This window comes from Anomaloglossus baeobatrachus, chromosome 4 (genome assembly GCF_048569485.1).
Source record: "Anomaloglossus baeobatrachus isolate aAnoBae1 chromosome 4, aAnoBae1.hap1, whole genome shotgun sequence".
In the NCBI taxonomy this organism is placed as follows: domain Eukaryota; kingdom Metazoa; phylum Chordata; class Amphibia; order Anura; family Aromobatidae; genus Anomaloglossus; species Anomaloglossus baeobatrachus.
In genome coordinates, this window is record NC_134356.1 from 134,426,202 (window position 1) to 135,002,917 (window position 576,716).

Genomic DNA, 576,716 nt, shown 5'->3' on the forward strand with positions numbered 1-576,716 from the left:
TGTGTAATGACCGTGTCTGACCGTACAGGAACATGGTCTGATCATACCACCGCCCTTGGGCTGAGATAATCTTATATATGTGTCCCTGCTATGTATTGTGTAATGGCTGTGTCTGACTGTACAGGGACATGGTCTGATCATACCACCGCCCTTGGGCTGAGATAATCTTATATATGTGTCCCTGCTATGTATTGTGGAATGGCTGTGTCTGACTGTACAGGGACATGGTCTGATCATACCACTGGTCCTGGGCTGAGATATTCTTATATATGTGTCCCTGCTATGTACTGTGTAATGGCGGTATCTGACCGTACAGGGACATGGTCTGATCATACCACGGCTCCTGGGCTGAGATATTCTTATATATGTGTTCCTGCTATGTGCTGTGTAATGGCTGTGTTTGTCCATACAGGGACATGGTCTGATCATACCACCGCCCTTGGGCTGAGATAATCTTATATATGTGTCCCTGCTATGTACTGTGTAATGGCCGTGTCTGACTGTACAGGGACATGGTCTGATCATACCACCGCCCTTGGGCTGAGATAATCTTATATATGTGTCCCTGCTATGTATTGTGGAATGGCTGTGTCTGACTGTACAGGGACATGGTCTGATCATACCACTGGTCCTGGGCTGAGATATTCTTATATATGTGTCCCTGCTATGTACTGTGTAATGGCGGTATCTGACCGTACAGGAACATGGTCTGATCATACCACGGCTCCTGGGCTGAGATATTCTTATATATGTGTTCCTGCTAAGTGCTGTGTAATGGCTGTGTTTGTCCATACAGGGACATGGTCTGATCATACCACCGGTCCTGGGCTGAGATAATCTTATATATGTGTCCCTGCTATGTACTGTGTAATGACAGTGTCTGACCGTACAGGAACATGGTCTGATTATACCACCGCCCTTGGGCTGAGATATTCTTATATATGTGTTCCTGCTATGTGCTGTGTAATGACAGTGTCTGACCGTACAGGAACATTGTCTGATCATACCACCACCCTTGGGCTGAGATATTCTTATATATGTGTCCCTGCTATGTACTGTGTAATGACAGTGTCTGACCGTACAGGAACATGGTCTGATCATACCACCGCCCTTGGGCTGAGATATTCTTATATATGTGTCCCTGCTATGTGCTGTGTAATGGCCGTGTCTGACTGTACAGGGACATGGTCTGATCATACCACGGCTCCTGGGCTGAGATAATCTTATGTATGTGTCCCTGCTATGTGCTGTGTAATGGCTGTGTTTGTCCGTACAGGAACATGGTCTGATTATACCACCGCCCTTGGGCTGAGATATTCTTATATATGTGTCCCTGCTATGTACTGTGTAATGACAGTGTCTGACCGTACAGGAACATGGTCTGATCATACCACCGCCCTTGGGCTGAGATATTCTTATATATGTGTCCCTGCTATGTACTGTGTAATGACAGTGTCTGACCGTACAGGAACATGGTCTGATCATACCACCGCCCTTGGGCTGAGATATTCTTATATATGTGTCCCTGCTATGTGCTGTGTAATGGCCGTGTCTGACTGTACAGGGACATGGTCTGATCATACCACGGCTCCTGGGCTGAGATAATCTTATGTATGTGTCCCTGCTATGTGCTGTGTAATGGCTGTGTTTGTCCGTACAGGGACATGGTCTGATCATACCACTGGTCCTGGGCTGAGATAATCTTATATATGTGTCCCTGCTATTTGCTGTGTAATGACAGTATCTGACCGTACAGGGACATGGTCTGATCATACCACGGCTCCTGGGCTGAGATATTCTTATATATGTGTCCCTGCTATGTGCTGTGTAATGGCCGTGTCTGACTGTACAGGGACATGGTCTGATCATACCACTGGTCCTGGGCTGAGATAATCTTATATATGTGTCCCTGCTATTTGCTGTGTAATGACAGTATCTGACCGTACAGGGACATGGTCTGATCATACCACGGCTCCTGGGCTGAGATATTCTTATATATGTGTCCCTGCTATGTGCTGTGTAATGGCCGTGTCTGACTGTACAGGGACATGGTCTGATCATACCACTGGTCCTGGGCTGAGATAATCTTATGTATGTGTCCCTGCTATGTGCTGTGTAATGGCTGTGTTTGTCCGTACAGGGACATGGTCTGATCATAAATTATTTTTTCTTTTTGTCTTCATGAACCCATAGACTTCAATTTGAAATTTTCATCTACGACTGATCAAAATTGGACTTGTCTCCGTAATTTTGTGCCGACCATTTGTTTTTTTAAACATACACAGACATGTAACAGCCCCACAGGCTATAAGATACTTGTTGTATCTGGGAAAGCCACGGATAGAATTCATACATTAAAATGGACGTGTGAATGAGCCTTTATTGCAGGTGAGTTCAGCCATGAGCTGTCATCAGAGTCTTTCTTCAGAGATCATCACATTATTGCAGGTTAGATCTGCTTTTCCGGATGATGACTAATTGTTTATTGGATGCAAAAGTGGCTAAACTAATTCTCCAATTACGGGAGCCATAAACATGGCCGTGACCCAGGCATTGCCGCTGAATATGACTTCCAGAGATCCCAGGTCTACAGATTGTGATCAGAGTTATTGGACGTGTATGGCGTATAGTGTAAGTGTGGAAGATTAAATAAAAGATGACTGAGCAATGGGCGCTGCAGACGGAATAACTACAGTATCTGCCGACAACAGGCAGTGAGTGGTCAGGAAGGGGTTGTCAATGTTTGCATCGGCCGACTCCGCATGTGTCATACAGACAGCGCCGGCCTGAGCTGCCGGGCACCCGACCTCATCTCTAACCTAAGCGATCTCAGCTGTCCCCATCACATTAGGATAGCGCCAGTAGCTACAGGGAGAGCAGAGGGGGCTCTCACCCCGGACCCGTGACCTGGAGGGCGCAGACCTGAGGGCGCTGCAGGGGCAGAGTAAAGAGCCTTCCCCGAGGAAGGAAATGCATCCTAGTGGTGCATTCAGGACCTGCGATGACGTCATACCCATGTGACCGTGTGGGTGGGAGGTGCCGCGGAGACTTACTGCCAGAGTGAAGAAGATGGAGACACGTGTGACCGGTAATGGGGGGGGGGGGGTAAAGGGTGATGGCATATGGGGTACAGGCAGTGTGAGATATGCTGGCCATGGGATTTACATCTAAGAAGACCCAGACTACGCAGAATTGTGTGCAGAGTGAGGGTTAGAATGTATAGTGCAGATACAATGAAACAAACAAGAGGAAAAGGAGCAAACGGTGCACAAATATTATTAAAGTGCAAATGGCAAGTGATAAAATCAATAATTCACATAAGAGGGAGAAAGGTAGAAGCTGGGAGTGATGATGCACTGACAAGTGGATGAAAACAATAGTGCACCGAAATACAGATCAATTCATCATAGTATTAGCCCTAAAGGGCAGAAAAGAGGCGGGAAAATCCCCAAAATGAACCGGACTATGGAACCTTCAGTATAACCACAGAGCATGAATGTAATGATACTGGCTCTAGTATGCAGATAAGTGTACGTGTGGGGCATCGAGGGTTAACGCCTAATTAGCATGTCATTAGCATGGATCAATTCACAGAGATATTGCACAGAGCCCAAAAGTGCATAGAAAAAGGTAATGACCACCTGAAATGAAACCGAAAGGTGGAACCTAAAAGGAAAGTAGCACAACAAAAAGTGTGTGTAGCTCCATCAACATACCAGTAGAAGCGCAGGACTCAAAGGGTTAATAGGTGCAAATTGTCAGCGTAGACAGACTCCCAGCAGCAGAGACCCCAATGTACGTTTCACATATGTATGGTCACAGACAGCTTCATCAGGAGGAAGGAGAAATGTGTAGTTTCATCCACTTGTCACTGCATCATCACTCCCAGCTTCTACCTTTCTCCCTCTTATGTGAATTACTGAATTTATTACTTGCCATTTGGACTTTAATAAAATGTTTTCATCGATTACTCTTTTTTCTCTTGTTTTTTAATGGTGTGTGGATTGTGTGATATCTGGGTGCAGGGTGTGTGGGATACAGTGGGAATGGTGTGTGCAATGTGGAATATGGGTGTACGGGGTGCGTGAGATATGCTGGGCATAGTGTGTGGAATGTGTGATATGGGTGTGCAGGGTGTGTAGAATGTGGGATATGGGTGTGCAGGGTGTGTAGAATGTGGGATATGGGTGTGCGGGGTGTGTAGAATGTGGGATATGGGTGTGCGGGGTGTGCAGGGTGTGTAGAATGTGGAATATGGGTGTACGGGGTGCGTGAGATATGCTGGGCATAGTGTGTGGAATGTGTGATATGGGTGTGCAGGGTGTGTAGAATGTGGAATATGGGTGTACGGGGTGCGTGAGATATGCTGGGCATAGTGTGTGGAATGTGTGATATGGGTGTGCAGGGTGTGTAGAATGTGGGATATGGGTGTGCAGGGTGTGTAGAATGTGGGATATGGGTGTGCGGGGTGTGTAGAATGTGGGATATGGGTGTGCGGGGTGTGCAGGGTGTGTAGAATGTGGGATATGGGTGTGCGGGGTGTGTAGAATGTGTGATATGGGTGTGCAGGGTGTGCAGGGTGTGTAGAATGTGGGATATGGGTGTGCGGGGTGTGTGGAATGTGGGATATGGGTGTGTGAAATATGCTGGGCATGGTGTGGGATATACTGGGCATGGAATGTGAAATATGGGTGTATGCATACCTCCCAACATTTAAAGATGAGAAAGAGGGACAAAGTCTGTGGCTCGTAGCGCGCCGCAACAATTTTAAGCCACGCCCCTAACCACACCCATTTTGCAATCTGTCACGCCCACATTCAATCCTTTTCAGCACTGCTGATCACATTGTTTAAGGCTGCGTGCCCACGATCAGTATTTGCAGCATTTTGGATGTAGCGTGTTTTTGCTCTGTCCAAAACCTGGGGTTACAGTATATACAGCAGAGGAGGAGCTGGGGTTATAGTATATACATCACAGAAGGGTCTTGGGGCATAGACAGTACTTGAGGGGGGCATACATATTAGGCCTGTTTCACACGTCAGTGATTCTGGTATGTATGTGCTAGTTTTTATACATACCAGAATCACTGACCTATGCAAACCCATTATAATCAATGAGTCTGCACACACATCAGTGATTTTTCACTGACCGTGTCTCCGTGCGGCGTACATGCGTATCCGTGATTGCCGCACAGAAACATGTCCATTTTTTTTCTGGCATCACTGATGTCCCACAGACCACACTATGGTGTGATCCGTAAAACACGTACCAGAAAAACACGGACATTGAAAATAAAAAGCTTTTTCAACTCCCCTTCTCCAGCGATGCTGAGTTCGGCAGCTGCTCTCTGCTTCTTCCTGGCCGGTTCATTATGGCATGCATATTCATTTATGCAGCCAGAGCCGACCCGGAAGTAGCTGCAGAGGTGAGAGAGCAGTGGCTGGATGCTGAATCGCAGGACTCTTCAGCACCACGGAGAGCAGGAGCGGGGGCAGGTGAGTACATGTCCATGTGCAATCACGGAGTACGGATCACGTATCACGGATTGCACATGGACAACTACTGTGTGCCGTGAATCACGGAGTATGAAGAGACATATGCGTGTTTAACACGTCAGTGAAGAACGTCTGTGTTTTTCACTGAGGGGCTTAGACGTTACTAAGGGATATACACATTACTGGGGGAAATACACTTTACTGTGGGGCATACAAATTACTAGTAGCATAGATATTACTAAGGGGCATATAGCTCTGGTGTTGGGGCTTATACAGCTCTGGGGGCACATACAGCTCCGATGGGGGGCTGGGGGCAAAAAGATCTGGTGGGAGAGGGCTGGGGCCATACAGATCTGGTGGGAAGGGGCTGGGGGGGATACAAATCTGGTGTGGGGGCTGGGGGGCATACAAATCTGGTGTGGGAGCTGGGGGGTATACAAATCTGGTGTGGAGGCTGGGGGGCATACAAATCTGGTGTGGGGGCTGGGGGGCATACAAATCTGGTGTAGGGGCTGGGGGGGCATACAAATCTGGTGTGGGGGCTGGGGGGCATACAAATCTAGTGTGGGGGCTGGGGGGAATACAAATCTGGTGTGGGGGCTGGGGGACATAAAAATTTGGTGAGGAGGCTGGGGGCATATAGATCTGGTGAGGGGGGGGTGGCTGGAGGCATATATATAGCTCTGGTGAGGAGGGGGCTGGGGAATACAGCTCTGGGTAGGTGGGGGGTCACATACAGCGTTCCTTGGTGCTGCAGCTCCTTTCCCTCCAGTCTCTTCATCTGTGGACAGAGCTCAGCATGTTGCTCGGTAGCTCCGCCCACAGATTCACTTCCGTACACAAGCAGCCCAGCAGTGAGCAATGCACTGGGCTGCAGGTGCCGGATTTAAAGCGCCGGCAGCCAGGAAAGTGCTGCTGCCGCCCACCCATAACAGCGGCAGCACACAGAGCCAGAGCAGTGAAGTAGCGCTCGGCTCTGCTCATGTGGATAGGAGGGGGAGAAAGTCAGATGGGGAGAGAGCGGGTGGGCGAACCACGGGACACCTGGCTCACAATCGTGATTCCGGGACACCCGCTCAAATCCGGTACAGTCCCGCTGTATCCGGGACGGTTGGGAGGTATGGTGTATGGGGTGTGTGAGATATGCTGGGTATGGTGTGTAGAATGTGGGGTATGGGTGTGCAGGGTGTATGGATGTGGGATATTGGTGTGCAAGGTGTGTGGAATGTGGGATATGGGTGTGCGGGGTATGTGAAATATGCTGGGCATTGTGTGTGGGATATACTGGGCATGGTGTGTGGAATGTGGAATATGGGTGTACGGGGTGTGTGAAACATGCTGGGCATAGTGTGTGGAATGTGGTATATGCTGGGCGTGGTGTGTGGGATATGGGTGTGCAGGGTGTGTGTAATGTGGGATATGGGTGTGCGTGGTGTGTGAAATATGCTGGGCATGGTGTGTGGGATATACTGGGCATGGTGTGTGGAATGTGGGATATAGGTGTGCAGGTTGTGTGAATATGCTGTTCATGGTGTGTGGAATGTGGGATATCGGGGGGCAGGGTGTGTGAGATGGGAACCCCTAGCTATGCCTCTGGGTAGCTGAGCACTTACTTGCTGCACAGTGACTTGTTAACTGGGCGGCACGACTGCATCAGAACATTGTACAGCATTATACACCTTCCTCTAGCCCTCCATAGCAGAGCGTTTTAAGACCGCACAGACGCCATTTGTGGTAGAGGCGGTCATTGCATTTCACACAAGACCAGTCCCTGCTGTGTGACGTGAGTGAAGTCACACAGTAATCATATATCAGTAGGGATTAGGGAAAGAGGGATAGCAGCAGTCAGAGCATGGGATGGGATTGGGAAAGCTGGGTGCTGAGAGAAAGGCTCTTTTGCTCATCACCGAGCTTTTCTGTGTTCTTCTATCCATCTTGTCCTCAGCACCCAGCTTTCCCATTCTCTGATATCATGGGAAAGCTTGGTGCTGAGGACAAAATGGATATCAGAAGATAGAAAAGCTGAGTGCTGAGGGAAAGAGCCGCGTGAGTTATTATTGTGTACCCCAAGTGTCTTATCCTGTACCGAGTATCAAGCGTCACTATCCTGTACCCCAAGTTTCAGTGTCACTATCCTGTACCCCAAGTATCATTATCCTGTACCCCCAGTGGCAGTGTCATTATCCTGTACCCCCAGTGGCAGTGTCATTGTCCTGTACCCCAGTGTCAGTAACATTATTCTGTGCCCCCAGTGACATTATGATGTACCCCCAGTGTCATTATCCTGCACCCCGAGTGTCAGTGTCATTATCATATACCCACAGTGTCAGTGTCATTATCCTGTAACCCCAGTGTCAGTGTCATTATCCTGTAACACCAGTGTCAGTGTCATTATCATGTACCCACAGTGTCAGTGTCATTATCTTGTGCCCCCAGTGTCAGTGTCATTATCCTGTACCGCAGTGTCAGTATGATTATCCTGTACCCCAGTATCATTATCCTATAGCCCCAGTGTCAGTGTCATTATCCTGTACCGTCAGTGTCATCCTGTACCCCCAGTGTCAGTGTCATTATTCTGTACACCTGTTGTCAGTGTCATTATCCGGTACACCCAGTGTCAGTGTCATTATTCTGTATCACCAGTGTCATTATCCTGTAATCCCAGTGTTAGTGTCATTATCCTGTACCCCCAGTGTCATTATCCTGTACCCCCAGTGTTAGTGCCATCCTGTACACCCAGTGTCACTGTCATTATCCTGTACCCCCAGTGTCAGTGTCATTATCCTGTAGCCCCAGTGTCATTATCCTGTACCCCAGTGTCATTATCATGTACCCCCAGTGTCAGTGTCATTATCCTGTAGCCCCAGTGTCATTATCCTGTACCCCCAGTGTCAGTGTCATTATTCTGCACCCCCGAGTGTCAGTGTCATTATCCTTTACCCCCAGTGTCAGTGTCATTATCCTGTACCCCCAGTTTCAGTGTCATTATCCTGTACCCCCAGTGTCAGTGTCATTATCCTATAGCTCCAGTGTCATTATCCTGTACCCCCAGTGTCTTTGTCATTGTCCTGTACCCCAGTGTCATTATCCTATAGCCCCAGTGTCAGTGTCATTATCCTATAGCCTTAGTGTCATTATCCTGTACCCCCAGTGTCAATGTCATTATCCTGTACCTCCAGTGTCAGGGTCATTATCTTGTACTCCCAGTGTCATTATCCTCTAGCCCCAGTGTCAATGTCATTATCCTGTAGCCCCTGCATCAGTGTTATTATCTTGTAGCCCCAGTGTCATTATCTTGTAACCCCTGTGTCAGTGTCATTATCCTGTAGCCCCAGTGTCATTATCTTGTAGCCCCAGTGTCATTATCTTGTAGCCCCTGTGTCAGTGTCATTATCCTGTAGCCCCAGTGTCATTATCTTGTAGCCCCTGCGTCAGTGTCATTATCCTGTAGCCCCAGCGTCAGTGTCATTTTCCTTGTGTGTGAAGGTTTAGGCACATGACTCAGATTTGGACCTATATCATACAGATTCCACATATCGCCAATATACATTGTATTGCTATCTTGGATACCACTATAATAACAAAGACAGAAAAAAATAGATAAATGTCAGACTCAAGTAAAGCAAATTACCTATACGTGGCCTCTATTTTCTAAAACAGACTCCTGATATAATTCAATCATAACTATTTCCATATACATCATATGATTGACTAGGTGGTATGGATTGACCGTTAATCATTGTGGCTATGATGTGCATTTCCACTTAATGGAATAGACTCTATGGTAACCTATTCAATAGCAGCCACCATAATAATCTTCAGTTATACCCCAGGCCCTAGGTATTGATGTTTCCATGTTGTCAGATACACCTAAGTATATATGTCCATGTTTACATAGGACATTGCTGTAGGCTTACTGGTCCAGTTAATACAGTAATCACCGGATTTGCACTATCCCTTTTAGTGCGGTTATACATCCCTCCCAATATCCCAAATGTATCCTAAAGTATAATGAATTTTATGTAAATTGCACGAGCACTATTTTGTAATAATAAATTTCTACTTGTTGAATATAATATTTAGATTCCAGAGTCTTCTTATAGGTTATGATCAAGTAAAGCAAATGTTCACCAGAGTCTCCAAATGGAATAGTGTATTGGAGTGGTAATGCTTTATAATAAACCACCATATATTGACTCTAAGGCCATGTGCACACGTTGCATTCTATTCCGCAGCGTGTAAGTCACTGCCTGTGCGTCTCAGAACGCAGCCAAAAAAGCTGCGTTCTGAGACGCATTCAGCAGAACGCAACGTGCGCACATTCCTGGAGAATTCATGCGTTCTGGATGCTTTCTCTGCCATAGACAAAGTGGGAAAAGCATCCAGAATGCACATTTTTCACAGTGCAGTCCCACTCGGCTCTGCAGCATCCCCATAGACTTGCAGCAGAGCCGAGTGGGACCGCACTGTCAAAAAGAGCATGGCTGGCTGCGAGACAGTGCCGCGCGATCAGAATGAACTCGGATGAACTTCACCCGACTTCATTGTGATCGCGCGGCTCTGTGCGTGTGCCGCGGCTTGATTTGCGTTCACTCACAGGACTCACCTGTGATCGCAAATCCCCTGAGTGACTGCAGTGAGCCGCTTGATCAGATGTGCTTTCACTCAGGTTACTCGCGGTCACAGCTGCAGTCCTCCAACTGAGAGCGATGGCCGCAAGTAACCTCAGTGACAGCACAGCTGATTGCGCGACACACTTCAGTTGCTGCATGGAGCTCACAGGAACGGCCGTGTTTTACTGCCGCTCCTGTCAGCTTCCGATGTAGCAGAGCTGAAAGCGTCGTGGGACCTTGCGTGGATTACGTCGGACCTAGAGTTGTTTTTGAGGGGTAAATAAAGTGGTGAAAGAGGGTGTTTTTTGTCTTTCATGCCAAATAAAGGATTTTTTGGATGTGTGTGTTTATTTTCTTTAACTTACAGGTTAATCATGGAAGGTATCTCGGGGAGACGCCTGCCATGATTAAAATAGGACTTAGTGGCAGCTATGGGCTGCTGCCATTAACTCCTTATTACCCCGTTTGCCACCGCACCAGGGCAATTCGGGATGAGCCGGGTAAAGTCCCGGGACTGTCTCATCTAATGGATGTGGCAAGTCCGGCCGGCTGCTGGCTGATATTGTTAGGCTTGGGGGTTCCCCATAACGTGGAGCTCGCCATCCTGAGAACACCAGCCTTCAGCCGTGTGGCTTTACCCTGGCTGGTATCCAAATTGGGGGACCGCATTTTTTTTTTCAATTATTTATTTTTTTTACTGCTCGATATAGACACACCCACCGGCTGCTGTGATTGGTTGCAGTGAGACAGCTGTCACTCAGCGTGGGGATGTGTCTGACTGCAACCAATCATAGGCGCCGGTGGGCGGGGGAAGCAGGGAATATGAGATTGATTAATGAGCGGCCGGCATTTTCAAAAGAGGAGAAGCCGCCACAGTGTGAACGCTGTGCAGCGCCGCACCAGTGATCGTGGATCGGTGAGTATGAGAGAGGGGGTGGGAGGGAGAGACCGACATGGACAGAGAGAGAGATAGAGACATAGAGAGAGAGACCGACCGACAGAGAGAGACCGAAAGACCTGCCTTTGTTATGTTAAAAAAACATGCGGATCGCAACAATAATGCAATGCAAACACACTGCTTAACATTTTGGTAGTGTTTTTCTACAACTCATTGATTTTAAATGGGTGTAGAACGCTGCCAAAATGGCAAAAACAACTGACATGCTGCTTCTTCAAATGCAGAGATTTTGACAAATTTTTGACAATCAAAACGCTGTGTTTCAAAAAGCAAAGTGCGCACAGATTTTGCATGATTCTCAAAGACTTTGCTGGGGAAGCACAACGCATGCATTTGTCAATGACACAGTGCAGTTGTAAACGCAGCCAAAACGCAGAAAAAAACGCAACGTGCGTGTGGAGACACGAGGCTCAGTGGGTGCTCTCGTCCACTAAAACCCGCCGCCTTTAGAAAGACAGCGTGACTCAGGGCTCATCCCAACTGAACGCCGGCCTCCTTAACCGTGGGCGTAACACTACTCAGACAACACAGGGCGAGGGAACCACAATAATTAGACTTTATTGGATCCCCAAACAATTAACGGCACATAACACATAACCAGCAAAACACACAAATGTAACAGGCAACAGAGTCTCACCCTTCCGCTGGCTCACCAGGGATTTAGAATGTCCATGCCTCAGAGCTTCCAGGGCCGCTTACTCCAGTCCAGCAGCACCCCGCTTTTGGTGGGCACCCACCGAGAAAGGGATAATGCCAGATTCAGGAAGCTGTGTGAGGTCTGCAAAGTCTGTAACAGGTGACTGAACTGTCCCAACCTGAGTGTCCTCCTTAGGTAGTCCTGGTATGACGTTACAATCCTGGCAGCCAGAGTCGAAATCCCTAGGCTGTGGATATGGTCTCCAACCGGAACCGGAGTCCCTAGATTGAAGCCATAAGATATCCTGATCCTCTAGTCAGCTCCAAAGAGCTTAGACTGGATCCATCAGCATCCATCAACCTTCATCAACCCTGGTGGCTTAAAGAAGTCCCTTTTATAGCCATAACCTTCCCTTAGGATACACTGCGTCCTCATCGATTGGTTGGACAAGATTGCTTCTCCCATTGGATGAATTTCAAGCTGCATGGATAATGTTCATTTAAATGATGTGCATAGAAAGACTCAGTATATCTACATGGAGTCGGCAAGTCACCGACTAGACAATGGCTACTAAGGTAATTACATTATCAATTCACAACTACAATACAATGAATGCTCCAAAGGGTCTGGTCCCAAACAATAGTTAAGCAAACATGAGTTACCACACAGTACAACAATACGTCTGGCTGAATTTTAAGAAACTTTAACCCATGAGAGTCCATGTCGTCACAGTGCGCACATGACCTAATAGGGTATTTTCCAAGTCAATTGGGACAGACCCTATATGTGTGGATAGATGGCGGCATAGGGGGATTAGTTTTAGTAAACTTTTCCGTTTGATGCTGGATAGCATTTTGTCTCACTTTGAATATTGTTTGGCTGATGGACTAGGTGGTTTACCTATAGGACAAGGAATGTCCGTGTGTAAGAAAAACTGCGAATGATTGTAACTACATAAATAAGATGCTTAACAAGAAATATTCTGATATAGTTTAGTATACAATGCAGTTCTCTTTTGCGCACTGTAGAGTTTGCTAAAAGGCACATGTTATAGTGAGAGAAGCCGAAAATGAACAAGTAAAAAAAACATTTCTGGTAGCTATAGTGCGGGCCCCTAGAGTCAATTTCCCTGGTGGGCCCCTGGCATCCCAGTCCGACCCTGCATACAGATAAGCCGTCAGCATTTCTATTGGGCATTTAATATCCAACTTGACAATTTTCTCTCCTCTTGTTTGTATCTAACAATTTGTCAGCCCACCTTGTCCATTTATTAGTTATGATAAAATCACTTATTGTATTTTTTAGGGGACAAAGGCAGTGGAATTTCCGTATCTCCAGAACATGTCTGCAAGACTTCAAAGCTTTCTTGTGGAAAGGTTTGTCCATATAGTCCTTCTGGAGCCAATACAGGACCACTCCCTACCTCACTCAACTGTAAATCTCCGAAGCAGTTTAAAACCATGTGCCACAGACTGCTACCCCCAGGTTAGAAAGCATGTATGTGTGGATGTGAATGCTAGGGCTTACTTTCTTAACCAGCTAAGTCTTACAAACTTTGTCCTTGCAGGGGAATGTTATCATTCTTCCGATCTTCATCGCCATTCTGACCCTAGTGCTCCTCCAAACAGCCCAACGGAGCTCTCGTCACAGCAGCCAACATCTCCTCACATTCCTCCACCTCCACAGCTGTCGTCAAGCAACTCTTCAGTTCCTTTCTCAGCCTCGGGTCTCTCCTCCCATACACCACCATCTAAAGCCACTGTCTGTACCACTTCTGGAGCTCACAGAGGTAGTCACTTAACAGGGTACAACCCATCTCTTGTGAAAGTCAATCCACCTCCACCACCACTATCTGCCTGTAGACATCCCTGCATTGCGCATTGTAGTGGCACAAATGCACTTCAAGGAAACTCCCCGGGGACCACTAACAGGTATATAGAAGGGTGCACTAAATCTCCTTTGTGAATGCTTTCCTGTTATTTATGTGTATTCACACTTCACTTTTGATATTCTAAACACTTTATGAATTGTCGATAAGATCAACTTGTTTTATTCATTTTTAAATTGTGCTTTTAATGTATTATTAAGACTCTGTTCTCATCTGTCAGTCCCGCAACACACATCCGTGTAATTTGTACGTGTGCGGTACATATTTGCACGTACCGGAGACACGTACACACGGAGACCCATGTTAATCAATGGAAGATGGCACACGTACGTAAAATCACACGGAACGTGTGTCCGTGTGGTAAGTAAGTGTGTGCGCTTTTCTACACGGACGACATGTCCGTTTTTGGCATGCAGCACGCAGCCACAGACCCGCTTTAGTCTATGGGACCGCGCACGGAGTATGTCCGTGTTCAGTACGTATCGTCCGTGTCCGTATTTCATCACAAAATTGGAAACACTTGTTTCCAATCTATCAGGTCAATTGAAGGCAAACAACAACACCAGGATCTCATGAAGAATGATTGAAATCGTTAATTGGGTAAGCATACGGATCTGAAAAAACGGACAGCACACGGACTGCACACGGACAGCACACGTACGTATTTTATGTCAATACGGACATTCCACACGTACACACGGCTCGCATACGTCATCACACGGATGCCATACGTACCGCAGAAACGCTCCAAAAATACGGAACACGGACCCGAAAAACGGACCGTGTCATACGGACTTTTTTTTGTGGAAGTGTGTTTTAGGCCTCAGAGACAGAGCTGCAGTGTAGATTTGTAGATTTCTTCAAACTTGATTGGAAATACATTATACACTACTTTTCCCACCAGAACATTGATGCTTTTCTAAATGGAAGCCAAATGTGAACATGGCTTGAGCGGAATGGGGCAAAAACAGCTGTTCTGTTTCACTGCAGGTTTTATTCTTAATATTGTAGGGATTCGGTGTGCAGAGGACACAAATTTTCGAATGTGTCAAACTGCTTGGCTACACAACCCTGTGAGGCGGACAAAGGGCTGGGTGAAGACGAAGACAGTAGTTCAGAGCGCAGCTCGCGTACTTCTTCCTCCACAAACCAGAGAGATGGAAAGTGCTGTGGCTGCTGCGGCAAGTTTTTTTTCTACAGCCCAGTAAGAAAGGTGCAATCTGTTATTTCTTTTCTTTAAATGTAAATAGAATTTAGATTTTGAAACCAAAATCGGGAGTGGAACCAAGAGAAAGATATAGTAGAAAGAGTCACAGCGCTCCGGTATTTTGGAGCCAGTCCTGGTTTTGGCTTACACATACAAATTCATTCATTAGTAGAGGGTAAATGAGTATTTGGTGCGCTTTCGACGTTTCGCAAAAAACGCAGCATCTTACACTTTCAGCAAACCGAATGGGATTTATAGAAATCTCAGATGGGCTTTTTTCTTCTTGTAGCATAAACTGATGTTGCTGCATTTTTGACATTTGCAGACCGTCAGTTTCTGTTGTGGTAAATGTTTTATTTTCCCCATAGACTTGACTGAACTGACCACAGGGAAAAAAATCACATGCATTTTTAGAGTATTCTTTCAAGGAAACACTGAAAAGAGTTATCTAATTTGCACAACTTTATGAATTTTTTTTTATCAAAGTGAAACAGCTGTATACCACAAGGAAACCATAACCGCAGCAAAAATATTGCATTAAAAATGCGAGTAAAAAAGCATTCAAAAACATCAGCAACCTGGTGCAGAAAATCTGCAACATCGAAAATACACCAAATACTCATTGTGGAGGCTTAGCCTGACAGTTCAGACCTGCATTTCAGGTAAAGCAGCAGCTGCTATCCATTCCATCAGTGTGAATAGAAATTGTAGATTTTTATAGTAACAATATTAATCCTATTTGAAGGGGTTGTCCATTAATTGGACAACCCCTTCTCATTCCCCTTGTTGCCCCAATATTATAAATAAGCCTATACTCGCCTCCAGTGCAGCGGCAGTTCTAGTGATGTCTAAAGCAGTGTTCCTGGGGTACAAGTGACATTATTATGACACGCGAGCCCTGTGACCAGTCGGCAGCAGCTTCCTTCTTCCCGCCTTGGGACATTTGAGCAGGATGTGAGCGCTGTGCTGACTTCCTTCTCAAACCTCCAAAGGCAGGGAGAAGAAAGTCTGCATGTCATAACAATGACATGTGGGCCCCGTAAACGGGGCATCAAACATGGCCAGAACCATGGCCACACCACAGGGGATTATAGGCTTATTTATTTTTACGGGGGCGAACAAGCGGAATGAGAAAGGATTGTCCAATTAGAGGACAATTCCTTTAACTTCCCAATATCTGCCGTACATTTACGCTGTTAGTCAGGTGTAAGTGAATGGGATGGTTTTAGGAGCTGTTGCTGCATGATACCTGAGATCTGCTGGTTGTTAGACAGCTATTATGCACCTGTAAGGCCGGTTTCACACATCCGGCTTTTCGCCGGTTTACCGGATCCGGCGCTCTCCCGTACAGACAATACAGTACAGTGACAGCGCTGTAACTTCCGGGTCACATGCGCCGGTCACATGACAGCATGTGACCGGCGCTTGTTGCGCTGTCACTGTACTGTAGTCACTGTATGGGAGAGCGCCGGATCCGGCAAACCGGCAAAAAGCCGGATGTGTGAAACCGGCCTAACAGGAGTGATTGTAGCTGAGCTCCTATCATTCCTGTTAACCCCTTTGATGCCGCATCAGACACACACTACTATTGCTTCCTTCATCGGGATGGGGTTTTTTTTTAAAAAAACCACAAACTGGTCTTCAGAAAACAAAATTGATAGGGATGCAACATACACCTGCAGCTTGCTACAATCTCTTGCCATGATTAAACATAAACTGTCAAAGAAAGGGTTAGATCAAGGGTTAAGCAGTCGTATAAACCTAGGGACCTGTATCCTGGGTGAACAGTAAAGGTGCATGAGTTTATATTTTAAAAATGTATATAAATATATTTATTTCTTGTTCTCTTTTAAGCCTCCTCCAACCCCAACTAGTCGAAATTACCCAGAAATGCGTGAGAAACTTCGATCACGTCTAACCAAGAGGAAAGAAGAGGTACAGAAAAAGCATCTGTCCGGGGAGCAGGCTGTGGACCATCGGGACATAGATGAACTCCTTGATTTTATCAACAGCACCGAACCTAAGAACACGAGCAGCAGCAAAGCAGATAAACGAGTGCGACAAAAGGTGGAAAAAAAGGTAAAGGAGCTAAGAAGGGTTATCAAGAGAACTAAAGGTGCAGAATTATATAGGATTCTCATAACTGGAAACAAAGGTTTCCCAGACTTTAGTTTTGGTTGTGGAATGACTGGCCTGGGTCTCTACTTCCCTTGTTTTTCTGAGTGCTGCCTAGAATAAGTCACATTCACCAGTTATGTTTCTCCAACACGGCAGATCACGTAGGCGACCCACTATGCCTCATATCGGTTTGTCTCCTGATATGCAGTTGCGGTTTCATTACCATTCTCTTGAGGCCCATTCTCTACAGCAGTCAGAACCTAGTTCCAACCCTGATTCTGATTTGGAGTTTTCCAAAGCAGGGAAGATAAGGGAGATGATTGATAGTCTTGTACAGGTAGTGAACCTATCCTTAAAGGTCACTTATGTGCACCCCTCTGTTTCCATGGTGTCAGCGCGCAGCTAGTTGTTTGTCCAACCACGTTGAGTTTGTTGTACTGGATAAGGGATGGGAGCATTTAGACAGACGTTTTCAGAGACATAGCACGTAAATATTGTAACCCTTTCCAGCAGTGCTGTCAGCTACTTGGTCCTCTCCTCCAGTGGTGGACACTCTGATGTCTCAGTGGTTGAGAACTACCACCTTCCCACTGCATAGGTAGGTAGGTAGCTATGCTAAAGGACCCTAAGACTAGACGTAAGGAGTACATGGCCAGGTCAACGTTTGAAGTATTAGGCTTTGCCCTTTGCTCAGTCTTAGTTACCCCTTGGGTTTCTATGGCAGTTCCTGCCTAGGCAAATTACCTCTGGTAGTGCATTCTTGACAGATATCCTAAAGCAGAATTGGTGAATGTGACACGTCAGATAGATCAAGCTGATAAGTATCCATGTTCAGCGTCCTTGGAATTGGCTTACTACATGGCCAAGCAGAAAACAATATTGTGGGTATACACCACTTTCTATGGCTCAGAGATTGGAAAGTGGATCTTTTGTCCAAGAGATGCAAGCCTTTTTTTTTCTGATTTCTCAATGGTTTGGGATCAGGTTGGATAAGATTATGGCAGGAGAATTTTTACTCCCTCACTCTAGATCTAGGCGTCCATTTCATTGAGGTGGGATTTCAGGCTCCCCATGAAAGGAGAACATCATTCATCCTGGCAACCTTGCGGCCCAGGGGACAAGGCCTCTAGGACACTGCAACAGAGGATCTACGATATGACGAGCTGCAACCACAATCAGAGTCTCCACTTGGGAGAGAGGTTTTATCCTTCTCTTCTAGCACTCATGGCTGGTGGGGGTTGACAATGTTTGTGTCTTGGGAGTCCTCTCCGGTTCCAAGATAGAGTTCACAACTCTCCCACACGACTAGGTTTTCATCAGGGCTGTGGAGTCGGAGTCGGAGTCGTGGAGTCGGAGTCGGAGTCGGAGCTCATTTTGGTGGAGTCGGAGTCGGAGTCGGTATAAAATGCACCGACTCCGACTCCTAAAATATATAATAAATTGGGGACAGGAGTGCAATGCAGAATGTGCTGAATATTTTACTAAATAACAACATTTAGTATAATGCTTATATTTAAGTGAAAAATTTATTGTAGTACAATGTGAACATCAGACATTTAATTGTTTTTATGATACAATAATCAAGATATTTGGATAGAACATAAAATATTTATTGGAATACAACTTTAGAACACAAAAAAACTAATAAATTGTAAATATGTAATATATATAATATATATATATATATACAGTGTATATACACACACACAAGATATATATGTAATCTACTGTATATTACATAGTGTATTACATATTTACAATTTATTACAGTTTTTTGTGTTCTAAAGTTGTATTCCAATAAATATATTTTATGTTCTATCCAAATATCTTGATTATTGTATCATAAAAATTATTAAATGTCTGATGTTCACATACACATATTCATGTACTACAATAAATTTTTCACCTAACTATAAGCAATATATGTAGGAGTCGGAGTCGGAGCCGGAGTCGGAGCCGGAGTCGGAGTCGGTGCAAGAGAATTTGAGGAGTCGGAGTCGGAGTCGAAGGTTTGGCTTACCGACTCCACAGCCCTGGTTTTCATATCTCGTTCCTCCAGGACCCCTTCCTTGAGGTCCAATTTCGACCAAGCCGTAGCTTCTGTTTTCCAGGCTATAATTGTGCTGGTCCCTCCTCTGGAATGTTTCAAGGGTTTCTACTTGAATCTCTTTGTCGTACCCAAGAAGGACATCTGTGCGGCCCATTGTGAACATAATGCTACTAAACAAGAGAGTACAACTACATCACTTTAGGATGACGTCTTTTAACTTTCTCTCAAGTACCATGCCCCGGTACATAGAATCCGGGGAATTTTTCAGTGGACATTTGGGATGTCTACCTCTACATTAACAGCTCTCCAACTCACCAGAGGTTCCTCCGCTTTACTGTCAACCAGAATACTTTTCAGTTTTTATTTCCCTTTGACCTGTCTACAGCACCAAGGTTTTTCCCAACGATCTTAGCCCCACTCATGATGCTACTTTGAACCAGAAGGATTGTGGTTATTGTGAAGACACAGCCCTGTTCAATGTCTATCAGGGGTTAATGTTCTTAATTTGGCCAGACACGGGTCTGTTTTGTGGGGTAACTCGTGTTTGTTAAGTCATCGTTTTCCGCAGGTCTCATCAAAGCCTTCCATTTTCTGAGGTTATGTATTGCTAATTTAATGTAAATCCCCTCAACCTCTCTGTCTACCTCACTCAAAGGAGAATTATACAGGAAAATTAACTATGCGGATTGGAATGCCACCCAATAAGAGCACAGCCTTATTCCACCAATCCGGTAAGACCACAATTCCCTGGGATGGGTGCCCGGGAGATCTAAAAAGGGACTGCTTGAGTCTCCAGGGTGTTCTTTTGCAAGATGGCTTCAATCTAGGGGTTTTGGTCACAGTTGGAAGTCCTTTACCCAGCATAGGCACTCTGGCGCCGGTCAGGGGGATCAGAAACTGGATTATATTGTGCAGGAGCACCACTGAGGATTCAAGGTTTTGGCTGGAAGAAACCCAGGCTGGGACGATTCGTTTACCTGGCTACAGACTTTGTTGTGCTTGTGAAGCTTCCTACACTTGTCACTATCCAGTTCCCGGTGGCTGCCTGCCAAAAGCAGGGTGCTGTTGGTTTGGGGTATGTGGCCATGAAAGCTCTGAAGGCCCGAATATTCTAATCCCTGGTGACCCAGTGGAATGTTGAGACTCTGTTGCCTGTTACATCGTGTGATTTGCATGGTTTTGTGTTATATGCCTTTGACTGTTGGGGATGCAGTAAAGTCTAATTATTGGGGTTCCCGCACCCTGTGTTGTCTGAGTAGTGTACTGCCCATGGGTAAGGAGTTCAGACGTTGAGTTGGGATGAGCCCTGGTCCATGCGGTCTTTCTAAAGGCGGCCGGGCCAGCGGACGAAAGCACCCACTAACCCCCGTGTCTCCACAGTTATCCCATACCTGAATGACATTCTCATCAAGGCTCCTACCTACTCTGAGAACCTAGAGCAGGGGTGGGGAACCTTTTTTCTGCTAGGGGCCATTTGGAAATTTATACCAACCTTCGGAGGAAGCAAAAATTTTTCAACTTGAAAAGTACCCTAATGTATTTGGTGAAACAATTAATTAACTCACCCTACTGTGGTGGCTGGAGCGGCTTCTCTGTGGTGCGGCTGTGATGTCCAGTGATATTGATCATGTTGCTTCTCACAGCTGCTTTTCCAGGTTTGTCTCAGTCTGGAGCACAGTCAACTTTGTGAAATTAAGATTGGTAAACCATATCCATCACATAGGAGACACTGTACATACACACACAGCCCTCACACACTGGCCGAATACCGCACACAGCCATGACATACTGGTTATATACCGCACACAGCTCTGATACACTGGCCGTATACCGCACACAGCTATGACACACTGGCCGCATACCACACACAGCTCTGACACACTGGCTGTATACCGCACACAGTCCGACACACTGGCCATATACAGCACACAGCCCTGACACACTGGCAGTATACTATACATAAAATTGACACACTGGCCATATACTGCACACAAAATTGACACACTGTCCGTATACAGCACACAGCCCCGATACACTGGCAGTATACTGCACACAAAATTGACACACTGGCCGTAAACTGCACACAAAATTGACACACTGGCCATATACTGCACACAAAATTGACACACTGGCCGCACACAGCCCTGACACACTTGCAGTATACTGCAAACAAAGTTGACACACTGGCCATATACTGCACACAAAATTGACACACTGGCCGTATACTGCACACAAAATTGACACCCTGGCCATATACTGCACACAAAATTGACACACTGGTCATATTGTATACCGCACACGACACACACTGGCCATATACAGTACACATGTATACTGTACACAGCACTCACAAACGTCGTATACAGCACTCAGACGCCATACACAGCACTCACAGACGCTGTATACACACTCACAGACGCTGTTTACAGGAATCACACCCTGTATATAGCACTCATACCCCATATACAGCACTCATACCCCATATACAGCACTCACACACTGGACATATACAGCATACATACACTGATCATTGAAGTCACTAATATACAATACTATATACACAATATATATATATACAATACAATATACTAATACTTTTGGCCAGCACTGTATTAGATATGGTTGGATATATTAGATATAAAAACTTAGCTCAGATATAAGTACCTGCTGCTTAGTTGCCCCTGTAAGATCAGGTGCAGCACAAGTTCCTGACTGATGCTCCCTCCTCATGCAAGATGGATGCAGCAGCTGAGCTCAAGCGCTACAGCAGAAAGCAGCCGGGCACTGACTATTTAATGTCAATCAGCGCTGGCTTCATTCTGTCTCCTGACTCCTCTGCGGTGCTAAACCTGAACAGCCGAGCACAGAGGCTGAGTGCACAGGACAGGAGCCCCCTCAGTGCCATGAAGGCCACTCCCCCATCACTGTAATCTGACAGGAGATCGTGCAGGGGGGAGGGGGAATCCTCCCTAGTGCAGTCTGCCGGCCCGCTCTGAGAGACTGCACAGCTTGCACATTGCTACCACCGGCCATGCTTGCAATACACATGGGAATTTAAAGGGCCGGTAGCCGACAGGAGCGTTTGCTCGAGCACTGCGGCCACTGGGAATCTGCCCAGGATCCGCAGAAAAGGCCATGGCGGGCTACATATGGCCCGCGGGCCGAAGGTTCCCCACCCCTGACCTAGAGAATGTACATATTGTCTGTCTGAGCAACCTATCTCGCTTCCAGTGGATTCTCAACAGGGCGAAGTCCTCTCTGGTCCTGCACAAGGCCTACATTTTTTTAAAATGTTATGTGACACAGTTCAGGCAAAAGTTTTTCTACTAGAGGAGAAGAGATCTGTACCTTGAGTCGACAAGGGAGAAAACCCCTCCATTTCTGTGTCATCATTATAGGCAACATAGTGGGGACTTTCGATTTTATTTTGCTCAGCTTCATTCTATGCCCTTGCAGAGCGACCTTTTGTCTTGTTTGGACACTTTTGTTGTCTCCTTACGTATGCCAGTCCATCTACTATTCAACTTCTGCAAGTTTGTCTGCTGGTGGTTAATGTCGCCCTTTTTGTATCAGGGTTGCTCCTTCCGCCATATAAAGTGGCAGATTCTGACCACTGACACCAACCTCCTTGGATGGGGAGGGGTTTTCTGTTAGTTCCTCATTCTCATTGCTTTTGGAAAAGACAAGAAAGACTTCTTCCAATCATGATACTGTAGTTCAGAGCCATCTGCCTGTCACTTCTTCATTGGCAGCATCTGCTTTCAGGTCTACCCATTTTGCTTCAGTATGGCCATGTCACTATGCTTCAGAACTCTGAGTTGATCAGCCGTGGCAAAGGTTGCAACAATTCTGGGTTGGACAGAAAGCAAAGTGCCATTGATCTCAGCAATCCAAATACCCGAAGTGGACAATTGGACTGCAGAATTTTTACAGCGCAAGGAATTATCCACAGTAATGTGGTCTCTTCATCCGTAGTTCTTCAGCCAGATTTATCTATTATGGGGCACTCCACATGTTGATTCAGTGGCATCCAGACTGAACTCCAAGGTTTAGAGGTTTTTGACCAGATCTCGTAGTCTTCTTGCTGCCGACGCTTTAGCATTCCCTTGGTTACAGTTCCTCCTCTTGTTGATGTTTCATCTCTGTCCGTTCTACCCTTGACGTTTCAAGAATATTAAGAGGGGATTCACATCATTCTGATAACGCCGGACTGTCCCTGAAGATCCTGGTAAGCGGATGGGGTTTACTACCTTGCAGACATCCCTTGGACCCTCCCACATCATCCAGATCTTCTTTTCCAGGGTCTCCTTTTCCATCAGAATTCACAGTTGCTCAATTTAACAGCATGCTTCTCAAGGTGTTAGATTATGATCAGGGCGCGAAAACCCTTCTAATTATGTTTCTACCATTGCATTTGGGTGTGAGGCCAACGACTTCACACGTATGTACTTCTCCCTGACAATTCTTATGTCCTTTTTGCAATCTGGTCTCAAATTGGGAATGACTTTCATGGGCCAGGTTTGCGCCTTGGCTATTCTGTTAAAAAGAGACTTGGCTTCCACACCTCAGGTTATTCCTTTTTTCCAGGGAGGGGGAGCGCACACTCAAGTAATCTGTAAGACTTCACTCAAGGCATTATAATTGCAGCTTCAATAATAATGTTCTGGATATTCTTCTTTAGTCCCTGCTTTTTGAATCAATTAAGGACATCTTGCCGTTCCATCTCTCCTGTAAGATTACTTTTTTAAAGCAGTTGCCTCCTTCAAGTGGATTTGGAGCTGGCTACCTTCTCATTTTGCTTTCTTTTCCTCATCATTCATTTGGACAAGGTGGTACCATCTTGGCTTCCCTAAGGTGGGTATGGCTTTCTACACTATCGAGGACATTGTCTTTTCTTCTGCCCTTTGCATGTTCTTGCTTTTCAGATAGAGTTACATGATCTGGACATAGTCAGAGCTGTGCGCTGCTAGTTGGCAGTCACAGTTCCTTTCGGTCATTTGGATGCCTTATTTGTCATTCCAGAAGGACCGAGCAGAGGCCTGGCCATCTCTAAGGCGACCATTGATCTCTGGATTTGATCTGCCATAACGGAAGATTATCAGGCCAGGGCCCAACCTCTTCCATTCTAGTTTAGGGTTCACTGTACTCAAGCCATGTTAGCCTCTTAGGCCATACAACACAAGGAATTTGTGCTGCAAATTTGTAAGTCATCTTAGTCATCGGTTCACACCTTTTCTAAGTTTTGCATCAGCAGTTGCAAATCTTGGCAGGGAGGTGATGCAGGTATTGGTTGCTCAGGTGGTGACGCAAGTAAGGACAATTCCTCCTATGGTAAAAGTATTTTCATCTCAGGGACCGCTTTAGGATGTCCTATTTTTCCTGTGTCCTCTAATGAAGCACTCAAGATATTTAAGATTTTTGATATTTATCGTAAAATCTCTTTTTCGTCTGCTTCATTGTGGACATGAGATCCATGGGTTAATATGCCACCTGGAGGTTGACACTAGGAATACATCTTAGAAAAAAAGCTGAATCCTCCCCACCTGACCACACTTGGACAGTTGACAACCAGTTATTCAGTTTAGCTTAGTGTCAGTTGAAGGTATGAGTCTCAGAACTGTCTTAGCCTTGCTTAGGTTAGGAGCTAATCCTCTTTGTTTTTTAGACCCCGGAAAGCCATTAAGACGAGTAACAGAGTGATGTGATGCCTCTCTCCTGTAGGTATCCTGACGTAGCGTACAGCCTGTACACTACTCACTGTATCCCCTCTCATCAGTATAGCTGGACCATGTACTTTGATCATGTACTAGTTGGTGATTGGGTACCTGGGGTGGTTGGTCCTTTTTTGTCTTTTTGACTCTTGACCATAGTGTGGCACATTTGCATGGAGCAGAAGATGGAATGGACTTCATTGTTCCTGGCCAGAGGATCAAGCTTCTTAAGGACAGTTCAATATGACCCTTGCTGTGACCCTGTGTTGCTCCAGCTTCTCTCATTGTAATTTTTGCTTGCCTGCCTTTAGTCAGGGTTGTCGTCCAAGAGCTAGATTCTTGCCTTGGCTATCCTGGTCTAGCTGTACTTTATTTATAAGCCATAGGTCAGTACTTCCTGCACTGCCAAAAGTGGACTCGGGGCCAACATATTGGGCTCCCCAGCATTTGGGGGGGGTCTCTATTCTGGACTTGGACATCCTTCAGGCTTCTCTTTTTCTTACATTTAGACATCTCTCTCTCTTTTTTTTCATTTATTCCTGTGCCGCCCCTGCAGCGGCCGAACCTCTCGGATCCGGGGGTGGTTACTTGTGTCTCGAGGGTCTTCGGACCCGGGGGCTAGGGGCCACTCTCAAATGTAAAAGGGGGGATTATTTACAGGTGAGAGAGATATAGTTTGTGACGCAACCCGCACACCAACGGGGACTACTGCCGCTGCCGATGGGGATGCCCGGGGGAGATGGAATGGGGGCAGCCAGATAACGTTTCCTTCCACGGGTAGGGAAGGCCCCGGGACTCTGGATGTTGGGAATATAGGGGAGCGCAGGCTTGCTGGAAGCAGGGGATGACCAAGTACCCACTCAGACAGCGTCGGTGATGAAAACAGACTCTGACAACAAGGTAAACCAAGTCTCTGGGTGCTGCTGCCCTCTTGGGGGAGCCCGTCCGGGTATCCGTCCCCTACAGTACTGCCTGATGATCCAGAGTCTGCCTCCAAGCTCAATTTTAGAAGTGTCCAAGTGGCCCGTAAGCATAAAGCTCTCCGGGCCCCGCTCCCTACTATTGGTAGTGGAGCTGTGCTCTCAAGTCCTCACGCTTGGGATTTCTGTGGGCTGCTTGAGTTGGAAAGCCTTATCCCCCTCATTGCGCTAGTGCCTCTCATCTCTGAGCTTCGTGGGGACAGTCCATAAAGTCACTATCCTCCGCAGGTTAATTGCCGGGTTACTTGAAGCTATTTCCCGACCTAGGGTCCAGTACCCCGCCGTCTTTCAGTCCCGGACCAGCTATTGTACTCGAGCTGCTGACCGTCCTACAAGACTAGGTCTAGGCACCCAGTCCCAATATCCCACAACCGGTTCTCCGACTCCTCCGGGCCCAGACCACTGTCTGCAACCCAATCTTCAACTTCCCGGGAGCCACACACTCCCCCTAGCTTCTCAGCCCTCAATGGCTACCACTCAACTCCTCTCTCTTTGCTCCCCTGGAGCCAACTCCTCTCTAGCCCCTCCCACCAGTTTGCCTGACCCCTAGGTGAGCGGCCCTATTCCAGCTCAGCAGCCCACTGGTGTGTCTGACAGGGTGTGGTGTGAGGTGTCATTGGCATTTTTGGATGCTGATGGAGGCAGTACTCTAGGTTGGGAACCCAGAACCAAGAGGGGTTGAGTCCTACACTAAGAATGAAGAACGTGCAGTACCCTGTGACGACCTGACTAGTCCAGGTGCGTCACATTCCTCTCCAACAATCTCTTCTGATAAGGTTCAGAGAGGTGGCTTTCACCTGTCTCTCGCCTTCTCCAGGACAGACTGGTCTGGATTTTGACTCCTTTCTTTTAACTTTTGTGTGTTCTCCGCCTTCCACTTTAATCAGGAGATTGCCCTCCTTCCTTTAAGATTTTCACCTCTCATCACTCAGAAAGGTTATTACACGATCTGGCGTAGTCAGAGCTGTACAGCTCTACCTGTTTTTCACATCTCCCACTCAAACATTCGGTTTCTTTTTGAGACCTACAGTATTCTCTAGCTGATGTCAGACTGCTGTTCTTTAGTTTCGATCTGCAAGTGCTGAAAGTCAGGCTTAAGGAGCTGTCACACAGATAGATCTGTGGCAGATCTGTGGCAGATCTGGGGCAGATCTGGGGCAGATCTGGGGCAGATCTGGGGCAGATCTGGGGCAGATCTGTGGCAGATCTGTGGCAGATCTGTGGCAGATCTGTGGCAGATCTGTGGCAGATCTGTGGCAGATCTGTGGCAGATCTGTGGCAGATCTGTGGCAGATCTGTGGCAGATCTGTGGCAGATCTGTGGCAGATCTGTGGCAGATCTGTGGCTGCAGTGAAATTGTGGACAATCAGTGCCAGGTTTGAGGCTGTGTACAAATGGAACAATATGTCCATGATTTCACTGCAAGCACAGATCTGCCAAAGATTTATCTGTGTGTGACAGGGCCTTTAGAAACAGCACTACCTGATGGGTAGAAGTCTCCTAAGTCTCACACCTCCACGCATGGAGTTTTTGCCTTTGTAAATCTTTGCAGAAGGGTACTACATGTGGCAGTTTCTCGGGTAGTAACCTGAGAGATGGCTATTCTTTTTGCAGTGCTGGTATTAGTTTTTCCACCCTAGGGACAGCTTTAGGATGTACCATGGTTCCTTTGTCACCCAATGAAGAAACCGCCAAAAAGATTTTTAGACAAAAGGTTTTTGGTACTCAATGTAAAATCTTTCTCATAGCCTTCATTGGGGGACACAGCACCCTCCATTGTTTTCATAAGGTGGAGGGATTTGTTGTGCTGTTCCTCTTGCTTTTGCATTAATTGAATGGCGGTTTGCTGCCTAGTCTGGTGGGGAGGAGTCAACTTTTTTTTTTTTCTAAGGATGTGTTCTTGGAGAAACGGCATATTTCTCCTGTGTCCTGCCCCAATGAAGGCTAAGAGAAGCAGATTTTACAGTGAGTACCAAAAATCTTTTGCATAGTCTTCATTGAGGGACACTACGAACTGCCTGGGTTGCCTGTTTGGGCACACATGCATGTACAGTATATCACAAAAGTGAGTTCGCTCCTTACATTTTTGTAAATATTTTATTATATCTTTTCATGGGACGACACTGAAGATACGATATTACATTACATTGTCTAAAAGTCAATGTACAGCTTGTATAACAGTGTAAATTTGGTGTGCTCACTAAATAACTCAACACACAGCCGTTTATGTCTAAACCGCTGGCAATTCGCTAATTGTACCCAATTAGTCGTTTTCCCTCCCTGACGTCATATGACTAATTAGTGTTACATGGTCTCAGGTCTGAATGTGGAGATAGTGTTAAATATACTCTCATACTGGTCACTGGAAGTTCAACATGGCACCTCATGGCAAAGAATTCTCTGAAGATCTGAAAAAAAGAATTGTTGCTCTACATAAAGATGGTCTAGGCTATAAGAAGATTGGCAACACCCTGAAACTGAGCTGCAGCACAGTGGCCAAGACCATACAGCGGTTTAACAAGACAGGTTCCATTTCGAACTGGCCTCGTCATGGTCGCGTCAAGAAATTGATTGTATGTGCTCAGCGTCCTATCCAGAGGTTGTCATTTCAAAATTGAAGTATCGTTTCTTCCAGCTTTGCTGCAGATGTTAAAGGGGTGGGGATCAGCCCGCCCATGTTCAGACCATATACTGCATCAAATTGGTCTGCATGGCTGACGTCCCAGAACGAAGCCTCTTCTAAAGCTGGTGCACATGCAAGCCCACAGTTTGCTAAAGACAAGCAGAATAAGGCAATGGATTACTGAAACTATGTCCTGTGGTCTGATGAGACCGCGATACACTTATTTGATTCAAATGGCGTCATATGTGTGTGGCGGCAACCAGGTGTGGAGGACAAAGCCAAGTGTGTCTTGCCTATAGTCAATCATGGTGGTAGAAGTATCATGATTTGGGGCTGCATGAGTGCTGTCGGCTGTGGGGAGCTAGAGTTCTTTGAGTACAATACTAACATGTACAGTGACATATAAACAGGAGGAAAGGAGTTCATATATGTTTACATATTTTTTTTTTTATAGAAAAGGTGATAACACACACATAAAAGCAACAACTATAAAAAATACAAAAAGGATACCAATATCAAAGTAAATACATGCTACAGTATATGATAGTACAATGATAGGAGTTAGCAAATATAGCCTAAGGTTCACAATGTGTACTCCAGGTTATAAATATTATATGCAGTGCAGGCTCCTTAAACGGGGGATGAAGATGGAAATATGTGTAAGGCCTCTGCCACACTTACATGACAAAACGTAACGTTTTTGTCACGTACGTGTTAAAGGGGTGGTTTGTTCCCCTAGTGCCGTTTTTGTGGCACATAGTGTTCTCCATGTGTTATACGTAATAACACACGGAGAACGGAAAGTCCCGCCTACCTGCATCATCCGGCGCTGTGTGTGGTGCTGAATGACAGTGTCCGGCCAAAGCCACGCCCCACTGACGCTACTTCCCGCCCCCAGTGAAGAAGAAGCGTTGTTCAAATTCACTGGGGGACGGATGCAGGGGACAGCCGCGGCAGAGACTGCAGGTATGGTGGTGGTGAGTATGTGTTTTTATTATTTTTACACTGACGCGTGTCTTACTCCGGCGCGTGTCACACGGGCCCGTATCCACACTACATCCGTGTGGTACGGGTGCGGGCCGTGTGACACCCGTGCTGCCGGAGCAACACGAACATGTCAGCGTTTTTAAAAAACGGACACACGTAAGTACGGAACGGACACACGTTCTGTTCCTGAACACTTACGTGTGTCCAAAACAATAACACTACATAGGACCATGTGGGCCCGTGTCTCCGGTACGTGAAAAAAAAAGCACACACGTACCGGAGGCACGGATGTGTGTCGCAGGCCTAAAAAAACGTTGTCAATAATACAGATTTCAGGGAAGAAGCCGTATGTGGGACGTACTACACCCGTACCGAATCACGTGTTGGTGGGACTTGGGGGAACTCTGTTGCTTCAGGACACCGATCTCTGGCAGGTCTTATATGCGATGTTTTTTAGTTTTTCCACAATTAATCCTCTATATGTCAGATGACTGGACGGCTTATATGCACTTAGCACTTTCTAAGTGGTATGTACTGTATGTGGTTTTATGCAGGGATACTTTCCCTGTTGTTTACTCAGCTGCTCTTATACACCAGGCACTTTACTATAGGGGGAGATTTTTCTGAAGAAATCTGTATTTTAGACAACTGTTTTTTTACACATATGTCCATCTTCATCCAACATTTAAGGAGCCTGCTCTGCATATGATATTTATAACCTGGAGTATACACTGTGAACTTTATGCTATATTTGCCAACTCCTATTCTTGTACTGCAATATAGCATGTATTTACTTTTATATCGGTGTCCTTTTTGTATTTTTTATAGTTGTTGCTTTTATGTGTGTGTTGCCACCTTTTCTATTAAAAATAAAATATGTAAACACAAATGAACTCCTTTCCTCTTGTTTATATGTTAACTCTATGGAGTTTGTGTTTGCAGTAGAGTGACCTCACTTTGGTACTCATGGTCGTATGGAGACTTGTTTGTTTAATGTACATGGTATACTGTATACTGTATATAGTATACTGTACTGTACGTGGTATACTGAAGCAGAGCATGATCCCTCCTTTTGGAAACTGGGCTACAGGACAGTATTCCAACATAAGGACCCCAAACACGCCTCCAAGACGACCACTGCCTCTCTAAAGAAACTGCGGATAAAGGGGCTGAACTAGCCAAACATGTCTCCAGACCTAAACCCTATTGGGCATGTGTGAGGCATCCTCAAAAGGAAGGTGAAGGAGCCCAAGGTCTCTAACATCCACCAGCCCCGTGATGTCGTCATGGAGGAGTGGAAGAAAATTCCAGTGGCTCCTGTGAACTCCATGCCCAAGAGAGTTAAGGCAGTGCTTGAAAATAATGGTGGCCACACAAAATATTGTCACTTTGGGCACAATTTAGCCATTTTCACACAGGGTTGTACTCATTTTTTTGCCAGAGGTTTAGACATTAATAGTTGTGTGTTGGGTTACTTAGCGGACAAACCAAATTTACACTGTTATACAAGCGGTACAACGACTACTTTACAATGTATCAAAGTGTCATATCTTCAGTGTTGTCCCATGAAAAGATGTAATAAAATATTTCTAAAAATGTGAGGGTTGTACTCACTTTTGTGATATACTGTCTGTTAGTTCTTTCTTGGGGTAATTGTACTTTTTTTTTTTCCCTCGTCACTCCTCCCTGTCTGTGATTCCCTTGCTTTTCCGCCTGCCTCCTGTGTTTGAAGAGGAGATTTCAAACAGAGGAGGAGGCAGGTAACTGAAAAAACAATGACCTGTTATTTAATGACCAGAGGCAGGCTGAGGGTCCAGGAAATTGGACAAGGGGACAAGAACCAGTGTACAGTCCTGCCCCTGTGTACCAAAATCTAATTAGCGGACGAGTTCAAATGATTAAAGAAGAACCACAAAGCGGATTTCTTCACCAAAGTTATTAATATACCGTATTTTCGTTTTATAAGACGCAGATTATAATTTGCACCCCAAATTTAGAGATGAAAAGGTAGCATCTGGGACACCCACCGCTCCAGTCTGCTCCATACAGCCACCGCAGCCCACACAGTGAGGCAGCCGGCCACCTGCCCGCACAGAACTGACAGGCAGCCTGCCACCTGCCCGCACAGAGAAGCAGCCTGCCGCCTGCCCGCACAGAGAGGCAGCCTGCCGCCTGCTTGTACAGAGAGGCAGGCTGTCGCCTGCCTGCACAGAGAGGCAGCCTGCCGCCTGCTTGCACAGAGAGGCAGCCTGCCGCCTGCCTGCACAGAGAGGCAGCCTGCCGCCTGCTTGCACAGAGAGGCAGGCTATCGCCTGCCTGCACAGAGAGGCAGGCTATCGCCGGCCCGTCAGCCTGCTGCCTGCCCGCACAGCCTGCCACTTGCCCGTACAGACAGCCGCCTGCCCACACAGACAGCCGCCTGCCCACACAGAGATGCAGCCTGCCACCTGCCCGCACAGAGAAGCAGCCTGCCCGCACAGAGAGGCAGCCTACTGCCTGCCCGCACAGCCTGCCACCTACCCATATCGACAGCCACCTGCCCGCACAGACAGCCGCCTGCCCACACAGAGATGCAGCCAGCCACCTGCCCGCACAGAGAAGCAGCCTGCCACCTGCCCACACAGAGAGGCAGCCTGCCGCCTGCCCGTGTGACGCCCCTTGACTAGTACTGCACCCACTTTCTTCTTCTGGTGCAGGACTCAACCCCCCATGGTTCTGGGATCCCAAACGTTGGTATTGCTCCATCAGCATCCAAATCCTAGTTACACCTCACACCACACCCTGTCAGGCACACCGGTGGGTGGTCTAGCTGGAACAGGGCCACTCGCCTAGGGGTCAGGCAGACTGGTGGGAGGGAGGAAGTCAGAGAGAGGAAGTAGAGATCAAAGCTTAGTCAGTTGAGTAGTAGCTCCCAAAGAGTTAGGAGCTGGGAGTTGGAGCTCCCTGGGGACTTTTGGCTTGGTCGTAGACGGTGGGTGGGACTGAAGGAGTCGGAGACCCAGTCGCAGGGTATTGGAGAAAGGTGCCAGGCTTAGTTTTGGGGAACGGTTGGCACTGGAGTACCTGATAACCGAACCGGTACCGAGCATGGCGGGGTACTGGACCCTAGATCAGGGAGTAGCTTCGCGCAACCTGATAATTAACCTTTGGAGGATAGTCTCTGTATGAACTTTTCCCAGGAGCTCAGAGATCGAACGCATCAGCACAAACAGGGGGATAGGGCTTTCCAGCTTATGCGGCCCACGGAAATCCTAAGTGTCAGCCATCGAGAGCACAGCTTCACTACTTAACAGTGGGGAGCGGGACCCCGACAGCTTCAAGCCGAGGGGTCACACAGAACATCTAAAATACCGTGCATGGAGGCAAGGTATAGACCATCAGCAATACCAACGGTCTAGTGGTAATCTGGTGGCTTTGGATGTGTGAGCATAGGAGTTTGAATCCCAATAGACGCTCCAGAATGTTTGCTGTCCAATGGGCTAGTTGACTGGTTTATGATGACGCTTATCAATTTCCATTGAATGGAGAGAGCAGGCGTCGTGTGTATCTCTTTAATTTTGCTCTGTTATGGCTATAGGATCAAGGGACGTAGGGGAAGCTGTATTTCCCATGTCCCTTCCATGGTCTTGTGGTAAGCTGGTGACCTTGGATGTGTTTGTCATTGTACTGTATTAACTGTACGGGAGAGCGCCGCATCCGGCAAAACGGCAAAAAGCCGGATGTGTGAAACCGGCCTTAAGGTCCAGTCACACATAACGAGATCGTGAACGAGATCGCTACTACGTCACACTTTCTGGATCGTTTATGAGTCGTTGTTGAAATCGCATGTTGGGTGTCACACATAACGAGTTTATGAACGAGCATGCGTCCCGTATAACGATCTTTCAAATCGCTGGGACCCTGTCACACAGCAACTATGTTAACGATTCCAATCCCATTAGGGGCGTAGTAAAATGCAGTGAGTCACGTAGGCGTGCATTTGTGTCGCCTTTTCCGCTTTCATTGGCGGCCAATACTGCGTTCTGATTGGGCGGCTGGGCGGGCGTCGCTTTTTCCACCCCCTCCGCTCTGATTGATAAGGACCCTGTCATGTTAACGATTCCAATCCCATTATGCAGTGAGTCACGTAGGCGTGCATTTGCGTCGCCTTTTCCATACCCCCCTCCGCTTTCTTTGGCGGCCAATACTGCGTTCTGATTGGGCGGCCGGGCGGGCGTCGCCTTTTCCACCCCCTCCGCTCTGATTGATAAGGACCCTGTCACACAGCTACTATGTTAACGATTCCAATCCCATTATGGAGTCACATTTGCGTCGCCTTTTGCATACCCCCCTCCGCTTTCATTGGCGGCCAATACTGCGTTCTGATTGGGCATGCAGGGGGCGTATCTAGCGGTTAAATTTTGGATCGCGTCCACCCTTTGTCACTTCTTTTGCGCTTTGCTTTGAGATAGAACCTGCGTCTCCACCCTGATTCCTTCGTCCATTGTACCCGGTCGCTTTGTTGGTGTGTTTTTCGGATCGAAGCCGCAGTTGCACCTGGAGTATCCTTGCAGTGCTCTCGAGTGTCGGTGAGATCGTATTTGCGATTCCGCTTGGATTCTACATTGATATACACTTCTTTGAAAAGGTAGGTCTTTTTTCTTGTTGGGGGGGGGGGTGGGCTTTTTTTTTGAATAATGTTCTTGCTGTTAAGATATATGTTAATATTTATTATGTGAGTTGATTGCTGTTAGATATATGTTAATATTTATTATGTGATTTAATTAAAGTTGCTGGCTTTTATCTGAGCGTGTATAATGCCTTTTAAAGAGGGGTCTCTCCATAGTGCTGTTTGTAATGTGTCCTATCCTAGCATTGCTGGCTCTTTTGTCTCTCATTAAATAAAATACAGAAATGTGGCACTCCTTCTATAGTCGCTGGTGCTTGGATAGGATCCCACCCCAGATCAAAAAATGAAAAAAATCCAGCACTCAAAGCATTTAACTGAAATTGTTTTATATTTTATTCATGGATCTCTGTAATTATTAAAGACGTTTCGGTCATCCGACCTTCATCAGTTTACACAGAAAAGGTTCTGTAGAAATATATGAAAAAGCTGGACCAGAGGAAAAAGCTGCCCGTCCCGGTCTGCAGTCAATGTCACATACTGTCTACAGAACCTTTTCTGTGTAAACTGATGAAGGTCGGATGACCGAAACGTCTTTAATAATTACACAGATCCATGAATAAAATATAAAACAATTTCAGTTGAATGCTTTGAGTGCTGGATTTTTTTCATCTTTTGTCTCTCAGCTACAGCCGCCATTTTGTGTTTCTGCCACACATAGGGGGCGGCCATTTTAGTCTCTGCCACACCATAACCAAAAATTGTGATCGGTTTATTGCAACTTCTTTTATGTTTACATATAAATTTTTTATTCTTTATTTCAGATGGCTTATTATAACAAAGATTGGTGTAGCTGCTGGATTTGTATAAATCACTGCCCTGCTTGTGGAGAATCAAATCCACAGAATATTCAGACAGACTAAAAAAACAAGCCGCCTATGCCCAACTGGTGGAGCTTTTTAAAAAACACAGTGGAGGCGAGGCGGTGGATGTCAAAGTAGTAAAAAAGAAGATACAAGGCTTGAGGACTGTATATAAGAAAGAAGCAAATAAGGTGGACAAATCAAAAAAGTCAGGGGCCGGCACTGACCAGGTATATGTTTCTCCCTTGTGGTATTTCAATCTCCTGGAATTCACAAGGGACCAGGAGCTACCACGAATGATGGAAAGCTCCTACCAAAGAAACGTAGACCTGGAAGCAGACATTGAAAACGATGACATCCCGATCGATGACAACACCTCCGCTGTTGTAGATGTAAGTACCTTATTTGCTTTACGTTACATAGTATTCAAACTTTTTATGTACATGCCATTGAGGAACACAAAATAGTAACTTATTGTTACCATGATTTATTGTGCAGTTTGGAAATGTTATCCCTTCCAGTTCAGATAAGTACACTCCAATACAATTTTGTCACACTTTAATTAAATTTACTAACTATTAATGTATGACTTTTAATTAACATTTATTTTTCTGTTCCCGCAGAACCCTCAGACAGATATGGTGAATGAGAACCCCACCACATCGAGCGAGCCTATTGTGGAGGATGAGGCACCTGCACCCTCTGGTGAAATGCGGCGAAGACAGTTACGCAAAAAGAAGGCCAACACCCCTGTGACATCGGCTGAATTTTATTCTTTGGCAACCCAACTGCTATCACAGCCAAAAAGCACTCCAGTGGATAGCTTTGCCGCATTTGCATCGGACAGACTCTGCAAATTGGATTCCACACAGAGGGAGCAAGCCGAAAGACTGATGTTGGAAGTCCTAAGAAAGGCAGGCCGAGGAGAACTTGATGACAATGACACGATATGCAAGTTAAACCAGCCCCATCATTCTTCGACATGGATTCCTCGCCAGCCCCTGCAAAGTACACCAAACAGGATGCATCCACCACGCTTGCAGCTTGACCACCCCCCACAGTATCCCCCCCCACAGTTTCCCCCCCAACATTATCCCAGGTATTCAAATGATTCATTTTTAAGCCAACTGTCATCTCCCACCCGGCCAGAATATGTCAACCAATATGAAGACGGCCACTAAATTTTGTTATTGTTGTTGTTTTGTTATTTGAGATTAATTTTAATTGATTGTTATATTTTCATTGTAATAATAAATTTATGTTGGTTCAATCTTGCTGCCTGCGTTACTTAATTCAGCATATGGTTGTGATGCCCTGGCAAAACACGGTAGTTACAGAGATTGTACCATACTCCACCCTCATTGGCATACCACCACACAACCCACACACTCATGTACAGCAAACAACCAGTAAAGCCTAGTCACCCCCTCGTGGATAATGGGATTGGTGCATCTATACAGATGCCTACATGTAATATGATGTTTGTGAGTGGTGAGTTTGTGAGTGGTGATAGCTGTTAACTTGCTTTATGCAATGAGACATACCAAACAGCAGATATCAATTTCAAATTTTTTATAACACATGTATAATTGTATATGTATACAATAACAAACAAAAAAAAAAAAACGTTAGTTGCTGCTGCCCTCCCCTTGGCCAGCCACATAACGGGCCAGCAGCGCCGCATGCCGCTCCACTCTGGCCATCAGCCTCCTGTGGGCCGACATAATCCTTCTTTGGGAGGACATTATTTCGGCCAAAGTGGGTATGCCTATGGAGGGAATGGTAAAATTAATAAATCATAATTTTTATTTCTGCTTATTATTACAAAGTAGGAGATTCATGACTTACGGTTATCCCCCTCGTCCGATACAGACTCGCTTATGGAGCCTGGACTAGCATCTATGATAACAAAAAACACTTTATAGTACTCAACAGCTTTTTGTTTTGTACTTTATATGGCGTTAATGTTATATTAAAAAATTACCGGGGGGCGATCCGGCCGGTGGCCCCTGTGGGTGGTACTCCTCCTCCTCCTCCTCTGGTGGCTGTAGATCCACCGGGGGCTCGGGCACATGCTCTCCCTCCTCTGCGGCCCCTGGCTCCTCTGGGGGTTCTTAAGAAAATATAAAGTTTAATGTGGTTGCGTTATGATACATATAGGACTGTGGGGGGTACATTGAAATATATGGCGGACTACGTAGCCTACCTTATACAAGGACTATGGGGGTGAATTTGAACACATTGTGGACTATGTGGTGCAGTATAATATATGGAGAACTCTATGGAGAACTAGATATGAGGGGGGACAAAAATACAAGCAGGAGATGGAATTTTTTTGTGCTGAGGGAAAAAGACCCACTACCCACAGCACCCGGCTTTGCCATGCTCTCTCTGATATGGGAAAAGCTGGGTGGTGAGGGAATGATGTTTTGCCAAGCATGGCGAAGCTGGGTGCCAAGGACAAGAGGTATATCAGAACATATGAAAACTGTGTGCTGATAGAGGATTGTCAGTTCATGGGAAATCTTGGTGTAGAGAGCCTACTGTCTGCGTAATTTCCCTGTGTCCCGAGTGTCAGTGTAATTAGCCCGTACCACAAGTGTCGGTGTATCTATCGATCTATGCAATAGATCTCTATATATAGATCTGTTACATATTATATATATATATATATATATATATATATATATATATATATATAATCTATATATATATTATATATATATATATAATCTATCTATCGTTCAATGCAATAGATCTCTATATATATATCTATTACATATTATATATATATAATCTATCTATCGATCTATTACATAGATCGATATATTATATAAATACTTTTAATGATTTAAAAGAAAACAAAAAATATATATATATATAATAAATATATATACATTAAAATATATATATTTATTATTTAAATATTATCTGAATATATTTATTTTTATAATTATATATATATATAATTAATATATTATATATTTTCATAATTATATATAGATATATATTATTTATATATATATTATATGTATATATTTATTTTTATTATTATATATATCTAAATATATTTTTAGAATTTTATCTATATATCTATATATATATATATATATATATATATTTTATATGTATTATATATATATATATAATCTATCGATCTATAAAATAGATTATATATATATAATTTTAATTAAGTAAAAGGATATATATATCATAAATATATACATTTAAATCTATATATTTATTATATATGTATATTTTCTTATATTTATATTTATATATAATTAATATTAATTATATATATATTTAATTTAAAAATATATATATAGATATATATATATATATTATTTATATATGTATTATATATTTATATATTTATTTTTATAATAAATATATATATATATATATATAGATAGATAGATATAGATATAGATATATATATATATATATATATATATATATATATATATAAATAGATATATATTTAAGAACACCATTATACGTTGCCAAGGCACACTCATCTGCGCCTACCTTGGTTTTGTAACTCTGCTTGTATGGCAGAGATCCGGGCACTGGAGCGGTACCGCAGATCCGCTAATTTTTTGCGGATCTGGGCGCAGGTGCGCTCCAAATGAAATCTCCTCCTCAACCCACGTTGGATCCTGCGCAATACCGCTTTCTTATGGAGAAGTGGATGCTCTTGCGCCCCACGGCAATCATAATCGCGAGCATCTACTTCTCTAATTAGGTACCGGACCTCCGCCTCTCCCCAAGCTGTTGCCCTCCTGCGTGCCGCCATTGTTCGCTGGTGTGTCTACGTAGCAAACGCAGTTGCGTCACCCGCGGTAACGCCTCTTCACATCTGATTCGACGGATAGCGTCACGTGAACGCTAGCTCCAATCAGATTGGGGTGGACGTTGTTGATCCTGCTCCAGCCAATGGCCGCCGATATTACATCTTCGGCCATGGCTGGATTGTTGATTTGTGAAATATTACAAATGCTATGTTTGAAGGTGAAAGTGCGACGCACTTTTAACAAATCAGAATGATCTTTGCTGCAGAAATGAGATCGCGCCATGACGCAAATGCTGTGTCAAGGGGTCGTGGTATCACACACTGCGAGCGCACATACAATTATAAAAAATCGAAAAAGAGATGTCGTTTGAAGGTTTCGGGGACGCACAAACGTCCCCGTTTAAAAACCCCAAATGAAAATATATAAGGCTTCATATTCATAATTTGTGTGTTTTTTTTTTTACTGCATTGGTACATGGAAATCAAAATTGTACAAGAGCCCTAAATGATGTATTCATCATACAGCTGGACGCCAAATTGAGGAAGTAAATAAACCTTTGCAGGGTTTTACCTAAAGAAAAGCAATGTTGAAGTTAAAAGTGAACATTTTACTTTTAAACCCAAAAACAAATTTTAGTCGTACCATTGAGCATTTCTACTATGGTATCAAGATAAAATTCACCATAAAATATATTGTGCAATTTCTTCTTAGTGCACCCATATGTAATATGTGGTTGAAATCAACTGGTTTGGCACATATTTTGGCACGCTGTTGTTCGCTACGCTCACTCTCAATGTGCGATCCGGAGCAGGAGGCCCAATGATAGCGGTGATGACACCCGGTGCCGGGCCGGACTAGTCTGGGGGTCGTAAGTGGTTGCCGGAGTCATGGCTTCAGTGGGGGTGATTGTAGTTTATAATCCGCCGCTGCTGTATGGGGCCTCCGGGGGTGATGTAACGGCAGCAATGGTGGTACTGCTCCCCACAGTAGCCCTTAATAGTGAATGAATGACAAACAAATCTTGTGGAAAGTTAAAACAACTGTTTATTAAAGTAATCATTTTGCAAAAATGACATTTTAGTATAAATGTGATGAACATAACAATACAAGTAACCATATATTTTAAAATTAGTATAAATGTGATGAACATAATACAAGTAACCATATATTTTAAAATTAAGAAGGGAAGTTTCTAAAACAAATCAATACAATAAAATAAAACTCAGCATAATAAATGTGCTCAATACAAGTCTATCTAATGCTGCCACGTAATTGCACCAGGACCATTAAAATATTGGCAGTACTTTTCTCGACAGGCCTTCGCATCATCGGTATTTCTGCCGGGCGCCAATGGTTGAAGTCCTGCGATTGCGGGATCTTCAGAATGCCATTCGCCAAGCACCACTTCGCCATTTAAGTCATCAGAGTCTACAAAGCCTGTTGGACAGTACGTAATAGCATCTCGCCGTCGAAGAAAGTTGTGAAGGGCGCAACAGGCCAAAACAACTGCGTCTATTGATGGTAGACTCAGGTTAATTGGTGTGTGGAAAACGCGGAAGCGATTTGCCATTATCCCAAAGGCATTTTCCACAACCCTGCGTGCCCTTGATAATCTGTAATTGAACCTTTGTCTTTCCGCCGTTAGACTTTTCTGTGGGAATGGTTTCATGAGATTGGGATGAAGTGGGAAGGCTTCATCGCCCACAAATACAAAGTTAAGGTTTGCGGTAGTGTCAGAGTTGGGGGGCAAATGCAGTTCACCATTTTGCAAACGTTCACCAAAGCCTGTGTGTTCTAAAACCCCACCGTCAGAAACCCGGCCATTCATGCCAACATCAACAGCAATAAATTCGTAATTGGCATTCACAAGGGCCATTAGGATGATGCTGAAATAGCCCTTATAGTTATAAAAATACGAGCCGCTGTTCAGTGGTTGAGTGATCCGCACATGTTTCCCGTCCAAAGCACCACCACAGTTTGGGAACTGCCAAAGGTGTTCAAAATCGGTGGCAATCTTCTGCCATTCCTCCACAGTTTTGGGGAACTCAATGTAGTTACGCAGACTGTGGAAAATTGCTCTACATGTCTCCGGAATAAGAATGCTGAGCAGGGACCTTGAAATTGCAGAAGAAAAATGTAAGTCTTGCAGGGAGCGTCCGGTGGCCAGGAAACGCAGCGTGACTGCCAATCTTTCATCTGCCGGGATGGCAGCACGCATCGCTGTATTCTTGCGCTGAATAATTGGCGTAACTCTTTCGAGTAAAAGGCTAAATGATTCTTCTGACATCCGCAGAAAATTGCGGAAATCCTGAGGATTATTTTCCTGCAGCTCTCTTAGCAGTTGCATGTGGGAGTATTTGTACCTCTTCTGCAGCCACTCTCTGGTCCACATGCGGCGCTTTCGTTTGGAACGCCTCTGTTCCACTTCACGTAGCCGACCGGCCTCAAACATCAATGCAGCACCCAGCACAACACGCTGCATGTCGTTCATGTTGTCCACACTGCAAAAAAACATGTAAAGATGAGAAAAGTTGCTATAAACCAATCACATTTTTTGGGGGGGTGTAAAAGAGACACTAAAATGGCCGCCCCCATAGAAGTGCACCACTTCTAACTGTGTCAGAGAAACAAAATGGCGGCTGTAACTGTGTCAGAGAAACAAAATGGCGGCTGTAACTGTGTCAGAGAAACAAAATGGCGGCTGTAACTGTGTCAGAGAAACAAAATGGCGGCTGTAACTGTGTCAGAGAAACAAAATGGCGGCTGTAACTGTGTCAGAGAAACAAAATGGCGGCTGTAACTGTGTCAGAGAAACAAAATGGCGGCTGTAACTGTGTCAGAGAAACAAAATGGCGGCTGTAACTGTGTCAGAGAAACAAAATGGCGGCTGTAGCAGAGAGACAAAATAACCAGCAATACTAGATAAGGACACATAAAAGGACGATGGACGCACAAAAGGCAATATGTATACAGATAACAACCAACCACTTTCATGATCCGCAAAAATAATTACTATCTATAAACACAAATACTTTCCATACTATAACAAAAACATGGAACAAGTAACATAGACTTTACGAAAATGACTTACCACGCCCAGAAAATGCAGCCGTCTATGCTATCTATTAATAATCGCAGTTTCGATCCTCACAGCGACACGCTCGGGAACGAATGAGGGATATAAAAGTGCAGATGCGGCTTTGATTCGAAAACCAAGCAAGCGGGAACAAAGCACGAATGAATCTGTAATACAGCGACACGCTCGGGAACGAATGAGGGAAGATGCAGCTTTGATCCGAAAACCAAGCAAGCGGGAACAAAGCACGAATGAATCTGTGTGTAGTCACAGGTTTGCTCCTAGAAGACTCAAAAGGGAACAAAGCATGAAGCGATACCCAATCAGAGCGCAATAGTGTTCTCATTGCTAACCAATCGTTGCAGAGAGGGGGCGCGGAAATGGCGACGTAACTACACACTATTGTTCTCAGCGCCAACCAATGGGCGCAGAAGGGGCGTGGAAACGGGGACGCAACAACTCGCCTTCGTGCATCTCATCTAGGTCGTCAACGAAATCGTAAATAGGGTGTCAAACATACAGATTCATGCAGCCCAGCAGGACTCCAACGAGCCAAAAATGGCCCAAGCTGTTCGGCATCGATCAGCGATTTCGCAGCAGGGGGTGAATCGTTGGTACGTGTCAAACATGACGTCGCAATTGAAGTCGTTCTTGCGTCACAGAAACTGTGACGTAGTAACGATCTCGTTGTACGATCTCGTTATGTGTGAAGTGGCCTTTAGGAGTTCAAATCCCATAAGACACTCCTGGATGTTTGCTGTGTCAAGGTCCAATGGGCTAATTGACTGGTTTATGGTGATGCTTATCTATTTCCATTGAATGGAGAGAGAAGGCGTCGTGTGTATTTCATTAATTTTGGCCTTTTGCATCTGTTATGGCTGTAGGATCAAGGGAAGTAGGGGAAGCTGTATTTCCATGACACTTATCTTTTTCCATTGAATGGAGAGCCGGCGTCATGGGTATGGCTATGTGCGCACGTTGCATACAGTCACTGCAGAAATTTCTGCAGCGATCTGAAGAGCACATGTGCGCTTTAAATCGCTGCAGAAATGTCCGTAGTGAAAGCCGATTCCATGCGCTCTGCCTGCAGCTCCTCCCATAGACAGAGCAGGAGCTGCCGGCAAAGCGCAGGAAAGAAGTGACATGTCACTTCTCTTTACGCAGCGCTTCGGCAGTAGCCGAAACGCTGCGTTGTAATATGCCACGTGCGCACGGCCCCTGCACAATCTCCATAGATTGTGCAGGGGACGCAGGACGCATGCAGTTACGCTGTGCTACAAAGCGCAGCGTAACTGCATGAATTTACGCAACGTGCGCACATAGCCTAACTCTTTAGTTTTGCCCTGTTGCATCTGTTATGGCTATAGGATCAAGGGAAGTAGGGGAATCTGATCTTCCCATTTTCCTTCCATGGTCTAGTGGTTAGCTGGTGGCCTTTCATGTGTGAGCTTAGTAGTTCAAATCCCAATGGACGCTCTTGGATATTTGCTGTGTCATGGTCCAATGGGCTAGTTGACTGGTCTATGATGACGCCTTTCTGTTTCCATTGAATGGAGAGAGCAGGCATCGTGTGTATTTCTTTAATTTTGCCCTATTGCGTCTGTTATGGCTATAGGATGAAGGGAAGTAGGGGAAGCTATGTTTCTCATGTCCTTTCCATGGTCTAGTGGTAAGCTAATGTCCTTGGATGTGTGAGCTTGGGAGTTCAAATCCCAATCGTTGCTCCTGGATCTTTGCTGTATCCTGGCCAAATGGGCTTGTTGACTGCTTTATGATGACGCCTATCTGTTTCCATTGAATGGTGAAAGCAGGCATCATGTGTATTTGTTTAGTTTTGCCCTATTGCGTCTGTTATGGCTATAGGATCAAGGGAAGTAGGGGAAGCTATACTTCCCATGTCCTTTCCATGGTCTAGTGGTAAGCTGATGGCCTTGGATGTATGAGCCTGGGAGTTAAAATCCCAATGGACGCTTCTGGATATTTGCTGTATTTCGTCCGAATGCGCTAGTTGACTGGTCTATGATGATGCCTATCTGTTTCCATTGAATGCAGAGAGCAGGCGTCGTGTGTATTTGTTTAATTTTGCCCTATTGCGTCTGTTATGGCTATAGGATCAAGGGAAGTAAGGAAAGCTGTATTTCCCATGTCCATTCCATGATCTAGTGGTAAGCTGGTGGCCTTGAATGTGTGAGCTTGAGAGTTCACATCCCAATGGATGCTCCTGGAGATTTGCTGTGTCTTGATTGGATAGGCTAGTTGACTGGTCTATAATGACGCCTATCTGTTTCCGTTGCATAGAGAGTGCAGGCATCGTGTGTATTTCTTTAATTTTGCCCTATTGCGTCTGTTATGGCTATAGGATCAAGGGAAGCTGTGTTTCCCATGTCCCTTCCATGATCTAGTGGTAAGCTGATGGCCTTGGATGTGTGAGCTTGGGAGTTTGAATCCCAATAGACGCTCCGGGATACTTTCTGTGCTATGGTCTAATGGGCTAGTTGACCGGTGTATGATGACGCTTATCTATTTCCATTGACTCGATAGAGCAGGCCACCTGTGTATCTCGTCAGTTTTGCTCTGTTAAGGCTATAGGATCAAGGGAAGTAGGGGAAGCTGTATTTCCATGACGCTTATCAATTTCCATTCAATGGAGAGCCGGCGTCATGTGTATCTCTTTACTTTTGCCCTGTTGCGTCTGTTATGGCTATAGGATCAAGAGAAGTAGGGGAAGCTGTATTTCCCATGTACTATCTATCGTCTAGTGGTAAGGTAATGGCCTTGGATGCATGAGCATGGGAGTTTGAATCCCAATGAATGATTCTGGATATTTGCTGTATCCTGGCTAGAAATGAGTGAATGTGGCTCGGCTTGAGTTCGGTTCCCCAAATGGTGGTCTCGTTTGAGTTTGATTTGGTAAACCACTCGAACCACATAGCAGGCAAACACATGAAAGCATCCTCAAAGGTGTCCAAAAGGTGACAAATAACTCACAACACAAACACATGGGTAAGTGCCAAAAGCATATTCTCATGCGAAAACAAAACAGTGTTACGAGGAAAAAGAGGACAAGACACAGATATGGGCATGGCATGCCCTTCTAAAACACCGTAATGTGACTCCAAGCGGAGTCTCCCTTTTTTCAAAAATTGGGCCACACAGACACCCACCCCTTGAGTGGCAGCACTTGTGCCCCAGTTGTACACTTCAGAAGTAGATTTGCATCAACAACATTCAAAATTACGCCATCCTTAACCCTTCCCAGGATGACCCCGGGGTAGGTAGTAAAGTCTTTGCTGAACCATGGCTTGTTCATCTTGGCTCCTTTTTAAAAACACAGCAAGGGTTACGCTGTTAGGACCTGGAGGACGGGTAGGCCCGGGAGGTGGATCCACTGGACTGAGCACCCCACCGAGGGCAAGGTGCCCGGTAGCCGGAGCACTCTTGGGTAGCAGGACAGTCCGTTCAGAGGAGTGGAGTGAAGAAGTCCCTGGGACCACAGAGTCTCTGAAGGTAGTCCGGGTGACGAAGCTCAGGTTCGGAGGCCGGGATGATGTCAGCTCTACAAGACAGATAGGTAAGTACGGGACAAGGCACAGGGGGACCTGACTCCTAGCTTACTAAACACGAAGAACAGGCCCCGCCCACTTGGAAAGGAAACCCCTTTATACCCTGTACCTATGTGTGTAATATCCTGTCAGTGGACGCTGGCCCTTTAAGAAAGGGTCAATGACTGCGCGCGCGACCTAACGCGCATGCGCGAGGCCCGGGTGCCAGAAACCAGGGGAGGAAGCGGTGCATTAGAAGCAGGAGTGCCCGGCAGAGGGTTTAGAGTCGCGGAAGGGTGCCGGGAGCAGGGACCAGGACGCCTGGGGGACGCAGGTGAGGGAGAGAAGGCAAGGAGGCTGTGCAGCGGGGGACCGGGGAGTGTGGCACGGGAGCCGGGGAGCGTGACATGGGAGTCGGGGAGCGTGACACGTGAGCGGGGAAGCGTGGCAGGGGAGCTGGGAAGCGTGGCACGGGAGCTGGGGAGCGTGACAGTACCCCCTCCCCCACGCCCCCCTCCCCGCAACCGGGACAGGAAGGCACGTATCAGGGGAGTACCCACATTCTCCCGGGGTTCCCAGGACCTATCCTCAGGACTATACCCTGCCCAGTCCACCAGGAAGAACTGCCGACCCCGCACGGTCTTCATGGCCACGATATCCCTTACCGCATAGATGTCATCATCAGCAATAGGGGTAGGAGCAGAACGGGCAACAGCGGAGAAGGGACCAAGGACAACCGGCTTGAGCAGGGAGACGTGGAAGGAGTTGGGTATCCTCATCGTGGCCGGGAGCTGCAGCTTGTAGGAGACCTCATTGATCTTGCCGAGGACTTTAAATGGCCCGATGTAGCGAGGACCCAGCTTGTACGACGGTAGCTTCAATCGGACATGTTTGGAAGCAAGCCAGACCAGATCTCCTGGAGAGAAACACGGAGGATCCAGACGCCTCTTGTCCACGTGTCTCTTCATCCACAGGGAAGTGCGTCCAAGGGACGTCTTGACAGTCCCAAATTGTTGAGAAGTCACGGACTACGGTATCAGCAGCAGGGACATTCGAGGTAGAGGATACAGGTAATGGGATGGAAGGCTGAAGCCCGTAAACGACATGGAAGGGAGAGCTGGAGGAGGACTCACTGACGTGATGGTTATGGGAGAATTCAGCCCAAGGAAGGAGCGTGGACCAATCGTCGTGATGGATGTTAACGTAGTGGCGCAAGAAGGAGGTCAGGATCTGATTGACTCGTTCCACTTGGCCATTCGACTGAGGGTGGTAGGCCGAAGAAAAGTCCAGAGCCACTCCGAGATGTTTGCAGAGAGCCCTCCAGAAGCGCGAGGTAAACTGAGTTCCTCTGTCGGACACAATGTGTGAGGGAAAGCCATGCAACCGGAAGATGTGCTGTATGTAGGCATCAGCGATCTCCTGTGCAGAGGGCAGTCCAGCCATAGGGACGAAATGAGCCATCTTGGAGAAACGGTCCACCACGACCCATATGACCGTGTGTCCGGAGGACAAGGTCAAGTCTATAATAAAGTCCATTGCAATGTGTTGCCACGGGACGGAGGGAATTGGCAGCGGCAGAAGACGACCATATGGCAGGTGTTTGGGCGTCTTGTTCTGGGCACAGGAGGAGCAGGCTGAGACAAAAGACGCGACGTCCGTGCGAAGGGATGGCCACCAATAGTGCCGGACAATCGTACTCCATGTTCTCTTCTGACCAACATGGCCGGCTATTTTCGAGGCATGGCCCCAGTGTAAGACTTTTTGTCTGTCGGTTTCAGAGACATAGGTCTTCCCGGGCGGTATCAGAGCCAGAGTGACAGGAGCCACCGGAATGACTTTACTTGGGCAGATGATGAGCTGGGATGTCTCCTCCTCCTGTTCCATGGGCTCGAATGACCTGGACAAGGCATCTGCTCGCACGTTCTTATCCGCGGGCCGAAAATGGAGTTGAAAATCGAACCTGGCAAAGAACAAGGACCACCTGGCTTGTCGTGGATTCAGTCGCTGAGCAGACCGCAGGTATTCCAGGTTCTTGTGGTCCGTGTAAATGATCACGGGGTACACTGCTCCCTCCAGAAGGTAGCGCCATTCCTCCAGAGCCAGTTTGACTGCTAATAGCTCTCGATCACCGATGGTGTAGTTGCGTTCAGGCGCCGAGAAGCTCTTGGAGAAGAATCCGCAAGTGACCATCTTCCCGGTGGAGGACTTCTGCATGAGCACTGCCCCGGCCCCAGAGGAGGAGGCATCCACCTCCAAGGGGAACTGTCGGTTTAACTCAGGACGGTGGAGCACAGGAGAGGAAGCAAATGCCCGCTTCAGGGAGCCAAACGCGGCGTCGGCCGCAGGTGACCAGTCCTTCGGATTAGCCCCCTTCTTGGTCAAGGCAGAGAGAGGCGCAGTCAGGGCAGAGAGGTGAGGGATGAACTGACGGTAATAGTTCGCAAAGCCAAGGAAACGTTGAATCGCCTTCAGTCCGGAAGGAGGGGGCCAATTGAGGATGGAAGAGACCTTCTCCGGGTCCATCTGCAGGCCGTTATCGTAGATTACGTAACCCAGGAAGGGAAGAGACGACTGTTCGAAGACACACTTCTCGTACTTGGCGTACAGGCGATTCTCTCTAAGCCTTTGTAGTACCAGCTGCACGTTCTCTCTGTGGGTCTGGAGGTCCGGAGAGAAGACCAGGATGTCATCCAGATATACCACCACACAGACGTAGAGAAGGTCCCGGAACACGTCATTCACTAGTTCTTGAAAGACTGCCGGTGCGTTACACAGGCCGAAGGGCATCACACAATACTCGTAGTGCCCATCGCGAGTGTTGAATGCGGTCTTCCATTCGTCCCCAGAGCGGATGCGGACCAGATTGTAGGCACCACGAAGATCCAACTTGGTGAACACACGAGCTCCTCTAAGCCGATCAAACAATTTGGGGATGAGCGGCAGGGGGTATTTATTCTTTATGGTGATTTGGTTCAATCCCCGGTAGTCAATGCAGGGGCGCAGGTCGCCCTCTTTCTTCTTAACGAAGAAGAAGCCTGCTCCGGCAGGAGAAGAGGATCTCCGGATGAATCCCCTTGCCAGGTTCTCAGTGATGTAGGCAGACATGGCCCTTGTTTCAGCAGGGGACAAAGGATATATCCGTCCTCGAGGTGGAGTGGTTTCCGGCAGTAGGTCGATGGCACAGTCGTAAGGATGATGTGGCGGCAGTACCTCTGACTCTTTTTTATCAAAAACGTCCGCGAAGGACCAATAGGCCGAAGGCAGTCCTGGTAGGGACTCCGGGACCGGAGGTTGTCGGATGGGCTGTATGGACCTCAGGCAGTTCTCGTGGCAAGAGGGGCCCCATCGGGTAATTTCGCCAGCACGCCAGCTGACCGACGGTTCGTGTGTCCGTAACCAGGGGAGTCCCAACAGGATTTGATGAGACATGTGCGGGAGAACGTAGAGAGTGATCTTCTCGGTGTACAGGGCACCGATACTTAGTTCTACAGGCTTGGTGATCCACGAGATGGTGTCAGAGAGGGGTCTCCCATGTACAGAGGCAATCACGAGAGGTTTGTCGAGTGGAGTAACAGGCACCTGGTACTTGTCCACCGTAGCCTGCTGGATGAAATTGCCTGCTGCCCCGGAATCGAGGTACGCCTCTGCTGTGAACCGCGTCTCTGCCGCTGTCAGTTGAAAAGTCCACGTAACCGGGTCTGAGAGAGTCCCAGTACCTAGGGTGGCCTCTCCTACCAACCCTAGGCTTTGGAGTTTCCCGGCCTCTCTGGACAGGAACGTAGCAGGTGTGTGCCCTCTCCGCAGTAGAAGCAGAGGCCCTTGGCGAGCCGTTCTGCTCGGCGTTGCTCGGACTGCCGCAAACGGTCAATCTGCATGGGCTCGTGGACAGAGACGCCAGATGACGCCGACTGAGGTACGGCGGGCTTCTGTGGAGGAGAGGAATGCCGTATCGGATGTCTCTCGCGGGACACCTCTTTGGATCGTTCCTGAAAGCGAAGGTCCACGCGGGTGGCTAGTGCGATCAGGGCATCCAGGGTGGAAGGAACATCGCGGCCGGCCAGCTCGTCCTTAATACGACCGGAGAGTCCTTCCCAGAAGGCGGCGGTTAGGGCCTCATTGTTCCACCCTAATTCTGAGGCCAAGGTGCAGAAGCGGATGGCATATTGACCCACCGTCAAGGTCCCCTGACGTAGCCTGAGGAGTGATGAGGCGGACGCGGCGGCACGTCCGGGTTCATCAAAGGTGGTTCGAAAAGCCTGCAGGAATTCCTGGATGTTAGTAGTTACAGGGTCCTCCTTCTCCCACAAGGGGTTCATCCAGGCCAGTGCCTCACCCTCTAGATGGGACATCACAAACGCCACCTTGGCTTGGTCGGAGGCAAACAGATGCGGAAGCAGCTTAAAGTGGAGGGAGCACTGATTCAAGAATCCTCTGCAGGTCTTAGGATCTCCGGCATACCGGGGCGGAGAGGCCAAGCGGAGTTTAGAGGCTTCTGAGGAAGCTACCACGGGAGCTGTGGACGTGGACTGTGATGCCAGGGACGTGGCTGTTGCTTGCAGCGTATTCAGGCGGGTGTCCACTGAGGTCATGAAGGCTAGCATGCGGGATTGGGTCTCGCGTTGTCGTCCGAGTTCCTGCTGCAATCCAGCCAGCTGGGACGCTAGTGCTTCGGCTGGATCCATGGCCTGTTCTTGCTGTTAGGACCAGGAGGACGGGTAGACCCAGGAGGTGGATCCACTGGACTGAGCACCCCAACAAGGGCAAGCTGCCCGGTAAACGGAGCACTACGGGTAGCAGGACAGTCCGTTCAGAGGAGTGGAGTGAAGAAATCCCTGGGACCACAGAGTCTCTGAAGGTAGTCAGGGTGACGAAGCTCCGGTTCGGAGGCCGGGATGATGTCAGGCAGAATCCGGAACCAGCTGAGCGAGGAAGTCAGTCACCACACGGATCCAGGGATCGGAGACGGTAGGGATTGATCAGATGGCGGGCAGTCAGCGTCCGGAGTTCTGGAACCGTCAGGACCGGTTGGCGAGACAGGAGCGGCTCTACAAGACAGAAAGGTAAGTACGGGACAAGGCACAGGGGGACCTGACTCCTAGCTTACTAAACACGAAGAACAGGCCCGCCCACTTGGAAAGGAAACCCCTTTATACCCTGTACCTATGTGTGTAATATCCTGTCAGTGGACGCTGGCCCTTTAAGAAAGGGTCAATAACAGCGCGCGCGCTCTAAAGCGCATACGCGAGGCCCTGGTGCCAGAAACCAGGGGAGGAAGCGGTGCATTAGAAGCAGGAGTGCCCGGCAGAGGGCTCAGAGTCGCGGAAGGGTGCCGGGAGCGGGGACCAGGACGCCTGGGGGACGCAGGTGAGGGAGAGGAGGCAAGGAGGCTGTGGAGCGGGGGACCGGGGAGCGTGACACGGGAGCCGGGGAGCGTGACACGGGAGCGGGGAAGCGTGGCAGGGGAGCTGGGAAGCGTGGCACGGGAGCTGGGGAGCATGACATACTCCAAGCGGAGTCTCCCTTTTTTCCAAAAATTGGGCCACACAGACACCCACCCCTTCAGTGGCAGCACTTGTGCCCCAGTTGTACACTTCAGAAGTAGATTTGCATCAACAACATTCAAAATTACGCCATCCTTAACCGTCCCCAGGATGACAGCGGGGTAGGTAGCAAAACTTTGCTGATCCCAGATCTGTTCATCTTGGATCATTTTTAGAAACACTGCAAGCAAGGGTTACTCCAAGCGGAGTCTCCCTTTTTTCCAAAAATTGGGCCACACAGACACCCAGCCCATCAGTGGCAGCACTTGTGCCCTAGTTGTACACTTCACAGGTAGATTTGCATCAACAACATTCAAAATTACGCCATCCTTAACCCTTCCCAGGATGACACCGGGGTAGGTAGCAAAGTTTTTGCTGAACCATGACTTGTTCATCTTGGCTCCTTTTTAAAAACACTGCAAGGGTTACTCCAAGCGGAGTCTCCCTTTTTTCCAAAAATTGGGCCACACAGACACCCCTTCAGTGGCAGCACTTGTGCCCCAGTTGTACACTTCACAGGTAGATTTGCATCAAGCACATTCAAAAATACGCCATCCTTAACTGTCCCCAGCATGACACCGGGGTAGGTAGCAAAGTCTTTGCTGAACCACTACATGCTCATCTTGGCTCCTTTTTAAAAACACAGCAAGCAAGGGTTACTCCAAGCGGAGTCTCCCTTTTTTCCTAAAATTGGGCCACACAGACACCCCTTCAGTGGCAGCACTTGTGCCCCAGTTGTACACTTCACAGGTAGATTTGCATCAAGCACATTCAAAATCCACAAGCATTTACTCTACCCAGGATGACACAGGGGTAGTAAATTCCTTCTGGATCCATGACTTGTTCATTTTGATGAACGTTAGTCTGTCCACATTGTCACTGGACAGACGCGTGCGCTTATCTGTCAGCACACACCCAGCAGCACTGAAGACACGTTCAGAGACAACGCTGGCAGCTGGACACGACAAAATCTCCAAGGCGTAACTGGAGAGCTCTGGCCATTTTTCTAGATTTGAAGCCCAAAAGGAGCAAGGCTCCATTTGCAAAGTCATGGCATCGATGTTCATTTGGAGATACTCCTGTATCATCCTCTCCAACCGTTGACTATGTGTCAGACTTGTTGTCTCTGGTGGCCTTGGAAAGGATGGGCTAAAAAAATTCTGTAAAGATTCAATAAAATTGCTGTTACCAACACCAGATACGGTGCTGCTGGTACGGTTAGACCGTTGAAGATGACAAGACCGTCCCATGTTTGTCGAGTTACAACTGGGAGATTCACTCCGTGCACCACGGGTGTTTTGTGGAAAAGCCGAGTTAAGATCGAGTAACAGCTTTTGCTGATACTCCTGCATACGTGCGTCCCTTTCTATGGCTGGAATTATGTCACAAAATTTGGACTTGTACCGGGGATCTAATAGTGTGGCAAGCCAGTACTCATCATCACTTCTAATTTTGACGATATGAGGGTCATGTTGGAGGTAGTGCAGCAAGATGGCGCTCATGTGTCTGGCGCAGCCATGCGGACCAAGTCCACGCTGTGTTTGTGGCATAGAGGTGCTAACCGTTCTTTCTTCCTCTGACATCTCCCCCCAACCTCTTTCAACTGAAATTTGACCAAGGTCTCCCTCATCCGCTGAGTCTTCCATGTCCATGGACAGTTCGTCCTCCATTTCTTCATGTTCTCCTGCACCTTCCTCAACATTTCGCCTTCTACCATGCGCCCTTGTTGATCCCTGTTGCCCATGGTCCCATGCCTGCCGCCTTGGTGATGATGAACGTCTGGACCTTGGTGATGTTGTTGTCCCTTGCGCATATGACTCCTGTACTTCCTCCCCTTCATGTTGTCCCACCCCCTGACTCCGAATAGTGTTTAGCGTGTGCTCCAGCATGTAAATGACTGGAATTGTCATGCTGATAATGGCATTGTCAGCGCTAAACATATTCGTCGCCATGTCGAAACTGTGCAGAAGGGTGCATAGGTCCTTGATCTGAGACCACTCCATCAGGGTGATCTTCCCCACCTCTGCATCTCGTTGGCCCAGGCTATACGTCATGACGTATTGCACCAGGGCTCGGTGGTGCTGCCACAGTCGCTGTAACATGTGGAGAGTCGAATTCCAGCGTGTCGGCACATCGCATTTCAGGCGATGAACCGGCAGGCCGAAAGACTTCTGGAGCGATGCAAGTCGCTCAGCTGCGGCGGTTGAACGGCGGAAGTGAGCAGACAGTTTTCGTGCCCTGTTCAGAAAGCCATCTAGGCCGGGATAGTGTGTTAAAAATTGCTGGACAACAAGGTTCAACACGTGAGCCATACAAGGCACGTGTGTCACCTTGCCCAGGCGAAGGGCCACACCCAGGTTTGCAGCATTGTCGCACACGGCCTTACCAGACTGCAGGTTGAGTGGAGACAACCATTTACCAAACTCAGTCTTTAGAGCTGCCCACAACTCAGCCGCTGTGTGACTCTTAGTTCCAAACCATTTCAAGACAAAGACCGCCTGATGCCGTTGCGCTCTGCAGCCAGCATAGTAATGAGGTGTGCGTGATTCCTTCTGCGCAGTTACAACGCTGGTGGCCTGACCAGGCAAGCTTGGGGCGGAGGTGGAGGACCCAGACGAGGTTGAGGAGGCAGAAGCAGTGGAGGAACTTGGACAGACAGAGGATTGACACACAAGTCATGGGGACGGCAAGACTTGTGCAGAAGACCCTTCACCATCTATCACCATAGTTACCCAGTGCCCAGTCAGCGACATGTAACGTCCCTGTCCATGCTTACTGGTCCAAGTATCTGTGGTGAAATGCACACGTTCACACACAGAGTTTCTCAAGGAAGTGGTGATGTTGTGTGCGATATGCTGGTGTAGCACAGGCACACCTTTCTTAGAGAAGTAGTGGCGACTGGGCATCTGGTACTGGGGCACAGCGACAGACATAAGGGCCCTAAAATTCTGTGTGTCCACCAGGCGGAAAGGCAGCATTTCGGTAGCCAAGAGCTTACAGAGGGATAAAGTCAACCTCTTAGCTTTGTCATGGGTCGCAGGATATGGCCTTTTATTTGTCCACATCTGAGGGACAGAGATCTGGCGGCTGCTGTGTGTAGACGGTGGTGAGTAAGGTGTCCCTGGAAAAATGCAGGTTTGTGAGGAAAGTGCAGGCGTAGACATGATGTTGCCTTCATCCAACGTTGGTGCTATTGATGTCTGAGAGAGCTGTACACACGCACTTGTTTCCCCTTCCACACCAACTGACGACCTACCAAGCAAACTGCCTGTTGCGGTTACAGTGGTGGAAGTTGTGCGTGGAAAACCAGGTGTGAGAGCTGTCCCCACAGTCCTAGAAGATGACGAGCGCGCGGATGCACTGGAAGGGGCAGGCGGTGGATGGTCCGCTCCGCTAGGCCGCATTGCAGCACGGTGAGCTTCACACTGGGACATATGATGTTTATTCATGTGACGATTCATGGAAGAAGTTGGCAAACTGCTGAGGTTTTGCACTCTACTAACAGAATCACGACAAATTTTACACATCACATGATTTGGGCGATCTTTTGCTATGTCAAAAAAGGACCAGGCTAGGCAAGGCTTAGAGGGCATGCGACCTGCTGAGCCCCCCCGACTAGTGCTCAGAGGCAGAGTGGTGGCTGAGGATGCAGTTGTACACGTGCTTCCAGTACTCCTCCTCTGTCCAGGAAGGCGCAAGGTAACTTCGTCGTTAGTAGCATCCTCCTCCACCGCCTCTGTTGACCTCCTCGAGTGCCTGACTGTGGGTTGACAGTAGGTGGGATCTAGAAGTTCCTTATCAAGCGTTGTGTTTGCACTCCCCTCCCCCTCCGACCGAGCCTCTTCCTGCCCTGAACGAATATTTAAGTTGTCATCCCAATCTGGTATCTGCGTCTCATCGTCATCAGTATGTTCCTCATTGTCTATTACAACAGGTGTTTCAGTTTGTGAATAAGGCTCAACATTATGCTCATTAACTTGGTCATCACGGCCTGAATCTGAGTCACAAAGGTTCTGGGCATCACTGCAGACCATTTCCTGGTCTGTACTCACTGTAGCTTGGGAGCAGACCTCTGATTCCCAGGCTATAGTGTGACTGAACAGCTCTGCAGACTCAGCCATCTCTGTTGCACCATACTGTGCAGGGTGGATGGAGACTTGAGAGCTGAAAGAAAGCAAGTGTGATTGGGATGACAACTCAGAGGACTGGTTTTTTTGGATGCGGTAGTTTAGGTGGAGGAGAGGGCACTTGTTGGACCACTTGAGATCCATTCAAGCATTTTCTTTTTTTGGGCAACATCTACCTTTGTTCCAGTTGTTCGTGTTCGTAAAAAAGGGAGCACATCCGATTGTCCACGGAAAGTAGTAGACATCTTACTTTTGCTGGAAGATGGCCTATCTTCAGCAGATGTTAATGGAGCTTTGCCACCTTCCCCACGGACACAAACTTTTTTTTCCTTTTCCAACACGCCTGTTCCCCTTTCCACCAGCATCTGTCATTTTGCCACTCATTTTGCTAGCGACAAGAATGTCCACTTAAAATGTGGTAGTAAAAATTGAGAGGTGGTGTAGATTGCAGCGGTGGTCTACCTTTATTGACATCAGAATAAACAACAATAACTATCCCGGACAATGAAACTATGGCCCTGAAAATGGCAGCACAGTTTGCTAGTATAATAGCTTAGTAAAAATGAGTTTGAGTGTGCAATGCAGAGGTGCTGCAAATAGATTTGCACTAGTGGGACACTAATGGAAGTCCAACAGCCACTTTTAGGATGCCACTAAGTTTCCTCAGTGTTTGCTAGTATAATGGCTTAGTAACAATGAGCTTGAGTGTGTAATGCAGAGGTGCTGCAAATAGATTTGCACTAGTGGGACACTAATGGAAGTACAACAGCCACTTTTAGGATTCCACTAAGTTTCCTCAGTGTTTGCTAGTATAATGGCTTAGTAACAATGAGCTTGAGTGTGCAATGCAGAGGTGCTGCAAATAGATTTGCACCAGTGGGACACTAATGGAAGTCCAACAGCCACTTTTAGGATGCCACTAAATTTCCTCAGTGTTTGGTATTATAATGGCTTTGTAACAATGAGCTTGAGTGTGCAATGCAGAAGTGCTGCAAATAGATTTGCACTAGTGGGACACTAATGGAAGTCCAACAGCCACTTTTAGGATGCCACTAAGTTTCCTCAGTGTGTGCTAGTATAATGGCTTAGTAACAATGAGCTTGAGTGTGCAATGCAGAGGTGCTGCAAATAGATTTGCACTAGTGGAACACTAATGGAAGTCCAAGAGCCACTTTTAGGATGCCACTAAGTTTCCTCAGTGTTTGCTAGTATAATGGCTTAGTAACAATGAGCTTAAGTGTGCAATGCAGAGGTGCTGCAAATAGATTTGCACCAGTGGGACACTAATGGAAGTCCAACTGCCACTTTTAGGATGCCACTAAATTTTCTCAGTGTTTGGTATTATAATGGCTTTGTAACAATGAGCTTGAGTGTGCAATGCAGAGGTGCTGCAAATAGATTTGCACTAGTGGGACACTAATGGAAGTCCAACAGCCACTTTAAGGATGCCACTAAGTTTCCTCAGTGTTTGCTAGTATAATGGCTTAGTAACAATGAACTTGAGTGTGCAATGCAGAGGTGCTGCAAATAGATTTGCACTAGTGGGACACTAATGGAAGTCCAACAGCCACTTTTAGGATGCCACTAAGTTTCCTCAGTGTGTGCTAGTATAATGGCTTAGTAACAATGAGCTTGAGTGTGCAATGCAGAGGTGCTGCAAATAGATTTGCACTAGTGGAACACTAATGGAAGTCCAACAGCCACTTTTAGGATGCCACTAAGTTTCCTCAGTGTTTTCTAGTATAATGGCTTAGTAACAATGAGCTTGAGTGTGCAATGCAGAGGTGCTGCAAATAGATTTGCACTAGTGGGACACTAATGGAAGTCCAACAGCCACTTTTAGGATGCCACTAAGTTTCCTCAGTGTTTGCTAGTATAATGGCTTAGTAACAATGAGCTTGAGTGTGCAATGCAGAGGTGCTGCAAATAGATTTGCACTAGTGGGACACTAATGGAATTCCAACAGCCACTTTTAGGATGCCACTAAGTTTCCTCAGTGTTTGCTAGTATAATGGCTTAGTAACAATGAGCTTGAGTGTGCAAAGGACAGGAGGGTACAGTGACCGGGTTGTGGGTTGCCGCAGAGGAAAGGAAGCCTCACTTTCTATCCCTCCTAATGGTGAAATGCAGCAAGGAACTCCCTGACCTTAGCTACACAGACGCTCTTATCTGTAGCTGTTAAAACCTCTTTCCACGGACCTGACTGTCACCTATGGCTCTGAGCCTGCTGTAATTAGCCCTTACAAGGGCTGAAAGAAACTTCTATCCCTATTCTGTATAGCGCTGTGTGTAGAGCGTACACAGCAGTATCGGAGACAGGAGCTGTGCCAGCGGTGACTGACACCCAGATGCAAAAGGCAGATAATGGCGTCCAGACGGGCAGATGCCCGTATTTTTAATGCAGGGATATGTGACATGGACATCCTATCACACATGCCGTTGCTTCTCTGGCTAAAAGTCCACATAGCTGTGTGTGTGTCTGGGATTGGTTGACATGCTGGCCCGCCCCACTACACGCGTGCATAGGGAGGGAAGGAAGAACAGAAAAAAAATGGCGATCACCATTATCCCAGCAGCAGTGATCTGAACACGCTGTTCCCGCACAGTATACTCTGAAATTTCATAATAGTGTGAGTCACAGAGTGACTTACACTATTACAGCGGAAAGCCAGCTAGTAATTAGCTTGGCTTTTTGTTGCTAAAACCGTTCTCGAACGTAACTAGAACTATCGAGCTTTAGCAAAAAGCTCGAGTTCTAGTTCGATCTAGAACAGACCCCAAAATCACTCAAGCCGCGAACAGGAGAACCACGCTCAACTCTAATCCTGGCTGAATGGGCTTGTTGACTGGTTTATGATAATGCCTATCTGTTTTCATTGAATGGTGAAAGCAGGGATCGTATGTATTTCTTTAATTTTGCCCTATTGCATCTGTTATGGCTATAGGATCAAGGGAAATAGGGGAAGCTGTATTTCCCATGTCACTTCCATGATCTAGTGGTAAGCTGATGTCGCTGGATGTGTGAGCTTGAGAGTTCAAATCCCATCAGATGCTCCTGGATATTTGCTGTGTCTTGGTTCGATAGGCTAGTTGAGTGGTCTATGATGACGCACATCTGTTTCCATTGAATGGAGACAGCAGGCATCAGGTGTATTTCTTTAATTTTGCCCTATTGCGTCTGTTATGGCTATAGGATCAAGGGAAGTAGGGGCAGCTGTATTTCCCATGTCCCTTCCATGGTCTAGTGGTAAGCTGATGGCCTTGGATGTGTGAGCTTAGGAGTTCAAATCCCAATGGATGCTTCTGGATATTTGCTGTTTCATGGTCCAATGAGCTAGTTGACTGGTCTATGATGATACTTTTCTGTGTTCATTGAATGGAGAGACTATGCATTGAGTGTTTTTCTTTAATTTTGCTCTCTTGCATTTTTTATGGCTAAAGGATCAAGGGAAGTAGGGGAAGCTGAGTTTACAATGTCCCTTTCATGGTCTAGTGGTAAGCTGGTGTCCTTGGATGTGTGAGCTTAGAAGTTCAATTCCCAATAGATGCCACTGGATGTTTGCTTTGTCATGGCCCAATGGGCTGAATGACTGGTCTATGATGATGCCTTTCTGTTTCCATTGAATGGAGAGAGTAGGCGTCATGTGTATCTCTTTAATTTTGATATTTTGCGTCTGTTATGGCTATAGGATCAAGGGAAGTAGGGGAATCTGTATTTCCCATGTCCCTTCCATGATCTAGTGGTAAGCTGGTGTCCTTGGATGAGTGAGCTTTGGAGAGCAAACCCCAATGGATGCTCCTGGAAATTTTCTCTGTCATGGTTTGATAGGCTAGTTGACTGGTCTATGATGACATCTATCTTTTTCCATTGAATGGAGAGAGCAGGGATCATGTCTATTTCTTTAACTTTTCCCTCTTGCGTCTGTTATGGCTATAGGATCACGAAAAGTAGGGGAAGCTGTACTTCTCTCGTCCCTTCCTTGGTCTAGTGGTAAGCCGGTGTCCTTGGATGTGTGAGCTTGGGAGTTCAAATCCCAATGGATTCTTCTGGGTATTTGCTGTGTCATGGTTTGATAGACTAGTTGACTGGTCTATGATGACATCTCTTTGTTTCCATTGACTGGAGAGAGCAGGCATCATGTGTATTTCTTTAATTTTGCCCTATTGCATCTGTTATGGCTATAGGATCAAGGGAAGGAGGGGAAGCTGTGTTTCCCATGTCCCTTCCATGGTCTAGTGGTAAGCTTGTGGCCTTGGATGTGAGAGCTTGGGAGTTCAAATCCCAGTGGACGCTTCTGGATATTTGCTGTATCCTGCCCCTATGGGCTAGTTAACTGGTCTATGATGAAGCCTAGCTGTTTCCATTGACTGGAGAGAGCAAGCATCTTGTGTATTTCTTTAATTTTGCCCTATTGCGTCTGTTATGGCTATAGGATCAAGGGAAGTAGGGAAATCCGTCTTTCCAATGTTCTTTCCATGGTCTAGTGGTAAGCTGATGGCCTTGGATTTGGGAGTTTGAAATCCCACTGGATGCTCCTGGTTAATTGCTCTGTCATTGTTTGACAGGCTAGTTGACTGGTCTATGATGATGCCTATCTGTTTCCATTGAATGAAGAGAGCAGGCGTGGTGTGTATTTCTTTAATTTTGCCCTATTCCGTATGTTATGGCTATAGGATCAAGGGAAGTAGGGGAAGCTGTATCTCCCATGTCCCTTCCATGGTCTAGTGGTAAGCTGGTGCCCTTGGATGTGTGAGCTTCGGAGTTCAAATCCCAATGGATGCTCCTGGATATTTGCTCTTTAATTGTTTGATAGTCTAGTTGACTGGTTTATGATGACATCTATCTGTTTCCATTGAATGGAGAGCGCAGGGATCGTGTGTATTTCTTTAATTTTGCCCTATTGCGTCTGCTATGGCTATATTATCAAGAAAAGTACAGGAAGCTAAATTACTCATGTCCCTTCCATGGTCTAGTGGTAAGCTTGTGGGATTTGATGTGAGAGCTTGGGAGTTCAAATCCCAATGGACGCTTCTGGTTATTTGCTCTGTCATTGTTTGACAGGCTATTTGACTGGTCTATGATGATGCCTATCTGTTTCCATTGAATCGAGAGCTTGGGTGTTGTGTGAAATATTTTAGTGTTGTGTCTGTTATGGCTATAGGATCAAGGTAAGTAGGGGAAGCTGTATTTCCCATGTCCTTTCCATAGTCTAGTGGTAAGCTGTTGGACTTGGATGTGTGAGCTTAGGAGTTTGAATCCAATAGACGCTCCTGGATAGTTGCTATGCCGTGGTCCAATGGACTAGTTGACTGGTCTATGATGATGCTGATCTATTTATATTGAATGGAGAGAGCAGGCGTTGTGTGTATCTCTTTAATTTTGCTCTGTTGCGTCTGTTATGGCTATAGGATCAAGGGAAGTAGGGGAAGCTGCATTTCCCATGTCCCCTCCATGGTTTAGTGGTAAGCTGGTGTCATTTTTATTTGTGTGAGCTTGGGAGTTTGAATCCCAATGGACGCTCCTGGATTTTTGTTGTGTCATGTGTCTGTTTCAATTAAATGGAGAGAGTATGCGTTGTGTGTATTTTTTAATTTTGCCCTCTTGCGTCTGTTATGGCTATAGGATCAAGGGAAGTAGGGAAAGCTACATTTCTCATGTCCCTTTCATGGTCTAGTTTTAAGTTGGTGTCCTTGGATGTGAGAGCTTAGGAGTTTGAAACCCAATAGACGCTCCTGGATATTTGCTGTGTCATGATCCAATGGGCTAGTTGACTGGTCTATGATGACGCTTATCTATTTTTATTGAATAGAGAGCCGGCATCATGTGTATCTCTTTAATTTTGCCCTTTTGCGTCTGTTATGGCTATAGGATCAAGGGAAGTAGGGGAAGCTATATTTCTCATGTCCCTTCCACGGTCTAGTGGTAAGCTGGTGGCTTTCGATGTTTGAGCTTGGGAGTTTGAATGCTCTTCGATATTTGCTGTGTCATGGCCCAATGGGCAAGTTGACTGGGCTATGATGACGCTTGTCTGTTTCTATTGAATGGAGAGAGCAGGCGTTTTGTATATTTCTTTAATTTTGCCCTGTTGCGTCTTTTATGGCTATAGGATCAAGGAAAGTAGGGGAAGTTGTGTTTCTTTGTCCCTTCCATGGGCTAGTGGTAAGCCGGTGGTCTTGCATATGTGGTTTGGGAATTCAAGTGCCATTGGATATTTCCTGTGTTATGGTCCAATGGTCTAGTTGACTAGTCTATGATGACGCCTTTCTGTTTCTATTGAATGGATAGAGTAGGCATCGTGTGTATTTATTTAATTTTGCCCTGTTGTGTCTGTTATGGCTATATGATCAAGGGAAGTATGGGAAGCTGTATTTCTCATGTCCCTTCCATGGTCTAGTGGTAAGCTGGTGGCCTTGGCTGTGTGCGCTTAGGAGTTCAAATACCAATAGATGCTCTTTCATACTTGTTGTGTCATGGTCCAATGGGCTGGTTGACTTGTCTTTCATAACCCTTCTCTATTTCCATTGACAGGAGAGCCGGCGTCATGTGTATTTCTTTAATTTTGCCCTATTGCGTCTGTTATGGCTATAGGATCAAGGGAAGTAGGGAAAGCTGTATTTATCATGTTCCTTCCATGGTCTAGTGGTAAGCTGGTGGCCTTGAATATATGAGCTTAGGAGTTTGAATCCCAATGGATGCTCCTGGATATTTGCTGTGTCATGTTCCAATGGGCTGGTTGACTGGTCTATGATGATGCCTATCCGTTTCCATTGAATGGAAAGAGAATGCTTTGCGTGTATTTCTTTACTTTTGCCCTGTTGCATCTTTTATGGCTATAGGATCAAGGAAAGTAGGGGAAGCTGTATTTCCCTTGTCCTTTCCATGGTCCTGTGGTAAGCTAATGTCCTTGGATGTGTGAGCTTGAGAGTTCAAATCCCAATTGATGATCCCAGATATTTGCTGGATCATGGCCCAATGGGCTAGTTGACTGGTCTTTGATGATGCCTATCTGTTTCCATTAAATGGAAAGAGCAGGAGTCGTGTGGATTTCTTTAATTTTGCCCAATTGCGTCTGTTATGGCTATAGGATCAAGGGAAGTAGGGAAAGCTGTATTTCACATGTCCTTTCCATGGTCTAGTGGTAAGCTGGTGGCCTCGGGTGTGTGAACTTGAGAGTTCAAATCCCAATGGATGCTCCTGGATATTTGCTGTGTCATGTTTCAATAGGCTAGTTGACTTGTCTACGATGGCGTCTGTCTGTTTCCATTGAATGGAGAGAACAGGCGTTGTGTGTACTTCTTTAATTTTGCCCTATTGCGTCTTTTATGGCTATAGGATCAAGGGAAGTAGGGGAAGTTGTATATCACACCTCCCTTCCATGGTCTAGTGGTAAGCTGGTGGCCTAAGATGTGTGAGTTTAGAAGTTCAAATCCCATTGGACGCTCTTGGATATTAACTGTGTCGTGTTCCAATAGGCAAGTTGAGTGGTCTATGATGATGCTTTTCTGTTTCCATTGAATGGAGAGAGTAGACGTCGTGTGCATTTCTTTAATTTTGCCCAATTGCGTCTGATATGGCTATAGGATCAAGGGAAGTAGGGGAAACTGTATTTTCCCATGTCCCTTCCATGGTCTAGTGGTATGTTGGTGGCCAAAGATTTGTGAGTTTAGAAGTTCGAATCCCATTTGACGCTCTTGGATATTTGCTGTGTCATGGACCAATGGGCTAGTTGACTGGTCTATGATGATGCGTAGCTATTTCCATTTGAATGGAGAGCCGGCATAATGTGTATTTCTTTAATTTTGCACTGTTGCGTCTGTTATGGCTATAGGATCAAGAGAAGTAGGGGAAGCTGTATTTCCCATGTCTGTTCCACGGTCTAGTGGTAAGCTGGTGTCCTTGGATGTGTGAGCTGGTGAGTTCGAATCCCAATGGATGATCTTGGATATTTGCTGTGTCATGGTCCAACGGGTTAGTTGACTGATCTATGATGATGCCATTCTGTTTCCATTGAATGGAGAGAGTAGGCATAATGTTTATCTCTTTAATTTTGCGTCTGTTATGGCTATAGGATCAAGGGAAGTAGGGGAAGCTGTATTTCCCATGTCCCTTCTATTGTCTAGTGGTAAGCTGGTGGCCTTGGATGTGTGAACTTCGGAGTTCACATCCCAGTGGACGCTCCTGGATTTTTTTCTGTGTCGTGGTCCAATGGGCTAGTTGACTGGTCTATGATGACACCTTTCTGTTTCCATTGAATGGAGAGAGTAGGCATAGTGTGTGTTTCTTTAATTTTACCCTGTTGCTTCTGTTATGGCTATAGGATCAAGGGAAGTAGGGGAAGTTGTATTTCCCATGTCTCTTTCACGGTCTAGTGGTAAGCTGGTGGCCATGGATATGTGAACATAGGAGTTTGAATTCCAATAGATGCTCCTTGATATTTGCTGTTTTATGGCCCAATGGGCTAGTTGACTGGTCTATGATGATGCTGATCTTTTTCCTTTGAATGGAGAGCCGGCGTCATGTGTATTTCTTTAATTTTGCCCTATTGCTTCTGTTATGGCTATAGGATCAAGGGAAGTAGGGGAAGTCATATTTCCTATGTCCCTTTCATGGTCTAGTGGTAAGCTGGTGGCCTTGCATGTGTGAGTTTAGAAGTTCAAATCCCAATGGACGCTCTTGGATATTTGCTGTGTTTTGTTTCCATTGAATGGAAAGAGCAGGCATCGTGTGTATTCCTTCAATTTTGCCCTGTTGCGTCTTTTATGGCTATAGGATCAAGGGAAGTAGGGGAAGCTGTATTTCCTATTTCCCTTCCATGGTTTAGTGGTAAGCTGGTGTCCTTGCATGTGTGAGTTTGGGAGTTCAAATCCCAATGGTCACTCCTCGATATTTGCTGTTTTATGGTCCAATGGGCTAGTTGACTGGTCTATGATGACGCTTATCTATTTCCTTTGAATGGAGAGCCGGCGTCATGTGTATCTCTTTACGTTTGCCCTGTTGCGTCTGTTATGGCTGTAGGATCAAGGGAATTAGGGGAAGCTTTACTTCCCATGTCCCTTCCATGGTCTAGTGTTGAGCTGGTGGCTTTGGATGTGTGAGCTTAGGAGTTTGAATCCCAATAGACGCTACTTGATATTTGCTGTGTCATGGCCCAATGGGCTAGTTGACTGGTCTATGATGACACTTTTCTATTTCCATTGAATGGAGAGAGCAGGCGTCGTGTTTATCTCTTTAATTTTGTTCTGTTGCATCTGTTATGGCTATAGGATCAAGGGAAGTAGGGGAAGCTGTATTCCTTTCTAGCCTTTTCATTTGGGGACACAGACAGTGGGTATTATGGTGTCTCCAGGGAGGCGTGACACTAGATTTGCAAAAGTTTTTGCTCCTCCCCCCACAGCATATACCCTAGCTAGGCAGGAAACTAGCTCAGTTTTTTCTAGTGTCAGCAGGGAGGCTGACATGTCTGGACTGAGCTCCACCAGAGGTGCCTCAGGCCAGCTTATTTTGTTTTTATTTTTTCTTTTTATTTTGTTTTCTTTTTCTTATTCAGTCTATTTTTGCTAGGGGCAATACCAAGGTGCCTTGCCACCCCCGTTCCCCCCGTGTACGGGCAGAGGAAACCTGGCGTGTACAAGCCGTCAGTCTTCCCTTGCGCCCAAGTGGTCGGGTCTGTGTACCCCTCCAGGCTCCCTTGAAAGCACCTCACACCAAGGTAGCTCCAGAGGGCTAGCAAAGCCGAGGACCTGCTTCAGCCTTGAGCCGAAGATGCGTCCCTGAGATCCCCGCATCCATCACCGACACGTCTTCAGACGGAGCCAGGAGCAGGTAGGGAGACGACGAGTCATCTATCCCCTGCATCCAAACCGCCTCCTGAAAAGGCGCTGGTGGGGCAATGCAGGCCGTGATCCCGGGGAGCATCATTAATTTAGCCCCCGGCTTCGGCCTGCATTCTAGCAACGCCCCCTCTCAGTGCTCTGGAAGCCGCTCCCTCACTCAGGAGCAGCTCCATTCCGATTGTCCGTCACACTTAGTCCCAGCCCTGAGACCAATCAGCCTCCGGGGGCCGTCTCTCTCCTCCAGGCTGCCAGGAATGCTGGACACCATTTTCCACGTGGGGAGCAGACTTGGCTCTGCACTTTTGCAGCACTATACCGCTCTTCTCAGCGGTATATCGCTGTCTCTCTAGCGGTGTGTGTCTGCTGGCTAGCGGTGTATATCAGCTATTAGCGGTATATACTGGCTCTCCCTGCAGGTATATGCCGGCTGTTTGACAGTATATGCCATTTTGCTACGGTATATACCGGCTCTGCATAGCAGTCACTTTATAATACTGCTAGTGGCTCCTCACTCATATAACTCTCTAGGGCTGTAGGACCCTATTGCTGACATGCGTAACCGCAAGGGTGCTAAAGCTTCCCAGGCGTCCTCTATGGACCTGTACTATGCCTGTACCACCTGTGGACGCTCGTTTTCTAATGAAGCTATCCACTATGCCGGAGCTGCGATGCCCCTTCTACCGTGTCACATCAGACCCCGTTGCCGGACCAGGATGCCGTGCAGTCTCTGGATTCTGCTCCGGCCACCAGCCAGGCAGCTCCCCCGTCTGATGACGTAATGCCTGCATGGGCTCTTCTAATGTCTAAAAGGTTAGATGACCTTGCCGCTCAGATATCCCAGCCGTCCTCAGGCTCCCACAGCTTTCCCCCGGCTCAGCTCCCTCAGAGGAACCCACCTGCTTCGTCTGGTGTCTCTTCTCCAGAACGTAAAAAGGCTGTTTCTAAAAGGCGCCATTGCGACCTCTACGCCTCATCCAACTCGGATGATAGTCAGTGTGACCGAGGTTCCAAGACCTTTAGTAGTCACGATTCTCAAGACTCTGATTCAGATGTCCTTTCTGAGTCTAGGCATATAGAAGACACACTACTTTCGGCTGTCAATCACTCTATGTCGATCTCTGATCAGCCTCCTGACCCGACTTTTCAGTCGGCAATCAAGCGGGCCAAGAGGCCTCCTAAATCCTTTGCTCAGGATCCGGTCTTTCGGCAAATTATATCTAAACGGTGGGATCACCCTGATAGAAGGTTTAATAAAAAAACCCTTCTCTTCATTCGCTTATCCCTTTCCCTCTGAAATGGTTAAGCCCTGGTCAGTACCCCCCGTTGTGGATACGCCAGTATCCAGACTGGCTAAACACACGGTCATGTCTGTTTCAGACAACGCGTCTCTCAAGGACTCGTCCGACCGCGCAGTTGATGCGGCGGTCAAATCTATTTTCCAGGCTTCGGGCTCCTCTCTTCGCCCCCTGTTTGCCTTAACATGGGTCGCGAGAGCTATGGGGGGGTGGAGCAAGAACCTACGCAGGATGCTTCGCTCTTGTAATATTCCCCCGGCAGCTTTTGAGATCCTTGATTTCTTCTCTCTAGCCTCTAATTATTTTCTTAACGGCTCCCTAGATGCAGCTAGTTTGTCAGCCCTATCGGTGGCCAATGCTGTCTTTGCCCGCAGAGTCCTTTGGCTAAAAATATGGAATGTGGACAGTGCCTACAAGAAATCCCTGTCCACACTCCCCTTCCATAGCCTGCGTCTGTTTGGAGAATCCCTGGACAAACTCATATCTGAGACGACGGGTGGAAAAAGTACCATTCTACCTCAAAAGCGGCCTGTATCCAGGAATTTTAAAAAATCTCCTTGGCGCAGGCAGTCCTTTCGACCTGCCCCCCAAAAACCATCAGCCCAAGGATCGTCCCAACGCTCAGATCGAGGATCGTGTCCCTCAAGGGGCTCTTCTTGGCGTTACCACTCCAAGCAACCTAAACCCAAAGGACCTCGCTCTGTACAGGCCCCCTTAGCATGGCGCCAGGTATCCCTCAGATCCGACTCCTGTTGGAGGGCGGCTTCTGCTTTTTCGGGATATCTGGCTAGACCACACTCACGATGCTTGGGTTCGAGAAATCGTCACCTCAGGTTACAAGATCGATTTCCATTCCTTCCGGCTAACAGGTTTCTGCGTTCTCGTCTTCCAAAGTCCAAAACGCAAAGCCAGGCCTTATTTCAGGCCATAGCCTCTTTACAGAAAGCAAATGTTATCATTCCAGTGCCCCTGGAACAGCGCGGCAAAGGTTTCTATTCAAACCTTTTTGTCGTTCCCAAAAAAGATGGCTCTGTCCACCTATCTTGGACCTCAAACGGCTGAACAAGTTCGTACGCATTCGAACTTTCCGAATGGAATCATTGAGAGCAGTGCTAGCCGCCATGGAACCTGGAGAATTCCTAGCTTACATAGATGTTCATGATGCTTATTCACACATTCCCATATGTGTCTCTCATCAACGGTTCCTTCGCTTTGACGTAGGACACCGTCATTTCCAATTCAGGGCCCTCCCCTTTGGGCTGGCCACTGCGTCTCGGATCTTCACAAAGGTCATGGCGGTCGTCATGTCCATTTTACACCCCAGAGGCATCCTGGTCGTTCCCTATTTGGAAGACCTTCTTGTCACAGGGAGCTCTCTTCAAGTTTGCTCAGAAAGCGTGCAGATTTGCCTAGAAACGCTGTCAAGGCTAGGAAGGCTTATCAACTTCAACAAGTCATCCCTCATCCCTCATCAGCGCATCACCTTTTTAGGTATGCTGATAGACACGGCTCAGTCCCGGGTTTTTCTTCCAGAGGACAAGAAGTCTTCCCTGATCCGGGCCGCCCAATCCCTCCGCTCTTGCCGTCACACATCCCTTCGGAATGGAATGAGAGTGTTAGGCAAGATGGTGGCGGTCATAGAAGCCGTGTCCTTTGCCCAATTCCATCTGCGCCCTCTACAACTGGATCTTCTATCCTCCTGGGACAAGAATCCAGCTTCCCTAGACCGGTCAGTCCGCCTATCTCGGTCTGCGCTCAGCTCCCTCGTCTGGTGGACTCAAGCCTCATCCCTATCTCAAGGGAAGTCCTTCTGCCCGGTCCACTGGCAAGTAGTCACGACGGATGCCAGCCTGATAGACTGGGGGGCGGTGTTTCTCCACCACACTGTTCACGGACGCTGGTCTCCTTCTGAGCACTCCCTGCATATCAATGTTCTGGAGATCAGAGCCATATTTTTGGCCCTTCAGAATTTTCAACCCTTACTATTGGGCCTCCCTGTTCAGATCCAGTCAGACAATGCCACGGCCGTGGCTTACATCAACCGTCAGGGAGGAACTCGCAGCAAGGCAGCGATGAAGGAAGTATCCAGGATTCTTCTTTGGGCAGAGAAGCACATCCCCATTATTTCAGCTGTCCATATCCCAGGGGTAGACAACTGGGCCGCAGACTTTCTCAGCAGGCAAGGTCTAGCGGCAGGGGAATGGTCCCTCCACGACGAAGTGTTCCATCAGATCACTCTTCGTTGGGGACTCCCGGATGTGGACCTCATGGCTTCTCGAATGAATGCCAAAATACGTCCCTTCATATGCCGGTCGAGAGACCCGCTAGCGATCGGCTCCGACGCTCTAGTCTTTCCGTGGGCGCAGTTCCGCCTACCCTATATCTTCCCTCCGTTTTCTCTCATTCCGAGAGTAATCAAGAAAATCAAAGCGGAGGGAATCCCGGTGATCCTCGTGGCCCCGGACTGGCCCAGGAGAGCCTGGTACCCAGAGCTTCTCCAACTGCTCGGCGACACTCCCTGGCGTCTTCCCGACCGCCCGGATCTTCTGTCTCAAGGTCCAATATTCCACCAGAATACAGCACAGCTACATTTGACGGCGTGGTGCTTGAATCCTTGATTCTAGCAAAATCAGGTCTTTCTTCTAAGGTAGTTCATACCATGCTTAATGCTTGGAAGCCCTCCTTCGCCAGTATCTCCCACAGGACTTGGAAGACCTATCTTTCCTGGTGTGACCGTCATAATCGGTCGCCCCTTACCTTTTCAATCCCTAATGTTCTTGCCTTTCTGAAAGACGGTCTGGACTCAGGACTAGCTCTCAGTACCCTTAAAGGAGACAAGTTTCTGCCTTGTCAGTATTTTTCCAGAAGCGGCTGGCTTCTCGCCCTCAGGTCCGTACCTTTCTTCAGGGAGTGGCGCATTTGGTCCTTATCGCCACCCCTTAGATCCCTGGGATCTGAATATGGTTCTTGGAGCTCTTCAGCTTCCACCCTTCGAACCTCTGAGAGAAATCTCTCTTCAACGACTGTCCTGGAAGGTTGCCTTTTTAGTCGCCATTACCTCTATCAGGCGAGTGTCCGAACTAGCGGCTCTTTCCTGTCGCTCACCTTACCTGATTTTCCATCATGATAACGTGGTCCTTCGGCCTTCCCCTCGCTTTTCTCCTGAAGGTCGTATCTTCTTTCCACTTAAACGAGGACATTGTGTTGCCGTCATTCTGCCCGGTCCACTCTTTTGAAAAAGCCCTTCACACTCTAGATCTCGTCAGGGCTCTGCGGATCTACATCTCCAGAACAGCGCCGTTGCGCAAGTCCGATGCCCTCTTCGTCCTCTCACAAGGACACAAAAAGGGCAATCCGGCTTCTAAATCCACATGGATCAGGTCTGCCATCTGTAAGGCATACAAAGCACGAGGTTCCGTTCGGCCCACTCTACGCGAGCAGTGGGTGCTTCCAGGGCTATCCGCCATCAGGCTTCGGCGGCTCAACTTTGCAAGGCCGCTACCTGGTCCAGTGTGCACACGTTTACAAAATTCTACAGAGTGCATACGCATGCTTCCGCGAATGCTGCTCTTGGAAGACAAGTCCTTCAGGCGGCAGTGGCCCATTTATAAGTGGCCACTGATCGTTTTTTTTTTTTACAGTGTTTTGATATATGTTCAGTTGCAGTTGCAGTCGTTAGTCAGCTCTTAGTCTGATGATATGCACTGTTAATAGTTCAGTTCCCACCCAGGAACTGCTTTGGGACGTCCCACTGTCTGTGTCCCCCAATGAAAAGGCGAGAAAGGAAATGACATTTTTGTGTACTCACCGTAAAATGTCTTCCTTGGAGCCTTTCATTGGGGGACACAGCTCCCACCCTTGTGGTTTTGGTTGTCCTTCTCCTACTGCTTTTACACCAAACTGAGCTAGTTTCCTGCCTAGCTAGGGTATATGCTGTGGGGGGAGGAGCTAACATTTTTGCAAATCTAGTGTCACGCCTCCCTGGAGACACCATAATACCCACTGTCTATGTCCCCCAATGAAAGGCTCCAAGGAAGACATTTTACGGTGAGTACACAAAAATGTCATTCTCCCATGTCCCTTCCATGGTCTAGTGGTAAGCTGGTGGCCTTGGATGTGTGAGCTTAGGAGTTTGAATCCCAATAGATGTTCCTGGATATTTGGGGGACACAGCTCCCACCCTTGTGGTTTTGGTTGTCCTTCTCCTACTGCTTTTACACCAAACTGAGCTAGTTTCCTGCCTAGCTAGGGTATATGCTGTGGGGGGGAGGAGCTAACATTTTTGCAAATCTAGTGTCACGCCTCCCTGGAGACACCATAATACTCACTGTCTATGTCCCCCAATGAAAGGCTCCAAGGAAGACATTTTACGGTGAGTACACAAAAATGTCATTCTCCCATGTCCCTTCCATGGTCTAGTGGTAAGCTGGTGGCCTTGGATGTGTGAGCTTAGGAGTTTGAATCCCAATAGATGTTCCTGGATATTTGCTGTGTCATGGTCCAATGGGCTAGTTGACTGGTTTATGATGACGCTTATCCATTTCAATTGAATGGAAAGAGCAGGCATCGTGTGTATTTCTTTAATTTTGCCCTGTTGCGTCTATTATGGCTATAGGATCAAGGGAAGTAGGGGTAGCTATATTTCCCATGTCCCTTCCATGGTCTAGTGGTAAGCTGGTGGCCGTGAGTTTGGGAGTTTGAATCCCAATGGATGTTCCTGTATATTTGGTGTGTCATGGCCCAATGTGCTGTTTGACTGGTCTATGATGATGCCTTTCTTTTTCAATTGAATGGAGAGAGTAGGCATCGTGTGTATTTCTTTAATTTTGCCCTGTTGCGTCTGTTATGGCTATAGGATCAAGGGAAGTAGGGGAAGCAGCATTTCCCATACCCCTTCCATGGTCTAGTGGTAAACTGGTGGCCTTGGATGTATAAGCTGAGGAGTTTGAATTCCAATAGACAATCCTGGTTACTTGCACTGTCATGGGCTAGTTGACTGGTCTATGATGACGCTTATCTATTTCCATTGAATGGAGAGCCAGTGTCATGTGTATCTCTCTAATTTTGTCCTGTTGCGTCTGTTATGGCTATAGGATCAAGGGAAGTAGGGGAAGCTGTATTTCCCATGTCCCTTCCATGGTCTAGTGGTAAGCTGGTGACCTTTCATGTGTGAGCTTGGGAGTTTGAATTCCATGGTCCAATGGGCTAGTTGACTGGTGTATGATCATGCCTTTCTGTTTCCATTGAATGGAGAGAGTAGGCATCGTGTGTATTTCTTTAATTTTGTCCTGTTGCGTCTGTTATGGCTATAGGATCAAGGGAAGTAGGGGAAGCTGGTTTTCCTATGTTCCTTCCATGGTCTAGTGGTAGGCTGGTGGCCTTGGATGTGTGAGGCTTAGGAGTTTCAATCCCACTAGATGCTCCTCGATATTTGCTGTGTCATGGTTTGATAGGCTAGTTGATGGCGCCTATCTCTTTTCATTGAATGGAGAGAACAGGCATTGTGTGCATTTCTTAAGTTTTGCCCTATTGCGTCTGTTATGGCTATAGGATCAAGGTAAGTAGGAGAAGCTGTATTTCCCATGTCCCTTCCATGGTCTAATGGTAAGCTGGTGGCCTTGGATGTGCGAACTTCGGAGTTCACATCCCAAGGGACGCTCCTGGATATTTGCTGTGTCATGGTCCAATGGGCTAGTTGACTGGTCTATGATGACACCTTTCTGTTTCCATTGAATGGAGAGAGTATGCATAGTGTGTGTTTCTTTAACTTTGCCCTGTTGCATCTGTTATGGCTATAGGATCAAGGGAAGTAGGGGAAGTTGTATTTCCCATGTCCCTTCCATGGTCTAGTGGTATGCTGGTGTCCTTGGATGTGAGATTATGGGAGTTCGAATCCCAATGGATGATTTTGGATATTTGCTGTGTCATGGTCCAATGGGCTAGTTGACTAGTCTATGATGACGCCTATTTGTTTCCATTGAATGGAAAGAGCAGACGTCGTGTGTATTCCTTCAATTTTGCCCTGTTGCGTCTTTTATGGCTATAGGATCAAGGGAAGTAGGGGAAGCTGAATTTCCTATTTCCCTTCCATGGTTTAGTGGTAAGCTGGTGTCCTTGGATGTGTGAGTTTGGGAGTTCAAATCCCAATGGACACTCCTGGATATTTGCTGTTTTATGGTCCAATGGGCTAGTTGACTGGTCTATGATGACGCTAATCTATTTCCGTTGAATGGAGAGCCAGCGTCATGTGTATCTCTTTACTCTTGCCCTGTTGCGTCTGTTATGACTTTAGGATCAAGGGAAGTAGGGGAAGCTGGATTTCCCATGTCCTTTCCATTGTCTAGTGGTAAGCTGGTGACCTTGGATGTGTGAGCTTGGGAGTTTGAATCCTAATGGATGCTCATGGATATTTGCTGTGTCATGGTCCAATGGGCTAGTTGACTGATCTATGATGACATCTATGTGTTTCCATTGAATCAATAGAGTAGGTGTCATGTGTCATGTCTATTCTCTATTCTGTTAATTTTGCCTTGTTGCGTCTGTTATGGCTATAGGATCAAGGGATGTAGTGGAAGCTGAATTTCCCCTGTCCTTTCCATGGTCTAGTGGTAAGCTCATGGCCTTGGTTGTGTGAGCTTAGGAGATTGAATCCCAATAGACGCTCTTGGATATTTGCTGTGCCATGGTCCAATTGGCTAGTTGACTGGGTAATGATGACACTTCTCTATTTCCATTGAATGGAGAAAGCATGCTTTGTGTGTACTTAATGTTGTGTCTGTTATGGCTATAGGATCAAGGAAAGTAGTGGAAGCAGTAATTCCCATGTCCCTTCCATGGTCTAGTGGTAAGCTGGTGGCCTTGGATGTGTGATCTTGGGAGTTCGAATTCCAATAAATGCTCCTGGATATTTGCTGTGTCGTGATCCACTGGGCTGGTTGATGATGACGCTTATTTATTTCAATTGAATGGAAAGAGCAGGCGTCGTATGTATTTCTTTAATTTTGCCCTCTTGCGTCTTTTATGGCTATAGGATCAAGGGAAGTAGGGGTACCTGTATTTCCCATGTCCCTTCCGTGGACTAGTGGTAAGCTGATGACCTTGTATGTGCGAGTTTGGGAGTTCGAGTCCCAATGGACGCTCCTGGATATTTGCTGTGTCATGGTCCAATGGGCTAGTTGACTGGTCTAAGCTGACACCTTTCTGTTTCCATTGAATGGAGAGAGTAGGCGTCATGTGTTTTTCTTTAATTTTCCCTGTTGCGTCTGTTATGGTTATAGGATCAAGGGAAGAAGGGGAAGCAGTATTTACCTTGACCCTTCCATGGTCTAGTGGTAAGCTGATGGCCTTGGATGTGTGAGCTTGGAAGTTTGAATCCAAATGGACACTCCTGGTTATTTGTTGTGTCATGGTCCAAGGGTCTAGATGACTTGTCTGTGATGATGCCTATCTGTTTCTGTTGAATGGAGAGAGCATGTGTATTTCTTTAAATTTGCCTTATTGCATCTGTTATGGTTATAGGATCAAGGGAAGTAGGGGAAGCTGTATTTCCCATGTTCCTTCCATGGTCTAGTGGTAAGCTGGTGGCCTTTGATGTGTGAGCTTGAGAGTTTGAATTCCAATGGATGCTTCTGGAAATTTGCTGTGTCATGGTTTGATAGACTGGTTGAGTCGTCTATGATGATGCCAATCTGTTTCCATTGAATGGAGAGAGTAGGCGTCATGTGTATTTCTTTAATTTTGCCCTGTTGCGTCTGTTATGGCTATAGGATCAAGGGCAGTAGGGGAAGCTGCATTTCCCATGTCCCTTCTGTGGTCTAGTGGTAAGCTGGTGGCCTTGGATGTGTGAGGTTAGGAGTTTAAATCCCGATAGATGCTCCTGGATATTTGCGTGCCTTGGTCCAATGGGCTAGTTGACTGGTGTATGATGACGCTTATCTATTTCCTTTGAATGGAGAGAGCAGGCGTCATGCGTATCTCTTTAATTTTGCTTTGTTGCATCTGTTATGGCTATAGGATCAAGGGAAGTAGGGGAAGCTGTGTTTCCCATGTCCCTTCCATGGACTAGTGGTAAGCATATAGTCTGTTATACTCACCTGATGTATTTTGGATATTAAATATGAATAGTATAATACTTATGCAAGATACTTGTACAGATATTCTCTACTGTATCCTTCATTCCAACCTCTCATTGGTGAGATATCTCCTCTTATTGGCATTCACTACATGATATCTCAGAAGTGTAGTTTTGGGTCAGTTTTTAGGTAATTGTAGTTTATTGATGACATTTAATAAAATCTTATTTTTGCTATCTAAATTGTTTGTAGGCGAAAGTCCTTCGGGAAACTGGTGGCCAGAAATCAGCTCCTCTTTCTTTTTTACAGGCTGAAGAAGCAAAAACTATGTCTCCCAGAGAAAGATTACTGCAGAGGCCTCAGATTGAAGCAGGAAGCAGGAAAAAGACCAACAAACCTACTATCCCTGTCGGTGCGTTGTAGTATTTTCCAATTATCTATGTTTCTGATTTTTTTTTCTGTTTTAAATGTTACTTAATATTGAATTTTTAGTTCTATTTCTTTAGTTTTTGGTGTGGTTTAGAATTACAATTATTTAGGCCCCCGATTCATCAAAATGATTAATTTGCTTTGAAAAGTTGCACAATTTTTGCACAACATAGAATTGTGGAAAATTGTTGTGACTTTTGCTATTTTTATGCCAGTTTTCAATACCTCCATCAAAATGGGCAGAGCTTGGACCCCAATGACAATTCCTGACCAGTTATGGCGTTCCTTACCCCAGAAGGCTTACTCCTGTCTCTGACTGAAATAAGATGTGCAAGGCGCACATGCGTATTGCTGTATCAGGACCTGCATGTATTTTCTATTGTAAATTACCTGAAGTGCTGCTTATAAATTCACTTATTTTTAACCTATACAGTGCATAATAGGCTAATAGAATAATGTAGAGGCTCTTTTGTATGCCTTGTGTGTGCCTGTTTTAGGGCCCAGGTCCTCTGCTCACCCCATAACTCATTAAGAAAGGAGCGAGTGAGAAAAAGCTGTTGGCCATAAATAAGGCTTAACCTGCTAAAACATGTAGACCAGATCATGGGTTCCTGTATGTTATGATTAGTGATAGGCGGACCTGGACTGTAAAAGTCCGGATCCACATGGTTTCAAACGTGCCCGAGTGCCGGGCCTGGGCTCGTAATTCTCAGGGAATTTAGACTAATAATCCGGATCAGGCACTTAGGAAATAAAGAAAAAATGGAAAAGTAAAGAAAATAAGACGGAAGCAAGCGCTTCATACTTATCAAGTTTCCGGCGCGGATGTACACTGCTCTCTCAGCCGCTCATTCACTTCCAGGGCTGCTCATTATTGCTCATCTAAATACACTGATTCCCCACCCACCGGCCATCCTGGCATCTGTGATTGGTTGCAGTCAGATGCGCCTCAGCCTGTGTGACAGTGTCTGACTGCAACCAATCACATGCGTTGTCTGCATGTCTCTATCATGGTATAAAAATAAATAAAACATTTGGAGTAGATCGAACCGCTCGAATCTGGGGTTGCTGTGGCTCGAGGATCTCCGGACCCGGGTGCTCACGGCCACTTCAAATGAAAAGGAGGTATTTACAGGTAATTTCAAAAGGATGTCGTATGCTTCACAATTGATATATAAATGCAGCCAAGCAATAGTATAAAATTGTGGTAACAATTAAAATATAACCTTTAATGGTTCATAATTAAAAATATATCAAACCACACAAACAAATACGGTTGTAAAGAACAACCAGACAAATTGGAGCAAATGTAAAGAGCTCCCTGTATCACCATGGAAGGACAAACTTCACTTGAGGGGAGGGGGGGGAAGATACCCTCCCACCACGGTGATAGAAAACAGACAACACTAGACAGATTGTCAAATACATAGAGCTGAGTTGTGTACAAAAGATAGTGTAGTCATATAGACAAAACTCATAACAGATATACAAAGAAAAACTTTTGTTGTCCAATATATAGGGGGGGGGGGGGCAAAATATAACAGCCTCACAGTACCCCTCAATTGGCAACCATCTGACCTGATATGCTCTTAGACCTCCCGACGCGTTTCATAATATGATTATTCCTCAGGGGACTATGGTCAAAAGAGAGCTGCAATAATAAACAAAGAGGTCAGGTTGCTATTTGAGTACAAATGTAACGAATGAGAACGTATATTGAAAAAAGAAACAAGAAACAAGAAAAAAGAAAAGAAATAACATGTGGTTTCTTTTTTCAATATACGTTCTCATTCGTTACATTTGTACTCAAATAGCAACCTGACCTCTTTGTTTATTATTGCAGCTCTCTTTTGACCATTATCCCCTGAGGAATAATCATATTATGAAACGCGTCGGGAGGTCTAAGAGCATATCAGGTCAGATGGTTGCCAATTGAGGGGTACTGTGAGGCTGTTATATTTTGCCCCCCCCCTCTATATATTGGACAACAAAAGTTTTTCTTTGTATATCTGTTATGAGTTTTGTCTATATGACTACACTATCTTTTGTACACAACTCAGCTCTATGTATTTGACAATCTGTCTAGTGTTGTCTGTTTTCTATCACCGTGGTGGGAGGGTATCTCCCCCCCCCCCTCCCCCCGAGTGAAGTTTGTCCTTCCATGGTGATACAGGGAGCTCTTTACATTTGCTCCAATTTGTCTGGTTGTTCTTTACAACCGTATTTGTTTGTGTGGTTTGATATATTTTTAATTATGAACCATTAAAGGTTATATTTTAATTGTTACCACAATTTTATACTATTGCTTGGCTGCATTTATATTTTTATAGAGGTATTTACAGGGGATAAGAGTTCATGACGCCACCCGTGGTTCGCGGTAGGGGGAGAATCGCCGTTGCCGATGGGAGTACCCGGGGAAGATGGAGTGGGGAAGCCAGATGACGTTCCCTCCACGGGTAGGGGAGGCCCCGGGACTCGGGATGGTGAGGTGTAGGGGAGCGTGGTGCAGATTAGAAGCAGGGGAGGACAGCGTACTCACTCAGGCCGTGTTGGTATGGATGCGACCAGAAAGCAGACTCTGACACAGAAGTAAACCAAGTCTCTGGGTGCTGCTGCCGCTTCAGTAGAGCTCGTCCGGGATTCTGCTCCCGTTGGTATTGCTAATGATCTGTAACCTGCCTCCATGCACAAGTGTTTAGATGTTCTGAGTGACTCCTTGGCTTGCAGCTGTCGGGGTCCCGCTCCCTATGGTTAAGTAGAGGAGCTGTGCTCTCGATGGCTGACACTTGGGATTTCAGTGGGCTGCATAAGCTGGAAAGCCCTATCCCCCTCGTTGTGTTGTTGCGTTCAATCTCTGAGCTCTTGGGAAAGGTTCATAAAGAGACTATCCTCCACGGGTTAATTATCAGGTTGCATCTAGTGATGAGCGAGCATGCTTGTAACTACTCGGTACTCGCACGAGTATCGCTGTACTCGGGCTGCTCGGCGGGGACCGAGTAATCTCGCGATACTCGTGCTGTACTCGTGGTCTTCATTTCTGCATGTTGGCGCTCTTTTGCGAGCCAGCCCTCATGCAGGGATTGGCTGGCAGACCACTGCAATGCCACAGCCCTGTTAGTTGTGGAATTGCAGTGATTGGCCGGCCTGCACAGCGTGACCGAGCCTTTATACCGGCCGGCGCGCTGTGCTCTGCTCACAGCTATCCAGACAGTCAGTGCAGGGAGAGTGTCGCTGATTCAGGGAAAGCTTTGCGGCCCTTTATAGCTTTTTCAGTTTCAGGGCTGCAAACAGTGTGACCAAAAGTCCTTCTCAGGACTATTCTAGTTGTATACAGGCAGGCAGGGTATAGCCAGGTCGGAGTACAGTAGCAGAGTCCTTCTCAGGACTATTGTTGCTATATACAGGCAGGGTATAGCCAGGTCTGAATAAAGGCTAGTGACCAGAAGAGTCCTTGTCAGGACTATTGTACCAGTATACAGGCAGGCAGGCAGGCAGGGTAGTGGTGACCGTATACCAGCCTTCATCATATCTGGGGCTGGTGTACACAGTGTAAAACAGTCCAGATAGTGTCTGACTTGTCTGTAATTGTCGCTCCCCAAAAAAACCTGTTAGGTTCTTATTGCGTCCGTGCTTGGTTTTTAAAACCGCACGTGTGTGCCTGTTGGTGGCAGCGTACAGGTGCACTTGTGTGCAATTTCCACAAACTTTGATATAACGCACAAGTAGTGAATATACACGTCAGCAGTGCACAGCATTGCAAAATGCGCAAGGGCATTGGCAAGGAACAAGGAAGTGGATGTGATGGTGGTGCAGTCGTGGGCAAGCTCTAATTTCGCCACAACAAAGGGCCACATCTAGTCGCTCGCACGTCCTGTCCCAAATTCTTGGGGACCGCAGCAGTACACCGCTCTTGAACTAAGACCAGTGTCAACAGGTTGTTAGTTGGATAGCAAATAATGCTTCCAGTCAGATTGGCACCACCACAAACACTCTGTCTTCCACACGGTCAAGTGTCAGTAGCCGTGATACTGCACCGCACATTTCTGAACCTGATCCTCCTTCCTACCACCAGGCTGAGTACACGTCCTCCTCGGACATTAATGATCCCACACTTGGACACTCGGAAGAGCTGTTCACGTTTCCATTCACACATTCTGGCCTCTCGCCAGCTCATATTGAAGTGGGTCATGAGGAGATCGTCTGTACAGATGGCCAAATATTTGAGCAGCCACGTTCTCACGAAGTTGGCAACGTGTCTCAACAAGTGGTGGACGATGATGAGACACAATTGTCAGGAAGTCAGGAGGAGGAGCAGGGTGCGGAAGAGGAAGACGACGTGGTGGATAATCCAGTAACTGACCCAACCTGGCAGGAGGATATGCAGAGCGAGGACAGCAGTGCACAGGGGGAGGGAGGCGTAGCATCACAACAGGCAGTAAGAAGCAGGGTGGTGGCCCCAGGCAGAAGTCAGGCAACCGTTCCCCGGAACAACACGACGACACAAGGTGCCTGTACAAATGTTAGGTCTTCCCGAGTCTGGCAGTTTTTTAAGTTGGATCCAGATGATTCAAAAAAGGCCATTTGCAACACCTGCCGTGCCAGCATCAGCAGGGGTACCAAAACTAGCAGCCTGACCACCACCAGCATGATCAGGCACATGTCAGCCAAGCACCCGACTTTGTGGGAAGTACAACAGAGTCGAGGAGCAGTGCTTGCTGATGTCACTGCTACGTCTTCGCTGGTTGTGCATGCGAGCCAATCCCCTGTCCATGCTGCCTGCGAACAAGCCTCCTCCACTCCTGCACCTGCAGTTGCCTACGCAGAAAGAACACCATCATCAAGCACGTCCTTGTCCCAGCGCAGCGTTCAGTTATCCATTCAGCAAACCTTTGAACGCAGGCGCAAATACACTGCCAACACCCCACATGCCACAGTTCTAAATGCTAACATTTCGCGACTGCTTGCGCTGGAAATGTTGCCTTTTAGGCTGGTGGAGACAGAAGCATTCCGTGACCTGATGGCGGCAGCTGTCCCACGTTACTCGGTCCCCAGCCGCCACTATTTCTCCCGGTGTGCCGTCCCCGCGTTGCATAACCACGTGTCACAAAACATCACACGTGCCCTGAACAACGCTGTTTCACCCAAGGTCCACCTAACCACAGACACGTGGACAAGTGCTTGTGGGCAAGGCCGCTACATCTCGTTGACGGCACACTGGGTTGATATTGTGGAAGCTGGGACCCAGTCTGAGCGAGGGACGGAACACGTCCTTCCCACACCAAGGTTTGCAGGCCCTACCTCAGTCAGTGTTTCACCCACACTCTACAGCTCCGGAATGTCATGCTCTTCAGCCTCCTCCTCCTCCTGCGCATCCTCATCCACTGTACCCTCCACACCAGTCACAAGCTGGAAGCACTGCAGCACTGCCTCGGCGAAGCGGCAACAGGCTGTGCTGAAGCTAATCTGCATAGGTGATAAACCCCACAATGCAGAAGAGCTGTGGACAGCTCTGAAACAGCAGGCAGATCACTGGCTCACACCTCTGAACCTAAAGCCAGGAAAGGTCGTGTGTGACAATGGCCGGAACCTGGTGGCGGCTTTGAGGCGAGGCCAGCTGACACATGTTCCATGCGTGGCCCATGTGCTCAACCTCGTGGTTCAGCGGTTTCTAAAGTCATACCCAGAGCTGTCTGATCTGCTGGTAAAAGTTCGCCGCCTGTCTGCACATTTTCGAAAGTCACCTACTGCTTCAGCCGGCCTTGCCGGCTTTCAGCGCAGTTTGCATCTTCCGGCTCACAGACTGGTGTGTGATGTCCCCACGCGTTGGAATTCAACTCTGCACATGTTGGTCAGGATATGTGAGCAGAAGAGGGCAGTTGTTGAGTACCTGCATCACCTAAGCCGTCGGGAAATGGGTCAAACTCCACACATAACACCTGAGGAGTGGAGATGGATGTCAGACCTATGTACCATCCTCCAAAACTTTGAGGACTCCACCAAGATGGTGAGTGGTGATGACGCCATTATTAGCGTCACCATACCGCTACTCTGCCTTCTAAAACGGTCTCTGCTGAAAAACAAACATGATGCATTGCAGGCGGAGCGCGATGAGTTGCAGCAAGAAACAGTAGTGGGTGTGGGTGATGATAACACACAGCCCAGCCTCGTCTCATCACAACGTGCAGTGGAGGACTATGACGAGGAGGAGGATGAAGACATGGAGCAACTCTCCGGCCAAATTGAGGATATGACATGCACACCAGTAATATCCTCGGTTCAGCGTGGCTGGCCAGAGGACAGGGTAGATGAGGAGGAGGAGGAGGAGGAGGAGGACAGCATGTTCAGTCATCTTGTTGGTCAGGCTACTGAAGTCCTGGCTGTTAAGAGTCTGGCGCACATGGCTGACTTTATGGTAAGCTGCCTGTCTCGTGACCCTCGCGTTAAGAACATCTTGGCCGACAATCATTACTGGTTGGTAACACTGTTAGACCCACGCTACAAGGAGAACTTTTTGTCTCTTATTCCCGTGGAGGAGAGGTCAACCAAAATGCAGCAGTTCCGGAAGGCCATAGTCACGGAAGTAGGCAAAGCATTCCCCTCACAAAACGCTAGCGGCATAGGTCATGAATCAGTGGACAACCGAGGCGTACAGCCGAGAGAGGCACAAGTCCAATCCGCCAGAGGTAGGGGAACAGTCTTTAAGATGTGGGACAGTTTTCTCAGCCCCTCACGTACCACAGCCCCTGAGGTGCGGGGTAGTGCCACAAGAAATCCTAAGTTTGCCCAGATGCTGAAGGAGTACCTTGCAGATCGAACAACTGTACTCCGACATTCCTCTGTGCCTTACAATTATTGGGTATCCAAGCTGGACACGTGGCATGAATTGGCTCTCTACGCCTTGGAAGTCCTGGCCTGCCCTGCTGCTAGCGTTTTGTCAGAGCGTGTTTTTAGTGCCGCAGGTGGAATCATTAAAGATAAACGCACCCGCCTGTCAACTGAAAATGCTGACAGGCTGACTCTGATCAAGATGAACAAGGGTTGGATTGGGCCAGACTTCACCACACCACCAGCAAATGAGAGCGGAATTTAAAGTTTGCCATGTACCTCCACTCACCCATGGGTACACACTTCTGGACTTTGGATAATCGCTGGACTGCTCCTCCTTCTCCTCATGCGCCACCATGATGATGACCGTTACAAATTGCAATACTTAGGCCTTTGTTTCAGGTATACCCCCAGTGGTAAATTTTTTCGCCCATTCTTTGCAGAATGGACATTACAACGACAGGAGACCCGCTCCTTTGCAATGGGAACAATGTTTTGAGGCCCTCATGCACGTCTCTACCCAGGGACAACGTGGAGCCTCCCAATTTTTGGCTGCCCTGCCTAAGGGCTATACTATAATACACCCACTTCCTGACAATGGACACTTAATGTTTTGAGGCCCTCATGCACGTCTCTACCCAGGGACAACGTGGAGCCTCCCAATTTTTGGCTGCCCTGCCTAAGGGCTATACTACAATAGACCCACTTCCTTCCAATGGGCACTTCAGGTTTACAGGCCCTCATGCACGTCTCTATCCAGGGACAACGTGGAGCCTCCCAATTTTTGGCTGCCCTGCCTAAGGGCTATACTACAATAGACCCACTTCCTTACAATGGGCACTTCAGGTTTACAGGCCCTCATGCACGTCTCTATCCAGGGACAACGTGGAGCCTCCCAATTTTTGGCTGCCCTGCCTAAGGGCTATACTACAATAGACCCACTTCCTTACAATGGGCACTTCAGGTTTACAGGCCATCATGCACGTCTCTATCCAGGGACAATGTGGAGCCTCCCAATTTTTGGCTGCCCTGCCTAAGGGCTATACTATAATACACCCACTTCCTGACAATGGACACTTAATGTTTTGAGGCCCTCATGCACGTCTCTACCCAGGGACAACGTGGAGCCTCCCAATTTTTGGCTGCCCTGCCTAAGGGCTATACTATAATACACCCACTTCCTGACAATGGACACTTAATGTTTACAGGCCATCATGCACGTCTCTATCCAGGGACAATGTGGAGCCTCCCAATTTTTGGCTGCCCTGCCTAAGGGCTATACTACAATAGACCCACTTCCTTACAATGGGCACTTCAGGTTTACAGGCCCTCATGCACGTCTGTATGCAGGGGCATTGGTGAACCTCACAATTTTGGACTGCCCTGGCAAAGGAAAATACTACAAAGACTCACTTCCTCAAAATGGGCACATTAGACTCAAGAGGCCTTCATGTACGTCTCTTCTCAGGGACATCGGAGTGCCACACAATGTTTTCACGTAAAATCTTTCATGTATTAATCTCAAAAAGTAACATACACCAGCTCTATCTCACTATTGGGTATGTGCCCTTAACATTTCCGCCATGAAAAATCATTTTGGGGTCATTTTGGAAGGTTTTCTGGTGAGTCCGTAAAAATGGCGTAAAACGCGGACAAAATTGTTCACAGCTGTGACTTTTCAGTGATAAATGCTTCAAGGGGTCTTCCCCATGCTGTTGTCATGTCATTTGAGCACTCTTCTGAGACTTTTGTGACATTTTTAGGGTTTCTCCATGCTGCCGGGGGGTCATTTCACAAAAATACTCGGGTCTCCCATAGGATAACATTGGGCTCGTTGCTCGGGCCGAGTACACGAGTATCTTGGGAGGCTCGGCCCGAGCTTCGAGCACCCGAGCTTTTTAGTACTCGCTCATCACTAGTTGCATCCAATTGTGGAAATTATAATTATTCCGAGATCTATTAATTAAAATCAACTTTAAAATTAACTTTGTTTGTGGGAAACAATACAATATATATGGCTCTTTGGGAGCTACTATTCAACAGACTACTGCTACTATTCAACAGCCAATACCATATATATATATATATATATATATATATATTTTAATAGGAGGAGAGTGTGATTCACATTTTATTTATTTTTTTAATTTATTTTAGTCCCCTTAGGAGACTAGAGCTTGCAATAATTTGATTGCTAATACTCTATACGGCAATATCACATTCTTGCAGTACGTAGTGAAATTGAGGTTCTTCTGTTGAAGGCTAGGATGGTAGTGACGAGGGAGCCTTCAGCAGGCCATAGTAGCACATCGGTTCCTTGTGATCATTTCACAGGGAGCCAATGGGAGAATTACGTCATTTAAACGCTTCTTTCAGAGATTGACAATGGCATTTAAATTGTGAAACTGAGCTATCGGAGTAAGATCAGTCTGTGACACAACTGATCAACTGTGTGACACAGTCAGCATCTACCTGGTATAAACCGAGCTTAGTTTCTGAGCCAGGCTCATATATTCCTTATCAATGTATGACAAAAATGTACAGTTTAGGTTAAGGAGTTCAACTAAAATTATAATCGTTCTTGGCTGTCTATGGCCACCAGTTTTAAGGCAGCGTTGAGTATGTATTCTGCTCTTAAAAAATAAAAGCTTTCTTCACCCATATCTGTAGCTGCATGGAAGGTCAAGGAGGGCACTGCTTTGTGATGAGAGGAGGAGTCTGAAAACTGCCAAGTGGTGATGTCATCCTGTAGTTTACAGGAAGTCACATTTTGACTTCCTGTCTACACATGATCACATGTTCTGGACTGATTGTATGACCCTATAATGAAGGTGGGGGATGAAATAAATGAAACTGTTGGGCTATTGATGGTAGTAAGCATTGTATGTACGAGAAAACTGCCGGAATGCTTCTTAGGCGATAATATCTGCTTGTCCTCAATGCCATAACAGAAGAGTAGTTTGTCCTTGACAACTTGACTACCAGGGATGAGCCAGTTGGTGGACATAAAGGAAAAGCTCCAACTGTCAGCAGCCATTGTTTACAGACATATGAAAAAGTTTGGGCACCCCTATTAATGTTAACCTTTTTTCTTTAGAACAAATTGGGTTTTTGAAACAGCTATTTCTGTTTCATATATCTAATAACTGATGGACTGAGTAATATTTCTGGATTGAAATGAGGTTTATTGTACTAACAGAAAATGTGCAATCCGCATTTAAACAAAATTTGACCGGTGCAAAAGTATGGGCACCTCAACATAAAAGTGACATTAATATTTTGTAGATCCTCCTTTTGCAAAAATAACAGCCTCTAGTCGCTTCCTGTAGCTTTTAATGAGTTCCTGGATCCTGGATGAAGGTATATTTGACCATTCCTGTTTACAAAACAATTCAAGTTCAGTTAAGTTTGATGGTCGCCGAGCATGGACAGCACGCTTCAAATCATCCCACAGATGTTCAATGATATTTAGGTCTGGGGACTGGGATGGCCATTCCAGAACATTGTAATTGTTCCTCTGCATGAATGCCTGAGTGGATTTGGAGCGGTGTTTTGGATCATTGTCTTGCTGAAATATCCATCCCCTGCGTAACTTCAACTTCGTCACTGATTCTTGCACATTATTATCAAGAATCTGCTGATACTGAGTTAAATCCATGCGACCCTCAACTTTAACAATATTCCCCGTGCCGACATTGGCCACATAGCCACAAAGCATGATGGAACCTCCACCAAATTTTACTGTGGGTAGCAAGTGCTTTTCTTGGAATGCCGTGTTTTTTTGCTTCCATGCATAACGCCTTTTTGTATGACCAAACAACTCAATCTTTGTTTCATCAGTCCACAGGACCTTCTTCCAAAATGTAACTGGCTTGTCCAAATGTGCTTTTGCATACCTCAGGCGACTCTGTTTGTGGCGTACTTGCAGAAACGACTTCTTTTGCATCACTCTCCCATACAGCTTCTCCTTGTGCAACGTGTGCTGTATTGTTGACCGATGCACATTGACACCATCTGCAACAAGATGATGCTGCAGGTCTTTGGAGGTGGTCTGTGGATTGTCCTTATGGGGAGATAAGGTATGCACACCAGTGACTATGTAAGGGGAATACATGAAATAGCAGAAAATGCTGTGTGAATACTGACTTGAAAAATCCAATAGCTATATGCAAGAGTGAATATGTGAAAAATAGAATCTGCATTACTGCCATGAACATATGAATCAAGAGAAATTTAGCTACTGAATTGATCAATGCAATAGAGCCCCAACACTGCGCCAAAGTATTTCTCTACGTTGGGGTCCCTAGCTTGTGTGTATCCTCTCATGCAGTTAAAAAACCTACCGTGTATGGGAAGCTGAGACCCAGGCTATTTATGCGTATGATATGGATTGGCAATAGGTGTGGTTGGGGAGGGTTCACAAACGAAAAAAATACTAACAAATAGGAATAACGTTTGGAACACCATTCTAAGTCCGAACTGGGTGCAAAAACCTAAAAAAACATCACTATGGGGAGATAAGGTATGCACACCAGTGACTATGTAAGGGGAATACATGAAATAGCAGAAACTGCTGTGTGAATACTGACTTGAAAAATCCAATAGCTATATGCAAGAGTGAATATGTGAAAAATGGAATCTGCATTACTGCCATGAACATATGAATCAAGAGAAATTTAGCTACTGAATTGATCAATGCAATAGAGCCCCAACACTACGCCAAAGTATTTCTCTACGTTGGGGTCCTTAGCTTGTGTGTGTCCTCTCATGCAGTTAAAAAACCTACCGTGTATGGGAAGCTGAGACCCAGGCTATTTATGCGTATGATATGGATTGGCAATAGGTGTGTAGTTTCTGCTATTTCATGTATTCCCCTTACATAGTCACTGGTGTGCATACCTTATCTCCCCATAGTGATATTTTTTTAGGTTTTTGCACCCAGTTCGGACTTAGAATGGTGTTCCAAACGTTATTCCTATTTGTTAGTATTTTTTTCGTTTGTGAACCCTCCCCAACCACACCTATTGCCAATCCATATCATACGCATAAATAGCCTGGGTCTCAGCTTCCCATACACGGTAGGTTTTTTAACTGCATGAGAGGACACACACAAGCTAGGGACCCCAACGTAGAGAAATACTTTGGCGTAGTGTTGGGGCTCTATTGCATTGATCAATTCAGTAGCTAAATTTCTCTTGATTCATATGTTCATGGCAGTAATGCAGATTCCATTTTTCACATATTCACTCTTGCATATAGCTATTGGATTTTTCAAGTCAGTATTCACACAGCAGTTTCTGCTATTTCATGTATTCCCCTTACATAGTCACTGGTGTGCATACCTTATCTCCCCATAGTGATGTTTTTTTAGGTTTTTGCACCCAGTTCGGACTTAGAATGGTGTTCCAAACGTTATTCCTATTTGTTAGTATTTTTTTTCGTTTGTGAACCCTCCCCAACCACACCTATTGCTAATCCATATCATACGCATAAATAGCCTGGGTCTCAGCTTCCCATACTCGGTAGGTTTTTTAACTGCATGAGAGGACACACACAAGCTAGGGACCCTAACGTAGAAAAATACTCTGGCGTAGTGTTGGGGCTCTGTTGCATTGATCAATTCAGTAGCTAAATTTCTCTTGATTCATATGTTCATGGCAGTAATGCAGATACCATTTTTCACATATTCACTCTTGCATATAGCTATTGGATTTTTCAAGTCAGTATTCACACAGCAGTTTCTGCTATTTCATGTATTCCCCTTACATAGTCACTGGTGTGCATACCTTATCTCCCCATAGTGATGTTTTTTTAGGTTTTTTACCCAGTTCGGACTTAGAATGGTGTTCCAAACGTTATTCCTATTTGTGGATTGTCCTTGACTGTTCTCACCATTCTTCTTCTCTGTCTTTCTGATATTTTTCTTGGCCTGCCACTTCTGGGCTTAACAAGAACTGTCCCTGTGTTCTCCCATTTCCCTACTATGTTCCTCACAGTGGAAACTGACCGTTTAAATCTCTGAGACAACTTTTTGTATCCTTCCCCCTGAACTACTATGTTGAATAATCTTTGTTTTCAGATCATTTGAGAGTTGTTTTGAGGAGCCCATGATGCCACTCTTCATAGGAGATTCAAATAGGAGAACAACTTGCAAGTGGCCACCTTAAATACCTTTTCTCATGATTGGATACACCTGCCTATGAATTTCAAAGCTCAATGAGGTTACAAAACCAATTTAGTGATTTAGTAAGTCAGTAAAACTTAGTTAGGAGTGTTCAAATCAAGAAATTGATAAGGGTGCCCATACTTTTGCACCGATCAAATTTTGTTTAAATGCGGATTGCACATTTTCTGTTAGTACAATAAGCCTCATTTCAATCCAGAAATATTACTCAGTCCATCAGTTATTAGATATATGAAACAGAAATAGCTGTTGCAAAAACCCAAATTGTTATAAAGAAAAAAGGTTAACATTACTAGGGGTGCCCAAACTTTGTCATATGACTGTATGTTCTGTGCATCTGGTTAGCCACTCAGCAGTCCAGGAGAAGTTAGGTTATGTTCACACTTTGCGTTTTTTCCAGAGTTTTATGCAAATTAAAAGCTGCTTTTTACATTTCAGAAATCTCATGCACATTTGCTTTTTTTCGTGACTGAAACATAAAACTGCTGCGTTTTTGAAAGAAGCAGCATGGCAATTTTCCAGCATTTTTTTACCATTAAAAGCAATGACTGCAAATACTACTGCGTTTTTTGCTTAGTTTTTCGCAGTGTTTTTTACTGCTTTTGTGAGGAATGAAACTAACTGTAGTGAAACATTACTGTAGACAAATGACGCAGCAAAACCTGCTTTTTGGAAGCAGCTTCTTTACTGTAAAGAGAGCAGGTTTTGCTACAGCAAAAAAGCAACATGTGAACATAACTTTAGACTTAATCTGTGACCTAGCTGTGGAAAGTGAAGGCTATATACAGGGCTGTATTTTGCCTTCGTGCTGCCCTAGGCACTTTAAGTGGTCGCGCCCCTTAGTGACAACGTAAAACTGAGTTTTCGCACACGACATCTGTTTAAGGCAGATCTACTCTGTAGCACACTTTAAAAAGTATCAATAAGAAACGAACCCCCCCCAATGGGAATCACCACAGGCACATCAAAACATAGCATGAGTATAAAATATTCCCACCACACCGTCCCCACTTATATACTGTGACTGTCACACTGCCCCTAATAAACTACACACTGCCCTCCCTTATAAACTACTGTATATCCACCACACCTTCCTCGATTATGAAATATGATCTGTACATTGTGAGGAGGAAGCAGCATGATGTGAGGACAATGTCCCATGCATGCTGCCCCCTCCTCACAATGTCCTATGCATGCTGCCCCCTCCTCACAATGTCCCATGCATGCTGCCCCCTCCTCACAATGTCCCATGCATGCTGCCCCCTCCTCACAATGTCCCATGCATGCTGCTCCCTCGTCACAATGTCCCATGCATGCTGCTCCCTCCTCACAATGTCCCATGCTTTCTGCCCCCTCCTCACAATGTCCCATGCATGCTGCCCCCTCCTCACAATGTCCCATGAATGCTGCCCCCTCCTCACAATGTCCCTTGCATGCTGCCCCCTCCTCACAATGTCCCATGCATGCTGCCCCCTCCTCACAATGTCCCATGCATGCTGCTCCCTCCTCACAATGTCCCTTGCATGCTGCCCCCTCCTCACAATGTCCCTTGCATGCTGCCCCCTCCTCACAATGTCCCATGCATGCTGCCCCCTCCTCACAATGTCCCATGCATGCTGCCCCCTCCTCACAATGTCCCATGCATGCTGCCCCCTCCTCACAATGTCCCATGCATGCTGCTCTCTCCTCACAATGTCCCATGCATGCTGCCCCCTCTTCACAATGTCCCATGCATGCTGCTCCCTCCTCACAATGTCCCATGCATGCTGCCCCTCCTCACAATGTCCCATGCATGCTGCTCCCTCCTCACAATGTCCCATGAATGCTGCTCCCTCCTCACAATGTCTCATGCATGCTGCCCCCTCCTCACAATGTCTCATGTATGCTGCTCCCGCCTCACAATGTCCCATGCATGCTGCTCCCTCCTCACAATGTCCCATGCATGCTGCTCCCTCCGCACAATGTCTCATGCTTGATGCTCCCTCCTCACAATGTCCCATGCATGCTGCTCCTTCCTCACAATGTCCCATGCATGCTGCTCCCTCCTCACAATGTCTCATGCATGCTGCCCCCTCCTCAGTGTCCCATGCATGCTGCCCCCTTCTCACAATGTCCCATGCATGCTGCCCCCTCCTCACAATGTCTCATGCATGCTGCCCCCTCCTCAGTGTCCCATGCATGCTGCCCCCTTCTCACAATGTCCCATGCATGCTGTCCCTCTCCATGAGCTCCTAATGCTGCCTTCCTCTTTTCCATAATGAGACCTTCATGTTGCCCCACTCATGCTAAGACCACCACACTAACGCTTATGCTGAGACCCCCCACACACACACTACCCCACTCTTGATATTGACTCCCCTACATTGCTCCACTCCATACTGATCCCACACATGCTGCCCCTTCTTCACAATGAGCTCCCAATGCTGCCCCCTCTTATTCTGAGTCCTTACACTCCCCCCACCCAATCGATTTTGTCATTGCACTATCCCTCATCCCTTGTCCTTTGTCTCTAGCATTAGCCCCTCTCTCCCACTCCCCCAGCATCAGCCTCTCTCCCCCAGCATCAGCCTCTATCTTCCCTCAGCATCAGCCTCTCTTCCCCAGTCTCAGCCTTTGCCTCCCCCCAGCCTCAGCCTGCCCCAGTCTCCGCCTCAGCCTCCCTCCAGCCTCCCTCCAGTCTCAGCCTCCCTCAAGTCTCAATGAAGAAAAAACAAAAAGCCAGCACCAAATGTGCACTACAGCACTAAACATTCCAAACTGTACTTATTATAAAAAAATTTTTTTGAGATTTTTGGCAAAAAATTGCAATTTCTTGAGCTGCTTCGCCACGTCACGGCAAATCTCATTTGAAGCAGTCCTACACTAAAATATTTTTATAAAATGTGCCATACGGCCTCACATATGAATAGTAGAACTGCTCTTAGCAGCACTCACCTGGTCTATTTCAATCCCGTACCCATGACTGAGTCATGGCTGTGGGCGGGACAGGTCCAAGCAAATGCTGCATGAAGTAAATAGCCTGTGGACAAAGCCTGATGACTTAATGTGAACAGTCACCAACCGCCAAAATCCAGACAGATGGAATACATCCCAAATTGGGGTGCATAGCAAGGTGGAGGTCAACCACCGACCAATTCAATGAAGAAAAAACAAAAAGCCAGCACCAAATGTGCACTACAGCACTAAACATTCCAAACTGTACTTATTATAAAAAAAATTTTGAGATTTTTGGCAAAAAATTGCAATTTCTTGAGCTGCTTCGCCACGTCACGGCAAATCTCATTTGAAGCAGTCCTACACTAAAATATTTTTATAAAATGTGCCATACGGCCTCACATATGAATAGTAGAACTGCTCTTAGCAGCACTCACCTGGTCTATTTCAATCCCGTACCCATGACTGAGTCATGGCTGTGGGCGGGACAGGTCCAAGCAAATGCTGCATGAAAAATTTTTTTATAATAAGTACAGTTTGGAATGTTTAGTGCTGTAGTGCACATTTGGTGCTGGCTTTTTGTTTTTTCTTCATTGAATTGGTCGGTGGTTGACCTCCACCTTGCTATGCACCCCAATTTGGGATGTATTCCATCTGTCTGGATTTTGGCGGTTGGTGACTGTTCACATTAAGTCATCAGGCTTTGTCCACAGGCTATTTACTTCATGCAGCATTTGCTTGGACCTGTCCCGCCCACAGCCATGACTCAGTCATGGGTACGGGATTGAAATAGACCAGGTGAGTGCTGCTAAGAGCAGTTCTACTATTCATATGTGAGGCCGTATGGCACATTTTATAAAAATATTTTAGTGTAGGACTGCTTCAAATGAGATTTGCCGTGACGTGGCGAAGCAGCTCAAGAAATTGCAATTTTTTGCCAAAAATCTCAAAAATTTTTTTATAATAAGTACAGTTTGGAATGTTTAGTGCTGTAGTGCACATTTGGTGCTGGCTTTTTGTTTTTTCTTCATTGAATTGGTCGGTGGTTGACCTCCACCTTGCTATGCACCCCAATTTGGGATGTATTCCATCTGTCTGGATTTTGGCGGTTGGTGACTGTTCACATTAAGTCATCAGGCTTTGTCCACAGGCTATTTACTTCATGCAGCATTTGCTTGGACCTGTCCCGCCCACAGCCATGACTCAGTCATGGGTACGGGATTGAAATAGACCAGGTGAGTGCTGCTAAGAGCAGTTCTACTATTCATATGTGAGGCCGTATGGCACATTTTATAAAAATATTTTAGTGTAGGACTGCTTCAAATGAGATTTGCCGTGACGTGGCGAAGCAGCTCAAGAAATTGCAATTTTTTGCCAAAAATCTCAAAAAATTTTTTATAATAAGTACAGTTTGGAATGTTTAGTGCTGTAGTGCACATTTGGTGCTGGCTTTTTGTTTTTCCCTCAAGTCTCAGCCTCAGCCTCCCTCCAGTCTCAGCCTCAGCCTCCCTCCAGCCTCCCCCCAGTCTCTGCCTCTGCCTCCCTCCAGCCTCCCCCCAGTCTCTGCCTCTGCCTCCCTCCAGCCTCCCCCCAGTCTCAGCCTCAGCCTCCCTCCAGTCTCAGCCTCAGCCTCCCTCCAGCCTCCCCCCAGTCTCAGCCTCAGTCTCCCTCCAGCCTCCCCCCAGTCTCAGCCTCCCTCCAGTCTCAGCCTCTGCCTCCGTCCAGCCTCCCCCCAGTCTCTGCCTCTGCCTCCCTCCAGCCTCCCCCCAGTCTCTGACTCTGCCTCCCTCCAGCCTCCCCCCAGTCTCTGCCTCTGCCTCCCTCCAGCCTCCCCCCCAGTCTCTGCCTCTGCCTCCCTCCAACCTCCCCCCAGTCTCAGCCTCTGCCTCTCTCCAGTCTCAGCCTCTGCCTCCCTCCAGCCTCCCCCCAGTCTCAGCCTCTGCCTCCCTCCAGTCTCAGCCTCTGCCTCCCTCCAGTCTCTGCCTCTGCCTCCCTCCAGCCTCCCCCCAGTCTCTGCCTCTGCCTCCCCCCAGCCTCCCCCCAGTCTCAGACTCTGCCTCCCTCCAGCCTCCCCCCAGTCTCTGCCTCTGCCTCCCTCCAGCCTCCCCCCAGTCTCTGCCTCTGCCTCCCTCCAGCCTCCCCCCAGTCTCTGCCTCTGCCTCCCTCCAGCCTCCCCCCAGTCTCTGCCTCTGCCTCCCTCCAGCCTCCCCCCAGTCTCAGCCTCTGCCTCCCTCAGTCTCAGCCTCTGCCTCCCTCCAACCTCCCCCCAGTCTCAGCCTCTGCCTCCCTCCAGCCTCCCCCCAGTCTCTGCCTCTGCCTCCCTCCAGCCTCCCCCAGTCTCAGCCTCTGCCTCCCTCCAGCCTCCCCACAGTCTCAGCCTCTGCCTCCCTCCAGTCTCAGCCTCTGCCTCCCTCCAACCTCCCCCCAGTCTCAGCCTCTGCCTCTCTCCAGTCTCAGCCTCTGCCTCCCTCCAGCCTCCCTCCAGTCTCAGCCTCTGCCTCCCTCCAGTCTCAGCCTCTGCCTCCCTGCAGTCTCTGCCTCCCTCCAGCCTCCCCCCAGTCTCTGCCTCCCTCCAGCCTCCCCCCAGTCTCAGCCTTTGCCTCCCTCCAGCCTCTTCCCAGTCTCTGCCTCTGCCTCCCTTCAGCCTCCCCCCAGTCTCTGCCTCTGCCTCCCTCCAGCCTCCCCCAGTCTCAGCCTCTGCCTCCCTCCAGCCTCCCCACAGTCTCAGCCTCTGCCTCCCTCCAGTCTCAGCCTCTGCCTCCCTCCAACCTCCCCCCAGTCTCAGCCTCTGCCTCTCTCCAGTCTCAGCCTCTGCCTCCCTCCAGCCTCCCCCCAGTCTCAGCCTCTGCCTCCCTCCAGTCTCAGCCTCTGCCTCCCTCCAGTCTCTGCCTCCCTCCAGCCTCCCCCCAGTCTCTGCCTCAGCCTCCCTCCAGCCTCCCCCCAGTCTCTGCCTCTGCCTCCCTCCAGCCTCCCTCCAGTCTCAGCCTCTGCCTCCCTCCAACCTCCCCCCAGTCTCAGCCTCTGCCTCTCTCCAGTCTCAGCCTCTGCCTCCCTCCAGCCTCCCCCCAGTCTCAGCCTCTGCCTCCCTCCAGTCTCAGCCTCTGCCTCCCTCCAGTCTCTGCCTCTGCCTCCCTCCAGCCTCCCCCCAGTCTCTGCCTCTGCCTCCCTCCAGCCTCCCCCCAGTCTCTGCCTCTGCCTCCCTCCAGCCTCCCCCCAGTCTCTGCCTCTGCCTCCCTCCAGCCTCCCCACAGTCTCTCCCTCTGCCTCCCTCCAGTCTCCCCCCAGTCTCAGCCTCTGCCTCCCTCCAGCCTCCCCCCAGTCTCTGCCTCTGCCTCCCTCCAGCCTCCCCCCAGTCTCAGCCTCTGCCTCTCTCCAGCCTCCCCCAGTCTCAGCCTCTGCCTCTCTCCAGCCTCCCCCAGTCTCAGCCTCTGCCTCCCTCCAGCCTCCCCCCAGTCTCTGCCTCCCTCCAGCCTCCCCCCCAGTCTCTGCCTCTGCCTCCCTCCAGCCTCCCCCAGTCTCAGCCTCTGCCTCCCTCCAGCCTCCCCACAGTCTCAGCCTCTGCCTCCCTCCAGTCTCAGCCTCTGCCTCCCTCCAGCCTCCCCCCAGTCTCAGCCTCTGCCTCTCTCCAGTCTCAGCCTCTGCCTCCCTCCAGCCTCCCCCAGTCTCAGCCACTGCCTCTCTCCAGTCTCAGCCTCTGCCTCCCTCCAGCCTCCCCCCAGTCTCAGCCTCTGCCTCCCTCCAGCCTCCCCCCAGTCTCAGCCTCTGCCTCCCTCCAGCCTCCCCCCAGTCTCAGCCTCTGCCTCCCTCCAGTATCTGCCTTTGCCGCCTCCCCCCCCGCATGCGCAGATCTCTGGTCTGCATTAGAGACACTCCCACGCTCCTTATGAATCCACTTACCTGCTCCAGTGCCCGCCGCCATCTTCCTGGCTCACGTGAGTATCCTCTTCTGACACCGGCTTCCATCACGGCGTCCTCCGCGGCGTCCTGCTGCGAGCTCTGCATGTGACGTCCACACAGCAGTGGACGCAGCACAGAGGAAGGAGCTGATTGGCGCGCGCCTGTGACCCCGGAAGTGCAGGTGCCGGCAGTTCCGGGGTCAATCAGCTCCCTGTGCTCGGCGGCCACAAAAAAAAAAATGTAAAAAAAAAAAAAAAAAAAAAAAAAATTTTTTTTTTTTTTTTTTTTTTTTTTTTTTTTTTTGCTGCCAGAGGGTGCCGCCCCTCACAATCTGCCGCCCTAGGCACCGGACCACGGGTGCCTAGTGGTAAATACGGCCCTGGCTATATACATAGTTTTCTTTCATTTTTTCAATTTGATATTTCTTTTATTATGTTGGATGTCTCCCTTGTGATTCTTTATGTTCAGGTTCTTCTATAATTCGTGAACAGTTGGAAAGAAAAATGCAGTGGATACTCAATGCAAATTATCTGTTAACTATTTTGTCTTTTTTTGTAGACGATGTGTTCATCCCAAAAGATGTAGATAGCTTGGAAATGGATGAGGTCGACAGGGAAGTAGAGAAGTTTAAAAGGTGAGGATGATTATATGTTAAAGAATTTAGAAAGTTATATTGGTAACATAAAATAGAGTTGAGGCCCCATGTCATACTCATCGAATTCCTTGAAAGTTCAGATAAGTGTTGGTTTATTTTCTTATAAGGAAGCCTATGAAATAAACATTAAAAAAATGCCAGACCTAGTGTGCTGCATTCTGAAAAAAATCACTTTGATTAAAATCACAAGAAATCAAAGGAAAGACAAAAAAAAAAAACTGTTTGTGGTGCGGTGTTGATTCCATATTGACTTTCACAAATGCCTGGGCAAGGTTTTTTCCACAAAAATACCTGGCTCTGTCCCTAAAAACACTGTCTTTTAATTATCGTCTTTAAAGAGGACCATTCACCAATTTTTCATGTTTAACTGAACACACAATGTAAGGCTCTGTGCAGACGTTGTGAATTTGCATGCAGTTACGCTGCGTATTGTACTGCAGCGTAAATGCATGCGTCCTGCGTCCCCAGCACAATCTATGAAGATTGTGCATAATCCATGCGCGCATTTTAGAATGCAGCGATTTGCATGCTACCAAATCGCTGCGTTCTAAAAAGCAACGTCACTTATTCCGTGCGCTTTGGATGCAGGTCCCGCTTGGTCTATGGTGGGGGTTGCATCCAGAGCAAATGAAATCGGCTTTTCACTGCATTCATTACGCAGTGTTTCTGCAGCGATTTGAAGCGCACATGTGCTGTTCAAATCGCTGCAGAAATTTCTGCAGGGACACAATGCAACATGGGCACATAGCCAGTGGCTGCAGAGTAGAATACAAAGTTTTTTTGTTTATTTTTAATTTTGCCTCTGTTGGGGACATATTGGCGTTCAGAGTATTAGTAGTATCACCTAATGAGTTAACTTTTGTTAAATTCAAATAGTGTTGTCATATATTTTTTTTTAATGGAGGTATGTACTTCTTCTCACTATCTCCTCAATCATAAGCAAGCAGGCAGCAACACAGCAGAAAAAAAACACACCCACATCATTGCTTAGGTTTCTTATTTTCAGTGTGTGAGATGTAATAATACATGTTGTGAATTCATTTGGATTAGATTCCAGTTTGGGGCTCCCTCTTGTGGTCAGTGCTGGTAGCGGAGTTGGCTTGTGTTATGGACAAGATTATGAATTATTATAAGTATATAAGAGTTACATGGAGATATCCATAAAGAACAGGATTTAAGATGGTGTTTGAACTGTACCCCACATATCTCTTGGCATAAGACTCAGACAGACAGTGTGGGCTATTCTTGTGACCAGTGAATCATGCTGACATTGCTTAATATAAATGAGGAACCAAGCACATTACAGTAAATTGTATATCACAGAATAAGCTGTTCTACTTTATCCAATAGGAGACGTGTTACGTATTCTTGGCACCTAGCCAATAAGATTATATATATCCGTACAATTTCCGGAAATAAAGCAGTCTTACTTTCTATTCATATCTGAGCACGTCTCTGGTGTGTGTGAAAGGTGGTAATGCATGCTACCACGAGTGACTCATAATTTGGACTGCAGACAGTTTAAGAGGGATGCATGACTAGATTGCATCAACCTAAATTACGGCCTTATCACTTGCTGAATGGAAATCAGACAGCTGAGGATGATTTGCAGTCAGGTGGTTCTGACTGGGCTTATATAGCTGAGTAGTGTTCTTTTGTTCCTTGCCAGTGCTCAATGTTGTCTCCTGTGTGCTAAGGACATTCTGAAGCCAGCCCTTCCTTCTGTGTCTACCAGAACTTCTATCAGATAAATTTGGTCTTTTTACTTCTGCTGTTGGTTTTCACTTACTTGTTGTTTTTCTGTTTAAGGTACTAAGGCTTTTTTTTCCTGATTTTGCCTGTGTGGAGTTCTGGGTGGAGTTGTATCATTCCCTGCTGGCAATGTCTGTGTACCTTGCTCCATATTCTGCTATGTATTTTGTTTTGTCATGCTTGGTACTAATTTCAGTCTCTCCACTATGTTAGTATTTGTTTGGATCCCAGTAACACCAGAGTCCTGATATAGTGGGGGAGAGCCCGTGTGGGCTCGGTATTTTTCCAGTTCAGGCGCGTTGGTTCTTTTTCTAGGGTATTGCACGACTGCAGACAGTGCTCTTTTCTGTCCTGTCCTATTTAGATAGTTTGGGCCTCATCTTTGCTGAATCTGTTTTCTACCTGTGTATTGTGTTTTCCTACATCACCGTAATCTTTACATGTGGGGGGCAATCTATATCTTTGGGGACTTCTCCGAGGCAGATTAGTCTTTCCTGTATTTCTCTCTGTTGGAATAATTAGTTCTCCAGCTGTGTCGAGGCGACCAGGTCATCGTAGGTAAGTGTTACGGGGGGCTGTCTGATAATAACCTAAAGGAGTATCAGACAGTCAGGGTCCACCGTGCAAAGACTCTGCTGCAGACTATGGCAGAGTGCAATACCTCTGTTAACTCACAGAAGGATATAATAAGTAAGTAAAGCAATTCCTCCCTTACTTGAAGGGTGTGTGGAATGATCTTTGTTAATAATCACAGAGACAAAGGCAATGTGTGCGAAATGGCACCTACCTAGGTCCGCTCTTCTAGTGGTGCAAAGAGACGAACAGCAGCGTAAGCCGCACAAAGCTCCTACCTGCGTTCGCTCCACTAGTGTGCGAGGACACAAACCACTAGATATGGCACCTGCCTAGGTCCGCTCTTCTAGTGGTGCAAAACAGACGAACAGCAGCGTAAGCCGCACAAAGCTCCTACCTCTGTTCGCTCCCCTAGTGTGCGAGGATACGAACAACTGCCAGACGCAGTATAAGGAACGTTACCCTAGCGGCAACGTCCACCTACGAGTCGAACCACAAGGCCCAGCCAGACCATGTGCCTCAGGCACCTGCCTATGTCCGCTCCCCTAAGAGGTAAGGATACGGACAGCAGCCGAAGCTGTAAGGTATAAGAACGCTACCCTGCCGGTAGCGCTCACCTAGCATAGACAGAGGAATGCCTAGAGGAACGCGCACAGAGCGTCTACTCTTATGCATGAACCAAGAGGACTGAGCGCCATGCGGCATGTGTCAGGGTCTTATATAGACTCTGTGCCTCATCCAAGATGGAGGACACCAGAGCCAATCCGCTGCCAGAACGACAGGAGTGAGGTCATGCTGGCCTATCACCGAGCAAGGCATCACAAGCACATGACCAGCGACCAATCGGCAAAGAAGGTGTCAGAGACATGTGACCTCATGATGTCACCCACACATGTGCAATGGCTCCAAGATAGGACTTAGTCTCCGGCGCTCGCACATGTGCAGTAGCAAGAAAACTGGACTTAGTCTCCAGCGCTCGCACATGTGCAGTAGCAAGAAATCTGGACTTAGTCTCCAGCGCTCGCACATGTGCAGTAGCAAGAAATCTGGACATAGTCTCCAGTGCTCGCAGCAACCGTAACAGTAAGTCCCACGGCTACTTCTAGTTGTGTGTTAGTGTTAGGTCTGCAGTTCGTTGAGATTCCAACCACTCTGGTAACATTCTGGGTTTCCAAGTTTTTTGTCCTTTTTCTGATCCTCCTCGGTCACCGAATCATAACAAACACAGGTCTTATCTCCTGGTCTAACCTCCTACATGAGCACACATGTATCACCTTTCAGTTAAAGTGGGGGAAGGGCGGCATAGTAGGGTTTAGCTGTGTCACATTACAAAAACTTCCATCAGCTCTCTTCCTCTCTTGCACTCATTTCTGCTGTGCCGCCCATTTTCCCACTCTGCCAGTCTGGAGCTGTGTCATACTTGTGTCTGCTCTGTTATGGGCAGTTTGAATTCACTCTGCAGTGAGAGCACAACAAGCTACTCCTGCTTGAGATGTAATGGCACCCAGCTTTGTTCTCACTGCAACGGGATTACAAGATGCAGTTAACACAGCATACATAAGTGTGACTCATCTCTGGATCGGCCGTCTGGAGAGGATGTTTTACAGCAGAGCTAACAGTGCTGTGAGAGCAGGAGAGTTGAAAAGTGTTTGGGATGTGACAGTTAAACTTGGCTATACTTTCTAATTATGCAGGAGGTTAGACCAACAGATCAGGTATATCATTACATCTCACACACTGAGAAACCTAACTTGAGGTGCGACCGTCTTCTTTTTCTTCTATGTTGCTGATTTCTTAGGATTGGGCAAGTTGTATAGGGAGAAGTACATGATCTCTGTGAAAACTAACTGGTAACTTTTAAGTCCAAGTGGGTGTTCACTCATTAGGTGCCAAATTCTTTGATTGCTAATATTTCCGAAACGGAGCGGAGAAATTAAAAACAAGACAAAAAAGGTTAAGTACGATTTGCAGCCACTATTACATGGTGTCCCGTTAAATTTGAAAAATTTGTTGAGAAATCCTAGAGTGATTCTCCAGAAAAAGAAATAAAGTAAATCTCTATAAATGAATTTTAAAATACGTTTTTATTATCAAATCACAATCGTTTTGTCTAGAGTGGTAATGACTGTAGAAGTAAAATTTCTGCCATCTTGCTACACGGACAGAAACCTGTCCTAGAATGTTAGGAAAGGTGCCTATAAGCACGTACAGTAGAAGCTCCACACTGTCTCTTCGCGTGCAGGAAGATGTGCTTCCACTGGATATTCTGATCTAATACTAGAGAAACCAGAAGTGTTAGGGTCAGCACACACGGTGAGTAATATGGAGCGAGTGGAATGCGATACAAAATTGCATTCCACTTGGACCAATATTACTCCATGGGGCAACTCCCACGAGCAATTTTTTTCTCAGCCCTAAGTCTATGGGAAACATCGCATTGCACTCGCATTACACCGGAGTAATACGAGAGCAGTGCGATTCTCGCATCAGCCGGCAATGGAGTAAATGGGGAGATAAATCTTGCCCTCCCCTCTGCAGCACCGGCCCTCCCCTCCGCAGCACCGGTCTGATTACACGATCGCACCACAGTCTCATTACACTCGCAAGACACTTAGCTCCCGCTGTGCTGCAAGCGTGAGCCAAGTGTCTTGCGAGGACTCACACTAATCCCCCTGTGGCCTCAGCCTTAAGGCTGCTTTACACGCAGTGACATCGCTAGCGATGCCGCTCGTGAAAGCACCAATCCCCGTCGTTTGTGCTTCACGGGCAAACCGCTGCCCGTGGCGCACAATATCGCTAGTACCCGTCACACATACTTACTCGCCTAACGACATCACTGTGGCCGGTGAACTGCCTCTTTTCTAAGGGGGGCGGTTCGTACGGCGTCACAGCGACGTCACACGGCAGGCGTCCAATTGAAGTAGAGGGGCGGAGAGCAGCCGCAAGAAAGTCAAGCCCACCTCGTTGCCGGAGGACGCAGGTACGGTGTTGTTCGTCGTTCCTGGGTGTCACACGTAGCGATGTGTGCTGCCTCAGGAACGACGAACAACCGGCGTCCAGCACCATCAACGATATTTGGGATTTGAACGACGTGTCAACGATCAACGATTAGGTGAGTATTTTTTGATCGTTAGCGGTCGCTCGTACGTGTCACACGCAACGACGTCGCTAACGAGGCTGGACGTGCATCACGAATTCCGTGACCCCAATGACATCTCGTTAGTGATGTTGTTGCATGTAAAGCCCCCTTTAAGCTGAGAAGTTGCTCACACTGCTGTCCACCCTGTTTTTTTGATCTAGTAGTGGACAAACCAGGAACGCTGAGGTAATAAGAGACTGCTTACACTGCTGAATGCTGAGTGGCTGCTATGGCCTGAAGATAACCTACACAACGTTCTGTCTAGCTATCTCCAGGGCACAGCAGCACTGCTTTGTATTTCACATGCTCACGTCACCTGTGATATTGACAATCTAAGGCAGTTTTCTGTCAGTGTAAGGCTATGTGTCCACGGTAGAATGTACCGCGGATTTACCGCCGATTTTGATGCGGATTTTTTTTTTTCCCCCATTCTATACCCAAATCCGCACCAAAATCCGCAACAAACAATTGACATGCTGCAGATTTTTCCGCATCAAAATCCGCGGCAAATCCGCGGCAAATCCGCAGCAGAAAAATCCGCAGCATGGACACAGCATTTCCAAAATGCCATTGAAATGGCTTGGAAGTGCCGCTGCTGCAGATTTTCGGGAAATCCGCGGCAAATCCGCGGCAAATCCGCGGCAAAATCCGCGGCAAATCCGCAGCGTGGGCACATAGCCTAAGGCTAGTTTCACACTTGCGTTGAATGGAATCCGTTGCATTGCGTTGTGTGACGGATGCAACGGATGTGTTGCATATAGTGGCACAACGGATGCTGCAAAACAACGGAATCCGTTTTGATTTTTTTTTTTTTTTTTTTTTTTTTTTTTAGAGTTTTACCGGCGGCAGACTATTGTGAACGATCAGCTGATCGCTCCCAGTAGCCGGCCGCCGGGTGATCAGCTGATCGCTCCCAGTAGCCGGCCGCCGGGTGATCAGCTGATCGCTCCCAGTAGCCAGCCGCCGGGTGATCAGCTGATCGCTCCCAGTAGCCGGCCGCCGGATGATCAGCTGATTGCTCCCTGCAGCCGGCCGCTGGGTGATCAGCTGATCGCTCCCAGTAGCCGGCCGCCGGGTGATCAGCTGATCACTCCCTGCAGCTGGCCGCCGGGTGATCAGCTGAGCGCTGTCACTTGCCGGCGCCCGGGCATGCCAGTGGGCGGGCGCTCAGCTGAGCGCTGTCACTTGCTGGCGGCCGGGCTTGCCGGCGGGCGGGCGCTCAGCTGAGCGCTGTCACTTTCCGGCGGCCGGGCATGTCGGCGGCCGGTCGTTCAGCTGAGTGCTGTCACTTGCCGACAGCCGGGCGCTCAGCTGAACGTTCGGCCACCGCAAGCCAAAATAAAGTTTGTGATTTAAAAAAAAAAAAAAAAAAAGAGCATGCGCAGTGAAATCCAGAGGATTCCGCTGCTCAAAACAACGTTACATGCTGCGTTCCTCCCGCTGGGCGGAAGCAACGGAGCGTCGCCCAGCGGAAGCAATGCAGGTCCTTTTGGTACAATCCGTCAACCATACAAGTCTATGGGAATTAGCGGAATCCGTTAACGGATTCCGCTGTTTTCCAAAAGGGCGGATTGTAACGGAAGGAAAACAACGCAAGTGTGAAAGTACCCTAACAGAGCAGCGTCCAGTGTAATTGTATAGTGATAACCTCCCTTTCAAAACAATTGTGAATTGCTCAATAAAGTGATGTAAAAATGTGTTTATAATGGCATTTTATTTTCTGTATTTTTTTCTAATCCCTTTAACACTTTTTGTCCGGTGTATGGAGAAGGGCATAGCCCCTACCATATTCAGCTTCCTCTGATTGCTGAAATTAACCATTTTAAATGCTGCTATCAATCTCTCAGGATCGCAAGGTGTCAATGTGTTGTCATGTCAGCAAATTTAAAAAAAAATTCTTTAGTAATGCAAAAGCTATAAAAAAAATATGGTTCCTTGGTTTTTTTTTTTAAAGAAAAAAAAAAAAAGTCACTGCATCAGAAAGTCTGAGTTATGAAAATATAAAATGAATCCGGACAGTGAACATCATAAAGTAGAACCAAAACAAAAATGTAAGAATTAAATTTTTCCATTTACAACACTCCCTTAAAAAAAAAAGAGAAGTTTTCAAAATGTATATAAATGGTTTCAAGAAATCTAAGGCCATGTGCCCACGTTGCGTCGAGGTAGTTGCAGTTCTAAACGCATCCTCTGGCAGAAACGTTTTTTGCCAAATTTGGTTTTGACCACAAAAACGCTGGAAATACGCTTGCGTTTTTACCGCGTTTAGCCGCGTTTTAGCCGCGTTTTAGCCGCGTTTTCATTGCTTAAAATCAGATGCGTTTTGAAGACAAATACACTGCTAAATAAAGTTTTGACATTCAAACACTATGAAAAAAAGGGAAAAGAATGATAACAAATATTATGAATAAAATCATACACAAAATAGTTGTTTTTATTAAAATGATAACTGTGTGTTAATATTTATGTATAAAATAACGTTAATTTAATGATTTTCATAAATTTAATTGTCGGACTATGTGTGTGTGTAAAGGGACATATCATGCCCTAAATATAATGTCAAAAACGCAGACATTTAATTTGTCAAAAATGCATGTTTTCTGCATCAAAAAGCATGTAAAATGCTAGAATTTTGATTTAGAATGCGTTTTGCAACTTCTCATTGACTCTAATGTTAGCAAAACGCTGCCAAAATGGCAAAAACAATTGACATGCTGCTTCTTTAAACGCTGAGTTTTTGACAAAATTTCTGCATCCAAAACGCTGTGTTTTAAATATCAAAGTGCGCACAAGAAAGCCCTATTTCCCATAGACTTTTCTGGAGAATCAAAACGCAGGCATTTTGGCATTAAAACACTGCAGTTGAAAACGCTGCGGAAATGCATGGAAAAATGCAAAGTGCGCACATAGCCTTAAAGGGGCTGTTTGGACTAAACTGAAAACTCTTCAGTCTCTGTGTGACTTCAGACTGCTGAAAAATAACAATGTGCGGTGTATCACAATTCGAGTCGACTCCCTCAGTTCTCACTGCCCACCCACAAGAAAAACTGGAAATGTGTGCAACGAGCATGGTGCCAATTCGGCAGTCTGCAGTTACATGGAATGCACACTTTTCATTTCAGCCAAAACAACACCTTTAAGCTTATCATGCAAAGAAACCAAGTCCTCACACATGTCCATTGGCTGAATAATGAAACCATTACTCATTCTTCAGCAGTGTAAATTTTTTAAAAATCATGTAGTACCTTGAAACAGTATTCAATCCCCATGAACTTGTCCCCATTTTCTTCACACTATACCCTCAAATAAATGTATTTTAGGTGATATACCAACATAAAGCATCAAGGATTTGTGAAGTGTAAAGAAAATTATACATGGTTTTCTCTTTTGAAAATACAAATTTTAAAATTGTGCGTTCATTTGTGTTCAGCAAGTCTTTGGGGTTTTGCACATCTAAAGGGTGACATTTTTGTCCATTCTTTGTAAAATAGCACTAGCTCAGTGAGATGGAATGGAGGCGTTTGTGAACAGCAATTTTCAAGTTGTATCACAGATTCTCAATGGGATTCAGGTCTGCACTGTGACTGGGGCCATTCGCACACATGAATATGCTATGATCTAAACTGTTCCACGTTAGCTCTGGTGGTATATTTAGGGTCGTTATCCTGCTGGAAGATGATGCTATGCCCCATGTTTGATGGTGGAGATAATGTTTTGAAGGTGATGTGCAGTGTTCATTTTCTGCATCACATAGCATTTTGCATTTAGCCCAAATAGTTCTACTTTGGTCTCATCTGATCAGGGCAACTACTTCCAAATGATGGCCACCATGTTTTACTTTATCCCTGACCTGTATGGTGTGTTACTTGTCTTTCTTGATGCTGTTTTATCCTAAATGTTCTCAAACAAACCTCTAAAGTCTTCACATCACTGCTGTAGCGATACTACATAATTACATAGTTAGTTACATAGTTACATAGGCTGAAAAAAGACCTAGGTCCATCTAGTTCAACCTTCCTCCACCAATTCTACATTTTGTCCCTAAGTCACCAACAATGTTGTGTGTACTGAGGAAATCATCCAGCCCTTTTTTAAAAGCTGTTATAGTATCTGCTGTTACTACTTGTTGTGGTAGGGCATTCCACAGTTTGACTGCTCTAACTGTAAAGAACCCTTTCCTATTTAGCTGTTGGAATCGCTTTTCTTCCACTCGCAGTGAGTGCCCCCTGGTCCTTAGTACTGTCTTTAGAAGGAATAAGTCATGTTCCAGTCCTTTATATTGACCACACATGTATTTATACACATAAATGAGATCTCCTCTGAGATATCTTTTTTCTAAGCTAAACATATCTAACTTTTTCAACTTCTCATCATATGGGAGGCCTTCTATTCCTTGTAGTAGTCTAGTTACCCGCCTTTGAACTGACTCTAACTTCTGAATGTCCTTTTTAAAATGTGGAGCCCAAAACTGGATCCCGTATTCCAGATGTGGCCTTACAAGTGATTTATAGAGGGGTAACAATACGTTGGGATCACGGGATCTTATCTCTCTTTTTATACACCCTAAAATCTTGTTTGCTTTAGCAGCTGCTGCCTGACATTGAGTGCTGCTGCTCAGCTTATTTGTAAAGAGAATACCCAAGTCCTTCTCCTGTTCTGTAGTCCCGAGGTTACTTCCATTTAATGTATACGCAGCTATAGGATTACTCCGTCCTAGGTGCATTACTTTACATTTATCAACATTAAATCTAATTTGCCAAGTATCTGCCTATTCTGACATCTTATCCAGATTGTTTTGTAATATTGTACTATCAAGGTCAGTTTTTAATATCCTACATAGTTTGGTGTCATCAGCAAAGACTGACACTTTACTATCAATCCCATCCACAAGGTCATTAATAAGAGATTAAAAAGAATTGGTCCTAGCACAGATCCCTGCGGCACCCCACTGCCGACTATAGCCCATTTAGAGAATGTGCCATTTATAATTACTCTTTGTTTCCTATCTTTTAGCCAATTCCTTACCCAGTTGCATATAGTTTCCCCTAGTCCTTCCTTCTGGAGCTTTGGTATAAAGCTATTATGTGGTACAGTATCAAATGCCTTTGCAAAGTCCAAATAAATCACATCAGCTGCATTACCAATATCCAGGTTTGAACTTACCCCCTCATAGAACCCCAACAGGTTGGTTAGACACGACTTATCTTTCATGAACCATGCTGTCTGTCAGTTATATTATTTTCTGCAATATATTTTTGCATGTCATCCCTTAAAATGCCCTCAAAAACTTTGCATACTACTGATGTCAGGCTTACTGGACGGTAGTTGCCTGGATCTACCCTCTTACCTTTCTTAAATATTGGTACCACATCAGCAATCCTCCAATCCTGAGGCACCAACCCTGTTACAAGCGAGTCTAAAAAGATGAGATACAGCGGTCTGTCGATTATGAAGCTCAATTCCCTCAATATTCGTGGATGAATGCCATCTGGCCCGGGGAATTTGTCAATGTTTAATTTACTCAGACGCAGGCGTACTTCTTCTTGTGTTAAATTAATTATACAGTGCCTTGCAAAACTATTCAGCCCCTTTGAATTTTTCAACCTTTTCCCACATTTCAGGCTTCAAACATAAAGGTAAAAATTAAAAAGTTATGGTGAAGAATAAACAACAAGTGGGACACAATTGTGAAGTTGAACGATATTTATTGATTATTTTAAATTTTATAAAAAATAATAAACTGAAAAGTGGGTTGTGCAATATTATTTGGCCCCTTTAAGTTAATACTTTGTAGCGCCACCTTTTGCTGCGATTACAGCTGCAAGTCGCTTGGGGTATGTCTCTATCAGTTTTGCACATTGAGAGACTGAAATTCTTGACCATTCTTCCTTTGCTAATAGCTGGAGCTGAGTGAGGTTGGATGGAGAGCATTTGTGAACAGCAGTTTTCAGGTCTTTCCACAGATTCTCGATTGGATTCAAGTCCTGACTTTGACTTGGCCATTCTAACGCCTGGATACATTTATTTGTGAACCATTCCATTGTAGATTTTGCTTTATGTTTTGGATCATTGTCTTGTTGAAAGACAAATCTCCGTCCCAGTCTCAGGTCTTTTGCAGACTCCAACAGGTTTTCTTCAAGAATGGTCCTGTATTTGGCTCCATCCATCTTCCCATCAATTTTAACCATCTTCTCTGTCCCTGCTGAAGAAAAGCAGACCCTAACCTTGATGCTGCCACCACCATGTTTCACAGTGGGGATGGTGTGCTCAGGGTGATGAGCTGTGTTGCTTTTATGCCAAACATATTGTTTGGCATTGTGCCCAAATAGTTTGATTTTTGGTTTCATCTGACCAGAGCACCTTCTTCCAATTGTTTGGTGTGTCTCCCCGGTGGCTTGTGGCAAACAACACTTTTTATGGATATCTTTGAGAAATGGATTTCTTCTTGCCACTCTTCCATAAAGGCCAGATTTGTGCAGTGTATGACTAATTGTTATCCTATGGACAGACTCGCCCACCTCAGCTGTAGATCTCTGCAGTTCATCCAGAGTGATCATGGGCCTCTTGGCTGCATCTTTGATCAGTCTTCTCCTTGTTTGAGATGAAATTTTTGAGGGATTGCCAGGCCTTGGTAGATTTACAGTGTTATGATACTCCTTCCATTTCAATATGATCGCTTGCACAGTGCTTCTTGGGATGTTTATAGTTGTGTAAATCTTTTTGTAACCAATTCTAGCTTTAAAATTCTCCACAACTGTATCATGGACCTGCCTGTTGTGTTTCTTGGTCTTCATGATGCTCTCTGTGCTTTAAACAGAACACTGAGACTATCACAGAGCAGGTGCATTTATACAGAGACTTGATTACACACAGGTGGCTTATATTTATCATCATCAGTCATTTAGCACAACATTGGATCATTCAGAGATCCTCAATGAACTTTTGGAGTGAGTTTGCTGCACTGAAAGTAAAGGGGACGAATAATATTGCACGCCCCAATTTTCAGTTTATTTTTTTTTACAAAAGTTTAAAATAAGCAATACATTTCGTTCAACTTCACAATTGTGTCCGACTTGTTGATTCTTCACCATAACATTACAATTTTTATCTTTATGTTTGAAGCCTGAAATGTGGGAAAAGGTTGAAAAATTCAGGGGGGCCGAATACTTTTGCAAGGCACTGTATCGGGTGGTCAACTTTGATTCTTTTACTTGTTGAATGATCCCTGAAACAGTCTGTTCCTTGGTGAACACTGATTAGAAGTGCCTGTTTAATATCTCAGTCTTTTGTTTGTCCTCTATAACTACCTTGTTATTATATTTTAAGGGGCCGATACTATCCTTTGTTTTCCTTTTTGCATTAATTTATTTATAAACGATTTTGGGATTCATTTTAATGTCATTTTTGTTTCAGTAGCTAATTTTGCTTGCTTGATTTCATTTTTGCATTTCCTATTGATATCTTTATACTTCTGAAATGCTATTTCTGTATTCTCAGCCTTTAAGATTTTAAACACCCTTTGTTTTTATTTTATTATACTTTATACAGTCTTATTTATCCATAGTGGTTTCTTTTTATTCCTGGACATTTTAATACTAGAGGGTATAGGTTTTTTACAGGACTCTAGGAGTATATCCTTAAACTTACCCCATTTATGTTCGATATCCCCAGTTACCATAACATTGTCCCAATCTACACATTTAAGCTCTTCCCTTAATTTATTGAAATCAGCTTTCCTAAAATTCCAGGTTTTAGTATTTCCCCTTTGAAATGTTCTACTGAATATTACTTCGAAGCTTACCATATTATGATTGCTATTGCCCAAGTGCTCCCCGACCTGTAGATCTGAAATTGTATCTAGTCTATTTGACAGGACCAGATCTAGCAAATTATCTCCCCTGGTCGGCTCATCTACCATATGAGAGAGGTAATTGTCTTGAATTTTAGATAAGAACTTACAGCTTTTAGCACAACCAGAAGATTCTATGTCCCACTAAATGTCTGGATAGTTGAAATCCGCATTATAAGAACCCGATTATTATTATTAGCTTCATTTTCAATTTGTTGCAGCATTTCACCCTCTAGCTGTTCAGGTATGTTAGGAGGCTTATAGCAAACTCCAATTAGCATTTTTCCATTATTCCCCACCCCATGTACATTTACCGATACTGACTCTACATTGTTGCAGTTCTCCCCAGTGTCATCATTCAACACAGGTTTTAGGTTAGATTTGATAAATATACACACCCCACCACCTTTTTTGTCTTTCCTGTCCTTCCTGAATGTAGTATAACCCTCTACATTTATCACCCAGTCATGGCTTCCATCCAGCCAGGTTTCCATAATGCCCATCACATCATAATCCATGGTTGACATAAGAGTCTCCAATTCATTCATTTTGTTTGCAAGACTTTTTGCATTTGCCAGTAGACATTTAATACTATTAACACATTCCTTACTCCTAGCCTCCCTACATTCCTTGCATGTGCCAGCCCCCCTAATCCTTCATTGACCCCTACAGTTTCACTGTCTCTATCTGTTCTATCTATCCCCTAATTTGCTCCAATACCCTCCCTCCCCCAGCTCCTTGTTTAAAAGCTCCTCCATCTGTCTGACCATTTTATCCCCCAGCACAGCTGCACCCTCCCCATTGAGGTGCAGCCCGTCCCTACCGTAGAACCTGTAGCCAACTGAGAAGTCGGCCCAGTTCTCCATGAACCCGAACCCTTCCTTCCCGCACCAGTTTCTAAGCCACGTATTTATCTCCCTAAGCTCCCGCTGTCTTTCTAGTGACGTTCGTGGCACCGGTAGTATTTCTGAAAACACCACCTTGGAGGTCCTGGATTTCAGCTTCTCTCATAGTTCCCTATAATCATTTTTAAGGACCTTCCACCTGCCTCTAACTTTGTCATTAGTACCAATGTGCACCATGACCCCTGCGTTTTCCCTAGCCCCACCCAGCAATCTGTCTATCCGATCCGCAATATGCCAAATCCGAGCACCCGGCAGACAACACACTGTTCGACATTCACGGTCTCGGCGACAGATGACCCTGTCTGTCTGCCTAATTATAGAGTGCCCTACCACCAACATCTGTCTCGCCTTTGCTGCAGTACTATTTCCTTCCTACAGCAGTCATTTTCCTGGTTGCTAGGAGCAATGTCCTGCTGTAGTGATCCTAGTCCTTGGTCTGCATTCCTAATATCAGCCAAACAGGCATATTTACTAGCTTGTGCCAGATCAGGACTAGGCTCCCTGATACTGTTACGCCTACCTCTTCTCATGGCTACCCAGCTACCTACCTCTGGGTCCTGATCTTCCCCACCTCCGCCCTCCTCTATAGCACTGGCCCCAGCCAGAGAAAGCTCAGTGAGCTCTAAACATTCCAGGTTTGCAATGCTCCTGAGTGTTGCAAGCTGCATATTTAGATCAGTTACCTGGGCTTTCAAATATGTAACATGCTGGCATCGAGTGCAGACATATTCACCCTCAAATAGCTGTTCAAGGCATGCATACATCTGACAAGATACACACTTGGTAGCATTGTCCTTGGAGCACCTATTAAATCGGGATAAACAGTACAGAAAAAAAAGTAGAAAAACAATGGGAAACTTATAAGGATAACTTCAAACTATTCTCTTGTGTCAAACTATGATCTTGTGCTTAAACTATGCACTTACCTGCAATCCCCGCACTTCGCTGCAGACCCTCGCATGCTCAGCTGAGCAGAAATTACACACAAGTAGACTTGATTTACTAATTAGATGACTTCTGGAGGCAATTGGATTCTATTTGGAGGTATTAAACTGCAATAATACAAATGAACATCATGTTCAGATGTATAATTATTAAATAGTTAGAAAGCCGTGTATTACTTCCTTTATACTTCACAAATCTCATCTAAAATCCTAATAAAATACATTTTAAAAATGTTAAAGTTCACTGGGCACCATACTGACACGAAGAATCATAGTTCCAGGTCATTTTCCAGTTCATTTGGTGGAATTACATTCTTTTTTCCTTTACTATTTCAGCTGACTTGGAATTTTTTTCCCCCCAAGTACATGATATGGTTAAATTAATGAAAGGTGATAGCACCAAGAAAAGGTCCCTCTTGTCACTGGAAAGTTATAGGAACTGATCTTCTCTCCTGATGTCACTTGCAGATGCTCCACAACATTCCCTACGGGGGCTTTACTCACTGCGATATCGGTAACGATATATCGTCGGGGTCACGTCGGTAGTGACACACATCCGGCGCCGTTACCGACATCGCAGCGTGTAACACAAATGAGCGACAATCAATGAGCACAAAAACATGAAAAATCGTTGCTCTTTGACACGTCGCTCATTTCCTTAATATCGCTGCTGCGACAGGTACAACGTTGTTTGTCGTTCCTGCGGCAGCACACATCGCTGTGTGTGACACCGCAGGAACGACAAACATCTCCTTACCTGCCTCCATCGGCAATGCGGAAGCAAGGAGGTGGGCAGGAGGTTACGTCCCGCTCATCTCCGCCCCTCCGCTTCTATTGGACGGCTGCCATGTGACGTCACAGTGACACTGCACAACCCGCCCCCTTAGAAAGGAGGTGGATCGCCGGCCAGAGCGACGTCGCAGGGCAGGTAAGTCCGTGTGACGGGGGTTAGCGATGTTGTGCGCCACGGGCAGCGATTTGCCTGTATCCCACAACCGACGGGGGCGGGTACACGAGCTAGCGATATCGGTACCGATATCGCAGCGTGTAAAGTACCCTTTAGATACATTGAACAAGAAAGTAAAATCTTTGCACAAAAAATTAGCTTGATGATAGGTATAAAAAACCAATATTTTTTTTGTGTGATATGACAGTTTCTATTTGCTATATTCCTAGCGACAGCAAATCAGGAAGTATAACATACATTCCTCAACATACAATTTACAAAACTAAGAAGGAAAACTCAAGGAGTTATAGGAATCACAGGAAGATTGGACGTGTTACTGATATGCAAATGATAAAAAAAAAGGATTTTTACAATCTTGTTTTTTTCAGTATAGAGTATGATGCACTTCCACATCTTGAGGTGGTTAATGGTCTGAGTAATGTTCTGCCGCACTGAATGCACTTGTGCACTCTCATCTGATGCTGGCAGCTTCCTTTGCAATCGCCTACTAATGACTTCCTAGATGTGCTCCATGCGAGGTTCAGAAAAGCTGCAGGCCATGGTGTCCTGTTTAGGCTATGCAGCCTGCTCACAATAGTCTGAGCCGTATGTGGTCTGGTATCGTTGTGTTGAAAAACAGCTCCAGGGACACTTTAGAGAAATGACTGTACCACTGGTTCCACCACAAAATCAATGAAGTACTAAACTTTTAATGTTCTTTTAATGGAAACTAGAGGACTCCGGCTACTTTACCCTATGCCACTCCACTCCATAGCGTTGCTCAAGTGTCTCCAGACGACTGTGTGACTTTTTTTTGTGACTAAGACGAAACCGAGACTCATTGCTGATGTACTGCCCTGAGAGGGGCCCGGCCGCTTCCTCCGCTTGCTCGGGCCGAGCCGCTCGAGGTCCGGGCTCGGGTTGTCGGTGGCACGAGCGCCTCCGGACCGGGGCCACATCACTCTTGTTAAGGGGAGTAGGCGGTGGGAGGATGGTGGTCGTGTAACGGGTCGTGGTGCCACCCACGGGTCGTGGTGACGGGTGAAGCACCACCGCTGCGGCGGAAGTAATGGCGGGCTCGTCCGGGATCGGTGTTGCGGCCGCAGCCGAGATGTTAGCCCCTCTGTGGGTAGGGGCGGTGTGTCCCGGGGCCCAGTGGGGGACTGTTTGGGTTGGTGGTTGTTGTAGTCGGGGTGCAGGACGCCGTGCCGCGGTGTAGTGTGTCGTGCCCGGATGGCACTGGTGTACTCCCGATTAATTCACACTGAGTCACTGGTAAACCAAAGTTCGGTAGTGGTCGGTCCCCGCGGCCGGCTGCTGATGTCCCCTGTGGGGTTGATGGTGGCCCCTTTTCCCGTGCACCTCTAGATGTTTGTGTTTCGGCTCCCCCTGCTTCAGCAGTGGTAGCCCGCTCCCCGGCGTTGAGCTGCCGGAGGAGCCCTCGGTTGCCCGCAGGCGCTGGCCCGTCGAGTGCTTGGCCCTTGGCGGTGGCGCTCACTCGGTCTCGGTGGGCTTTTGCCTTCTTTTGGGACTTTGGTTGTGGATGAACCCGTGAGGTCCGGCCAGCAATCAGTCAATTCGCCTATACTCAGTGGCTTCTAAGCTAGGACGGGGTCTGAGTACCCTTCCGTTTGGTGCTCCGGTACACGTTTGACTCCCCGATTCGGGACCGGCGGGCCACAACCCTGGCCCGGTCCGTACGGTTCCGCCGGTTGCTTTACCGGTATTCCTGCAGACGGCCACCACCGCCTGCCTGCCTGACGTTCTCTAAGGGGCCCAGGCTCCTACCCGGGTCCCTGACAGCTGCTCCTCTACCTCTCACTGTCACTGTCCAAAACTAATCTAAATCTAATCTGCTTGAACTTCATGCCCCAGGACAGTAGTCTCCTCGGTGGGCGTGTCTTTCCACCTGACTCCGCCCACCTGGTGTGCTCTACTGGCCCTGGGGGAGGCATCAGGTATCCCTCTCGGGTGACATGTGTGTGACCTCACAGGGGATGGGGGTGTGTGTGTGTATGTGGCTGATGTAATTACCTGTGACCCCTGGGGTCCAGGGCGTCACATACCCCCTTGGTTTAATGCAGACCGTCTGCGGGCTGCCCTACCAACTCCGGTTTATTTTTATTTTTCAAACTGTATAAACGGGAAAAAAAACGGGAAAAACACTTATAATTATAATAACATTTGTACAAACTATGGTTTCTGAAGGTCTTCCCTGAACGGGAGGCATTTTACTTTAACGTTTCAAACTTTATTAAACGGGAACGGTTCCATGTCCTTCCGCCTTTCCCACCCAATCAACCTAGCCTTGATGCTGCCCCTAAGAAATGGGCAGCACCCCTTTTCCCCAGTCCGGAAACAGGAACACGGTAGGTCTCCCAGGCGGGAACGGGTACAGTACAGCGCACCCGGCAGTTGTTAAAAGGCTCCCCGGAGGATGGTCACTGGTCCCGGTGGTGACCGGACCCCAGACTGCTCTGCTGCGGGTCCTACCTCCAATCTGCGTCTCTGCAGGCCAACGGAACGGGAAGGCATGATAAAAGGGGGGAAGATAGGGCAATATTTACAAGCCCAAACGTTTTTGGGTGGCCGGCAAGTCCACGGCCTTGTCCATGAGCAGTCACTCACGCAACAGGGGTTTTAACATCACACAAGTCCCAACGGGGATGAGTCCTTTTAGCTGCAACGGGAAATCCGCCGCTTACTTCTCTTCATGGGTCGGTGGTGTGGGAGTTGGGCCGCGTAACAGAGCACCGTCACAGGATTCACGGGCCTCTCCGCAGCCGGGCCCGGCACCTTGTCTGGCCAGTGGGTCGGTGGAGACTGGATCCTGCTGGGGGCATTCGGCGAGGCGGGCTCCTCGTTTGCCCGCACCGCAGCTGCCATCTCTTGTATCCCCTGCTTCCAACCCATACCCTGTTGCATTGACTCGACCCGCACCTCAATGCAGAACTGTGCCAACCGGTCCGCCAGCCACACCGCCGTCCCTGGCGGCCACAGGTCCTGGGCCGTCTCTGCCTCCGTATCTTGGGCAGGCGCCGTCCCGGGAGCCCCCGCGGGAACTGTAGCTTCCTCTTGGCCGCGGGCGGTCTCCTCCGCGGGCGGATCTCCTTGAGCCGGGACCGCATCCTCCGTTGTTGGTGGAGGTGCCAGCGGGCCAGGTGGAGGGAGGCCAACAGCCGGCGCAGGCAGCAGGGGAGACTGGATAGGGGCCAGGGGCAGACCGGGTCCCTCAACCGCAGCAGCCGGTCCCTCAGGGACATAGGGGCGTGGGTCACCTACCCGCTCCTCCAGGATAGCCTCCATCTTACACAACCGCGCGGCTGTAACCAGATCCACCACCTCGGCCGTCCATCGGGCCATCAGGCGGCGTAATTCCACTTGGCTGCGGCGGCACGTCAGCATCGTCTGGGCCTCCAGCCACGCCGATGTTCCGGGTGCGGGTTCCAAACCCTCGGGCTGCGCGGATGGAACAGACATGGTTCTTCTGCGCCGACGGGGTCCAGGAACAGAGCCGATGCAGGGTCCTGGAGTCCCTGACATTTTATCATCTCGGTTACATCCGGCAGCCTTCTCGCCCGCCTCCCCCTTGGTTTTCTCTTAGCACTCTTCCTTTGGGGGCGGGGCTTCTCTTTTCACGCCTTCACTGCTCGGGGAAGACGTCTCGAGCGGGAAACTTTCTCGCCAAGATGGCGGGACTTCAACTTTTTCGGCTGGACGCCGCTGATGGAAACTTCTAAGGCGCACTTTCCACAAGTAAGTGGACTGTCCGAATCCTGTTCGTGACGCCAGAAAGAGATATACGTGTACCGCCCTGAGAGGGGCCCGGCCGCTTGCTCGGGCCGAGCCGGTCGCGGTCCGGGCTCGGGTTGTCGGTGGCACGAGCGCCTCTGGACCGGTGGCCACGTCACTCTTGTTAAGGGGAGTAGGCGGTGGGAGGATGGTGGTCGTGTAACGGTTCGTGACGCCACCCACGGGTCGTGGTGATGGGAAAAGCACCACCGCTGCAGCTGAAGCAATGGCGGGCTCGTCTGGGATCGGTGTTGCGGCCGCAGCCGAGATGTTAGCCCCTCCGTGGGTAGGGGCGGTGTGTCCCGGGGCCCAGTGGGAGACTGTTTGGGTTGGTGGTTGTTGTAGTCGGGGTGCAGGGCGCCGTGCCGCTGTGTAGTGTGTCGTGCCCGGATGGCACTGGTGTACTCACGATTAATTCACACTGAGTCACTGGTAAACCAAAGTTCGGTAGTGGTCGGTCCCCGCGGCCGGCTGCTGATGTCCCCTGTGGGGTTGATGGTGGTCCCTTTTCCCGTGCACCTCTAGATGTTTGTATTTCAGCTCCCCCTGCTTCAGCAGTGGTAGCCCGCTCCCCGGCGTTGAGCTGCCGGAGGAACCCTCGGTTGCCCGCAGGCGCTGGCCCGTCGGGTGCTTGGCCCTTGGCGGTGGTGCTCACCCGGTCTCGGTGGGCTTTTGCCTTCTTTCGGGACTTTGGTTGTGGATGAACCCGTGAGGTCCGGCCAGTAATCAGTCAATTCGCCTATACTCAGTGGCTTCTAAGCTAGGACGGGGTTTGAGTACCCTTCCGTTTGGTGCTCCGGTACACGTTTGACTCCCCGATTCGGGACCGGCGGGCCACAACCCAGGCCCGGTCCATACGGTTCCGCCGGTTGCTGTACCGGTACTCCTGCAGACGGTCACCACCGCCTGCCTGCCTGACGTTCTCTAAGGGGCCCAGGTTCCTACCCGTGTCCCTGACAGCTGCTCCTCTACCACTCACTGTCACTGTCCAAAACTAATCTAAATCTAATCTGCTTGAACTTCCTGCCCCAGGACAGTAGTCTCCTCGGTGGGCGTGTCTTTCCGCCTGACTCCGCCCACCTGGTGTGCTCTACTGGCCCTGGGGGAGGCATAAGGTCTCCCTCTCGGGTGACGTGTGTGACCTCACAGGGGATTGGAGTGTGTGTGTATGTGGCTGATGTAATTTCCTGTGACCCCTGGGGTCCAGGGCGTCACACTGAGGAGGATAAACCTTCATTTCAACCTGCTTTGCCTGTTCCAGCTTCCAGCCTCCATTTTAGCAACACCTCACAAAGGAATGGCACACTGATCCTTCTCCTTGGATTATAGTGTGAGGTGGCATATTATGGCCCCGGTAGTTTTCATTCCAGGTACACTAGCACTCAGCGTTACATTGAAGAAATAGCCATACCACTTTTTTTACAACCAAATCAAAGTGTCCCAGGAGCTAATTTTCAACACTACTATACCAAGTCACATGTTACTCATGCTACAGTGAGTATCCTGCATGGCCTAAACATGCTACCATGGCCTGCAGTACTTCTGGACCTCTCACATCTTGCACATCTGGGAAATTGCAAAGGAAGCTGCCAGCAGTGGATATTGATGATTTGTGTGCCCTAAGCACAAACATTCACACAACATGGCACAACATTCCTTAGACAACCATTAATAGCTTCATGGATAACATGACCAGGTGTATAAGTGCGTGTATCTCTGTGCATAACACTCGTACTTGATACTGAAAAAAATCAAGATGTTTTGAAATGTTTGCTTTCTGTTTTCTCGCTTCTTACGGATCATTAACATGTCTAACCATTCTACGATTTCCATGACTCTCCCTTGTTGGCGTTTCAATTTCAATTACAAGTGTTTATTCTCGACAGTAAAAGTTGGTTGAAGAGGATCAGTCGGTAATATCTAAGATAATTGTGTTAATAACTACGTCTTCCCATTTGTGGATGATTTATAATCTATTGATAACAAAAGCCAAAAAACAACAATTGTGGAACTTCAATAGAAAAACAAAATAGATGTGAAGGAAAAAAACTAAAGCATAAAAACCATTTGTTTGAACAGATGTAATAGTTCTCATTCATTTCTTTTTCCATTTCTGTCACAATGTGATGACACAGACGACGTAGATGATGAGAGGAAAGTGCCTCCATTTTGTGTCCTCACGGATTCTTTTTCCCTTTTAGGTTTTGTCTAGAGTCTTCAGAGAAAACACGCCAGAAAGTGACTGTAAATTGGACAACCTTCAGCCTGAAGAAAGCCCCTTTCAACGTGGCACAGTGATGCCTGCACTTTCCAACGTTTTCCATCTTCTTTAATTCAGCAATACACCTGTTAGCCCATACAACTGACCTCTAGATCCCCACGTCTCTATTTTGCACTGTCACAATATTTTGAGGGATTTTAATAATATAACAGTCTTCTCTTTTTTTTAGTAAGAAAATTGTCAAAGTAACACTTCCCGTGCTTCTCTTTTTTCCTTCTGTCCGGCGCTGACTAATGACAGAGTTGTTGTTTTTTTTGTTATCCATCCTCGGGATGCATCCATTGAACTTTACCTTTTGCACACTCTTTATTTCAACACCAAATTTCAAAAAAACTTTATTTCTTCAATAAAAAGTAATAAACACATAAAACCCCAAATGGACCACCCCAATTGACGGATGGTATTGATATGGGGAGCCAGCACTCACAAAACAAATATCACAATCTATAATAGTATTTGATAAATTACATCCAGTTTATGTAAACTATACATGGTAGAGGAAAACGTTGCCTGTTGTAGATTTATATGCGACAAAAGTTATTATCCATATGTGTAAAGGAGATAGAAAAAATAAATAATCATACAAAGGTAACCGATATTACCAACAGACAGCTGATCCAATGCCACGAGTAGTGCGGCAGCCCCTAACACTAACGCGTGCTTCGTTCTCCTGGACGCCTGTTGCTAAACGCGCGTCAATGTTAGGGGCTGCCGCACTACTCGTGGCATTGGATCAGCTGTCTGTTGGTAATATCGGTTACCTTTGTATGATTATTTATTTTTTCTATCTCCTTTACACATATGGATAATAACTTTTGTCACATATAAATCTACAACAGGCAACGTTTTCCTCTACCATGTATAGTTTACATAAACTGGATGTAATTTATCGAATACTATTATAGATTGTGATATTTGTTTTGTGAGTGATGGCTCCCCATATCAATACCATCTGTCAATTGGGGTGGTCCATTTGGGTTTTCATGTGTTTATTAATTTTTATTGAATAAATAAAGTATTTTTGAAATTTGATATGGGCTTGTTTGTTGACTTGATTTCCATGCTGTAAATAAATGTAAATTTGCACATGCCCATTACCAGCATGTGATGTCCTATTTTCTAGCATCTTATCGTTCAGATAATAAACCTTGATGCACTGGGTGCTGTTACAGATTACTTTACCGGCCTCCTCTTCACAAGCAGGACCGCAGCACTGGGTGGTCTTTTCTCCCCATCCTGCCTTGAGAGTCAAATTCAGAGGTCATATAACCGGACTTGACTAATAAAGTAATCTTCAGTAATATGCCATTATTTCAGTCCAGAACAAACGCAAACTTGCAAGGCAATATGAAAACTTCGGTTAAGAATTAGTCACTATCTTGTTTTTACAGTTAAAAAGCATTGAATGCTCGGAAACCACAACGGTGCGGTATATATTCCCATAGACACTAACATAGCCCTTTCTCAAGCACTGGCATCACGCTCTTTTTCTCCCACCCCCTCACTTGTCATCTTGTGTGACCCTTCAGAAGGGTGTAAGCGAGGCACTTGACGCACTAGAGCACCCCTTTTATATTCCTCATCTTTTGCTTTGTGTATTCTCCTTACATCTTTCTACCAACCAAAATAATGTATCTGGCTTCAGTAGAATGAAACACGAATAATGTATTTCTTTTCCTTCTGTATTATTTTTCCACATTTTTACCTGACGGCTGGTGCTATGCTCGAATAAACCAGGACTTTGGCCTCGTGGATAAGCAGGTCCTCTGGATTCGACATTGGATTTTATTAATGTTCTGTTTGCCAAGTGTATATTGGCTTTGCTGTGTTTTTTTTTCTGTTTTGTTTTTATTTACTTTTTTTATACTGTGAAAAATCTTTCATTCAGAAAGATTAAATGACATTTGGACACAGGTAAAATCGAGTTTGGTCTTTCTTTGATTTGACTATTCTATTTATACCAACAATATGTACATTTAAGCTGTTCTGCTTCTTATATAAAGATTTGATCTTGCTCTACAACACTGATGACCCTAAGCTGGGATTTCATGAAGGAAATGAGGCTTTAACTGCTTTGTGCACCATGAAGTAACTGTATGTAATGGTGACTGACTACCCCACCATAACATAGTTATATTGCAGAATTTATGTCATACAATAAATAGCATACATTTAACACAAAATATTGAATTTGCAATTTGTTTGGTTTTACACCATCCCTCTTTCATCTCTCTTTCCTCCCCCAAAAATTCAAGCTAATACAAGTTAAAAAAGTAATTACTCTTAAAAAGCGATGATAAAATAAATCATTTGATCCCAAATTGGAGCTCAGCTCACACTTACCCCTATCTCAGTGTACAGTCATGGCCAAAAGTTTTGAGAATGACACCAAAATTATATTTTCACATGATCTGTTGCCCTCTGGTTTTTAATTGTGTTTGTCTGATGTTTACATCACATACAGAAATATAATTGCAATCATATTATGAGTACCAAAAGGTTATATTGACAGAATGAGTTAATGCAGCAAGTCAATATTTGCAGTGTTGACCCTTCTTCTTCAGGACCTCTGCAATTCTCCCTGGCATGCTCTCAATCAACTTCTGGACCAAAGCCTGACTGATAGCTGTCCATTCTTGCATAAGCAATGCTTGCATTTTGCCAGAATTTGTTGGTTTTTGTTTGTCCACCCGTCTCTTGATGATTGCCCACAAGTTCTCAATGGGATTAAGATCTGGGGAGTTTCCAGGTCACGGACCCAAAATCTCTATGTTTTGTTCCATGAGCCATTTAGTGATCACCTTTGCTTTATGGCAAGGTGCTCCATCATGCTGGAAAAGGCATTGTTGGGCGCCAAACTGCTCTTGGACAGTTGAGAGAAGTTGCTCTTGGAGGACATTCTGGTACCATTCTTTATTCATGGCTGTGTTTTTAGGCAAGACTGTGAGTGAGCCGATTCCCTTGGCTGAGAAGCAACCCCACACATGAATGGTTTCAGGATGCTTAACAGTTGGCATGAGACAAGACTGGTGGTAGCACTCACCTCTTCTTCTCCTAATAAGCTGTTTTCCAGATGTCCCAAGCAATCGAAAAGGGGATTCATCTGAGAAAATGACTTTACCCCAGTCCTCAGCAGTCCACTCCCTGTAGCTTTTGCAGAATATCAGTAGGTCCCTGATGTTTTTTCTGGGAAGAAGTGGCTTCTTTGCTGCCCTCCTTGAAACCAGGCCTTGCTCAAAGAGTCTCCGCCTCACAGTGCGTGCAGAAGCACTCACACCAGCCTGCTGCCATTGCTGAGCTAGCTTGGCACTGCTGGTAGTCCGATCCCGCAGCTGAAACAGTTTTAAGATACGGTCCTGGCGTTTGCTGGTCCTTCTTGGGCGCCCTGGAGCCTTTTTGGCAACAATGGAAGCTCTCTCCTTGAAGTTCTTGATGATACGATAGATTGTTGACTGAGGTGCAATCTTTGTAGCTGCGATACTCTTCCCTGTTAGGCCATTTTTGTGCAGAGCAATGATGGCTGCACGTGTTTCTTTAGAGATAACCATGGTTAACTGAAGAGAAACAATGATACCAAGCACCAGCCTCCTTTTAAAGTGTCCAGTGGTGTCACTCTTACTTAATCATGACTGATTGATCGCCAGTCCTGTCCTCATCAACACCCACACCTGTGTTAATGGAACAATCACTAAAACAATGTTAGCTGCTCCTTTTAAGGCAGGAATGCAATGCTGTTGAAATGTGTTTTGGGGGTTAAAGTTCATTTTCTTAGCCAATATTGACTTTGCAAGTAATTGCTGTTAAGCTGATCACTCTTTATGACATTCTGGAGTATATGCAAATTGCCATTAGAAAAACTTAAACAGTAGACTTTGTAAAAATTAATATTTGTAGCATTCTCAAAACTTTTGGCCATGACTGTATGTGTATTTGTGACATAAAGTATTATGCAAAACATTTAGGTATGTGTGCCAAAATATTGCAACAAGAGAATACTTTAAAAAAAAAAAAGAAAAGAAGTGTTAATCTACATACATAATCTCCAGTTTTGTCTGTTCTCCTATTCGTCATGCACCGCGGCACAGCTGCGCAGTCGCAGTTCGAACATACATGTGATGCCCCTGGACTATGAGGTTGTCACAGGGTATTGCACAATCTGCCCTCCCATGCAGTATCCACCTCCATCTTGGTTATGGGTCCCCAACTACATGGTGTTGCCTACATCAGCTAATCAAACCCTAGGTACACTCTGCACCACACCCACCAGACACACCAGTGGACGGCCTGAGTGGAATAGGGTCGCCCACTTGGGGGTTTGGTTAAGGGAGGTCAGGAGTGTCAGGAGTTGGAGAGAAGTGTGTTGGAAGTGAAGAAGAGAGGAGGTCATGAGCAGGGCTCCTAGGAAGCTATCTAGGTAGCAGACAGTGGTCTGGGCCTAGAAGAGCTGGACCCCCGGTCGCAGGGGATTGTGGCGAGGAGAACAGCTGGCGGCCTTGCACCATCACCGGGCTGGGACCAAGGCACGACGGGGTAGTGGACCCTAGGTCAGGGAGTAGCTTCAGGCAACCTGACAATTTACCCGACGAGAACGGAGTATTCAAGATCCACTCTCCACCCGCTCCAAAATCGGGGTACTAGCGCAACGAGGGGGATAGCACTCAAACGGTCCAGAAAATCCCAAGCGTGAACCCTGAGAGCAAGCTCCCACAATTAGCCATAGTGGGGAGCGGTACCCGGCTAGTTCCATACTACCGGGACCAACAGAGAAGTAAACTTAGTGCCAGGAGGCAGGTCACGGAGCACCATTGGAGATGGCATCCGAACTAAACTTCCCTCAGCGGCAGCTGTATCCAGAACTTTGGTTTATCAAGTTGCCGGTGTCAGCTTAATGGACTGAGTGAGTACACAAATGACCCCTTTGCGTCCAACGGCACTCCCCTCACACCATCACCGAGCCCCGGGGTATCCCCCCGACCCGTGGAGGGTCACAACACCTGGCTGCCCAATTCCATCACCCCCAGGTACTCCCAACTGCAGCGCTTGAACTTCAAATTACCACATACCACGGGTGGCGTCACAAACTCTAATACAATCCCCCTTTCATTTCAGTGGCCGCACGACCCCCGGGTCTGGAGACCCCTCCAGCCACCGCAGATTCGGATCCGAGCAGCTCGGCTGCTGGCACGATCTGTATGCCCCCAGCCCCCCACACCAGATCTGTATGCCCCCAGCCCCCACCAGATCTGTATGACCCCCCACCAGATCTGTATGCCCCTAGTCCCCCCCACCACCAGATCTGTATGCCCCCAGCCCCTCTCACCAGATCTGTATGCCCCCAGCCCCCTCACCAGATCTGTATGCCCCCCATCAGATCCGTATGCCCTCAGCCCCCCACCACCAGATCTATGTGTCCCCAGCCCCTCTCACCAGATCTGTATGCCCCCACCAGGCGCAGTGACATACACGTCGCTGCAGCTTCCGGGCACGATACACCGAGTACATACACACACATAGCGCACATGCATGTATATACTGAACACACACACACACACACACACCTGGCTACTCACCTGTCCCCAGCAATGCGGTCCCCGGCACTGAAGTCCCCAGCGCTGCTGTGGCTTCCAGCTCCTCAGTGGACTGAATATTCAGTGAATATAATGAGCAGCGGTCAGGAGCGGGTGACAGCAGAGCCGAACATCATCGCTGGAGAAAGATAGAATACACACACATATACACAGACCACTTACACACAGCATACAGCCATATACACACACTTATACACAGACGCCACCTACACACAGCTTACAGCAATATGCACACACACATATACACAGGCACCACCTACACACAGCGTACAGCCATATACACACACATATACACAGACGCCACCTACACACAGTGCACAGCCATATACACACATATACAGACGACACGTACACACAGCATACAGCCATATACACACACATATACACAGATGACACGTACACACACCATACAGCCATATAAACACACATATACACAGACACCTACACACAGCGTACAGCCATATACACACACCTATATACACAGATGACACGTACACACACCATACAGCCATATAAACACACATATACACAGACACCTACACACAGCGTACAGCCATATACACACAGACGACACGTACACACAGCATACAGCCATATACACACACATATACACAGATGACACGTACACACACCATACAGCCATATAAACACACATATACACAGACACCTACACACAGCGTACAGCCATATACACACACCTATATACACAGATGCCACCTACACACAGCGTATAGCCATATACACACATATACACAGATGACACGTACACACAGCGTACAGCCATATACACATACACAGATGCCACCTACACACAGCGCAGTCATACACACACATATACACAGACACCACCTACACACAGCATACAGCCATATATACACACATACACAGATGCCACATACACACAGCATACAGCCATATACATACACATATACACACAGAGACACTTACACACAGCGTACAGCCATATACACACATATACACAGACGCCACCTACACAGTGCACAGCCATATACACACACATATACAGAGACGCCAACTACACACAGCGTACAGCCATACACGCACATATACACAGACAACACGTACAAACAGCGTACAGCCATATACACAAAGACACACACAGGGTACAGCCATACACACACATATACACAGATGCCACCTACACAAAGAATACAGCCATATACACACACATACACAGACCCCACCTACACACAGCGTACAGTCATACACACACATATACACAGACGACACATACACACAGCGTACAGCCATATACACACATATACAGACAGACACACACAGCGTACAGCCATATACATGCACATATACACAGATGCCACGTACACAGTGTACAGCCATATACACAGATGCCCCTTACAGTGTTCAGCCATAAACACGCATATACACAGACGTCACCTACACACAGCGCACAGCCATACACACACATATACACAGGCGCCACCTACACACAGCATACAGCCGTATACACACATACACAGATGCCACCTACACACAGCGTACAACCATATACACACACATACACAGAGACACTTACACACAGCGTACAGCCATACACACACATATACACATACAACACGTACAAACAGCGTACAGCCATATACACAAGACACACAGGGTACAGCCATACACACACATATACACAGATGCCACCTACACAAAGAATACAGCCATATACACACACATACACAGACACCACCTACACACAGCGTACAGCCATACACACACATATACACAGACAACACGTACAAACAGCGTACAGCCATATACACAAAGACACACACAGGGTACAGCCATACACACACATATACACAGATGCCACCTACACAAAGAATACAGCCATATACACACACATACACAGACACCACCTACACACAGCGTACAGTCATAGACACACATATACACAGACGACACGTACACACAGCGTACAGCCATATACACACATATACAGACAGACACACACAGCGTACAGCCATATACATGCACATATACACAGATGCCACGTACACAGTGTACAGCCATATACACAGATGCCCCTTACAGTGTTCAGCCATAAACACGCATATACACAGACGTCACCTACACACAGCGCACAGCCATACACACACATATACACAGGCGCCACCTACACACAGCATACAGCCGTATACACACATACACAGATGCCACCTACACACAGCGTACAACCATATACACACACATACACAGAGACACTTACACACAGCGTACAGCCATACACACACATATACACAGATGACATGTACACACAGCGTATAGCCATATACACACATATACACACACAGACATACACAGCGTACAGCCATATACACGCTGTTCTGGCACCCTCAATCTGTGCGTTGGAAGACGAGTTGACAGACAGCTTAACTCTTTCCCATCAATGCATTGACTCGGACGCTGGGGGTCCTTTACAACTTTTATTAATGAGATCAGTGTAAAACTACAAGAAATAAATGAAAATACTAAGTACAACATACAACATATCTGAGTTACATAGCATTCCATTTGATACAGGACATGCAGGGTAAATGCACTACATGGCGAATGCATATTAGCTAATGACAGGATAATACTTGCAGAACAGACCAACTACATTATAATTTTGATGAGCCCTAACCAGGGGATCATAACTCACCGACTGTGCTATTTAGAGGCAAACATAAGGAGCAGAGAACTGGAGAGGTAATCAGCATGCAGAATGTGTGTGTCCATGTAACTGAAATGGCTGCTGAAGAAGAAGAAGGGGCAGAGCCTAAGCAAGGTCTGATGGGTAACTACATAAGCCTTGGTAGGACAATTTTCATTGCACAGTAACCAGTGAAACATTAAACTAACTGCAGTAAGACAACATTGTCAACAGATGGCGCTGTTGGATATCACTAGACAAGTGGATAGTATCAATGTCAATTACTAAATGTAATCTTATTACTTGGCATAATAAAATAATTATATGCATTTCTATGAAGGCATGACACTCCCCGTCTGGCATCCGGGGGAATGCCACAAACTTAAACTAGAGCAATAGAATAAGTTCAGATACAGGTCTAAGAAACAGCTTTCCACTTTGCTTGGGAATCTTGATTTCCACTTTCCTGACCTGTCCGTCTTGACTTGGGAAGACCTTGGTTACCAATCCTAGAGGCCACTCGTTCCTTTTAGACTGAGTGTTCTTCACTAGGACGACATTCCCAGGTTTCATGTTGGGTCTACTATCTTGCCATTTGTCTCTTGTCTGTAATGTAGAGAGATATTGTTTTCTCCACTTAGTCCAGAAAAGGTCTGCTAACATTTGAACTCTTTTCCATTGAGATTTGTACAAGTCTTTTGTAGTAAACTCTCCAGAAGTTGGCATACTCACATTAAACTTCTGGGTGAGGAGAGTTGAAGGGGTGAGCAGAGATAGGTCATCAGGGTCATTGGATATGGGAACCAGTGGTCTGGCGTTCATTATAGCTACTACCTCGGCCATGAAGGTTGTTAGAGTCTCATGAGTGAGCTTCGAAGGACCAAGTTGCAGAAAGATGGAATCGAGGATTCTGCGAGCGATGCCGATCATGCGCTCCCACACACCTCCCATATGAGATGAGTGCGGTGGGTTAAAGGTCCACGTACAACCTAGTTCTGAAAGACGTCTTTCTACTTGGTTAATGTCCAGATTTGAGGGAATCTTTAGTTCACCACATGCTCCTACAAAGTTAGATCCTCTGTCAGAGCGTATATGCTTTACATGTCCTCTGAGAGAAATGAATCGTCTGAAGGCATTTATGAAGCTGGATGTGTCCATTGTCTCAATGACTTCTATGTGTACGGCTCTAATACTCAAACATGTGAACAAGACGGCCCAGCGCTTGCTGTTTGCATGTCCTCCCCTAGTCTGACGTGTGACAACTGACCAGGGACCAAACACATCGAGGCCCACGTTAGTAAAAGGAGGTTCGGTACTCAAACGGTCTGCTGGTAGGTCTGCCATTTTTTGGGATTGACAAGAACCACGGAGTTTCCTGCAGATGATACATTTGAAGATGACTCTACTCACAAGTCGCTTAACTCCTGTTATCCAGAAACCCGCTTCCCGTAGGGCTCCTTCAGTTATCAAGCGCCCTTGATGTCTAACCTGTGCGTGATAATGCTCAACCAGCAGGAAAGCAACATGGCCGTGAGGAACAATGATTGGAGTACACTCGTCATTTTCAAGCTTTGCATTTGAAATTCGTCCCCCGACTCTCAGCAGTCCTTGAGTATCTACAAACGGGTCCAGTTTTTTAAGGGGACTATCTTTTGGGACACTTCTGTGGTTTCGGAGGGACTCTAGAGTCTGGGTATAAGCTTCATGCTGTACACAACAGATGATTGCGTGTTTGGCTTGCGTGAGCTCTTCCACTGTGTAAGCTTTATGACAACGATGCCAGCCTTTGCATGGAGCTGGTCTCGATTGTCTGTTTTTAAAGGATCTAATGACATGGATCAGGCAAGTCAAGGCTCTGTAGGCCGATCTACAGGTAGAGAATCTGAGGAAGCGGCGAGAATCAAGGTGCCTGTTGGTGATCGTTGTGCTAAGTGTGGAAACTTGAGGCCGTAGCTCTACATCTGATTCTGGTTCGAAGAGTTCATGTGTATGTGTCTCGTGAGCAGTGGGTACTGGTTGATACAGAAATGCAGGTCCGACTAGCCAGTTAGTGTCTTTGAGGCGTGGTGCCGATACCGCTCTGGTCGCATGGTCTGCAGGATTTTGGTCGGTTGGTATTTTGAATATTTTGTCCATGAAAGCAAAGAAATGTACCTCCATTTCTGGCTTCTTTGAGAAACTTGGCTTTAAGTAGGTAAGGCGCTTTAGTGCCATCTCTTTGTTGTTAGGAAGACGGGGTCTTTGTGGCTTGAATGGTAGTGGAGCCACCCAGCTGTCGTTTTCATCCTTGTGAAATCCTTGATCCATTATCTCCAGGAAGGTCTCATCTTCAATGGAATGGGCTAGTTTATAATCTTCTTTGGTCTTTTGAAAGACAGCGCACCCTAGATGATCTTTGTCTCCGTCGCACAATTCATCCATGGCGTATCTGTCTTTCCCACCATTTAAGTGTGCTGAATTGGTGAGATTCTCCTTCACTAGGAATTTGTTGGGGCAGGGTAGGAAAAAGGATGGACGGCCACTCTCCAATGTGTTCGTGTAGAGAGATTGGACGTTGTTCGGCTTGTGAGCATTCCCGAGGCAGACGTCCCCTATAACTACCCATCCTAGATCTAGCTTCTGAGCGTAGGGCGAGTTATGAGGACCGTTTATCTGTTTCCTCACCTTGTGAACTCTGATGATGTCTCTCCCCAGCAAAAGGACCAACTTGGCTTGGGAATTAAGTGCAGGAATGAGATGCGCTATGTTTCTCAAATGGGGATGGTGTAGTGCCGCTTCTGGAGTGGGTATCTCTTCTCTATTGTTCGGGATGGCATTGCACTCGATTAATGTAGGAAGGGGTAAGGATGTCTTCCCATCTAGGGATTCGATTTGATAACCTGTTGCCCTCCTGCCAGATTCTTCACTCACTCCTGTACATGTTTTCAGTGAGTAGGAGCAGCTAAGTCCCTTGATTCCAAAGATGTCAAAGAAAGCTGAGCTGGCGAGTGATCTATTACTCTGGTCGTCGAGTATAGCATAGAGTTTAACCGCTTTTTCTCTGTAGCCTATAGGGTAAACTGTAACCAGACAGATCTTTGAGCAGGATTTGTTAGTGAGACCTTCTCCACAAACTTGAGTGCACTGGGGTGACACTTCAGGACTCGGTGTACTGTCTGTCTCCTCCCCGCCGTGCTCTGTAAGTCGGTCTATGTGCGTGGGGTTCTGTGGGGTTGGCTCTGGGTGTAGAGCTGTGCTGTGCTCTTGACTGTTAAACTCCGAACAAGTGATACTGGCTTTGCAGTCTCTAGCTAAGTGAGATGTGGATGCACAACATCTGTAACATATGTTGTTTTCTCTGAGGAAGATTCTACGGTCTTTAAGAGATTTTCCTCTAAAACTCCTGCACTGTTGCAGTGGGTGAGGCCTTTTGTGTAGGGGGAACTCTTTGTCTGGGTCAATTGTTAGTGACCCTTCAGGTTCTGTTGTACTGTGGGTCTTGCATGATGAATCTGTAGCAGACACATTAGTTTTGTGTACAGTGATAGGTGAGCCTCGAGGGTTGCGTACTGGAGCAGGCTTACATGTTCGTGGGTTGATGGGATCTGCGGTGGAAAGGTCAAAGCTGGGATCATTCCTGATCTTGGCTTGCTGGCGCACAAAATCTACGAAGACATGGAATGGAGGAAACGGCACGTTGTGACGTTGTTTGTAATCTGAACCCCGGTTCAACCATTTCTCTTGCAGACTGTAAGGCAACTTATTCACTATGGGTTTAATACCTCTGGCTGCATCTAGGGACGCGAGGCCTGGCAGGTCTCCTTCAAACTTGGCGACTTGGAGTTCTACCAAGAGGTCGCTCAATTCTCTTAGCATGTGAAAGCTCTTATTAGAGATCTTGGGAAAGTCCTCCAACCTTTTGAAGAGGGATTCTTCTATCCTCTCTGAAGAGCCATAGCACTCATCAAGTCTCTCCCATAACAGGCACAAACCTTTGCTCGGGTGGTTGATGCTGATATCCCTGATGCGTTTTGCATGTTCTGCTGATTCGTTTCCTAGCCACTTGACCAAGAGATCGATCTCTTCATTGGCAGAGATGTCCAGGCCGGCCGTGGCGTTTCTGAAGGAAGCTCTCCACGCTCTGTAACTTTCAGGACGGTCGTTAAACTTTAAAAGACCTTTGGTGAGTAACTCACGGCGTGCGAAGAACTTGAGGAAATCTGGTAGCTCTTGATTTCTGAGAGGGTGGTCCTGATACATGTTGCTATGATGAGGTCCCAGTGAGTTATTGTTGCCATCAAATACGTTGTCGCCATGATAGTCACCATCGGGGTCCTCCATTTTGGGACGGTTCGCTGTGTAATAGGAATCTACAAACTTGGGTGCAGGTGACACTGATGGTGTTAGGTGGACGGAATTACCTTCATGCTTAACATGGGATGTTTGTTGAATGAAGGTTGATGGCTGAATGGCAGGATTAAGGGGCACTTTGCACACTGCGATATCGCAGGCCGATGCTGCGATGCCGAGTGCGATAGTGCCCGCCCCCGTCGCAGCAGCGATATGTGGTGATAGCTGGCGTAGCGAAAATTATCGCTACGCCAGCTTCACACACACACTCACCTGCCGTGCGACGTCCTTGTGGCCGGCGACCCGCCTCCTTGTTAAGGGGGCGGGTCGTGTGGCGTCACTACGACGTCACACGGCAGGCGGCCAATCGGAGCGGAGGGGCGGAGATGAGCAGGATGTAAACATCCTGCCCATCTCCTTCCTTCCGCATATCCTACGGAAGCCGCAGTGACGCCGGTAGGGGATGTTCCTCGCTCCTGCGGCTTCACACACAGCGATGTGTGCTGCCGCAGGAGCGAGGAACAACATCGGACCGTCGCGTCAGCGTAATTATGAATTACGCCGACGCTGCACCGATGATACGATTACGACGCTTTTGCGCTCGTTAATCGTATCATCTAGGCTTTGCACACTACGACGTCGCATGCGATGCCGGATGTGCGTCATTTTCAATTTGACCCCACCGACATCGCACCTGCGATGTCGCAGTGTGCAAAGCCCGCCTAAGTCTCTCTCTTGGAGCTGAATGTAGACGGTCGTCTGATGCGGTATGCTTTAGCACGTAGTCTGAAGTGCGTTGTGAGATATCCCGATGACTGAGTTCGGGTCCGAGCCTTAACCTGAAACTTTTACTGTCGCTGCGTGCTGCTTCTTCTAAAGCCTGTACTTCAGCTTCTGCTGCTGCTGCTTCTGTGTCTACAGCAAGTTTTGCAAGGTCGGCTTCTAGACGTGCTTTTTCTGTCTTTAATTTCAACTCTTGTTCAGCAAAGGCAGCTCTCACTTTGGCGGCTTCCGCCTTCGCCCTGGCGGTGGCAATTGCAGCGCTGCTCACAGACTTCCTTGAAGCTGACGAGCTTACATGGGAGCGTGTTACATAAACTTCAGATCCTCTATCTGACATGGTGTCTGTATGCGGCTTGACTGCTCTCTGATAGAAGTCGGCGTCTATGCTTCAACCCCGTTTATAGTAGTCGTTTTACTGTTCTGGCACCCTCAATCTGTGCGTTGGAAGACGAGTTGACAGACAGCTTAACTCTTTCCCATCAATGCATTGACTCGGACGCTGGGGGTCCTTTACAACTTTTATTAATGAGATCAGTGTAAAACTACAAGAAATAAATGAAAATACTAAGTACAACATACAACATATCTGAGTTACATAGCATTCCATTTGATACAGGACATGCAGGGTAAATGCACTACATGGCGAATACATATTAGCTAATGACAGGATAATACTTGCAGAACAGACCAACTACATTATAATTTTGATGAGCCCTAACCAGGGGATCATAACTCACCGACTGTGCTATGTAGAGGCAAACATAAGGAGCAGAGAACTGGAGAGGTAATCAGCATGCAGAATGTGTGTGTCCATGTAACTGAAATGGCTGCTGAAGAAGAAGAAGGGGCAGAGCCTAAGCAAGGTCTGATGGGTAACTACATAAGCCTTGGTAGGACAATTTTCATTGCACAGTAACCAGTGAAACATTAAACTAACTGCAGTAAGACAACATTGTCAACAGATGGCGCTGTTGGATATCACTGGACAAGTGGATAGTATCAATGTCAATTACTAAATGTAATCTTATTACTTGGCATAATAAAATAATTATATGCATTTCTATGAAGGCATGACACACGCACATATACACAGACGCTACATACACAGCATACAGCCATATACACAGATTAAACCTACACATAGTGTACAGCCATATAAACAACATATACACAGACACCACCTACACAGTGTACATCCATATGCACACACATATACACAGACACCACCTACACACAGCGTACAGCCATACACAGACGACACATACACACAGCATACAGCCATATACACAGACACCACATACACAGCGTACAGCCATATACACACACATATACACAGACATCACCTACACACAGCGTACAGCCATACACAGACGACACATACACACAGCATTCAGCCATATACACAGACGCCACGTACACATTGTACAGCCATATACATGCACATATGCACAGATGCCACGTACACAGTGTACAGCCATATACACACATATACAGACAGACACACACAGCGTACAGCCATATACATGCACATATACACAGATGCCACGTACACAGTGTACAGCCATATACACAGATGCCCCTTACAGTGTTCAGCCATAAACACGCATATACACAGACGTCACCTACACACAGCGCACAGCCATACACACACATACACAGGCGCCACCTACACACAGCATACAGCCGTATACACACATACACAGATGCCACCTACACACAGCGTACAACCATATACACACACACACATACACAGAGACACTTACACACAGCGTACAGCCATACACACACATATACACATACAACACGTACAAACAGCGTACAGCCATATACACAAAGACACACACAGGGTACAGCCATACACACACATATACACAGATGCCACCTACACAAAGAATACAGCCATATACACACACATACACAGACACCACCTACACACAGCGTACAGCCATACACACACATATACACAGACAACACGTACAAACAGCGTACAGCCATATACACAAAGACACACAGGGTACAGCCATACACACACATATACACAGATGCCACCTACACAAAGAATACAGCCATATACACACACATACACAGACACCACCTACACACAGCGTACAGTCATACACACACATATACACAGACGACACATACACACAGCGTACAGCCATATACACACATATACAGACAGACACACACAGCATACAGCCATATACATGCACATATACACAGATGCCACGTACACAGTGTACAGCCATATACACAGATGCCCCTTACAGTGTTCAGCCATAAACACGCATATACACAGACGTCACCTACACACAGCGCACCACAGCCATACACACACATATACACAGGCGCCACCTACACACAGCATACAGCCGTATACACACATACACAGATGCCACCTACACACAGCGTACAACTATATACACACATATACACAGAAACACTTACACACAGCGTACAGCCATACACACACATATACACAGATGACATGTACACACAGCGTATAGCCATATACACACATATACACACACAGACATACACAGCGTACAGCCATATACACGCACATATACACAGACGCTACATACACAGCATACAGCCATATACACAGATGAAACCTACACATAGTGTACAGCCATATAAACAACATATGCACAGACACCACCTACACAGTGTACATCCATATGCACACACATATACACAGACACCACTTACACACAGCGTACAGCCATACACAGACGACACATACACACAGCATACAGCCATATACACAGACACCACGTACACAGCGTACAGCCATATACACACACATATACACAGACATCACCTACACACAGCGTACAGCCATACACAGACGACACATACACACAGCATACAGCCATATACACAGACACCACGTACACAGCGTACAGCCATATACACACACATATACACAGACATCACCTACACACAGCGTACAGCCATACACAGACGACACATACACACAGCATTCAGCCATATACACAGACGCCACGTACACATTGTACAGCCATATACATGCACAGATGCCACGTACACAGTGTACAGCCATATACACAGATGCCCCTTACAATGTTCAGCCATAAACACGCATATACACACAGACGTCACCTACACACAGTGCACAGCCATATACACACACATATACAGACGACACGTACACACAGCATACAGCCATATACACACACATATACACAGATGACACGTACACACACCATACAGCCATATAAACACACATATACACAGACACCTACACACAGCGTACAGCCATATACACACACCTATATACACAGATGCCACCTACACACAGCGTATAGCCATATACACACATATACACAGATGACACGTACACACAGCGTACAGCCATATAAACATACACAGATGCCACCTACACACAGCGCACAGTCATACACACACATATACACAGACACCACCTACACACAGCGTACAGCCATATATACACACATACACAGATGCCACATACACACAGCATACAGCCATATACATACACATATACACACAGAGACATTTCCACACAGCGTACAGCCATATACACACATATACACAGACGCCACCTACACAGTGTACAGCCATATACTCACACATATACACAGACGCCACCTACACACAGCGTACAGCCATACCCGCACATATACACAGACAACACGTACAAACAGCGTACAGCCATATACACAAAGACACACACAGGGTACAGCCATACACACACATATACACAGATGCCACCTACACAAAGAATACAGCCATATACACACACATACACAGACACCACCTACACACAGCGTACAGTCATACACACACATATACACAGACGACACGTACACACAGCGTACAGCCATATACACACATATACAGACAGACACACACAGCGTACAGCCATATACATGCACATATACAGAGATGCCACGTACACAGTGTACAGCCATATACACAGATGCCCCTTACAGTGTTCAGCCATAAACACGCATATACACAGACGTCACCTACACACAGCGCACAGCCATACACACACATATACACAGGCGCCACCTACACACAGCATACAGCCGTATACACACATACACAGATGCCACCTACACACAGCGTACAACCATATACACACACATACACAGAGACACTTACACACACATATACACATACAACACGTACAAACAGCGTACAGCCATATACACAAAGACACACACAGGGTACAGCCATACACACACATATACACAGATGCCACCTACACAAAGAATACAGCCATATACACACACATACACAGACACCACCTACACACAGCGTACAGCCATACACACACATATACACAGACAACACGTACAAACAGCGTACAGCCATATACACAAAAACACACACAGGGTACAGCCATACACACACACATATACACAGATGCCACCTACACAAAGAATACAGCCATATACACACACATACACAGACACCACCTACACACAGCGTACAGCCATACACACACATATACACAGACAACACGTACAAACAGCGTACAGCCATATACACAAAGACACACACAGGGTACAGCCATACACACATATACACAGATGCCACCTACACAAAGAATACAGCCATTTACACACACATACACAGACACCACCTACACACAGCGTACAGCCATATACACACATATACAGACAGACACACACAGCATACAGCCATATACATGCACATATACACAGATGCCACGTACACAGTGTACAGCCATATACACAGATGCCCCTTACAGCAGAGTGAAGGCAGATAGCCGTAACGTACATGACTGAGGCAGTGATAGATCCAGGAAAGGGTTAAGGAGTAAGGGATGGGTTTTTACCTAAGGAATGTGGTGGTGGTCAGCGAGCAGGAGGAGAGATGGGGGCAGGGGCCATATAAGAAATAGGTCCCATGTTAAGGTGTCATTCCTTTGTCCTGGACTCAAAGACTGAACCAGCAGTTAGCATCTGTCCCTTCTGAACTTTCTGAACATCAAACTTTAAGAAGATCCAGACCTCCTGAGAGACTAACTTCTGAAATGGCCAATAGGACTCACAATAGGATCATCAGTCCTTCTGTTACTTCTAGGAAAAGAGCAAAGCGCAGCACGGCCTCTGATCCATCTTACAGGCCAGGAGGAAAAATACAATATCAGAAGAACAAGGTACAGAGAAAAGAGCCAGACCATCTAACCAGAGAGACACCAAGAAGTCCAAGGAGAAAGTCCAGCTCTACTGAGGTGCCAGCCAGAGAAGCAGCCACACAAGCTACAACTGACGTGACGACAGCCCACGATGGATCCTTAGAACTTCCTCAACAATCTTTGCATCATTCTAGAGGACATCATACGGCCTCACCCCAGGAACTAAACCAACACGGGGGGATGGGCTTAGGACACACAACTTTTCCGGATCCGGGTTCACATTACACGAGGAGTGGTAGGAATCCAAAAAGACAACTGCGCAAAAGTACTTTAACCAGACAAAGACTTCATCGGCCGGCTCAGGATTGGAGTCAGGCAATAAATCTACAGCTACAAGACTCAGCAGAGATTCCAGACAATGACTATGACACAGATAACGACTCCCCAGTAGAGGGCAGCAGCACGCAGCACTTCAATAATGAAGGGGCTGTAGAGACTATAACTAATACGTCACGGACGGCTGGTCAACCTAGGACGCAGCCAGGTATTGGTGAGAACATTTTTTCTTGTCCTATATCTAGTGTAACAACACCTGTAATGAGTCCAGTGGGCGCAGTTGGGGGTACAGTTCCCGGCAATGTAGGATGGGATCTTAATTCAGTAGTACAGCAATTAGTGTCAGGGGTTAAGGAGGCTTTGAGTCAGTCTAGCTTACCCATAACTTCTTCTCCTATTGCTGCATGGTGTGGAAATGGTCGCCGGACATCGGAGGTGGTAAGTCAGGCGTGTGCTGACCCAGAGACACAGGAGGATGCAGTAATTTCACAAGGGGTTACATTATCTGATGCAGCAAAAGGAGAATTATATGTATGTTTTGAGGGTCCTCTAGGAATTCATTTGAAACAGGAGGTTAGGGAGAAGATTTGGGCCGACGAATATGTGGAAATATTTTCATTATTGCCCTTAGAAAAATATAACTTGGATAGAGTTAGGTTTGATGAGAGGAAAAGAGAGGAACAAGAAAGACGGTATTGTCTCATCCCCCAAACATTTAGCAATTGGTTCCAGGCCTTTGCCATATTAGCAAGTGTAATAGGCCAAAAAACTCCTGAACATTGCTCTGCCTTATTTTGTTACATGAATTCTATCGGGGAGGCGCACCGTGTGTATGGAGGTTTAGCATGGCTGCGCTATGATGAGCAGTTTCGCCAACGAAAGGCTGGTCGCCAAGGGATTTGTTGGGATCACAAAGATATTGGTTTATGGATGAGTCTCATGACAGCGCCACGTGGGGTTAATCAGCCCTTTCAGGGCTATGTCGGCAGATCATCAGCAATCGGATTGTCGGCAGCAAACAGAAAAGGTTGCTGCTGGCAGTTCAATGATAGCCAGTGCAGATTCGGAAACACATGCAGGTACAAACATGAATGCACCTTCTGTAGTGGAAACCATAGCCTATCAAAATGCTTTACACGAAATAAAACCCCAACAGCAGAGATTAACCAAAAAGGGGGAAACCCCAATTAGACTCGGGGAGATGGTGGGCTATCTAAGCAGGTACCCAGATAGAAAAGCAGCACAATTGCTGGGGGAGGGTTTCTCAGAAGGTTTTAAGATCCCATCTACTTCAGGCCCATTAACCTGTTCTCGTAACCTTGCTTCAGCTTATACATATTCTCACATTGTCTCCACAAAACTAAACAAAGAAATTGACCTGGGCCGCATGGCAGGCCCATTCCCCAAAATGCCAATAGAAAACTTAAGGGTCTCTCCATTGGGGGTGGTCCCAAAGAAGGAACCCAATAAGTTTAGGCTGATCCATCATCTGTCCTTCCCTCATGGAAGCTCAGTTAATGATGGAATCGATCAGGAACTTTGCACAGTCTCGTATACTTCATTTGATACAGCGATTGCATGGGTTCAGAAGTACGGCAGAGGAGCTTTAATGGCAAAAACAGACATTGAAGCTGCCTTTAGACTCTTACCAGTCCATCCAGAAAGCTTCCATCTCTTGGGTTGTCAGTGGCAGGGAAGGTTTTATGTAGACTTGTGTTTACCCATGGGCTGCTCCATCTCATGCTCCTTGTTTGAATCATTTAGCACATTTTTGGAGTGGGTAGTAAAGAAGGAAGCCGGCGTGCGTTCTGTCCTGCATTATCTAGATGATTTCCTATGTATTGGTCCACCAAAGTCATTTGTTTGTGCTTCATTATTGGCAGCGATTCAGTCGGTTTTTAAGCGTTTCGGAGTACCGTTAGCATCAGATAAAACAGAAGGCCCGTCTACACTTATCAAGTTTTTAGGAATTTTGATTGACAGTGAGGCCATGGAGTGCAGATTACCGGATGACAAGGTCAGTGATCTGCTGGAGGCAGTCAGAGAAGCTAGTTCTCACCGTAAGATCAGATTAAAGGATCTACAATCGCTGTTAGGAAAAATGAACTTTGCGTGTCGCATTATTCCAATGGGTAGAGTTTTTTGTAGGCGCCTAGCTGCAGCTACCTCAGGCATAACCTTTCCACATCACTTTGTGCGGCTGGCTAGAACATTAAAGGACGATCTGGCGGTATGGGAACAGTTCTTAATGGAGTTTAATGGGAGGTCATTGTGGATCAGACCACCGGTTTCAAATTTGGATCTAGACATCCACACTGATGCAGCGGGGTCAACTGGTTTTGGTGCATATTGTTCGGGACAGTGGTGTGCAGATAGGTGGCCAGAGAGTTGGAGAAACAATGGGTTAACACGAAACTTAGTACTCCTTGAATTGTTCCCCATAGTGGTTGCTTGTGAAATTTGGTGCAATATTTTCCAAAACCGAAAAGTGAGATTTCATTGTGATAACTTGGGAGTTGTAGAAGTCATCAACAAACAATCAGCTTCTTCCCTGCCTGTTGTTACGTTGCTGCGTCATCTAGTGCTGCGCTGTTTAAAGTCACATTGTCAGATTACAGCTGTGCATGTCCCCGGTGTTTGCAATTCTGTGGCTGATGCTCTGTCTCGTTTTCAGTGGGACAGATTCCGTTCGTTAGCCCCGATGGCAGAGGTACAAGGCAAGAAGTGTCCGGTTTTTCTGTGGTCACTGCCAGTGACACCGCATACGCTCTGATAGAACGGTCTGTGGGTGTAAGCACATGGCAGAGGTACCAGTCAGCATGGAGGGAATGGGAAGACTTGTGTGCTCTAGTGGCACATGATGCCAGTGTACATGACAATGTTTCCTTGTTGTTATTTTACATTAGCAGGGCCTTTGTGGATGGTACTTCATTGTCCAGTATTGATAGTAAAATGTCTGGATTAGCTTTTTGGTTTAAGTTGCACGACTTCACTGATTACACAAAGCATTTTTTAGTTAAGCAGGCCCTAAAGGGTTACAGAAAAAGTTGTAAGAAGACCAGAGATAAACGGCGTCCGATTTCTTTCCAGTTATTGCAGCAGATACTGAGTGTACTAGGCCGAGTCTGTAGCAGTCCGTTTGAAGTGTTTCTCTTTAGTTGTGCATTCACACTGGCCTTTTTTGGAGCTTTTAGAATCAGCGAGTTAGTGTCGAGTAGCTCCACCAGAAGTGGGGGTCTACAAGATGAGGATGTGCATCAGTACACAGACAGATTGGAATGTTTTCTGGCAAAGTCAAAAACTGATCAACAGGGTAGAGGAAAATGGATCCCATTGTTTCCTTTAAGCGGTTCCAGGGCCTGCCCGGTCATCTGTTTTAGAAACTATGTCTCAAGAAGGCCAAATATCCAAGGTTCATTACTAATTCATGAGGATTGTAAGTCATTGTCACAATTTCAATTCACAGCAGTTCTTAAAAAATGCCTGACAATATTGGGAGAGTCTCCAAATGCATTCACTTCACACTCATTTAGGATAGGAGCAGCCACAGAAGCTGCTAGATGGGGCTTAGAGCCTGACATAGTTAAAAAAATCGGGAGATGGGAATCGAGCAGATTTAAGAGCTACATTAGATTACATTTATTATAAATGGCGTACATGTATATATATGTGTACATTTTGGTAATCTTATAGTAGTTGTGTCTTCATTTAGACAATTGTGTGATAATTGTGTTTTTGTTTTAGCTGAACAGCAATGCCTGGTTTGGATCATGGGACATTCATTTGTTTTTGGGGGGCCTTACGTGCAGCAGTCAGGCCTAATGGTAAACAGTTGGGATTGCCCAGTTCCTTGGCACGGGTGACATGGATAGGAAAGAGGGGAATGCAGTGGCATCAGCTGTTAAAAGAAATCCAGTATCATGTGGAGTTCTATCGCCCCCCGGACGTCTTACTTATCCATTTAGGTGGTAATGATTTAGCAATAAGAACATCAAGACATTTAGTTAGGAATATAAAGCTCGATATGTTGAATTTATGGAGGTCTTACCCAGAAACAGTGGTGGTCTGGTCGGATATAGTAGCTAGACAAATGTGGAGAACAGCGCGATCAGTGGCTCGCATCAATAATACAAGGATAAAGGTTAATAAAAAAATAACAAAATTTGTGTTGGAAAACGGAGGGGTGGCCATACGTCACCAGATGCTTGAAAATACAAAGGAACATTTTTGGAGAGATGATAAGGTACATCTTAATGACATTGGCATTGATATATGGATGTTGGGAATACAAGAAGGAGTAGAACGAGCCATTAAGTTGTGGAGGAACTCACTCTTGTAAGGTGTCACAAGAGCGAGTCTTGGCGGGATGTGGTTGTTTAAACCCCCTCTTTGTTGGTTGGAGAATTATGTTTTTAATGGGGTCCCTGGGCCAGAGCTCAGCGGACAGTGGAATATGGGTCCCTGGGGAGGAGCTCAGCGGACAGTGGAATAGATGGGTCCCTGGGGAGGAGCTCAGCGGACACAAGGAAAATGATCAAGGGGTATACCCAGAATCCCCCTTGAGCTAGGTGTACACGGCGGAGGGGGATATGGGGCTGGGATTTATAACAACCACATCTCTAGGCCGATAATCTTGTTTTTTCTTGTTGATGTTTTTTCTTATAAAAATAAAGGGCTGCTGTGGCCAAAATTTTAATCCATGTCACGCAGTGTGTGGTGTCTTATTTATTAGGTTACCAGGAGCGCAATTCACTAGTCCATCAGTCAAGTGTTCAGCCATAAACACGCATATACACAGACGTCACCTACACACAGCGCACAGCCATACACACACATATACACAGGCGCCACCTACACACAGCATACAGCCGTATACACACATACACAGATGCCACCTACACACAGCGTACAACTATATACACACACATACACAGAAACACTTACACACAGCGTACAGCCATACACACACATATACACAGATGACATGTACACACAGCGTATAGCCATATACACACATATACACACACAGACATACACAGCGTACAGCCATATACACGCACATATACACAGACGCTACATACACAGCATACAGCCATATACACAGATGAAACCTACACATAGTGTACAGCCATATAAACAACATATGCACAGACACCACCTACACAGTGTACATCCATATGCACACACATATACACAGACACCACTTACACACAGCGTACAGCCATACACAGACGACACATACACACAGCATACAGCCATATACACAGACACCACGTACACAGCGTACAGCCATATACACACACATATACACAGACATCACCTACACACAGCGTACAGCCATACACAGACGACACATACACACAGCATACAGCCATATACACAGACACCACGTACACAGCGTACAGCCATATACACACACATATACACAGACATCACCTACACACAGCGTACAGCCATACACAGACGACACATACACACAGCATTCAGCCATATACACAGACGCCACGTACACATTGTACAGCCATATACATGCACAGATGCCACGTACACAGTGTACAGCCATATACACAGATGCCCCTTACAATGTTCAGCCATAAACACGCATATACACACAGACGTCACCTACACACAGTGCACAGCCATATACACACACATATACAGACGACACGTACACACAGCATACAGCCATATACACACACATATACACAGATGACACGTACACACACCATACAGCCATATAAACACACATATACACAGACACCTACACACAGCGTACAGCCATATACACACACCTATATACACAGATGCCACCTACACACAGCGTATAGCCATATACACACATATACACAGATGACACGTACACACAGCGTACAGCCATATAAACATACACAGATGCCACCTACACACAGCGCACAGTCATACACACACATATACACAGACACCACCTACACACAGCGTACAGCCATATATACACACATACACAGATGCCACATACACACAGCATACAGCCATATACATACACATATACACACAGAGACACTTCCACACAGCGTACAGCCATATACACACATATACACAGACGCCACCTACACAGTGTACAGCCATATACTCACACATATACACAGACGCCACCTACACACAGCGTACAGCCATACACGCACATATACACAGACAACACGTACAAACAGCGTACAGCCATATACACAAAGACACACACAGGGTACAGCCATACACACACATATACACAGATGCCACCTACACAAAGAATACAGCCATATACACACACATACACAGACACCACCTACACACAGCGTACAGTCATACACACACATATACACAGACGACACGTACACACAGCGTACAGCCATATACACACATATACAGACAGACACACACAGCGTACAGCCATATACATGCACATATACAGAGATGCCACGTACACAGTGTACAGCCATATACACAGATGCCCCTTACAGTGTTCAGCCATAAACACGCATATACACAGACGTCACCTACACACAGCGCACAGCCATACACACACATATACACAGGCGCCACCTACACACAGCATACAGCCGTATACACACATACACAGATGCCACCTACACACAGCGTACAACCATATACACACACATACACAGAGACACTTACACACAGCGTACAGCCATACACACACATATACACATACAACACGTACAAACAGCGTACAGCCATATACACAAAGACACACACAGGGTACAGCCATACACACACATATACACAGATGCCACCTACACAAAGAATACAGCCATATACACACACATACACAGACACCACCTACACACAGCGTACAGCCATACACACACATATACACAGACAACACGTACAAACAGCGTACAGCCATATACACAAAGACACACACAGGGTACAGCCATACACACACATATACACAGATGCCACCTACACAAAGAATACAGCCATATACACACACATACACAGACACCACCTACACACAGCGTACAGTCATACATACACATATACACAGACGACACGTACACACAGCGTACAGCCATATACACACATATACAGACAGACACACACAGCGTTCAGCCATATACATGCACATATACACAGATGCCACGTACACAGTGTACAGCCATATACACAGATGCCCCTTACAGTGTTCAGCCATAAACACGCATATACACAGACGTCACCTACACACAGCGCACAGCCATACACACACATATACACAGGCGCCACCTACACACAGCATACAGCCGTATACACACATACACAGATGCCACCTACACACAGCGTACAACCATATACACACACATACACAGAGACACTTACACACAGCGTACAGCCATACACACACATATACACAGATGACATGTACACACAGCGTATAGCCATATACACACATATACACACACAGACATACACAGCGTACAGCCATATACACGCACATATACACAGACGCTACATACACAGCATACAGCCATATACACAGATGAAACCTACACATAGTGTACAGCCATATAAACAACATATACACAGACACCACCTACACAGTGTACATCCATATGCACACACATATACACAGACACCACTTACACACAGCGTACAGCCATACACAGACGACACATACACACAGCATACAGCCATATACACAGACACCACGTACACAGCGTACAGCCATATACACACACATATACACAGACATCACCTACACACAGCGTACAGCCATACACAGACGACACATACACACAGCATTCAGCCATATACACAGACGCCAGGTACACATTGTACAGCCATATACATGCACAGATGCCACGTACACAGTGTACAGCCATATACACAGATGCCCCTTACAATGTTCAGCCATAAACACGCATATACACACAGACGTCACCTACACACAGTGCACAGCCATATACACACACATATACAGACGACACGTACACACAGCATACAGCCATATACACACACATATACACAGATGACACGTACACACACCATACAGCCATATAAACACACATATACACAGACACCTACACACAGCGTACAGCCATATACACACACCTATATACACAGATGCCACCTACACACAGCGTACAGCCATACACACACATATACACAGACAACACGTACAAACAGCGTACAGCCATACACAGACGACACATACACACAGCATACAGCCATATACACAGACACCACGTACACAGCGTACAGCCATATACACACACATATACACAGACATCACCTACACACAGCGTACAGCCATACACAGACGACACATACACACAGCATTCAGCCATATACACAGACGCCACGTACACATTGTACAGCCATATACATGCACATATGCACAGATGCCACGTACACAGTGTACAGCCATATACACAGATGCCCCTTACAATGTTCAGCCATAAACACGCATATACACACAGACGTCACCTACACACAGCGCACAGCCATACACACACACATATACACAGGCGCCACCTACACACAGCATACAGCCGTATACACACATACACAGATGCCACCTACACACAGCGTACAGCCATATACACACACATACACAGACACTTACACACAGCGTACAGCCATACACACACATATACACAGATGACATATACACACAGCGTATAGCCATATACACACATATACACACACAGACATACACAGCGTACAGCCATATACACGCACATATACACAAATGCTACATACACAGCGTATAGCCATATACACAGATGCCACCTACACATAGCGTACAGCCATATAAAGAACATATACACAGGCTCCACCTACACACAGCGTACAGCCATATACACACACATATACACAGACACCACCTACACACAGTGCACAGCCATATACACACACATATACAGACGACACGTACACACAGCATACAGCCATATACACACACATATACACAGATGACACGTACACACACCATACAGCCATATAAACACACATATACACAGACACCTACACACAGCGTACAGCCATATACACACACCTATATACACAGATGCCACCTACACACAGCGTATAGCCATATACACACATATACACAGATGACACGTACACACAGCGTACAGCCATATACACATACACAGATGCCACCTACACACAGCGCACAGTCATACACACACATATACACAGACACCACCTACACACAGCGTACAGCCATATATACACACATACACAGATGCCACATACACACAGCATACAGCCATATACATACACATATACACACAGAGCCACTTACACACAGCGTACAGCCATATACACACATATACACAGACGCCACCTACACAGTGTACAGCCATATACTCACACATATACACAGACGCCACCTACACACAGCGTACAGCCATACACGCACATATACACAGACAACACGTACAAACAGCGTACAGCCATATACACAAAGACACACACAGGGTACAGCCATACACACACATATACACAGATGCCACCTACACAAAGAATACAGCCATATACACACACATACACAGACACCACCTACACACAGCGTACAGTCATACACACACATATACACAGACGACACGTACACACAGCGTACAGCCATATACATGCACATATACACAGATGCCACGTACACAGTGTACAGCCATATACACAGATGCCCCTTACAGTGTTCAGCCATAAACACGCATATACACAGACGTCACCTACACACAGCGCACAGCCATACACACACATACACAGGCGCCACCTACACACAGCATACAGCCGTATACACACATACACAGATTCCACCTACACACAGCGTACAACCATATACACACACATACACAGATACACTTACACACAGCGTACAGCCATACACACACATATACACATACAACACGTACAAACAGCGTAAAGCCATATACACAAAGACACACACAGGGTACAGCCATACACACACATATACACAGATGCCACCTACACAAAGAATACAGCCATATACACACACATACACAGACACCACCTACACACAGCGTACAGCCATACACACACATATACACAGACAACACGTACAAACAGCGTACAGCCATATACACAAAGACACACACAGGGTACAGCCATACACACACATATACACAGATGCCACCTACACAAAGAATACAGCCATTTACACACACATACACAGACACCACCTACACACAGCGTACAGCCATATACACACATATACAGACAGACACACACAGCATACAGCCATATACATGCACATATACACAGATGCCACGTACACAGTGTACAGCCATATACACAGATGCCCCTTACAGTGTTCAGCCATAAACACGCATATACACAGACGTCACCTACACACAGCGCACAGCCATACACACACATATACACAGGCGCCACCTACACACAGCATACAGCCGTATACACACATACACAGATGCCACCTACACACAGCGTACAACCATATACACACACATACACAGAGACACTTACACACAGCGTACAGCCATACACACACATATGCACAGATGACATGTACACACAGCGTATAGCCATATACACACATATACACACACAGACATACACAGCGTACAGCCATATACACGCACATATACACAGACGCTACATACACAGCATACAGCCATATACACAGATGAAACCTACACATAGTGTACAGCCATATAAACAACATATGCACAGACACCACCTACACAGTGTACATCCATATGCACACACATATACACAGACACCACTTACACACAGCGTACAGCCATACACAGACGACACATACACACAGCATACAGCCATATACACAGACACCACGTACACAGCGTACAGCCATATACACACACACATATACACAGACATCACCTACACACAGCGTACAGCCATACACAGACGACACATACACACAGCATTCAGCCATATACACAGACGCCACGTACACATTGTACAGCCATATACATGCACAGATGCCACGTACACAGTGTACAGCCATATACACAGATGCCCCTTACAATGTTCAGCCATAAACACGCATATACACACAGACGTCACCTACACACAGCGCACAGCCATACACACACACATATACACAGGTGCCACCTACACACAGCATACAGCCGTATACACACATACACAGATGCCACCTACACACAGCGTACAGCCATATACACACACATACACAGACACTTACACACAGCGTACAGCCATACACACACATATACACAGATGACATGTACACACAGCGTATAGCCATATACACACATATACACACACAGACATACACAGCGTACAGCCATATACACGCACATATACACAGATGCTACATACACAGCGTATAGCCATATACACAGATGCCACCTACACATAGCGTACAGCCATATAAAGAACATATACACAGACACCACCTACACAGTGTACATCCATATACACACACATATACACATACACCACCTACACACAGCGTACAGCCATATACAGTGACACATACACACAGCATACAGCCATAAACACAGACGCCACGTACACAGTATACAGCCATATACACACATATACACAGATGCCACCTACACATAGCGTAAAGCCATAGACACACATATACACAGATGCCACCTACACACAGCACACAGCCATACACACATAAACACAGATGCCACATACAGCTCACAGCCATACACACACACACATATACACAGATGCCACCTACACACAGCGTACAGACATATACACACAAATATATACACACAGAGACACTTACACACAGCGTACAGCCATATACACACATTTATACAGACGCCACCTACACACAGCGTACAGCCATATACATATACACAAACGCCACCTACACACAGTGCAAAGCCGTATACACACACATATATACAGACGACACATACACACAGAATACAGCCATATACACACATATACACAGACGACACGTACACAGCGTACAGCCATATACACACACACATATACACTATAGACAGATGACACGTACACACAGCATACAGCCATATACACACACATATACACAGATGATACATACACACAGCATACATCCATATACACACACATATACACACAGACACCTACACACAGCGTACAGCCATATACACACACACACCCATATACACAGATGCCACCTACACACAGTGTATAGCCATATACACACGCATATACACAGATGACACGTACACACAGCGTACAGCCATTTACACACATACACAGATGCCACCTACACACAGCGCACAGTCATACACACACACATAAACACAGATGCCACCTACACACAGCGTACAGCCATATACACAGACGCCAGGTACACAGTGTGCAGCCATATACACACATATACACAGATGCCACCTACACATAGCGTAAAGCCATAGACACATATACACAGATGCCACCTACACACAGCGCACAGCCATGCACACATAAACACAGACGCCACATACAGCGCACAGCCATACACACACACACACATATACACAGATGCCACTTACACACAGCGTACAGACATATACACACATATATACAGACGCCACCTACACACATGTACAGCCATTTACACACACACCCATATACACAGATGCCACCTACACACAGCGTATAGCCATATACACACACGCATATACACAGATGACACATACACACAGCATACAGCCATATACACACATACACAGACGCCAGCTACACACAGCGCACAGTCATAGACACACACATACACAGATGCCACCTACACACAGTGTACAGCCATATACACACATACACAGATGCCACCTACACACAGCGCACAGTCAAACACACACACACACATATACACAGATGCCACCTGTGAGGCAAATCCCGGGATATGAAGATGAATTATGACTCCAGTCATAATCGCTCTCATCACTCCCCGGCAGTGCCCCCTCCCTTCTTGTTCTCAATGTCCAGCATCTGTGAAAGTGTTACACCTCCATGGCCATGTCCTGTGATATGGAAATTAGGTGATGTGGGAACAAAGGACACAGGATGACTCCCTGCCGTCACCCTGTAACAAGAGTTGTATCTCATTAGCAAGGCTATGGAACTAGCTAGACAGAACGACTCCAGTAAAAAATGGTTCATATCTCGCAAGCCATATTTCCGATAAATATGGCAACCATAAAAATGGTGTCTCCGCATGCGGACGATGCCGGCACACCCTTTTTATGGGAGCAGGACATTGGGAAATGCCCCAGGCGTGATATCAGCCAATGGGGAACTGGCAGACAGGTCATGAGTCCCCTCGTTCTGTAGCTAAATTCATAACTGTCACAATGAGAGCATTGGCGTCCGCCTACGACGCTCCCAGGCAAAGTTATGGCCCATATTCCATGTTGGGATATTGTCCATAACTCAAGCCAGGGGTGGAGCAGTGCTCCCTGTGAGGTCACGAAGGTAGGAGGGGACCTGGATGTGCCCAGGTTGATAACCCTACTTCGGCCATTTTCCAGTGTTCTTCTGCTCGGGGGCCTGGTTGGGAAAGACCTGTGAGGGAGTTCCTGGAAACCTGGTCTACAGCGCCCCCCTGTGGCCAGACGCAACAAGGTAACTGCTGGAACTGTGTATGCCTGTTTGTAACCCATGCTTTGATTGTAACTGTACTCTGACATATGTATATTCTGTAGATTCCCTATTGTATATATTGTAGTTCTAGTGTGCTTTAGGCTGATTAAATTATATAATTAATCTTGGGCTGTTCTGTTATCTCGATCTTGAATCCCACGTCTGTGTGTTCGGCTAATAGTTACCGTAAATCGGTTGGTGGCAGCGAATTGTGCCAAGGATTATTGTGGGGAGGCCAGTGAGATTCGGGGAGATTTTATATGTTCCGCCCGCGGAGGTCGGGGGAATATATACCTTACTCTCACCGGGGACCCTTCAATAATCGGCATAAGTAGTATAGCGGCCTCCTTGCTTATGGTCGGGCAATTCCATAATTGGCCTGACTATAAGAGGGGCGCTAGAGAGCGCGTCACGTGCTCTGTCTGTCGGTCGGGAGGTATAAAGGAGGGGTGACCCCCACTTGTTACCCCCCGATTGTGACGTACTGGTAGCCAGCGCGGGGGATTTCTGAGTGACCCCCCCCCCGGTGGTTTGTGACATATTGGTGGCAGCGGTGGGATCGAGATAATAGTGTGTGTGAGTGTGAGACCCATACTCCCAGACACTAAAGACTGCCTGCAGCAGCTGTGGCTGCTGGGGTCTTCAGACTAGCTCAACACTAGAGTGTCAGAGTGCAGATACTGTAAGGTGTGTGGAGGCATCAGGTGTCAGTTCTGTGTCAGTGACCAAAGTCTGCAAGAATGGCTGATGGCACCAGGAGCAGAGCTATGCAACTGGCCAATGCTAAGGCAGGAGCCGAAGAGAGGGAGGACGGTGCTGTGGACAGTAATGAGGAGGTTGCCCACGAGTCCTCCAGGAGCTCGACGCCAGAAAACAGCTCTGCAGAGGACATTGCACAACCTGGCACTGCTGGACAAGATGAGGAGGAGCTCACCCAAGGTTCCTCAACGAGCCAGATGCCAGCCCTCCGCTCTGAAAGGGACAGTGAATCGCCTAGCTCTGCAGCGTGCCGCAGATCACCACGTGCCATTCCACCGAGCCTGGGAGGCTCGGATAGCCTTCTTCAAATGGCTATGGCCCTTCTCCAGGCTGGAGACCAGAAGGGCTACAAGGAACTCCTGGCAGAGCGCAGGGCAGAGCGGCACGCAGAGCGTGAGGCTGCGGAGCGAGAGCGGCAGGCAGCGCGTGAAGAGCGAGAGCGACAGGCAGACCGTGACTACCAGCTGCAGCTAGCTCAGCTCCGGCCCTCATCAGCCACATGTGACCTTCGAGACACCAAACTTCCAAAGGTCCGTGTTGAGGACTTCCCAGTGCTGGAGAAGGATGGAGACTTGGACTCTTTCTTGACTGCTTTTGAACGGACTTGCCTGCAGCACCATCTGGACAAGGACCAGTGGGCCAAATACCTGACCCCCCGTTTAAGGGGTAAGGCCCTGGATATCCTTGGGGACTTGCCTGCTGAGGCAGATCAGGGCTACGACACCATCAAGCGGGCCCTGATCCAACAGTACAACCTCACTCCGGAGTCCTACCGCAAGAAGTTCCGGACCCTGCAGAAGGGACCAAAGGACTCCTGGGCTGACCACCGGCGGGCACTTGCCCGAGCTGCCGACCACTGGACCCAAGGCCTGCAGCTTTCCACCGGACCAGAGATCCTGGACTTGGTCATCACGGAGCAACTCTTGTGGAACTGCCCTGAGGATCTCCGCCAGTTCATCCGAGACCAGAAGCCAAAGGGGTCCACGGCTACAGCTGCCCTGGCCGATGACTACACCAACAATCGGGCTCCTGAAGCCAGGAGAGCAGCCACCAGCAGCACCTGGAGAGGGGGTAAGATGAACTCTGCGACTGCCCCACCTGCCCCTAGACTGCAGGGGGTGTCCCCCTCAACTCCCCTCTCCAGGCCCGTGGCAGAACCAAGACGGTGCCACCAGTGCAACCTACCTGGACACTTCAAGGCCATGTGCCCTCAGCGTCCCAAGGCCCCGGCTCCGTCCCCGTCCCAAGGGCCGCCCAAGGTGTATTGTGTGGGTGGGGGTGGTGGTAGGTCCCTGGACAGCTTCCAACCTGTCACCGTCGGCCGGTCTGTGACCATAGGACTGCGAGACAGCGCCTCGGAGGTGACTCTGGTGCGGCCTGAGATGGTGTCCCCCCAAGACTTGATCCCTGGAAAAACCCTCGCTGTCTCCGGGATTGGAGGCACTGACCCGGCGCTGCCTGTTGCTGACATTTATGTGGACTGGGGCGCAGGGCGGGGGATGAGGGAGGTGGGGGTAACTGATCGGATCCCTGCAAACGTGCTACTTGGGACAGATTTGGGGCAGATAACCTCCCAGTTTGGGCCCCAACCAAGGGCTGAACCTTCAGCCAGTACTGACATGCCTCCGGACAATGTTAATGTGTTATCTATGAATGATGTAAGGGAGGAGGGAGTGAACTCTGATATTTCTGCTTGCACAGACACCATAGACACACACTCAGCTGCAGCTGTGACAGGGGAGGGGGTCAGAGAAAGGTGTGACAATGCCTCTACAAGTAACCAGCCTGTGAGCTGGGATCTGTTGCCCTCTGCAGGGATAAGCAGAGAGCAGGGTGCTGCAGGGGGAGGACCAGTGTGTGGGGTGGGGGCTACCACAGCAAATGTGGGGTCCCCAGAGATTTCACAGCGGGGTTCTGTTGCTGCAGGAGGGGAACAGGCAGGTGAGATTGGGGCCGGTCCAGGAGCGGAAGTGCTCCCAGGTAAGATCTCGGTGCATGGTTCCCCCACAACCGGGGTGTCAGGAAGCCAGGTAGGTCTGCCTGAACCGGCGACTTGGTCAGGAACGGAGGAGGAGCAGGCACGACCCACGGTCGCAGCGGCTGTGGCCGCTGTCACCCGCAGTGGGAGTGCTGGAAGCCAAGGGGCCTCCCGGAGGTCCGATAGCTCTTCCCCTTCTGACCAAGTGGCAGCCGAGTCAGGTGGAGGCCAGGACACAGGTCCCGGGGTACTGACTGAAGATGTGACAGTCTCGTCGATTCTGGCCACATCTAGTCAGGGGTTTCAGGCAGCGTTAGAAGCTGACGACAGCCTGAAAGCTCTTAAGGAGCAGGCGGCACAGCCTCCCTCGGACGCGGACCCGGAGCGAGTGGTCTGGGACCAAGGACGGCTGTACCGGGCCACGGTCCAGCAGGGTTCACCGGAGGCGTGGCCCAGGGACCGACAGTTGGTGGTACCCTATCCGTTCCGGACGGAGTTGTTGCGGATCGCACATGAGATTCCGATGGCCGGACACCTAGGGATCGCTAAGACCAAGGCCAGGTTGAACCAGCATTTCTACTGGCCAAAAATGGGGGCCGATGTGGCTGCCTACTGCCGTTCGTGTGAAACCTGTCAGAGAGTGGGGAAGGCGGGGCCACGCCCCAAAGCCCCACTGGTATCTCTGCCAATCATCGATGAGCCTTTCAGGAGGGTGGCTGTGGATCTGGTCGGCCCGCTGGCCATCCCCAGCAGCTCCGGGAAACGCTTCATACTGACGGTAGTGGACTATGCCACCCGGTACCCAGAAGCCGTGGCCTTGTCATCCATTCGGGCTGACAAGGTGGCCACCGCATTGCTGGAGATTTTCTCCCGAGTGGGTTTTCCCCAGGAAATGCTCACTGACCGGGGGACCCAATTCATGTCCCAGCTGATGGAGGCCCTCTGTAAGCAGGTCCAGGTGCGACATCTGGTGGCCAGCCCGTACCATCCACAGACTAATGGCCTGTGCGAGCGGTTCAATGGCACCTTAAAGCAGATGCTTAAGATGTTGGTCGACTCCCATGGGCGTGACTGGGAGCGGTATCTCCCACACCTGTTATTTGCTTACCGGGAGGTTCCACAGGCCTCAACAGGATTCTCACCGTTTGAGCTCCTGTACGGGCGACGTGTGCGGGGCCCCCTGGCTCTGGTGAAAGAGGCTTGGGAAGGGGATTTGGCCACCCCTGGAGTGTCGGTTATCGAGTATGTCATGCGCTTCCGGGACAAAATGCAGGCCTTGACGCAACTGGTACACGACAATATGGCTCAAGCCCAGGCCGATCAGAAGCGTTGGTACGACCAGAACGCTTGTGAGAGGACCTACCAAGTGGGTCAAGAGGTGTGGGTACTGGTCCCCGTACCACAGGACAAGCTTCAGGCAGCCTGGGAAGGCCCATACCTCGTGTACCAGCAGCTCAACCCTGTAACGTACCTGGTCACCCTGGACCCTGCCCGTGGAAGGCGGAAGCCCTTCCATGTGAACATGATGAAGGCACATCATGAGCGGGAGGCATGTGCGCTCCCCGTGTGCAACCTGCCCGAGGAGGGAGAAGCGGAAACCCTCTTGGATATGCTAGCCCAGGTTAGGGCAGGCGGATCCATTGAGGATGTGGAGGTTGGCCACCAGCTCTTGGAAGACCAACGGTCCCAGCTGTGGGCCACCCTCCTCCCCTTCCGGGGGTTGTTTACCAACCAGCCCGGAAGGACTGACTTGGCTGTCCATCACGTGGACACTGGGGATCATCCCCCAATCCGGCGTTCAGCATATCGGGTCTCCCTGGAGGTGCAGCAACACATGCGCCAGGAGATTGACGAGATGCTGAAGCTGGGGGTGATCCAGGCATCCAACAGCGCTTGGGCCTCACCTGTAGTCCTCGTCCCTAAGAAGGACCGAACCACGCGGTTCTGCGTGGACTACAGGGGGCTCAATGCGGTCACGGTCGCCGATGCGTACCCAATGCCACGCATCGATGACCTGCTCGATCAGTTGGCCGGGGCTCAGTACCTGACCATCATGGATCTGAGCCGGGGATATTGGCAGATCCCCCTGACTCGCAAGGCCAGGGAACGCTCTGCCTTTATTACCCCATTTGGACTGTACGAGTCCACGGTGATGCCATTCGGGATGAGGAATGCCCCTGCCACTTTCCAGCGGATGGTCAACACCCTGCTCAAGGGACTTGAAGGGTACGCGGCCGCGTACCTGGATGACATTGCCGTCTTCAGTCCCACCTGGGAGGACCACCTAGAGCATCTAGCACAGGTGCTCAGGCGGATCCACCGGGCAGGTTTGACCATCAAGCCGGGAAAGTGTCAGCTGGCCATGAGCGAGGTCCAGTACCTCGGTCACCGGGTAGGTGGGAGAACACTGAAGCCCGAGCCTGAGAAAGTGGAAGCCATCGCATCCTGGCCCACCCCCAGGACCAAGAAGCAGGTGATGTCCTTCTTGGGGACCGCTGGGTACTATAGGAGGTTTGTTCCATGCTATAGTAGCCTGGCAAAGCCCTTGACGGACCTCACCAAGAAGAAGCTGCCCTCTGCAGTCGATTGGACAATGGACTGCGAGACAGCCTTCCGGGCCCTAAAGGACGCCCTGTCCAGCCCGCCCGTGCTACAGGCAGCCGACTTCACGCGGCCGTTTGTAGTACAGACCGACGCCAGTGACTTCGGCCTCGGTGCGGTGCTCAGCCAGGTGGACTCTGCGAGCCAAGAGCACCCAGTCTTGTACCTGAGCAGGAAGCTGTTACCAAGGGAAGTTGCCTATTCCACGATGGAGAAGGAGTGCCTGGCCATAGTGTGGGCCCTGCAGCGTCTGCAACCCTATCTATACGGGCGCCACTTCATCGTGGAGACGGACCACAATCCCCTCAGCTGGTTGCACACCGTCTCTGGGACGAATGGGCGATTGTTGCGATGGAGCCTTGCGCTCCAGCAATACAACTTCACCATTCGCCACAAAAGGGGCCGTGACCACGGTAACGCAGACGGGCTGTCCCGACAAGGAGAGGTCGCGGACGGGCGCACGGGGGAACACCGGAGTGTGCTGCCCCCTAGCGCCCTCAAAAGGGGGGAGGTGTGAGGCAAATCCCGGGATATGAAGATGAATTATGACTCCAGTCATAATCGCTCTCATCACTCCCTGGCAGTGCCCCCTCCCTTCTTGTTCTCAATGTCCAGCATCTGTGAAGGTGTTACACCTCCATGGCCATGTCCTGTGATATGGAAATTAGGTGATGTGGGAACAAAGGACACAGGATGACTCCCTGCCGTCACCCTGTAACAAGAGTTGTATCTCATTAGCAAGGCTATGGAACTAGCTAGACAGAACGACTCCAGTAAAAAATGGTTCATATCTCGCAAGCCATATTTCCGATAAATATGGCAACCATAAAAATGGTGTCTCCGCATGCGGACAATGCCGGCACACCCTTTTTATGGGAGCAGGACATTGGGAAATGCCCCAGGCGTGATATCAGCCAATGGGGAACTGGCAGACAGGTCATGAGTCCCCTCGTTCTGTAGCTAAATTCATAACTGTCACAATGAGAGCATTGGCGTCCGCCTACGACGCTCCCAGGCAAAGTTATGGCCCATATTCCATGTTGGGATATTGTCCATAACTCAAGCCAGGGGTGGAGCAGTGCTCCCTGTGAGGTCACGAAGGTAGGAGGGGACCTGGATGTGCCCAGGTTGATAACCCTACTTCGGCCATTTTCCAGTGTTCTTCTGCTCGGGGGCCTGGTTGGGAAAGACCTGTGAGGGAGTTCCTGGAAACCTGGTCTACAGCGCCCCCCTGTGGCCAGACGCAACAAGGTAACTGCTGGAACTGTGTATGCCTGTTTGTAACCCATGCTTTGATTGTAACTGTACTCTGACATATGTATATTCTGTAGATTCCCTATTGTATATATTGTAGTTCTAGTGTGCTTTAGGCTGATTAAATTATATAATTAATCTTGGGCTGTTCTGTTATCTCGATCTTGAATCCCACGTCTGTGTGTTCGGCTAATAGTTACCGTAAATCGGTTGGTGGCAGCGAATTGTGCCAAGGATTATTGTGGGGAGGCCAGTGAGATTCGGGGAGATTTTATATGTTCCGCCCGCGGAGGTCGGGGGAATATATACCTTACTCTCACCGGGGACCCTTCAATAATCGGCATAAGTAGTATAGCGGCCTCCTTGCTTATGGTCGGGCAATTCCATAATTGGCCTGACTATAAGAGGGGCGCTAGAGAGCGCGTCACGTGCTCTGTCTGTCGGTCGGGAGGTATAAAGGAGGGGTGACCCCCACTTGTTACCCCCCGATTGTGACGTACTGGTAGCCAGCGCGGGGGATTTCTGAGTGACCCCCCCGGTGGTTTGTGACACCACCTACACACAGCATACAGCCATATACATACACATATACACACAGAGACACTTACACACAGCATACAGCCATATACATACATATACACGTGTGGCGCCCCTGACCTGGTCAGGCACCACTGAGTACTGCACCCATGCTGGGGACAGTACAATACAGGTAATCCAGAAGGCTGACCGAGGTGTGACTACACAGGCCCATAGTGATCAGGTCTCACACATGTACCTTTGAGAGGACCCCTGGGGATCCCAGGAGGGGGAAAAGCCTTCACCTCCACTGGAATAGTGGAGGGGGCCAAAAGCCTCCATCTCCTCTCAAGGGGTGTGGTAAGAGAGCCTGGTTGCTAGGTGGCGTAGGCAGGCACAAAGGGAAAAGAGAAGGAGGAGTAAGCAGTCTGCAGCAGAGGGTGGAGGAGTGAGGAGCATGGAAGTGGAGCTCAGACAGGAGCAGCGGTGAAGGTCCCAGATGTGAGCCGGTTCAGTGCAGAGTCCAGGGAGCTCGGAGAGGAGCAGACCCTGTGGGCTGCTGTAGTCTGACAGCGTCCGCGCAGTGGCTACCGACGGGGGAGAACGGTCACCTAGGAGTGCTACCCGAAACCCATCTCCAGCTAGAGAGAGAGCACAGAGTGGGAAGTAAGGAGACTGCTAGGGAGAACCAGGCCCAAACGGGCGGCAGATCCCGGAGCGGGGATAGATCCACCTTTCCCTGCTAAACCTGCCGGTGTGGGGCCCTCAAAGCCCACACCGCAACAACTAAAAGCCGCAGCCACGTAGCCACAGTTAGGGCCCACAGTTCACAGGAGGCAAGCAGCTGGAGTGATCTGGCCCAGGCAACAAGCAAACGGCAAACGAAGGGGAGAGAGGCTTCAGCAACTTCCCTGGGTGACCCCCATAGGGACTAAAAGTCGGGGTTACCCCAAACCACCAAGGGCTAAGGAAGGCGAGTTGGTAGTCACCATCAGAAGTCAGCCTGAAGGATACCTGGTTCCAGCCTGGTTCATCCCAGCTACGCCCGGGTTACTCACCCTGCCATCTGAAGTGAGTAAAACCCCTGAAAGACATTCTGCGTGTGTGGAGTTATTCTGCGCCTTGTGGTACTACGCACCTACACAGGGCCCTGGGGCTTGCCTCACTCTCAGGAGGCTATTCCAACTAACTTCACTCACCATCAGCCCCAGGCATCCCTTAACCTGCAGTGGCGGTCCCCACTGACCGCAATTCTGAGAGTGGCGTCACGACAAATAGAAGATTTCCTACCAGTGACAGGATCCAGCCGAGTGGAGTCCCTGAAGGTAATGCACCGACACTGCACTTGCGGGGCTTCACATCTGGCGTCACGAACAGGATAAGGACTAGACCTGTTCAGACAGGTGACCATGTGCCTGGGCGGTCCGCTTGAAAAATTGGAAGCGCCGCCATATTGCCACCACGAAAAGCGCGCCGAAAAACAACAGCAGCCCGCGCTGGGAGAAGTTACCGCCCACGAAGAGGTGTGGCTACCCAGAGATCCCCTGCAGAGTTATGACCTCGCTTGTGAAGAAAGCGGAAGCGTCCAGAGACGTCGGGACAGAAAGGGAGCCAGAAGCCTGCTGCTGGGAGAGGAGCTGCTGAAAGAGGCAGAGCGGAAACTGAACAGCTTGCTACTAGAGGCAGCGACGAGTCCACTGCTGGGAAATCGTGCAGAAGAGGGCGCAGAAGAAATGGCGTCTGACCGCAGAAACCCAGAACCGGGCTCCGCTGCCTGGTGGTATCGGGAGCTGGCCCAGTTCTGCGACCGACTGGAGACCCGGGTCGTGGAGCAGATCAGAGAAGAACGCATGGAACTTCTGGAGATGGCTGCCGCGGTTCAGGCCTATGAAGGGAGAGCCGCGCGCCGAGCGCCAGACCGAGAGGCAACGACTCCGACCCCGATGCTGCCACCGATGGGTGAGTCCAGTGATGCCCCTGCCAGCGCGAGTGCCCGGACCCCTGCTGCCACGCCCGCGGTCCCTGAAGAGGCGCCCGGCGCGGCGACGCTGAGCCAGGCCGCAGCCACGCCAGGTGCGGCCCGCCAAGCCCAGGCCGCCGCAGCGATGCCCTGCTCGGCCCACCAAGACCCGGTCCCTGCAGCGACGCCCAGCCCGGCCCGCAAAGATCCGGCTGCCGCCGCGACCCTAATCCACGCCGCAGGCGTAACGCTGACCCAGGCCGCCGCCATGCTAGGCCCGGCCCGCCAAGCCCAGACCGCGGCAGCAACGCCCAGTCCGTCCCGCCAAGCACCGGCTACGGTAGCGATGCCCGCTGAGGCTCCGGCTACGACAGAAACGCCAATCCAGGCCGCCGCCATGCCAGGCGCGGCCCGCCAAGACCAGGCCGCCGCCAAACAGGGCGCGGCCCGCCAAGACCAGGCCGCCGCCAAACAGGGCGCGGCCCGCCAAGACCAGGCCGCCGCCATTCCAGGCGCGGCCCGCCAAGAGATTGCATCACCATTTACCCCGGCCTGCACGGCCAGAGCAGACACCGCTCCCCAGTCCAAAGAGGTCCCTGCTGGAAAGCCCACACTGGGGGAGGACCCCGCATACTGGCAGCTGAAGGCTGACATGGAGGCCAAGTTTCCACAATGGATGGTGGACCGGTACATGCTCCCTCCGCATACCCCCAAGAGGATTCCGACAACTCCTGCAGCAACCACGCCAAAGAGTCCCCCACCTGGGCCTGCTGAAGAAAGTCCATCCCCAGCACTGCCACCAAAGGAGTGCCAAGAAGAACTAAGGGGGAGGGGAGGCCAGGAAGCTGAGGAGCTGACTCAGGAGCCACCAGCAGTGGATCCATGCCCCGAGCCAGAGATGCTGCCGTATTCCCGCTGGGACGAGGAAGACCCGATACCTTCTGCTGAAGAAGATCTGCCCCAAAGCCTCACCTGGGAGCTTGTAAGCTGCACCTCGCAGAATCCAGCCCGCAAGACACGGCGCCGCAGCAGAAACCAGTTGTCACCTGCTCCGCCATCCCCAGAGCAGAGAGAAGTCATGGCCAGAGACCTACAAGAGAAACGGTTCCTGAGAAGAGCCAAAGCCCAGGTCAGAGGACCCCTGTGTAAAGGAATTGTAGAAGACTTTAGCCTGAAGTCAGGATACGGATTCATCGTTGCACCTGGTATCAAAGAAGGCATTTTTGTCAATAGGAGAGACGTCAGAGCTAATTTGCCCAGAGGACACCCTGGCAGAAACTTAAAGATGGGAGATACAGTGCAATTTACCATGCATCAAGGCGAAAGAGGCTGGTATGCGCTAGATGTAATGCCATGCCCTAAAGAAACAGAAGAAGAAAGGAAAGACAGCGATAAAGAAAGAAAAGATAAAGGACCTACTGACGAGACTACAACAGATGAAGAAAAAGGTCAAGGAAGCAACAGGTGCCGCAGCCCTACAGGCCCAAGCCCTGGTGAAGAGGAATCTGCCTAAAGTAAGAAGTACAGCAGTTGAAAAGTTAAAGTTTTGACCAGTTGAAGTTTGCAACGTTTTAAAGTTTAAGTATGTGCCCACATAAACTATTGTGAGAAATGAACCTTAAGGCTATGAACTGGCTATAGCCACAAACTCTCGCAGTGTAAATAGTTACACCAGAGGGCACCACCACCACCAGAGTCAGCCTGTTTAGGGGCTTGGCTCGTCTGCAACCAGGGAGCACGTCCGTATATAGGGCCTTGGCTCACCTGCAACCAGAGAGCATGCCTGTTTATGGGGCCTGGCTCTCCACCACAAAGAGGGTACCTGGTCAGCACCAACTGTGGAGGCCGCCTCTACATCCTGCCAGAAGAGGCTGAAGGCGCGGATCCACCAGGCCAGGTATACCCTGAAGACCACCAGCCCATGAAAGCCGCCTCTACATCCTGCCAGAAGTGGCTGAAGGCGCGGCCAACGTGAAAGGGTTTTGGGTGGGTTAACGGACTTGTGGGTGGAGGGTGGTGATGTATGGTACCTGGTGCTTTTAAAAATGTTTTACATGTTTTAATGTTTTATGCATTTTAAAATGTTGTCTTGCAGCCCGAGGACGTGCTGGTGATAACTAAGGGGGAATGTGGCGCCCCTGACCTGGTCAGGCACCACTGAGTACTGCACCCATGCTGGGGACAGTACAATACAGGTAATCCAGAAGGCTGACCGAGGTGTGACTACACAGGCGCATAGTGATCAGGTCTCACACATGTACCTTTGAGAGGACCCCTGGGGATCCCAGGAGGGGGAAAAGCCTTCACCTCCACTGGAATAGTGGAGGGGGCCAAAAGCCTCCATCTCCTCTCAAGGGGTGTGGTAAGAGAGCCTGGTTGCTAGGTGGCGTAGGCAGGCACAAAGGGAAAAGAGAAGGAGGAGTAAGCAGTCTGCAGCAGAGGGTGGAGGAGTGAGGAGCATGGAAGTGGAGCTCAGACAGGAGCAGCGGTGAAGGTCCCAGATGTGAGCCGGTTCAGTGCAGAGTCCAGGGAGCTCGGAGAGGAGCAGACCCTGTGGGCTGCTGTAGTCTGACAGCGTCCGCGCAGTGGCTACCGACGGGGGAGAACGGTCACCTAGGAGTGCTACCCGAAACCCATCTCCAGCTAGAGAGAGAGCACAAAGTGGGAAGTAAGGAGACTGCTAGGGAGAACCAGGCCCAAACGGGCGGCAGATCCCGGAGCGGGGATAGATCCACCTTTCCCTGCTAAACCTGCCGGTGTGGGGCCCTCAAAGCCCACACCACAACAACTAAAAGCCGCAGCCACGTAGCCACAGTTAGGGCCCACAGTTCACAGCAGGAAAGCAGCTGGAGTGATCTGGCCCAGGCAACAAGCAAACGGCAAACGAAGGGGAGAGAGGCTTCAGCAACTTCCCTGGGTGACCCCCATAGGGACTAAAAGTCGGGGTTACCCCAAACCACCAAGGGCTAAGGAAGGCGAGTTGGTAGTCACCATCAGAAGTCAGCCTGAAGGATACCTGGTTCCAGCCTGGTTCATCCCAGCTACGCCCGGGTTACTCACCCTGCCATCTGAAGTGAGTAAAACCCCTGAAAGACATTCTGCGTGTGTGGAGTTATTCTGCGCCTTGTGGTACTACGCACCTACACAGGGCCCTGGGGCTTGCCTCACTCTCAGGAGGCTATTCCAACTAACTGCACTCACCATCAGCCCCAGGCATCCCTTAACCTGCAGTGGCGGTCCCCACTGACCGCAATTCTGAGAGTGGCGTCACGACAAATAGAAGATTTCCTACCAGTGACAGGATCCAGCCGAGTGGAGTCCCTGAAGGTAATGCACCGACACTGCACTTGCGGGGCTTCACACACGGATGCCACATACACACAGTGTACAGCCATATACACACACACATATACACAGATGCCACCTACACACAGTATACAGCCATACACGCACATATACACAGACAACATGTACACACAGCGTACAGCCATATACACACAGACACACACACAGCGTACAGCCATATACAAACACAGACGCCACCTACACAGCGTACAGCCATATACACACATATACACAGACACCACCTACACACAGCGTACAGCCATACACACACATATATACAGACGACACGTACACACAGCGTACAGCCATATACATGCACATATACGCAGACGCCACGTACACAACCTACAGCCATATACACAGATGCCACTTACAGTGTACAACCATAGACACGCATATACACAGACGCCACCTACACACAGCGCACAGCCATACACACATATACACAGGCGCCACCTACACACAGTGTACAGCCATATACACACACATACACAGAGCGTACAGCCATACACACACGTATACACAGACGACATGTACACACAGTGTACAGCCATATACACACATATACACACAGACATACACAGCGTACAGCCATATACACGCACATATACCCAGATGCCACATACACAGCACACAGCCATATACACAGATGCCACCTACACACAGCATTCAGCCATAGGCACATGTATACACAGACGCCACTTACACATAACACACAGCCATACACACACATATACACAGATGCCACCTACACACAGCGTACAGCCATGTACACACACAGACACCTTCACACAAATATACACAGACACCACCTACACACAGCATACAGCCATACACACACATACACACATGCCACTTACACACAGCATACAGCCATATACACAGACGACACATACACAGCATAAAGCAGAGTGAAGGCAAACAGCTTGTAACGTACATGACTGAGGTAGTGATAGATCCAGGAAATGGTTAATGAGTAAGGGGCAGGCTTTTATCTAAGAAAGGTGGTGGGGATGAGTGAGCAGCAGGAAAGATGGGGGCAGGGGTCATATAAAGAAAGGGTCCCATGTGAAGGGGTCTTCACTTTGTTCTGTACTCCAAGACTTAACTAGAAGTATAGATGCCTTGCTGAGGAGTGTTCAGGCTGCTGCTTCGACCTGTAGGCCGGAACGGATTCAGGCCCAGCTAGAAGAATTGCTGAGGAACGCCAGGGATACAGCAACTGTCCCTTCTGAACATCAAACCGTAAGAAGATCCAGACCTCCTGAGAAACTTAAGGCCGCTTTACACGCAGCGACATCGATAACGAGATATTGCTGGGGTCACGGAATTCGTGACGCTCATCCGGCCTCGTTAGCGACGTTGTTGCGTGTGACACCTACGAGTGACCGTTATCGATCAGAAATACTCACCTAATCATTGATCATTGACACGTTGTTCATTTTCAAAACATTGTTGCTCTTTCAGGACGCAGGTTGTTTGTCGTTCCTGAGGCAGCACACATCGCTATGTGTGACACCCCGGGAACGACGAACAACAGCGTTCCTGCGTCCTCCGGCAACGAGTTGGGAGTGACGTGAATGCGACTGCTCTCCGCCCCTCCGCTTCTATTGGTGGCCCGCTGAGTGACGTCGCTGTGGCGCCAAATGAACCGCCCCCTTAAAAAAGAGGTTGTTTGGCGGCCACAGCGATGTCATTAGGAAGGTAAGTATGTGTGACGTGTATCGTCCATATTGTTCGCCAAGGGCAGCGATTTGCCCGTGACGCACAAACGACGCAGGCGGGTGCTTTCGCAAGCAACATTGCTAGCGATGTCGCAGCATGTAAAGCAGCCTTTACTTCTGAAATGGCTAATAGGACTCGCAATAGGATTATAAGTCCCTCTGTAACTCCTAAGAAATGAGCAAAGCGCAGCTTGGCCTCTGATCCATCTTACAGGCCAGGAAGTAAACTACAGTATCAGAAGAATAAGGTACAGAGAAAAGAGACAGACCATCGAAACAGGGAGACACCAAGAAGTCCAAGCAGAAAGTCCACCTCTACTGATGTGCTAGCCAGAGAAGCAGCCAAACAAGCTACAACTGACGTGACGACAGCCCACGACGTGCTAGTGTAATTACGTAGTAATGCCTGTGGAAGATGTATTGTCTGCAAGGAATACTAGTATGGCACCTTCAGAAGAGCAGATTGAATTCTTAGGCGGGCTTTGCACACTACGACATCGCAGGTGCGATGTCGGTGGGGTCAAATCGAAAGTGACGCACATCCGGCGTCACTTGCGATGTCGTAGTGTGTAAATCCTAGATGATACGATGAACGAGCGCAAAATCGTCGTCATCGTATCATCGCTGCAGCCTCCGACATTTCCATAATGCCGGGGGAGCGACAGGTACGATGTAGTTCCTCGTTCCTGCGGCCGCACACATCGCTGTGTGTGAAGCCGCAGGAGCGAGGAACTTCACCTTACCTGCCTCCCGGCTGCAATGAGAAGGACGGAGGTGGGCGGGATGTTTACATCCTGCTCATCTCCGCCCCTCCACTTTAATTGGCCGCCTGCCGTGTGACGTCACTGTGACGCCGCACGACCCGCCCCCTAAGGAAGGAGGCGGGTCGCCGGCCAGAGGGACGTCGCACGGCAGGTATGTGCGTGTAAAGCTGCCGTAGCGATAATAATCGCTACGGCAGCTTTCACTAGATATCGAACGTGCGATGGGGGCGGGACTATCGCTGCAGCATCGGTAACACATTGTTACCGATGTTGCAACGTGCAAAGCCTGCCTTAGACCTTTCTCAACAATCTTCACAGCATTCCAGAGGACATCACATGGCCTTCCCCCAGAAAGGGAACCACCACGGGGGGGGGGTGGTCAATGACTATGACACAGATAACGACTCCCACTAAAGGGCAGCAGCATGCAGCACTTCAATAATGGAGGGGCTGTACAGACTACACCAACAAGCATTTCATGGACGGCTGGTCAGACTATGGCGCAGCCGTGTATTGGTGAGAACACTTTTTCTTGTCCTATATCTAGTTTAACAACACCTGTAATAAGTCCAGTGGGCTCAGTTGGGGGTACAGTTCCAGGCAATGTAGGATGGGATCTTAATTTAGTAGTACAACAATTAGTGTCAGGGGTTAAAGAGGCTTTGAGTCAATCTAGCTTACCCATAACGTCTTCTCCTATTGCTGCATGGTGTGGAAATGGTTGCCGGACATCGGACGTGGTAAGACAGTCATGTGCTGATCCAGAGACACAGGAGGAAGCAGTAATTTCAGAAGGGGTTACATTATCTGATGCAGCAAGAGGAGAATTATATGTATGTTTTGAGGGTACTCTAGGAATTCATTTGAAACAGGAGGTTAGGGAGAAGATTTGGGCTGACGAATATGTGGAAATATTTTCATTATTGCCTAGAAAAATATAACTGGGATAGAGTAAGGTTTGATGAAAGAAAAAGAGAGGAACAAGAAAGACGGTATCGTCTCATCCCTCGAACATTTGCCTATTGGTTACAGGCCTTTGCCATATTTGCAAGTGTAATAGGCCAAAAAACTCCTGAACATTGCTCTGCTTTATTTTGTTACATGGATTCTATCGGGGAGGCGCACCGTGTGTATTAAGGTATAGCATGGCTGCGATATGATGAGCAGTTTCGCCAACGAAAGGCTAGTCGCCAAGGGATTCGGTGGGATCACAAAGATATTGGTTTATGGATGCGTCTCATGACAGGGCCATGTGGTGTTAATCAGCCCTTTCAGGACTATGTCGGCAGATCACCAGCAATTGGATTGTCGGCAGCAAACAGAAAAGGTTGCTGCTGGCAGTTCAATGATAGCCAGTGCAGATTCGGAGACACATGCAGGTACAAACATGAATGCACCTTCTGTAGTGGAAACCATAGTCTATCAAAATGCTTAGACTCGGGGAGATGGTGTGCTATCTAAGCAGATACCCAGATAGAAAAATAGCACAATTGTTGTGGGAGGGTTTTTCAGAAGGTTTTAAGATCCCATCTACTTTAGGCCCATCAAGCTATTCTCGTAACCTTGTTTCAGCTTATACATATTCTCACATTGTCTCCGCAAAACTAAACAAAGAAATTGACATGGGCTGCATGGCAGGTCCATTCCCCAAAATGCCAATAGAAAACTTAAGGGTTTCTCCATTGGGAGTCGTCCCAAAGAAGGAACCCAATAAGTTTAGGCTGATCCATCATCTGTCCTTCCCTCATGGAAGTTCAGTTAGGGGTACTTTGCACGCTGTGACATCGCTAGCCGATTGTAGCGATGCCGAGCGCGATAGTCCCCGCCTCCGTCGCAGATGCGATATCTTGTGATAGCTGCCGTAGCGAACATTATCGCTAAGGCAGCTTCACACGCACTTACCTGCCCTGCGACGTCACTCTGGTCAGCGACCCGCCTCCTTCCTAAGGGGGTGGGTCGTGCGGCGTCACAGCGATGTCACACGGCAGGCGACTAATAGAAGTGGAGGGGCGGAGATGAGCGAGACGTAAACATCCCGCCCATCTCCTTCCTTCCTCATTGCAGGTGGGATGCAGGTAAGGAGATGTTCCTCGCTCCTGCAGCTTCATACATAGCGATGTGAGCTGCCGCAGGAACGAGGAACAACATCGTACCTGTTGCTGCAGCGAAATTATGGAAATGACCGACACTACACAGATCACCGATTTTCTACGCTTTTGCGATCGTTTATCAGTGCTTCTAGGCTTTACACGTTGCGATGTCGTTACCGGCGCCAGATATGCGTCAGTTTCAACTTGACCCAGACGAGATCGCAGTAGCGATGTCGCAACATGCAAAGTACCCCTTAATGATGTAAACGATCACGAACTTTGCACAGTCTCGTATACTTCATTTGATACAGCGATTGCATGGGTTCAGAAGTTCGGCAGAGGAGCTTTGATGGCAAAAACAGGCATTGAAGCTACTTTTAGATTCCTACCAGTACATCCAGAAAGCTTTGGGTTATCAGTGGCAGGGAATGTTTTATGTAGACTTGTGTTTACCAATGGGCTGCTCCATCTCATGCTCCTTGTTTGAATCATTTAGCACATTTTTGGAGTGGGTAGTAAAGAAAGAAACAGGCATGCGTTCTGTCCTGCATTATTTAGATGATTTCTTATGCATTGGTCCACCAAAGTCATTTGTTTGTGCTTCATTATTGACAAAGATTCAGTCGGTTTTTAAGCGTTTTGGAGTACCGTTAGCATCAGATAAAACAGAAGGCCCGTCTACACTTATTCAATTTTTAGGAATTTTGATTGACAGTGAGGCCATGAGGTGCAGATTACTGGATGACAAGGTTAGTGATCTGCTGGAGGCAGTCAGAGAAGCTAGATCTCACCAAAAGATCAGATTAAAGGATCTACAATCATTGTTAGAAAAAATGAACTTTGCATGTTGCATTATTCCAATTATTCCAACCTTTCCACATCACTTTGTGCGGCTGGCTAGGACATTAAAAGACGATCTGGCAGTATGGGAACAGTTCTTAATGGAGTTTAATGGGAGGTCATTGTGGATCAGACCACCGGTTTCAAAGTTTGACCTAGACATCTGTGGCGCCCCTGACCTGGTCAGGCACCACTGAGTACTGCACCCATGCTGGGGACAGTACAATACAGGTAATCCAGAAGGCTGACAGGAGTGTGGAACACAGGCGCATAGTGATCAGGTCTCACACATGTACCCATGAGAGGACCCCTGGGGATCCCAGGAGGGGGCAAGCCTTCACCTTCACTGGAATAGTGGAGGGGGTAGAGCCTCCATCTCCTCTCAAGGGGTGTGGTGGAGAGTCTGGTTGCTAGGTGGCGTAGGCAAGAACAGGAGAGGAGGAGCAGTGAGCCAGTTCAGTGTAGAGTCCAGGGAGCTCAAGTGAGGAGCAGATCCCTGGAGCTGTGCAATCTGACAGCGTCCGCGCAGTGGCTACAGACGGGGGAGAACGGTCAACTAGGAGTGCTACCTGAAAGCCAGCTTCAGCTAGGGAGTGCAACGGAGTGGGAAGTAAGGAGACTGCTAGAGAGCACCAGGCCCAACCGGGCGGCAGATCCCGAAGCGAGGATAGATCCACCTTTCCCTGCTAAACCTGCCGGTGTGGGGCTCTAAAAGCCCACACCACAACACCACAAAAGCCGCAGCCACGTAACCACAGTGAGGGCCCATAGGTCACAGGAGGCAAACAGCTGGAGTGGCCTGGTCCGGGGAACAAGCATACGGCGAACGAAGGGGAGAGAGAGGCTGCAGCATCTTCCCTGGGTGACCCCCATAGGGACTCAAAGTCGGGGTCACCCCAAACCACCAAGGGCTAAGGAAGGCGAGTCAGTAGTCACCCTCATAAAGTCAGCCTGAAGGATACCTGGTTCCCATCTGGTTCATCCCAGCTACGCCCGGGTTACTCACCCTGCCATCAAATGTGAGTAAAAACCCTAAAAGACATCCTGCCTGTGTGGTCATTCTGCGACTTGTGGTACTACGCACCTACACTGGGTCCTGGGGCTTGCCTCACTCTCAGGAGGCTATTCCAACTAACTGCACACACCATCAGCCCCAGGCGTTCCCCTAACCTGCAGTGGCGGTCCCCACTGACCGCAATACTGAGAGTGGCGTCACGATCAAAACCGAAGATTCCCTACCTGTGACCAGATCCAGCTGCGTGGAGTCCCTGAAGGTAATGCACCGACACAACACCTGTGGGGCTTCACATCTGGCGTCACGAACAGGATAAGGACTAGACCTGTTCAGACAGGTGACCATGTGCCTAGGCGGTCCGCTTGAAAAATTGGAAGCGCCGCCATATTGCCACCATGAAAAGCGCGCTGAAAAACAACAGCAGCCCGCGCTGGGAGAAGTTACCGCCCACGAAGAGGTGTGGCTACCCAGAGATCCTCTGCAGAGTCCTGACCTCGCTGATGAAGAAAGCGGAAGCGTCCAGAGACGGCGGAGCAGAAGAAAAGCCAGCAGCTTGTTAGAGAAAATGGAGTCCAGACGCGGATACCCAGAACCAGGCACTGCTGCCTGGTGGTGCCGGGAGCTTGCCATCTTCTGCGACCGGCTGGAGGCCGGGATTGTGCGACAGCTTAGGGAAGAACGCACGGAGCTCCTGGAGATGGCTGCGGCGGTGCGGACCTACGAGGAGGGAGCCGCGCGACGCATGTCAGACCGAGCGGCGACGACGCAGACCCCGATGCTGCCACAGATGGGTGAGTCGAGTGATGCCCCGGCCAGCACAAGTGCCCCGACCCCTGCTGCCACGCCCGCGGTCCCGGAAGAGGCGCCCGGCGCGGCGCCACCGAACCAGGCCGCAGCCACGGTAGATGCGGCCCGCCAAATCCAGGCCGCCGCAGCCATGCCCCGCCTGGCCCGCAAAGGTCCGACTACCACTGCGATACTGATCCGTGCCGCAGGTGTGACACTGACCCAGGCTGCCACCCTGCTGAGCCCAGTCCGCCAAGACCCCACCGCAGCAGCGACGCTCGTCCGCGCCGCAAGTGAGATGCTGAACCAGGCCGCAGCCCCGCCGGGTGCGGCCCGCCAAGCTCCGATCGCTGCAGCGACGTCCAGCCCAGCCTGCACAGAGCCCCCTGCAACAGCGACACTGATCCAGGCCGCCGCCATGCCGGGCGCGGCCCGCCAAGAGATTGCATCACTATTTTCCCCGGCCTGCAAGGCCAGAGCAGACACCGCTCCCCAGTCCAGAGAGGTCCCTGCTAGGAAGACCCTGATAGGAGAGGACCCCGAATACTGGAAGCTGAAGGCTGACCTAGAGGCCCAGTTCCCACAAGAGATGGTGGATCGGTATCTGCTCCCTCCGCATACCCCCAAGGAGATTCAGGCAACCCCTGCAGCCGCGCCGGAGAGTCCACCGCCTGGGCCAGCTGAAGAAAGCCCATCCCCAGCACTGCCACCAAAGGAGTGCCAAGAAGAACTAAGGGGGAGAGGAGGCCAGGAAGCTGAGGAGCTGACTCCGGAGCCACCAGCAGTGGATCTATACTCAGAACCGGAGATGTTGCCCTATTCCCGTTGGGATGAGGAAGACCTGACACCGTCCGCTGACGAAGATCTGCCTAAAAGTCTCACCTGGGAGTTTGCAAGCTGTACCACGCAGAGTTCAGGCCGCAAGACAAGGCGTCGCAACAGAACAACGCTGTCCCCTGCACCGCCATCCCCAGAGCAGAGAGAAGTCACGGCCAGAGATCTACAGGAGAAAAGGTTCCTGAGAAGAGCCAAAGCCCACTTGCCCAGAGGACACCCTGGCAGAAACTTAAAAATGGGAGACACAGTGCAGTTCACCATGCACCAAGGAGAAAGAGGATGGTATGCCTTAGATGTAGCACCATGTCCCAAAGAAGAAAGAAAAGACAGAGATAAAGAAACAGATGCAGCAAAGGAAACAGATGAAGATCAAGAAAGGAAAGACAAAGAGCCTACAGATGAAACTACCTCAGAGGATGACAAGGAGCAAGAAAGCAGCAGGTGCCGTAGCCCAATAGGCCAAAGCCCTGGTAAAGAGGAGTAAAGTAAAGAAAGAAGTACCGAAAGTTTGACCAGTTTGACAAGTTGAAAAGTTTGCAACGTTATTGTTTAAGCATGTGCCCACAAAAACTATTGTGAGAAATAAACTTTAAGGCTATGAACTTGCTATAGCCACAAACTCTCGCAGTGTAAATAGTTACACCAGTGGCACCACCACCAGGGCCAGCCTGTTTAGGGGCTTGGCTCGTCTGCAACCAGGGGGGGCCCGTCCGTATATAGGGCCTTGGCTCACCTGCGACCAGAGAGCACGCCTGTTTATGGGGCCTTGGCTCACCACCACAAAGAGGGTACCTGGTCAGCACCAACTGTGGAGGCCGCCTCTACATCCTGCCAGAAGAGGCTGACGGCGCGGATCCACCAGGCCAGGTATACCCTGAAACCACCAGCCCATGAAAGCCGCCTCTACATCCTGCCAGAAGTGGCTGAAGTCGCGGCCAACGGGAGAGGAAGATTGGAGGAAAGGTCTGGGGAAACGGATGGCCCAGACCTGGTTACCAACAGGACCGGTGACCTGCCTCCTGAGAGGGTTTTGGGTGGGTTAACGGACTTGTGGGTGGAGGGTGGTGATGTCTGATACCTGGTGGTTTTAAAAATGTTTTACATGTTTTAATGTTTTATGCATTTTAAAATGTTGTCTTGCAGCCCGAGGACGTGCTGGTGATAACTAAGGGGGAATGTGGCGCCCCTGACCTGGTCAGGCACCACTGAGTACTGCACCCATGCTGGGGACAGTACAATACAGGTAATCCAGAAGGCTGACAGGGGTGTGGAACACAGGCGCATAGTGATCAGGTCTCACACATGTACCCATGAGAGGACCCCTGGGGATCCCAGGAGGGGGCAAGCCTTCACCTTCACTGGAATAGTGGAGGGGGTAGAGCCTCCATCTCCTCTCAAGGGGTGTGGTGGAGAGTCTGGTTGCTAGGTGGCGTAGGCAAGAACAGGAGAGGAGGAGCAGTGAGCCAGTTCAGTGTAGAGTCCAGGGAGCTCAAGTGAGGAGCAGATCCCTGGAGCTGTGCAATCTGACAGCGTCCGCGCAGTGGCTACAGACGGGGGAGAACGGTCAACTAGGAGTGCTACCTGAAAGCCAGCTTCAGCTAGGGAGTGCAACGGAGTGGGAAGTAAGGAGACTGCTAGAGAGCACCAGGCCCAACCGGGCGGCAGATCCCGAAGCGAGGATAGATCCACCTTTCCCTGCTAAACCTGCCGGTGTGGGGCTCTAAAAGCCCACACCACAACACCACAAAAGCCGCAGCCACGTAACCACAGTGAGGGCCCATAGGTCACAGGAGGCAAACAGCTGGAGTGGCCTGGTCCGGGGAACAAGCATACGGCGAACGAAGGGGAGAGAGAGGCTGCAGCATCTTCCCTGGGTGACCCCCATAGGGACTCAAAGTCGGGGTCACCCCAAACCACCAAGGGCTAAGGAAGGCGAGTCAGTAGTCACCCTCATAAAGTCAGCCTGAAGGATACCTGGTTCCCATCTGGTTCATCCCAGCTACGCCCGGGTTACTCACCCTGCCATCAAATGTGAGTAAAAACCCTAAAAGACATCCTGCCTGTGTGGTCATTCTGCGACTTGTGGTACTACGCACCTACACTGGGTCCTGGGGCTTGCCTCACTCTCAGGAGGCTATTCCAACTAACTGCACACACCATCAGCCCCAGGCGTTCCCCTAACCTGCAGTGGCGGTCCCCACTGACCGCAATACTGAGAGTGGCGTCACGATCAAAACCGAAGATTCCCTACCTGTGACCAGATCCAGCTGCGTGGAGTCCCTGAAGGTAATGCACCGACACAACACCTGTGGGGCTTCACACATCCACGCTGATGCAGCAGGGTCAACTGGTTTTGGTGCATATTGTTCTGGACAGTGGTGTGCGGGTAGGTGGCCAGAAAGTTGGAGAAGCAATGAGTTATAATGATGATAGTAGCATCAACAGAAGCTGCTAGATGGGGCTTAGGGACTGACATAGTTAAAAAAAATTGGGAGATGGGAATTGAGCAGATTTAAGAGCTACATTAGAATGTATTTATTATAAATGGCGTACATATATATATGTGTACAGTTTGGTAATCATATAGTAGTTGTGTCTTCATTTAGATAATTGTGTGGTAATTGTATTTTTGTTTTAGCTGAACAGCAATGCCTGGTTTGGATCATGGGACATTCATTTGTTTTTTGGGGGGCCTTGTGCGCAGCAGTAAGGCCTAATGGCAGACAGTTGGGGTTCCCCAGTTCCTTGGCACAGGGGAGATGGATAGGAAAAAGAGGAATGCAGTGGCATCAGCTGTTAAAATAAATCCAGTATCATGTGGAGTTGTACCGCCCCCCGGATGTCTTACTTATCCATTTAGGTGGTAATGACTTAGCAATAAGAATGTCAAGACATTTGGTTAGAGACATAAAGCTCGATATGTTAAATTTATGGAGGTCTTACCCAGAAACAGTGGTGGTTTGGTCTGATATAGTAGCTAGACAAATGTGGAGAACAGCGCGATAAGTGGCCCGTATTAACAATACAAGGATAGAGGTTAATAAAGAAAATAACAAAATTTGTGCTGGAAAATGGAGCGGTGGCCATACGTCACCAGAAGCTTGAAAATACAAAGGAACATTTTTGGAGAGATGATAACGTTCATCTTAATGACATTGGCATTGATATATGGATGTTGGGAATACAAGAAGGAGTAGAACGAGCCATTAAGTTGTGGAGGAACTCACTCTTGTAAGGTCTCACAAGAGCGAGTCTTGGCGGGATGTGGTTGTTTAACCACCCTCTTTGTTGGTTGGAGAATTATGTGTTTAATGGGGTCCCTTTGGCGAACTCAGTGGACAGTAGAATATGGGTCCCTGGGAAGGAGCTCAGCGGACACAAGGAAAAATGATCAAGGGGTATACCCAGATTCCCCCCTTTGAGCTAGGTGTACACGGCGGAGGGGGATATGGGGCTGGGACTTATAACAACCACATCTCTGGGCCGATAATCTTGTTTTTGTTGTTGATGTTTTTCTTATAAAATAAAGGGCTGCTGTGGCCAAAATTTTTAATTGTTGTCTTATTTTATTAGGTTACCAGGAGCGTAATTCACTAATCCATCAGTCATGCCATATACACACACATATACACAGATGACACGTACACACAGCATACAGCCATATACACACATATACACACAGACACCTACACACAGCGTACAGCCATATACACACACATATACGCAGACACCACCTGCACACAATGTATAGCCATATACACACATATACACACAGACACCTACACACAGCGTACAGCCATATATACACACTTATACACAGATGACACGTACACAGCATACAGCCATATACACACATATACACAGACGCCACGTACACACAGCGTATAGCCATATACACACATATACACAGACGCCACTTACACACAGCGTACAGCCATACACACATATACAGAGATGCCACCTACACAGCGCACAGCCATATACACACACATATATACACACACAGAGACACCTACACACAGCGTACAGCCATATACACACACAGATGTACACAGCGTACAGCCATACATACACATACACCACCTACACACAGCATATAGTCATGTACACACATACACAGACGACACGTACACACAGCGTACAGCCATATACACACACAGACACCTACACACCGCGTACAGCCATACACACACATACACATAGATGCCCCCTACACACAGCATACAGCCATATGCACACACATATACATCTACATAGATATTTGCTAGTTGCGCATGTAAACATATCCCACAATGCACTGCGGCACTGTCAATTCTGCAGCCAAAGTTCGCGCCCACATAATAGCCATGGTAACCAGGGACAGCAGTGCAGGCGGAACCCAAATTGTGGGCTAAGCACAATTCTGTTCCCAGTCTAACATTGAGCTACCCATACCACATCTAGGTATAATGAGGTGTTGGTGTTTTAAATTACGCATTTGCGATGTCACGGAGCAGTAAGGAGGCGTGGCCGGGTATGTCTGCCCCTGCCTGACATTGCCATGCCTTGAGCGATGTTGCGGCGAGTGATGAGACATAGTGGCACTGATGAGAGACAGAGAGAGAGAGAAAAAAAAATACGTACACATTATGTTTATTTACAATAAAAATACACACAGCCTTTAACACATTTAATTAGTCCCAAGAGCGCAAACGGTGTGACACATGTCCACTGCTCCTGTCAGCACCACTACGCATAGACAGATGTTTATTTCACCACACTCCCGATGCGATAGCATCGGGCCTATTTCTAATAATTATTATCAATTGAAAAATGGAAAGTGAATGAACAAAGTGTTATCTAAAGGAAAAATGATTTGTGTGTCCTCCCTTTGTCTTCAATATAGCATCTATTCCTCTATGTACACTAGCACAAAGGGTTCGGTTCCACTTGCATTTTGCACGGGCGAGTGCAATCCAATATAACATCTGATTGCTTTCACTCTAGTGCAAAACTATTAGAAAGCCATGGACCCCATAGGGGGGAGGGGCGGCATGACCAGAGGGAAGGAAGGGAGTGAGGGGGTTAAGAAAGTTGAAATAGGGCATTATGGGAGGATATAGGGGATTGGTGGAGAAAGGGTCCCTATAGGGGAGGGGGGGGAAGTATATAAGTAATGGGGAGGGGTCTTACCTCCCCTTTTGACTCCGGACGGCGACAGATTCCCAGGACCAGGACGTCGGCAGCGTGGATGTGGCGGACCCTCAGAAGTGGGACCAGATGATACGAGCGGCGATGGCGGTGCACGGGGCCCGGGCAGTGCAGTCCCACGTCAGGGCTGCCTGGGTTTCCCCGTCGGCACCTGCCCCTCGCTCCCCCTCTAGCCGCGGGCGGCGTTCCAGGCCCCCGTTCAGGTATTCTCCGGGCGCAGGGGGGGGGGGCGAGGAGGCCCAGCGAGAGCCCCCCCCTCGGGACCCTCCGCGGCGGGGCGAGGCGGCAGCAGCTCCCAGCGTCTGCCCCGGCCGCCGGGAGGAATCTCCGGCGAGGCCGCGGCGGCCGAGAAGGGGGCGTGGCCAGCCCGGGGCCTTCTTCCGATGTCAGGCCTCGGGCTGGAGTGCAGAGCCCAGCGGCGTCTCCCGGCCGGGAGCGAGCCCGGCGATGGACTGAGGCCAGCGGTGGCCTGGATGAAGGCGGGCCCGGCCTGGGGCCTACTTCCGGTCCCAGGCCTCGGGCTAGATTTGGCAGGCCGGCGGCAGCCCGGGATCCGGGCCGTGCCCAGCGTGGATCGGAGGCACAGAGAGGGGGCGTGGCCGGCCTGGGGCCTGCTGTGGATGCCGGGCCCCCGGCGGTGGGGCACGTCCCGGCGGCTGCTCCTATATAGGTGCGGGCCCAGCGGATGATGGAGGCCAGCTGTACCCCCCCCCCCGAGGACAGGGGGGGGAGGGGGGGGCCGGGCGCAGGCAGCCAGCGGGGGGACCGGGTGGGCAGGCGCCACCAGGATACCTGCGAGGCTGCGGAGAGAAGGAGGGACGGCGGGAGCCCTGCTGCGACTGCCAGGTCCCTCAGGTCAGCAGCACTGCGTCCGGCGGCCGCGGTCTCCCTCGGGCGGGGGAGGACCCAGCGGGAGGTCCCGGTCGGAGGCCCTGGAGGGCAGGAAACGACGGTGGGGAGCCCCCCCAAGCCCGGGGAGAGGCTCCTCCAGGAAGAGGATGCGGTTGGCGGCGGCCCAGGGGACAGGACGGTCTTGTGGGCTGTCGCCGCACAGTGCCCACGCGGCGGCCCAGGAGGGCGGCCGTGGTGGAGGGGGCGCATCGGCTGCGTCCTCTGGGGCTGGGACGGTTGGATGACGACTGCAGCAAGGAAGAAGAACGAGCCCTCAGGTCGGGGGGACGAACCAGAGGAGCAGATGGCAGAGGACGTCACAGTTTCGATTTCTATCTCTGCGTCACGGTCGGGTGAGCTAGCCGTGGATTCGGCATTGCTTGCGGCGCGGGGTGCTGGTGTTGGGGAGGTGGCTGCGGGTACGGCAGCGCCAGAGGGGTCAGCTTTACTTAGTCAGTTGCTGGGGGTTTTTTGCAGGGTTTAGCGCGAGCGCTGGTGGCGGCGGCCTGGACGGGGTCAGCGGCGGATGGCGCAGCAGCGGCCAATGGCGAGAAGGCGCCGGTGGGGGCGGGTGCAGTTAGCGGAGTAGTGGAGTCCGTGGGCGACAAAACAGGGATGGAAAAGGAGGATGAGGTGGTGCGGCTGGATGATAGGGCGAAGAGCGAGGTGTAGGTGTGCTTTGAGGGACCGCTAGGGGCGCACCTCAAAAAAAAAAAAAACATTTGGAAAGGAGAGTAGGTGGAGAGATTTTCCCTACTACCCCTGGAGAAATTTAACCTAAGCAGGGTGAAGCCGAGCGATTCCGAGAAGGAAAAGGAGGAGGAAGAAAAACGCCGTTATAGGCTCATTCCTCGTTCCTTTTTCCAATTGGTTGCAGGCGTTCGTAATTTTGGCCAGCGTGATAGGGGAAAGGAGCCGGAGCCTTGCTCGGCTCTGTTTGGCTATACGGATGCAATCGGGGAGGCGTATCGCACATATGGGGGCTTGGCATGGCTGCGGTATGCTGAGCAGTTTAGGCAGCGGACGGCGTTGCGGCCCGGCTTGCGGTGGGACCATGAGGACATTTCCTTATGGATGCGTTTAATGGCGGCCCCGAGCCAGCCCTTTCGTGGGGGCGCCGGGGGGGCGGGAGCCGGGCCCTCGGGTATCCAGAAAAAGGGATTGGTGCTGGCAATTTAACGAAGGCCAGTAAAAATTTGGTGCAGCGTGTAGGTTACATCATGAGTGCTCCGGCTGCGGGGGGGGGACATAGTTTGTCCAAATGTTTTAAGAAAGGGAGAGGCAAGGCCAGGGACGGGTCTGGTAAAAGGGAGGACGCTGGTGAAAATAGGGGCGATGGCGCCGTTTTAAGTAGGTATCCGGACGGGGCAGCGGCGTCGCTTTTGTGGTTTGGTTTTGTACGGTTTTCAGATTCCGTCGGCGGTTGAGGCATTGCCTCTGGTTTGTCGTAACTTACGGTCGGCAAGGGCCACCCTATGGTTGGGGGTGAGACGTTGGGTAAAGAGGCTGAGCTGGGCAGGATGGGGGGCCCATTTGAGAGCCCGCCGTGCAGTAATCTGGTGGTGTCCCCGCTGGGGGTGGTGCCAAAGTAGGAGCCGAACAAATTTCGGCTCATTCATCATCTTTCATTTCCGGAGGGGTCGTCGGGGAATGATGGCATCGCGCCGGAGTTGTCGGCGGTGTACTACGTCTCATTTGACAAAGCGCTGGATTTGGTACGGGCGGCGGGACGCGGTGCATTGATTGCAAAGGCGGATGTAGAAGCGGCGTTTCGTTTATTGCCGGTGCATCCGGAGAGTCAGCACCTTCTGGGTTGTGCTGGTGGGGGGAAAGTTTTATGGGGATCGTTGTTTGCCTATGGGCTGTTCAATTTCTTGTTCATATTTGGAGGTGTTTAGCTCCTTTGTTGAGTGGGTGGCGCAGGACGTGTCTGGCTTGTCCTCCATTCTCCACTATTTGGATGATTTTCTGTGCGTTGGTCCGGCGGGTTCCATGGTGTGCGCTGGTTTGTTGTTCGCCTTGCAGAGAATGGCGGATCGTTTTGGGATCCATTTGGCGCAAGAAAAGCGGAGGGGCCGGCGCCGGTTATGCGGTTCCTGGGGAGTGACTTGACTCTCTGGCTATGGAATGTAGGTTGCCGGAGGACAAGATTGTGGATTTGCGGAGCGCAGTTGCGGCGATGCTGGCAGCGAAAAAAAAAAAAAAAAAAAAAAAAAAAAAGTGCGGCTTAAGGTGCTACAGTCTTGGCTCGGGAAGCTGCATTTTGCAGGATTATGCCAATGGGACGTGTTTTCGCCAGGAGGTTGGCGACGGCTACGGCAGGCGTGCGGTCCTAGGGGCATTTGGTGCGGGTCACGCGGGAGATCAAGGAAGATTTCTTGGTTTGGGATGTCTTCTTGAGGCGTTTTACCGGTCGAGCTTTGTGGTTGGAGAAGGCGGTGCCTAAGGGTGCGCTGGAGCTGTATACGGATGCAGCCGGGTCGGCGGGTTTCAGCGCCATTTTCAGGGACATTGGTGCATTGGGAAGTGGCCTGAGGAATGGCGGCAGAGTGGCCTGGTAAAAAAATCTGGCCCTGCGGGAGTTGTTTCCAATCGTGGGGGCGGTGGTGTTGTGGGGGTCGCAATTTTCGGGACGTAAAGTGTGCTTTCATTGCGATAATCAGGCGGTGGTGCATGCAATAAACAGCTTGTCAGCGAAGTTTGGACTGGTAGTGGCATATCTGCGGCATTTGGTGCTCAAGTGTTTACTGTGGAATATTCATGTGGTTGAAAAACATGTGCCGGGGGTGGATAACGGGGTGGCTGACGCTTTATCTCGTTTTCAGTTCCACAGGTTTCGGGACTTAAGGCCGGGGGCGGACGAGATTGGAGCGGTGTGTCCAGAGGACTTGGGGAGCCTGGTGAGGCAGTGATTGTGGGCTTGATTAGAAATTTTGTAACCGAGGTGACTTGGTGCCGTTATGCAAAAGTGTGGGTTGAGTGGCAGGCAGTGCTGGGAGCGATGTTGGCAACGGGCGAGGGGATTATTTATTGGCGCTCTTGGCATTGGTGAGTGAGGATTTTAAGGTGGGGAGGTCAGCATCGGCTGTGGGGCAGTGGCCTTCTGGTTAAAGGTTAGGGGTGAGCAAGACGTTTCGCGGGATTTCCGCGTGCGGCAGGCCTTGAAGGGTTTTCAGAAAGGGGTAAAGGTGCGGGACGCTAGGCGTCCCATTTCGTTGGACTTGTTACGGCGATTGGTGGATGGTTTGCGGGTTCTTTGTGTCTCAGCATATGAGACGGTACTGTTTGAAGCCGCTTTTGTGTTAGCTTTTCCGGGGTTTTTTGGATTGGGGAGTTGGTGAGCCCTTCTAGGGTTAATGGGGGCGGTTATTGCTATCCGAGGGTGTGTCGGTAGTGGGACAGAGAGTGGAGTGTCGGCTCCGGCGGTCCAAAATGGAACAGATGGGTCGAGGCATGTTGGTAGTGTTGTATGCGGTGCGAGGGGATGAGTTGTGCCTGGTGCAGGTGGTGAGTACGTTTGTGGATGGCGGGGCGGTCTTCCGGGCCCGCTGTTGTGTCACGAAGACTGGGCTTGGTTGTCTCGTTACCAGTTTTGTAGCAGTGCTGAGGAGTTGTCTGCGCTGGGCGGGGGAGAGCCCAGAGGATTACGGGTCTCATTCCTTTGGGATCAGGGCAGCGATGGAGGCTTCTCGTTGGGGCCTTGGAGATTACGTGGTGAGACGGATTGGTCGGTGGGAGTCCTATCGTTTTCGGGGTTATGTGCGCCCACAGTTGTTATCTCATTGAGGTTTCGGTTGGAGTTTTGTTTGTGTTGCTGTTGGGGGTTGTTGTTCCTTGGGCAATTTGGAATGGCGCTGTTGTTTGTTAAAGTTGTTTCTTTTATCATGGGAGTGTGTCTGATCTGGGTTTTGGGGCACTCTGTTGTTTTTCTGGGGGGGGCCCGTTGGGCTGACGCTCGTCCAAAATGGTCGGCAGTTGGGTGTGGACGGATCGCTGGCGTCGGTCAAGTGGATTGGAGGGCGTGGCATGGAATGGAGCAGGGTCGTGCCGGAGTTCGAATATTATTACAGGATGTTCAGACCTCCGAACGTGTTAGTGTTGCACGTGGGGGGGAATGACCTGGGTTCGCGGGCATCCCGCGATCTGATCAGGGACACTAAGATGGACCTTTTTGCGTTTATGGACACGGTATCCGGGCTTGATAGTGGTGTGGTCGGATATTGTGGCCAGATTATGGTGGAGGGGGGCCCGGTCGGTGGAAAAGCTTAACCGCGCCCGGGCTCAAGTGAACAGGGTGGTTTTGCGTTTTGTGCGGAAAAATGGCGGTGTTGTGGTGAGGCACGTGGACCTGGAGTCGCCGAAGTGGCAGTTTAGGAGGAGTGATGGGGTTTACCTTAATGATATTGGTTCCGATTTATGGGCCCTGGGTTTGCCTGATGGCGTGGAGCAAGCCTTGGGTGTGTGGCGGGTCCAGGCCACGTAAGGTGTCACGTGTCCTGTCCTGTGGCGGGGGTAGGTCTGGTCCAGAAGCGGTTGTAAGGGATTGGTAGCTGGACCGAGAGGCACTGTCTGGGTATGGTGTCTCCGGGTTCCGGTAAATTGCAGGCACGGGGTTCTGCAAAGTTTGGGGGGTATTAATCCGTGGGGTGATTAATACCTCATCTCTGGGTCGGAGTGTTGCGGCCAGGGATATTGGCGTAGGAATTGGTTTCTGGATCGGGCCTACATAAGGTTTTCATGTTTTGTTTATTATGTGTTACCTATTATTGTGTGTTTGGGGTCGCCCGTTGGACGGCGCCCCCTTGTGTTAGTATGTTAATAATAGGTAATAAAGGCTGCTGTGGCCAATTTGTTTAACCAAGTCATATGCAGTCGGTGTGTTATTTTAGGTTAAGTTGGGTATACTAACCATCACGACCGGAGAATCCTTCCTCAGTGGTCATGGCAGTGTCCATCTGCGATTGATTTTTCATGCTGTGTTTGGCAGCGAGCCTTGGCTCACACATCCCCGTACAAGTCAATGGGAACGTGTGAAACATCGCACTGCACTCGCATCTCATATGAGTACAGTGAGATATACTCAGAGACAGGCCGCAGAAGAGATGGGGAGAAAGTGCTCCCTCCATCTTCTCTGCACCTGTGATGCGATCGCAAGATCGCATTAAAGTCTCATGACCCTCGGCTGACACTCGCAGCAGAGGGCCATTAGCATATCACTTTTGATGCTCTCACATCAGAAGCTATACGCTAGTGGAACCGAAACCAAGGTCAGGGATTTTGTAGGATTATAGTCAGGTGTTTCACTGACCAATTATACCAAACAGGTGATAATGATTATCATTTTCATATGTAGAAACACAAGTCAGAAACTGCTATATAGGAGGCTTAAAATTGGGTGAGAAAGGGGCAAACTCTGCTACAAAGGTGAGGTTGTGGAAGACAGTTTCATATTACAGGTCATACACCATGGCAAAACTGAGCACAGCAACAAAGTAGTTACATTGCATCAGCAAAATCTTTCCAAAGCATAGATTTAGGATACGTGCCCATGAACAAGTTTATGTGGTGTTCTGGACTTGGCGTAGTTTTGCTGTGTCGTAGTGTACAGGAGACTCAAGCGTCTCTGCAGGAGAAATTAACATGCTGCGGATAGGAAACCCGCACCGCAGGACAGTTTATCCAGAATTAAAAAGCACTGTGGGCATGGGATTTCTATAAGGGATGATTGAATATCCTATTGTTCGATTCAACGAATATCCGACGAATACCTCGCCGCTATTCGAGTATTCACGAATATTCAACCCCCAATGTAAGTCTATGGAAAACCAGAATAATTTTACGTCGGACCTGTCGGTGACCTGTGGTGACTGAGGAAAAGGCTGAAATGGATGGAAAAAGGCTGAAACAGTATGGGCACAGTCTGTAGAAGGTGCTTGACTGCATTTCTGGTGTCTTGGATTAATGTGCTCAGAGCAGCACGCGGCGTTTACGAAGTCGCCAGAACAGCTCTCAAACCAAAGTAAAAGAGGGGAAATTGCTAAGAAACAGTTTCTAGTGCCTAATAACTGTAATAACTGTCAAATCAAGCCCCAACCTCCCAAATAAAAAAACACTTTAGCATATGTTCACACGTTTAGTTTTTTACATTTTTCCTTTTTTTTCGATTAGAAAGGGTTATAACTTATTCATTATATTGGTGTCTGTCTCACACCTCCTTTTTTGGGACATATTTGACAGCACTTTAAAAGGTCAGCTACAATGTGCCCGTTGGGATGTTGACCTTGCCCTCCTCCTTCTCCACCAGCACCACCAGTTCCAGTGACCCTCTACTGAAATATAGGAAGGGCCACTGGCTGTCCTCAAATTTCAGAATTCTTAGGGCTCGCAGGTGGGCCCTGTAACATACATTGGGGAGGGATAACAGTCATTTGTAGTTTTCTGCGTCCCCTATATCATTAGTGTGAAAGTTGGAATCCGTACTCCATAACACTTTACAGTGCTATTGCCAAAGTGGCCATTTTGGTGTTGGCCTTGCCCTCCTCCTCCTCCTGCACCAACACCACCGGCTCCAGTGGCCCTCGATTCAAATTCTATTCAAATGATTCAGAAATGTATGTTCTATGGACAGACGAACGTCACGCTGGGACATCGAAGCTGATGTCATTGATCATGATTGCATCTGACCAAAAACAGGTTGGGAGCATGACACATCATCGCCTGCTTCCTAGACCGCAGTTTGTGAAGCATGCAGCACCGTGGAAGTGGCAGTTGTTTCACTCTGGAACTCAGGCTTTATTCCTCCAGCTAACACCGAGGATTTAAAAAAATATGTTTCCCCAGGGGAGAATGGTTTAAACACCATGTAGCACAGCATCAGAAGGTACTCCCAATAGCTCTCAACAGCTTTTTTTGAAAAATTGGTAGGACAAGCAACATGGCATAACATGCCAAGGAGTTTAATCCATTAAATTCCCCTAGGGTGTAATGGTTCAGCCACCATGTAGCAAAGCATCAGAAGGTACTCTCAACAGCTTTTTAATATTGGTAGGATTTGCAACAGAGCATAACATGCCAAGGAGTTTAATACATTCAGTTCCCCTAGGGTGTGATGGTTCAGACACCATGGAGCTAAGCATCACAAAGTACTCCCAACAGCTCCCAACAGCTTATTTTTAAAAAATTGGTAGGATTTGCAACAGGGCAAAACATGCCAAGAAGTTTAATAAATTCAGTTCCCCAGGGGATAATGGTTCAGACACCATGGAGCACTGCATCAGTAGGTACTGCCAACAGCTTTTTGTAAAACAATTGGTAGGATAAGCAACAAGACATAACATGCCAAGGAGTTTAATAAATTCAGTTCCCCCAGGGAATAATGGTTTAGACACCATGGAGCACAGCATCACAAGGTACTCCCAGCTTATTTAAAGGGACTGTATCGTCTAATTTTTATTTATTTATTTTTTTTTGTAGGCCAAATCTGCAAACAATATTATTAGAATTGTGTAACAACTATTTTCTTAATGTAATTCAACTTTTAAATATGTAAAAAAAATTTTTTTATATTAAAAATACTTATAATTGCCAGTAGGGGGAGCATCTTCCTGGTGTACACATCCAACAGCTATAGTAATCCTTAGGAGAATTACGATAGCTGCAAATTTGGGCAGTCACTAGATGACATGCCTATTCTCCTCCCTTTTTGGGTGTTACACTGCACCCAAAAGGGGAGGAGGTGTATTTCATAGTAATGTGTCGCCATTTTCTGGGTGACTGTATATGAATTGTACAGCTACACCCGGAAGTAAAGTGGAAACACAGTTTAGTCAGACAGGAGCAGCAGCATCGTACGGTGCCCTGGAGAAAGAACAGCCTTACTGCAGCAGGTCCCTGAAGATCAGCATTCACAGGAACGTGGAGATGACTCAACCTTTAGCAAGTATATACACACACACGTACTATTCCACATATATACACTGACTGTTACACATATAGACACTGACTGTTACACATACGCTATATCCACTGACTGTTCTGAGCCCACACATATATATCCACTGACTCTTCTCAGCCCCCACACACACACATATACATACACACACACACACACACACACATATACATACATATATATACACTGACTGTTTATTATATATAATATACACACTGCGGTAATGGAATCCTCCCGGTACCGCCACTGCTCCTTCAATCTCCCGTGCGGCGGCAGGTCTGCTCCCGCGCGTGACATGGAAGTAGCAGTGAAAACGAAAGTAAACAATAGAAAGAAAAAAACCAAATACTCACGTGTCTGCAGACTCCCGGTGCCATGCCCGCTCCCAGCTCCTCATCCGGTAATGCTGCACCGGCTGTGTGCTCTCAGGCACGTATGATGGCGGCAGGACCTGGCGGTGGATCACCTGATGTGGTCACCTGACCCATCAGCTGATTGCAAGTCTCTTTTTGCCGCTCGGCTAATCAGCTGATGCGTCCGGAGACTTCTCAGCTGATCACCGGCAGCTCCTGCAGCGTTCGTACAGGAGACAGCAGGGACGTGGTGTATGTTTTTTTTTTTTTTTCACAGATTCATCAGCTGATTGTATAAATGCCGTTTATACAATCAGCTGCTGTGTGATATGATTCAGGCACTTTATCCTGACACATGATCTGATCGCTTTGCCTTCCAGCAAACCGATCAGATGATATTGGATCCGTATTGGACGGCGCGGGACCTTGACCCAGGATTACTGCGGAGGGGGGGGTTCTTTATTTCATTAAAGATGGAGTCACTAATAGTGTTGTGTATTATTTCTAATAAAACAATTTTTCTGTGTTGTTGTTTTTTTTTTTTTTTTTTTTTTTAAGTTTACTAGAAATTCATGGTGGCCATGCCTAATATTGGCGTGACACCATGAATTTCGGGCTTAGGGCGAGCTGATAATATAAAGCTAGCCCTAACCCCATTATTACCCAGCTAGCCAACCGTCACCAGGGCAGCTGGAAGAGTTGGATACAGCGCCAGAAGATGGCGCTTCTATGAAAGCGCCATTTTCTGGGGTGGCTGCGGACTGCAATTCGCAGCGGGGGTGCCCAGAAAGCATGGGTACCCTGCACTGCGGATTCCAATCCACAGCTGCCTAGTTGTACCTGGCTGGACTCAAAAATTGGGCGAAGCCCACGTCTTTTTTTTATTTTAATTATTTCATGAAAGTCATGAAATAATTTAAAAAAAAGGGCTTCGCTATATTTTTGGCTCACAACCGGGTACAAATAGGCAGCTGGGAGTTGGGGGCAGCCCGTACCTGCCTGCTGTACCTGGCTAGCATACAAAAATATGGCGAAGCCCACGTCATTTTTTTGGGTGGATAAAAAATCCTGTATACAGTCCTGAATGGAGTATGCTGAGCCTTGTAGTTCTGCAGCTGCTGTCTGCTGTCCTGCATACATTATTGGATGTAATATACTGAGCCTTGTAGTTCTGCTCCCCCTGCCTCTCCCTCCAGCATACAGTCCTGGATGGAGCATGCTGAGCCTTGTAGTTCTGCAGCTGTCTGCTCTCCTGCAAACACTAGTGGAGAATGAAGAATATTGAAGAAGGAAATGACATCAGACCTTTTTTCTTTTTTTAATTTTTTAAACCATCTTCAATGACATTGTTCAATGATAAAACCGCATAAAAAACCAGTGAGAAAAAAAACGTGTTAAAACATCATGCATTGTTGCCGCGATTTATGTCAACAGGTGTTTTTTTTTGCTAAAAAAAATCAATAGTGGCTCAGTAGTTGGCACTGTATGGTGGCTCAGTAGTTGGCACTGTATGGTGTCTCAGTAGTTGGCACTGTATTGTGTCTCAGTAGTTGGCACTGTACGGTGGCTCAGTAGATGGCACTGTACGTTGGCTCTATAGTTGGCACTGTATGGTGGCTCAGTAGTTTGCATAGTACGGTGGCTCAGTAGTTTGCACAGTACGGTGGCTCAGTAGTTGGCATTGTACGGTGGCTCAGTAGTTGGCACTGTACGGTGGCTCAGTAGTTGGCACTGTACGTTGGCTCAGTAGTTGGCACTGTACGGTGGCTCAGTAGTTGGCACTGTACGGTGGCTCAGTAGTTAGCACTGTACGGTGGCTCAGTAGTTGGCACTGTACGGTGGCTCAGTAGTTGGCACTGTACGGTGGCTCAGTAGTTGGCACTGTACGGTGGCTCAGTAGTTGGCACTGTACGGTGGCTCAGTAGTTGGCACTGTATGGTGGCTCAGTAGTTGGCACTGTATGGTGGCTCAGTAGTTGGCACTGTACGGTGGCTCAGTAGTTGGCACTGTACGGTGGCTCAGTAGTTGGCACTGTACGGTGGCTCTGTAGTTGGCACTGTACGTTGGCTCAGTAGTTGGCACTCTATGGTGGCTCAGTAGTTTGCATAGTACGGTGGCTCAGTAGTTGGCACTGTACGGTGGCTCAGTACTTAGCACTGTACGGTGGCTCAGTAGTTGGCACTGTACGGTGGCTCAGTAGTTGGCACTGTATGGTGGCTCAGTAGTTAGCACTGTACGTTGGCTCAGTAGTTAGCACTGTACGTTGGCTCAGTAGTTGGCACTTTATCGTGGCTCAGTAGTTAGCACTGTACGGTGGCTCAGTAGTTGGCACTGTACGGTGGCTCAGTAGTTAGCACTGTACGGTGGATCAGTAGTTAGCACTGTACGGTGGATCAGTAGTTGGCACTGTACGTTGGCTCAGTAGTTGGCACTGTACGTTGGCTCTGTAGTTAGCACTGTACGTTGGCTCTGTAGTTAGCACTGTACGTTGGCTCTGTAGTTAGCACTGTACGTTGGCTCAGTAGTTGGCACTATATGGTGGCTCAGTATTTGGCACTGTATGGTGGCTCAGTAGTTAGCACTGTACGGTGGCTCAGTAGTTAGCACTGTATGGTGGCTCAGTAGTTGGCACTATATGATGTGTAAGGGTAGGATTAGATACACAGCTGTGCAGACAGTATCACACAGGAGAGAAATAAACAACTCAGCACACAGTATCACACATGAGGATTAGATACAGCTCAGCAGACAGTATCACACATGAGGATTAGATACAGCTCAGCAGACAGTATCACACATGAGGATTAGATACAGCTCAGCAGACAGTATCACACAGGAGAGGATTAGATACACAGCTCAGCAGACAGTATCACACAGGGGAGGATTAGATACACAGCTCAGCAGACAGTATCACACAGGGGAGGATTAGATACACAGCTCAGCAGACAGTATCACACTTGAGAGGATTAGATACACAGCTCAGCAGACAGTATCACACAGGAGAGGATTAGATACATGGCTCAGCACACAGTATCACACAGAGGAGGATTAGATACACGGCTCAGCACACAGTATCACACAGGAGAGGATTAGATACACAGCTCAGCAGACAGTATCACACAGGGGAGGATTAGATACACAGCTCAGCAGACAGTATCACACTTGAGAGGATTAGATACACAGTTCAGCAGACAGTATCACACAGGAGAGGATTAGATACACGGCTCAGCACACAGTATTACACGGGAGGATTAGATACACAGCTCAGCAGACAGTATCACACAGGAGAGGATTAGATACACAGCTCAGCACACAGTATCACACAGGGAAGGATTAGATACACAGCTCAGCACACAGTATCACAGGAGAGGATTAGATACACAGCTCAGCACACAGTATCACAGGAGAGGATTAGATACACAGCTCAGCAGACAGTATCACACAGGAGAGGATTAGATACACAGCTCAGCACACAGTATCACACAGAGGAAGATTAGATACACGGCTCAGCACACAGTATCACACAGGGGAGGATTAGATACACAGCTCAGCACACAGTATCACACAGGGGAGGATTAGATACACTGCTCAGCACACAGTATCACACAGGGGAGGATTAGATACACAGCTCAGCACACAGTATCACACAGGGGAGGATTAGATACACGGCTCAGCACACAGTATCACACAGGGGAGGATTAGATACACAGCTCAGCACACAGTATCACACAGGAGAGGATTAGATACACAGCTCAGCAGACAGTATCACACAGGGGAGGATTAGATAAACAACCATGCAGACGTTGACAGCTGGGGGACGGAGGGGTTTCATTACAGAAGGTAACGGCAGGGGGCTGATGAGAGCACAGGGAGGACACACACCGGCGGCCGCCAGAACGGGGCTGGGGACAGTGGAGGGACCAGACGGTAACGGCAGGGGGCTGATGAGAGCACAGGGAGGACACACACCGGAGGCCGCCAGAACGGGGCTGGGGACAGCGGAGGGACATGATTTAATAACAGACGGTAATGGCAGGGGGCGGGGGTTGGTGAGAACAGAGGGAGGGAAGGTAGTGTGATCGGTAACGGGGGGAGGGGGGGCGTCCCGGACTTACATCCCGGCGGTTGACAGGTGTAAAGTGGCGCAAAGAGCATGGATTTAATCTCCACAAAAATGGCGCTGAAATCTTCCCATTGCTGTGATATGGACAGCCCAGGGGGCGCGTCCAGATCACAGCACACACCCACTGTAACTCTACACATAGGGTCGGATGGCGACCACTGTTCTCTATGCACAGGGGCTGCCATAAAGGAGTGTGGAACTGTCGTTACAGACACAGAAATCCAACATGGCCCCCAGTGCATATAGTAACATTAGAATAACATAAAAACTAAATAAGCTACGAATTTCATTTTGAATTACAAATACTTCATTTCAGAATCACTTATTTTAATAAAAAAAATAAAAAAACGCGATACAGTCCCTTTAAAAAAAAAAAATGGTAGGATAAGCAACATGTAACAAGTAACATGACAAAGTGTTTAATACATTCAGTTTCCCTAGGGGATAATGGTTCAGACACCATGGAGCACTGCATCAGTAGGTACTCCCAACAGCTTTTTTTAAAAAAAATGGTAGTATTTGCAACAGGACATAACATGCCAAGAAGTTTAATAAATTCAGTTCCCCTAGGGTGTAGTGGTTCAGACACCATGTAGCTCCCAACAGCATTTTTAAAAAAAATTGGTAGGATTTGCAACAAGGATTTGCATAAGAGGCCAAGAAGTTTAATAAATTCAGTTTCTAACACCTCCAAAAGGTCGCGGAAAGCCTCTGTTCCCACAAACAGATATGGCAACATCTCAAGGGCTATCAATCGTGCAATGTTTGCAGTTATGGTTTCCCCCCTTGAGTGCGTAACGGGGTATTTTCGCTTCTTTTCAAAGGTCTGTGGTATGGACAACTGAACAGAATGCTGGGACACCGAAACGGATGTGGCCGTTGATCATTGAGTTTGGCCAACATCAGGTTGAGAGAAGGAGGCATCAGCGTCACCTTCTTGCACACCAGTTTGAGAAGCAGGCAGCCAAGGGGAAGTGGCAGAGTTTTGAGTCTGGAAATCGTGTTTTTCACCTAGAGCTGTCAACCACCTAGTGGTGTGCTTGGCTAACATATGGTTTCTCATGCTGGAGGTGCCCAAGCTGGAAGTATTTCTGCCTCTGCTAAGCTTGGTCTGACAGATTTGACAAATGGCAACCGTTTGGTCTGAAGGACTCTTGGAAAAAAACTCCCACACAATCGCACCACGGACCCTTGGACTCTGAGATGGCACAGGTGGTGCACGGACCCTTGGACTCTGAGATGCCACAGGTAGTGGTGTCATGTGCACATTTGATTGACTTCTGGCAGTGGTCGAAACCCTATGTCTTACAGGCTTTTTGCGGACTATGGGCACATGCTCCTCTGCATTGCTGCTCTCGCAATCCATGCCACCCGTCCATGTTGGATCAGTCACCTCATCATGGACTTGGTCGTCTTCAAATTCCTGAAGGTCAACATCTTCGGGAATGGAGGTTTCAGGCTGACCTGAGGGCAACTATGTCTCATCATCCTCCCTGATTGCCCAGTATGTCACGGCCAACAACATGGCTTTCTTCTGGCCTTGGGTGCTCAAAGATATGTGCATCACTGCACACCATGGCCTCACCTGCATTGGTGGTGTTGTGCGGTGAGAAGCAAGAAAGGTTAAAGGGTCCCGTAAACAGTTCCTCAGAGTAACCTGCTTTGGTGTCATATGTTTCCTTATTATACTAATAATGTGAGGAAGGAGGAGCAGGCTGAGGATTCGATGGGCCAGCCTCTGGGCTACTCAAGTCTGTCTGTGTGGACCCTTGGGATTTGCTACTCGACAAGTAACTGGAGGCATTTTCTGCTTGCCAACTCATCACCTGTTCGCAACTGATCAGGGCGCAAGAGTGCTTTCCCACGTGGACAAGAAAATTGGGATAAGGAAGGCAGAGGTAGATAAAGCAGGAACCTTTTTGTTTGGCTTGATCACACTGCTTGGGTGACCACCACTGTCAGTACCACCTCGCCCACGGCCCTTACACCCTCTTTTTCCCATTTTTTTTGGTTTATTTGAAGGTGAATACTGTAATGCAAAAAAGAAGAGGAGCCAGCACTGCTTATGAGTGGCATGCAACAATGATGAAATAAAAAGTGTAATATTCACAAATTCATTCCTACTGTAACAATTCAATGAGATTTTTGGCAAATAATTGATCAATGATTTTAGCCCCCCTGCCCCGTCACGGCAAATCTCTATAGGGGGGTCCCTACACTATATTTATAATTTATATACGTACCATAAGGTCTCGTGTAATGCGCAGGACCGTATAAGAACACCACCTACCTGAAAAGTGTCAGAACCGCTCCAATGCTTCAAGGGCTGACAACTGCGAGTAAAAGGGCATCCCAGGTGCCAGTGTGTGTGGCAAAACCACACACACCGGCACTATGTGAGAACTGGCCCCCACAGTGCCAGACCAGCAAACATGGATGAAGGGCGGAACAACCCCAGGCAGGTGGTGCTTAAGTAATAATGCCTATGGAACAGGAGGCGGTGGCTGTATGTGAACAGGCACCAACATAAATTTTGATGGCAACAGAAGGAATTTGCAAACCACACTGGGCGTGCACGGCAAGGTGGCAGTCAACCACCGACCAGCTAAACGCAAAAAAGGAGAGGAGCCAGCACTGCTTATGAGTGGCATGGAACAATGATGAAATAAAAAGTGTAATATTCACAAATTCATTCCTACTGTAACAATTCAATGAGATTTTTGGCAAATAATTGATCAATGATTTGAGCCCCCCTGCCCCGTCACAGAAAGTGCCGTCCCCCTGTAACGTGGCGCCCCAGACACGGGACCACGGGCGCCTAATGGTAAATACGGCCCTGTCCATAGGCATTATTACTTAAGCACCACCTGCCTGGGGTTGTTCCGCCCTTCATCCATGTTTGCTGGTCTGGCACTGTGGGGGCCAGTTCTGACATAGTGCCGGTGTGTGTGGTTTTGCCACACACACTGGCACCTGGGCTGCCCTTTTACTCGCAGTTGTCAGCCCTTGCAGCATGCGAGCGGTTCTGACACTTCTCAGGTAGGTGGTGTTCTTATACGGTCCTGCGCATTACACGAGACCTTATGGTATGTATATAAATTATAAATATAGTGTAGGGACCCCCTCCGGACAGTCTATTAAATCCGCTGTGTTTTCGGATGGGGAGGGGGAGGGGAAGGGGGCCGGAAGGGGGCTGGGGGGGAGACGCACTTCCATTTATCTGTATCTGCGTCTTTAAGACGTGAATACAGATAAACTGTGGGCGCCGCCGGGCACAGGGAACTGATTGACCCCGGAAGTGCCCTGCACTTCCGGGGTCAGAGGCCCGCCAATCAGCTCCGTGCTGTGGCATCCAATGCTGCAGATGCCGCGGAGGACAGAACACTCACCGGAGCCAGCAGCAGCAGGAGGATGACGGACGCCGTAGGAGGAGCGGCAGCAGCAAGAGGAGGCGGGAGGCACAAGAGCAGGTAACCGCTGGCAGACTTCCAGTGCTGTGAAGTGAGGATTCTGGGGGAGGGGCAGGCAGGCTACAATGTGAGCATAGTGGACGAGGGACAGGCAGAGGCTGTAACGTGAGGATAGTGGACGAGGAACAGGCAGAGGCTGCAATGTGTGGATAGTGGACGAGGGACAGGCAGAGGCTGCAATGTGAGGATAGTTTACGAGGGGCAGGCAGAGGCTGCAATGTGAGGATAGTGGACGAGGGGCAGGCAGAGGCTGCAATGTGAGGATAGTGTGGGAGGGGCAGGCAGAGGCTGCAATGTGAGGATAGTAGGGGAGGGGCAGGCAGAGGCTGCAATGTGAGGATAGTGGATGAGGGGCAGGCAGAGGCTGCAATGTGAGGATAGTGGGGGAGGGGCAGGCAGAGGCTGCAATGTGAGGATAGTGGGGGAGGGGCAGGCAGGCTGATACTGGGGGGAGGCTGGAGGCAGGCAGAGGCTGATACTGGGGGAAGGCTGGAGGCAGGCAGAGGCTGATGCTGGGGGGAGGCTGGAGGCAGGCAGAGGCTGATACTGGGGGGAGGCTGGAGGCAGGCAGAGGCTGATACTGGGGGGAGGCTGGAGGCAGGCAGAGGCTGATACTGGGGGGAGGCTGGAGGCAGGCAGAGGCTGATACTGTGGGGAGGCTGGAGGCAGGCAGAGGCTGATACTGGGGGGAGGCTGGAGGCAGGCAGAGGCTGGTACTGGAGGGAGGCTGGAGGGAGGCTGAGGCTGATACTGGGGTGAGGCTGAGGCTGAGACTGGGGGAGAGAGAGGCTGATGCTAAGGGAAGAGAGAGGCTGATGCTGAGGGAAGAGAGAGGCTGAGGCTGGGGGAGAGAGGCTGATGCTGAGGGAAGATAGAAGCTGAGGCTTGGGGAAGCTAGGGGAGAGAGGCTAATGCTGAGGGAAGAGAGAGGCTGATGCTGAGGGAAGAGAGAGGCTGATGCTGAGGGAAGAGAGAGGCTGATGCTGAGGGAAGAGAGAGGCTGATGCTGAGGGAAGAGAGAGGCTGAGGCTGGGGGAGAGAGGCTGAGGCTGGGGGAAGCTGGTGGGAGAGAGGCTGATGCTGGTGGAGGCTGGTGGGAGAGGCTGATGCTGGCAGAGGCTGGCTGGAGAGAGGCTGGTGCTGGAGGAGGCTGGGTGGAGAGAGGCTGCTGCTGGCGGAGGATGGGGGGAGAGGCTGATGCTGGCGGAGACTGGGGAGTGAGGCTGATGCTGGCGGAGACTGGGGAGTGAGGCTGATGCTGGCGGAGACTGGGGAGTGAGGCTGATGCTGGCGAAGACTGGGGAGTGAGGCTGATGCTGGCGGAGACTGGGGAGTGAGGCTGATGCTGGCGGAGACTGGGGAGTGAGGCTGATGCTGGCGGAGACTGGGGAGTGAGGCTGATGCTGGCGGAGACTGGGGAGTGAGGCTGATGCTGGTGGACACTGAGGAGAGAGGCTGATGCTGGGGGAGAGGGGCTGATGCTGAGGAAAGAGAGGCTGAGGCTGGTGGAAGAGAGGCTGATGCTGGGGGAGAGGCTGCTGCTGGAGGCGGGGGGAGAGAGGCTGCTGCTGGTGGAGTGGGAGATAGGGGCTAATGCTAGAGACAGGGGACAAGGGTTGAGGGATAGTGCAATGACAAAATCGATTGGTGGGGGGAGTGTAAGGACTCCGAATGAGAGGGGGGGCAGCATTGGGAGCTCATTATGGAGAAGGGGCAGCATGTGTGGGCTCAGTATGGAGTGGAGAAATGTAGGGGAGTCAATATCAAGAGTGGGGTAGTGTGTGTGCGGGGGGGGGGTGTCTCAGCATAAGCGCTAGTGTGGTGGTCTTAGCTTGAGTGGGGCAAAATGGAGGTGTCATTATGGAAAAGAGGATGGCAGCATTAGGAGCTCATGGAGAGGGGCAGCATGTGTGACGCCCTGGCACAGTCAGGTTGTCACAGAAAGAGTTAATCCTCCTTGGTAATCTGATCTCACACCGGTGCAGCCAGACAAGCACAGCCCCCAGTGTAAAGGAAAAGCAGAGGAGAGGGGAGGGGCTGGAGCAGAGAGTGTGTGGAGAGGAGACAGGACAGAGGTCGGGAGTTTGGCTCCCAGGCTGGGAGTGAAGCGTTCTCCAAAAGGGTCGGGGCAGGCCGTAGTGAGGAAGGGGCCAGAACAGGTGGCCAGAGCCGGGCGGTGGCCCCTCGGTACCTGGGTACCCGGATCACTACAGGGGAGAGGATTCCCCGTTCCCGGCTGAGGAGAAAGAGGAAGAGAGAGGAGAAGAAGGCACTTTGCTGCAGGGAAGGAACAACAAGGGCTGCTGCACCGTGTGTGGGACACTAACACCCCCGTACCAGAGGCCGCGGACACCGGCAATTCTTAGTTCACCAGTGACTCCGTGTGACTTTCTTGTGAGTACACCTGTGCCCTCGGGCACCGCACTGCAGCACTGCGCCCTGCTCCCTGCTTACCCCATCACCGGGCCCCGGGATCACCAACACCTACCCACGGAGGGGCAACACAACACCTAGCTGCTCCGCTTCACCATCCCCGGGATCCCCGTATTGAGCAGCGGTGGTGCTACAAATCACCACAACCGTGGGTGGCGTCACGGACATTATCCCAACACCCAAATACCCCCTTTTACTGTGGAGCCTGGGATCACAGACCGGGTCACGCCATCGTGATACCCGCAGAAGTGACTCTGTGGCCCGGATCTGAGTACCCCCTGGTCCCCGGGCGACACATTTGGCGTCACGAACAGGATCGAGCCCATCCAGTCACCTGGAGGAAGTGCGCCTTGCCCCGTCCGTCAGCGGCATCCCGCTGAGGAAAAATCCAGAAGGCCGCCATTTTAGGCGCCAAAAACAACAGCTTGGCGCCTTCTTCTCCGAGCGGCGGGCGCGAAAAAGAGGCTCCGCCCCCTGAGAACGCGGGCGGAAGTGAAGCTCCAGAGGACCGGAAGCGAAAAGGAAACTTTAAAAAGTTGCTGGAAGGACTGCTCCCGAGTACCAAGGGGGAGCAGGAAGAAGGAACCGCAGCTTATGTGACAAGGACTGTAAAGGCAGGGACGCCAGGACTCTGCCAACGTTTGGTTCCTGGAGAGGCCGCCGCAGCGATGCACCAACCCGTTACCCCTGTTACCGGTAGCGGAGCCCGCAGCGCCTGTTGGGGAGGACCCAGACCTGGGGTCCCCAGGCCTCACCTTTGTCACCACCCTGCCACCGGCCCCGGCAGTCCGCCCGGCCGCGACGGAGATGACGACGGCTCCGGCAGTCCGCCCGGCCGCAACGGCAGCAAAGTACCGGTCCCGTTGACCAATCTGGAACCGTTTCTGGACTGGAGTCAAGGGGTGCTGCCTGGGTTTTAGGGGCAGCACCAAGGCTAGGTTGTTTGGGTGGGTGACTGAAGGACCCGTTACACAGTTATTATTAAAAGTGTTATTTGTTGTTGCAACGTTGAAGCAATGTGCATCCCGCTGTGGGAAGATTGAAAATGTTTAAAATGTTTTATTCTTTTCCAGTTTTAATAAATGTCGGTGCCTAGCCGGCCCGAAGACGGGCCGTGTTTTACCAAGGGGGTGTGTGACGCCCTGGCACAGCCAGGTTGTCACAGAAAGAGTTAATCCTCCTTGGTAATCTGATCTCACACCGGTGCAGCCAGACAAACACAGCCCCCAGTGTAAAGGAAAAGCAGAGGAGAGGGGAGGGGCTGGAGCAGAGAGTGTGTGGAGAGGAGACAGGACAGAGGTCGGGAGTTTGGCTCCCAGGCTGGGAGTGAAGCATTCTCCAAAAGGGCCGGGGCAGGCCGTAGTGAGGAAGGGGCCAGAACAGGTAGCCGGAGCCGGGCGGTGGCCCCTCGGTACCTGGGTACCCGGATCACTACAGGGGAGAGGATTCCCCGTTCCCGGCTGAGGAGAAAGAGGAAGAGAGAGGAGAAGAAGGCACTTTGCTGCAGGGAAGGAACAACAAGGGCTGCTGCACCGTGTGTGGGACACTAACACCCCCGTACCGGAGGCCGCGGACACCGGCAATTCTTAGTTCACCAGTGACTCCGTGTGACTTTCTTGTGAATACACCTGTGCCCTCGGGTACCGCACTGCAGCACTGCGCCCTGCTCCCTGCTTACCCCATCACCGGGCCCCGGGATCACCAACCCCTACCCACGGAGGGGCAACACAACACCTAGCTGCTCCGCTTCACCATCCCCGGGATCCCCGTATTGAGCAGCGGTGGTGCTACAAATCACCACAACCGTGGGTGGCGTCACGGACATTATCCCAACACCCAAATACCCCCTTTTACTGTGGAGCCTGGGATCACAGACCGGGTCACGCCATCGTGATACCCACAGACGTGACTCTGTGGCCCGGATCTGAGTACCCCTGGTCCCCGGGCGACACACATGCATGGGACATTGTGAGAAGGGGGCAGCATGCATGGGACATTGTGAGGAGGGGGCAGCATGCATGGGACATTGTGAGGATGGGGCAGCACGCATGGGACATTGTGAGGAGGGGGCAGCATGCATGGGACATTGTGAGGAGGGGGCAGCATGCATGGGACACTGTGAGGAGGGGGCAGCATGCATGGGACATTGTGAGGAGGGGGCAGCATGCATGGAACATTGTGAGGAGGGAGCAGCATGCATGGGACACTGTGAGGAGGGGGCAGCATGCATGGGACACTGTGAGGAGGGGGCAGCATGCATGGGACACTGTGAGGAGGGGGCAGGATGCATGGGACACTGTGAGGAGGGAGCAGCATGCATGGGACATTGTGAGGAGGGGGCAGCATGCATGGGACATTGTGATGAGGGCGAAGCATGCATGGGACATTGTGAGGAGGGAGCAGCATGCATGGGACATTGTGAGGAGGGGGCAGCATGCATGGGACACTGTGAGGAGGGGCAGCATACATGGGACACTGTGAGGAGGGGGCAGCATGCATGGGACATGGTGAGGAGGGGGCAGCATGCATGGGACATTGTGAGGAGGGGGCAGCATGCATGGGACGTTGTGAGGAGGGGGCATCATGCATGGGACGTTGTGAGCAGGGGGCAGTATGCATGGGACACTCTGAGGAGGGAGCAGCATGCATGGGACACTGTGAGGAGGGGCCAGCATGCATGGGACATTGTGAGGAGGGGGCAGTATGCATGGCACATTGTGAGGAGGGGGCAGTATGCATGGCACATTGTGAGGAGGGGGCAGTATGCATGGGACACTGTGAGGAGGGGGCAGCATGCATGGGACGTTGTGAGGAGGGGGCAGCATGCATGGGACGTTGTGATGAGGGGGCAGCATGCATGGGAGATTGTGAGGAGGGAGCAGCATGCATGGGACACTGTGAGGAGGGGGCAGCATGCATGGGACATTGTGAGGAGGGAGCAGCATGCATAGGACACTGTGAGGAGGTGGCAGCATGCATGGGACATTGTGAGGAGGGAGCAGTATGCATGGGACACTGTGAGGAGGGAGCAGTATGCATGGGACACTGTGAGGAGGGGTCAGCATGCATGGGACACTGTGAGGAGGGGGCAGCATGCATGGGACATTGTGGGGAGGGGACAGCATGCATGGGACACTGTGAGGAGGGGGCAGCATGCATGGGACATTGTCCTCACATCATGCTGCTCCCTCCTCACAATGTACAGATCATATTTCATAATCGAGGAAGGTGTGGTGGGTATAATTTATAAGACCCGCAACACACATCCGTTTAATTTGTACGTGTGCGGTACGTATTTGCACGTACCGGAGACACGTACACGCGGAGACCCATGTTAATCAATGGTACATGGCACACACACGTAAAATAGCACGGAACGTGTGTCCATGAGGTAAGTACGTGTGTGCGCTTTTCTACACGGACAACATGTCCGTTTTTGGCCGGCAGCACGCAGGCACGGACCCGCTTTAGTCTATGGGTCCGTGCCTGCACGTACCGCACACAGGGTATGTCCGTGTTCAGCACGTTCCGTGCGTGTGCGTTTTTACACTAGCGATCTTATTTTTATTTTTTTTTAAATTAAATTCAGTATACTTACCTTTTTCCCTGCTATTCTCAGTCATACTTACATTGGCGCTCGTTTTTTTTCTTCCCCTGGCTCATACCGCTCCCCGATCACCAGCGTGGCGAGGAACAGCTGTGCAGAGAATGCGCTGCAACAATTACTTTGAATATGCCGGCCGCTCATTAATCAATCTCGTATTCCCTGCTTTCCCCACCCACCGGCGCCTATGATTGGTTGCAGTCAGACACGCCCCCCACGCTGAGTGACAGCTGTCTCACTGCACCCAATCACAGCAGCCGGTGGGCGTGTCTATACTGTGCAGTAAAAATATACATACAAAAAGAAACGGGTATATGCCGCGCTTAAAAACCACTGAGGCAGAACTGATATAAAAATTTATTTTTTATTACAGCATTCCAACGCGTTTCAGAGACAAGGACCGTCTCCTTCTTCAGGGAAAAAGAAATCATACATATATTCACAAGCTGGTGTCTTATAAAGGATCCATACTGCCACGTTGACAGCTGTGACGTCATCCGCCCTCAGGATTGCAGGGTGATGACTCACAAGCACGTGGAGAAGCAGACACATGAATGAAGGAGAGAATAAAGTTTTCATATTATGATCCATTAATAAATTATCGCAAAAAAACAAACATTTATAATAAAAATTAAGAAAAAAATTGTAAAATTTATGATTATTTGATTATTTGTGTGGAAGGAAATCAACCAGTGAGTTTCTATTTTAAAATTGTGAAAGTGTTTTATCATTCTTATCTTTTTATTAATTCGAATTTATATATATTTTTATTGAAATTTTTGCATTTCTATTTCATCCAATCACACTATGTAAATTTTTTTTTTTTTAAGTATCCTCTCTTATCCACCTTTATTATTAACACCCATCTAACCCACTTTACCTTATACCTTCCCAGATTTCGTCTGCCCACTTCCCTCCCTCAGCGGGCGCCTCACATCTGTTCTCTCTCACTACACTATATCACAGTAAGTGGTTTTTTTCCACGGTCTGACCCGGGGTTACCTCCGCTGAGCTAAATCTTTCCATGCGCTTGCGCGCTCTACTATTTTCCCATGGTCTGAACTCTATTCACCCTGACAATTTCAGTACTCGCTCCATTCCCTCACGCATGCGCTCTCTTTTCTTTACGGGTTGAACTCTTTTCACCTTGTTAGCTGATACCCGTCCCATTCTTTTATGCATATGCTCTTCCTCTTTTTCAACTCCAGGCTATGGACACATTGGTTCCTGACATGTAGGAACCATCTCACTTTATATCAACTCCATGTTTATGAGCCATGCATGTACACCATTCCCCCTAATTATGAACCGGCCAGAATTATTAGCACTGACCTGGAATCACATTTCTCATCATAAATTAAAATATTTCACTAGCCACGGTCATTTTTCTCCCTAACCATATACTAGCCCGTTGTCAATCAGGATTGCCTGATGTCCTTAGAGTAATGGTTCGGCGTTTAACCCCTCTTCCCACCAGCATATTCTTCACAGGTTTGTACCTCCCCATTCCCCCTTTCTACACATTCTTTCTAGTCTCCAAAACTTTTATTTCCTTCCACACAAATAATCAAATAATCATAAATTTTACAATTTTTTCTTAATTTTTATTATAAATGTTTGTTTTTTTGCGATAATTTATTAATGGATCATAATATGAAAACTTTATTCTCTCCTTCATTCATGTGTCTGCTTCTCCACGTGCTTGTGAGTCATCACCCTGCAATCCTGAGGGCGGATGACGTCACAGCTGTCAACGTGGCAGTATGGATCCTTTATAAGACACCAGCTTGTGAATGTATGTATGATTTCTTTTTCCCTGAAGAAGGAGACGGTCCTTGTCTCTGAAACGCGTTGGAATGCTGTAATAAAAAAGACATTTTTATATCAGTTCTGCCTCAGTGGTTTTTAAGCGCGGCATATACCCGTTTCTTTTTGTATGTATATTTTTACCACGTATTCACGGGGCCGCTGCTTGAACCACGCGGACACTCACATGCGCTTTAAGGAGTTGTGACTGGCACAACCCCATCAGGTGAGTGTACCTATATCCTTCTTATTACCCCTGTTATATCGGGTAAGACCCTATTGCGCCTTTGTCTCCCCACCTCTAGTATATACTGTGCAGTAAAATAAATAAATAAATAATTAAAAACCCGGCGTGCGGTCCCCCCAATTTTAATACCAGCCAGATAAAGCCATACAGTTGAAGGATGGTATTCTCAGGATGGGGAGCCCCACGTAATGGCGAGCCCCCCAGCCTAACAATATCAGTCAGCAGCCGCCCAGAATTGCCGCATACATTATATCCGACAGTTCTGGGACTGTACCCGGCTCTTCCCGATTTGCCCTGATTAGTTGGCAAATCGGGGTAATAAGGAGTTATTGGCAGCCCATAGCTGACAATAAGTCCTAGATTAATCATGTCAGGCGTCTCCACGACATACCTTCCATGATTAATCTGTAATTTACAGTAAATAAACAAACACACCCGAACAATCCTTTATTAGAAATAAAAAACACAAACATATACCCTGGTTCACCACTTTAATAAGCCCCAAAAAGCCCCCCATGTCCGGCGTAATCCACGGACCTCCAGCGTCGCTTCCAGCTGTGCTGCATGAAGGTGACCGGAGCTGCAGAAGACACCGCCGCTCCTGTCAGCTCCACGCAGCTAATGAAGGCAATAGCGCGATCAGCTGTATTCAGCGTTGGCCGCGAGTAACCTCAGTGACAGCTCAGCTGATCGCGCTATTGCCTTCATTAGCTGCGTGGAGGTGCCAGGAGCTGCGGTGTCTTCTGCAGACGCACAGTGTGTGGCAAAACTGTGCTGGTTTTGCCACACACAGTGGCACCTGGGCTGCCCTTTTACTCACAGTTTTCAGCCCTTGCAGCATGTGAGCGGTTCAGAAAGCCATGGAACCCATAGGGTGGAGGGGCGACATGACTAGAGGGAAGGGAAGGAGTGATGGGGTTAATGGAAACAGGAATGGTTTGTTTATAAGGCAGAATAGAGGGATTGGTGGGTAGGAGGAGTTCCCTGGAGGAAGAGGTGGGACAGTTGAGGGGTGTAAGTAAAGGACTTTGACTTACCCCCTCTCTCTTGACTTCCGGATATGGAACGATCTGACTGGAGAGGTTCCTATAAGGTGTCAGGACGTCACCTTCTATTTCTCCATGGAGGAGTGGGAGTATTTAGAAGGACACAAAGATCTGTACAAGGACGTCATAATGGAGGTTCCCCAGCCCCTCACATCACCAGACTTCCGGATATGGAACGATCCGGACGTGCGACAGGATGGCTGCTACCCGGGACCAGCGAATTCATCATGGCAGTGCACGGGCCCCTGGCAGCGCGGTCCCACGCCTTGGCTGCTGGGGGTTAACCTGTTGGCACTTTCCCCTCGCTCCCCTGTCAGCTGCGGGCGGCGTCCCCCCTCCCTCATATCTCAGGTACTTGCCGTGTGCGGGGGGAGCGAGGAGGAGATGTGAGAGCCCCTTCGGGGACCCTCCGCGGTAGGACGTGGGCAGGGCAGTACTCAGCTGCTGCTCCGGCCGCGGGAGGAATCTCCGTCCGGGCCGCGGCAGCCGGGAGGGGGGCGTGGCTTGTCTGCGGCCTATTTCCGGTCCGAGCCGCGGCCTGGATTGCTGGATGCGGCGGCTCCCGGACGGGGAGAGTGCCCGGCGGTGACAGAGGCCAGCTTTACCCCTCGCGGACGGTGGGGGGGGGCCGCGGAGCTGCAGCCAGTGGTGGGTCCGGCACCAGGGCAGGCGGGCCTGGGGCGACGGGTGCCCAGGAGGCGTCGGTGAGTGGGGGGTGACGGCAGGGGCCCTGCGGTTTCTGCTTGGTCACCCAGATCAGGTTGCAGCTCCCGGCCGCGGCGGTCTCCCCCAGGAGGGGGAGGGCCCAGCGGACAGAGGCTTTCATGGGGCCCAGGAGGGCTGGATGCGGCGGCTCCTGGCCAGGAGAGCGCCCGGCGAGGACGGAGGCCAGCGTTACCCCCCTTCCCCCGTGGGTGGAGGGGGGGTGGCCGGGGGGCTGCAGCCAGCAAGGGGTCCGGCACCAGGGCAGGCGAGCCTGGTGCGACGGATGCCCGGGAGGCGTCGGTACGTGGGGGTGACGGCGGGGACCCTGCGGTCCCCGCCTGGTCACCCAGAGCAGGCGTGCAGCTCCCGGCAGCGGCGGTCTCCCCCAGGGGGGCGAGGACCCGGCGGACGGATGCCTTCTGGGCCCAGGTGGGCAGGAGGCTGGCGGCTCTGGATGGGAGTCTGCTGGCAGCAGGTCGGGCCACAGGTACCCCCTGTCCTTGCAGGCAGCAGGGGGGGTCGGGCCAGAAGATGAGGCCCGCGGTGGCAGCCCGTGGGTCAGGATGGTTTCCGGGGTTGTCGCCGCGGGACAGAAGATGGAGCTTGGAGGATGGTGCCCACGCGGCGTACCAGGAGGACGGCCGTGGTGGTGGCAGCGCTTCGGCGGCGTCTGCATTACATGAGCCAGAGGCGGTCGGCTCCAGCGAGGAGGAGGAGGAAGCAGCGACGGAAGAATCAGACGTCTGGATGGCGTGACTTTTATTCCGGGATACGCCGGGTCGCGGTCGGGTGAGACGGCCGTGGATTCGGCAGGGTTGGGGCGCAGTTGGTGGGGGGGGCGGCTGCGGACACGGCAGCGCCAAGTGGGTTTGTGTTTTGACAAGGTATGGGGTTTACTGCAGTGGTGTATACGGTTGTGGAGAGTGCGCATGCACCGCCGGCGGCATGGACGGGAACGGTGGGTAATAGGCGCAGGTGCGGCAGGCAGAGTGAGGGCGCATGAGGCGGCAGGGGAGCATTTTCGGGCAGAGGCGGCAAGGGCTGTGACAGAGTGAGTGGTGAGGAGCGAAGAGGGGGATGAGGTGGTGCATTGGGCTGACAGTGGTCAAGTGTGAGAGTTATGGGTGCTTCAAAGGCCCGCTGGGGGGGGGCTCACTTGCTGGAGGATGTGAGGGATAAGATTTGAATGGGGGAACGTGTAGCAATAGTTTCGCTGCTCCCCCTGGAACAGTTTCACCTGGATTAGGTTAAGCCAAGTGATTCCAGGAAGGATAAGTAGAGGGAGGGGAGCGCCGGTGGAGGCTCACCCCTCGTACATTTGCAACGTGGCTGCGGGCATTTGCGTTTTTGGCAAGGGTATCGGGGGAAGGAATTGGGTAATTGGTTCGGCATGGTTCGGTTATATGGATCCATTTGGGGTGGCTTGTTTAGGTCATATGGCGGTTTAGTCTGGCTTCAGTACGCCGTGTAATTTCAGCAAGGGAAGGTGTTGCGTGCCAGTATGCGGTAGGAGCATACGGGCACATCCTTATGGCTGCAGTGGATGGCGGCTCCTAGTCAGCCCCCCCCCTTTTGGGGGGTAGTTGGCTGTTCGGGGCGTGGAACCCCGGCGACACGGTCGATGAGGGTTTTTTGGGGGGAATAGAATGATGGGTGGTGCAGATTTGGCGCGGACGGTTGTCTTAAGCATACGTGTTGGGTTGTGGTAAGGAACATAGTAATTCTGCGTCTTTCTATTTATATTGGTGGATCTTTGCCTCCTTATTGGAAGTTTGTGCTGGGCGAGGGGACACCTGGTGGTTGTCAGTGGAAAGAGGGGTCAGGACGTGGCTTTGGGCAGGATGGGTGGGCCATTCGGGGCCCTCCTTGTCATGATTGGGTTTCTCTGTTGGTGGGTAGTGCCGGAAATGAGCTGTATATAGATGTATATATTTCGGCTTGTTCAAAACGTATCTTATCTGGAGGAGTCATCGGTGTATGCCTGCTTGGCTCCAGAATTGTCGGCGGTTTATTATGTGTCGTTGGACAGAGGGTGGGATTTGGTAAAGGCGGTGAGCCGTGGAGCATTGATGGCAAAGGTGGATTTGGAGGCGGCATTTAGGTTGTTACTGGTCCACCCTGCTAGCTAGCAGTTCTGGTGCTGCGGTGGGGAGGGGAGTTATTATTATGCTGATCGGTGGGGGCTAATGGGTTTTGTCCCATTTTATGTTCCGTTGGGGGCGGTTATTTCTTTGTGGAGTGGTTTGTGCGTGGTGTGTCCCAGCTTACACCTCTTATTCATTATAGGTTCATTCTCTTTACATCGGGTTGGCGGGTTGATGATTCGTTGAGATTGTTTGTTTCATTGCAGATGGTGGTGGATACTCTTTTGGGCCTGTTGGCGCAGGCGAAGACTGAGGGTCCAACGCCAGTGATACAGTTTGTGGGGGATAAAGTTTGATGTTATGGTCAGAGAGGTAGGATTCGTGGGTAATGGTGTGGTCCTATGGGCTGCGATAGAGGCAGTTAGGTCAGCTAAGACGGTGCGGTTTCAGGCGGTGCAGTCTTTGCAGGGGCGGTCGAACCACGGGTGCAGAGTTACGCCGCTGGGGGGCGTGTCTGCTGGACGGCTGGCGATGGCTGCGCCAAGGGTGCAGCCATCGGATCATTTGTGTGTGGTCACGAAGGAGATCAATGACGATCTGATGGTGTAGGAGGTTTTTTCTTACGGCGATTTAGTGGCCGCGGATTGTGGCTGGGTAAGGTAGTGCCTGATGGAACGTAGCTGCGGTACTCGGATGCAGCGGGTCCAGTTGGTTTTCTGGTTGGGCATTGTGGGGTAGCGCTTCCAATCGGTGGTAGTAGTCGGGTTGGGGAGGTTGGCAGTTTTTCCAAGAGGAAGGTGTGCTGTCATTCTGACTATCAGTTGGTGGAGAATTCGATTAATAGTTGGTTTGCTAATCCTGGGGCCAAGGGTGGCGTACTTGCGACAGTTGGTTTCGCAATTGTATGCGTTTAAAAAAGAAAAAAAAAAAAAAAATGGTATGCGTGGCGCAACCAGTACTGGGGTTCGCCAAGGGAATAGCAGCTGCTTTGTTTCCTTCCAGTTCTGCAGGTCTCGGGAGTTGAGGCCGCGTAACAGACGAGGTGGGCACGGTGTGTCCTGAGGGCTTGTGGAGTCTGGTGTGGCTGTGTTGGGGAGCGGCTCGGTGCCCAGTGACTGAGGTTATTTGGGGCTGATATCCAGAAGTGTGGGTGGCGCGGATAACGTTGTTTGGGACAATGTGTGAGGAAGGCCCGGTGGAGTATTTGGTGGGGGTGTTGGCAGTGGTGATTAACGGTTTTCAGGCTGCTAGGCCGGCGTCAGCAGTGGAGCAGAGGGTGGCGGCTGTGGCTGTCTTGTTGAGGATTAGATGTGGAGAGATGTTTTCGCAGGATCTTAGTGCGCGGCAGGCCTTGAAGGGTTTGGTCGTAAGGGTGTGAGGCAGCGGGATACAAGGGTTCGTCTCCGTTGTTTTGTGGAAGCGTTTGGTGAGTGATTTGTGGTGGCTATGTTCATCTGAGCACGAGCAGGTTTTGTTTCCCTTGTCCAAAACGGTTTGTGTTAGCCTTTTGGGAGGCTTTGAGATTGTGGGGTTGGTCAGCCCATCTACGGTTAGGAGCGGAGGTTGGATGTTGGAGGATGTGTCCGAGGTGGTGCAGTGGGTTGAGCGCCGGCTTTGTCGCTCACCGAATCAGATTAGGCGGGTGGTGAAGGTTGGTGTTGTTATACGCGGTCCCGGGTGCGGAATTTATGTTGTGAGGACGCCCAGGATCATTATTGTGTCGCGTTTGTTAAGGTACCATTTTGTGGCAGCGCTGCAGACTGGATTGCAGGTGGCGGGGGTGGGCGCCCGGAATACTACGGGTCGTCTTCCTTCTGGATTGGGCTTCCACGGAGGCCCCTCGGTGGGCTCAGAAAAGGGGTGGTGAGAAGTATTGGGAGGTGGGAGTCCTCTTGTTTCGGTGTTACGTTGGCCTCAGTTGTTATCGGGTTAAGGCCAATGGGGGCGTTTGAGTCTTTTGGGAGTGGAATGGGTTGGCGTAACAGGTTGGGGTTATCTGTGGGTTTATAACCTCTGGGTTTTGTGGTGAGGGTGTGCCTCATTTGGATATTTGGGCATTCGTTGGTTCTCGGGGCCTCGACGGTCTGAGGCTCGCCCAAATTTTGCCAGTGGGGTCTGGACGGGTCGATGGTACTGGTCCAGTGAGTGGGAGGCAGCGATTAGGTATCTCGAGAAGTTATTTATGAATGTTTTAAAAAAAAAAAAAAAAAAAAAAAAATTTGTTGGTTTGTTGCATTGTGGAAGACATACCCGGGCTTAATCGTGGGGTAGTTTTTGATAGTGTGACCGGTTTGGAATGGCGTGTGGCTTGTGCGGTAGGCAGTATCAATCGAGCCTTTATTGGGGGGCGGCGCCTAAAGTTGGTGGCGCTGAACTGGTGGTTTTGGTGATGCGATGGGGGTGCATCTTAACGTTCTTGGTGCTGTTTGTGGACGCTGGGATTGCGTGGAGGTGTGGTACAAGCTTTTGGTGTGTGGCGGGTCCAGGCCACGTAAGGAGTCACGTGCCCTGTCCTGTGGCGGGGGGTAGGTCTGGTCCAGAGGCGGTTGAAGGCAATGGTAACTGGACAGAGAGACACCATCTTGGTATGGTGGCTCCAGGTTCCGGGATGTTGCAGGCACGGGGTTCTGCAAAGTTGGAGGGTTAATCCGTAGGTGATTAATACCTCATCTCTGGGTCGGTGTGTTGCGGCCAGGGATACTGGGGTGAGAAGTGGTTCCTGGACTGGGCCTACTCAGGGTTGTATATTTACTGTATTGGTTACTGTGTTACCTATTGTTATTTGTTGGGGTCGCCCGTTGGACGGCGCCCCCTTGTGTTAGTATGTAAATAATAGGTAATAAAGGCTGCTGTGGCCAATTTTAAACCAAGTCACATGCAGTTCGTGTATTATTTACAGATGGTATTGGTGGGTAACACACATACAGCACGACTGGAGAATCCTTCCTCAATGGTCAAGAAAGCCATGGAACCCATAGGGTGGAGGGGCGACATGACTAGAGGGAAGGGAAGGAGTGATGGGGTTAATGGAAACAGGAATGGTTTGTTTATAAGGCAGAATAGAGGGATTGGTGGGTAGGAGGAGTTCCCTGGAGGAAGAGGTGGGACAGTTGAGGGGTGTAAGTAAAGGACTTTGACTTACCCCCTCTCTCTTGACTTCCGGATATGGAACGATCCCCGCCCACCCTCCCTTGTGTTTAATACCGAGGGGAATTTTGTCTGGGTTGTTTCTTTGTCACAGCAGCGGGGGGTAGGTCTGGTCCAGAGGCGGTTGAAGGCAATGGTAACTGGACAGAGAGACACCATCTTGGTATGGTGGCTCCAGGTTCCGGGATGTTGCAGGCACGGGGTTCTGCAAAGTTGGAGGGTTAATCCGTAGGTGATTAATACCTCATCTCTGGGTCGGTGTGTTGCGGCCAGGGATACTGGGGTGAGAAGTGGTTCCTGGACTGGGCCTACTCAGGGTTGTATATTTACTGTATTGGTTACTGTGTTACCTATTGTTATTTGTTGGGGTCGCCCGTTGGACGGCGCCCCCTTGTGTTAGTATGTAAATAATAGGTAATAAAGGCTGCTGTGGCCAATTTTAAACCAAGTCACATGCAGTTCGTGTATTATTTACAGATGGTATTGGTGGGTAACACACATACAGCACGACTGGAGAATCCTTCCTCAATGGTCATGACACTTCTCAGGTAAGTGGTGTTCTTATACGGTCCTGCGCATTACACGAGACCTTATGGTACGTATATAAATTATAAATATAGTGTAGGGACCCCCCTTATAGAGATTTGCTGTGACGGGGCAGCGGGGCTCAAATCATTGATCAATTATTTGCCAAACATCTCATTGAATTGTTACAGTAGGAATGAATTTGTGAATATTACACTTTTTATTTCATCATTGTTGCATGCCACTCATAAGCAGTGCTGGCTCCTCTCCTTTTTTGCGTTTAGCTGGTCGGTGGTTGACCGCCACCTTGCCGTGCACGCCCAGTGTGGTTTGCAAATTCCTTCTGTTGCCATCAAAATTTATGTTGGTGCCTGTTCACACACAACCACCGCCTCCTGTTCCATAGGCATTATTACTTAAGCACCACCTGCCTGGGGCTGTTCCGCCCTTCATCCATGTCTGCTGGTCTGGCACTGTGGGGGCCAGTTCTGACATTGTGCTGGTGTGTGTGGTTTTGCCACACACACTGGTACCTGGGCTGCCCTTTTACTAGCTGTTGTCAGCCCTTGTAGCATGGGAGCGGTTCTGACACTTCTCAGGTAGGTGGTGTTCTTATACGGTCCTGCGCATTCAGGGTCGGACTGGGGTGTCTGGGGCCTACAAGGGGAAATAACTCTAGGGGCCCACCACCCTACAGCTACATGCAAATATCTATTAGCTGCTATGCCCGTTATAGTTTAGCGCTGACTGTAAAGCACAGGCGGCTCCTGCACATCTCCTGTGCACACACAATAACTCTGTACAATTACAGTAGTTTGCAGTAATGGGATCTTTGGTGACAAGTTATCACCGATCCACAGGTTAGGTTGGTGATAACTCATTGATGGGTGTAACCAAACCAGTGTAAACCGCACCGACCGGAAAATTGGGGAACTTTTATCCCTGACAGGACACTTATATGCCCATTATACAATGCAGCAGCAGGTGGGATGTGTGACCGCAGCTCCATTCATCCTCTGCGGGGTGGGGTGTGTGATCGCAGCTCCATTCATCCTCTGTGGCGTGGGATGTGTGACCGCAGCTCCATTCATCCTCTGTGGGGTGGGATGTGTGACCGCAGCTCCAGTCATCCTCTGTGGGGTGGGATGTGTGACCGCAGCTCCAGTCATCCTCTGTGGGGTGGGATGTGTGACCGCAGCTCCATTCATCCTCTGTGGCGTGGGATGTGTGACCGTAGCTCCATTCATCCTCTGTGGGGTGGGATGTGTGACCGCAGCTCCTTTCATCCTCTGTGGGGTGGGATGTGTGACCGCAGCCCCATTCATCCTCTGTGGAGCAGTCAGATAAAAACAAGCACAGCGCTCACAGCCACTGAGGGAATTAATGGATCAGGGGTCGGGTCAGACATGAACTCCAGTGTAATGGGGATAAAAGTTGCACATTTTGCTGATCAGTTCAGGTCCCAGCAATCCGACCACCACTGATGAATAAGTTATCACATACTTAGGCCAAGTTCACACTTTCAGTTTTTGGTAAGTATCTCACATCAGTATTTGTAGCCAAAATCAGTAGTGGGTGAAAAATGCAGAAGCGGTGCCCGTCTTTCTATTATACTTTTCCTCTCATTTTACTAATTTTACAATTCCTGGTTTTGGCTTCAAATACTGAGGTAAAAAAACTCACCAAATACTGTGTGCATGTGGCCTTAGTAAAGGAGATTACTTGTTTTCACTGGAGAACCTCTGTAAGTGCATATTTGCTGCAGTGTAATAATCACAGGACAGCGAGAGGTTAAACATTCAAATATTTAAACTATTGCAAATAAAGAATCTTCCCCATATTGATAGAGAGAAAAAGTGACTTCCAGACACAACACAATCCACTATACCAAGACCAATAATATCACATACAAGGGGGAAATACCGCCACACCGTGACCAGACAACATATTACCACCACATAGTGACCGAATACAATCACATACAAAAGAGAAATTCCGCCACACCGTGACCAGATAACATATTACCAATACATAGTGATCAAACACCACCACATACAAGAGAGTATTACCGCCACACCATGACCAGATAACATATTACTAATACATAGTGATCAAACACCACCACATACAAGAGAGCAATACCGCCTCACCATGACCAGATAACATATTACCAGTACATAGTGATCAAACACAACCCCATACAAGAGAGTAATACCGCCACACCATGACCAGATAACATATTACCAATACATAGTGATCAAACACAACCACATACAAGAGAGTAATACCGCCACACCATAATTAGACCACATAGTAACTATATATTACCACATACAAGAGAGAAATACCGCAACACTATGACCAGACTACCAAATAATACTACATACAAGAGACAAATACCACCAAACCATGACAAGACCCCATATTACTAATAAAAAATGACGAATACTACAATAAATGATCATGAATAAAAACCACAATACTAATAACATTAATATTACCATCAGTGCCATTATACACAGGAGCTCTATATATAGTGTCAGTGTACAGGTAATACAGTGATCACAGATGACTTTATAAACAGGAGATCTGTATAAAGGTAACGGGCCCCCCCATCCCAGTGCCATGTAACAACGGGCCCCCCCATCCTTGTGCCGTGTAACAGCGCCCTCCCATCCTTGTGCAGTGTAGCAATGGTCCTCCCCATCCTTGTGCAGTGTGTGAATGGGCCTCCCATCCTTGTGCAGTGTGTGAATGGGCTCCCCATCCTTGTGCAGTGTGTGAATGGGCTCCCCATCCTTGTGCAGTGCGTGAATGGGTCCCCCCCATCCCTGTGCAGTGTGTGAATCGGCCCCCATCCCTGTGCAGTGTAGCAACGGTCAACCCCCATCCTAGTACAGTGTATGAATGGGCCTCCCATCCTTGTGCAGTGTGTGAATGGGCCCCCCATCCCTGTGCAGTGTAGCAACGGTCAACCCCCATCCTTGTGCAGTGTGTGAATGGGCCCCCCATCCCTGTGCAGTGTGTGAATGCCCCCCATCCTTGTGCAGTGTGTGAATGGGCCCCCCCATCCCTGTGCAGTGTGTGAATGGGCCCCCCATCCCTGTGCAGTGTGTGATTGCCCCCCCATCCTTGTGCAGTGTGTGAATGGGGCCCCCTTCATCCTTGTGCAGTGTGTGAATGGGGCCCCCCATCCTTGTGCAGTGTGTAAATGGGCCCCCCATCCTTTAGTAAAATCCTCATTCCAGTCCCCTTCCTGTCCCCTATTATGCCGTTGTTCACACACACACACACACACACACACACACACACACACACGTTAGGCTAAGTTCACACACTGCGTTTTTTTAACACTGCGTTTTTGCTCATTGCGTTTTTTAATCAGTGAACAATGCCATTAAAGATTGTTGAAGAAAAAAAGGTCTGATGTCATTTCCTTCTTCAATATGTTCTTCATTCTCCACTAGTGTATGCAGGAGAGCAGACAGCTGCAGAACTACAAGGCTCAGCATGCTCCATCCAGGACTGTATGCTGGAGGGAGAGGCAGGGGGAGCAGAACTACAAGACTCAGCATACTCCATCCAATAGTGTATGCAGGAGAGCAGACAGCAGCTGCAGAACTTCAAGGCTCAGCATACTCCATCCAGGACTGTATGCAGGAGTTTTTTGCCCCCCAAAAAATGACATGGGCTTCGCCATATTTTTGTATGCTAGCCAGGTACAGCAGGCAGCTACGGGCTGCCCCCAACCCCCAGCTGCCTATTTGTACCCGGCTAGGAACCAAAAATATAGGGAAGCCCTTTTTTTTTTTTTTTAATTTCATGAATTTCATGAAATAATTTAAAAAAAAAAATGATGTGGGCTTCGCCCAATTTTCGAGTCCAGCCGGGTACAACTAGGCAGCTGGGGATTGGAATCCGCAGTGCAGAGTGCCCAAGCTTTCTGGGCACCCCCGCTGCGAATTGCAGTCCGCAGCCACCCCAGAAAATGGCGCTTTCATAGAAGCGCCATCTTCTGGCGCTGTATCCAACTCTTCCAGCTGCCCTGGTGACGGGTGGCTCGCTGGGTAATAATGGTGTTAGGGCTAGCTGTATATTATCAGCTGGCCCTAAGCCCGAAATTCATGGTGTCACGCCAATATTAGACATGGCCACCATGAATTTCTAGTACAGATAAAAAAAAAACAACACACAGAAAAATATTTTTATTAGAAATAAAACACAACACAATTAGTGACTCCATCTTTATTGAAATAAAGAACCCCCCTCCGCAGTAATCCTGGGTCAAGGGTCCCGCGCCGTCCAATCCGGATCCAACATCATCTGATCAGTTTGCTGAAAGGCAAAGCGATCATATGATGTGTCAGGTTTAACGCCCTGAATCACAAGACACAGCAGCTGATTGTATAAAAGCCATTTATTCAATCAGCTGATACATCAGTGAAAAAAAAAATACTCCCGTCCGATCGCTGCAGGAGCTGCCGGTAATCAGCTGATGAAGTCTCCTGACGGCATCAGCTGATCGTTTAAGCCGGCGTCACCGCGAGACTTACGATCAGCTGATGCGTCAGGTGACAGCATCAGTTGATCACCGCCAGGTCCTGCCTGGAGCACACAGCCGGAGCTGTGTCCTGCGGTCTGGAAGGAGCAGGTGGAGGCAGCGCGGGAACGAGGAGGAGAGGTGAGAAGATATACATTTTATTTTCTTCGGCTCCTGAGCGCTTACCTTCAGCCCTGCGCGTCCTCTGCTGCTCCGGCGGCAGTGTGATGACGGCCGCTGTGTCGGTGCGGGGCTGAGCACCTCCTCTGCCTCAGTCCTGTCACCGGCTGCACTGTTCACATGTACGCGAGTCTGAAAGATGCGCGTACATTTGAATAGCGGCGCGGTCTGGGACTTCCGCAGTGCAGGATCTACGGTGATATCACATGACTGTGATGTCACTGCAGGTTTTTCTGCAGCCGCACAAACTACAGCGATAGAACGGAACTTGTACTATCACTGCAGCTTGTGATTAAAAGGCTGGGGGCCCTCAGAGCGTGGGAGGGTGGGCCCATCAGAGCGTGGGGGCCCTGCACCATCTGCCCGCACATAACGCCGGCCCCGGAAAACTATGTAAGGCACAGGGGCCCACTGAGGGCCCGGGGCCTACTGGGGGATTCCCCAGTACCCTGGCGTGCCAGACCAAGCCTGTGCGCATTACACAAGACCTTATGGTACGTATATAAATTATAAATATAGTGTAGGGACCCCCCTTATAGAGATTTGCCGTGACGGGGCAGGGGGGCTCAAATCATTGATCAATTGTTTGCCAAAAATCTCATTGAATTGTTACAGTAGGAATGAATTTGTGAATATTACACTTTTTATTTCATCATTGTTGCATGCCACTCATAAGCAGTGCTGGCTCCCCTCCATTTTTGTGAATACTGTAATGTGACCTTTTCTACAGGCAGTAAAACAACACTTATGCCGGGTTGTTAAACTTGTGTTAATAGTTTCTCTCGATAGCTGTTTCTGTAAGTCTAGAAACCAAAAAGGTACCATTGGTGGACAAGCTACCACTTGGAGGAGTCGACAAAAATGTTGTGAATGTCTTTCAGCCCCAAAAGAAAACAGGGTTTGCCAACACTTTTATTTTAGTATTGGTTTTTGGCACTCAGACTGTATTTTAGTAAGAGCAGGACACTATGTAGGTTCTGTAAGATAGGAAGACGCCACCACCAGGATGCTAGTTTGGTGCTATGAAGGTATTTTGCTTCAGGCAGAAGTAGTGGCACTGACTTCAAGTATTAATAAAAATTGGGTAACACTGAGACTGTGTTTTAATAAGAGCAAGCCACTATGTAGGTTCTGTAAGATATGAAGCCCCCAAAATTACACTAGGTTGCTGATAGGAAGGTACTGGCCTTGAGGCAGAAGTAGTGCCACTGACACTAAGTATTAATAAAAATTGGGTAACACTGAGACAGAAAGGGCCGGAGGGGAAAATGAGCAAAGCCCACATGACAGGGGTTGGTCCATGAGGGAATGGAGGGGTAGCTTTAAGGGATGGAGATGGGGGAGGGGCATGTGACATGGGGTGGGTGTAATACATAGAAAAGTGCTAGAAGAGGAGCCATTTTAGGGTGCCTCAATAACTGGAGTGTACCCTCTCCCACAGTCACCTACCTTATGGCGAATATGGAGGCTTTGCTGGGGCAGCTGAGGGCGGCTGCAGGCGTGCGGGGTGAGGTCTGGCTGCAGGAGCAGGTGTCCAGCCTGCTGGGTGATATGGAGCCGCAGCGCAGCACGGAGGGGCTTGGACGGAGGCAACGGAGGACCAGGCCTCCAGAGAGACTAAGCCCAGAGACAACCCCTCGCTCCAGGCGTCGGCTACGGAGCCCTTCAGGGGACCCTCCCACCAGCGGGCGCTCCATCAGATCGGCGCTCGCGGTCGGGGAGGAATCCGCTCAGCCAGCCAGGGGCTGCGGGAGGTGGCAGGCTGCAAAGCGTGGTCGGCGCGAGGCCTGCACCTCCTCGGCAGCGTGGACGGAAGAATCCTGTGGTAGGCCCTGGCGGCGATGCTCTGGTCGCAGGGTCTGCTGGGCGACGTGATGAAGAAGCAAGGAGTTCGGGTCCTGCAAACTGGAGAGGCTGGGAGTCAGAGCAGAGGAGGCGGGGCCTGCACAGTGACATGCTGGGGCCTTCTGTGGGTCCTTCGGCTGAGGTGCCTGTTCAGGTGCCTGCAGCTGGGTCAGCTGAGGAGCCCCCAGGTCGAGATCGGCGCTGAGCATACGGCAGGATTCAGGAATGGCGGCTGGCGGTGTCACAGCAACCGTGCAGCCTGGTGAGTATGGATCTGTGTTGTGTACGTCCCAGAACTTAAATGTGCTAGGTTTAGGATTGGAGGAGCAGTTGGCGTTCTCGGGTGCAGCCCCTGTTGGGGGGGGTCCGACAGCAGAAGGTAGCGGGGTCAGGAAGCTATTAGGTAGTGTCCGGGAGATTTTGTTGCATCTGGAGCGTGGTTACGAGGGGAGGGGCGCAGTGTCTCCGACGGCAGCTTGGGTGGGTACCCAGGATAGTGCAGCAGTGTTAGGTGGTAGCCGTGGGAGTGTTTGTCAGGGCAGTGAGACAGTTACCAGTGGTGTTTCGGTGTCTGTTCAGACAGAGAAAGATAAGGCGGATGCGATAAAGTTAGATGATAGAGCAAAGGGTGAGGTTTACGTGTGTTTTGAGGGGCCATTGGGGGCTCATTTGAAAAAGGAGACGAAGGAAAAAATCTGGAAGGACGAATACGTGGAGATTTTTTCTCTGCTTCCATTGGAAAAATTTAATCTGGATAGAGGAAAAAAGGATGATAGTAAAAAGGAAAAAGTGGAAAAAAGGAGGTGGCGCCTGATACCGCAGACTTTTGTGAACTGGTTATAGGCTTTTGCTATACTGGCAAGTGTGGTGGATGAGAAGGCGCCGGAGAATTGTTCACCATTGTTCTGTTATTTAGATTCAATAGGAGAGGCACATAGGACATACGGAGGCCAGGCATGGCTTCGGTATGATGAGCAATTCCGCCAAAGAAAGGTAGTTCGTCCCAGTATTAGGTGGGATCAAAAGGATATTGGGCTTTGGTTGAAGGTCATGGCCCCATCGCGTTATGGTCAGTCCTTTCTTGGGGGTGCAGACGGAGGGTCTCAGGCAGGAAGCGGTGGTGTCACGCTCCCCGGGTCCCCTGTCACGCTCCCCGGGTCCCCTGCCACGCTCCCCGGCTCCCCTGCCACGCTCCCCGGCTCCCCTGCCTCGCTCCCCGGCTCCTCTGCCAGGTGTCCCCCGCTTCACAGCCTCCATGCCCCATCACCTGCGGTCCCCAGGCGGCCCGGTCCCCGCTCCCGGCACCCGTCGGCAGCTCTGCTTCAGCCCGGCTCTCCTGCCTCCTGTTCACCGCTCCCTGCTCTGGCTTCTGGCACCCGGGCCTCGAGCATTCGCATTAGGGCGCGAGCGCGGTCATTGACCCTCTCTTAAAGGGCCAGTGCCTTATTGTAGAATCAGGTACTGGGTATATAGGGGGATATTTTCCAAGTGGGCGGGGCCTGTTCTTCGTGTTTTGCTAAGCTAGGAGTCAGGTCTCCTTGTGTCTTGTGGTATACTTACCTATCTCTCTCCTAGAGCCGCTCCTGCCTCGCCAACCGGTCCTGACGATACCCGAACGGTGACGGTCTGCCATCCCGTCAGTTCATACCATCTCCGATCGCTGTGGTGACCCGTCTTCTCGCTCCGTCGGTTCCGGACTCTACCTGACGTCATCTCGGCCTCCGAACCTGAGCTCTGTCACCCGGACTACCTTCAGTGACTCCGTGGTCCCAGGGACTTCTACATTCTACTCCTCTGAACGGACTGTCCTGCTACCCGTAGTGCTCCGGCTACCGGGCGCCTTGCCTTCGGTGAGGTGTTCAGCCCAGTGGATCCACCTCCTGGGTCTGCCCGTCCACCTGGCCCTAACAGTAAGAACAGGCCATGGATCCCGCCGAAGCACTAGCGACCCAGCTGGGCACCTTGCAGCAGGAACTCGTACGACAGCGCGAGACCCTGTCCCGCATGCTGGCCTTCATGTCCTCGGTGGATACCCGCCTGAACACGCTGCAAGCGACTGCCACGTCCCAGGCATCTCAGGCTACTACTGCACAGTCCACGGCCACGGTTCCCATGGCGGCTACCTCGGAAGCTTCTAAACTCCGCTTGGCCTCTCCACCCTGATATGCCGGAGATCCCAAGACCTGCAGAGGATTCTTAAACCAGTGCTCCCTCCATTTCAAGCTGCTTCCGCACCTGTTTGCCTCCGACCAAGCCAAGGTGGCATTTGTGATGTCCCATCTAGAGGGTGAGGCACTGGCCTGGATGAACCCCTTGTGGGAGAAGGAGGACCCTGTGACCACTAACATCCAGGACTTCCTGCAGGCGTTTAGAACCACCTTTGACGAACCCGGACGTGCCGCCGCATCCACCTCATCACTCCTCAGGCTACGTCAGGGGACCATGACGGTGGGGCAGTATGCCATCCGCTTCCGCACTTTGGCCTCAGAATTGGGGTGGAACAATGAAGCCCTCACCGCCGCCTTCTGGGAAGGACTCTCCAGTCGTATTAAGGACGAGCTGGCAGGCCGCGATGTTCCTTCCACCCTAGATGCCCTGATCACACTAGCCACCCGCGTGGACCTCAGATTCCAGGAACGATCCAAAGAGGTGTCCCGTGAGAGACGTCCGATACGGCATTCCTCTCCTCCGCAGAAGCCCGCCGTACTTCAGTCAGCGTCGTCTGGTGTCTCTGTCCACGAGCCCATGCAGATTGACCGTTTGCGGCAGTCCAACAACGCCGAGCAGAACGGCTCGCCAAGGGCCTCTGCTTCTATTGCGGAGAGGGCACACACCTGCTACGATCCTGTCCAGAGAGGCCGGGAAACTCCAAAGCCTAGGGTTGGTAGGAGAGGCCACCCTAGGTGCTGGGACTCTCTCAGACCCGGTTACGTGGACTGTTCAAGTAACAACGGGAGAGACGCGGTTCACGGACGAGGCGTACCTCGATTCCGGGGCAGCAGGCAATTTCATCCAGCAGGCCACGGTGGACAAGTACCAGGTGCCTGTTACTCCACTCGACAAACCCCTCGTGATTGCCTCTGTAGATGGGAGACCCCTCTCTGACATCATCTCGTGGATCACCAAGCCGGTGGAACTACGTATCGGTGCCCTGCACACCAAGAACATCGCTCTCTACGTCCTCCCACACAAGTCTCATCAAATCCTGCTGGGACTCCCCTGGTTACGGACACACGAACCGTCAGTCAGCTGGTGTACTGGTGAAATCACCCAATGGGGCTCCTCTTGCCACGAGAACTGTCTGAAGACTATACAGCCCATCCGACGACCTCCGGTTCCGGAGTCCCTACCGGGACTGCCCTCGGCCTATTGGTCCTTCGCGGACGTCTTTGACAAAAAGGAGTCAGAGGTACTGCCGCCACATCGTCCTTACGACTGTGCCATCGACCTACTCCCGGGATCTACACCACCTCGAGGACGGATATATCCTCTGTCTCCTGCTGAAACACGGGCCATGTCTGCCTACATCACGGAGAACCTGGCAAGGGGATTCATTCGGAGATCCTCCTCTCCTGCTGGAGCAGGCTTCTTCTTCGTTAAGAAGAAAGAGGGCGACCTACGCCCATGCATTGACTACCGGGGATTGAATCAAATCACCGTGAAGAATAAACACCCCCTGCCGCTCATCCCCGAATTGTTTGATCGGCTTAGAGGAGCTCGTGTGTTTACCAAGTTGGATCTTCGGGATGCCTACAACCTGGTCCGCATCCGCTCTGGGGACGAATGGAAGACCGCATTCAATACTCGCGATGGGCACTATGAATACTGTGTGATGCCCTTCGGCCTGTGTAACGCACCAGCAGTCTTTCAGGAATTGGTGAACGACGTGTTCTTGTGTCTTCGTGTGTATCTTGATGATATCCTGGTCTTCTCTCTGGACCTCCAGACCCATTGAGATAACGTGCAGCTGGTACTACAAAGACTGAGAGAGAATCGGCTGTACGCCAAGTACGAGAAGTGTGTCTTCGAGCAGTCTTCTCTTCCCTTCCTGGGTTACGTAATCTCCGATACCGGCCTGCAGATGGACCCGGAGAAGGTCTCTTCCATTCTCAACTGGTCCCCTCCTTCCGGACTGAAGGCAATCCAACGCTTTCTTGGATTCGCAAACTATTACCGTCAGTTCATCCCTCACTTCTCTGCCCTGACTGCACCTCTCTCCGCCTTGACCAAGAAGGGGGCAAATCCAAAGGACTGGTCACCTGCGGCCGACGCCGCGTTTGGCTCCCTGAAACAGGCATTTGCTTCCTCCCCTGTGCTCCACCGTCCTGAGTTAAACCGACAGTTCACCTTGGAGGTGGATGCCTCCTCCTCGGGAGCCGGAGCAGTGCTCATGCAGAAGTCCTCCTCCAGGAAGATGGTTACTTTCGGTTTCTACTCCAAGGGCTTCTCAGCGCCTGAACGCAACTACACCATCGGTGACCGAGAGCTATTAGAAGTCAAACTGGCTCTGGAGGAATGGCGCTACCTTCTGGAGGGAGCAATGTACCCCGTGATCCTTTACACGGACCACAAGAACCTGGAATACCTGCGGTCCGCTCAGCGACTGAACCCACGGCAAGCCAGGTGGTCCTTGTTCTTTGCCAGGTTCGATTTTCAGCTCCATTTTCGACCCGCGGACAAAAATGTGCGAGCAGATGCCTTGTCCAGGTCATTCATGCCCATGGACCAGGAGGAGGAGACATCCCAGCCCATCATCTGCCCGAGTAAAATCATTCCGGTGGCCCCTGTCACCCTGGCCAAGATACCGCCCGGGAAGACCTATGTCTCTGAGACTGACAGGCAAAAAGTGTTGCACTGGGGCCATGCCTCGAAAATAGCCGGCCATGCTGGTCAGAAGAAAACATGGAGTACAATTGTACGTCACTACTGGTGGCCATCCCTTCGCACGGACGTCGCTTCTTTTGTCTCAGCCTGCTCCTCTTGTGCCAGGAACAAGACGCCCAAACACCTGCCATATGGTCGTCTTCTGCCTCTGCCTATACCCTCCGTTCCGTGGCAACACATTGCAATGGACTTTATTACAGACTTGCCCCTGTCCTCCGGACACACAGTCATATGGGTCGTGGTGGATCGGTTCTCCAAAATGGCTCATTTCGTCCCTATGGCTGGACTGCCCTCTGCCCAGGAACTCGCTGACGCCTACATACAGCACATCTTCCGGTTGCATGGCTTTCCATCACACATTGTGTCCGACAAAGGTACTCAGTTTACCTCCCGCTTCTGGAGGGCTCTCTGCAAACATCTGGGAGTGACTCTGGACTTTTCTTCAGCCTACCATCCTCAGTCAAATGGCCAAGTGGAACGAGTCAATCAGATCTTGACCTCCTTCTTACGTCACTACGTTAACGCCCATCACGACGACTGGTCCACGCTTCTTCCTTGGGCTGAATTCTCCCATAACCACCACGTCAGTGAGTCCTCCTCCAGCTCTCCCTTCCATGTCGTTTACAGACTTCAGCCTTCCGTCCCATTACCTGTATCTTCTTCCTCGGATGTCCCTGCTGCTGATGCTGTAGTCCGTGACTTTACAACAATTTGGGACTCTGTCAAGACGTCCCTTGGACGTGCTTCCCTGCGGATGAAGAGACACGCAGACAAGAGGCGTCTGGATCCTCCGTGTTTCTCTCCAGGAGATCTGGTCTGGCTTGCTTCCAAGTACGTCCGATTGAAGCTACCATCATACAAGCTGGCCTCGATACATCGGGCCGTTTAAGGTCATCAGCAAAATAAATGAGGTCTCCTACAAGCTACAGCTCCCGGCCACGATGAGAATACCCAACTCCTTCCACGTCTCCCTGCTCAAGCCGGTTGTCCTTGGTCCCTTCTCCGCTGCTGCCAGTTCTGCTCCTCCTCCTATTGCTGATGATGACATCTATGCGGTAAGGGATATCGTGGCCATGAAAACCGTACGGGGCCGACAGTTCTTCCTGGTAGACTGGGCAGGGTATGGTCCTGAGGATAGGTCCTGGGAACCCCGGGAGAATGTGGGTACTCCCCTGATACGTGCCTTCCTGTCCCGGTTGCGGAGAGGGGGGCGTGGGGGAGGGGGTACTGTCACGCTCCCCGGGTCCCCTGTCACGCTCCCCGGGTCTCCTGCCATGCTCCCCGGCTCCCCTGCCACGCTCCCTGGCTCCCCTGCCTCGCTCCCCGGCTCCTCTGCCAGGCGTCCCCCGCTTCACAGCCTCCATGCCCCATCACCTGCGGTCCCCAGGCGGCCCGGTCCCCGCTCCCGGCGCCCGTCGGCAGTTCTGTTTCAGCCCGGCTCTCCTGCCTCCTGTTCACCGCTCCCTGCTCTGGCTTCTGGCACCCGGGCCTCGCACATGCGCATTAGGGCGCGCGCGCGGTCATTGACCCTCTCTTAAAGGGCCAGTGTCCTCCAAACAGGATATTGTAGAATCAGGTACTGGGTATATAGGGGGATCTTTTCCAAGTGGGCGGGGCCTGTTCTTCGTGTTTTGCTAAGCTAGGAGTCAGGTCTCCTTGTGTCTTGTGGTATACTTACCTATCTCTCTCCTAGAGCCGCTCCTGCCTCGCCAACCGGTCCTGACGATACCCGAACGGTGACAGTCTGCCATCCCGTCAGTTCATACCATCTCCGATCCCTGTGTTGACCCGTCTTCTCGCTCCGTCGGTTGCGGACTCTGCCTGACGTCATCTCAGCCTCCGAACCTGAGCTCCGTCACCCGGACTACCTTCAGTGACTCCGTGGTCCCAGGGACTTCTACATTCCACTCCTCTGAACGGACTGTCCTGCTACCCGTAGTGCTCCGGCTACCGGGCACCTTGCCTTCGGTGAGGTGTTCAGCCCAGTGGATCCACCTCCTGGGTCTGCCCGTCCACCTGGCCCTAACAGGTAGCAGCAGTGGCCAGGGCGACAAGTCTGGGGCATGCTGGAAATTTAATGAGGGGCAATGTACCTATGGGACCAGTTGTAAGTTCAAACATACAGTTAGGTCCAGAAATATTTGGACAGTGACACAATTTTTGCGAGTTGGGCTCTGCATGCCACCACATTGGATTTGAAATGAAACCTCTACAACAGAATTCAAGTGCAGATTGTAACGTTTAATTTGAAGGTTTGAACAAAAATATCTGATAGAAATTGTAGGAATTGTACACATTTCTTTACAAACACTCCACATTTTAGGAGGTCAAAAGTAATTGGACAAATAAACCAAACCCAAACAAAATATTTTTATTTTCAATATTTTGTTGCGAATCCTTTGGAGGCAATCACTGCCTTAAGTCTGGAACCCATGGACATCACCAAACGCTGGGTTTCCTCCTTCTTAATGCTTTGCAAGGCCTTTACAGCCGCAGCCTTCAGGTCTTGCTTGTTTGTGGGTCTTTCCGTCTTAAGTCTGGATTTGAGCAAGTGAAATGCATGCTCAATTGGGTTAAGATCTGGTGATTGACTTGGCCATTGCAGAATGTTCCACTTTTTTGCACTCATGAACTCCTGGGTAGCTTTGGCTGTATGCTTGGGGTCATTGTCCATCTGTACTATGAAGCGCCGTCCGATCAACTTTGCGGCATTTGGCTGAATCTGGGCTGAAAGTATATCCCTGTACACTTCAGAATTCATCCGGCTACTCTTGTCTGCTGTTATGTCATCAATAAACACAAGTGACCCAGTGCCATTGAAAGCCATGCATGCCCATGCCATCACGTTGCCTCCACCATGTTTTACAGAGGATGTGGTGTGCCTTGGATCATGTGCCGTTCTCTTTCTTCTCCAAGCTTTTTTGTTCCCATCATTCTGGTACAGGTTGATCTTGGTCTCATCTGTCCATAGAATACTTTTCCAGAACTGAGCCGGCTTCATGAGGTGTTTTTCAGCAAATTTAACTCTGGCCTGTCTATTTTTGGAATTGATGAATGGTTTGCATCTAGATGTGAACCCTTTGTATTTACTTTCATGGAGTCTTCTCTTTACTGTTGACTTAGAGACAGATACACCTACTTCACTGAGAGTGTTCTGGACTTCAGTTGATGTTGTGAACGGGTTCTTCTTCACCAAAGAAAGTATGCGGCGATCATCCACCACTGTTGTCATCCGTGGACGCCCAGGCCTTTTTGAGTTCCCAAGCTCACCAGTCAATTCCTTTTTTCTCAGAATGTACCCGACTGTTGATTTTGCTAATCCAAGCATGTCTGCTATCTCTCTGATGGATTTTTTCTTTTTTTTCAGCCTCAGGATGTTCTGCTTCACCTCAATTGAGAGTTCCTTAGACCGCATGTTGTCTGGTCACAGCAACAGCTTCCAAATGCAAAACCACACACCTGTAATCAACCCCAGACCTTTTAACTACTTCATTGATTACAGGTTAACGAGGGAGACGCCTTCAGAGTTAATTGCAGCCCTTAAGCCTGCTTTACACGGTACGACCGATTGTGCGATTTCACAATCGATCGTACCCGCCCCCGTCCTTTTTGCGTCACGGGCAAATCGCTGCCCGTGTCGCACAAAGTTACTAAACCCCGTCACACATACTTACCTCTCGTGCGACCTCGCTGTGGGCGGCGAACGTCCACTTCCTGGAGTGGGAGGGACGTTCGGCGTCACAGCGACGTCACACAGGCGCCGGCCAATAGAAGCGGAGGGGCGGAGATGAGCGGGACGTAAACATCCCGCCCACCTCCTTCCTTCCACATAGAGACGGCTGCCGCGGGAGGCAGGTGAGCTGCTCATCGTTCCCGTGGTGTCACACGGAGCGACGTGTGCTACCACGGAAACGATGGTCAACTAAAGTCAACGATATTATGGAACCTAACGAGCAGTACCCGACTCACGATTTGTGAGCGATACTGCGTCGCTAGGAGGTGTCACACAGGCCGGCATCGCCAGCGATGCCGGATGTGCGTCACAAAAACCGCGACGCCGACGATCTATCGCACGATAGATTGCCTGGTGTAAAGCAGGCTTTAGAGTCCCTTGTCCAATTACTTTTGGTACCTTGAAAAAGAGGAGGCTATGCATTACAGAGCTATGATTCCTAAACCCTTTCTCCGATTTGGATGTGAAAACTCTCATATTGCAGCTGGGAGTGTGCACTTTCAGCCCATATTATATATATATAATTGTATTTCTGAACATGTTTTTGTAAACAGCTAAAATAACAAAACTTGTGTCACTGTCCAAATATTTCTGGCCCTGTCTGTATCTGCTCGCACTGCAGTGGGTCCTCACATTGGGCAGCAAAATGTTTTAAGAAGGGGAAAGGTAAGCCCGGAGCTGGTAATAGCCAAGGGGGAGACACCAGTTCGGCTGCACGCGATGGTCCCCTTTCTAAATAGATTTCCGGACAGGGATAGGGCAGTTCTTTTGTTTCAGGGTTTTCAAGATGGTTTCAGGATTCCTCCGCCGGTGCATCAGGTCCCTTTCTCTTTAAAAGATTTGCGGTCAGCATTGTTGTACCCAGAGGTGGTGAGAGAAAAAATTCAAAAGGAGGTGGGGCTTGGCAGGATGGCTGGCCCATTTCAGTTTCCTCCGGTTGAGGGTTTGGTAGTTTCTCCCTTGGGTGTGGTGCCTAAAAAAGAGCCTAACAAATTCCGTCTTATTCACCACTTATCGTATCCAAAGGGTTTGTCAGTTAATGACGGCATAGATCCCGAATTGTGCTCGGTGGTATACACGTCGTTTGATGAGGCGGTGCGGTGGGTGCGACGGTATGGTCAGGGGGCATTGCTTGCAAAGACTGATATTGAGGCGGCCTTTAGGCTGCTACCGGTGCATCCGGATAGCATACGGTTGCTGGGCTGCCACTGGGAGGGAAGTTTTTATTTGGATCGTTGTTTGCCGATGGGTTGTGCAATTTCTTGTTCGTTTTGTGAGGCATTCAGTTCATTTTTGGAATGGGTGGTGCGAGACGTTTCTACCATTCAGTCAGTTATTCATTATTTAGACGATTTTCTTGTTATGGGCCCGCCTGACTCGGCGGTCTGTCAAAATTTGCTGGCAACGGTGGTTTGGGTTGCGCGACGATTTGGGGTTCCTTTAGCACCGGAAAAGACGGAGGGTCCTTGTACACAGTTGAGTTTTTTGGGCATTTTAATTGATTCTGTTGCATTGGAATGTCGGTTGCCGGAGGACAAGTTGGTGTCCTTTCGACAGGAGGTGGAGAGGGCCCGACAGTCTCGGAAGTTGACTTTGAAAGAGTTGCAATCGTTGCTGGGCAAATTGAACTTCGCTTGCAGAATCATGCCAATGGGCAGGGTATTTTGCAGGAGATTGGCGGCAGCGACGGCAGGAGTTCGGGCGCCGCATCATTTTGTGCGATTAAAAAAGGAGCATAAGGACGACTTGGAGGTCTGGGGGTCATTTTTGCAGGAGTACAATGGTAGGTCCCTTATTCAGAGTGAGGCACAGACTAATTTTGACAGGGAGATTTACACAGATGCGGCGGGGGGGCTGGTTTTGGGGCTTATTGTAGGGGCCAATGGTGTGCTGGCAGTTGGCCAGAGGACTGGAAGCAACTGGGTTTTTTGAGAAATTTGACGTTGGAGTTATTCCCCATTCTGGTGGCGGTGTCTATTTGGGGTGAGGAGTTTAGAGATCGCAAGCTCAGGTTTCACTGTGATTACATGGGGGTGGTAGCTGTTATTAATAACCTCACGGCTTCATCCCCTCCGGTGATAAGAGTGTTGAGGGAACTAGTTTTGCAATGCTTACGGCTGAATGCTTGTATTGTGGCTGTTCATGTGCCCAGGTTAGAGAATTGCATTGCTGATGCTCTGTCTCGTTTTCAGTGGGATCGCTTTCATGCCTTAGCCCCGGAGGCTCAGTCTTCAGGAGTGGAGTACCCATTGGAGCTGTGGAGGCTGGTTGTGGAGTCGTTTGATACGGGGCTCGGTCACGGAGAGGACGTGGGAGGCGTATGAGTCAGCTTGGCAAGTATGGTGCAGCTGGTTGCGGTTTTGGGGAGATGTTTTTTCAGATAGGGATAGGATGCTAGCGGTATTGTTTTTTATTGGTCGAGCATCAGAATTGGGCTGGTCCGTAGCAAAGGTGAATGGCTTTGTGGCAGGGTTGGCTTTTGGTTTTAAACTAAGAGGGCAGGCGGACGTAACAAAGGGTTTTCTTGTTGGGCAGGCAATGAAGGGTTATAGGAGGGGGCATGTTAGGGTGGATAGGCGGAGGCTATGGGACACCCTGTGCCGGGCCGGACTAGTCCGGTGGTAGTCAGTGGTGGCTGGGCCCAGCTCCGTGGCCCTGGTGGGTGTCAGTAGAATATGTGACTTGATGAATAAAGTTTGTGTTCGTGACGCCACCTGTGGTCTGCGGCTATTAAGCCGCCGCTGCTGTGTGAGGCCTCCGGGGTGATGATATAGCAGCAATGGTGGTACTGCTCCCCACAGGTGGAGCGGAGCCCCGGGGACACTGTTAGTGCTCGTGAAAGTCTATGGGGTTGTGTGGCTAACACGGTGCAGGGCCGACAGGCAATGAAAGAACCAGGTACAAACAACAGTCTCTTTACCTTTTCCTCTTTTACTTTGGGGACAGTCCAGTCCTGGGAGACCGTTACAGGTGGTGATGGGGATCCGGTCGGCCTGGAAGTACTTGGGGTGATCTTTCTGGCCAGCTGAGTATGAGGCCTACTCCTGTGCTTTTCTTTGTTATGATAGGACCCTGCTTCTCTGAATCTAGCAATGGCCCTCTTTTCTGCTGGGACCGATGGTACGTCCCTTTCCCTCTGTAGCAGGCTGCGCAGGCCGTCTCTGGTGCTTCTCTGCTGGAGTCCACACCGGGCCCTGATGCTGCAGCTGTACCTTCGGGATGTTTATGGGCCAGGTGCTTGCAGCTCTCCTGCCCTTCGGATTCGGCTACTAGGGAGTATTTTAAGCCCTGGTGGCCACAGACTCCGATGTCCGAGTCTCTCCGCTGCCTCTCTGCTACTCCTGCTTCCCTGGGCCAAGCTACTCTAGCTCTAGGCCCCAGATCCACAGGACAGCACACTCTGCGTCTGCTCACTATCACTTCTCTCTACAGACTGAACACTACTTCCTCCCTCCGGTCAGACTTAAGGAATGCTCCCTGGAATCCCAGGTTCAGAGCTCCCCCTGCTGGCCGGAGGGAGAACTGCGTTGGATGTTAAACTTGCTGGCCAATGGACCTCCCCATTACCTCCAGGCTCAGCATTAACCCTTTGGGAGGGCAATGCTGTTGTGGCGACCAGGTCCTGGGGCGCCACACTCCCCCTTAGTTAAATTCAGTACTCCCGGACTGTAGGAAACAAAACAAAACATACATGTTACAACCTTAAACAACTATAAGAGTCCAGTGTGGCTCCCTGCCGGGTGTCCATTACACTGCTCCATGGGGGACCCGCCACGATAAAACCCCCAACGTAGGCTCTGGGCGTGCGTCAGAGCATTGATGACCCCACTCTATGCACGCCGGACGGGTTTTTCTTCAGGGGTGCTGAGCACACTGGTGCTAACTATGTACAGCTAGGTGTTGGCCACCCATAGTCCAGTGGCCCAATTGTCTATTTTCTCAATCAAAAAAGAAAAACATTTTGTACACAACATTACAGACATTTCACATAACTATTTACATTCTAATAAGTACTCTTTCTTTTTACTCTCTATACCTTGGAGGGGGCTGTCCCCGAGTGCTGCGTTGAGACCTGCGTAGCTCTGGTGTTTGTCCCTGACTACTTGGTGTGTCTTCTACCTCAGCACTACAGGTAGGCCTAACCCTGATAGGTAAGCGTGATGATTGCCTATGTGGTCTAAGAGTCGCCAAGGGTATGACAGGTTCACCACTGACAGGGGGTTGATTCTCCTGTTCCACTGCTGGCGTGTCATCTCGTGTTGGAGCGGACGGTTCTTTAGGTGGATCTGGAACCTCTTCTGTTTCTGGCTCGACCAACTGCGGGAACGTCAACACTGGTACCACTATGGCATTGTTTATTCGGGTCCAAGTTTTGGGGAATTTTCCAAGGATTGTTTGGATCATCTCTTCCTCTTTTTCTGGACTTTGGGGACTTTCTTGTACTTCTTCTACTTCTTTTTGGATTCTGCACCGTTCGGGGCATGCTTTCAGGTGGTCTTGAGAAACTGCTTGATAGGTCTTGCCTTCATCTTTGCTTATGAGGCATACCTTACTATTGTCAAAGTTGGAGGGGATAATGGTGTAGGGTTCATTCTCCCACTGATCATCTAATTTATGCGCCCTCCGCTTTTTCTTGAGGACCTGTTCTCCAGGTGCTAAGGGAGTTGCTGGAGCTGTTTGATTGTAATGCTGCTCTTGTCTCGATCTTGCTTGAGACAGGCTCCTTTCTACGCATTCCTGGACCTTGCGGTACTGCTGTTGTCGCTCTGTATCCCAATCTTCTATCTCCTGAACCGCTTCAGGTGACACAGTCCCCATCTCAAAGTCTACAGGTAACTTGCCAGGTCTTGCTCGCATCAGGTAAGCAGGGCTGCAGTTGGTCGAATTTACCGGGATATGGTTGTACAGGTCTACCAGATCTGGTAACTTCTCTGGCCATTGGTTTCTTTCTTCCAGAGGTAGAGTCTTGAGCATATCAATAACCACATGGTTCATCTTCTCGCACAATCCATTGGTTTGGGGGTGGTACGGTGTGGTTCTGATTTTCTTACAACCGTACATGTTACAGAACTCTTGGAACACTTCTGCCTCGAATGCAGGACCTTGATCAGTCAGTACCCTTTCAGGGTAACCGTGAGGTAGACAAAAGTATGCCTGAAATGCTCTAGCTGCTGTTCTGGCTGTCTGGTCCTTCACGGGCACTACTACCAGGAAACGAGAGTAATGGTCCACAATGGTGAGGGCGTACACATAGCCTGACCGGCTTGGTGTTAACTTCACGTGGTCCAGGGCCACCAACTCCAAGGGCTGCTTCGTGACAATTGGCTGTAGGGGAGACCTCTGGCTGGCATCATCTTTCTGCCTCAGGTTACACGGACCACAGTCTCGGCACCACTTCTCGACTGTCTTTCTCATGTGCACCCAGTAGAACCGATCACGGAGTAGGGTCTCCAACTTCTTCCACCCGAAGTGTCCTGCGTTATCATGATAAGCTGCTAGTACCATTGGAGCATCCCTCTGTGGGACCACTATCTGCCAGACGAGTTCATTCGTTCGCCAGTTGACATATCTCCTGCAGAGCTTGCCTTGGTATGTGAACAGTCGTCCCCTCTCCTTCCACAGCTGCTGGGCTTCTTCTGGAGCATCTGGGCCAAGATGGGTCTCAGCTTGTGCTAGCTTTTCTTTGACCAATCGCACGGCCGGGTCACCGTTCTGTGTCTCTTCCCAATTATGGTGGAGTAATGGGTTGACCGAGACCTCGTGCTGGCTCGAGCGCTTCACTCCTACAGCATGCTCACACTGGGAAACACCTTGGTGATGGAAAGCCGGTAACTCTATCTCTTCGAGTTCATCCAGGTCTTCTCCAGACTCGGGTAAGTGAGGCATTCTGGACAGCGCATCAGCATTGTTATTCTTCTTGCCAGCCCGGTACTTGATGGTAAAGTCAAAGTTAGACAGCCGGGCCATCCATCGCTGTTCCAACGCACCTAACTTGGCTGTTGCCAGATGTGTCAACGGATTGTTGTCCGTGAAGATGGTGAACTTGGCCGATGCCAGATAGTGCTTGAAGCGTTCAGTCACTGCCCAAACAATAGCAAGGAACTCCAGCTTGAAGGAACTGTAGTTTTCTGGATTCCTTTCTGTGGGCCGAAGCTTCCTACTGGCGTAAGCTATCACCCTCTCTCTGCCTCCCTGCACCTGGGACAGAACTGCTCCCAGTCCCACGTTGCTGGCGTCTGTATACAGTACAAACGGCTGGCTGTAGTCAGGGTAGGCCAGAATTTCTTCTCCCGTGAGAGCCCCTTTCAGCCGGACAAAGGATGTTTCTATTTGGCTGCTCCATTCAAATGGAGGGCTCTGCTTCTTAGCCTGCTTTGGCTGGCCCACCAGGAGATCTTGAAGGGCGGCTGCTATCTTTGTGAAACCATCAATGAACCTTCGGTAGTAGCCCACCAGCCCAAGGAACTGCCGCACCTCCTTTACCGTGGTGGGTCTTGGCCAGTCCTTGATTACGGTGACTTTCTCCGGATCAGGTGCCACACCTTCTGCGCTGACCACATGACCCAGGTACTGTACCTTTGGCTTCAAGAGGTGACATTTGGACGGCTTTATCTTCAGGCCATATTTCGACAAGGACTCAAACACTTCTGCTAAGTGCCTCAGGTGGTCTTCATAAGTCTTGGAGTAGACTATGACATCATCCAGGTACAACAGCACGGTTTCAAAGTTGTGGTGGCCCAAGCAGCACTCCATCAACCTTTGGAATGTCCCTGGGGCGTTGCAGAGCCCGAATGGCATACAGTTGAACTCGCAGAGGCCCATTGGTGTCGTGAATGCAGTCTTCTCCTTGTCCGCCTCTGCCACGGGAACCTGCCAATACCCACTGGTGAGATCCAAGGTGGAGAAATAGTTAGCTGACTTTAAGGCTGTTAGTGACTCCTCTATTCTGGGTAGTGGATAAGCATCTTTATGTGTAATGCGGTTAATTTGCCTGTAATCTACGCACATTCTCATTGTACCATCTTTTTTCTTTACGAGCACTAGTGGAGCTGCCCAGGGGCTACAACTATCTCTGATAACCCCAGCCTCCTTCATTTCCCGTAACATCTCTTTGGCACGCTGATACTGTGCGGGGGGTACAGGGCGGTATCTCTCTTTAATGGGATGATGATCACCCGTGGGGATTTGATGTTTAACCCCTTTCACCTGCCCAAAATCTAGGGGGTGTTTGCTGAAGACCCGCTCGTACTCCTGTACCACCCGGTAAACCCTATGCTTTTGGTGTGAGGGGGTGGAGTCGGTGCCCACATGTAATTTTTGGCACCAGTCTTCCAGCTGCCCCTTGGAGCCATTGTCTTCCGCCTGGTCGGACGGGATCAAGGGTTCCACTGCTTTGATGGTATTGTTGCTGACAGTGTACAGTTTTGCTACAGTGGCGTACCGGGGCAATTTGGCTTCCTCCTCCCCACAATTCAGGACACGGACGGGCACTCTCCCCTTGCGAACGTCTGCTACCCCTCTGGCTATCAGGACTCCAGGCCTACTGTCTGAATACACCGGTTCTACCAAGGCATGGTAATCCTGACCCTTGAGGCCTATTGCTGCCCGACACCATATCAACATTTCACTTCTTGGGGGTATTGCAATGGGGAGGGGGTCACTTACCCTCACACTGCCAATTTCTCCTCTGGCCAGCTCTACCTGCTGCCTCCTCATCAGGGCTCTGATCTCCCTCTGTAGGGCACGCTGCTGCCCGGAACTGGCAGTTTCAGACGCCTGTTGCAACAAAATTATCACTTCGGCAATACAATTTTCTATCACATTTGTACCAATGGTTAGCAGTGGGTCAGATTCTTTGCTATCAATATCTACAATTATCATCCCCTGACATGGCAATTCTACCCGCCCCACTTTAATGGTTACTTCTTTATACCCAATTTGAAGTAAGGGCTGACCATTACTGGCCACAATTGTTAAATCATCATCTGGGCCATGGTCAATGTCTGAATCAGCCCAATATCTTTTGTACAGTTTATAAGGGATGGTTGTTACCTGGGACCCCGTATCCAGGAGGGCATTCAAAGGGATCCCATCCAGCACAATAGGAAGGACCGGTCGTCCTCCCACATACTTGCTGCGGCTGGGGGTTGAGCCGGGCTTCCTTACACCTGGGGGTTGGCTCCTGGCCCCAGGCTCGGCCCATTTAAAGGACAGTGTCGTGCAATGTGGCCCGCCTGGCTGCAGCGGCGGCAGATCGGTTGTCCCGTTGAATCATACCGGTCTGTATCTTTTCCTCGGGTCGGCGGAATCCTCCTCTGTCGCATCCATGGGACGTCATCTGGGCTGGAGGCCAACTCGATTCTTGCAGGCGATGGGGTCACTTGTAGAGACTGCACGGTCTTGGCAAGGGCAGCTACAGTCTTGGTCAGCTCCTGGACCTGCTGTCTGAGCTCTGCAGTGGGATCCTTATCCAGGGACTGCGCCTCAGCCCCTGCAGCGGCTCGTGTTGCAGGCACCACCCCGGGGTACGTGATAGCAAAAGGCCAGATAGGTACTGGGTCATTCGGTGTAGATTCTCTCAGTACCCGGATGGCCTGGTCCTTAAACTTTGCAAAGTCCAGAGCAGGGTTCTGCAGGACCATGATACGCAGCTGGGTCCTGTGGGCATCTGACAGGAGCCCCTCTATGAACTGCTCAGTTAGGAGTTTGTCTTCTTCACGTACACTCTCTGCGTCCACCTGTTTAACTGCTTTCAGGGCCTCCTGCAAGTTTAAGGCATAGTCCCGTATGCTGTCTGTGGCCCGTTGTTTGCACCCAAAGAATCTCATCTTTATTTCTGCTGCGGTGCGGGTGTCAAAAGTACTCTTTAGCTTGGCCAGTATCTGGGTTGCTGTCCCTTTATTTGTATCAGGCCAGGACTTCACTTCACGCTGGGCCGCGCCGGCTAGCTGCCCCATTAATATGCCCACCTTCTGGCTCTCAGTCAGCGGATACACCCGGAACAAGCTGTGCAGACTTTCTCTGAAGTCGCTCAAGGTATGGGACTGCCCGGAGTACTGCGGCAGCCATTCCGCTCCCGGGATGTACGGCATTGTGATCGGCATTACCGGCGCTACAGCGGGGGCTGGGGCGACGGCGACTGGGATTGCTTCGGCTGGTGCCGCGGCGTCTCGGGCTATGGCAGCCACCTGCCCTCCCTCCGAGTCGGACATCTTCCTCCCCCTTAGTGAACCTTACCAGGCTCCGTTCACTTTTCAAATTCCCTTCTGGGTCGCGCGGGGTTAACAGCGCTCTGCTCTGATGGCGCGCTCCCTTCGCGCTCTTTGTCAGGCACGCCCCCCTTCTTCCTGCGCTCGGCGAGGCTAATGGCGGCGGCAGTTTGCAAACAGTAACAGTCTTTTAAGCACAGTTTCTGCAGGCGCACAGTACCCGGTGGGACCGGGCACGAAATCCTGTTCGTGACGCCAAAATTGACTCGCCCACCCCAGGGCTATGGGACACCCGGTGCCGGGCCGGACTAGTCCGGTGGTAGTCAGTGGTGGCTGGGCCCGGCTCCGTGGCCCTGGTGGGTGTCAGTAGAATATGTGACTTGATGAATAAAGTTTGTGTTCGTGACGCCACCTGTGGTCTGCGGCTATTAAGCCGCCGCTGCTGTGTGAGGCCTCCGGGGTGATGATATAGCAGCAATGGTGGTACTGCTCCCCACAGGTGGAGCGGAGCCCCGGGGACACTGTTAGTGCTCGTGAAAGTCTATGGGGTTGTGTGGCTAACACGGTGCAGGGCCGACAGGCAATGAAAGAACCAGGCACAAACAACAGTCTCTTTACCTTTTCCTCTTTTACTTTGGGGACAGTCCAGTCCTGGGAGACCGTTACAGGTGGTGATGGGGATCCGGTCGGCCTGGAAGTACTTGGGGTGATCTTTCTGGCCAGCTGAGTATGAGGCCTACTCCTGTGCTTTTCTTTGTTATGATAGGACCCTGCTTCTCTGAATCCAGCAATGGCCCTCTTTGCTGCTGGGACCGATGGTACGTCCCTTTCCCTCTGTAGCAGGCTGCGCAGGCCCTCTCTGGTGCTTCTCTGCTGGAGTCCACACCGGGCCCTGATGCTGCAGCTGTACCTTCGGGATGTTTATGGGCCAGGTGCTTGCAGCTCTCCTGCCCTTCGGATTCGGCTACCAGGGAGTATTTTAAGCCCTGGTGGCCACAGACTCCGATGTCCGAGTCTCTCCGCTGCCTCTCTGCTACTCCTGCTTCCCTGGGCCAAGCTACTCTAGCTCTAGGCCCCAGATCCACAGGACAGCACACTCTGCGTCTGCTCACTATCACTTCTCTCTACAGACTGAACACTACTTCCTCCCTCCGGTCAGACTTAAGGAATGCTCCCTGGAATCCCAGGTTCAGAGCTCCCCCTGCTGGCCGGAGGGAGAACTGCGTTGGATGTTAAACTTGCTGGCCAATGGACCTCTCCATTACCTCCAGGCTCAGCATTAACCCTTTGGGAGGGCAATGCTGTTGTGGCGACCAGGTCCTGGGGTGCCACACATGCGCCGCTACCGCCTCCTCCTCTCCTGCCACGCCTCCTCTCTTGTTGATCCGCCCTCCTGCTCCTGGCCACGTTCCCGAGCTACGCGCACCCCTCCACCTGTCATGCACCCGCCGGGAAACCCGCCAATTTCCAAGACTGCATGGAGTGTCACAGAGATTAACCCTTACACCGCCAGCGTGCCACAGTGATTAACCCTTATACCGCCAGCCCGCCGGGAAGCCCGATATTCAAGGCTGCAGTGGAGTGCCACAGTGACTAACCCTTACACCGCCAGACTGCCGGAAAAGCCGCCAAATTCAACTTTGCAGTGTACTTCCATGGTGATTAACCCTTACACCCACAGCTGTATACAGCAAACTGTATACAGATCGGGGGGGGGGCTCTATACCGTTAGGGAGGAGGAGAGCTATATACTGTTAGGGAGGAGGAGAGCTATATACTGTTGGGGAGGAGGTGAGCTATATACTGTTAGGGAGGAGCAGAGCTATATACTGTTGTAGAGGAGGAGAGCTATATACTGTTAGAGAGGAGCAGAGCTATATACTGTTGTAGAGGAGGAGAGCTATATACTGTTGGGGAGGAGGAGAGCTATATACTGTTGTAGAGGAGGAGAGCTACATACTGTTAGGGAGGAGCAGAGCTATATACTGTTAGGGAGGAGCAGAGCTATATACTGTTGTAGAGGAGGTGACCTATATACTGTTAGGGAGGAGCAGAGCTATATACTGTTGTAGAGGAGGAGATCTATATACTGTTAGGGAGGAGCAGAGCTATATACTGTTGTAGAGGAGGTGAGCTATATACTGTTGGAAAGGATTAGAGCAAATACTGTTGGAGAGGAGAGCTCTATACTGTTGGGGAGGAGAGGAGCTGTATACTGTTGGGGAGGAGGAGAGCTATATACTGTTGGGGAGGAGAGATATATACTGTTGTAGAGGAGGAGAGCTATATACTGTTGTAGAGGAGGAGAGCTATATACTGTTGGGGAGGAGGAGAGCTGTATACTGTTGGGGAGGATGAGAGCTATATACTGTTGTAGAGGAGGGAGCTGTATACTGTTGTAGAGGAGGAGAGCTATATACTGTTGTAGAGGAGGATAGCTGTATACTGTTGGAGAGGAGGAGAGCTATATACTGTTGGAGAGGAGGAGAGCTATATACTGTTGGAGAGGAGGAGAGCTATATACTGTTGGAGAGGAGGAGAGCTATATACTGTTTTTGAGGAGGAGAGCTATATACTGTTGGGGAGGAGGAGAGCTATATACTGTTGGAGAGGAGGAGAGCTATATACTGTTGGAGAGGAGGAGAGCTATATACTGTTGGAGAGGAGAGCTGTATACTGTTGGGGAGGAGGAGAGCTGTATACTGTTGGGCAGGAGGAGAGCTGTATACTGTTGGGGAGGAGGAGAGCTATATACTGTTGGTAAGGAGGAGAGCTATATACTGTTGGAGAGGAGGAGAGCTATATACTGTTGGGGATGAGGAGAGCTATACACTGTTGGAGAGGAGGAGAGCTATATACTGTTATAGAGGAGGAGAGCTATATACTGTTGGAGAGGAGAAGAGCTGTATACTGTTGGTGAGGAGGAGAGCTGTATACTGTTGGGGAGAAGGAGAGCTGTATACTGTTGGGGAGGAGATGGAGAGCTATATACTGTTGGGGATGAGGAGAGCTATATACTGTTGGAGAGGAGGAGAGCTATATACTGTTGGGGATGAGGAGAGCTATATACTGTAGGTGAGGAGGAGAGCTTTATCCTGTTGGGGAGGAGGAGAGCTATATACTGTTGGGGAGGAGAGCTATATACCGTTGGAGAGGAGGAAAGCTGTATACTGTTGGTGAGGAGAAGAGCTGTATACTGTTGGGGAGAAGATGGAGAGCTATATACTGTTGGGGAGGAGGAGAGCTATGTACTGTTGGGGAGGAGGAGAGCTATCTACTGTTGGGGAGGAGGAGAGCTATATACTGTTGGATAGGAGGAGAGCTATATACTGTTGGGGGTGAGGAGAGCTATATACTGTTGGAGAGGAGACGAGCTATATACTTTTAGAGAGGAGGAGAGCTATATACTGTTGGTGAGGAGGAGAGCTATATACTGTTGGAGAGGAGGAGAGCTATATACTGTTGGGGAGGAGGAGAGCTATATACTGTTGGAGAGGAGGAGAGCTATATACTGTTGGAGAGGAGGAGAGCTATACACTGTTGGGGAGGAGAGCTGTTTACTGTTGGGGAGGAGGAGAGCTATATACTGTTGGTAAGGTTGAGAGCTATATACTGTTGGAGAGGAGGAGAGCTATATACTGTTACTATATGGAGGATTATGGAGTGTGCATTATACTATATGGAGGATTATGGAGTGGGCATTATACTATATGGAGGATTATGGAGTGGGCATTATACTATATGGAGGATTATGGAGTGTGCATTATACTATATGGAGGATTATGGAGTGGGCATTATACTGTATGGAGGATTATGGAGTGTGCATTATACTATATTGAGGATTATGGAGTGCACATTATACTATATGGAGGATTATGGAGTGGGCATTATACTATATGGAGGATTATGAAGTGGGCATTATATTATATGGAGGATTATGAAGTGGCCATTATACTTTATGAAGGATTATGGAGTGCACATCATACTATATGGAGAATTATGGAGTGGACATTATACTATATGGAGTATTATGGAGTGTGCATTATACTATATGGAGGATTATGGAGTGTGCATTATACTATATGGAGGATTATGGAGTGCGCATTATACTATTTGGAGGATTATGGAGTGGACATTATATTATATGGAGGATTATGGAGTGCACATTATACTATATGGATGATTATGGAGTGTGCATTATACTATATTGAGGATTATGGTGTGCGCATTATATTATATGGAGAATTATGGAGTGTGCATTATACTATATGGAGGATTATGGAGTGCACATTATACTATTTGGAGGATTATGGAGTGGACATTATACTATATCAAGGATTATGGAATGTGCATTATACTATATGGTGGATTATGAAGTGTGCATTATACTATATGGAGGATTATGGAGGGTGCATTATACTATATGGAGGATTATGGTGTGTGCATTTATATAGAGGATTATGGAGTGCGCATTATACTATATGGAGGATTATGGAGTGTGCATTATACTATATGGAGGATTATGGAGGTTGCAGTATACTATATGGAGGATTATGGAGTGGGCATTATACTATATGGAGGATTATGGAGTGTGCATTATACTATATGGAGGATTATGGAGTGGGCATTATACTATATGAAGGATTATGGAGTGCACATTATACTTTATGGAGGATTATGGAGGGTGCATTATACTATATGGAGGATTATGGAGTGTGCATTATACTATATGGAGGATTATGGAGTGTGCATTATACTTTATGGAGGATTATGGAGTGTGCATTATACTATATGGAGGATTATGAAGTGTGCATTATACTATATGAAGGATTATGGAATGGGCATTATACTATATGAAGGATTATGGAGTGCACATGCTATATGGAGGATTATGGAGTGGGCATTATACTATATGGAGGATTATGAAGTGCACATTATACTATATGAAGGATTAGGGAAAGGGCATTATACTATATGGAGGATTATGGAGTGTGCATTATATTATATGGAGGATTATGGAATGGGCATTATACTCTATGAAGGATTATGAAGTGGGCATTATACTATATGGAGGATTATGGAGTGGGCATTATACTATATGGAGGATTATGGAGTGGGCATTATACTATATGGAGGATTATGGCGTGGGCATTATACTATATGGAGGATTATGGAGTGCGCATTATACTATATGAGGGATTATGGAGTGCACATTATATTATATGGAGGATTATGGAGTGTGCATTATACTATATGAATGATTATGGAGTGTGCATTATACTATATTAAGGATCATGGTGTGAGCATTTATTTAGAGGATTATGGAGTGTGCATTATACTATATGGAAGATTATGGAGTGGGCATTATACTATATGGAGGATTATGGAGTGCGCATTATACTATATGGAGGATTATGGAGTGGGCATTATACTATATGAAGGATTATGGAGGTTGCAATATACTATATGGAGGATTATGGAGTGTGCATTATACTATATAGAGGATTATGGAGTGTGCAATATACTATATTGAGGATTATGGTGTGTGCATTTTTATAGAGGATTATGAAGTGTATATTATAATATATGCAGGATTATTGATTGTGCATTATACTCTATGAAGGATTATGGAGTGGGCATTATACTATATGGAGGATTATGGAATGGGCATTATACTATATGGAGGATTATGGAGTGGGCATTATATTATATGGAGGATTATGGAGTGCGCATTATACTATATGAAAGATTATGGAGTGCACATTATATTATATGGAGGATTATGGAGTGTGCATTATACTATATGAATGATTATGGAGTGTGCATTATACTATATTAAGGATTATGGTGTGAGCATTTATTTAGAGGATTATGGAGTGTGCATTATACTATATGGAAGATTATGGAGTGGGCATTATACTATATGGAGGATTATGGAGTGCGCATTATACTATATGGAGGATTATGGAGTGGGCATTATACTATATGGAGGATTATGGAGGGTGCATTATACTATATTGAGGATTATGGTGTGTGCATTTATATAGAGGATTATGAAGTGTATATTATAATAGATGGAGGATTATTGATTGTGCATTATAATATATGTAGGATTATGGAGTGTGCATTATACTATATGGAGGATTATGGAGTGGGCATTATACAATATGGAGGATTATGGAGTGGGCATTATATTATATGGAGGATTATGGAGTTGGCATTATAGTAAATGGAAGATTATGGAGTGGGCTTTATATTATATGGAGGATTATGGAGTGCACATTATAGTATATGGAGGATTATGGAGTAGGCATTATACTATATGGAAGATTATGGAGTGTGCATTATACTATATGGAGGATTATGGAGTGTGCATTATACTATATGGAGGATTATGGTGTGTGCATTATACTATATGGAGGATTATGGAGTGGGCATTATAATATATGGAGGATTATGGAGTGCACATTATACTATATGGAGAATTATGGAGTTGGCATTATAGTATATGGAGGATTATGGAGTGGGCTTTATACTATATGGAGGATTATGGAGTGCACATTGTAGTATATGGAGGATTATGGAGTAGGCATTATACTATATGGAGGATTATGGAGTTGGCATTATACTATATGTAGGACTATGAAGTGGCCATTATACTGTATGAAGGATTATGAAGTGCACATCATACTATATGGAGGATTATGGAGTGGGCATTATACTATATGAAGGATTATGGATTGGACATTAATCTATATGGAGGATTATGGAGTGGGAATTATACTATATGAAGGATTATGGAGTAGGCATTATACTATATGGAGGATTATGGAGTGGGCATTATGCTATATGGAGAATTATGGAGTGTGCATTATACTATATTGAGGATTATGGTGTGTGCATTTATATAGAGGATTATGGAGTGTGCATTATACTATATGGAGGATAATGGAGTGGGCATTATACTATATGAAGGATTAGAGAAAGGGCATTATACTATATGGAGGATTATGGAGTGGGCATTACATTATATTGAGGATTATGGAATGGGCATTATACTATATGGAGGATTATGAAGTGCGCATTATACTATATGAAGGATTATGGAGTGCACATTATATTATATGGAGGATTATGGAGTGTGCATTATACTATATTAAGGATTATGGTGTGTGCATTTATTTAACGGATTATGGAGTGTGCATTATACTATATGGAGGATTATGGAGTGGGCATTATACTATATGGAGGATTATGGAGTGCGCATTATACTATATGGAGGATTATGGAGTGGGCATTACCCTATATGGAGGATTATGGAGTGGGCTTTATACTATATGGAGAATTATGGAGTGCACATTATACTATATGGAGGATTATGAAGTAGGCACTATGCTATATGAAGAATTATGGAGTGCACATTATGCTATATGGAGGATTATGGAGTGGGCATTATACTATATGGAAGATTATGGAGTGGGCATTATACTTTATGGAGGATTATGGTGTGTGCATTTATATAGAAGATTATGAAGTGTATATTATAATATATGGAGGATTATTGATTGTACATTATAATATATGTAGGATTATGGAGTGTGCATTATACTATATGGAGGATTATGGAGTGGGCATTATACTATATGGAGGATTATGGAGTGGGCATTATACTATATGGAGGATTATGGAGTGCACATTATACTATATGGAGGATTATGGAGTTGGCATTATAGTATATGGAAGATTATGGAGTGGGCTTTATACTATATGGAGGATTATGGAGTGCACATTATAGTATATGGAGGATTATGGAGTAGGCATTATACTATATGGAAGATTATGGAGTGTGCATTATACTATATGGAGGATTATGGAGTGTGCATTATACTATATGGAGGATTATGGTGTGTGCATTATACTATATGGAGGATTATGGAGTGGGCATTATACTATATGGAGGATTATGGAGTGCACATTATACTATATGGAGGATTATGGAGTTGGCATTATAGTATATGGAGGATTATGGAGTGGGCTTTATACTATATGGAGGATTATGGAGTGCACATTGTAGTATATGGAGGATTATGGAGTAGGCATTATACTATATGGAGGATTATGGAGTTGGCATTATACTATATGGAGGATTATGAAGTGTCCATTATACTTTATGAAGGATTATGGAGTGCACATCATACTATATGTAGAATTATGGAGTGGACATTATACTATATGGAAGATTATGGAGTGTGCATTATACTATATTGAGGATTATGGTGTGTGCATTTATTTAGATGATTTTGGAGTGTGCATTATACTATATGGAGGATTATTGAGTATGCATTATACTAAATGGAGGATTATGGAGTGCACGTTATACTATTTGGAGGATTATGGAGTGGACATTATATTATATGGAGGATTATGGAGTGCACATTATACTATATGGAGGATTATGGAGTGGGCATTATACTATATGGAGGATTTTGGAGTGTGCATTATAATATATTGAGGATTATGGTGTGTGCATTAATATATATGGAGGATTATGGAGTGTGCATTATACTATATGGAGGATTATGGAGTGTGCATTATACTATATTGAGGATTATGGTGTGCGCATTAATATATATGGAGGATTATGGAGTGCACATTATACTATATGGAGGATTATGGAGTGGGCACTATACTATATGAAGGATTATGGAATGTGAATTATACTATATGGTGGACTATGAAGTGTGCATTATACTATATGGAGGATTATGGAGTGTGCATTATACTATATGGAGGATTATGGATGGTGCATTATACTATATGGAGGATTATTGTGTGTGCATTTATATAGAGGATTATGGAGTGCGCATTATACTATATGGAGGATTATGGAGTGTGCATTATACTATATGGAGGATTATGGAGTGGGCGTTATACTGTACGAAGGATTATGGAGTGCACATTATACTATATGGAGGATTATGGAGGGTGCATTATACTATATGGAGGAATATTGAGTGTGCATTATACTTTATGGAGGATTATGGAGTGTGCATTATACTATATGGAAGATTATGGAGTGTGCATTATACTATATGGAGGATTATGGAGTGGAGTGTGCATTATACTATATGGAGGATTATAGAGTGGGCATTATACTTTTTGGAGGATTATGGTGTGTGCAATATACTATATGGAGGATTATGGAATGGGCATTATACTATATGAAGGATTATGGAGTGCACATGCTATACGGAGGAATATGGAATGGGCATTATACTATATGGAGGATTATGGAGTGTGCATTATACTATATGGAGGATTATGGAGTGGGCATTATACTATATAGAGGATTATGGAGTGGGCATTATACTATATAAAGGATTATGGAGTGTGCTTTATACTATATGTAGGATTATGGAGTGTGCATTATATTAAATGGAGGATTATGGAGTGGGCTTTATACTATATGAAGGTTTATGGAGTGCACATACTATACGGAGGATTATGGAGTATGCATTATACTATATGGAGGATTATGGAGTGTGCATTATACTATATTGAGGATTATTGAGTGCACATTATACTATATGGAGATTTATGGAGTGGGCATTATACTATATGAAGGATTATGGAGTGGGAATTATACTATATGGAGGATTATGGAGTGTGAATTATACTATATGGAGGATTATGGAGTGTGAATTGTACTATATGGAGGATTATGGAGTTGGCGTTTTACTATATGGAGGATTATGGAGTGTGCGTTTTACTATATGGAGGTTTATGGAGTGGGCATTATACTGTGTGAAGGATTTTGGAGTGCACATTATACTATATGGAGGATTATAGAGTGGGCATTATACTATATAAAGTATTATAAAGTGTGCATTATACTATATGGAGGATTATGGAGTGGGTATTATACTATATGGAGGATTATGGAGTGCGTATTATAGTATATGGAGGATTATGGAGTGGGAACTATACTATATGGAGGATTATGGCGTGTGCATTATACTATATGGAGGTTTTTTTAGTGGGCATTATACTATATGAAGGATTATGGAGTGCACATGCTATATGGAGGATTATGCAGTGGGCATTATACTATATGGAGGATTATATAGTGTGCATTATACTATATGGAGGATTATGGAGTCGGCATTATACTATATGGAGGATTATGGAGTGGGCATTAAACTATATGGATGATCCTGGAGTCGGCATTATACTATATGGAGGATTATTGCGCGTGCATTATACTATATGGAGGATTATTGAGTGGGCATTATACTATATGAAGGATTATCGAGTGCAGATTATACTATATGGAGGATTATGGAGTGTGCATTATAGTATATGGAGGATTATGGAGTGTGCATTATACTATAAGGAGGATTATGGAGTGTACATTATAGTATATGGAGGATTATGGAGTGGGCTTTGTACTATATGGAGGATTATGGAGTGTGCGTTATACTATATGGAGGAATATGGAGTGGGCGTTATATTATTTGAAGGATTATGGAGTGCACATTACACTATATGGAGGATTATGGAGTGGGCATTATACTATATGGAGGATTATTGAGTGGGCATTATACTATATGGAGGATTATGGATTGTGCATTTTACTATACGGAGGATTATCGAGTGGGCGTTATACTATATGGAGGATTATGGAGTGTGCGTTATAATATATGGAGGATTATGGAGTGGGCATTATACTATATGAAGGATTATGGAGTGCACATTATACTATATGGAGGATTATGGAGTGGGCTTTATACTATATGGAGGATTATGGACTGTGCATTATACTATATGTAGGATTATGGAGTGGGCATCTTACTATATGGAGGATTATGGCATGTTCATTATACTATATGGAGGATTATGGGGTGGGCATTATACTATATGAAGGATTATGGAGTGCACATTATACTATATGGAGGATTATGGAGTGGGCATTATACTATATGGAGGTGTATGGTGTGTGCATTTATATAGAGGAATATGGAGTGCGCATTATACTATATAGAGGATTATGGAGTGGGCGTTATACTATATGGAGGATTATTGAGTGGGCATTATACTATATGGAGGATTATAGAGTGTGCATTATACTATATGGAGGATTATTGATTGTGCATTATACTATACGGAGGATTATCGAGTGGGCGTTATACTATATGGAGGATTATGGAGTGTGCGTTATAATATATGGAGGATTATGGAGTGGGCATTATACTATATGAAGGATTATGGAGTGCACATTATACTATATGGAGGATTATGGAGTGGGCTTTATACTATATGGAGGATTATGGACTGTGCATTATACTATATGTAGGATTATGGAGTGGGCATCTTACTATATGGAGGATTATGGCATGTTCATTATACTATATGGAGGATTATGGGGTGGGCATTATACTATATGAAGGATTATGGAGTGCACATTATACTATATGGAGGATTATGGAGTGGGCATTATACTATATGGAGGTGTATGGTGTGTGCATTTATATAGAGGAATATGGAGTGCGCATTATACTATATAGAGGATTATGGAGTGTGCATTATACTATATGGAGGAATATGGAGTGTGCATTATACTATATGGAGGATTATGGAGTGGGCTTTATACTATATGGGGGATTATGGAGTGTGCATTATACTATATGGAGGATTATGGAGTGGGCTGTATACTGTATGGAGGATTATGGAGTGTGCATTATACTATTTTGAGGATTATGGAGTGCACATTATACTATATGGAGGATTTTGGAGTGGGCATTATACTATATGACGAATTATGGAGTTGGCAATACCCTATATGGAGGATTATGGAGTGGACTTTATACTATATGGAGGATTATGGAGTGCACATTATACTATATGGAGGATTATGGAGTAGGCATTATGCTATATGAAGAATTATGGAGTGCACATTATGCTTTATGGAGGATTATGGAGTGGGCATTATACTATATGGAGGATTATGGAGTGGGCATTATACTTTATGGAGGATTATGGTGTGTGCATTTATATAGAAGATTATGAAGTGTATATTATAATATATGGAGGATTATTGATTGTGCATTATAATATATGTAGGTTTATGGAGTGTGCATTATACTATATGGAGGATTATGGAGTGGGCATTATACTATATGGAGGATTATGGAGTGGGCATTATACTATATGGAGGATTATGGAGTGCACATTATATTATATGGAGGATTATGGAGTTGGCATTATAGTATATGGAAGATTATGGAGTGGGCTTTATATTATATGGAGGATTATGGAGTGCACATTATAGTATATGGAGGATTATGGAGTAGGCATTATACTATATGGAAGATTATGGAGTGTGCATTATACTATATGGAGGATTATGGAGTGTGCATTATACTATATGGAGGATTATGGTGTGTGCATTATACTATATGGAGGATTATGGAGTGGGCATTATACTATATGGAGGATTATGGAGTGCACATTATACTATATGGAGAATTATGGAGTTCGCATTATAGTATATGGAGGATTATGGAGTGGGCTTTATACTATATGGAGGATTATGGAGTGCACATTGTAGTATATGGAGGATTATGGAGTAGGCATTATACTATATGGAGGATTATGGAGTTGTCATTATACTATATGGAGGATTATGAAGTGGCCATTATACTGTATGAAGGATTATGGAGTGCACATCATACTATATGGAGGATTATGGAGTGGGCATTATACTATATGAAGGATTATGGGGTGGGCATTAAACTATATGGAGGATTATGGAGTGGGCATTATACTATATGAAGGATTATGGAGTGCACATGCTATACGGAGGAATATGGAATGGGCATTATACTATATGGAGGATTATGGAGTGTGCATTATACTATATGGAGGATTATGGAGTGGGCATTATACTATATAGAGGATTATGGAGTGGGCATTATACTATATGGAGGATTATAGAGTGGGCATTATACTTTTTGGAGGATTATGGTGTGTGCAATATACTATATGGAGGATTATGGAATGGGCATTATACTATATGAAGGATTATGGAGTGCACATGCTATACGGAGGAATATGGAATGGGCATTATACTATATGGAGGATTATGGAGTGTGCATTATACTATATGGAGGATTATGGAGTGGGCATTATACTATATAGAGGATTATGGAGTGGGCATTATACTATATAAAGGATTATGGAGTGTGCTTTATACTATATGTAGGATTATGGAGTGTGCATTATATTAAATGGAGGATTATGGAGTGGGCTTTATACTATATGAAGGTTTATGGAGTGCACATACTATACGGAGGATTATGGAGTATGCATTATACTATATGGAGGATTATGGAGTGTGCATTATACTATATTGAGGATTATTGAGTGCACATTATACTATATGGAGATTTATGGAGTGGGCATTATACTATATGAAGGATTATGGAGTGGGAATTATACTATATGGAGGATTATGGAGTGTGAATTATACTATATGGAGGATTATGGAGTGTGAATTGTACTATATGGAGGATTATGGAGTTGGCGTTTTACTATATGGAGGATTATGGAGTGTACGTTTTACTATATGGAGGTTTATGGAGTGGGCATTATACTGTGTGAAGGATTTTGGAGTGCACATTATACTATATGGAGGATTATAGAGTGGGCATTATACTATATAAAGTATTATAAAGTGTGCATTATACTATATGGAGGATTATGGAGTGGGTATTATACTATATGGAGGATTATGGAGTGCCTATTATAGTATATGGAGGATTATGGAGTGGGAACTATACTATATGGAGGATTATGGCGTGTGCATTATACTATATGGAGGTTTTTTTAGTGGGCATTATACTATATGAAGGATTATGGAGTGCACATGCTATATGGAGGATTATGCAGTGGGCATTATACTATATGGAGGATTATATAGTGTGCATTATACTATATGGAGGATTATGGAGTCGGCATTATACTATATGGAGGATTATGGAGTGGGCATTAAACTATATGGATGATCCTGGAGTCGGCATTATACTATATGGAGGATTATTGCGCGTGCATTATACTATATGGAGGATTATTGAGTGGGCATTATACTATATGAAGGATTATCGAGTGCAGATTATACTATATGGAGGATTATGGAGTGTGCATTATAGTATATGGAGGATTATGGAGTGTGCATTATACTATAAGGAGGATTATGGAGTGTACATTATAGTATATGGAGGATTATGGAGTGGGCTTTGTATTATATGGAGGATTATTGAGTGTGCGTTATACTATATGGAGGAATATGGAGTGGGCGTTATATTATTTGAAGGATTATGGAGTGCACATTACACTATATGGAGGATTATGGAGTGGGCATTATACTATATGAAGGATTATGGAGTGCGCATTATACTATATAAAGGATTATGGAGTGGGCGTTATACTATATGGAGGATTATTGAGTGGGCATTATACTATATGGAGGATTATAGAGTGTGCATTATACTATATGGAGGATTATGGATTGTGCATTATACTATACGGAGGATTATCGAGTGGGCGTTATACTATATGGAGGATTATGGAGTGTGCGTTATAATATATGGAGGATTATGGAGTGGGCATTATACTATATGAAGGATTATGGAGTGCACATTATACTATATGGAGGATTATGGAGTGGGCTTTATACTATATGGAGGATTATGGACTGTGCATTATACTATATGTAGGATTATGGAGTGGGCATCTTACTATATGGAGGATTATGGCATGTTCATTATACTATATGGAGGATTATGGGGTGGGCATTATACTAAATGAAGGATTATGGAGTGCACATTATACTATATGGAGGATTATGGAGTGGGCATTATACTATATGGAGGTGTATGGTGTGTGCATTTATATAGAGGAATATGGAGTGCGCATTATACTATATAGAGGATTATGGAGTGTGCATTATACTATATGGAGGAATATGGAGTGTGCATTATACTATATGGAGGATTATGGAGTGGGCTTTATACTATATGGGGGATTATGGAGTGTGCATTATACTATATGGAGGATTATGGAGTGGGCTGTATACTGTATGGAGGATTATGGAGTGTGCATTATACTATTTTGAGGATTATGGAGTGCACATTATACTATATGGAGGATTTTGGAGTGGGCATTATACTATATGACGAATTATGGAGTTGGCATTACCCTATATGGAGGATTATGGAGTGGACTTTATACTATATGGAGGATTATGGAGTGCACATTATACTATATGGAGGATTATGGAGTAGGCATTATACTATATGAAGAATTATGGAGTGCACATTATGCTTTATGGAGGATTATGGAGTGGGCATTATACTATATGGAGGATTATGGAGTGGGCATTATACTTTATGGAGGATTATGGTGTGTGCATTTATATAGAAGATTATGAAGTGTATATTATAATATATGGAGGATTATTGATTGTGCATTATAATATATGTAGGTTTATGGAGTGTGCATTATACTATATGGAGGATTATGGAGTGGGCATTATACTATATGGAGGATTATGGAGTGGGCATTATACTATATGGAGGATTATGGAGTGCACATTATGTTATATGGAGGATTATGGAGTTGGCATTATAGTATATGGAAGATTATGGAGTGGGCTTTATATTATATGGAGGATTATGGAGTGCACATTATAGTATATGGAGGATTATGGAGTAGGCATTATACTATATGGAAGATTATGGAGTGTGCATTATACTATATGGAGGATTATGGAGTGTGCATTATACTATATGGAGGATTATGGTGTGTGCATTATACTATATGGAGGATTATGGAGTGGGCATTATACTATATGGAGGATTATGGAGTGCACATTATACTATATGGAGAATTATGGAGTTGGCATTATAGTATATGGAGGATTATGGAGTGGGCTTTATACTATATGGAGGATTATGGAGTGCACATTGTAGTATATGGAGGATTATGGAGTAGGCATTATACTATATGGAGGATTATGGAGTTGTCATTATACTATATGGAGGATTATGAAGTGGCCATTATACTGTATGAAGGATTATGGAGTGCACATCATACTATATGGAGGATTATGGAGTGGGCATTATACTATATGAAGGATTATGGAGTGGGCATTAAACTATATGGAGGATTATGGAGTGGGCATTATACTATATGAAGGATTATGGAGTAGGCATTATACTATATGGAGGATTATGGAGTGGGCATTATGCTATATGGAGAATTATGGAGTGTGCATTATACTATATTGAGGATTATGATGTGTGCATTTATATAGAGGATTATGGAGTGTGCATTATACTATATGGAGGATTATGGATTGGGTATTATACTATATGGAGGATTATGGAGTGCGCATTATACTATATGAAGGATTATGGAGTGGGCATTATACTATATGGAGGATAATGGAGTGGGCATTATACTATATGAAGGATTAGGGAAAGGGCATTATACTATATGGAGGATTATGGAGTGGGCATTACATTATATTGAGGATTATGGAATGGGCATTATACTATATGGAGGATTATGAAGTGCGCATTATACTATATGAAGGATTATGGAGTGCACATTATATTATATGGAGGATTATGGAGTGTGCATTTTACTATATTAAGGATTATGGTGTGTGCATTTATTTAACGGATTATGGAGTGTGCATTATACTATATGGAGGATTATGGAGTGGGCATTATACTATATGGAGGATTATGGAGTGCGCATTATACTATATGGAGGATTATGGAGTGGGCATTATACTATATGGAGGATTATGGAGGGTGCATTATACTATATGGAGGATTATTGAGTGTGCATTATACTATATGGAGGATTATGGAGTGTGCATTATACAATATTGAGGATTATGGTGTGTGCATTTATATAGAGGATTATGAAGTGTATATTATAATATATGGAGGAATATTGATTGTGTATTATACTATATGGTAGATTATGGAGTGCACATTATACTATATGGAGGATTATGGAGTGGGCATTACCCTATATGGAGGATTATGGAGTGGGCTTTATACTATATGGAGAATTATGGAGTGCACATTATACTATATGGAGGATTATGAAGTAGGCACTATGCTATATGAAGAATTATGGAGTGCACATTATCCTATATGGAGGATTATGGAGTGGGCATTATACTATATGGAAGATTATGGAGTGGGCATTATACTTTATGGAGGATTATGGTGTGTGCATTTATATAGAAGATTATGAAGTGTATATTATAATATATGGAGGATTATTGATTGTGCATTATAATATATGTAGGATTATGGAGTGTGCATTATACTATATGGAGGATTATGGAGTGGGCATTATACTATATGGAGGATTATGGAGTGGGCATTATACTATATGGAGGATTATGGAGTGCACATTATACTATATGGAGGATTATGGAGTTGGCATTATAGTATATGGAAGATTATGGAGTGGGCTTTATACTATATGGAGGATTATGGAGTGCACATTATAGTATATGGAGGATTATGGAGTAGGCATTATACTATATGGAAGATTATGGAGTGTGCATTATACTATATGGAGGTTTATGGAGTGTGCATTATACTATATGGAGGATTATGGTGTGTGCATTATACTATATGGAGGATTATGGAGTGGGCATTATACTATATGGAGGATTATAGAGTGCACATTATACTATATGGAGGATTATGGAGTTGGCATTATAGTATATGGAGGATTATGGAGTGGGCTTTATACTATATGGAGGATTATGGAGTGCACATTGTAGTATATGGAGGATTATGGAGTAGGCATTATACTATATGGAGGATTATGGAGTGGCCATTATACTTTATGAAGGATTATGGAGTGCACATCATACTATATGTAGAATTATGGAGTGGACATTATACTATATGGAAGATTATGGAGTGTGCATTATACTATATTGAGGATTATGGTGTGTGCATTTATTTAGAGGATTTTGGAGTGTGCATTATACTATATGGAGGATTATTGAGTATGCATTATACTAAATGGAGGATTATGGAGTGCACGTTATACTATTTGGAGGATTATGGAGTGGACATTATATTATATGGAGGATTATGGAGTGCACATTATACTATATGGAGGATTATGGAGTGGGCATTATACTATATGGAGGATTATGGAGTGTGCATTATACTATATTGAGGATTATGGTGTGCGCATTAATATATATGGAGGATTATGGAGTGTGCATTATACTATATGGAGGATTATGGAGTGTGCATTATACTATATTGAGGATTATGGTGTGCGCATTAATATATATGGAGGATTATGGAGTGCACATTATACTATATGGAGGATTATGGAGTGGGCACTATACTATATGAAGGATTATGGAATGTGCATTATACTATATGGTGGACTATGAAGTGTGCATTATACTATATGGAGGATTATGGAGTGTGCATTATACTATATGGAGGATTATGGATGGTGCATTATACTATAAGGAGGATTATTGTGTGTGCATTTATATAGAGGATTATGGAGTGCGCATTATACTATATGGAGGATTATGGAGTGTGCATTATACTATATGGAGGATTATGGAGTGGGCGTTATACTGTACGAAGGATTATGGAGTGCACATTATACTATATGGAGGATTATGGAGGGTGCATTATACTATATGGAGGATTATTGAGTGTGCATTATACTTTATGGAGGATTATGGAATGTGCATTATACTATATGGAAGAATATGGAGTGTGCATTATACTATATGGAGGATTTTGGAGTGGAGTGTGCATTATACTATATGGAGGATTATAGAGTGGGCATTATACTATTTGGAGGATTATGGTGTGTGCAATATACTATATGGAGGATTATGGAGTGGGCATTATACTATATGAAGGATTATGGAGTGTGCTTTATACTATATGTAGAATTACGGAGTGTGCATTATACTAAATGGAGGATTATGGCGTGGACTTTATACTATATGAAGGTTTATGGAGTGCACATACTATACGGAGGATTATGGAGTATGCATTATACTATATGGAGGATTATGGAGTGTGCATTATACTATATTGAGGATTATTGAGTGCACATTATACTATATGGAGATTTATGGAGTGGGCATTATACTATATGAAGGATTATGGAGTGGGAATTATACTATATGGAGGATTATGGAGTGTGAATTATACTATATGGAGGATTATGGAGTGTGAATTATACTATATGGAGGATTATGGAGTTGGCGTTTTACTATATGGAGGATTATGGAGTGTGCGTTTTACTATATGGAGGTTTATGGAGTGGGCATTATACTATATGAAGGATTATGGAGTGTGCTTTATACTATATGTAGAATTACGGAGTGTGCATTATACTAAATGGAGGATTATGGCGTGGACTTTATACTATATGAAGGTTTATGGAGTGCACATACTATACGGAGGATTATGGAGTATGCATTATACTATATGGAGGATTATGGAGTGTGCATTATACTATATTGAGGATTATTGAGTGCACATTATACTATATGGAGATTTATGGAGTGGGCATTATACTATATGAAGGATTATGGAGTGGGAATTATACTATATGGAGGATTATGGAGTGTGAATTATACTATATGGAGGATTATGGAGTGTGAATTATACTATATGGAGGATTATGGAGTTGGCGTTTTACTATATGGAGGATTATGGAGTGTGCGTTTTACTATATGGAGGTTTATGGAGTGGGCATTATACTGTGTGAAGGATTTTGGAGTGCACATTATACTATATGGAGGATTATAGATTGGGCATTATACTATATAAAGTATTATAAAGTGTGCATTATACTATATGGTGGATTATGGAGTGGGTATTATACTATATGGAGGATTATGGAGTGCGTATTATAGTATATGGAGGATTATGGAGTGGGCACTATACTATATGGAGGATTATGGCGTGTGCATTATACTATATGGAGGTTTTTTTAGTGGGCATTATACTATATGAAGGATTATGGAGTGCACATGCTATATGGAGGATTATGCAGTGGGCATTATACTATATGGAGGATTATATAGTGTGCATTATACTATATGGAGGATTATGGAGTCGGCATTATACTATATGGAGGATTATGGAGTGGGCATTAAACTATATGGATTATCCTGGAGTCGGCATTATACTATATGGAGGATTATTGCGCGTGCATTATACTATATGGAGGATTATTGAGTGGCATTATACTATATAAAGGATTATCGAGTGCAGATTATGCTATATGGAGGATTATGGAGTGTGCATTATAGTATATGGAGGATTATGGAGTGTGCATTATACTATAAGGATGATTATGGAGTGTACATTATAGTATATGGAGGATTATGGAGTGGGCTTTGTACTATATGGAGGATTATGGAGTGTGCGTTATTCTATATGGAGGAATATGAAGTGGGCGTTATATTATATGAAGGATTATGGAGTGCACATTACACTATATGGAGGATTATGGAGTGGGCATTATACCATATGAAGGATTATGGAGTGCGCATTATATTATATAAAGGATTATGGAGTGGGCGTCATACTATATGGAGGATTATTGAGTGAGCATTATACTATATGGAGGATTATGGATTGTGCATTATACTATACGGAGGATTATCGAGTGCACATTATACTATATGGAGGAATATGGAGTGTGCGTTATAATATATGGAGGATTATGGAGTGCACATTATACTATATGGAGGATTATGGAGTGGGCATTATACTATATGGAGGTGTATGGTGTGTGCATTTATATAGAGGAATATGGAGTGCGCATTATACTATATAGAGGATTATGGAGTGTGCATTATACTATATGGAGGAATATGGAGTGTGCATTATACTATATGGAGGATTATGGAGTGGGCTTTATACTATATGGAGGATTATAGAGTGGGCTGTATACTGTATGGAGGATTATGGAGTGTGCATTATACTATATTGAGGATTATGGAGTGCACATTATACTATATGGAGGATTTTGGAGTGGGCATTATACTATATGACGGATTATGGAGTGGTAATTATATTATATGGAGGATTATGAAGTGGCCATTATACTTTATGAAGGATTATTGAGTGGGCTGTATACTGTATGGAGGATTATGGAGTGTGCATCATACTATATAGAGAATTATGGATTGGACATTAAACTATATGGAGTATTATGGAGTGTGCATTATACTATATGGAGGATTGTGGAGTGTGCATTATACTATATGGAGGATTATAGAGTGGGCTGTATACTGTATGGAGGATTATGGAGTGTGCATTATACTATATTGAGGATTATGGAGTGCACATTATACTATATGGAGGATTTTGGAGTGGGCATTATACTATATGACGGATTATGGAGTGGTAATTATATTATATGGAGGATTATGAAGTGGCCATTATACTTTATGAAGGATTATTGAGTGGGCTGTATACTGTATGGAGGATTATGGAGTGTGCATCATACTATATAGAGAATTATGGATTGGACATTAAACTATATGGAGTATTATGGAGTGTGCATTATACTATATGGAGGATTATGGAGTGTGCATTATACTGAATGGAGGATTATGGAGTGCGCATTATACTATTTGGAGGATTATGGAGTGGACATTATATTATATGTAGGATTATGGAGTGCACATTATACTATATGGAGGATTATGGAGTGGGCATTATACTATATGGAGGATTATGGAGTGTGCATTATACTATATTGAGGATTATGGTGTGCGCTTTATATTATATGGAGGATTATGGATTGTGCATTATACTATATGGAGGATTATGGAGTGCACATTATACTATATGGAGGATTATGGAGTGGGCATTATACTTTATGAAGGATTATGGAATGTGCATTATACTATATGGTGGATTATGAAGTGTGCATTATACTATATGGAGGATTATGGAGTGTGCATTATACTATATGGAGGATTATGGAGGGTGCATTATACTATATGGAGGATTATGGTGTGTGTTTTTATATAGAGGATTATGGAGTGCGCATTATACTTTACGGAGGATTATGGAGTGTGCATTATACTATATGGAGGATTATGGAGTGGGCATTATACTATATGAAGGATTATGGAGTGCACATTATACTATATGGAGGATTATGTAGGGTGCATTATACTATATGGAGGATTATGGAGTGTGCATTATATTATATGAAGGATTATGGAGTGTGCATTATACTTTATGGAGGATTATGGAGTGTGCATTATACTTTATGGAGGATTATGGAATGTGCATTATACTATATGGAGGATTATAGAGTGGGCATTATACTATATGAAGGATTATGGCGTGTGCATTATAATATATGGAGGATTATGGAATGGGCATTATACTATATGAAGGATTATGGAGTGCACATGCTATATGGAGGATTATGGAGTGGGCATTATACTATATGGAGGATTATGGACTGTGCATTAAACTATATGGAGGATTATGGAGTGGGCATTATACTATATGGAGGATTATGGAGTGGGCATTATACTATATGAAGGTTTATGGAGTGCACATACTATACGGAGGATTATGGAGTATGTATTATACTATATGGAGGATTATGGAGTGTGCATTATACTATATTGAGGATTATTGAGTGCACATTATACTATATGGAGGATTATGGAGTGGGCATTATGCTATATGGAGGATGGAGTGGGCATTATACTATATGGAGGATTATGGTGTGTGCATTTATGTAGAGGATTATGCAGTGTGCATTATACTATATGGATGATTATGGAGTGTGCATTATACTATATGGAGGATTATGGAGTGTGCATTTATATAGAGGATTATGGAATGTGCATTATAATATATGGAGGATTATGGAGTGGGCTTTATACTATATGAAGGATTATGGAGTAGGCATTATACTATATGAAGGATTATGGAGTGCACATTATACTTCATGGAGGATTATGGAGTGGGCATTATACTATATGGGGGATTATGGAGTGCACATTAAACTATATGGAGGATTATGGAGTGTGCATTATACTATATGGAGGATTATGGAGTGGGCTTTATACTATATGGAGGAATATGGAATTCACATTATACTATATGGAGGATTATGGAATAATCATTATACTATATGAAGGATTATGGAGTGGGCATTATACTATATGGAGGATTTTGGAGTGGGCATTATACTAAATGGAGGATGATGTGGTGTGCATTATACTATATGGAGGATTATGGGGTGTGCATTATACTATACGGAGATTTATGGAGTGGGCATTATACTATATGGAGCATAATGTGGTGTGCATTATACTATATGGAGGATTATGAAGGGTGCATTATACTATATGGAGGATTATGGAGTGTGCATTATATTATATGGAGGATTATGGAGTGTGCATTATACTTTATAGAGGATTATGGAGTGTGCATTATACTTTATGGAGGATTATGGAATGTGCATTATACTATATGGAGGATTATAGAGTGGGCATTATACTATATGAAGGATTATGGCGTGTGCATTATAATATATGGAGGATTATGGAATGGGCATTATACTATATGAAGGATTATGGAGTGCACATGCTATATGGAGGATTATGGAGTGGGCATTATACTATATGGAGGATTATGGACTGTGCATTAAACTATATGGAGGATTATGGAGTGGGCATTATACTATATGGAGGATTATGGAGTGGGCATTATACTATATGAAGGTTTATGGAGTGCACATACTATACGGAGGATTATGGAGTATGTATTATACTATATGGAGGATTATGGAGTGTGCATAATACTATATTGAGGATTATTGAGTGCACATTATACTATATGGAGGATTATGGAGTGGGCATTATGCTATATGGAGGATGGAGTGGGCATTATACTATATGGAGGATTATGGTGTGTGCATTTATGTAGAGGATTATGCAGTGTGCATTATACTATATGGATGATTATGGAGTGTGCATTATACTATATGGAGGATTATGGAGTGTGCATTTATATAGAAGATTATGGAATGTGCATTATAATATATGGAGGATTATGGAGTGGGCTTTATACTATATGAAGGATTATGGAGTAGGCATTATACTATATGAAGGATTATGGAGTGCACATTATACTTCATGGAGGATTATGGAGTGGGCATTATACTATATGGGGGATTATGGAGTGCACATTAAACTATATGGAGGATTATGGAGTGTGCATTATACTATATGGAGGATTATGGAGTGGGCTTTATACTATATGGAGGAATATGGAATTCACATTATACTATATGGAGGATTATGGAATAATCATTATACTATATGAAGGATTATGGAGTGGGCATTATACTATATGGAGGATTTTGGAGTGGGCATTATACTAAATGGAGGATGATGTGGTGTGCATTATACTATTTGGAGGATTATGGGGTGTGCATTATACTATACGGAGGATTATGGAGTGGGCATTATACTGTATGGAGCATAATGGGGTGTGCATTATACTATATGGAGGATTATGAAGGGTGCATTATACTATATGGAGGATTATGGAGTGTGCATTATATTATATGGAGGATTATGGAGTGTGCATTATACTTTATGGAGGATTATGGAGTGTGCATTATACTTTATGGAGGATTATGGAATGTGCATTATACTATATGGAGGATTATAGAGTGGGCATTATACTATATGAAGGATTATGGCGTGTGCATTATAATATATGGAGGATTATGGAATGGGCATTATACTATATGAAGGATTATGGAGTGCACATGCTATATGGAGGATTATGGAGTGGGCATTATACTATATGGAGGATTATGGACTGTGCATTAAACTATATGGAGGATTATGGAGTGGGCATTATACTATATGGAGGATTATGGAGTGGGCATTATACTATATGAAGGTTTATGGAGTGCACATACTATACGGAGGATTATGGAGTATGTATTATACTATATGGAGGATTATGGAGTGTGCATTATACTATATTGAGGATTATTGAGTGCACATTATACTATATGGAGGATTATGGAGTGGGCATTATGCTATATGGAGGATGGAGTGGGCATTATACTATATGGAGGATTATGGTGTGTGCATTTATGTAGAGGATTATGCAGTGTGCATTATACTATATGGATGATTATGGAGTGTGCATTATACTATATGGAGGATTATGGAGTGTGCATTTATCTAGAGGATTATGGAATGTGCATAATAATATATGGAGGATTATGGAGTGGGCTTTATACTATATGAAGGATTATGGAGTAGGCATTATACTATATGAAGGATTATGGAGTGCACATTATACTTTATGGAGGATTATGGAGTGGGCATTATACTATATGGGGGATTATGGAGTGCACATTAAACTATATGGAGGATTATGGAGTGTGCATTATACTATATGGAGGATTATGGAGTGGGCTTTATACTATATGGAGGAATATGGAATTCACATTATACTATATGGAGGATTATGGAATAATCATTATACTATATGAAGGATTATGGAGTGGGCATTATACTATATGGAGGATTTTGGAGTGGGCATTATACTAAATGGAGGATGATGTGGTGTGCATTATACTATATGGAGGATTATGGGGTGTGCATTATACTATATGGAGGATTATGGAGTGGGCATTATACTATATGGAGCATAATGGGGTGTGCATTATACTATAAGGAGGATTATGGGGAGTGCATTATGTTATATGGAGGATTATGGATTGGGCTTTATACTATATGGAGGATTATGGAGTGCACATTATACTATATGGAGGATTATGGAGTGGGCATTATATTATATGGAGGATTTTGGAGTGGGCATTAAATTATATAGAGGATTAGGGTGTGTGCATTATACTATATAGAGGATTATGGGGTGTGCATTATACTATATGGAGGATTATGGAGTGCACATTATACTATATGGAGGATTATGGAGTGTGCATTATACTATATGTATGATTATGGAGTGGGCATTATACTATATGTAGGATTATGGAGTGGGCTTTATACTATATGGAGGATTATGGAGTGCGCATTATACTATATGGAGGATTATGGAATAGGCATTATACTATATGAAGCATTATGGAGTGGGCATTATACTATATGGAGCATTATGGAGTGCACATTATACTATATGGAGGATTATGGAGTGGACATTATACTATATGGAGGATTATGGAGTGCGCATTATACTATATTGAGGATTATGATGTGTGCATTTATATAGAAGATTATGGAGTGCACATTATACTATATGGAGGATTATGGAGTGGGCATTATACTATACTGAGGATTGTGGTGTGCGCATTATGCTATATGGTGGATTATGAAGTGCGCATTATACTATAGGGAGTATTTTGGAGTGAGCATTATACTATATTGATGATTATGGAGTGGGCATTATACTATATGGAGGATTATGGAGTGGGCATTACACTATATGGAGGATTATGGAGTGGGCATTATACTATATGGAGGATTTTGGAGTGGGCATTATACTATATGGAGGATTATGGGGTGTGCATTATACTATATGGAGGATTATGGAGTGGGCATTATACTATATGGAGGATTATGGAGTGGGCATTATACTATATGGAGGATTAGGGGGTGTGCATTATACTATATGGAGAATTATGGAGTGCACATTATACTATATGGAGGATTATGGAGTGTGCATTATACTATACGGAGGATTATGGAGTGGGCATTATACTATATGGAGGATTATGGAGTGCACATTATACTATATGGAGGATTATGGAGTGGGCATTATACTATATGGATGATCATGGAGTGGGCATTATACTATATGGAGGATTATGCAGTGGGCATTATACTATATGCAGGATTATGGGGAGTGCATTATATTATATGGAGGATTATGGAGTGGTCTTTATACTATATGGAGGATTATGGAGTGGGCATTATACTATATGGAGGATTTTGGAGTGGGCATTATACTATATGGAGGATTAGGGGGTGTGCATTATACTATATGGAGGATTATGTTGTGTGCATTATACTATATGGAGGATTATGGAGTGCACATTATACTATATGGAGGATTATGGAGTGTGCATTATACTATATGGAGAATTATGGAGTGGGCATAATACTATATGGAGGATTTTGGAGTTGGCATTATACTATATGGAGGATTAGGGGGTGTGCATTATACTATATGGAGGATTATGTTGTGTGCATTATACTATATGGAGGATTATGGAGTGCACATTATACTATATGGAGGATTATGGAGTGTGCATTATACTATATGGAGGATTATGGAGTGCACATTATACTATATGGAGGATTATGGAGTGGGCATTATACTATATGGAGGATTATGGAGTGCGCATTATACTATATGGAGGATTATGGAGTGCACATTATACTATATGGAGGATTATGGAGTGGGCATTATACTATATGGAGGATTATGGAGTGGGCATTATACTATATGGAGGATTATGGAGTGGGCATTATACTATATGGAGGATTATGGAGTGGGCATTATACTATATGGAGGATTATGGGGAGTGCATTATATTATATGGAGGATTATGGAGTGAACTTTATACTATATGAAGGATTATGGAGTGGGCATTATACTATGTGGAGGATTTTGGAGTGCACATTATACTATATGGAGGATTATGGAGTGGGCATTATACAATATGGAGGATTATGGAGTGCGCATTTTACTATATTGAGGATTATGGTGTGTGCATTTATATAGAAGATTATGGAGTGCACATTATACTATATGCAGGATTATGGAGTGGGCATTATACTATACGGAGGATTGTGGAGTGCGCATTATGCTATATGGAGAATTATGGAGTGCGCATTATACTATATGGAGGATTATGGAGTGCGCATTATACTATATGGATGATTATGGAATGCACATTATACTATATGGTGGATTATGGAGTGGGCATTATACTTTATGGAGGATTATGGAGTGGGCATTATACTTTATGGAGGATTATGGAGTGGGCATTATACTATATGGAGGATTATGGAGTGCACATTATACTATATGGAGGATTTTGGAGTGGGCATTATACTATATGGAGGATTATGGAGTGGGCATTATACTATATGGAGGATTATGGAGTGCACATTATACTATGTGGAGGATTATGGAGTGGGCATTATACTATATGGAGGATTATGGAGTGGGCATTATACTATATGGAGGATTATGGAGTGCACATTATACTATATGGAGGATTATGGAGTGGGCATTATACTATATGGAGGATTATGGAGTGGGCATTATACTATATGGATGATTTTGGAGTGGGCATTATACTATATGGAGGATTATGGGGTGTGCATTATACTATATGGAGGATTATGGAGTGGGCATTATACTATATGGAGGATTATGGAGTGCGCATTATACTATATGGAGGATTATGGAATAGGCATTATACTATATGAAGGATTATGGAGTGGGCATTATATTATATGGAGGATTATGGAGTGCACATTATACTATATGGAAGATTATGGAGTGGGCATTATACTATATGGAGGATTATGGAGTGGGCATTATACTATATGGAGGATTATGGAGTGCACATTATACTATATGGAGGATTATGGAGTGTGCATTATACTATATGGAGGATTATGGAGTGGGCATTATACTATATGGAGGATTATGGAGTGGGCATTATACTATATGGAGGATTATGGAGTGGGCATTATACTATATGGAGGATTATGGAGTTCACATTATACTATATGGAGGATTATGGGTTGTGCATTATACTATGTGGAGGATTATGGAGTGGGCATTATACTATATGGAGGATTATGGAGTGGGCTTTATACTATATGGAGGATTATGGAGTGCGCATCATACTTTATGGAGGATTATTGAATAGGCATTATACTATATGAAGGATTATGGAGTGGGCATTATACTATATGGATGATTATGGAGTGCACATTATACTATATGGAGGATTATGGAGTGGGCATTATACTATATGGAGGATTATGGAGTGGGCATTATACTATATGGAGGATTATGGAGTGCGCATTATACTATATTGAGGATTATGGTGTGTGCATTTATATAGAGGATTATGGAGTGCACATTATACTATATGGAGTATTATGGAGTGGGCATTATACTATACGGAGGATTATGGAGTGCGCATTATGCTATATGGAGAATTATGGAGTGCGCATTATACTATATGGTGGATTATGGAGTGGGCATTATACTATACGGAGGAGTATGGAGTGCGCATTATGCTATATGGAGCATTATGGAGTGCGCATTATACTATATGGAGGATTATGGAGTGCACATTATACTATATGGTGGATTATGAAGTGCGCATTATACTATATGGAGGATTATGGAGTGCACATTATACTATATGGAGGATTATGGAGTGCTCATTATGCTTTATGGAGGATTATGGAGTGGGCATTATACTATATGGAGGATTATGGAGTGCACATTATACTATATGGAGGATTATGGAGTGGGCATTATACTATATGGTGGATTATGAAGTGCGCATTATACTATATGGAGGATTATGGAGTGGGCATTATACTATATGGAGGATTATGGAGTGCGCATTATACTTTATGGAGGATTATGGAGTGGGCATTATACTATATTGTTACGTCCGGGTGGTGGAAACTCTGGACCGTACACCGGTTTCCCTTGAGGAGGCAGCCAGGCCGGTCACCCCGCCAGAGGGTCTTGATGCACGGCAGCCGAAGCACTATTGGTAGCCAGACAGTCCGTAGGGGAGCTGGAAAGGTGGATGTTGCTGAACACATGGAGTTCAGGCTCTACGAGACAGGACAGGGTTAATACAGAGCAAAGCAATACGGGGACCTGAACTCCTAGTCTAACAAACACGTAGAACAGGCCCCGCCCACCTGGAATAAGAATCCTCTTATACCCTGTACCTGCAAGCCAATATCCTGTTTCTGGGTGCTGTCCCTTTAAGAAAGGGTGAATGACCGCGCGCGCGCCCTAACGCGCATGCGCGTGGCCTGAGTGCCAGATACCAGGGAAGGAAGCAGCGCTGAGGAAGCAGGAGTGCCGGGCAGGGTGTCCTGTGATGCAGAGGGACGCCTGGAGCGGGAACGCCTGGAGGATCCTGGCGAGGGAGAAGGAGCAGGAGAACCGGGAGCGGGAGTGGTGAGCGGAGCGCGCCGTCGGGAACCGGGGAGCATAGCATGGGGACCGGGGAGCGCAGCACGAGGACCGGGGAGCGCAGCACGGGGACCGGGGAGCGCAGCACGGGGACCGGGGAGCGTGACAGTACCCCCTCCCCCACGCCCCCTCCCCGCAACCGGGACAGGAAGGCACGAATCAGAGGAGTACCAACATTCTTCCGGGGCTCCCAGGACCTATCCTCGGGACTATAACCCGCCCAGTCCACCAGGAAGTATTGGCGACCTCGCACGGTCTTCATGGCCACGATATCCCTTACCGCATAGATGTCATCATCAGCGATGGGAGGAGGAGAAGTACCGAGACCAGCGGAGAAGGGACCAAGGACAACAGGCTTGAGCAAGGAAACATGGAAGGAGTTGGGTATCCGCATCGTGGCCGGGAGCTGCAGCTTGTAGGAGACTGCATTAATCTTGCTGATGACTTTAAACGGCCCGATGTAACGAGGACCCAACTTGTACGATGGTAACTTCAATCGGACATATCTGGATGCAAGCCAGACCAGATCACCTGGGGAGAAACACGGGGGATCTAGGCGCCTCTTGTCCGCATGTCTCTTCATCCGCAAAGAAGCACGTTCTAGGGAAGACTTGACAAAGTTCCATATAGCTGAGAAGTCCCGAACCAGAGCATCTGCTGCGGGGACATCGGAAGCCGAGGATACTGGCAACGGAACAGAAGGCTGAAGTCCGTAAACGACCTGGAAGGGAGAGCTGGAGGTGGACTCGCTGATGTGTTGGTTGTGGGAGAATTCAGCCCAAGGTAGGAGCGTGGACCAATCGTCATGATGGATGTTGACGTAGTGGCGCAGGAAGGAGGTCAGGATCTGATTGACCCGTTCCACTTGGCCATTTGACTGAGGATGGTAGGCCGAAGAAAAGTCCAAGGATACTCCCAGATGTTTGCAGAGAGCCCTCCAGAAGTGCGAGGTAAACTGAGTTCCTCTGTCGGACACAATGTGTGCGGGGAAGCCATGCAATCGGAATATGTGCTGTATGAAGGAGTCGGCTAGCTCCTGGGCAGAGGGCAGCCTGGCCATGGGAACGAAGTGAGCCATCTTTGAGAAGCGATCCACCACAACCCATATGACCGTGTGTCCGGAGGATAAGGGTAAGTCCGTAATGAAGTCCATTGCAATATGTTGCCACGGAACGGAAGGAATGGGCAGAGGCAGAAGACGTCCATATGGTAGGTGCTTGGGTGTCTTGTTCCGGGCACAGGATGGACAGGCTGAGACGAAGGTTGCGACGTCTTTACGGAGGGACGGCGACCAGTAGTGACGGACAATCGTACTCCAAGTCTTCTTCTGACCAGCATGGCCGGCGATCTTCGAGGCATGGCCCCAGTGCAGGACTCTCTGTCTGTCAGTATCTGAGACATAGGTTTTCCCAGGGGGTATCTGAGTTAGAGCGACAGGAGTCACCGGAATGACTTTACTGGGGTTGATGATGGGCTGGAACGTCTCCTCCTCCAACTCCACGGGCACGAAGGACCTGGACAAAGCGTCTGCCCGCACGTTCTTATCCGCAGGCCGAAAATGGAGTTGAACATCAAATCAAGCAAAAAACAAGGACCAGCGGGCTTGTCGCGGGTTCAGTCTTTGGGCTGACCGCAGGTACTCCTGATTCTTGTGGTCCGTGTATATGATCACAGGGTATACCGCTCCCTCCAAGAGGTAGCGCCATTCCTCCAAGGCCAGCTTAACGGCCAGTAGTTCCCGATCCCCGATGATGTAGTTGCGTTCGGATGCCGAGAAGCTCTTGGAGAAGAATCCACAAGTGACCATCTTTCCGGCGGAGGAGTTCTGCATCAACACTGCCCCGGCTCCTGAGGAGGAGGCATCTACCTCTAAGGTGAACTGTCGGTTCAATTCAGGGCGATGGAGAACCGGGGAAGAAGCAAACGCCTGTTTCAAGGAGCAGAACGCGGCATCGGCCGCCGGTGGCCAGTCCTTAGGATTAGCTCCTTTCTTAGTCAAGGCAGAGAGAGGCGCAGTCAAGGCAGAGAAGTGCAGGATGAATTGACGATAATAGTTCGCAAAGCCGAGAAAGCATTGTATAGCCTTCAGTCCGGAAGGAGGAGGCCAGTTGATGATGGCAGACACTTTCTCTGGGTCCATCTGCAGGCCAGTGTCCGAGATTACATAACCCAGGAAGGGAAGAGACGAATTTTCAAAGACGCACTTCTCGTACTTGGCGTACAGACGGTTCTCTCTAAGCCTCTGGAGAACTAGCTGCACGTTCTCTCTGTGGGTCTGTAGGTCCGGAGAGAAGACCAGGATGTCATCCAGGTATACCACGACACAGACATAGAGGAGATCTCTGAACACGTCGTTCACCAATTCTTGGAAGACTGCCGGAGCATTACACAGACCAAAGGGCATGACACAATACTCGTAGTGCCCATCCCGAGTGTTGAATGTGGTCTTCCATTCGTCTCCAGAGCGAATGCGAACCAGGTTATAGGCCCCACGGAGGTCCAACTTGGTGAATACACGAGCTCCTTGGAGCCGATCGAATAGTTCGGGGATGAGAGGCAGAGGGTATTTGTTTTTTATGGTGATCTGGTTTAATCCCCGGTAGTCAATGCAAGGGCGCAGATCACCTTCCTTCTTCTTGACGAAGAAAAAACCTGCTCCGGCAGGGGACGAAGATTTCCGAATGAACCCCTTAGCCAGGCTCTCGGTGATATAGGCAGACATAGCCCGTGTTTCAGCAGGGGACAAGGGGTATATCCTTCCTCTAGGAGGCGTAGTTCCTGGCAGTAGATCGATGGCACAGTCGTAGGGACGATGAGGCGGTAGTACCTCTGACTCCTTTTTATCGAAAACGTCCGAGAAGGACCAGTAGGCAGAAGGTAGTCCTGGTAGAGACTCTGGAACCGGAGGTCATTGGATGGGCTGGATGGTTTTCAGACATCTCTCGTGACACGAGGAGCCCCATCGGGTAATTTCACCTGTACTCCAGCTGACCGACGGTTCGTGTGCCCGTTACCATGGGAGTCCCAGCAGGATCTGATGAGACATGCGCGGGAGGACGTAGAAGGTGATCTTCTCGGTGTGCAGGGCACCGATCCGTACTTCCACAGGCTTGGTGATCAGTGAGACGGTGTCAGAGAGGGGTCTCCCATCTACAGAGGCGATCGCCAGCAGTTTTTCTAGTGGGAGGACAGGCACCTGGTACTTATCCACCGTGGCCTGCTGGATGAAGTTGCCTGCTGCTCCGGAATCGAGATACGCCTCTGCCGTGAACCGGGTCGCTTCTGTAGTGACTTGAATAGTCCAGGTAACGGAGTCTGAGAGAGTCCCAGCACCTAGGGTGGCCTCTCCTACCAAGCCTAGGCTTTGGAGTTTCCCGGCTTCTCGGGACAAGAGCGTAGCAGGTGTGTGCCATCACCGCAGTAGAAGCAGAGACCCTTTGCTAGTCGTTCTGCTCTGCGTTGCTCAGACTGCCTCAGGCGGTCAATCTGCATGGGCTCGTAGGTAGACGCGCCAGGTGACGCCAACTGGGGAGCGATGGACTTCTGGGGGGAGAGGAGTGCCTTATTGGACGCCTCTCGCGGGACACCTCTTTGGATCGTTCCTGAAAGCGAAGATCCACTCGAGTCGCTAGAGCAATCAGGGCATCCAGGGTGGAAGGCATGTCACGACCAGCCAGGTCATCTTTAATACGACCCGAGAGTCCCTCCCAGAAGGCGGCGGTTAGGGCCTCATTGTTCCACCCTAGTTCCGAGGCCAAGGTACGGAAACGAATCGCATATTGGCCCACCGACAGAGTCCCCTGACGTAGCCGGAGGAGGGAGGAGGCAGACTCGGAGGCGCGTCCGGGCTCGTCAAAGGTGCTACGAAAAGCCTGCAGGAATTCCTGGATGTCGGTGGTTACCGGATCCTCCTTCTCCCACAAGGGGTTCATCCAAGCCAGTGCCTCTCCCTCTAGATGGGACATCATGAACGCGACCTTGGCTTGGTCAGAGGCGAAAAGGTGCGGCAGCAGCTTGAAATGGAGGGAGCATTGATTTATGAATCCCCTGCAGGTCTTGGGATCTCCGGCGTACCGAGGTGGTGAGGCCAAACGGAGTTTGGAAGCATCCGAGGAGGCTGCCACAGGAGCTGCGGCCGTGGATTGTGCAGTGGAAACCTTAGATGCCAAGGACGTGGCCGTTGCTTGTAGCGTGTTCAGGCGGGTATCCACAGAAGACATGAAGGACAGCATGCGGGTCTGGGTCTCGCGCTGTCAAACGAATTCCTGCTGCAAGGCCGCTAGTGCTTCGGCGGGATCCATGGCCTGTTCTAGCTGTTACGTTCGGGTGGTGGAAACTCTGGACCGTACACCGGTTTCCATTGAGGAGGCAGCCAGGCCGGTCACCCCGCCAGAGGGTCTTGATGCACGGCAGCCGAAGCACTATTGGTAGCCAGACAGTCCGTAGGGGAGCTGGAAAGGTGGATGTTGCTGAACACACGGAGTTCTGGACGGTAGTCCGGGTGACGAGGCTCAGGGTCCAAGGCCGGGTTGAAGGGTCAGGCGGGATCCGGAACCTGCTGAGCGATGGGACGGGTCACCCAACGGAGCCAGGGACTGGAGACTGGCGGAGCTGCAGAGGTGGTGGAACATCCGCCGAAGTCACCATCAGGGTACTGTAATGGACGTGGTTCGGAGCGGCTGGCGTGGCAGGACAGGCTCTACGAGACAGGACAGGGTTAATACAGAGCAAAGCAATACGGGGACCTGAACTCCTAGTCTAACAAACACGTAGAACAGGCCCCGCCCACCTGGAATAAGAATCCTCTTATACCCTGTACCTGCAAGCCAATATCCTGTTTCTGGGTGCTGTCCCTTTAAGAAAGGGTGAATGACCGCGCGCGCGCCCTAACGCGCATGCGCGAGGCCTGAGTGCCAGATACCAGGGAAGGAAGCAGCGCTGAGGAAGCAGGAGTGCCGGGCAGGGTGTCCTGTGATGCAGAGGGACGCCTGGAGCGGGAACGCCTGGAGGATCCTGGCGAGGGAGAAGGAGCAGGAGAACCGGGAGCGGGAGTGGTGAGCGGAGCGCGCCGTCGGGAACCGGGGAGCATAGCACGGGGACCGGGGAGCGCAGCATGAGGACCGGGGAGCACAGCACGGGGACCGGGGAGCGCAGCACGGGGACCAGGGAGCTCAGCACGGGGACCGGGGAGCGTGACATATATGGAGGATTATGGAGTGCACATTATACTATATGGAGGATTATGGAGTGGGCATTATACTATATGGAGGATTATGGAGTGCGCATTATACTATATGGAGGATTATGGAGTGCACATTATACTATATGGAGGATTATGGAGTGGGCATTATACTATATGGAGGATTATGGAGTGGGCATTATACTATATGGAGGATTTTGGAGTGGGCATTATACTATATGGAGGATTATGGGGTGTGCATTATACTATATGGAGGATTATGGAGTGGGCATTATACTATATGGAGGATTATGGAGTGGGCACTATACTATATGGAGGATTATGGAGTGGGCATTATACTATATGGAGTTTTAGGGGGTGTGCATTATACTATATGGAGGATTATGGAGTGCACATTATACTATATGGAGGATTATGGAGTGTGCATTATACTATATGGAGGATTATGGAGTGGGCATTATACTATATGAAGGATTATGGAGTGGGCTTTATACCATATGGAGGATTATGGAGTGTGCATTATACTATATGGAGGATTATGGAATAGGCATTATACTATATGAAGGATTATGGAGTGGGCATTATATTATATGGAGGATTATGGAGTGCACATTATACTATATGGAGGATTATGGAGTGGGCATTATACTATATGGAGGATTATGGAGTGGGCATTATACTATATGGAGAATTATGGAGTGGGCATTATACAATATGGAGGATTATGGAGTGCACATTATACTATATGGAGGATTATGGAGTGTGCATTATACTATATGGAGGATTATGGAGTGGGCATTATACTATATGGAGGATTATGGAGTGGGCATTATACTGTATGGAGGATTATGGAGTGGGCATTATACTATATGGAGGATTATGGAGTTCACATTATACTATATGGAGGATTATGGAGTGTGCATTATACTATATGGAGGATTATGGAGTGGGCATTATACTATATGGAGGATTATGGAGTGGGCTTTATACTATATGGAGGATTATGGAGTGCGCATCATACTTTATGGAGGATTATGGAATAGGCATGATACTATATGAAGGATTATGGAGTGGGCATTATACTATATGGATGATTATGGAGTGCACATTATATTATATGGAGGATTATGGAGTGGGCATTATACTATATGGAGGATTATGGAGTGGGCATTATACTATATGGAGGAATATGGAGTGCGCATTATACTATATTGAGGATTATGGTGTGTGCATTTATATAGAGGATTATGGAGTGCACATTATACTATATGGAGTATTATGGAGTGGGCATTATACTATACGGAGGATTATGGAGTGCGCATTATGCTATATGGAGAATTATGGAGTGCGCATTATACTATATGGAGGATTATGGAGTGCACATTATACTATATGGTAGATTATGAAGTGCGCATTATACTATATGGAGGATTATGGAGTGCACATTATACTATATGGAGGATTATGGAGTGCGCATTATGCTATATGGAGAATTATGGAGTGCGCATTATACTATATGGAGGATTATGGAGTGCACATTATACTATATGGTAGATTATGAAGTGCGCATTATACTATATGGAGGATTATGGAGTGCACATTATACTATATGGAGGATTATGGAGTGCGCATTATACTTTATGGAGGATTATGGAGTGGGCATTATACTATATGGAAGATTATGGAGTACACATTATACTATATGGAGGATTATGGAGTGGGCATTATACTATATGGTGGATTATGAAGTGCGCATTATACTATATGGAGGATTATGGAATGGGCATTATACTATATGGAGGATTATGGAGTGCGCATTATACTTTATGGAGGATTATGGAGTGGGCATTATACTATATGGAGGATTATGGAGTGCACATTATACTATATGGAGGATTATGGGGTGTGCATTATACTATATGGAGGATTATGGAGTGGGCATTATACTATATGGAGCATAATGGGGTGTGCATTATACTATATGGAGGATTATGGGGAGTGCATTATATTATATGGAGGACTATGCTCTACACTATACTATATGGAGGACTATGTGAAGTGTATTATAATACAAGGAGGACTATGGGGTGCATTATAATACATGAAGGGTTATGTGGGACCCATTATTCTATATGGAAGGCTATGTGGGGGTCATTATAGTATTTGGATAACTATATACGAGGGGGACAAAGATAAAGCATGACATAGGAAAGTTTTGTGCTGAAGAAAAGAGGCTCTTTCCTTCAGCACCCAGCTTTCTCATGCTCTGATGTGATGGGAAAGCTGGGTGCTGAGTGAAAGATGTATAGCAGAGCATGGGGAAGCTGGGTGCTGAGGGAAAGATGTATAGCAGAGCATGGGGAAGCTGGGTGCTGAGGGAAAGATGTATAGCAGAGCATAGGGAAGCTGGGTGCTGAGGGAAAGATGTATAGCAGAGTATGGGGAAGCTGGGTGCTGAGGACAAGATGGATATCAGAAAATAGGAATGCTGGGTACTGATAGAAAGAGATTTCAGATCATGGGATACATGGGTGCTGAAGGAAACAGCCCGTGTCATTATCCCATACCCTGAGTGTTGTGTATGTTGGAGGGGGTCCAAGTCCAAACTTTGCACCGGGGCCCATCAAACTCTAGTTACGCCACTGATGAGAGACATATATTACTCGAAGGGGCCTAGAATGGGAGACATATATTACTCGAAGGGGCCCAGGATGGGGGATGTTATACCAGGATGGGAGACATATATTACTCGAATGGGCCCAAAACGGGGGAATGTTATACCAGGATGGGAGACATATATTACTCTAAGGGGCCAGGATGGAGACATTATACCAGGATTAGAGACATATATTACTGGAAGGGGCCCAGGATGGAGATATTATATCAGGATTGGGGACATATATTCTTGGAAGGGGCCCAGGATGGAGACATTATACCAGGATTGGAGACATATATTCCTTGAAGGGGCCAAGGATGGAAATATTATATCAGGATTGGAGACATATATTACTGGAAGGGGCCCAGGATGGAGACATTATACCAGGATTGGAGACATATATTCCTGGCAGGGGCCCAGGATGGGAGATGTTATACCAGGTTGGAGACATATATTACTTGAAGGGGCCCAGTATGGAGACATTATACCAGGTTTGGGGAAATATATTACAGGCAGGGCCCCAGGATGGAGGATGTTAAATTCAGGATGCGAGACATATATTACTGGCAGGCGCCCAGAATGGGGGATGTTATACCAGGATGGGAGACATATATTACTTGAAGAGGCCCAGGATGGGGGGATGTTATACCACGATGGAAAACATACATTGCTCGAAGGGGCCCAGCATGGGGGATGTTATACCAGGATGGGAGAGATATATTACTCGAAGAGGCTCAGGATGGGGGATGTTATACCAAGATGGGAGACATATATTACTGGCAGGGGCCCAGGATGGGGGATGTTATACCAGGATGAGAGACATATGTTACTCGAAGGGGCCCAGGATGGGAGACATATATTACTCGAAGGGGCCCAGGATGGGGGATGTTATACCAGGATGGGAGACGTATATTACTCTAAGGGGCCAGGATGGAGACATTATACCAGGATTGGAGACATATATTACTGGAAGGGGCCCAGGATGGAGACATTATATCAGGATTGGGGACATATATTCTTGGAAGGGGCCCAGGATGGAGACATTATACCAGGATTGGAGACATATATTCCTGGAAGGGGCCAAGGATGGAGACATTATACCAGGATTGGAGACATATATTCCTGCCAGGCGCCCAGAATGGGGGATGTTATACCAGGATGGGAGACATATATTACTCGAAGAGGCCCAGGATGGGGGGATGTTATACCACGATGGAAAACATACATTGCTCGAAGGGGCCCAGCATGGGGGATGTTATACCAGGATGGGAGAGATATATTACTCGAAGAGGCTCAGGATGGGGGATGTTATACCAAGATGGGAGACATAAATTCCTGGCAGGGGCCCAGGATGAGGGATGTTATACAAGGATGGGAACCATACATTGCTCGAAGGGGCCCAGCATGGGGGATGTTATACTAGGATGGGAGACATATATTACTCGAAGGCGCTCCTGATGGGGGATGTTATACCAAGATGGGAGACATATATTACTGGCAGGGGCCCAGGATGGGGGATGTTATACCAGGATGAGAGACATATATTACTCGAAGGGGCCCAGGATGGGAGACATATATTACTCGAAGGGGCCCAGGATGGGGGATGTTGTACCAGGATGGGAAACATACATTGCTCAAATGGGCCCAGGATGGGGGATGTTATACCAGGATAGGAGACATATATTACTCGAATGTGCCCAGGATGGATGGGAAACATACATTGCTCAAAGGAGCACAGGATGGGGGATGTTATACCAGGATGGGAGACATATATTACTCGAAGGGGCCCAGGATGGGGGATGTTATGCCAGGATGGGAGACATACAGTATGTTACTCGAAGGGGCCCAGGATGGGGGATGTTATACCAGGATGGAGACTTATATTGCTCGAAGGGGCCCAGGATGGGGGATTTTATACCATGACTGATGGACTAGTGAATTGCGCTCCTGGTAACCTAATAAATAAGACACCACACACTGCGTGACATGGATTAAAATTTTGGCCACAGCAGCCCTTTATTTTTATAAGAAAAAACATCAACAAGAAAAAACAAGATTATCGGCCCAGAGATGTGGTTGTTATAAATCCCAGCCCCATATCCCCCTCCGCCGTGTACACCTAGCTCAAGGGGGATTCTGGGTATACCCCTTGATCATTTTCCTTGTGTCCGCTGAGCTCCTCCCCAGGGACCCATCTATTCCACTGTCCACTGAGCTCCTCCCCAGGGACCCATATTCCACTGTCCACTGAGCTCTGGCCCAGGGACCCCATTAAAAACATAATTCTCCAACCAACAAAGAGGGGGTTTAAACAACCACATCCCGCCGCCAAATGCTGCTGTAACATACAATATTAAAATGTTAATACAATATTAATATGTTGATATGACATTGACAATTTGGATACATTACTGATAACAATTGATACAATACTAATAATGTTGATAAAATACCGATGATGTTGAATACCAAAACATTGTTAGAACATTGACAGTGTTGCAAAGTCCTGATATTGATACATTTCCCTTTATTATAGGGAGGGTGGGTGGGACAACTGCTGGTTCAGTCTTTGAGTCCAGGACAAAGGAATGACACCTTAACATGGGACCTATTTCTTATATGGCCCCTGCCCCCATCTCTCCTCCTGCTTGCTGACCACCACCACATTCCTTAGGTAAAAACCCCATCCCTTACTCCTTAACCCTTTCCTGGATCTATCACTGCCTCAGTCATGTACGTTACGGCTATCTGCCTTCACTCTGCTTGACTGATGGACTAGTGAATTGCGCTCCTGGTAACCTAATAAATAAGACACCACACACTGCGTGACATGGATTAAAATTTTGGCCACAGCAGCCCTTTATTTTTATAAGAAAAAACATCAACAAGAAAAAACAAGATTATCGGCCCAGAGATGTGGTTGTTATAAATCCCAGCCCCATATCCCCCTCCGCCGTGTACACCTAGCTCAAGGGGGATTCTGGGTATACCCCTTGATCATTTTCCTTGTGTCCGCTGAGCTCCTCCCCAGGGACCCATCTATTCCACTGTCCACTGAGCTCCTCCCCAGGGACCCATATTCCACTGTCCACTGAGCTCTGGCCCAGGGACCCCATTAAAAACATAATTCTCCAACCAACAAAGGGGGGGTTTAAACAACCACATCCCGCCAAGACTCGCTCTTGTGACACCTTACAAGAGTGAGTTCCTCCACAACTTAATGGCTCGTTCTACTCCTTCTTGTATTCCCAACATCCATATATCAATGCCAATGTCATTAAGATGTACCTTATCATCTCTCCAAAAATGTTCCTTTGTATTTTCAAGCATCTGGTGACGTATGGCCACCCCTCCGTTTTCCAACACAAATTTTGTTATTTTTTTATTAACCTTTATCCTTGTATTATTGATGCGAGCCACTGATCGCGCTGTTCTCCACATTTGTCTAGCTACTATATCCGACCAGACCACCACTGTTTCTGGGTAAGACCTCCATAAATTCAACATATCGAGCTTTATGTTCCTAACTAAATGTCTTGATGTTCTTATTGCTAAATCATTACCACCTAAATGGATAAGTAAGACGTCCGGGGGGCGATAGAACTCCACATGATACTGGATTTCTTTTAACAGCTGATGCCACTGCATTCCCCTCTTTCCTATCCATGTCACCCGTGCCAAGGAACTGGGCAACCCCAACTGTTTACCATTAGGCCTGACTGCTGCACGTAAGGCCCCCCAAAAAACAAATGAATGTCCCATGATCCAAACCAGGCATTGCTGTTCAGCTAAAACAAAAACACAATTATCACACAATTGTCTAAATGAAGACACAACTACTATAAGATTACCAAAATGTACACATATATATACATGTACGCCATTTATAATAAATGTAATCTAATGTAACTCTTAAATCTGCTCGATTCCCATCTCCCGATTTTTTTAACTATGTCCGGCCCTAAGCCCCATCTAGCAGCTTCTGTGGCTGCTCCTATCCTAAATGAGTGTGAAGTGAATGCATTTGGAGACTCTCCCAATATTGTCAGGCATTTTTTAAGAACTGCTGTGAATTGAAATTGTGACAATGACTTACAATCCTCATGAATTAGTAATGAACCTTGGATATTTGGCCTTCTTGAGACATAGTTTCTAAAACAGATGACCGGGCAGGCCCTGGAACCGCTTAAAGGAAACAATGTGATCCATTTTCCTCTACCCTGTTGATCAGTTTTTGACTTTGCCAGAAAACATTCCAATCTGTCTGTGTACTGATGCATGTCCTCGTCTTGTAGACCCCATCTGTCTGTGTACTGATGCATGTCCTCGTCTTGTAGACCCCCACTTCTGGTGGAGCTACTGGACACTAACTTGCTGATTCTAAAGCTCCAAAAAAAGGCCAGTGTGAATGCACAACTAAAGAGTAACACTTCAAACGGACTGCTACAGACTCGGCCTAGTACACTCAGTATCTGCTGCAATAACTGGAAAGAAATCGGACGCCGTTTATCTCTGGTCTTCTTACAACTTTTCCTGTAACCCTTTAGGGCCTGCTTAACTAAAAAATGCTTTGTGTAATCAGTGAAGTCGTGCAACTTAAACCAAAAAGCTAATCCAGACATTTTACTATCAATACTGGACAATGAAGTACCATCCACAAAGGCCCTGCTAATGTAAAATAACAACAAGGAAACATTGTCATGTAACCTGGCATCATGTCCCACTAGAGCACACAAGTCTTCCCATTCCCTCCATGCTGACTGGTACCTCTGCCATGTGCTTACACCCACAGACCGTTCTATCAGAGCGTATGCGGTGTCACTGGCAGTGACCACAGAAAATCCGGACACTTCTTGCCTTGTACCTCTGCCATCGGGGCTAACGAACGGAATCTGTCCCACTGAAAACGAGACAGAGCATCAGCCACAGAATTGCAAACACCGGGGACATGCACAGCTGTAATCTGACAATTTGACTTTAAGCAGCGCAGCACTAGATGACGCAGCAACGTAACAACAGGCAGGGAAGAAGCTGATTGTTTGTTGATGACTTCTACAACTCCCAAGTTATCACAATGAAATCTCACTTTTCGGTTTTGGAAAATATTGCACCAAATTTCACAAGCAACCACTATGGGGAACAATTCAAGGAGTACTAAGTTTCGTGTTAACCCATTGTTTCTCCAACTCTCTGGCCACCTATCTGCACACCACTGTCCCGAACAATATGCACCAAAACCAGTTGACCCCGCTGCATCAGTGTGGATGTCTAGATCAAAATTTGAAACCGGTGGTCTGATCCACAATGACCTCCCATTAAACTCCATTAAGAACTGTTCCCATACCGCCAGATCGTCCTTTAATGTTCTAGCCAGCCGCACAAAGTGATGTGGAAAGGTTATGCCTGAGGTAGCTGCAGCTAGGCGCCTACAAAAAACTCTACCCATTGGAATAATGCGACATGCAAAGTTCATTTTTCCTAACAGCGATTGTAGATCCTTTAATCTGATCTTACGGTGAGATCTAGCTTCTCTGACTGCCTCCAGCAGATCACTGACCTTGTCATCCGGTAATCTGCACTCCATGGCCTCACTGTCAATCAAAATTCCTAAAAACTTGATAAGTGTAGACGGGCCTTCTGTTTTATCTGATGCTAACGGTACTCCGAAACGCTTAAAAACCGACTGAATCGCTGCCAATAATGAAGCACAAACAAATGACTTTGGTGGACCAATACATAGGAAATCATCTAGATAATGCAGGACAGAACGCACGCCGGCTTCCTTCTTTACTACCCACTCCAAAAATGTGCTAAATGATTCAAACAAGGAGCATGAGATGGAGCAGCCCATGGGTAAACACAAGTCTACATAAAACCTTCCCTGCCACTGACAACCCAAGAGATGGAAGCTTTCTGGATGGACTGGTAAGAGTCTAAAGGCAGCTTCAATGTCTGTTTTTGCCATTAAAGCTCCTCTGCCGTACTTCTGAACCCATGCAATCGCTGTATCAAATGAAGTATACGAGACTGTGCAAAGTTCCTGATCGATTCCATCATTAACTGAGCTTCCATGAGGGAAGGACAGATGATGGATCAGCCTAAACTTATTGGGTTCCTTCTTTGGGACCACCCCCAATGGAGAGACCCTTAAGTTTTCTATTGGCATTTTGGGGAATGGGCCTGCCATGCGGCCCAGGTCAATTTCTTTGTTTAGTTTTGTGGAGACAATGTGAGAATATGTATAAGCTGAAGCAAGGTTACGAGAACAGGTTAATGGGCCTGAAGTAGATGGGATCTTAAAACCTTCTGAGAAACCCTCCCCCAGCAATTGTGCTGCTTTTCTATCTGGGTACCTGCTTAGATAGCCCACCATCTCCCCGAGTCTAATTGGGGTTTCCCCCTTTTTGGTTAATCTCTGCTGTTGGGGTTTTATTTCGTGTAAAGCATTTTGATAGGCTATGGTTTCCACTACAGAAGGTGCATTCATGTCTGTACCTGCATGTGTTTCCGAATCTGCACTGGCTATCATTGAACTGCCAGCAGCAACCTTTTCTGTTTGCTGCCGACAATCCAATTGCTGATGATCTGCCGACATAGCCCTGAAAGGGCTGATTAACCCCACGTGGCGCTGTCATGAGACGCATCCATAAACTAATATCTTTGTGATCCCAACGAATGCCTTGGCGACCAGCCTTTCGTTGGCGAAACTGCTCATCATAGCGCAGCCATGCTAAACCTCCATACACACGGTGCTCCTCCCCGATAGAATTCATGTAACAAAATAAGGCAGAGCAATGTTCAGGAGTTTTTTGGCCTATTACACTTGCTAATATGGCAAAAGCCTGGAACCAATTGCTAAATGTTTGGGGGATGAGACAATACCGTCTTTCTTGTTCCTCTCTTTTCCTCTCATCAAACCTGACTCTATCCAAGTTATATTTTTCTAAGGGCAATAATGAAAATATTTCCACATATTCGTCGGCCCAAATCTTCTCCCTAACCTCCTGTTTCAAATGAATTCCTAGAGGACCCTCAAAACATACATATAATTCTCCTTTTGCTGTATCAGATAATGTAACCCCTTGTGAAATTACTGCATCCTCCTGTGTCTCTGGATCAGCACACGACTGACTTACCACCTCCGATGTCCGACGACCATTTCCACACCATGCAGCAATAGGAGAAGAAGTTATGGGTAAGCTAGACTGACTCAAAGCCTCCTTAACCCCGGACACTAATTGCTGTACTACTGAATTAAGATCCCATCCTACATTGCCGGGAACTGCACCCCCAACTGAGCCCACTGGACTCATTACAGGTGTTGTTACACTAGATATAGGACAAGAAAAAGTGTTCTCACCAATACCTGGCTGCGTCCTAGGCTGACCAGCCGTCCGTGACGTATTAGTTATAGTCTCTACAGCCCCTTCATTATTGAAGTGCTGTGTGCTGCTACCCTCTAGTGGGCAGTCGTTATCTGTGTCATAGTCATTGTCTGGAATCTCTGCTGAATCTTGTAGCTGTAGATTTATTGCCTGACTCCAATCCTGAGCCGGCCGATGAAGTCTTTGTCTGGTTAAAGTACTTTTGCGCAGTTGTCTTTTGGATTCCTACCACTCCTCGTGTAATGAGAACCCGGATCCGGAAAAGTTGTGTGTCCTAAGCCCATCCCCCCGTGTTGGTTTAGTTCCTGGGGTGAGGCCGTATGATGTCCTCTAGAATGATGCAAAGTTTGTTGAGGAAGTTCTAAGGATTCATGGTGGGCTGTCGTCACGTCAGTTGTAGCTTGTGTGGCTGCTTCTCTGGCTGGCACATCAGTAGAGCTGGACTTTCTCCTTGCACTTCTTGGTGTCTCTCTGGTTAGATGGTCTGGCTCTTTTCTCTGTACCTTGTTCTTCTGGTACTGTAGTTTCCTTCCTGGTTTGTAAGAAGGATCAGAGGCCGAGCTGCGCTTTGCTCTTTTCCTAGAAGTAACAGAAGGACTTATGATCCTATTGAGAGTCCTATTGGCCATTTCAGAAGTTAGTCTCTCAGGAGGTCTGGATCTTCTTAAAGTTTGATGTTCAGAAAGTTCAGAAGGGACAGATGCTGTATCCCGGGCACTCTTCAGCAATTCGTCTAGCTGGGCCTGAAGCCATTCGGGCCTACACGTTAAAGCCGCAGCCTGAACAGTCTTCAGCAAGGCATCCATACTGCTGGTTCAGTCTTTGAGTCCAGGACAAAGGAATGACACCTTAACATGGGACCTATTTCTTATATGGCCCCTGCCCCCATCTCTCCTCCTGCTTGCTGACCACCACCACATTCCTTAGGTAAAAACCCCATCCCTTACTCCTTAACCCTTTCCTGGATCTATCACTGCCTCAGTCATGTACGTTACGGCTATCTGCCTTCACTCTGCTGGATGGAGACTTATATTGCTCGAAGGGGCCCAGGATGGGGGATGTTATACCAAGATGGGAGACATATATTACTCGAAGGGGCCCAGTATGGAGGATGTTATACCAGGATGGGAGACATATATTACTCGAAGGGGCCCAGGATGGAGGATGTTATACCACTCTTTATCTGTCTCCTTTCCTGTACAAGATGAATCTGTCGATATACAGGCAGGTCCAGCAGCTGGACCCGCGTAAGGAGCAGCTGGATCTCTGCCAGATTTGGCCATAAATATCTTGTGGTTTATGGCTACGTTCACATTTCCGTTGTTTTGCATCAGTCACATGCGTTGCTTGACGCATGTGACTGATGCATTGTACAACGGATGACAATGAAAAGAGTTTCATTGTCGGACTCCGTTGTGTGCGGGAGGGGGCGGAGCCGAGCGGGGCCAGGCGCTGAGGATGTCAGTGGCTGTGCTGCTGTCTGCATGGCTGGGGACAGGTGAGTGTGTGAGTGAGTGTTGTGAGTGAGTGTGAGTGTGTGTGTACACATGCGGGAAGGGGCGGAGACGAGCGGGGGGCGGAGCCGAGAGGGGCCAGACGAGGGTGTCAGTGACAGTGATGCGGTCATGGCTGGGTAGAGGCTAGATCGGAGTTGATTTTTGGAGGGGGAGGAGTGATTTCATGAAATCATGATGTCACCGGAAGGGGCGGAGCCTCCTCAGTGCCGTGCTGATCTGTGGGCGGGAAGCATCAGGGTTGCGTCTAGTTCAGAGTTGATTTTTTGTGGTCCTCAAAAAATCATCTCTGATCTAGCTGCTTCAGCAGTGAGCCGGCTATATCGGAGTTGATTTTTGGAGGCCTCATTTTTTCCATTCTGATCTAGCCGGCTCACTACTGAAGTGTCTAGATCAGAGTGGGTTTTTTGTGGTCCTCATTTTCTCCACTCGGATTTAGGCCTGCAACACACATCCGTTTAAAACATGCGTGTTTGGTCCGTTTCTTTACATACTGGAGATACGACCAAACGTGCACATATGTTTTTTTATGTTTAAAGGCACACGTGCGAGTTATTTGATCTTCCGTGTGTTCGTGTGCGTCCCACGTTTTTTGCTCCGTTTGGCACGGAAGCATGTTCGTTTTTGGGATGGAGCACGCACACACGGACATAATGTTAGCCTATGGGAGTCCAAATAAAATGTTCCTTGCACGGATGTGTGGTTATGTTGTCCGTGAGAAATGTCCGTGTGTGATGCAAAATGTCATTACTACATGTCGGAAGACAGAGTAGTGGGATGAGAATGAACTCGGGTGAACTTCACCCGACTTCATTGTCATGCCGCGGCTCTGTCTGTGTGCCGTGTACTGATTAGCGGTCACCTGTGAAGGATTCACCGGTGACCGCTAATCCCCCGAGTGACTGAAGTGTCCCCCCCTCTCTCATACTCACCGATCCCCGATTTTCTAATTTGAAAAAGCCGGCTGCTCATTAAACAATCTCGTATTCCCTGCTTTCCCCGCCCACCGGTGCCTATGATTGGTTGCAGTGAGACACGCCCCCATGCTGAGTGACAGGTGTCTCACTGCACCCAATCACAGCAGCCGGTGGGCGTGTCACTATGGAGTATAGAAATAAATAAATAAATAATTAAAAAAACGGCGTGCGGTTCCCCCCAAATTTAATACCAGCCAGATAAAGCCATACGGCTGAAGGCTGGTATTCACAGGATGATATAAAAAGGAAAATGTTTTTCCAGCTTACCCAATATATTGTAGGATCAAGCTGCTAGGACTATAGAGGTTCTTAGCACGGATATATGGTAGAAGCTCTTACCAGCACAAATAGAAGAGATGAATCCAGCGAGCCAAAGTTGTAGTAGATAAAAAGTTTCTTTAGTTTTTATTTCAATAATATTAAAAAAAGTCTTTGTCCATAGCAGCATAACTGATGACAGACAGAGGTAGGAAAAGTTGCTGCTGGCGCACGGCAAGACGCGTTTCGGCTAAACCTTTATCATTGCCATAGTGTACTTTACTAACTATGTGGGATATAAAAAGGAAAAGACCCCCTAAGGTGGGTGGTGCTATAGTTAATTAATTTGTAATCAATAACACTTGTAAGAAACCACCCACGTCCTAGGCCGGTTAAAAAAAAAGTGTATTAACCCCTTAAGAAAGAGTCAATACGCCAGCAGCAATTTTTCCTGTGTTATACAAAAAATATTTTATACAGAACATGATGAGACAAAATGTGTATACAAAGTAGTTTCATTAATGCTAGTCATTGCTACATACAGGGAAAATGGAGGGCCCACACCAACTATATGAATTAAAGCAAAAAAAAAAAAAAAATTCATCTTACATTTAGAATAAGAAAGCTGTATACTTTGTGGAACAAATCCAAAAGAGTTTCAATAAATTCTTATTAGGTCTTGCCTATAATTCAGACCTATCGGCATCCTACTTTCCAAAGTAAAAATCCAAGCAGATTCTCTATTTAGTAATTTGCGCTTTCTATCGCCCCCTCGGTGGATCGTGTTACCTGTTCAATGGCCTTGAACCTGAAACTATCAAAATTACCAGAATGGCATTGTGAAAAGTGTCTGGAAACCGCTGAAGGGTTAAAAGTGGAGGTGTTTGTGGCGTCTGAAATATGCCTCCTAATACTTTTCCTTAATTTTCCAGTTGTACAACCTATATACTGTCTACAGCATGTTGTACAATCAATCAAATATACTACATAAGTAGAGTTACAGTTCAAAAAACTATTGATGAAAAATTTCTTGTTATATGATGAGGAAAATGTATTACTTTTATGTGCATGCTGGCAACAAGTGCATCTATTGCTGCCACATTTGTAGAAACCTTTCAATCTCAACCAAGTATCAGCGGTTTTCAGCGGAGGATTCAGGTACAGACTCGGTGATAATTTATCCTGTAAAGTAGGGGCCTTTTTTGCTACATAGGAGATTTGGTTTTCTGCTATGATTTTTTTCAGTTTTGGATCCTGACTCAATATTGGGATGTATTTCTTTATTATAGAGACTATGTTGTTATATTGCAAACTAAATGGGGTGGAAAAAAAGATTATTCTCTTTGAGGGTTGGTGTTTTTTTGTTGCCTTAATATTTGTTGTCAAATCCTTTCTATCAATATCATTGAATATTTTAGTTGCTCTCTGTAACATCCAATCTGGGTATCCTCTACATTTCAGCCTCATATTAACTTGCTCCTGCGCTTTTTTGTACGTATTAGGATCAGTAGAATTGCGTTTATACCTAATAAGCTCTCCTATGGGGATATTTTTAATTACATGTTGGGGATGGCAAGAGTCCGCTGCCAGCAATGTGTTTTTGGCTGTGTCTTTACGATAGGGACTAATATATATTTTTTTATCATTTTCAATTAAACCTGCTGTTAACGTTACATCAAGAAAATTCACTGTATTTTTGTTCCAAAAATGAGTAAAGGCTAGATTGAATTCATTCACATTGATGTCATTAATAAAAGTGGAGACTTCTTGCTGTGTTCCTTTCCATATGATGATCATATCATCTATATAACGCCCTATCCACACTAGTCTGGTGGAAAAAAGACTGGAGTCAGCATATAACACCAATTCCTCCCATCTGGCCATAACCAAATTATCCAGAGAAGGGGAGCACTTGGCGCCCATGCTGACTCCAGTCCTCTGCAGGAAAAACCTGCTGTTGAAAGAGAAATAGTTATGGCTTCGTAAAAACCTGACTGCCATTACCAAAAAATCTTTGATTTCTGTAGTATAATTACTGAAAGTTTCCAGGTGGTAAATTAGAGAGTCTATAGCTACCCTATGGGGAATCGATGGATACAATGCAACAACATTGGAAGGGAAGGAGTCTTGCGAGGATAATTTGCATATTCCCAGTGCCTTCTGGGATAAGTGAAGAGTCACCGCGAGCTCAAGGAGAACCGGGTTTTAACCGTTACAGCCGGAAGGAAGACTTCTGAAAGCCAGGGAAGGAGTCTTGCGAGGATAATTTGCATATTCCCAGTGCCTTCTGGGATAAGTGAAGAGTCACCGCGAGCTCAAGGAGAACCGGGTTTTGGCCGTTACAGCCGGAAGGAAGACTTCTGAAAGCCAGGGAAGGAGTCTTGCGAGGATAATTTGCATATTCCCAGTGCCTTCTGGGATAAGTGAAGAGTCACCGCGAGCTCAAGGAGAACCGGGTTTTGGCCGTTACAGCCGGAAGGAAGACTTCTGAAAACTGAATTTTAGCCTGTCTTCTTCATTGTGAGCGTGAGTGAGCAAAGTGTGAGCAAAAGTAAGTGTGAGTAGAATTGTTTGTATTTAGTTGTTTAATTACTTAACATTTGTTTAGTGCTATCCCCATTTGAAAATGTGCTCCACTATTGCTAATGCGATCCAGTGTACATCTTGTCTCATGTATGCAGTCCTTGAAAAGCCGTTCGAGGGTGCATACTGTTGTTCGAGATGTGCGCAAGTTGCACGTTTGGAAGCCCAGATACTGGATCTAAATGAGCAGCTGGCAACTCTGAGATGCATTAGCAATATGGAAAGGAGTGTGCTGCTCACTGAGCAGCAGCTTGCTGGGTCAGATGTGGGGGAGGATCGTAGTAGGGAGCGGCAGGACGGTGAGGTAGGTAGCTGGGTGACAGTTAGAAAGGGGGGTAAAGGGAAAAGTGCTAGGAAGGCTAGTCCTGAACTGACACACCCCAATAGGTTTGCAAACTTGGCAGATGAGGGGGATGTCATTACAGGGGTAGCATTGCTGCAGCAAGGCATGACCTCTGAACGCCAGAGGAGTGTCTGCTCCAGTAAGGGGGGGGAATAGGAGTGCAGGGCAGGCAAGACAGGTACTGGTAGTGGGGGACTCAATTATTAGGGGGACAGATAGGGCAATCTGTCACAAAGACAGGGATCGCCGAACAGTGTGTTGTCTTCCTGGCGCTCGAGTTCGGCACATCGCTGATCGGGTTGACAGATTACTGGGAGGGGCTGGGGAGGACCCAGCGGTCATTGTACACATTGGCACAAATGACAAAGTTAGAGGTAGGTGGAAGGTCCTTAAAGATGATTTCAGGGAATTAGGTTGTAAGCTTAAAGCATGGACCTCAAAGGTGGTATTTTTGGAAATACTAACTGTGCCACGAGCCACACCAGAGAGGCAAAGAGAGATCAGGGAGGTTAACAGGTGGCTCAGGAATTGGTGTAGGAAAGAGGGTTTTGGGTTCCTGGAGAATTGGGCCGACTTTTCAGTTGGCTACAGATTCTATGCTAGGGAATGGGGAATGGTGCAGCTGCATAATGGGGAAGGTGCAGCTCTGCTTGGGCAGAAAATGGCTAGAAGGTTGGAGGAGTGTTTAAACTAGGAATGGGGGGCGAGGGTATTCACTTTATAGAAGGGGAAGGTAGTGCAGATAGTGACCAGGGCACAAGTAATGAAATTGGGGGTGGTACGGGGGAAGGGTTAGGACAGTTAATACAGTAAGCAGGAATATAGGTACAGAGTCATACGTAACGTGCATGTACACTAATGCCCGAAGCCTCACAAATAAGGTGGAGGAATTAGAATTAATATTGTTGGAAGAAAATTATGATATAGTGGGGATATCAGAGACATGGCTGGATGAGAGCTATGACTGGGCTGTTAATTTACAGGGTTATAGCCTATTCAGGAATGACCGTACAAATAAGCGAGGGGGAGGTGTGTGTCTATATGTAAAATCATCCTTAAAACCCATCCTGCGTGACAACATATGTGAGGGTACTGAGAATGTAGAGTCCCTATGGGTGGAGATAAGGGGGGGGGAGAATGAATAATAAAATACTGATAGGGGTGTGTTATAAGACGCCGAATATTATGGAAGAGGTAGAGAATCTCCTCATAAAGCAAATTGATAAAGCAGCGAGACTCGGAGAGGTAATTATTATGGGGGACTTTAACTATCCTGATATAAATTGGGGAACAGAAACTTGCAGTTCCAGCAAAGGAAATAGATTTTTGATAACAATGAAAGATAATTACCTTTCACAAATGGTACAGGACCCCACAAGAGGGGGAGCACTACTAGACCTTGTACTAACCAATAGGCCAGACCACATATCAAATATACAAGTTGGGGGTTACTTGGGGAATAGTGATCACAAAATAATAAGTTTTCATGTATTCTTTAGTAAGATGTCTAGTAGAGGGGCTACAAGGACACTAAACTTCAGGAAAGCAAATTTTAAACGGTTGAGAGATGATCTTAGTGCAATAAACTGGGATGATGTACTAAGTAATAAAAGTACACAAAGCAAATGGGAGACTTTTATGAGCATCCTGAATAGGGCTTGTGCAGAAAATATACCCTATGGGAACAAACATGCTAGAAATAGGAGGAAACCCCTATGGCTAAATAGAGCTGTAAGGGAAGCAATAAAAGAAAAACAGAAAGCCTTAAAAGAATTAAAGAGGATAGGTAGTGATGAGGCATTATATAATTATAGAAAATTAAATAAAATATGTAAAAAGCAAATTAAGTTAGCTAAGTTTGAGACCGAGAGACTCATTGCGAGAGAAAGTAAAAATAATCCTAAAATATTCTTTAACTACATAAACAGTAAAAAACTGAAAAGCGATAGTGTTGGCCCCCTTAAAAATAGTATTGGTGAAATGGTGGAAGGGGATGAGGGTAAAGCCAACCTGCTGAATGACTTTTTTTCTACGGTTTTTATACAAGAAAATGCCATGGCAGATGACATGACCAGTGATACCATAAATTCACCCTTGAATATTACCTGCTTAACCCAGCAGGAAGTACGCCGCCGCCTCGAAATCACTAAGGTTGACAAATCTCCGGGCCCGGATGGCATACACCCCAGAGTACTACAGGAATTGAGTTCTGTGATAGATAGACCATTATTTTTAATCTTCTCAGATTCCTTAATAACAGGGTCTGTACCGCAGGACTGGCGCATAGCAAATGTGGTGCCAATATTCAAAAAGGGGACAAAAACTGAGCCGGGAAATTATAGGCCGGTAAGTTTAACCTCTACGGTTGGTAAAATCCTTGAGGGTTTCTTGAGAGATGCTATACTGGAGTATCTCAAGAAAAATAACCTTATGACAGAGTATCAACATGGGTTTATGAGGGATCGATCCTGTCAAACTAATTTGATCAGCTTCTATGAAGAGGTAAGTTCAAGCCTGGACCAGGGAAATGCAGTGGATGTTGTGTATATGGACTTTTCAAAAGCTTTTGATACGGTGCCACACATAAGGTTGGTACATAAAATGAGAATAATGGGGATAGGGGAAAATATGTGTAACTGGGTTAAAAACTGGCTCAGTGATAGGAAACAAAGGGTGGTTATTAATGGTACGTACTCGGACTGGGTCTCAGTTCATAGTGGGGTACCACAGGGGTCAGTATTGGGCCCGCTTCTTTTCAACATATTTATAAATGACCTTGTTGGGGGCATGCGGAGTAGAATTTCAATATTTGCAGATGATACTAAACTCTGCAGGGTAATCAATACAGAGGAGGATAATTTTATATTACAGGGAGATTTATGTAAATTGGAGGATTGGGCTGAGAAGTGGCAATTGAAGTTTAATGTAGATAAATGTAAGGTCATGCACTTGGGTAGAGGAAATAACATTTATGATTATGTACTTAATTGTAGAACACTGGGTAAAACAGACACAGAAAAAGACTTGGGTGTATGGGTGGATGGTAAACTTCACTTTAGTGGACAGTGTCAGGCAGCTGCTGCCAGGGCTAATAAAATAATGGGATGCATTAAAAGAGGTATAAGTGTTCATGAAAAAAATATAGTTCTACCTCTGTACAAGTCACTAGTGCGACCGCACTTAGAATACTGTGTACAATTCTGGTCACCGATATATAAGAATGACATAGCTGAACTGGAGAGGGTGCAGAGAAGAGCGACCAAGATTATTAGAGGAATGGGTGGGCTGCAATACCAAGACAGGTTATTAAACTTGGGGTTATTTAGTTTGGAAAAACGAAGGCTTAGGGGGGATCTAATCACAATGTATAAATATATGAGGGGACAGTACAGAGACCTTTCCAAAGATCTTTTTACACCTAGGCCTGCGACTGGAACACGGGGGCATCCGCTACGTCTTGAGGAAAGAAGGTTTAATCATAATCACAGACGAGGATTCTTTACTGTACGAGCAGTGAGACTATGGAACTCTCTGCCGCATGATGTTGTAATGAGTGATTCACTACTAATATTTAAGCAGAGCCTGGATGCCTTTCTTGAAAAATTTAATATTACCAGTTATGTATATTAGATTTTATGACAGGGTATTGATCCAGGGAACTAGTCTGATTGCCGGATGTGGAGGCAGGAAGGAAATTTTTTCCCCATTGGAACTTGTTTGCCACATTGGGTTTTTTTTTGCCTTCCTCTGGATCAACATGTTAGGCTACGGGTTGAACTAGATGGACTTAGAGTCTCCCTTCAACCTTAAAAACTATGATACTATGATACTATGAACATCACATGTAATCCAGGAAAAGTGATCTTCCCATACAAAATTTTCTATCATAGTGACTAAGGCTTTAGTGTCTCTAATGTAACTGGGGATTTCTTTCACCAGAGGCTGTAGGTAATGATCCACCCATTCTCCCACCCATTCACAGGGTGGGGAGCCCCACGTTATGGGGAGCCCCCAGCCTAACAATATCAGTCAGCAGCCGCCCAGAATGGCCACATACATTAGATGCGACTGTTCTGGGACTGTACCCGGCTCTTCCCGATTTGCCCTGGTGCGTTGGCAAATCGGGGTAATAAGGAGTTAATGGCAGCCCATAGCTGCCACTAAATCCTAGATTAATCATGTCAGGCGTCTCCCGGAGATACCTTCCATGATTGATCTGTAAATTACAGTAAATAAACACACACACCTGAAAAATCCTTTATTAGAAATAAAAACACAAACACATTCCCTGGTTCACCAATTTAATCAGCCACAAAAAGCCCTCCATGTCTGGCGTAATCCACGGACCTCCAGCGTCGCATCCAGCTCTGCTGCATGAAGGTGACAGGAGCAGCAGAATACACCACCGCTCCTGTCAGCTCCACGCAGCAAATGAGGTGAGTAGCGCGATCAGCTGAGCTGTCACTGAGGTTAATCGCAGCCACCGCTGGATCCAGTGGTGGCCGCGATTAACCTCAGTGACAGCTCAGCTGATCGTGCTACTCACCTCATTTGCTGCGTGGAGCTGACAGGAGCGGCGGTGTATTCTGCTGCTCCTGTGACCTTCATGCAGCAGAGCTGGATGCGACGCTGGAGGTCCATGAATTACGCCGGGCACGGAGGGCTTTGTTGGGGTTAATAAATTGGTAATAATGAAGGAATATGTTAGTGTTTTTTATTTCTAATAAAGGATTTTTCGGGTGTGTCTGTTTTTTAACTGTAACTTACAGATTAATCATGGAAGGTATCTCGGGGAGACACCTGACATGATTCATCTAGGATTTAGTGGCAGCTATGGGCTGCCATTAACTCCTTATTACCCCGATTTGCCAACGCACCAGGGCAAATCGGGAAGAGCCAGGTACAGATCAAGAACTGTCGCATCTAATGTATGCGGCAATTCTGGGCGTCTGCTGGCTGATATTGTTAGGCTGGGGGGCTCCCCATAACGTGGGGCTCCCCATCCTGAGAATACCAGCCTTCAGCCGTATGGCTTTATCTGGCTGGTATTAAAATAGAGGGGGACCGCATGCCGTTTTTTTAAATTATTTATTTATTTAATTTACTGCACTGTATAGACACGCCCACCGGCTGCTGTGATTGGGTGCAGTGACACAGCTGTCACTCCGCGTGTGGGCGTGTCTCACTGCAAACAATCATATTTGCCGGTGGGCAAAAGCAGGGAATACGAGATTGTTTAATGAGCGGCCGGCTTTTTCAAAAGAGGAAAAGCCGCCGGAGTTTAGATAACAGCCGTGCAGCGCCGCGCCGGTGATCGGGGAACGGTGAGTATGCGAGAGGGGTACTCCATTCAGTCACTCTGGTGATTAGCGGTCACCGGTGAGTCCTTCACGGGTGACCGCTAATCAGGACGCGACACAGACAGAGCCGTGGTATGAGGATGAAGTCGGGTGAAGTTTACCAGAGTTCATTCTCAGCGCGCGACTCTGTTTGCTGTCAGCCGGCATGTATCAACGACATTTAACATCACACACGGACATTTCACACGGACAACACACACACACACATCAGTTAAGTTTCACACGCACACACGGCCATTCCACACGCACACGTGGTTACCATACGCCGGACACACAGTCACCACACGTGCGTTATTTACGGACCAAAAAACGGATTACGGACATGAAAAACGGCCCGTATTACACGTGCGTGGTTATCAAGGACGTGTGTTTTAGGCCTTAGACGGTTTAGTGCTGAGGTGACTAGATCAGAGTTGATTTCTTGAGGCCTTGCTGTAGTCACATGTTTTTGGTCACCTCATTTTATCCACTCCATTCTAGCTGCTTCACCAGTGAGGTGGCTAGATCAGAGTGGATTTTTTTTATTATCTCTGTGATCTTTTCTCCATACAACACAGTTCAGTTTCTACAGCAGTTTTATTAGATACTCACACTGTTATATTTATTATTTTTTTCCAAAGGGCAAATTTTTATTTTCATTATTATTATAACTTACATTTTATTATTGCTTTTTACAATATAAATAATGACACACAGCGCTGATTGTTCAGTTTTGCTGGAATTTTAATTTTACTGTATTTCCACGAGTCGTGGCCGCAGGACTGACATTGAAAGAGTGGGCAGAGCCTCACAAGGAAAAACGTAACTGTGCAGCTGACAGTCTTCATAACTTACAATATTGGATCAGAGTGGATTTTTTGAGGATCTCCCTGTAGCCTTCATTCTGCACAGTTTGGTACTGAGGCGGCTGGAATTCAGTTTTTTGAAGAGTGGGAGGAGCCTCACGGTGAAAAACGTAACAGAGCGCAGCCGATAAAGTGCTTATAATTTCACACATTGTATCGTAGTGGATTTTTTGAGGACCTCATTTTAGCCACTCTGTTCTAGCTGATTCAGTAGTGAGCCGTCTATATCAGAGTGGATTTTTTGAGGACCTCATTTTAGCAACTACATTATGTACATTTGGTACTGAGGTGACTGGAATGGATTTTTTTGAAGAATGGGAGGAGCCTCAAAGCTAAAAACATAACAGAGCGCAGCTGAAAGTCCTCATAATATCCACATTGTATCGTAGTGGATTTTTTGAGGACCTCATTTTAGCCACTCCGTTCTAGCTGATTCAGTAGTGAGCCGTCTATATCAGAGTGGATTTTTTGAGGACCTCATTTTAGCAACTACATTATGTACATTTGGTACTGAGGTGACTGGAATGGATTTTTTTCGAAGAATGGGAGGAGCCTCAAAGCAAAAAACGTATCAGAGCGCAGCTGAAAGTCCTCATAATATCCACATTGTATCGTAGTGGATTTTTTGAGGACCTAATTTTAGCCACTCCATTCTAGCTGCTTCAGTAGTGAGCCGTCTATATCAGAGTGGATTTTTTGAGGACCTCATTTTAGCCACTCCGTTCTAGCTGCTTCAGTAGTGAGCCGTCTATATCACAGTGGATTTTTTGAGGACCTCATTTTAACAACTACATTATGTACAGTTTGCAACACAAGCAAGGGGGAATTGGAATCTCATTTTTCAGTCATCAGGTCACTCCCTAACAATACATTTAAACCCATCAGCTCCACCTCTGGGAGATGAATTGACCTAAGATATGTATATAAACATATTACCAGTAATCACAGAAACTGTTTATGATTAATTTATTTTTATTATAGAAAATTACAAAAAACAGTTTATTATATTAAGATCATGTACAAACCATACAGTTGATCTAAAAACAATTCAAGCATATAAAGTCCAAAAAAGGGGGGGCAGGACAGACGTGAGGACACCAGTAAAAAGCCCAGAAGGGGCAGAGCCGGACATCAGAGCCCTCACAGACCCAATACAGACATGGGCAATAATAATCGTGTAATAGCGATTCTGGAGCACAGGTACAAATAGCTGAATTGAATATAAGAATATGTGCTATTAGCCAGACGGACACTAGATGGTGCCAAAGCTCAATTAGCAGCCATAATGTGCCCGTCCGTTCCAGCGAGAGTTTAAAAGTACCGTTCTCCAGACTTACCCATAATAGACACGTGTGGGGCTCAGATGTCGGGTCCCGTCCCTCGCCCGACGTACGTTTCGAGGTAATCTTCTTCGGGGGCCATGGGAGAAGTGGAAGAATGTGTGTTTTAAATAGTGTGGGTGCCGAAAATGAGCGCATGTGATAGGCGGTCGTATGCACACGTGACCACCGCCCTCCGACCATTCCAAGGGAAGAATGGGTGGGAGGAAATCCTCCTGATGTCACATACCCATAATTCCCTTTTAAGGAAGCCTCTTCGGCCGGCGTCAGAGTGCAAACGCCCACCACATGCGCTCAAGTCCACCATGTTAAGTGTGGGCAAATGAAATGGCAAACCGACAAGGGGAAGTAGGTATAATTCCAGATATAAGGATTATGTATATATATATATATATATATATATATATATATATATATATATCACACAGGGAGAAAAAGAGCACAAGTGATGTTAAGCCCCTAACGAAATATAGATATGGGTCCCTCAAACATATATCAAATCAGTAAATTAATCCAAGAGTCCATATATCCAATATGTAACATTCACAATGAGGTACTGCAACTCCCTGAACTAACTATACACCTCAATATATCATTCAATTGCATAGATGACAATACAACAAAACGAGATAAAGTCAGATTCACATTTTCTATCCTTGTCTGTTTATTAGACAAGTAACATGGGTGGCAGTCCATCAGAGTACCCTAAGAATAAAGGATCAAAGAAAAAGAAAAAAAGAAATGAAAAGATAAAGATTAAAAACATGATAAAAAACACACAAAAAAACCCACACAAAAATACATTGAAGGACTAACGGAGGATCACTCAATATTACAGAAATGGGGAAAAAGATAATTTTTCATTTAAGCCATGTGGAGACATTGTCCCTAGGCGTACGATCCAGCGGCACTCCAGCTGCGCCAAGATCCGTTTCTTATTACCTCCTCTCGCCCCAAGTTGAACTTGGTCGATTCCTCTGATTTTGAGGTTTGTGGGATCACAGTTATGGCGCAGCTTGAAGTGGCGCGGGATCGTCCTAAGAGATTCTAGATCTTTCACTTCCCGTGCCGCAATTATATTCCTGACGTGTTCCCTAGTGCGGACGCGGAGTTCCCTAGATGTCAATCCAATGTATACCAAGTTGCAACCGCACACGGCATAATAAATGACGTGTGTGGTGTTGCATGATATAAAACTCCTGATTTTATACTCCTTTGAGCCGTCCGCAGTAGAGAACATGTCTGTACGAACCAGATTGCGGCACGCTAAACAGGATCCGCATGGAAAACATCCCACTCTGGGACTACCACTGCCGAAGAGGGGAGGAATCTTTGGCACATAATGGCTCTTGACCAAATGGTCTTTCAGATTCCTTCCTCTTCTGGCAGTCAGCATAGGACGATCTGTAAGGACATCTCTCAAAGACTGGTCGGTTTGTAAAACCGGCCAGTGTTTGTTGAGGATGCGTCTAATTGTACCCCACTGATTGTTATATGTCGAGATGAACTGTATCTGGGGTGGTCCTGGTTCTTCCCTCCGTACTCTAGGTAGTAAATCTGTACGTGGGGTATTTTTGGCTCTCTGGTAGCCTGCCTTGATACATCTATGGCTGTACCCTCTATCAAGAAATCTCTCCCGCAGACTGCCTGCCTGATGTTCAAAAAAGTCATCATTTGAGCAGATCCTTTTTAATCTCAAAAATTGGCCTGCTGGAATGGCTCTTATGGTCGAGTCTGCATGGGATGATGAGGCGTGGAGCAGGGCATTCACTGAAGTCTCCTTTCTAAATAGGTCAGTCTGTATGAACCCATCACCTGCATTTAGCACCCTGATGTCCAAAAAAATCGACCGTGTCCCTATCCATCCTATAAGTCAGTTTGATGTTATATGGGTTATCATTCAGGTCTGTCATGAAGCTGTGCAGTTCTGAACCGGTACCCCTCCAGATCATAAAGACATCATCTATATATCTATACCAGCACTGCGCATGGGACGCGGCCGGCACACCATCGCCGAAAACCCCCCTCTCCCAAAAACCGAGAAAGAGGTTTGCGTACGACGGCGCACAGGCCGCGCCCATCGCAGTGCCCCACTCCTGGAGGAAGTACCGGTCTTTAAATAGAAAAAAATTGTGTGTCAATATGAACCGCAACAGCTCCAAGATCAGACCCTGAATGTGTTTGTCCCAATTGCTCATGGACAGATAGAATTCAGTCACCATTAGACCATCAGAGGGCCTTATGCAGGTGTACAGGGTCTCAACATCCGCCGTTACCAATAGAGTTTCCTTGTCCACAGGGAGACCATCAAGTCTCCGTAGGACGTCCGAGTTGTCCCTGACATAGGAGGGCGGAGTTTCCACAAGTGGATGGAGATAATATTCAATAAATTTACAAATTGGATCACTCAGCCCTCCAATGCCAGAGACAATCGGACGCCCCGGTGGACACTCCAGATTTTTGTGGACCTTTGGTAGTAAGTAGAATGTTGGCACGACCGGATGTTGAGAAAAGAGACCATCGAAGACTTTTTTAGTGATAATGCCCTGCGTCACAGCCCCATCTAAGATCTTAAAAAGTTCAGCCGAGTATTTCTCAAGCGGGTTCCCAGAGAGCTTAGAGTAAGAATCCCTATCCTTTAATTGCCTGAACGCTTCGCGTTCGTACATAATTACTGGCCAGACCACCACGTTTCCACCCTTATCCACAGGCTTAAAAACTACTCCCTCCATGTTCTTCAATTCCCCTAGGGCTTTTCTCTGTGTATAAGTGAGATTATGTTTAACCCCTTGTTTTTTAAGGGACATGAGATCTTTTGTAACGAGCTTATTAAATATTTCAACCTGAGGGGATGCTGAGAAGGGGGGAAACGTGGTGGATCTGGGATAGATGGATTTAGGGAACCTATCGCTATCCATACCTGCTGATTCCGCCTCTAATTCCTCCAGTATTCTAATGGCTTCCAGGTCTTCCCTTGTGAAGGAGTGTGTGTCCAAAACTCGCCCAGCATGTAATTTATGCAGAATCAACTTTCGGGAGAACAAATTCAGGTCCTTGACGACTGTAAAAAAGTCATAGTTAGTATCTGGGGCAAACGTTAGGCCCAATTTAAGGACCTCCATCTGTGCCCCCGATAGAATGTGGTTTGATAAATTTATTACCTCCAAATTGCCCTTCTTACTCCTCGTCTCCATCACAGGAGGAGATATTAACTTCCTTTTAGACCAATTAGAACCCCCGGTCTTATACTTATTTTTGATCTGCCTCGGACCACCCAATCTTTCAACAAAATCTACGTCCGTGCTTCTCCCAGCAGGGGTTTCATCCTCCATTGATGAGGCAGAAGAAAAAGAATGTGACCTAGACTGTAGTCCATTCGTCCTTCTCTTGAGATTTTTCCCCCATCTATAGACATGATTACTCTTGTATTCAGCAGAGTCTCTTTGGTATTTTTTAGTTTTTGTTGTTATTATTTTATTTTTTTTATTATTTTTGTTGTTATTTTTCCCATTTTGAGAATTCTTTTTCCAAATCAGTATTGAGTACGGACATTGCCTCTTGTGAAAGAAGTGTAAATAGTTGGCCCTGGATAGATTCAATTTCAGCTTCCAGGGTCGCTATGGATTCCGTATTGGACTTAATAAGGAGATGCATAAAATTTCTTGAGCAATTTGTGGCTACAAATTCCCACTCTTTTTTAAAAGCATCATCAATACTATGCAATGTCGGGAAGAGTTGGACACGCAGACCTCTGGGTATAAGATTCTTGTTTATATACTTTACCATAAATGTTTTGTTCCACCATATTCTGTTTTTTTTTATGTAGTAATTGTTTTAATTTAATAATCAGATCCTCCGAAATTCCATCACTTAAAATCAAATCAGTGTCCTCACTAAAGACCTGGTCAATTTTGGAAAGCCATGACTTCTCACGAGCTTTATGATCCATTTGCCCTTGCAACACTGCTGTGAAAAAACACAGTAAAACACAATTAACAACACAAGCAAGGGGAAATTGGAATCTCATTTTTCAGTCATCAGGTCACTCCCTAACAATACATTTAAACCCATCAGCTCCACCTCTGGGAGATGAATTGACCTAAGATATGTATATAAACATATTACCAGTAATCACAGAAACTGTTTATGATTAATTTATTTTTATTATAGAAAATTACAAAAAACAGTTTATTATATTAAGATCATGTACAAACCATACAGTTGATCTAAAAACAATTCAAGCATATAAAGTCCAAAAAAGGTGTGGCAGAACAGAAGTGAGGACACCAGTAAAAAGCCCAGAAGGGGCAGAGCCGGACATCAGAGCCCTCACAGACCCAATACAGACATGGGCAATAATAATCGTGTAATAGCGATTCTGGAGCACAGGTACAAATAGCTGAATTGAATATAAGAATATGTGTTATTAGCCAGACGGACACTAGATGGCGCCAAAGCTCAATTAGCAGCCATAATGTGCCCGTCCGTTCCAGCGAGAGTTTAAAAGTACCGTTCTCCAGACTTACCCATAATAGACACGTGTGGGGCTCAGATGTCGGGTCCCGTCCCTCGCCCGACGTACGTTTCGAGGTAATCTTCTTCGGGGGCCATGGGAGAAGTGGAAGAATGTGTGTTTTAAATAGTGTGGGTGCCGAAAATAAGCGCATGTGATAGGCGGTCGCATGCACACGTGACCACCGCCCTCCGACCATTCCAAGGGAAGAATGGGTGGGAGGAAATAATCCTGACGTCACATACCCATAATTCCCTTTTAAGGAAGCCTCTTCGGCCGGCGTCAGAATGCAAACGCCCACCACATGCGCTCAAGTCCACCATGTTAAGTGTGGGCAAATGAAATGGCAAACCGACAAGGGGAAGTAGGTATAATTCCAGATATAAGGATTATGTGTATATATATATATATATATATATATATATATATATATATATATATATATATATATATATATATCACACAGGGAGAAAAAGAGCACAAGTGATGTTAAGCCCCTAACGGAATATAGATATGGGTGCCTCAAACATATATCAAATCAGTAAATTAATCCAAGAGTCCATATATCCAATATGTAACATTCACAATGAGGTACTGCAACTCCCTGAACTAACTATACACCTCAATATATCATTCAATTGCATAGATGACAATACAACAAAACGAGATAAAGTGAGATTCACATTTTCTATCCTTGTCTGTTTATTAGACAAGTAACATGGGTGGCAGTCCATCAGAGTACCCTAAGAATAAAGGATCAAAGAAAAAGAAAAAAGAATTGAAAAGATAAAGATTAAAAACATGATAAAAAAATTTGATTTTTTGAGGACCTCATTTTAGCCACTCCGTTCTAGCTGCTTCAGTAGTGAGCCGTCTATATCAGAGTGGATTTTTTGAGGACCTCATTTTAACAACTACATTATGTACAGTTTGGTACTGAGGTGACTGGAATGGATTTTTTCGAAGAGTGGGAGGAGCCTCAAAGCAAAAAACGTAACAGAGTGCAGCTGAAAGTCCTTATAATATCCACATTGTATCGTAGTGGATTTGTTGAGGACCTCATTTTAGCAACTACATTATGTACATTTGGTACTGAGGTGACTGGAATGGATTTTTTCGAAGAGTGGGAGGAGCCTCAAAGCAAAAAAATGTAACTGAGCGCAGCCGAAAGTCCTCATAATATACACATTGAATCGGAGTGGATTTTTTGAGGACCTCATTTTAGCCACTCTGTTCTAGGTGATTCAGCAGTGAGCTGTCTAGATCAGAGTGGATATTTTGAGGACCTCATTTTCGCCACTCCATTCTAGATGATTCACTAGTGAGCTGTCTAGATTGGGCCCGTGAGTCACTGGGGCCCCGCGGACCCCATGCCGAGGATCGCACTTTCATTTATATCAGCATCACCATCACAGACCTACCTCCCAACCGTCCCGGATTCTGCGGGACTGCCACGATTTTAGAGGTGTGTCCCGCACTCCCGCGGCTCACAGCTGATGTCCCGACTCCTCCCCTCAGTGGAGTGAATAAATTAAAGTAAATTATCATCTGCTCTGGATCTTCGGGGGAGCCGGGACTCGAACCCATGGAACGAGTTCATTGTTCCAAAGGCAGCAGCTTTACCACTGAGCTACTGCCAGTATTGAAACCAATAGGAAGATTTTATCTTGACCTCTATACTGCAGGTGAGACACCAGAAGCAGGTTATTCAGCTGCAAAGATGGATGGAGGGATGGATGAATGGAGGGATGAATGGAGGGATACAGGGATGGATGGATGATAGAGGGATGAATGGAGGGATAGAGGGAGGGATGGATGAATGATAGAGGGATAAATGGAGGGATGAATGGAGGGATAGAGGGAGGGATGGATGGATGATAGAGGGATGAATGGAGGGATGAATGGAGGGATAGAGGGAGGGATAGAGGGAGGGATGGATGGATGATAGAGGGATGGATAGAGGGATGGATGGATGATAGAGGGATGAATGGAGGGATGAATGGAGGGATAGAGGGAGGGATGGATGGATGATAGAGGGATGAATGGAGTTATGAATGGAGGGATAGAGGGAGGGATGGATGGATGATAGAGGGATAAATGGAGGGATAGAGGGAGGGAGGGATGGATGGATGATAGAGGGATGAATGGAGGGATGAATGCAGGGATAGAGGGAGGGATAGAGGGAGGGATGGATGGATGATAGAGGGATGAATGGAGGGATGAATGGAGGGATAGAGGGAGGGATGGATGGATGATAGAGGGATGAATGGAGGGATGAATGGAGGGATAGAGGGATGGATGGAGGGATGACTGGAGGGATAGAGGGAGGGATGGATGGATGATAGAGGGATGAATGGAGGGATGAATGGAGGGATAGAGGGAGGGATGGATGGATGATAGAGCAATGAATGGAGGGATAGAGGGAGGGATGGATGGATGATAGAGGGATGAATGGAGGGATGAATGGAGGGATGGATGGATGATAGAGGGATGAATGGAGGAATGGATAGAGGGATGGATGGATGATAGAGGGATGAATGGAGGGATGAATGGAGGGATAGAGGGAGGGATGGATGGATGATAGAGGGATGAATGGAGGGATAGAGGGAGGGATAGAGGGAGGGATGGCTGATAGAGGGATGAATGGAGGGATGAATGGAGGTATAGAGGGAGGGATGGATGGGTGATAGAGGGATGAATGGAGGGATGAATGGAGGGATAGCGGGAGGGATGGATGGATGATAGAGGGATGAATGGAGGGATGAATGGAGGGATAGAGGGAAGGATGGATGGATGATAGAGGGATGAATGGAGGGATAGAGGGAGGGATAGAGGGATGAATGGAGGGATGAATGGAGGGATAGAGGGATGAATAGAGGGATGAATGGAGGGATGAATGGAGGGATGAATGGAGGGATGGATGGATGATAGTGGGATGGATGGATGATAGAGGGATGGATGATAGAGGGATATATAGATACACGACAGATAATAGATAGATAGAGATGGAATCATAGATAGAATCATAGATAGAGGGATAGATAGAATCATAGATAGAGAGATAGATAGAATCATAGATAGTTAGATAGATAGAATCATAGATAGATAGAATCATAGATAGATAGATAGAATCATAGATAGATAGATAGAGGGATAGATATAGATAAATACTGTATCTCAATGTAGGTGAAGGAAAGAGTCAGATTCATTTGTTCCCATAAAACTACTATAAAAAAATGAGGAAAAAAATACAAATACATTTTTTTTTTTATCTTCACCACCCTGGATTCAAACCAGCAAGGTTCAAAAATTGTGTCCAGCAGCCTCCTAGCTTTCCTAGCTGCTCTAGCTGTTGAGCCACTAGGATTGATGATGTCAGAAGGAGGATTTTACATAAATGAACCTACAATGCAGCCTCTTACACAGCAGATTACACAGGACACAGCTCCATTGTACACAGCAGTGTCTCTATCTCCTGTATTCTGGAGAGAGAGGAAAAGAGGATTTTTTTTCTTCTAATAAAGTTACTAAAAATAATAAAAAAAATAGAATAATGTAATTTTATTACACTTTTTTATAAAATAATAAACATCACAAATCAGCAAATAACATGGTCATATTTGGTGTCCCTGTAATCGTAATGACCTGAACAACACAGCGATCAGGTTATTTATGGGGATCGGTAAATGGCGGGAAAAAAATGGCGCAATTTATTATTTTTCTTTATTAAAACCCATAAAAAATGTAATAAAAATGGATCACTGAGGCCGTGTTCACACATAGCATAAATGCTGCATTTTTTCTGCAGGTGTCCGCGCCACAAGTGCAATAACAATGTTCTCTGATTATTGCGTGTTTGCGGTATTTTTTATGCATTGTCCCCCTTATTTGATACATGTTTGTTTATGATGTGAATCCTGAAGCTTATAAAGAAAGAAACACCAAATCCGCACAGTTCAGCAGTGACTTTAGACGCAAAAGGTGCGGAGATTTAATGACGTCTCATCCACTTTGCTTGGACAATTAGTCCATATTCCCATGTAGTGTAAATGCTGCATTTTTTCCCTGCTGTTTTTTTGCACATTTATTCTGCTGTGTTTAATTGTCCAAGTAAAGTGGATGTGATTCCATGAAAAGACGCCGCTGAATTCTACGGTTTTCGGGGGGGGGGGGTGGTTTCTCTGGAGGTTTCTATGTGGAGCTTAGAAAAATGCAGGAAAAAGCTTCTCTGTACAATAAAAACACTTAAAAACGCAGATTCACATCTGAACCAAAAACACATTAAATAATGGAGAAAAGGCAAAAAAAAATGCAGCAAAAATGGAAAAAAACAGAGAAGATAGTTATTGTGTAGTTTGGTGCAGACAGAAACAAAAAGAAACAGAATTTATGCAACGTGTGAACACGGATTTATAGGTTCAAATAAGCAACATGTTATATAGTGACACATAGAAATATAAAAAAATTCTGACTGCTATGAATATGAATGAACAGTCCGGGACATCTGCTGAATGACCCTTACTGCCAAATGGGTGTGGCTAGGGGTGTGGCTAGGGGCGTGGTCAAAATTTGCCGCACCGCGCTGCGCGCACCGCATACTTTGTCCCTCTTTCCTTTCTTGAAAAGTTGGGAGGTATGTCACAGATGCCAATACAATTGAAAGGAACAATGAGAGGAGGAGCAAAACACTCTATTTCTAATTATTCTACTACTATGTGTCTGTGAGACACTGATGTGTCAGCATGGAGGAGTGCGGTGACTAGAGATGAGCGAGCCTCTGAAGGCTCCGTTCGACAAACCGTTCGACGAACCTCTCGAACCCCATTGAAAACAATCAGAGGCAAACACATAAAAACACATAGAAAACACCTTCAAAGGTGTCCAAAAGGTGACAAACAACTCCCAACACACCACAAACACATGGGAAAGTGACAAAGGACATATACTCATGCGAAAACAAAATGGCTGGACGAGGAAAAAGAGGAGGAGACAGATATAGGCATGGCATGCCCTTCTAAAATCTTGTAAAACACAGAAAGGGGACTCCAAGCAGAGTCTCCCTTTTTTCCAAAAAATGGGCCACACAGACACTTCCTTCAGTGGCATCACTTTTGCCCCAGTTGCAAACTTGACCTGTTGATTTGCATCAAGCACATTCAAAAATGCGCCAGCCTTAACTGTCTTCAGGATGACACCAGGGTAGCAAAGTCCTTGCTGAACCATGACTTGTTCATCTTGGATCATTTTTAAAAACACAGCAAGGGGACTCCAAGCAGAGTCTCCCTTTTTTCAAAAAATTGGGCCCCACAGACACCACTTCAGTGGCATCACTTGTCCCCCAGTTGTAAACTTCACATGTTGATTTGCATCAAGCACAATCCAAATCCAAAAGCCTTTACTCTCCCCAGGATGACACCGAGGTAGCAAAGTCCTTGTGGATCCATGACTTGTTCATTTTGATGAACGTTAGTCTGTTCACATTGTCACTGGACAGACGTGTGCGCTTATCTGTCAGCACACACCCAGCAGCACTGAAGACACATTCGGAGACAACGCTGGCCGCGGGACACGACAAGATCTCCAAGGCGTAAGTTGAGAGCTCTGGCCATTTTTCAAGATTGGAAGCCCAAAATGAGCAAGGCTCCAGTTGCACAGTCATGGTATCGATGTTCATTTGGAGATACTCCTGTATCATCCTCTCCAGCCATTGACTATGTGTCAGACTTCTTGTCTCTGGTGGCCTTGCAAAGGATGGTCTAAAAAAAATTATGAAACGATTCAATAAAATTGCTGTTACCACCAGATACGGTGCTGCTGGTACAGTTTGACTGTTGATGACGAGACAGTCCCATGTTTGTCAAGTTACAACTGGGAGATTCACTCTGTGCACCACTGGCGTTTTGTGGAAAAGCCGAGCTAAGATTGAGTAACAGCTTCTGCTGATACTCCTGCATACGTGCGTCACTTTCTATGGCTGGAATTATTTCGCAAAACTTGGACTTATACCGGGGATCTAAGAGTGTGGCAACCCAGTAGTCATCATTACTTCTAATTCGGATAATCCGAGGGTCATGTTGTAGGTAGTGCAGCAAGAAGGCGCTCATGTGTCTTGCGCATCCCTGCGGACCAAGTCCACGCTGTGTTTGTGGCATAGAGGTGCTAACCGTTCTTTCTTCCTCTGACATCTCCTCCCAACCTCGAACAACCGAAATTTGACCAAGGTCTCCCTCATCAGCTGAGTCTTCCATGCCCATCGTCAGTTCGTCCTCCATTTCTTCATGGGCTCCTGCACTTTCTTAAACAGTTTGGCTGCAACCATGCGCCCTTGTTAATCCCTCTCCCCCACTGTCCCATGCCTGCCGCCTTGGTGATGATGAACGTCTGGACCTTGGTGATGTTGTTGTCTCTTCCGCATAGGAATCCTCCTGTACTTCCTCCCCTTTCTCTTGTCCTGCCCCCTGACTCCGAATAGTGTTTAGAGTGTGCTCCAGTATGTAAATGACTGGAATTGTCATACTAATAATGGCATTGTCAGCGCTAAACATATTCGTCGCCATATCAAAACTGTACAGAAGGGTGCATAGGTCCTTGATCTGAGACCACTCCAGCAGCGTTATCTGCCCCACCTCTGCATCTCGTTGGCCCAGGCTATACGTCATAACGTATTGCACCAGGGCTCGACGGAGTCCACAGTCGCTGTAACATGTGGAGAGTCGAATTCCAGCGTGTCGTCACATCGCATTTCAGGCGATGAACCGGCAGGCCGAAAAACCTCTGCAGCGATGCAAGTCGGTCAGCTGCGGTGGTTCAACGGCGGAAGTGAGCAGAGAGTGACCATGCCCTGTGCAGAAGCCCATCTAGGTCGGGATAGTGGGTTAAAAATTGCTGGACAACAAGGTTCAAAACGTGAGCTATACAAGGCACGTGTGTCACCTTGCCCCGGCGAGGGGCCGCATCCAGGTTTGCAGCATTGTCGCACACGGCCTTACCTAGCTGCAGGTTGAGTGGAGACAACCATTTACGAAACTCGGAGTGCAGAGCTGACCACAACTCCTCAGCTGTGTGACTCTTATTTCCCAGACATTTCAACGTAAAGACCGCCTGATGCCGTTGAGCTCTGCTGCCAGCATAGTAAGGAGGTGTGTGGGATTCTTTGGGCACAGTTACAATGCGGGTGGCCTGACCACACAGGCTTTGGGCGGAGGACCCAGATGAGGTTCAGGAGGCAGAAGCAGTGGAGGAACTTTGACATACAGAGGATTGACGCACAAGTCGTGGGGACGGCAAGACTTGTTCAGCAGAGCCCTCACCATCTCTCACCATAGTTACCCAGTGCCCAGTCAGCGACATGTAACGCTCCTGTCCATGCTTACTGGTCCAAGTATCGGTGGTGAAATGCACCCTGTCACACACAGAGTTTCTCAAGGAAGCGGTGATGTTGTGTGCGACATGCTGGTGTAGCGCAGGCATACCTTTCTTGGAAAAGTAGTGGCAACTGGGCATCTGGCACTGGGGCACTGCGACTGACATAAGGTCTCGAAAATCCTCTGTGTCCACTAGGCGGAAAGGCAGCATTTCGGTAGCCAAGAGCTTACAGAGGGTGAAAGTCAACCTCTTAGCTTTGTCATGGCTCGGAGGAAATGGCCTTTTATTTGTCCACATCTGAGGGATCGAGATCTGGCTGCTGTGTGGAGACGATGGAGAGTAGGGTGTCCCTGGAAAACTGCAGGTCTGTGAGGAAAGTGCAGGTGGAGACATGATGTTGCCTTCATCCAAAGTTGTTGCTCTCGATGTCTGAGAGAGCTCTACACCAGCACTTGTTTCCCCTTCCAAACCAACTGACAACCTGCCAAGCAAACTGGCTGTTGCGGTTAAAGAGGTGGAAGGTCTGCGTGGAAAAACATGTGTGACAGCTGTCCCCACAGTCATAGAAGATGAAGAGCGCGCGGAGGAACTTGAAGGGGCAGATGATGGTTGGCCCGCTCCGCTAGGCCGCATTGCAGCACGGTGAGCTTCCCACTGGGACTTATGCTTGTTATTCATGTGACGATTCATGGAAGAAGTTGTCAAACTGGTGAGATTTTGGCCTCTACTTATAGATTGGCGACAAATTTTACAGATCACATGATTTGGGAGTTCCTTTGCAAGGTCAAAAAAGGACCAGGCTAGGCAAGGCTTAGAGGCCATGCGACCTGCAGAGCCACCCCGACTTGTGCTCAGAGGCAGAGTTGTGGCTGAGGATGCAGTTGTTAACGTGATTCCAGTTCTCCGACTCCGTCCAGGAAGGCGCAAGGTAACTGAGTCGTCAGTTGCATCCCCCTCCACCGCCTCTGGTGTCCTCCTCAAGTGCCTGACTGTGGGTTGACAGTAAGTGGGATCTAGAACTTCACAACACATGGGAAAGAGTGAGCACAACTACACCAAACATATACTGGAAAATCCAGGATAATGGAATCAAGCAAGAGGAGTCCCTTGTTGCATGCAAAAAGTGTGAAAAAGTTTATTAGTAACACAGAGAAATATTGTTAAGACCATTTAAAAATGGGAAAGATCAAAAGAATGATCTACCCATGAGCAAATTGGCACATCACCAACCAAAACCTCATGAATTAATATAAAGCATACAAGCTCAAAATAGCAGTACCAAAGGACAGTATACAGCAGTACATAGTCACCAATTATTTCATTTACCATGTGCCCATATAAATTTTATTTCCCCACAAAGTGGTTCAGCTTCAAAACATCAATACAAAACACTATGGTTTGGTTTAATTAATTTCCCAAACCAGAATGAAGCTATAGAAATCAATATCTCATTAAAATAATTTTTATTTCAAATATCAAAATTTAATACATACAATAATAAAATTTCCAAAAGGAGTTCCACTTAAATACAACAAGGGACATGAGGGGTTAATAAGGAATATATATTATTTATACATATACATAAATTTTAATAGGTTTTTACAGGAAGATTACAGAGGATTCTGCCCTCCTCACCTGCTTGGTGAGTGGTTTATTCAACCCACCGGTTAGTAATTATTAATGGTCCTTTTGTATATATATATATTTAGGCTCTGGTCACTCCTCAACTTACCCCTGATGAAGCCACATATGGTGGCGTAACGCGTGGGGCAGGCGCACCCATACCACCTCCCTCACTATTTACTTACCTGGTATTGTATTAGCTCTCTTTGATCTGTACCATATTTATGTGAATCCTACAATTGGTGACTATGTACTGCTGTTTACTGTCCTTTGGTACTGCTATTTTGAGCTTGTATGCTTTATATTAATTCATGAGGTTTTGGTTGGTGATGTGCCAATTTGCTCATGGGTAGATCATTCTTTTGATCTTTCCCATTTTTAAATGGTCTTAACAATATTTCTCTGTGTTACTAATAAACTTTTTCACACTTTTTGCATGCAACAAGGGACTCCTCTTGCTTGATTCCATTATCCTGGATTTTCCAGTATATGTTTGGTGTAGTTGTGCTCACTCTTTCCCATGTGTTGTGTTCCAGATTCTATTTATGGGTTGAAGCACACTTCCATTACCTATATATATTTAATGGTGGTGCCGTCCCTATTTTGTTCTAGGATCTAGAACTTCATCATCAAGCGTTGTGTTTGCACTCCCCTCGCCCTCAGACCTAACCTCTTCCTGCCCTGACTGAATAGTTAAGTTGTCATCCCAATCTGGTATCTGTGTCTCATCATCATCAGTATGTTCCTCATTGTCTCTACCAACAGGTGTTACAGTTTGGGAATGAGGGTCTACATTATGCTCAGAAACTTGGTCATCAAGGCCTGAATCGGACTCACAAATCTTCTGGGCATCACTGCAGACCATTTCCTGGTCTGTACTCACTGTAGCTTGGGAGCAGACCTCTGATTCCCAGGCTATAGTGTGACTGAACAGCTCTGCAGACTCAGCCATCTCGTTACACCATACTCTGCAGGGTGGGTGGAGACTTGAGAGCTGGTAGAAAGCAAGTACTATTTGGATGACAACTAAGAGGACTGTTGTTTTTTGGATGTTGAAGTTGAGGTGGAGGAGAGGCCACTTGTTGGAGCACTTGAGATCCATTCAAGCATGTTCTTTTTTTGTGCATCATCTAACTTTGTTACAGTTGTTCGGTTCCGTAAAAAAGGGAGCACATCGGATTGTCCATGGAAAGTAGTAGACATCTTACTTTTGCTGGAAGATGGCATCTTCAGAAGATGTTAATGTAGCTTTCCCACCTTCCCCACGGACACAAACTTTTTTTCCTTTTCGAACACGCCTGTTCCCCTTTCTACCAGCATCTGTCCTTTTGCCACTCATTTTGTTAGCGACAAGATTGGACACTTAAAATGTGGTAGCAAAAATGGAGAGGTGTTGTAGATTGCAGAGGTGGTCTAGCTTTATTGACAGCTGAAGAACCAACACTGACTATCCCAGACAATTTTAGTATGCCCCTAACAGGGGAAGCACAGTTTGCAATTAGAATTGCGTGGCAAAAATGGGCAGTTGGGTAGAATGCCCGGGTGCTGTGGGTAGCAGGACAGCAAAGGAACACTAACTTAGTATTCCAGACACTTTTAAGATGGCACAAAAAGTGTCAGCTTTTTGGTCAAATAAAATAGCGTGGCAAAAATGGGTAGGTGGGTATAATGCATGGGTGCTGTGGGTAGCAAGACAGCAAAGGAACACTAAGGTACTGAAGTGGCCGCGGGTAAGACCGCGGCTGAGTTCCCATAATCTGCGCCAACAAAATCCCCACGCCCAGATTTTATGCAAGGGTACATTTCTTTACTGGTAAACATTTCAATGACACAAGCAGCTGGCTTAGCAGCACACATAATCAGAGTTTGCTATCCGGGTCTCTAACTTTGGACACACGGCATAGAACACAAAAAAAAACAGCAATGATAAACAAGAATTCTGTCCCTGACTTGCCCTATGGGTTACATTACCAGTCCAAAACACAAGGAGGGAGGGCTCAAACGTAGCAGGCCTGGATTCCGGGTAAACAGCGGCGACTCCAAGGGAGAGGGATGGGAAGATCTTCAGCCCTCTCAACAGAGGACTAGCATACAGTCTCTTGGTATGGAGGAAGGAGACGGTCCGGAGGTCCCTTGAATCCAGTATCACATCTGCAGCAGTTCTGGCAATCCCTCACACTTCAGCGATGAGGACAGTCCGAGGCAGGTCTGCTCTGATACAGCTCCAGTGGCTCAGTGTACTTTTTCCCGCACTTTTTTCCTGTACAACAAGTGTCTGTGGGAGGGGATCAGATTTTACAGTGTCCGCCCATCGAGCAATTTCAGCACTTGTCCACAAGGTGGCAGCACCATCCTGTGTAATGTCAGTCTCCATGTCCTTTTCAGTCACAAAACAGTCAGAGCTGCTCGCATCATTACATATCCCCCCACTGAAAGGTTGGCAGTCCCTGTCAACATTCACAGGTTCCAGGGCAGCGAGGACTGAGGCTGTGGCAGGGGGAGGCTGAGAAGCGGGCCATACATATTGGTCCCTATAAGACTGCCAGGAGAAACCCCGGCAGTGGTGCGGGTAGTACGCCGCAGAGGTTGATTTCCCTCCACTCTATCACCGGTTACACTCTCTACCTCCGTCAGTTCCCTAGAGGGAGAGCCAGTCTGCGCAGGCGGGTAACCAGTCCCGGAGTCAACAAGGTCACTATGCTGAGTAATGTCAATGGTGTCAGTCATGTCAACAGTGTCGTCCTCACCGGGTACTGTGGTCAGGGGGACAGGCTGGGATCGGCAGGGGCCCAACATATTCCGGTGCAAGGTGCGAGAGTTGCCGCTATCTTCGCCCCGGACTCTGTACACATGACTATCAGGGTAGGGGCGCTCAACTACCCGATAGACTTCATCTTCCCACTTAGCTCGGAGTTTTCCTTGAGGCTTCTTAATACGAACCAGGACTAGCTGTCCTACTTCTAAGGGTTCTTCCTGTACGGGGAGCGGGTCAGCATGTCTTTGGCCCCGGATTTGTTGGCCTACCAGTCGGTATACAGTTTCCATCTTCTGACGATGAGTGTGTAGCCAGGATGGATAGGTACCGCCGGTATCTTTTTCAGGACTGGTCAGGTTTAGGTCATGGACCCCTTTTCCTGGGCGGCCAAAGAGAAGGGTGTGTGGGGTAAAACCCGTCACGGAGTGGACTTGATTGTTGTAGGCCCACACTAGATCCGGGAGGAATTGGGGCCATTGATGTTTTTTGTCATCGGCTAAGGTGCGGATCAACTGGAGTAGAGTCCGGTTAAAGCGCTCACATGCACCATTCCCCTGTGGGTGGTAAGGGGTGGTTCTGGACTTCTGGATCCCATACATCCGATGCAGCTCCTCGATAATTTGACCTTCAAAACAAGCCCCCTCATCAGAGTGCAACCTCTCCGGACACCCATAGACCTGGATGAACTGTTGACAGATGGCCCGCGCAGCTGACTCGGCAGTCTGATCTTTGGTAGCAACAGCAACTGCGAATTTTGTGAAATGGTCTACCATAACCAGACAGTATTTATAGCCACCACTCGCTGTCCCAATCGACAGGTAGTCCACCATCAACAGCTCAAGGGGCCGGGATGTCTCAACTGTTTGGACAGGTGCACGCTGTTCAGCGGACTTGTAAAGCTCACAGGTGCGACAGGCTTGGCAGACATCTTCAACCAGCTTGCGGAGTCCCGGACAGTAGATGGACTGTTGGATCCACCGGAAGGTCTTGTCTATTCCAAAGTGGCCGTTCCTCTTGTGTGCTTCTCCCACCATCTCACAGGCCATATGGGCCGGCACTACAACCTGTAGGCACTCCTCCAGCGTGTGGGATAGGAAGATCCTCCGGTATAGCACTCCTCTCAGAATCAGATGATCCCATTGGCTGAGCAGGGTCAGGGTACTGGTGGACAGTCGTGACCGCGTGTCAGAGGACGGCTTCTGCTGCTGCTTCACCCATTGTTTAAGTAGGGCACATTCAGCATTCTGGTCCTGGATTCTGCACCATTCCTGTGGGGACAGTGGGGACCCTACTGGAGTGCCAGCCTCATCCACAGCATACTGGCGGCAATCCATCATCTGCCGGGCTAATCTTGCGAAGTCAGGCATCTCGTCTCCTTCCAGCTCTTCGTCCCGGTCCTTAGTGGGCGAGGGGGATGTCCTTCTGGACAGGCTGTCCACATTCTGATTTTCAGCCCCAGCTCTATATTTAATCTTGTAGTTAAACTTGGAGAGCCGAGCCATCCATCGTTGCTCCATAGCCCCAAGTTTCGCATTTTCTAAATGGGCCAATGGGTTGTTGTCTGTCAGGACTAGTACTTCTGCCCCGTCAGATATCCGGCAAATTTCTCAGTCATTGCCGACATCAAGGCCAACAGCTCCAGCCGGAATTAACTATAATTGGTGGGATTCTTTTCACCTTCATGTAGGGACCTACTGGCATAGGCTACAACACGTTCCTTGCCTTCTTGTACCTGTGAGAGTACTGCCCCCAGACCCTGTCGGCTGGCGTCAGTATGTAATTGAAAGGGCAGGGTGTAATCTGCATATGCCAGGATGGGGGACGACGTCAAGGCACCCTTTAGAGCTTGGAAGGACTCTTCTTGGGTAGGCCCCAAATTGATGCGGCGTCCTCTGGGACTGTTGGTGGTCCCTCGAAGCAGGTTGTGCAGTGGTGCGGCAAGCCAGGGCAAAGTTCTTGACGAACCGACGGTAGTGGCCTGCCAGTCCCAGGAAAGCTCTGACTTCCTTGACAGTTGTGGGCTGGGGCCAGTCCCGTATGGCGGCTATTTTCTCCGGCGATGGTTGTACACCTTCGGCCAAGATCCTGTGGCCCAGGTAATCGATCTCCTGCTGTAGAAGACGGCACTTGCTGGGTGTCAACTTCAAGCCATGTTCCCTTAACCTCTGGAACACGTGGCCCAGCTTCTGTAGATGTTCTTCGAACGTGGCTGAATAGACCACAATGTCATCAAGGTAGATGAGGGTGAAGTCGAAATTGAAGTCTCCCAAGCAGCGCTCCATCAGCCTCTGGAAAGTTCCCGGCACGTTGTTCAGGCCGAAGGGCATCCTGTCAAACTCGTACAGGCCCATGGGTAGGATGAAAGCAGTCTTTTCTCTGTCCTTTTCGCTCATGGGTACCTGCCAATAGCCGCTGGCCAGATCCAGGGAGGAAAAGTACTTGGCTTTCTTCAGAGCCGTCAGGGATTCTTCGATCCTCGGCAAAGGGTATGAGTCCTGGATGGTGCAAGCATTCAGGCGGCAGTAGTCCACACAGAACCTCAGGGATCCGTCTTTCTTTTTAACTATTACCACCGGTGCAGCCCAGGGGCTCTGCCTCTCCCGTACCACTCTGGCATGGAGCATGGAATTTAGGAAGCTTTTCACTTCTTGGTATTGCTGGGGTGCTATCTGCCGGTATCTCTCACGGATAGGAGAAGCGTTACCTGTAGGGATCTCGTGTTGGATACTGGTGGTGCATCCAAAGTCGGTGTCATGCCGGGCAAAGGATGCCTGGTGTTCCTGTAGTAGTTTTTCCACCTGGGAAACTTCCTGTTTAGAGTATTGGGATGTATCCAGCTGACACTTCTCTAGCAGCTCCTTTCTAGCTTCAGTGTCATCTGTGGCGGTGGCCATGGCGGAGACAGTCACTGTCCAGTCTCCCTCTGTCGATGGGGCAAACTGGAGGGGGCCCCTGGGATTCACCTCTGTAGGTAGGGAGTAGACTCTGGTGAGCTGTGTCCCCGCTTCTAGGTCGACGCCTACACTAGCCGTATTGCTCAGACGGACAGGGATTCTTCCCCTCCTCACGACAGCCAGAGTGCGAGCGACTAATGGGTTCAGTTTTCCCTCCCTCGGGGTTCGCGGCTCAATCAGTACCTCCACGCCTTCAAGCGGCCTTGTGGTGCTAAGGGGTAGCGAGATAATTGTCTCCTTTTCAGCCGGTAAGGTGATCCTAGTGTGGCGAGGCACGGTGATAGTGGCTATGGGCCGTTGCTCCTCTGCCATTTGCTGTAGGCTGCAGGCCCGAACCACTCTTCAGAATGCTTGGCGGGTGGCCCCGTGTGTGGTAACTTCCTGCCAGTACTTGGGTCCCCGCTTGGTAAACAATACCAGGTCCAGGTCTTTCAGGATGTTCATCCCAATAATCATGGGCGTTTCTGAACCAAAGTCTTCTTTGACCACGATTATCCCCCTCTTCCCGAGGTCCTGTCCACACATTTCGGTGTTCATCCAAGCTACTCCTGTTACTGGAATGGGTAGATTATTGGCCGCTTGGATCTTGATGATGGTATTCGGGTCATAGGCAGCCCGTGGTTGTAGATATTTCTCGTAAAACTGCTCTGAGATGGTGGACACCTGGGATCCAGTATCCATTAATCCTTGCACGGCAACTCCCTCTAGCATTACTTTCAGTGTAGGGCTGTTTGATGCAAGCTTGTGAGCCTCCTCAGCCGGGGTGTCTAGTTTAAAGGTGGCCGCTGTTGAGAGGCATGGCTTGGCGGTTCTAGTGAATAGGCCTGGGGCTCCACCCGCTGTTTCGAGTGACACTCCGCTTGCTGGGATGTTTGAGAGTCCATTCGATGGAACGGCTGCGGGTCGGGTTGGGAGGAGTTCTGGGGGCAATGGTTTGCTCTGTGATGGGGATCACCACATGTCCAGCACTTTCCCATAGGCCGGCTGGGTTGCCGTCTCACTTGCCTATCTGCCTGTCGGTCTAGTGTGAGCTGCAGCACCTGCTTCTGTAAATCCACCACCATCTGCTTCAGTTCCTCCGTGTCGCTGTTCGGAGTATTTGTACTGTACATGGATCTGCAAGTAGCGCTATAAGTCTCTGTTCCCGTAACAGGTCCCCTAGAACGTTCTATGGCTTCTTGTTTAACCTCAGCAAACGTAAGGGCTGGATTTATCCGGAGTAAGTCCTGCAATGAGCGGTTGAGATACGGATCTCTCAGTCCTATTACAAATTGGTCCCTCAGCACCAGGTCGCGGGAGAATGTACCAGCTAAATTTTCTCCATTTTTGCAGGCTTGTTCCAGCAGTACTTGGAGGGCGTTCGCATATTTGGGAATGTCCTCCCACTCGAGCTGTGTACGCTGGAAGAACATGTAGCGCAGTGTTCCCAGGTATCTGGTCGGATCATAGGTGTTCTCTAGTACCCGTATCAAGTCATCTAATGTACGTTGGCCCCTAACCGTCTCCAGTCTGACGGTCGTCCATGCCTCCCCCTCTAACGTCAGCATAGCCATTTCCGCTAAGGTCTTGGGGTCAGCATTATACATTTCCCCCACTATCCTAAGTTGTTCCGCCCATTCAGGTATAGGGTAATTCCGTCCATTAAACTTTCTCACTTGATTTACAATAGATGCCGGAGGAGCTGTCTGACTATAAGCTACCACCGGGAGGGGATTTTTCTGGTCACAGATCCTGCCGACTACGCCAGATGAAGTGGCTGCGGGTAAGACCGCGGCTGAGTTCCCATAATCTGCGCCAACAAAATCCCCACACTCAGATTTTATGCAAGGGTACATTTCTTTACTGGTAAACATTTCAATGACACAAGCAGCTGGCTTAGCAGCACACATAATCAGAGTTTGCTATCCGGGTCTCTAACTTCTGACACACGGCACAGAACACAAAAAAAACAGCAATGATAAACAAGAATTCTGTCCCTGACTTGCCCTATGGGTTACATTACCAGTCCAAAACACAAAGAGGGAGGGCTCCCACGTAGCAGGCCTGGACTCCGGGTAAACAGCGGCGACTCCAAGGGAGAGAGATGGGAAGATCTTCAGCCCTCTCAACAGAGGACTAGCACACAGTCTCTTGGTATGGAGGAAGGAGACGGTCCGGAAGTCCCTTGAATCCAGTATCACATCTGCAGCAGTTCTGGCAATCCCTCACACTTTAGCGATGAGGACAGTCCGAGGCAGGTCTGCTCTGATACAGCTCCAGTGGCTCAGTGTCCTTTTTCCCCGCACTTTTTTCCTGTACAACAAGTGTCTGTGGGAGGGGATCAGATTTTACAGTGTCCGCCACTCGAGCAATTTCAGCACTTGTCCACAAGGTGGCAGCACCATCCTGTCAGTCTCCATGTCCTTTTCAGTCACAAAACAGTCAGAGCTGCTTTATTGTTATTCATTACAGTACTATCCCAGACACTTTTAGGATGTCACACAAAGTGTCAGCTCTTTGGCCAAATAAAATATCGTGGCAAAAATTGGCAGGTGGGTAGAATGCCGGGGTGCTGTGGGTAGCAGGACAGTAAAGGAACACTAAAGTAGTATTCCAGACACTTTTAGGATGGCACAAAAAGTGTCAGTTCTTTGGGCAAATAAAATAGCAAGGCAAAAATGGGCACGTGGGTAGAATACACGGGTGCTCTGGGGAGCAGGACAGCAAAGGAAGGCTCACTTTCTATCCCTGCTAATGAAAAAATGCAGCAAGGAAGTTCCTGAGCTGAGGTAGCCCGATGCTGTTATCTAAAGCCCTACACAGCGTTTGCACGGACCTGCCTAGCAGCTATGGCTATGACCGCCTGTAAATCAGCGCTGAAATGGGCTGAAATAACCAGCAGTCCCTAATCCCTAAAGCGCTGTGTAGATTGCACTGTATCTCTATAGCGCACACAGCAGCAGCGTGAGCGGTGACTGTCACCCACGCGCAGAAGACAGATAATAGCAGCGAAGGGAAAATGGCCGTATCTTATAAGGCAAGGACATGTGACATGCACAGCCTATGACACATGTTCTTGCTTCTCTTGCAAAAATCCACTTAGCTGTGTGTGTGTCTGTGATTTGCTGACAGCCTGGCCCGCCCCACTGCACGCGCGGTAGGGGAAAAAAAAATAAAATAAAAAAATGTCGATCGGCATTCTCTCAGCACTCTGCAGCAGCACAGCTCTAAACCCCGTCCCCCCCCCCGCACACTATACGCTGAAATTTGATAATAGCGTGATTCACAGTGACTCACACTATTACAGTAAAAAGCCAGCTAGTAACTAGCTAGGCTTTTTGGTGATCGAACCGTTCTCGAACGTAACTCGAACTGTTGAGCTTTTAGCAAAAATCACTGGAACATGAAATTGGCGAACCTCGAACATCGCTCATCTCTAACGGTGACGTCACTACTGCGCGCTGATGTGCTAAAATGTCAGAGTGGCAGAACAGTGGACACATACTGAGGAGACTGGGGCAGTGGCTGAATGAGGAGAAGTGAGTATATTTGTGTATTTAATCAGGAATTCCAGAGGACTATGGGGAAGCATACTACTATATGGGGGTTGCAAAATAGTATATGGGGCTGCATATAACTATATGTTGGCGCACAATATTATATTGGTGCACACAATATGGTGGTGCACTATATGGGGGCTGCATACTAGTATATGGCGGAATATAAGGGGTGCATACTACTATATGGAGGAATATAAGGGGTGTATTAAACTATATGAAGGAATATAAGGGGTGCATAATACTATATGGAGGAATATAAGGGGTGCATAATACTATATGCAGGAATATAAGGGGTGCATAATACTATATGAAGGATCCCTTTTACATGGAATATAGGGGTGCATTATACATGGAGGACTATGGAGCTGCATAATCCTATATGAAGGACTATGGGGTACATTTTAATACATATAGGACTTAGGGGGTTGCATTATATGGAGGACTAATGGGGTTACCTTATACATGGACTTTAGGGGTGCATTATATATGGAGGATTATAGGGCTGCATAATACAATATGAAGGACACCTTAAACATGGAATGCGAGGGTGCATTATACATGGAGAACTATGGGGCTGCATAATACAATATGAAGCACTATGGGGATGCGTTATAATACATATAGGATTATGGGGGCTGCATTATATGAGGAGTAATGGCGTTACCTTATACATGGACAATAGGGCTGCATTAGAATACATTAAGGACTATGGGGTGAATAATATAATACACTGTGTGCAGAATTATTAGGCAAATGAGTATTTTGATCACCTGATACTTTTTCTACATGTCGTCCTACTCCAAGCTGTATAGGCTTGAGAGCCAACTTCCAATTAAGTAACTCAGGTGATGTGCCTCTCTGTAATGATGAGGGGTGTGGTGTAATGACATCAACACTCTATATTACGTGTGCTTAATTATTAGGCAACTTCCTTTACTTTGACAAAATGGGTCAGAAGAGAGATTTGACGGGCTCTGAAAAGTCCAAAATTGTGAGATGTCTTGCAGAGAGATGCAGCAGTCTTGAAATTGCCAAACTTTTGAAGTGTGATCACCGAACAATCAAGCGTTTCATGTCAAATAGCCAACAGGGTCGCAAGAAGCGTTTTGGGCAAAAAAGGCGCAAAATAACTGCCCATGAATTGAGGAAAATCAAGCGTGAAGCTGCCAAGATGCCATTTGCCACCAATTTGGCCTATTTCAGAGCTGCAACATTACTGGAGTATCAAAAAGCACAAGGTGTGCCATACTCAGGGACATGGCCAAGGTAAAGAAGACCGAAAAACCACCACCTCTGACCAAGAAACATAAGATAAAACGTCAAGACTGGGCCAAGAAATATCTTAAAAATGATTTTTCAAAGGTTTTATGGACTGATGATATGAGAGTGACTCTTCATGGGCCAGATGGATGGGCCAGAGGCTGGATCAGTAAAGGGCAGAGAGCTCCACTCCAACTCAGACGCCAGCAAGGTGGAGGTGGGGACTGGTATGGGCTTGGATCATCAAAGATGAACTTGTGGGACCTTTTCGGGTTGAGGATGGAGTGAAGCTCAACTCCCAGACCTACTGCCAGTTTCTGGAAGACAACTTCTTCAAGCAGTGGTACAGGAAGAAGTCGGTATCGTTCAAGAAAAACATGATTTTCATGCAGGACAATGCTCCATCACATGCATCCAACTACTCCACAGCATGGCTGGCCAGTAAATGACTAAAAGATGAAAAAATAATGACATGCCCCCCTTGTTCACCTGATCTGAACCCCATAGAGAATCTGTGGTCCCTCATAAAATGTGAGATCTACAGGGAGGGAAAAGAGTACACCTCTCGGAACAGTGTCTGGAGGCTGTGGTGGTTGCTGCACGCAATGTTGAGTGTAAACAGATCAAGCAATGACAGAATCTATGGATGGTAGGCTGCTGAGTGTCATCATAAAGAAAGGGGGCTATATTGGTCACTAATTTTTGTTTTGTTTTTTTTTGCATGTCAGAAATGTTTTTTTCTAAATTTTGTGCAGTTATATTGGTTTACCTGGTGAAAATAAACAAGTGAAATGGGAATATATTTGGTTTTTATTAAGTTGCCTAATAATTCTGCACAGTAATAGTTACCTGCAAAACATATATCCTCCTAAGATAGCCAAATCTCAAAAACCCCACTCCAACTTCCAAAAATATTAAGCTTTGATATTTATTAGTGTTTTGGGTTGATTGAGAACATAGTTGTTGATCAATAATAAAAAAAATTCCTCTGAAATACAACTTGCGTAATAATTCTGCACACAGTGTATGAAGGACTATGGTGACTGCATTATAATACATATAGGACTATGGGGGTGCATTATAATATATGGAAAACTATGGGGTGCAGTATAATATACGGAGGACTGTGGGGTGCAGTATAATATATGTAGTACTATGGGGTGCAGTATAATACATGGAGAACTATGTGGTGCAATATAATATATGGAGTACTATGGGGTGAATTTTACATATATGGCTATGGGGTGCAGTATATGCAGGACTATGGGGTTCAGTATAATATACAGAGGACTTTGAGGGCTGCATTATAATACATGAATGACTATGGGGAGTGCATTATACAGTAATACATGGAGTACTATGTGAGCTGTAATAATAATAATAATAATCTTTATTTCTATAGCGCCAACATATTCCGCAGCGCTTTACAATTCAGGAGGATCATATACAAACAAGTAACAGTTATAGAAAATACAATAGTTAGAGGGGAAAAAAAAGACAACCCTGCTCGTGAGAGCTTACAATCTACAATGATTAAATTAATCCCAAGCACACAATCAATTACAACAGGGTAATGCAAAAAGTGATTTTTATTATAATTATGCAAGCAGAAAGAGAGAGCCACTACCGAAAAAGCAAAGACAAAAGTCAAGCCAACGTTTCGGCCTTCACAAGGCCTTTGTCAAGGACTTGCGTGTATCAAGAGGTGACGGGTATAGACGGATTAGACGTCAAATGGGTAAACCACTGGTAGGGCGTTCTGCTCTCAAAGCACAACTTGCCAAAGTCAAGGAGGCATGAAAGGTGAGTGGGTAGATGGAGGAAGTGCCTTACAGGGCACAAGGGCAGGGGGACAGGGTCCCAGAGGTGCAGGCAGCAGGCATGTGGCCACTCACCTTTCATGCCTCCTTGACTTTGGCAAGTTGTGCTTTGAGAGCAGAACGCCCTACCAGTGGTTTACCCATTTGACGTCTAATCCGTCTATACCCGTCACCTCTTGATACACGCAAGTCCTTGACAAAGGCCTTGTGAAGGCCGAAACGTTGGCTTGACTTTTGTCTTTGCTTTTTCGGTAGTGGCTCTCTCTTTCTGCTTGCATAATTATAATAAAAATCACTTTTTGCATTACCCTGTTGTAATTGATTGTGTGCTTGGGATTAATTTAACTACTGTAACAATTTTCCCTTTAAGCACCTCCCCCATACCCGCAGTTGAGCCCAGCTCTATTCTGAACTTACAATCTACAATGAGACATGGGTGGGGGGGAGCAAGGTACAAGTGCTTATTTACAGTGACAATCCAGCAATTTCAAGGATATGAGGGATAGATAATGGTTTCCTGGACCAATTGGCCTGAACCTTGAGATGCATTTGGGTGACATGGAGTTTGACGTGGGGTTATGTTGTGAGAAGTTGTAGAGGGACTGTGTGAATTGGATTTGATTAGGGTGATAGGCCGCCCTAAAAAGATGTGTTTTTAGGGAGCATCTGAAGCAGAGTAAGTTATGATTCATCCTAACTTCTTGGGGTAGAGCGTTCCAGAGGATTGGTGCAGCTCGGAAGAAGTCTTGGATCCGGGAGCGGGACGTTCGGATTAGTGTTGATGTTAGTCGAAAGTCGTTTTCAGAGCGTAGAGAACAGGTGGGGTGATAGACAGAGAGGAGGGTGGAGATGTAGGGGGGTGCTGCACTGCGGAGAGCTTTGTGGGTGAGAACAAGCAGTTTGAATTGGATCCTGTGATATATGGGCAGCCAGTGCAATGAATGGCACAGAGCAGAGGCATCGGAGTAGCGATTAGCCATATAGGTGACCCTGGCTGCTGCATTAAGGCTGGACTGTAGAGGAGAGAGTCTAGTTAGGGGGAGACCAATTAATAGAGAGTTACAGTAGTCAAGGCGAGAGTGAAGCAGGGCCACGGTGAGGGTTTTTGTCATTTCCATTGTGAGAAAGGGGCGAATTCTAGAGATGTTCTTGAGGTGCAAGCGGCAGGAGCGGGCAAGAGATTGTATTTTGGAGGTGAAGGAAAGATCAGTGTCAAGTATAACACCCAGACAGCGGGCTTGCTGCCTTGGACTTATCGTTGTGCCACACATTGAGAGGCAGATGTCCGGTTTAGGAAGGTTGGAAGACGGAGGGAAAAGAAGAAGTTCAGTTTTGGAAAGGTTAAGTTTCAGATAGAGAGCAGACATTGCATTGCAAACTGCAGTCAAGCAGTCACTAGTGTTCTGTAGTACAGCGGGGGTGAGCTCAGGGGATGAGGTGTATAGCTGTGTGTCATCAGCATAAAGATAGTACTGAAAGCCAAATCTGCTGATGGTCATTCCAATTGGGGCAGTTTAGAAGGAGAAAAGAAGAGGGCCAAGGACTGAACCTTGAGGGACCCCAACAGTGAGAGGAAGAGGAGAAGATGTGGAGCCAGCAAATGATACATTGAATGAACGGACAGAAAGATAGGAAGAGAACCACGAGAGCACAGTGTCCTTTAGGCCAATAGAATGGAGCATAGAGAGAAGGAGATGGTGGTCAACAGTGTCGAAGGCGGCAGAGAGGTCAAGAAGGATAAGCAGAGAGTGGTCCCCGTTACGCTTTGCTGTCAATAGGTAATTGGTCACTTTGACAAGGGCAGTTTCTGTTGAGTGTAAAGGGCGGAAGCCAGACTGTAAAGGATCTAGAAGAGAGTGAGAGGAGAGGTAGCGTGTGAGGCGAGAGTAGACCAGGTGCTCCAAGAGTTTGAAGATGAAGGGGAGATTGGAGACTGGTCTGTAGTTGCTTGTGCAGGACGGATCAAGGGAAGGTTTTTTTAATAATGGAGTAATAATAGAGTGTTTGAGGGAGGAGGGGAAGATACCCGAAGAGAGAGAGAGAGATTGAAGATTTTAGTTAGGTGAGTGGTGACAACCAGAGAGAGGGACTGGAGTAGGTGTGAGGGAAAGGGATCAGTAGGGCAAGTGGTAGGATGATAAGAAGAGAGGAGCCTGGAGACTTCCTCCTCTGTGACTGGGTCAAATGTGGAAAGTGAGCTTGATGGGATATATGGAGGGATGGGATTCACAACGCTTGGTGGCTGGGAGCTGATCTCTTGGCGGATGTTTTCTATTTTATCTGTGAAATATGAGGCCAGGTCATCAGCATGAAGGTCTGTGATGGGGGTCTGTACTTTGGGACTGAGGAGGGAGTGAAAGGTGTCAAAGAGCTTTTTTGGATTGTTGGATAGTGAGGAAATAAGGGTGGTGAAGTAGGTCTGTTTGGCGAGATGAAGGGAAGAGTTGTAGGTCCTTAAGATGAACTTGTAGTGGATGAAGTTTTCTGGTGTGCGGGTTTTCCTCCATATGCGTTTGGCACTCCTAGAGCATCGCTGGAGAAATCAAGTTTGGGAAGTGAGCCAAGGCTGTTTTACTCTGTGTTTGGAGGTTCTGAGGGTGAGGGGTGCTACTTGGTCTAGGGTATTTCTGAGTGTGTCATTGTAATGGTTTACAGCCAGATCAGGAAAGTGAGGAGATAGGGGACAATGATGAGTGTAAAGAGTCTGTAAGGGTCTGAAAGTCAATGGCCTGTAGGTTTCTGAATGTGGGATAGGTGGGAGTGTACTGGGGTGGACGAGGGTTTGTGAGCTTGAAGGAGAGGATGTTGTGGTCAGAGAGGGGAAGAGGTGAGTTGTCAAAGTCAGAGATTGAGCAGAGGCGAATAAAGACCAGGTCAAGAGTGTTACCATCTTCATGTGTCTCAGAGGATGAGAGCTATAAGAGACCAAGGGAGGTGGTGAGAGATAGAAGCTGGGATGCAGATGGGGAGGAGTGGGCTGTTCATGAGTATGTTAAAGTCTCCTAGGATGAGGGTTGGTAATTCTGAGGACATGAAGTGCGGCAGCCAGGCTGAAAAGTGGTCAAGGAACTGGGTGGGCCTGGGGGATGGTATATGACAGCTACTATTATAATATATGGAGGATTATGGGGGCTGCATTATTATACATGGAGGCCTATGAGGTCTGCATTATAATACATGGTGAGCTGTGGGGTGCATTATAATACATGCAGGACTATGGGGGCTGCATTATAATATATGAAGGCCTATGAGGGCTACCTTAGCCATGGACTATGGGGGTGCATTATAAAACATGGAGGACTATGGGGGTGCAGTATAATATATGGAGGACTATGTTGTGCAGTATAATACATGGAGGACTATGGAGTGAATTATAATACATGGAGGACTATGGGAGTTGTAGTATAATAATTGGAGGGCTATGAGAGCTACCTTATACATGGAGGACTATGGGAAATGCATTATAATACAAGGAGGACTATGGGGCGCATTCTAATAAAAAGAAGGGTTATGTGGGACCCAATATACTATATGGAAGGCTATGTGGGGGCCAATATAGTATTTGGAGAACTATATATACGAGGAGGTACAAAGACATAAGCTTGGGATGGGAAAGTTTTGTACTGATGGAAAGAGGCTCTTTCCCGCAGCACCCAGCTTTCCGATGCTATGATATGGGAAAGCTGGTTGCTGAGGGAAAGATGTATATCAGAGCATGGGAAACCTGTGTGCTGAGGGAATGTTGTATAGCAGAGCATAGGGAAGCTGGGTGCTGAGGGAAAGATGTATAGCAGAGCATAGGGATGCTGGGTGCTGAGGACAAGATGGATATCAGAACAAAGTAAAGCTGGCTGATGATAGAAAGAGGGATTTCAGATCATGGGAAACCTGGGTGCTGAGGGAAAGAGCCAAGTGTTAATATCAATACCCGTACCCCGAGTGTCGGTGTCATTATCCCATACCCCGGGTGTTAGCGTCATTATCCCATGCCCCGAGCGTCAGTGTCATTATCCTGTACCCCGTGTGTCTGTGTTGGGGGGGCCCAGGTCCAAACTTTGCACTGGGGCCCATCAAACTCTAGTTACACCACTGCTCAGTACAGAGATGACTAGATCGCTGTTGTTGCACTGAGATTCATGATTTTAGGGCACTGTACTGTCTATAAGGCCAGAGCCACAATGGCGTATTACTCGAGAAAATCTCGCATTGCACTCGGCTTCATGTTAGACAATGATGCAGCTCAGATCTGCGATCTTTTCTTCAGTCCCAATCGGACTAAGGAAAAAATGGCAGCATGCTGCGTTTGCAGGGAGTCTGGACTCACTTGCACTCATACAAGTCTATGGGTGCGTGTGAAACATCGCACTGCGCTCGGATGACATCTGGATACACGCAGAGATAAGTAATGGAGAAGATGGAGAGATTAATCCCTCCCTCTCCCCTTCACCTGTGATCCGATCACTGGATCGGATCACTGTATAATGACACTCGACACCCACAGCAGAACCTGATCCAAGTGCCATTAGCATATCGCAACTGATGCCTTATGCTAGTGTGGCTCTGGCCTAAGGAAAACCCTCTGAACAGCAACTCCATTCTAGTTTTCTCACTACAGAGATGACTAGATCGGAGTTGCTACACTGAGGTTCATGATGTCTGATCTCACAGCACTGTTTATAAGGAACGTCCTCTGTACAGTAACTCCATTCTATCTCACTACAGAGGTGACTAGATCGGAGTTGCTACACTGAGGTTCATGATGTCTGATCTCACAGCACTGTTTATAAGGAACGTCCTCTGTACAGTAACTCTATTCTATCTCACTACAGAGGTGGCTAGAGCGGAGTTGCTGCACTGAGGCTCATGATGTCTGAGCTCACTGTACTGTCTATAAGGACATCTGGTGTATGTGACACCCTGGCAAAACCAGGTAGTCACACATTAGGCCCCTGCATAACATCTTCCCTCACAGGGTTACACTCAGCCAACCTGAAAACCTAGTCTCCCCCTTAGGGCAAGACAGGCACACCAGTGGGCAGGACCAGGCGGTTAGGGAATGCCCACCTAGGGGTCTAAAAAGCCCGGGGTGGTAAAACAAGCAGTGAAGTTTTGGAGATCAAGTGGAGAGGAGTGGAGGCTGGGGCTAGGTGTAGCTCAAGTTGAACGGTGCCAGGGTTGGAGCCCTGGTACCTTGGCTAGGTGGCAGATGGTGGTCTCCGTCGCCAGGCAACGGCAAGACAGAGCCAGAGATCCAAGGTGGACCGGGACAGGGTTGGAGCCCGCGTGTACCAAAACCGGAGACCCTACCCGGAAACCGTGCACAGAGGGGGTACTCGGACCCTGAAGCCAGGATCGGAACCAACGGCATAGCTAATCAACCGATTGAGGGCAGGATTAGAGGTCCTGTCCCAACCAAAGTCCCAAAAGCAGACAACCACCCACAGAGAGGGATAGGGCAACCGCCAGGGCCCATAGATCCCACGGGTCAGCATCAGCGGGCACGACTCCTCAGGTACACAAAAGGCCGGGAGCGGACTTCCGTGTTCCATACCGAGAAGTCTAAACAAACAACAATAATAGTGCAGAGGAAAAGACGGCGACCACCAGCCCGGGTGGGGGACCAGAGTACAACAGGCCGCGGAAGCCGGCTACCAGTACCTTGGTTTACCAACAGACTCGTGTGATTCATTTAATTGTGAGTAACCAAACATCCCCTGGTACGTCCGGGCGCGCAGTCCCTTGCCATCGCAACACACTGCACAGAGACATTGGGCCCCGGGGCAACCATCCCTACCCACAGAGGGGTTAACATCTAGCTGCCACCGCATCTCTCCCGGGTGCCCCCCAACAGCAGCGGTGGTGTCCCACTTCAACCCACACCGTGGGTGGCATCACGAACAGAGTACGGCCAAGCCCGTACCACTACGTTCCCCCCTTTGTCATGCGGTGGATCCGGAGGAACCCTCGAGCCACTCAGCGAGTCCGGATCCGAGCAGTCCGGCTGCTATGGGCGTGGGGGCGGCACATGTACATCAACTCCATTATAGATGTTTTAGTACAGCAATGACTAGATCGGAGTTGTTGCACCTAGGTTTACGATTTCTGGGTATTGTCTATAAGGACGTCCTCCCTGCAACAGCTCCATTCTAGCTGTCTCACTACAGAGGTGACTAGATCGGAGTTGCTGCACTGAGGCTCATGATTTCTGAGCTCACTGTTCGGCTATGTGCGCACAGTGCGTTTTTCACGGAGTTTTTGCGCGTTTTTCGGGTGCGTTTTTGGCCTCAAAACTGCATGACTTTGCTTCCCCAGCAAAGTCTATGAGTTTTCAATTTTGCTGTCCGCACTCAACTGTTTTTTTAAGCTGCGTTTTTGAGCTTAAAAAAAAAAAATGGACATGTCAATTCTTTCCTGCGTTTTTCTGCGTTTTCCCCCCATGCAATGCATTGGAAAACCGCAGATAAACGCAGAGATCAAAAACGCAGCAAAACGCGGCCAAAAACGCACCAAATCGCGTTTTTTGCCGCGTTTTTTTGACGCGGGTGCGTTTTTGTGCGTTTTTAGCGGCCAAAAACGCACAAAAACGCAGCGTCAAAAAAACGCAGTGTGTGAACTTAGCCTTAATAAGGATGGCCTCAGCCAGTCCATGCATTGTGTTCGAGATTGTACAGACGTGCATAGATGTTTGAATAAGCCCTTAGGGTAAGTTCACACAGTGCGTTTTTCGCGGCGTTTTTGCGCAGTTTTCGGGTGCGTTTTTGCTCAGAAAACTGCATGACTTTGCTTCCCCAGCAAAGTCTATGAGTTTTCATTTTTGCTGTCTGCACACAGCACTTTTTTTCAGCTGCGTTTTTGTGGTGCCACAAAAACACAGCATGTCAATTATTCCCGCGTTTTTCACTGCGCTTTTCATCCATTGAGTGCAATGGGATGTTGAAAGACACAATGAGAAACGCAAATAGGTGCGTTTTGGTGTGTTTTAGTGCGTTTCTAAGACCAAAAACGCAGCTATAAACGCAGGAGGTTCGTAGTAAAGTGACATGTACACGAAGAGGATTCCTTCTGTTAGTAAACACAGAAGCGTGAATCCTCCCGGTATCGTCACCGCTGCGTCCACCTCCCGTCCCGTGCATGTATGCTGCCGTGTGGCGCCATGTTCGGGCGGGAGGTGGAAGCGGCTGCGAAAACAAAAGTGAACAGTAGAAAAAAAACAAGTCATACTCACCTGTCTGCAGACTCCCGGTGCCATGCCCGCTCCCATCTCCTCCCGGTACCGCCGCTCCGGGTGTGTGCAGTCTCCCCGGGTACGTATGCCTGCAGGATGCAGGACCTGGCAATGGATCACCTGATGCAGTCACCTGATGCATCAGCTGATCGTAAGTCTCAGGGTGACGCCAGCGCCCGGCCGGTTTAACCTATCAGCGGATGCGTCAGGAGACTTCATCCCTGATTACCAGCAGCTCCTGCAGCGATCGGACGGGGTCAAACCCGCTCTAGGAGCTGCCGGTAATATGCACATAAGTGAGTATTTTTTTTTTTGCACCGATGCATCTGCTGATTGTATAAACGGCTTTTATACAATCAGCTGATGTGTGATGTGATTCAGGCACTTGATCCTGACACATCACCTGATCGCTTTGCCTTCCAGCAAACCGATCAGATGATATTGGATCCGGATTGGACAGCGTGGGACCCTTGACCCAGGATTACTGCGGAGGGGGGGGTTCTTTATTTCAATAAAGATGGAGTCACTAATTGTGTTGTGTTTTATTTCTAATAAAAATATTTTTCTGTGTGTTGTGTTTTTTTTATCTTTACTAGAAATTCATGGTGGCCATGTCTAATATTGGCGTGACACCATGAATTTCAGGCTTAGGGCCAGCTGATAATATACAGCTAGCCCTAACCCCATTATTACCCAGTGAGCCACCCGGCATCAGGGCAGCTGGAAGAGTTGGATACAGCGCCAGAAGATGGCGCTTCTATGAAAGCGCCATTTTCTGGGGTAGCTGCGGACTGCAATTCGCAGTGGGGGTGCCCAGAAAGCATGGGCACCCTGCACTGTGGATTCCAGCTGCCTAGTTGTACCCGGCTGGACAAAAAAATTAGGCGAAGCTCACGTCATTTTTTTTTTTAATTATTTCATGAAATTCATGAAATAATTAAAAAAAAAGGGCTTCTCTATATTTTTGGTTCCCAGCCGGGTACAAATAGGTAGCTGGGGGTTGGGGGCAGCCCGTACCTGCCTGGTGTACCCGGCTAGCATACAAAAATATGGCGAAGCCCACGTCATTTTTTTGTTTGGGGGGGCAAAGAAATCCTGCATACAGTCCTGGAAGGAGGATGCTGAGCCTTGTAGTTCGACAGCTGCTGTCTGCTCTCCTGCATACACTATTGGATTACAGGATGGGAGAGAGAAAATGGGTTAAATGCTGCGCTAGAAAAACCACGAATCCAAGAGATGCGATGAAATCCTTTCCTTTATTGGCACGAGTCAACGCGTTTCGAAGGCATAGCCGCCTTCTTCATCAGGACAAGACAGTACAAGAAAGAACAGCATGACCCTTTCTTGTACGGTCTTGTCCTGATGAAGAAGGCGGCTATGCCTTCGAAACGCGTTGATTCGTGCCAATAAAGGAAAGGATTTCATCGCATCTCTTGGATTCGTGGTTTTTCTAGCGCAGCATTTAACCCGTTTTCTCTCTCCCATCCTGTAATCTACATTTCTCCATCGTGGCTGCTGCTGACTACTACTGCATAATCTGCCTACATGCTCGCATAGGAGTTGTGCCTGTCACAACTGAAACAGGTGAGTACCTGTCCCTTCACGTATATCCCCTCATCCACCAGATAAGACCCTATTTTGCGCTTTTCTCCTCCACAGTTTTTCCTACACTATTGGATGGAGGATGCTGAGCCTTGTAGGTCTGCTCCCCCTGACTCTCCCTCCAGCATACAGTCCTGGATGGAGCATGCTGAGCCTTGTAGTTCTGCAGCTGCTGTCTGCTCTCCTGCATACACTATTGGATGGAGTATGCTGAGCCTTGTAGTTCTGCAGCTGTCTGCTCTCCTGCATACACTAGTGGAGAATGAAGAACATATTGAAGAAGGAAATGACATCAGACCTTTTTTTTTTGTTCACTGATAAAAAACGCGTAAAGACGTAGTGAGCAAAAACACAGCAAAACGCAGCAAAAAACGCACCAAATCGCGGCAAAAACGCGTGCGTTTTGTGCCGCGTTTTTTTGACGCGGGTGCGTTTTTGTGCGTTTTTTGCCGCAAAAAACGCACAAAAACGCAGCATAAAAAAAAACGCAGTGTGTGAACCTAGTCTTATACAGATTTCATGAAGGCTCCCATACACCGGGCTAAAGTCACCAGGATCAGACAACAATCTGATGTGTATGGGGGCTTCCCGACTTACCTCGAGAATGGATGTCAAGGGAGGGAAGGAATCGGCTTATTGGAATTCCACTTGTTGATCCTTTTGTTCTTTTGAAAGATAATCCACCACCAGAGAAGGCTACATCTGTTCTCTGATAGAGAACACAAGAACATTTGGCCGAGCACTCCAGTATGTGATAGTCAAGAGAGAGCTGTCGGACAAATGATTGTAGGAATTGTTTACGGGCCTTAAAGGGATTGTTTAGTGAAAATCTTAATTACTTACCGGTAATGGGATTTTAAGAAGCCCATGACAGCACAACCTCTCAGGTGGTGCGGTCATGGGCGAAAGGGAAAAACAAGTTATCACCTATCCATATGACAGGTGATAACCTGCTGATCAGTGTCCGATCACTGGGACCCGCACTGATTGGGAAAGCAGGGAATTTTTATCCATGTTTCAGGTATGTGTGACATTCGTTTTTAACATGGATACCCCACGTACTCATGTTATTCTATGGTGTTCCTCACACATGCGTGTTTTTACATGGACCGTGTGGCCCCATGTTTCCCTGCACGCAGACATGTCCGTTTTTCCTCCGGCAGCACGGGTGTCACACTGATGTGATCCGTATGACACGTACCGGAGATAATACGTGTCTCTGAAATAAAATGATTTATTATACTCACTTGTCTCCAGCCCTGCTGTCACTTGCTTCCGATCCCCGCTCATTATACTCAATGAATATACACTGCACAGAGGACCTGGAAGCAGCACCACCAGAGACACTAGTGCCAGGGACTGCATCGCTGGGGACAGTTGAGTATCCAAGGAACTCTGATGATATCCTGACGACACCCAGGCTACTGCAGGTGTAGTGACAGTGACTTCACGGGTTCATCAAAGTTCATTGGGTACTCAGATGAACCCATGACGTTACTGCCGCGACACCCACAATACCACGGACGTCACAGGGGTATCATCAGGATGTCATTCGAGTTCATTGTGAACTCCGATTAACCCGTGACATCACTGCCACACCCGCACACATACTGCTGAGGTCGTTCCTGCGGTGACCTGAGCTCACCTTATGAGATCCAGGTCACCGAACAGAAGCATACACAGCAGTGTGTGTGTGCGCTCCCACAATCAATGAGGAACGATCGGTTCTCCATTGAATGTGACAGCAGTATAGGATCGACGTGACCGCCCCAATTGGATTTCGGAAGACCAGGATTAGGGCTTTGCTAGAGAAATAAATTGGAAAAGAGGGTGTCTCGTCTTTATTTATTGAATGATTCTTTTTATGTCTTTCCAGGTTTGCTTTTGGGGAATGTCATGGGACCTCACCATGTATTACGGCGGAATTTTTATTTACAAAAATCAAATAAGTTGGTGAATGAGGGTCGAGTCGGAGGTTTTTTGTTCAAATAAACGTTGTTATTCTTATTTCAACTACTGGATTAGTAATGCTAGACGCCACCCATTACTAATACCAAGGCTTGATACCAGCTGGGGCTGGCATCAACCCTACATATATTACCCCATTTGCCATCACACCAGCGCAATTAGAAGAGCCGAGTCCAGCACCAGAATTGGCGCCTCTAATGCATGTTCCACTTTTCAGGCGTCTGTGGGCTGCTATTGTAAGGGCTCATGCGCACGTAACTGCTGTATATTCTGCAGTGATTTGACAGCACATGTGTGCTTCAAATCGCTGCAGAAACACTGCATAATGTACGCCATTTTTTTTTGTTAAAAAAAGCCGATTTCATGCGCACGGGGATGCTGCCCCCACCATAGACAGAGTGGGAGCTGCATCCATTGCGCACGGAATAATTGACATGCTGCTTTTATGAACGCACAGATTTGGGTCAAAATTTTAGCACCCAAATTGCTGTGTTCAAAAAAAGCAATGTGCACACGTCTCAGGACACAGGACGCATGCATTTACGATGCAGTGCTAAATGCAGCGTAAATGCATGTAAGTACGCAACGTGCGCATGAGCCCTTAGGCTGGAAAGGGCCAAATAACCATGGCCCTTTCCACCCTAATAATATCATCCCCCAGTTGTCTGCTGTACTATGGCTGGTTGTTAGTAAAATGGAGGGGACCCCACAACATTTTTTTTAAATCTAAAAATTTGAAAAATAATCATGGGATCCACACTATTTTTCATAACCAGCCAAGGTACAGCAGACAGCTGCTGCTGTTCCTGTGCTACACAGGAAAATTGGGGGGACCCCGCGTCATTTATTTATTTTTTTTAAATTAAAAAATAAAAATAGTGTAAAACAGCTGGTCAAGCTAACTATCTCTATATCACTATTCTGTCTGTTCTATTTAATCTTTATATATGTATTTATAATTTTTCAGGCTTTACAAAAAAAACAACCCACATTCATTTCAGTGTCTTACTTTTTTTTTTTACTGATACCACGCGCCCCCCAACATTCAACACGGCCCCCTGCTCAGCACTCCCTGCAAGCCCCCCCAACGTGCAGCCTCTCTCCCTGCCAGCCCCCCCAACATGCAACACAGCCCCCTGCTTAGCACGCCCTGCAAGCCCCCCCCAACGTGAAGCCTCTCTCCCTGCGAGCCCCCCCCGATGTGCAACCTCTCTCCCTGCGAGCCCCCCGACGTGCAGCCTCTCTCCCTGCGAGCCCCCTTCGACGTGCAGCCTCTCTCCCTGCGAGCCCCCTCCGACTTGCAGCCTCTCTCCCTGCGAGCCCCCTCCGACGTGCAGCCTCTCTCCCTGCGAGCCCCCTCCGACGTGCAGCCTCTCTCCCTGCGAGCCCCCTCCGACGTGCAGCCTCTCTCCCTGTGAGCCCCCTCCGATGTGCAGCCTCTCTCCCTGTGAGCCCCCTCCGACGTGCAGCCTCTCTCCCTGCAAGCCCCTCCCCACGTGCAGCCTCTCTCCCTGCGAGCCCCCCCCCAACGTGCAGTCTCCCTCCCTGCGAGCCCCCCCTTCCCCCAACATGCAGTCTCTCTCCCTGCGAGCCCCCCCCCACGTGCAGTCTCTCTCCCTGCGAGCCCCCCCCCAACGTGCAGTCTCTCTCCCTGCGAGCCCCCCCCAACGTGCAGTCTCTCTCCCTGCGAGCCCCCCCAACGTGCAGTCTCTCTCTCCCTGCGAGCCCCCCCAACGTGTAGTCTCTCTCCCTGCGAGTCTCCCCCAACGTGCAGTCTCTCTCCCTGCGAGCCCCCCCAACGTGCAGTCTCTCTCCCTGCGAGCCCCCCCCAACGTGCAGTCTCTCTCCCTGCGAGCCCCCCCCAACGTGCAGCCTCTCTCTCTGTGAGCCCCCCGACGTGCAGTCTCTCTCCCTGCGAGCCCCCCCAACGTGCAGTCTCTTTCCCTGTGAGCCCCCCCAACGTGCAGTCTCTCTCCCTGCGAGCCCCCACAACGTGCAGTCTCTCTCCCTGCGAGCCCCCCCAACGTGCAGTATCTCTCCCTGCGAGCTCCCCCCCAACATGCAGTCTCTCTCCCTGCGAGCCCCCCCCAACGTGTAGTCTCTCTCCCTGCGAGCCCCCCCAACGTGTAGTCTCTCTCCCTGCGAGCCCCCCCCAATGTGTAGTCTCTCTCCCTGCGAGCCCCCCCCAACATGTAGTCTCTCTTCCTGCAAGCCCCCCCAACGTGTAGTCTCTCTCCCTACGAGCCCCCCCAAACGTGTAGTCTCTCTCCCTGCGAGCTCCCCCCCACATGTAGTCTCTCTCCCTGCGAGCCCCCCCCAACGTGCAGTCTCTCTCCCTGCGAGCCCCCCCCAACGTGCAGTCTCTCTCCCTGCGAGCCCCCCCCAACGTGCAGTCTCTCTCCCTGCGAGCCCCCCCCCAACGTGCAGTCTCTCTCCCTGCGAGCCCCCCCCAACGTGCAGTCTCTCTCCCTGCGAGCCCCCCCCAACGTGCAGTCTCTCTCCCTGCGAGTCCCCCCCACCAACGTGCAGTCTCCCTGCGAGCCCCCCCCAACGTGCAGTCTCTCACCTTGCGAGCCCTCCCCCAACGTGCAGTCTCTCTCCTTGCGAGCCCCCCCCAACGTGCAGTCTCTCTCCCTGCGAGCCTCCCCCAATGTGCAACACGGCCCCCTGCCCAGCACGAGTCCCCCCCAATGTACAACACAGCCCCCTGCCCAGCACGAGCCCCCCCCAACATGCAACGTTGCCCCCTACCTAGTGCACCCTGCAAGCCCCCCAAAGTGCAACACAGGCCCCTGCAAGCCACCAAAAGTTCGGCGTCACACCCTACCTAGTGCGATCCCCACTAAAATGTGCATCCTCTCCCTGCGAGCCCCACCAAACATGGAGCGTCGCCCCCTACCCAGTGCAAGCCTCCCAAACGTGCATCGCCCACTGCAAGCCCCCCCAAATGTGCAGTATAGGACCCTGTCAAGTGAGAACCTCCCAAACGCGCCACCCCCCGCTGCCCCGCGAGCCCCCCCAACGCACCACCCCCCGCTGCCCAGCGAGAGCCCCCGGGGGCGCTGCGGGGGCTCTCGCTGGGCAGCGAGGGGCGGCGCGTTGGGGGGCTCGCACTGGACAGGGGGCTATACTGCACATTTGGGGGGGCTTGCAGGGGGCGATGCACGTTTGGGAGGCTCGCTCTGGGCAAAGGGGCTGTGTTGCACTTTGGGGGGGCTTGCAAGGTGCACTAGGCAGGGGACTGTGTTGCACATCGGCAGGGGCTCACAGGGAGAGAGGCTGCACATCGGCGGGGGCTCGCAGGGAGAGAGGCTGCACGTCGGCAGGGGCTCGCAGGGAGAGAGGCTGCACGTCGGCGGGGGCTCGCAGGGAGAGAGGCTGCACGTCGGCGGGGGCTCGCAGGGAGAGAGGCTGCACGTCGGCGGGGGCTCGCAGGGAAAGAGGCTGCACGTCGGCGGGGGCTCGCAGGGAGAGAGGCTGCATGTCGGCGGGGGCTCGCAGGGAGAGAGGCTGCACGTCGGCGGGGGCTCGCAGGGAGAGAGGCTGCACGTCGGCGGGGGCCTGCAGGGAGAGAGGCTGCACGTCGGCGGGGGCCTGCAGGGAGAGAGGCTGCACGTCGGCGGGGGCTCGCAGGGAGAGAGGCTGCACGTCGGCGGGGGTTCGCAAGGAGAGAGGCTGCACGTCGGAGGGGGCTCGCAGGGAGAGAGGCTGCATGTCGGCGGGGGCTCGCAGGGAGAGAGGCTGCACGTCGGCGGGGGCTCGCAGGGAGAGAGGCTGCACGTCGGTGAGGGCTCGCAGGGAGAGCCCCCACAACACGCACCACTGCCCCGCGAGAGCCCCCACAACATGCACCAATGCCCTGCGAGAGCCCTCACAACACGCACCAATGCCCCGCGAGAGCCCCCACAACACGCACCAATGCCCCGCGAGAGCCCCCACAACACGCACCAATGCCCCGGTGCCCAGCGAGAGCCCCCACAACACGCACCAATGCCCCGGTGCCCAGCGAGAGCCCCCACAACACGCACCAATGCCCCGGTGCCCAGCGAGAGCCCCCACAACACGCACCAATGCCCCGGTGCCCAGCGAGAGCCCCCACAACACGCACCGCTGCCCCGTGAGAGCCCCCACAACACGCACCGCTGCCCCGCGAGAGCCCCCACAACACGCACCGCTGCCCCGCGAGAGCCCCCACAACACGCACCGCTGCCCCGCGAGAGCCCCCACAACACGCACCAATGCCCCGCGAGAGCCCCCACAACACGCACCAATGCCCCGCGAGAGCCCCCACAACACGCACCAATGCCCCGCAAGAGCCCCCACAACACGCACCAATGCCCCGCGAGAGCCCCCACAACACGCACCAATGCCCCGCGAGAGCCCCCACAACACGCACCAATGCCCCAGTGCCCAGCGAGAGCCCCCACAACACGCACCAATGCCCCGGTGCCCAGCGAGAGCCCCCACAACATGCACCAACGCCCCGAAGCCCAGTGAGAGCCCCCAAAACACGCACCAATGCCCCGGTGCCCAGGGAGAGCCCCCAAAACACGCTTCAATGCCCCGGTGCCCAGGGAGAGCCCCCAAAACACGCACCAATGCCCTGGTGCCCAGGGAGAGCACCCCCCCCAAACGTGCAGCGTCGCCCTCCGCGAGCCCCCCCAGACGTGCAGTGTTGCCCCCTGCCCAGAGCGAGCTCCCCACCAAACGTGCGTCACACCCTGCAAGCCCCCCCCAAGCGTGCAGCATCACCTCCTGCCCAATGCCAGCCCCCCCAAATGTGCAGCGTCACCCCCTGCCCAGTGCCAGCCCCCCAAATGTGCAGCGTCACCCCCTGCCCAGTGCGAGCCCCCACCAAACGTGCGTCACCCCCTGCGAGCCCCCAAAGCGTGCAGCGTTGCCCCCTGCCCAGTGCCAGACCCCCCAAACATGCAGCATCACCCCCTGCCCAGTGCGAGCCCCCCAAACGTGCGTCACCCCCTGCGAGCCCCCCCAAGCGTGCAGCGTCGCCCCCTGCCCAGTGCGAGCCCCCCCAAATGTGCAGCGTCACCCCCTGCCCAGTGCTAGCCCCCTAAACGTGCAGCGTCACCCCCTGCGAGCCCCCACCAAACATGCAGCGTCACCCCCTGCCCAGTGCGAGCCCCCAAACGTGCAGCGTCACCCCCTGCCCAGTGCGAGCCCCCACCTAACGTGCAGCGTCACCCCCTGCCCAGTGCGAGCCCCCACCAAACGTGCAGCATCACCCCCTGCCAGCCCCCCCTAAACGTGCAGCGTCACCCCCTGCCAGCCCCCCCCAAATGTGCAGCGTCACCCCCTGCCCAGTGCAAGCCTCCACCAAACGTGCAGCGTCACCCCTGCCAGCCCCCCCAAACGTGCAGCGTCACCCCCTGCCCAGTGCAAGCCCCCACCAAACGTGCATTTCCCCCCAAACGTGCAGCGTCACCCCCTGCCCAGAGCAAGCCCCCACCAAATGTGCGTCCCCCCCGTGAGCCTGCCCAAGCATGCAGCGTCGCCCCATGCCCAGTGCCAGCCCCCCCAAACATGCAGCGTCACCCCCTGCCCAGTGCGAGCCCCCCAAGCGTGCAGCGTCGCCCCCTGCGAGCCTCCCCAAGCATGCAGCATTGCCCCTTGCCCAGTGCCAGCCCCCCTTAAACATGCAGCGTCACCCCCTGCCCAGTGCGAGCCCCCACCAAACGTGTGTCACCCCCTGCGAGCCCCCCAAGCGTGCAGCGTCGCCCCCTGTCCTGTACCAGCCCCCCCAAACGTGCAGCGTCGCCCCCTGCCCAGTGCCAGCCCCCCAAACGTGCATCGTCGCCTCCTGCCCAGTGCCAGCCCCCCCAAACGTGCAGCGTCGCATCCTGCCTAGAGTAACCCCCACATTCCTTATGAAACCTCCACAGCATCACCCCCTGCTCTGTGTAACCCCCTTCATAAGCCACTTACCTTATTGAAGCCTCCAAAGCACGGTGCTGCAGCTACAGTACATCCCCTATGCCAGTAGCGTAGCTAGCGGGGGGGCAGGGGGTGTGGCCGCCCCGGGCCCCATGCTCAGAGGGGGCCCACCTGGAGCTGCGATACCACTAACTATATCAGCGTGCACAGCGCGCGCCGATATAGTTAACCTCTGCGGCAGGGCCGCCATCAGGGCATTACTAGTGGAACTCCTGTAGCGGGCCCAGTGAGCAGCAGGCAGGAGGGGGGGGCCCGGACACGCTGACAGGCCCCTCCCCTTTCATTCCTACGCTCCCCGGGCCCCAGCGCAGGGGGCGTTAACAGTACACTTCACAGGGCGGGCTGGCCGTGCAGTGAGCAGGAGGCGGGGCCTGGACACGCTGACAGCCCGGGCCCTTCCCCTTTCATTTTTCTGCTCCCCGGGCTCCATGGGCAGGGGGTAGGGACGTGACGTTGCACTGACAGCACCTGCAGTCGCACAGGGGCCCCAAGCGGGAGCGGGCCACTAGAGCCTGAAAACGTACTGGGTACGTCATAGATCCCTGGTACTTAAGGACCAATGACGTACCCAGTACGTCATTGCGAGATCGTGGCCCCGGTGGCTGCGATCACAGCAAATACCTTAGATTCGGGGAGAAGGGGCCCGCTGCCTGACGAACGCCGCTCAGCCAATCACAGCCACTGTAATGTTCCAACCATTGAAAATGGCTGAAACATTGAAATCCAGCCATATCAGTGCAGCTGTAGCACCGATCATTGGCTGGAGCTGGGTGACCTCTGCTGCACCCGCCCCCAGCTCTGATTGGAGAGATCGGCCTTGTGACCGATCTCTCCAATCACTGTGGATCTGGGGCCGGTGACCATTACCCTCAGCTTCACTCCAGCGTCCGTGGAAGGTGAGGGGAGCGATCGGTAAGTTTAAAGACACTGTCTCCTTTCAGCCGCCGCCATTGCCCCAGCCCCCACCCATCAGCCGCCGGCTGCAACAGTCACTGCCCCTGATCCAGCAGCACTGAACCCATCTGCTGCCTTCCCTCCATCTGCCACTGCCTCCCCCATCAGCCGCTGCCCCCCTCCCTCACCAGCTGCGCCCCCTCCCTCACCTGCTGCGCCCCCCCATCAGCCGCTGCCCCCCTCCCTCATCTGCTGCGTCCCCCCCATCAGCCGCTGCCCCCTCCCTCACCTGCTGCGACCCCCCATCAGCCGCTGCCCCCTCCCTCATCTGCTGCGTCCCCCCCATCAGCCGCTGTCCCCCTCCCTCATCTGCTGTGTCCCCCCCATCAGCCGCTGCCCCCCTCCCTCATCTGCTGCCACCATCCCTCATCTGCTGCACCTCTCACCTTCCTCCATCTGCTGTGATCTCCTCACCTGCTGTGACCCCACCCCCACCTGCTGTGACCCCACCCCCACCTGCTGTGATCCCCCCAACCTGCTGTGAGACCCCCCCCCACCTGCTGTGAGACCCCCCCCACCTGCTGTGAGACCCCCCCCACCTGCTGTGAGACTCCCCCCATCTGCTGTGAGACCCCCCTACCGTCTATCCGTCCCTTTGTCCATCCGTCCCTCTGTCCATCCATCCCTCTGTCCATCCGTCCCGCTGTCCATCCGTCCCTCCGTCCATCCATCACGTCCATTGTGACCGTCACGGGAACACTGGGGGCTCTATTACTTTCTAGGAGCAATATGTGGGCACTTTTCTAGGGCACTTACATAGGGCATTAATATTTTCTAGGGGGCAATTTTACCATCTAGAGAACAGAAAGGAGAAATTTTACTGTGTAAAGGGCACAATAGTGGCATTAATATGTGGGGGGCACAGTGGTGGCATTATTATGTAGAGGCACAGTGGTGGCATTATTATGTGAAGGCACAGTAGGGGCATTAGTATGTGGGGACACAGTGGGGGCATTATTATGTGGGGGCACAGTGGTGGCATTATGTGGAGGCACAGTGGTGGCATTATGCCGAAGCACAGTGGTGGCATTATGTGGGGACACAGTGGGGGCATTATTATGTGGGGACACAGTGGGGGCATTATTATGTGGGGGCACAGTGGTGGCATTATGTGGGGGCACAGTGGTGACATTATTATGTGAAGGCACATTGGTGGCATTATTACCATGTGAGGGCACAGTGGTGGCATTATTATGTGGGGGCACAGTGGTGGCATTATTATGTGGGGGCACAGTGGTGGCATTATTATGTGAGGGCACAGTGGTGGCATTATTACCATGTGAGGGCACAGTGGGGGCATTATTATGTGGGGGCACAGTGGGGGCATTATTATGTGGGGGCACAGTGGTGGCAATATTATGTGGGGGCAGAGTGGTGGCATTACTATGTGGGCGGCACAGTGGTGGCATTATGTGGGGGCACAGTGGTGGCATTATCATGCCGAAGCACAGTGGTGGCATTATTATGTGGGGACACAGTGGGGGCATTATTATGTGGGGGCACAGTGGGGGCATTATTATGTGGGGACAAAGTGGGGGCATTGTTATATGGGGGCACAGTGGTGGCATTATGTGGGGGCACAGTGGTGACATTATTATGTGGGGGCACAGTGGTGGCATTATTACCATGTGTGGGCACAGTGGGGGGATTACTATGTGGGGGCACAGTGGTGGCATTACTATGTGGGGGCACAGTGGTGGCATAACTATGTTGGGGGCACAGTGGTGGCATTATTATGTGGGGCCACAGTGGTGGCATTATTATGTGGGGGCACAGTGGTGGCATTATTATGTGGGGGCATAGTGGGGGCATTATTATGTGGGGGCACAGTGGTGGTATTATTACCATGTGAAGGCACAGTGGTGGCATTATTACCATGTGAGGGCACAGTGGTGGCATTATTACCATGTGAGGGCACAGTGGGGGCATTATTATGTGGGGGCACAGTGGTGGCATTATTATGTGGGGGCACAGTGGTGGCATTACTATGTGGGCGGCACAGTGGTGGCATTATGTGGGGGCACAGTTGTGGCATTATTATGTGGGGGCACAGTGGTGGCATTATTATTTGGAGGCACAGTGGTGGCATTATTATGTGGGGGCACAGTGGTGGCATTATTATGTGGGGGCACAGTGGTGGCATTATTATTTGGGGGCACAGTGGTGGCATTATTATGTGGGGGCACAGTGGTGGCATTATTATGTGGAGGCACAGTGGTGGCATTACTATGTGGGGGCACAGTGGTGGCATTATTATGTGGAGGCACAGTGGTGGCATAATTATGTTGGGGCACAGTGGTGGCATTATGTGGGGGCACAGTGGTGGCATTACTATGTGGGGGCACAGTGGTGACATTATGTGGGGGGCACAGTGGTGGCATTACTATGTGGGGGCACAGTGGTGGCATTATTATGTGGAGGCACAGTGGTGGCATTACTATGTGGGGGCACAGTGATGTCATTATTATGTGGGGGCACAGTGGTGGCATTATTATGTTGGGGCACAGTGGTGGCATTATTATGTGGGCGCACAGTGGTGGCATTACTATGTGGGCGGCACAGTGGTGGCATTATGTGGGGGCACAGTGATGATATTATTATGTGAAGGCACAGTGGTGGCATTATTACCATGTGGGGGCACAGTGGTGGCATTACTATGTGGGGGCACAGTGGTGGCATTACTATGTGGGGGCACAGTGGTGGCATTACTATGTGGGGGCACAGTGGTGGCATTATTATGTGGGGGCACAGTGGTGGCATTATTATGTGGGGGCACAGTGGGGGCATTATTATGTGGGGGCACAGTGGGGGCATTATTATGTGGGGGCACAGTGGTGGAATTATTATGTGGGGGCACAGTGGTGGCATTATTATGTGGAGGCACAGTGGTGGCATTACTATGTGGGGGCACAGTGGTGGCATTATTATGTGGGGGCACAGTGGTGGCATTATTATGTTGGGGCACAGTGGTGGCATTATTATGTGGGGGCACAGTGGTGGCATTACTATGTGGGGGCACAGTGGTGACATTATGTGGGGGGCACAGTGGTGGCATTACTATGTGGGGGCACAGTGGTGGCATTATTATGTGGAGGCACAGTGGTGGCATTACCATGTGAAGGCACAGTGGTGGCATTATTACCATGTGAAGGCACAGTGGTGGCATTATTACCATGTGAGGGCACAGTGGTGGCATTATTACCATGTGAGGGCACAGTGGGGACATTATTATGTGGGGGCACAGTGGGGGCATTATTATGTGGGGGCACAGTGGGGGCATTATTATGTGGGGGCACAGTGGTGGCATTACTATGTGGGCGGCACAGTGGTGGCATTATGTGGGGGCACAGTGGAGGCATGACTATGTGAGGGCACAGTGGTGGCATTATTATGTGGGGGCACAGTGGTGGCATTATTATGTGGGGGCACAGTGGTGGCATTATTATGTGGGGGCACAGTGGTGGCATTACTATGTGGGGGCACAATGGTGGCATTATGTGGAGGCACAGTGGTGGCATTATTATGTGGGGGCACAGTGGTGGCATTATTATGTGGGGGCACAGTGGGGGCATTATTATGTGGGGGCACAGTGGTGGCATTATTATGTGGAGGCACAGTGGTGGCATTATTATGTGGGGGCACAGTGGTGGCATTACTATGTGGGGGCACAGTGGTGGCATTATTATGTGGAGGCACAGTGGTGGCATTATTATGTGGGGGCACAGTGGTGGCATTATTATGTGGGGGCACAGTGGGGGCATTATTATGTGGGGGCACAGTGGGGGCATTATTATGTGGGGGTACAGTGGTGGCATTACTGTGTGGGGGCACAGTGGTGGCATTATTATGTGGGGGCACAGTGGTGGCATTATGTTGGGGCACAGTGGTGGCATTACTATGTGGGGGCACAGTGGTGACATTATGTGGGGGGCACAGTGGTGGCATTACTATGTGGGGGCACAGTGGTGGCATTATGTGGGGGCACAGTGGTGGCATTACTATGTGGGGGCACAGTGGTGGCAGTACTATGTGTGGCAGTAAGAGGAGCAGTAGGTGAAGTAATAGGGACACACGGCAGCAGTGGCTCAGTATTGGGGTGACGGCAGGATGAGGAGTTTGTGCAGGTTGGGATTAGATGGAGTTCGGTGCCGGAAGTGTGAGGAGTCAAATGTGTCTTTGTTGTAATTTTTGTAGATGAGTTGTGGCTGGAAGAAGTTGTCATGTCGGTCTGGACCAGATGGAAAACACAGAAAAGGTGAACAATTCCATCCGAAAGAACGTCAGCAGTAAGTCACCATCTATAACTGCACTGTGACCTCTTGTATGTGCTGCAGCACCGATATCTACCACTATATAGTCACCATATAGCGGTAATATCAGTGTCATCTGCCGAGGTTGCACTATATCCATGATTAGTCTGCGCCACTGTAGTTATCATGGTTACCTGGTAAGGGGCCCACTCAGATGTTTTGCCCTCCCCTGAGCTGAAACCCTAGCTACGCCACTGGCGCTGGCATATCCCCGTGGGCATTCTGCACGACATCAGCTGATGGTGTGTGCCGCGATCGCCTGGCTCCGTTCCTTTTGACCTGTGGGTGTGGTTAATACTGGGCACCTGCATCATTACTGATGACACTATGTGGGTGTTTTTTGTACAGGGTATGTGTTAGCAGTCACATGCGCCAATCAGAATTGGTGTTTCTTTTTTTACTGTAATCTATCTCCATTGGTTACTTGTCCTAGATTAGAAAATGATGTTGAGTTGGTGGCCACTTCCCCGGAAAAAGGCACAGCGTGGAGTCTGATACCACTCTCCTGATACAGGTATTACTAATTCTACTATTAATTCTATTTATATTGACATTGGTTGTTTTTATTACCAGCACTACCTATAGAGCAGGTTATCTCTGCTGTTATTGTAACATTATAATACTAATTTACATGCACGCGTTTTATTGATCAATAGAAGACACTCTTGTGTCATGGTGTTGTGGTGGTACCTAGTGGTTATTTGTGTACATTACTCCTAAATATTATTAGAAGTCTAAATAATAATAATAATCTTTTCTATAGCGCCAACATATTCCGCAGCGCTTTACAATTCAGGAGGATCATATACAAACAAGTAACAGTTATTGTGCACATTAGCATTATTATCATAATTATTATTGAGCACAACATTTTCAGCAATACTCCATTGTGCTTTTATATACCCACAGTTAAGGGGGCTTTACACGCTACGATATCGTTAATGTTTTATCGTCGGGGTCCCGTTGTTAGTGACGCACATCCAGCGTCATTAACGATATTGCAGCGTGTGACACTGACCAGCGACCTTAAGCGACCTCAAAAATGGTGAAAATCGTTCACCATGGAGAGGTCGTTCCAAAACCAAAAATTGGTAATCGTTGATTATTGATGTTGTTCGTCGCTCCTGCGGCAGCACACATCGCTATGTGTGACACCGCAGGAGCGAGGAACGTCTCCTTACCTGCCGCCGGCCGCAATGGGGAAGGAAGGAGGTGGGCGGGATGTTACATCCCGCTCATCTCCGCATCTCCGCTTTGATTGGCTGGCCGCTTAGTGACGTCACGGTGACGTCGCTGTGATGCCGAACGTCCCTCCACCTTGAGGGAGGGATTGTTCGTCAGTAATAGCGCCGCCGCCGACCAGGTAAGTGCGTGTGACGCTGCCGTAGCGATAATGTTTGCTACGGCAGCGAACACACGATATCGCACACACGACAGGGGCGGGTGCTTACACGCTCGATTGCTAGCGATGTCGTAGTGTGTAAAGCCCGCTTTACTTTTATAAGTACAGAATAATAGATTTTCTTTACTATAAAAAACACATTAAAACGAGACTCACCTTTGAATTAAAAATCTATCAAACAGGAGGAAAAAGGAATAAATGCAGCAGCAGAAGTGCAATAATCAGATAAGATTGTTATTGCGATCACCTAAAGAAAACAAAAACACTGTATTGTTGACACTTGTGAACAAGGCCTTACAGGCGCTAAAAAGCCAGATGTTACATAGTGAAGATTACATAAAAGTGAGAAAGTTCTGACTGCTACAACTGTGCATGAATGAGCGAAAAAAAAAATATAAATCTATAGCTTTCAACTAGAGATGAGCATGACACACGATGATGTCAAGCCTTGGCTAATGAAAACCTGCACTGGGAATAAAGGCAAGAGTCTCACAGGCCTCTTATCGAGCCACCAGGTACCACTGACCAAGACCTTGGACCAGAGTCCTACGAATCAATCCACTCATCTTTATTCCCAACCATCCTGCATGCAGCAGGACAGTCATAGATATGGGTCTATGGCCACTATCCCTCTGAAATCTCCTCCTGCCAGGGTAGAAAGAAATGGTAAATGGGTGTGGCCTGGGATGTAGCTAGGGCATGGTCAAGATTTTCCGCGGTTCACTACAAGTGCCGTATGATCCGTCCTTCAAAAGTTGGGAGTATTCCTGGGGTGGCTAGTGGAGGCTACGGTAGTTGTCTTCACCGGGGTTACTACGCCGCTCAAGCCCTGATCGCCGCTTCAGTGCTTACCAATACATTCACCAGAAAATGCATCTCCAGAGTCTATAATTTAGACACAGCTTTCCAACAGCTTTTCCCCTGAGGACGCTTTGGCGGAAACAAGTGTTGGGGTCGGGACGTGGACATGGTATCAGGACCATATACTCTCACAGGTATATATATGCTTTCCAGCTTATGGTTGTTTCACTAAGTTTCACCATTTCATACATACCAGCAATAGTTATTATTCAAGCATTTTCTTCTTATATGCCTCATGCAATGTGCATTCATTTATCTGCTTAATTCCAAGTTCATAGGTTAATTAATTAATATGCACCTTGCATGATGTGTATTTACACACTTTAACTGTATTCTGGGCGTTTATTGTTATTTAATTGCTGGTGTGTATACTCTGTTCATTTGGTCAGTATTTGCGGCTGTAATCCATTTTCCTGGTTTGTGAATAGACTATTTACATTCATTCCACTGTTGGTCTTTATAATTTATTGTTAGCAATTGCTTCTGACATTGGGTTTATACTGCATATACCTATATGGAGATAAGGTATGCACACCAGTGACTATGTAAGGGGAATACATGAAATAGCAGAAACTGCTGTGTGAATACTGACATGAAAAATCCAATAGCTATATGTAAGAGTGAAAATGTGAAAATGGAATCTGCATTACTGCCATGAACATATGAATCAAGAGAAATGTAGCTATTGAATTGATCAATGCAATAGAGCCCCAACACTACGCCAAAGTATTTCTCTATGTTGGGGTCCCTAGCTAGTGTGTGTCCTCTCATACAGTTAAAAAACTTACCGTGTATGGGAAGCTGAGACCCAGGCTATATATGCGTATAATGTGGACTGGCAATAGGTGTAAGTGGGCTGGGTTCACAAACGAAAAACTACAAATCAATCAAGAAATAACGTCTGGAACACCATTCTAAGTCTGAACTGGGTGCAAAAACCTAAAAAAGCTAAACTATATGGAGAGAAGGTATGCACACCAGTGACTATGTAAGGGGATTATATGAAAAGCAGAAACTGCTGTGTGAATACTGACATGAAATATATATATATATATATATATATATATATATATATATATATATATATATATATTTATTTATACATACTGCATATACCGTATATATATATATATATATATATATATATAGATAGATATATATATAGATATATTTTGATACTACGAGCATTTAATACTTTTTTGTCTGCAATAGTAATTCGACGTGTTATAGGACCAACAGCAAGTATAATCGTCCCTAGTGCTATAATTACCATGCTTTGAAACACCTTGTTGTACACATTTTTGAAATTCAAATAATTCATACATTTGGACCTTGAGTCACTTTCTTAAATCATTATGATGGTTGATATCATGGGTGATAAGACTTTTCCGTTGTGCCCAGGGCCGTATTTACCACTAGGCATGCGTGGTCCCGTGCTTGGGACGGCCTGCTGCGGGGGGCGGCACCTTCTGGCAGCAAAGAAAGAAAAAAAAAATATTTTTTTTTACACATCCTCTCCCCCTCCATTAGACAGTCGATTAAATCCGCTGTGTTTTCGGAAGTGGGGGGGGTCGGGAGAGGCGCTCCTTAATTTATCTGCATCTGTGCCTTTAAGACACAATACAGATAAACTCCGGGCTCTGGGCACAGGGAGCTGATTGACCCTGGAAGTGCTGGAGCCTGCACTTCCAGGGTCAGAGGCACACGCCAATCAGCTCCGTGATGTGGCGTCCGCATCTGAAGCATTTTCAGATGCCGCGGAGGAGGATAGATCAAGCACCAGAGCCGAGAGAAGAAGGGCGACAGACACCGAAGGAAGAGGAAGAGGGCAGAAGGCGCATGAGCAGGTAATCGCTCAAAGAGCTAAAGATTCATAGGGAACGTGCGGGTCTTCCTAATGAGGATTGTGGGGGTGGGCAGGCAGAGGCTATAATGTGCTGTGTGTGGGGGAGGGGCAGGCAGAGGCTATAATGTGCTGTGTGTGGGGGAGGGGCAGGCAGAGGCTATAATGTGCTGTGTGTGGGGGAGGGGCAGGCAGAGACTTTAATGTGATGTGTGTGGGGGAGGGGCTGGCAGAGGCTATAACGTGATGTTTGTGGGGGAGGGGCAGGCAGAGGCTATAGCGTGATGTGTGTGGGGGAGGGGCAGGCAGAGACTATAATGTGATGTGTGTGGGGGAGGGGCTGGCAGAGGCTATAGCGTGATGTGTGTGGGGGAGGGGCAGGCAGAGACTATAATATGATGTGTGTGGGGGAGGGGCTGGCAGAGGCTATAACGTAATGTTTGTGGGGGAGGGGCAGGCAGAGGCTATAGCGTGATGTGTGTGGGGGAGGGGCAGGCAGAGGCTATAATGTGATGTTTGTGGGGGAGGGGCAGGCAGAGGCCATAATGTGATGTTTGTGGGGGAGGGGCAGGCAGAGGTTATAGTCTGAGGATTAGGAGGCCTATTGCTGTAGATGGGGGGGTTTAGGGAGCTTATTGCTGTAGAGGGGGAGTAAGGCGGGTTTTGCACGTTGCGACATCGCAAGCCGATACTGCGATGTCGCACGCGATAGTCCCCGCCCCCATCGCAGCTGTGATATCCTTGTGATAGCTGCCGTAGCGAACATTATCGCTACGGTAGCTTCACATGGACTCACCTGTCCTGGGACAACGCTCTGGCCGGCGACCCGCCTCCTTATTAAGGGGGCGGGTCGTACGGTGTCACTGCAATGTCACACGGCAGGCGGGCAATAGGAGCGGAGGGGCGGAGATGAGCGGGATGTAAACATCCCATCCACCTCCTTCCGCATATCCTACGGGAGACGCGGTGACGCCGGTAGGAGATGTTCCTCGCTCCTGCGGGTTCACACACAGCGATGTGTGCTGCCGCAGGAACGAGGAACTACATCGGACCGTCGTGTCAGCATAATTATGGATTATGCCGACGCTACACCAATGATACGATTACGACGCTTTTGCGCTTGTTAATCGTATCATCTAGGCTTTACACACTACGATGTCGCCTGCGATGCCGGATGTGCGTCACTTTCAATTTGAGCCCACCGACATCGCAGCTGCGATGTAGTAGTGTGCAAAGTACCCCTTAGTGGGGCTTAAAGAGTGAGGGATAGTGCAAGGGACAAAATTGATGGGGAAAAGTGGAAGGACTCAGTATGTTGGGGGTCTCAGTATGGAGAGGGGTAAACTTGGCACTCAAGATCAATGTGAATAGTGTTTTTTATTGTGAAGAACTTGTAGGACCAGCACAAGCACAGGTGTTTTGTTCAAGAGACCTTCATCAGTGCATGCAGAGGGTCCTCAGACAGTATAGTAGTTTGGCGAGTGGCGTAGCTGGGTATGATGTGGTGTCCACCGCTCTCTGTGGCAATGCTGTGCTTGTGCTGGTCCTACAAGTTTCTATATCTACTTGAGATGCTTTTGGATCCTTCTTATGCCCCCCCCCCCAGAAGTGCCATGTATCAACTCACCAACTATGGAGAGGGGGAAGCATTGGGGGCTCATTATGGAAAAGGGGTAGCATGGGGGTTCAGTATGAACAGGGGCAGCATGGGTGGGCTCAATATGGAGTGAAGAAATGTAGGGGACTCGGTGTGAAACGTGAGATAGTGTGTGTGTGTGGGGGCTCAGGTTTAGATATGAGGCATCATGGTGGTTTCTGTATGCTGAGTGGGACAGCATGGTGGTCTCTGTATGATGTGTGGGGGACCATGGTGGTCTCTGTATGATGTGTGGGGGAGCATGGTGGTCTCTGTATGATGAGTGGAGAAGCATGGTGGTCTCTGTATGATGAGTGAGGGAGCATGGTGGTCTCTGTATGACGTGTGGGGCAGCATGGTGGTCTCTGTATGATGGGTGGAGCAGCATGGTGGTCTCTGTATGATGTGTGGGGCAGCATCGTGGTCTCTGTATGATGTGTGGGGCAGCATGGTGGTCTTTGTATAATGTGTGGGGGAGCATGGTGGTCTCTGTATGATGTGTGGGGCAACATGGTGGTCTTTGTATGATGTGTGGGGGAGCATGGTGGTCTCTGTATGATGTGTGGGCAACATGGTGGTCTTTGTATGATGTGTGGGGGAGCATGGTGGTCTCTGTATGATGTGTGGGGCAGCATGGTGGTCTCTGTATGATGCGTGGGGCAGCATGGTGGTCTCTGTATGATGCGTGGGGCATGGTGGTCTCTGTATGATGCGTGGGGCAGCATGGTGGTCTCTGTATGATGCGTGGGGCAGCATGGTGGTCTCTGTATGATGCGTGGGGCAGCATGGTGGTCTCTGTATGATGCGTGGGGCAGCATGGTGGTCTCTGTATGATGCGTGGGGCAGCATGGTGGTCTCTGTATGATGCGTGGGGCAGCATGGTGGTATCTGTATGATGAGTGAGGTAGCATGGTGGTCTTTGTATGATGAGCGAGGTAGCATGGTGGTCTCATTATGGAAAAGGGGCAGGCAGCATTTGGAGGGCATTAAGAAGGGGCAGCATGGGAGGCTCAATATGGAGAGGGGCAGTTGTACCGCCCCGCGGGCTCGGCCGGCTGCTCGGATCCATGCTCGTCGGTGGGTGGCTCGAGCTCTCCACGGACCCGGGGGTCACGTCACTCTGAAAGGGGGTTGGCGCTACATGCAGGGACTTCGGTGGGGAGTTCCACGGCCGGGGCTCCGGTGGTTTGTAAGGGATTTAAGTTTGTGACGCCACCCATGGGTTGTGGTGAATGGATGGACACCACCGCTGCCGTTGACTAAGCCTCCCGGGGACGGTGTTGCGCAACTTGGTGTTGACCTCTCCGTGGGTAGGGGAGTGATGGTCCCGGGGGCCAGAGGGAGGTGCTGAGGCGGGGGAGCAGGTGTGTGCTGGGGGGTGTTGGTGCGGCGCGGCGCGTGGCCCGAAGGCACTTTAGTACTCACTATGATGAAACACACTGGACTCTCTGGTAAACCAAACAAAATGGTGAACGGTGCCCGCAGCCGGCTGCAGTTTTCTCCTCTTAATAGGTTTATGGTTTCCGCCTTTCTCCTGCACCTCACTTGTGTAATCTGTATTGACTCCTATGCCTGAGCAACGGTAGTCCACTCCCCGGCTGGTTTGTGCCAGGGGAGCCCTCTTTGCCCGCAGACGTTGGCCCCTTGGGTTTCTATGCCTGAGCGGTGGCGCTACCCTTTATGATTGGGCTGTTGTCTTCTAACGGGTCTTAGGTGGGATAGGTCCTTAAGTCCAGTCCTCAATCAGTGGATTTGACTCAGCCCTGTTGGTTCTGGGCTTCGTGCTGGGTCTGAGTACCCCTCCTGGTGCTCCGGTTTCCAATCGGTTTGTCCCCGGTCCCTACGGTTCCACCGGCTGTAATCCCAGCTCCTGCAGGCGGCCACAACCGTCTGCCTCCTTGCCAGAGGTGACTGGGCTCCAACCCAGACACCTGGTAGACTATGGCAGGCCTGGTCACAGGTCTGCCCTTGAACTTGACTACTCCACTCCACTGTCAAAGCTAATCTACCTAGGACTACTGTTTTTCTCGCCTCCAGGCCTGTGAACTCCTTGGTTGGTGGAGCCAACCACCTGGCTCCACCCCCCTGGTGTGGACATCAAACCTGGAGGGAGGTGACAAGGGTTTTTGTAGTTTGGCTGCTGTCACCTTTTTAGGGAGGGGGTGTGTGTGTTGGACTACCTGACTAGTCCAGGGCGTCACACAGTGTGAGCTCCATATGGAGAGGGACATTGTGAGGAGGGGGCAGCATGATGTGAGGACATTGTGCATATTTCATAATTGAGGAAGGTGTGGTGGGTATAGTTTTATAAGGAGGAAAGTGTGGCGTTTTATTAGTGGGCAGCGTGGCGGTTATAGTATATAAGTGGGGACGGTGTGGTGGGAATATTTTATAGGAGAGGATAGTGTGGAGGCCGTGTACGTTAAGAGGGATTGTGTGTGGAGTAATATTCTTTTGCGGGGAGCGCAGTGAGGAGCAGTTATTTTTTTCAGTCCACAGCATAGGGCTTATTTATGGCGTAGCATTTGTGGTTATTGTTATTCGGGAACATTATAATGACACTGTTATTTTTCAGGGCACCATGGTGAGATGTGCTGCAGAAGACCGGACAAGAGGGAAGTCTGCAGAGACGAGATGTGGATATGAAGTCATCATGGAGTCGGGGACATGAGAACAGCGATCGGTGAGTAAATTGTCACACACCTTACACTGGACTAACATTTACACAGGTTTAGGGGAAAAAATGCCCGGAGTGCTTTTTTAAAGGGAACCTGTCAGCAGATTTGGGGCCTATAAGCTGCAGCCACCACCAGTGGGCTCATATATATGTACGCCCCGCGCTCGGCTGCAGCCGAGCCGCTCGGATCCGGGCTCATTTGGTGGGTGGCTCGAGCACCTCCGGACCCGGGGATCACATTGCTCTGAAGGGAGGCTGGCGCTACGTGAGGGGATTATGGAGGGGAGGTTCACGGCCGAGGCTGTGGTGTTTAGGGATGTAAGTTCGTGACGCGACCCACGGGTTCTGGTGAGTGTGGACACCACCGCTGCCATTAACTAGGCTCCTGGGGACGGTGTTGTGCAGCCTGGTGTTGACCCCTCCGTGGGCAGGGGGTGATGGTCCCGGTGGTTGCGAGGTGCGGGCGTGTTAGTGCGGTGCGGTGCGGTGCGCAGCCCGAGGGCACTGTTGTACTCACTGACAGATACACCAGAGTCTCTGGTAAATCAAAAGGATGGTGGTCGGTGCCCGCAGCCGGCTGCGCTTGGTCCCCCACCTGGTTCGTTGGTTCCCGCCTTTCTCCTACACCTCTTTTTGTAGAACTTGACTGCCTATGCTTCAGCAACGGTAGTCCGCTCCCCGGCTTCATGTGTGTCGGGGAACCCGTTTGCTCGCAGGCGCTGGCCCATGGGATCTCTCTGCCTGTGCGGTGGCTTTCTATCCCCCTTGGTGGGCTGTTGCCGTCGGGTCTTGGGACGGGAAAGGACCTTAGGTCCAGACCTCAATCAGTAAATTCGACGTGGTCCAGTGGCTTCTGGACCTCGTTCTGGGTCTGAGTACCCCTCCTGGTGCTCCGGTTTCCAGTTGGTTCCCCGGTTCGGTACCGGCGGGCCACTACCCTGTCCCGGTCCCTTACGGTTCCACCAGCCGTCTTCCCGGCTCATGCAGGCGGCAACCACCATCTGCCTTCTGACCACAGGGTGTCTGGGCTACGACCCAGACCCCTGACAGATGTTTACACTTTGCTACTACTCTCCTCTCCTCCCTAACTTCATCTGCTGTGTTTTTCCCGCCTCAGGCCATCCGAACTCCTCGGTGGGCGTGGCCCACCGCCTGGCTCCGCCCCCTGGTGTGAATGTCAAGACCTGAGAGGGGTGATTCAGGGTTTTTTGGTTGGCTGATGTTACCTTGTTAGGGGATGGGTGTTTGTGCAAGGGCTTACCTGTGACTACCTGGCTAGCCCAGGGTGTCACATATACAGCATTCTAACATCCTGTATATAAGAGCCAAGATCGCAGTGTAGAATGTAAAAATCACTTTATAATACTCACCTAAAGGGTGGTGCGGTGCAGAATGGTCGGATGGGTGTCTCCATTCTCCGGGTGCGATGCCTCCTCTTTTGGCCATCTTTGTCTTCCTTCTACTGAAGCCTGGGTGCATGTCGCATCCTACGTCATCCACACTAGCTGGCATTGAGGTCATGCGCAGTACAATACTTTGATCTGGCCTACTCAGGGCAGATCAAAGTGCACCTGCGCAGGACCACAATGCCAGCTGACAGGTTCCCTTTAATATTAGGAGAAAAATCTACATTTATTTAATATGCAAACGAGGGCACTTTGGTGTACTGTTGGTGTGGTCTTTGCTTCGGTGCACTGTTAGTGTGGTCTTTGCTTTGGTGCATGGTTGGTGTGGTCTTTGTGTCGGTGCACCATTGGAGTAGTCTTTGCTTTGGTGCACTGTTGGCGTGGTCTTTGCTTCAATGCAACATTGGTGTGATCTTTGTGTCAGTGCACGGTTGGTGTGGTCTGAGCTTTGGTGCACCATTGGTGTGGTTTGTTTTATGCCCAATAATTCTGAGCAGATTGGTGAGGAATCTGGTCCGGAGACCCCCCAACCACAGCTGAAAAGCTCTTTTAGAAGAGGGCACACAGCACAGAGCGTATGCTGTAGAGAGTCATAGTCCCGTCTCCTGAGCTGTGCACTTCTAAGGGGTCTTTTGAGCAATTTATGGGGATCTCAGGACCCACACCCACACCAAAGTGCTCAGAATTAATGGACCTAAAACATAGAAGATATTACCCAAAACTTAAGGTATTTTTTAAATGTTTAATAGTTATACTGCCTGCACCATCAGTACTGTGGTTCCTGTATGGTCCGCAGTCTGATGATGGCTGGTAACAACTTCTGGTATCTCTTTACCATTGTTACAGACATAGTAGGAGCTGCAGTTTTATGCCAGATGATTTTATGTTTGGCTGGCTTTAGTTGTGGTGATGTAGTAGTGATTTGAGCTTGGTTCTGGTGATGCAAGCATGTGCCAATGGTGGTTCTGGTGATGTAGTAGTGATTTAAGTTTGGTTCTGGTGATGCAGTCTCGTACCAATGGTGGTTTTGGTGATGTAGCAGTGTGCAGATGGTGGTTTTGGTGATGTAGCAGTGTGCAGATGGTGGTTTTGGTGATGTAGCAGTGTGCAGATGGTGGTTCTGGTGATGTAGTAGTGATTTGAGGTTTGGTTCTGGAGAAGTTGTCATGTACAGCTGGTGGTTCTGGTAATGTTATCGTCATTTGAGGTTGGTTCTGGTGATGTATTCGTGTAGATGTAGCAATATTTAATTTATTAGATTTGATAGTAGATCATTTTAGGGTCATTGTGCCAGGCTAAATAAATATCTGTCTTAATGAGGCCATACGTCTGCCAAATAAGTATTTGACTAAAGCCCCCATACGCTATAGACAGCTGTCCCATCATTCGTCTGGTAGTTATCTTTCCTGACTCCCCCATACACTATAGACAGGTGTCCCATCACTCAGCTGGCAGCTATCTCCCTGACTCTCCCATCTACTTACATAATCACCAGTTTTGTCTGTTCCCCTATTCCGTGATGCACAACGGCATTGTCCGTTGCACAGCCGCAGTTCACGCCACATCATAACCATGGTAACCAGGGACAACAAGGGAGGTGGCACGCAAATTGTGGGCTGAGTAAGCCGAACCCGGTTTCCAGTGTAACACTCACCACATCCAAGCACAACGCGGTGTTTTAGTCACACATTGCCGAGGTCAGGGAGTAGTAAGGAGGCGTGCCCGAGTATTTCCGCCAGCGCCTGACATCGCCATGTGTTGAGCGGTGTCTTGCAGAGCCGTGAGACATGGCTAGCTGCCCAAAGGAGCACCGCGTACTAAGTTTGTGGGCGGAGCTAGCTTAGGGAGGTGTGCTTTCCTCACAAGCATTTTCAGATGGACGAGATGAGGAGATCTCTCTCACACACACACACACACACACACACACACACACACACACACTTACTTTTTGGCTCTATTTGAATGGGCAATCAGTACAGGGGAGCCTTTTTTTAATTATTTTAATAAATAATAATAAAAAAAATGACATAGGATCCCTCTTATTTTTGATTGCCAGCTAGGTAAGCCAGACGTCTGGGGGCTAGGATTCTCAGCATGGTGAGGCTCATGCTATACTGTATGTGCCCCCCACGTTTTGAATCGCAGTCCGCAGGTGCCCAGATCTGGCATATACAGTACATGTGATATACCGGATCTATAGCTTACCCAGCTCTTCCAGTCTGCCCTGGTGCTTTTGGCAGACTGGGTAATAAGAGGTTAATATCAGCTGTTTTTTTGCCAGCTGATATTAAGCCCTGAATTAATAAATTTGGCTTCAGCTTGAAACCAGACTTTATCAAGTCATCTGGAGTAAAGTAAAATAACACACACACTAAACACCTTTAATACAAATAAAACACAGAAAATACTTTTATTTTAAATAAAGACAATCAAACCCTCATTTACCATTTTATTAAATCCCCAAATCCTCCGAAGTAGTCCAGTAATCGATGTCCCACGCAGCTCTCATACTTACCTGGTTCTGTGCTGTGTGCTGTCCGCTGTGCTAACCCCAAACATACCCAGCTCCGGCGTAAATCCACAACCTAGGTCCCGCGCCGGCTCTGCTGTTTCCAGTCCTCCTACTGAACGGTTACATGAAGCGACCCGCTCAGCTCGAGCTCCGGCATACAATGACAACTCGGAAGCCCGCGGTTGTGGGAGTGGTGATCTCAAAGCTGTCATTGTATGCCAGACCTCACAGGGACTGCTCTGAGATCACCACAAGAGCTTCAGAGCTGTCATCTGTGCCGGCGAGTGGGGAAGAGTGGGAGACAAGCAGAACGAGAGAGAAAGAGAGAGAAAGAGAGAGAAAGAGAGAGAAAGAGAGGATACAGAGGGAGGAAAGAGAAAGAGGGAGCTGAGAGAGAAAGAGAGAGGGAGATAGAGGGACAGAGGAGAGAGAGAGAGAGAGTGGATAGAGAAGGAGGGGAGAGAGAGGGACGGAGGAGAGTGAGAGAGAAGGAGAATAGAGAAGGAGGAGACAGAGAGAGGAAGAAGAGAGAAAGGGATGGAGGAGAGAGAGGGAGAGAGAGGGACAGGGAGGAGAGAGACAGAGGGAGGAAAGAGAGAGAGGCAGGAGAGAGAGAGAGGCAGGATAGAGAGAGAGGGAGGAGAGAGAGAAAGGGATGGAGGAGAGAGAGAGAGGGACAGAGGAGAGAGTGGGACAGAGGGAGGATAGAGAGAGAGGATAAAGAGGGAGGATAGAGAGAGAGGGAGGATAGAGAGAGAGGGAGGAGAGAGAGAGGGAGGAGAGAGAGAGGGAGGAGAGAGAGAGGGAAGAGAGAGAGAGGGAGGAGAGAGAGAGGGAGGAGAGAGAAGTAGGAGAGAGAGAGGGAGGAGAGAGTGAGACGAGGGAAAGATAGGGACAGAGGAGAGAAGGACAGAGGGAGGGGAGAGGCAGAGGGAGGAGAGAGAGACGAAGGAGAGAGAGGAAGGATAGAGAGAGAAAGAGAGGGAGGAGAGAGAAAGCGAGAGGGAGGGGAGAGAGAGGGAAAGAAGAAGGTTAGAGAAGGAGGAGAGAGAGAGGGAGGTGAGAGAGGGAGGCAGGATAGAGAGACATAGGGAGGAGACAGAGGGAGGACAGAGAGGCAGGATACAGAGGGAGGAGAGAGAGAAAGATGATAGAGAAGGAGGGGAGAGAGGGAGGGGGAGAGGCAGGATAGAGAGAGAGGGAGGAGAGGGAGAGAGAGGGACGGAGGAGAGAGAGAGACATTAAGCCCTAAATTAATGAAGTTTGGCTTCAGCTTGAAGCCAGACTTTATCAATTCACCTGTAGTAAAGTAAAATAACACACATACTAAACACCTTTATCTACTTACATAATCACCACTTTTGTCTGTTCTCCTATTCTGTCATGCACCGTGCCACTGTCAGTTGCGCAGGCGCAGTTCGAACTGACCCTGTGCAACTGACATAAACGTCACCCGCAGCTCCACCCGCGGCTCCGCCACCCCCGCACATTACACCTGCGGCTCTGCCGCCGCCGCACATTACATTACACCCGCAGATTACATTACACCCGCGGCTCCGCCACCCCCGCACATTACATTACACCCGCGGCTCCGCCACCCCCGCACATTACATTACACCCACGGGCTCCGCCGCCCCCGCACATTACATTACACCCGCGGCCCCTGCACATCACGTTACACCAACAGCTCCGCTGCCCCCACACATCACATTACACCCGCGGCTCCGCCAACCCCCGCACATTACATTACACCCGCGGCTCTGGCACCCCCGCACATTACATTACACCCGCGGCTCTGGTACCCCCGCACATTACATTACACCCACGGCTCCGGCACCCCCGCACATTACATTACACCCGCGGCTCCACTTCATACTCCCGCACATTACATTATACCCGCGGCTCCACTTCATACTCCCGCACAGCAGAGTCCTGCAGACACAGAGCAGAGTCCCCTGGAGCAGCAGCTTCCGATCATGTGACTGATCACATGACAGTGACATCACACAGGTCCTGTAAGCACATGGCTGCATCTAGATTGGAGTGGATTTTTGAGGATCTCCCTGCAGCCTCCATTCTAGACAGTTCAGTGCTGTGTGTGTGTGTGTGCTGAGTGTACAGCAGAGCTGTGCATGTCTGTCTGTGTCTGTGTGCGCCTGTGTCTGTGTGCGCCTGTGTCTGTGTCTGTGCGCGCCTGTGTCTGTGCGCGCCTGTGTCTGTGCGCGCCTGTGTCTGTGTGCGCCTGTGCCTGTGTGTTAGAGCTGAGTGTATAGCAGAGCTGTGTCTGAAAGAGAAATAAATAAAAAATATATATACTCACACACAATGTTTATTTTCAATAAAAATACACAGCCTTTAACACATTTAATTTGCCCAAAAAAATGTCTGTGGACAATCAGCATACAAGGGACCACATAGTTTAAACACACACTGCACACAGGGGAGACACCACATAGTGAAAACAGCTCAAGAAACACAACACCAGATACCAATATATAGCACACAACAAGAAAGAGACAGTGTACAGGGGTGAACGAGTTCTAATGGCGCAACACATACAATACACAAATGCAGAGGAATGACATATCTATATATATAATTGCCTTATTCTGTCTGTCTGTCTGTCTGTCATGCTCCAAAATTGTGTCACCGTGACAGTGTCGTTACAGTGACAACTGTTGGATTGGCCACTGGGCTCGGCCTGGCCCCACCCCCCGCATGGATTAGCCGCTCGCCCCGGCCCTCTGCACGCATCGCCTGCTCCAGCGTACACCGGCTCCCGGTACACATGTGCAGGGAGCCGGCATACGCTGACGCCTCGCCCGCTCAGCCCCGCCCCCGGCACACGCTGCCACGCTCGGACCCGCCCCCGGTGTCCCCAGCATGGGGAATGGAGCACGATGGGGGGGTGCAGCATGGAGGATGGAGCACGATGGGGGGTGTGCAGCATGGTGGATGGAGCACGATGGGGGGTGCGCAGCATGGGAGATATAGCACGATGGGGGGTGTGCAGCATGGGGGATGGAGCACAATGGGGGGTGTGCAGTATGGGAGATGGAGCACGATGGGGGGTGCGCAGCATGGGGGATGGAGCACGATGAGGAGTGCGCAGCATGGGGGATGGAGCACAATGGGGGGTGCGCAGCATGGAGGATGGAGCACGATGGGGGGTGTGCAGCATGGAGGATGGAGCACGATGGGGGGTGTGCAGCATGGGGGATGGAGCACGATGGGGGGTGCGCAGCATGGGGGATGGAGCACGATGGGGGGTGCGCAGCATGGGGGATGGAGCACGATGGGGGGTGCGCAGCATGGGGGATGGTGCACGATGGGAGGTGCGCAGCATGGGGGATGGAGCACGATGAGGGGTTTGCAGCATGGGGGATGGAGCACGATGAGGGGTGCACACCTCTCCCCAAAACACACACACACACCGCCACACGTGCACCGCACAACACCACACACACACTGGGAACCACACACACACTGGGAACCACAAACACCACCCTTCACAGACACCCACACACACACAGACAACGCCTCACACACACAACACCCAACACACAAACAGCGTGGCGTACATAAATATACGTGTGACGCCCTGGCAAAGCCAGGTTGTCACAGAAAGAGTTAATCCTCCTTGGTAATCTGATCTCACACCGGTGCAGCAGGACAAACCACATCCCCCAGGGTAAGAGAAAAGCAGAGCAGAGGGGAGGGGCTGGAGCAGAGTGTTTGGAGAGACAGACAGAAGAGGAGTCTGGAGTTGTAGCTCCCAGGCTGATAGTGAAGCGTGCTCCGAGAGGGCCGGGACAGGCTGCAGTGAGGAAGGGGCCAGAGGTAGCCAGAGCAGGGTAGTGGCCCGACGGTACCTAGGGTGACCCGGATCACTGCAGGGGAGTGGACTCCCCGTTCCCGGCTGAGGAGAAAGAGGAAGAGAGTGGAGAGAAAGGCACCTGGCTGCAGGGAAAGAACAACAGGAGCTGCTGCACCGTGTGTGGGACACTAACACCCCCGTACCGAAGGCTGCGGACACCGGCAATTCCTAGTTACCAGTGACTCTGTGTGAAATACTTGTGAGTACGCCCGTGCCCTCAGGCACCGCACCGCAGCACTGCGCCCTGCTCCCTGCTTATCCCCGAACGGGCCCCGGGACCAACTGCCCCTACCCACGGAGGGGCTAACATCCTAAGCTGCATCCCAACACCGTTCCCGGGAGTCCCGCACCTTCATCGCAGCGGTGGTGTCCACAATCACCACAACCGTGGGTGGCGTCACGGACAATCTCCCTTAACAAACCCCCTTTTACTGTGGAGCCTGGGATCACAGACCGGGTCACGCCACCGTGATACCTGCAGAACTGACCCTGTGGCCCGGATCTGAGTAACCCCTGATCCTCGGGCGACACATTTGGCGTCACGAACAGGATCGAACCCATCCAGTTACCTGGAGGAAGTGCGCCTTGTTTTTGGACTGTCAGCGGTGTTCCACTGCAAAAATTTTGAAAGTCGCCATCTTTGCCGCCATTTTGGGCGCGAAAATCTCCCGCCCAGCGCCTTCTTCCCCAAGCGGTGGACGCGAAAAAGAGGCTCCGCCCCCTGAGAACGCGGGCGGAAGTGAAGCTCCGGAGGACCGGAAGCGAAAGGAAAACTTTAAAAGTTGCTGGAAGGACTGCTCCCGAATACCAAGGGGGAGCAGGAGGAAGGAACCGCAGTTTATGTGACCAGGACTGTAAAGGCAGGGACGCCAGGACTTTGCCTAATTCCGTTCCTGGACAAGCAGTAGCTGCAACCCCGATGACATCTTACCCGGCTCCGGCAGTCCGCCCAGCCGCCACGGTGATGACGTCGGCTCCGGCAGTCCGCCCGGCCGCAACGGAGGTGGCACCCGATTGGAACTCTGCCCCAGATGTGGTGCCAGCCGCTCCCAGGTACCCCGTCACGGCTGTGGAGCAGCCGGAGTGAACCTGCAGAGAGGAGGAGCAGGCCAGTGAGAGATGGAGCCCTCGGCAGTTAGCGAGGCTGGTTGTAGCCGGCGCCGAGGGCATCCAAGTGGGCCTGGCTTCTGAGCAGGAGGCAGAGCACTAAACCCGTGCCCCGTACTGGGAGTGGCGGCAGCGGCAGTGGTAGTGGAGCATGGACGGCTACCCACAAGTTAAACAGTTGACTGTTTTATGGACTGTCACCCCTGTTGAACGCCCTCAAGTTCAGGAGGAGGCCATCTGCTCCGCAGGTGTGGGGTGGCAGAACGGTTTAAAGTTTTAGAAAACGTACCTCCCGATGTGGGAAGATGTATGATTGTAATGTGTTGATTTTTCCAGTTTTAATAAATGTTGGTGGTTAGACGGCCCGAGGACGGGCCGTGTTTTACCAAGGGGGTGTGTGACGCCCTGGCAAAGCCAGGTTGTCACAGAAAGAGTTAATCCTCCTTGGTAATCTGATCTCACACCGGTGCAGCAGGACAAACCACATCCCCCAGGGTAAGAGAAAAGCAGAGCAGAGGGGAGGGGCTGGAGCAGAGTGTTTGGAGAGACAGACAGAAGAGGAGTCTGGAGTTGTAGCTTCCAGGCTGATAGTGAAGCGTGCTCCGAGAGGGCCGGGACAGGCTGCAGTGAGGAAGGGGCCAGAGGTATCCGGAGCAGGGTAGTGGCCCGACGGTACCTAGGGTGACCCGGATCACTGCAGGGGAGTGGACTCCCCGTTCCTGGCTGAGGAGAAAGAGGAAGAGAGTGGAGAGAAAGGCACCTGGCTGCAGGGAAAGAACAACAGGAGCTGCTGCACCGTGTGTGGGACTCTAACACCCCCGTACCGAAGGCTGCGGACACCGGCAATTCCTAGTTACCAGTGACTCTGTGTGAAATACTTGTGAGTATGCCCGTGCCCTCAGGCACCACACCGCAGCACTGCGCCCTGCTCCCTGCTTATCCCCGAACGGGCCCCGGGACCAACTGCCCCTACCCACGGAGGGGCTAACATCCTAAGCTGCATCCCAACACCGTTCCCGGGAGTCCCGCACCTTCATCGCAGCGGTGGTGTCCACAATCACCACAACCGTGGGTGGCGTCACGGACAATCTCCCTTAACAAACCCCCTTTTACTGTGGAGCTTGGGATCACAGACCGGGTCACGCCACCGTGATACCTGCAGAAGTGACCCTGTGGCCCGGATCTGAGTACCCCCTGATCCCCGGGCGACACATACGCACATACCGTGCATCACTCAACTGGCAGCTGTCTCCCTGAGCGCTTACTTTGTTGAGTGCTTGTGTTCACTATGAGACAGATGCTACTACACATCTCTGGCAGTGGCTTGTCTCTTAGAGAAAAAAGTATCCACAATGGAAAATTAGACCTGCTGGGTCATCAGTTCTCAGACAGGCTCAACCGATAGTCTCATTGTCAATCTCCGGGTTCTGCCAACTGTAATCTGTGTATAAGCACTGGGCATGTGAACGGTTAGGGTATATGCACACCACGGCTTTTACACATCTGTGAATCTTTTGGGTTTTTCATGCGGAGGACATGTTACACTGGCATCTTTTTTAAAATGAAATTGTATTAAGTGCTAGTCAGCGACTTCTTGGTGGCAGCAGCCCGAAAAATGGTTCAGTTACCTGTTTTAACCACTTAGTGTCTTTGAAAACCTGAAGCTGTTAAAAGAAGCTAAATAAAACTGAAGGTATACGCAGCAAGTGCTGATCTTCATTCTCACAGGGTTTAGCAGTTTTTCAAGTGTGTTAAAGAGGCCTTACACAGATGTCGTGTGCACAAAATTATAGTTTTACTTTGTCAGTAAGGGGCGCGACCACTTAAAATGCCTAGGGCAGCACGAAGGCCAAATACAGCCCTGCGTGCAGCACTCCTTTTGAGCGGTCACAGAGATCTGCTCATCCTGAGCCTCCTGGCTCATGACTAGATATGCAGCACTCCTCTGTATGCGGACACAGAGATATGCACATCCTGAGCCTCCTAGTTCATGAAGTATGAACCAGGAGGCCCAGGATGAACAGATCTCTGTACCTGCGTTGTTTTCTCCTGTCCACTATAATCATGCAATGGGAGTACACCCCTGATGAAGGCATGACACCAAAACGTGCTTTGTGAACTAGTGCCATCCCAGCAGGAGGATATGTCTACAGGTTAGCTTTGTTTATCTATTACTATTGGTTTTGCACTTTGTTGATATCCTTGAAGTGGTGTTTAATCCCTCCATAGATACTGCCTTAGAAGATTGTGATTGCACTTGGCCACTTTATAGTCTGGGTATTGTGCATTGTTTGTAACTTGTGTTCATTTCCTCTTGTGTATGTGCGCCATCTTGTGTCCATTCTAAGTTATTTCACCTTATGTTTTAATATTTAAAATAAAAGTTTAATATTTTTAATTTTCCGAGTTGGTTCTTGGTGTGAATTGATTATGCTTGTCCTTTTTTACCAACTTTGAAAAAATATTTTTACTGTGGAGTTAAATATAGGGGGCACATATTTACGTGATATGAATAATACATTGTTTGCATACAGTGCCTTGCGAAAGTATTTGGCCCCCTTGAATTTTTAAACCTTTTCCCACATTTCAGGCTTCAAACATAAAGCTAAAAATTTTAATGTTATGGTAAAGAATCAACAACAAGTGGGACACAATTGTGATGTCGAACGAAATTTATTGCTTATTTTAAACTTTTTTTTAAAATAAAAAACTGAAAAGTGGGGCGTGCAATATTATTTGGCCCCTTTACTTTCAGTGCAGCAAACTCCCTCAAGAAGTTCATTGAGGATCTCTGAATGTTGTCCTAAATGACTGATAATGATAAATATAATGCACCTGTGTGTAATCAAAGTCTCCGTGTAAATGCACCTGCTCTATGATAGTCTCAGTGTTCTGTTTAAAGCACAGAGAGCATCATGAAGAACAAGGAACACAACAGGCAGGTCCGTGGTACTGTTGTGGAGAAGTTTAAAGTTTTGGAAATCTTTTTGTAACCAAATTCGGCTTTAAACATCCCAAGGAGCACTGTGCAAGAGATCATATTGAAATGGAAGGAGTATCATACCACTGCAAATCTACCAAGACCCAGCCGTCCATCCAAACTTTCATCTCAAACAAGGAGAAGACTGTTCAGAGATGCAGCCAAGAGTCCCATGATCAATCTGGATGAACTGCAGAGATCTACAGCTGAGGTGGGAGAGTCTGTCCATAGGACAACAATCAGTCGTACACTGCACAAATCTGGCCTTTATAGAAGAGTGGCAAGAAGAAAGCCATTTCTCAAAGATATCCATAAAAAGTGTTGTTTAAAGTTTGCCACAAGCCACCTGGGAGACACACCAAACATTTGGAAGAAGGTGCTCTGGTCAGATGAAACCGAAATCGAACTATTTGGGCATATTGCCAAATGATATGTTTGGTGGAAAAGCAACACAGCTCATCACCCTGAACACACCATCCCCACTGTCAAACATGGTGGTGGCACCATCATGGTTTGAACCTGCTTTTCTTCAGCAGGGACAGGGAAGATGGTTAAAATTGATGAGAAGATGGATGGAGCCAAATACAGGACCATTCTTGAAGAAAACCTGTTGGAGTCTGCAAAAGACCTGAGACTGGGACGGAGATTTGTCTTTCAACAAGACAATGATCCAAAACATCAAAATCTACAATGGAATGGTTCACAAATAAACGTATCCAGGTGTTAGAATGGCCAAGTCAAAGTCCAGGTTGAATCCAATCGAGAATCCGTGGAAAGAGCTTAAAACTGCTGTTCACAAACGCTCTCCATCCAACCTCACTCAGGTTGAAAAATTCAAGGGGGTCAAACACTTTTGCAAGGCACTGCATGTATAAGGCATCCCCCTGCTCCATGTTTCTGGCTGAATTTAGCAGCATTAAATCAGTAGCTAAGCCCACCTACACTGCACGGCCCTATTGTAAATTATCGCTCTCCTATCTATCTGAACTAGCTAGAATATTTCCCCTATAAGCTGACTGTCTATCTCCACCGGTGGCAGCAGCTTCCCTAATGTATCTGACTCGCCCACCCCAGGGCTATGGGACACCCGGTGCCGGGCCGGACTAGTCCGGGGGTAATCAGTGGTTGCGGGGCCCGACTCCGTGGCCCTGGTGGGTGTCAGTTAAATATGGCTGATGACTTGGGGGTTTGTGTTCGTGACGCCACCTGTGGTATGAGGCTATTAAGCCGCCGCTGCTGTGTGAGGCCTCCGGGGTGATGATATGGCAGCAATGGTGGTACTGCTCCCCACAGGTGGAGCGGTGCCCCGGGGACACTGTTGGTGCTTATTCGTGTCTATGCAGAGAAATAACTGAGGCAACACCAGGGGTGCAGTTTCAAGGTCTTTACTAACAGTTCTTGTCAAGGCCTGCAGGAGCCTTTGGACTGCTGGGACCACCGTCAGGGACCTCCACCAATCCCGGGTAGATCTGGGGGTTGATGCCTGTGCACCCCTCTAATTGTGTCCTTTCTCAGCTGACTTCACTGGCCACCAGTTCTGAAGCTATCTGTGGCCCTGGAATCCCTTCGTTCCCTGCTTGGTGTCACCTGGACCCTCCGAGTCCCAGGGTCTTCACCAGGAAGCGTCACTTTCTTCTTTCTTTAGCTCCTGCCTGACTAGAGCTCTTCTTCTACTCTCTGTTTCTCTCCTCTGTTGCTTTCTTTCTCTGTTGCGGACACTCTGAACTCACAGAGCTCCTTTCACAGCTACATGCTGGCTCTTCACTCTCTCACTCTCTGAGGTAAACTGAAACTCTGACCTTCCTCTCTGCTCTACACTCGGCTGGCTCTCCCCACCCCCCGGTTGCTAAGCTACTGGCATGTACCCCTTTCCTTACCCAGGATGGGACATCACACCTCTGACTGGGGTGCAATGTCTCTGTGGCGACGGAAGCCTCAGGTGCGCCACACTCCCCCACAGCGAATCCCAGCAGGTCCTCGGGCTGAAACAACAAAAACAATGGAAGAAACTGCAAAATTTTGTTATGCCTAAAACATTAAAACTTTAGGACATTACATCCCTTTATGGGAGGCACATAAATAACACATTCACCGGGGACCACATTCCAGTCCAGTGGCCCGGTAACACATAAACAGGGGGGTGGTCATCTTCAAAAAGAACAGGGGACAAGGATTCAGGACTAGGGTGTCATCTTCGAAAAGAACAATGGGCAGACATTCAGGGGCTATGTACTGTCCTGACTCCATTAACTCCTTGTCGTCCTCCACCAGGGGCTCCGACCCTTGATGGCGCCCACTGGGACTCTGACCCAGCGACGGTCAACAAGTCAGACAAGGTCCTCCTCCTTCCACCTCTTGTGCTGGGTGGCGTCTCCTGGAGAACTTAGGGACGTTCAACAAAGGCAGGAAGCATTATTTCTGGAGCAGGTCCTTTAAAACTTTCAACTCGGACGTTTAACTTCAGGGGTTATATACAGTTCAGCATCTTCTTTCCTTCTTCATTACTTGTGAGGATAGATGCGGGGGTCCCACTCCGGCATTGCTCCAGGCAGCGGGTAGGCCGAGGAGATCATCGTCTGCGTCTCCTGAGTGCTGGTCGCTGGCCTACTACGGGGCACTGCAGCCTGGGTAGGAGTGGGGCTGCTGCGGGGTGATGGTATCGGAGCTGCGTCCTCCTCTGGATGTTCAGGGGTCTGCTCTTTAGCCACAACAGTTGCTGGGATAGACGGCGTTGCGGCCTGGTCTGATCTGGCCGGATAGGGTGTTTCTGCGCTGGACGTCTCAGCAGGGACTTCAGTATGGGTCGCAGCATGGACCTCAATGGGCATCGCAGCAGAGACTTCAATGGGCATCGCAGCAGAGACCCCAGTCGGGATCACAGCAGGGATCGCAGCAGGGATCGCACTCGGGATCGCAGCGGGGATCGTGGCGGGCATCGCAGTGGCCTCTGGTAGTAACGCCGGCGGGGTCAGCACACCCGATCGGGCAGGGGCAGTATAGGACTCACCCAGGGTTAGGCCGGAGATGCTCTGCAGCAGGATCGCCATCGCTGGTGTGGGCTCCGGATGGTCGTGGGCGGCACCTCCACACAGGCCTTGCTGCACAGACACCTGCAGCTTCCTCATGGCCAGCACCATCTCCTTCCCCCACACGGCTGTCTCCCGTCCGCTCTGCACATTCATCCTGTCAGCCGTTCCCCCGACTTCAGCCTCCAGCTCAGCGGCGGTCACAGGCCTGATCCAGGTGAGCTCCTCCTGGCCTCCGCTTGCAGGAGCCATCTTCTTTCTTCCTCCATACAGCAGCATTCTTAGCGCGCCATTTTTCTCTCCTCCGCTCTGCATAGCGGGCACTGCTTCGCGCTCTTTTGCCAAGACCAAGGGGGCGGGGCTTCTCTTCGCGCCCTTTCTTCTGACACGCCCCCCTTCTTCCCGCTCTCAGCAGCGCTAATGGCGGCGGTTTCCACAGTAAAACACACAGTCTTTTTAAAGGCGCACAGTACCCGGTGGGCGCCGGGCACGAGATCCTGTTCGTGACGCCAAAATTGACTCGCCCACCCCAGGGCTATGGGACACCCGGTGCCGGGCCGGACTAGTCCGGGGGTAATCAGTGGTGGCGGGGCCCGACTCCGTGGCCCTGGTGGGTGTCAGTTAAATATGGCTGATGACTTGGGGTTTGTGTTCGTGACGCCACCTGTGGTATGCGGCTATTAAGCCACCGCTGCTGTGTGAGGCCTCCGGGGTGATGATATGGCAGCAATGGTGGTACTGCTCCCCACAGGTGGAGCGGTGCCCCGGGGACACTGTTGGTGCTTATTCGTGTCTATGCAGAGAAATAACTGAGGCAACACCAGGGGTGCAGTTTCAAGGTCTTTACTCACAGTTCTTGTCAAGGCCTGCAGGAGCCTTTGGACTGCTGGGACCACCGTGAGGGACCTCCGCCGATCCCGGGTAGATCTGGGGGTTGATGCCAGTGCACCCCTCTAATTGTGTCCTTTCTCAGCTGACTTCACTGGCCACTAGCTCTGAAGCTATCTGTGGCCCTGGAATCCCTTCGTTCCCTGCTTGGTGTCACCTGGACCCTCCGAGTCCCAGGGTCTTCACCAGGAAGCGTCACTTTCTTCTTTCTTTAGCTCCTGCCTGACTAGAGCTCTTCTTCTACTCTCTGTTTCTCTCCTTCTCTGTTGCTTTCTTTCTCTGTTGCGGACACTCTGAACTCACAGAGCTCCTTTCTCTTTCACAACTACATGCTGGCTCCTCACTCTCTCACTCTCTGAGGTAAACTGAAACTCTGACCTTCCTCTCTGCTCTACACTCGGCTGGCTCTCCCCACCCCCCGGTTGCTAAGCTACCACCCTATGGGAGCAGGGATGGGTCTTACGACTCCTCCCAGCATGCAGCATGGGAGGGTTACTGCCACTATCCCTTGTCCCAGGGTGTAGTGCAGTTTTACCTGTGAACTGGCATGTACCCCTTTCCTTACCCAGGATGGGACATCACACCTCTGACTGGGGTGCAATGTCTCTGTGGCGACGGAAGCCTCAGGGGCACGACATATCACATTCACAAAATGGCGCCGAGCCAACATGTCCACGATTTATATGCACACGGGCATGTGACTTAGGCAGCCAATCACAGAAACCCTTCTGCCTGAATCTTGTGGACGTTTCCTGCGCCGTGATTGGCTGCAGCAACATCCACAAATAAAGTTATGAAAAAAAACATGGCGCCGGGGACGTCTGGCTTCTCCCCATCCAGAGCCTCCACCTCCTCCACTCCTTAAACGTCCCCACATCAAACAACACCACAATCCTATCCAAAAGTAGAAAATGCTATTAAAAAATCATTTTCGGGGGGGGGGAGGAAATGAACAAAAGCAATTGTGTCGCCCAGAGCTATGGGGTACTCGGTCCCGGGCTGTATATGTACAGGGATGCTGTGTCCCGGATATATAATGGCCAATGCCTGGTTCCGTGACCCTGGGGATGCTTTTTAAAAGGGGTTATATACAGGGGAATGAAAGAGTTTGTATTGTGACGCCATTTGTGGGTTGTGATTATGGTGATGGAACCGCCGCTGAACAGTCTGTTACCTCTGGGGCTGATGGTGGTGACTGTCTGGATGGTAGCCCCTCCGCAAGTAGGGCTGCGCCCCAGGGAGTGAATGGAGGGGTAAATCACAGAAAGAAGGGAGACCACACGATGGGTGTCGCGCCCAGAGAAGGGGGTACTCGGTCCCGGGCGGTAACAGACGGGGATGTCACTCTGGTGGCCGTTGCCCGGTCCTGTGCACTGAGCCCCTTTTGTTAATCGGGAGTATTTACAGAGGAGATAAGAGTTTTTTTCATGTGACGCCACCTGCGGGTTGCGGTTAAGTATGGAGAACCGCCGCTGCTCAATGTGGGTACTCCCAGGGATGGTGGTAGTGGCAGCTGTGATGGTAGGCCCTCCGCAGGTAGGGCTGTGCCTGGAAGATGTAATGGGGCAATAATGGAGACAACACCAGGTTGTCTTTAACAGTGTCTACTCACTGTGGACCCAGGGATTGCTGGTTCAGGGTCTAGGAGGACCAGTGCCAATGTAGTGACCCAGGTTGCTATGTCACCGGCACTCTCTGTAAATTGAGTCCCCTGTAGCGTGGAGCGTTTGGGGACCCCGACAGACCCTTTTGGGGTAAAGTCTCCTTCTCCGTACAGTGGGCAGTGTGGACCCTGCGGGGAGGTAAGTATCCGAACCCCGATCCTAGTTTACTGCTGATGCCACCGGATTATTTAGTTTGATGAAGTCCGTGAAGGTATCCTCACCGTGCAGGTATTTATCAAACCGTTTGAAACTTGACATTTGACCTAGGGCCCTGTTGCTTGTTCGTGCTGTGATCCATGCGATATCTCGGTACTTGCCCTGGCAACCTCTCTCCTGTGCCCCCGGGGTCACCGTTACACGGACCCAACTGAGGCACGTCCGCACACCTCTCCTGTGTGCTTCCGACTCCAGACTCTCTGACTGACTGCTGACCCCTCCCACCAGGCTGGCTAAACCCAGGGACTTGTTCCCATGGTGACCTTCCCCTTACATCGTTATCCCTTAATGCCCAGTGTGCCATCCCGTGCTCGGCGGTAGTCGAGCCGCTCGGGTCCGGACCTTCAGTGGGTGGCTCGAGGGTCTCCGGACCCGGGGGTCCCACGGTCACGCCGATCTAAAAGGGGTTGGCGGTTTGGGGACGTAGGTGTATGGCCAGAGCCATGTTTAAGTTTGTGACACCACCCACGGGTTGTGGTGAAGGTGGACACCACCGCTGCAGTTATGGGGCACACGGGGGAGATGTTGCGCAGCAAGTTGTTAACCACTCCGTGGGTAAGGATGGTTGCCCTGGGACCCATTGGGGGAGTAGTTGGGCGGTGCAGGGAGATGGGCAGCCGGAGGGCACTGATGTACTCACTATTAGTAAACACACACGAGTCTGCAGTCTGGTCCCCCACCCGGTTGGTAGTCTCTGCCTTTCTCCTGCACCTGTTTGTGTGATGGTGGACTACCTGCACGTGCAACTACAGGAGTCCGCTCCCTGGCTTGTGGTCGCCTAAGTAGCCCTTTGCCCACAGACGCTGGCCCGTGGGATCTCTCTGCCGTGGCGGTGGCTTTCTATCCCCCTCGTTGGGCTGTTGTCTTCAGTCGGGACTTTAACTGATTGCGGCCAGGACTATAGGTCCTGTCCAACCCAATTAGCTAGCCCCCAGTATTTTCTGGACCTAGCTTCAGGGTCTGAGTACCCCCTTTGTGCTCTGATTTCCGAGTCGGTTCCCCGGGTCGGTACCCGCGGGTCACTACCCTGTCCTGGTCCACCACGGTTCCACAAGCCGTCTTCCCGGCTCCTGCAGGCAGAGGCCTCCGTCTGCTTCCTAGCCAAAGGTACCCGGGCTCTTACCCTGGCATCTGTCACTCTGCTACAGGCCTGTCAAACAGGCCTGACCTCCTCCACTGAACTCTCAAACTGCACTCCCAAACTGAACTGACTGTGTTCTCCTTCCTCAGGCTCTCTGAACTCCTCGGTGGGCATGTCCAACCACCTGGCTCCGCCCCCTGGTGTGTCCATGAAGCACTAAGGGAGGTGAATTGGGTTTAAATGTTTGGCTGCTGTCACTTTGTTAGGGGACTGGTGTAATGAGGGGCGCTATCTGTGTCTACCTGGCCTGGTCAGGGCATCACACCCAGTATGGAGAGCAGAGCTAGGATTTTAGATGTGTGTTGGTGGAATCGGCACTGGTACTCTAGGTCCCAGGGGGTAGGTCCTGCATCCTCAAGAGGGTGCAGTTCCCTGTAGTGCCCTGAGGGTCTCAGGGGCGCTACATTGGGATGCAGCGCAACTGCTGTTTACTCACAGTGATGTTGAGCTGTGGCCTTGAGGACAGCTGGTTCAAACCCCTGGTCCCTTTTGTCCCAGTGCCGGTGTGGTGACCTGGTAGTCTCTTTCCCCAGCACCTCTCACTTGTTGGTGGGACCCCGTAGCCTAGAGCGTTTGTGGGTCCCTTACTGTCAGCAGTTTCTCGTCCGTACGGCGGGCAGTGCGAACCCTGTAGGGTTGGTGTTCTGTTCCGGTCCCAGGCTCAATCTTTATTGCTGGTGCCCCAGGATTCTTGGGTCAGTGAGGTCCGTGAAGGTCCCCTCACTGTGCAGGTATTTGTCAAGTCGCCTGAAGCTGTCGCCTGACCTAGGGCCCTGTGCCCCATCGGTGCTCTGGTTCCAGAGGTACTTGGCTGTACCCTCCCTGGCAACCACTCTCCTTTGCCATCTCAGTCACTGCTACACGACCCCGTCCCCTTTAACTGTCACTAACGGACTCCACTGTCTAACTATCTGTGTGTGTCTGTTGGTCTCCTTCCACTGGGCTGCCTTCTAGTAGACTGGACTGGCTCCATTTCTGGGTGACCATAAATATTTTATTAGCTGGCAAATACCATATTATAACACTCATAAATTGCATATGGAGAGCAGGGGTCAAAAAGGGTATCCAGGTATTCAGTATATAGTTAATTAAATCACATTATTGCTATAAGGAAGTACATGTCCACAAAGGATACAGGGAATAAAGTGTCATGTGCAATACAATTACTATTACCACAGAAACAGGGGGATTACATAAACATTTCACACTGTCCCATATAAAGTGCTATGCATATCCTAGTGGATCAGACAAGAGTTTTAGCAGCACATATATAACAAATCAAGTAACAGTCATATGTATACCAGTACCCAGAGGTGGAGGGGATTCACACCAAGCCTAAGGACGCGCGTTTCGCGGTTAGCTTTATCAACCAGGCGAGGTAAGAGTGGCCACTCGCAGGAGTATTTCCAGTGGCTGGAAATGGTTTACACGTCAAAGGTGTGCCTTGTCAGGTTTAATAAGTGGGATTTCTTGCCTTATAAATGGGGTTGCGACCATCAGTTGTGTTGTGCAGAAGTCTGGTGGATACACAGGTGATAGTCCTACTGAATAGACTGTTAGCTGCTTTTTTTCTTGCCATAATACAAATTCTAAGTAAAGAAAAACGAGTGGCCATCATTACTTTAAAAAATGAAGGTCAGTCAGTCCGAAAAATTGGAAAAACTTTGAGTGTCCCCAAGTGCAGTGGCAAAAACCATCAAACACTACAAAGAAATGGCTCACATGTGGACCGCCCCAGGAAAGGAAGACCAAGAGTCACCTCTGCTGCGGAGGATAAGTTTGTTTTAATGTTTTATTTATTGATACAATTGTAACATTACAAAGTCAACAATAAACACGGTCAAACGCAGCATCATCGTAAATTAATCATATTACTGTTAGCTCGTCCCACTATATTCAAATTCCATCGATACAAATAGACTCAAAACTAAACATATAGTAAAAACTTTCAATAGGGTAGTGGCCTAAACCAGAGCAATATCATTAACCTGTTTTCTAAATTATGTATATATTTTTCATAGTTAATAGAAGAAGAGTTGTAAGGTAAGAAAAGACAGCTAAGATCAGAGAGAAAAACATTTTAACTCAGGAAATTCAGCCCTGAGAAGAGGTTAGTGGGTCAATTTTTTTAAATAGAAAGTTAAGGTGGCTTTACACGCTTTAGCGATCTTGTAGGGGTCACGGAATTTGTGACGTACATCTGGCCGCTTTAGCGATGTCGTTGCGTGTGACACCTATTAGCGATTTTGAATTGTTGCAAAAACATTCAAAATCGCTAATCGGTGACATCCCCCCTATTCCCAATTATCGTTGCTGCTGCAGTAACGATGTTGTTCCTCGTTTCTGCGGCAGCACACATCGCTCCGTGTGACACCGCAGGAACGAGGAACCTCTCCTTACCTGCGTCCCGCCAGCAATGAGGAAGGAAGAAGGTGGGCGGGATGTTCGTCCCGCTCATCTTCGCCCCTCCGCTTTGATTGGGCGGCCGCTTAGTGACGTCGCTGTGACGCTGAACGAACCCATCCCTTAGAAAGGAGGCATTCGCCGGTCACAGCGACGTCGCATAGTAGGTATGTGCGTGTGATCACCACATATTGGCGATACGATGGGGGCAGGTGCTATCACGCTCGACATCGCTAGCATTAGCTAGCGATGTCGCAGCGTGTAAAGCGGCCTTTAGAGAAGATAGGAAAGAAGAGTTGGTCCAGATTCCATTCAACTAATACTAAAGCCTGGTTTACACCAGGCAATCTATCGTGCGATAGATCGTCGGGGTCACGGTTTTTGTGACGCACATCCGGCATCGCTGGCGATGCCGGCCTGTGTGACACCTCCTAGCGACGCAGTATCGCTCACAAATCGTGAATCGGGTACTGCTCGTTAGGTTCCATAAAATCGTTTAATTTAGTTGACCATCGTTTCCGTGGTAGCACACGCCGCTCCGTGTGACACCACGGGAACGATGAGCAGCTCACCTGCCTCCCGCGGCCGCCGCCGGCTCTATGTGGAAGGAAGGAGGTGGGCGGGATGTTTACATCCTGCTCATCTCCGCCCCTCCGCTCTGATTGGCCGGCGGCCGTGTGACGTCACTGTGACGCCGAACGTCCCTCCCACTCCAGGAAGTGGACGTTCGCCGCCCACAGCGAGGTCGCACGAGAGGTAAGTATGTGTGACGGGGGTTACTACCTTTGTGCGACACGGGCAGCGATTTGCCCGTGACGCAAAAAGGACGGGGGCGGGTACGATCGATTGTGAAATCGCACAATCGGTCGTACCGTGTAAAGCAGGCTTTAGTATATTAAATGCTCTATCAATGGTTCGTTCACCCCCTTTGAGGAGAGAAGTGTCCCATGGGCCTATATTCAGTCTCCTTTTGCTGGGCTACTTCACACGCTCCCCTCTCCCCTGTGATAGCTAGGAAATAGGGTTTAGACCTGTAGACTTGCCAAGCATTCCAAACTCGTGTGAAAGAGGGCATATTCTGCTGTGTGAGGGCTGAAAGTTCTTCTGCCTAATATAATTGATTAATTTTCAGCAGAAGTTGTGTGAGGGTAGGTGTCTTTGTTGTGCGCCACATTTGGGCTATAAGAAGCTTACAGGCTGAACACTCAAATGTTCCCAGTTTCAAGTTGGCCCTATCTTTAGTAGAGATGAGCGAACCGGTCGTGCTTCGGCTCGAGTTCGGTTCGCCGAACGGGGGTCTCGTTCGAGTTCGGTTCGGCGAACTGGTTCGCGAACCACTCGAACCGCATAGGAAACAATGGGAGGCAATCACAAACACCTAGAAAACACCCTCAAAGGTGTCCAAAAGGTGACAAACAACTCACAACACAACACAAACACATGGGAAAGTGACAAGAACAAATTCCCATGCGAAAACAAAACAGCGTTACAAGGAAAAGAGATTGAGACACAGATATAGGCATGGCATGCCCTTCTAAAATCATGTAAAACACCGCAAGGTTACTCCAAGCGGAGTCTCCCTTTTTTTCCAAAAATTGGGCCACACACACACACCCACCCCTTCAGTGGCAGCACTTGTGCCCCAGTTGTACACTTCACAGCTAGATTGCATCAAGCACATTCAAAAATGCGCCATCCTTAGCTACCTACGCCGGTGTCATCCTGGGGACTGTTAAGTCTTTCCTGATCCCAGCTCTGTTCATCTTGGATCACTTGTAAAAACAATGTAAGCAAAGGTTACTCCAGGCGGAGTCTCCCTTTTTTCCAAAAATTGGGCCACACACACACACCCACCCCTTCAGTGGCAGCACTTGTGCCCCAGTTGTACACTTCACAGCTTGATTTGCATCAAGCACATTCAAAAATACGCCATCCTTAACCGTCCCCAGGATGACACCAGGGTAGGTAGCTAAGTCTTTCCTGATCCCAGCTCTGTTCATCTAGGATCATTTGTAAAAACAATGTAAGCAAGGGTTACTCCAAGCGGAGTCTCCCTTTTTTACAAAAATTGGGCCACACAGACACCACATCAGTGGCAGCACTTGTGCCCTAGTTCTACACTTCACTGGTAGATTTGCATCAAGCACATTCAAAATCCACAAGCATTTACTCTCCCCAGGATGACACAGGGGTAGTAAATTCCTTGTAGATCCATGACTTGTTCATTTTGATGAACGTTAGTCTGTCCACATTGTCACTGGACAGACGCGTGCGCTTATCTGTCAGTACACACCCAGCAGCACTGAATACACGTTCAGAGACAACGCTGGCAGCTGAGCACGACAAAATCTCCAAGGCGTAAGTGGAGAGCTCTGGCCATTTTTCAAGATTTGAAGCCCAAAATGAGCAAGGCTCCATTTGCAAAGTCATGGCATCGATATTCATTTTGAGATACTCCTGTATCATCCTCTCCAGCCGTTGACTATGTGTCAGACTTGTTGTCTCTGGTGGCCTTGCAAAGGATGGTCTAAAAAAAATTATGAAAAGATTCAATAAAATTGCTGTTACCAGCACCAGATACGGTGCTACTGGTACGGGAAGACTATTGAGGATGACGAGACCGTCCCATGTTTGTCAAGTTACAATTGGGAGATTCACTCCCTGCACCACGGGTGTTTGGTGGAAAAGCTTCTGCTGATACTCCTGCATACGTGCGTCCCTTTCTATGGCTGGAATTATGTCACAAAATTTGGACTTGTACCAGGGATCTAACAGTGTGGCAAGCCAGTAGTCATCATCACTTCTAATTTTGACAATATGAGGGTCATGTTGGAGGTAGTGCAGCAAGAAGGTGCTCATGTGTCTTGCACATCCCTGCGGACCAAGTCCATGCTGTGTTTGTGGCATAGACGTGCTAACCATTCTTTCTTCCTCTGACATCTCCCCCCAACCTCTTTCAACAGAAATTTGACCAAGGTCTCCCTCATCCGCTGAGTCTTCCATGTCCATGGATAGTTTGTCCTCCATTTCTTCATGTTCTCCTGCACCTTCCTCAACATTTCGCCTGCTACTATGCGCCCTTGTTGATCCCTGTCCCCCATGGTCCCATGCCTGCCGCGTTGGGGATGATGAACGTCTGGACCTTGGTGATGTTGTTGTGTCTTGCGCATATGAATCCTGTAGTTCCTCCCCTTCCTGTTGTCCCACCCCCTGACTCCGAATACTGTTTAGCGTGTGCTCCAGCATGTAAATGACTGGAATTGTCATGCTGATAATGACATTGACAGCGCTAAACATATTCGTCGCCATGTCGAAACTGTGCAGAAGGGTGCATAGGTCCTTGATCTGAGACTACTCCATCAGGGTGATCTGCCCCACCTCTGCATCTCGTTAGCCCAGGCTATATGTCATGACATATTGCACCAGGGCTCGACGGTGCTGCCACAGTCGCTGTAACATATGGAGAGTCGAATTCCAGCGTGTCGGCACTTCGCATTTCAGGCGATGAACCGGCAGGCCGAAAAACTTCTGGAGCAAAGCAAGTCGCTCAGCAGCGGTGGTTGAACGGCGGAAGTGAGCAGACCGTTTTCGTGCCCTGTTCAGAAAGCCATCTAGGCTGCGATAGTGTGTTAAAAATTGATGGACAACAAGGTTCAACACATGAGCCATACAAGGCACGTGTGTCAGCTTGCCCAGGCGAAGGGCCGCACCCAGGTTTGCAGCGTTGTCGCACACGGCCTTATCAGGCTGCAGGTTGAGTGGAGACAACCATTTATTAAACTCAGTCTCCAGAGCTGCCCACAACTCAGCTGCTGTGTGACTCTTATTTCCAAGACATTTCAAGCTCTGCTGCCAGCATAGTAATGAGGGGTGCGTGATTCCTTCTGCGAAGTTAGAACGCTGGTGGCCTGACCAGGCAGGCTTGGGGCGAAGGTGAAGGACCCAGACGAGGTGGAGGAGGCAGAAGCAGTGGCGGAACTTGGACAGACAGAGGATTGACACACAAGTCTTGGGGACGGCAAGACTTGTGCAGCAGACCCTTCACCATCTATCACCATAGTTACCCAGTGCCCAGTCAGCGACATGTAACGTCACTGTCCATGCTTACTGGTCCAAGTATTGGTGGTGAAATGCACCCGTTGACACACAGAGTTTCTCAAGGAAGCGGTGATGTTGTGTGCGACATGCTGGTGTAGCGCAGGCACACCTTTCTTAGAGAAGTAGTGGCGACTGGGCATCTGGTACTGGGGCACAGCGACCGACATAAGGTCTCTAAAATCCTGTGTGTCCACCAGGCGGAAAGGCAACATTTCGGTAGCCAAGAGCTTACAGAGGGATAAAATCAATCTCTTAGATTTGTCATGGGTCGCAGGAAATAGTCTTTTATTTGTCCACATCTGAGGGACAGAGATCTGGCTGCTGTGTGTAGACGGTGGTGAGTAGGGTGTCCCTAGAAAAATGCAGGTTTGTGAGGAAAGTGCAGGCGTAGACATGATGTTGCCTTCATCCAACGTTGGTGCTATCGATGTCTGAGAGAGCTGTACACACGCACTTGTTTCCCCTTCCAAACCAAATGACGACCTACCAAGCAAACTGCCTGTTGCAGTTACAGTGGTGGAAGTTGTGCGTGGAAAACCAGGTGTGACAGCTGTCCCCACAGTCCTAGAAGATGAAGAGCGCGCGGATGCACTTGAAGGGGCAGGCGGTGGATGGTTCGCTCCGCTAGACCGCATTGCAGCACGGTGAGCTTCCCACTGGGACATATGATAATGTCAAAAAAGGTCCAGGCTAGGCAAGGCTTAGAGGGCATGCGACCTGCTGAGCCCCCCCGACTAGTGCTCAGAGGCAGAGTGGTGGCTGAGGATGCAGTTGTAGATGTGCTACCAGTACTCCTCCTCTGTCCAGGAAGGCGCAAGGTAACTTCGTCATCAGTAGCATCCTCCTCCACTGCCTCTGTTGACCTCCTCGAGTGCCTGACTGTGGGTTGACAGGTGGGTTCTAGAACTTCCTCATCAAGCGTTGTGTTTGCACTCCCCTCACCCTCAGGCCGAGCCTCTTCCTGACGTGAACCAATATTTAAGTTGTCATCCCAATCTGGTATCTGCGTCTCATCGTCATCAGTATGTTCCTCATTGTCTATTACAACAGGTGTTTCAGTTTGTCAATAAGGGTCAACATTATGCTCATGAACTTGGTCCTCACGGCCTGCATCAGAGTCACAAAGGTTCTGGGCATCACTGCAGACCATTTCCTGGTCTGTACTCACTGTAGCTTGGGAGCAGACCTCTGATTCCCAGGCTATAGTGTGACTGAACAGCTCTGCAGACTCAGCCATCTCAGTTCCACCATACTGTGCAGGGCGGATGGAGACTTCAGAACTGAGAGAAAGCAAGTGTGATTGGGATGACAACTCCGAGGACTGGTGTTTTTTGGATGCGGTAGTTGAGGTGGCGGAGAGGCCACTTGTTGGACCAGTTGAGATCCATTCAAGCATTTTCTTTTTTGGCCATCATCTACCTTTGTTCCAGTTGTTCGTGTACGTAAAAAAGGGAGCACATCGGATTGTCCACGGTAAGTAGTAGACATCTTACTTTTGCTGGAAGATGGTCTATCTTCAGCAGATGTTAATGGAGCTTTGCCACCTTCCCCATGGACAAACCCTTTTTTTCCTTTTCCAACACGCCTCTTCCCCTTTCCACCAGCATCTGTCATTTTGCCACTCATTTTGATTGCGACAAGATAGTGCACTTAAAATGTGGTAGTAAAAATTGAGAGGTGGTGTAGATTGCAGCGGTGGTCTATCTTTATTAACAGCAGAATAAACAACAATAACTATCCCTGACAATGCAACTACGGCCCTTAAACTGGCAGCATAGTTTGCATTGCACACTCAAACTCATTGTTACTAAGCCATTATACTAGCAGAGGTGCTGCAAATAGATTTGCACTAGTGGGACACTAATGGAAGTCCAACAGCCACTTTTAGGATGCCACTAAGTTTACTCAGTGTTTGCTAGTATAATGGCTTAGTAACAATAAGCTTGAGTGTGCAAAGGGCAGGAGGGTACAGTGGCAGGATTGTGGGTCTGTGTGCAGGAAAGGAAGCCTCACTTTCTATCCCTCCCAATGGAGAAATGCAGCGAGGAAGTCCCTGAGCTTAGCTACATAGACGCTGTTATCTTCTGTAGCTGTTTCCATGGACTTGACTTTCACCTATGGCTCTGAGCCTGCTGTTATTAGCCCTTACAAGGGCTAATAGAAACTTCTATCCCTATTCTGTATAGCGCTGTGTGTAGAGCGTACACAGCTGTATCGGAGACAGGTGCTACGCCAGCGGTGACTGACACCCAGACGCAGAAGAGATAATGGCGTCCGGACGGGCAGATACACGTTTTTATAATGCAGGGACATGTGACATGGACATCCTATCACACATGCCGTTGCTTCTCTGGCTAAAAGTCCACTTAGCTGTGTGTGTGTCTGGGATTGGCTGACATGCTGGCTCACCCCACTACACGCGCGCACTTAGGGAAGGAAGACAAGGAAAAAAAAAAATGGCGATCGCCATTATCCCAGCAGCAGTGATCTGAATGCGCTGTTCCCGCACACTATACGCTGAAATTTCATAATAGTGTGAGTCACAGAGTGACTTACACTATTACAGCGGAAAGCTATCTAGTAATTAGCTTGGCTTTTTGCTGCTAGAACCGTTCTCGAACGTAACTAGAGCTATCGAGCTTTAGCAAAAAGCTCGAGTTCTAGTTCAATCCAGAACAGCCCCCAAAATCACTCGAACCGCAAACTGTAGAACCACGAACCACGAACCGCGCTCAACTCTAATCTTTAGGCCACATTGGAAGATTTAGAAGGATTTGTCTCGCGTCCAAGTGCACCTCTTCGCCTGTGGGTTCAGATAATAGTTGAGACGTAACCTTCCAAAAGCGTTGTAAAGTTGGACATGCCCACCACACATGAATATAAGACCCTCTGGCCCCCTCGCATTTCCAGCATTGATCTGAGGAGGAGGTGCTCCAGGTATTAGACAAGGTGGGAACAATGTACCATCTCTCAACCACTTTAAACGAATTCTCCTGGACTCTAACACAACATGACAGCCCATGCGAGGCACTATAAATTTGGTTCACTTGTGCATCGGTGGACGTAATATTCAAATCCCTCTCCCATCCCAATAGAAATGCTCTTTTCACCACCAGTTTTTTAGTAAGCAAGGTGTTGTATAAATAAGAGAGTATTTTTTTGGGTGTCTTTGTTTGCGCGCAAAAGGATTCAAAAGTTGTTAGGGGCCTATCGAGACAAGATTGTGTCAGTAGTGGTTGGATCACGTGTTTTATGTTCATGTAGTGAAGAAAAGTACCGTATTTTTCGGACCATAAGACGCACTTTTTTTCCCCCAAATGTTGGGGGAAAGTTGGGGGTGCGTCTTATGGTCTGACTATAGGGCTGCGGCTGGGAATGAGGGTGCTGCGGTGGAGCGGGTCATCGGGGGCACGAGCAGGCAGCAGCAGCGCCTGCCGTGACCACGTGGGCCCGCTCATTACATATGCACGCCCATCCTCCCGCCCATCTCTCAGCGCAGAAGCCGACACTGACAGGTGGGCGGGAGGACGAGCGTGGACGCGCGCATAGTAAAGAGCCGGCCGCATGATCACCCCTGGCAATTACAGCCTGGAGTGATCATGTGCGGCTGTATTCACTGCCCCCCGCGCGTCATCATCAGCGCGGGTGCAGTGAATCAGTGCACTCACCCGTCCCCGTGTGTGGAGCCGCCCCCCTGCTGCACACGATGACTTCCTGTCTGTGCCGGTCAGCTGATCTGTGCCGGTCAGCTGATCTGTGCCGGTCAGCTGATCTGTGCCGGTCAGGTCAGCTGATCGGCACAGACAGGAAGACATCGCGTATTGCAGGGGAACGGCTCCACACACACAGATCAGCGTGCCAGAGAGGAAGTTGTGATCGGCGCTGCAGGGAGTGAGGAAAAGGTGAGTATAAACGTTTATTTTTTTCTCTGTGCTATAGGATACAGGCCATATACCAGGATGGTATATGAGCACGATGGGAGTATATGAGCAGGCTGGATGGGGGGGCATGTGAACAGGCTGGATGGGGGGGGCATGTGAACAGGCTGGATGGGGGGGGCATGTGAACAGGCTGGATGGGGGGGGCATGTGAACAGGCTGGATGGGGGGGGCATGTGAACAGGCTGGATGGGGGGGCATGTGAACAGGCTGGATAGGGGGGGCATGTGAACAGGCTGGATGGGGGGGCATGTGAACAGGCTGGATGGGGGGGGCATGTGAACAGGCTGGATGGGGGGGGCATGTGAACAGGCTGGATGGGGGGGCATGTAAACAGGCTGGATGGGGGGGCATGTGAACAGGCTGGATGGGGGGGCATGTGAACAGGCTGGATGGGGGGGCATGTGAACAGGCTGGATGGGGGGGGGTATGTGAACAGGATGGATGGGGGTTTATAGCAGGATCATATACAAGGCAGGAGGATCATTACCAGGATGGGGTACCTTAGTAGAGAATTTGGGGACATTACCCCCATAACAGTGTCAGCAGCAGATCCTCACCCTATAACAGTGTGTCATGACCACATTTTTTGCTTAAAGTTTTATTTTCCCATTTTCCTCCTCTAAAACCAGGGTGCGTCTTATAGTCCGGTGCGTCTTATAGTCCGAAAAATACAGTTTGGTAAGGAGAGGAATCTTACACATGTCCTGTTTAGAAACCAAAGAGCCTTCGATCAAAAGATCTGTCACAGGGACTTTTGCGTTACTTAGATAGTTGGTTTTTGTGGAGTTTGCTAGGTTTATACTGACATCCAGGATATCAGAGATTTGGGTTAAAGGGATGATAAGCTACATAGTTACTTAGGTTGAAAAAAGACCTAGGTCCATCTAGTTCAACCTTCCTCCACCAGTTCTACATTTAGTCACTAAGTCATTTATAACCAACAATGTTGTGTGCACTGAGGAAATCATCTAGTCCTTTTTGAAAAGCTGTTATAGTATCTGCCATTACTATCTCTTGTGGTAGGGCATTCCACAGTCTGACTGCTCTAACTGTAAACAACCCTTTGCTATTTAGCTGCCGGAATTGCTTTTCTTCCACTCGCAGTGTTTGCCCCCTGGTCCATTAGTATTGTCTTTTGAAGAAATAAGTCATGTGCTAGTTCTTTATATTGACCACACATGTATTTATACAAATAAATGAGATTTCCTCTGAGACATCTTTTTTGTAAGCTAAACATATCTAACTTTTTCAACCTGTCATATGGGAGGTCTTCCATTCCTTGTAATAGTCTAGTTAGCCGCCTTTGAACTGAATCTAACTTTTGAATGTCCTTTTTAAAATGTGGAGCCCAAAACTGGATCCCATATTCCAGATGTGGCCTTACAAGGGATTTATAGAGGGGTAACAATATGTTGGGATCACGGGATCTAATCTCTCTTTTTAGACACCCTAAAATCTTGTTTGCTTTAGCAGCTGCTGCTTGACATTGCGTGCTGCTGCTCAGCTTATTTGTAATGAGAATACCCAAGTCCTTCTCCTGTTCTGTAGTCCAGAGGTTACTTCCATTTAATGTATGTGCAGTTATAGGATTACTCCGTCCTAGGTGCATTACTTTACATTTATCAACATTAACTCTCATTTGCCAAGTATCTGCACTTTCTGACATCTTATCCAGATCTTTTTGTAATATTGTACTATCAAGGTCAGTTTTAAATATCCTACATAGTTTGGTATCATCAGCAAAGACTGACACTTTACTATCAATCCCATCTACAAGGTAATTAATAAAGAGATTAAAAAGAATTGGTCCTAGCACAGATCCCTGCGGCACCCCACTGCTGACTATGGCCCATTTAGAGAATGTACCATTTATGACAACTCTTTGTTTCCTATCTTTTAGCCAATTCCTTACCCAGTTGCATATAGTTTCCCCTAGTTCTTGTTTCTGGAGCTTTAGTATAAGGCTATTATGTGGTACAGTATCAAATGCCTTTGCAAAGTCCAAATAAATCACATCAGCTGCATTACCAATATCCAGGTTTGCACTTACCCCCTCATAGAACCCCAACAGGTTGGTTAGACATGACTTATCTTTCATGAATCCATGCTGTTTGTCAGTTATTACCGTATTTTTCGCTTTATAAGACGCATCGGATTATAAGACGCACCCCAAATTTAGACATAAAAAAGGTAAAAAAAAGAAAAATGGGGTCCGTCTTATACTCCGGTGTTCTCTTACCGGAGGGGGCAGCAGTGGTGGTGAAGCGGGGTCACAAGAGGCACAGGTTGTGCTTGCAGGCACGGCGGGTCAGTGGCAGCGGGTCCGTGGTGGCAGGAGCCGCGGGGTCCGTGGTTGCGGCAGCAGCGGCGGCAGGTGAGCCGTGCAGCAGGCCGGTGCAGTGAGTGTCCCAGTGTCCGCGGTCCTGGTTCAAATGATGGCTCAGTGGTAGCAGCGGCGGTGACGGCTCAGTAATGGCAGTGGCGGTGATGGCTTAGTGGTAGCAGCGGCGGTGATGGCTCAGTGGTGGCAGCAGCGGTGACGGCTCAGTGGTGGCAGCGGCGGTGACGGCTCAGTGGTGGCAGCGGCGGTGACGGCTCAGTGGTGGCAGCGGCGACTGCTCAGTGGTGGAGAAGACCGATGCCGTGCTTTCCCAGTGTGTCCGCGGGCCCGATTCAAGTGATGGCGCCCGGAGCGGTGCATGCGCACATGGAGCTCTCATCCAAGGGCTCAATCTGCGCACGCACTGACTCCCGGAGCAGCGCGTGCGCAGATGGAGCTCTCATCCAAGAGCTCCATCTGCGCACGTGCCCGCTCCCGCTCCTGGCGCCAGTATTTGAAAGTGGGACCGCGGGCAAACTGGGTAACTTGCTGCAAAGCTGCCCGCCCCGCACGCACAGAGTGGCAGCCAGCAGGCTGCCCACCCACCCTGCATGCAAGCGGCCGGGTACCTGTGCTTGCGTGCGGGCGGCAGCCAGGTGCCTGTGTGAGGGCGGCAGCCGTCTGCCGCCCGCACGGGCACCCGGCCGCACACAGCGCCCGGCCGCCAACCGCACACAGCCATGGGTACCCGGCCGCACACAGCGCCAGGCCGCCGGACGCACACAGTCACGGGTACCCGGCTGCCACTGCACGCAAGCACAGGTACCCGGCCGCTTGCACGCAGACACAGGCACCCGGCCGCCCGATCGCCGCACAGACAGGACCCCCAGGTACCGCTATATTTGGATTATAAGACGCACCCCCATTTTCCTCCCAAATTTTTGGGAGGAAAAGTGCGTCTTATACCGTATTTTTCGCTTTATATTATTTTCTGCAATATATTTTTGCATGTCATCCCTTAAAATGCCCTCAAAAACTTTGCATACTACTGATGTCAGGCTAACTGGACGGTAGTTGCCTGGATCTACCCTCTTACCTTTCTTAACCCCTTCAGCCCCAAGCCTATTTTGACCCTAAAGACCAGGCCATTTTTTGCAATTCTGACCAGTGTCACTTTATGAGGTTATAACTCTGGAACACTTCAGCGGATCCCAGTGATTCTGAGATTGTTTTTTCGTGACATATTGGGCTTCATGATAGTGGTAAATTTAGGCCGATATTTTTTGCGTTTCTTTGTGAAAATAACGGAAATTTTGTGTAAATTTTGAAAAGTTTGTAATTTTCAAACTTTGAATTTTTATGCTCTAAAACCAACGAGACATATGACACAAAATAATTAATAAATAACATTTCCCACATGTCTACTTTACATCAGAACAATTTTGGGAAAAAAAAAAAAATGTAAGGAAGTTATAGGGGTTCAAAGTTTATGAGCAATTTCTCATTTTTACAACAAAATTTACAAAGCCACTTTTTTTAGGGACCACATCACATTTGAAGTGATTTTGAAAGGTCTACAAGACACAAAACACCCAAAAGTGACACCATTCCAAAAACGGCACCCCTCAGGCTACTCAAAATCACATTCAAGAAGGTTATTAACCCTTCAGGTGCTTCACAGTAACTAAAGCAATGTGGAAGGAAAAAATGAACATTTTACTTTTTGCAACAAAAATGTTAATTTAGCCTCAAATATTGAATATTCACAAGAGTAACAGGATTAAATGAACCCCCAAAATTTGTTGGGCAATTTCTACTGAGCACGCAGATACCTCATATGTGGCGAAAAACCACAGTTTGGGCGCACGGCAGGACTCGGAAGGGAAGGAGCGCCATTTGACTTTTTTGAACAGAAAATTAGCTGGAATCGTTAGCCGCACCATGTTGCGTTTGGAGAGCCCCTAAGGTGCCGAAACAGTGGAGTTCCCCCACATGTGACCCCATTTTGGAAACTAGACCCTTCATGGAATTTATCTAGATGTTTATTGAGCACTTTGAGCCTCTGGGGGCTTCACAAAAGTTAATAGAGTTGAGCCGTGAAAATAAAAAAAAAAGATTTTTTACCACAAAATTGTTACTTCAACCAGGTAGCTTTTTTTTTCACAAGGGTATCAGGAAAAATTGCACCATAAAATGTATTGTGCAATTTCTCCTTAGTACACAGACACCTCATATGTGGTGGAAATAAAATGTTTGGGCGCACAGCAGGGCTCGGAAGGCAAGGAGCGTCATTTGACGTTTCAAACGCAAAATTGTCTGGGATAATTAGCATATTCCATGTTGCGTTTGGAGACCCCCTGAGGTGCCGAAACAGTGGAGCTCCCCCACATGTGACCCCATTTTGGAAACTAGACCCCTCATGGAATTTATCTAGATGTTTATTGAGCACTTTGAACCTCTGGGGGCTTCACAAATGTTAATAGAGTTGAGCCGTGAAAATAATAAAAAAAATTTTTTAACACAAAATTGTTACTTCAACCAGGTAGATTTTTTTTTACAAGGGTATCAGGAAAAACTGCACCATAAAATGTATTGTGCAATTTCTCCTGAGTACACAGACACCTCATATGTGGTGGAAATAAAATGTTTGGGCACACAGCAGGGCTCGGAAGGCAAGGAGCGTCATTTGACGTTTGAAACGCAAAATTGTCTGGGATAATTAGCGTATTCCATGTTGCGTTTGGAGACCCCCTGAGGTGCCGAAACAGTGGAGCTCCCCCACATGTGACCCCATTTTGGAAACTAGACCCCCATGGCAAAGAAAAAAAAATACAGCGGCAGATGGGGGGGGGGGGGCGACAGATGGGGCGGCGGCAGATGGGGGGGCAGCGGCATATAAAGGGAGCATCTGTGATTGTGAGACAGCGGCTGGGATAGGGTGGGGGCGGATGGGAGAGGGCGCAGTGGATGCAGGAGCGGAAGAGGATGGGGGGAGGGGGGGGTGGGGGGGATGGGTGGGAAGGGGAGTGGGAGGTGAGATTGGGGATAGTTACCCTACACGATGGATCTAGGCAGCAGGATCACAGGAAATGAAGGAGGCAGCAGATCGGGGAGGGTGAGAGGTGGGGGAGGGAGCGCAGCGTAGATCACGGAGGAGACAGGTGAGCAGAGCACAGATCACAGGGGTGAGAGGTGAGGGAGGGCGGACAGCAGATCACGGGGGTGACAGGTGAGGGAGCGCACATCACGGGGGTGACAGGGGAGGGAGCGCACATCACGGGGGTGACAGGGGAGGGAGCGCACATCACGGAGGTGACAGGTGACGGAGCGCACATCACGGGGGTGACAGGTGAGGGAGCGCACATCACGGCGGTGACAGGTGAGGGAGCGCACATCACGGCGGTGACAGGTGAGGGAGCGCACATCACGGGGGTGACAGGGGAGGGAGCGCACATCACGGGGGTGACAGGGGAGGGAGCGCACATCACGGGGGTGACAGGGGAGGGAGCGCACATCACGGGGGTGACAGGTGAGGGAGCGCACATCACGGGGCTGACAGGTGAGGGAGCGCACATCACGGGGGTGACAGGGGAGGGAGCACACATCACGGCGGTGACAGGTGAGGGAGCGCACATCACGGGGGTGACAGGTGAGGGAGCGCACATCACGGCGGTGACAGGTGAGGGAGCGCACATCACGGCGGTGACAGGTGAGGGAGCGCACATCACGGGGGTGACAGGGGAGGGAGCGCACATCACGGGGGTGACAGGGGAGGGAGCGCACATCACGGGGGTGACAGGGGAGGGAGCGCACATCACGGGGGTGACAGGGGAGGGAGCGCACATCACGGCGGTGACAGGTGAGGGAGCGCACATCACGGCGGTGACAGGTGAGGGAGCGCACATCACAGGGGTGACAGGGGAGGGAGCGCACATCACGGGGGTGACAGGGGAGGGAGCGCACATCACGGGGGTGACAGGGGAGGGAGCGCACATCACGGCGGTGACAGGTGAGGGAGCGCACATCACGGCGGTGACAGGTGAGGGAGCGCACATCACGGTGGTGACAGGTGAGGGAGCGCACATCACGAGGGTGACAGGGGAGGAAGCGCACATCACGGGGGTGACAGGGGAGGGAGCGCACATCACGGGGGTGACAGGGGAGGGAGCGCACATCACGGGGGTGACAGGGGAGGGAGCGCACATCACGGGGGTGACAGGTGAGGGAGCGCACATCACGGGGGTGACAGGGGTGGGAGCGCACATCACGGGGGTGACAGGGGAAGGAGCGCACATCACGGGGGTGACAGGGGAGGGAGCGCACATCACGGCGGTGACAGGTGAGGGAGCGCACATCACGGCGGTGACAGGTGAGGGAGCGCACATCACAGGGGTGACAGGGGAGGGAGCGCACATCACGGCGGTGACAGGGGAGGGAGCGCACATCACGGGGGTGACAGGGGAGGGAGCGCACATCACGGGGGTGACAGGGGAGGGAGCGCACATCACGGGGGTGACAGGGGAGGGAGCGCACATCACGGGGGTGACAGGGGAGGGAGCGCACATCACGGCGGTGACAGGTGAGGGAGCGCACATCATGGCGGTGACCGGTGAGGGAGCGCACATCACAGGGGTTGACAGGGGAGGGATCGCACATCACGGGGGTGACAGGGGAGGGAGCGCATATCACGGGGGTGACAGGGGAGAGAGCGCACATCACGGGGGTGACAGGGGAGGGAGCGCACATCACGGGGGTGACAGGGGAGGGAGCGCACATCACGGGGGTGACAGGGGAGGGAGCGCACATCACGGCGGTGACAGGTGATGGAGCGCACATCACGGGGGTGACAGGGGAGGGAGCGCACATCACGGGGGTGACAGGGGAGGGAGCGCACATCACGGGGGTGACAGGGGAGGGAGCGCACATCACGGGGGTGACAGGAGAGGGAGCGCACATCACGGGGGTGACAGGGGAGGGGGCGAGTAGCCGATCACGGGGGTGAGAGGTGGGGGGGAGCGGGCAGCACATAATGGAGGAGAGGGGGCACGCAGCATATAACAGAGGGGAGGGGACAGGCAGCACATAACGGAGAGGGGGCGCGCAGCACATAACGGAGGAGAGGGGGCGGTGCCGGGCAGCACATAACGGAGGAGAGGGGGCGGGGCCGGGCAGCACATAACGGAGGAGAGGGGGCGGGGCCGGGCAGCACATAACGGAGAGGGGGCGGGGCCGGGCAGCACATAACGGAGGAGGAAGCGGGCAGCCAATCTCGAGTGGAGGGGGCTGGCAGCACATCACGGGGGAAAGGGGCCGGGCAGCAGATCGGGGGGGACCGGTGGCACTGTGGCAGATGTAGGGCGGCGGCGGCGGATCGGGAGGTGTGAGGGTGAGGGTTCGGGCAGCAGATCGGGTGGCAGATCGCGGAGGGCAGCGGCGGATCGGGAGGTGTGGGGGTGAGGGTGCGGGCAGCAGATCGGGTGGCAGATCGCGGAGGGCAGCGGCGGATCGGGAGGTGTGGGGGTGGGGGTGCGGGCAAAAGATCGGGTGGCAGATCGCGGAGGGCAGCGGCGGATCGGGAGGTGTGGGGGTGAGGGTGCGGGCAGCAGATACGAGGGGTGGGGATGCGGGTGGCAGATCGTGGAGGGCAGCAGCGGCGGCGGATCGGGAGGCCGGTTTCATACAGTGCAATGGCAGAGCGGCAACTTCCGGGTCCCATGCTCCGGTCACATAACAGCATGGGACCGGAGCTTGTCGCCCTGCCATTGCACTGTGTACACTCACTGTGCTGGCGTGCTGCAGGGAACGGGAAGTGAAGCTGATGGGACGGTCACCGGCAACAGGTTCACTGTGATTGGAGACAGCGGTCACAAGGCCGATCTCTCCAATCAGAGCTACTGGAGCTGGGGGAGGGTGATCCAGTGAGGTCACCCAGCTCCAGTCAATGGCCATTGCTATAGCTGCACTGGCCAGGGCTGGATTTCAATGTTTCAGTCACTTTAAGTGGCTGGAACATTACAGTGGCTGTGATTGGTTGAGCGGCGTTCGTCAGCCAATCACAGCCTCCGTAGGTCCGGGGAGGAGGCACCACCCCTCCTGAGGTCAGGTACAGGTCCCCTCCTCCCCGAATCTGCGGTTTATGCTAACTTTTCGCAGTCACCGGAGGCTCCAGTGCCGCGATTACGCCATGACGGAAAGATCCGTCCTTGGTCGTTAAGGCCCAGGGCACCATGACGGATCTTTCCGTCCATGGTCGTGAAGGGGTTAAATAGCAGTACCACGGTACCAAGTGGGGCCAAGATCTCGCTATTTTTATTCCAGTTCTTTAAGAGTGCCCTTGTTAGTTCATTGGAGTAAGTTCTTCTGTCCTTGTGATGAGGAGGTGACAATAATAAGGCTCATAAAGGGGTAGGGGACAAGTATTCCTCCACCGTCGTCCATACCTTATTCTGTGAAGGTCTTATCCAGTCTACTGCTCTAGAGAGAATGGCAGATTGATAATATATGGAGATATTGGGTTGTCTTATGCCCCCTTTACTCCTTGGGAGGCTCAGTGTACGAAAACTAATTCTCGGTTTATGTTTGTTCCAGACATAATTGGAAATTAAAGAGTTACTTTTGGAAAGAAATGACTTGGGGACTGGTATGAGTAACATTTGGAAAAGATAAAAAGTATCATAATACCAAAATTTATTTATTAAGTTTTTCCGACCTATCCACGACAAAAATGGCGCTTTCCAAGAATATATTTGTGTGGAATTTTTAGGAAGGAGAGGTTTGTAGTTGAGATTGAACAAGGACTTGAAGGTTTTACCAATTTTGATGCCTAGGTAATAATGTTACCCGGGACATTTAAACTATCGCTTCTGACTTGGATAAATTACTTTTGAAGTTAAACCAACGACCATAGTCCTCTAAAATTTTCATGAAGGCAGGGAAACCCCTTTCCAGTCGAGAAATTACTACCAACAAGTCATCTGCAAAGGCAGCGGACTTGTCATGCGTTCCTTGTAGGTTGACCCCCTCAATTTCCTGACATTGCTGGATGGAGCTTATCAATGGCTCTATTACCATGACAAAAAGAAGAGAGGACAAGGGGCATCCCTGCCTTGTTCCATTTTTAATGGCAAAGGAATCAGGGAAAGTGTTATGTTATTTACCTTAATCCTAGCTGTGGGTTATGTGTACATCTGCATTATTGCTCGTATAATGTCAGGGGGGAAATGGAAAATCTCTAGTGTTTCCTGCAAGAAGGTCCAGTCTACCCTGTCAAATGCCTTCTCAGCGTCCCTTCCTAACAGCACCAGAGGCAGGTTATGGACTCTGGCATACTGCATTAAATTCAATAGGTTGCTGAGAAGTAGTGTATTACATGTCTTTAAGAGGTGGTCTCCCAGGATATCGAAGGATCTATATAAATAACTGCCTTATTCTGTCTGTCTGTCTTGCTCCAAAATAACATCATTACAGTGACAACCATCGCATTGGCCGCTTGGATTAGCCCGGCCCCGCCCCCCGCATGCATTGGCTGCTCGTCTCGGCCCGGCCCCACCCCCCGCACGCATTGGCCGCTCGACTCGGCCCGGCACTGCCCTCAGAACACGTTTGCCGCTTGGCTCCGCCCCAGCACACGGCTGCTCGGCCCCGCACCCCAGCACATGTTGGCCGCTTGGCCCCGCCCTTGGCACATGTTGGCCGTTTGACCCCGCCTCCGGAACACGTTGGCCGCTCGGCCCCGGCACACGTTGGCTGCGTAGCCCCGCCCCTGGCACACATTGCCCGCTTGTCCCCACCCCCGGCACACGTTGACCGCTCAGCCCCGCCCCGGAACACATTGGCCGCTCGGCCCCGCCCCCCGCACACATTCGGCACCTATACACCTCCCTTTCAGGACTACTCCACCTATTAGTAGGAATAAAGCTGGGCTCAACTGGTTATATGGGGGAGGTGCTATAAAGGAAAAAATCTACAGATACTGTGATGAATCCCAAGCACTCAGTCAGATACAAGGATAATGCAAAAGTTTTTTATTTGTGGATTGTAAGCAAAAAGAAAAAAGAGCCACTACCAGTAGAGCAAAGCCAAGCCAACGTTTCGGCCTATGTTAGGCCTTTGTCAAGGTCTTGCTTTTGTGAGAGACCAATGAGTATGGACGAGTTAGACGTCCACAGATTCTATCGTAGGTAGGGCGTTTTTACTTTTCCGGCGTAGTTCGCCAGAGTCATGGAGAAGCGAGAAGCTAATGGTGAGGTAGAAGAGGTGCCTTTAGGGCATATGGCATGGGGACAGGGTCCCAGAGGAGCAGGCAGGAGGCATGTGGCGTCTAACTCGTCCATACTCATTGGTCTCTCACAAAAGCAAGACCTTGACAAAGGCCTAACATAGGCCAAAACGTTGGCCTGGCTTTGCTCTACTGGTAGTGGCTCTTTTTTCTTTTTGCTTACAATCCACAAATAAAAAACTTTTGCATTATCCTTGTATCTGACTGAGTGCTTGGGATTCATCACAGTACTCCACCTATTAAACACCTCCCTCCAGGACTACTCCACCTATAAGACACCTCCCCCCCAGGACTACTCCACCTGTTAGACACCACCCCCCGAGGACTACTCCTCCTATTATCCTCCTCTCCCCCCAGGACTACTCCTATTAGACTCCTCTCAACCCCAGGACTACTCCTCTTATTAGACTACTCTCCCCCCAGGACTACTCCTCCTATAATACTCCTCACCCCCCAGGACTACTCCTCCTATTATACTCCTCTCTCCACAGGACTACTCCTCCTATTATCCTCCTCACCCCCCAGGACTACTCCTCCTATTATATTCAATTCTCCCCAGGACTACTACTCCTATTATACTCCTCACCCCCCAGGATTACTCCTCCTATTATATTTCTCTCCCCCCAGGACTACTCCTCTTATTAGACTCCTCTCCCCCAGGACTCCTCCTCCTATTATACTCCCATCCCCCCAGCACTACTCCTCCTAATATACTCCTCTCCTCCCAGGACTACTCCTCCTATTATACTCCTCCTCACCCCCCCCAGGACTACTCCTCCTATTATACTCCTCTCTCACCAGGACTACTCCTCATATTATACTTCTCTCCCTCCAGGACTACTCCACCTATTATCCTCCTCTCCCCCCAGGACTACTCCTCCTATTATACTCCTCTCCCCCAGAACTACTCCTATTATACTCCTCACCTCAAGGACAACTCCTCCTATTATACTTCTCTCTCCTCAGGACTACTCCTCCTATTATACTCCTCTCCCCCAGGAATACTCCTCCTATTATACTCCTCTCTCCTCAGGACTCCTCCTCCTATTATACTCCTCTCCCCCAGGACTACTCCTCCTATTATACTCCTCTCCCCCCAGGACTACTCCTCCTATTATACCCCTCTCCCCCCAGGACTACTCCTCCTATTATACTCCTCTCTCCCCAGGACTACTCCTCCTATTATACTTCTTTCCCCCAGGACTACTCCTCCTATTATACTTCTTTCCCCCAGGACTACTCCTCCTATTATACTCCTCTTCCCCAGGACTACTCCTCTTATTATACTTCTTTCCCCCAGGACTACTCCTCCTATTATACTTCTTTCCCCCAGGACTACTCCTCCTATTATACTCCTCTTCCCCCAGGACTACTCCTCTTATTATACTCCTCTCCCCCCAGGACTACTCCTCCTATTATACTCCTCTCCCTCCAGGACTACTCCTCCTATTATACTCCTCCTATTATAGTCCTCCTATTATACTCCTCTCTGAGGGGTGCGCAGCATGGGGGATGAAGTACAATGGGGGGTGCGCAGCATGGGGGATTAAGCACAATGGGGGTGCGCAGCATGGGGGGATGAAGCACCCCAGGGGGGGGTGCGCAGCATGTGGGGATGAAGCATGATGGGGGGTGTTCAGCATGGGGGGATGAATCACGATGGGGGGTGCAGCATGGGGGATGGAGCATGATGGGGGTGCGCAGCATGGAGGATGGAGCACAATGGGGGTCTGCAGCATGAGGGATGCAGCACGATGGGGGGTGCACAGCATGGGGGGATGGAGCACGATGGGGGGTGCACAGCATGGGGGATGGAGAACGATGGGGGGGTGCAGCATGGGGGATGGAGCACGATGGGGGGCACACCTCCCCCCAAAACACACACATACACCACCACACATGCACCGCACAACACACCGCACACACTGGGAACCACAAACACCGCCCTACACAGACACCCACACACACAGACAACGCCGCACACACACAACACCCAACGCACAAACACCGCGGCACACACAAATATATGCACACACCGCGCAACACACACACACACACACACACTGCACAAAACATACCTCCCCCAAAACACACCCACGCACCCCACACCCACACACCCACACAAACCGTGCAACACACACAGCACCACACACACACAACGCTGCAGACACACAGGGCTCCACAAACAACTCAACACGCACAACGCAACACACAAACAACATCGCTTTCACACACCCCCACACCCAGACAACACCCAGAACATTTACAGCGCCCTACACAAACACTTGGCAACTAAGCACAACAACATCTATATATATAACAAAAATTATACATTAACTACACAATAAATTCTAGAATACCCGATGCGTTAGAATCGGGCCACCTTCTAGTGTTTTATAATATACAATGGTCAGGCCATCTGGACCTGGGGCTCTCCCCAATGGACTTCTTGAAAGGATAGACTGAACCTCAGCGCAAGTGAATGGTTTCGATAAGGATGATTGTTGTAAAGTAGAAAGTTTCAGGAGGTTAAGCTTGACTAGATAATTATGTATGTCGCACTTCCTCCTGTCCCCTTCTGTTGCCTATTCGTCTGATCGAATTTGGTATAGGTCTTTATAGAAACGTAGAAGTTTTTTTGATATTTGAGAATAATCCTGCATTTGTTGGCCTTGGGAAGTTTTAATTGCGTGTATAAAGGTGCGAGATTGCCTTTTTTTAATCAGTGACATCATTAGTTTTGAGGCTTTATCCCCATGGAGGAACATGCGATTTTTCCAACTTAAATATAGCTTGGTGGACTGTTTATTAAGCAAGTCTCTGAGAGACACGCGTCTGGCGATCAGTTGTTCCAAAGTCTTCTGGGATATTGGGATAAAGATTTCTTGTGTTGAATTTCCAATGTGCACACCAATAATGGTACATTCTCCTGATGAAGCCAGCTTGACTGGCGCAATGCATCGGGCTCTTTCACTTGGACTCCTGGATCTTGCATTGCAGCCTTGGTAATCCTCTCAGAGGCTGTTGAGACTTAATACTGGCTATTTTAGCCTTTGACATAAACCCCTTTTTTTTTTTGGGACTTTTTGATAGTCTCATGGCTTCTAATAACAACTGGGTGCAATGCTGGCAACCTTAGAGTATGGATAGGGCATATTTATAAATATATATAGAACTCCCAGACGGAGGTCAGATATATTATTGTCAGAGTTATTTTGGGGTATAAATAACAATCCTAATTATGTTGAGATGTGATCCATGCAGCAGACAGTGTTTATTGTTCATGTCTGTTTTTAAATGATTTTAATTGTGAATGTTTTTTTCCACCCTATATCAATAAATATTATGTAACGTTTGCACAAATCAAGGTCCATTCCAATAATTAATTATTATTTGAAAATCTGGTGCCTATTTTGTACCATTATTGGTGTGTATGTGTTCTGTTCAGGTACATGGCACATGATTTTCTAGCAATTAATTAGGTGGTGCCGAGCCTCTTTCCGCTGGTGTGGTCATTTGGCAAATTTCCAATGTGGCTATCTCTTCACATAGGTTTTGTAAATGCAATTTCCTCTGCTTATTAAAGTGTGAGGAAATGGAAATCAATTCTCCCCTTATAACCGCTTTGTGCGCTTCCCACAATATTTGGGCTGTGATGTCCTGTGTCTTATTCACCGCAAAGTAGTTGCGAAGACATTCAGAGATGCGTTTTCATTGTCCTCTTGTTAATGTTGGCCATAAATTTACTTTGATGCAATCTAGTCATGCATCCCTCTTAAACTGTCTGCAGTCCAAATTATGAGTCACTCGTGGTAGCATGCATACCACTCTCTCTTTCACCCACACCAGAGACGTACTCGGATATGAATAGAAAGTAAGACTGATTTATTCCGGAAGTTGGACAAACATTTAAACGGAATTCTTGGCTAGGTGCCAAGAATACGTAACACGTCTCCTATTGGATAACGTAGAACAGCTTATTCTGTGATATACAATTTACTGTAATGTGCTTGCTTCCTCATTTATATTAAGCAATGTCAGCATGATTCACTCATCACATGAATAGCCCAGACTGTCTGTCTGAGTCTTATGCCAAGAGATATATGTGTAATACAGTTCAAACACCATCTTAAATCCTGTTCTTTATGGATATCTCCATGTAACTCTTATATACTCATAATAGTTCATAATCTTGTCCATAACAGTCCCCCCTTTGGAGATAGCCAAAAAGTCTTTCCTTACTTTCCCAGGTCTATTGATCTGTCCTAATGCCGATGGTTACCTCACTCACATACGAGATACCCCATCCCTTGTGGATGAATCTCCCCACCCAACAGACTATGCATAGGAAGCCAGATCCTGACCGTATTCTCTAGACTGTCCTCATGGCTATGTTCCACTGGCACACGTTACTCAGGAAGGGGGAACGTGGCAGTAGTCCTCTAATTGGCTAATATTTATCAGGGTTGGTTTCACTCAGAGTCTCATGCTCCTCAGTTCTCAGGCAGTAATGGTGGGACATCATAAAAGGTGGGATGTATAGTCGTCTTCCGGTCCACATGCTTGGATATCATCATCCTGGCATAAAGTATCGGGTAGAAGAGGGAAGACAGCCATCTCCTGGTCTCAGGTCCGACATCTCTTTGTTGTGGAATGCATGGATCTTCGTCTGGAAGAAAAAGAGTGAGAGAAGAGAGAGGAAAAGAGAGAAAGATTGAGAAGAGAGGAAGAGAGAGAAAGATTTGAGAAGAGAGGAAGAGAGAGAAAGATTGAGGAACGAGAGAGAAAGAGAGGAAAAGAGAGAGGAAAAGAGGAGAGAGAAAAAGAAAAGAGGAAAATCTAGATCTGGTTGGATCTGGAGGAGAAAACTCAAAAACGTGTATTAGGCAAATGTTTAAACAAACAAGCTTAGTTGAAGTATCTGGGGGTACTTCTAAACACGATTTCATAGGGTCTCAACCTAGTGGTCCCTGCTGGGGTGTGTCTGACACTGAACAATTCAAGGGGAAGACTCTCATGCCCTTGCTTCCTACACTGCCCCATCCTCCCAACCTTCCCTCTATTCTGTGGCTGGTATGGGGTGTGTAGAGTCAGTTCTGTGTCTAAGGCCTGCCATATCTCTTTGGCTGGCAGTGAAAGCAGGTCACTAGCCACTTTCTATGGTCTCCAGGAGCCCACAGCTGCACCCTATCTCAGTCCTCTTCTTCTTCTGAGACTTGCTCTTGTAGGGTCAGGACAACATTTTCTCAAGACTTTCCATCTTTCCTTTCTTCTTCACATCGGGGCCATTCAAAAAGCACAGATTGACTGACTGTTTCTTTGGTAAGTGGTCTTGGGGCTTCTTTGGATGTTCTGTCAGTGAGGGCACTTCTTACTGCTTCCCTTGACTCCTCCAATGTAGGCCTCAACCCTGCTCACCGCGACTCTGTCTGGCAATAGCAAAGCTTCCATCCGTTCTTCTATGGCCTCATGGCGGCGTACAGTTCCATTGGCAGTGATCAAGTCTCTTGTCTTCCATACAGAGTAGATGCTGGCTGCCATCTTGCAGGCTTCAGCGAGAGCACATACATCTGCTTCTTCACAGACAGGCGTGTGGGTAGCGACTGCTCTATCAGCACAGCGTCTTCTGCTACCATCACCATACCCATGTGGAACCGTCTTCTTGATGCACATCTTGATCCATCCGCAAAGGGGTTAAGTCTGGGTCCAAAGGTGTATCCGTCACTGTATTGAATCCAGAGTTTCCTCAGCTATGCCAGAGTCGACTACCTCTTCCACCAAGGTGTCAGAGGTGGGACACTCCCCCCTTGGAGGAGGGAGAAGTATAGCAGGATTAAGGACCCCACACCGGGAGATGGTGACTTTGTCAGGGAGCAGTTTGTCACTGGTGCTTTAGGTAGGTGTTCAATCTGGCTGAGTAGTAGTAGCCAAAGGGCTGCTGTCTTCCTCCATGGCAAACAGGTAGAATGACTTCTGGGCTGGAGATGACGTGATGATACTCTTCAGGTGACTGTGACTGTAACTCAGGTGACTGCTGCACATCTGTATGTGGGGTGATCTTGTAAGCTGCTAGATTCATCTCCAGACATCTTGCCACTTGAAGGAGGGTGTCTTGGTCCTTACCAGCTGTAGCTTGCATGTGGGCTCTTGGAGACCTGATACAAAGGACTATACCCAGGTTTGTAAGAAAGAGCGAAAGAGCAATGCGTGTAACTTGGGGTCAGGAGAACACTGAAATTCTAAAAACTAAGACTCCCTAAAACCCCGGGGAAAGAGAAAAGAGCACAAGAGGGTTTGGAAACTATCAAGCAGCACCCCCTGACAACATATACACAACTAGGAAAAAGCAGTGGAGCGTATCTACTCTACCTCTCCTGTGCTGACCCTGTAACTGGGGGCCCTGCACTCTCCGTCATCCCGACGGTAGACCTGATGGTGGTCAGGGTCAGGCCTCCAGCGTATCCCTCTCTCCTGTCAGACCCTGCAAACTAAGACACAAAGGATTACTGGGTGCTGCCAATGAAAGCCCTAATATATGCCAACTCCCGATGATCAACGTCCCCTTGGGACCACATGATCCTCCACCCTCTCTATCAGGTAACTCTTGTGCAAGATACCAGGCAGGATAACATACAAGTGAAAATATCTCAAACCAGGCTAAGCATCAACTGCCATAGGCAGAAAAATATTCACTGTCCACCAGGACTAATAGTGAGCAGTCTATATGGTCTACTAAATTGTATATTAGATACAGCAAAAACAAACATGCAAAAGTGAAGGGAAAAGGTTTCCACAGGACTATCAGCAATAACCTCTGCTAAGGTTCATTAGTGGGAACACAATGGGGCACAACTGCATATATGACCAAAAACGGAGTGTGTGTTTCAGGTCCCTATGTTCCCCCCCCCCCCTGCAGCCTCTGCTGCATCAGCAATAAACAGAGCAGTGGCTTTGGCTGCTGAAACAAAAATGGGGAACTGGGTGTCGGCTGGACTAAAATGGCGTCAAAAGATGAACTAATTAGTGTCTGAGATAAAACGTCCGCTAAAGATAATTACCTATAAGAAACAGCCGCTAAAAGAGGAAGTAGGTGTTGGCCAAAAATGGCGTCTGAAAAGGCCTGGGAGGGAGTGACATGGATTGTGACATCTACATTCAGGAGGCATTCAATCTGTCACTCGGAATACGGATTATGTAGAGACCCCTGGGCTGACCCTGTAACGGGACCCTGTACTCGCCCTCATCTCCTGTCAGCCCCTGCAATCATATCCCCATACCATACCCCACCCAGGGCTGGGCAAAACACAGAGTGACAGAAATCTACATTCAGGACAGGAAATAATGGGGTGGGCTTACGTGGACACAGTGCTCCACAGACAGCACACAAGTCCACCCTATATATCAGCTTATGTTTCTTATTTTCACAGACAGGTAAAATACACATAGTGTAGTTACTAGATTCAGAATTACATCTCTTCTAATCATCTCAACACTTTCACTATATTGACATTCAATAATTCAATATAACATCCTGAACTTCACAGAACTTCATTCACAGGACTGAAATAGAAACTAACACTTCTCTTTTTTTTTTTTTTCAATTTCAACCCTACGGTGTTCCACACCAAAAACTGCATACATTATACATACAAACATCTTCCAGGAACACTATATATGAGATATTATGTCAGGGAGAGAATTCACGATATACATACACCTCCATGAGGATGGTCTACCCAATACTCAATAATTCTGATTAAGTCCAAAGTTTAGGGGTCTTCTCCAATGTATTCAATTCTAGGTAAGAATACATTGACATCCACTAAAACAAGACCAGTGAGTACGCATACAACGTTCAACTCACTGCTTAGCAGGAAAACTGTACCAGGTAACAGTCAGGTCTCTTTCACCCACTTTTTTAACTCTGCACCAGTACCTTTAAAATCCCCCTTTCAAATCCTCTTTCCGTCGAGGACCAGGCTCTCGGGCCTTATCAAACATCAATTATTGATGACACGTCACTCATAGGTGTATATATCTCAGTGTTCCTTCACAAGGACTGCAGCCTCCTGAGGCTTCCATGTCACATATTTAGGGCGTTCTTGTCCGGGACTATAGGAATAATGGTGCGATGCCATGTGTGGGCGGACGTCCTCAAATAAGGACAGCACCTGTGGTTTATCTCTACTAGGGACAGTTTTGGTGGTGGGGTGGATCATTGTTAAATCATTGTCATCTTCCTGCCACCCTCGATGGCTTCTGTTGCTCCAGCAACAAATAGGCCAGTGGCCTTGGGACTTAAGATGGCTGGAAAAGGGAACTAGGTGTGGCCCGACCTGAAATGATGTCTGGAGAGGCTAGGGAGGGCGTTTGGTGGGCAGGGGGACAAACTACACAAGTCCAACCCTCTGGGGACGACTTATGAGGAGGGGGGCATTGTTTCCTAATGGGCTTGGCCACTTCCTGAGGTGCCATTTTCTGAGCCGGTGCAATATAGAAATATCTACTATCTCCATCCCATTCCTCTTTCCATGCCAATTTTCTAACATCTTTTGACGTTCTATACCATGCCTCAGCATCCATAAGGAGATCTTTATCTTTCAAAATCCCTCGCTTATTTAACAAAACATCTTTCCATTCCTGCTCCTCTAATCTCCCTTTCTTGGCAGTGATCCCTGCCACCTTCAGGAGCGACTTCATATTTTTAACATACTTTTTACCTTTTTTCTCGCTTACTAATTCATCTGCCGTTACCTTGACAGGTGTGGACTGATTATACCCCATGCTTAAAGGGTACACGACCTAAAACTAACACGTCAACCTGGATGTCTGGTCTGTGCCATAGTGCACTTCCTCTCCTGGACCAGCAACTATACACATCCACAGAATACCAAGATTTCTATCTACAAAACCACAACACAAACGGGTTGTCCTACCAGGAAGAAGTGTCACGTGGGTGATAGAAACTAAATTCACCCTCACTATATCTTACTTCAAGTACTAGTAACCTCTGTTCATCTTATATACACCACATAAGTACAGTCCATCCAGACCATCAATAACCGTGATTAAGACCAATATTTAGGATTTTCCCCAATGTATTCAATCCTAGGTAAGAATACATTGACATCCACTAAAACAAGACCAATGAGTCCGCATACAATGTTCAACTCACTGCTTTCTCCCAGAGCAGACAAAAACCTCAAACCACATTACATTTCATGTGATTTAGAATTACATTTATACAGACAGCTTAAGGTGAACCTGACCACCTTGGTGTGGGATCTCTTAGGACGGCTTATCTCATGCGAGATGGCGGTCATTAGGTGTCTAGACTGGGACAGCCCAACGCCCCTTTCGAAATGCAAGTACACGCATGAGGATTGCAAGGTGAGATTATACAAATGTTCTCACCTGCATTTGGAGTGCGCATCTCCATTCCTGCCGCCTAGTTGCCTTTCGAATCAAGGTGTCAGTACGGCCGTCCGCCATCCAGAGCTCCGTCCTAAAGTTCGTTGGGCGCCACTGTTAATGTTGGCCATAAATTTACTTTGATGCAATCTAGTCATGCATCCCTCTTAAACTGTCTGCAGTCCAAATTATGAGTCACTCGTGGTAGCATGCATACCACTCTTTCTTTCACCCACACCAGAGACGTACTCAGATATGAATAGAAAGTAAGACTGATTTATTCCGGAAGTTGGACAAACATTTAAACGGAATTCTTGGCTAGGTGCCAAGAATACGTAACACGTCTCCTATTGGATAAAATAGAACAGCTTATTCTGTGATATACAATTTACTGTAATGTGCTTGCTTCCTCATTTATATTAAGCAATGTCAGCATGATTCACTCATCACATGAATAGCCCAGACTGTCTGTCTGAGTCTTATGCCAAGAGATATATGTGTGATACAGTTCAAACACCATCTTAAATCCTGTTTTTTATGGATATCTCCATGTAACTCTTATATACTCATAATAGTTCATAATCTTGTCCATAACACTCTGAGGAGAGAATTGATTCATTCAGTCTCCGCGTACGGTGGAGCAGATATGGTTTCTGAAGTGAGAAACTAGCCAACACTAAAGCATGATCGGAGTAAGGTGTTGATTGAATACCTGTGTCCACGACGTTCGGTAGGAGATATCTTGGCAGGAAGATGTAGTATCTAACCTATGGTATGATTTGTGGGGGTGAGAGAAGAAGGTAAAGCCTTTGGTTGTTGGATATTGGTAGCGCCAAATATCAATCAAGGAAAGGGAAAGGAGGGAGCTTTTGATCCGAGATAGGTCACGGAGGGAAATGTGGCTCTTTTTTGCGGTGGAGTCTAATTTGGGTTCCAGGGCAAGGGTAAAATCCCCACAGAGTATAGGAGTACCTTCCAAAAATGTCCGAAACTTTTTTATCGTTGACATAAGCCATTGGATCTGTTTGACATTTGGGGCGTATAGATTTCCTAAAGTTACCATTGATCCAGCTAATAAGCCTTTAATGAAGATGCACCGACCCTTGGGATCTATGGTTACATCATGAGGCAGAAAAGGTATATCTTTGGCGAGGGCCATTGAAACCCTCCCCTGGAACCTCAGCTTGGGGAAGGGGCAAGGAACAAAAGATTATAATATGATTTTTCGAAGCATGGAATTTTGCCTTCCCGGAAGTGGGTTTCCTGCAAAAATATTATATCAGTGTGTCTCTTGTGCAAACTGGATAGGGTTTGTGATCTTGGTATAGGGGAGTTTAGCCCATGTCGATTAAGACTTATCACATTACCACTAGGACTACTGGACTCGTGACACCTACTAGAACTGCTGAATGTAGTCATTTTGACTACTGACGTGTTTTTGTTTATTTTTAGAGTTTCATTTGTGGTTATTTTATTAATAATTATATTTTTTTAATGTTTTATTATTGTGAGATCCAACAGTAATGCTTTGGAATGTTTTTTTTCTGATTTTTTTTTTTCATATTTTTCTACAGGAAATAACAAAAGTAAACTAAGTAAAACAATAATAATAGACGTTTTAAAATAATTTATTATTAAAGTGCACACATATAAACAACAACTCAAGAACAACAAGCAGAGAAAATGTAAGTGAAGGAGAAGAAAAATGAAAATATGGCGCAGAATCTCAATAAAACCGACCAACCGTTATTATGAAGTACAACCGTTAACTTTCTAAACATTTGTTGATTCGCATTTCAGGCATCGTCTTTCAATTACAGCGGTACATTGCCCACACAAAGACTTATGGCAAGTCATACAATTTCCAACAGATCGATTATTTTTGCATTTTGCTTTTATCTGGCAAAATTTTTTTTGAGACATCACATCTGAAGATGTAGCAACTTGGGACATGTCACCCTTTCACCTAGATACAACATACGGACCACTCAACTCTGTAACAAGCTTTTGCAAAAATGCCTTGCATGACATTTGTCCGGTGGTCATCTCCTTGTATAATATCCAAGCATTTATACCCGCTAAGTCTAAGGTATTTTCAAATGCGTGAACAGGCTATCTCCTAGTACCTGTTCTTGTGCTGTATTTGCGTGCCATCTGATCTACTACATCTACTCCATATTTTGTTTCATTATAAAACTTTACAGTTTCTGGAGTTTTTTTTGGAGATTCAGAAGCAACAAGAACATCGGGATGGACGGAACTCAGAATTATCACATTTTTGGTTGGCTTACCTTGATACACGGTAAGAGTAAAATTATCTTCATTTTTCTAGACTTTAGTGCTGTACAACTTTTCTTTCATTGATTTTATTTCTTTAGGCACTTCTCGTCTTATCTTAGTTAGTGTTCCCACGATAGTCGTTCCCTGGCTTTTTAGCTGTTTGGCAAGTTTTACTGATGTAAAATAATTATCAGTGGTTACATTTCGACCTTTTTTCAAAAACTGCTGCAATAGTTTCATGACTATGTGGTCAGCTAAATGGTCATCAGCACGGCATGAATCATCTTTACCCAGATAAGGGAAGCCATTTACAACATATTTACTATCCTTATCTACAGGTAGCCAAAATTTATGGCCATATTTATCTGGCTTGGAAGGTATATACTGTGTGAAAGGACACCTGGTTTTGCTTGGGAAAAGTTGTTCATCAACCGTAATGTATGGGCCAGGTTTGTAACAAGCAATGCAATTGGCAATAAACCTGTCCCACACAATAGAAAAAAGAGCAAATTTGTCGGTTTGCAGTCTCTGCGATCGATTGGACTTCTCATCAAATCTGAGATAATGCATAATTTCTACAAAACGGTCCCTAGACATTATCGCTTTGCATAACGGTATTCCCCAGTCATTTGACCATATAGTTGCAATAGAGGGATGGCTCGTGCCCGATAGTCCACGGACATAAAATATTGCTAGAAATGCATCTAGCTTCTCATCATAAAGAGTAAACTCTTCATTATTGTTCCGGCGTGCTTCTACAATAGTACAGTTCTTTATGTGAGTCAAGATAAATGAATCAAAAAATAATCTCCATGTACTCAAAGGACTATCACTAATTATATTTCTTCTGGCGTATCCTGTAGGGCCGGGTGCTTCTCTAAGAATGTTTTGTTTTTCCCGCCTACCAGGTAAGTTTTCTCCAATCTCAAGAGGTTTCCATTGAATACCATCAGCTGAAACTAGTATTCCTGGAGATTCGCCTTCTGTGGTGTTGGTTGCATCGCCTACGCCACCATCGTCTTCTGTTGTGGATACATATCTGGGAAGTTTTGCAGATTTTTTCTGTCCACAACCGGGAGGATGGTCGCAAGGCAACATCAATGCATGAGCCTGATCCCCAGTTGATGAGCTTGCAACGTCTGGCAAAAAAGTTGATGAATATTTAGAATTTTTGTTTAGTAACTCAGTGTGTGGAAGAACAAATAAATACACATAACTACTTACCTTCCAGATTTGTTTCTTCTGAGTCTTCAGATTCACTCGAAATGTTTTGAGGATTGAAATCTTCATCACTGTCCGTATCAATTTGAGTATCCTGACATTCAGATTCCGATTCATCCTCTGGTATGGATTGCAAAATAGCCAGAATATCTTCAGGCTTTACCGCACGTCTTCTAGCCATATTAGTAAATTGGAGAAATTCCACTTGAGAGTTCACTGCTTCACTGCTGAAAAATAAAAATTAAATGAAAACTATAAGAAATAATACATGTTCTGCCACCTTCAAACGTAGGTGGGTTGAATCAGTTGACAGACAGCTACAGTCTTTCCTAAAATAATCGAATAATATGACAATAAAATGTTGTATATACCTGTAATAGTTTTCAGAGCTCTTATGTCTGCATCTGTTGTCTTTGTCTCTCCAAGTGAAATGAAAGTAATTTAGTATCCAGACTTAAGCTGGTGTCACACATAACGACGACGACAACGACGTCGCTGCTACGTCACCATTTTCTGTGACGTTGCAGCGACGTCCCGTCGCTGTCGCTGTGTGTGACATCCAGCAACGACCTGGCCCCTGCTGTGAGGTCGCCGGTCGTTGCTGAATGTCCAGCTTCATTTTTTGGTCGTCACTCTCCCGCTGTGACACACACATCGCTGTGTGTGACAGCGAGAGAGCGACGAAATGAAGCGATCAGGAGCCGGCACTGGCAGCTGCGGTAAGCTGTAACCAGCGTAAACATCGGGTAACCAAGGGAAGACCTTTCCCTGGTTACCCGATGTTTACGCTGGTTACCAGCCTCCGCTCTTGCTGCCAGTGCCGGCTCCTGCTCTGTGCACATGTGGCTGCAGTATGCATCGGGTAATTAACCCGATGTGTGCTGTAGCAAGGAGAGCAAGGAGCCAGCGCTAAGCAGTGCGCGCGGCTCCCTGCTCTCTGCACTGTGACATGTAGCTGCAGCACACATCGGGTTAATTAACCCGATGTGTGCTGCAGGAGAGCAAGGAGCCAGCGCTAAGCGCGGCTCCCTGCTCTCTGAACATGTAGCACAGCGACCTTATGATCGCTGCTTCTGCTGTGTTTGACAGCTAAGCAGCGATCATAACAGCGACTTACAAGGTCGCTGTTACGTCACCGAAAATGGTGACGTAACAGCGACGTCGTTGTCGCTGTCGTTTAGTGTGACACCAGCTTTACTGTCTACTGCTAGGACCAGAGAAAAACACCTCCCTTCATTAGCATAAGATAAGAGTCTACAGTTTTACAAAAAAGCTCTATTCAGATCAGCATTACACAGTAATACAACCAGGTAACACAATGAAAATGTGAAAAGTTGACATCTGAATTGAACTACATCTATATGAACATCAGGGTAAATAAGATACAGTGAAAAAAATATGCACAAAACAGCAACTTACAGCAACTTTCAGTGACAGAAGGACAGCAAAATATAGCAGGTAGTCAAAATGGCTACCTTTAGTAGTTATAGGTGAATGTTGAAATAAATGCACAAATTTTGCACCTAAATTATTTATTGCCACAAAATCTGTTTTAACATCCTATTTGAGGAAATGTCACTAAGTCTCAAGCCGGAATTCCAAAAAATGTAGTCACAGAGGAGAAATACATAGTGCGAAGTAGTCAAAATGACTACCTCAGTAGTTCTAGTTTTAAATACCTTGTGGTGTGTTGACATAGCCATAACTGTGGGTAGAAGAGCTTACAGTATTTTCAGGAGGATCAATGGACCAGACCTAGAACAAAAAAAGGAGAAACAAAGGCAGAGAAAACAGAATGCAGAAAAAGATTTGTAAGTAGAGTGGCTGCGGAGGATAAGTTTATCCGAGTCACCAGCCTCAGAAATCGCAGGTTAACAGCAGCTCAGATTAGAGACCAGGTCAATGCCACACAAAGTTCTAGCAGCAGACACATCTCTAGAACTACTGTTAAAAGGAGACTTCGTGCAGCAGGCCTTCATGGTAAAATAGCTGCTAGGAAACCACTACTAAGGACCGGCAACAAGCAGCAGAGACTTGTTTGGGCTAAAGAACACAAGGAATGGACATTAGACCAGTGTAAATCTGTGCTTTTGTCTGATGAGTCCAAATTTGAGATCTTTGGATCCAACCACCGTGCCTTGTGCGATGCAGAAAAGGTGAATGGATGTACTCTACATGCCTGGTTCCCACCGGGAAGCATGGAGGAGGTGTGATGGTGTGGGGGTGCTTTGCTGGTGACACTGTTGGGCATTTAATCAAAATTGAAGGCATACTGAACCAGCATGCCTACCACAGCATCTTGCAGCGGCATGCTATTCCATCCTGTTTGCGTTTAGTTGGACCATCATTTATTTTTCAACAAGACAATGACCCCAAATACACCTCCAGGCTGTGTAAGGGCTATTTGAATAAGAAGGAGAGTGATAGGGTGCTACGCCAGATAACCTGGCCTCCACAGTCACCAGACCTGAACCCAATCGAGATGGTTTGGGGTGAGCGGAACCACAGAGTGAAGGCAAAAGGGTCAACAAGTGCTAATCATCTCTGGGAACTCCTTCAAGACTGTTGGAAGACCATTTCCGGTGACTACCTCTTGAAGCTCATCAAGAGAATACCAAGAGTGTGCAAAGCAGTAATCAAAGCAAAAGGTGGCTACTTTGAAGAACCTAGAATATAAGACATATTTTCAGTTGTTTCACACTTTTTTGTTAAGTATTTCATTCCACATGTGTTAATTAGTGATGAGCGAGTACTAAAAAGCTCGGGTGCTCGAAGCTCGGGCCGAGCCTCCCAAGATACTCGTGTACTCGGCCCGAGCAACGAGCCCAATGTTATCCTATGGGAGACCCGAGTATTTTTGTGAAATGACCTCCCGGCAGCATGGAGAAACCCTAAAAATGGCACAAAAGTCTCAGAAGAGTGCTCAAATGACATGGCAACAGCATGGGGAAGACCCCATGAAGCATTTATCACTCAAAAGTCACAGCTGTGAACAATTTTGTCCGCGTTTTACGCCATTTTTACGGACTCACCAGAAAACCTTCCAAAATGACCCCAAAATGATTTTTCATGGCAGAAATGTTAAGGGCACATACCCAATAGTGAGATAGAGCTGGTGTATGTTACTTTTTGAGATTAATACATGAAAGATTTTACGTGAAAACATTGTGTGGCACTCCGATGTCCCTGAGAAGAGACGTACATGAAGGCCTCTTGAGTCTAATGTGCCCATTTTGAGGAAGTGAGTCTTTGTAGTATTTTCCTTTGCCAGGGCAGTCCAAAATTGTGAGGTTCACCAATGTCCCTGGATAGAGACGTGCATGATGGCCTGTAAACCTGAAGTGCCCATTGTAAGGAAGTGGGTCTATTTCAGTATAGCCCTTTGCCAGGGCAGCCAAAAATTGGGAGGCTCCACATTGTCCCTGGATAGAGACGTGCATGATGGCCTGTAAACCTGAAGTGCCCATTGTAAGGAAGTGGGTCTATTTCAGTATAGCCCTTTGCCAGGGCAGCCAAAAATTGGGAGGCTCCACATTGTCCCTGGATAGAGACGTGCATGATGGCCTGTAAACCTGAAGTGCCCATTGTAAGGAAGTGGGTCTATTTTAGTATAGCCCTTTGCCAGGGCAGCCAAAAATTGGGAGGCTCCACATTGTCCCTGGATAGAGACGTGCATGATGGCCTGTAAACCTGAAGTGCCCATTGTAAGGAAGTGGGTCTATTTCAGTATAGCCCTTTGCCAGGGCAGCCAAAAATTGGGAGGCTCCACATTGTCCCTGGATAGAGACGTGCATGATGGCCTGTAAACCTGAAGTGCCCATTGTAAGGAAGTGGGTCTATTTCAGTATAGCCCTTTGCCAGGGCAGCCAAAAATTGGGAGGCTCCACATTGTCCCTGGATAGAGACGTGCATGATGGCCTGTAAACCTGAAGTGCCCATTGTAAGGAAGTGGGTCTATTTCAGTATAGCCCTTTGCCAGGGCAGCCAAAAATTGGGAGGCTCCACATTGTCCCTGGATAGAGACGTGCATGATGGCCTGTAAACCTGAAGTGCCCATTGTAAGGAAGTGGGTCTATTTCAGTATAGCCCTTTGCCAGGGCAGCCAAAAATTGGGAGGCTCCACATTGTCCCTGGATAGAGACGTGCATGATGGCCTGTAAACCTGAAGTGCCCATTGTAAGGAAGTGGGTCTATTTCAGTATAGCCCTTTGCCAGGGCAGCCAAAAATTGGGAGGCTCCACATTGTCCCTGGATAGAGACGTGCATGATGGCCTGTAAACCTGAAGTGCCCATTGTAAGGAAGTGGGTCTATTTCAGTATAGCCCTTTGCCAGGGCAGCCAAAAATTGGGAGGCTCCACATTGTCCCTGGATAGAGACGTGCATGATGGCCTGTAAACCTGAAGTGCCCATTGTAAGGAAGTGGGTCTATTTTAGTATAGCCCTTTGCCAGGGCAGCCAAAAATTGGGAGGCTCCACATTGTCCCTGGATAGAGACGTGCATGATGGCCTGTAAACCTGAAGTGCCCATTGTAAGGAAGTGGGTCTATTTCAGTATAGCCCTTTGCCAGGGCAGCCAAAAATTGGGAGGCTCCACATTGTCCCTGGATAGAGACGTGCATGATGGCCTGTAAACCTGAAGTGCCCATTGTAAGGAAGTGGGTCTATTTCAGTATAGCCCTTTGCCAGGGCAGCCAAAAATTGGGAGGCTCCACATTGTCCCTGGGTAGAGACGTGCATGATGGCCTCAAAACATTAAGTGTCCATTTTAAGGAAGTGGGTCTATTTCAGTATAGCCCTTAGGCAGGGCAGCCAAAAATTGGGAGGCTCCACATTGTCCCTGGGTAGAGACGTGCATGAGGGCCTCAAAACATTAAGTGTCCATTTTAAGGAAGTGGGTCTATTTCAGTATAGCCCTTAGGCAGGGCAGCCAAAAATTGGGAGGCTCCACATTGTCCCTGGGTAGAGACGTGCATGAGGGCCTCAAAACATTAAGTGTCCATTTTAAGGAAGTGGGTGTATTTCAGTATAGCCCTTAGGCAGGGCAGCCAAAAATTGGGAGGCTCCACGTTGTCCCTGGGTAGAGACGTGCATGAGGGCCTCAAAACATTGTTCCCATTGCAAAGGAGCGGGTCTCCTGTCGTTGTAATGTCCATTCTGCAAAGAATGGGCGAAAAAATTTACCACTGGGGGTATACCTGAAACAAAGACCTAACTATTGTAACGGTCATCATGATGGCGCATGAGGAGAAGGAGGAGCAGTCCAGCGATTATCCAAAGTCGAGAAGTGTACCCATGGGTGAGTGGAGGTACATGGCAAACTTTAAATTCCGCTCTCATTTGCTGGTGGTGTGGTGAAGTCTGGCCCAATCCAACCCTTGTTCATCTTTATCAGAGTCAGCCTGTCAGCATTTTCAGTTGACAGGCGGGTGCGTTTATCTGTAATGATTCCACCTGCGGCACTAAAAACACGCTCTGACAAAACGCTAGCAGCAGGGCAGGCCAGGACTTCCAAGGCGTAGAGAGCCAATTCATGCCACGTGTCCAGCTTGGATACCCAATAATTGTAAGGCACAGAGGAATGTCGGAGTACAGTTGTTCGATCTGCAAGGTACTCCTTCAGCATCTGGGCAAACTTAGGATTTCTTGTGGCACTACCCCGCACCTCAGGGGCTGTGGTACGTGAGGGGCTGAGAAAACTGTCCCACATCTTAAAGACTGTTCCCCTACCTCTGGCGGATTGGACTTGTGCCTCTCTCGGCTGTACGCCTCGGTTGTCCACTGATTCCTGACCTATGCCGCTAGCGTTTTGTGAGGGGAATGCTTTGCCTACTTCCGTGAGTATGGCCTTCCGAAACTGCTGCATTTTGGTTGACCTCTCCTCCACGGGAATAAGAGACAAAAAGTTCTCCTTGTAGCGTGGGTCTAACAGTGTTACCAACCAGTAATGATTGTCGGCCAAGATGTTCTTAACGCGAGGGTCACGAGACAGGCAGCTTACCATAAAGTCAGCCATGTGCGCCAGACTCTTAACAGCCAGGACTTCAGTAGCCTGACCAACAAGATGACTGAACATGCTGTCCTCCTCCTCCTCCTCCTCCTCCTCCTCCTCCTCCTCCTCATCTACCCTGTCCTCTGGCCAGCCACGCTGAATCGAGGATATGACTGGTGTGCATGTCATATCCTCAATTTGGCCGGAGAGTTGCTCCATGTCTTCATCCTCCTCCTCGTCATAGTCCTCCACTGCACGTTGTGATGAGACGAGGCTGGGCTGTGTGTTATCACCCACACCCACTACTGTTTCTTGCTGCAACTCATCGCGCTCCGCCTGCAATGCATCATGTTTGTTTTTCAGCAGGGACCGTTTTAGAAGGCAGAGTAGCGGTATGGTGACGCTAATAATGGCGTCATCACCACTCACCATCTTGGTGGAGTCCTCAAAGTTTTGGAGGATGGTACATAGGTCTGACATCCATCTCCACTCCTCAGGTGTTATGTGTGGAGTTTGACCCATTTCCCGACGGCTTAGGTGATGCAGGTACTCAACAACTGCCCTCTTCTGCTCACATATCCTGACCAACATGTGCAGAGTTGAATTCCAACGCGTGGGGACATCACACACCAGTCTGTGAGCCGGAAGATGCAAACGGCGCTGAAAGCCGGCAAGGCCGGCTGAAGCAGTAGGTGACTTTCGAAAATGTGCAGACAGGCGGCGAACTTTTACCAGCAGATCAGACAGCTCTGGGTATGACTTTATAAACCGCTGAACCACGAGGTTGAGCACATGGGCCACGCATGGAACATGTGTCAGCTGGCCTCGCCTCAAAGCCGCCACCAGGTTCCGGCCATTGTCACAAACGACCTTTCCTGGCTTTAGGTTCAGAGGTGTGAGCCAGTGATCTGCCTGCTGTTTCAGAGCTGTCCACAGCTCTTCTGCATTGTGGGGTTTGTCACCTATGCAGATTAGCTTCAGCACAGCCTGTTGCCGCTTCGCCGAGGCAGTGCTGCAGTGCTTCCAGCTTGTGACTGGTGTGGAGGGCACAGTGGATGAGGATGCGCAGGAGGAGGAGGAGGCTGAAGAGCATGACATTCCGGAGCTGTAGAGTGTGGGTGAAACACTGACTGAGGTAGGGCCTGCAAACCTTGGTGTGGGAAGGACGTGTTCCGTCCCTCGCTCAGACTGGGTCCCAGCTTCCACAATATTAACCCAGTGTGCCGTCAACGAGATGTAGCGGCCTTGCCCACAAGCACTTGTCCACGTGTCTGTGGTTAGGTGGACCTTGGGTGAAACAGCGTTGTTCAGGGCACGTGTGATGTTTTGTGACACGTGGTTATGCAACGCGGGGACGGCACACCGGGAGAAATAGTGGCGGCTGGGGACCGAGTAACGTGGGACAGCTGCCGCCATCAGGTCACGGAATGCTTCTGTCTCCACCAGCCTAAAAGGCAACATTTCCAGCGCAAGCAGTCGCGAAATGTTAGCATTTAGAACTGTGGCATGTGGGGTGTTGGCAGTGTATTTGCGCCTGCGTTCAAAGGTTTGCTGAATGGATAACTGAACGCTGCGCTGGGACAAGGACGTGCTTGATGATGGTGTTCTTTCTGCGTAGGCAACTGCAGGTGCAGGAGTGGAGGAGGCTTGTTCGCAGGCAGCATGGACAGAGGATTGGCTCGCATGCACAACCAGCGAAGACGTAGCAGTGACATCAGCAAGCACTGCTCCTCGACTCTGTTGTACTTCCCACAAAGTCGGGTGCTTGGCTGACATGTGCCTGATCATGCTGGTGGTGGTCAGGCTGCTAGTTTTGGTACCCCTGCTGATGCTGGCACGGCAGGTGTTGCAAATGGCCTTTTTTGAATCATCTGGATCCAACTTAAAAAACTGCCAGACTCGTGAAGACCTAACATTTGTACAGGCACCTTGTGTCGTCGTGTTGTTCCGGGGAACGGTTGCCTGACTTCTGCCTGGGGCCACCACCCTGCTTCTTACTGCCTGTTGTGATGCTACGCCTCCCTCCCCCTGTGCACTGCTGTCCTCGCTCTGCATATCCTCCTGCCAGGTTGGGTCAGTTACTGGATCATCCACCACGTCGTCTTCCTCTTCCGCACCCTGCTCCTCCTCCTGACTTGCTGACAATTGTGTCTCATCATCGTCCACCACTTGTTGAGACACGTTGCCAACTTCGTGAGAACGTGGCTGCTCAAATATTTGGCCATCTGTACAGACGATCTCCTCATGACCCACTTCAATATGAGCTGGCGAGAGGCCAGAATGTGTGAATGGAAACGTGAACAGCTCTTCCGAGTGTCCAAGTGTGGGATCATTAATGTCCGAGGAGGACGTGTACTCAGCCTGGTGGTAGGAAGGAGGATCAGGTTCAGAAATGTGCGGTGCAGTATCACGGCTACTGACACTTGACCGTGTGGAAGACAGAGTGTTTGTGGTGGTGCCAATCTGACTGGAAGCATTATCCGCTATCCAACTAACAACCTGTTGACACTGGTCTTGGTTCAAGAGCGGTGTACTGCTGCGGTCCCCAAGAATTTGGGACAGGACGTGCGAGCGACTAGATGTGGCCCTTTGTTGTGGCGAAATTAGAGCTTGCCCACGACCTCGGCCTCTGCCTGCACCACCATCACGTCCACTTCCTTGTTCCTTGCCAATGCCCTTGCGCATTTTGCAATGCTGTGCACTGCTGACGTGTATATTCACTACTTGTGCGTTATATCAAAGTTTCTGGAAATTGCACACAAGTGCACCTGTACGCTGCCACCGACAGGCACACACGTGCGGTTTTTAAATGCAAGCACGGACGCACTAAGAACCTAACACAGGTTTTAGGAGCAAAAATTAAGAACTCTGACACTATCAGCCACTGCTGACTGACGTGTATTATACACTACACTTGTGCGTTATATAATAGTTTGGTAAAAACGCACACCAGTGCACCTGTACGCTGCCACCAACAGGCACACACGTGCGGTTTTAAAAACCAAGCACGGACGCAATAATAACCTAACACAGGTTTTAGGAGCAAAAATTAAGAACTCTGACACTATCAGCCACTGCTGACTGACGTGTATTATACACTACACTTGTGCGTTATATAATAGTTTGGTAAAAACGCACACCAGTGCACCTGTACGCTGCCACCAACAGGCACACACGTGCGGTTTTAAAAACCAAGCACGGACGCAATAATAACCTAACACAGGTTTTAGGAGCAAAAATTAAGAACTCTGACACTATCAGCCACTGCTGACTGACGTGTATTATACACTACACTTGTGCGTTATATAATAGTTTGGTAAAAACGCACACCAGTGCACCTGTACGCTGCCACCAACAGGCACACACGTGCGGTTTTAAAAACCAAGCACGGACGCAATAATAACCTAACACAGGTTTTAGGAGCAAAAATTAAGAACTCTGACACTATCAGCCACTGCTGACTGACGTGTATTATACACTACACTTGTGCGTTATATAATAGTTTGGTAAAAACGCACACCAGTGCACCTGTACGCTGCCACCAACAGGCACACACGTGCGGTTTTAAAAACCAAGCACGGACGCAATAATAACCTAACACAGGTTTTAGGAGCAAAAATTAAGAACTCTGACACTATCAGCCACTGCTGACTGACGTGTATTATACACTACACTTGTGCGTTATATAATAGTTTGGTAAAAACGCACACCAGTGCACCTGTACGCTGCCACCAACAGGCACACACGTGCGGTTTTAAAAACCAAGCACGGACGCAATAATAACCTAACACAGGTTTTAGGAGCAAAAATTAAGAACTCTGACACTATCAGCCACTGCTGACTGACGTGTATTATACACTACACTTGTGCGTTATATAATAGTTTGGTAAAAACGCACACCAGTGCACCTGTACGCTGCCACCAACAGGCACACACGTGCGGTTTTAAAAACCAAGCACGGACGCAATAATAACCTAACACAGGTTTTAGGAGCAAAAATTAAGAACTCTGACACTATCAGCCACTGCTGACTGACGTGTATTATACACTACACTTGTGCGTTATATAATAGTTTGGTAAACGCACACCAGTGCACCTGTACGCTGCCACCAACAGGCACACACGTGCGGTTTTAAAAACCAAGCACGGACGCAATAATAACCTAACAGGTTTTTTTGGGGAGCGACAATTACAGTACAGACAAGTCAGACACTATCTGGACTGTTTTACACTGTGTACACCAGCCCCAGATATGAAGGCTGGTATACGGTCACCACTACCCTGCCTGCCTGCCTGCCTGTATACTGCTACAATAGTCCTGACAAGGACTCTTTTGGTCACTAGCCTGTATTCAGACCTGGCTATACCCTGCCTGTATATAGCAACAATAGTCCTGAGAAGGACTCTGCTACTGTACGCCGACCTGGCTATACCCTGCCTGCCTGTATACAACTAGAATAGTCCTGAGAAGGACTTTTGGTCACACTGTTTGCAGCCCTGCAACTGAAAAAGCTATAAAGGGCCGCAAAGCTTTCCCTGAATCAGCGACACTCTCCCTACACTCACTGTCAGAATAGCTGTGAGCAGAGCACAGCGCGCCGGCCTATATAAAGGCTCGGTGACGCTGTGCAGGCCGGCCAATCACTGCAATTCCACAACTAACAGGGCTGTGGCATTGCAGTGGTCTGCCAGCCAATCCCTGCATGAGGGCTGGCTCTCAAAAGAGCGCCAACATGCAGAAATGAAGACCACGAGTAAAGCACGAGTATCGCGAGATTACTCGGTCCCCGCCGAGCAGCCCGAGTACAGTGATACTCGTGCGAGTACCGAGTAGTGACAAGCATGCTCGCTCATCACTAGTGTTAATTCATAGTTTTGATGCCTTCAGTTTTGAATCTAGAATTTTCAGAGTCATGAAAATAAAGAAAACTCTTTGATGCTTTATTGCCATGTACAGTACATACCAAAAGTTTGGACACACCTCCTCATTCAAAGTTAATAATGTCTCTAATCAAAAAAGCCTGGCATGCACATTTCTCCATGCTCTATGAAAGGCTGCCACACCACCCACTACTCTCAGATTGCCACAGAATTCTTAAAATTTTACTCTGACCTATACCAAATACAACCATGGGCGTCCCAGGATCAAAACTAGGGGGGAGCAAGCCATGGTCGTTCAAGTTTAAAATATTAGAACGGAAAAGGTGAAGGAAATGAAAATTTTAAGAGAATTAAATGTAATTATAGCTCGATTAATGACTCCGCGCCCCTCCACACACGCACGCACACGCACACATGTACGCACGTGCTTACACACGCACGCGCACACACACTATAATGCACCCCCATTACCCTCACACACACAATACAATGCACGCTCCATTACCCCTCCCCACACACACACACAATACAATACATCCCCCCCATCACCCACTATACACACACACACACACACACACACATACACACACAATACAATTCCCCCACCATTACCCCTCCACACACACACAATACAGTGCACCCTCCATTACCCCTCCCCTCACACACAATACAATGCAACCTCCATTACCCCTCCCCTCACAGACAATACAATGCACCCTCCATTACCCCTCCTCAGACATAATACATTGCACCCCCCATCATCCCCTACTCACACAAATTACACTGCCCCATCCCTACACACTCCTGCCTCCCCCCTCCTTCGGAATACAGTACTATCCCTTTGCCTGTCGCAAAGCTGTGTTCCTTCACAAGTATTCCCCGTTATGTGTCCTCAGCCCCTCCCCACACATACCCATTAATTACACCTGTCTCCTCCATGGAGCTCCTCCATGGAGCGCTTACCGCTTCCTGATGTCTCCTGTGTGGCGCCCGCAGCACTGTGATGATGTCAGCAAGGTGCTGATCTCATCACGTTGCTGCACGTCGGGGGCGGGGCCCAGTCCCGGCGCGCTGTTCAAATGTATTTACGTCTGAAAGACGCAAATACATCTGAATAGGAAGGAGGAAGCTGCGATCACCGGCACCGCCATGCTCCTCAGCAGTGTGTGCATGCCGGGCAACTATCACACAGCAGAGCCGACACAGCACAGCGCCCTGCCTCCTGCTGCAGCTAGTGTGTCGGGCATGCACACACTGCTGAGGAGCTGCAGATACAGTGGCCCACTACACCGTGCCCCTGCTTCTAGGGGGGGCAGCTTCCCCCCTGCCCCTCGCTGTGTACGCCCATGAATGCAACTGAACAAGTCCCCAGAGACAAAAGAAAAAACAATCCATACAATACAATCCGTTTTATCTAAACTACAATTACCCAAATTGCCACCTGATCCACAATCTTCCCTATCCAGGCCATTTGATCTCTTGGAACTCCAGGCCACCATGTCAAAGTGCCCATCGGGGAAAGCACTAGGCCTAGATGGCCTACCAATTACTTATTACTTATTAAAAAGATTTCTCCAGAATTCTACAACCACGTCTTCTCAATATGTACAACGCCATCCTTAGGGGTCATTCATTTCCCAAACAAGCACTGGAGGCGCATATATCACTTAGAAGAAAGAAGGTCACAAAGAAGGTATAGATTCAGAGTGCTGTAGTAGTTACAGACCAATGTCCTTTTTAAATGTAGACCTTAACATTTTTGCAAGTTTGCTAGCCAGCCGAGTGGTAGAATATTTAACTCGTCACATCTCTCCAGACTAAACAGGGTTTACCAAAGAAAGGGAACGGAAAGAGAATGCAGTTCACATCCTCCATTTAATGCAACATGTTAACTTACATACCAACCACTAGGGCTCCTAGGTACTGACGCAGAAAAGGCATTTGACAGGGTGGACTGGATTTTCCTTCAAGAAATACTTACATATTTTCATTTTCCCTTGTGTGTTATACAAGCTATACTTCAAATGTATACCCAGCCATCATCAAGGATTAAACTAAATAATTCACTCACCGATTCTTTTGACATTCAAACCGGGATGTTGCAGGGCTGTCCACTCTCACCCCTCCTATTCATAATGGTGATGGAACCTTTGATACAATCCATCAAACCTTGTAGAGTCATCAAAGGTATTAAGATTGGCGGAATACACCACAAAACGACAGCATTCACCGATGATCTACTGGTCATAATGTTCCTGCCAAGAAACGGCATTCCAGGTCTTATGGCTAAACTCAAAAAATATTGTGACCTGTCCAAATTAAAAATTAATATGTCCAAATCAGAAGCCCTAAGCTTGAACTTACCTTCTCATATGATTAATCAATTCAAAACCAACTTCCAATTTTGCTGGCCACCTAAATATATTACCTACCTAGGGCATAAAGCTTGGCAGAAATATTAAACAGCTATTTGACTTAAATTTCAAACCATTCCTATCGTCGCCCTCAGAATGTATCAAGTCATGGAAGGCTCCATGGATTGGCAGAAAGAACTTAGATAAAAGTACATTACTACTAGAGCTGAGTGATGTTCGAGTCAAACGGTTCGCCAATTTCATGTTTGAGTGATTTTGGGGGGTGTTCGAGTCGTTTGACGAACTAGAACGATTTGCGAAAAGTTCGGCAGTTTGAGTTACGTTTGAGAACGGTTCGATCACCAACAGCGTGGCTTTTCACAGTAAGTATGTGCACACGTTGCGTATCTGCATGCGCCCTACGTCCCAAGCACAATCCCTCTCTCTTTCCTACTCACCGATCACGGGCGCCTCGCTGCATGGCTGTCACAAATCTCTGGCGACTTTTCCTCTTTGAATAATGAAACGGCAGTCATTTTCAAATCAGGTATTCCATGCCTTCCCCGCCCACCGGCGAACATGATTGGTTGCAGTCAGATACGCCCCCATGATGAGTGACAGCTGTCTCTCTGCAACCAATCACAGCCGCTGGTGGGTGGGTCTATATCGTGCAGTAAAATAAATAAATAATTGAAAAAAAAAAATGGGGTTCCCCCCAATTTTGATACCAGCCAGGATAAAGCCACATGGCTGGAGGCTGGTATTGTCAGGATGGAGAGCGCCACGTTATAGGGAGCCCACCACCCTAACAATATCACCCAGCAGCCGCCCAGAATTGCCACATCCATGAGATGCGGCAGTCCCGGGACTCTACCCAGCTCATCCCAAATTGCCCTGGTGCGGTGGCAATCGAGGTAATAACGGGGTTAATCATGATAAGCGTCTCCCCGAGACACCTTCCATGATTAATCTGTAAAGGGTGCTTTACATGAGACGACGGATTGAGCGATGCATTGTCGGGGTCACGGTTTTCGTGACGCACATCCGGCATCGTACACGTCGTCGTCTCGTGTGAAACCTCTGAGTGATGCAGTATCGCTCACAAATCGTGAGTCGTGTACTCGTCGCTCAGTTTCATGATATCGTTTATTTTTCCTGCAGTAGGTTGTTCATCTTTCCCGTGGCAGCACACATCGCTCCGTGTGACACCACGGGAACGATGAACACAGCTTACCTGCGTCCCATGGCTCCAGCCGGCAGTGCGGAAGGAAAGAGGTTGGCGGGATGTTTACTTCCCACTCATCTCCGCCCCTCCGCTTCTATTGGCTGGCCGCTGTGTGACGTCGCTGTGACGCCGAACGTCCCTCCCCATTCAGGAAGTGGACGTTCGCCGCCCACAGCGAGGTCGCTCAGCAGGTAAGTACGTGTGACGGGGGTTTCACGACTTTGTGCATCATCATCAAATCGCTGCCCGTGTCGCACAAACGATGGGGGCGGGTACGATCGATTGTGAAATCGCACAATCGGTTGTCCCGTGTAAAGCAGGCTTAACAAAGTAAAGAAACACACACAGCGAAAAATCCTTTATTTGGAATAAAAGACAAAAAAAAAACTCATTTACCTCTTTATTAATCCCCAAACAACAATCCAGGTATGAAGAAATCCACACGACACTGTCAGCTCTGCTACATGACAGGGAGCGCTCTGTGTCCTCTCCACGCAGCACCTGAAGTGAGCCATGCTGTCACCGGAGACTTCACTTTGCAAAGCAGAGGTCAAGATAACCAAATCTTCCTATATTTCTCATTAGAGGCCGCACTGTCAGAATGAACTCGGGTGAACTTCACCCGACTTCATTGTCATGCTGCGGCTCTGTCTGTGTCGCGCCCTGATTAGTGGTCACCTGTGAAGGGCTCACCGGTGACCGCTAATCTCCTAAGTGACTGAAGTTAGCAGCCCTCTCTCATACTCACCAATCCCCGATCCCCGGCACTGCACGGCGTTCACACTGCTCCGGCGGCTTTTACTGTTTTGAAAAAGCCGGCCGCCCATTAAACAATCTCGTATTCCCTGCTTTCCCCGCCCACCGGCGCCTATGATTGGTTACAGTGAGACACGCCCCCACGCTGAGTGACAGGTGTCACACTGCACCCAATCATAGCAGCCGGTGGGCGTGTCTATACTGTGTAGGGAAATAAATAATTAAATAATTAAAAAAAACGGCGTGCGGTCCCCCCCAATTTTAAAACCAGCCAGATAAAGCCATATGGCTGAAGGCTGGTATTCTCAGGATGGGGAGCTCCACGTTATGGGGAGCCCCCCAGCCTAACAATATCAGCCAACAGCCGCCCAGAATTGCCGCATACATTATATGCGACAGTTCTGGGACTGTACCCGGCTCTTCCCGATTTGCCCTGGTGCGTTGGCAAATCGGGGTAATAAGGAGTTATTGGCAGCTCATAGCTGCCAATAAATCCTAGATTAATCATGTCAGGCGTCTATGAGACACCTTCCATGATTAATCTGTAAATTACAGTAAATAAACACACACACCCGAAAAAAATCCTTTATTAGAAATAAAAAACACAAACATATACCCTGGTTAACCACTTTAATCAGTCCCAAAAAGCCCTCCATGTCCGGCGTAATCCAGGATGCTCCAGCGTCGCTTCCAGCGCTGCTGCATGGAGGTGACCGGAGCTGCAGCAGACACAGCCGCTCCGGTCACCTCCACGCAGCTAATGAAGACAGCCGCGCGATCAGCTGAGCTGTCACTGAGGTTACCCGCTGTCATTGGATCCAGCGGTGGCCGCGGGTAACCTCAGTGACAGCTCAGCTGATCGCGCTACTCACCTCCGCTCCTATCACCTCCATGCAGCAACTGAGGTGAGTAGCGCGATCAGCTGAGCTGTCACTGAGGTTACCCGCGGCCACCGATGGATCCAGTGACAGCGGGTATCCTCAGTGACAGCTCAGCTGATCGCGCGGCTGTCTTTATTAGCTGCGTGGAGGTGACCGGAGTGGCTGTGTCTGCTGCAGCTCCGGTCACCTCCATGCAGCAGCGCTGGAAGCGACGCTGGAGCATCCTGGATTAAGCCGGACATGGAGGGCTTTTTGGGGCTGATTAAAGTGGTTAACCAGGGTATATGTTTGTGTTTTTTATTTCTAATAAAGGATTTTTTTCGGGTGTGTGTGTTTATTTACTGTAATTTACAGATTAATCATGGAAGGTGTCTCATAGACGCCTGACATGATTAATCTAGGACTTATTGGCAGCTATGGGCTGCCAATAACTCCTTATTACCCCGATTTGCCAACGCACCAGGGCAAATCGGGAAGAGCCGGGTACAGTCCCAGAACTGTTGCATATAATGTATGCGGCAATTCTGGGCGGCTGTTGGCTGATATTGTTAGGCTGGGGGGCTCCCCATAACGTGTAGCTCCCCATCCTGAGAATACCAGCCTTCAGCCGTATGGCTTTATCTGGCTGGTTTTAAAATTGGGGGGGACCGCACGCCGTTTTTTTTAATTATTTAATTATTTATTTCACAACACAGTATAGACACGCCCACCGGCTGCTGTGATTGGGTGCAGTGTGACACCTGTCACTCAGCGTGGGGGGCGTGTCTGACTGCAACCAATCATAGGCGCCGGTGGGCGGGGAAAGCAGGGAATACGAGATTGTTTAATTGGCGGCCGGCTTTTTCAAAACAGTAAATGCCGCTGGAGCAGTGTGAACGCCGTGCAGCGCCGGGGATCGGGGATCGGTGAGTATATGAGAGAGGGGGATAGACTGACATGGACAGAGAGTGAGGGACAGAGATAGTGACCGACTGACAGAGATTAGTGAATGACAGACATTGTGAGGCGCTTCAGAATGCAGCTTTTCAGCTGCGCTCTGAAGCGGACCTTTTTTAAGCTGCGGTGCAGAGCGCACACCTGCGCACATAGCATCAGACACCAAAATCGTATGAGGGATGTCACACGTTACAATTGACTAGGTTCCTGCAACAAAACGCTCAATTCTAGACAAAGATACAATGTGTTTGCGATCAACGGTTTTGCGTTCAATCCTGATCGCACGTAGATGTCACACGCAGCTACCTCACAAACGATGCCGGATGTGCGTCACTTACAACTTGACCCCAACAACGGATTGTGAGATATATTGAAGCGTGTGTAGCGGGCTTTAGGAGCATTACTTCATGAGTTCAAGTCCCGGCCGCCCTGGTAAAGAATTTAATTTATTTTAAATTATAAATATTATTTATTTATAATTATAATTTAATTTAATTATGCACTGAGGGGAGGGGCCAGACATCAGCTGTGAGCCTCGGGCCACACCTCTAAAATCGGAGCAGTTCACGGAATGAGGCTGCATTGCTCTCTCCTCTCTCTCTTCTCTCTCTCTTCTCTCTTCTCTCTCTTTCTCTCTCTTGTTCTGTCTCTCTCTTGTTCTGTCTCTCTCTTGTTCTCTCTCTCTCCTCTCCCTCTTCTCTCCTCTCCTCTCGCTCTTCTCTCTCTTCTCTCTGTCTTCTCTCTCTCTCCTCTCCTCTTCGCTCTCTTCTCTCTCCCTTCTCTCTCTCTACTCTCTCTTCTCTCTCCCTCTCTCTTCTCTCTCCTCTCTCTCGCTTCTCTCTCTCCTCTCTGTCTTCTCTCTCTCCTCTCTTCTTCGCTCTCCCTTCTCTCTCCCTTCTCTCTCCCTTCTCTCTCCCTTCTCTCTCCCTTCTCTCTCTCTTCTCTCTCTCCTCTCTCTCTCTTCTCTCTCTTCTCTCTCTTCTCTCTTCTCTCTCTCTACCTCTCTCTTCTCTTTTCTCTCTCTTTTCTCTCTCTCTTCTCTCTCTCAGACCTGGCGATGATCAGCTGATGCGGTCACCTGACGGAATCAGCTGACACTAAAAGTCGAGCGGCGAGGCCGGCTTTTTATCGACCGGCCGGCTAAACTATCAGCTGCTGCTGTCGGACAGGACTCTTCACAGAAGTGTGTTGTTTTTGGTTTTTTTTTTTGCACTAATGCATTAGCTTATTGTATAAAAGCCGTTTATACAATCAGCTGCTGTGTCATGTGATTCAGGGCCTTAAACCTGACACATCATCTGATCGCTTTGCCTTCTAGCAAACCGATCAGATGATATTGGATCCGGATTGCACGGCGCGGGACCCTTAACCTAGGATTACTGCGGAGGGAGGTTCTTTATTTCAATAAAGATGGAGTCACTAATTGTGTTGTGTTTTAATTCTAATAAAAATATTTTTCTGTGTGTTGTGTTTTTTTTATCTGTACTAGAAATTCATGGTGGCAATGTCTAATATTGGCGTGACACCATGAATTTCGGGCTTAGGGCCAGTTGATAATATACAGCTAGCCCTAACCCAATTATTACCCAGCGAGCCACCCATCACCAGGGCAGCTGGAAGAGTTGGATACAGCGCCAGAAGATGGCGCTTCTATGAAAGCACCATTTTCTGGGGCGGCTGCGGACTGCAATTCGCAGGAGAGGGGCCCAGAAAGCTCGGAAAGTCCTGGATGGAGTATGCTGAGCCTTATAGTTCTGCAGCTGCTGTCTGTCTGTATGAAGGAGAGCAGACAGCAGCTGCAGAATTACAAGGCTCAGCATGTTCCATTCACTAGTGTATGCAGGAGAGCAGACAGTAGCTGCAGAACTACAAGGCTCAGCATACTCCATCCAGGACTGTATGCAGGAGTTTTTTGCCCCCCAAAAAATGATGTGGGCTTCGCCATATTTTTGTATGCTAGCCAGGTACAGCAGGCAGGTACGGCTGCCCCAACCCCCAGCTGCCTATTTGTACCCGTCTGGGAACTAAAAAAATAGGGAAGCCCTTTTTTTAATTATTTCATGAATTTCATGAAATAATTAAAAAAAAATTGACATGGGCTTCGCCCCATTTTTGAGTTCAGCCAGGTACAACTAGGCAACTGGGGATTGGAATCCGCAGCACAGGTTGGCCCGAGCTTTCTGGGCCCCTCTGCTGCGAATTGCAGTCCGCAGCCGCCCCAGAAAATGGCGCTTTATCCAACTCTTCCAGCAGCCCTGAAGCCTGGTGGCTTGCTGGGTAATAATGGGTTTGTTTGTTTTACTAGCTAGTATTAAGCCAGAGATTCTTAATTTCAGGCAAGTTTGACCTGGCCAAGAATGTCCAGTAAAGGGTTAAAAAAAAGACACCACACAGAGAAAAAATACTTTAATAGAAATAAATACACAGCTACACTTAGAGACTCCATGTATATTACTGCCTCTTATCCCTCCACGATCCTGGTCTTCTGTCTTCTTTCTCCTTCAACCCATGCAGCTCTGCTACATCAGACAGCACTGCATGGGAGGAAGACGCTGCTGCTCCCCGTGCAGTCTAATCACTCAGTGAGAGTGAGCAGAGGCTGCGGGCTGTAAGAGGTGATGTCACCACTGCCACCGTTGCTAAAGTAATCTGACAGGCAGTTACTATAGCAACGGTGCTCCGATCACGTGATTCCCGGTGCCGCAATTCACCGGCTGTGGCAGCCAGTCCTTGCATGTGGGCTGACTCTGTAAAGAGCGCCCACATGCAGGAACGAGGAAGCCGAGCATGTGCCAGAGCATCTCGCCGGTACACGGAGATGCACAAATGAGCACCGCATACCGGAGAGATGCACTGACAGGACCTAGCATGACGTCTAGCCATGTGACCAATCTGTAGCCAATGAGATAATACACACATGACTGGTCACATGCTATTTTGACATCACGGAAGGTCCTATCATCAGGGCTGGTTACCACGAGGACGCAGCGATTATCGGAAGGAAAAGTGGCGGTAAACAGAGTGCAAGACGTGTCGCGGGGACCTGTAAGTGTGTAAGTGTAATGGCAATGTTTATTAACTGTATGTGTACATGTACAATGTGTTTTTATGTGTTTGTGTTTGCCTGCCATTGTTTTCAATGGGGTTCGAAGGGGGTTCGTCGAACGTTCGCCAAACGGAGCCTCCATTCGACGAACTGAACCGAACTCGAATTCTAGGGGGGGGGTGGTCTCATCTCTAATTACTACCAAAATTTGTTTTTTTTTTCCAAGATTTTTCCCATCCTGATCTCTGACACCTTCCTTTCTAAAGCTAAATCGATTATACAGTATATAATTATCTCTAGAATAACAGACCGCGTCTTTATTTTTGGGAAAGGATAGAGTGCGCAAATTGAGGGGTAATGGGGGCACCAAATCTACGCACCTTTTATATTAGTTCTAGCAATAAGGGCTTCCTATTGACTGGACCCAGAAACCAAAGGGAAAAGTTTGGGTTCCTGTTGAAGACCAAATGGCTCTCATTCCCCTTCTCTCCATCTTATTTACACCTCCAGACTTTGATCCTAAAAGAAACATTCACAGTCATCTGACAAAAGTCAAAGTGAACTGCTGGAGTTTTCTAGCTAACATTTTTGCTCCTCCTATCTCCCCACTAGTTCAAATCTCAGTTATACTGAACCTCTGTTTGAAGAAGCACAATTGAGTGTCACCGATCAGTCCCCTAACTTAAGGCCCAGTCACACTAAACAACTTACCAGCGATCCCAACAACGATACAACCTGATAGGGATCGCTGGTAAGTTGCTAGGAGGTTGCTGGTGAGATGTCACACTAAGCAACGCTCCAGCGATCCCACCAGAAACCTGACCTGACAGGGATCGCTGGAGCGTCACTACACGGGTTGCTGGTGAGCTGTCACACAGGCAGATCTCACCAGCAATCAGTGACCAGCCCCCAGCCAGCAGCGCCGCGTGGAAGCAATGCTGCGCTTGGTAACTAAGGTAAATATCGGGTAACCAACCCGATATTTACCTTGATTACCAGCGCTGGCTCCCTGCACACCTAGCCACAGTACACATCAGATTAATTACCCGATGTGTACTCTGCTACGTGTGCAGGCAGCAGGAGCCGGCTTCTGCGGACGCTGGTAACCACGGTAAACATCGGGTAACCAAGAAGCCCTTACCTTCGTTACCCGATATTTACCTTCGTTACCAGCGTCTGCCGCTCTCACACTGCCAGTGCCGGCTCCCTGTTCCCTGCACTCCTAGCCACAATACACATCGGGTTAATTACCCAATGTGTACTGTGGCTACGTGTGCAGAGAGCAGGGAGCCGGCACTGACAGCGTGAGAGCGGCGGACGCTGGTAACGAAGGCAAATATCGGGTAACCAAGGTAAGGGTTTCTTGGTTACCCGATGTTTACCGTGGTTACCAGCGTCCACAGAAGCCGGCTCCTGCTGCCTGCAAATTTAGTTGTTGCTCTGTCGCTGTCACACACAGCGATGTGTGCTTCACAGCGGGAGAGCAACAACTAAAAAATGGTCCAGGACATTCAGCAACAACCAACGACCTCACAGCAGGGGCCAGGTTGTTGCTGGATGTCACACACAGCGACATCACTAGCACGTCGCTGCTACGTCACAAAAGTTGTTCCTTAGCAGCGATGTTGCTAGCGATGTTGCTTTGTGTGACGTGGCCTTTAGATTTCCCAGTGGATAAGTTGTTCATAGAGGGCTCTTTATTGTCCTTTCACTAAATGTGTTCTGTCCCCTCCCTATCAAACCTCCTCCTCAAACTTTCCTCCATTACAACAAGATAAAATACATTCTCAACGCACTATCCTGTAGTGATCTTTTCAGAACAATTACAAAATTTGAGATATTTGCTCACAAGTTAAGACTCCTCAAAAGGTTCTCTCATATATTTATGACATCTTGCTTATCCAAAATACCCCCCGAGAAAAGAGCTTTTGTAACCCGCTGGGAGAGACCACATCACCCCCAGGAAAAGCCTATTAATGTAATCTGTTTAAGGGAAAATGTACAATAGCCTTCTGAGTCTAAGGGATGATTCACACACAGCGAGCTCGCTGCCGAGATCGCTGCTGAGTCACGTTTTTTGTGACGCAGCAGTGACCTCATTAGCGATCTCGCTGTGTGTGACACTGAGCAGCGATCTGGCCCCTGCTGCGAGATTGCTGCTCGTTACACACAGCCCTGGTTCGTTTTCTTCAAAGGCGCTCTCCCGCTGTGACACACAGATCGCTGTGTGTGACAGCGAGACAGCGACGAAATGAAGCGAGCAGGGAGCAGGAGCTGGCATCTGGCAGCTGCGGTAAGCTGTAACCAAGATAAACATCGGGTAACCAAGGTGGTTACCCGATATTTACCTTAGTTACCAGCCTCCGCAGCTCTCACGCTGCCTGTGCTGCCGGCTCCGGCTCTCTGCACATGTAGCTGCATTACACATCGGGTTATTTAACCCGATGTGTACTGTAGCTAGGAGAGCAAGGAGCCAGCGCTAAGCAGTGTGCGCGGCTCCCTGCTCTCTGCACATGTAGCTGCATTACACATCGGGTTAATTAACCCGATGTGTACTGTAGCTAGGAGAGCAAAGCTAAGCGGTGTGCGCTGGTAACTAATGTAAACATCGGGTAACCATACCCGATGTTTACCTTAGTTACCAGTGTCCGCAGCTTCCAGATGCCGGCTCCGTGCAAGCGCAGCGTCGCTTGCACGTCGCTGCTGGCTCGGGGCTGGTCACTGGTGAGATCTGCCTGTTTGACAGCTCACCAGCGACCATGTAGCGATGCAGCAGCGATCCTGACCAGGTCAGATCGCTGGTCGGATCGCTGCTGCATCGCTAAATTGTGAAGGTACCCTTAAGCTGGGTTTACACACTGAAACTTTCTAGCGATCCCACCAGCGATCCCAACCTGGCCGGGATCGCTACAAAGTCTCTGGTGAGCTGTCAAACAGGCAAACCTGGCCAACGACGCTACAGCGATCCGGACCTGCAGAGCGACCTAGCTGGTTGTTGGGGACGTTGTAAAGCAGCTTTTTGAAAGGGAAGTCGCTGTAAAGTCCCCTTTACACACTGAAACTTTCTAGCGATGTATGCTGCACAGCGGGAAACAAAGGACCTAAGAATGGTCCTGAACGATTTGTAGCGATCACAACTTCACAGCAGGGGCCAGGTCGCTGATGTGTTTCACACACTGCAATGTCGCTGGGGAGGTGGCTGTAACATCACAAAACCGGTGACATTACAGCGATGTCGTTTGAGATGTTGCAGTGTGTAAAGCCACCTTAACCCCTTCCTTCCTCCCCCTCCTGATTCCCCCCCCACCTATGTTCCCTGAAGGTTTGCTCCCCGTTATCTTTTTTGAGTCTAGGCATTTGACCTACAGGCCACTACCAGAACACACATGTTGAACAATATTGAGACTTTATCTCGGCAACACAGACTCATTGTTGCACCTCGGTTGGACGTCTGGTTTATAACCTGCCATGCTTTAATTTGTCTGACGTACCTATTCTTAAGGCCCCGTCACACACAGAGATAAATTTTTGGCAGATCTGTGGTTGCAGTGAAATCATGGACATATTGTTCCATTTCTACACAGCCACAAACCTGGCACTGATTATCCACAATTTCACTGCAACCACAGATCTGCCGCAGATTTATCTCTGTGTGTGACAGGGACTTTACTTTGCTTTTTGGGATATGTTGCCTGTCTGTGTCATTTGTAACTTTTGTTACAAATCTGTTTGTGTAAAAATCTTTGTGTAAATATCATTGCATACTTTTGAAAACTTAATACATTGAAAAGAAAAGGGGCTGGAGGAGGCATCGTTTTCCTTCTTTTTTAATTTCCATTGTATACAAGTGATTATACTGGAGAGAAAGTTTCCTAACATTTTTTTCCTGAAAAAGCTATTATATGTTCGGTGTTGTATGTTTGATATGTTCGGTTTTGTATGCTTTATTGTAAGACCGTAAAAGTGGCGTAATACTTTGACAATATTGTTCATATCAACAATATGAGAGACATGTGTCCAGGCATCTTCCATATGCTGAGATAAGTAATAAAGGCTAGCTGTACTGTCTGGAGGGGTGCACAGAAAAACGGTAATCAATATATAAAACATTCTGACACACGAATAAAGAGAAAAAATAGATTTTCAAGCTAAATTTAAAATTTTTATTACAGCACTCTTCATAGAATACGGAATAAAACCAACATTTTGGCTTATCTGAGCCTTTATCAAGGTAGGAAGGACTGGCAACATGTGAGGAAGTCTGGGCTGTGTACACACATGTATTCTCTGAAGGCAACTTGAACAAAATTTCATATTTTGCATGAAAATCAATTTTTCTCATTATTAGTGTGCCAGAATTTTCTAAATCTTCATTATGCTGTTCCCTTTACCTTTCAGCGCTGCTTCCATCAATTTTAGCGATTTTCATGCCCCCAGATGTCCAGTGAGGTCTCAAGCAGATGAATACTTTCATGATGGAGACATTTTCCTGTTTTGAGCTCTCCATTTTTACTTGCCTTCTTCCCAGAGACATGCTTTTTTTTTAAATTTTTCTGTCCACATAGATGTATGAGAGCTTGGTTTTGTGGGACAAATTGTTCTTTTGAATGACACCATTCACTTAGGGGGACTGGATACAAGAAAAAATTCCAAGTGCGTTGGAATTTAGAAAAAATCCCACTATTCTGATCTTTTTTTCAACATAATGAGAATAGTCATATTGTAAGATCATTTTTACCACAAAATGTATGCTGCAAAAACAATTAAAAAAAATGACATTTAAGATCGCAGTAATCATTATTTTAGTGGTGAAAAAATTAGAATTATGACAAAAAAGAACATGTTTGGGATTGTGCCGCCATTTTATCAGACCCGTATTGTTTTTATTTTTTTGTTCGATGGAGCCGGATGATGACTTATTCTTACGGTAAAGTGATATCAATTAAAATGTTGTCTTGCCCCACAAAAAATAACAGTCCTCTTTAAAACTCAGCCACAGGCTTGGTTTCAAGGTAGCACCGTAATAACAAACATGGAGGTCTTCAGCAGACCCCTGGATGTCATAGCAACCCCTCAGCGCCCTGCAATCACAGGTGCACTGATGGGTGTATTGAATGATATTCTCCTCTGCCGATGCGCTGTTCATGTCGTTGGCAGAGTTTGACAGCTGCATTTAACAGGTATCGGGATTATCAATTGTGGTTGTTATGGCCAGTCCTGGCTGTAACACAGACATTTGGGTGAGATAAAACTGTGAGCCGAGTCCATACACTCACTACTGGCTTGTGTAACACCCTAAACTAGTCAGGTCGTCACAGTGTTCTGCACAATCTTTCTCTCCCCGTGCAGGGCTCAACCCCCCCATGGTTCTGGGTCCCCATCTTGAGGTACTGTCTCCACCAGCATTCACAAATCCTAGATACACCTTGCACCACACCCTGTCAGGCACACCAGTGGGCTTAAAGTGGAATATGGCTGTCCACCTAGGGGTCAGGCAGGGAGGTGGGAGATGTCAAGTCAGTTGAGTGGTAACCCTCGAGCTGTGAGGAGCTCAGAGGAAGCTGGGAGTTGTAGCTTCCAAGGGAGAAGCAGACTAGGTCGCAGTGGGTAGTCTGGACCTAGAGGAGTCGGACCCCCGGTCGCAGGGAATTGAGGCTAGGTGCCTGGGACCTGTCCTAGAGAACGGTTGGCAGCCTGAGACTAATTACCGGTCCGGGACCAAAGGCATGACGGGGTACACGGACCCTAGGTCGGGGAGAAGCTTCAGGTGCCTCGGCAATTAACCTGCAGAGGACAGGGCCTCTATGGACTGTTTCCATGAAGCTTAGAGATCGAGGGCAGTAGCGCAACGAGGGGGATAGGGCTTTCGAAACAAGAGGCCCACTGAAATCCCAAGTGTGAGTTCCTGATAGCAGGCCCTCCTACTTAGCCACAGTGGGGAGCGGGGCCTGGAACGCTCCAAGCTGACGGGCCACTTTGGACACTCTAAATTACTGTGCCAGGAGGCAGGCCACGGACCACCAGGCAGTACTGCAGGGGACGGGACCCGGACGGGCTCCCCAAGAGGGCAGCGGCACGCAGAGACTTGGTTTACCATGTTGTCAGTGGCTGCTTTTTGCTGAGTGAGTACCTGATTAACCCCTGTAACCAGCGAGCCTGCGCTCCCCTTGCAGTGCACCCAACCATCCAAAGTCCCAGGCCTTTCCCTACCCGTGGAGGGTAAAGTCATCTAGCTACCCCACCCAACCACCCCGGGTACTCCCAATGGCAGCGGTGGTACTCCCTATTACTGCACACCACGGGTGGCGTCACAAACTATATATCTCCCCTGTAAATACCCCCTTCTTCATACGGGTGTGACCCTTAGCCCCCCGGGTCCGGAGACCCTCGAGCCACGAATAGGGACATCCGGATCCGAGCGGTTCGACATCTGCTAGGGCAGTACACTTGCACCACACATGTACAGTGGAGGTTAGTAAGGGTTTAAAGCAAGATTGGACTTTAATGAATGCAGTGATACGAAATATTTTATTTAAAATTATAAAATGGAACAGGAATTTAATTGAAGCTTTTATATTTTTTACATCTTTTAAAACTTTTTTACATTTTTTTTGCTTTCTTTAGAGAACTTGAACTTGCGATCGTTTTATCGCATATACTATATATTGCAAGTATACAGTATTGCAGTATATAATGAAAGTGATGACAACCCACCTGCCATGACAACCCATCGGTGTTGATGAGCAGTGTAGCTGGCAAGAAGGTGCAGAATAAAGTGTACACCGCTTGGTGCACACAATCAGAATGGCAGCCATGCTGCACTAATGTGAAGGATATGGAGCTACTCCAGATTTGCAGTGCTGCAGTGCCTGAACTGGGGTGGCTCCCTCCGGAGTATTCTTCGGTTTTCCAGTGGGCCAGACCAACCCTGCCAGCAAGGTCTCCAGAGTTATCTTATGTCGAGCACATCTGGGACCTCGTCGTTTGGCAATTGCAAAGGCCTTGCCAGCAGGAGAACAATCCTCAAACACCTGTGAAAGCATGCCATGTTGTGCAATTGCATGTATTTCTGCATGCTTCTTATACTTCTTATACTTTATGCAGATAAATTGAGATGTTTTGAAAACTTAGTTTCCATTTTTTCATCATTTGCATTATTATTAAAAAGTCTATTGATTCTGTGATCTCCATAATTTGATGACTTTCATCTCTTTGAATACCTCTCCCTTTGTAACTGGAGGATTGCAGTCATTTCTATTTAACTCATTCTGTCGTTAGTTTTGTGACTATATTTATACAACTATACCAAATGAGCAGCCATTTTTATTGTGTTATTAATCGTTCTATTGCCTTAAAAGCCTTCTCCAAGAAAAGCAATGATAAATAATTAAAATAAATTATTCACATTTAAATGTTGAACATTTTTTAACTACCCTTATTTAGCAAAAAGGTATGCTTTATCTACTGTACTCTGACAGGATTTCAAAGATGGCAACCGCCATAAATCTATGCAGCCCATCCTAGATTTCAGAAGACCTACAGTAGAACGACTGCTTGAAGCACGAAACAAATGCACTAAAATTGTCAGATTGACTGAGATGGATGTTCACTCTCAGTCAGCTAAAGAAAGGTCTTTATCATTTCCTTTAGTACGGCTCCGCTCAGTGTCCTGTCAGGCTGACTGGACTGAGGAATGTCCATTCTCGATGCCTGACAGAACACTGCTCTGACCTGACCTCTTTATGGAGCAGATGTTCCTTACGCAGCTCGTACTGTCGTATTTCTAATCTAGGATGGGTTGTGATTGATGGCAGCTGCCATCTTTAAAATCATGACAGAGTGAACAAGATAAAGAATACTGTTTTGTTTACTAAATAAAGGTAATTAAATATGTATTAATTTATTTTATTTGTTTTGTTACATCTCTCTTTTTAAACCCTTTAATGTTATTACTCTATTGTGCACCATGTGTGTTATTTTTAACAGGCAGATAAACATTTTGCACGTTTTTAGATAACTCAAAAGAAAGTGAAACCATAAAACCCGATTGAAAAATGTATTTTAGTTCAGTATTCATGCTGTTTGTTTCCTTTAATTGGCAGACATCTAAGTATTTGTATTTACTGATCGTGAGTTGCAGTTCTCGCAATTAAATTTTTTGCTATCATGAAGATTTACATTTGCAGTGTCAAAATGATTATTTGCAAGTTTTTAACTAATTACAACTAGTGAAATTGTCCACATTATCACAATATTTTAAGGCGTCATTCAGTCTTCAGTGATTTTTCTCATTGTGATCATACTTTCATCAGTGTGTAAATTTTTACTGTCAGTTTTATCAGTATTTTCTTTGTTAAAAAAACAATAAAAAACAACGCATGGAGGTTTTTTTAAACAGTCAGGAAAAAATAACATCATACAGATATGTTAGATTGATAGTATATATTTGCCCACAACCCTGATTGGCAGTTCCTTTACAGTCCCTGACAAACGTTCTGTTGCTTATTCATGTTATGTAAATAAAAGCTTATAACCTAACTTTAAATTCATCCATTGGTTTCATAAATTACTCTTTTTAAAGCTGAAACCCTCCCAAATTCCCAAATTTGGTTTAGGTTATGAAAATAAAGTTGCTGCAAAGCTGAAAGATTGATCATTTAATGAACACAGAAAGGTCAGATTTTGGCAAGACAAATGTTTTGTCATCCACAGAAAGTAATGTGAAATTCAAACAAATAATTAACTTCTAAGGCCTCTTTCACACGTATGTGCCTCCGATACGTGTTCTCACGTACCGGAGACACGTACACACGTAGACCTATGTATTCCTATGGTTTTGGACACACGTAAGTATTTTTTCATGGAACGTGTGTCCGTTCCGTACTTATGTGTGTCGGTGTGTTTCTCACGGCAACATGTCCGTTTTCTCTCCTGCATCACGGGTGTCACACGGAACGCAAAGGTGTCACACGTAATGCAAACGGACCACACGGATGTGTTCCATGTGACACGCACCGGAGAAAAGACATGTGTCTGTGAGAAAAAAAAAAACCTTTACTCACCTTCTCCTGCCCTGCTGCCTCTGCCACTGCTGTCACTTGCTGCCGACTTTCGCTCATTATGTTAATTGAATATTCACTTCACTGCGGCTGGAAGCAGCAGCAGCGGGGAGTCGGCAGGACCGGAGACCAAAGATCAGCTCCACGGACAGCGACGCCAGGGACAGGTGAGTAGAAAGTTCCCGTTCTCCGTGTGTTATCACGGATAACACACGGAGAACACACGTGTGCCATACACACGGCACACCGAGGGCAATACGCACCTTTGACACGTCCGTGAAAAACGTGCGTGATTTTCACGGACATGTAAAAGAGGCCTAATACAAAGATATGTTGCATAACATCGGTGAATGAAGTTGTGGTGCTATTAGAGCCATATTTAATATTTTGTGTGACTTCCATGAGCTTGAAGGACTGCATCCATGCGGTTCAACAATGATTCATACAATTTATTGATTAAGTCATCAGGAATAGCAAAGAATGCAGTCTTACATGCCTCCCAGATGATGGTTTTGTCTTCCAAGCTTCCTCTTTCATCCTACCCCAAACATGCTCAATGATGTTCATGTCTGGTAACTGGGCTGGCCAGTCCTTGAGCACCTTGATCTTCTTTGCCAGGATGAACTTTGTTGTAGAGATGGATATCTCGCGCCCAGGGAAAGGGGTACTCGGTCCCGGGCGGTAACAAATGGGAATGTCACTCTGGTGGCCGTTGGCCGCTCCCGTGCACTGGGGCTTCTTTTGTAAAAGGGGTTTATTTACAGGGGTGCTGAGAGTTAATGTCATGTGACGCCCCCTGCGGGTTGCGGTTAAGGATGGAGAACCTCCGCTGCTGAATGTGGGTACTTCCAGAGCTGGTGGTGATTGCAGCAATGGTGTTAGGCCTGGATCAGGTCCCAGGAATATCAGTGCCGATGTAGTAACCCAGGTTGCTCTGTCCCTGACACTCTCTGTTGATTGGGTCCCCGTAGCGTGAAGCGTTTGGGGGGCCCCAACTGTCCCTTATAGGGTACAGTCTTCTTCTCCATATGGCGGGCAGTGCGGACCCTGTGGGGAGGTAAGTGTCCGAACCCCAATCCTAGTTTACTGCTGATGCCCCCGGATTATTTGGTTCGGTGAAGTCCATGAAGGTGTCCTCATCGGGCAGGTATTTATCAAGCCGTGTAGAACTGGTGCCTGATCTAGGGCTCTGTGCCCAGTTCGTGCTCCGTTCCCAGCGGTATATCCGGTACCTGACCTGACGACCTTTCTCCTGTGCCCCGGGGTCACCACTCCACGAACTCAGCTCCGGCATGTCCGCACTCCTTTTTCTCTACAGACTCTCTCACTGACTGCTGACACCTCCCACCAGGATTGCTAATCCCTCTTGTTAACCATTCTATGCCCGGTGTGGAGTGAAGAACTAGGATTTTGGTTGTGCTTTGGTGGTATCGGCACTGTTACTCCAGGTCCCAGGGATAGGTCCTGCATCCCCTAGAGGATTCAGTTCCTTGTAGAGCCCTGAGTGTTTCAGGGATGCCATATTCCCCCTTGGTTAAACACAGCACGTCCTCGGGCTCTAGCAAAGTAGAGTTTTATTGTAACTGGAATGGAAAAAAGGTAATTAGTTCAGACATAGTGTTCTTCCCACGCAGGGGAGGCAATTCTGTTAAACGATACAGTGATCCCCCCATCAACCCACCACCTAAAAAGGTCCTGGTCCCCAGAACTCTCTAAGGAGGTAGATCACCGGTCCCTGTGGTGACCAGGTCTGGGCCATCTCTATTCCAGACCTTTCCTCCAATCTGCCTCTCCTTGGTGGTGATGTGATGCCCTGGACTAGCCAGATAGTCACAAGTAGGCCCTTGCATAACACCCGTTCCCCTAAAAAGTAACAGCAGCCAACCACATTAAAACCTAGTCATCTCCCTCAGAGCTTAATGGTCACAACAGGGGGCGGAGCCAGGCAGTTGGCCACGCCCATCGAGGAGTCCAGAGGGCCGGAGGCAGGAGAAACAGTGGTCAATTCAAGTTCACAGTCAGATCAGTTTGTAGAGGAGGAGTGTGCAGCAGGCCTGGGGTGACAGGTCTGCAGCGGGAACTGACAGGTGCCAGGGTTGTAGCCCTGGTGCCTTGGCTAGGAGGCAGGTGGTGGCCTGGCCTGCAGGAGCCGGGAAGATGGCCAGGTGGAACCGTAAGGAACCGGGACAGGGTAGTGGCCCGCCGGTACCGAACCGGGGAACCGACTGGAAACCGGAGCACAAGGGGGGTACTCAGACCCAGAACGAGGCCCAGAAGCCCATTTCCCATTCCAAGATCCGAAAGAAGGCAACAGCCCACCAAGGGGGATAGAAAGCCACCGCACAGGTAGAGAGATCCCACGGGCCAGCACCTGCGGGCAAACGGACTCCACCGGTACATACACAGCCGGGGAGCGGACTCCCGCTGCTAAGGCACAGGCAGTGGACACAAACATAAGAAGGTGCAGGAAGAAGGTCAGGACCACCAACCCGGGTGGGGGACAAGACGCAGCCGGCTGCGGGCACCGACCACCATCAACTTTGTTCATCAAAAACTTTTGTGTGTCAGTAATCGTGAGTACAACAGTGCCATCCGGCCACGCACCACCCTGCACCACCCGATTGTCACTCTCCCCAAGCGGGTCCCGGGGCCACCATTCCTACCCACGGAGGGGTTAACATCTTGCTGCACGACCATCTCCCCAGGTGCCCCGTAACTCCAGCGGTGGTGTCTACACCTTCACCACGTCCCATGGGTGGCGTCATGAACTCAAACTTGGCTCCGGCCGTACACCTACCTAACCACCCCCATCGAGATCGCCAGCATCCCCTTGAAGAGCGACGTGACCCCCGTTTCCGGAGGCGCTAGAGCCACCCACCAAACAAGCCACGACCCGAGCGGCTCAGCTGCAGCCGAGCGTGAGGCGGCACACATCGACTCTTCTGGCGTCACAAACAGGATTCGATCCATTCACTTACCCAGTGAAGTGCCCCTTGAAGTGGAAGTCAGCGGTGATCTGTTGCGAAATTTGGAGAAGTCGCCATCTTTTGGCGCGAAGATTCCCACCAGAGTCTTCTTCCCCGCAGAAAGGGCGCGAAAACCGAAGCCCCGCCCCCAGAGAATGCTGCCTTGCAGAGAAAGTGAGCGGTTGTGAAGGGAAGTTATCCTGCTGAAAAAGGGAAGGCCACGAAAAGACCAAGGGGGAGAAGTAGGAAGATGTCCACGTCCAACCTTGACGGCGGAGTGGCCCTGGCAGCTGGAGCTGTGGCGCCCGCAGATGCGCCCAGGGATGGGAATGCAGCGGCGCTCGCTCCGGTCGCAGGTGCGGCGGAGGCCACTGCTCCGGCGGTCGCCCAGGTAATGCCAATCTTCTTGCTCTATGTTCCCGGTGCTGTCTGGTTACCCCAGTACGATGGGAAGCCAGATGCCTTGCAGGTGTTCCGCAAGAAAATGTGCACGATTTTAGATTTGTATGCTATGAACGGCAAACAGCGTGCAGCGGTAGTCCTAGGGCAGCTGACAGGCGCGGCCAAGCAGGAGGTGGAAACTTGGGCAGACGCGGACCGGGACTCAATAACCACCATTTTCGATAAACTCCAGGTCGCCTTCGAAACCCGCACGGAAGTGGAGCTATGGATACAGTTTTACCATTGCTGGCGACGACCAAAGGACAGTATAAGGGACTATGCCCTGCGGCAGCAAGCGGCCTTGTGCACGCTAAAGTGGGTAGACCCCATCAACGAGGCCGATGGCAATAAGATGCTAGTGGAGCAGTTCCTGCAGGGATTGGGGTCCGCCGAAGACCGCAAACAACTGCGGCTGTGGTCTCTGGAGCACGCCGCCCTGGACTTTGCAGTGTTGAAGGAACGGGCCATCAAGGCCCTGCAAATATCAGAGGCCGGCATTCCAGACCCACCATCTTGGCTGGTTGACACCGCTCCCATTTTGGTAGCGCCCCCCTTGTTGGCCCTGCCGGCCCCTACCGCCGCCACCGGAGCTCTGGAGGGTCTGACATCGCAAGTCCGGCGCCTGAATGAGGACATCACCCGGATACTCGCTGCTCTCCAGCTGCCGACAAGAGTCAAGCCTGCGGAGAAGATCCAGCTCGCCGAAAGTCCAGAGGATGTCCCTTGGATGCAGCGGAGGAGGAATAACGACCCACGGTATGGACTGCCTGTCTGCTACAAGTGCAACAAGACCGGCCACTACTTCAGACGGTGTCCGTTAAATGAGCAAGCCCTGAGGCCAAGGGCCAATCCTCAGGAGTAGATCCTCAAGGCCCAGCTGATTGGTGGGATCAGTACGTTGGAGGCCGCCCCATCATCTCCCTGGTGGTGGATAGTGTTCTGACCGTGGCTCGGCTTGACACTGGATCACAGGTAACGACTATGCCTTATTCATTGTACCAGCGATATTGGGCTGATAGTGAACTTACCCCTCCGGATGATGGTTTAACTATCATTGCGGCCAATGGGCTCCCTATGATCCAGGTGGGATTCAAGGAAGTGACCCTGATTGTGGGACGAACAGAGCTGAGACGTCAAGGGATGATTGTGGTGCTCAATGATTCCAGTGACCGTAACCCAAAGGTGGTCCTAGGGACCAATGTGATTGAGCAGTGCATGGGGGAGGTGTTGAGTCTATTGCAACAATTGTCTGCCACTGTGGGAGGGAGTTGGCAGAGGGCACTGCAGTGTGAGATCCGGGCCCTCCTGCAGCGACAGCAGGTGAACATGACAGGTGGAGAGATTGGTGGTGTGCGGGTGATGGATGCCGCACCTCTGGTGGTGCCGCCACGGAGTGAAATGATGATCTGGTGCAGGGCAGCAGTAGGATCCCAAGCACAGGATTACACGGCAATGGTGGATCCTTTGCCTTTGGAGAATTGGCCCACGGTCATGGCAGCCAGGGGGGTGATTGATCTCAAAAAGGGGAGAGTGCCCGTGAGAGTGCTGAACTGTGGAGAGGAAGAGGTCAGGCTCCCCCGCTATGCCACCATAACCAAGTTGTTCACCATAGACGCACATGCCATCCATGACACAACCCCCACAGCTACTACACCACACTCAGGTAGTGACCTCCCACCCGGACAATTAGAGGAATGGTGCCAGGAGCTACATGTCGGCACCGAGGCTACCCCCATGCACCACAAGGAGGGGGTATACAGTGTAGTACAGGAGTACGTGCAGGTCTTCAGCAAGCACCCGCTAGATTTTGGGAGAGTTAAGGGGGTTCAACACTAGATCCCCACGGGTATGCACCCACCCATTAAAGAGAGGTACTGGCCAATCCCACCTGCACACTACCAGTGCGCTGAGGACATGTTGAGGAACATGAAGGAGGCAGGGGTCATCCGGGATAGTCGTAGTCCCTGGGCAGCTCCATCAATTATTATTATTATTTTTTTTATTATTTTTTTTTATTTTATTTTATTATTTTATTATTTATTTACTCATTTTTCTTGTAATTTACCTGATCATGGAATTCTCAAACAATAGGGACTCAATACGGCATATACTAATTTAAAAAATTATTGGATCCTCTGAAACTGAATCCTCTGAGAATATTGAACTCACACAATCTGGTTTATCAAAATCAGCTCTCAATAATATGATGGATCTGTTTCTTAAATTTGAGGACCAATCAAAGAGAGAAATATTGCAAAAAATTGATACTATCTTTTTAAAACAATACCTAATAGAAAAGATCATACCAAGAGGTTTGAGAATGCTATTCACCTCCTCATTTCCACATGATGATGAATTTACTAAAGAATGGGATGGTCTAATGTTAGAGTGCTCCAGCGGTATGGTCAAATTATTAATAGCTAAAAGGAATAAATTAGCTGAAACTGCAATGTCTAATATTCAAAAAACCAAGGAAAATCTGAGTGAATATTTCAATACACCTGAATATAAAGGCATGAATTTAGCATTGACTGATAGACTGACCAAGTTTGAAAGTGATTTAATTTCAAAAAAAGCCAAAAAATTAAACAGGGACAGGAAGGATTATAATTCACAGTTGGCTCCTTCCTGGAACCACAGTCGCAAATATCTAAAAACAAACTCAAAGAATGGAGTTGAGATAGAGAGAGAACCCAATAGGTCCATTGCTCTGCATCCCAACAATACTCGACAGTCCTACTCGGGTGGGAAACCATATCGCAATAAAAACTTCATTAAACAAAATACTACCCGACCAGCCCCCAAACATACACCATCTACATATAAAGGTTACAAAAAATATGACAATTATTTAGTAACCACTACTGCCCACTCTATGAATAAAGACCCAGTGGGAGCTTCAAAAATCAAAACCCCCAATATAGCCATTAATGGCACTACTCCTATAATGACCATAACCTTTGTAAACTCCCACAAATACAAATCCATCAGAAAAGAAGAATTAAATCTGAGATCCGCCATTGGACATGAAACTCCTGCTAATATTGCAGAACTACGTGGCACTCCTGAACCTGAAGTCCAAAATATGGATACAGATGTAACTGATTTAATGAACTCCTCTATCCTCACTGTACATGACACTCAAGAACAATCAAGACTTGAATTCACAAATAATTTTGGGGATCTACAAACAACTAATGTGGAAATATCATGCCCTCTTTCAATTAACCCTGTTATGAAACGGACTGACCCACATTACACTGATAAAGAACCAATCCATGTATCTAGTGATAACCCAGGGGAAGGCCCAAGCACACAAAATCCCGTTTCCTCCCAATATTCCACTAAAAAAATAACAGAATTTTTTCACCCGTTACCCACAAAAGTACGAATAAAGAGAAAAATAAGGGAAGAGGGTGCCGAGGCGGGAGAAGGAATAGAAAAAGAAACAAATCCCAACCAACTGAGAGAAACAGCTCAGCCACACAAACGGAACAGGAGTGTGGAATTTTCAACCTCTCCGGTTACCAATTAAACCCAGGGGAAATTACACTGTTAAAGAGGGGTCTATCCTTTTGCCCTTCCAGCAACACGAATACATTTCAGCTTTTCTTGGACATTAATGATTTTGTCCGCAAACTCACTTTATGTAGACATTTTGAAATATTATCTAAACAACAAAAAAATATGACGAAGACAAAGAGTAATGAGGAGATACAGGATGATGCATATGTACATGTGCAAATCAAAGGGAGTTCTGATTTTTACCCATACCATCATAGGGGTAATAATTTAGAGACTTTCCACCAACTACTGCTCAGGGATATTAGAAACTTCTCCTATAAGTATAAAAAAGATAATCTGTCCAAAGGGGAAAGAAAAGCCATTGACTCCTTAAAAAATAATTCTAATCTGGTAATTAGGAATGCTGATAAAGGAGGGGGTGTAGTATTAATGGACGCAACTGGTACATCAGGAAGGGACAAGAGCAATTGGATGACACCGAATATTATGAGGTTCTCAACAATGATCCATCCTCCGATTATTTTAATTTGTATGAGGTTTTGATTAAGGGGGCTTATGAGGAAAAAATCTTAAACACAAAAGAAAAAAAGTATTTGGATATTAAGCACTATTCTATGCCCTTTTATTATTTTCTTCCCAAAATACACAAAAATCTAACCGATCCACCAGGAAGACCCATCATCTCGGGGGTCAAGTCATTAACAGCTAACCTGTCCTATTATATCGATCTTTTTCTACAAAAATATGTAGTGGGACTAGAGTCCCATATCACGGATTCATCCCATCTCATTAGCATTTTAAGAAAACTTCCCCCAACCCCCAACTGTCTGTTTTTTACTCTGGACGTATCCTCTCTTTATTCGAACATCAGCCACCGATTAGGCTTGGAAAGTGTGGAACACTATCTGATGGCCGATAATTTCTTAACTGTTACACAAAGGGAATTTATTCTCTGCTCCATAAATTTTATACTGAATCACAACATCTTCTCTTTTGAAGGTAACATCTACCGCCAAATAAAGGGCTGTGCGATGGGGACGAGATTCGCCCCAAGTTATGCAAACCTATACATGGGGCGTTTCGAATCCTCGTTCATTACCCAGTCCCCCTTAGCCAAAGGTCATGTAATCCTATACCGCAGATTTATACATGACCTGTTCTTCATCTGGTCAGGCTCTGATAGTACTGCTAAAATGTTCATCAATTCCTTGAATAATAATGACTGGGGACTAACATTCACGGCAACCATGTCCAGTGAATCAATTCAGTTCCTGGATCTGAACATTAAATTCAATAGTGAAGCCTCCATTGAAGCCTCCACCTTTTTTAAAAAGGTGGATGTGAACAGTTACTTGGAGTTTGGTAGTAGCCACCTTCCCAAGTGGATCCGGAACATACCCTACGGGCAATATTGGCATGTCAGACAAAACTGCACGAGTATAGATTCTTTCAAAGATGAAGCCAGAATACTAAAAACCAGGTTCATAAGCAAAGGTTATCCCCAAAAAAATTCTGTCCGATGCTTTTCATAAAAGTCTATTATTGGATCAGGACAAGTGCTTGACAAATATTGAGGAAAAAAGACTTCTGGCTATTCAGGGGGATGATACTAACACGGAATTTGGTAGCTGTTTAGTTACCACATTTAGTGAGTCCTATAAACAAATCAAGGAATTGATTAATAAACATTGGCACATTGTGAGGAGTGACAGGATCTTGACAGGAGTGTTACCCGCAGTCCAACGGGTTATCTTTAGAAGAAGCAGATGCCTAAAAAATATAATAGCCCCCAGCAATAACTGCCTTAGTAAAGTTTCCTTCAAGGACAAACAACCAGGTATTGTAAAACCAGCCGGTAATTTTGGCTGTGGGCAACTGAGATGTTTATGCTGCAAATCTTTGACACAAGGTAAACGGTCCTTTAAATCCAACATCACGGGTGAAGAATATGCAATCCAACAACATTTGAACTGCCATTCAAATTTTGTTATTTATCTCCTGGAATGTCCATGTGGCCTACAGTATTTGGGTCGAACCACACAAATGCTTCATAACAGACTTAATGGCCATCGTTTCAACATCAGGCATGGTACCCTAACCCATAGTCTATCCAAACATTTTTTACTAGAGCATAATAAAGATAAAGAAACATTCAAAACAACTATTATTGAGCAAATAATTGTAGATGTGAGGGAACGTTATTGGAAACTAGTGGAACGTGAATCATTTTGGATTTTTAAATTGGCCACACTCCATCATTAGGGTTTGAACATCATGACAGAATGCGGGTAAAATAAAGATTGATCGTCCAGCTGGGTAGATATGTGTAAAGTATCCCATCACTAACTAAAGTAAATTTGTGGGAACAATTCAATAAAATATTAACAGAAAGTAGTAAATAATCAAGGATTTGAGATCGGTTTTATATAATAACCCCTATGGACATCTATTTAAACATTGATTGATAATTGGCCTTGTGAATCATTATTTGCTAATATTTTTATATATTTTTAATATTATTGATTGAGGCGCCAATTAAGGTTCACATGATTTTTTATATCACTGAATATTTTCACTGCAATCTTTTAGCCTTATAATTCTTACCAATCGAGAGCTCAACCATAATCTAGTCCAACTAATTTAATCTGTTTTATATGTAATTTCTATGTAATATTTATGTAAATCTATATGGTTCTTCAGAATTTATATCAGTAATTTTATCTTCATTCACATCAAAGTTTCATCACACAATTTTATAAAAAAAATAAATAAATAAATAAAAAATCAACAACCTTTTTAGGATTGATTAATCTCTAATTATCCATGCATTTCCTGCATGTACCTATACTATATATATTTCATTACTTTGCATTTTGCTATTTCCTGGTTCTTTCAAAATACAATTACACTCCCAGGGTCCCAACATCTGTTTTGAGAACATCTACTCTTGCCCTGGTGTACTCTGCTGCGGAATACTGTGCTCCAGCATGGTTAAATAGCTGTCATGTAAACTTAATTGACACTCAGCTGAACAACTCTTTGCGTATAATATCTGGTGCTATTAGACCTACACCTGTTCACTGGTTACCTGTGCTGAGTCATATCGCACCCGCAAATCTAAGAAGACAAAAGCTCCTACTTAAAGAAAACACTAAAGTAGTGACTAATGAAAAACTTCCAATACACCAAAATATCAGAGATGTTACAATACAATGATTGAAATCAAGACACCCACCCATCCGAGCTGCAATCACCTTGCATGAACAAGACTTCAATTTAGAGGAGAAATGGCGAGAACTTTGGGTCAATGTAGTAGACTGTGATCCCCAAATGTTCCCTAATTTACAAAACCCTCCACCAGGCTTCAATCTACCAAGGAAAACATGGGTTACTCTAAATCGTATCAGAACAAACTTTGGCGTCTGTGCAGATTTTATGTATAAGTGGAGAAAATATAACTCTCCGACCTGTGACTGTGGAGCAGATCGTCAAACTATCCAGCACATTGTTGAGGAGTGCCCCCTGAGATCCTACCATGGTGATAAGAAGGATTTCTATATTGTAAATGATAACGCTATTGCATATATAGAAAATCTTGATATTCAAATTTGATTTTTATCCTTTTGATATTTTTCAATCACTGTCTATTGTCTGGTGTTTATTTTTATATGATGGTAAGATATACGTTCATACGATTAAATTAAAACTCCCAGGGTATAGCTCTAAATAATATTAATAATTGGGAAATATCAACATCATCCTTAATCTTATTTTAATTTTTATGTCATAACTCTTATGCACATTTATTCTAATTGAATTAATATAACCCCTGACCCCAATGATTCATCCCATAATAATCCAGTTCCGACACCCCAGACTGGTTTTTTGGAGATCTGAGGGTTAATTACTTATGAGGTAATCAATTCTTAATTGGGACCAACACTGAAGGAGGGTCTGTGCATTATCTTATCCTTTCATTGTATATATATATATATATATATATATATATATATATATATATATGTGTCTGCTACACTTTTATCTTTATGCTATCTGAGGAAGGGGGAAATTATTGTTTTATTGTATCCCTGAAACGCCTTGTAGCTCAAATAAATCTTCATTATTTTATCTCCTATCTCCCTTGTGAGCAGTGCCCTTTATTCCGTGGCTTTTTTCTTCTTCTTTGAATACCTTATCTCTCCTTTGGGAGTCCACGGGGTGCCGCAGCTCCAGTGTTAGGAGATCTAATTACATTGACTAAACATCAGATTAGCCTGGTGGGTACGGAATTCCTCTTATCTGATCCAGGAGTGAGATGCCAACCCAAACAAGAGGATTGCAGGAGCTCTGAGCACCAGCAGCAGGTGAAATCAAAGGCTGCTGTGTGATCACCCTCAGCAGGATCCGTGTCGGCCAGCCAAGGGGTAACCTGGATCTCTCTGTCAGTGCTAACAGACAGTGTTGTACCTGTAGTACAACACTCATAGGTGAGTGCAATTGTTTCATTATTCACCGCATAAAGTTTACTCTTACATACAGGAGCGCCCTCTTCTCTCTTTTTTTCTTTCATTGGTGCTGGTGCGGAAGAAGGATGGTACCATGAGAATGTGTGTGGATTACCGGAGGATCAACCAGATAATGCATAAAGATGCATACCCTCTTCCCCATATTGAGGAGTCGCTCGCTGCACTGAAGACTGCTAATTATTTCTCTACCCTAGACCTTACTAGTGGCTACTGGCAGGTGGCGGTTGCACGAGAAGACCGCGAGAAGACTGCGTTTGCTACCCCCATGGGACTCTGTGAGTTCAACAGTATGCCGTTCGGGCTGTGCAATGCCCCGGGAACCTTCCAGAGGCTTATGGAGTGCTCCTTGGGACATCTCAACTTCGAGATGGTGTTTCTGTACTTGGATGACGTGATTGTGTACTCCAAGACGTATGAAGCCCACCTGGAGCACCTGGCGGAAGTGTTTGTGTGGCGCCCCAGGACCTGGTCGCCACAACAGCATTGCCCTCCCAAAGGGTTAATGCTGAGCCTGGAGGTAATTGGGAGGTCCATTGGCCAGTAAGTTTAACATCCAACGCAGTTCTCCCTCTGGCCAGCAGGGGGAGCTCTGAACGTGGAATTCCAGGGAGCATTCCTTAAGTCTGACCTGAGGGAGGAAGTAGTGTTCAGTCTGTAGAGAGAAGTGATAGCAAGCAGACGCAGAGTGTGCTGTCCTGTGGATCTGGGGCCTAGAGCTGGAGCAGCTTGGCCCAGGGAAGCAGGAGAAGCAGAGAGGCAGAGAAGAGACTCGGACATCGGAGTCTGTGGCCACCAGGGCTTAAAATACTCCCTGGTAGCCGAATCCGAAGGGCAGGAGAGCTGCAAGCACCTGGCCCATAAACAGCCCGAAGGTACAGCTGCATCATCAGGGCCCGGTGTGGACTCCAGCAGAGAAGCACCAGAGAGGGCCTGCGCAGCCTACCACAGATGGAAAGGGATGTACCACCGGTCGCAGCAGCAAGAGGGCCATTGCTAGATCCAGAGAGCAGGGTCCTATAATAGTAAAGAAAAGAACAGGAGTAGGCCTCACACTCAGCTGGCCAAAAAGATCACCCCAAGTACTTCCAGGCCGACCGGATCCCCTTCACCACCTGTGACGGTCTCCCAGGACTGGACTGTTCTTAAAGTAAAAGAGGAGAAGGTAAAGAGACTGTTGTTTGTGCCTGGTTCTTTCATTGCCTGTCGGCCCTGCACCGTGTTATCCACACAACACCATAGACTTTCACGAGCACCAACAGTGTCCCCGGGGCACCGCTCCACCTGTGGGGAGCAGTACCACCATTGCTGCCGTATCATCACCCCGGAGGCCTCACACAGCAGCGGCGGCTTAATAGCCGCAAACCACAGGTAGCGTCACGAAACAAATACTTTAATTGCTCCCAAGTCACCAGCCATATTTAAACTGACACCCACCAGGGCCACGGAGTCGGGCCCCGCCACCACTGACTACCCCCGGACTAGTCCGGCCCGGCACCGGGTGTCCCATAGCCCTGGGGTGGGCGAGTCAACTTTGGTGTCACGAACAGGATTTCGTGCCCGGCGCCCACCGGGTACTGTGCGCCTTTGAAAAGACTGTGTGTTTACTGTTTGAAGACTGCCGCCGCCATTAGCTTCACTGAGTGCAGGAAGAAGGGGGGCGTGCCCGAAAAAGAGCGCGAAGGGAGCGCGCCATCAGAGCGGAGGGTCGTTAACCCCGCGCTACCCGGAAGAGATTGTAAAAAGAAAGCGGAGCCTGGTAAGGTTCACTAAGGGGGAGGAAGATGTCCGACACCGAGGGAGAGCCGGTGGCTGTAGTAGTTCAAGACGCAGCAGCGCCGGCCGATGTAATCCCAGTCGCCGTCGCCCCAGCCCCCGCGGTAGCGCCGGTAATGCCGATCCCAATGCTGTACATCCCGGGAGCAGAATGGCTGCCGCAGTACTCCGGGGACTCCCATACCCTGAGCGACTTCAGAGAAAGGCTGCACAGCTTGTTCCGGGTGTATCCGCTGACTGAGAGCCAGAAGGTGGGCATATTAATGGGGCAGCTAGCCGGCGCAGCCCAGCGTGAAGTGAAGTCCTGGCCTGATACAGATAAAGGGACAGCAACCCAGATACTGGCCAAGTTAAAGAGTACTTTCGACACCCGCACCGCAGCAGAAATAAAGATGAGATTCTTTGGGTGCAAACAACGGGCCACAGACAGCATAAGGGACTATGCCTTAAACTTGCAGGAGGCCCTGAAAGCAATTAAACTGGTGGACCCAGAGAGTGTACGTGAAGAAGATAAACTCCTAACTGAGCAGTTCATAGAAGGGCTCCTGTCAGATGCCCACAGGACCCAGCTGCGTATCATGGTCCTGCAGAACCCTGCTCTGGACTTTGCAAAGTTTAAGGACCAGGCCATCCGGGTACTGAGGGAATCTACACCGAATGACCAAGTACCCCTCCGGCCTCTTGCTATCACGTACCCCGGGGTGGTGCCTGCAATACGAGCCGCTGCAGGGGCTGAGGCGCAGTCCCTGGATAAGGATCCCGCTGCAGAGCTCAGACAGCAGGTCCAGGAGCTGACCAAGACTGTAGCTGCCCTTGCCAAGACCGTGCAGTCTCTACAAGTGACCCCATCGCCTGCAAGAATTGAGTTGGCCTCCAGCCCAGATGACGTCCCATGGATGCGACAGAGGAGGATTCCGCCAACCCGAGGAAAAGACACAGACCGGTATGATTCAACGGGACAACCGATCTGCCGCTGCTGCAGCCAGGCGGGCCATATTGCAAGACACTGTCCTTTAAATGGGCCGAGCCTGGGGCCAGGAGCCGACCCCCAGGTGTAAGGAAGCCCGGCTCAACCCCCAGTCGCAGCAAGTATGTGGGAGGACGCCCGGTCCTTCCTATTGTGCTGGATGGGATCCCTTTGAATGCCCTCCTGGATACGGGGTCCCAGGTAACAACCATCCCTTATAAACTGTACAAAAGATATTGGGCTGATTCAGACATTGACCATGGCCCAGATGATGATTTAACAATTGTGGCCAGTAATGGTCAGCCCTTACCTCAATTTGGGTATAAAGAAGTAACCATTAAAGTGGGGCGGGTAGAATTGCCATGTCAGGGGATGATAATTGTAGATATTGATCGCAAAGAATCTGACCCACTGCTAACCATTGGTACAAATGTGATAGAAAATTGTATTGCCGAAGTGATAATTTTGTTGCAACAGGCGTCTGAAACTGCCAGCTCTGGGCAGCAGCGTGCCCTACAGAGGGAGATTAGAGCCCTGATGAGGAGGCAGCAGGTAGAGCTGGCCGGAGGAGAAATTGGCAGTGTGAGGGTAAGTGACCCTCTCCCCATTGCAATACCCCCAAGAAGTGAAATGTTGATATGGTGTCGGGCAGCAATAGGCCTCAAGGGTCAGGATTACCAGGCATTGGTAGAACCGGTGTATTCAGACAGTAGGCCTGGAGTCCTGATAGCCAGAGGGGTAGCAGACGTCCGCAAGGGGAGAGTGCCCGTCCGTGTCCTGAATTGTGGGGAGGAGGAAGCCAAATTGCCCCGGTACGCCAGTGTAGCAAAACTGTACACTGTCAGCAACAATACCATCAAAGCAGTGGAACCCTTGATCCCGTCCGACCAGGCGGAAGACAATGGCTCCAAGGGGCAGCTGGAAGACTGGTGCCAAAAATTACATGTGGGCACCGACTCCACCCCCTCACACCAAAAGCATGGGGTTTACCGGGTGGTACAGGAGTACGAGCGGGTCTTCAGCAAACACCCCCTAGATTTTGGGCAGGTAAAAGGGGTTAAACATCAAATCCCCACGGGTGATCATCATCCCATTAAAGAGAGATACCGCCCTGTACCCCCAAGCACAGTATCAGCGTGCCAAAGAAATGTTACGGGAAATGAAGGAGGCTGGGCTTATCAGAGATAGCTGTAGCCCTTGGGCAGCTCCACTAGTGCTCGTAAAGAAAAAAGATGGTACAATGAGAATGTGCATAGATTACAGACAAATTAACCGCATTACACATAAAGATGCTTATCCACTACCCAGAATAGAAGAGTCACTAACGGCCTTAAAATCAGGTAATTATTTCTCCACCCTGGATCTCACCAGTGGGTATTGGCAGGTTCCTGTGGCAGAGGCGGACAAAGAGAAGACTGCATTCATGACACCAATGGGCCTCTGCGAGTTCAACTGTATGCCATTCGGGCTCTGCAATGCCCCAGGGACATTTCAGAGATTGATGGAGTGCTGCTTGGGCCATCACAACTTTGAAACCGTGCTATTGTACCTGGATGACGTCATAGTCTACTCCAAGACCTACGAAGATCACCTGAGGCACTTAGCAGAAGTGTTTGAGTCCCTGTCGGAGTATGGCCTGAAGATAAAGCCGTCCAAATGTCACCTCTTGAAGCCAAAGGTACAGTACCTGTGTCATGTGGTCAGCGCAGAAGGTGTGGCACCTGATCCGGAGAAAGTCACCGTAATCAAGGACTGGCCAAGACCCACCACGGAAAAGGAGGTGCGGCAGTTCCTTGGGCTGGTGGGCTACTACCGAAGGTTCATTGATGGTTTCACAACGATAGCAGCGCCTCTTCAAGATCTCCTGGTGGGCCAGCCAAAGCAGGCTAAGAAGCAGAGCCCTCAATTTGAATGGAACAGCCAAATAGAAACATCTTTTGTCCGGCTGAAAGGGGCTCTCACGGGAGAAGACATTCTGGCCTACCCTGACTACAGCCAGCCGTTTGTACTGTATACAGACGCCAGCAACGTGGGACTGGGAGCAGTTCTGTCCCAGGTGCAGGGAGGCAGAGAGAAGGTGATAGCTTACGCCAGTAGGAAGCTTCGGCCCACAGAAAGGAATCCAGAAAACTACAGTTCCTTCAAGCTAGAGTTCCTCGCTATTGTTTGGGCAGTGACTGAACGCTTCAAGCACTATCTGGCATCGGCCAAGTTCACCATCTTCACGGACAACAATCCGTTGACACATCTGGCAACAGCCAAGTTAGGTGCGTTGGAACAGCGATGGATGGCCCGGCTGTCTAACTTTGACTTTACCATCAAGTACCGGGCTGGCAATAAGAATAACAATGCTGATGCGCTGTCCAGAATGCCTCACTTACCCGAGTCTGGAGAAGACCTGGATGAACTCGAAGAGATAGAGTTACCGGCTTTCCATCACCAAGGTGTTTCCCAGTGTGAGCATGCTGTAGGAGTGAAGCGCTCGAGCCAGTACGAGGTCTCGGTCAACCCATTACTCCACCATAATTGGGAAGAGACACAGAACGGTGACCCGGCCGTGCGATTGGTCAAAGAAAAGCTAGCACAAGCTGAGACCCATCTCGGTCCAGACGCTCCACAAAAAGCCCAGCAGTTGTGGAAGGAGATGGGACGATTGATCACCTACCAAGGCAAGCTCTGCAAGAGATATGTCAACTGGCGAACGAATGAACTCGTCTGGCAGATAGTGGTCCCACAGAGGGATGCAACAATGGTCCTAGCAGCTTACCATGATAAAGCAGGACACTTCGGGTGGAAGAACTTGTAGACCCTACTCCGCGATCGGTTCTACTGGGTGCACATGAGAAAGATGATCGAGAAGTGGTGCCGAGACTGTGGTCCGTGTAACCTGAGGCGGAAGGATGATGCCAGCCAGAGGTCTCCCCTACAGCCAATTGTCACGAAGCAGCCCCTGGAGTTGGTGGCCCTGGACCACGTGAAGTTAACACCAAGCCGGTCAGGCTATGTGTACGCCCTCACCATTGTGGACCATTACTCTCGTTTCCTGGTAGTAGTGCCTGTGAAGGACCAGACAGCCAGAACAGCAGCTAGAGCATTCCAGGCATACTTTTGTTGGCCTCACAGTTATCCGGAAAGGGTACTGACTGATCAAGGTCCTGCATTCGAGGCCGAAGTGTTCCAAGAGTTCTGTAACATGTACGGCTGTAAGAAAATCCGAACAACACCGTACCACCCCCAAACCAATGGATTGTGCGAGAAGATGAACCATGTGGTTATTGATATGCTGAAGACTCTACCTCTAGAAGAAAGAAACCAATGGCCAGAGAAGTTACCAGATCTGGTAGACCTGTACAACCATATCCCAGTAAATTCGACCAACTGCAGCCCTGCTTACCTGATGCGAGCAAGACCTGGCAAGTTACCTGTAGACTTTGAGATGGGGACTGTGTCACCTGAAGCGGTTCAGGAGATAGAAGATTGGGATACAGAGCGACAACAGCAGTACCGCAAGGTCCAGGAATGTGTAGAAAGGAGCCTGTCCCAAGCAAGAACGAGACAAGAGCAGAACTATAATCAAAAAGCCCCAGCAACTCCCTTAGCACCTGGAGAACAGGTCCTCAATAAAAAGCGGAGGGCGCATAAATTAGATGATCAGTGGGAGAATGAACCCTACACCATTATTCCCTCCAACTTTGACAATAGTAAGGTATGACTCATAAGCAAAGATGAAGGCAAGACCTATCAAGCAGTTTCTCGAGACCGCCTGAAAGCATGCCCTGAACGGTGCAGAACCCAAAAAGAAGTAGAAGAAGTACAAGAAAGTCCCCAAAGTCAAGAAAAAGAGGAAGAGATGATCCAAACAATCCTTGGAAAATTCCCCAAAACTTGGACCCGAATAAACAATGCCATAGTGTTACCAGTCTTGACGTTCCCGCAGTTGGTCGAGCCAGAAACAGAAGAGGTTCCAGATCCACCTAAAGAACCGTCCGCTCCAACACAAGATGACACGCCAGCAGTAGAACAGGAGGCTCAACCCCCTGCCAGTGGTGAACCTGCCGTACCCTTGGCGAATCTGAGACCCCGTAGGCAACCAATATGCATCCCTGTCAGGGTTAGGCCTACCATTAACACGAGGGGGGCAGACACTCCAAGTAGTCAGGGACAAACCCCAGAGCTACGCCGGTCCCAACGTAGCACTCGGGGACAGCCCCCTCCAAGGTATAGAACATAGAAAGTAAAATACCTAACAGAGTGTAAATAGTTATGTGAAATGTCTGGTATGTAATGTTTTGTTTTAGGTGATTAAGTAAATGGACAATTGGGCCACTGGACTATGGGTGGCCAACACTCTAATTGTACATATTTAGCACCAGTGTGCTCCACACCCCTGAAGAAAAACCCGTCCGGCGTGCATTGAGTGGGGTCATCAATGCTCTGACGCATGCCCAGAGCCTACGTTGGGGATTTGATCGCGGCGGGTCCCCCATGGAGCAGTGTAATGGACACCCGGCAGGGAGCCACACTGGACTCTTATAGTAGTGTTTAAGTTTGTAACGTTTAAGTAATGCGCCTCCCATAATGGGATGAAATGTTCTAACATGTTATGTTTTGTTTCTACAGTCCGGGAGTACTGAATTTAACTAAGGGGGAGTGTGGCGCCCCAGGACCTGGTCGCCACAACAGCATTGCCCTCCCAAAGGGTTAATGCTGAGCCTGGAGGTAATTGGGAGGTCCATTGGCCAGTAAGTTTAACATCCAACGCAGTTCTCCCTCCGGCCAGCAGGGGGAGCTCTGAACCTGGAATTCCAGGGAGCATTCCTTAAGTCTGACCTGAGGGAGGAAGTAGTGTTCAGTCTGTAGAGAGAAGTGATAGCAAGCAGACGCAGAGTGTGCTGTCCTGTGGATCTGGGGCCTAGAGCTGGAGCAGCTTGGCCCAGGGAAGCAGGAGTAGCAGAGAGGCAGAGAAGAGACTCGGACATCTGTGGCCACCAGGGCTTAAAATACTCCCTGGTAGCCGAATCCGAAGGGCAGGAGAGCTGCAAGCACCTGGCCCATAAACAGCCCGAAGGTACAGCTGCATCATCAGGGCCAGGTGTGGACTCCAGCAGAGAAGCACCAGAGAGGGCCTGCGCAGCCTACCACAGAGGGAAAGGGACGTACCACCGGTCCCAGCAGCAAGAGGGCCATTGCTAGATCCAGAGAGCAGGGTCCTATAATAGTAAAGAAAAGAAAAGAACAGGAGTAGGCCTCATACTCAGCTGGCCAAAAAGATCACCCCAAGTACTTCCAGGTTGACCGGATCCCCTTCACCACCTGTGACGGTCTCCCAGGACTGGACTGTTCTTAAAGTAAAAGAGGAGAAGGTAAAGAGTCTGTTGTTTGTGCCTGGTTCTTTCATTGCCTGTTGGCCCTGCACCGTGTTATCCACACAACACCATAGACTTTCACGAGCACCAACAGTGTCCCCGGGGCACCGCTCCACCTGTGGGGAGCAGTACCACCATTGCTGCCGTATCATCACCCTGGAGGCCTCACACAGCAGCGGCGGCTTAATAGCCGCAAACTACAGGTGGCGTCACAAATCAAATACTTTAATTGCCCCCAAGTCACCAGCCATATTTAAACTGACACCCACCAGGGCCACGGAGTCGGGCTCCGCCACCACTGACTACCCCCGGACTAGTCCGGCCCGGCACCGGGTGTCCCATAGCCCTGGGGTGGGCGAGTCATTTGCAGCCCTCACCAAGTATGGGATGAAGCTAAAACCCTCCAAGTGTCATCTGTTCAAGCCCAAAGTGCAGTACCTTGGGCATGTGGTGAGCGCAGAAGGCGTAGCCCTGGATCCTGAGAAGGTTACCGCTATTTAGAGCTGGCCACGACCAACCACGGTGAAAGAGGTGAGGCAGTTTTTGGGCCTGGTGGGCTACTACCGCCATTTCATCAAAGGGTACACAAAGATGGCCGTACCCATGCAAGACCTCCTCGTGGGACAGACCAAGAGTGGTAGATCTTCTGGGCCCCCGTTTGTCTGGAGTGAGAAGCACGAAGAGTCTTTTCAACAGCTGAAGTCGGCCCTGACAGGGGAAGAAATCTTGGCGTATCCTGATTACGGCCTACCGTTCATCCTCTATACCGACGCCAGCAATGTGGGCCTGGGTGTGGTCCTGTCTCAGGTACAGGATGGAAAAGAGAAGGTGATCGCCTACACCAACCGGGAAGCTCCGGCCGACGGAGAAGAACCCCGAGAATTACAGTTCCTTTAAGCTTGAGTTCCTGGACCTTGTGTGGGCAATAACAGAGAGGTTTAAACACTACCTCGCGGTGGCGAAGTTCACGGCCTATACGGACAACAACCCGTTGACACATCTGGATACGGCCAAGCTGGGCGCCCTAGAGCAACGGTGGATGGCACGGCTGTCCAATTACGACTTCACCATCAAATACCGGGCCGACTGCAAGAACACCAACACGGACGCGCTGTCCCGGATGCCCCACCTACCTGATGAAGGGTTGGAGGAAGACACTTTAGAGGAGATCGAGCAACCCGCATTTCATCGGCCCCGAGGTGAGAATCCCTGTGTTCACCAGAAGCAGGCGAACTTCGACCCGCTGCCCAGCCAGGGGTGGCAGGAAGCCCAGGATCAGGAGCCTGCAGTTCAACTGGTCAAGACAATGATTGCCCAGGGTTCTTCCCGGATGAACTCCACAGCTCCCTCTGAAGCCCAGAGGTTGTGGAAAGAGAGACCGGCTGTACCTGTATCAAGGGAAGCTTTAGAGGGGGTCGATCAACCCGAAGACCCACGAGAAGGCTCGCCAGCTGGTGGTGCCCCAGGCGGGCGTACCCAAGGTCCTGCAGGCCTACCATGATGGCGCAGGACACTTCGGCTGGAAGAAGCTGGAAATGCTGTTGTGGGAGCAGTTTTACTGGAGCAGGATGCGAGAGTCTGTGGAAGCTTCGTGCCGAGAGTGTGGCCCCTGTACACTAAGGAGGCGGGACGAAGCCAGTTAGAAGGCCCCGCTACAACCAATTGTTACCCGTCAGCCGTTGGAATTGGTCACCCTGGACCACGTTAAGCTTACGCCCAGCCGAAGCAGGTACACTTACGCCCTGACAATTGTCGACCACTACTCCAGATTTATGGTGGTTGTTCCCGTTAAGGACCTGACAGGCCGCACAGCAGCCAGAGCTTTCCAGGCTTACTTCTGCCGGCCACATGGCTACCCCGAGAAGGTGCTCACAGATCAGGGGCCGACCTTTGAAGCCGAGGTGTTCCAGGAGTTTTGTCACCTGTACGGGTGCAAGAAGATCCGGACCACACCTTACCATGCCTAAACCAATGGGATGTGTGAGAAGATGAACCATCTGGTCCTTAACCTCCTTAAGACATTACCGCTGGAAGAACGGAATCTGTGGCCGGAGAAGCTACCTGATCTAGTGGACATGTTCAATAACTTCCCTTGCAGCTCCACCAAGTGCACCTGTCGCAGGCGGAGGAGGGGACGCTGCGCTCTCCCACTGTTCGGGTCCGGCTGCTGCTGCTGCTCGGTGGTGGCTCGGGTGGTGGGCCGGATCCCGGGGACTCGAGCGGCGTTCCTCGCCCATGAGTGAAAAGGGGGAACGTTTGTGGTTTAGGGATATTGTCCGTGACGCCACCCACGGTTGTGGTGAGATTGGTGCCACCACCGCTGCTCTGGACGGGGATCCCGGGAGCGATGACAGGGAGCAGCTTGGATGTTGGTCGTGGGTAGGGGGTTTGGTTGTCCCGGGGCCCGGTGAGGTGGGTAGGGATGGATGGCAGGCGGGTTACGGGACCTGGTGAGGTGCAGGGTCGCGGGGGCAGCGCTGTGCCGCACGGCACGGTGGTACTCACTCAGCCAGTAACACACACGGAGTCTCTGATGAAACCAACGGCTGGATGGATGGGTCCCACAGACGGCTGCGGTGTTTTCCCCTGACCCCAGGTTGGTAATGTAAGTCCTTTCCTGCACCTTCCGTACACTTCTCCTGCGCTCCGGTTTACAGCTGGCTCCCCGGTTCGGTACCGGTGGGCCACCGCCCAGCCCCGGCTACCTACGGTTGCACCAAACTGTCTTCCCGGCTCTCGCAGACGGCCACTACCGTCTGCCTGACTGCTGCACGAGGGCCCTAGGCTCCAACCTAGGCCCCAGTCTGCGTCTGCCTCTCTGCAGACCTCCTCTCTCTTACACTGCCTGGACTTGTCTGGACTGTTTCCTGCCTCAGGCAGGCTAAACTCCTTGGTGGGCGTACCTATCTGCCTGACTCCGCCCACCTGGTGTGTCTGTCTGAACCCGAGGAAGAAATCAGGTCTCACTGGGGATGTCTGTGTGAACTGCTGGGGGTGGGGGTGTGTGTGTGTTGTTACCTGTGGCCCCTGGATTGTCCAGGGTGCCACATTCCCCCTTAGTAAAATGCAGACCGTCCACGGGCTGCCCGTCCATCACCGGTTTTATTTTTCACGAACTGAAAAAGAATAAAACATTCTCAAATATTTTCACACATGCATTTTTTTCATAAAACTTCCCTTACGAGAGGCATAACACTTCAACCGTTGCAACAGCAATAAAACACTTTTAATAACGGCAACGGAACGGGTTCTTCAGTCACCCACCCAAATAACCTGGCCCTGATGCTGTCCCTAAGCAGTGGGCAGCACCCCTTGACCCCAGTCCAGGAACGGGCAAAGATTCCTTAACGGGATCGGTGCTTCGCTGCCGTTGCGGCCGGGCGGACTGCCGGAGCCGTCGTCATCTCCGTCGCGGCCGGGTGGACTGCCGGGGCCATAGTCATCAGCGGTGCCGGACGGACGGGACATCTCGCGCAGCGGTGTTCCAGGAACCAAATACTTGCAGAGTCCTGGCGTCCCTGCTTCCACAGCCGTGGTTCACATGCGGCCGGACGCCATCTGCCCCCCCTTAGTGTCTCTCTGGCACCTCCTCTACAGAGGCGGGGTTTTGGCTTTCGCGCCTCCACTGCTCGAGGAGATGCTTGAGCGGGGACTTTTCGCGCTCAAGATGGCGGCTTCTCCAAATTTTCGGCCGGACACCTCCGGCGGTCACAAGGCGCACCTCTACCAGACGGCAGAGCGGTAAGATCCTGTTCGTGATGCCAAGTTGGTCCGGGCGGAGGAGGGGACGCTGCGCTTTCCCACTGCTCGGGTCCGGCTGCTGCTGCTGCTGCTCGGTGGTGACTCGAGCGGCGTTCCTCGCCCGTGAGTGAAAAAGGGGAATGTTTGTGGTTTAGGAATATTGTCCGTGACGCCACCCACGGTTGTGGTGAGATTGGTGCCACCACCGCTGCTCTGGACGGGGATCCCGGGAGCGATGACAGGGAGCAGCTTGGATGTTGGTTCTCCCCTCCGTGGGTAGGGGGTTTGGTTGTCCCGGGGCCCGGTGAGGTGGGTAGGGATGGATGGCAGGCGGGTTATGGGGCCTGGTGAGGTGCAGGGTCACGGGGGCAGCGCTGTGCCGCACGGCACGGTGGTACTCACTCAGCCAGTAACACACACGGAGTCTCTGATGAAACAAACGGCTGGATGGACGGATCCCACAGACGGCTGCGGTGTTTTCCCCTGACCCCAGGTTGGTAATGTAAGTCCTTTCCTGCACCTTCCGTACACTTCTCCTGCGCTCCGGTTTCCAGCTGGCTCCCCGGTTCGGTACCAGTGGGCCACCGCCCAGCCCCGGTTACCTACGGTTCCTCCAGACTGTCTTCCCGGCTCTCGCAACGGCCACTACCGTCTGCCTGACTGCTGCACGAGGGCCCTAGGCTCCAACCTAGGCCCCAGTCTGCGTCTGCTTCTCTGCAGACCTCCTCTCTCTTACACTGCCTGGACTTGTCTGGACCTGTTTCCTGCCTCAGGCCAGCTAAACTCCTTGGTGGGCGTACCCATCTGCCTGACTCCGCCCACCTGGTGTGTCTGTCTGAACCCGAGGAAGAAATCAGGTCTCACTGGGGATGTCTGTGTGAACTGCTGGGGGTGGGTGTGTGTGTGTGTTGTTACCTGTGGCCCCTGGCTTGTCCAGGGCGCCACACACCCCCACGTACCTGATGAGGGCCCGACCGGGGCGGCTGCCAGTAGATCTGGAAATGGATGTAGAAGTGCACGAAACGCTTCCTCCCACTGGCAATTGGGATGCCAAGTGGGAGACTCAGTACCGCCGAATCAAAGAGTATGTGGAAAGGACTCTGCGTCAAAGTCGAGAAAAGCAGGCGCAGCGCTTCAACAGGTGGGCCCAGGCTGTTCCCTCTGGGCCTGGAGATGTGGTGCTGAAGAAAAAAACAGAGAACCCATAAGCTCGACAATCAATGGGAAAGGACCCCCTACGTCATCCAGCCAACGGGGTGGGAGAACGAGAAGACCTACCTGATTAGTCGTGACCAGGGGAAAACCACAGCCACCGTTTCCAGGGACCACCTGAAAAGATGCCGGGGTCCCCTGAGGCTGGTGGAAGAGAGCCCTGTGCCCACGCCAAGCATGGAGGAGAAGAAGGGGGTGATCCATACAGTGATGGGAGACTTCCCAGCTGATTGGCCTACGCAGAACGGCGCGGTGATTGTTCCTGTAATAATGTTCCCACAACCCGTGGAAGAAATAGAGCCGCAGATGCCTGCCAGTGAGCCACTCAAGCCAGCGCCCAGGGATGCACCTACACCACGCCCCTGCAGATCTCTACCCGCTATACCTGACACCTGGGAACAGGAACCGGTCGTCCCCTCTCCCCCATTGCCCCCACCTGAGAGTATTGGACCCAGGAGGTCCACACGCCCTAACCTAGGTCAGCCCCCACTTAGGTACAGGGAAACTGCCATCTAGGAGGGGTGCAGTCTGTTGATTATGTAAATATGTGTGTGAATGAATGCCAATCACCCGAGACTCTCACCTGATTCAGAGCACGAGTGTTGAAAGGTAGCGGATCCCGGCTACCATGTTAAAGTCCTCGTTGGGACCATACTGCCCGTCCCCGTTGGGACTTTGTTGATTTGCCCCGTTTAACCCATGAACAAGGCCGAGAACTTGCAGGCCACCCAAGAACTATTGGGTTTGTAAATAATCCTGGACCACCCTTTCTGGTCCCACAGCCTCCGGAGAGGCAGGCTGGAGGAAGGAATGTGATGGCTGAGGCCCTGCCACTAATGCAACCGGTGACAATCCTCCGGGTCAGGGGTCCCATGGACGTGGGGTCTCTGGAAAGACTGCCGGGTATGGAACTTTGTACCCGGCCAGCTTGGGCAATACTCGGTCCCGTTCCTGTTTCCTGGACTGGGGAAAAGGGGTACTGCCTGTTTCTTAGAGGCAACATCAAGGGGCAGGTTTGCTTGGGTGGGTGACTGAAAGGACCCGGTCCCGTCCCATTCCCGGTTAATAAATGTTTTTACAAGTTAGCAACGTTTAAGCAAAATGCCTCCCGCAAGGGAAGAAATCTCACATATACTTGACAAATTTAAATAATGTTATTATAGTTGTATGTGTTTTTCTCTTTTTATCTTTTTCAGTTAAAATAAACGGTGGTGGTCGGACAGCCCACGGACGGTCTGTATTAAACCAAGGGGGAATGTGACGCCCTGGACTAGCCAGGTAGACACAGGTAGGCCCTTGCATAACACCCGTTCCCCTAAAAAGGTAACAGCAGCCAACCACATTAAAACCTAGTCACCTCCCTCAGAGCTTAATGGTCACACCAGGGGGGTGGAGCCAGGCGGTTGGCCACGCCCACCGAGGAGTCCAGAGGGCCAGAGGCAGGAGAAACAATGGTCAGTTCAAGTTCACAGTCTGTCAGATCAGTTTGTAGAGGAGGAGTGTGCAGCAGGCCTGTGGTGACAGGTCTGCAGTGGGAACTGACAGGTGCCAGGGTCGTAGCGCTGGTGCCTTGGATAGGAGGCAGGTGGTGGCCTGGCCTGCAGGAGCCGGGAAGATGGCCAGGTAGAACCGTAAGGGACCGGGACAGGGTAGTGTCCCGCCGGTATCAAACCGGGGAACCGACTGGAAACCGGAGCACAAGGGGGATACTCAGACCCAGAACGAGGCCCAGAAGCCACTGGACCACGTAGAATTCACTGATTGAGGTTTAGACCTTAGGTCCTTTCCCATCCCAAGACCCGAAAGAAAGCAACAGCCCACCGAGGGGGATAGAAAGCCACCGCACAGGCAGAGAGATCCCATGGGCCAGCGCCTGCGGGCAAACGGACTCCACCGGTACATACACAGCCGGGGAGCGGACTCCCGCTGCTAAGGCACAGGCAGTGGACATAAACATAACAAGGTGCAGGAAGAAGGCCAGGACCACCAACCCGGGTGGGGGACAAGACGCAGCCGGCTGCGGGCACCGACCACCATCAACTTTGTTCATCAGAGACTTGTGTGTGTCAGTAATCGTGAGTACAACAGTGCCACCCGGCCGCGCACCGCCCTGCACCGCCCGATTGTGACTCTCCCCAAGCAGGTCCCGGGGCCACCATCCTTGCCCACGGAGGGATTAACATCTTGCTGCACGACCATCTCCCCCGGGTGCCCCGTAACTGCAGCGGTGGTGTCTACACCTTCACCACGTCCCGTGGGTGGCGTCACGAACTCAAACACTGCTCCGGCCGTACACCTACCTAACCACCCCCCATCGAGATCGCCAGCATCCCCTTGCAGAGCGACGTGACCCCCGGGTCCGGAGGCGCTCGAGCCACCCACCAAACGAGCCCAGACCCGAGCGGCTCAGCTGCAGCCGAGTGCGGGGCGGTACAGCGATATCAGTGTCCTGATGGAAAAAGAGGATTACTCTGGGAGGCACACTTGGTGCAACTATTTACATTGCGAGAGTTTGGGTCATTCCCAATCCAATTACCAGTGGTCCATATTTAAATTAACTTTGTAAATTTTTGGGTTTCCGCATTAGGTAAACAGGTAAATTAGGTGACTGTTCCAGCGATTTATCAACATTTATCAAACATTTTTTTGATTTATGCAAATTCTTTTAAGAAAATAACGAATACACAATATTTCAACATTTTAACTTTTTTAACTGTTTAAGTGCTGGGGTAGCCTGGTTCAGCTACCACCATGCAAGAAAGGGGCCACCTAGATCATCTGGCCTCCTCAGATCAGCACTCTGGGTCTGGGTGCACTGGGTACCCACACCTCCACTGCCTCCTGGGGGCAGCTGGTATGCCGATGCTGTTGCAGGTTCGGAGGCTTGGAAGGGAACCGCAGCAGGTTGGTTTACCTGGCTCCTCTGACTGTGGCACCTCGATGTCGGACACCATATATCGCATTAGCACAACGAGGACGAACTCGCCCCCTGCATGCGGCACCCATTCTGACTTTGGACCTGCCATTCCCTTTACAGTGGCTTGGCACAGTATCTGAGGATAGTCGTCAGCACTGGCGGCTGCCTTCTCCGCGACTCCTGATGACGTCGGAGTCTGGGCTGCTGTCACGGGATCGAGAGCTGATGCTTGCTCCTTCTCCAGCGGAGAAGGGGATGCGACAGCTTCTGGTCTAGTCAGAGAGACTTGTGCCACTTTGCCCTTTTCCAGTGGAGAAGGTGATGCAACCACTTCTGGTCTCGCCGGCTCTGGCGGGGATGCTGCCTGGTCGAGGATGGATCCTGGAGTCTGGGATGGTGCAGCCCGGTTAAGCGGCGCTCCACTCTCTCGAGTCCGCATGACGGCCACCACCTCCATCATCTTTGCCTCCCCCTCCTCGAATCGCCGCAAGTTCTCCGCCCGCAGCGTCTAGTACAGATGCTAGACCTCGCCTCCAACCTCTCCACAGTCCAGGGTACGACTTCGTGACCGTGTCGCCCAGGTTCGCGAGTGGTTGTGAGCTGAGTGCTTTCTTGGTCCATACTTTTCTCCTTCTCTTTATCATGTCTTTTTTGGGCTAGCACCCTCACAAAATTACTATTTTGATAAATTGTATAGCTGTGCATTCCGTTTTTTCGTCTTGGGTTGGCGAGGCAGACATTTTGCCGTTTACTGGTTTGCTAGTCTTCTCCGTCTCCCTGCGTCTCCATCTTGCCAGTCCCCCTTGGTAATTTCTCACTACTCTCGCGGGGACTGAGGCACACTGGGAGCTTCTGGGTCCGGTTACTGCAGGCTTCCACCCGCTCTCACAAGACTCGCGCTTTTGCAGTTTCGCGCTCTTTTTGCACAGTGATGGTGCAGCCAATTTTCAGCATTAAAGATGGTGGCAATCTTTACAAAAACAGTCCAAAACACAGTTCTTAAGGCACACGTCACCAATGTTAACGGGCCTTGTCCATATCCTGTTCATGACAGCAGAAAAAAGAAGCTGTCGCGCCAAGGGAAGGGTGTACTCGGTCCCGGGCGGTAACAAATGGGAATGTCACTCTGGTGGCCGTTGCCCGGTCCCATACCCTGGTGCTTCTTTTGTAAAAGGGGGTTATTTACAGGGGTGATGAGAGTTAATGTCATGTGACGCCACCTGCGGGTTGCGGTTAGGGATGGAGAACCGCTGCTGCTGAATGTGGGTACTCCCAGAGCTGGTGGTGATTGCAACAATGGTGTTAGGCCCTCTGCAGGCAGGGCTGTGTCTGGGAGATGTAACGGGGTAATAACGGAGACCACACCAGTTTGTTTTTATCAGTCTCTACTCACATGGATCCAGGAGTTGCTGGTTAAGGTCCCAGGAATATCAGTGCCAATGTAGTAACCCAGGTTGCTCTGTCCCCAACACTCTCTCTTGATTGGGTACCTGTAGCGTGAAGCGTTTGTACCCCAAAAAGGACAGTTGGGGACCCCAGTCTCCTTCTTCGTACGGCGGGCATTGTGGACCCTGTGAGGAGGTAAGTGTCCGAACCCTGATCCTAGTTTACTGCTGATGCCCCCGGATTATTTGGTTTGGTGAAGTCCATGACTTTAGTCCATGATAAATACCTGCCTCACCGGGCAGGTATTTATCAAGCCATGTAGAACTGGCACCTGACCTAGGGTCCTGTGCCCCTGTGCCGCCCCTGCAGCGGATCGAACCGCTCGGATCCGGGGGAGGTAACTACTCGTGGCTCGAGGGTCTCCGGACCCGGGCGCTTGGGGCCACACTCTAAAGTAAAAGGGGGTATTTACAGGGGATTTGGTATATAGTTCATGACGCCACCCATGGTGTACGGTAATTGGGAGTACCGGCACTGCCGTTGGGAGCACCCGGAGTGATTGAGTGGGGCAGCAAGGTGTCATTGCCCTCCACGGGTAGGGGAAGGCCCCGGGACTCTGGATGGTGCTCTGGGATGCAGGGGACGCAGTGCAGGGATCAGTCGGGTACTCACTCAGCCAATAAGCAGAGGCTGACAACAGGGTAAACCAAGTCTCTGAACGCCGTTGCCTCTCGAGGGGAGCTTGTCCGGGTTCCATCCCGTGCAGTGTTGCTGGTGGTCTGTAATCTGCCTCCTGGCACTATGTTTTAGATTGTCCTTTGTGGCTCGGTAGCTTGGAGCTATCCGGGCCCCACTCCCCACTGTGGCTAAGTGGAGGAGCATGCTCTCAGGGCTCACGCTTGGGATTTCAGAGGGCTGTTTGCAAGGAAAGCCCTATCCCCCTCATTGGGCTAGTGCCCCAATTCTGGAGCTAGGGGAAACAGTCCATAAAGGCTCCGTTCTCCTCAGGTTAACTGTTGGGTTTCCTGAAGTTTCTCCCCAACCTAGGTTCTGTGTACCCCGTCGTGCCTTGGGTCCTGGACTGGTGATAGGACCAGGCTGCTGGCCCTCCTCCTCGACAGGTTCCAGGCACCTAGCCTCAATCCCCTGCGACCGGGGGTCTGACTCCTCTAGGTCCAGACCACCGTCTGCGACATAGTTTACTTCTCTCCTGGGAGCTCCAGCTCCCAGCTTCCTCAGAGCTCCTCACTGCTCGAAGGTTACCACTCAACATTGAACTGACACCTCCCTGCCTGACCTCTAGGTGGGCGGACCTATTCCTGCTCGAGCAGTCCACTGGTGTTCCTGACAGGTGTGGTGCAAAGTGTATCTAGGATTTGTGAATGCTGATGGAAGCAACACTGCAGGATAGAGACCCAGAACCATGGGGGTTTGAATACTGCACGGGGAGGGCAGTTTGTGCAGTACCCTGCATAGTTCAGGGGCGTCACACCTTGTTTTTGCTCTGGTCCCAGTGGTATCTCCAGTACCCGACCTGTCGATCTGTCTCCTGTGCCCCCGGGGTCACCGCAGCATGGACCCAGCTCCGACACGTCCGCACTCCTTTCTCTCTACAGGCTCTCAATGACTGCTGACCTCTCTCATCAGGCTGGCTAATCCCTCTTGTTAACCCTTCTATGCCCTGTGTGGAGTGGAGAACTAGGATTTTGGTTGTGCTTTGGTGGTATCGGCACTGTTACTCCAGGTCCCAGGGGGTAGGTCCTGCATCCCCTAGAGAATGTGTCGCGGGCGGAGGAGGGGATGCTGCGCTCTCCCACTGCTCGGGTCCGGCTGCTGCTGGCTCTGCTGCTCGGTGGTGGCTCGAGCGGTGGGCCGCATCCCGGGGACTCGAGCGGCGTTCCTCGCCCGTGAGTGAAAAGGGGATTTTGATTGTGGGGGTTTTGATTATTGTCCGTGACGCCACCCATGGTTGTGGTGATATTGGTGACACCACCGCTGCTCTGGACGGGGATCCCGGGAGCGGTGACAGGGAGCAGCTTTGTTGTTAGTTCTCCCCTCCGTGGGTAGGGGGTTGGTTGTCCCGGGGCCCGGTGATGGGGTAGGGATGGATGGCAGGCGGGTTGCGGGGCCTGGCGAGGTGCAGGGTCGCGGGGGCAGCGCTGTGCCGCACGGCACGGTGGTACTCACTCAGCTGAGGACACAGTTCTCGGTAAAACACACGGCTGGATGGACGGGTCCCACAGACGGCTGCGGTAGTTTTTCCCCTGACCCTGGTTGGTAGTGTAAGTCCTTTCTTTCACCTCCGTGCAAGCTCCTCCTGCGCTCCGGTTTCCAGCTGGCTCCCCGGTTCGGTACCAGGGGGCCACCGCCCAGCCCCGGCTACCTACGGTTCCACCAACTGTCTGCCCGGCTCCCTGCAGATGGCCACTACCGTCTGCCTCACTCTCTACACAAGGGACTTAAGCTCCAACCTAGGCCCCAGTCTGCGTCTGCCTCACTGCAGACCTCCTCTCTCTTCCTCTGCCTGGACTTGTCTGGGCTTGTTTCCTGCCCCAGGCCAGCTAAACTCCCGGGTGGGCGTCTCTATCTCCTGACTCCGCCCACCTGGTGTGTCTGTCTGAACCCGAGGAAGAAATCAAGTCTCACTGGGGATGTCTGCTGTGAAACTGCTGGGGGTGGGGGTGTGTGTGTGTTGTTACCTGTGGCCCCTGGCTTGTCCAGGGCGCCACACACCCCCACATACCTGATGAGGGCCCGACCGGGGCGGCTGCCAGTAGATCTGGAAATGGATGTAGAAGTGCCCGAAACGCTTCCTCCCACTGGCAATTGGGATGCCAAGTGGGAGACTCAGTACCGCCGAATCAAAGAGTATGTGGAAAGGACTCTGCGTTAAAGTCGAGAAAAGCAGGCGCAGCGCTTCAACAGGTGGGCCCATCTTGCTGCAGAATTTGACCCCTTTTATGATTGGGAATGTAAGAGGAAGCTAATACTTCTTAATATTTTAGGCTATTGATATTGCCTTCCACCTTACAAATGTTTCGCACACTGAATGTAACCCCAGACCATGATCTTTCCACCACTGAACTTAAGTGTTTTTTGTATCCATACGGGCTGCAGTAGGTCTCCTGTAGTATTTGCGGCGGCTGTGGTGTAATTTAACTGAAGATTCATCAGAGAAATCCGCCTTCTGCCACTTTAACAGCGTCCATCTGTTTAGCAGGCTGTGGGGCTTGGCAAATGCCACACATTTTTTTAATTGCCTTTTGTTTAGTGTTGGCTTCTGGGCACTGATTCGACCATGGAGGCCATTTTGACACAGAGTCCTACAAACTGTTCTAGTTGACACATGGACTTGAGGTGACCAGGCTTTTTGGAGCTTTGCTGCAGGGAATAGGGGCTGGCTTTGGATTTTGTAACCAACAAACGTTCCTCCTGAGCAGTTGCCTTGCGGCGTCTGCCGGACCTGGGCTTGTCAAAAACATCTCCAGCCTCTTCAAATCTTTTTTTTAATTCTTTGTACTTAACGCTGAGACACATTAAAGGTGCCAGCCACCTCTGCAGTGGATCTGGTCTTCAACCTCTTGATAATCAAGGCTTTGGTCGCAGGGTGGATTTTTGGCATGTTGTCAGAGGTCAAGTTGCAGTTCAAGTGAAGGTCTGGGGTGCTTGGTTTCTTTTCCTACACACCCACTAATTAACCGATCACTTAGTGAGCACATGTAAGGATGTAAACTAGGATTGGGTGCATTATATGACAAGGCAAAAAAACTTTTGTCTTGCCAAAATCTGACCTTTCTGTGTTCATTAAATGATCAATATTTCAGCTTTGCAGCAACTTTATTTTCATATCCTAAACCAAATTTGGGAGGGTTTCAGCTTTCAAAACAGTAATTTATGAAACCAATGGATGAATTTAAAGTCTGGTTATAAGCTTTTATTTACATAACATGGATAAATGACAGAACTTTTGTCATGGACTGTATACACTGTACATTATCAGAAACCTCATAAGGGTGGGGTTACACAGATTAGCACAATTGGCCTGATTAACTCATACTAATAAAACACTGATTGCATTAAAACTACAGCACACAGCTGTCATGGGGCTCACATGACAGGACCAGGACACCTAAGCTGACCATCAGACTGCGTACCCTGCGCTGTCCCTCAGCTCAGAGGTACACTTGACGGTAGCAAGGTCTGATTCAACAATGTGTCCCTGACTCCTGTCCTAGCCCTGATGTAATTCCCCTATCCAACCTCCACCTGAGGGGTGAGGCAGTACCGTAAACACAAACCCCAAAACCAGGCATGGAATATGGAAAACGACAACTCGTGCACACGGCAATCACACAAAAAGGAGCCACTAACAGTGCATAAGGGGAAACTACATAAGAAGAGGGAAGTAAATAGACTACTGGGAAACTTCCCTACCAAACAACCAGTACACCATGAACTGCTGCAGCAAGCACCAATGCTGCAGACAACAAAGCAAGTGACAGAGAGGGCTTCTTCAGTAACTTTCCCCTGCTGGCCAAGATTCCAAACAATTGAAAATAACCAGCACCCTCTGCTGGAAGCAGAGTGTATATATAGGACCTGGCAGTGGTCCAAACTGAAAACACCTAACCAGGAGTCAAAAGCTGCTGAAGGTAAATTGACATTAACCATCTCCTTCCTAAAGGAAAGGGAATTCATTTCATCAGCAGTTTCAAAGGTAGAGTGAGACTCTGACCCAGATTATGTCACTAAACTCCACAACAGAGAGAAGACCATGACAAAAACCTATAAAATGACACATCCGTGGAATCAGGCTCTTTGCTCCTACATCATGCTGCTCTCAGATTAAATAGCAAAGCCTGCTGCCATATTCTCTTTAAGGTACATTTCAGAGACAGATAACACAGAAAAACATTAATGCAATCCCTAAATTTGGGGTATTACATATTCCAACCTGATTGCATAGTGTTTTTTTGAGCTAATGTGCAGTCACATTTTTCTTGACAATGAAACATAGATACTTTATGTAGCATCTGTAAAACAGTAGCTTTAGCTAACAGCATCTGCCCACCATAGCTTACGTCTCAGCACCAGCAGTACTCCTAAGCAGCCACAAGATGCCAGTATAACACCAATTAAAAATATGGTTTTTGCAATCCTCAACAGATGGTATATTTGTTAGATTTCTGAGGAGGTAGTTTCCCCCCTCATTTTTACAGAGGGATTTAATTCACAGGTACAGCCAGAAATATGCTGAAAAATTGATACTGTATATTAGTTCTTTGTGGATTTATATTCATGCAGGAGGCCAAGGTAGTCTGATTTATTTTCATTTGTAATTGTGGGGGGAATACAAGATGCCTGTCAGAGCAGAATATTAATTTCCCTACTGACACTTGTGGAAGTAACTACAGAGAAGCTGAATGTGGATGTCACTATGCTAGGCTTTTATATTATGGATTTAAAGAGCATGTACAATTAAAGCGGAGAATTAACTCACGAACCGCGGGATCAGTTTCGCCTTTTACCTGAATTACTCCTTATTGCGTGGAAAGCCCATATGTAAATAAAAGGCCACGTGCACACGGTCAGAGTTTAGTGAGGTTTTTACCTCAGAGGTTGTAAACTGAAACCAGGAGTGGGTGATAAATACAGGAGTGGTGCCGTGTTTCTATTAGAGTTTTCCTCTGATTGTTCCACTCTTTATTTTGGCTACAAATACTGAGAAAACAGCTCACCAAATAATCAATGTGTGCAATGTTCCAACTTGGCTTCATTAGTGAACTGTACACCTCATTGCAGGGATTTAAGGGGAACTCGTCTACTGATCCACGTCCGCACCCTCTGGTAGAATTCCGCACCCACGGCAAAAACCGCGGTAAAACTGCACCTATGGTTTTGCCGCAGTTTGCCGTGGTTTTGTCGCGGTTTTACCACGTTTTTTCCGCAGGTTGGTCCCTGTGGTTTTTTACCATTATCTATGGCAAAAACCACAGGTAACTGCGGAAAAGAAGTGACATGCTACTTCTTTTTTGCTGCAGAAATTCTGCAGCAAAAGCTATAGAAAAAAAATTGCAGCGTGCACCAGCATTTTGGTTTTCCCATAGATTTTGCTGGGGAAGGACTGCAGAAAGGTTATGAACAAAACCGCACCTTTTCTGCAGCAAAAACCGCAGTAAAAAACGCATTGTGAGCACAGGGCTTATTACTTTATTTTCACTTTTTTATTGTCACGCTCCAAGATTAATAACTTTTATATTTTTGTGTGACATATTTGTCTTTGACAACACATTTGTCTATTGCACCAGTTCAGGATAAAAATAAATGCAAACCAACAGAAAAAGAAATTAAAATTCTTTAAAAAAAATAATCGAAATTTAAATCAGCAAACAAAGGGCAAAAGTACTTACCTGCTAGATCACAGAAACGAATGCATCAGCACAATGTAGAAGGCCCCCTTGATAAAAGTGGAGCAAACACATGTTCAAAATACTGCTGAGACAACCACTAACAACCTACCAGTTCATGGAGTGGGTGATTGTTTAGCATTGAGACTGCACAGTGATAAGGCTCGTATAAGGCGCTGGTCACACACATGTGGTGCACAGTGTCTGGCTTACAGCCTAAGGCTATGTGCCCACGTGAGATGAAACCTGCGGATTTATCTGCGGAAAATCCGCGGATTTTCTTCTGGATTTTCCAGGTAAATCCGCAGGTTTCAGCATGCACAGACACTCCCCATGTTATCCTATGGGACATGGGGAGTATCTGTGTCCACGCTGCTGATACGTGCAGCTGCAAAACATGGTGCGGATGTCCCGCAGCTGCACATAATTGCATGTCAATTCTTTCTGCGGAATTACCTGCGGAAATCTGCCTTGGTCCCATACTTACCTGCCTTGATAGCAGACACCCGGTCACTTTCCCTCCATGCACAGGACAGCAGTGGAGCTAGGAGGAGGTGGGTGGGCTTGCACAAGCTCCGGTCATGTGACAGCCAGAGCTAGTGCAGGCACGCCCACCTTCTCCTGCACAGTGCAGAAACGGCCGGAGATGGAGAGAAGTGCTGCGTGATGGAGGTAAGTATGAACGCCCCGATCACTGCAGCACTTGTTCTGCATTGAGGATGCAGTGTCCAAGCCATGGTACTGTATCCTCAATGCAGGACACCACAGCATATCCGCAGGACATTCCACAAGAAAACCGCAGCATGGAAACAGACAAAGTTGTGCTGCAGATTTCTGGGAGCTCCTGCGGAATGTTCATAGTATCATAGTATCATAGTTTTTAAGGTTGAAGGGAGACTCTAAGGCGGGCTTTGCACACTACGACATCGCAGGCCGATGCTGCGATGTCGAGTGCGATAGTGCCCGCCCCCGTCGCAGCAGCGATATGTGGTGATAGCTGGCGTAGCGAAAGTTATCGCTACGCCAGCTTCACACACACACTCACCTGCCGTGCGACGTCCCTGTGGCCGGCGACCCGCCTCCTTGTTAAGGGGGCGGGTCGTGCGGCGTCACTGCGACGTCACACGGCAGGCGGCCAATCAGAGCGGAGGGGCGGAGATGAGCAGGATGTAAACATCCTGCCCACCTCCTTCCTTCCGCATATCCTACGGAAGCCGCAGTGAGGCCGGTAGGAGACGTTCCTCGCTCCTGCGACTTCACACACAGCGATGTGTGCTGCCGCAGGAGCGAGGAACAACATCGGACCATTGCGTCAGCGTAATCATGGATTACGCCGACGCTGTACCGATGATACGATTACGACGCTTTTGCGCTCGTTAATCGTATCATCCAGCCTTTACACACTGCGATGTCGCATGCGATGCCGGAAGTGCGTCATTTTCAATTTGACCCCACCGACATCGCACCTGCGATGTCGCAGTGTGCAAAGTGCCCCTTAGTCCATCTAGTTCAACCCGTAGCCTAACATGTTGATCCAGAGGAAGGCAAAAAAACCCCCAATGTGGCAAACAAGTTCCAATGGGGAAAAAATTTCCTTCCTGACTCCACATCCGGCAATCAGACTAGTTCCCTGGATCAACACCCTGTCATAAAATCTAATATACATAACTGGTAATATTAAATTTTTCAAGAAAGGCATCCAGGCTCTGCTTAAATGTTAGTAGTGAATCACTCATTACAACATCATGCGGCAGAGAGTTCCATAGTCTCACTGCTCGTATGTTCTGCGTATGTTCTGTTCAATGTTCTGCGGATATAACCTCAGGACACTTTCCCCGTGGGCACAAAGCCTTATAGTAATGCCCATAATATTAGATTAGAACTATATAAGTGCATCCCACTGGGACTGACACCCTAGTTTACAAAGCCAACATAGATGAGCTTGGCTGTAGCCCTGCATAGATATTAAGGGCAGAAAAATATATAAATGTATAATGTATGAGACGTTAATATTTTGACCAAATACTCAAGACTGCAACCCACGTCAAGGGTCCTCACTGTGCGAGTCCCTGCTAGTGTTTTGTTGCTGCTACCTGGGCAGGTACATACTGTTGCTCTTTCTTTGCTGTGTTATATTCACCATTTCAGGATATATGTAACTTAGTTATTACCAAACTTTTATTAACTGTTCATGGCAAGTAATATAAACATAACTGCTAGTCTGTTGTTGTTTCTTAACATTGCAAATTCTATGCTATTCACCATGCTGCAGAAATAAAGTGTTGCCTTTACTCTGTGGGTCAGAAAAGTCTTATTTTTGCCTAACAAACCGTAGTTTTCATTGATGCCATTTTGTGGTACATGCGACATTTTGTTAACTTTTTATCACACATTTTGGGAGGCAAAATTAACTAAAAAAAATCATCCCAGTTTTAGGTCTTGTTTATCTTTTTTTTATTAATATCCTTTACCTTAGAGACATAATTGTTATCCATACGTTATCTTTATCACATGGGGCAACACGGTCACTACATTACCAAGTTTAAAAAAAGTAGTTTTTTGTCACCATATTCTGATACTTGTACTTTTTACTATTTTCGGTACACAGAGCTTTTTAATCCAAGTTTTAATACTTTTTTTAATGTTAATCATAAACAAGGAATATTCAATTGTTTTTTCTTTTTTGCAGTTACCTGTACAATATATTTGACATGTTAGCTGTATTCCTAAGCTCCATATGATTATTCTAAAACATAGTTACATAGTTACATAGGTTGAAAAAGACCTAGGTCCAGCTAGTTCAACCTTCCTCCATAAATTATACATTTTGTCACTAAGTCACTTATAACCGACAATGTTGTGTGTAGTGAGGAAATCATCCAGCCCTTTTTTAAAAGCTGTTTTAGTATCTGCCATTACTACCTCTTGTGGTAGGGCATTCCACAGTCTGACCGCTCTAACTGTAAGGCTATGTGCGTACGTTGTGTTCTATTCCGCAGCATGTAAGTCACTGCAGCCGAAAAAGCTGCATTCTGAGAGGCATTCGGCAGAATGCAACGTGCGCACATTCCTGGAGAATTCATGCGTTCCGTAGCTTGCTCTGCCATACACAGAGTGGGAAAGCATCCAGAACGCACATTTTTGACAGTGCGGTCCCACTTGGCTCTGCAGCATCCCCATAGGCTTGCAGCAGAGCCGAGTGGGACCGCACTGTCAAAAAGAGCATGGCTGGCTGCGAGACAGAGCTTCACCTGACTTCATTGTGATCACTTGGCTCTGTGCATGTACCGCAGCTTGATTTGCGGTCACACGTGAAGGACTCACTTGTGATAGCAAATCCCCTTAGTGACTGCAGTGAGCTGCGCGATCAGCTGTGCTTTCACTCAGGTTACTCGCGGCCACAACTGCAGTCCTCCACCTGAGAGCAGTGGCCACGAGTAACCTCAGTGACAGCACAGCTGATCCCGCGACTCACTTCAGTTGCTGCATGGAGCTCACACGAGCGGCGGTGTTCTACAAACGCTCCTGTCAGCTTCTGATATAGCAGAGCTGAAAGCGTCGTGGGACCTTGCGTGGATTACATCGGACCTGGAGGTGTTTTTGAGGGGTTAATAAAGTGGTGAAAGAGGGTGTTTTTTTGTCTTTCATTACAAATAAAGGATTTTTTGGATATCTGTGTTTGTTTTCTTTAACTTACAGGTTAATCATGGAAGGTATCTCAGGGAGACACCTACCATGATTAACCTAGGACTTAGTGGCAGCTATGGGCTGCCATTAACTCCCTACCCCGTTTGCCACCGCACCAGAGCAATTCGAGATGAGTCGGGTAGAGTCCCGGGACTGTCGAATCTAATGGATGCGGCAATTACGGGCAGCTGATATTGTTGATATTGTTAGGCTGGGGAGCTCCCCATAACATGGAGCTCCCCATCCTGAGAATACCAGCCTTCAGCCGTGTGGCTTTACCCTGGCTGGTATCCAAATTGGGGGGGACCGCAGGTCGTTTTTTTTTAAATTATCAATTTTTTCTTTTTAATGCTCGATATAGACACGCCCACCGGCGGCTGTGATTGGTTGCAGTGAGACAGCTGTCGCTCAGCGTGAGGGCATGTCTGACTGCAACCAATCATAGGCGCTGGTGGGCGGGGGAAGCAGGGAATACAAGATGGATTAATGAGCTGCCGGAATTTTCAAAACAGAAGCCGCCACAGTGTGAACGCTGTGCAGCACTGCTCCGGTGATCATGGATCGATGAGTATGAGAAAGGGGGTGAGAGAGATAGAGACATAGAGAGAGAGAGACCGACCGACAGACCAACCGACAGAGAGAGAGAGACCGAAACACCTGCCTTTGTTATGTCAAAAAAACATGCGGATCACAAAAAAAATGCAGTGCAAACGCACTGCTTAACATTTTGGCAGCGTTTTTCTACAACTCATTGATTTCAATGCATGTAGAACGCTGTCAAAAATGGACAAAAGAATTGACATGCTGATTTTCTAAACGGAGAGATTTTGGCAAATGTTTGACAATCAATTCGCTGCGTTTCAAAAAGCATTGTGCGCACAGATTTTGCATGATTCTCATAGACTTTGCTGGTGAAGCACAACGCATGCATTTTGTCAATGACACAGTGCAGTTGTAAACGCAGCCAAAACGCAGAAAAAAACGCACTGTGCGCACATGGCCTTAAGAACCCTTTCCTATTTAGTTGCCGGAATCGCCTTTCTTCCATTCGCAGTGTATGCCCCCTGGTCCTTAGTACTGTCTTTGGAAGGAATAAGTCATGTGCCAGTCCTTTATATTGACCACACATGTATTTATACACATAAATGAGATCTCCTCTGAGATATCTTTTTTCTAAGCTAAACATATCTAACTTCTTCAACCACTCATCATATGGGAGGCCTTCCATCCCTTGTAATAGTCTAGTTAACCGCCTTTGAACTGACTCTAACTTCTGAATGTCCTTTTTAAAATGTGGAGCCCAAAAACTGGATCCCATATTCCAGATGTGGTCTTACCAGTGATTTATAGAGGGGAAACAATACGTTGGGATCACGGGATCTAATGTCTCTTTTTATACACCCTAATATCTTGTTTGCTTTTGCAGCTGCTGCTTGACATTGAGTGCTGCTGCTCAGCTTATTTGTAATCAGAAAACCCAAGTCCTTCTCCTGTTCTGTAGTCCCGAGTTTACTGCCATTTAATGTATATTTATATTATTTTTATGTATTACTTTAGCACCCAAAAAATTCCTTGTTGTTAATATTATGGACAGCATCATGTGATAGTTTCAAGTACTAGAATCATAGCTAGATGCAGTCGCACTACACTCTGTATTACAGGCGGCACTTGCTGCGGATGGCATGGGCTTAATTCACGTGCCATCCCTGAGACATAACTGTATTGCCGTAAACTACTTGCAATCTAGGTATACAATTACATCCATTCATGGAAATGAGATAAAGGAACTCATGACTGAATGCATATATTTTTCCAGGAATTTACATATGGTTGTCAATACTGTTGACAGAAGTGTGTAAAGCAAGAAGTCAAGCATTGGTGTTATCATTGCAGGACCAGGACAGATTTTATTCTGATAGTAAATGATGAAGGTTCCTACTGAATGACAGCAAACAGAGATCATGAGATCTGTGAGAAAAAGAAGTTTATTAAAGCATTACAGAATTATAAAACCATAAACACCATTTTATCTTTATAGCGGTTATTACATGGTCCATATTGAGATAATGTATATCAGCACTGACCATGTAATAACCGCTATAAAAATAAAATGGGATTTATGGTTTTACAATGAAAATGTATTCCATTCTTTCATATACAGTGGAACCTTGGTTTAAGAGTAACTTGGTTTGAGAGCATTTTGCAAGACAAGCAAAGCTTTCTAAAAATTTGTAACTTGGTTTAAGAGCAAGGCTTTGCAAGAAGAGCAAATACTCACCGTGCACATATCCGGTTCTGTCCTCTCACCATGCTTTGACTCATTCTGGAGGTAACTTCTGTACATATGTACTGTATACAGTATACCATTGTACAGTACAGTATATACTCTATAGCATGTCTATCAATTTGCATTTGTGGATACAGTACTGTACGTTCTTTATTCTAACCAGTGCAGCACATTGCTTATGCTGTAATCTAATTGCCTGGGCAGTATTTTTACCCCACATTTGTTTAGTTCTGCCCTTATTTTTGGGAGAATAGATTTGGGGGGTGTTTTTTTGTGTGTACTGTACTAGAATAAAGATTATCCTATTTATTCATATTTTTTTCTCTCTATAGTGAACCTCCTGCACACCAACAATTCTATTGTAAGCTAATGTGCAGTGTAATCTGTTTTATATGTTTATACTGTACTGTATTTTGTATTAGTGTATTGTAATAATTTTTTATGAATACAGGACATTATTTTGTACTACTGTAATAATTTTTTATAAATACAGTAAATATTATTGGGTTGTGGAACAAATTGTCTGCATTTCAATTATTTCCTAAGGGAAAATTTGCTTTGATAAAAGAGTAACTTGGTTTAAGAGCCCATTCCCGGAACCAATTATGCTCGTAATCCAAGGTTCCACTGTACTTCTCTTTTTTACCGTTCTTATGATCTCTGATAGAGATGAGAGAACCTTTGGAAGTTCGGTTCGGAGGGTACAGTCGAACCTTAGATAAGGTTGTGTTTGTTACTCTGACTTGACCAAGAACGTCAATGGAAGTCAGTAATTGGGCAGTTAGGCCACATGTGTGCTGCCCCATGCCAGTGTCGCGGGCGGAGGAGGGGACGCCGCGCTCTCCCACTGCTCGGGTCCGGCTGGCACTGCGGCCTGCTGCTGCTGCTCGGTGGCTCGAGCGATGGGCCGGATCCCGGGGACTCGAGCGGCGCTCCTCACCCGTGAGTGAAAGGGGATTGGGATTTGGGATTGTTTATTGTGGAGTCAGGAAGGAAATTTTTTCCCCATTGGAACTTGTTTGCCACATTGGGATTTTTTTTTGCCTTCATCTGGATCAACATGTTAGGCTACGGGTTGAACTAGATGGACTTAGAGTCTCCCTTCAACCTTAAAAACTATGATACTATGATGATACTATGATGATTGTCCGTGACGCCACCCACGGTTGTGGTGATTTGTTGACACCACCGCTGCTCTGTATGGGAATCCCGGGAGTGGTGGTATGGAGCAGCCAGGTGTTAATCCTCCCCTCCGTGGGTAGGGGGTTGGTGGTCCCGGGGCCCAATGATGAGGTGGGTGATGCAGGGCTTGGTGGGGTGCAGGGACACGGGGGCAGCTCTGTGCCTTGCGGCACTGTGGTACTCACTCAGCCTGAGACGATGACACAGTTCTCGGTAAAACACACGGCTGGAAAGACGGTTCCCACGGACGGCTGCACTTGCTTTCCCCAGTAGGTGACGGTGACGGTCCCTTTTTCCTGCACCTAAGATGATGATGGTTGCGATGGGTTCCCACCGGTAACCCGCTCCCCGGCTTGGATGTGGGCCGGAGGAGCTCTACTTTGCCCGCAGGCGCTGGCCCTGAGAAACTGGTGCCCTGGCGGTGGCGGTGTCTCTCTGTTACGGTTGGACTGTTGCCTTCAATCGGGACTTGGCTGTTAGGAGACAGACGTCCCCTTCACTGACGGATTTGGCAAATTATGGCGACTCCTAGCCTTGCCGGGATCCGAAAGGCCCCTGCCCTGGTGCTCACTGTTCTTCGTATACTGCTCCAGACCGCCGGGTCACCACCCGTCCGCGGTCCTTCCAGCAACCTCCGAGCAGTCCACCTGCAGACTATCACCCCCGTCTGCTGACCTTGCTGTCACTGTCCGGGGAACACACCCGGACCAACTTCAGGCTTTCTTAACTGTCCTTTTCACTGTCTCTACTCTTACTGTTTACTCCTCTCACTTCCTCCTCCAAACTCTATCTGCCTGGTTTCTCCCGCCTCCAGGGCTGTGAACTCCTCGGTGGGCGGAGCCAACCGCCTGGCCCACCCCCTGGTGTGAACATCAGCACCTGGAGGAAGGCAACAAGGATTTTGGTAGCCTAGGTGTTCCTAACTGGGGTGTAGGGTGTGGTGGTGTTGTGACCTGTGACCCCTGGCTTGCCCAGGGCGTCACACCAGCAGCCGGGATGCTTGGATCCAGATCCGCGGTGGCTCGAGGGGTCTCCAGACCCAGGGGTCGTGTGGCCACTCAAATGAAGGTATTTAAAGGGGATTAATTATTGTGTTAGAGTTCGTGACGCCACCTGTGGTATGTGGTAATTTGGAGTACCACCGCTGCAGTTGGGAGTACCTGGGGGTGATGGAATGGGGCAGCTAGGTGTTGTAACCCTCCACGGGTGGGTCGGATGCCCTGGGACTCGGTGATGGTAGTTGGGAAGTGCCGTCAGTTGTGAAGGGGTCACTTGCGTACTCACTCAGTCCATTAAGCTGACACCAACAACTGGATAAACCAAAGTTCTGGATACCGCTGCCGCTGAGGGGAGCTAGTTCGGGTCCCATCCCCAATGCTGCTGCCTGGTGATCCGTGACCTGCCTCCTGGAACTAAGTTTACTTCTCTGTTGGCCCCGGTAGTATGGAACTTGCTGGGTCCCGCTTCCCCACTATGGCTAAGTGTGGGAGCTTGCTCTCAGGGTTCACGCTTGGGATTTTCTGGACCATTTGAGTGGAAAGTCCTATCCCCCTCGTTGCGCTAGTACCCCGATTTTGGAGCAGGTGGAGAGCGGATCTTGAAGGCTCCATTCTCAGCGGGTAAATTGTCAGGTTGCCTGAAGCTACTCCCTGACCTATGGTCCACATACCCCGTCATGCCCTGGTCCCAGCCCGGTGATGGTGCAAGGCCGCCGGCTGTCCTCCTCGACAGTTCCGTGCCCCTTGCCACGATCCCCTGCGACCGGGGGTCCAGCTCCTCTAGGCCCAGACCACCATCTGCTACCTAGATAGCTTCCTAGGAGCCCTGCTCCTGACCTCCTCTCTCCTTTGCTTCCAACACACTTCTCTCCACTTCTGACACTCCTGAACTCCCCTATCCAACCCCCCAAGTGGGCGACCCTATTCCACTCAGGCCACCCACTGATGTGTCTGGTGGGTGTGGTGCAGAGTGTACCTAGGATTTTATTAGCTGATGTAGGCAACACCATGTAGTTGGGGACCCATAACGAAGAAGGAGGTGGATATTGCACGGGAGGGCAGATTGTACAATACCCTGTGACGACCTCATAGTCCAGGGGTGTCACACATGCAGCCAGCAATAAGCAAAACACTTCCGGGAGAGGGTGCTTTTTCTCTTTATTTACTTTTTGTACACACTACATCTGATCACGCTGATTTTACTCCCAATATGAGCCGCTCAAACACTGCATGCGGCTCACCCAGGACTGACCAATGTGCATATCCAAGCACAGTGATGCTTGCTTGAGTGGTCTGCACTTGTAACTTGCTCGAACTTTGAACTTGAACTGCTTTTTTAGTTTGCGTTTAAACCTGGAGTTTGAACATCAAACTTTCGGTTCACTCATCTCTAATCTCTGAACTATGTGAAATTACCAGTAATCTGCAGCCACTAAGGGATATTTTTGGTTAACTTATAGTTTACTCAAACACATGTATTGAATGTTATAGAAAGTCACTGTCCACCACTGTAAGGTATTTGTGGCTATAAGGCCTCAATCAAATGGAACATGGCGTGGAGTTGTATGCGTGGGCTAGTGTTGTATAGTCTGCACCCTGGCATGCTACAGAAAATAAAAGTTCTGGATCTGTATATGCTGGCAGTTTTATTGCGAGTAGCTACACCTGTAGGCTGGTCCCATTACATTCCTCATCAGGTCCATGAGACGTTTGGTTAAGGATGACCGACATGTTAATAAAAATGAGGGATTTCCTACTTGGCATAACTCTTAGGGTACCTTCACACTTAGCGATGCAGCAGCGATCCGACCAGCGATCTGACCTGGTCAGGATCGCTGCTGCATCGCTACATGGTCGCTGGTGAGCTGTCAAACAGGCAGATCTCACCAGCGACCAGTGACCAGCCCCCAGCCAGCAGCGACGTGCAAGCGACGTTGCGCTTGCACGGAGCCGCCGTCTGGAAGCTGCGGAGACTGGTAACTAAGGTAAACATCGGGTATGGTTACCCGATGTTTACATTAGTTACCAGTGTGAGCAGGGAGCAGGGAGCCGCGCACACTAAGCGCTGGCTCCTTGCTCTCCTAGCTACAGTACACATCGGGTTAATTAACCCGATGTGTAATGCAGCTACATGTGCAGAGAGCAGGGAGCCGCGCACACTGCTTAGCGCTGGCTCCTTGCTCTCCTAGCTGCTGTACACATCGGGTTAATTAACCCGATGTGTACAGCAGCTACATGTGCAGAGAGCCGGAGCCGGCAGCACAGGCAGCGTGAGAGCTGCTGGTAACTAAGGTAAATATCGGGTAACCACCTTGGTTACCCGATGTTTATCTTGGATACAGCTTACCTCAGCTGTCAGATGCCGGCTCCTGCTCCCTGCTCGCTTCATTTGTCGCTCTCTTGCTGTCACACACAGCGATCTGTGTGTCACAGCAGGAGAGCGGCTTTGAAGAAAACGAACCAGGGCTGTGTGTAACGAGCAGCGATCTCGCAGCAGGGGCCAGATCGCTGCTCATTGTCACACACAGCGAGATCGCTAATGAGGTCACTGCTGCGTCACAAAAAGCGTGACTCAGCAGCGATCTCGGCAGCGAGCTCGCTGTGTGTGAAGCACCCCTTAAGTACAAAGAACAGCAGACAGCACACTTCACAGTCTCTTCTGTATGACACAGAGGCACAATCTTATACGTTTATGGTAACAGCACAACACTTGTGAATAGTTTCAGTAGGGCCAATTAGATAGATCTCCACCTCTCCGGCACAAGGACCCACAGGTCAATATGTTTCAATGAGTATCTCACACCCCAACCACTGTCAGTGATTATTTACGAGTTCCACTATTCGAGCCACTTACCTCCTCACATGTGCCAAGCTGGGCAGCACCCTCCTTCAATGGGTTCTCCACTACTGTCCAAAACTGGGCTCACTACATTCTTGGTTTCTTCCTCCTTACAGGTCTCATCCAACTTGCCAGCTAAAATGGATCACTGTCACCTAAAAGTTCCTTTTCTGGGTCATGCTACTTCTTTACTTCCAGCTATAACTCACACTCCTCCTTCACAATGAACTTGCTTCCTATCCAGATCTTAACTATACACTCCTTCCTAACATGAACACAGTCTATAGGGAGTTATCTTTAAAAATGATACACGGTCAAGAGAAAAACACTGCCAGATCTTTCATAAATCTGTTCATTTGGTGTGTGTGTGATTGCGGCTTTATGGTTTTAACACTGACAGATCTTTCATAAATCTAGTCATTTGGTGTGTGTGATTGAGGCTTTGTGGTTTTTATGTGAACAGGACAGGATATACTGTATATGTGATTATTACTGTCACAAAACACCTTTTATGCCACAGATGTTAATTAGTGCTCTACTATCTTAATATTACAATTGGTAGATGTCTTCTAATGTCAAATGGTGTTACATTCACAGACATGAAAAACATAAAGATCGTTGTTAAGACTGTTTACCACCTATTGGAAGAGAAACTAAAGCAAAATTTCCAATATTTCTAAATCTGTTTGGGATTTGCTAAAATAATATCTCTTCCAACATCAATCACAAATGTGAACATAGCCTTCGTGCTGTTCTGAACAAACCCGGAATGACTCAGTTTTTTGCAATTAATATTTCTTCTTCCACGATCCCATCAGCTGCAAGAAATTGTTTGTACTAAAGCCACTTCATCAGACATTTATTCTCCTCGCTGATTCATAGGACGTCTTTCCTATTATTTGCAAACAAATGGAAAAGGAAAAGAATATCGCACAAGTTGTATGTTTCCCAGTGAGATATTTTATACTTTAGCTTTAAAGATACTTTTTCAAGTTAAAAGTCTGATTTTTATTGACTTTCTTCTGGATGTGCCATTCTGTGTGTGCCCTCTGTAAAAGGAGCCAGATTGTATCCAGCTGTTATCTTGGCACAGCAGAAGTTGTTGATGTGTTGAATGTAAAAATCATTGAATTGGAATAAATTTGTAAACTAAAGCCATAAAATGATTTGTGATTTTCAGCTGCATTTGTTTAATCAATTTCCCATTGATATTCAGGCATAAAACAATTTGATGTTCTTTCTACATAGTTATCAGCTCTGGATACTTTTGTATAGTCCATTACTTTCAAGCTTTTTGGGGGACATAAAAGTTGTGAAGTTTCGTGTTATCAATATAGGTCAGAGCTACCACAGTGAACTACAGCAGTTCTTATGATAGGTTTGAGATGAACACGGGGCGGCTTACTTTCAAATTCCAGCATTGTCCTCATATCTATGCTTATCTTTGTATTGTGTTCTTATATAAAGGAGGATGGTTTATACTGAATCTGCTGGCAAATCGTATATTAACATCCAGGTTGCAATGTTAAGAGCTTTGCTTGACCTATATTTTGAGGTTCGTTCCATTTTACATATGTTAATATTTGCTAGATGTCTTTTAGAGAAAATGCAAGAATTTAAGAATACAATGAGAATTGAAATGTAAAAAAACAGAATGAGTGAATGATGGACATTTAGTGCATGATGGCATGACCTAACACGTGCACCTTCCCACTTGCTCGTTTTCTGACTATTGCCACTCTAAACCCCTTCTTTGATTGATAGCCTTGACTTCATAGAGCCAGAGAAGGGTGGAGATAGATGAACAGTTAGCTTGAACAGTCATTTTGTGCTGACAGGGTTCCATTAAGGCCCCATTCACATGTCCATGCATTAAGCACATGTGTGTGACTATCTATGGTGTAGGTCCACATAGCCATCCCTGTCTTCCTGTATGTGTTCTCCGTGTGCTGTTCATGTGCTTTCTGTATGACATCTGTATAGCACACAGTCAGCATGAATTTGTATACTTACCCGTTTCCGGTGCTGCTGTCTCCGGCACTGCTATCACACTTAAGGTACTGTCACACATAACGAGATCGCTAGCGAGATCGCAGCTGAGTCACCGTTTTGGTTTTGACGCAGTTGCGATCCCGTTAGCGATCTCGTTATGTGTGACACTTACCAGCGATCAGGCCCCTGCTGTGAGATCTCTAGTCGTTGCAGAATGGTCCAGGTCATTTTCTTCAAAGGTGATGTCCTGCTGGGCAGGACACATCGCTGTGTTTGACACTGTGTAACAGGATCACAGTGACTGCTGAGATCGTTATACAGGTGGCTACTGCGATCTGTATTGTTATGCATCGCTGGTAAGATCTCACTGTGTGACATCTCACCTGCGACCTCCCAGCGACTTACCTGCGATCCCTATCAGGTCGCATCGTTTTTGGGATCGCAGGTAAGTCGTTATGTGTGAAGGTACCTTTACTTTGGGTTCACAGTCAGTGCAGTGGATATTAAAGGCATAATGAGTGGGACCCAGAAGAGACAGCAGCGCCAGAGACAGGTAAGTATAAAAATCCATTTAATATCAGTGAATGGGTATCCTCCGGTACGTGTCACACTAATGTTATCCATGTGACATCCATGCTGCCTGCGAAAATGGACATGTCGTTGTGTGAAGCACACGGACACACATGTGCTTCACATGGAAAAAACATGGACATTTGAGCAAACCCATTGATTTTAATGGGTCTACATGTGTCCATGTTTCTGGTACGTGTGGAAACAGACACCACACGGACATGTGAAGGGGGCTTAAGGCCCCTTTCACACGTCAGTGATTCTGGTACGTTTGTGCTTTTTTTTAAACGTACCAGAATCACTGACATACGCAGACCCATTATAATGAATGGGTCTGCTCACACGTCAGTGATTTTTCACTGCACGTGTCTCCGTGCGGCGTACCCGCGTGTACGTGATTGCCGCACGGAGACATGGCCATTTTTTTCTGGCATCACTGATGTCCCACGGACCACGCAGTGGTGTGGTCCGTGAAACACGTGCCAGAGAAAACGTGCATTTAAAATAAAAATCATTTTTACTCACCCGGCGTCCAGCGATGTCCTCTGCAGCCCGTTCTCCCTGCTGCTTCTAAGCCGGCTGATTATTGTCGCGCATCTTAATGATGCATGACACAGCCGACCCGGAAGCAGCTGCTGCAGGGGTCACCGCCGGCCGGATGCTGCACCGCGGGAGCGATCAGCACCATGGAGAGCGGGAGCGGGCGCAGGTGAGTTGATTGCTAAGTGCAATCACGGGCCACGGAGAACGGAGCCCGGATTGCACTTAGACAACCCACGTGTGCCGTGATTCACGGCACACGCAGGGACATGTGCGTGTTTTACACGCCAGTGAAAAACGTCTGTGTTTACTGAACAATACTTCTGCCGAATGTTTGGCCAGCACCTATCTTGGTTGACTCTGAAAAAGGCTCTCTGTTCAATATGACAGTCACTTCAAAATCTCTGTTGTGAGCTTATCTCTTATGGAAAAAAAAGGTTGGCAAGCCGTAATCAGACAACCCTTATCACCCTTGACAGAGAGGGACCCCCATACACTTTTTACACTTGTTAGTCAAACCTGCCACTATTTTTAAAATTATTTATTTACAAGCGGTTCCTCCTATTTTGATACACAGCCAAGATAAGCGCACGACTAGGGGATGCAACCAATCACAGATGCCAGGACGGCCGATGGGGGAGTAAAACAGTGCATATGGATGAGCAATAATGAGTGGCCCATGAAGTGAAGGAGAGGCCGCGGTAGCAGTTACAGTCGTGTTCGCGCCTCAGTAAGTATGATGAGCTTGCTTTATTCTTATTTTCTTTCTTTTTCTTTTATTTTTTTTGTATTTCCCCAGTGCTGGATCTGTATCAATATCTGAAATCCCGGGCCCAGGTCCTGCACCCGGGTACCTGTGAAACCTTGCGAATCCAGACTTTTACAGTCCAGGTCCGCCCATCAGTAGTCTTAATGCCATTACCCACACTAAAGCAGTCCACGCATTATATTACATGTCTTTCATACTGTATCTTACATTTCATACAGCTTTCCTGGCCTGGAAAACCCATTTTCAAAATCCATGAGGTGCTCCAAGATATATGATGCTCTTGCCCTTGTACTTTAGGCTTTCCTAAAATCTCAAATTTTTATTTTCCCTCTGGTGGCACTACAAGGAAAGTGACCACTTGCTGATAGGTTCCTTGACAAGGATCAGTTCTGGCTGCAGCAGTTGGACACCCTTCCCTTCTCCTGAACCATTATAATTAGTTTAAAAGGTCAAACCGCTGTGCAATTTCAGGACTTTATTGCCTGCATGGGTGCATAAACTATAGACCCATCTGGTTCTCACCTAAGTATGAATTCCTTTTAGATTTTAGGTTCAAGAGTTACTTTACCTCAAACTGGAGTATTCAATCCCTGAGCACACTGGGCACAGGTGGCATATTTCCCTGTCTGTAGTGGGGCAGTTAGAACTCTGTTGTCATTTTTCCAAAAAAAGTTATGCAATATCTTCCAAAAAGGAATTTAGTGAAAGGAAGAATATCTCCATATCATAGATGTGGATGGTAGTAGAGAAACAAAGGAACAGGTGTGTGTACGTTATAGGGAATCTGTCAAAAAGATTACACAAGCTGTGTGCACAGATATGAAGATCTTTGAAATATAAATCCATCGACACTTGTATATCTTTTATCTGTTGCTGCTTTCCCAAATAATTAAAGTTTTTATTCATATGGATATGAGACATTAAATACTCTGGGTTTAAAATAGCACATAACAAACCTTTGCCTCCATAGGATGTTTCAGCACCCAGCACCTGATCACACACACACACTGCACACACACACACAAACACACATATACACATACACAAACAGTGCCCCCCCACACACACAGATACACACACTGTGCACATATACATACTCCCACAGTGCGCACATATACACACACACTGCACACACAGTGTACACACAAACATAAAATTGGCACATACAGAGACACACACACACACGCACACAGATACACATAATCACACACAGACTGGAGAGGCAGTCACTCCATAAGTGTTCTGTCATGTGCAGAGTACCTCATTTAAGGTGGAGTGCGTCTGATACACTGAGAATACTGGGGACATGGCCATTATAGGCATTACTATAAGGCCATAGCTACAGACACTCCAATAATTTTATAGTATAATCCCAATTAAAGTGAAACAATAAGTGATAATCTATTTAGACTCCATGTGTCTCCCTCATCAAGTTCCAGATATGACGGTGCTTATTTTCCAAAGGTATGTTGCTTGCTATGTACAAGGATGAAATTCCAAATTCTGTATAAGACAGCAAAAAGTTTTTAATGTATGTTCATATGGGTGTAGTATTAAAATAACAAAGGGTAGATTTAGGCTACTTTCCCATAATGAGCTCTTGGTGAGTTTTTGATGCTGTGTGTTTTCACAGAGTCAAAAAGCAGTGTTTTACAGTCCCAGAAATGTGGCTGGGATTTATAGAAATCTACCGGTACGCTGAGTTTTTGTGCAGATTTCTCAACGGACTTGCATAATTGCAGGTAAAAAACACACATGCATTTTTAGCGCATTTGTGAAAATGCAAAATTTGGGGTTAAATTAAACATTGTTGTGGGGAAAAGTAACATTTTCATTTTTCCTTCCACATTACTTGAGTTCCTGTGAAGCACCTGAAGGGTTAATAAACTTATTGAATGTGATATTGAGCACTTTGAGGGGTGCAGTTTTTAGAATGATGTCACTTTTGGGTATTTTCTGTCACCTCGGCCTCTCAAAGTCTCTTCACATGTGATATGGTCCTTAAAAAATGGTTTTGTAATATTTGTTGGTAAAAATAGAAATTGCTGATACTCTCAATGCTTCCAACTTTCTAATAGAATAAAATTATGTTTAAAAAATAAACTGCACTGATGTAAAGCAGACATGTCATACAAAATAGTAAATAAATAACATGTCCCACATAAGTGTCTGGTTTAAAGACATAAAAATTAAAAAGTTAAAAAATGTATACATTTTCACCAATTTTCCATTTCTTTTCACAAATAAACCCAAACATTTTCATCCTAAGTTTACCACTACCATGAAGTACAATATGTCAAGCAAAAAAACATTCTCAGAATCACCGGGATCCGTTGAAATTGTCTCTCCAGCAAAGGAGACAAACTCTAGCGCAGCGCCACCTATTGGAAGTAGCGATCCTAAAAGTCAAATGTGGATTTTTAACAATCCTTTGCATATGACCTAGGATATATAAGCCAGATCAGAATCCCAATTTGCAGACACGGTGTTTCTGGGTGCTTGCCCCTCATCAGTGCAAAGTATGGGGTGTCTGATCTGGCTCATGAGAAGCTTTGTGGGGACCACGGGGGAACACTATTCTCCTTAAGGAGACTTTGCAAGCCAGTCTGGCTGCCAGTAAAGTAAGGGGACTTATAGCTGCCACGCCCCTCTGGGGAATATTCAAATTGTCTCCGTTGAAGCGTTCCAGAGGTATAAGGCTAGTTTCACACTTGCGCTATTTTGACGCAAACGGAATCCGTCACTAATGTAGTACAGTTCATTTATTTACAGTGGAAGCGCGTTACTATGGCGCATGTGTGTCATGCAGTACCCGCTTGTGTCCACACGATGTTGCGCTTCCACTGTAAATAAATGAACTGTACTACATTAGTGACGGATTCCGTTTGCGTCAAAATAGCGCAAGTGTGAGTGGGCCCTAACCTGTCAAAGTGACACAGGTCAGAAATGAAGACATTGGCCTGGTCAGGAAGGTGAAAACAGGCTGGGGGTGAAGGGGTTAGACTTGAAAAGAGAAAAGAAAAAAATAGACCAAAAATTCAATGAGTCAATTGCTTATACAGTGGAACCTTGGTTTAAGAGTAACTTGGTTTGAGAGAGTTTTGCAAGACAAGCAAAGCTTTTTACAAATTTGTAACTTGGTTTAAGAGCAATTCTTTGCAACAAGAGCAAATACTCACCGTGCACACTTCTGGTTCTGTCCTTTCACCACACTCTGACCCGCCCTGGAGATAACTTTCAGTACGTATGAACTGTATACAGTATACCATTGTACACTACAGTATATACTATATAGCATATCTATCATTTTGCATTTGTGGATACAGTATTGTACTTTCTTTCTGCTAACCAGTGCAGCACATTGCTTGTACTGTAATCTGCCAGTGCAGTATTCCTATCCCACATTTGTTTAGTACTGACCTTATTTTGGGACAATAGATTTGGGTGTGGTTTTTTTTGTCTATTGTACTAGAATAAAGGTTGTAATTTTTTACATCATATTTTCTCTCTATAGTGAACCTCCCACACACCAACAATTCTGTTGTAAGCTAACATACACTTTAATTTGTTTTTATTTTTTACTGTACAGTACAGTATTTTGTAAGAGTGTAATGTAATAATTTTATATGAATACAGTAAATTATTTTGTATTACTGTAATAAGTTTGGACAAAGAATATATTTTTGGGTCGTGGAACGAATTGTTTGTGTTTCAATTATTTCTTATGGGAAAAGTCGCTTTGATATAAGAGCAACGTGGTTTAAGAGCACACTCCCGGAACCAATTATACTCATAATCCAAGGTTCCACTGTATCTGTATATATATTGTGTATTGTATGCTCATATACAGTCAGGGCCAGAAATATTTGGACAGTGACACAAATTTTGTTATTTTAGCTGTTTACAAAAACATGTTCAGAAATACAATTATATCTATAATATGGGCTGAAAGTGCACACTCCCAGCTGCAATTTGAGAGTTTTCACATCCAAATCGGAGAAAGGGTTTAGGAATCATAGCTCTGTAATGCATAGCCTCCTCTTTTTCAAGGGACCAAAAGTAATTGGACAAGGGACTCTAAGGGCTGCAATTAACTCTGAAGGCGTCTCCCTCGTTAACCTGTAATCAATGAAGTAGTTAAAAGGTCTGGGGTTGATTACAGGTGTGTGGTTTTGAATTTGGAAGCTGTTGCTGTGACCAGACAACATGCGGTCTAAGGAACTCTCAATTGAGGTGAAGCAGAACATCCTGAGGCTGAAAAAAAAGAAAAAATCCATCAGAGAGATAGCAGACATGCTTGGAGTAGCAAAATCAACAGTCGGGTACATTCTGAGAAAAAAGGAATTGACTGGTGAGCTTGGGAACTCAAAAAGGCCTGGGCGTCCACGGATGACAACAGTGGTGGATGATCGCCGCATACTTTCTTTGGTGAAGAAGAACCCAAGAACCCAAGAAGAAGGTGAGAAGATGTTCACAACATCAACTGAAGTCCAGAACACTCTCAGTGAAGTAGGTGTATCTGTCTCTAAGTCAACAGTAAAGAGAAGACTCCATGAAAGTAAATACAAAGGGTTCACATCTAGATGCAGACCATTCATCAATTCCAAAAATAGACAGGCCAGAGTTAAAGTTGCTGAAAAACACCTCATGAAGCCAGCTCAGTTCTGGAAAAGTATTCTATTTACAGATGAGACAAAGATCAATCTGTACCAGAATGATGGGAAGAAAAAAGTTTGGAGAAGAAAGGGAACGGCACATGATCCAAGGCACACCACATCCTCTGTAAAACATGGTGGAGGCAACGTGATGGCATGGGCATGCATGGCTTTCAATGGCACTGGGTCACTTGTGTTTATTGCTGACATAACAGCAGACAAGAGTAGCCGGATGAATTCTGAAGTGTACTGGGATATACTTTCAGCCCAGATTCAGCCAAATGCCGCAAAGTTGATCGGACGGCGCTTCATAGTACAGATGGACAATGACCCCAAGCATACAGCCAAAGCTACCCAGAAGTTCATGAGTGCAAAAAAGTGGAACATTCTGCAATGGCCAAGTGAATCACCAGATCTTAACCCAATTGAGCATGCATTTCACTTGCTCAAATCCAGACTTAAGACGGAAAGACCCACAAACAAGCAAGACCTGAAGGCTGCGGCTGTAAAGGCCTGGCAAAGCATTAAGAAGGAGGAAACCCAGCGTTTGGTGATGTCCATGGGTTCCAGACTTAAGGCAGTGATTGCCTCCAAAGGATTCGCAACAAAATATTGAAAATAAAAATATTTTGTTTGGGTTTGGTTTATTTGTCCAATTACTTTTGACCTCCTAAAATGTGGAGTGTTTGTAAAGAAATGTGTACAATTCCTACAATTTCTATCAGATATTTTTGTCCAAACCTTCAAATTAAACATTACAATCTGCACTTGAATTCTGTTGTAGAGGTTTCATTTCAAGTCCAATGTGGTGGCATGCAGAGCCCAACTCGCGAAAATTGTGTCACTGTCCAAATATTTCTGGACCTAACTGTATATGCTGCAAACAGTGACAAACAGCAATAAATACCGTATTTTTTGGACTATAAGACGCACCGGACCATAAGACGCACCCTGGTTTTAGAGGAGGAAAAAAGGAAAATAAAATTTGAAGCAAAAAATTTGGTCATGACTAGAGATGAGCAAAGCGGCCGCGGTTCGGCTCGAGTTCGGTTCGTCAAACGGAGGTCTCGTTCGAGTTCGGTTCGGCGAACGTTCGACGAACCACTCGAACCACATAGGAAACAATGGCAGGCAATCACAAACACATAAAAACACCTAGAAAACACCCTCAAAGGTGTCCAAAAGGTGACAAACAACTCACAACACAACACAAACACATGGGAAAGTGACAAGGACATATACTCATGCGAAAACAAAGGAGCTGGACAAGGAAAAAGAGGAGGAGACACAGATATAGGCATGGCACGCCCTTCTAAAATCATGTAAAACACCACAAGGTGACTCCAAGCGGAGTTCTCCCTTTTTTCCAAAAATTGGGCCACACACACACCCACGCCTTCAGTGGCAGCACTTGTGCCCCAGTTGTACACTTCACAGCTAGATTTGCATCAAGCACATTCAAAAATACTCCATCCTTAACCGTCCCCAGGAGGACACCAAGGTAGGTAGCAAAGTCTTTGCTGATCCCAGATCTGTTCATCTTGGCTCCTTTTAAAAAACACAGCAAGGGTTACTCCAAGCGGAGTCTCCCTTTTTTTTCCAAAAATTGGGCCACACAGACACCCACCCCTTCAGTGGCAGCACTTGTGCCCCAGTTGTACACTTCACAGCTAGATTTGCATCAAGCACATTCAAAAATACGCCATACTTAACCGTTCCCAGGATGACCCCGGGGTAGGTAAGTCTTTGCTGAACCATGACTTGTTCATCTTGGCTCCTTTTAAAAAACACAGCAAGCAAGGGTTACTCCAAGCGGAGTCTCCCTTTTTTCAAAAATTGGGCCACACAGACACTCACCCCTTCAGTGGCAGCACTTGTGCCCTAGTTGCAAACAGGATGTTTTGATTTGCATGAAGCACATTCCATATCCACAAGCATTTACTCTCCCCAGGATGACACAGGGGTAGTAAATTCCTTGTGGATCCATGACTTGTTCATTTTGATGAACGTTAGTCTGTCCACATTGTCACTGGACAGACGTGTGCGCTTATCTTTCTGCACACACCCAGCAGCACTGAAGACACGTTCAGAGACAACGCTGGCAGCTGGACACGACAAAATCTCCAAGGCGTAAGTTGAGAGCTCTGGCCATTTTTCAAGATTTGAAGCCCAAAATGAGCAAGGCTCCATTTGCAAAGTCATGGCATCGATGTTCATTTGGAGATACTCCTGTATCATCCTCTCCAGCCGTTGACTGTGTGTCAGACTTGTTGTCTCTGGTGGCCTTGCAAAGGAGGGTCTAAAAAAATTATGAAAAGATTCAATAAAATTGCTGTTACCAGCACCAGTTACGGTGCTACTGGTACGGGTAGACTGTTGAAGATGATGAGACCGTCCCATGTTTTGTCAAGTTACAACTGGGAGATTCACTCCCTGCACCTGCACGGTTGTTTGGTGGAAAAGCTGAGCAAAGATCGAGTAACACCTTTTGCTGATACTCCTGCATACGTGCGTCCCTTTCTATGGAAGGAATTATGTCACAAAATTTGGACTTGTACCGGGGATCTAATAGTGTGGCAAGCCAGTAGTCATCATCACTTCTGATTTTGACAATACGAGGGTCATGTTGGAGGTAGTGCAGCAAGAAGGCATTCATGTGTCTTGCGCAGACAACCTCTTTCAACTGAAATTTGACCAAGGTCTCCCTCATCCGCTGAGTCTTCCATGTCCATGGACAGTTCGTCCTCCATTTCTTCATGTTCTCCTGCACCTTCCTCAACATTTCGCCTACTACCATGCGCCCTTGTTGATCCCTGTCCCCCATGGTCCCATGCCTGCCGCGTTGGTGATGATGAACGTCTGGACCTTGGTGATGTTGTTGTGTCTTGCGCATATGAATCCTCCTGTAGTTCCTCCCATTCCTGTTGTCCCACCCCCTGACTCCGAATAGTGTTTAGCGTGTGCTCCAGCATGTAAATGACTGGAATTGTCATGCTGATAATGGCATTGTCAGCGCTAAACATATTCGTCGCCATGTCGAAACTGTGCAGAAGGGTGCATAGGTCCTTGATCTGAGACCACTCCATCAGGGTGATCTTCCCCACCTCTGGATCTCGTTGGCCCAGGCTATACGTCATGACGTATTGCACCAGGGCTCGGCGGTGCTGCCACAGTCGCTGTAACATGTGGAGAGTCGAATTCCAGCATGTCGCCACATCGCATTTCAGGCGATGAATCGGCAGGCTGAAAGACTTCTGGAGCGATGCAAGTCGCTCAGCAGCGGTGGTTGAACGGCGGAAGTGAGCAGACAGTTTTCGTGCCCTGTTCAGAAGGCCATCTAGGCCAGGATAGTGTGTTAAAAATTGCTGGACAACAAGGTTCAACACGTGAGACATACAAGGCACGTGTGTCACCTTGCCCAGGCGAAGGGCCGCACCCAGGTTTGCAGCATTGCCGCACACAGCCTTACCAGGCTGCAGGTTGAGTGGAGACAACCATTTATTAAACTCAGTCTCCAGAGCTGCCCACAACTCAGCCGCTGTGTGACTCTTATTTCCAAGACATTTCAAGCTAAAGACCGCCTGATGCCGTTGCGCTCTGCTGCCAGCATAGTAATGAGGGGTGCGTGATTCCTTTTGCGCAGTGAGAACGCTGGTGGCCTGACCAGGCAGGCTTGGGGCAGAGGTGGAGGACCCAGATGAGGTGGAGGAGGCAGAAGCAGTGGCGGAACTTGGACAGACAGAGGATTGACACACAAGTCATGGGGACGGCAAGACTTTTGCAGCAGACCCTTCACCATCTATCACCATAGTTACCCAGTGCCCAGTCAGCGACATGTAACGTCCCTGTCCATGCTTACTGGTCCAAGTATCGGTAGTGAAATGCACCCGTTCACACACAGAGTTTCTCAAGGAAGCGGTGATGTTGTGTGCGACATGCTGGTGTAGCGCAGGCACACCTTTCTTAGAGAAGTAGTGGCGACTGGGCATCTGGTACTGGGGCACAGCGACAGACATAAGGTCTCTAAAATCCTGTGTATCCACCAGGCGGAAAGGCAGCATTTCGGTAGCCAAGAGCTTACAGAGGGATAAAGTCAACCTCTTAGCTTTGTCATGGGTCGCAGGAAATGGCCTTTTATTTGTCCACATCTGAGGGACAGAGATCTGGCTGCTGTGTGTAGACGGTGTTGAGTAGGGTGTCCCTGGTAAAATGCAGGTTTGTGAGGAAAGTGCAGGCATAGACATGATGTTGCCTTCATCCAACGTTGGTGCTATCGATGTCTGAGAGAGCTGTACACACGCTCTTGTTTCCCCTTCCAAACCAACTGACGACCTACCAAGCAAACTGCCTGTTGCGGTTTTAGTGGTGGAAGTTGTGCGTATAAAACCAGGTGTGACAGCTGTCCCCACAGTCCTAGAAGATTAAGAGCGCGCGGATGCACTGGAAGGGGCAGGCGGTGGATGGTTCTCTCCGCTAGGCCGCATTGCAGCACGGTGAGCTTTCCACTGGGACATATGATATTTATTCATGTGACGATTCATGGAAGAAGTTGTCAAACTGCTGAGGTTTTGCCCTCTACTAACAGAATCACGACAAATTTTACAGATCACATAATTTGGGCGATCTTTTGCTATGTCAAAAAAGGACCAGGCTAGGCAAGGCTTAGAGGCCACGCGACCTGCTGATCCACCCCGACTAGTGCTCAGAGGCAGAGTGGTGGCTGAGGATGCAGTTGTAGATGTGCTACCAGTGCTCCGACTCTGTCCAGGAAGGCGCAAGGTAACTTCGTCGTCGGTTGCATCCTCCTCCACCGCCTCTGTTGACCTCCTCGAGTGCCTGACTGTGGGTTGACAGTAGGTGGGATCTAGAACTTCCTCATCAATTGTTGTGTTTGCACTCCCCTCACCCTCAGACCGAGCCTCTTCTTGCCCTGACCGAATATTTAAGTTGTCATCCCAATCTGGTATCTGCGTCTCATCGTCATCAGTATGTTCCTCATTGTCTATAACAACAGGTGTTACAGTTTGTGAAAAAGGGTCAACATTATGCTCAGAAACTTGGTCCTCACGGCCTGAATCAGAGTCAGAAAAACCCTAAAGAACTATATCAAAAAAACACCAAAAAGGAGCCAAGACAAATGATATGTGCACACACAGAATGTGGTGAGCCTTCCTCATAAAGATGGCTGCAGCCGAGGTGCAAGATGCTGATGTCACAGCCACTCAACCTCCACACTAGGGGGGAGGGGCGGCTGCTTAGCATAAGACATGCACACTAATAAGGCTTGCACTGGGAGCCCATCATATAATGAGTGAAATGCACAGTGTCTGAACTGTGACCTATAAATGACGCCAGAAACCCAGGTCAGGTGGGCAAAACAGCACTATATAGGTACATCTCACACGGATAAACGAGACGCACAGTGTCTGAATAATGGCGCACAATGTCCTATAAATGACGCACAACACCAGGTCCAGGCGGGTCAGTTAGCACTATGAGTACATAACACATGACAGGCTCACCATTCAACCACCTGAATTCAAAAGGTCCACACACATCCTGCAAAACTGGATAAAATGTGCCATACCTCAAATAGTGAGATATTAGTTTATATTTTGGCCCAAAATATGTAAGCTCGCAATCCGTTCGTCAAGGATTCTCACACCTGCGAGTCCCTACACTGAATTAGTTAGAAAAACCACAAAGAACTATCAAAAAAATCAGAGTCACAAAGGTTCTGGTCATCACTGCAGACCATTTCCTGGTCTGTACTCACTGTAGCTTGGGAGCAGACTTCTGATTCCCAGGCTATAGTGTGACTGAACAGCTCTGCAGACTCAGCCATCTCAGTTCCACCATACTGTGCAGGGTGGATGGAGACTTCAGAGCTGGGAGAAAGCAAGTGTGATTGGGCTGACAACTCAGAGGACTGGTGTTTTTTGGATGCGGTAGTTGAGGTGGCGGAGAGGGCACTTGTTGGACCACTTGAGATCCATTCAAGCATTTTCCTTTTTTGGCCATCATCTACCTTTTTTCCAGTTGTTCGTGTCCGTAAAAAAGGGAGCACATCGGATTGTCCACGGTAAGTAGTAGACATCTTACTTTTGCTGGAAGATGGTCTATCTTCAGCAGATGTTAATGGAGCTTTGCCACCTTCCCCACGGACAAATCCTTTTTTTGCTTTTCCAACACGCCTCTTCCCCTTTCCACCAGCATTTGTCATTTTGCCACTCATTTTGATTGCGACAAGATTGTGCACTTAAAATGTGGTAGTAAAAATTGAGAGGTGGTGTAGATTTCAGCGGTGGTCTAGCTTTATTAACAGCAGAATAAACAACAATAATTATCTCTGACAATGCAACTACGGCCCTTAAGCTGGCAGCATAGTTTGCTAGTATAATGGCTTAGTAACAATGAGTTTCAGTGTGCAATGCAGAGGTGCCGCAAATATCTTTGCACCAGTGGGACAAAAATGAAGTCCAACAGCCACTTTTAGGATGCCACTAAGTTTCCTCAGTGTTTGCTAGTATAATGGCTTAGTAATAATGAGTTTGAGTGTGCAATGCAGAGGTGCTGCATATAGATTTGCACCAGTGGGACACTAATGGAAGTCCAACAGCCACTTTTAGGATGCCACTAAGTTTCCTCAGTGTTTGCTAGTATAATGGCTTAGTAACAATGAGCTTGAGTGTGCAATGCAGAGGTGCTGCAAATATCTTTGCACTAGTGGGACAATAATGGAAGTCCAACAGCCACTTTTAGGATGCCACTAAGTTTCCTCAGTGTTTGGTATTATAATGGCTTTGTAACAATGAGCTTGAGTGTGCAATGCAGAGGTGCTGCAAATATCTTTGCACCAGTGGGACACTAATGGAAGTCCAACAGCCACTTTTAGGATGCTACTAAGTTTACTCAGTGTTTGCTAGTATAATTGCTTAGTAACAATGAGTTTGAGTGTGCAAAGGGCAGGGGGGGTACAGTGGCAGGGTTGTGGGTCTGGGTAGAGGAAAGGAAGCCTCCCTTTCTATCCCTCCTAATGGGGAAATGCAGCGAGGAAATATCCGACCTTAGCTACACAGACGCTGTCATCTTGTGTAGCTGTTAAAATCTGTTTTCACAGACCTGACTGTTACCTATGGCTCTGACCCTGCCGGTATTAGCCCTTACAAGGACTAATAGAAACTTCTTTCCCTATTCTGTATAGCACTGTGTATAGAGCGTACACAGCAGTATCGGAGACAGGAGCTACGCCAGCGGTGACTGACACCCAGACGCAGAAGGCAGATAATGGCGTGCTGGAGGAAAATGTCTGTTTTTATAATGCAGGGACATGTGACATGGACATCCTATCACACATGCCATTGCTTCTCTGGCTAAAAGTCCACTTAGCTGTGTGTGTGTCTGGGATTGGCTGACATGCTGGCCCGCCCCACTACACACGCGCGCTTAGGGAAGGAAGACAAGGAACAAAAAAAAAAAAATGGCGATCGCCATTATCCATACAGCAGTGATCTGAAGGCGCTGTTCCCGCACACTATACGCTGAAATTTCATAATAGTGTGAGTCACAGAGTGACTTACACTATTACAGCGGAAAGCCAGCTATTAATTAGCTTGTCTTTTTGCTGCTAGAACCGTTCTCGAACGTATCTAGAACTATCGAGCTTTAGCAAAAAGCTCGAGTTCTAGTTCGATCTAGAACAGCCCCCAAAATCACTCGAGCCATGAACTGGAAAACCACGAACCGCGAACCGCGCTCAACTCTAGTCATGACACACTTATGGGCGAGGATCTGCTGCTGACACTGTTATGGGGTAATGTCCTGCTCATATACTCCCCAGCCTGCTCATATACTCCCCAGCCTGCTCATATACTCCCCATGCTGCTCATAATATACCCCTATCCTGCTCATATACCCCCATCATCCTGTTGTATGGCCGCATCCTGTGGCACATAAAAAAAAAATAAACATTCATACTCACCTTACCTCACCTTACTCCCTGCAGCACCGCTCCTCTTACCGTCTATGTCAGCGGCAGCGCCGCTGAGTGGAGCCGTCCCCGTTCCCCTGCAGTATCGCGATGTCCTCTGGTCTGTGCCGGCGGCTGCGTGTGGACATGTGCGCACAGCGATGACGTCATCGCTGTGCGCGCCGCTAGTCTCCACGCAAGTCAGCTGACCGGCACAGACAGGAGGAGATTGTGATGCTGCAGGGGAACGGTGAGTGTACTGATTCACTGCCCCCCGCACTGATGATGATGCGCGGGGGGGCAGTGAATTCAGCCGCACATGATCGCTCCAGGCTGCAGTTGTCAGGGGTAATCATGTGGGTTATCCCTTGCCCATTAACCCGCCCACCTGTCAGTGCCGGCTTCATCGCTGAGAGATGATGGGCAGGAGGATGGGCATGCATATTAAACAAGCGGGTCCACGTGGTCACGGCAGGCTGCTACAGCCTGCTCGTGCCCCCGATGACCCGCTCCACCGCAGCACCCTCATTCTCTGCAGCCCTATATTCAGACCATAAGACGCACCCTCCACTTTCCCCCAACATTTGGGGGGGAAAAAGTGCGTCTTATAGTCCGAAAAATACAATAATCCTCTCACATATAACAATATATTCGCTTCAGTGGAAAAACTAAAATATGGTAGTTTGGCATCTAATTTGTCGATAAGTAAGCAATAACAAACAGTATCCTGTCATTAAGGCCCTTTCAGGGATAGTCATGAAGGGGTTGAGGGTTTGTACATTTTCCTACTTTGTACATAAAGGAGCCTGTCAGGTTGGACATGGTGCTGCTGTATCTGCAGGTAACGTCATAGAGCAGGAGGAGCAGATGAAGTGCATAGAAGTCTATTGGCACATGTCTGTAGTAAAGCTCAGAGAGTGCACATGTTGGAATTTAATTGTATAACATCACACAAAAAGGCAACATAGGGCCTCATATTTCCAGCTACACCTTTAGGCTATGTGCGCACTTTGCTTTTTACCTGCTTTTTTGCTGCTTTTTCAACTGCAGCGTTTAATGCCAAAATGGTTGTGTTCTGCTTTTCAAGCAAAGTCTATGGGAATTTGGTTTTCTTGTCCGCACTTTGCAGTTCAAACTGCAGCCTTTTTGTTGCAGAACTTTGGTCAAAAACTCAGCTTTGCAGTGCAAAACCCAAATGGCAAAAACAAAAACATGACAATTGTTTTTGCCATTTGGGTTTTGCACTGCAAAGCTGAGTTTTTGACCAAAGTTCTGCAACAAAAAGGCTGCAGTTTGAACTGCAAAGTGCAGTCTAGAAAACCAAATTCCCATAGACTTTGCTTGAAAAGCAGAACACAACCATTTTGGCATTAAACGCTGCAGTTGAAAAAGCAGCAAAAAAGCAGGTAAAAAGCAAAGTGTGCACATAGCCTAACTGTAGGGGCAAATGTGATTTCCATAGGAAATGACCAACATATTCATAAAACTCTGAATTAACAACTAGTGATGTACAAGAGCAGAATAGAAATGTGGCTCCAAAGCAAATGCTGGAATGAATACTGGTACGGCAATCCCTGGGTATTCTGCTTTGAATTTTGTTTCCTTCATCTGCAAGTTGATGATATTAAACTGAAAAAAGTTGTCTAAAGCAGTGAGCGGCTGAAGAGCTTCATTTTATTTGCTCTAAGTTATTTTTTCTTCTCATATTTTACTTCCAATTGTTTGATCTTTACAAACTAGCTCATCACTCGTGTGCGATTGCCTGTAATTTGTATGGCCTTGGGTCATTTTCCATTAACAATCTCATGTCATCACAGAAATAAAAAGAAAATTCTGTTTTAAAACAAATTCTTCTGCTAACATACAGGTATGATGTTCTGACATGACGATAATTGTATTTTCACAAGTGCATAATTATAGTTTCCCTCATCTCCAATAAAATTTCAGAAGCAGCTGAGCTACTTTTGTCATTTGGGGCAACTCATCAAGATATTTCTGTGTTTTCTGTGGTTTTGCAAATGACTGCATTATCTTAAAGACCTCTTCCTCACTCTCAGTGAATCTGAAAACTCAGGATACAATTTTACTTAAAGGGCTACTCTCAAGTTTGAAAGATTGTCGATAGCTTTCTGAACATTGGTGGTCCGACCACTGGGACCCTGGGACCCCCCAGATCCCAAGAACTAGGGCTCCAAAAAGAGCTGTGTGAATAGCGAGGAGGTTGCTCATGTGCACTACCACATAATTTATTTTCATGGGCAATGCCAAAGACCTGTATATCTCAGTGACCTGCTGATCTCCAGCTGTTCCATTAAGAATGAATACAGTGGTGGTGCACATCATCGACCACTGCTCAATTCCCATAGGGACTGGTTCTCTGGATTAGCGGTGATCCCAATGATAGGAACTTATGCCCTATCCCACATATAGGGTTAGCTTTCAAACTTGAGAACACCACATCAAGGCCTAGTTCAGAAATCAGTGATTTCTTTCATATGTTCAAACACGAACCATTGTTTCTCAGTGCTGTGGATCAGATTTTTATTAGTACACTGTTTGTTCAGATTGTCACATGACCACTGGGTCTCCTGACCTAAGCCAACTACTTTACATATGCCTATGACACAGTTAGCTCAGATAAGGAGACCTAACGGCTGGGCCAGGTCTTTAGGCTAAGACCCCACTTTGCGTTCATCTACTTGCAGTTCTAAATGCACGTTTTGGGCTTAATTGATTTGACCAAAGTTGCCTTTTTCAGAACTTTAGCGCTAAAAACACATGCGTATTTACCGCGTTTTAGATGCGTTTTCAGCGCTTTTTACATGCTTTTTCACCTGCGTTTTGACAGATGCGTTTTGAACATCAAGACACTGCTAAATAAAGATTAAATAGTCAAACATCATGAAAAAAGAGAAAAAAAAGGAAAACATAATTTTGGAATTAATAAAGAAAATATTTATATTTCATGAAATTATAGCGGTTTTATAATATTTAATGATAAAATAGCAATAAAAACAAAATGTTCTTTAATTTCATTGTCGGACTATGTGTGTGTGTAAAGGGATATGTTATTCCATTATTTTAATGTCAGAAAAGCATGCGTTTTTTAAGTAAAAAACGCATGTTTTCAGCACCTAAGAGGCAGGTAAAACGCAGGAAATTTGAAGTTTCTTGGTTTTTGCCATTTCTCATTGATTTCAATGTTAGCAAAACGCACCCAAAATGGCAAAAATAATTGACATGCTGCTTCTTTGAATGCATGTTTTTTGCCACAAAATATGCAAATTAAACGCAGCGTTTAAAAACGCAAAGTGCGGTCTAGATATCCCCATTTTCCATAGACTTTGCTGGAAAATCAAAACACATGCCTTTTGGCATGAAAAAGGTGCTTCTCAAAACGGACCTAAAAAGCACCTGAAACGCAGGTGGAAACGCAAAGTGCGGTCTTAGCCTTATGTGGTGTGAATGGTCTGAGTTTCATAAATTTATGACATTGGTCTAAGATTATGTGAACAAAACACGTTACTCAGGTAGATTCTGCCTGAAATATGCATAAAAATACATAAAGAATAGACGTGCACAACAATGTCAAAATGACTATGCATATATTTTCTTTTAATGTCAATTATTCCTTTCGGGCTATGAAAGCCATGAAGACACTAAAATAAGTGCACTGGACATTTTTGTGGTAGCTTGCACTTGAAAGCCATCATTATATAAGAAAAAAATAAAGAAAAGAGCCAGAGCATAAAAGCTGATATGCATGCAATGTGTAAGAGCATGTTCACACTGTGGGCCTTTCACAGATAAAACCCAGGAAAAACAAAAAGACTATACCATGCAGTGAGTAAATAAATAGTAATAGTACATGTAAATAACATAAGGTAACTTATAAACACTATTTTGATCAGAAAAGCATAAAATTCATCAAGGTATATCAAATCAAGATGGTCCTATCCCCTATGTAATATTAAACCCTCACCTTGTGTCAAACTACATCAATATAGATAAGGGCATAGCAGGACCTAGATCTGTGAAAATAGTGTTTACTAAGTACCCTATGTTATTTACATGTACTGTTACAATTTACTTACTACAGGGTATATGCTCATTTAGACTTTTATTGAGTATATATTATATAAAGTATGAAAAACATCAAAGTTGCTGCATAAGATGCCAAAAATAAAGTCAGAAAGGTCACTTTTCCTAAAAAGTTTCTTTTGTTTCAAGAACAATGCAGGCATGCTGGCATCTAAAAGACGCCGTGTTTGCAGATACTTGCACTAAAAACTGCTGGAAAACTAATTTAAAGGGGTAATAGTTTTATAGTCTTTGTACACTGAATAAACCTCTAAAAGGTGCACTGTGGCCATGCCTGGACTTGCGTGACCATGAGAAGTAGGAAATGATTTCGGAGCCTCCTGCATTCCTTTTGCTGGTGTCACCGTTTGTTACTCAATGAATAGCACATACCGCGGGCTGCTGAGTGAAATAAGCGAAGCTTGTGGATTCTACATAGAAGTGACTGATACACAATGGCAGAGAAGCAGTGGATTCATTTCGCTGTCCGTGCACTGCATCTTCAGGCCTTTTGATGGCACTACAAGCTCAGCTATTACTGCACAGTCCCATCCTTGGATAGCAAACCCTATTATCTAGGTTAGCTCATCTGTATTCAAAAGATCAATGTTGCATTAATTACCGGGATCCTTTCAAGTGTAAAAAGGATGGCACTTCATTACAGAAAGTAAAAAGAAACTAATCAAACTTTCTTGGTGAAGTCATTGACTTTTTTTAAGCAAAGGGCGCAGTAAAGAATTTTGAAGCCCAACATGTGAAAAAAATTTGAGAACTATGTCCTGATTTAGAGCAAGTTCAAAGAAAAAAAAAAGCCCAGGAAAAAAAAAACAATGTTAGGAGCCAAGATACACGAGCAGGTCATTTTATTACATTTCCTTACAAACCAAAACTTTGTAACAATTGCATTACATTTCAGGCATATATGGGGGAAGATTCTAGGGAATGTCCCTAACCCAAAGCTACAGGTACTGAATGGTTGTGAAGTCAGATCTATTTAAACCATTTAAAGGAATATCACAGTCTGAGCAAATAAAGCTCCTACTTGGTGTAAAGGAAAGCTAGGATACTTTCTGTATCAATAGCTCACGGTGGTTAAGATCTTTGCTTGCAGTCATTTAGTAGGAACCTTTACTAGTCACATCATGGTTCTTGGCTTTTTATACCCTGATAACTATAGGGCATCTGTGTAATCACAATCTTATCGACAGTTAAGGAAACAATAAAGGTTTTTATTGCATGATTGCAAGCAGAGACCTTTAAGTGGTACTTCTCACATAGCGAGATCGCTAGCAAGATCGCTGCTGAGTCACGGTTTTTGTGATGCACCAGTGACCTCATTAGCGATCTTGCTGTGTGTGACACTGAGCAACGATTTGGCCCCTGCTGTGAAATCGCTGCTCGTTACACACTGCTCTGGTTCATTTTTTGGACGTTGCTCTCCCGCTGTGAAGCACACATCACTGTGTGTGACAGCGAGAGAGCAATGATCTTAATGTGCAGGGAGCCGGCATCTGGAAGCTGCGGACGCTGGTAACTAAGGTAAATATTGGGTAACCAAGTGAAGGGCTTTGCTTGGTTACCCGATATTTACCTTGTTTACTAGCATCCGCCGCTCTCAGGCTGTCAGTGCCGGCTCCCTGCACACGTAGCCAGAGTACATATCGGGTAAATAAGCAAAGCGGTTTGCTTATTAACCCGATGTGTACTCTGGCTACGAGTGCAGAGAGCCAGCGCTAAGCGGTGTGCGCTGGTAACCAAGGTAAATATCGGGTAACCAAGCGCTTGGTTACCCGATATTTACCTTAGTTACGAAGCACAGCATGGCTTCCACACGTCGCTGGGGGCTGCGGGCTGGTCACTGGTCGCTGGTGAGATCTGCCTGATTGACAGCTCACCAGCGACCATGTAGCGACGCACCAGCGATCCTGACCAGGTCAGATCACTGGTGGGATCGCTGGAGTGTCACTAAAGTGTGACAGTACCCTAACATCATTTAGGCTGTGTCCGCACCTTGCATCGATGTAGTTGCAGTTCTAAAGCATCCTCTGGCAGAAATTGCTTTTGCCAAAGTTGCTTTTGACCACAAAATCGCGGTAAATATGTGTGCGTTTTTACCTCGTTTTAGCCGCGTTTTTAGCGCTTTTTACCTTCGTTTCCATTGCTTTAATTCAGATGCGTTTTGATTACAAAGACACTACTAAATAAAGTTTTGACATACAAACACTGAAAAAAGGGTAAAAAAAGTGAAAAAATATAATTATTTAAATCATAATGAAAATAGTTATATTTAATATAATTATAGCGGTTTTATACTATTTATCGCTATAATTCCAATAAATTAATATTTTTCATTAATTTAATTGTTGGACTATGTGTGTGTGTAAAGGGACATATCATTCCATTATTTTGACTCAGAAACACGTGTTTATGTTGTTCAAAACGCATGTTTTCAGCAGCTAAAAAGCATGTAAAACGCTGTAATTTTGATGGTGCTTGCTTTTTATAACTTCTCATTGACTTCAATGTTAGCAAAACGCAGCCCAAATGGCAAAAACAATTGACATGCTGCTTCTTTGAATGCAGAGTTTTTGCCCAAAATTATGCAAATTAAACGCAGCATTTTGAACTGCAAAGTGCGCACAAGAAATCCACTTTTCCCATAGACTTTGCTGGAAAATCATAATGGTGCAGTTCAAAACGCTGCAGAAAAGCAGGTGAAAACGCAAAGTGCGGACTCAGCCAAAGGGGTACTTTACACGCTGCGACATCACTAGTAGTGATGAGCGAGCATGCTTGTCACTACTCGGTACTCGCACGAGTATCGCTGTACTCGGGCTGCTCGGCGGGGACCGAGTAATCTCGCGATACTCGTGCTTTACTCGTGGTCTTCATTTCTGCATGTTGGCGCTCTTTTGAGAGCCAGCCCTCATGCAGGGATTGGCTGGCAGACCACTGCAATGCCACAGCCCTGTTAGTTGTGGAATTGCAGTGATTGGCCGGCCTGCACAGCGTGACCGAGCCTTTATATCGGCCGGCGCGCTGTGCTCTGCTCACAGCTATCCAGACTGTCAGTGCAGGGAGAGTGTCGCTGAATCAGGGAAAGCTTTGCGGCCCTTTATAGCTTTTTCAGTTGCAAGGCTGCAAACAGTGTGACCAAAAGTCCTTCTCAGGACTATTCTAGTTGTATACAGGCAGGCAGGGTATAGCCAGGTCGGCGTACAGTAGCAGAGTCCTTCTCAGGACTATTGTTGCTATATACAGGCAGGGTATAGCCAGGTCTGAATACAGGCTAGTGACCAAAAGAGTCCTTGTCAGGACTATTGTACCAGTATACAGGCAGGCAGGCAGGCAGGGTAGTGGTGACCGTATACCAGCCTTCATCATATCTGGGGCTGGTGTACACAGTGTAAAACAGTCCAGATAGTGTCTGACTTGTCTGTAATTGTCGCTCCCCAAAAAAACCTGTTAGGTTCTTATTGCGTCCGTGCTTGGTTTTTAAAACCGCACGTGTGTGCCTGTTGGTGGCAGCGTACAGGTGCACTTGTGTGCAATTTCCAGAAAGTTTGATATAACGCACAAGTAGTGAATATACACGTCAGCAGTGCACAGCATTGCAAAATGCGCAAGGGCATTGGCAAGGAACAAGGAAGTGGACGTGATGGTGGTGCAGGCAGAGGCCGAGGTCGTGGGCAAGCTCTAATTTCGCCACAACAAAGGGCCACATCTAGTCGCTCGCACGTCCTGTCCCAAATTCTTGGGGACCGCAGCAGTACACCGCTCTTGAACCAAGACCAGTGTCAACAGGTTGTTAGTTGGATAGCGGATAATGCTTCCAGTCAGATTGGCACCACCACAAACACTCTGTCTTCCACACGGTCAAGTGTCAGTAGCCGTGATACTGCACCGCACATTTCTGAACCTGATCCTCCTTCCTACCACCAGGCTGAGTACACGTCCTCCTCGGACATTAATGATCCCACACTTGGACACTCGGAAGAGCTGTTCACGTTTCCATTCACACATTCTGGCCTCTCGCCAGCTCATATTGAAGTGGGTCATGAGGAGATCGTCTGTACAGATGGCCAAATATTTGAGCAGCCACGTTCTCACGAAGTTGGCAACGTGTCTCAACAAGTGGTGGACGATGATGAGACACAATTGTCAGCAAGTCAGGAGGAGGAGCAGGGTGCGGAAGAGGAAGACGACGTGGTGGATGATCCAGTAACTGACCCAACCTGGCAGGAGGATATGCAGAGCGAGGACAGCAGTGCACAGGGGGAGGGAGGCGTAGCATCACAACAGGCAGTAAGAAGCAGGGTGGTGGCCCCAGGCAGAAGTCAGGCAACCGTTCCCCGGAACAACACGACGACACAAGGTGCCTGTACAAATGTTAGGTCTTCCCGAGTCTGGCAGTTTTTTAAGTTGGATCCAGATGATTCAAAAAAGGCCATTTGCAACACCTGCCGTGCCAGCATCAGCAGGGGTACCAAAACTAGCAGCCTGACCACCACCAGCATGATCAGGCACATGTCAGCCAAGCACCCGACTTTGTGGGAAGTACAACAGAGTCGAGGAGCAGTGCTTGCTGATGTCACTGCTACGTCTTCGCTGGTTGTGCATGCGAGCCAATCCTCTGTCCATGCTGCCTGCAAAAAAGCCTCCTCCACTCCTGCACCTGCAGTTGCCTACGCAGAAAGAACACCATCATCAAGCACGTCCTTGTCCCAGCGCAGCGTTCAGTTATCCATTCAGCAAACCTTTGAACGCAGGCGCAAATACACTGCCAACACCCCACATGCCACAGTTCTAAATGCTAACATTTCGCGACTGCTTGCGCTGGAAATGTTGCCTTTTAGGCTGGTGGAGACAGAAGCATTCCGTGACCTGATGGCGGCAGCTGTCCCACGTTACTCGGTCCCCAGCCGCCACTATTTCTCCCGGTGTGCCGTCCCCGCGTTGCATAACCACGTGTCACAAAACATCACACGTGCCCTGAACAACGCTGTTTCACCCAAGGTCCACCTAACCACAGACACGTGGACAAGTGCTTGTGGGCAAGGCCGCTACATCTCGTTGACGGCACACTGGGTTAATATTGTGGAAGCTGGGACCCAGTCTGAGCGAGGGACGGAACACGTCCTTCCCACACCAAGGTTTGCAGGCCCTACCTCAGTCAGTGTTTCACCCACACTCTACAGCTCCGGAATGTCATGCTCTTCAGCCTCCTCCTCCTCCTGCGCATCCTCATCCACTGTGCCCTCCACACCAGTCACAAGCTGGAAGCACTGCAGCACTGCCTCGGCGAAGCGGCAACAGGCTGTGCTGAAGCTAATCTGCATAGGTGACAAACCCCACAATGCAGAAGAGCTGTGGACAGCTCTGAAACAGCAGGCAGATCACTGGCTCACACCTCTGAACCTAAAGCCAGGAAAGGTCGTGTGTGACAATGGCCGGAACCTGGTTGCGGCTTTGAGGCGAGGCCAGCTGACACATGTTCCATGCGTGGCCCATGTGCTCAACCTCGTGGTTCAGCGGTTTATAAAGTCATACCCAGAGCTGTCTGATCTGCTGGTAAAAGTTCGCCGCCTGTCTGCACATTTTCGAAAGTCACCTACTGCTTCAGCCGGCCTTGCCGGCTTTCAGCGCCGTTTGCATCTTCCGGCTCACAGACTGGTGTGTGATGTCCCCACGCATTGGAATTCAACTCTACACATGTTGGTCAGGATATGTGAGCAGAAGAGGGCAGTTGTTGAGTACCTGCATCACCTAAGCCGTCGGGAAATGGGTCAAACTCCACACATAACACCTGAGGAGTGGAGATGGATGTCAGACCTATGTACCATCCTCCAAAACTTTGAGGACTCCACCAAGATGGTGAGTGGTGATGACGCCATTATTAGCGTCACCATACCGCTACTCTGCCTTCTAAAACGGTCTCTGCTGAAAAACAAACATGATGCATTGCAGGCGGAGCGCGATGAGTTGCAGCAAGAAACAGTAGTGGGTGTGGGTGATAACACACAGCCCAGCCTCGTCTCATCACAACGTGCAGTGGAGGACTATGACGAGGAGGAGGATGAAGACATGGAGCAACTCTCCGGCCAAATTGAGGATATGACATGCACACCAGTCATATCCTCGGTTCAGCGTGGCTGGCCAGAGGACAGGGTAGATGAGGAGGAGGAGGAGGAGGAGGAGGAGGAGGAGGAGAGCATGTTCAGTCATCTTGTTGGTCAGGCTACTGAAGTCCTGGCTGTTAAGAGTCTGGCGCACATGGCTGACTTTATGGTAAGCTGCCTGTCTCGTGACCCTCGCGTTAAGAACATCTTGGCCGACAATCATTACTGGTTGGTAACACTGTTAGACCCACGCTACAAGGAGAACTTTTTGTCTCTTATTCCCGTGGAGGAGAGGTCAACCAAAATGCAGCAGTTTCGGAAGGCCATACTCACGGAAGTAGGCAAAGCATTCCCCTCACAAAACGCTAGCGGCATAGGTCAGGAATCAGTGGACAACCGAGGCGTACAGCAGAGAGAGGCACAAGTCCAATCCGCCAGAGGTAGGGGAACAGTCTTTAAGATGTGGGACAGTTTTCTCAGCCCCTCACGTACCACAGCCCCTGAGGTGCGGGGTAGTGCCACAAGAAATCCTAAGTTTGCCCAGATGCTGAAGGAGTACCTTGCAGATCGAACAACTGTACTCCGACATTCCTCTGTGCCTTACAATTATTGGGTATCCAAGCTGGACACGTGGCATGAATTGGCTCTCTACGCCTTGGAAGTCCTGGCCTGCCCTGCTGCTAGCGTTTTGTCAGAGCGTGTTTTTAGTGCCGCAGGTGGAATCATTACAGATAAACGCACCCGCCTGTCAACTGAAAATGCTGACAGGCTGACTCTGATAAAGATGAACAAGGGTTGGATTGGGCCAGACTTCACCACACCACCAGCAAATGAGAGCGGAATTTAAAGTTTGCCATGTACCTCCACTCACCCATGGGTACACACTTCTCGACTTTGGATAATCGCTGGACTGCTCCTCCTTCTCCTCATGCGCCACCATGATGATGACCGTTACAAATTGCAATACTTAGGCCTTTGTTTCAGGTATACCCCCAGTGGTAAATTTTTTCGCCCATTCTTTGCAGAATGGACATTACAACGACAGGAGACCCGCTCCTTTGCAATGGGAACAATGTTTTGAGGCCCTCATGCACGTCTCTACCCAGGGACAACGTGGAGCCTCCCAATTTTTGGCTGCCCTGCCTAAGGGCTATACTGAAATACACCCACTTCCTTAAAATGGACACTTAATGTTTTGAGGCCCTCATGCACGTCTCTACCCAGGGACAACGTGGAGCCTCCCAATTTTTGGCTGCCCTGCCTAAGGGCTATACTGAAATACACCCACTTCCTTAAAATGGACACTTAATGTTTTGAGGCCCTCATGCACGTCTCTACCCAGGGACAACGTGGAGCCTCCCAATTTTTGGCTGCCCTGCCTAAGGGCTATACTGAAATAGACCCACTTCCTTAAAATGGACACTTAATGTTTTGAGGCCCTCATGCACGTCTCTACCCAGGGACAACGTGGAGCCTCCCAATTTTTGGCTGCCCTGCCTAAGGGCTATACTGAAATACACCCACTTCCTTAAAATGGACACTTAATGTTTTGAGGCCCTCATGCACGTCTCTACCCAGGGACAACGTGGAGCCTCCCAATTTTTGGCTGCCCTGGCAAAGGGCTATACTGAAATAGACCCACTTCCTTACAATGGGCACTTCAGGTTTACAGGCCATCATGCACGTCTCTATCCAGGGACAATGTGGAGCCTCCCAATTTTTGGCTGCCCTGCCTAAGGGCTATACTACAATAGACCCACTTCCTTCCAATGGGCACTTCAGGTTTACAGGCCATCATGCACGTCTCTATCCAGGGACAATGTGGAGCCTCCCAATTTTTGGCTGCCCTGGCAAAGGGCTATACTGAAATAGACCCACTTCCTTACAATGGGCACTTCAGGTTTACAGGCCATCATGCACGTCTCTATCCAGGGACAATGTGGAGCCTCCCAATTTTTGGCTGCCCTGGCAAAGGGCTATACTGAAATAGACCCACTTCCTTCCAATGGGCACTTCAGGTTTACAGGCCATCATGCACGTCTCTATCCAGGGACAACGTGGAGCCTCCCAATTTTTGGCTGCCCTGGCAAAGGGCTATACTGAAATAGACCCACTTCCTTACAATGGGCACTTCAGGTTTACAGGCCATCATGCACGTCTCTATCCAGGGACAATGTGGAGCCTCCCAATTTTTGGCTGCCCTGCCTAAGGGCTATACTACAATAGACCCACTTCCTTCCAATGGGCACTTCAGGTTTACAGGCCATCATGCACGTCTCTATCCAGGGACAATGTGGAGCCTCCCAATTTTTGGCTGCCCTGGCAAAGGGCTATACTGAAATAGACCCACTTCCTTACAATGGGCACTTCAGGTTTACAGGCCATCATGCACGTCTCTATCCAGGGACAATGTGGAGCCTCCCAATTTTTGGCTGCCCTGGCAAAGGGCTATACTGAAATAGACCCACTTCCTTCCAATGGGCACTTCAGGTTTACAGGCCATCATGCACGTCTCTATCCAGGGACAACGTGGAGCCTCCCAATTTTTGGCTGCCCTGGCAAAGGGCTATACTGAAATAGACCCACTTCCTTACAATGGGCACTTCAGGTTTACAGGCCATCATGCACGTCTCTATCCAGGGACAATGTGGAGCCTCCCAATTTTTGGCTGCCCTGCCTAAGGGCTATACTGAAATACACCCACTTCCTTAAAATGGACACTTAATGTTTTGAGGCCCTCATGCACGTCTCTACCCAGGGACAACGTGGAGCCTCCCAATTTTTGGCTGCCCTGGCAAAGGGCTATACTGAAATAGACCCACTTCCTTACAATGGGCACTTCAGGTTTACAGGCCATCATGCACGTCTCTATCCAGGGACAACGTGGAGCCTCCCAATTTTTGGCTGCCCTGCCTAAGGGCTATACTACAATAGACCCACTTCCTTCCAATGGGCACTTCAGGTTTACAGGCCATCATGCACGTCTCTATCCAGGGACAACGTGGAGCCTCCCAATTTTTCGGCTGCCCTGGCAAAGGGCTATACTGAAATAGACCCACTTCCTTACAATGGGCACTTCAGGTTTACAGGCCATCATGCACGTCTCTATCCAGGGACAATGTGGAGCCTCCCAATTTTTGGCTGCCCTGGCAAAGGGCTATACTGAAATAGACCCACTTCCTTACAATGGGCACTTCAGGTTTACAGGCCATCATGCACGTCTCTATCCAGGGACAATGTGGAGCCTCCCAATTTTTGGCTGCCCTGCCTAAGGGCTATACTACAATAGACCCACTTCCTTCCAATGGGCACTTCAGGTTTACAGGCCATCATGCACGTCTCTATCCAGGGACAATGTGGAGCCTCCCAATTTTTGGCTGCCCTGCCTAAGGGCTATACTACAATAGACCCACTTCCTTCCAATGGGCACTTCAGGTTTACAGGCCCTCATGCACGTCTGTATGCAGGGGCATTGGTGAACCTCACAATTTTGGACTGCCCTGGCAAAGGAAAATACTACAAAGACTCACTTCCTCAAAATGGGCACATTAGACTCAAGAGGCCTTCATGTACGTCTCTTCTCAGGGACATCGGAGTGCCACACAATGTTTTCACGTAAAATCTTTCATGTATTAATCTCAAAAAGTAACATACACCAGCTCTATCTCACTATTGGGTATGTGCCCTTAACATTTCTGCCATGAAAAATCATTTTGGGGTCATTTTGGAAGGTTTTCTGGTGAGTCCGTAAAAATGGCGTGAAACGCGGACAAAATTGTTCACAGCTGTGACTTTTCAGTGATAAATGCTTCAAGGGGTCTTCCCCATGCTGTTGCCACGTCATTTGAGCACTCTTCTGAGACTTTTGTGACATTTTTAGGGTTTCTCCATGCTGCCGGGGGGTCATTTCACAAAAATACTCGGGTCTCCCATAGGATAACATTGGGCTCGTTGCTCGGGCCGAGTACACGAGTATCTTGGGAGGCTCGGCCCGAGCTTCGAGCACCCGAGCTTTTTAGTACTCGCTCATCACTAATCACTAGCCTTTGCTAGCGATGTCGCGCGCGATAGCACACGCCCACGTCGCACGGCCGATATGTGGTGATCTCTGCCGTAGTGAACATTATCTCTACGGCAGCGTCACACGCACATACCTGCTCTGCGACGTCGCTGTGACCAACGAATTGCCTCCTTTCTAAGGGGGCGGTTCGTTCAGTGTCACAGCAATGTCACAGCAGCGTCACTGAACCACCACCCAATAGAAAAGGAGGGGAGGAAATGAGCAGCCGGAACATGCTGCCCACCTCCCTCCTTCCTCCTTTTCCGGTGGACGCAGGTAAGGAGATGTTTGTCGTTCCAACGGCGTCACACACAGCGATGTGTGCTGCCGCAGGAACGACAAACAACATCGTACCTGTGGCAGCAGCGATATAATGGAAATGAACGACTTGTCAACGAGCAACAATTTTGCACTTTTTTGCGCTCGTTGATCGTCGCTCATTTGTGTTACATGCTGCGATGTCGCTACTGGCGCCGGATGTGCATCACTATTGACGTGACCCCGACGCTATATTGGCAGCAATGTCACAGCGTGTAAAGTACCCCTAAGACTTAAGAAAGTTAATTTACAGACAGGGGATTCTGGTTGTCGGACCCCCATTGATCTCGTATTGATGACCTATCCAACAGATAGACCATGGATAATTTATTCCTGGACAACCCCTATAACTGTGTACTATAAAAAAAACAGTTTTGGCATATATTAATAAAGAATTGATGTTACCAGAACGGAGCCTCTCTGGCAGGTTCTGCCACGTTTAGGTGAATCCACATGCAGCAGAATTTGGTGGAGAAATTTCTACAACTGAAAGTCATGTCCTATGATGTGAATGGAGATGCTTCAACCGAACAAGACAAAATCAGCAGTGTGTGAATTCAGACATCCATGTTCCACGTAGATGTTTTATTTATATTTTTGTTCCAGTTTGCAGATCAATCTTACCCATTCACGTTAATGGATCAATGAAAAAGCAGAGCATGGATGCCGTCCGCGTGGTATACAAATGCTGTCCATTTTTTACTGTGTAATAGGCAGGAGAAGCTTGGAATTGTTTTTTTTCGTGTATGGAAAAATGGATGCCATCCTGATGATAAAAATGGACACATGGACCAAAAATCGTTAACAATTGGGTACAACACTTTGATTTGTTTGCATACTAGAAAAAAATGGACCATTTTTCATCAATGAGTGAATGAGGTCTTACTGGGTTTGATGGATCTTGGCAGAGATGAGAGAATTAATTCTAAACTAATCACATTCACTACGAATTTCCCCAAAAATTCTGAGTCTAACAGACGAGACAAAAAGGATGAGGAGCCTGTAAAAAAAAAAAAGAAAAAGGATGCAATGAGACATGGATACGGAGAGCACAGAGGCGTGGGCAAAAGACTTATTTTTTTAACCCATTCCTGACAGATTCGATTTTCATCAAATATGCAAATTGAATTGTTCCCCAGAAATTTCCCAGGGAAGATTTGCCCTGATCGAATTTCTGGAGTTTTACCCAACTCTACATTTTAGCTCTTCTGGTAAAATGAGGGGAAAGATGCCGTGGTGAAAACCGGATGGAACTAATAAAAGTAAATTGGTTGAAGTGAGATATTTGATGGATCTGTCCTCGGCATTTCCAATGCAGGTGTGAATATTTACTAAGTTGGAAATTATTATTGGGGTTTCTTTTTTTATAATATTGTTATTATATATATATATATATATATATATATATATATATATATATATATTTTATTTCTAGTATCTATTTTTTACATTTTACAGTGTAAAAACTACAATAAAATACAAAACACTATTTACATTTGCTGCAGTTTGACCATATTTAATCCCTAAGATTTACACTATTCATTAGAGAATTTTAGCATTTCTTTTTAATTATGAAAAAATAAGAACAAATAGACGCTGGGTAACTTTTTGTACCAGGTCAGTCTAAATGTAACTCTTATTTAATCCTTGAACAAAATTAAGATCAAAACATCTGTGTGCGAACGTTCAACATTAAAGTTTGTTTTCTCGGCACCTTCACATTTAATCCTCTATGTAGGACAACAAATACAGTAGGTTTCTTTTGTGTTTTCATTGTCTTTTATATGTTAACAAAGCTAATTAACACAGTTGATAATATTCCCATCATGAAAAATATTTTTAATAAAGAGATGGAGGTAAAAATAACTGAATTTGATTTATGTGGTTAATTTTGTGTATTAATTAAAACTCAGCTTGCCCAAAATGTTACATGAAGTTTGTCTATTTATACTTATTAAATGGGTAAAGGAATATTCACTGAATAATGCATATGGTAAGAGAACGCAAAAGTTATTTCTAAAATGTTGTTTTCTGGTCACACATCTACACTGAATTTAAAGTGTTATTTTCAAAATTGAAATTTGACATCTATACATGTGATAGTGGGGTTATTCACTTGTGCCCAATAAAGAATACTAATGATGCTAGTAAATCCATTAAAAATTTCAATATTTTATTGTGCAATTTATAAAACCATAACAATTGGCATATAGTATCCGATTCTCTCACATCAGCTGCTGTACGCCAGTGTGACACCCTGCCTTAAACCTCATCCCATGACAAAGGAGAAACTCCATGGGTGTTTCCAGCCTAATACAGGCATAATAAAGGGTTATTCTCACCACTGAAAGTTTTTCCAAAATGTATCTTTGTCAATCGATAAATTGATGTTGGAATGTAGCAATGGCCATGTATATGCAGTATTTGCAGCACTGCTCTAGTCCCTATCTGTGGGATTGCCAGAGATAGCCAAGAACAGTACTCAGCTTTCTCCAGCAGTCCTATAGACAATGAATGGAGCAGTAATGCACATGAATGACCACTGCTGCATTCTGACAAAGCATTTCAGAGCCACCGTTTTTGGAATCCCGGCAATTAGCCCCCACTATCACATAAAGCCACATGGTCCACATGTTTATTATAAAGTCATTTAGGATAGCATCCCATATATCAACATTATTCACTTGTACCCAATAAAGAATACTAATGATGCTAGTAAATCCATTAAAAATTTCAATATTTGATTGTGCAATTTATAAAACCATAATATTTGGCATTATAGGGCAAACAAGAACTGCATAACTACAACCCTCCATCTGATGGGGAGGGGCGGGCGGAGAAACACTCAGCCTCTAGAAAGTACTAACAGGTTACAGATGTAGGTGTATAATAGTCCAAGTACCATACATAAGCTAAATGCCCAAAATATATTTCTTTAATAAGCTGATAGTATTTAACATAAGCCTATATGGACAATCTTTCTAGCTCAAGTAGCCCCATAAGGGACACTCTCTCATTATAGTGACCAATCAGTACACGAACCTGAGTAATTGGAAGCTAGCATCCTCCACCTCATTGATCACAAAACCCTGCAGCACAAATAGTTGACCTGCCTCCTGATGAAGCCCAGGTGAAACGCGTTGAGGCATGGTGGGGTGTGAGAAGCAACAGCCGATGGTCAGGTTTGTGCCCAGATTACATCTATATATATTGCTGGTTATTATAACCATTGGTGGAAGCTGTTATGCTTTTAATTATTTAGGCTACCCCATTATTTACTTTATTACTCTATTACTCTACCTATATGTCCCCCAATTGGGCTGCTATCTTAGAGAGACTGGTTATGTAGGCTTATTTATGGCAAACTCGGTAAACAACCTTATTAAGTTGCCAGTTACCACAGTTGGTGATAATATCCTGCTGCATATGGGCTTATTTTGCATATAATTTCATTGTGCCACAACTACAGTGCCTACAAGTAGTATTCAACCCCCTGCAGATTTAGCAGGTTTGATAAGATGCAAATAAGTTAGAGCCTGCAAACTTCAAACAAGAGCAGGATTTAGTAACAGATGCATAAATCTTACAAACCAACAAGTTATGTTGCTCAGTTAAATTTTAATAAATTTTCAACATAAAAGTGTGGGTCAATTATTATTCAACCCCTAGGTTTAATATTTTGTGGAATAACCCTTGTTTGCAATTACAGCTAATAATTGTCTTTTATAAGACCTGATCAGGCCGGCACAGGTCTCTGGAGTTATCTTGGCCCACTCCTCCATGCAGATCTTCTCCAAGCTATCTAGGTTCTTTGGGTGTCTTATGTGGACTTTAATCTTGAGCTCCTTCCACAAGTTTTCAATTGGGTTAAGGTCAGGAGACTGACTAGGCCACTGCAACACCTTGATTTTTTCCCCATTGAACCAGGCCTTGGTTTTCTTGGCTGTGTTCTTTGGGTCGTTGTCTTGTTGGAAGATGAAATGACGACCCATCTTAAGATCCTTGATGGAGGAGCGGAGGTTCTTGGCCAAAATCTCCAGGTAGGCCGTGCTATCCATCTTCCCATGGATGCGGACCAGATGGCCAGGCCCCTTGGCTGAGAAATAGCCCCACAGCATGATGCTGCCACCACCATGCTTGACTGTAGGGATGGTATTCTTGGGGTCGTATGCAGTGTCATCCAGTCTCCAAACGTCACGTGTGTGGTTGGCACCAAAGATCTCGATCTTGGTCTCATCAGACCAGAGAACCTTGAACCAGTCTGTCTCAGAGTCCTCCAAGTGATCATGAGCAAACTGTAGACGAGCCTTGACATGACGCTTTAAAAGTAAAGGTACCTTACGGTCTCGTCTGGAACGGAGACCATTGCGGTGGAGTACGTTACTTATGGTATTGACTGAAACCAATGTCCCCACTGCCATGAGATCTTCCCGGAGCTCCTTCCTTGTTGTCCTTGGGTTAGCCTTGACTCTTCGGACAAGCCTGGCCTCGGCACGGGTGGAAACGTTCAAAGGCTGTCCAGGCCGTGGAAGGCTAACAGTAGTTCCATAAGCCTTGCACTTCCAGATGATGCTCCCAACAGTGGAGACAGGTAGGCCCAACTCCTTGGAAAGGGTTTTGTACCCCTTGTCAGCCTTGTGACCCTCCCCGATCTTGTCTCTGATGGCCTTGGAATGCTCCTTTGTCTTTCCCATGTTGACCAAGTATGAGTGCTGTTCACAAGTTTGGGGAGGGTCTTAGTTAGTCAGAAAAGGCTGGAAAAAGAGATAATTAATCCAAACATGTGAATCTCATTGTTCTTTGTGCCTGAAATACTTCTTAATACTTTAGGGGAACCAAACAGAATTCTTGTGGTTTGAGGGGTTGAATAATAAATGACCCTCTGAATAAACTTTTCACAATTTAAAAAAAAAAATAAAAAAATAAATAACATTCTTTTTTGCTGCAGTGCATTTCACACTTCCAGGCTGATCTAAAGTCCAAATGTCACAATGCCAAGTTAATTCCGAATGTGTAAACCTGCTAAATCTGCAGGGGGTTGAATACTACTTGTAGGCACTGTATATGTGCTGCGGGGTATTGTGATCAATGAGGTGGAGGCTGCTAGCTTCCAATTACTCAGGTTCGTGTACTGATTGGTAACTATGAGGAGTGAGTGTCCCTTATGGGGCTACTTAGGCTAGTAAGATTGTCCATATAGGCTTATGTTAAATACTATCAGCTTATTAAAGAAATATATTTTTGGCATTTAGCTTATGTATGGTACTTGGACTATTATATACCTACATCTGTAACCTGTTAGTACTTTCTAGAGGCTGAGTGTTTCTCCGCCCGCCCCTCCCCATCGGATGGAGGGTTGTAGTTTTGCAGTTCTTGTTTGCCCTATAATGCCAAATATTATGGTTTTATAAATTGCACAATAATATATTGAAATTTTTAATGGATTTACTAGCATCATTAGTATTCTTTATTGGGTACAAGTGAATAATGTTGATATATGGGATGCTATCCTAAATGACTTTATGAAAACATGTGAACCATGTGGCTTTATGTGATAGTGGGGGCTAACTGCAGGGATTCCAAAAACGGTGGCTCTGAAATGCTTTGTCAGAATGCAGCAGTGGTCATTCATGTGCATTACTGCTCATTCATTGTCTATAGGACTGCTGGAGAAAGCTGAGTACTGTTCTTGGCTATCTCTGGCAATCCCACAGATAGGGACTGGAGCAGTGCTGCAAATACTGCATATACATGGCCATTGCTACATTCCAACATCAATTTATTGATTGACAAAGATACATTTTGGAAAAACTTTCAGTGGTGGGAATAACCCTTTATTATGCCTGTATTAGGCTGGAAACACCCATGGAGTTTCTCCTTTGTCATGGGATGAGGTTTAAGGCAGGGTGTCTGGCGTACAGCAGCTGATGTGAGAGAATCGGATACTATATGCTAATGAAAATTGGATTAGACTCTTGTGAGCGTGAGATGAGGGTCATTTTACTGTCATCTAATTCTATTACATGCGAGAATTGGAGCACAGGTGAGGAAAAAAGGAGAGAATAATTTCTCCAGCTTCTCCATTGCCTAACTTTGAGTGTATTGGACTGCACTTGAATGTCATCCAAGGGCAGTCCGATTTTTCACATGTACCCATAGTCTTGTATGGGTGCGTGTGATCAGAGATATGCTGCCAATCGCAACATGCAGCAATTTGTTTCTCATGCTAAATTGGCATAAGAAAAAAATAGCTGATTGGCACTGGTCTTTGGTATAAGGTCCCATGCACATACCGCAGTTTTTGATGCAGTTTTGTGGTGACTAAACTGCATTTAAACTGCATGGTTTTCCTTCCCCAGCAAAGTCTATGAGATTTCAGATTTGCTGTGCACATGCTGCGTTTTTTTTGAGGCTGCAGTTTTGTGGTGACAACAAAACTGCAGCATGTCAATTCTTTTTGCATTTTTCACCCATTGGTGTTAAAAATAGCATTAAAAATGCATACAAATGAATAAAAAATACATGTGTTTTTTGATACATTGTTTTGCACAATATGAATTTTTGTGGCCACAGGGTGCAGTTTTGTTGTGAACATAAAATTGCAGCGTCTGGACATAGCCTAACATTGGAGCAAGTGCTATCCTGTAAAACATCACATAGCAGTCCATGTTATACACTCATGTGAGCGAGCACTAAAGGAGTATTTAGATGCAGGTATATAAAATAACTCATTTACTTATAATTAATATAGCAAAGAATAGTAAAAATACAAGATTTTATATATAATTATAAGATTTTTGTATGCATTTAGTCTATTTTGGAAGTTAAGGCTCATATACTTAATGATTTTTGTCACTGGCAATTCGGCATGTGAAAAAAAGTGCAGCATGCACAATCTTTCTCTGGAAATCAGATGGCACTTGCTCAATCATGTGCACGAGTACATGAAAAAAGTGACATCCAATTGTGGTCCGATTTTCCTGGACTAACATAATGAAGAAGGTGAAGAAACTCTCTTTTCGCATGGAGAGAATATGATCATGTGCAACATCCCTTGAAACACCACATCAGCGTTATTTTTTTCAGCACTGGAGCGGTGCTTTGAATGTAAGTCCTCTACCCTTAGCGTTATTCCCACCATCCAGCATTTTCATACTTTTTTGGTGGTGCCATCTTGTGACTGTAACCTTGGACTAATAAGGAATAACGTTTGGAACACCATTCTAAGGCTATGTTCACACGTTGCGTTTTTTACCGCGTTTCTGCAGCGTTTTTGGCAGCAGCGTTTTTGGGCAAAAAGGCATGCGTTTTTGATTTCCAGCAAAGTCTATGGTAAAAGCAGAAATCCTGTCTGCACTTTGCTTTTTTTTCAGCAGCGTTTAATTTGCATATTTGTGGTCAAAAACCATGCTGAAAAAGAAGCAGCATGTCAGTTGTTTTTGCCATTTCTGCAGCGTTTCCTTAACATTGGAGTCAATGAGAAATGGCAAAACGCAACCAAAATCACAATTCCTGCGTTTTTCATGCTTTTTACCTGCTTTTCCACTGCGTTTTTGGCTCCAAAAACGCATGCTTTTCTGGACAAAATTTAATGGGTTCTAATGTTCCTTTACACACACACAATAACCGAAAATTTAAATGTTAAAAAATTAGAAACTTCACCTATTTTTCTGATAAAATGTGCATAAACACTATTTTCTCATTAAAAATGATAATTTCCCATATAGTTTTATTAAAAGTTAATTTTATACTTTTTTTCTCTTTTTTCATTCTTTTTGACTAATTCAACTTTATTTCTCAGTGTCTTGATCTCAAAAACGCATCTGCAGAAACGCAGGTGAAAACGCAGGTAAAAAGCGCTAAAAACGCACTAAAAACGCGGTAAAAACGCATGCGTTTTTAGCGCTAAAAAATGGTCAAAAGCCATTTGGTCAAAAACCAAGGGAAGGAAAACGTGCAGAATAAACTGCAGGTACACCGACGCAACGTGCGGACATAGCCTAAGTCTGAACTGGGTGCAAAAACCTAAAAAACATCACTATGGGGAGATAAGGTATGCACACCAGTGACTATGTAAGGGGAATACATGAAATAGCAGAAACTGCTGTGTGAATACTGACTTGAAAAATCCAATAGCTATATGTAAGAGTGAAAATGTGAAAAATGGAATCTGCATTACTGCCATGAACATATGAATCAAGAGAAATTTAGCTACTGAATTGATCAATGCAATAGAGCCCCAACACTACGCCAAAGTATTTCTCTACGTTGGGGTCCCTAGCTTGTGTGTGTGTGTCCTCTTGGTTTTTGCACCCAGTTCGGACTTAGAATGGTGTTCCAAACGTTATTCCTATTTGTTAGTATTTTTTCGTTTGTGAACCCTCCCCAACCACACCTATTGCCAATCCATATCATACACATAAATAGCCTGGGTCTCAGCTTCCCATACACGGTACGTTTTTTAACTGCATGAGAGGACACACACAAGCTAGGGACCTCAACGTAGAGAAATACTTTGGCGTAGTGTTGGGGCTCTATTGCATTGATCAATTCAGTAGCTAAATTTCTCTTGATTCATATGTTCATGGCAGTAATGCAGATTCCATTTTTCACATTTTCACTCTTACATATAGCTATTGGATTTTTCAAGTCAGTATTCACACAGCAGTTTCTGCTATTTCATGTATTCCCCTTACATAGTCACTGGTGTGCATACCTTATCTCCCCATTGTAACCTTGGACTGGCCGGAGGTCAGAAGTTATGGCAGAAGCCCTCAATGCATTCCTATGAGAGCCAGAATGAGGCTCTCATAAACTTTGAGTTTTCACCTCCTTCATGAAATACTGGAGTTGCTGGCAGATTAGAAATCACAGGAGACTGAACAGGAGCTACCACGATAGAAGGGGAAGTTGCCAGGAGGTGAATATAAGAATGGGGGGAGGGGAGTAAGATTTACAGCACCACACCAGCAGTGCAAGAAAAAAAATACTGGAGTGGTGTGGTGCTTTAAAGTGATTCTCAAGACAGTGTCCTTTTCACATAGCCTGTACAACAGTTTGACAGAGCCTGTGAGACATCTTAGTACTCAATTTGTTGGGATTGATTGCCATAACAACTCCCCAAATCATTTTATTACACTTACCGAGTTACCGCACATCACATTTAGGGCTTGTGCGCACGTTGCGAACTGACATGTATTTACGCTGCATTTAGCACTGCAGCGTAAATGCATGCGTCCTGCATCCCCTGCACAATCTATGTATATTGTGCATGACACATGTGCACATGTTGCTTTTTTGAACGCAGCGATTTGGGTGCTAAAATTTAGACCCAAATCCGTGCGTTCCTAAAAGCACCATGTCAATTATTTCTGCGTTCTGGATGCAGGTCCCACTCTGTCTATGGTGGGGGCAGCATCCAGAGCGCATGAAATCGGCTTTTTTTTTTAACAAAAATACTGCATTCATTATGCAGTTTCTGCAGTGATTTGAAGCGCCCGTGTGCTGTCAAATTGCTGCAGAATATTCAGCAGTTACGTGCGCATGAGCCCTAACTCATACTTTCCGATGCTTAATGCAGTTATGGCAGAAAGTTCCACTTGAGATTCTGCCCCAGGTAGCAAAAAGGAATACAAAAACAGACCACAATCTTGCAATGCCAGCATGCAACCCACTACATCCGAGGTCACTGCTACATTCCCAGTGCACTTAATCCTTCTTGTTCAGCTTTCCCAAAATGCAAATTGGTGAAAAATAAGCCAGTAATGATATAATGCAAATCATTTTCAACTAACTAAAGTGGTTGTCCTCTTTCAGTAATGGCTGTAGTTTGATAAAACATATCTGCATTGTACGAGACTTCTGGATTGGATGCCATGCGGATGTCACATGGCAGCCAAGGAGTGAGCTCAGCAGGTCTGAAGGGGCGTTCCATCCTCAAAGGCATAGCTGAGGAGCGCACTGTTCATGTGATATCAGTGCTGCAGCCAATTCCCAACTGAAAGAGCCGCAGTGGAGTCTCCTGTGTGGGCTCGGGAAGGGGAGTACGCCGTGGTTTCTTTCATTTTAACAACCTGCAACCAGAGCTGAACATCATCTGAGAGGGAATAACCCTATTAATTAGTTGAAAACAATTTGCATGTTGTAGTAACTGGCGTAATGTATGTAAATTTGAAAACAACCTTTTAAAAGCAACTTAATGTGAATAATACTGTTTCCTATGGGATGGCAAATTTGTCAACATAGAAAATGGCAATCAGGCCGATTAATACAGTTAGCCCAAAATGGTAAGTCATATACTTTTATGTTTGGCAAGCATTTTATTTTGTCATTTGCATTTTTATCAATGAATCTATGAATTACCCACCTTTTGCCTCTTGCTTGTGCCCTATTGAGTCAGCCCTGCATCCACCCTCATCAAAGTCCTACATTGGTTCAATTGAAAAATCAACACAATTTAATAATTGCTTGCCTCTTGTGACGTCCATAATGAGCTCATACTTATTTTATTTAACAAGTTTGTACTAGCCATAAAATAAAACTAAAGAAGAAAGACATACAATATATGACTTAAACCCTTTCCTATCTCTACTGGCAGTTGATAATTTTACCATTTACAGCTAAACGTTTAAGACATTGTGGATTTACAAGCACAGAAAACTCTGATCCTGACAGTTTAAACGGAACGAAACATGTAAAAAGAATGCTTTAAACCTCCAGATATGGGGTTGAACTGAAGGATAATAATGTTTTTAAGCTTCCTGGCACATGCACTGAGAGCCCTGCTGCTGGGGGGAAATAAACTTTATTCCTCCCAGCAGCCTCTGGATTTTAGTCATAGAGGTGGGTCAGCGCAGCTGCAGTCACTGTTCTCAGCATAGTGAGGGGCAGCTCTAACTGCTGCCAAAGCACTGATTGATAGCTCTAATACTGAGTTGGCTGCCTCTAGTGCAGATTAACCCCATTTCTGTAAGTTAGCCAGTCAGTACTTACTCATTATAAGGATTGTGTTGGAAGTTATTTAGGGATGCCTTATCCGTACCTGGTCAATCCCTGATGAAGAAGGACAGGAGGTTGTTTGAAACATGATGTTTTTTGGAAACAGTGGTATACTGTAGCTATCCACTTACAATAGCATGTGACGTCACACGGCCTGCAGTATGCTTCCTCTTGATAGTTAGGGACGCCACTGGCTGGGAGCCCTGCACAACCCTGCATGCCATCTACAGCAGCATTCCCGAAAGTAGACTCCGAAACTCCAGGTTGTTTCAGGAGGAACCACATCTTCAGGACACAGCACAGACTGGCTGTTCCTCTCAATTTACACAAAAAGACTGATGGCACTCCTAAAACTGAAATGTGAATGGGTGCATGACTGAACATGACATAAAATGACAGAAAAAAAGAGACAATTACACTCTGAAATGCTAATGCATGAAAACCATAAATGTAAGAATTTAGATATGCATTACTGCTAAAGTAAATCTAAGAAAAAATTGAGATATTTAACATACAAAATTTGGCCATTTTTATATCTGCCCAGTAACCACATTACTGAGTAATAACTCTAAACTGAAGCCTCTGTCTGAGTTTAAAAACCTTCTGTGTATGGGCAAGTAGGAATATATCTCTAGCAGGTTAATACTTGCCCATACACAGGAGGTGTTTAAACCTTGAGAGAGGTTTCAGTTCAGAGTAGGTACCCAGTATACGAGGTATGCCTTGACATGGCTATTGGGCAGATATAAAAATGGCCATTTTTGTATGCTAAATAACTCATTTTTTTTCTTCAATTTCCTTTAGCAGTAATGGATATCTATATTCTTACATTCATAGTTTTCAGGCTTTAGCATTTCAGAGTGCAACTGTCTTTTTTTTGTCCTCTCAATTTACAAACGTGAGTATATTGACTTTAATGCTTCACTACAGCAGCTCTAATTTTATGCTGTCAGTAATTGAGGAATCAATGAGTATTGATCTATTTGCGCTATTGCGATTACAATTTTATTCATTTTTTCTTTAAATCAGGTTCAGAATTCTTCCTTAATTAAGCGGTCGGTCAGATTCACTGCATCATTAACGATGGAAGCACTAATTCTATTATACAGAAAAGACGCACTTACCACCAACATAACAGCTGTATTTTTACTTTAGTGGTATTATATTCCCCCCCTCTTTGTATTGTGTTGTTTGCAAATTGTGTAAAACAGTGTTTTTACTGTAATTTCAGTTCATAACAGGAAGTGCGGTAACTAACAAATTTTCTCCATTCAAGTGCTATTCCAGCTGGCTATCTTACAGTGCCATCTTGCTACCAGCAGCTCCAATACCTTTTATGTATCACCAGTGATTACTCTTGCTTTCAGCTTTTTAAATTTTGGAACTTTTATTCGCCACTTAAAAAATATAAAAACTATACATGTTTCGTATCTGTGTACTACCTGGAGACCAATATTGTCAGGTTAGTTTTACCACATAGTGAACATGGTAAATAACAAAAATAAAACTATTGTGGAATTGAACTTATTTGGAATTTCAATGCACTGGGAATTTTTTTCCCCTTGTTACAGCATGCTATGTAGTTGAATGAAGTCATTCAAAAGTACAACTCATCCTGCAAGAAAACAAACCCTCAAATGGCTATATATATATATATCTATATATATATATATATATATATATATATATATATATATATATAACCGTAGTCCTTATCCCAGCCCTAATCCATCTTTTCAACCTATCACTAACAAGTGGTGTATTCCCCTCATGCTTTAAACATGCCTCCATTACACCCATCCTCAAAAAGCCCTCCCTTGACCCATCCTCTGTGTCAAACTATCGCCCCATATCCCTTCTCCCCTATGTCTAAAAACTACTGGAACAGCATGTCCATCTTGAACTGTGCTCATACCTCTCCTCCTGCTCCCTCTTTGACCAGCTACAATCTGGCTTCCGACCACATCGCTCTACTGAAACAGCCCTAACCAAAGTCACCAATGATCTACTAATCGCCAAAGCCAAGCGACACTACTCTATCCTCCTCCTCCTGGACCTGTCCTCTGCCTTCGACACAGTAGACCATTCCCTTCTACTACAGATTCTCTCATCTCTGGGCATCAAAGACTTGGCCCTATCTTGGATCTCCTCATACCTAACCGACCGAACTTTCAGCGTCTCCAATTCTCACACCACTTCCTCATCTCGCCCCCTATCTGTCGGTGTCCCCCAAGGCTCAGTTCTTGGACCCTTGCTGTTCTCCATCTACACCTTCGGCCTGGGACAGCTCATAGAGTCCCACGGCTTTCAGTATCATCTGTATGCCAATGACACAGATCTACCTCTCTGGACCTGACATTACCTCTCTACTAACTAAAATTCCCCAATGTCTGTCTGCTATTTCATCCTTCTTCTCTGCGCGATTCCTAAGACTTAACATGGACAAAACAGAGTTCATTGTCTTTCCACCTCCTCAATCATCTCCTCCAACAAGCCTTTCCATCAAATTTGATGGTTGCTCACTCTCCCCAGTCTCACAAGCTCGTTGCCTTGGAGTAACCCTCGACTCTGCTCTATCCTTCAAGCCACACATCCAAGCCCTCTTCCCCTCATGCAGACTACAACTCAAAAATATCTCCTGGATCTGTGCTTTCCTTAACCAAAAATCAGCAAAAACATTAGTGCATGCCCTCATCATCTCCCGCCTCGATTACTGCAACCTCCTGCTCTCTGGCATCCCTTCCAACACTCTGGCACCCCTCCAATCTAGTCTAAACTCTGCGGCCCGCTTAATCCACCTCTCCCCTCACTATTCCCCAGCCTGGCCACTCTGCCAATTCCTCCACTGGCTTCCCATCGCCCAACGACTCCAGTTCAAAACATTAACCATGAGATACAAAGCCATCCACAACCTGTCTCCTCCCTACATCTGTGACCTAGTTTCCCGGTACCTACCTGCACGCAACCTCAGATCCTCACAAGATCTCTTTCTCTACGCCTCTCTTATCTCCTCTTCCCACAATCGCGTACAAGATTTCTCCCGGGCCTCCCCCATACTCTAGAACGCTGTACCTCAGCATATCAGACTCTCCCCTACCGTGGAAAGCTTCAAGAGGAACTTCAAGACCCACCTCTTCCAACAAGCCTACAACCTACAATAGCCCTCAGACCAGTACACCACTGCGCAACCAGCTCTGTCCTCACCTATTGTACCATCACCCATTCCCTGTAGACTGTGAGCCCTCGCGGGCAGGGTCCTCTCTCCTCCTATACCAGTCTGTTTGGTACTGTTAACGATTGTTGTACATATACCCTCTTTCACTTGTAAAGCACCATGGAATAAATGGCGCTATAGTAATAAATAATAATAATAATAATATTGATGTAAAAAAAAAATGTTTTAGCTCTTGAAAGAAGTGGAGGCAAAAAATGAAAATGAAAAAACAGAAATTGGCCACTGCATGAAGGGATTAAATGTTAAAATGCCACAATACTTGAAAATGCTTTGAAATGTCCATGCCTTTTATTTAAAAAAAGCCCTCTTCTGGGATAAAAAAATTAAATAAAGATTTAATTTTGAAATCTGGTGCAAACATTTCATCACCAAATTGGCACTTCCTGGAAGAAAACTCCACCAAAATGGCATCAAAATCGTTTTGTGCATTTTTTTGCCAAGAGATGCTGATTTGGTGCTAAACTTTTTATACCATATTCCTTCACCCAATCTACACCTCCTGGCAAAAAAACTCACATCACCACCACATCATACCGCATGCGGTAGTGATGCTTTTTTTTTGCCAGGAGGTGTAAATTGGAGGCAGAATATGGTGTAAAAAATTTAACACCAAATCGGCATCTCTTGGCAAAAAAAACAACAGTTTTCTGCCAGGAGATGCAGGTCTGGAAATCCAGTGAGAGTTCATTGAGGTCACCCGAGGTCAGGTTACCTGTGATCACAGGTGGAGGGCCGTGGGAACCTCCAGCTATAACCGCAAATGACCGCTGTGACCGGAGTGACCAGTCACCGCTCATCACTGCTGCTCAGTCTCTGCCTGAACCTCACAGCATGCAGTCATGTTCCATGATCGCAAGCTGTGCCTTCAATTATGTAGCAAAGCTGGATGCATTGTGGGATCTTCTGTGGATTACATTGGACCTGGTTATTTTGGGGGTTAATTAAGTGGTGAATTGGTATTGTTTTGTCATTTAGTTTAAAGGATTTTTTCGGTGTTTGTGTTTATTTACTTTCACTTACAGATTAGTAATGGGGGGGTCTCATAGTCTTTCCCCATCACTAATCCAGGGCTTAGTGGCAGCTATGAGCTGACATTAAACCCTTATTACCCCAATTACCACTGCACCAGGGCAATATGGAAAAGCTGAGTAAAGCATCAGGATTGTCACATCTAATGGATGCGGCAATTGTATTTCGCTGCAGGCTGATATTTTTAGGCTGGGGAACTCCCAATAAGCACAGGTCTCCTCAGCCTGAGAATACTAGCCCCCATCTGTCGGGCTTTATCTTGGCTGGGAATCAAAATTGGAGGGAACTGCACAATGTTTTTTTAAATTATTTATTTATTTATTTAAATTAATTTATTTATTTATTTAGACAAAAACAACACATCCAATTCCTGTTATTTTGATACACGGTCAAGATAAGCACATGGCTGGGGGCTGCAGCCTGTAGCTGTGGGCTTTATCTGTGCTGATATCATGATATGGGGGACCTTACACCAATTGTTTTATTTATTTATTTATCATCAGTATAAGGACATAGACAGCATGTGTGATTCCAACCAATGACAGATCCTGTCTCAGAGAGTGGATGCGTGGTCGAACAGCAGCCAATCAGAGATGCAGGTGGAAGGTGAAAGCAGTGAATATGCATTTGTGATAATTATCAGACCCAGAAGTAAGGCTGTAGCTGCGGGGAGACTCGGTAAGTATGTACTACTTTAACCCTTTTTTATTTTCTTTTTTTTTTACAGACCCCCAACACCATTGTACAACAAATTACCTTTGCTTCCTATTGAATTTAATGGGTTCGGCTACGATCAATGATCGGATCGGCTAGGATCGTCAATCCAATCGCGATTTCAGGCAGGATCGGCGAACGTTAACCGATCCGATCTTTGGCAGGATCTCTCATCTCTAGTTATCAGACAGAAAGGTTATACAACTAAATACTAGTTCAGTGATTAACATAAAAGCTAAGTCTGTAAATAAATTTCACTAAATACTATAAATATTCCAGTTTGGAAATGAAAATGCAGGCACTGCTATTTTTGAATAGCTTATTATTCCTTTTTTTATTTTCATTTTGTTCATGTTTGCATTAGGAATAGAGTGTGCAGTGCTCCCAATGCCTTTGTGTATATAGAAATAAATGCTATTTTGAGAATTGAGCATTTTCTCAGTTGTTTTAAATACAATGCTTTCTTTTTATATATATTTATAGACAGGTATATATTTAAAGTGATAAAACAACTACCATATATATTTAGTCTGCTCTTCTATTATATATTCTAAATTTGACACACATATACATATCGAAAATTAATAAAAATAAGTCTTAAATAAAATCAGTTAAGGCATTCTCATAAAAAAAAAATAAAACAGACTCTTAAATAACAAAAGAAAAACGTTCTTTACCTTAGGGCCAAAATTATCTGCCTCCTTTGGGTGCCAAGTCACATTTTTCAATGCTGATCATTTATATTATTGTGGAATATATTGTATAGATCCACATAGGGAATATTTTACAGGAAATCACTGTATGCTCCTATTGTTTGTTTTACCTAATTGTTCACAAACTTGTAAAATCCAAAGCAATCACCCGCAAACCTTCGATGAGTCAAGGGAACAAAAATCACAGATTTAACAAGCTGAACTTTGCACAATGACAATATATCTTCTGCTCATGAAAGGTTTCAGCATTTTAAGGTGCTATTAAATGTTATAAGGAATATTTTCATCTTGTAGATATGGAATTTTTGACCAGTTGTTTTGTGATGAGAGTGACATTAGATTAAAGGAGCAGAGAAGACCTGTTGCATGTGGCCAATTTCTACTTTTATTCCTTCTTCGATGAACAGCATCTATCAAGCCATCTTATTAAAATCACAAGCTGAACAGCAGAATTTCTTTTTTCTCCTCTATGAAACAAATTTTCAATGACAAAAAACCTCTTTAATCTTTTTTCCACATCTTGACAAGGAAGTCAGGGAATGTATGTTTCTGTCTGCAAAATATAATTGCTTTTGGTCTATAATAATTCATTGTCTTTTTTTTTAGATACTGCTTCACATTGCTTAATTTTGACTTCTGGAAAATGTAAGATTTCTTTTCAGCTTCAGAAAAAAACTATAAGTTTGCAAATTAATAGCTTCACTAATTATACCGGGTATTGTGGAATTTATATTGGTCTTGTGACATTATAAATATATCTTATGATACTGAAAATCACATGCTATATAACACAATTTTAAAAAGGAACTGTCAAGGCAAGGAGTCACTTGAGAATTTCTGTTCCCATTGGATATTTCAACTTCAGAACATAACTCTTATCACGTTGCAGATGACCCAGCTCTGCTATCAGTCTAGAAAACTGTTAGTCCGTTGCATTATTATGCCTATGCACATTCAAAGGAAAACAAATTACGATTAAGATTTGAATGTACAGATGAAGTGAAGTCTGTAATTTATCCATGCTCTCAAATCATTTACATTGCTCCTAATCTTTATAGGGGTTATTCAGCCTTTTAAAAGGCTAAGGCGGGCTTTGCACGTTGCAACATCGGTAACAATGTGTTACCGATGCTGCAGCGATAGTCCCGCCCCCGTCGCACGTTCGATATATAGTGAAAGCTGCCGTAGCGATTATTATCGCTACGGCAGCTTTACACGCACATACCTGCCGTGCGACGTCCCTCTGGCCGGCGACCCGCCTCCTTCCTTAGGGGGCGGGTCGTGCGGCGTCACAGTGACGTCACACGGCAGGCGGCCAATTGAAGTGGAGGGGCGGAGATGAGCAGGATGTAAACATCCCGCCCACCTCCGTCCTTCTCATTGCAGCCGGGAGGCAGGTAGGGTGAAGTTCCTCGCTCCTGCGGCTTCACACACAGCGATGTGTGCTGCCGCAGGAGCGAGGAACAACATCGTACCTGTCGCTCCCCCGGCATTATGGAAATGTCGGAGGCTGCAGCGATGATACGATGACGACGATTTTGCGCTCGTTCATCGTATCATCTAGGATTTACACACTACGACATCGCAAGTGACGCCGGATGTGCGTCACTTTCGATTTGACCCCACCGACATCGCACCTGCGATGTCGTAGTGTGCAAAGCCCGCCTAAGTAATCAATATTAGATCAGTGGGATTCCATCTATCAGCATCTCTTCCAATCAGCTATTTGAAGAGACTGCGGCACTGGTGTGAACATGGAACTCTCTTAAATGTTTATAGTGGCTGTGAAGAAATATATATCCAACACTCAAACTGATAGAAAGTTGCAATAATTTTTATTGACAAGGATAGAGATGAATGAAATGATCATATGACGTTTTGGTCACTTGACCTTCCTGAAATTCACACACTAGCCTTGCACTGTATGGCTGCTGGAATAACACGCTGTAAACGATTATCGCTGCTATTGTTTTTTGTGAGTGTGGACACAGAGACCCATAGCGGCGATAATCGTTTACATTGCATTATTCCAGGAGCTATACAGTGCAAGGCTAGTGGGTGAATCTGAGGAAGGTCAAGCACAACAACTGTCCTCCAATAAGGTAACACCAGCCAAACCATGAAACCTACTCAGAGCTTGATGGACACACCAAGGGGGCAGGGCCAGGCGGTTGGCCGCGCCCACCGAGGAGTTCAGAGAGCCTGAGGCAGGAAAACAGTCAGCCAGCGAGAGGAGTCAGAGTGTTGAGGAGTGAAGGAGTCTGACAGGTGCCGGGGTCGGAGTCCGGGCACCTTTGGCTATGAGGCAGACGGTGGCCTAGCCTGCAGGAGCCGGGAAGATGGCTCGGTGGAACTGTGGTGGACCGGGACAGGGTAGTAGCCCACCGGTACCGACCCGGGGAACCGGCTCTGAAACCGGAGCACACAGGGGGGTATTTAGACCCTGAAACGAGGTCCAGAACCGACTGGACTGAGTTAATTGACTGATTGCGGTCTGGACTTTAGGTCCTTTCCCACCCAAGTCCCGACTGAAGACAACAGCCCACCGAGGGGGATAAAAAGCCACCGCACAAGCAGAGAGATCCCATGGGCCAGCGTCTGCGGGCAAAAAGGGCTCTCCCGATATACACAACACCGGGGAGCAGATATCAGTCGCTGAAGCGCAGGCAGCCCAAATACACTACACGGTGCAGGAGAAAGGCAAAGACCACCGAACCGGGTGGGGGACCAGACGCAGCCGGCTGCGGGCACCGACCACCATCAACTTTGTTTACCAGAGACTTGTGTGTGTCAATAACAGTGAGTACAAAAGTGCCATCCGGCCGCGCACCACCCTGCACCGCCCAGCTACTCTCCCCAACGGGTCTCGGGGCCATCATCCCTGCCCACGGAGGGGTTAACATCTTGCTGCATAACCATCTCCCCGGGTGCCCCGTAACTGCAGCGGTGGTGACTACCTTCACCGTACACCTACTTACCACCCCCCTACGTAGCGCCAGCACCCTTTCAGAGCGAAGTGACCCCACATCCGGAGGCGCTCGAGTCACCCACCAATGAGCCCGGATCCGAGCGGCTCGGCGGCAGCCGAGCGTGGGGCAGTACACATCAACGCTTCTGGCGTCACGAACAGGATACTTACCTATTCACTTACCTAGTGAAGTGCGCCTTAAAGTGAAGTCAGCGGTGATCCATTGCGAAATTTGCAGAATCCGCCATTTTGCCGCCATCTTTTGTCGCGAAGATTCCCACCAGAGTCTTCTTCCCCGCAGAAAGTGAGCAAAAAACCTGAAGCCTCGCCCCCTGGGAATGCGGCCGTGCAGCAAAGCGAGAGGTCGAAGAACAAAACTGATCGGCCAAAGAAGGGAGTGCCGCGAAAAGACCAAGGGGGGGCGGGTGAAGATCCAGCAACATGTGACCGAGCTGATAAAGGGCAGGGACTCCAGGACCCTGCCACACTTCTGGTTCCTGGACCTCGCAAGAGCGCCATGGCTGACCCATCCCGCAAGCCCGCAGCACCGGAGCCCGTGCCTGGAACAGCGGCGTGAGTGGAAGCCCGGATGACACTGATGTGCCGCCGTCTGCAGGCCCAGGTGCGCTTCCTAATGGAGCAGTGGGTGGCTGAGATGGAGGAGATATCTGCGGCCGTGCGGGTATGTGAAGTGGAGGCAATTTTGGAGGAGCGGGTAAGTGACCCACGCCCCTGTGTCCCCGAGGGACCGGCGGACGCGGCTGAGGGACCGGGTCTGCCCCTGCCCTCCATGTTGCCTCCCTCACCACCCGTACCGGCTGCCGCTGCTCCGCCGCTCAGTCCACTGCCCCTGACTCCGGCAGCGGAGCCCGTTCAATCCACCCGTGAGGACCCGCCAGTGGAAGCAGCCCGAAGATGGCCAGTCATCCGACCGGCGCCAATACCGCTTCCCTGGAAGACCCATCTCCAGAGGATGCCCGCTCCCGGTATGGACCTGCCCGTCCTGGAAGTGACCGCGCCCCAAGAGATCCAGGCCCCGGCAGTCCGCCCGGCCAAGATGGAGGTGGCCGTTGTCCGGAATCCAGCCCAGCAGGTAAAGCTGGCCGCTCCCACAAACCAGGCCTCGGCTGAGGCGCTGCAGGGTTGCTGCTGCAAGGCAGCACAGCAGGCCATGACACAGCGGAGTTCCCCAGTCCAGAAGGTGTCGGTCGTAGCCGGCACGGGGGAGTTCCGGCTGGGCCTGACCCCCACGCAAAGGCAGCAGGCAGACGCTCCGTATTGGGAGCAGCAGCAGCGCTAGCTGGGCCGGGAGATCACGGCACATGAGAAGCAGAAGGCGGAGGTGCTGACCTGGACCATGAGGGAGAAGGAGAATCTTCGCAGTGCCACCTATCAGGTACGGGGCCCGACCTATGAAGGCCAAGTCTGGCAGTTTGACCCCAGACGTGGATGGGGGTTTATCTATAAGCCCGGCCTGGAGGCAGAAGTGTTTGTGTCCCACAGGGACGTGTACCCGCACCTGCCCGTTGGTCACCCGGACCGTGACCTGGAGCCCGGAGAGCTGGTGAGCTACACCCGGCATTGCAGGGAGAGGGGCTGGTTCGCCCTTGATGTGAAGAGGAGGGTGAGCCGCAGTACCCAGTTCCCTCCCCCGCCATACAGTCCCGATGAAGAAGCCTGTTAAGAGGGTAGTGGTTACCGGCTACCATACTCTCCATCCCCGTTGGGACTTTGTTGATTCTCCCGCTGTTTACCCCGTTTTAAAATGAACATGGCTGAGAACTTGCAGGCCACCCAAAAACTTTTGGGCTTGTAAATAATCCCGGACCACACTTTAAGGTCCTACAGTCTCCGGAGAGGCTGGTTGGAGGAAGGGCCAGCGGCAGAGGAGGCCGGGGTCCCGTTACCATTGCAACCAGTGACTACCCTCCGGGTCAGGAGTCCCCTGGCCGTGGGGCCTCTGAGAGCCTGCCGGGTAAGGAACTTATTACCCGGCCTGTATGGGCAATACCCGGGCCTGAACCCGTTTCCTGGACTGGGGAAAAGGGGTGCTGACCTGTTTTTAGAGGCAGCATCAAGGTTTAGGTTTGTTTGGGTGGGCAAATGAAAGGACCCGGTCCCATCCCGTTCCCAGTTAATAAAAATGTTCCGTAACATTTAAGCAAAATCCCTCCCGTTAAGGGATGAATCCTAAACCTTCATAATGTAAATATGTTATTATATTTATAAATGTTCTAAAACTTTTATCTTTTTCAGTTACAAAATAAACGGTGGTGGTCGGACAGCCCGCGGATAGTCTGTAGTTAACCAAGGGGGAGTGTGACGCCCTGGACTAGCCAGGTAGTCACAGATAGAGCCCCACACAACACCTGTCCCCCAATAAGGTAACACCAGCTAAATCATAAAAGCTAGTCACCTCCCTCAGAGCTTGATAGACACACCAGGGGGCTGGGGCCAGGCGGTTGGCCGCGCCCACTGAGGAGTTTAGAGAGCCTGAGGCAGTCAGAGAGAGGAGTCAGAGTGTTGAGGAGTGAAGGAGTCTGACAGGTGCCGGGGTCGGAGCCTGGGCACCTTTGGCTAGGAAGCAGACGGTGGCCTAGCCTGCAGGAGCCGGGAAAACGGCTCGGTGGAGCCGTGGTGGACCGGGACAGGGTAGTAGCCCGCCGGTACCGACCCGAGGAACCGACTCGGAAACCGGAGAACACAGGGGGTACTCAGACCCTGAAACGAGGTCCAGAACCAACTGGACTGAGTTAATTGACTGATTGCGATCTGGACTTTAGGTCCTTTCCCACCCAAGTCCCGACTGAAGACAGCCGCCCACTGAGGAAATAGAAAGCCACCGCACAGGCAGAGTGATCCCACGGGCCAGCGTCTGCGGGCAAAAAGGGCTCTCCTGACATACACAACGCCAGGGAGCGGACTCCCGTCGCTGAAGCACAGTCAGCCCAGATACACTACACAGTGCAGGAGAAAGGCAAAGACCACCGAACCGGGTGGGGGATCAGACGTAGCCGGCTGCGGGCACCGACCACCATCAACTTTGTTTACCAGAGACTTGTGTGTGTCAATAACAGTGAGTACAACTGTGCCATCCGGCCGCGCACCACCCTGCACCGCCCATCTACTCTTCCCAACGGGTCCCGGGGCCATCATCCCTGCCCACGGAGGGGTTAACATCTTGCTGCATAAACATCTCCCCCAGATCCCCCGTAACTGCATCGGTGGTGTCTACCTTCACCACATCCCATGGGTGGCGTCACGAACTTAAACACGGCTCCAGCCGTACACCTACCTAGCACCCCCCTATGTAGCGCCAGCACCCTTTCAGAGCGAAGTGACCCCAGGTCCGGAGGCGCTCGAGCCACCCACCAACGAGCCCGGATCCGAGCGGCTCGGCGGCAGCCGAGAGCGGGGCGGTACATTTATTTCACACATTTCTATCCTTGTCAATAAAAATTCTTGAAAATTTCTATCAGTTTTAGTGCCGGATATATATTTCTTCTAAGTTACAGGGTTGTAGCCCATCTGAGCACCAAAGACTAAATTCACCCTAGAAGTGCCGTACTTCAGGAATTTGGATATAGTGTCTGTGAGCTAGTTCGTATTTGTCTGCACCATATTATTTTCTTACATCCTTAAGACATTCCACCATTGTTTTATTTAATGGATCAATGCAGCATATTTTTACATAGCCACTAAACAAAACAACTTATGTTGATCTGTTATCCTTAAAGGCAACTTGTCAGCAGGATTTTCCCTAATAAACTGTGGCCACCACCAGTGAGCCCCTATACACAGCATTCCAGAATACGATATATAAGTGCCCAGGCTGCTCCGTAAAAAAGACCTTTATTATACTCACCTGGGGGCGGTCCAGTGGGCACCGCTGCTCTCGGTCCGGAGCCTTCTCCACCTTGTGTGATCAAGGCCCTCTGCGTGGATGACATAAAACGCGTCATCCACACGGGGCTGGGAAGGAGGACGGCGATCGCACAAGATGGAGAAGGCACAAGACAAAGAGCAGCGATGCCCATCAGACTGGACAGCCCCTTAGGTGAGTATATTAAAGGTCTTTTTTACATTCTACAGAGTGGCCTGAGCACTTATATTCAGCATTCCAGAATATCAGGGGTCACTGGTGGTGGCCACAATTTATAAGGGAAAATCTTTGTAACAGGTTCCGTTTAAGGATAACAGATCAACATAAGTCCATTCAGTCCATTTTGTGTCACAGATGTGACGGGGAGCAGGGAACCTGTGCTGTCCCTTAACCCAAAGTTAGGTTTGATAGTAGTTTGATAGTAGCCAGGTCTGTACTGCCAGTGTGACCCTAACTCCTGTCCAAACCTTGATCTAACTCTTCCTCTCCCCCACCCCAGGAGAGGGCCAGGAGTGAAGAAGCACACCCCACAAATACCACAGACAGGAGAAGAACTAAAGCATATGCACACTGTAATGAGACACAAGGGAGAGAAAATACGTGTTCAGGAAGAAATAAAAAGCAGGGAAGAAATAAACTATCAACAGGAAAGCACACAGCAGATCACCAGGCTCTGGATCACTACACTGTGTGCAGAATTATTAGGCAAATGAGTATTTTGATCACATGATAATTTTTATACATGTCCTACTCCAAGCTCAGGTGATGTGCATTTCTGTAATGAGGATGGGTGAGGTGTAATGACATAAACACTCTATATAAGGTGTGCTTAATTATTATGCAACTTCCTTTCCTTTGGCAAAATGGTTCAGAAGAGAGATTTGACAGGCTCTGAAAAGTCCAAAATTGTGAGATGTCTTGCAGAGGGATGCAGCAGTTGCCAAACTTTTGAAGCATGATCACCGAATAATCAAGCGTTTCATGGCAAATAGCCAACCAGGGTCGCAAGAAGCGTCTTGGGCAAAAAAGGGGCAAAATAACTGCCCATGAATTGAGGAAAATCAAGCGTGAAGCTGCCAAGATGCCATTTGCAACCAGTTTGGCCACATTTCAGAGCTGCAACGTTACTGGAGTATCAAAAATCACAAGATGTGACATACTCATGGACATGGCCAAGGTAAGGAAGGCTAAAAAACGACCACCTTTGAACAAGAAGCATAAGATAAAACGTGAAGACTGGGCCAATAAATATCTTAAGACTGATTTTTCAAAGGTTTTATGGACTGATGAAATGAGAGTGACTCTTGATGGGCCAGATGGATGGGTCAGAGGCTGGATCAGTAAAGGGCAGAGAGCTCCACTTCGACTCAGATGCCAGCAAGGTGGAGGTGGGGTACTGGTATGGGCTGGTATTAAAGATGAACTTGCGGGACCTCTTCGGGTTGAGTGAAGCTCAACTTCCAGACCTACTGCCAGTTTCTGGAAGACAACTTCTTCAAGCAGTGGTACAGGAAGAAGTCGGTATTGTTCAAGAAAAACATGATTTTCATGCAGGAAAATGCTCCATCACATGCATCCAACTACTCTACAGCATGGCTGGAGAGTAAAGGTCTAAAAGATGAAAATATAATGACATGGCCCCCTTGTTCCCCTGATCTGAACCCCATAGAGAACCTGTGATCCCTCATAAAATGTAAGCTCTACAGGGAGGGAATACAGTACACCCCTCGGAACAGTGTCTGGGAGGCTGTGGTGGCTGCTGCATGCAATGTTGATCATAAACAGATCAAGCAACTGACAGAATCTATGGATGGTAGGCTGTTGAGTGTCCTCATAAAGAAAGGTGGCTATGTTGGTCACTAATTTTTGAGGGTTTTATTTTTGCATGTCAGAAATGTTTTTTTCTAAATTTTGTGCAGTTATATTGGTTTACCTGGTGAAAATAAACAAGTGAGATGGGAATATAATTGTTTTTTATTAAGTTGCCTAATAATTCTGCACACTTATAGTTACCTGCAAAAACAGATACCCTCCTAAGATAGCCAAATCTAAAAAAACCCCACTCCAACTTCCAAAAATATTAAGCTTTGATATTTATGAGTCTTTTGGGTTGATTGAGAACATAGTTGTTGATCAAATTCTCTAAAATCCAACTTGCCTAATAATTCTGCACACTGTGTACAATAGTTACCAATGTCACTGAAGCAACTCTAAACTATATTTGGCAAGGAGCAACCGGATCCAGAACCTTACAAAGATTGAAGGCGGCTATGAGTGGTAAAAGCAGCCTGAGCTCCTAACAGCAGTTCACAAACCCAGCAGGAATTGACTCTTGCTGGACTGGAGAGCAGTGAAGCTAAAACAGCTGACGCCCAAGTCAGGCTAAGCAACTAAGAGAACTCAGGTTGTTTGTCAGACTCTAGAGTGAATAGAGTCCGACGCCGCCATGACACCCAGTGAGTGCAAAGCTGAACACCGCATGACATTTAGATATGATGTTCCCATGGTATACGCTTCTGATTTTTCCAGCCAAAACACCCCCAACCCCTGAGGAGTTTGGGTAGCCTATTTATACTGTCCTAACTCCTTCAGTTGTGCAACTTCGGCATTGCCCAAAAACCCTGAATAGAAGAGAAGGTCCAGGCCAGGGCTTGACCTCCCACTGTCCTGCTCATCATAGTTTATGTTTTGAAAAAGAAAATTTAACCCTGCACTTTACAGTTATTCACCAAAAAACCTTCTTACATTAAAGTCAGTGGATCTGGGAACATATCTGTTACTATATACTCCTATTATTGACAGAGAAAGAGACATGAGAGACCCACACACAGTAAAAGACAAACACACACACACACACAGAAATAGACACACACAGAGTCACATACACTCAAAGACACACACACACACACACACACACACAAAGACACACACACAGAAAAAGACACAGACACACAGACAGAGACACATACAAAGAAAGAGACACACGCAGAAAGAGACACATACACAGATAAGACACACACAGAAAGAGACACACCATGAAACACACACACATTGAGAGAGAGACACACACACACACACACCGAAAGAGACACACACCAGACAGTGTTTGGAGGCTTGAGGTAATATATTGGCTGTTTTGACAGCTATCCTGGATATTTATCAGTTGGCCTATGGCAACAAATCACAGGTCTGCTTCTTTTTTGATACAGGTCAAGGAGCTCTGATTGGTTGCTATAGTCAATGAAGGACATTCTTACTATAAGACAGCTTTGTGTGAGTTTATTTGTGCTGCATATCTGTGCTGGTGAATATATGATGTGAAATTCTTCTATTATTTTATTTTTTTTAGTTTTAATAATAAAATTTCTATATAGATTGTGACTTTTATCTGCAAAATAACTTTTTGTTAATGTATTTTAGTTTGTTATAGTTAAGAAAAGTTACGTACTATTCCATGCAACACCAGGTAATAGCTAGCTATAAAATATGTATCTGATAGGAAATCAGAATAAACCTTTCCCATTTTAGTTTAATTAGGATTGCCAAAATTATTTATAATTACCAAATGCCAGAATAATGAGAGAGAGAATATTTTAAGGCATTTTTATTACTTTATGCATAATCAACATACATACATTTACATACATTTCAGCAGTATTTGGTACCATTGCCCTTAAACTGTATGACTTGGGTCAAACATTTTGGATATCCTTCCACAAGCTTCTCAGAATAGTTGGTAGGAATTTGGGCCTATTCCTCCTGACAGAACTGGTGTAATTGAGCCATGTTTGAAGGTTACCTTGCTTGCACCGACCTTTTCAGCTTTGCCCATAAATTTACAATATGATTGAGATCAGGGCTGTGACTCCAAAACATTGATTTTGCTATTCTTAAGTCCCTTTATTACCAGTTTGGCAGTATGCTTCGGGTCATTGTCCATTTGGAAGACCCATTTTCCCCCAAGCTTTAAGTTTCTGCCTGATGTCTTGAGATATTGCTTCAGTATTGCCAAATAATCTTCTTTCCTCATGTTGCCATCTATCTTGAGAAGTGCACCAGTCCCTCCTGCAGCAAAACAACCCCACAACATGATGCTGCCATCCCCGTGTTTCACAGTTGTGATGGTGTTCTCAGGCTTCAAAGCGTCTCTCTTTCTCCTCCAAACGTAATGATGGTCATTATGGCCAAACAGTTAAATTTTAGTTTAGTCAGACCACTGGACATGTCTCCAAAAATTAAGGTCTTTGCAAATGCACACAGGAACAAACATTATTCTGGCTTTCTTATGTATCTTTTGGAGTAATGGCTTCTTCCTGGCAGAGTGGCCTTTCCGCTCATGTTGATGCAGTACTCGTTTCACTGTTGATAATGACACAATCTTACGAGCCTCCACAAGTATCAAAACAATTTCTTTTACTTTTAATCTTGGGTTGATATACACATGTCTGACCAAAGCACGTTCATCTCTGGTACACAGAACCCGTCTCCTTCCTGAGCGCTATGATGACTGGACATTTCCTCCTTGTTTGTACGTGCATATAATTGTTTGTACAGATGAACAAGGCACCTTCAGGTATCTGGCTCCTTCAGGCATAGTCCTCTAATGTGGGCGTCACACGAGATGATCTATCGTGCGATAGCACCCGCCCCCGTCGTTTGTGCGTCACGGGCAATTAGTTGCCCGTGGCGCACAAAGTCGTTAAACCCCCGTCACACGCATTTACCTGCTGAGCGATGTCGCTGAGGGTGGCGAACATCCACTTCCTGAAGGGGGTGGGACGTTCGGTGTCACAGCGATGTCCCACAGCGGCCGGCCAATAGATGCGGAGGGGCGGAGATGAGTGGGACGTAAGATCCTACCCACCTCTTTCCTTCCGCATAGCCGGTGGGACGCAGGTAAACTATGTTCATCGTTCCCGGGGTATCACACGGAGAGATGTGTGCTGCCCCGGAAACGATGAACAACCGGCGAAGAGAAGACGAAACGACTTTTTGAAAATGAGCGACATGTCTACGAGCAAGGATAAGGTGAGTATTTTTGCTCGTTCACCGTCACTCGTAGCTGTCACACGCTACGATATATCAACCAATGTGCGTCACTTACGACGTGAGCCCGCTGACATATCGAACGATATATCGTCTCGTGTGACGCCCGCATTAGTGTATGTAAACTTTTGACTTTGCAGAAAGTAATAAAAAGGCCTTAAAACACTCTCTCATTATTCTGGCATTGGGGGAATATAAAAATTTTTGGTAATCCCAATTGACCTAAAATGGGAAAGGTTTATTATGATTTCATGTCCAATAGTGAGAAAAACATGCAGATGTGTCCTTTTATAGTGTGTAAAACTCTGGCTTTAACTGTGTATATGTATATATATATATATATATATATATATATATATATAATTGCCTTATTCTGTCTGTCTGTCTGTCTGTCTGTCTGTCTATCTGTCTGTCTGTCTTGCTCCAAAATTGTGTCCTTACGGTGACACAAAGCTGATTGGCCGCTAGGCTCGCCATGGCCCCGCCCCCTGCACAGATTGGCCGCTCGCGCTGGCTGCGCCCCCACACGGATTGGCCGGCCGCTCGCCCAGGCTCCGCCCCCCACCACAGATTGGCCTTTCGCCCCGGCACCCTGCAGGCATTGGCAACTCGGCCATGCCCCGCCCCCCTCACGCAATGCACGCTAGCTCTGGCCCCGCCCCCCCACGCATTCCCCGAACCGTACTGTACTGTACCCCTGGGAGCTCACATCAGCGTACGCCGCCAAACCAGCCGACACATACCCTCGCATTGCTGGGGCTGGCCGGCGTATGCTGGTGTGGGCTCCCGTGCGAGCGGGGGACGAGATGCGCTGGTAACCATGGTAGCATAGTTACCAGCGCATCAAGGTCCTGCAGCGGCGGAAAATACACACACGCACACACATAACAGCACACACACACACACACACACACACACACACTCACACACACACACACATCACATCGCATCCACATACTCACAACATCCTGGGATATCGCTTGCTTCTCGGCGGCGATACTGTGCTTCCAGGACCTGCCGGAGGATCACATGGCCAGAAGCATGTGGTATCTCCGGATGTTGTGAGTATAAGCGCGTATGTGCAATATCGTCAATGTGTGTGTGCGTGAGTGTATGCGATAGGGTGTGTGTGAGTGTATGCGATCGGGTGTGTGTGAGTGTATGCGATCGGGTGTGTGTGAGTGTATGCGATCGGGTGTGTGAGTGTCGGCAGAGGAGCACGGCATGCTGGAGGAGGCTGGGAGGAGAGAGGCTGATCCTGGGGAAGGCTGGGATGGGTAGGCTGAGAGAAGAGAGGCTGATGCTGGGGGAGGCTGAGGCTGGGGTAGGCTGGGAGGAGAGAGGCTGATGCTGGGGACCGAAAAGGCTGATGCTGGGAGGAGAGAGGCTGATGCTGGGGGAGGCTGAGGCTGGGGTAGGCTGGGAGGAGAGAGGCTGATGCTAGGAGGAGAGAGGCTGATGCTGGGAGGAGAGAGGCTGATGCTGGGGGAGGCTGAGGCTGGGGTAGGCTGGGAGGAGAGAGGCTGATGCTGGGAAGAGAGAGGCTGATGCTGGGAGGAGAGAGGCTGATGCTGGGGGAGGCTGAGGCTGGGGTAGGCTGGGAGGAGAGAGGCTGATGCTGGGGACAGAAAAGGCTGATGCTGGGAGGAGAGAGGCTGATGCTGGGAGGAGAGAGGCTGATGCTGGGAGGAGAGAGGCTGATGCTGGGGGAGGCTGAGGCTGGGATAGGCTGGGAGGAGAGAGGCTGATGCTGGGAGTAGAGAGGCTGATGCTGGGAGGAGAGAGGCTGATGCTGGGGACAGAAAAGGCTGATGCTGGGGACAGAGAGGCTGATGCTGGGAGGAGAGAGGCTGATGCTGGGAGGAGAGAGGCTGATGCTGGGGGAGGCTGAGGCTGGGATAGGCTGGGAGGAGAGAGGCTGATGCTGGGATGAGAGAGGCTGATGCTGGGATGAGAGAGGCTGATGCTGGGGACAGAGAGGCTGATGCTGGGGACAGAGAGGCTGATGCTGCGGGTAGAGAGGCTGATGCTGCGGGTAGATAGGCTGATGCTGGGAGGAGAGAGGCTGATGCTGCGGGCAGAGAGGCTGATGCTGGTGCAGCATGGGGGATGGAGCACGATGGGGGGTGCGCAGCATGGGGGATGGAGCACGTTTGGGAGTGCGCAGCATGGCGGATGGAGCACGTTTGGGAGTGCGCAGCATGGCGGATGGAGCACGTTTGGGAGTGCGCAGCATGGCGGATGGACCACGTTTGGGAGTGCGCAGCATTGCGGATGGAGCACGTTTGGGAGTGCGCAGCATGGCGGATGGAGCACGTTTGGGAGTGCGCAGCATGGCGGATGGAGCATGTTTGGGAGTGCGCAGCATGGCGGATGGAGCACGTTTGGGAGTTCGCAGCATGGGGGATGCAGCACGATGGGGAGTGCGGAGTATGGCGGATGGAGCACGTTTGGGAGTGCGCAGCATGGCGGATGGACCACGTTTGGGAGTGCGCAGCATGGCGGATGGAGCACGTTTGGGAGTGCGCAGCATGGCGGATGGAGCACGTTTGGGAGTGCGCAGCATGGGAGATGGAGCACGATGGGGGGTGCGTAGCATAGGGAATGGAGCACGATGGGGAGTGCGCTGCATGGGGGATGGAGCTCGATGGGGAGTGCGGAGTATGGCGGATGGAGCACGTTTGGGAGTGCGCAGCATGGCGGATGGAGCACGTTTGGGAGTGCGCAGCATGGTGGATGGAGCACGTTTGGGAGTGCGCAGCATGGCGGATGGAGTACGTTTGGGAGTGCACAGCATGGGAGATGGAGCACGATGGGGGGTGCGCAGCATAGGGGATGGAGCACGATGGGGAGTGCGCTGCATGGGGGATGGAGCACGATGGAGAGTGCGCTGCATGGGGGATGGAGCACGATGGGAAGTGCACACCTCCCCCCAACACACACACGCGCGCGCACTGCACAACACACCACACACACACACACACACTGGGAACCACAAACAACTGCCCTACACAAACACCCACACACACAGACAACGCTGCACACACACAACACCCAACACACAAACACCGCGGCGCACACAAATATACGCACATACCGCAAAACACACACATTGCACAAAACATACCTCCCCCCAAAACACACCACACACACACAAACCGCGCAACACACACACACACAACGCTACAGACACACAGCGCTCCACAAACAACGCAACACACATACAACACCGCTCTCACCCCCCGTCACACCCAGACAACACCCAGAACATGTACAGCCCCTACACAAACACTTGGTAACTACACACAACAACATCTATATATATATATATATATAACAAAAATCATACATGACCTACACAATACGTAAATTCTAGAATACCCGATGCGTAGAATCGGGCCACCTTCTAGTATATATATATATATATATATATATATATATAATAATAATATATATATATATATATATATATATATATATTGTATTCCATGTTCAATTCAGCTCCAGGACAGGTTTCTAGTTGGCCGCTTCAGAAAGAATGACTTTTTAGTTAAGATGAAGCCCACGGAGGGTTGGAGAAATACATTTATTGAAAAGATTTGGAGAAGAAATGGTGAGATAAAGGGTACTGAATATTACATGTCCAAATTGTCACAGATACGTTTGTTTAGATGGAGTTAATCTGTTGTCCTTGAGTGATGTACTCTCTGATAAAGGTGCAAACTAGGTTTGAAGACCCAGGGGAATACTGTGGTCTGATGTTTTACTGCATTCATTTTAATCCGAGCTGGACAGTAGAATGACTGGAAGATTTTAGCTTTGATAGAAATTCCTAAGGTCTTTGAAATGAATTCTTTTTTAACAAAGTGAATTGTAATTCAAATGCCATCACATCTGATCAGCCTTAGTTGGTATAAATAAAGTCTGTTTTTTCTGTAGAAATTACTGGATCAGAATGCCAATTGAGGGCTTTTTACTGCAGCTGGATGCCAATACATTAAGGTATATGAGATGATTGAACCATTTCTCAGGTAAGTGACATTGTAATTGTAAATTAAGGGCGATGTATTGAATAAATCCAATACTTTGTGGTTTATTAAATTTTTCCGAAAAAGCAATGTGTTTAGGATTGCTACAACGATTTACAATAATAATTTCAAATGAATTATAATCTCTGAAATAGAAGCAGCTTATGTGTGTGAACATCTGAATTTGTGTTATATTTTAAAATGCTTAGAATATGACATACAAAACACGTTCATGAAGGATTACAAAGGATAGGTAATACTTTTAAGAGGCTTATGAGATAAAAAGGTCAAGTTAGTTTCAGGAACAGCTCCACTCCTGTCTGTGGGCTCTGATTTTGATTGCACCTCAGCTCCATCACCCTAATAACAAAAAAATCCAAACATATTCTAACTAGTGATGAGCGAGTATGCTTGTTACTACTCGGTACTCGCACGAGTATCACTGTACTCGGGCTACTCGGCGGGTACCGAGTAATTTTGCAATACTCGTGCTTTACTCGTGGTCTTCATCCCTGCATGTTGGCGCTCTTTTGAGAGCCAGCCCTCATGCAGGGATTGGGTGGCAGACCACTGCAATGCCACAGCCCTGTTAGTTGTGGAATTGCAGTGATTGGCCGCCCTGCACAGCGTGACCGAGCCTTTATACCGGCGGGCGCGCTGTGCTCTGTACACAGCCATCTCATATTCCCTGCTTTCCACGCCCACAGGCGCCTATGATTGGTTGCAGTGAGACATGCCCCCACGCTGAGTGACAGATGTCACACTGCACCCAATCACAGCAGCCGGTGGGCGTGTCTATACTGTGCAGTAAAATAAATAAATAAATAATTAAAAAAAACGGCGTGTGGTCCCCCCCAATTTTAATACCAGCCAGATAAAGCCATACAGCTGAAGGCTGGTATTCTCAGGATGGAAAGCCCCACGTTATGGGGAGCCCCCCACCCTAACAATATCAGTCAGCAGCTGCCCAGAATTGCCGCATACATTATATGCGACAGTTCTGGGACTGTACCCGGCTCTTCCCGATTTACCCTAGTGCGTTGGCAAATCGGGGTAATAAGGAGTTAATGGCAGCCCATAGCTGCCACTAAATCCTAGATTAATCATGTCAGGCGTCTCCCCGAGATTCCTTCCATGATTAATCTGTAAATTACAGTTAAAAAACACACACACCTGAAAAATCCTTTATTAGAAATAAAAAACACTAACAAAGTCCCTCATTACCAATTTATTAACCCCGACAAACCCTCCATGTCCGGCGTACTCCACGGACTCCGGCGTCGCGTCCAGCTCTGCTGCATGGAAGTGACAGGAGCAGCAGAAGACACCGCCGCTCCGGTCACCTCCACGCAGCTAATGAAGGGAACAGCGCGATCAGCTGCTGTCAGTCAGGTAACTCCCGGCCACCGCTGGATCCAGCGGTGGCCGCGATTAACCTCAGTGACAGCAGCTGATCGCTATACTCACCTCAGTTGGTGCATGGAGCTGACCGGAGCGGCGGTGAGTAGCGCGATCAGCTGAGCTGTCACTGAGGTTACCCACGGCCACCGCTGCATCCACCGCTGGATCCAGGTAACCTCACTGACAGCTCAGCTGATCGCTATACTCATCTCATTAGCTGCGTGGAGGTGACCGGAGCGGCGGTGTATTCTGCAGCTCCTGTCACTTCCATGCAGCAGAGCTGGACGCGACGCTGGAGGACTGTGGAGTACGCCGGACATGGAGGGTTTGTCGGGGTTAATAAATTGGTAATGAGGGACTTTGTTAGTGTTTTTTATTTCTAATAAAGGATTTTTCGGGTGTGTGTGTGTTTTTTAACTGTAATTTACAGATTAATCATGGAAGGAATCTCGGGGAGACGCCTGACATGATTAATCTAGGATTTAGTGGCAGCTATGGGCTGCCATTAACTCCTTATTACCCCGATTTGCCAACGCACTAGGGTAAATCGGGAAGAGCCGGGTACAGCCCCAGAACTGTCGCATATAATGTATGCGGCAATTCTGGGCGGCTGCTGACTGATATTGTTAGGGTGGGGGGCTCCCCATAACGTGGAGCTCCCCATCCTGAGAATACCAGCCTTCAGCCGTATGGCTTTATCTGGCTGGTATTAAAATTGGGGGGACCACACGCCGTTTTTTTTAATTATTTAATTATTTATTTCACTGCACAGTATAGACACGCCCACCGGCTGCTGTGATTGGGTGCAGTGTGACACCTGTCACTCAGTGTGGGGGCGTGTCTTGGGTATGTGCCCTTAACATTTCCGCCATGAAAATTCATTTTGGTGTCATTTTGGAAGGTTTTCAGGTGAGTCCGTAAAAATGGCGTAAAACTCGGACAAAATTGTTCAGAGCTGTGACTTTTGAGTGATAAATGCTTCAAGGGGTCTTCCCCATGCTGATGCCATGTCATTTGAGCACTCTTCTGAGACTTTTGTGACATTTTTAGGGTTTCTACATGCTGCCGGGGGTCATTTCACAAAAATACTCGGGTCTCCCATAGGATAACATTGGGCTCGTTGCTCGGGCCGAGTACACGAGTATCTTGGGAGGCTCGGCCCGAGCTTCGAGCACCCGAGCTTTTTAGTACTCGCTCATCACTAATTCTAACAGCTCATACACACACAAATCAGCTACTGCCAGGGAAATACACGACCATGAAGTGCTTTACTAAAAAAGATGAATGAATTGTGTTGAAATTAATTCTACTTGAATTTTATAAAAAAAAAGCACAAAATGTCAAAATGCAGTTTTTTGTAACTAGCATTCGCACATATCCAGAAAACTTGCAAAGGAAAAAAATACATATATTTACCATACCGCTTGCCTCTCTGGTTCCTCCGCTCCTCACTGTCACCTGTTCTGTTCTCATCAGATTTTCTGATCCCCGCTGTAAGCGCTTCTAATGAGATGCATTGAATAAATCCAATACTTTGGATTTTTGCGCAAGGTCGTGGCACATGTAAAGCAGTTGTCACGACCTCCCTGCCAGTGGATCCAGGAAGGCGGCGAGTGTCCGATAGTAGAGTAGACCCACTGGACAACAGGGGGAACCCAGACCTACCCTTTAGCAGAAGGAAGGGCTTGACTAAGCACCCGCCGCAAGGTGGGACACCAGGTGCCACTCCCAAGGCAGTTGACTGTGGTAGCTCAACAGGCCAGGGTGACAGCCGGACTGGGGAAGCAGAAACACAGAGCAAAGTCCAGAAGAGGAACAGGCAGGTTAAGCACCAGCAGGCATCAGACACAAAACACCAGGAATAGGACCTCAGGCACGGGTCTTCAGGCATAGGTCATGGACATCGGGTCAGACTCCAGACATCGAGCAGAAGTCATCAGACACCGGACATTAGGTACAGCAGGCATGGACTGCAACAGAGCAGTGCAGGCACAGGTGTGGACCACAGCAGAGTGATGTCAGCACAGCAGGTACTGTACATCCAGACTTCAGGTTGCATAAAACATGACTTTGTTCACATGCCATGGAAGGACTTCAAGTCCTTCAGGATAACAGGTAACACAGCAGGATAACAGGTAACACAGCAGGGCTTCGGGTACGTCACACAGCAGGTTATCAGGGTACATCACACAGCAGGGTATAAGGGTACATCACATGGCAGGAACACAAATGCAGGACACAGGACCAGACTAGAGTCCAGGAGGAATGCCAGTAATCAGATACGCCAGTCCCTGAATACACAGATACCTGAAGACCCTGGACAATGGTTAACTGGCCTGAAAACAGGATACCAGCCTCAAATAGGTGACTGGACTCAGTGAGTTAACTGGACTCAGGAACAGAAGACACCAGTGTGGCGCCCCTGAGGCTTCAGTCGCCACAGAGTATTGCACCTGATTTAAGGTGTAATGCTTAATCCAGATCCGGAGGAGGTCGGTACCGGTCGGTACCGGTTTCACCACTTACACACTCAAATACACAACTAGGTTGCCCTCCCCAAAGGGGACAGGGCTAGGGTAGGGTCTTAAGGTTGCATTCAAACATGGGGGGCACCACACACTAGTAACAGGGACCCAGGGGTGGAGCAGCCACTGAGGGGGAGTTACGAATTCTTGTAAAACTGTTGTGTTGGTTCCTAAGCATTAGAGGAAAGGAGCAGACGTGTCTTAGCGGTGCTCCGGTGGGACAGAGGAGTTGTTCTTGCCGAGATGTGAGCTTAAACGCTCCCTCAGAACTGGCGCCATACTCAGGGTGCAGGGCCCTAGGGAAGATCATTCTCTTAGTTGATTTTCCAGAATCTGCCGGGACAGGGAGGTCTCAAGCTTCCCTGTCCACAAAGAGCCCGAAAGCACAGTGCCAGATAGGATCCGGGGCCTTGGACAGCACCAGGCCCCACCGTGGAGCCGCAGTACCTGAAAATAAGGATAAGAGTATTACTCGAGATGATCTGGGGTCCACATGTAGCTTTAAGCCACGGGGATGCAACACACAAGGCGCTAGGAAGAAGGGACTCACCAAGCACCAAATCGGACTGACCTCTGAAGGAATTTGGGTTCGACGGAGCTCATCACAGCAGGTGACCAGTGTCACGCTCCACGGCTCCCCTGCCACGCTCCCCGGCTCCCCTGCCATGCTCCCCGGCTCCCCTGCCACGCTTCCCGGCTCCCCTGCCATGAAGACCGTGTGGGGCCGACAGTTCTTCCTGGTGGACTGGGCTGGGTATGGTCCTGAGGATAAGTCCTGGGAACCCCGGAAGAATGTGGGTACTCCTCTGATACGTGCCTTCCTGTCCCAGTTGCGGGGAGGGGGGCGTAGGGGAGGGGGTACTGTCACGCTCCCCTGCCACGCTCCCCGGCTCCCCTGCCACGCTCCCCGGCTCCCCTGCCACGCTTCCCGGCTCCCCTGCCACGCTTCCCGGCTCCCGTGCCATGCTTCCCCGCTCCCGTGCCACGCTCCCCGGTCCCCCGCTCCACAGCCTCCATGCTCCCTCACCTGCATTCTCCAGGCAACCCGGTCACCGCTCCCGGCGCCCGTCTGCGATGCTGAGCCAGCCCGGCACTCCTGCCTCCTGTGCACCGCTTCCTGCTCTGGCTTCTGGCACCCGGGCCTCGCGCATGCGCATTAGGGCGCGCGCGCGGTCATTGACCCTCTCTTAAAGGGCCAGCGTCCTCCAACAGGATATTGAAGATCCAGGTACAGGGTGTATAGGGGGATCCTTTCCAAGTGGGTGGGGCCTGTTCTTCGTGTTTGCTAAGCTAGGAGTCAGGTCTCCCTGTGCTTTGTCCCATACTCACCTATCTCTCTTGTAGAGTCGCTCCTGTCTCGCCAACCGGTCCTGACTGTTCTAGAACCCCGAACGGTGACTGTCCGCCATCTCGTCAGTCCCTACCGTCTCCGATCCCTGGATCCATGTGGTGACCGACCTCCTCGCTCAGCTGGTTCCAAACTCTGCCTGACATCATCTCGGCCTCCGAACCTGAGCTCCGTCACCTGGACTACCTTCAGAGACTCCGTGGTCCCAGGGACTTCTTCACTCCACTCCTCTGAACGGACGGTCATGCTACCCGTAGTGCTCCGGCTACCGGGCACCTTGCCCTCGGTGGGGTGCTCAGTCCAGTGGATCCACCTCCTGGGCCTACCCGTCCTCCTGGTCCTAACAGTAAGAACAGGCCATGGATCCCGCCGAAGCACTAGCGTCCCAGCTGGCCGGATTGCAGCAGGAACTCAGACGACAGCGCGAGACCCAGTCCCTCATGCTGGCCTTCATGTCCTCGGTGGACACCCGCCTGAATACGCTGCAAGCAACCGCCACGTCCCTGGCATCTCAGTCTTCACCAGCACAGTCCATGGCCGCAGTTCCCATGGCAGCTTCCTCGGAAGCCTCTAAACTCCGCTTGGCCTCTCCACCCCGATATGCCGGAGATCCTAAGACCTGCAGAGGATTCTTGAATCAGTGCTCCCTCCACTTTAAGCTGCTTCCGCATCTGTTTGCCTCCGACCAAGCTAAGGTGGCGTTTGTGATGTCCCATCTAGAAGGTGAGGCACTGGCCTGGATGAACCCCTTGTGGGAGAAGGAGGACCCTGTAACTACTAACATCCAGGAATTCCTGCAGGCGTTTAGAACCACCTTTGATGAACCCGGTCGCGCCTCCGCGTCCGCCTCATCACTCCTCAGGCTACGTCAGGGGACCTTGATGGTGGGTCAATATGCCATCCGCTTCCGCACCTTGACCTCAGAATTAGGGTGGAACAATGAGGCCCTAACCGCCGCCTTCTGGGAAGAACTCTCCGGTCGTATTAAGGACGAGCTGGCCGGCCGCGATGTTCCTTCCACCCTGGATGCACTGATCGCACTAGCCACCCGCGTGGACCTCCGTTTTCAGGAACGATCCAAAGAGGTGTCCCGCGAGAGACGTCCGATAAGGCATTCCTCTCCTCCGCAGAAGCCCGTCGTACCTCAGTCGGCGTCGTCTGGCGTCTCTGTCCACGAGCCCATGCAGATTGATCGTTTGCGGCAGTCCGAACAACGCCGAGCAGAACGGCTCGCCAAGGGTCTCTGCTTCTACTGCGGAGAAGGCACACACCTGCTACGTTCCTGTCCAGAGAGGCCGGGAAACTCCAAAGCCTAGGGTTGGTAGGAGAGGCCACCCTAGGTACTGGGACTCTCTCAGACCCGGTTACGTGGACTGTTCAAGTGACAGCAGGAGAGACGCGGTTCACGGCAGAGGCGTACCTCGATTCCGGGGCAGCAGGCAATTTCATCCAGCAGGCCACGGTGGACAAGTACCAGGTGCCGGTTACCCTACTTGACAAACCCCTCGTGATTGCCTCTGTAGACGGGAGACCCCTCTCTGACACCATCTCGTGGATTACCAAGCCGGTAGAACTACGTATCGGTGCCCTGCACACCGAGAAAATCACTCTCTATGTCCTCCCGCACGTCTCATCAAATCCTGCTGGGACTCCCCTGGTTACGGACACACGAACCGTCGGTCAGCTGGCGTGCTGGCGAAATTACCTGATGGGGCTCTTCTTGCCACGAGAACTGCCTGAAGTCCATACAGCCCATCCCATGACCTCCGGTTCCGGAGTCCCTACCAGGACTGCCTTCGGCCTATTGGTCCTTCGCGGACATTTTTGATAAAAAAGAGTCAGAGGTACTGCCGCTACATCGTCCTTACGACTGTGCCATCGACCTACTCCCGGGAACCACACCACCTCGAGGACGGATATATCCTTTGTCCCCTGCTGAAACAAGAGTCATGTCTGCCTACATCACTGAGAACCTGGCAAGGGGATTCATCCGGAGATCCTCCTCTCCTGCTGGAGCAGGCTTCTTCGTTAAGAAGAAAGAGGGCGACCTGCGCCCCTGCATTGACTACCGGGGATTGAACCAAATCACCGTAAAGAATAAATACCCCCTGCCGCCCATCCCCGAATTGTTTGATCGGCTTAGAGGAGCTTGTTTGTTTACCAAGTTGGATCTTCGTGGTGCCTACAACCTGGTCCGCATCCGCTCTGGGGACGAATGGAAGACTGCATTTAACACTCGCGATGGGCACTACGAGTATTGTGTGATGCCCTTTGGCCTGTGTAACGCACCGGCAGTCTTTCAAGAATTAGTGAACGACGTGTTCCGGGACCTTCTCTACATCTGTGTGGTGGTATATCTGGATGACATCCTGGTCTTCTCTCCGGACCTCCAGACCCACAGAGAGAACATGCAGCTGGTACTACAAAGACTGAGAGAGAATCACCTGTACGCCAAGTACGAGAAGTGTGTCTTCGAGCAGTCTTCTCTTCCCTTCCTGGGTTACGTAATCTCCGATACCGGCCTGCAGATGGACCTGGAGAAGATCTCTTCCATTCTCAACTGGCCCCCTCCTTCCGGACTGAAGGCAATTCAACGTTTTCTTGGCTTTGCGAACTATTACCGTCAGTTCATCCCTCACTTCTCTGCCCTGACTGCGCCTCTCTCTGCCTTGACCAAGAAGGGGGCTAATCCGAAGGACTGGTCACCGGCGGCCGACGCCGCGTTTGGCTCCCTGAAACGGGCATTTGCTTCCTCTCCTGTGCTCCACCGTCCTGAGTTAAACCGACAGTTCACCTTGGAGGTGGATGCCTCCTCCTCTGGAGCCGGGGCAGTGCTCATGCAGAAGTCCTCCACCGGGAAGATGGTTACTTGCGGTTTCTTCTCCAAGAGCTTCTCAGCGCCTTTACGCAACTACACCATCGGTGACCGAGAGCTATTAGCAGTCAAGCTGGCTCTGGAAGAATGGCGCTACCTATTGGAGGGAGCAGTGTACCCCGTGATCATTTACACGGACCACAAGAACCTGGAATTCCTGCGGTCTCCTCAGCGACTGAACCCACAACAAGCCAGGTGGTCCTTGTTCTTTGCCAGGTTCGATTTCCAACTCCATTTTCGGCCCGCGGATAAGAATGTGCAAGCAGATGTCTTGTCCAGGTCATTCGTGCCCATGGAACAGGAGGAGGAGACATCCCAACCCACCATCTGCCCAAGTAAAGTCATTCCGGTGGCTCCTGTCACTCTGGCCCAGATACCGCCCGGGAAGACCTATGTCTCTGAAACTGACAGACAAAAAGTCCTGCACTGGGGCCATGCCTTGAAAATAGCCGGCCATGCCGGTCAGAAGAGAACATGGAGTACAATTGTACGTCACTATTGGTGGCCATCCCTTCGCACGGACGTCACGTCCTTAGATTCAGCCTGCTCCTCTTGTGCCCGGAACAAGACGCCCAAACACCTGCCATATGGTCGTCTTCTGCCGCTGCCAATTCCCTCCGTTTCGTGGCAACACATTGCAATGGACTTGTGAGGTAAATCCGGAGATATGACGATAAATCATGATATTCAAGTTATGTCAGGAAGCCCTCTCCTGGTGTCACCCCCCCTTTCCTTCACACAACTTGTTTAGCAACCCATCCCATGGCCATCTCCTGTGATATGGAAATTAGGTGATGTGGGAACAAAGGACACAGGATGACTCCCTGCCGTCACCCTGTAACAAGAGTTGTATCTCATTATAAGGCTCTGGAACTAGCCAGACAGAACGACTCCAGTAAAAAATGGTTCATATCTCGCAAGCCATATTTCCGATAAATACGGCAACCATAAAAATGGTGTTTTCGCATGCGGACGATGCTGGCACACCTTTTTTATGGGAGCGGGAGCTTGGGAAATACCCCAGGCGTGATATCAGCCAATGTGGAACTAGTAGACAAGTCATGAAACCTCTCATTCTGTAGCTAAATTCATAACTGTCACAATGAGAGCATTGGCGTCCGCCTACGACGCTCCCAGGCCAAGTTATGGCCATATTCCATGTTGTGGATTTTGTCCATAACTCCAGCCAGGGGTGGAGCAGTGCTCCCTCTGAGGTCACGAAGGTAGGAGGGGACCTGGATTTGCCCAGGTTGATAACCCTACTTCGGCCATTTTCCAGTGTTCTTTCGCTGGGGGTCACGTGTAGGAAACATCTGTGGGAGTTCCTGGAAACCTGGTCTACAGCGCCCCCCTGTGGCCAGACGCACAAGGTAACTGATTGAATTGCATACCTGTTTGTAAACCATGCTTTATCTGTAACTGTACTCTGACATATGTATATTCTGTAGATTCCCTATTGTATATACTGTAGTTTCTAGTGTGGCTTTAGGCTGATTAAATTATATAATTAATCTTGGGCTGTTCTGTTATCTCGATCTTGAATCCCACGTCTGTGTGTTCGGCTAATAGTTACCGTGAAGCGGTTGGTGGCAGCGAGTTTGTGCCAAGGATTATTGTGGGGAGGCCAGTGAGATTTGGGGAGATTTTATATATTCCGCCCGCGGAGGTCGGGGGAATATATACCCTACTCTCACCGGGGACCCTTCAATAATCGGCATAAGTAGTATAGCGGCCTCCTTGCTTATTGTCGGGCAATTCCATAATTGGCCTGACTATAAGAGGGGCGCTAGAGAGCGCGTCACGTGCTCTGTCTGTCGGTCGGGAGGTATAAAGGAGGGGTGACCCCCACTTGTTACCCCCCGATTGTGACGTACTGGTAGCCAGCGCGGGGGATTTCTGAGTGACCCCCCCGGTGGTTTGTGACATATTGGTGGCAAGCGGTGGGATCGAGATAATAGTGTGTGTGAGTGTGAGACCCATACTCCCAGACACTAAAGACTGCCTGCAGCAGCTGTGGCTGCTGGGGTCTTCAGACCAGCTCAACACTAGAGTGTCAGAGTGCAGATACTGTAAGGTGTGTGGAGGCATCAGGTGTCAGTTCTGTGTCAGTGACCAAAAGTCTGCAAGAATGGCTGATGGCACCAGGAGCAGAGCTATGCAACTGGCCAATGCTAAGGCAGGAGCCGAAGAGAGGGAGGACGGTGCTGTGGACAGTAATGAGGAGGTTGTCCACGAGTCCTCCAAGAGCCCGACGCCAGAGAACAGCTCTGCAGAGGACATTGCACAACCTGGCACTGCTGGACAAGATGAGGAGGAGCTCGCCCAAGGGTCCTCAACGAGCCAGATGCCAGCCCTCCGCTCTGCAATGGACAGTGAAGCACCAGGCTCCGCAGCGGGCCGCAGATCACCACGTGCCATTCCACCGAGCCTGGGAGGCTCGGATAGCCTTCTTCAAATGGCTATGGCCCTTCTCCAGGCTGGAGACCAGAAGGGCTACAAGGAACTCCTGGCAGAGCGCAGGGCAGAGCGGCAGGCAGCGCGTGATGCTGAGGCTGCGGAGCGGCAAGCAGCGCGTGAAGAGCGCCAGGCAGAGCGTGAGGCTGCGGAGCGACAGGCAGACCGTGACTACCAGCTGCATCTAGCCAAGCTCCAGCCCTCATCAGCCACACGTGACCTTCAAGACACCAAACTTCCAAAGGTCCGTGTTGAGGACTTCCCAGTGCTGGAGAAGGATGGAGACTTGGACTCTTTCTTGACTGCTTTTGAACGGACTTGCCTGCAGCACCATCTGGACAAGGACCAGTGGGCCAAATACCTGACCCACCGTTTAAGGGGTAAGGCCCTGGATATCCTTGGGGACTTGCCTGCTGAGGCAGATCAGGGCTACGACACCATCAAGCGGGCCCTGATCCAACAGTACAACCTCACTCCGGAGTCCTACCGCAAGAAGTTCCGGACCCTGCAGAAGGGACCAAAGGACTCCTGGGCTGACCACCGGCGGGCACTTGCCCGAGCTGCCGACCACTGGACCCAAGGCCTGCAGCTTTCCACCGGACCAGAGATCCTGGACTTGGTCATCACGGAGCAACTCTTGTGGAACTGCCCTGAGGATCTCCGCCAGTTCATCCGAGACCAGAAGCCAAAGGGGTCCACGGCTACAGCTGCCCTGGCCGATGACTACACCAACAATCGGGCTCCTGAAGCCAGGAGAGCAGCCATCAGCAGCACCTGGAGAGGGGGTAAGATGAACTCTGCGACTGCCCCACCTGCCCCTAGACTGCAGGGGGTGTCCCCCTCAACTCCCCTCTCCAGGCCCGTGGCAGAACCAAGACGGTGCCACCAGTGCAACCTACCTGGACACTTCAAGGCCATGTGCCCTCAGCGTCCCAAGGCCCCGGCTCCGTCCCCGTCCCAAGGGCCGCCCAAGGTGTATTGTGTGGGTGGGGGTGGTGGTAGGTCCCTGGACAGCTTCCAACCTGTCACCGTCGGCCGGTCTGTGACCATAGGACTGCGAGACAGCGCCTCGGAGGTGACTCTGGTGCGGCCTGAGATGGTGTCCCCCCAAGACTTGATCCCTGGAAAAACCCTCGCTGTCTCCGGGATTGGAGGCATTGACCCGGCGCTGCCTGTTGCTGACATTTATGTGGACTGGGGCGCAGGGCGAGGGGTGAGGGAGGTGGGGGTAACTGATCGGATCCCCGCAAACGTGCTACTTGGGACAGATTTGGGGCAGATAACCTCCCAGTTTGGGCCCCAACCAAGGGCTGAACCTTCAGCCAGTACTGACATGCCTCCGGACAATGTTAATGTGTTATCTATGAATGATGTAAGGGAGGAGGGAGTGAACTCTGATATTTCTGCTTGCATAGACACCATAGACACACACACAGCTGCAGCTGTGACAGGGGAGGGGGTCAGAGAAAGGTGTGACAATGCCTCTACAAGTAATCAGCCTGTGAGCTGGGATCTGTTGCCCTCTGCAGGGATAAGCAGAGAGCAGGGTGCTGCAGGGGGAGGACCAGTGTGTGGGGTGGGGGCTACCACAGCAAATGTGGGGTCCCCAGAGATTTCACAGCGGGGTTCTGTTGCTGCAGGAGGGGAACAGGCAGGTGAGATTGGGGCCGGTCCAGGAGCGGAAGTGCTCCCAGGTAAGATCTCGGTGCATGGTTCCCCCACAACTGGGGTGTCAGGAAGCCAGGTAGGTCTGCCTGAACCGGCGACTTGGTCAGGAACGGAGGAGGAGCAGGCCCGACCCACGGTCGCAGCGGCTGTGGCCGCTGTCACCCGCAGTGGGAGTGCTGGAAGCCAAGGGGCCTCCCGGAGGTCCGATAGCTCTTCCCCTTCTGACCAAGTGGCAGCCGAGTCAGGTGGAGGCCAGGACACAGGTCCCGGGGTACTGACCGAAGATGTGACAGTCTCGTCGATTCTGGCCACATCTAGTCAGGGGTTTCAGGCAGCGTTAGAAGCTGACGACAGCCTGAAAGCTCTTAAGGAGCAGGCGGCACAGCCTCCCTCGGACTCGGACCCGGAGCGAGTGGTCTGGGACCAAGGACGGCTGTACCGGGCCACGGTCCAGCAGGGTTCACCGGAGGCGTGGCCCAGGGACCGCCAGTTGGTGGTACCCTATCCGTTCCGGACGGAGTTGTTGCGGATCGCACATGAGATTCCGATGGCCGGACACCTAGGGATCGCTAAGACCAAGGCCAGGTTAAACCAGCATTTCTACTGGCCAAAAATGGGGGCCGATGTGGCTGCCTACTGCCGTTCGTGTGAAACCTGTCAGAGAGTGGGGAAGGCGGGGCCACACCCCAAAGCCCCACTAGTATCTCTGCCAATCATCGATGAGCCTTTCAGGAGGGTGACTGTGGATCTGGTCGGCCCGCTGGCCATCCCCAGCAGCTCCGGGAAACGCTTCATACTGACGGTAGTGGACTATGCCACCCGGTACCCAGAAGCAGTGGCCTTGTCGTCCATTCGGGCTGACAAGGTGGCCACCGCATTGCTGGAGATTTTCTCCCGAGTGGGTTTTCCCCAGGAAATGCTCACTGACCGGGGGACCCAATTCATGTCCCAGCTGATGGAGGCCCTCTGTAAGCAGGTCCAGGTGCGACATCTGGTGGCCAGCCCGTACCATCCACAGACTAATGGCCTGTGCGAGCGGTTCAATGGCACCTTAAAGCAGATGCTTAAGATGTTGGTCGACTCCCATGGGCGTGACTGGGAGCGGTATCTCCCACACCTGTTATTTGCTTACCGGGAGGTTCCACAGGCCTCAACAGGATTCTCACCGTTTGAGCTCCTGTACGGGCGACGTGTGCGGGGCCCCCTGGCTCTGGTGAAAGAGGCTTGGGAAGGGGATTTGGCCACCCCTGGAGTGTCGGTTATCGAGTATGTCATGCGCTTCCGGGACAAAATGCAGGCCTTGACGCAACTGGTACACGACAATATGGCTCAAGCCCAGGCCGATCAGAAGCGTTGGTACGACCAGAACGCTTGTGAGAGGACCTACCAAGTGGGTCAAAAGGTGTGGGTACTGGTCCCCGTACCACAGGACAAGCTTCAGGCAGCCTGGGAAGGCCCATACCTCGTGTACCAGCAGCTCAACCCTGTGACGTACCTGGTCACCCTGGACCCTGCCCGTGGAAAGCGGAAGCCCTTCCATGTGAACATGATGAAGGCACATCATGAGCGGGAGGCATGTGCGCTCCCCGTGTGCAACCTGCCCGAGGAGGGAGAAGCGGAAACCCTCTTGGATATGCTAGCCCAGGTTAGGGCAGGCGGATCCATTGAGGATGTGGAGGTTGGCCACCAGCTCTTGGAGGACCAACGGTCCCAGCTGTGGGCCACCCTCCTCCCCTTCCGGGGGTTGTTTACCAACCAGCCCGGAAGGACTGACTTGGCTGTCCATCACGTGGACACTGGGGATCATCCCCCGATCCGGCGTTCAGCATATCGGGTCTCCCTGGAGGTGCAGCAACACATGCGCCAGGAGATTGACGAGATGCTGAAGCTGGGGGTGATCCAGGCATCCAACAGCGCTTGGGCCTCGCCTGTAGTCCTCGTCCCTAAGAAGGACCGAACCACTCGGTTCTGCGTGGACTACAGGGGGCTCAATGCTGTCACGGTCGCCGATGCGTACCCAATGCCACGCATCGATGACCTGCTCGATCAGTTGGCCGGGGCTCAGTACCTGACCATCATGGACCTGAGCCGGGGATATTGGCAGATCCCCCTGACTCGCAAGGCCAGGGAACGCTCTGCCTTTATTACCCCATTTGGACTATACGAGTCCACGGTGATGCCATTCGGGATGAGGAATGCCCCTGCCACTTTCCAGCGGATGGTCAACACCCTGCTCAAGGGACTTGAAGGGTACGCGGCCGCGTACCTGGATGACATTGCCGTCTTCAGTCCCACCTGGGAGGACCACCTAGAGCATCTAGCACAGGTGCTCAGGCGGATCCACCGGGCAGGTTTGACCATCAAGCCGGGAAAGTGTCAGCTGGCCATGAGCGAGGTCCAGTACCTCGGTCACCGGGTAGGCGGGAGAACACTGAAGCCCGAGCCTGAGAAAGTGGAGGCCATCGCATCCTGGCCCACCCCCAGGACCAAGAAGCAGGTGATGTCCTTCTTGGGGACCGCTGGGTACTATAGGAGGTTTGTTCCATGCTATAGTAGCCTGGCAAAGCCCCTGACGGACCTCACCAAGAAGAAGCTGCCCTCTGCAGTCGATTGGACAATGGACTGCGAGACAGCCTTCCGGGCCCTAAAGGACGCCCTGTCCAGCCCGCCCGTGCTACAGGCAGCCGACTTCACGCGGCCGTTTGTAGTACAGACCGACGCCAGTGACTTCGGCCTCGGTGCGGTGCTCAGCCAGGTGGACTCTGCGAGCCAAGAGCACCCAGTCTTGTACCTGAGCAGGAAGCTGTTACCGAGGGAAGTGGCCTATTCCACAATGGAGAAGGAGTGCCTGGCCATAGTGTGGGCCCTGCAGCGTCTGCAACCCTATCTATACGGGCGCCACTTCATCGTGGAGACGGACCACAACCCCCTCAGCTGGTTGCACACCGTCTCTGGGACGAATGGGCGACTGTTGCGATGGAGCCTTGCGCTCCAGCAATACAACTTCACCATTCGCCACAAAAGGGGCCGTGACCACGGTAACGCAGACGGGCTGTCCCGACAAGGAGAGGTCGCGGACGGGCGCACGGGGGAACACCGGAGTGTGCTGCCCCCTAGCGCCCTCAAAAGGGGGGAGGTGTGAGGTAAATCCGGAGATATGACGATAAATCATGATATTCAAGTTATGTCAGGAAGCCCTCTCCTGGTGTCACCCCCCCTTTCCTTCACACAACTTGTTTAGCAACCCATCCCATGGCCATCTCCTGTGATATGGAAATTAGGTGATGTGGGAACAAAGGACACAGGATGACTCCCTGCCGTCACCCTGTAACAAGAGTTGTATCTCATTATAAGGCTCTGGAACTAGCCAGACAGAACGACTCCAGTAAAAAATGGTTCATATCTCGCAAGCCATATTTCCGATAAATACGGCAACCATAAAAATGGTGTTTTCGCATGCGGACGATGCTGGCACACCTTTTTTATGGGAGCGGGAGCTTGGGAAATACCCCAGGCGTGATATCAGCCAATGTGGAACTAGTAGACAAGTCATGAAACCTCTCATTCTGTAGCTAAATTCATAACTGTCACAATGAGAGCATTGGCGTCCGCCTACGACGCTCCCAGGCCAAGTTATGGCCATATTCCATGTTGTGGATTTTGTCCATAACTCCAGCCAGGGGTGGAGCAGTGCTCCCTCTGAGGTCACGAAGGTAGGAGGGGACCTGGATTTGCCCAGGTTGATAACCCTACTTCGGCCATTTTCCAGTGTTCTTTCGCTGGGGGTCACGTGTAGGAAACATCTGTGGGAGTTCCTGGAAACCTGGTCTACAGCGCCCCCCTGTGGCCAGACGCACAAGGTAACTGATTGAATTGCATACCTGTTTGTAAACCATGCTTTATCTGTAACTGTACTCTGACATATGTATATTCTGTAGATTCCCTATTGTATATACTGTAGTTTCTAGTGTGGCTTTAGGCTGATTAAATTATATAATTAATCTTGGGCTGTTCTGTTATCTCGATCTTGAATCCCACGTCTGTGTGTTCGGCTAATAGTTACCGTGAAGCGGTTGGTGGCAGCGAGTTTGTGCCAAGGATTATTGTGGGGAGGCCAGTGAGATTTGGGGAGATTTTATATATTCCGCCCGCGGAGGTCGGGGGAATATATACCCTACTCTCACCGGGGACCCTTCAATAATCGGCATAAGTAGTATAGCGGCCTCCTTGCTTATTGTCGGGCAATTCCATAATTGGCCTGACTATAAGAGGGGCGCTAGAGAGCGCGTCACGTGCTCTGTCTGTCGGTCGGGAGGTATAAAGGAGGGGTGACCCCCACTTGTTACCCCCCGATTGTGACGTACTGGTAGCCAGCGCGGGGGATTTCTGAGTGACCCCCCCGGTGGTTTGTGACAGGACTTTATTACGGACTTGCCCTTGTCCTCCGGACACACGGTCATATGGGTCGTGGTGGACCGTTTCTCCAAGATGGCTCATTTCGTCCCTATGGCTGGACTGCCCTCTGCCCAGGAGCTTGCGGACGCCTATATACAGCACATCTTCCGGTTGCATGGCTTTCCATCACACATTGTGTCCGACAGAGGAACTCAGTTTACCTCGCGCTTCTGGAGGGCTCTCTGCAAACATCTGGGAGTGGCTCTGGACTTTTCTTCGGCCTACCATCCTCAGTCGAATGGCCAAGTGGAACGAGTCAATCAGATCCTGACCTCCTTCTTGCGTCACTACATTAACACCCATCACGACGATTGGTCCACGCTCCTTCCCTGGGCTGAATTCTCCCATAACCATCACGTCAGTGAGTCCTCCTCCAGCTCTCCCTTCTATGTCGTTTACGGACTTCAGCCTTCCGTCCCATTACCTGTATCTTCTTCCTCGGATGTCCCTGCTGCTGATACCGTAGTCCGTGACTTTTCAACAATTTGGGACTCTGTCAAGACGTCCCTTGGACGCGCTTCCCTGCAGATGAAGAGACACGCGGACAAGAGGCGTCTGGATCCTCCGTGTTTCTCCCCAGGAGATCTGGTCTGGCTTGCTTCCAAATATGTCTGATTGAAGCTACCATCGTACAAGCTGGGTCCTCGATACATCGGTGCATTTAAAGTCATCGGCAAGATCAATGAGGTCTCCTACAAGCTGCAACTCCCGGCCACGATGAGGATACCCAACTCCTTCCACGTCTCCCTGCTCAAGCCGGTTGTCCTTGGTCCCTTCTCCGCTGCTGCCAGTTCTGCTCCTCCTCCTATTGCTGATGATGACATCTATGCGGTAAGGGATATCGTGGCCATGAAGACCGTGTGGGGCCGACAGTTCTTCCTGGTGGACTGGGCTGGGTATGGTCCTGAGGATAAGTCCTGGGAACCCCGGAAGAATGTGGGTACTCCTCTGATACGTGCCTTCCTGTCCCAGTTGCGGGGAGGGGGGCGTAGGGGAGGGGGTACTGTCACGCTCCCCTGCCACGCTCCCCGGCTCCCCTGCCACGCTCCCCGGCTCCCCTGCCACGCTTCCCGGCTCCCCTGCCACGCTTCCCGGCTCCCGTGCCATGCTTCCCCGCTCCCGTGCCACGCTCCCCGGTCCCCCGCTCCACAGCCTCCATGCTCCCTCACCTGCGTCCTCCAGGCAACACGGTCACCACTCCCGGCGCCCGTCTGCGATGCTGAGCCAGCCCGGCACTCCTGTCTCCTGTGCACCGCTTCCTGCTCTGGCTTCTGGCACCCGGGCCTCGCGCATGCGCATTAGGGCGCGCGCGGTCATTGACCCTCTCTTAAAGGGCCAGCGTCCTCCAACAGGATATTGAAGATCCAGGTACAGGGTGTATAGGGGGATCCTTTCCAAGTGGGCGGGGCCTGTTCTTCGTGTTTGCTAAGCTAGGAGTCAGGTCTCCCTATACTTTGTCCCGTACTCACCTATCTCTCTTGTAGAGTCGCTCCTGTCTCGCCAACCGGTCCTGACGGTTCCAGAACCCCGAACGGTGACTGTCCGCCATCTCGTCAGTCCCTACCGTCTCCGATCCCTGGATCCGTGTGGTGACCGACCTCCTCGCTCAGCTGGTTCCGAACTCTGCCTGACATCATCTCGGCCTCCGAACCTGAGCTCCGTCACCTGGACTACCTTCAGAGACTCCGTGGTCCCAGGGACTTCTTCACTCCACTCCTCTGAATGGACGGTCCTGCTACCCGTAGTGCTCCAGCTACCGGGCACCTTGCCCTCGGTGGGGTGCTCAGTCCAGTGGATCCACCTCCTGGGCCTACTCGTCCTCCTGGTCCTAACAACCAGTACTATACGGGCGAGCGGAACAGCACAAAGAGTGAGTAAAGACACCTGGAACCGCAGCCACTGACTTTGATTACCGGCACCGCCGCCCCACTCCTTAGCGCTCAAACGCCATCACTACTCCCCTCATCATCTTCCCCGGGGCCCGCTCCACCTGTGGAGAGCAATACCATCTCTGGATGTTACTACTAACCGCCCCGGAGGACAGCGACAGCAGCGGAAGCTAAAATCCCTGGCTGCATACTACAGGTGGCGTCACGACAGAGGGACCGGACCTGACCACCGCCCCCTGGATAGCTGAACACCTGGCTACTGAACCCCTGGTAGCTGGATCCCTGGCAGCTGACGACCCGACTGCAGCAGCATGGACAGAAGGTGACCTGATCATCTTTGACCAAGAGCCAGAAGCAGAGACTCTGGATGGCGCTAGGGAAGATCATTCTCCATGTTGGCTTTCCAGAATCTGCCGGGACAGGGAGGTTTCAAGCTTCCCTGTCCACAAAGAGCCCGAAAGCACAGTACCAGATAGGTTCCAGGGCCTTGGACAGCACCAGGTCCCACCTGACACCTAGAACTGCAGCCACTGACTGTTATTACCAGCACCGCCACTCCACGCCTCAGTGCTCAAATGCCATCACTACTCCCCTTATCATCCTCCCCGGGGCCCACTCCACCTGTGGGGAGTGATACCATCTCTGGCTGCTACTACTATCCGCCCAGCAACAGCAACAGCAGTGGCGGCTAAAATCCCTGGCCGTATACCACAGGTGGAGTCACGAAATTTATCCTACTACTACCCCCATCATCTTCCCTACTTATTGGTGTACACCTCAGGGCACTAAGCCGGGCAGGCCACCGCAACATCCCAGATCATCACATCGGCCCGGTGACGAGTAACGCAGGTATGAGACACTCCGTGCCTGACAATCCCTGCCCCCCGAGTGCTACAACAGCCCTTCAGGAAGCATATCAAGACACATACAAAAATTATACAAAATGCTCTGCACCTCCTATCAGGGGAAGGAGTCTTAAATAGATGGTGCCTCTCAGCAATAGGCTGAAGACACCTTAGCAAGGTGCGCACATATCTCTATAAAAGATGAGGAAGTGTGAGTACGCGCCCCTAGGTTGGAGAGCATGAAACCCCACACAACATGTGCAAAGTCTACAGCCTAAGTGGGAGCAGAGCTGACCATCATGTGGGCATCCACCGGAAATAACAGCCGGGGACATCACTTAAATGCGGGCGGCAGAGAAGAGGGAAGAAGGTACACTGCACAAGGTACAGAGGGACGCCGGCATCCCTAGTATGTCGGCATGACAGCAGTCATGACATTGTGAATTTTTGCAAGCTTGTGAACAACCCTGCCAGGCCTCACCAGAGCCAGAAGTTCCAGCTCTGTGCAAGAGGAGCAGGAATTTAATTATGAGCTGTAGGGATCAGAAGATGTGACGAGGACAGGACAGCTGTCTATGAGCAGCTTAGGGGCTGGAGATGTGAACGGTGAGTATAAGGATTTTTTTTTATTCTTTACATATCACATTTATTGTTCTTTGGGATCTGGAGGAAACCCAGAGCATAGTAAGCGACATCGAATTTCTCAAGAAAATCTGCTGGAACAGGGGAAATCTAATTTTGACTGATCTTCTCATGTGTAGTTACTAGTACAGAAATAGTTCTAATTTGGATGTCTGTAATGCACTGCCAAAGTAAAAGAGTAGGTTGCCCAAATTCTGGGCATATGAAAGTCAAAACACCCAATCAAAAACTGACAACAAAACAAACTCTATAACCTAAGCAGCTCAAAACTATTTACATTTGGATATACAGGCACACCAAAAAGTCAGCGCTGTTGAGAGTTGACACAGTAATTCCCCTTGTCTTATATTTTAATAAGTGGCCAATATTTTCTCAATCTCTCCCAAAACATATTTCCAAAAATTTCACTTACCACTGGCGATGGCATATAAAAAACTAAATCTCAATGTGTGAGTCAGCAAATGTGGAAATTATTTTACACATACTGAAAAATGGTATGTTTCCTTGCCTTTCATTTTTAGTCATGTATGCGAGGTTATGAGCATTAACACTCAGGTAAGAAATTGGAGAGTAAGGAATATAACATGTGCAATTCAGAATTATACCTATTAAGATTCCTATGTGGTGTACACTACATGGGTGAAACTTTCAAACTAATTATTTATCAATCCAAAGACTCTTAGATTAAAGAAGATGGAACTGGTGGTTGACAGCTTGATGTACAGTAGATTGAATCGCTTGTATAGATATGTAAAAATTGTTGCTAACTGGTTGCTTTGACAATCTTGATGTAATCGCATAATAAAATATATTTTGAAGTACTTTAATGAGTGTTGCTAATACTATATTTCTCCATATTTTGAAATATTGGTGGAAAGCCTATCCATTATGCAGTAACGTCAGGGAAGTGTCTGATTGGTTATAAGATTGGGGTCGTAGTGCTGTTGAATTAATTTGGAACCAATGTCTTTAAGACCCGCAACACACATCCGTTTTTTTTTGTACATGTGCGGTACGTATTTGCACGTACCGGAGACACGGAGACCCATGTTATTCAATGGTAGATGGCACACACACGTAAAATTACACGGAACGTGTGTCCGTGTGGTACGTACGTTTGTGCGCTTTTCTACATGGAAGACATGTCCGTTTTTGGCCGGCAGCACGCAGGCACGGACCCGCTTTAGTCTATGGGTCCGTGCCTGCACGGACCGCACACGGAGTATGTCCGTGTTCAGCACGTATCGTCCGTGTCCGTTTTTCATCACGAAATCTGAAACACTTGTTACCAATCTATCAGGTCAATTGATGGCCATTAATTCTGGCGCCAAACATACATTTCCTGTCTCATTTGCACGCCAGACAACAGCTGGGCACCTGTCCTCTCACTGCAGGGGAACTTTGAGCACAGAGAACACCACAGGTACTGAGCATGGCGCCCAGAATCGATACAGAGAGGCTGATTGGAGAAGTGGAGAGGCATCCAGAGCTGTGGGACACACGTGTTGATGGCTACCATGACAGGTTAATGGTGGAACGAGCATGGATGTCTGTGGCTGAACTAGTCTACCCCAGGAATGGATGGTCTCAATGTACCCCTGGAAGGAAAAATAGATATGGTGAGTACAGATATTTGCCTTGCTTCTGTCTTTACCTACATGTGCTCATTCTGTAGGCAGATTATATCCATATTTGTATAGTTTGTTTTGCATGTATGAATGGGCCTGACTCAATTTGAGCTACACTGGAGACTCACAAACAGGAGAGTGTAGTTTTCTGGCCTTTTGAACTATTCATTGCAGTTTTCTAGTAATGTCAGCATGTGTATATGTGGCCTGCAAACCATTTTATGCATATACAAAAGGCATTTCAGGGTGGTTAAGCAACAATTAAACATGTTTGAAATATATTTTTATTTTCCATTTTGTGCTTTTTCTATTGTAAATGTGCTGTGATTTGTCTATACATTTTGAGTTGTATTTCTATGTTTGGTTTATTATGCATGTTCCTTGGTGTCACCATGTCTGGAATGGTAACAGTGTTGTGTAGTGTATAATGGAAAATCTTTGAGGAACATATGGCACTTCATGGGTTTATAGACATTTTGGTTCTCATGGCTTACTGAAGGTTTTTTTTTTGTAAGTAAAAAAGGAGATAAATGATTATACAGTGGTTTAATCTTTTTACTGGAGATCTTGTTTACTTTGTCATGCTTATTGTGTTATTATGTCACTATATGAGTGTCATGGGTTGTTGTTTTCATACACAGGGATGTGTGTTCCAATTTATTTAAATTGCTGCAATACAAGAATAATGTTTTTTTTTTTTATTGTTCAATTGTTATAATTTGTGACCTTATTATACAATTTTTTGTTTTTAAACAGTGCGTCTTGTTAAATGGTGATGGCGCTCAGCACGTGTCCAGTTCAGAAGAGAGTATAACCCTGTGGCCACCACTGCTGCCGCAGCCAAAAAGAAAAAATATGTCCATTATGAAAGAGTCAACTTCCTCATGCCCATTATGGAAGTACCAAAGTAAGTTTAAACCATTACATCATATGGCGGTTTTTTGTGAAATGCACACATTGTTTTTTTTTTTTCTTTCTTCAAAGTACAGAGGATAATCTAGAAGATAGTGAGGAAGCCCAGTCAGCGGTATTAACAGCGACCTCTGCTTCCGAGATGGAGCCTACCTCATATCAACCACCAACAATCCCCAACACCAGCCAGCCAGACACAGAAGAAATGTCCTCTGATTTGGGTTTGGGAACAAGTCAATCCACTAATGTAATTCCAGGCCAGTCTACAGGGCAACAAAGTGGCCCTTCACCAGTTCTTGCAGAGAGTAGTCCACAGCAACATGCAGGCACACAGCCAAGAATAACAACTAATACCATGCGCACAGTAGCCCAATCTATTCGTGGTCGCAGACATAGGCGTTATGAAGATTTACGTTCCCTGCCAGATATCATTGATACTAGAATTATTCACATGATGAATTCACTGATACCAGAGAGTGATGGAGAGAGATTTTGCCGCTCCCTTTCTCCCTCTCTTGAATTGGTTCATGCTGATAGGCAGGACAGATTGAGGGCGTCCTTAATAACACTAATATCTGCTACCCAACATGAGCCAGAACCCATTTATTGTTTTGAAGTGATAGAACAATGGAGAGCCAATCCACGTGGCCGACACACAAACACAACTCAACAAACTGTGGAAACCCAAACAGAAGAACATTTCTCTAATTTTCAACTAAATCCTGTAGTGCAACAAACACATATACAGTGTCCATCTTCTTCTATGGGAAGTGATGTACAAATTAGGCCAACAATTGTCCCACACCAAACAGGTACATTAATGACACAAAGGCCATCTCAACAGCCATCATTTGTCCCACAAGTACCCCAACAGACACCAATGCAAACCTCTTTTAACTATCCTAGTATTGTTAGTAATGTTCATAGACTACCTCAAATGTTTCAACAACCCACATCCTACCATGTTCCTAATAATCCACAACAACAGTACTTTCAACATCAGACTTACCCAACTAACTTCACATACACACATACAGTTAGGTCCAGAAATATTTGGACAGTGACACAAGTTTTGTATGTTAGCTGTTTACAAAAACATGTTCAGAAATACAATTATATATATATATAATATGGGCTGAAAGTGCACACTCCCAGCTGCAATATGAGAGTTTTCACATCCAAATCGGAGAAAGGGTTTAGGAATCATAGCTCTGTAATGCATAGGCTCCTCTTTTTAAAGGGACCAAAAGTAATTGGACAAGGGACTCTAAGGGCTGCAATTAACTCTGAAGGCGTCTCCCTCGTTAACCTGTAATCAACGAAGTAGTTAAAAGGTCTGGGGATGATTACAGGTGTGTGGTTTTGCATTTGGAAGCTGTTGCTGTGACCAGACAACATGCGGTCTAAGGAACTCTCAATTGAGGTGAAGCAGAACATCCTGAGGCTGAAAAAAAAGAAAAAATCCATCAGAGAGATAGCAGACATGCTTAGAGTAGCAAAATCAACAGTCGGGTACATTCTGAGAAAAAAGGAATTGACTGGTGAGCTTGGGAACTCAAAAAGGCCTGGGCGTCCACGGATGACAACAGTGGTGGATGATCGCCGCATACTTTCTTTGGTGAAGAAGAACCCGTTCACAACATCAACTGAAGTCCAGAACACTCTCAGTGAAGTAGGTGTATCTGTCTCTAAGTCAACAGTAAAGAGAAGACTCCATGAAAGTAAATACAAAGGGTTCACATCTAGATGCAAACCATTCATCAATTCCAAAAATAGACAGGCCAGAGTTAAATTTGATGAAAAACACCTCATGAAGCCAGCTCAGTTCTGGAAAAGTATTCTATGGACAGATGAGACAAAGATCAACCTGTACCAGAATGATGGGAAGAAAAAAGTTTGGAGAAGAAAGGGAACGGCACATGATCCAAGGCACACCACATCCTCTGTAAAACATGGTGGAGGCAACGTGATGGCATGGGCATGCATGGCTTTCAATGGCACTGGGTCACTTGTGTTTATTGATGACATAACAGCAGACAAGAGTAGCCGGATGAATTCTGAAGTGTACTGGGATATACTTTCAGCCCAGATTCAGCCAAATGCCGCAAAGTTGATCGGACGGCGCTTCATAGTACAGATGGACAATGACCCCAAGCATACAGCCAAAGCTACCCAGGAGTTCATGAGTGCAAAAAAGTGGAACATTCTGCAATGGCCAAGTCAATCACCAGATCTTAACCCAATTGAGCATGCATTTCACTTGCTCAAATCCAGACTTAAGACGGAAAGACCCACAAACAAGCAAGACCTGAAGGCTGCGGCTGTAAAGGCCTGGCAAAGCATTAAGAAGGAGGAAACCCAGCGTTTGGTGATGTCCATGGGTTCCAGACTTAAGGCAGTGATTACCTCCAAAGGATTCGCAACAAAATATTGAAAATAAAAATATTTTGTTTGGGTTTGGTTTATTTGACCAATTACTTTTGACCTCCTAAAATGTGGAGTGTTTGTAAAGAAATGTGTACAATTCCTACAATTTCTATCAGATATTTTTGTTCAAACCTTCAAATTAAACGTTACAATCTGCACTTGAATTCTGTTGTAGAGGTTTCATTTCAAATCCAATGTGGTGGCATGCAGAGCCCAACTCGCGAAAATTGTGTCACTGTCCAAATATTTCTGGACCTAACTGTACTCAGCCTCTTCCAACACATCAATATGTACCTACACTTGGTCTTCTATCTGCTCAAACAACTGTATCATTATTTGTTCCAAGTACAACAACTGTTACTAGTGGAAACACTGATCAGTCACTCACTACAACATCTAGTGTTGTGCAGCAAACATATTCTGTAGGTGTCAATGCAATGGAGACTACACAGGAAAGCATCACTAGCCTAGAGGATTTAGTTGAATCATAATGTGATATTGTATGTATTATTTTACATTTTGGTATGTTTTCTAGGGTATTGCTGGTCGGAAAACATTTCAAAATGAAACACATTACTTGCTCTATATGCATGGGGTCATATTTGTGTTTTCCTTTCCAAAGATTCAATAAAAATTACTCTATCACTTCCAAAACATTACCTGCCTGTTAGAATGTTGCCTTGCTCTGGACATGTTGTTTGGACCATCCATTATAAAAAACTGGGTTTAGGGAAAAAATGCATGCACATAAACTACTACACTAACATTCAGACACCTTTATTATTAAAAATCCAGCCACTATGCAGTATCTGCATATGGTCTGGTCCCATACTTGTATTCCAATAGTGTCAAACAAATTATGTTTGCGTGACATTATTGCATAATAAAGTATGGTGTTTTGTATGGGCTAATGTCCCTGACAAAATTCTGTAAAAAAAATAATAGAATACAGGGTGCTTTGCAAAAGATAACAGACATACATAGGTTCAATAAAAAATCTGGACTAATTTTTTCAAATCCTATTTGCCATATTTTTATTAGTCATGTACATTCAGTAGTACTGTTACTTGCAAAACAAAAATTCCTGATTTTATAGCAATAAAGTTAAATCACAATAGCTTATTGGGACCACAAACACAACCAACCAACAAAAAAAAACACAAATTATACCTATGTATGGTCATTTTCTCTTTTGTATTACATATGTGTTTGTGATTATGTAACCAAGTGATAAAAAACTATAACAATGTCAAATTTATACATGACTATGGTGATTTAAACTAAAATAATCTTTAAACTGATTCCTCACTTGTAGACCAGAAGTGGACACATTGGTTCTAACACTACCATTCTCTACAAATGGTGCATTTAAAGCTGGCAACTCCTCAATGTCTTCGTCATTGCTTTCATGTAATCTACAGTAATTATGTAACACTACTGTAGCTTTAATGACAGCCTTGACGGTGGTTGGTTGGAGTTGTATGGTGGTTTGATAAATGCGCCATCTTGAGGCCAAAATGCCAAAGGCACGTTCAACATAGCAACGTGCTCTGGCCAATTTGCTATTAAATAGGGCTTTTGATCTGTTCAGCCCCCTTCTGGGATATGGACGCATCAAATGCCTAGACAATGCAAACCCCTGATCTGCAACCATGACAAAAGGAACAATAGGGCCATTATTACCAGGCAATGGTCTTGGTGCAGGCAAACTTAAACTATCAGGCATTAATCGTCTTGCTAAACGTGAGCTTCTGAAAATGCGTGCATCTGAGGCACTGCCATAGGCCCCAATATCAGCAAATAAAAAGCAGTAGTTTGTATCTACCATGGCCAAAATAACTACAGAAAAAAACTTATGATAATTAAAATATCTTGATGCAGAGTTCGGTGGTTTCTTCACTCTAATGTGTTTTCTGTCAATGGTGCCAATACAATTTGAGAAAGCTGTTTTCTCCAAAAATTCTTCTGAAATGTGCATCCATTCCTGTGTTGAAGGCAGCTGCATGACATGATGCCTAAGGGTCTCCCATAGCACAGTGCAGGTATGCAGGATAATCTTGACAATTGTAGACCTTCCCAATAAGAATTTGAAATGTAGACAACTGATGGATTGCCCAGTTGCTAGGTAACTGAAATAGAAAAAAAACATGACATTACTTTGACTATTCATGAAAGTTGTTTTTCAAAAGAAATATTTGTGTCAACCCATGACTGGCGAGATACTGTGTATGACTATTATTTTATTGCTTTTGTTGGAAAAACATATGTGTTGATATTTACTTTCCATACTGGAAAAATAATTACTTTTCTGTTTAATAAACAAGATTGTTTGATTTATGACTCTTGTTTCTTTAATTTTGATAGAGATAGAATGGTAAATGTGAGCACTCAGATCATATTTTAAGATTACAATGAGACTCTGTGATCTATATAACTTTTCAGCAAAACAAATACCTAAATTAAAAATTACATAATTTCTCCAAAATGATGCCTTTGAGATTTAACATGTATTTCAAAATAACAGATAAAGTATGAGTATACATGACAACACCTACTGTAAAGTAACCAACAGTCGTTCCTCAGGGGAGATGCTGAGGCGCATACAGGTGTCCTGATGCTTCAAACGATGGTACACAAGGCCAAGGATGTTGTCAAATGAATTCATGGTGAGATGGCAGTAGGCTTGGAATTTTGGTGGAAATTTCCGCATTTCGCCATAGAGAATATTAAAATGCCCATGTGTTTTCCTGAGCTTCACAAGGGGGTGAATCCACATCCTTCTCTCCAGTGGTGGCTCTTCTTCAATCATATGTCACCTAACCCCAAATCTCCTTGATATCAACCAGAGTAAATACATGGTTGCATCATTGGAGAGAGACATTTTGGAGTGTGTATAATGTGAGAATGAGCTCAGAAGCCATGTTTTTAAAGGTTTTTTAAGCAAACTAACCAAATTGGGTAGTTAATTGACCAATTTAACACACCAGGAGCACATTATGATGGGCTAACAAGGTTATTTGTGTTAAAATACGGATCTGAAAAAACGGACGGCACACGGACTGCACACATACGTATTTTATGTCAATACGGACATTCCAAATGTACACACGGCTCACATACGCCATCACACGGATGCCATACGTACCGGAGAAATGCCCCTAAAAAACGGAACACGGACCCGAAAAACGGACCGTGAGACACGTACGTTTTTTTTTGCGGAAGTGTGTTTTAGGCCTAAAGGGAATGTCACCCTTTTTCGTTTTTTAGTTATCAATATAGGCATACAGGTTGGCATAAAGGTGAAATTAGCCATACCTGTATGCCTCCTGGATGAGGGGTTGTTTGGCAAAAATCTTCTTTTATATCTTCTATCTTCTGGGCTATGGGGCATGCGTTACCCAAAAACATAAGTCTGCCTCCCATCTTCATTATACAGGATTCATCCTCCCCTTCTCTTCAGAGCTCCTGTGATTTCAGGTGCGCAGCTGGAAACACTGCCTCTGTGCATTCCGCCTGCCTTCTCTCCCCTGCATTGTGAAGCAACAGTGACTCTTTGGCACCTGTGAACATCAAAATTGAAGGGCGGAACAGTGTAGGGAGGGAGGGCTAGCATAATGCATAGGTGCGGGATTTCCAGCCACACACCTGTCATCACAGAAACTCTGAAAAGAAGGGCAGGAAGCATCCTGTATAAGGAAGACTGGAGGCAGGCTTATCTTCTGGGCAGCACACACACCACTTCCAGGACTTCTTGTAATTCTTTGTGTTGAAAATAATTCTTAATTACAATGGTTGTATGTTTGGGTTTCTTGTCCTGCTGCAGAATAAATTAGGAGCAAATAAGTTGATTTCCTAGTGAATAAGCATCTGCCTCTATTTCTCAGCATTGAGGACATCATTAATCCTACTGACTAGAGCTGGGCGGACTCGCAGAAAACCGGGACTGACGGGTCCCTGCTAAATTAAAAAAACAAAACCTGGATCCAGTCTGGCATCCGGTACCCATATAAGTCTATGGGAACCAGAATCCGGAGGTTAAAAATGTTGGTAGAAGGGATAGGGGGGTAGGAGTGTGCCGCCCCCACACCAGCAGCCGGTGCTGCTCAGATCCGGATCTACGGTATGGCTCGAGGGGTTCTCCAGACCTGGGGGTCACGCGGACACTCCGAATAAAAGGGGACGTATTTGTACGGGGTTGATTGTGAAATGTCTGTGACGCCACCCACGGTGTGTGATGAGATGTAGCACCACCGCTGCTGTTGTAGGGCTCCTGGGGACGTTGGGCTGGCAGCTAGATGTTAACCCCTCCATGGGTAGGGATGGATGTCCCGGGGCCCAGTGTCTCTATGCTGAGGATGGTGATTGCAAGGGGCCGGCGCACCTGGTCAGGCCGGGGATGTTACTCACGGTCGAATAAAGCACACAAGTCCTGTGGTAAACCAAGGTGATGGTGGCCTGCTGCCGCAGATGGGTGTATCTGATCCCACACCCGGGTTGGTAGTCAAAGTCTCTCTCCTCTGCACTCAGTGTGTTGTAGGTTGGACTTCCCGGTGTGAAACACGGGAGTCCGCTCCCAGTCCTTTGGTTGGGAGCCATGCCTGTCTGACGCTGACCCTTGGGATCTATGGGCCCTGGCGGTTGCCCTATCCCTGTTGGTGGGTGGTTGTCTACTTTTCGGGACTTAGGTTGGGACAGGACCTAAAATCCTGCCCTCAATTGGTTAATTAGCTAGGCCGTTGGTGCCGGTCCTGGCTTCAGGGTCCAAGTACCCCCTCTTTGCACACAGTTTCTGGGTCGGTTCTTCGGTGTCGGTACCGGCGGGCTACAACCCTTCCCCGGTCCACCTCGGATCTCCCACAGCCGTCTTCCCGTCTCCTGCAGACTCTGGCTACCATCTGCCACCAAGCCAGCACGTCAGGGCTCCGACCCTGACGCTTGTCAGTCTAAAGGCCCCGTCACATACAGAGATAAATCTTTGGCAGATCTGTGGTTGCAGTGAAATCATGGACATATTGTTCCATTTGTACACAGCCACAAACCTGGCACTGATTGTCCACAATTTCACTGCAACCACAGATCTGCTGCAGATTTATCTCTGTGTGTGACAGGGCCTTTAGCTTCACCACTCCAAACTTGAACTCCAACTTATCTTTGACTGTTTTCCTGCCCCGGGTTCTCTAGACCCCTAGGTGGGCATTCCCTATCCACCTGGTCCCGCCCACTTGTGTGTCTGTCCTACCTTAAGAGTAGACTAGGGTTTCAGGTCGGCTGATTTAACCCTGTGTGTGATAGGTGTTATGCATGGGCCTATGTGTACATCTACCTCGTTTTCCAGGGCGTTACAGGAGCGTGCGCAGTGTACTCACTAAACCTCCGTCATGGTGGCAAGCTGCTTCAAGGTCACCCATTCACTTCCAGAGCTGACAATTAACCCTCATTAAATATTCTCTGCTTTCCCTGCCCACTGGCACATGTAATTGGTTGCAGTTAGACGCGCCCCACCCTGACTGGCAGTGTGTCAGCTGACTTCAACCAATCACAGGCGCCAGGACGGCTAGTGAGCAGAGAAAGCAGTGCAAATTTCTGAAGGTGAGTATTGTGGTATAAAAATAAATGAATAAATAAAACAATTGTCGCAGGGTCGCCGTATTCTGATATCAGCACAGATAAAGCCCACGGCTAAAGCCCCCAGCTGTCAGGCTTTATCATGGCTGTGTATCAAAATAAGGCATCGTATCACCCAGCAGCCACAAGCTCTCCTGACAGGAGCGTGCAGCTGCATAGAAAAACATGCAGATTCATGCTCCTGTCAGGAGGAGAGTGTGTGGCTACCAGGTGATACGATGCGAGACTCGCGCAAGTGTGACTCCAACCTTACGGTGGGCCCACAAGAGCCGTATGACTCGCACAAGTATCGCATCGCTTCACCTGGCAGCCGCACACCCTAGCGACATGATGGTGCAGCTCCATGTATTTCTATGCAGCTGCACGCTCGTGTCCGGAGAGTGTGCGTCCGTGCCAGGTGATGTGATCCGATACTCCTGCGAGTCTTACGGCTCCTGTGAGCACACTGCAAGACCGAAGTCACACTTAAAAGAGTCTCGCATTGCATCACCCTGACAGGAGCGTGCCTCTGCATGTATTTCTATTCAGCTCCATGCTTGTGTCCGGATAGTGTGTGGCCGTGTTGGGTAATGCAATACGATACTCCTGCGAGTCATAGGGCTCCTGTGAGCGCATGTAAGGCCGGAGTCACACTTGCTCGACTCCCGCATCATATCACCCTGTACAGCCTGACGCTCTCCATACATGAGAATGCAGCTGCATAGAACTACACATAGCTGACCCGCTCCTGTCAGGAGAGTGTGTGCGGCCGTGCTGGGTGATGTGATGCGAGACTCGTGCAAGTCCCTAGCAAGTGTGATTCTAGCCTAAGAGGAGCTGCATACAGCTTTTTATTTATTTATTTATTTATTTAAATAAATAATTTAAAATACTGACGTGTAGTTCCCCCCAATTTTGATACCAAGCCAAGATAAAGCTGACAACTGGGGCTGTATTCTTAGACTGGGGAGGTTTAGCCTAAAAATATCTGCCTCCAGCTGCCCGGATTTGACGCATCCATTAGATGTGACAATCCCGGAGCTTTACCTCGCTCTTCCCGATTGACCTGGTGTGGTGGCAAATGGGGCAGTAAGGAGTTCATGGCAGCCCACAGCTGCCACTAAGTCCTGAATTAGTAATGGCAGCATCTCTGACACCCGTTACTAATCAGTAAGTGACCTGAAAATTAACACAAACACCAAAAAATCTTTTATTTGGAATAAAATACAAAAAACACCCTCTTTCACCACTTTATTAACGCCAACACACCTTGCAGGTCCGACGTAATTCACACGGAGTTCCATGATGATGCTACATCTCTGTGACAGGGAGCGGCCATAGTGGGAGAAAGAAAACCGGATGCACAGCTCAACTCAATCAAAGGATGGGTGCTGCAGCCTGCATGAAACCAGGAATGAGGGGAAAACAGAAAGCTCATGCATAACCGGCGCGCAGCCCAATCATAAAATAGTCAGTGACTGGTTCATATACTAGTATAAATATAATTTTATTAAGTCCAAAAACACACACGACACAAGAACATAATCATAAAACCAATTAAAATTGTGCAGAATAGCACAGGTAAGGACACGTTCCTTCTGGGATCAGGTGGAAAATTTGCCATACATAGAGTCATGCAAAAAAAAATCAGCATATAAATAGAATTAATTATCTCCTGTATGTATATCAATGATTATTGCACAACTCATAAGTTCAGTGATGTAAAACAGGTGAGTAATGACAGCACATGTACGCCAAAAATTCTAAATCATACATATCATGAATACATCATATGCAAGTAATACATCCCATGGTAGTGAGACCTGAGTGATCACATAAATTAGGCTATAAATGATGAGCCCTTTAAGGGGTATCAATAATATCCCAGATGTTCTATTGGGTATACCTCACCAGAGTCAGACAATAGGACCTGATGGTAACACAATAAGGGTCATGCAGTGAATAATCGTCACCTAGTTAGTCAGTCAAAATATACTACCCATAATATGGAGCATGAGAATGAGAGTCATGGCATCACCAGGGGGAGCGTGGCCGGCCCCACGCGTATCGCTGCGGACAGCTTCATCAGGGGAGGGTGTGATTTAGACCATGTGAAAGGATATATATAGGAACCTTAATTATTTAATTAAAAACAAGTGGTGAGAGATAAACGTATCATTGGTGGTTACTATGGACGCTACACATACACAAAGTAAACATACCATTGGTGGTTACTCTGGACGCTACACATGCACGGAGTAAATGTACCATTGGTGGTTACTATGGACGCTACACATGCACGGAGCTGGGCGCTGCCATAACCGGATATGATGTCATATCCGGAATCCCAATATCCGGAAGTTACATCAGGACAGCCGGTTAAAGGAAAGCAGAAAATAATCGCCCGGGGGGCACAGTGAGGGTTACAGGGATCCAAAGCATCATAAGCATGCATGGGAAGAAGCGTTCCGAACAATATGCGGAGACCTAGTTGTCACCGCAACCGGAAGTGATGTCATATACATAGCTAGACGGTCTCAGGGCCCTGCGCATGCTCCCTAAAGATACATAAGAATTATCCACAGTACAGTATATAACGTGCATCTATCACTTCCAAACTTCAAACGGACCCTGAAAACTCATCTGTTCAGAAATGCCTATAATCTACACTGACCTCACCGCCCCACCACCGTGCGGAGCTGCCGCCCCACCACCGTGCGGAGCTGCCGCCCCACCACCGTGCGGAGCTGCCGCCCCACCACCGTGCGGAGCTGCCGCCCCACCACCGTGCGGAGCTGCCGCCCCACCACCGTGCGGAGCTGCCGCCCCACCACCGTGCGGAGCTGCCGCCCCACCACCGTGCGGAGCTGCCGCCCAACCTACACCCCACCTACTGTCTCCTCCCCAAAATCCTTTAGGATGTAAGCCCGCAAGGGCAGGGCCCTCTTCCCCCTGTGCTAGTCTGTCTATTGTAACGTATACATGTATTCTTTATGTAACCCCCTCATGTACAGCACCATGGAATCAATGGTGCTCTATAAATAAACAATAATAATAATAATAATAATAAGAGCTCCAATCAAGTAACCAACAATTTATTTACTATATAAGTGCAGATGCCCAAGGGCAACAGCACCTACAAGAATTATCATGGTTGATGTTGAATCCCACCAATATCCACAGGGACCCCCATATACCAATACATATTGTCAGATAGATGTATGGTACCACCTACTTTTATGTAACCACAGGTTAATACCACATAATGTGGATTTATTATAGGTACATGGTATCCCCATGTGATAGATCATTCAGAGTGGAATAACCCCCCCTCTTTTTTTCCCCCTTAGTACTGCAATTGCGGATTTATGTGTGACCCTTAGCCAAAGGGTACCCCAATATACCAATGCGTAGTGTCAGATAATGAACACCAGGTAGATATATGGTACCACATAATGCTATGAAACCTCAGACAAATGAATACCACATAATGTGGATTTATTATAAATACATGGCATCTCCATATGACAGTCCATTCAGAATGGGGTAACCCCCTTTGCCCTTATTAGTACCGCAAGTGCGGGTTTATATAAAACCTTTAGTAACGGAAGAGGGAAAATCAATCAAAATCAAGGGATGCCACTGGATGGTGATACGGGGAGCAGAGGCCACACATATTTATATTTCATACTGCCACGATTTGTGAATAGTTATTAATCTGTATGCATGATATCAAATAGATAAGTAACTAGTACCACAGTATGTGGATTTATCAGGTGATTTCAGGGAAACTGGGCTGTATGTACCAGATGTGACTAAAGGAATGGGACTGAGTCTGATATTAATGAAGGGGTGACCCTTCGCAATTATATAGGTCCAAAAGGTCACTCTGTCAATTAGTATGTCCATATCCTGCTCATCCAACTAAATTCAACATGAGGATATAATGCCATGATCATACCAGCTATCCCACGAGGGAGAGCCAGAAGGAGGCTCAGATATTCCAACATACAGGTTGTATCAACATGTCCCTATTGTCCATCAAGATCTCTTTGTAGTTCTGTAAAGATGTTAAAGGAGAGGTCCATCCTTTGTTCTTGCTTCATTGAGGAAGACGGATAATTATAGCTTTACCTCGCTCTTCCCGATTGACCTGGTGTGGTGGCAAATGGGGCAGTAAGGAGTTCATGGCAGCCCACAGCTGCCACTAAGTCCTGAATTAGTAATGGCAGTATCTCTGACACCCGTTACTAATCAGTAAGTGACCTGAAAATTAACACAAACACCAAAAAATCTTTTATTTGGAATAAAATACAAAAAACACCCTCTTTCACCACTTTATTAACGCCAACACACCTTGCAGGTCCGACGTAATTCACACGGAGTTCCATGATGATGCTACATCTCTGTGACAGGGAGCGGCCATAGAGCATGACTGTTCGCTGTGTGTTCCAGAGACTGAATGAGCCGTGACATCTGATTGGAATCAGATGCGATCACACAGGCTGGGGGCATCTCTGATTGCAACCAATCACAGAGGCAAGGCCGATGGGCGAGGAAAGCAGTGCTGAGTGCATATGGATGAGCAATGATGAGCGGAGGTCGAAGGAGCAACATACAGCAGTGCGGGAGCAGTTTACAGCTGTGACGGATCCTCGGTAAGTATGAAGCGCTCGCTTCAGTCTTATTTTTTTTTTTTATTTCTTGAGTGCCAGATATGGATCAAACAGCCAGAATCCCGGGCATGGGCACGGCACCCAGGAACCTTTGCAACAGTTTGGATCCGGACTTTTACAGTCCCGGTCCGCCCAGCTCTACTACTAACCAAATCTCAAACTCCATTTGCTGAAATGCAGTCCCAATCTTACAAGGAACCTAGCCTATGCTTCACTGATAACTACAGTAAAGCATAGCATAATATAGGTCATTATTGTACCAATCTCCATTCCTACAGTGAACAAATTGCCTTCTATTACACATTTTAAATCATCAGTCCAGGTTTCCTGTCACTCTTCTCCACAGCCTCACTTCATTACATCCCCCTCTCAGAGGTTCTCACTTTTTCAAGTTTCTCTTCTCTTCATTGGAAGCTCTACAAACCTCCTTCATAGTAGCCTGCTTTATTTTTCACTGCATCTTCTTTGCATCAAGCCACTAGTTTGTTTTTAGCAGCGTGCTCCAATCTCCTCTGTATCCAGGCTCCCTCCTTCTTCTCAGCAGTTTGCTGTGTTCTCTGCATTTAACCTCACCCTCCTCATTAGCCTGCTTTGTTCTCCTCTGCAGTCAGCCTCTCCCTCTTTCTAAGCAGCCAGCTCCATTTGTATCCTGTCTCCATCTCTTTTTCAGCAGACTGATGAAATACCCCACCCCTTATAACATCATAGCTCACTGCTTTGAGAGCTCTGGATAGATAAGCCCAGGGGCACACATAGAAATCATGGGGCCCCATAGCAGAATGTCTAATTGCCCCCCCCCAAAAAAAAAAATATATATATTCAGCTATAGTCATCGAGAGCATATCACACAATTTTGAAGACGTAAAAAACTTATTTTCTTCCTATTGAGAGCCTGAATTTCCCTTTCATTAAACCCAGAATGTATGATGCCAACTAAAGTGTCTCACAGCCACTGCACAATACCCCCACAGTGACTTCCTCCACACGCACAGTATGATGACACTACTGTACCCCCCTTTAACTACTCCAACACAGCATGATCCCCAACTGTGATCCCCACAACTCTCAACACTGTATAAAGAACCCTACATGCAGTATAATGTACCTACATAAAGTATAATGGCCCCAACATTGTATAATGGTCCCCACTAGCCGTCCACATGGTATAATGGTCCACACTAGACCTCCACATTGTATAATGGTCCCACTAGCCCTCCACATTGTATAATGGTCCCACTAGCCCTCCACATTGTATAATGGTCCAAACTAGCCCTCCACATTGAATAATGATCCCCACTAGCCCTCCACATGGTATAATGGTCCCCACTAGCTCTCCAAATTTTATAATGGTCCTCACTAGGCCTCCACATTGTATAATGTAACACACTAGTGCTCCGCATTGTATAATGTTCCCCACTAGCAATCCGCATTGTATAATGGTCCCCACTAGCCCTCCACATTGTATAATGGTCCCCACTAGCCGTCCACATGGTATAATGGTCCCCACTAGCCCTCCAAATTGTATAATGGTCCCACTAGCCCTCCACATTGTATAATGGTCCAAACTAGCCCTCCACATAGTATAATGATCCCCACTAGCCCTCAAAATTGTATAATGGTCAAACTAGCCCTCCACATTGTATATTGGTCCCCACTAGCCCTCCACATTGTATAATGGTCCCCACTAGCCCTCCACATTTTATAAACAAATTTGATTCAGTCCAAAGGTTTATATAGTATAGCAATAATGCAAACAAGTGTTTGAAAAAACACCTCCGACGAAGCTGTTGCGAAACGCGCGTCAGGTGTGGGCGGTGTACTCCGGTGGGGCCTTTCCATATTGGTGGGTACTATCCCTCTATTTAGCTCCCTGTTTTTCTTGCAGCGATCAGTGGATCTTTGTTTATTTAATGGCTATTTAGCCTATGTGATGCATTAATGGCACTGTGTTGTGGCTGGCCAGACTATTTAGTCTTGTTGCATATACCATTTATCAATTAGCAGTTATATCCTTAATCACAGGAATTTACCTTTGTTATTTAGGTGGTTGTTTCCACCTGGGTACAACCCAGTATATATACATATATCTTGCTAGAACTCATCCTTTGTGATTTATTCTGATACATGCTTATAACCATATTAAGATTCTGGTTCATTACCATGCCACAAATCACTGCCATTTGATCCCTGCTATGATGGTCCTCTAACATGTTTTAAGGTTGAGCCTTCTTTTTTCCATTGTGGCCCATTTTATGTGGCACATATAATTCCAAACAAGGCCCCACCGCTTGTAACACTGCCCCTTGTCTTGCTGTCTTGATTTTAATTCACTATTCTTCTGTGTATGTCCTTTATGTGTCACACAGATTAATAAATACTTTTGTATTTTTTCAAACACTTGTTTGCATTATTGCTATACTATATAAACCTTTGGACTTAATCAATTTTGTTTATAAATTGTTGATATGGTGGTTTCGGTCAACCTATGATACACATAT